This window comes from Nycticebus coucang, chromosome 20, assembly GCF_027406575.1.
Source record: "Nycticebus coucang isolate mNycCou1 chromosome 20, mNycCou1.pri, whole genome shotgun sequence".
Taxonomy (NCBI): domain Eukaryota; kingdom Metazoa; phylum Chordata; class Mammalia; order Primates; family Lorisidae; genus Nycticebus; species Nycticebus coucang.
Window position 1 is genome coordinate 12,756,645 of NC_069799.1, and position 531,852 is coordinate 13,288,496.

General features: G+C 41.0%; 5 protein-coding genes, 2 long non-coding RNA genes, 1 other non-coding gene and 3 pseudogenes across 11 annotated transcripts; 5 read left to right on the forward strand and 6 right to left on the reverse strand.

Moving 5' to 3' along the window:
• The first annotated feature begins 8,028 nt into the window (after nt 1-8,028).
• LOC128572964 (zinc finger protein 99-like) lies at nt 8,029-64,515 on the forward strand. Of its 4 annotated transcripts, XM_053573126.1 has the most exons (5): nt 8,033-8,162; nt 8,481-8,686; nt 9,974-10,034; nt 25,630-25,756; nt 60,412-64,515. In XM_053573126.1, exons 3-5 carry the CDS (start codon nt 10,011-10,013, stop codon nt 62,316-62,318), a joined length of 2,058 nt encoding a protein of 685 aa, XP_053429101.1. In that variant the 5' UTR covers nt 8,033-8,162; nt 8,481-8,686; nt 9,974-10,010; the 3' UTR covers nt 62,319-64,515. The 4 variants fall into 4 exon arrangements, with proteins under 4 accessions (XP_053429100.1, XP_053429101.1, XP_053429103.1 ...); XM_053573125.1 differs by lacking the exon at nt 8,481-8,686 and having other exon boundaries at nt 8,029-8,162; nt 60,412-64,514; XM_053573128.1 differs by lacking the exons at nt 8,481-8,686; nt 25,630-25,756 and adding an exon at nt 54,740-54,953 and having other exon boundaries at nt 8,048-8,162.
• LOC128573061 (small ubiquitin-related modifier 1-like) lies at nt 21,735-22,063 on the reverse strand (annotated as a pseudogene).
• A 36,107-nt stretch (nt 64,516-100,622) lies between the features above and the next one.
• On the forward strand, nt 100,623-149,084 carry LOC128572453 (zinc finger protein 420-like). Its single transcript, XM_053572515.1, has 4 exons — nt 100,623-100,717; nt 103,635-103,695; nt 117,200-117,326; nt 145,887-149,084. Exons 1-4 carry the CDS (start codon nt 100,623-100,625, stop codon nt 147,290-147,292), a joined length of 1,689 nt encoding a protein of 562 aa, XP_053428490.1. The 3' UTR covers nt 147,293-149,084.
• Nucleotides 108,540-111,939, reverse strand: LOC128572390 (apoptosis-stimulating of p53 protein 1-like; annotated as a pseudogene).
• Nucleotides 125,320-130,612, reverse strand: LOC128572393 (uncharacterized). The gene is made up of 2 exons (XR_008376195.1): nt 130,166-130,612; nt 125,320-125,408 (listed from the first exon to the last, which is right to left on the reverse strand). It is a non-coding gene; the product is annotated as an uncharacterized LOC128572393 (long non-coding RNA).
• A 9,882-nt stretch (nt 149,085-158,966) lies between the features above and the next one.
• Nucleotides 158,967-442,002, reverse strand: LOC128572387 (PHD finger protein 6-like; annotated as a pseudogene).
• Nucleotides 208,727-220,625, reverse strand: LOC128572389 (butyrophilin subfamily 3 member A1-like). Its single transcript, XM_053572296.1, has 5 exons — nt 220,207-220,625; nt 211,448-211,468; nt 211,328-211,354; nt 211,191-211,217; nt 208,727-210,065 (listed from the first exon to the last, which is right to left on the reverse strand). The coding sequence occupies exons 1-5, from the start codon at nt 220,247-220,249 to the stop codon at nt 209,692-209,694; spliced, it is 492 nt and encodes a 163-aa protein (XP_053428271.1). The 5' UTR covers nt 220,250-220,625; the 3' UTR covers nt 208,727-209,691.
• On the forward strand, nt 395,394-398,484 carry LOC128572388 (myelin-oligodendrocyte glycoprotein-like). The gene is made up of 2 exons (XM_053572295.1): nt 395,394-395,728; nt 398,122-398,484. Exons 1-2 carry the CDS (start codon nt 395,467-395,469, stop codon nt 398,433-398,435), a joined length of 576 nt encoding a protein of 191 aa, XP_053428270.1. The 5' UTR covers nt 395,394-395,466; the 3' UTR covers nt 398,436-398,484.
• On the forward strand, nt 425,972-431,502 carry LOC128572392 (uncharacterized). Its single transcript, XR_008376194.1, has 3 exons — nt 425,972-426,219; nt 427,482-427,640; nt 431,215-431,502. It is a non-coding gene; the product is annotated as an uncharacterized LOC128572392 (long non-coding RNA).
• LOC128573229 (U11 spliceosomal RNA) lies at nt 435,976-436,108 on the reverse strand. The gene has a single exon (XR_008376384.1). It is a non-coding gene; the product is annotated as a U11 spliceosomal RNA (small nuclear RNA).
• Nucleotides 442,003-460,398: 18,396 nt separating the features above from the next.
• Nucleotides 460,399-463,147, forward strand: LOC128572401 (asparagine--tRNA ligase, cytoplasmic-like). The gene has a single exon (XM_053572325.1). The coding sequence runs from the start codon at nt 460,468-460,470 to the stop codon at nt 462,145-462,147; it is 1,680 nt and encodes a 559-aa protein (XP_053428300.1). The 5' UTR covers nt 460,399-460,467; the 3' UTR covers nt 462,148-463,147.
• Nucleotides 463,148-531,852: the final 68,705 nt, after the last annotated feature.

Genomic DNA, 531,852 nt, shown 5'->3' on the forward strand with positions numbered 1-531,852 from the left:
AGCACTGCCCACTGCCAGATGGTGCCTTCTACACCTGGACCCCGTTGAGGGACCACTCGGATCCGAGCCTTTGGGGTGTACCCTCCACTTTGCGCGCCTGCCGCACCCGGGCCCAACCTTGGCAGCTGCAGAGCCCAGCGCCCACGGGGTCCCTCGGGATAGGGACCAGCTGGGGTCAGTAGCAGCACGGCGAGTGCTGAAAGCCCCGCCCAGACCACGGGCCTTGGGAGCTGCTGCTCCGAGACACGCCCTTCCTGGCCGGCGGCTGGGGGCCGAACTTGTGCATTTTGTGGGGCAGGATTTGTCAAAACTTGCTGTTTCCCTGCGGTAGAGACTGGCTTTGTTGTTTTCTTTTTTTTCCCCATCCTCCCCGCTCCCTCCCCTCCTTCTCCTCCTTCCCCATATTCTTAGATTATAACTGGGTTATTGCTTTCATATGAAAGCCATAAATTAGTTTCATAGTAGGGCTGAGTACATTGGATACTTTTTCTAACATTCTTTAGTATATGTGCTGCCAAAGCGAGCACAGAGACTGGCTTTGTAATTAGATTTTTTACATGTCAAATCTACTAAGTGTAGAGTATGAATGTCTTAACACAATAATTAAGAAAGTGCGGCGAAGGCTATGTTAACTAGTTTGATGAAAGTATTTCAAAGTTTATATAAAACCAGCACATTGTACCCCATAAGTGCGTTAATGTACACAGCTATGATTTAATAAAAAGAAAAAGGAAAAAAAAATTTCGCCACATTTACTTTACTTAAAACTGGTAGAGTCTAAATTATTGTATGATAATGCACCCAGAATTTTGTCAGTAAATTCGAGCATATTTTTATTGATGTTTTCTATTTTTAAGGCGAATTTTAAATTCTATGTGAAATCGTTAAAATGCTTGCGGAAAAACCATGGCTGTGCCTCAGGCCTGTAATCTAGCACTCTGGGAGGCCCAGATGGGTGGATTGCTTAAGCTCAGGATTTCAAGAACAGACTGAGGAAGAGGGAGGCCTGTCTCTACTAAAAGTAAGAAAATTAGCTGGGGGGAGTTTCAGGTACCTGTAGTCCCCTCTCCTGCCGGGGCTGAGACAAAAATTTCACTTGAGCCCCAGAGTGAGACTTTACCAAAAAAAAAAAAAAAAAAATTGGGGCAAAGTCAGAGCTGTGTAAGTGAATACGTTTTTTATGAAGGCTTAAACTAAATTGTCTTGGCATTTAAAGCTATATTTCTGCAGCTTTCAGTACAGAGAAAAAGGGTAAATAGAACCTGAATCAGTTTTTTTTTCTGAATCAGTTTTTATATAAGAAAAAACTATAGTGTGTGTGAAAAGGTTAGATGAAATCATTTACATAAAGTTAAATGATTGAAATATTGTATTTGTTTTTATGTTTTCGCATTAAAAAATAAAGAGGCAGTTAAAGCCAAGGTTTAATTTAATATGAAAGCAAGTTACAACATTTTTTTTTTTTTGAGACAGAGTCTCACTTTGTTGCCCTCAGTAGAGTGCCCGGCGTCTAGTTCACAGCACCCTCAAACTCATGGTTGAAGTGATTCTCTTGCTTCAGCCTCTCATGTAGCTGTACTACAGGCACTAGCCACAGAGCCTGGCTATTTTTAGAGACGGGGGTCTCTTCTTGCTCAGACTGTTCTCAAACTCATGAGCTCAAGCTGTCCACCCACCTGGGCCTTCCAGAATGCTAAGATTATAGGCGTTAGGCTCAAGTGATAACATTTTAATTGAGTTCCATGGTACTTAATAGTGTGATTTGTCAGGGGAGGTGGTATGGGGTGATTGTTCTAAATTTACTTTTTACTTGTAGTGCAGCTGTGTCTAAATAAAATGTTTTAAAGGCTTCTTTGGGGCAGTGCCTGTGACTCAGTGAGTAGGGCCCCGGCCCCATATACCGAGGGTGGTTTGGCCCCCACCAGACTGCACCAAAAAAGGCTTCTTTGGCTACTTGCCCTGGCAATGGAGAACTGTTCTTTGTCTATGCCAAATGTATCCTGCTTTTTAAGTTTTCTTACTCTGTAAGCCTATTTTACTCTTCCTCAATAAACTTTTCTTTTTTTTGGAGACAGTTTCACTTTGTCACCCTTGGTAGAGTGCCATAGCAACTTCAAACTCTTGGGCTTAAGCGATCCTCTTGCCTACTTCCCAAGTAGCTGGGATACAGGTGCCAGCCACAATGCCTGGCTATTTTTAGAGACGGGTTCTCACTCAGGCTCAGGGTGGTCTCGAACCTGTGAGCTCAAGCAATCCACCTGCCTTGGCCTCCCAGAGTGCTAGGATTACAGGTGTGAGCCACCACACCAGCCCTCAATAAACTTTATTTCATGCTTATACAAATAAATGGAAGGCACCCTGGCTCACACCCATAATCCTAGCACTCTGGGAGGCCCAGGAGGGAGGATTGCTTGAGCTCAGGAGTTCCATAGCAGCCTCAGCTAGAATGAGATCTCGCGACCAATAATAGCTGGACTCTGTGGCAGGTGCCTGTGGTCCCAGCTACTTGGTAGGCTGAGGAAAGAGGATCACTTGAGCCCAAGAGTTTGAGGTTGCTGTGAACTATAACACCAGGGCACTCTACCAAGGGTGACAAAGTGAGCCTCTATCTCAATAAATTAAATAAATAAATAAAATAAGTGTTTTGAAGCTCATCAAAAATTCATATATGCTATATGTGATATATTTACATATAAGAATTATAAACATAAATTCATCTAACAAAAGAGCAAAAAATGTGAACCAAAACAAAGAGAAAACTTGCCGTTCACTTTCCACTCTAGCCAGTGGAGGAAGGGACTCTTTTCACATAATCAATATTTCCCCACTCTTTCTCTTTTTTTTTTTTTTTTTTTGAGACAGAGCCTCAAGCTATCACCCCAGGTAGAGTGCTGTAGCATCACAGCTCACAGCAACCTTCAACTCCTGGGCTCAAGTGATTCTCCTGTCTCAGCCTCCCAAGTAGCTGGGACAACAGGCGCCCGCCACAATGCCCAGCTATTTTTTGGTTGCAGCCATCATTGTTGTTTGGCAGCCCGAGCTGGATTTGAACCCACCAGCTCAGGTGTACGTGGCTGGCACCTTAGCCACTTGAGCCATAGGTGCTGAGCCCCCACCCTTTCTCTATTGGATGTCCATCAACACTTACTATTGATCATTAAGTACAATTGAAAGCAGTTAAACCCAGGTGCATCTACATCAGATAGTTTACATACAATAAAGGAATGGGGAAAAAGAAAGTGAAACAATAGAGAATGTGATACTGTACCATCAGGATGTAGTGGAACCATTGTGGTGTTTTCCTCATAAGAATATCTGCTTGGGACTCGGCGCCTGTAGCTTAGGTACTAGGGCGCCAGCCACATACTCCAGAGCTGGCAGGTATGAATCCAGTCCTGGCCTGCCAAACAACAATGACAACTATAACCAAAAAATAGCCAGGCATTGTAGTGGGTGCCTGTAGTCCCAGCTACTTGGGAGGCTGAGGCAAGAGATCACTTAAGCCCAAGAGTTTGAGGTCGCTGTGAGCTGTGATGGTACATCACTCTACAGAGGGCAACATAGTGAGACTCTGTATCAAAAAAACAACAACAGGGCAGCGCCTGTGGCTCAAAGGGGTAGGGCGCTGGTCCCATATGCTGGAGGTGGTGGGTTCAAACCCAGCCCGGGCCAAAAACCACAAAAAACAAAACAAAAAAAAAAAAATGGGTGGCACCTGTAGCTCAAAGGGGTAGGGTGACGGCCCCATATGCCAGAGATGGTGGGTTCAAACCCAGCCTGGGCCAAAAACTGCAAAAAAAAAAAAAAAGAATATCTGCTTGGTTTATAGAAACTGAGATTGTTGGGTTTAGTAGGAGGCTCATTCTTAGTAGCATTCTTGTCTACTCCTGGAACACATCAGTGGTATTTTTTCTACTTTCCTGATGCCGAAGTGACTCTGTTTCACTGATTGGCTGTACTTTGATCTGGCTCTTGGACACACACTATGCTTCACTGCAGACTTCCCTTAACTCACTACATGGTTTGTGCCCCTTAGACCTCAGCTGCATCCAGAACCATCCTATCCTCCATCTTGTTCATAGGATCATTGTTCTCAGTCTTTTTTTTTTTTTTTTTTTGAGACAGAATGTCAATCTGTGGCTGTTGGTAGAGTACCCTGGCCTCATAGCTCACGACAACCTCAAACTCAGGCTCAACTCTCCTGCCTCAGTTTTTCATTTTTAGTAGAGATGAGGGTCTCACTCTTGCTCAGTTTGGTCTTGAGCTTGTGAGCTCAAGCGAGCCACCTACCTTGGCCTTCCAGAGTGCTAGAATTACAGGAATGGGCCAATTGGTCTCATTCTTGACTCAAGCTCCCTTTTTTCCATAGCAGAGCCTGAAGTCTCTTCTACTGGAGCTTCGGAAAAGAGGTCTGGAGTCTGCACAAAAATAGTAAGGCAAGCAGCACTTGGAGTGGCAGGAAAAGAAGTTGCTAGAAGAGCTTTATTGGGCATTTTTATCCCCATTTCTAAAACAACCACAGAAACAGCAGCCACTGCTTCTAGTCATGGTGACAGTAGTGATAATAATTGCAGTAACAGTAAATAAAAATAGTAATGGCAATTATTGACATGCTTATTTTATGTATAGTTGCATTATTTTTAATTTTATCTAACTTACTTTAGTAATATACATGTAACTTTTTTCATGAACATCAGAACCTAAAACATACCACCTAATAAATTGCTCTCACCTGTGGGCCTATAGCCACTCACCTACTGGTGTGGGCCTCCTTACCATCCTACTACCAGACTTACAATCTATTTCATCAGTGATCTGAGATGCTATCGTTGCCTTAAATCTCATATGATATATTGGGGTCTTGGAAAATATTTCTGTCATGGTAAAATCAAAAGGTGACTTCGAGACAACCTCACTTCCCGTCTAAATTGCAGCAAAAGGAAATGTGTTCTCAGTAGATCTGGCTTTACATCAATTGCTGCAGAATAAGAGGTTGTTTTAGGCATGGCAGTTTGATTTGGATATGCTGAAAATCATAAATACTGTCTACAAATACCAAAAGGGTGAAAAGAATTTGCAAACATGTGGGATGCATTATATGTGTTTTCAAATTTCTCTCTCTCTCTCTTTTTTTTAAAGGAATTTTTTTAATTAATTAATTATTTATTTTGCAGTTTTTGGCCAGGGCTGGGTTTAAACCCGCCACCTCTGGCATATGGGGCCTGCGCCCTACCGCTTGGAGCCACAGGCAACGCCCTCTCTCTCTCTCTCTTTTTTTTTTTTTTTTAGATAAAGTCTCACTATGTTGCCCTGGGTAGAGTGCTGTGGCATCACAGCTCACAGCAACCTCCAACTCTTGGACTTAAGCGATTCTTTTGCCTCATTCTCTCAAGTAACTGGGACCACAGGCACCTGCCCCAATGCCCAGGTATTTTTTTGTTGCAGTTGTCAATGTTTTTAGCAGGCCAGGCCTGGTTCGAACCTACCAGACCCAGTGTATGTGGCCAGGGCCCTAACCACTGAGCCCAGGAGCTGAGCTTCAAATTTCTCTTACGATGAGAAAAGAAAAATGTAATGTTAGGCTGTGATTTCTTAAACCCTCAGCCATTTCCTCGTATTATTCCACATCCTTCCAAGATACTTCAGAAGCATTTTCTGGAAGGAATTATTCCCAATGGTCAACAGTATTACATGCATTAGAATCTCATAGGAATCCTCCTTGTATTTTGTACAAGAAAAGGCATGATAATACACATTGCAAAATGGCAATACTTTTTCTTTTTTTTTTTAAATGGCAATATTTTTTCATATTTTCTTGTATCCATTCTCATGGCACTGGTGTTCTTACAGCTGCTTCCATCATAGAATGTTCTGGGACCTTTGATTTTGATTCACCTTATTTGCTCAGGGCACTAGAAAGCTGTAAATATGACAGTGTGGCAGTTTTGGGCCTCGGGATAAAAGTTCTTGCACTGCCATCTCCATGAGAACAAGCCCATATTAGCCTGACAGATCCCAAAATACCACAGAGAAAAGAACTAAAGTGCGTCTGTTGACAGCCAGTTCACCCATAGAAGCAGAACTAACTAGTCAACCAGCAGCTGACAATACATGGCTGAAGAAGCCCAAATAAGACCTGAAGAGTAGCCTAGCTATGTCCAGAATAAATGATTGACAGCTTACCAAGAAGCCAAATTTTTTTTAAGATTTTAAACATATGTTTATTAATAAATCATTGTGGGTTTTTTTAATCATTTTTTTTTTCACTTTATAAACAGTGGCTCTAGCTAAGAAGCCAAGTTTTGGGGTGGTTTGTTATTTAGCACTAGTTAACACATGCCCCCATTACAGATAAGATGCTAGGCTGGGCACAGTGTTTCAGGCCTGTAATCCTAGCACTCTGGGAGGCTGAGACGGATGAATCATTTGAGCTCAGGAGTTTGAGACCAGCCTTAGGAAGAGTGAGACCCTATCTCTACTAAAAATCAAAAAACTAGCCAGGCATATTGGCACATGCCTGTAGTCCCAGCTATTTGGGAGTTTGAGGCTGAAAGAGGATTGCTCAAGCCCAGGAGTCTGAGGTTGCAGTCAACTATGATGATGCCCAGGGCAACTCTGCCCAGGGCAACAAAGTGAGACTTTGCTTACAAAAAAAAAGGAAAAAAAATACTAGGATTAAATGATAGGTTGGTTACTAATTACCTGAGAAACAGAAAGCACCTATAGGTACCGATTTTGTTTTTTCCTTATTTAAAGTTGGGTTTCTTGTTATATGGTGTTCAGTTAAACAGATATGCTTATAGACGTATGTGCATGTGATTGATGCCTAAACTCACACAGTGCCCCACACATTAGGAGGAAACAGATAACCACAGCCTGATCATTAGGATGAAGGCCAAATTATAAAATAAGAAGTTTGCTTTTAGTGTACTCCCTCCAAATCTAAGCCCTGGAGGGCAGCTCTGGGGTTAGTGGAACTCCATCTACACTGGTCAATGGCGCAGGTCTGCCGTCAGTCCCCTCTTTCCACTAGGTGTGACTGGACTGGCAGACTGCATGTCTCTGAAGACATGGCTTTCTTCTTCCCAAGTCCTCACATTTGTTCAGGGTGTGATCTTTAGAAGAGACATTTGCCCTTTCCAAGCAGCAGGTGGGCACAGTGGACTACCTGCAGACACAGACTGTTCTTTTTCTGGGCATTATGTCTCCCTCACGTGGGTCTGAGGAGAGCCGTTGGCAGGAACTGGGTGTCCTTTCACATCTGGGAAAAAAGAGCAGGTCAGAGGAGTCAGAGACCTGTGAGTTACACTTCCATGTGGCAGCCATTGGCTCCTGAACACCTGGAATGTGGCTCTTCTGAATTGGGATGTGGTGGAAGCTTAAAATACAGAGTGCCTGTGAGAGATTTAATATGAAAAAAATCTTTTCTTAATAATATTATATTGATCACATGTTTAAATGATATAATACTTTGGATATATTGCATTAAGTAAAGTATTACATATACTTTCATCTTTTTTTTTGAGACAAGAGTCTGATTTTGTTGCCCCCAGTGGAGTGCCAAACAAACTTTAGCTTTTAACAGGAGAAAGAAGGACTGGAGACCCCACGCACCACGCACCCTCAAACTCTTGGGCTCAAGCATTCTCTTGTCTCAGTCTCCCAAGTAGCTGGGACTACAGGCGCCCGCCACAACACCTGGCTATCTTTAGAGACGAGTCTCGCTCTGGCTTAGGCTGGTCTAGAACCTGTGAGCTCAGGCAATCCGCCCGCCTCGGCCTCCCAGAGTGCTGGGATTACAGGCGTAAGGGGTTGAACTGGAACGTCTCAGCCGGTACTAGATTCCAGCACAGAGAGTAAATCCAGATTAAAAAGGGACTGAATGGGGAGCCCAGGAAAGCCTTCAGCCAGGTCCCGGATCGCATCTCCTGTCACTCAAGGCGTGAGGGGACGGGACCTAGAGCCCTACCCAATGATGGCTGCTGGGTGGGGCCTATCTGCCCCGTGCGAATCCGGAAGGACGGGACTGCTTCCGGGATGTGGCTGCCCTTTTCCCTTCAGGTTAGCTTGTGGTTTCTGAGGACTGTCTTCACCGCTCCTTCTTCAGCTGAGAAGAGGTCTAGGTGGATCTACCGCAGCTTCTGTCACCTTGTGACCAGCAGGTACTGGGATATTGGTCGGGAGGATGTTGGGACCCCCGAAATCAGGAAATGGCCGGTTGCGGCTGCGTGACCGGAGATGGGGAAGGAGCCGTTGGGATCTGGGCCTGGACCTCCACCGTAATCAACTCTGGGGTTAGGGGACCTCAGGCTACGTTAGCCGGTGGCTAAGGTCGGCCCTCGCGCCCCTCTTCCCTCACGGTGTGATTGGGCTGGGAGCTGGGACCAGGACGTCCTGTCCTGTCCCCGCAGGGTGGCGTTGGCCACAGCTCGGGGCCCTCTCCGTGCAGCCCTGTGCCCTCAGACATGCATCTCCCCCAGTTTGTGCGGTGATGACGGGAGGGTCACCCGGAAGGATGTCAACTTGGTATGCGAGTTGGTGCGTGGTCCGTGGGGTCCCATGTAGACATCGTGAAAAAGAGAGTTTATTTGGGCAAATAGCAACTTGTGAATCGGAGAACAACACTCAGCCATACTTCGTTATTTGTGGGTCTCCCAGAAGGACTTACAGAAAAGGTTTTTAGAAGGTACGTGAGAAAACCAGTTATAGACTGGTTACAGTCCTGTAGTCACCTTATTTGGAATATCTAGGTGGCTATTTTCTGGTTATGTAACCAGAATTTAATTGGGGGTTTATGGTTGGTTAGACCTAAATTTTGTTTCTAGGGTAGTCATTTACAGAAACGCATTTATGTTAGAGTCTTGTATCATTATAGGGCACTGGTGTTAGTTCAGTCTGATTGTGTCTTATTTTGTTATTTGAACACTCAACTGAAGGACTTAGATCATTCCAATTTGTGGAATGTTGGAGTATTGACATCTTAGCTATACTAATGTTATACTTGAACATTAGATGTCTTTCCGTTTATAAAGTTCTTTGATTTCTTTAGTCAAAATTTTAAAAATAATCAGGCATGGTGGCTGATGCCTAGAATCCTAGCACTCTGGGAGGTGGAGGCTGGTGGATTGCTTGAGCTCAGGAGTTCAAGGCGAGCCTAAGCAAGGTGAGATCCCGTCTCTACTAAAAATAGAAATAAAAAAAGTAGCTGGATGTTGTGACAGGTGCCTGTAGTCCCAGCTACGTGGGAGGCTCAGGCAACAGGATTGCTCACACCCAAGAGGCTGAGTTTGCTGTGAGCTATGATGCCACAAGCACTGTACCCAGGGTGACATAGGGGAGGTCACACACACACAAAAAAAAACCTCAAAAAAAAAAAATAGTGTAAAAGCCTGGCACTTCTTTAGTTAAGTTTGTTTGCAAATGTTTGTTTTTTGTGCTGTAAGGAATGGAATCATTTCTTAATTTCATTTTCATATTGTTCATTGCTAGTAAGTAAAAGTACAATTGACTTTTTTGTGTTGATCTTCAGTCTTGTCACAGCTGAACTCATATATTTGTTCTGGTGAGTTGTACTGAATTTTTTGTCTTTTCTTTTCCTTTTTTTTTTTTTATTGAGACATTCTCACTTTGTTGCCTTTGGTAGAGTGCTGTGGCATCACAGCTCACAGCAACCTCAAACTCTTGGGCTTAAGCAATTGTCCTGCCTCAGCCTCCCAAGTAAGTGGGACTACAGATGCCCACCACAACACCTGGCTATTTTTTTTTTTTTTTTAGCAGGCCGGGGCTGGGTTTGAACCCACCAACACTGGTACATATGGCCAGCGCCCTACCCACTGAACTACGGGTGCTGCCCTGTACTGAATTTTTTATAAACTTACATATGTAAATTTATGTCAGCTTTGATTAAAAATATAATTCAACTTCTTTTCTTCTGTGGAATATTTTATTTATTATTTTTATGTAATTTTTTCAGGTGGGGAATTGTCTATTCTCAACTCTTGGTGTGAAGAATGACCAGCCTCACTGAAATCAAGGTAAGCAGGAAAAGAGATTTACTGAAGAAGAGCAAGATAGATTTATAGAACAAGAGCAGGATACCCTCACCACAGACAAGGATTGGGTCTTAAGTTGGGTGTAACAAGAGGCCCTAGGTGTAATCTGGTTGTTTTTTTTTGTAGTGTCTGGAATGGGCCCTCTTCCTGGTTTAGATAAACACCACTAAATAAAGATACTAGTTTGCTGGATAGTGATTTTGCTAATTCTATTGTGCATTCTGCTGCCACATCTCTCCCTGGTGTGACATTTGCTTGAGGCAGAATCAAGGTGGGTAGCACCTTAATCCTTCTTCCCAGTTGGGGCAATTTGTTTAGGCAGCACCAGGCAGGGAGCCCACCTCCTCCCTAGTAGAGCCTGAATATCCCTCACCATATTTAACAATTTCTGTGAAGAATATTTTTAGTCCTGTGATGAATAGGGTTTTGTTCCCAAACTTCAAAGACCAGTCCTTTATAAGGATGTTACCTATAGTTTTTATAGTGTCCCTTTCCTAGTTTAGAAAGGTTTCTTTGTATTATTAGTTTGCTGGGAGTTTAATCATAAATAGTTGTTGGATTTGACAAATACTCTTCTGTGTCTGTTAGAAGTGCTTTTTTTTTGTTCGTTTGTTTGTTTTGTTTTTTTGAGACAGAGTCTCACTATGTCGTCCTTGGTAAAGTGCTGTGGCATCACAGCTCACAGCAACCTCAAACTCTTGGGCTTAAGAGATTCTCTTGCCTCAGCCTCCCAAGTAGCTGGGACTATAGGTGCCCACCACAGTGCCCAGCTAATTTTTTTGTTGTTGTTGTGGTTGTCATTGTTGTTTTAGCAGGCCTTGGCCAGGTTCAAACCCACCAGCCCTGGCGTATGTGGCCGGTGCCCTAACCACTGAGCTATGGGCGCCGAGCCAATTATTAGAAGTGTTTTTTTTTGTTCTTTATTTTGTTTCTATATTGCACTGATTGATTTTTGGATGTTAAGTCAGCGTTGCGTTTGTGAATTAATCCAATATGGTAATGATGTACAATCGTTCTTTAACATGGCTAGATTAAATTTGCTAGGTTTTGTTTTTGTGGCTTCTGGGTGCATTCTCATCATGGATATTATTCTGTACTTGTCTTTATTTTTCCTTTTTCTTTTGAGACAGTCTCCCTGTGTTGCCCTTGGTAGAGTGCTAGGGTGTCACAGCTCACAGCAACTTCAAAGTCTTAGGCTCAGGGAACTACAGGCACCTGCCACAATGCCTGGCTATTTTTAGATGGGGTGTCACTCTTGCTCGGGCTTGTGTCCCTGAGCTTGGGCAATCCACTAGCCTCAGCTCCTAGTGCTAGGATTACAGATGTGAGACACTGCGCCTGGTCTACCCATAGTTTCCTTTACTTGAATGTTTTTATCTGGCTTTAGTATTAGGGTAATACATTCTTACAGAATTATTTAGAATGCATTGCCAGTAACATTCTTCTGTTATTTGGAGGGTTTTGTGAAGAGTTGGTATTCATTCGTCACTGAATGTTTAATAGAATTTGCCAGTTATGAAATGTGGTTTAGCATTATCTTTGTGGGTAGATTTGCAATTAATTTTATCATTTTCCATGTTATATATTTCTATATTCTACTTTTTGAATTTACTTTGATAATTTTTGCTTATTAAAGTATTCATTTCAAATTTGTAGTATTCTGTGTTTCTGGGTTTTTCTAAACAGTTAACTGAAAATTCAGGGAGTAAAATGTAGAAAGAGGCTTTAGTGTAATCAACGATCTAAATTTACTTCTGAAATTTAGATCATTCATGTAATTTAGAATTACATATGAAACATATGACTGTAATTGCTGTACTTTACATTTATTGTATTAGTAAAATGTGTTACTTAAAGGAAACTAGTGATACAAGCTTGTTGACTTAAGATTTTATCAAGACAGCATACTGAACCTCCCTCATAATTTTCATCAACATTTAGATAGGACAATAAAATAAATTTTAGTAAGAACAAATGCTTAATAATGAATAGTGTGAACAAATGAAAATTTGGTGGTAAATAATTATTTTGTCCATATACTGTTATCAGATGAAATGGGTCCAGCTGCCTATCACTGTCTGACAATATGCGGAGATAGGGTTTTAGGTCCAACAAGCTTTATTTGTCAGAATGCCAGCGATTTTGGAAAACAGGAATAGTAGACTCTCAATTCTGGTCTGCCTCGGTTACAATTCAACTTTTTTTTTTTTTTTTTGTAGAGACAGAGTCTCACTGTACCACGCTCGGGTAGAGTGCCGTGATGTCACATGGCTCACAGCAACCTCTAACTCTTGGACTTAAGCAATTCTCTTGCCTCAGCCTCCCGAGTAGCTGGGACTACAGGCGCCCGCCACAACGCCCGGCTATTTTTTTGTTGCAGTTTGGCCGAGGCTGGGTTTGAACCCGCCACCCTCGGCATATGGGGCTGGCGCCCTACTCACTGAGCCACAGGCGCCGCCCACAATTCAACTTTTATAACGAAAAGGAAACCAACCCAGAAAGTTTATCTGATAGGAAGTAAAATCAAAGTGGTCTCCATTCTAACAATGCAAAATGTTTAAACAACAGAAAGGTGATTTTCTTTATTTATTTTTTTCTTTTTTTTAAAGGTGATTTTCACTTTAGAAAAATATCTAAGAGAATCATTGGAGAAAATATATCATCAAAATAACCTTTTCCAATATCACAACACCTGTTGTCTATGTGTGACTGTCTCAGAGTCTCCTGAGATAAACATCCTCACAATCATAGAAGATCATGGAGGAAGGGTGTGTGGGGAGGAATGTGAAGTCAGCAGACTACAATCACTGTACTGCTTCAGCTTAGCTTCTCCGACTCCATCTTGTAAGCCACTTTTCTGGCTTCACTGTGTTAGTTACTATTCTAAGTCATTTATACACATGGACTTAATTACTAAGAGTTTAAAATAAAGTACAATGCAATGATTTATAGACAAGGATTGATATATCAGCACATTTATAATAACACTAAAGACAGTATAGAAATAAAAAGGTTTGGCATACAATATATAAATGAACATCAAATTTTAAATAGTTTTATTGGAAAATTTGACTTAACATAGTGATGGGGCTGGTGCAGTGGCTCAAGCTGTAATCCTAGCACTCATGAGAGGCAGAGAGGGGTGGATTGCTTGAGCTGGGAAGTTTGAGGTTGCCGTGAGCCGTGACACAAGGGTACTCTAGCCTGGGTAACAGAGTGAGACTCTGTCTCCAAAAAAAAAAAAAAAGTAAACTTAATGTATGAAGTATGAGCTAAATATTAAAGTAGATGGAGCTGATGAGAGGACTAGATAGGAAAATAGAATGGACAAAAAACTTTTATATCAAAAGAATGAAAGATAATTACCAAAAAAAATGAATTATACATTTCTAAAAATAACAATGAATAAATTCATGAATTCTCAATTGTGTCAAAAGAGATAAACTACTTAACAATAAAAATAATAGTGAAGTTGCATAACAACAAGAGAAGTGAAAAAATTAAAAACAGTGAGATAGATAACCTACAAAAGTAAAAGCAAAATTTCCAAATCTTTAACAGAAACCAGAGCACAGAAATAAAGGTTTAGAGACAACGCAAAAAATATAAAAGTAAAATTCTGTATATTTTTATTGAATCAGATTAGTAACATTCTGTGACACTTGAATAATTTAACTGATGAAAAAAATAATTGTTTTCAGAAAAAAGCTTTTATAAGTACAGTTCAAATTGATGGGAATTCCATTGCATATTTTGCAGAATATTGGTTATTTTTTTATTAGAACTGTAAAGTACCAAAAGACTGACAGCTGAATAGACTTTGAACATAAGATTCTGTATACTCAGGGTGACTGGGTTGTACATGCATAGCAGGTACAGGAGACTGTGATAATTGAATTTACCCAGAACATGATTAGAAAGAAACTCAGCATCAGTGGGATGGTCTAGGTGGTCCTTCTCTCTGGGGGAAACTCTTAGGGAGAGAGTAGTGCTATGCAAGTGCTGGAAGCACCTCTGATGCATGCACAAAATAATCACCATGTGTGTATCTGAGAGCATCGTAACTCCTACAAGGAAGACATCCTTGGATTTTTTTTTTTTTTTTTAAGACAGAGTCTCACTTTGTCACCCTCAGTAGAGTAAGTACTATGGCATCATAGGTCATAGCAACCTCAAACTCCTGGGCTCAAGTGATCCTTTTGCCTCAGACTCTGAGTAGCTGGGAGTATAGGCACATGTCACAGTACCTTGCTGTGTTTTAGAGACTGGTTCTCACTCTGGCTCAGGCTGGTCTCAGACACCTAAGCTAAAGCAATCCACCTACCCTGGACTCCCAGAGTGCTACAGTTACAGGCATGAGCCACTGCACCTGGCCTGTATCCTTACATGTTGTCGGGGTAAACATCACAATGCTGGTGATGTAGCTCCAGGGGGAAAGTGAGGAGTATTTATTGAGAATCCAGAGATTGATTTGGGTTCCAGTGGATGAAACTATGGTGTTGAAGCTCAGGTAGCCACTGCAGGACAGGCTGAGGATCTATAAAAAGACAAAAACATGTAAAGTGTAATTTTTAAATGTATTTTTAAATTTCAGCAACCATGTGGTGCCGGGTCTGGTGGTGAAGGCCTGGAACATACTCAGGAGGCAGGTCGTGCAGATGGAGAGGCCCCTCATCACCATGTTCATACAGAAAGAAGTGATTTAAATTTTAAGTCATTCTGAAAATTCACTGGCCCAGGCAGACCTGGAAAAAATAAAATCAGTACAGTGAGGAGCATCACTGTGTGGATGAGAGCCAAGTGACAGGTGATCAGGGCAGTGGGCTTCTGCCTGCAGTCCGGGAGTGTGAAAATAGAGAAGAGAAGGAAGGTGCTGGCTGAGATTCCTGTACAGGTGTGGAAAACCAAGATAGTTTTTTTTTTTTTTTAATTGAAACCAAGTCTCACTTTTTTACCCCTGGTAGAGTGCTGTAGTGTCATAGCTCACAACCTCAAACTCCTGGCCTCAAACGATCCCCTTGCCTCAGCCTCCCAAGTAGCTGGGACAATAGGTGCCTACCACAGCACCTGGCTTTTTTTTCTTTTTTTAATAGAGATAGAGGTCTCTCACTTGCTCAGGCTGTCTCAAACTTGTGAGCTCAAGGGATCCATCTGCCTCAGCCTCCCAGAGTGCTGGGATTATAGGCATGAGCCACCACACCCAGCCTGGTAGTTTTCAGGTGTACCTTAAGTAGTGCACTCAGCTGATGGCAGGGAGGAAATATTGGAGGGCTGTACAGAAACTATGCAGCCATTGTAAATAGTATTTTTCATGCTGCATGGCTGGATACTTTCTGCTTAGCCCTCATATTTTATATATTATGAAGAAGAATGAGTAAACTTCATGTCATCAGCATTCTTTTTTTCAGTAGTCAAAATTGTCACCCACAGCCATCACTTTTTACTATACTCTGTGTAGTCTTCCTGTGTTTATCTCCACAGATTAGCAAAATTGATCGCATCAGAAACTATTTTCCATTTGCCATTAAACCTAATTTTTTTTTTTTCTTTTCTGAGATTAGAGTTTTGCTCTGTTACCCAGACTACAGTGCTGTGGAGTCAGCTTAGCTCACAGCAAGCTCAAACTCCTAGGTTCTAGTGAACCTCCAACCTCAGCCCCTGAAGCAGCTGGGACTACAGGCACCTACCACAATGTTCTGTTATTTTTTTTTTTTTTCCTATTTTTAATAGAGATGGAGTCTTGGGGTCTCACTCTGGCCCAGGCTGGTTTCAAATCCTGAGCTCAAGGGGTCCTCCTGCCTTGGCCTCCCAGAGTGCTACAATTGCAGGCATAGGCCACTGGACCCAGAATAACATATTTCTAAAATCTAGAAATTAGGACTTAAACATCTTTTGGGAGTATTATTGCACATACCATAAGTCCTTTTCTTTTCCTTTCCTTTTCACTTTCCTTTTTTTTGAGACAGATTCTTACTCTGTTGTTCTGGGTAGAGTGGCCATTTTATAACTCATTACAACCTCATACTCCTGGGCTCAAGTAGCTGAGACTACAGCTGCACCTAATGCCTGGCTAGTTTTTCTGTTTTTAGTACAGATGGGGGTCTCAGTTTATCTCAGGCTGGTCTCAAACCCCTGAGCTCAAGGAATTTTCCCACTTCAGTGCTAGGATTACAGGTGTGAGCCACTGCACCCAGCCACACTTACCACATATTCTTTTAAGAGCATTTTCTCAAGTGATCTTTGTCCTCTTCCTCTTTAGTTTCCAATCCAGAAATTATCCAAACTCTCTTTACCTTATTAGGGATTGGCTAAAGTTCAGCTCAATTACTAGGAGAACAAAAACTATATTAGTGATATTATACGACATTCATGATGTTGCATCAAAGTGATAACATGGTGGTCCTTTTCTTGAACCTTTCCTTAGTGTAGAAGTAGCCTACTATAATACCTTGACAGGTACTTCGATTTTCAACAATAGATGCCTTTCCCTTAAGTTTTAATGGAGATATTTCCAATATAATAGTGCTTTATAAAATTTCACTACATAATTTTAAAATTATTGTCTCATGTTATTTTCTCTGGATACTGGTATTGTTACTTTATGAAATTAATTTAATTTAAGGCTTAGAATAATTCAACTGTTTGAGAGAAAAATGATGGAAAACCACTACAATTTTTCAGATGTCTATGAGATGAAAGTATTCCATTATGTTTTCAAGGTCACATAATTATACTAGACCATAAATTCAACTGTGTATGCTAATGCAAAAATATCAATAGTTTGTATTACTGTCTCATACTCAGAAATCTGTGTTAGAGGCAAAACATTGATCAAAGACTTCTGATACGTATGTGTTTATAAGGGAGAAATTGGCTCGGTGCCCGTAGTATAGTGGTTAGGGCACCAGCTTCATACACCGAGGGTGGTGCGTTCGAACCTGGCCTGGGCCTGCTAAACAGCAATGACAACTGCATCAAAAAATATCTGTGAATTTTGGCAGGCGCCTGTAGTCCCATCTACTTGGGAGGCTTAGGCAAGACAGTCACTTAAGCCAAAGACTTTGAGATTGCTGAGAGCTGTGATGTCATAGCACTCTACCAAGAGCTACATAGTGAGACTGTCTCAAAATAAAAAAAAGTAAACTTGGGCGGCACCTGTGGCTCAGTTGGTAAGGCACCGGCCCCATATACCGAGGGTGGCTGGTTCAAACCCGGCCCCGGCTGAACTGCAACCAAAAAATAGCCGGGCGTTGTGGCAGGCACCTGTAGTCCCAGCTACTCGGGAGGTTGAGGCAGGAGAATCGCTTGGGCCCAGGAGTTGGAGGTTGCTGTGAGCTGTATGATGCCATGGCACTCTACCAAGGGCCATAAAGTGAAACTCTGTCTCTAAAAAAAAAAATAAATAAACTTCTGGCTCAGTGCTGGTAGAACAGTGGTTACAACACCAGCCACATGCACCAAGGGTGGCGGGTTTGAACCTGGCCTGGGCCAGCTAAACAACAAGGACAACTGCAACCAAAAAAAGATAGCTGGGCTTTGTGGCAGGCACCTGTAATCCCAGCTATTTGGGAGAATGAGGCCAGAGAATTGCTTAAGCCCAAGAGTTTGGGGTTGCTGTGAGCTGTGACGCCACAGCACTATATCCAAGGTGACAGCTTGAGACTGTCTCAGAAAGAAAAAAAAAATATATATATATATATGTGAGAAATCTTTTATTTAATGTAATGGATGCTACTGTTTCTCTAAAAGCTTATTTTGTCTTTTATGTTAAACAACTGAACTGAGAAAACTTCTTTGTAAATTTAAGCAACAAAGTTAAAATATGTTAATATAATATATATATATATATTTTTTTTTTTGGTAGGGACAGAGTCTCACTTTGTCGCCCTTGGTAGAGTGCTATGGTGTCACAGCTCACAGCAACCTCCAACTCCTGGGCCTAGGTGATTCTCTTATCTCAACCTCCTGAGTAGCTGGGACTACAGGCACCCTCCATAATACCCAGCCATCTTTTTGTTGCAGTTTGGCCAGGGCCAGGTTTGAACCCTCCACCCTTGGTATGTGGGGCCAGCACCCTACCCACTGAGCCACAGGCGCCGCCCAATGTTAATACAATATTTAATAAGCAAATTATAGTTTTAAAAACTTCCAGAAAGCAGCAGACATACAAAATTTAAATTATTTATATATATATATATATTTTTTTTTTTTTTTTTTTTGATACAGATTCTTACTTTGTCACCCTGGATAGACTGCCCTGGTGTCAGAGCTCCCAGCAACCTCAAACTCCTAGGCTCAAACAGTACTCTTGTCTCAGCTTCCCAATAGCTGGGACTACAGGTGCCTACCACAACGCCTGGCTATTTTTTTTTTTTTTTTAATCCACCCACCTTAGCCTCCCAGAGTATTAGGATTGCAGGCATGAACCACCAAACTGGGCCCTAAAGGATATCTTAATAAGGAGATATTGTGTCTTTTAAATTGGGAAATTATTATTCTTTCATCATGAAGTGACCTCATCTAAATGTATATACAGAAAATGCTTTAAGTTTAATTATTTTGAATGTGTAAAATACTAAAAGCTTATTTTCTGGAAGTATTTGAAAGCAGTCTAATTTTATCAGCTCCTAAACTTCATTAATTCTACAAAGATTTGATCAATGTTAGAAAGTGATATTTCTAGATTGCCTTATGTTAACAAAAAGAAGACAATCTTAATTAGTAATAACTGGAACAAAATAATCTTTATGATGATCAGATAAAATCTTATTAATGTAAAATGTTGAAAACATGATATAATTTTAAACAGCTATAAAATTTTGTAAATGTACTAAAGTGCCTTTACACTTATAAGAAGAAAGAATTATGACTAAATTATTTTAATTCTTTCAGATTCCCTGTACTTTAAAAGGTAAAATGTCTCCTAGGTCCCTATGTTATGGTAAATTAATAAACATAAATAAGCAAGAAAGTATAACAATTTTAGTCCAAATACAGCATTACAAATTATGAGTCTTTTAAAAATGTACAAATTTATGTCATCAGTAGATTCACAAAATTCGTCTTTTATCTGGAAAAGAAATCTGCAATTTTTTTAATTTTAATTTTTACTTTATTTTTTTCTTTTTTTTTTGAGGCAGAGTTTCACTTTGTCACCCTCGGTAGAGTGCCATGACAACATAGCTCACAGCAACCTCCAACTCTTGGGCTCAAGCAGTTATACTACAGGTGCCCACCACAAGGCCTGGCTACTTTAGAGATGGGGTCTCGCTCTTGCTCAGGCTGGTCTGCAACCTGTGAACTCAGGGCAATGCACCTGCCTCGGCCTCCCAGAGTGCTAGGATTGTAGGGGTGAGCCTCTGCGCCCAGCCAATGTTTTTATTTTTTTTTTTGAGACAGAGTCTTACTCTGTTGCCTTGGGTAGAATGCTATGGCCTCGTACCTCACAGCAACCTCAAACTCTTGGGCTTGAGCAATCTCCTCTTGGCTTTATCCTTCGCTCGAGCTCCAGGCGCCAGCCACAATGCCCTAGTTTTAAAAACAAGGTCTTGCTCTGGCTAAGGCTGGACTTAAACTCCTGAGCTCAAGCATTCCACCCGCATTGGCCTTCCAGAGTGCTAGGACTAGAGGCATGAGCCACTGCTCCCAGCCTACTGTATAATTCATTAAGATATGACTAAAATTATGAGGAGAGGATTCTAGTACTTCACTGAGACAATACTCCCTCATCTCACACCCACCTGAGCCTTGAGCTCTCCCAGTTAGTGAGATGGAGAAATAGACACTTGCCTAGCTGCGCCTGTGGAGGAAGTTCATGTGTGTGAGATGAGGCGTATGATACATGATTATAAGGAAGCAAATCCATCAGGCCCATTAATCATTATTGTAGAAGCAGGATAATCCCTTGGCTTTGGGATTGTTACATAAAGGGAATCCAAACAGGAGAAACTAAAGTTAGCTAATTACTGGAGAATAGCAGGTGAAGAATTAACCTGGGCTGCAAAATTTGCCATGTGTGATCTTATTTTTCAGGTCATCTTGGCTTGTGAGTTGGATTATATCAGTTCTTGTCAATAAAATAGAAGCTTCTGAATATCCCTAACTTAAAAAACAAGTAGAACACTATATCAGATTTCTTTTCTTTTCTTTTTTTTTTTGTAGAGACAAGAGTCTCACTGTACCGCCCTTGGGTAGAGTGCCATGGCGTCACATGGCTCACAGCAACCTCTAACTCTTGGGCTTTTGCGATTCTCTTGCCTCAGCCTCCCGAGCAGCTGGGACTACAGGCGCCCACCACAACGCCCAGCTATTTTTTTGTTGCAGTTTGGCCGGGGCTGGGTTTGAACCCGCCACCCTCGGCATATGGGGCCGGCGCCCTACTCAGTGAGCCACAGGCGCTGCCTCAGATTTCTAAATGTATTCTCGGTGGTGCAAGTGATTCCTGGTAATTTTCATATATTTTCCCTAGTAATCCCTACGTTTGGGTTACATCTTGATTACAAACCCTTTTGAGGGAATTAGGGCAAGCCCCCTCTGTGAGATCTACTTAGGCAAAGGGTTTTGTCCTGCAGAGGACGAAGTTCTGAGCGAGGGAACCTGTCATGGAGAGCAAAATGCAGGATAGTTTTAGCCCAGGAGTATCTTGCAGATGCATTGATTATGGGCATAAGGGACAGTTCCATTTTAGATAGCACTGAGAATCTTTGACCTCCGTCAGGTATGTTAGTTTGATGTGAAGCATCGGGGTCCAGCAGGGCTGTGCTCTTTACCCCATCACTCAGTCTCTGCTATTTCTACTCACGGGGTGTTTTATTCATACACTGAGCATCAGAGTACCCACTCCTTGGTAGCAGCCAAACCTTTTTTTTTTTTTTTTTTGTAGAGACAGAGTCTCACTGTACCGCCCTTGGATAGAGTGCCATGATGTCACACGGCTCACAGCAACCTCTAACTCTTGGGCTTACGTGATTCTCTTGCCTTAGCCTCCCAAGCAGCTGGGACTACAGGTGCCCACCACAATGCCCGGCTATTTTTTTTGTTGTTGCAGTTTGGCCGGGGCTGGGTTTGAACCCACCACCCTTGGCATATGGGGCCGGTGCCCTACTCACTGAGCCACAGGTGCCGCCCTTTTCTGGGATCTTCCAACAAGATTTTTTAAAAATCTTAAAATGCCTTCTCTTCAGTGAAACCATCCTTGGAGTTAGTCATTGCTCTCACCTTATCTGATAAGGTGACTCTAACTTGATATTCCTCTTCTTTTGGTCCAGACTTTCATATTTGAAAAGTAGCTTCAAGTTAAGGAAAAGTCATTTTTCCAGTTCGGTTCTCTGAAAAACTTCTATCTCGCACTAAAAGTCACAGTCCAGGAGTGAAGCAATCACGTGCTAAACTTCAGGAGTTTAGCCAAATGGAAAGATGTTATGAACACTTCTTGCATTGGTTGATCTTATTTATCACCACAGTCCTGGAAATGCACAGTCCTGAAAAGGGTGGCCTCTCTGTGCACACATGAAATTTTTAAAAAGGAGTGGGCGATATGGAGGGGACTCAGGCTTGAAAACCACAAATCAGCACAATGAAAACAAACGATAATGAATAATGAGCACTAGAATTAAAATTACCAGATGTTCTAGAGTTGGTGTGCCATTTTTCAATTGTTCTGAACACCACATTACAAAAGAACTATTTTGAAAAATAAAAAAGGAAAAAATATCTATAAACTGTTGAATGAACAACCCTCACTTGTTCCTGATAAACTTCAATCACATCTTCTTTCTCCATTGTCAGTTCTTTTGGAGTATGATTATCAGCAATTCTCTGACCTTTAAAGAGAAACCTGAGTGAATTCATTGGAACTCCCTGTCTTTGACAGTATATTCTTCAAGTTTCTTGAGATGAGTTGTCATTTTCAATTTGAAGTGAATCTCACTGCTGTCCAGTGACTTCGAGTTTATTGTAATCTTCTTTCTTATCCCGTATTCAGTTGAAGGTTTTGCCTCCTGGTCAGACATGGTGATGGTCAGCGGTGATAATTTTTGAAGTACATTGTGTATTTGATGCAGAGCTTAAGCATAATGTAATGTAATTCACCATCCAGGTGAACAAATAAGCATTAAGCAATGCTGTTGTGTTCCCTAGAGGTGACCCCACACCCATTTTTTTGTTGTTGTTTGTAGCTTAACTCTCCATTTTGCATAAAGCAGTATTTTTTTCAGTTTTACCTCTTGAGTTTTCAGCAGCTAAATGTTACTATTAGTACACTACTCGTATTATGCTGAAAAAAATGTTTCTGCTTTCTGTGCCTCATTCTGTGGTGCACATGCTGCTGTCTGAGCCTGTGGGTCACCCAGTTTACTACCTCGTTTCACTTGTATTAGGACTTGAGTAGTTTCAGGTTATATTTGGGTCTTAATATTGCACTGTCCCACATCCATGGGACCTTGATAGCGGCTTTTGTCTTCTGCATATTTATTTCTAAAACCTTTATTTTTGTTCATTCAGTGTGCCTAAGGCTCCCCTTTGGTGCCTGGAACTATAGGCATTGTCTCCTGGAACTCAAATGTCCTTAAGTTCAAGACCATGGCCCTAGGGCTTGGGCATGGTGGCTCATGCCTGTAATCCTAGAATTCGGGAAGGCTGAAGCAGGCGGATAGCTCAGAAGTTTGAAACCAGCCTGAGCAAGAGTGTAACACTGTTACTACTAACAAGAAAGATAGGAGGCGTTGCCTGTAGCTCAGTCAGCGGGGCACCGTCACGGACACTGAGGGTGGCAGGTTCAAACCTGGCCCCTGCCAGCTAAAACAATGACAACTGCAAAAAAAAAAAAAAATAGCTGGGAGTTGTGGTGGGCGTCTGTAGTCCCAGCTACTTGGGAGGCTGAGGCAAGAGAATTGCTTAAGCCCAAGAGTTGGAGGTTTCCGTGAGCTGTGACAACACGGCACTCTACCAAGGGTGACATAGTAGGATGAGACTCTGTCTCAAATAAATACATAAATAAAATAATAAAAAATAATAATAGTATCCTGCTTGGAATTTGGGGACATTAGTAGCAGACTCCTATGGTGTTATTATGAAGATTAATTCTCACACTATGATGTCCCCAGCACAGTACTCTGTGATATACTTGTGAGTAACTTGGCCCCTACTCAGTAGACACCACATTAGCACATGCGTATGATTGCAGACTCACTCAGACATTGCTGTCTTCTCCAGGCTTCTGTAAACTTTAAATGGCCATCAAAGGATGTGATCTTCAGGACATTAGGTGTGCTGTGATAAGAGTGTTGGGTATGAGGGACTCTGTCTTGTGTCTGCTGTCTCTAGCTGATTGTTCCTGATAATGGGTCTGGGAGAGCCAAGCATTTAGAGAGACTTGTCATAGAAACCACTTCAGAGACCCCTTCCAAACCAGCAGAACCACATTACTTAAAGTAGTTCCCAGAATCCCAGAATCCCAGATGATTTGAAATTTTGGAGACAGAATTTAGCTAAGTGTTTCTCAGCCTCATTGGTGTCACATGGGCATTTGAAGACATTCTGTCACTTGTGCCCTTCCCCCACCGATTCTGTTTTCTATGATTAGATCTAGATTATGATTTAATTTCCCCACTCATATCACAGTGGTGATTATGCTCTGTTTGTGGTCATTGACATCTGATACCAATTTGTTCCATTACAGCCGATGGTAACTTGAGTAAGTAACTCATTCACTTGAGTAAGGGACTCTGCTAGATTCCTTCACTATCAAGGTTATTATTTTTCTCTGTGTCATTAATGCTATTAATAGCTAGGGCAGGCGTCCTCAAACTGCAGCCCGCGGGCCACATAAAGCAATGTGATTGTATTTGTTCCCATTTTGTTTTTTTACTTTAAAATAAGATATGTGCAGTGTGCATAGGAATTTGTTCAGTTTTTTTTCTTTTTAAACTATAGTCCGGCCCTCCAACCGTCTGAGGGACAGTGAATTAGCCCCCTGTTTAAAAAGTTTGAGGACACCTGATCTAGGGAGAATTTACTAAGTGCTGTGTATAAGCCATCACACTTAATGCAAAAACTCCCGTTTTTAGTTTCCATTGTGTCATAGCTTGATTTGGAATATAAAGGCACTCATATTTATTAACTGGAGTTGGTACTTTTGAAATTGGTCAAAACTAAAAAATCTCAGTCTTGGTTTTTATTTTATTCTTTCCTCATGTCTCAAACATATGTTTCATTATTACCTTTCTGCATGTTCAGGGCATAGAAATAAGTATTAAAATATATGAGTAATATATTTAAGCATCTCAAAAATTTAATATGTAAGAGGGCTGTTAGAGTAAATTAAACAAACATTGGAAAAAATAAAATGCTCAGAAAAGATAGCTCAGGTGTTAGTTAATATCTTAGTGTGTGGTGGTCTCCATAGTATGTTTAAAACCATCAATGGATTTATAATACTTTTACAATTAAATATATTTATTAATACAAAAATATTCTACTATCACTTTTAATTTACATATAGCTAAAATTTTTATGCATTTGTGTACTGAAAGTATAAGCATTATTTGAGCAATTTTGTGTTGCTGCCTTCTTAGGTTTTTATTACTCTTCTTAGTTATAAAATCTGCTCTAAACATTTGGTTAGGGTTGGCTCTGTATCTTGACCTGTATGACCCTTGAGATAAACTGGAGTAAAACCAGTCTCTAGTTTTCACAGGATAATTTTCAAAATATTCCCATGAAAGAATGTTTTTCTCAGGTTATTTTTGTGGTTTTAAGCATTAATATTATAAAAAACTGCTAGAATGACATCTAGCATTATGTAGCAAATGTCCAAAAAGGATTGCTCTATTCTTGCTATTACGTTGTAATCTGAGTATTTTATGAAACTCTCAATTCCATTTTAACCCATGAATTCTTCTCTCACTTTTCTACCTCTCTGCTGTTTGCAAGTGTGGCTTTTAGAGGTGAGGCATGAACATCACTGGTGAGTTTGTTAGCAATGCGGAATCTTAGCCCCACCCAGACTTCCTGAATCAGAATCTGCATTATGCTAATAAGATCTACAGTTCATTGTTGTACACATAAAATTGGGAGAAATATGCTTCTAACTCACCATGACTTTTTCATGAGTAATAGACAAGAGTGATTCTGTATGATGTAATTATAACACTCAAAATGTACATTCCTGTGTCGATGTCTTAGTTTTATATTTTACATTCTATATAAGCATAGTGTCTATACTGATTTGTTGCTATTAGGAAGTTTATCTGAAATAGAATTTAATATAAATCTCTGTTGATGGTTTAAACATACTATAGCTAACACCATACACAAAGATATTAACTAACATCTAAGCTGTTTTTACTGAGCATTTTATTTTTTCCAATGTTTGTTTTAAAATTCTATTCCCAGAGAAGTGGAAAATGCCTTTAGGTGTATTAATGTTTTGAAGTCTCTTATGTAATTGAGGTCATAGACATATGTCAGAGCCATTACTCTTAGCACCCTCATTTTATCTTGGGTCCAATTAAGTACTTTGCGGAATACCTGCCCATGATCACATAGTGAATGATGTGTTTTTTATTTATTATTTCAGGAACTATTGACATTCAGAGATATTACCATAGAATTTACTGCAGAGGAATGGGAATACCTGGACCCTGCTCAGCAGAATTTGTATAGAGATGTGATGTTAGAGAACCTCAGAAACCTGGTCTCTATAGGTAAGAAAGAATACCTTACCTTCAGAATTTCTAATTTACTTCAAGGTTGTTTTCTTTTTTTCCTTTGCTGAACGTGTCTTTGAAACTTGTGATTTTTATGGATAAGTCTCAGATTCTTGATTTTAGGAAAAAAGACTGAAGTTCATTAACATACAAAAAAATTCTTATGTTTGACTTCTTTTTTCACCTTCTTTCTTGAGATGATTTGCCAGTTTCACTCTAGTTTAGTGGTAATTCCAAAAATTCAGTGATATAAAATATTTGTTTGTATACTTTAAAATTCTATTCTTCCTATTTTCTTAATTTCAGGTTAATGTGAGGGTAAAAATGATTAGGTTACCTGTTTCCTTTTGTTAAGTGAAATCCCTGTAGTGGTTGTGCCCCTCATTCAGGATTTGTAGATACTCACTTACATAGTACCCATTGGGTGAGAGCACACCAATCCTCCTCATCTATCCTCTCTCCCCTCTCTGCATTTCACCCTGCCCCCTACTTGAGTTTAATTGTGTTATTATTGTGTAGGCCAATATTGGTTTGTTTCCAGGCCTCATAATTAATATTGAGTATATTGCATACTTGCTTTTCCATTCCTGTGATACTTTTATTATAAAGAATGTTCTCCAACTCCATACAGGTTAATGTAAAAGGTGAGAAGTCTCTGTCATTTTTATGGCTGAATAGTATTCCATGATATACATATACTATGGTTAATTTATCCATTCATAGGTTGATGGACACGTGAGTTGATTCCACATCTTGGCATTTGTAAATTAAGCTGTGATAAATATTCTAGTGCAAATATTGTCCTTATGATAAAATGATTTTTTTTTTCTCGGTAGATACTTAGTAATGAGATTGGGGGATCAAATGGAAGGTTTACTTTGAGTTCTTTGAGGATTCTCCACACTTCTTTCCAAAGAGGCTGTATTTGCAATCTCACCCATAATGTAAAAGTGTTCTCTTCTCACCATAACTACACCAGCATCTGCAACTTTGGGACCTTGTGATGTGGGCTATTCTCCCTGGGGTTAGGCGATATCTCAGTGTGATTTTGATTCGCATTTCTCTGATCCTTAGGAACGATGAGCACGTTTTCATGTGTGTGTTAGCCATTCATCTGTCTTCAGAGAAGGTTCTGTTTTTGTCTCTTGCCCAGTAATTCATGAGATTGTTTGCTCTTATTTTGTTGATTGAGTTCACTGTAGATTCTAGTTATCAACACTTTGTCAGATTTGTAACATGCAAATATCCTTTCCCATTGTGAAGATTGTTTGCTTTAATTATTATGCCCTTAGTGTGTAGAAACTTTTTAGCTCATTTAAATTGTATTTATTTGTTTCTGTTGTTGTGATTGCCAATTGAGTCTTTTTCATAAAATCTTTCCCCAAGTTGATATTGTTAAGAATTTTTCCTACTGTTTCTTCTAGGATTTTTATTGATTTCTTAGATTTAAATCTTTTAATCATAGTTGATTTTTGTAATAAGTGAGAGATGTGGGTCCAGTTTCTGTCTCCTCCATATGGTTATCCAGTTCTGCACCATTTATTGAATAGTGATCTTTTTCCCCAGTGTATGCCTTTGTTTGGATTATCGATGATTAGATAATAATTAGAGGCTTGTTTCATCTCTAGGTTTCCTATTCTGTTCCATAGATCTATGTCTCCATTTTTTGTGCCAGTACCATATTATTTTGATCACTGTAAATTTGTAGTATAACCTGAAGTCTAGTAGAGTGATGCCTTCAAATTTCTTTCTGTTGCTAAAAATTATGTTGGCTTTACAGAATTTTTTTCCCTGATTCCATACAAAATGATGAACTTTTTTTTTTTTTTTTGAGTTTTTCACTTCCTGTTTATTTTATTTATTTATTTATTTTTTTGTGGTTTTTTGGCTGGGGCTGGGTTTGAACCCTCCACCTCCGGCATTTGGGACCCGCGCCCTACTCCTTGAGCCACAGGCACCGCCCACTTCCTGTTTATTTTTAATTCAGTCATATTTGGATGTGAAGTATAAGATTCACAAATTTAAAAGGCTTCTTATTAAATATTTTTCAGAGGCTGTCTGAAAATAGTAATTGGAAAATAATTTTTTAGAATCTTCTATATTACTCTCTTCTCTACCAAGTACCATACTAAGTACTTAAATACTTAAGAATACATTTAAAATATTCTACCAGGGCTGGGTACAGTGGCTCACACCTGTAATCCTAGCACTTGGGAGGCCAAGGCGGGTGGATTGCCTAAGCTCACAGGTTTGAAACTAGCATGAGCCAGAGCGAGACACAGTTTCTAAAAATAGCCAGGCATTGTGGTAGGCACCTGTAGTCAAAGCTACTTGGGAGGCTGAGGCAAGAGAATCGCTTGAGCCCAAGAGTTGGAGGTTGCTGTGAGCTATGAAGCTACAGCACTCTACTGAAGGTGACAAAGTGAGACTCTGGCTCAAAAATAATAATAAAATAAAATAAAATATCTTACCAGGACTGTCAAATTAGTAAATTGAACAATAATTTTTTTGAACATTCTGTAATTTTTCCTCTACTGAGTTCAATAAAAAGTTAAAAATTGAAGAACCCCAAGCAAAATTCTTGTGACTTTTTCTAATAAAATAGAACTTGTTGTCTTTAATCTGGACCTGCTGCCCCATTTTGAAACAAATATAAATAGAGAGGAAACACAGTAGGAGGAAAAGAATGAAGCAAATGACAAAGGTGATAGATTGAAATGTCAAGAAAAAAGCCAGATCTTAACATGTAGATTTAGAACCTCTGGCACAGGGAAAGTAATTTTTGAGAAGCCTAAGTTTATTTCTTTTGTTATCATAGAAGAACATCTTTTTCATGCTCTTAAATTACTTGAGAATTGATTCTCCTTAAGATTGTGGAAAATATTATTGTCTGATTCTCCTTCAGTGATCTTCCATCAAATTCACAGTGAAAGCCAAAGTTCTCCCTTTGGCCTGTGAGGGTTATGGTCTACTTCTCCATGTCTTTGTGGGTCCTGGGAAAAACTTTGCCTATTTCTGCCTACTTCTTTATAAAGCTATATGTATGTGTATATATATTTTTTAATTTTTTTTTTTTGAGACAGAGTTTCCCTTTGTCACCTTGGTAGAGTGCTGTGGCATCAAACTCAAACTCTTGAGCTCAAGTGATCCTCTTGCTTCAGTTTTTCATTTGTTAGTAGAGACAGGATCTCACTGTTGCTCATGCTGGTCTTGAACTAATGAGGTCAAGTGATCCACTTGCCTCAGTCTCCTAGAGTGCTAGAATTATAGGTGTGAGCCACGATACCCAGCCTATGTGAAGCTATTTTTAAGTTCTGGTTTTGTCTCATGCCAAAAGTATGTTAAGCATAGAGGTCACATTGTGATATTTATTCAGAAGTCGCAGGAACACTATAGATGTGTGTCAAATATTTTCTGTTTTATTAATTTTCAGTCCTATTCAGGTTTCAAAGGTGGTTCAATAGAAATTGAGGCTCTGTAATTTCTTCAAAGCACAAAGACCCTCCCTTTAATTAAATATTAAATGACTACTCTGGGTACAGAGGCAGGTAGATTGCCGGAGCTCAGGAATTGAAGACCTCATCTCTAAAAATAGCCAAGTTTTGTGGCAGGCACCTGTAATCTTAGCTACTTGGGAGGCTGAGGCAAGAGAATCGCTTGAGCTGAAGACTTTGAAGTTACTGTGAGCTATGATGCTATGGTACTCTACTGAGGGGGACAAAGTGATATTCTGTCTCAAAAAAAGAAGTGAGATTCTGTCTCAAAAAAAAATATATGTATATATATATATATATATACATACATACATATATATGTATATATGTATGTGTATATATACACATATATGTATATATATGTATGTGCACACATATATACATATGTATATATATGTATGTGTATATATATATACACATACGTATTATATATATATATACACATATATATGTATGTATATAATAACATTTTACATATTTGATTCGATATTTTTTTTAATACAGAGTTCACTTTGTAGCCCTTGGTAGAGTGTCATGGAGTCATAGCTCATAGCAACCTCAAACTCTTGGGATCAAATGATCCTTTTTCCTCAGCCTCCAAAGTAGCTGAGAGTATAGGTGCTTTCTACAATACCCAGCTATTTTTAGAGACTGGGTCTCACTTTAGCTCTGGCTGGTCTCGAACTCCTGAGTTCAGGCAATCCATCTACCTGGGCCTCCAAGAGTGCTAGGATTAGGGTCATGAGCTACAGTGTCGGCCTTACGTAATTAATTTTTTAACATGGCTCGTTGGCCGTAGCACAGTGGTTATGGAGCCAGCCACATACACGGAGACTGGTGGGTTCAAACCCGGCCTGGGCCTGCTAGACAACTATGACAGCTGCAACAAAAAATAACCAGGTGTTGTGGCGGGTACCTGTAGTCCCAGCTACTTAGGAGGCTGAGGCAAGAGCATCGCTTGAACCAAGAGTTTGAGGTTGTGGGTGGCGTTTGTGGCTCAGTGAGTAGGGCACCAGCCCCATATACCGAGGGTGGCGGGTTTGAACCCAGCTCCAGCCAAACTGCAACAAAAAATAGTCGGGCGTTGTGGTGGGCACCTGTAGTCCCAGCTACTTGGGAGTCTAAGGCAAGAGAATCGCCTAAGCCCAAGAACTGGAAATTGCTGTGGGCTGTGACGCCACGGCACTACTGAGTACGATAAAGTGAGACTTTGTCTCAAAAAAAAAATAAACCAACAAGAGTTTGAGGTTGTTGTGAGCTGTGACAGCATAGCACTTTACTGAGGGCAACATAGTGAGACTCTGTCTCAAAAAAGAATAAAAACAAACAAACAAAAAAAAGTTATATTAGTTTGCAGTCCCACCAGCAGTATAAAACTGTTTCCTTCTCTCCACATGCACACTGGCATCTGCAATTATGAGACTTTGTGATGTGGGCGATTTTCACTGGGGTTAGATGATATTTCAGGGTGGTTTTGATTTGCATTTCTCTAATTATAAGGGATGATGGGCATTTTTTCATATGTTTATAAGTCTGTCTTTTTTTTTTTTTTTAAGAGACAGAGTCTCATTTTATCACCCTAGGTAGAGTGCTTGTGGTGTCACACCTCACAGCAACCTTCAACTCTTGGGCTTAGGCGATTCTCTTGCCTCAGCCTCCCGAGTAGCTGGGACTACAGGTGTCTGCCAAAATGGCCAGCTATTTTTTGTTTGCAGTTTGGCTGGGGCTGGGTTCGAACCTGCTGTCATAGGTATATGGTGCCGGCACCCTACCCACTGAGCCACAGGTGCTGCCTGATTTGTCTGTCTTCTTTAGAGAAGGTTCTATCATCTCTCTTGCCCAGTGATCTAAGGGATTGTTGGCTTTTTTTAATGTTTATTACTTTGAGTTCTCCGTAGATCTTTGTTATCAAGCTTTTGTCTGAATCAAAATATGCAAATATCCTTTCCCAATGCGTAGGTTGTCTGTTTGCTTTGGTTGTTGTTGCCTTAACTGTACAGATGCTTTTCAGTTTCATTAAGTCCCATTTGTTTATTTTTGTTGTTGTTGCAATTGCCATGGGAGTCTTTTCATAAAGTCCTTCCCCAGGCCAATGGCTTCCAGTGTTTTCCCCACACTTTCTTTGAGGATTTTAAAAAAGGCAGTGTGGAGAACCCTCAAAGAACTCAAGGTAGACCTCCCATTTGACCCTGCAATGTGGTATTTGTTTACCATGGAATACTACTCAGCCACTAAAAAAGACGGAGACTTCATATCCTTTGTATTAACCTGGATGGATGTGAAACACATTATTCTTAGTAAAGCATCACAGGATGCTTTGAGAAATAAGCATCCTATGAGAAATAAGAATCCTATGTACTCAATTCTGATATGAGGACAATTAAGGTCCTAGCACACATTTGGGAGGTAGGGGATGGGAAGAGCTAAGAAAGAGGAGGGAGGGCGTGGGGGGTTAAAGGATAAGGTTCACCTTTTGGGGGCGGCACACAAATATAACAGGGTCCTTATCTAACAAAACAACCAATGTAACCTGCTTCTGTGTACCCTCAATGAATCCCCAACAACAAAATAAAAAAATAAACCTCTGATCATGCACTTACGCTAGTGTCTTTTTCCTAGCCTGAACTAAGATGAGACATTGAACTCTATATGCACAATTTCCACATGTGTGAAATAGTTTAGTGCTACACTGCTTTACATGTAGAGTTCTCAACTTAAAAATGGTCTACAGGAGCTTAGAATATCGTCTAGAACACAGTATCATTTTAACTGTTATTTTTTGTTTTAGTACTTAACAGTTTATGATTGTGTTTGGTTGAGTGTGCAGATTACTCAGTATGTGTCTAGTTTACTTGTTTGTTCCTTCTTATCCACTGATGTGAAATTTTTACAAATATAAATTTAATGCTTTTTAGGTGTATATTTTTATGATTTGATATGTGTATATGTTGTGTAGTGATTAACACAATCCATCATCTCACATAATTGCCAGATTTTGGAGTGTGAGAACACTTAAATTCCATTCTCTTATTCTAGCTGATAGTATTACTTCATCTCAAATGTTCCATATAGTACTGCTAAGTACATTCACATTGCTGTACATAATATCCCCTGAGTTTATTCATCATGTAAATGAAAGGTTATATTCTTTGACAAATATCTCCCCATTTTTATTACCTCCACTGTTGGCAAACACAATTCTATTCTCAACTTCTATAATCTCTACTTTTTTAGGTTCCATAAATAGCTCATATTATACAGTAGTTGTATTTCTTTATTATATATCAGTTACCCTAATTTCCACCGTGTTCATCTGTCCATGTTGTCACAAATGGCAGAGTTGCCCTTTTTTGTATGGCTGGACAATTTTATATAACGTGAATAATCTGCTGTACATATATGAGCAGATTTCTAGTTGTGTTACTGATTTCATTTCCTTTGGATATATACCCAGAAGTGAAATGAAAGAACTGAATGGAACATTTGTGTTTTTTTGTTGTTGTTCAATATTGGTACTTCTTTGTTTTTTAATATACGAGGAGTATCCATTCTGTTCTCTCTAAAGGCTGGATCAATTTACATTCCCGTTGACCTTGTACAAGAGGTTCCTTTCTCCTCTTCTTTGCTGATATATATTAGCTCTAGACATTTTATAATAGTCATTATAACAGTAAAGTGATATTGTTGTGCCCAGGAGTTCCACAAAGACCACACTGCCAAACAAGCTGAATTCACAGCAGAGTCCCTTTATTGAAGAGCTGGCCAACATGAGCAGTGTCCCAACGTGAGGTTTCTGAAAGCAGCCCTTCGTGCTTAAGGGGTCGAGTTTTTAAGGCTTGTTCTGCATCCTGGTTGGCATGCAGGCTATACCAGGTAGTATAGCAAGCAAGCATTATATAGAAGCAGAATTTTGCTGTTAGTTAGCCATACATTTTTGTTTTAATATTTTCTCTGTACATCTTAGTTTCATTACTTTCCCCCCATACATATCAGTTTCAGTACTTTCCCCACCTGGTATTGTTTAAGTCAGTCCAGGAACAGTTGGTACTTCCTGGTCTGATTCCCAGGGTGTTGGCCAAGCAAGAAATTTGTAGTAAACTAGAAGCAAGAAATTAATTAGTACTTTCCCGTCTATCTTGGGAGTAGTAAACTAGACTTACTTCTTTTCTTTCTTTCTTTTTTTTTTTTTTTTTTTTTTTTGAAAGCTTGCAGTCCGGAAATTTGCCAGGAGTTAACTGGTATTGTTCCATTATAGTCTAGGCCTGACACTTTTCTGTCTTAGCCTAGGCCCACTAGGCCCAACAATATCTCATTGTGGTGAGATATTGTGCTTTCTCATTTTTTTTTTGGCCGGGGCTAAGTTTGAACCCACCACCTCCGGCATATGGGACCGGCGCCCTACTCCTTAAGCCACAGGCGCCGCCCCCTTTCTCATTTTCTTGATGAATAATGGATGCTGAATGTCTTTTGATAAACCTCTTGGTTTATCACTCTTATGTCTTTGGAGAAATATCTACTGAGGTCCTTTGCACCTTTGTATATTTTGAGTCGGATTAAACTTTTTGTTCTTGTTGTCTGAGGTCCTCATATATTATAAATATTACATTCATCAGATGTATATTTTCCCAATCCTTTAGTTGCTCTTTTATGTGGTTTTTTGTTTGTTTGGTTTGTTTTTTTTTTTTTGAGGCACAGTGTCACTTTCTCACCCTTGGTAGAGTGTCATAGTATCAAACTCTTGGGCTCAAGTGAGCCCCTGCCCTCAGCCTCCTGACTAGCTGGGACTACAGTCATCTGCCACAATGCCCGACTATTTTTAGAGGCAGGGTCTCACTCTTGCTCAGGCTGGTCTTGAATTCATGAGGCCAGCCGATCCACCTGCCTCAGCCTTTTGTTTCCTTTTTTGTATAAGTACTTTTTAGTTTGATATAGGCTTAACTTGTTTTTGGTTTTGTTGGTTGTAATTTTTTCGTGTGATATGTAAAGTTAATGTTGAAGAGATTGTTCCTTGTGCTTTCTCACATAACTTCTATAGTTTCTGGTATTACATTTAATGTTTATGTATTTTGAGTTTATTTCTGTATATAGTATGCAAGTTCAATTTTATTTTTGTACACAGAGATAGCCACTTTTTATTATCTTTTGTTGATGAGTTTATGCTTTCTCCTTCACATATCTTGATTGATGTCTTTGTCAAAAACTAGTTGAATATATAAGCGAGTTTATTTCTGTTTTCTCTATTCTTTTCTTTTGTTCTGTTTCCTTCTGTAAGGTCAGTACCATACTCATGGTTAGTATTGCTTTATAGTAACTTAAAATCAAGAAGTATAAATGAAAGGGAAATGTCAGTGAGTTCTTGATGATATCACACAAAGAACTGGACAACATGTCATGCAAAGCAAACACTTTAATAACAGACAAGAGAAAGCTCCAACAACTAGGAGGTGCAGTGGAAACCACTTGCCAATATAAAACAAATCTATTCCTGTATTTACGCACCCTCTGTCCACTCAGTCAGGATGGCTCTTATACCCAATCCCAACTTAACTCAAGGTGGTCTCTTGTTTAACTCTCCATTCTTACTTGGTCAGGCACCCTCAGACCACAACATGCCACCTCCAGTTAACTAGGCACCACATTGCCTGGGACTTATGGAACTGAACCTTATGGGGCAGTAGGTACAGAGACACTAATCATCTTGTGTAGAATTGCAGGCAAAAACAATGTCGAGAGAAACAGCATTAAACCTCACTTACACTCCCAAGTTGTAAAACCTGAGTTAAGAAGGCTTCAGTGGGCGGCGCCTGTGGCTCAGCGGGTAGGGCGCTGGTCCCATATGCCGGAGGTGGCGGGTTCAAACCCAGCCCCGCCAAATTAAAAAAATAAATAAAAAAAAAAAAAAAAAAAGAAGGCTTCAGTGTGGCCAGATGACTCTCACATGAAGATTCCAACTTTATTCTCTCAAGAATTTTTTGACTATTCGAGGTCATTTGTGATTTCATAGAAATTTATGAATTCTTTACTAGTTTTGTGAAAAATACTATTAGAATTTTAATAGGAATTAAATGGAAATTGCAGATTGGTTTATGAAGTATGGTCATTTTATATTAATTACTTAAATGTATGAACAGTGGATTTTTTCATTTATTTGAATCTTCTTTCATTGCATTGATTAATGTTACATTGTACTAAACAGATCTTTCACTTTATTAAATTGAGTATTAAAATTATTTTTCAATTTCAGTTAAACATGGGGTTACATACTATTAGCTTACATAGATTGTTTTTGTAAGGTTACCTTCTGGGTTGTAGGTGTGTCCTTCACCCATGAAGTGTGCAATATACCCTTGCAAGGTTACCCATTGGGTGGGAATTTACCTAACACCTTCCCCACGATTCATAAAGTTAATTGAGTTTTTCTCTGACTTGAACACATACTGTTGTTTTTTGGTTTTTGTTTTTAAGACAAGCATGAATCTTAAATTTATTGAGGAAGAGAAAGATAGGCTTACAGAGTAAAAAAGTATACAAAGCAAGATACATTCACCATAGACAGCAAACAGGCCTCTACTGTCAGGACAAGTAGGCAGAGAGGCAAGGGTTATGGCCAGCCGTTCTATTTTATGCCACCTATGTCAGGCTTACCTTGTGGTTTAGAGGTTACCTTGGAATCAGTCTTACCGTGCATGCAGGCCTACCATGAGCCTCTCTAAGAGCTGAAAGAAGGGGTGTGGACTGTATTATAATTAGTCTTAAGGCTGTTCTGGGTCAGCTTTAAGACTCCATTGTACCTGTTACCAGGCTAGAGCAGTGTTTTTAACCTTTTTTATCTCATAGCACACTTGAACTTCCATAGGAACTTAAATTGTGTGGAGGAAAAAAAAAGGTAAAAAGAATGTATTTACTATGCTTTGAACTCCTTTCAGAAGTAATTTAATTTATAATCTTTAAAATTTTTCGTGGCATACCTGCGATCCTCTCATGGCATACCAGTGTGCTGTGGTGCAGTGGTTGAAAATCTCTGGGCTGGAGTCTACATCCATTTGCAGTTGGCACACTAAGTTTTGACTGGTAGATTGGGAGGGTGATCACTCCTCCCAGGTGTGAGCAATTCCTTGGGACATAATTACAGAGGGTGGTACCACGATAGGGACCAGGAACCCCTGCTCTTGTCCTTATTTCCTAGGAGAGCTGTTTTGTAACTTACTACCTAACATTTCTCATCCTCTATTTTAGAGGCCCAAATCATTGGGGGGGGGGGTATCAATTCACCTGGCTGCTTCCTGCTGAGAGAATCATCTAGCTAGTTCCTGCTGACAGGAGTCAAAGATTTTTATTGGGGTGGGAGGGCCCTCTTGCAGGCTCTCTAGGGAACTTTGGTATATACCCTGACTAGCTGATTGTAGTAGTAGGTGTAAAGAGGAAGTGGGCACTGAGACTGGTAGAGAATGTAGGATCATTTGTAGCTTGATGGCTTCTAGATAAATGAAATAAGTTTACTTAAACATTTATGAGGATCAGTCTCAATATAAAAATTCCCAGAATCCAAAGCAACAAGGTGACTAAGGAAATTATTTCAGACGTCCACCAAGGCCTAGAGGTCTCGCCTCTCATGTCTGGAGATTGGAGGCAGACTCCAGGATGGTGCTGATACTATCCTGAATCTGTCCTGACTTGTTTTTTTTTTGTGTGGTTTTGGCTGGGGCTGGGTTTGAACCCGCCACCTCCAGCATATGGGACCAGCACCCTACTCCTTGAGCCATAGGCGCCGCCCTGTCCTGACTTGTTAACATAGAAGCAGCACTGCTCCTTTAAGACCAAGTAGGTGCCCCTTCTGATACAGTTAGAGGATTAAGGGCCTGCCCATTTGGTAAGGTGACCTTTGGCAGGGAATCTTAAGTGTTCCTGTGAGTGGGCAAGGGTATGGCTATTTTGGTAAGGTGACCTTTGGCAGGGAATCTAAGTGTTCCTGTGAGTGGGCAAGGGTATGGCTATTTTTTTGTTTGTTTTTTTGAGACAGTCTTAAGCTGTCACCCTCAGTAGAGTGCTGTTGTGTCCTAGCTTGCAGTAACCTACAACTTCTTAGGCTCAAGCGATCCTCTTGCCTCAGTTTTTCTATTTTTATTAGAGACAGGGGTCTCACTTTTGCTTAGGCTGGTTTTGAACTCGTGAGCTCAAGCAATCCCCCTGCCTCAGCCTTCCAGAGTGCTAGGATTACAGGCATGAGCCGCCACGCCTGGCAGTATCACTAGTTTTTATCAAGCCTTGTGCTGCTTCTGTAGCCAAAGACTGTTGGCCCATGATGCTCATGCTGTGGCTCCTGTGCCTACAGCAGCTGCTGTTCCAATACAGCAAAGGAGGCTTTTAATATATGACCTTTACTATGTTGAGATGCATATCTTTGTATGTATAGCATTTCAATGTTATACTATGAAAGTATATTGAATTTTGTCAAATGCTTTTGGTAAGTCTATTGAGATGATCACATGGTTTGCATTTTTACTGGCTTTGTAGTATGTCTTGTTTTGGGTTTTGTATGTTAAACATCCTTGCATGTCAAGTATAAATTCTGCTTATTCATGGTGTATAATCTTTTAAGTATGTTGATGAATTTCATTTCTAGTACTTTGCTGAACATTTTTGCTTATACTTTCGACAGAGGTAATGGTTTGTGGTTTTCTTTCTTCTACTGCCTTTCTATGACTTTTCAGTGTGAGGGTAATGATGACCTCATAACATAAGTTTGGAAGTGTCTCTTCATTTTTTTTTTTTTTTTTAGTTTAGGAACTAGAGTATTTCCTCTTTAAATGCTTGATAGAGTTTGCCTGTGAAGAAGTCATCTGTTTTGTGCTTTACTTTGTTGGAAGATTTTTATCCCTGCTTCAAGGTTTTTCCTCAGTATTAGTCCATTTAGTATTTCTACTTCTGTATAATTTAGTGTTGGTGGATTGTTGTTTTGAGGATTTTATTTCTTCTAATTTATTAAATTTGTTGTCATAATTATTCACAGTATTATCTCATACTGTGTATTTTTGTGATATCAGTTCTGATGTCTTCTCTTTTATTTATAATTTTCTTCACTCTTGTCTTGTTTTTCTCTTGGTTAATCTAGCCAAAAGTGGGCTCAGGACCTGTAGCTCAGTGGCAAGGGTACCAGCACATACACCAGAGCTGGGACGTTTGAACCCAGCCCAGGCCCAGGCATTGTGGCATGTGCCTGTAGTCCAGCTACTTGGGAGGCTGAGGCGAGAGAATTGCTTAAACCCAAGAGTTTGAGGTTGCTGTGAGCTGTGACACCACCGCACTCTACCGAGGGCAACATACTGAGACTATGTCTCAAAAACAAAACAAAACAAAACAAAACAAACAAACAAAACTAGCCCCAAAAGTATTTCCATTCTCTTTTCTAAAAAAAAAACAAAAAATCTGAGCAATTTATTACTTTGATCTTTCCTTTTGTCCTTCTAGTTTTTATTTAATTTTTTGCTCATATCTTTATTATTTCCTTTGATATGCTAATATTGGGCTTATATTATTCTTTCTGTTTTAGTTGCTTGAAGATTAAAGTTAGGTTATATTAAAAACTTTTTTCTTTTCTTTTTTTTTTTTTTTTTTTTTTTTGAGAGAGTCTCACTATGTTACTCTGGGTAGGGTGCCTGTGGCGTCACAGCTCACAGCAACTTCAAACTCTTGGGCTCAAGTGATTCTCTGGCCTCAGCCTCCCAAGTAGCTGGGACTACAGATGCCTGATATAAGACCCAGCTATTTTTTTGTTGCAGTTATCAATTATTTTATTTATTATTTTTTTACAATAACCTTTATTTTTTTTAAGTTAATGGATGCAGTATAGGAAACTGAAAAACACAAGAAGCAAATAACAAAGTCATCCACAATCACAAGCAGTTTATAGTTTGACACGTCCTTCTAGATCCCAAGTGTACATACACAATACCCAATTTTCTGGGATTGAGATTGCACATTATGTATCATGCTTTTTCACACATCATGAATATTTACCAATCCAAAATCTCAATGCTCTATGAGTATTTTGATAACCAAGAATGCACTACACCAACTCAATCTGTTAGGACAAAGTGTAATCCTGCCTTTCTTGGGACGAAAATTTCATAGAAGACAAAAATGGCAACAAGCCTCTAGATACAAGTACTGGCAGAGTTCCAATTAAGATACTGCATTCCAAAAAAAAATTTACTGCATTCCCTTAATGCTCACTTTAAAATGAAACATAAAGGAAAAGTACACTAAGTATAATGTTTATAATTATCAGATGTATACCATTAAAATATTAGCAAGATATGTTTCCATTGAATTACTTAATATATATATTTTTATAGTATAAAAATAAGGGATGCACATGCATCGGTGGCTACCGTCAAAATGTAATGTGAACACACCTACACACACCTCTCCTATCATGCTTCCTTCTGCCCCTCTGCTGCCAGCCTGTCACAGCTCAGAGGTGGTTTAACAAGTCCATGTCCAAGATGCATCTCTTCTATCAATTATAACAAAAAGAGATTCACAAAATGGCTAATTTACTAGTTTTACTTTTTATCATACAAGGTCACCTCAGGACATCTCCAAAGCTTTGATGTTGCAAAATAATGAACTTTGTCCACAACAAACACAGATACTTTACTAAAAATGCACATACAGACCTATGGCTATAATCTAAAACTGTCTTCTAGATATGGAGATACTAGCAAAGAGCCCTTCCCTTCACCTTTCCTCTTCTTCCCCAGCTCCAGTGACTAAATATAGGAATAGGTCTAACTCCAAGAAGTGGATTAACAGGGGTCACTCCTCACAGACATTACACAGCACTGTTAAATAAAATTGCACACAACAATGTATATAATCTGAGGTATATGACCATTTGACTTTGAACCATTCCCTACTTATTTCCTTCTCTGTGCCTTCAATTCAATGACAAGTACGGGCACGTATAATGCATAGAAATGATTGAACAAATTCATATCCAAAAGTCATTTGCAGAGGACAAGCTTTCCTATGAACTTCAGCACAAAGCATACAAAATGTGCTAATTTTACTAAGTACTTTGTCATACATGGCAAACACTTTAACATCTAGAGATAGATATTGCAAACCTAAAAATCATCTGTCCATTATACATACTATATACATAGCAAAACAAAATGCACAAAACAAAGTGGTATCTGAAAATGTCCAAGCACGAGCACATGAGCATATTACCTTTTGCAATTCTTTCCCTCCCATCTTCTCCAAACCATTGAACAAGTATAGATGGTACTATACTGCTCACAGAGGTGGTTTGACAATTCTATTTCTAAAAAACATTATTTCCTGTGCGTTTTAGCAAAGATATTTACAAAGTGATATTTTACTACCTCTACGTTAACATACGATGGGCACTTCGAAACATCTAGGTAGACTAAATGTTTCAGGTAAGGATTTGTTCACTATATACACAGCAGTCTTAAACTGCACACTTATGTAACAAAAGGTATAATTTGAAAGTGTCTTTGAAATATGGAACATTCTGGCCTACAACCCTTCCCTCTTCCACCAACCCAGTGGGCTATAAAGTTCAAATTTTCAGAAGACAATCTTTCAGAAGACAGTCTTATAACAAAAATGTACAAAATACATCAGTTTACTAATTCTACTTTTGTCATGCACTGGCAACCTCTTTAAACATCTAGAAAGACTAGATGTAAATTAGGACTTCTTTGTCTTTTATGTATACTATATACATAGGTAAGGAAGACAAAATACAAAGACATAGGAACAGTGGTTAATCTTGCCCCACTGCAAGCGCACTGGCATAAAGTTCATCATTCTCTTTTTTTTCCTGAACCCGTGCACAAACAACATATACTACTCAAGAGGTGGTTTAGCCATTCCCCAGAAGAATTTTATATGAATGTTAAAAAAAATATTTACAAAAAGCATTACTACTACTTTTAACATATATCAGGCACTTCAGAACATCTAGGAAGACTAGATATTTCAAAAAAGTACTTAAGTTTTGTCAACTATGTATACAGCAGTGAGGAATAAAATGCACACACAAAACAATGGTTGCAATATGAAATGTCTTCGGAATATGACCCATCTGGCGTAGAATCTTCTCCTCCTTCTCAATGTCTTTGGCTCTGTGTCCTCTAACCCACTCGGCAAATGTGGACAAGCATCGCAGAGGTCGTCTAATAATTCCATTTCAAAGTCATTTCCAGAAGACATTTTTTTCTATGATTTAAAAAAAAAATGGGTATTTACAAGACATGTTATCTTCTAACTCTATTATACATTGGCAACCTCTTTACATCTAGAGGGGCTAGATGTAACAAACATTTTCTTTTTTTTTTTGGTTTTTGGCCGGGGCTAGGTTTGAACCCACCACCAATGGCATATGGGACCGGCGCCCTACTCCTTGAGCCACAGGCGCCGCCCAACATTTTCTTTTAAAAGGTTGGGGGGAAAGTTGAGAGCAGCCTTTTCATATTATGTACACAGGCCTTCAATAACCGGCCAGTAAATCTTCCCAAAGGGTGGTGGGCACTTCCAAATGTGGTGTGTTGTTTCTTCTGAAGTCATTGGTCTGGTGGTAGAATGAAGACCAACCGCCCGATGGTCCGCTAACTGTTCCACCCATCGTCGACCAGGCCCCAGCTCACCAGCCTGGACCTGCTAAACAAACAAAAAACAACAACAAAAATAGCCCGACGTTGTGGTGGGCGCCTGTAATCCCAGCTACTTGGGAGGCTGAGGCAAGAGGATCGCTACAGCTCAGGAGTTTGAGGTTGCTGTGAGCTCTGATGCCAGGGCACTCTACCCAGGATAACAGAAATGCTGTCCGAAAAACAAATAGTGTTGAAGTGTCGAAAGGAAATTAGCACTTTATATTCTTTACCATATCACTTTTTGTAAGTGTTGAATATATTCTTGTTTATTTTTCTATGTTGTTTTGTAGCCTTAAGTTTTCAAACGTATCTGTGTAAGAGTAAATGCCCTACATAGTGTGATGCTGCATTATATATAAAACTGTGCATATATAAAACTGTGGCTCAAGTGGCTGACGCACCAGCCACATACACCAGAGCTGGCAGGTTCGAATCCAGCCCTGTCCCGCCAAACAACAATGACGGCTACAACCAAAAATACCCGGGTGTTGTGGCAGGCGCCTGTAGTCCCAGGTACTTGGGAGGCAGAGGCAGGAGAATCGCTTGAGCCCAGGAGTTGGAGGTTGCTGTAAGCTGTGATGCCACAGCACTGTACTGAGGGTGATAGCTTAAGGCTCTGTCTCAAAAAAAAAAAAAAAAAAATATTTTTTTTGCATATATTTAAAAAAATAGAAGATTATTTGGCTTGTAAGTCTGGAGGCTGAGCAGGGCAAGACCACGGTCCTGGCATCTGGAAAAGACCTTTTTGCTGTAACATAACATGAAGGAAGACCATAGAACTGAGGGGGAGAGGGTATGCACCAGATAGAGCTTTTTTTTTTTTTTTTTTAATAACAGGACTATGCTCATGATAACTTACATGCTTATACAATAAAAAATAAAACCTTAATTTTTCATTTTGCACACATGGCCTAAACAGTTTTTAAAGGTCACATTTTATAATTGTATTATTTGTCAATTAAATTTTAGAGGTCACAGTCTATAGCAGTGTCTTTTCATTAGATAATTTGCCCCCTGCCCCCCCCTTTTTTTTTTTTTGAGACAGAGTTTCACTTTTTTTGAGACAGTTTCTTTCACCCTTGGTAGAGTACCCTGGCTTCATATCTCACAGCAATCTTAAACTCTTGGGCTCAAGTGATTCTCTTGCCGCAGCCTCCCAAGTAGCTGGCACTACAGGCGTCCACCACACCACAATGCCCAGCTATTTTTAGAGATGGGATCTCACTTTTGCTCAGGCTGGTCTCAAACCTGTGAGCTCAGGCAATCCACCTGCCTTGGCCTCCCAGATTACAGGCGTGAGCCATAGTGCCTGGCCTCATTTACTTTCTTTATTTGTAATTATGGATAAGGACTTTGTAAGGTAAGGATTTTCTATTGAAATTTTGTGTTTTCTGTTCATTTCATAATTTCTTTGTCAATACTGTATTCTCTTAATTTTTTTGATTTGTTTTCTATTGGTATATGCTTAGATTATGTTCCCTCTTTCTTTTCTGTATGTACCACAGTTATTTTTCTAGTGTTTATCAGACTTATGTACATTTCATACTTATAAAATCCTAACCTAAGATCATAACAGTTAGACCAGGCGTGGTGGCTCATGCCTGTAATCCTAGCATTCTGGGAGGCGGAGGTGGGTGGATTGCCTGAGCTCACGAGTTCGAAACCAACTTTTTTCTTTTTTTTTGAGACAGAGTCTCAAGCCTGTCGCAGCTCACAGCAACCTCCAACTCTTGGGCTTAAGCAATTCTCTTGCCTCAGCCGCCCAAGTAGCTGGGACTACAGGTGCCTGCCACAACGCCCTATGATTTTTTTTTTTTTTGGTTGTAGTTATCATCGTTGTTTGGGGGGCCCAGGCTGGATTCAAACCCACCACCCCTGGTATATGGGGCTGACACCCTACTCCTTGAGCCACAGGTGTCACCCATATCTTCTTTATTATTTTTTTTTTTTGAGATAAGAATCTCACCATGTCACCCTTGGTAGAGTGACATCACAGCTTACAGCAACCTCAAACTCTTGGGCTTAAGTGATTCTCTTGCCTCAGCCTCCCGAGTAGCTTGGACTACAGGCACCTGCCACAACGCCTGGCTATTTTTTGGTCGTAGTTGTCCTTTGGCAGGCCTGGGCTGGATTTGAACCCGCTAGCTCCAGTGTACGTGGCTGGTGCCCTAGCCACTGAGCTACAGGTGCCAAGCCATGTGTTGGAACATCTTAAGCTTGTCTTCATTTCTGAAGGATAGGTTTGTCAGATCTAGTCTTTCAGTTTTCAGGGCTTTTTGCTTCCTTTAGAACTTTAAAGATATTTTCTGCAATTCTTCTTTTGAAAATACCTGCTCATGACTCTGTTATCTCTTGCTCCTTTCAAGACTCTCACTTTGTCTTTGTATTTTTCAAATTAAAATGTATCCTGGGCAATTTTTATTGGCTTGTTCTTGTTTTAGATATTTTTATTTTATTACCTTTTATTTTATTTATTCATTTATTTCGAGACCGAGTCTCATCCTGTTACCATAGTTAGAGTGCTGTGGCATCATTGTAGCCCACCAACCTTGAATTCCTGGGATCAAGCGATCCCTTTCCCTCCTACTACCACGTAGCTAGGACTACAGTCATGTATCACCATGCCTGGCTAATGTTTTCTATTTTTTATAGTGAGAGGGTCTCACTCTTGCCCGGTCTGCTCTATAACTTTTGAGCTTAAGCAATCCTTCCAACTTGGCCTCCCAGAGTGCTAGGATTACAGGTGGAAGGCACCATGCCTGACACATATTTTGATTTATAAAACTGGATGACCATGTGTTTTTTCTAAGTTTGGGAGTTTTCAAACCATTATATATATATTTTTTTAATTGTTGGGATTCATTGAGGGTACACAAAACCAGGTTACATTGATTACTTTTGTTAGATAAGGACCCTCTTATAATTGTGTCCTGCCCCTAAAAGGTGTACCTTGTCCCCCCACCCACTCTCACCACCTTCCCTTTCTCAGCTCTCCCCATCTCCCACCCTGCACCGTGTAAGAGGATCTTAATTGTCCTCATATCAGAATTGAGTACATAGGATTGCCGTTTCTCCATTTCTGTGATGCTTTACTAAGAATGTGTTCCACATCCATCCATGTTAATACAACAGATGTAAAGTCTCTAACTTTTTTAATGGCCAAGTGGTATTCCGTCGTATACATATACGACAGCTTGTTAATCCATTCCTGGGTTGGTGGGCACTTAGGCTGTTTCCACATTTTGGCGATTATAAATTGAACTGCAATAAACAGTCTAGTGCAAGTGTCCCTGTGGTAAAAGGATTTTTTTATTCTGGATAGATGCCCAGCAATGGGATTACAAGTCCAATGAGAGGTTTACCTTGAGTTCTTTGAGGGTTCTCCATTTTTCCTTCCAAAAACATTATATTAGTTTGCAGTCCCACCAGCAGTGTAAAAGTGTTCCCTTCTGTCCACATCCACGCCAGCATCTGCAGAATTTGAGATACTGAGATTTTGTGATGTGGGCCATTCTCACTGGGGTTAGATGATATCTCAGGGTGGTTTTGATTTGCATTTCTCTTAATAATTAGGGACGGAGCATTTTTTCATAGGTTTGTTAGCCATTTGTCTGTCTTCTTTAGAGAAGGATCTATTCATCTCTCTTGCCCAGTGATCTAAGGGATTGTTGGCTCTTTTTATGTTTATTAATTTGAGGTCTCTGTGGATCCTAGTTATCAAGGTTTTTTTCTGAATAAAAATATGCAAATATCCTGGGGGGTGGAGAGCAAGATGGCGGCCGAGTAACAGCTTCCTTGCATCTGGGCACCGTAAGTCCGGGGAGATAGGACTCCAGGCATCTCTGGCTGGTGGGATCTGCCTATCATCACCCCTGTGAGGATACAGAGAGTCAGCGAGAGACTTCTGGACCCCAAGAGGAGGACTAAAACAGTGGAAAACTGGCAAGTGGTCACATGTGTTCAATCCGTCTAAACCCGCCCGCAACTGAAAGTTCAGTAGCAGCGAGACTGCAAACCAGAAACGCCTTACCTGTGAACTGTTTTGGTGTCTTTGGATGTGGCACTCAGTTGAACTGCCTTGGGGAGAGCCTGAGCGGGAATGCGGAGAACTCTGGCGGTTGTCTAGGGCCCCAGTCTGAGCCGCTGAGCCAGACGGAGCTAATAGTGTTTGGCTGGGGGCTACAGGGAGCCACTGTGAGCGATCTGCCCTGGCAAGCTCCGCCCTCAGGGTCGCAGAGCTAGAATCAGTTGGGAGCTGGAAACCCAGCGACCTAGTAGCCTAAGGGTGGGGTCTGAGCCGCCTTGTAGCCGTAACCCTCAGGGGCATAGTGAGACCAGTTTTGGCACACTGGGTAAGTGGATAGCCACTTCAGCAGTGATTCCAGCAACAAGCACTTTCCTGGGAAAGCTTCTGCTCAGCAAGTTGACAAGTTCAAAGTGCCTTTTAAGTAGGCTGAAGAGAGATTTAGGGTGTCTACCTGCTGAGGTTTGAGAAATCAGCAGCCTCCAGTTGTATCAGAACTGTGATTAACATCTCATACCCGACAAGACCACGTATTGCCCAGACAATATTTTACAACATATACAAACTGTTTGTTTTTGGTTGTTTTTTTGTTGTTGTTATTATTTGGTTGTTTTTGTGTTTATTTTGATGTTGTTGATGTTGTTTTGCTTTTTAATTTCAACCTTCTCTGTACAGATATTTTTTCTTTCTCAATTTTTCTAGTTTAATTATAATTTCCCATTGCTGCCTTTTTTAATAACTAGACCTTCATTTTTGCTAGTGTTTCTACAGCTATTATTTGGTTTTTCACCCAATATTATCCCGTAAAGTTTTCTGTTTGCTTGTTTTGGTTTGATTTATAGCATTTTTGTCATTCCTATCTACTTGGTGGAGGTGGGGTACTGTGTCTGATCAGGTTAGCAAAGAGCTGCTGACCTCAAGGGAACCACCCAACTGGGCACCCCCAGAAGGTGGTTTTTTTTAAGTTTGTGTCAAAGTACCCTACTGTACACCTATATTGTTCTGTCTCCCTCTTTCTGTGCCTCTCTTCTTTTTGTCAATATTCCTTTTCCCACCCCCTCTCCTTTCTCTATTTTTTTTTTTTCCTTTTCACTTAGTCCTCCTTTCCTTCATCACTTTCTTGCTCTTCAACCTTCTCACCCTTCTGGTCCTCTACCAAACGGACTCATCTCACCCTTAGTCCACAGGCACGAGAACTTAAAGAGCAAGAGGAAGTGAAAGGAAAATTAGGGCAAGGAAACAGATAAAAGAAATCACTCATGAGGAAGAATCAGCAGAAAACCCCAGGCAGCATGAAGAACCAGTCCAGAACAACCTCGCCAAGGGACCATGAGGTAGCTGCTGCACAGGATTCCACATATAAAGAAAGGTTAGGAATGACAGAAAGGGAATGTAGAATACACATGATGAAAACAATGAAAGAAATGATAGAAACAATCAAGGAAACTGCTAATAAAGTGGAAAATAACCAAAAGGAAATCCAAAAACAGAATCAAATAAGAGATGAACGATATGAAGAATATAAAAAGGATATAGTAGAGCTGAAGGAACTGAAACAGTCAATTAGGGAACTTAAAGATGCAATGGAAAGTATCTGCAACAGGTTAGACCATGCAGAAGAAAGAATTTCAGAGGTAGAAGACAAAGTTCTTGGGATAACTCAGATAGTAAAAGAGGCAGAAAAGAAGAGAGAGAAAGCAGAACATTCACTGTCAGAATTATGGGACTTTATGAAGCATTCCAACATACAAGTTATAGGAATCCCAGAAGGGGAAGAAGAATGCCCCAGAGGAATGGAAGCCATACTAGAGAATATTATAAAAGAAAATTTCCGCAATATCACCAAAGATTCTGACACACTGCTTTCAGAGGGCTATCGGACCCCAGGTGGCCTCAACTCTAACCGAGCTTCTCCAAGACACATTGTGATGAACCTGTCCAAAGTCAAGACAAAAGAAAAGATTCTGCAAGCTGCCAGGAGTAAGCGCCAGTTGAACTACAGGGGCAAATCCATCAGAGTGACCGCAGACTTCTCTAATGAAACTTTCCAAGCAAGAAGACAATGGTCATCTACCTTTAATCTACTTAAACAGAACAATTTCCAGCCCAGAATTCTGTACCCTGCTAAGCTAAGCTTAAAAATTGACGGAGAAATCAAATCATTTACGCATATGCAAACATTGAGGAAATTCGCCACAACAAGATCAGCTCTACGGGAAATACTTCAACCTGTTCTGCACACTGACCACCACAATGGATCAGCAGCAAAGTAAGAACTCAGTAATTGAAGGACAGAACCTAACCTCCACACTGATGCAAAAGATAAAACTAAGCAATGGACTCTCACAAAATAAGACGAATAGAATACTACCACACTTATCAATTATCTCAATAAATGTTAATGGCTGGAATTCCCCACTGAAGAGACATAGATTGGCTGACTGGATTAAAAAACATAAGCCATCCATTTGCTGTCTGCAAGAAACACACCTGGCTTCAAAAGACAAATTAAAGCTCTAGTCAAGGGTTGGAAGACAATTTTTCAGGCAAATGGCATTCAGAAGAAAAGAGGAGTTGCAATCTTATTTTCAGATTCATGTGGATTTAAAGCAACTAAAGTCAAAAAAGACAAAGATGGTCACTTTATATTGGTCAAGGGAAATATACAAGAAGATGTTTCAATTCTAAATATTTATGCACCCAATGTAAATGCTCCCAGATTCTTGAAACAGATCTTACTCAGTCTGAGCAATGTGATATCTGATAATACCATAATAACAGGGGACTTTAACACTACTCTTACAGAGCTGGACAGATCCTCTAAACAGAAATTAAACAAAGATATAAGAGATTTAAATGAGACCCTAGAACAACTGTGCTTGATAGACGCATATAGAACACTCCATCCCAAAGATAAAGAATATACATTCTTCTCATCACCCCATGGAACATTCTCCAAAATTGATCATATCCTGGGACACAAAACAAATATCAACAGAGTCAAAAGAATTGAAATTTTACCTTGTATCTTCTCAGACCATAAGGCACTAAAGGTGGAACTCAACTCTAACAAAAACGCTCAACCCCACACAAAGGCATGGAAATTAATCATCTGTTCAATAACAGATGGGTGCGGGAAGAAATAAAACAGGAAATCATTAACTTCCTTGAGCATAACAACAATGAAGACACAAGCTACCAAAACCTGTGGGATACTGCAAAAGCAGTTTTGAGAGGAAAATTCATCGCTTTAGATGCCTACATTCGAAAAACAGAAACAGCGCATCAACAATCTCACAAGCGATCTTATGGAATTGGAAAAAGAAGAACAATCTAAGCCTAAACTCAGTAGAAGAAAAGAAATATCCAAAATCAAATCATAGATCAATGAAATTGAAAACAAAAGAATCATTCAGAAAATTAATGAAATGAGAAGTTGATTTTTTGAAAAAATAAATAAAATAGATGAAACAAGAAGTTGGTTTTTTGAAAAAATAAATAAAATAGATAAACCATTGGCCAGACTAACGAGAAATAGAAAAGTCTCTAGTAACCTCAATCAGAAATGATAAAGGGGAAATAACAACTGATCCCACAGAGATATAAGAGATCATCTCTGAATACTACCAGAAACTCTATGCCCAGAAATTTGACAATGTGAAGGAAATGGATCAATATTCGGAATCACACCCTCTCCGTAGACTTACCCCTGAAAAAATAGAGCTCCTGAACAGACCAATTTCAAGCACTGAGATCAAAGAAACAATATAAAAATCTTCCAACCAAAAAATGCCCTGGTCCAAATGGCTTCACACCAGAATTCTATCAAACCTTCAAGGAAGAGCTTATTCCTGTACTTCAGAAATTATTCCAAAAAACTGAGGAAGAAGGAATCTTCCCCAACACATTCTATGAAGCAAACATCACCCTGATACCAAAACCAGGAAAAGACCCAAACTAAAAGGAGAATTTCAGACCAATCTTACTTATGAATATTGATGCAAAAATTCTCAACAAAATCCTAGCCAGTAGATTACAGCTTATCATCAAAAAAGTCATACATCATGATCAAGTAGGCTTCATCCCAGGGATGCAAGGCTGGTTTAACGTACGCAAGTCCATAAACGTTATCCACCATATTAACAGAGGCAAAAATAAAGATCACATGATCCTCTCAATAGATGCAGAAAAAGCATTTGATAAAATCCAGCATCCTTTTCTAATTACAACACTGAAGAGTATAGGCATAGGTGGCACATTTCTAAAACTGATTGAAGCTATCTATGACAAACCCACAGCCAATATTTTACTGAATGGGGTAAAACTCAAAGCTTTTCCTCTTAGAACTGGAACCAGACAAGGTTGTCCTCTGTCACCTTTACTATTCAACATAGTGCTGGAAGTTCTAGCCAATACAATTAGGCAAGACAAGGAAATAAAGGGAATCCAAATGGGAGCAGAGGAGGTCAAACTCTCCCTCTTTGCTGATGACATGATCTTATACTTAGAGAACCCCAAAGGCTCAACCACAAGAATCTTAGAAGTCATCAAAAAATTCAATAATATTTCAGGATATATAAATCAATGTCCACAAGTCAGTAGCCTTTGTATATACCAATAACAGTCAAGATGAGAAGCTAATTAAGGACACAACTCCCTTCACTATAGTCTCAAAGAAAATGAAATACCTAGGAATATATCTAACGAAGGAGGTGAAGGACCTCTATAAAGAAAATTATGAAATCCTCAGAAAGGAAATAGCAGAGGATATTAACAAATGGAAGAACAGACCATGCTCATGGATGGGAAGAATCAACATTGTTAAAATGTCTATACTTCCGAAAGCAATCTACCTATTCAATGCCATTCCTATCAAAATACCCACATCGTACTTTCAAGATTTGGAGAAAATGATTCTGCGTTTTGTATGGAACCGGAAAAAACACCGTATAGCTAAGGCAGTTCTTAGTAATAAAAATAAAGCTGGGGGCATCAGCATAGCAGATGTTAGTCTGTACTACAAAGCCATAGTGGTCAAGTCAGCATGGTACTGGCACAAAAACAGAGACATAGACACTTGGAATCGAATTGAACACCAAGAAATGAAACTAACATCTTACAACCACCTAATCTTCGATAAAGCAAACAAGAACATACCTTGGGGGAAAGACTCCCTACTCAGTAAATGGTGTTGGGAGAACTGGATGTCTACATGTAAAAGATTGAAACTGGCCCCACATCTTTCCCCACTCATAGAAATTGATTCAAGATGGATAAATGACTTAAATTTAAGGCATGAAACAATAAAAGTCCTCAAAGAAAGCATAGGAAAAACACTGGAAGATACTGGCCTGGGGAAAGACTTCATGAAGAAGACTGCCATGGCCATTGCAACAACAACAAAAATAAATGAATGGGACTTCATTAAACTGAAAAGCTTCTGTACAGCTAAGGAGATAATAACCAAAGCAAAGAGACAAGCTGCACAATGGGAAAGGATATTTGCATATTTTCAATCAGACAAAAGCTTGATAACTAGGATCTATAGAGAACTCAATCCACATGAAAAAAGCCAACGATTCCATATATCAATGGGCAAGAGACATGAATAGAACCTTCTCTAAAGATGACAGATGAATGGCTAACAAACACATGAAAAAATGTTCGTCATCTCTATAATATATTAGAGAAATGCAAATCAAAACAACCCTGAGATATCATCTAACCCCAGTGAGAATGTCCCACATCACAAAATCTCAAAAAACTGCAGATGCTGGCGTGGATGTGGAGAGAAGGGAACACTTTTACACTGCTGGTGGGACTCCAAACTAGTACAACCTTTCTGGAAGGAAGTATGGAGAAACCTCAAAGCACTCAAGCTAGACCTCCCATTTGATCCTGCAATCCCATTACTGGGCATCTACCCAGAAGGAAAAAAATCCTTTTATCATAAGGACACTTGTACTAGACTGTTTATTGCGGCTCAATTTACAATCGCCAAAATGTGGAAACAGCCTAAATGACCACCCACCCAGGAATGGATTAACAAGCTGTGGTATATGTATGCCATGGAATATTATTCAGCTATTTAAAAAAATGGAGACTTTACATCCTTCGTATTAACCTGGATGGAAGTGGAAGATATTATTCTTAGTAAAGCATCACAAGAATGGAGAAGCCTGAATCCTATGTACTCAATTTTGATATGAGGACAGTTGATGACAATTAAGGTTATGGTGGGGAGGAGAAGCAGAAAGAGGGATAGAGGGAGGAAGGTTGGGCCTTGGTGTGTGTCACACTTTATGGGGGCAAGACATGATTGCAAGAGGGACTTTACCTAACAATTGCAATCGTTGTAACCTGGCTTATTGTACCCTCAATGAATCCCCAACAATAAAAAAAAAAAAATAGGGGCAGCGCCTGTGGCTCAGTTGGTTGGGCGCCAGCCCTATATACCGAGGGTGGCGGGTTCGAGCCCGGCCCCGGCTGAACTGCAACGAAAGAATGGCTGGGCGTTGTGGCGGGCGCCTGTGGTCGCAGCTGCTCAGGAGACTGAGGCAGGAGAATCGCTTAAGCCCTGGAGTTGGAGGTTGCTGTGAGCTGTTTGATGCCACGGCACTCTATGGAGGGCCATGAAGTGAGACTCTGTCTCTACAAATAAATAAATAAATAAATAAGGAAATAAGTAAAAAATAAAATAAAAAATATGCCAGTATCCTTTCCCAATGTGTAGGTTGTCTGTTTGCTTTTGTTGTTGTCGCCTTAACTGTACTTAACTGAAGTTTTTCAGTTTCATTAAATCCTGTTTGTTTACTTTTGTTGTTGTGATTGCCTCGGAAGTCTTCGTCATAAACTTCTTTCCCAGGCCGATAGCTTCCAGTGTGTTCCCCATCAAGCCATTGTATTTTTATTTTTAATCATTTATTTTTATTGAGATAATCTCGCTTTGTTGTTCTCAGTAGTGTACAGTGGCATCACAGCTCACAGCAACCTCCAGCTTTTTGGCTTAGGCGATTCTCTTGCCTTAGCCTCCCGAGTAGCTGGGACTACAGGTGCCTGCCACAACACCTGGCTATGTTTTTGTTGCAGTTTAGCTGGGGCCAGGTTTGAACCCACCATCCTCGGTATATGGGGCTGGTGCCCTCCTCACTGGGGCACAGGCGCCACCCAAGCCATTGTATTTTTAAATGAACTTTTTTTTTTTTTTTTTGCGGTTTTTGGCTGGGGCTGTGTTTGAATCCACCACCTCCAGCATATGGGGCCAGTGCCCTACTCGTTTGAGCCATAGGTGCTGCCCTTATTTCATTCCTCCACTGATAATCAAAAGTGTGTATATTTCTTCATTTCTCTAATCCATGTCTTATCTTTACTCTTGTTTTCTCTGTAATTGGCCTATCTTTGACTTGTGCCCATTGCCCATAGCACAGTGGTTACAGCATCAGCCACGTGTACCGAACATGACGGGTTGTAGTCCAGCAGGGTCAGATAAACAACAATGCCAACTGCAACAAGAAAATAGCTGGGCATTGTGGCAGGTGCCTGTAGTCCTAGCTGCTTGGGAGGCTGAGGCAAATGAATCGCTTGAGCCCAAGCTTTTGAGGTTTTGTGAGCTGTGGTGGCATGGCACTCTACAGAAGGCCACATTGTAAGACTCTGTCTCAAAAAAGAAAGAGGCCTATCTTGGCATTTGTTGGATTTTTATTCTGAATAATTGAATATGTTATGAAAGCTATTCCGTTTTTAGTTTTGCCATTGTGTACTTCAGCTGAGCACTTTTTTTTTTTTTTTTTTTTGTGACAGTCTTCACTATGTCGCCCTTGGTAGAGTGCCATGATGTCATAGCTCACAACAACCTCCAACTCTTGGGCTTACGCGATTCTCATGCCTCAGCCTCCCAAGTAGCTGGGACCACAGGTGCCCGCTACAACGCCTGGCTATTTTGTTGTTTTAGTTGGCATTGTTTGGCAGGCCCGGGCTGGGTTTGAATCTGCCAGCTCCTGTGTATGTGGCTGGCACCCTAGCCACTGAACTACAGGCGCGAGCCAGCTGTAGCACTTCTGTTTTGTTATTTTTTTATTTTTTCTATTTCTCTATTAAAATTCTCATTTTGTTTGTGCATTATTTTATTTTAGTTATTTCTGTTCTTTTGTATCTCACTGAGATAATTTTCTGTCCAACCTGTTTTTAGATTTTTATAGCCTTGGAAATGATTGCTGGAGCTTTATTTGTATCTTTTGTTAGTGATCATATGTACGCCATGCTTTATGTTGTGGGTATTCTGTGTTTCTATCTCTGAGTCTGAGGGAGCAAACATTACACTCAGTCATTATTAACATGTTTTCGTAGGGAACACCTTCTATTGGGTGCCTCGGCTGTTGAGATGTTTTTCTAAAGTCACAGTTGGGTAAGGTTGAAGCCAAGTCATAAGACTGGGTATACATGGCTTTCATAGTTGGCAGACTTGTTATGAAGGAATTAAATAATTGTGGATCCTGGCTTTTCCCTGGAAGCTGAATATTTTTTAAGATAATAGTGTGACTGGTACTGAGACTAAGAACAGCAGTTGTTTCCGCTAATGCAGCACTGATAACAATGAATGTGGGTGGGTGTGGTTCCTGCTGGGTCTCTGTGAGTGTTCTCACTCACTCAACAGGTCCTTGGATGGCCAGTTCTGACACCAGATTACAGCTCAGAGGGTCTGGAACTGATGTATAGGGCTGCTGCCAGATACACAACTGTGAGAAATCTCTTTTTTTTTTCTCACTCTGTTGCTTAGGCTAGAGTGTCATGGCATCAGTCTACCTCACAGCATGCTCAAACTCCTGGGTTCAAGAGATCCTCCTGCATCAACCTCCTGACTAGCTGGGGCTACAAGTGCACATCACAGTCCTTGGCTAATTTTTCTATATATAGTAGAAATGGGGACTCACTCCTTCTAAGCCTGGTCTCCAGTTCCTGAACTCAAGCAGTCTTCTCGGCTTGGCTTACAGGTATGAACCACCACCACATTCAACCTGAGAAATGTCTTTTGTTGTTGTTGTTGTTGCTGCATTTTTTGGCCAGGGCTGGCGTTCTACTCCTTGAGCCACAGGCGCTGCCCCCTTATGAGAAATGTCTTTAGGTCTGTCTTTGGGTCCCTGTAATATTTCCCTCCAAGCTTTTGGGTAAGCAGGACTCCCTCTAAACCCTGGCTGACAGGAACTGGAGATTGTTAGCAAGGCAATTTTAAGATTCACAGTAAGATAGTTGTTAGCAAGTCTGCGTTCATGAGCACAGATGTGCATACTTCCAGACGTATCTCAAATTGAGTAAAATCAGTCCTGGACTGTGGGGGAGACCAGGTTACGTGCCATTTCCAGATCAACTTTCAGATAAATATTGGTGGTTATGTAATCAGGAGCACAGATGGATGTTTCTACCTGAGGTTACTTGTGTAGGCAGGATTTTTCTCGTCTCATGGGTGAGAAGTGAAAAAGGTGGGTTTTAGATTGATTCAGTGACGAAAGATAGGATCCAGGTTTGAAGTCCTGTTTACCTGAGGTACACATAGATATGAATCCTCCTGTATATCTTGGCAAATAGTGCTAGTGGCAGAACCAATGTCACATAAGCTATATATAGCTACGTCTGCAGTGGAATGTGGTCATTTTTTATTCTTTTGCCAGGACTGTCACTGGAAAGTGTGGTAATGGGTCATGGTCCAGCTTTCTCAAAATGATAGTCTTCAATCTTGGTCTCTACCAGGATTTCAGAAACACCCACCTAAATCCCAAAATTCCCATAAAGGCTTCCTTGGCCAGGACTGTCACAATATGCTGTGGGGGTTATGAGTGGGAGACCTCATGGTCTGTTATCTTCCTTACGTTTCTCCCCTATATGTTCACTTTCTGAAATGTATGTAAAATTTGTCCATGGTTTTCAGATTCAAAACTCCTAAAATAAAATGCTAAATTTACATGTTACCTAAGAATTAAACTGTGTTAGTAGTGGAAGCCTAAAAATTATTAAAATGAGGACCGGGCACAGTAGCTCATGCCTGTAATTCCAGCACTCTGAGAGCCAGAGCTCATGGGTTTGAGACCAGTCTGAGCCACAGAGCGAGACCCCATCTCTAAAAATAGCTGAGGCAAGGGAATCACTTGAGTCCAAGACTTTGAGGTTGCTGTGAGCTATGATGCTAGCAATAGTGCTAGCATAGCACGAAGGGCAATAAAGTGAGACTGTGTCTCAAAAAAAAAATTATTAAAATGTTTGTAAGTTCAAGTTTATTGTAGGCAACAAGGAGTCATAAAATTTGTATCAATTTTCTCAGACTATATTTAAATGATGGTATGATTTCATCCCAAATGTTCACTTTGTATTTCAGTAATTCACACCATAGTTTATAACATTTATGTTATTCCGTTTGGAAATTCAAGCTTTTCTTAATTTTCAGAGGCTGTATTATGGCTGCTGTATTTTTGTGTAAAATGGCACCAATCTTTGTGGGTGCACAGAATTAAAAATAGTAGATATTAAATGTACAATTTTTTTTTTTTTGCAGTTTTTGGCTGGGCCGGGTTTGAACCCACCACCTCCGATATATGGGGTCAGTGCCCTATTCCTTGAGCCACAGGCGCCGCCCATTAATTTTTTGAATGTTATTGTTTTTTTTGTTTGTTTGTTTGTTTTTGGCTAGGGCTGGGTTTGAACTTGCCACCTCTGTCATATGGGGCCGGCGCCCTACTCCTTATTCTGTTGCTAAGAATTATTTTAATTGTATATCTATGTTATCTTTAGTGTTTATGTATCAAAATTTCTTATATTCTTCTTTCCAAGTTGATATTACTTTGTTTCTTTTTGATATGTATGTTTCATCAGATGAGTTAATTATATTTTTTATTTTAAACATAGGTATTATCAACTGGATGGTACTGTTCAAGTCTATACACTTTAAGATAACGTAGTATATAATTTATATATGCATTGGGCATATAGCTATTGCCTATAAAAATATCTGTTCAGGACCTACATTGTCCATACTTATTTAGAAATTATTTTGTATGTGTGTGTGTATGCATATATATACATGTATGACTATATATATATATATTCAGTGAATTTCTTATCCTGTCTAGGTGAGCAGAGAAGAAAATAGTCTTAAATTGACATCATATTTATTCCTTAAATCTATATTATTTTATGAGAAACAATTTTTTGAAAAGTTTAAAATCATTTCTTACTGGTAATCAAATTATTATTTGTGATAAAAAACAAAATTGTCATCAAATATTTTTAAGTGCACAGTTCAGTATTATGAAGTATATTAAATAGGTTTTTCAACAGATTTTTAAATCATTTATTTATTTATTTTCTTTTTTAAGACGAGCCTTAAGCTGTTGCCCTGGGTAGAGTGCCGTGGCATCAGAGCTCACAGCAACCTCCAACTCCTGGGCTCAAGCGATTCTCTTGACTCGGCCTCCCAAGTAGCTGGGACTATAGGCCCCCATCACAACGCCCAGCTATTTTTTTGTTGTAGTTGTTGTTGCTTCGCAGGCCCAGGCTGGATTTGAACCTGCCAGCTCTGGTGTATGTGGCTGGTGCCTTAGCCACCTAAGCTACAGTCACCGAGCCTCAACAGATTTCTAAGATCATTTTATCTTACAAATATTAAAGTCAATACTGACTGAAAGACATATTATGCTTTCTTCCTCTCTCTACCATCTAAATGACATCATTCTAAAACTTTCCCTTTCTATGAGTTGGACTACTTTATATGTTATGTGACTATAATAACATTTTTGTGAATGTATTAATTTACTTAATATATTTTCAATGTTTTTCCTTACCGTATGTCAAGATGTCTTTTTTAAGGCTACATAATATTTCATGTATGCATGTATCACATTTTCTTTACTCATTGATCAAGGAACATTTGATTGCTTGTAGGTTTTGCATTTGCTTCCAGGTATTATGTTTAGTGAATAATGTTGCCAGTTACATTTATACACTCCATGTTTTTCTTTGAAAATGTTTGAGATATTGTGGATACACTGATGAGTAACAGCTGCATGTTTTTGCTTTTGTTGACTAATCCTTTGTTGTATCCAAGAAATAATTACAAAGACCAGTTGTCATGAACTGTCTCTTGTACATGCTTCTATGAATTTAATAGTCATAGGTCTTATATTTAAGTGTTTGTCTATGTTTTTAATGAACGCATTGTAATTGTGCATATATATGAGGTATAATTTGTTGTTTCATATATATATGTAGTATAATAATGAAATCATGGTATTGTATCCATTTCCTCATGCATTTATTAGTTCTTTATGGCGGGAACATCCACAAGCCAATCTACTAAAAATTTTGTAATATTTAATGCTTTACTCTTTTCTTTTTTCTTTTTTTTTAGAGACAGAGTCTCATTTTGTCGCCCTTGGTAGAGTACCATAGCAACCTCCAGCTCTTGGGCTTAGGCAATTGTCTTGCCTCAGCCTCCAGAGTTGCTGGAACTACAAGAGCCCGCCACAACACCCAGCTATTTTTTTTCTTGCAGTTTGGCTGGAGTTGGGTTTCAACCTGCTACCCTTGGTATATGGGGCCGACACCCTACTCACTGAGCCACAGGCGCCGCCCTAATGCTTTACTCTTAATGATTTTCATATTACTGTGCAATAGAAAACAAAACTTATTCTTTCTTTTCTACCTCCTAAGGAACATTGCTTTACCCACCCCTTCTCTTAATCTTTGGAAACCATTGTTCTACTTCCTCCTTTTAGGATTTTTTTCTCTCTTTTTTTTGAGACAGAGTCTCATTTTTGTCACCCTCAGTAGAGTGCCGTGATATCATACATCAGTAGCTGAGACTACAGGCACCTGCCACAATGACTAGCTATTTTTTTAGATAAGGTCTCGCTCTGGGTCAGGCTGGTCTTGAACCTGTGAGCTCAGGCAATCCACCCACCTCAGCCTCCCAAGTGCTGGGATTACACATGTGAGCCACCTTGCCTGGCCTCTTTTTTCTTTCTTTCTTTCTTTTTTTTTTTTTTTTTAAAGATGGAAACTTTATAAAGATTCTGTATGTGAGTAAAATCATGATATTTGTCTTTTTGCATATAGCTTATTTCACTTATGATGATGTCCTTCAGGTCCATCCATGTTGGTATGCCAGAACCATAATGTTTTGGTTCTTATGCCTCCATGTTTGTTCTTTTTGGACAGGATCACTTTGGTTATGGGGGACACTTTCTCATTTCATGAATATTTTGGGATTTTAAATGTAATTCTATACAGACACGATTGGGTTTTGTTTGTTTGTTTGAGACAGAGTTTTACTCTGTCACACTCGATAGAGTGTGGTGGTGTTACAGCTCACACAGCAACCTCAAACTCTTGGGCTTAAGTGATTCTCTTGCCTGAGCCTCCCAAGGAGCTAGGAGCTAGTGGGACTAGTGGCACCCACTACAACGCCTGGCTATTTTTTTCTTGCAGTTGTCATTATTGTTTAGCAGGCCCGGGCCAGGTTTGAACCCTCCTGCCGAGGTGTATGTGGCTGGCGCCCTAACCACTGAGCAACAGGAGCCGAGCCGTATCATTGATAGAAATTGCATTGCATTTGTAGATGATTTTGGGTCTTGTGTTCATTAAAAATATTTTTTCAGGGCGTCCCCATATACTGAGGGTGGTGGGTTCAAACCTGGCCCCGGCCAAACTGCAAGAACAACAACAAAAAATAGCCGGGTGTTGTGGTACGCGCTACTCGGGAGGCTGAGGCAAAGAGAATCGCATAAACCCAGGAGTTGGAGGTTGCTATGAGCTGTGGCACCACAGCACTCTACAAAGGGCGATAAAGTGAGACTCTGTCTCTAAAATAAATAAATGTATATATTTATAATTATATATTTTTATAGTACATATTTTATACTACATAATTTTTTTCTTTCTTTCTTTCTTTTTTTTTTTTTTTTTTTTGAGACAAAGCCTCAAGCTGTTGCTCTGGGTAGAGTGCATGGTATTACAGCCCACAGCAACCTCCAGCTCCTGGGCTCAAGCGATTGTCTTCCCTCCATCTCCCAAGCAGCTGGGACTACAGGCACCCGCCATAACGCCCGGCTATATTTTTTGGTTGCAGCCATCCATCATTGTTGTTTGGCAGTCCCAGGTTGGATTTGAACCTGCCAGCTCCCATGTATGTGGCTGGCACCTTAGCCGCTTGAGCCACAGGTGCCAAGCCTATATAAAATTTTTTATATAGTATATATAAATTTTTATATAGTATATATATTTTTATATAATATATATTTTTCAATTCATTAACACAAGATAACTTTCCATTTATTCACATGTTTCATAATTTCTTGAATTATGTTTTGTAGTTTTCAGTCTCTGTTGCTGCAGTAGTTTTTCCTATTTATTTTCCCTGGACTCTGCATGTCATTTAAACCATATCTGCATTTTTTTTTTCAGCATTACCTATTGAGGGCAGCAAAAACCGGTCTTATGAAAGCCTCAGAGAAATCCAGAATTTTGGGTGCACATTTGGATTAAGTGTCCCGTCAAATGCTTCTGAAGACCAGAGAATTAAAATTGAAGAGGATATTTATGACTGTCATCAATTTTATGAGTCTGTCATTAAAACTTTATTATTCTTCCACCAATCAATATTACCTTCACATACCAACATCTACAACTGGGATCAGTATGGTAAGATGTTTCTCCAGTCGTCATTGTTTATTGAAAATCAGGGTGTAAATAATTGGAAAAAATATGACATATCAAATAAAATTTTAATATCCCCTTTCCAGAATTTTACCCAAAATAATTACCTAGATGTTCATACTAATGAGAGAATTTATCAATGCAATAAACCTGAAAAGGCCATAAATCAAGTCTCATGCTCTATGAAATATTTGAAATCTCAACATTCAGAGGTCCAATACAAATGTAACAAATGTGGAAAAGTATTTCATAAAAGGTTAAAGTTCATCAGCCATGATGATATCCATACTCAGGAGTATTCCTACAAGTGTACTGAATGTGTAGAAGCCTTACACCAGTCAGGGGAACGTTCTGAAAATCAGGGAATTCATACTGGAGAAGACTCATACAGACATAATAAATGTGAAAATGTTTTTAGTGAGTCATCCAATCTGACAAATAACATGGTTCATAGTGGAGAAAAATGTTGTAGAGGTAAACAATGTGGAATATCCTTTAGTCTTTCTTCAAAGCTTGAAAGACATCCCAGGTTTTATACTGCAGAGAAACCATACAAATGTAAAGAATGTGGCAAAACCTTTAAGCAGAGTTCAACCCTTAGAAATCATCAGAGAATTCATACTGGAGAGAAGCCATACAAATGTGAAGAATGTGGCAAATCCTTTCATCAGTATTCATATCTGAGGATACATAAGAGAATTCATACGGGAGAGAAACCCTACAAATGTAAAGAATGTGGCAAAGCGTTTAACCAGTGCTCTGACCTTATGAAACATCAGATAATTCATTCTGGAGAGAAACCCTACAAATGTGAAGAATGTGGCAAATCCTTTAACCGGTGTTGGTACCTTGTGATACATAAAAGAATTCATACTGGAGAGAAACCCTACAAATGTGAAGAATGTGGCAAACACTTTAACCGGTATTCATACTTCATGATACATAAGAGAATACATACTGGAGAGAAACCCTACAAATGTGAAGAATGTGGCAAAGCCTTTAGCCATAGGTCAACATTTACACAACATCATCTAACTCACAATGGCAAGAAACCCTACAAATGTGAAGAAGGAAAAGCCTTTCAGTGTAGTTCAACCCTTAGAGAACATGAGAGAACTTATACTAGAGAACAACCCTACAAATGTGAGGAATGTGGTAAAGCCTTTAACCAGTGTTCACACGTCATGACACATAAGAGAATTTATACTGGAGAGAAAACCTACAAATGTGAAGAATGTGGGAAAGCTTTTAGCCATAGGTCAACCCTCACACAGCATCAGGTAACTCACAATGGCAAGCAACCCTATAAATGTGAAGAATGTGGCAAAGCCTTTAACTATAGTTCATCTTTTAGAAAACATCAGAGAATTCATACTGAAGATAAACCCTACAAATGTGAAGAATGTGGCAAAGCCTTTAAGTGGTGTTCATACCTCATGATACATAAGAGAATTCATACTGGAGAGAAACCCTACAAATGTGACGAATGTGGCAAAGCCTTTACCCATAGTTCACCACTTAGACGACATCAGAGAATTCATACTGGAGAGAAACCCTACAAATGTGATGAATGTGGCAAAGCTTTTAATCGTAGTACAATACTTAGAGTACATCGGAGAATTCATACAGGAGAGAAACCATACAAATGTGAATAATGTGGAAAATTTTTATTTTTATTATTATTATTATTTTTTTTTTTTGAGACAGAGTCTCACTTTGTCGCCTTCAATAGAGTGCCATGGCGTCACAGCTCATGACAACCTCAAGCTTTTGGGCTTAAGCAATTCTCTTGCCTCAGCCTCCCAAGTAGCTGGGGCTACAGGCACCCACCACAATGCCTGGCTATTTTTATAGACAAGGTCTCACTCTGGCTCAAGCTGGTCTCAAACCTGTGAGTTAAGGCAGTGAGTTTGCCACCCGCCTTGGCTACCCAGAGTGCTAGGATTACAGTCATGAGTCACCACACCTGGCCTACAACATGCAAAAATCTTTACTTCTCATTTTAACTTTTGTAGACACCAGAAATTTATACTATAGAAAAACACCACTAATGTGACTAATATGGCAAAGCCTTTTTCACATTTTACTCAACATCAAAGAATCTATAATATTGAAGAGAGCCCCTACCGATACCAGGAATGTGGCAAAGCTTTTAACTGTCTTTTAAACCTTAGTGAACATCAAAAAATATACCATAAGGAAACCTTGAAAATGTAGAGGCTGCAGCATATTCTTTCCTTAGTGTTCAGGCCTTAGACAAAACCAGGAAATTCGTCCTGAAGAGAAATCCTACAAATGTAAAATATATCACAGAATTCATACTACAAAAACCTTATAATACACGTGAAAAGAGTTTATCTCAAATATACAACTTAGGCATCACCAGGGAGTTCATACAAAGAGAGAATTTATAGTTACTATAAAGGCGCATAATCTAATTAATTAAAACTTCACTCTAAGTGCATCAGGGAATTCACACAAGTAAAAACTAACACATTTTCAGGCTTTATTTTTGCATGTTTGTTATTGGGAATGTGCATTCAAAATAATTTGATCATTTTTTACATATGACCGATAACTTATACAGGTATAATTATTAATATATTTAGGATGCTTTATATTGAAAGTACTAAAATTATTCAAAAGCAAATATTGATGTAATTCAATTATCCCAAGTAGCTGGGACTACAAGTGTCAGCCACAAAGCCTGGCTATTTTTTGTTGCAGTTTGGCTGGGGCCAGGTTTGAACCCACCACCCTTGGTATTCTTAATATCTATATGAAAACATGTTATTTGTTTCTTCTGTCTCAGGGCTCTGAGAGGCCATTTAATATTTTGTGAATGTTATTAGTATCAATTTTATTAGAATAACTTAATGGCCAATATAAGCCACAATAAAAACACACAAAGATTTTGGGGGGGGTTAATCATAAAACAATGATGCATGTAAGCATACATTGTATAATTGGGATGTTGTTCAACATTTTGAAAATATTTCACTGGTTATGTCTTAAGTAGGAAAAATGAGGCCAGTTAGTTAAAATACTGATATATCTTTATTGTAAAACAAAATACGAGTCTTGAATATTATTTGATGTGATAGGGAACATAGAAATTGTGACTGGTAATTGATGTGATATGAGTAGGAAGAAAAACATCTTGACAAATGTCAGCAGAAAATCAAGATAATTCCCACATAATTACAGCTATCAGAGGACAGGAAAGATAACTCCTATTTAAAGGTCATAAATGCATTCAAATAGATGCACTGGATAATTAGCCTCAATTTTTCAAGAAAGCCTGAGATTACTGAGATTACTGTATTAGATTAGAATAATTCCTCTGGAGCACTTGTGCACATAGTGGATTTAAAAATGCTTTCATTTAGGCTCTGGGCTAAAAAACTTGTCTTGATTAATAAAATTACATGGTTTTTAATGTTTTAACACTGATGCACAATGAATGAAATGTAATCCTGCCACTAATTAAACTTTCTTGTCCAAGATTGTAGTTAACAGGTGAAAATGTACAATTTGGGTAATGCAGTGGAATAACTACTTTAGTGACCTTTCCCCCCTGAGGATCTAAATGTTCAATATTTTCAAAATATTGTACTCCACATTACTGTTTTGTGTTCTTTTTTCTTCTTAGTTAGTAGAAGAATGTTATTATAATAAAGATTATATGGGAGTAAAATTTGAAGCCATAGCTTTCAACCCAAAATTACTATTCATAAAATATCCAACATTTTTCTTTGGATATGGCCCTTTTCTAGACCTGGTAAAGACATAGAGATGTTTTGTTTTGATTTAGATTGACTACAACATGCAATATATCAAGATAAATTGTGTGTGAGGATTGTAGAAAGGGAAAAGCATGTGTGTGTAGGTATCTTCAGAAGAAAATGGAAATAGTAAGTCAAAACAGATAATTTCAGAAGAGTTGATCATTTCCAAGCAAAGTAGACTTTCCAGATTATCAAAGCAAAGTTTCCTACATTACATTAAATTTATTGTTAAAATATCTTATGTTTTCAGGGTGCAGAATCACCCCCATACAGATACTGTGTTTTTTGCTTGCCACTTACGTACTCTGTTAGAGTATACAAAATACATTATTATTTGTCTTCAAATTGCTGAATGTAGATGGACTGTCACATGCTCACACACTTTAGCCTGGGGAATATTCCACCCTCCAGGCTGCACAATGCAGCAGGATAGAATTTTCTTTTTTCTTTTTTTTGAGACAAAGTCTCAAGCTGTCACCCTGGGTAGAGTGCCATTGTGTCACAGCTCACAGCAACCTCAAACTCTTGGGCTTAATCGATTCTCTTGCCTCAGCTTCCCAAGTAGCTGGGACTATAGGTGCCCACCACAAAGCCTGGCTATTTTTTTTGTTGTTTTTTGTTGTTGTCATTGTTGTTTTAGCTGACCCGGGCTGGCTTCAAACCCATCAGCCTCAGTGTATGTTGCCAGTGATTTTCAACTGCAACTTCTCAGTTGCAAACTTCTCCACAAAGGTAAATGGTAATACAGATGTCAATTTTTTTTTTTTTTTTTTTGCAGTTTTTGGCTAGGGCCGGGTTTGAACCTGCCACCTCCAGTATATGGGGCCAGTGCCCTACTCCTTGAGCCACAGGCGCCGCCCCGATATTTTCTTATTTTTCCCAACAGTAATTCTTCATCTAGTTTTGGATTTTCAGCAGAGAACTGACTTCGGCCACTTGCAGAATTCTTAGTAATTCCCAATCCATTGTTAATGCCACCTGGTGGATCTTTACCCTAGGGTATAACGCAGTATTCTACTGCCAAGTTTTCTAATCCCATGGCCATTTTAGGATCATGTATTCAGTAGTCCACATGCATCTTACCAGTGGCCAAAATGACCCTAAATGGATGAGGAATAACACCCCAGATTTTCCATGCTCAGACTTTCTTATCCTTGCCCATACTTTGGTTACTGGTCTTGTGCTGACAAGCTCTTAATTGTTTTATAAAAGGTCCATACATGGAAAGCGATGCCCAAATGCCAAGAAACCAAAGGGAAATGCAGATGAATCCAGTTTATCAGAAGTGGGTGATTTATTGAAGAATTTCTGAAGAAGTGCATGGTCATGGGTGGCCACGAGATGGGTGGACCTCTATGTTCTTATATGCCAGTTTGTATGGCATAGGAAAAAGGTATGGATGTTAATAGTGCAGGAAAATTAATGTTGGCCTTCCTGGAGAAAAATGCCAATTCTGTGTGCTTCATCATTTGGAATGTGTTATAATATCAAGGTTAGTTTGACTTAAGAAAAGCATTTTTGGTAATATGTGCTCTTACACAAGAAACAGTTGATAACGTAAACATCTGAGAGGTATCTGCACAGCAAGGGTTAATCAGAAGTCAATACGGCATATTAGCATCCAAGAGGGAGGTATTTTAATCTACACAAAAGCTCACTCTCCAGTACCATGGAGCCTTTAGGGGTTCAGGGTAACTCAATGAAAACTCTCAACCAGGCAGTTTGGATTCACTAAGTTCTCATGTATAGCCAATTGAACTTGTACAAGTCCCTGTTATGCCCAAATTCATTATCTTTTCCTCTCCACAGAAAAAGCTCCGGGAAATTTAAACATCACACACACACACAATACACTAAGCACGGTCTACTTATCAAGTAAAAGTAGAGGCCAGGAGATGTAAAACAAGTATTGAGGGAAAAGAAAAAATGGCAGATTGGAAGAAATATCGGATCGTGTGTGTATGTGTTTTACATTGTCACTGAAAACTTACTTTAAAATACACATCACCCATCATGTCTAATCTAGGACAACAGGAAGAGTAATGTGTTTGCCCAGGAAAGTCGAAGGTGGCAATGGCCTTGGTGATGGCAGCTGGGTTGTGCAGGAGTGATGAACTGGTAGAATTAACAGGTCTCTGGCTCCAATGCTGGGCTATCCTATTGGAAGATAGCTCTCTGCAAGCTGCTGAGTAGATGTGATAGGGATGGTTACTTCCTACCCCAAATTATCCTAACAATTCCTTAGGAATCCAGTCTTACTCTGATGCTTATGACTGCACTGTACATGGAAGGGTGGCTGCCTACATTAAAGACAGGAATGGCAGAGAAATCCCATGGCTAGGTGGGCAGTTAAGTTGCCCAGCTTTGAGTTCCCATGGGCATACTGAGACTCCCCACCCTGCTGCTTTGCAGACACTGCCAATCAACCACATAATACTTAGCCCACTGTCCAGTTAGCAGTGACATGTGTTCCAGGTGGCTTATGAGAAGGATCTGGGGGAATCAGGCATTCCTACGGGATTCTTACTGACCAGACCTCAGAATATTCCGTGTAAAGGAGAAGCAAAGTCTCACCACAAATTACCTTGAGAAGACCCTGTTTATTAGTCACAGGTAGTAATTTGGGTTTCTGCTTTCTGAATGGTAGAAAAGGTAATTCTAGGGCGGTGCCTGTGGCTCAGTCGGTAAGGCGCCAGCCCCATATACCGAGGGTGGCGGGTTCAAACCCAGCCCCGGCTGAACTGCAACCAAAAAATAGCCAGGCGTTGTGGCAGGCGCCTGTAGTCCCAGCTACTCGGGAGGCTGAGGCAAGAGAATCACTGACGCCCAGGAGTTGGAGGTTGCTGTGAGCTGTGTGATGCCACAGCACTCTACCAAGGGCTATAAAGTGAGACTCTGTCTCTACAAAAAAAAAAAAAAAAAAAGAAAAGGTAATTCTGTGCAGACTACCTTAGAATTTTAAAGACTTCAGTATGGTCTCTGTAGAAGCAATTCCAGTGGAGCTGGGGTAGGCAGGAGGTACTCAACCAGGCCTCCCAGTATACCCTATCCCATCCAGCATGGCTGTATTTGGCTAGGGAACTAGACAAGCATAGAGATCCCGGAGGAACCTCGGTTAGTGGTGGTTTCTAGGGTTTGGGGTGGAGGCAGCTTGAACAAAAATGTCAGGTTGGGGAAGCCTTCTCTAGGCAAGTCTCTGCTCGTTGAGTCTGTGTTACCTCATCTGGAGTGTGTACGAGTGATGAGACTGTTGCACAGGTGTCACAGGTTTGTAATGGGGTTCAAGAAAGGATAGAAGTTTGAGAGTGTGTATGCCTTTCTCTTCCTCTGGTGAATAATGGTGAGAAGAATGATAATAGTTACTTAAAACAGTCCTCGGGATAAATAGTGTGGTAGATAGAGATCTCATTGCCCCTTTCAGATGAATAGCAGTCTCAGGGAGGCCGGGCTGCATGTCCAAGGTGACACATCTAATTAGTGGTGGGCCTGGGAGTGGATCTAGAATGACAGTTGGCTGGAGGTTGCAGTAGCATTATACCAGCTGACTCAGGACAGTTATCCAGGGTACAAGGTGAAGTGGCTGGGTTGTAATTTGAGTGAATGATTGAGTAAAGGATAATCTCATTGACCTTATCTGGGACCCTGGCAGGTGTAGAACCAAGCTGGGCACCCTGCAGAAGAACCCCCAGAGACCCTCCAGTGAGGCAGCATAGGCAGAAGAATGTGTTTTTGTGGCAGAAAGGGACTTCAGGGACTCAGAGGACAGGAACACCTTCCTTTTAGCTGGAAGCCTGCATATGGATAAGTGGGGGCCTTCCTTCCCAATACTTCATCCCTGTTGGGACAGTGACTGAAATGCCTCCATCAGAGAGATCAGAGCAAAGGCCTGGAAAAGTTGGGCACAGTCGATTGGGGAAGGGTGGAGCTAAGGACTGGAAGATATTCTGACTTTTTGAAATCCCACCGTAGAGAGAACTTTAGAGGGCTCTTGGTGACCTTGGACACAAGCTTGGGGGGAAAGAGAATTCGAAAAGGCAGCCGAGGTTCTTTGGATGCTGTGAGTGGAGGGCCTGAGTAGGGGAATCCAGAAGACAGGAATTGACAAAATTACAGGGATAGGCCTTGGGTAGGCACTTGAGGATGGATGCTTATCACCATTACCACATCAATGACACAGGGTGTCATCCACTTCCTCAGCACATTCTTCAATGAGCTGGTGATGCTGAACACTACCATGGAGGATTATGTGAACATGAGTGAGCCAGTATTGGCAGGTCAGGAACCAGGAAACTGAGCTTTGAGAAGATAGAGCCCTGCAGTGAGCACTTAGATCTCAGAGCTCAGCAAACCTCTCATTAAAGATTCACAGCTGCCCCTGTGAGCTGAGGCATCATGCCCTCTGTAAACCATGGGGTCTACATTAGTTGCCCATCTCTGTTACCTGAATGGTGGAAGTTACAGAGCTGCTTGAAGATCTGATGAAACTAGCTTCATCCTCAAGTGGTGACCATACAGAAGAGTAGAGTTGGGCCCTTGCATGTCAAGCTACCCCTAAGTTGCTGAACACTTTGTTTTTATTCAGAGTCTCAGGGTCCTTGTCTGTCATCAGAGAGAGTTCAAATAGAAGCCTCAGCTGCCATGACTCCTTCTCTACTGAGAGAATAATGCAGGCATGAGTGCTGTTTTAAGCCCATGCCCTGCCCCCCGTGGCCCAGGCAGTAGTGCAACATGGGTGGGGCTAGTCATGGGCTAGCGGGCCTCTCCATGGACTTTGGCTGTCTGCCTTCCAGGGAAGTTGTGTTCAGCATTATGAGAAAAATGATAGTAGCTTGGAGTTTCATTTTTGGGGGACCATGGGGATGTGGAAATAAGACCCACCCTGGGTAGGACATTTCTTGCCAACATCCTTTGCATTTAAAATTTCTTTGAAGAGTTTAACAGAGAGGAGACTCATTCCAAAAGAAGTTGCAGTTAGGGACTTAAATCAAGCACTAATTTCTAGAGAAGGGGCTGTTTTTATCCAACTCTGAGAACAGGGTAGGTTGCATTGGATTTGGAGGGGAACAGGGACTCTTAAGAAAAAGCCCCGGATACCAGTCTTTGCTTCCTTCCTCTCCCACAGACCCTGTTCATCTCCCGTGGAGACCCTGTCAGCATCCTGTATTTTTCCCTGCCTCCAAGTGGTCAAAATTCTGCAGAAGAGGGGCATAGCACACTTCTTAGGGGCGGGACACAATTATAAAAGGAACTCTACCTAAAAAATGCAAACATTGTAACTTAATTCTTTGTACCCTCAAATTAACCTGAAACAATAAAAAAGCTAAAATTGATTTAAAAAAAAAATTCTGCAGAAGATTCAGTTGCTCCAGAGGGCTGCAGACAATCATCTTCAGCCTGAGGGTGTGCTTCTAGTCCTGTAGCTAAGTCACAATGACAGGTGGCAGCCTAGAGGATTAGCAGAGCATACAGAGGAGGCAGTCTTGTGGACAGGTGCAAAGACCCTACAGCTGTGGATCCCTGGAGAGCATTAGGCCCTGTTGCATAGTGATTCCTGGGACATCAGGACTCCAGATGCTGGGCAGGCAATGGGAGGAGGACCTGAAGTGTGGTTCCTGGTAGCCTCACAACTGCCTCTCTCTCTTGTAGATAGCAATACGGTGCAAGCTGGAGCCACTATTTCAGTAGTCCAGTAACACCCTCAAATCCCAGGAGAACAGGCCATGTGAAATCGCAGGAGTGATTCAGTGCCTGGGAAGCAGAGGCAGAGTGCATCGGAGCTCATTGAAATTTGGGATAAGTGTGGGCTCTGGGAGTCAGACAGTCAACCTGGGCTCCCAGCTCCTGTGAGGGAGGTGAGGACCTCACTGCTCTGGCACTTGATGCACAATTCTTATAAATTAAATATGCCCTTCCAATCACTTTCTCGTTTATCTATATTTGTCTATAACTGCTGTGTATTACTGATTTCTGTTAGTTTAATTCAAAAGACATATGTTATACAGTGTGTATCATTCTTCATGATTTCTTTCCTTTATTGTATGAATTGATTCATATGAGGTACTTAGAGTCATTAAATTAATTGAAATATAAAATAGAACAGAAGATCCTAGAGGTTAAGGGGGTGGAAACAAAGACATATTGTTTAACGAGTACAAATATATTGAATTTTGTAAGATGAAAAAATTCCCTTTGAGGGCGGCACCTGTGGCTCAGTGAGTAGGGTGCCGGCCCCATATGCCGAGGATGGCGGGTTCAAACCCAGCCCCAGCCAAACTGCAACAAAAAAATAGCCAGGCGTTGTGGCGGGCGCCTGTAGTCCCAGCTACTTGGGAGGCTGAGGCAAGAGAATTGCGTAAGCCCAAGAGTTAGAGGTTGCTGTGAGCCGTGTGATGCCCTGGCACTCTACCCAAGGGCGGTACAGTGAGACTCTGTCTCTACAAAAAAAAAAAAAAAGAAAAAATTCCCTTTGAGACAGAGTCTCAAATATGTTGCCCTTGGTAGAGTGCTGCAGTGTCACACCTCACAGCAACCTCCAACTCTTGGACTTAAGCGGTTCTCTTGCCTCAGCCTCCCAAGTAGGTCGGACTGCAGGCGCACCCCACAATGCCCAGCTATTTTTTATTGTTGTAGTTGTCATTGTTTAGCAGGCCCTGACCGGGTTCGGACCCACTAGCCTAGGTGTATGTGGCCAGTGTCCTAACCACTGAGCTATGGGTACCGAGCCAAATTTCCCTATTTTTGCATGGGATGAAAATGATGGTTACAATATAATGTGAATGATTAAAATGTTAATTTTATGTATATTTTGCCACAATGTAAAAATAAATTTAAATGAACAAATTATAGATTTCTACAATAGCATAGATAAGTAGCCCAAACATAATGTTGCATAACAGAAATAGATGTAAAAGTGTATGTCATATATAATTTCATTTCCATAAAATCAGAAAAGCAAACAAAATTGAGATTCTGGCTTTTAGTAATGGTGTACAGTATGTTGTGGAACTACCGAGCTCATAGAAAAAATAAAATAAAATCTGGATAAAATATTACATCTCATTGTATAACCCATACACAATTGTTTTGTATATTAGAAATAGAACAAAAAGCCTTTACCTAACAATTGCAATCAGTGTAACCTTACTTATTGTACCCTCAATGAATCCCCAACAATAAAAAAAAAAAAAAAGAAAGAAATAGAACAAAAAGCAATAGAAATTATCCAGGAAAGTGAAGAAAAATTAGAAAAAAATGGATTCTTAGAGACCTGTAGAATGATTGAGTCAGAGAAAAAGAGGGGAGTAAGAAAGCAATTAAATGTAGGACAAAAGTTAATCAACAACTATGACAGCCTGCAAAAATTGGTTCAAAACATAATTTTTTATATTCAAAACTGTCAGTGAATCCCCAAAAAAGTGCAAATAAAAGCAGACCAAGTCCATATTGTTATTTAGGAAACTGGCAGGGCAGAGTGGTTTGTTCTTTTCTCTCTTTTTTTTTTTCTTTTATTTTGTTTTGTAAGGTGGGATCTTTTTCTCTCCCTGTAGCTTAAGTGCAGTGGTGTGATGATAGATCACTCTAGCATCCAATTTCAGAGCTCTAGTGTTTCTCCCTTCTCAGCCTCCCAAGTCACTGGCAGTACACAGGACAGGGTTTTGAATTGACTTGCTATGATTTTCAACTTTTACTATTTGTAATAATGGGAAATACAGTATTTTTTAGAGGCTTTTTTTTCTCTTGAAGTTTGACATACCAGACACATTACTGATAGTTACTTATGAAAGATGACTTTTCAGCCTTTTTTTTTTTTTTTAACTTTTAAATTTCTTCCTTGGAAATAAATTTCTTTCTGCCAAATATTGCAGTAAACCTGATCCTCAAGAGAAATGTGCAGTGGATATTCTGGTCATGTTCATCCTCCCTGCACAGAATTGAGGCTGCTCATACTCCAACTTTAGAAGCAGGTAGTGCTATGGTACTCAAGCTGAGCAGCTAAAGGAAATAATGAATTAAGAAAAGTATCACCGGGTGGCGCCTGTGGCTCAGTCGGTAGGGCGCCGGCCCCATATGCCGAGGGTGGCGGATTCAAACCTGGCCCCGGCCAAACTGCAACCAAAAAATAGCCGGGCATTGTGGCGGGCGCCTGTAGTCCCAGCTACTTGGGAGGCTGAGGCAAGAGAATAAACCCAGGAGTTGGAGGTTGCTGTGAGCTGTGTGAGGCCACAGCACTCTGCCAAGGGCCATAGACTGGGACTCTGTCTCTACGGAAAAAAGAAAAGTATCACTGTTAACTTTTGACAGCAAATTATTTATTTATTTATTTTGTAGAGACAGTCTCACTTTATGGCCCTCTGTAGAGTGCTGTGGCCTCACACAGCTCACAGCAACCTCCAACTCCTGGGCTTAAGCGATTCTCATGCCTCAGCCTCCAGAGCAGCTGGGACTACAGGCGCCTGCCACAACGCCCGTCTATTTTTTGGTTGCAGTTTGGCCGGGACTGGGTTTGAACCCGCCACCCTTGGTATATGGGGCCGGCGCCTTACCGACTGAGCCACAGGCGCCGCCCCACAGCAAATTATTAAAAGTGACTCCAAAGGAACATTTAAAAAGGAATATTAAAAGAGTTTCCCCCTTCCAAGGGAGACTTATTCAGGTCAAAAACGCAGACATTGTATTATTACCATGGTACATTTTTCTAATGTTTTCAGAAGGATCATGGGCACTTTAGGTCCTGTTGGTCTGCGTTAATTATGGCCAAGAGGCTTGGAGTACGACACCAAAGGCCTGGGAACCTGCCTGTATGAGAGTCAGAGGAGTGGTGGATGTGGCTTTCAAAGCAGCTTAGTGGGGTCCCATCCTGGTGGGGCCTGAACTTCATGACTGTATGAAGCAGAGTAAATCCTTTCTCTTGTGATGTTTTCTCCTTTTTCTAACAGTAGCAGGAGTGTCCCTCTGAGAGACCTGACCCAGGTGTGAACCATGCTGCCAACCTAGGCATTCAAGGGTGCTCCTGGGGTGCAGACAGAAATCTGACAGCCTGGGGGAATAGAGAGAATGGTGGTGTTGAAAGGGAAAGGCATGAGAATCGCTTAAGCCCAAGAGTTTGAGGTTGCTGTGAGCTGTGACGCCAAGGCACTCTACCGAGGTCCACATAGTGAAACTCTGGTCTCTAAATAAATAAATAAATAAATGACAAAGGCCAGGTTACCAGGGACTTGGTATTTTCACTTTAGGCAGTGAACTGACAGTATCATATATTCACTAGGGAACCTGCCTGGGCTGCCAAGAAGCCTGAGAATTTCCAGGCGGGTGAGTTTTAGCTCCATTCCTATGGAGCGGCAGCACATGTCCAAAAGGGGAAAACTGCTCTGGTGAGGCACGTAGGGGTGGGTGAAAGGGACAAAGGTGGAAGCAGCGCCCAGAGACCAGAGAGGTAAAGTTTAGGTCAGGTTTATTGAAAAGGGATGGCGATCTGGAAGGCCGAGGTGGGTGGATCGCCGGAGCTCACGTGTTCTAGACCAGCCTGAGCCAGAGCGAGACCTCGTCTCTAAATATAGCCGGGCGTTGTAGCGGGCACCTGTAGTCCCAGTTACTTGGGAAGATGAGGCAAGAGGATCGCTTGAGCCCAGGAGTTTGAGGTTGCTGTGAGCTATGACGCTACGACACTCTACCGAGGGCGACAAAGTGAGACTCTGACTCAAAAAAGAAAAAGGAAAAAAGGATGGCGAGCAGCCTGAGCAGGGCAAAGATAGTGTCTTGCATTGGGGTAGTTAGAGACTCCATTCTTATGGGGCGCTAGGGGATGGGCAAATTCCACAATTTACTGGAAAGCTTTGTGAATTAGTCCTTTGGCACGAATTTTGGAGGTAGGGCGAACTAGGTTCTTAGTGTTCCTCGTCTTAGGAGAAGAGGATGAGAGAAGGGGGGCTTCTTTTAGAGCCTAATTAGGCCTTTCAACAGGTGGGAGCTTTGCAGGGTGTATAGTGCATTGTAATACTTCACCAGATCCCAGCACTTTTGCATGAGGCTCAGGGGTGGAATCCAGCCCTGGAGGGAGGGATAGGGAGGTGCGCTCCTTGCTGGGTATTCTGGGAGCTGTAGTCTCTTCGAGGCTACCAGGTGTTGGGTCGCAGGACTACAATCCCTGCGCGTCTCAGGCTGGAGGGTAATGCCCTGCTCTGGGGGGAGGGGTAGTGAGGTGTGCCCCTCACTCTTTCCAAAAGCTGTTGGCTGCTGGCTTCCTGCCACACCTTTGTGATTAAATCCAGGCTGGGACAACAGGGACAGTTCCAAGTGAAACTGTGAGGAGTGAGGCTGTGAAGTCCACTTGAATCTGGCGGGTCTCTTCACTCCACCTCCCATTTTGCTGCTTGTTTTCTCTTCCGTTCACACATAAGGATGCTTCCAAAGCATCTGCATCCTCCAGTCCATGGAGAGACCAACTTCCCTAAAGTGTTATGGGAACTGGCTGATGCTTTAGATACTGTCCATTATGCCAGTGGCCCTTGTTTTCTCCAGCCAGAGGACTAGAGTTTATCCTTTTTTAGGAGAAATCCACCACCTGGCCTGCCTATGAACAACTTTTGCAGTGTGTGACATGGGCTGTCCCATTGTGGAAATGACACTCTTGATATTTTCTTTGCAGATGTAGCAGGTGAGGAATGCGGTAAGGTAATTATTGGGTTGCCCAGGATTTACTAAGAGTAGAAAGGAAAACCCCAGTTCTCAGGCATTGTGTTTGGACACTTTCACCGACCCACTTATATGGACAAGTCCCCCCAAATAAACTATGGCTCAAGTCCTTCACAAGTGAAAGTGATCACCCTCCTCTCAACTTGGGCCTGACTTGTCAGTGTCTCTGAAACACAGGTGGTGACCTGATCAGAAGAGATGGTGGTTGAGCTTCAAGGAAGTAACTTTCCAAGTATGGAGTATTTAAGGAAATCTGAAACTCATCAAGTCTTGTATGTCTACTTTGGGTGCAAAGATCATTACCCATACCAGTGAGGGATGTATCTTAAGTCCTGAGGCTGTTCTGTTGAATGTTTTTGTCTAGACAAAGGAAACATACAGGAGCACTTCTGCTCGCATGAAGCCTCTTAATAATTGATATTGCTGTATTTCTCTTGCCCTCAGGGATAGTGTTCCAGCTTTCAGGTTGTAATTTCTGATCTCTAAATACTTGGATGATAATCTACATGAAAATAAGAGCTTATTTATAGCACATGTTCCAATAGCTTTCATTTGTGATTTTTATTTTATTTTATTTTATTTTTGTAGAGACAGTCTCACTGTACTGCCCTCAGGTAGAGGGCCATGACTTCACACGGCTCACAGCAACCTCTAACTCTTAGGCTTACGAGATTCTCTTGCCTCAGCCTCCCAAGCAGCTGGGACAACAGGCGCCCGCCACAACACCCGGCTATTTTTTCGTTGCAGTTTGGCCGGGGCTGGGTTTGAACCCGCCACCCTCGGCATATGGGGCCGGTGCCCTACTCACTGAGCCACAGGCACCACCATCATTTGTGATTTTTGAGAGTTTGTTTTGGAAGTTCCCGCAGGTGACTGTAGCTATTTGTATACTCTTGACCAAAGAATGGTCCTTCTCCATTGTGCAAAGTGGTCCTCTTTGAGCACACAGCTTTAGAAGGGACACATGTGGAGTGGTGAGGGTGGAAAAGAACACCTGCCAAGTCAGTCTGATCAGACAAATCAACCCTGGTGATCAGTGGGGTGACAGATGTCACAGCCAGATCACCCTACAGCCTCACTTGTGATTTTTGAATGTGGCATACTAGCAAAAGAACTAAAACTTGTAAAAATTGGTCCCTATTACTTTCTACTACTTTGCTTCCTAAAGGAGTAAACAATTTATTCCTTTAGAGAAATAATCATCACTTTGTAATAAGAGAATAATTATTCATGAGTTCATCAGCATTTTGCCCTCTTCAAACGTAGCAAGATGAACGGGAGACCACAGGACAATACTACTCTTATATTTAAATAAGGCTGGTGAAAGAGCTAGGCATGGTGGCTCACATATGTAATCCTAGTGTTTTGGGACACTGAGGCCAGAGAATCATGTGAGCTCAGGAGTTCAAGATCAGTCTGAGCAAGAGTGAGACCTCATCTCTACTGAAAACAGAAAATTTAGCTGGGTGTTGTGGCAGGTGCCCATAGTCTCAACTACTTGGGAGGCTGAGACAGAAGGATCACTTGAACCCAGAATATTGAGATTGATGTGAGCTAGGCTAATACCAAGGCACTCTATCCTGGGAAACAAAGTGAGATTCTGTCTAAAAATAATAATAATAAATAAATAAATAAATAAAATATATATATAGGCTTGGTGCCCGTAGCATAATGGGTACAGCACCAGCCACATACACCAAAGGTGGCAGGTTAGAACCCAGCCCGCGTCAGCTAAATAGCAATGACAACTGCAAGAATAACAGCAAAAAAAGCCAGACAATGTGGCAGGCACCTGTAGTCCCAGCTACTTGGGAGGCTGAGGCAGGAGAATCATTTAAGCCCAATAGTTTGAGGTTGCTGTGAGTTGTGACGCCACGGCACTCTACTAAGGGTAACATAGTGAGACCCTGTCTCAAATAAATAAATAAATAAGGCTCACACCAAGTCTGTGTGGCCCAGGGCATGCATTCCTTTCTGTAGCTGAGTATTTTCTTCCTACATCTTCCTGTGCCCTATTTAGGTGGAAGATTCTAAAATCCCACAGGTGTTAGATGTGGATGTTATAACATAAAAATACCCATCATATTAAAAGTAGGATAAATGGAAAGGAGAATTTTGTAATCTGTGTTCAGAGGCACTGCTGTTGGCAGTGTGGCTACAAGACACTAAGCAGTTTCTACAGTGTCTGAGGTCTGTCCTGATGCAATCACAGCAGCTGTTCACAGAGCTGAGTGTTACTTGTGGTTGGTTGTCACCTGTTTACATTTTGTGGCTCTAACTCTCCCCTGCTTATCTCATTGCTGGAATCACCTGCTAAGTTGTCTTTTTATCCAGATGTTTCCTGGGAGCCAATGATGTAACTATATGTCACAGGGTCTTTAAGGCTTCCACCCTCACTACCTAAGTCGCTGTACACTGTCAAAAACTTACTGTGTTGTAGCCATGTTCATCTGCTCCAGTGAAGCTGTGAGCAATTTCAGTTACTAGATCTGATTCTGATACTTTGGAGGCTGCTTAAGAAACTGGTCTCATTGACACCATTCCTTTTATGTTTCGAAGTCTGGTACTACTTACTTTTTTATTTTCTTTTTTTTTTTGAGACAGAGTCTCATTTTGTTTACCCTTGGTACAGTGCCGTGATGTCATAGCTTACAGCAACCTCACACTCTTGGGCTCCAGTGATTCTCTTGCCTTAGCCTCCCAAGTAGTTGGGACTACAGCTGCCCGCCACAACACCCAACTATTTTTAGAGATGAGGTCTTGCTCTGGCTTAGGCTGGTCTCAAAACTATAAGCTCAGACAATCCACCTCCCTCAGCCTCTCAAGTGCTGGGATTACAGGTGTGAGCCACCACACCCAGCCTGGTACTATTTTGTTAATAATGGGGACATTCGTCATAGAAGGCACTTTTATATATCTTATTGAATTTAGTCTGGCACTTTGCTGATACTCTATAAATTAGTAAGTTTGACAGTTACAACTAAATATTTGTACATTCCTCCAAGGTTGGTGTATTACATTCAATCCCGTCTTCTTCAAAATCACTGTCAATACTAGATTCTATTATATTTTTTTCTATTACGGTGGTCTAATATCAGATTCATAACTATCTTCCAATAAACTGTCATTTTCCAGATTACTACAAAATATTTCAAAATCACTGGGACAATCAGATAAAGCATCTGTAAATAATTCACTGAAAAATTCTTCACCATCTTGACCCATCATGGTTGAAATTTTGCAATACTAGAATTGTGATAAAAACCTGAATATCTAGAAAAATAATTTTTATAATAAACCAACATGTGTGAACAATGATTAAAAATGATTTTACAATATCCTACATTATTACCCTGTGTTTTAACAATGAGAATAGCTGGGGAGAAGATCCAAGATGGCGGCTGAGTAACAGCTTCCCTACAACAGGGCAAGGTGAGTCTGGGGAGATAAGACGCCAGGCATCTCTGGCTGGTGGGATCTGCCTATAATCATCCCTTTAAGGATACAGGGAGTCAGCAAGGGACTTCTAGACCCCAAGAGGAGGACAAAAGCAGTGGAAAACTGGCAAGTGGATGTGTGTGTTCAATCGTCCTAATCCTGCTGGCAGCCGTAAGTACAAGCAGCAGTGAGACTGCAAACCAAAAAGGCCTTACCAGAGAACTGGTGTTCTTGGACTTGGCAATCAGTTGAACTACCTTGGGGAGAGCTTGAGCAGGAGTGCGGAGAACTTTGGGCATTGTCTAGGGCCCCAGACTGAGCCTCTGGGCCGGACGGAGCTAATAGTGTTCAGCTGTGGGCTGCAGGGAGCCATGGTGAGAGAAGTGCCCTGGCAAGCTCTGCCCTCAGGGTCACAGAACAAGGATCGGGTGGGAGCTAGTAACCTAGTGAATGAGCAGCCTAAAGGCGGGGACTGAGCTGCCTTACAGCCTTAACCCTCAGGGGCAGAGTGAGACCGGTTTTGGCATATTGGAGCCTCGGGCTGTTGCCCTGGGTAGAGTGCCGTGGTGTCACAGCTCATAGCAACCTCCAACTCCTGGGCTTGGCACCGTCTGGAACTCCATAAGACCTGTACTGCCACCCCAACCCATGACCCACGCATGCCGGGCCTCCAGCATGCCCTGAACAGGAACTGCAGGAGCTGTGCAACCCTGCGTCCTTCCTCCTGTACCCTCCCTGCCTCAACACTGGCCCGCTCGTCTGGCCAGGGACTCTAGTAGCCACATGCCCTCCGGAGTCCTCCCTGCCTCTGCACAGAGTCATTCTCCTGCGAAGAGACTGCTGAAGCCTTGGGCTCTCTGTACCAAAGTACCAAAGTCACAGGATGCCAAGCACTCCCAGAACTGTGCGCACCACCTTCTGCCCTGTTGCTGGATCCCAGTGTGTCACACTCCGGAGCTGCTTCCACAACCAGAGCTCCCTGGCTGGGGCAGTCCCAGAGGAACTACACAGGGTCACTCCCTACAAAGATCCAGCAACAATAGAGTGATCCTGCTGGGGTCTAATCTTGGAGAGATACCTCTCCAACTCTGAGAATGGCCAGAGGCAACGGTAAAAAACAATCATGAGGCGAAATCAACTCTGGTAATATGAATAATCAGAGTAGATCAACTCCCCCAAGGATCAAGGGGGCAGACACAGCACAAGATCCCATGCACAAACAAATAGCTGAGATGTCAGAAATCGAATTCAGAATCTGGATAGCAAATAAGATCGAATTAGAATTCCAAGCAGTAACCCAAAAGATATCTCAAGAATTCAACGAATTCAAAGACAAAATGACCAAAGATTTAGACACATGGAGACAAGAAGTTGCAGCCCTCAAAATCTGAGAAACATAGTAGAATCCCTCAGTAACAGAATGGAGCAAGCAGAAGAAAGGATTTCCGACATTGAGGACAAAGCTTTCAAATGCTCCCAAACTCTCAAAGAGGAAGAGAAATGGATGGCAAAACCAGATCACTCTCTCAGAGAGCTCTGGGATAATTCAAAGAAAACCAATATGTGTCTTATAGGGATCCCCGAAAACGACGAAATGGCTTCACAAGGCACAGACTCCCTTCTCCATGAGATTATGAAAGAGAACTTTCCAGACATGCCAAGAGATTCTGAAATTCAGATAGCAGTTTGAGAACTCCAGCAAGACTCAACCCAAATAAGACATCCCCCAGACACATTATAATCAACTTCCTAAAGTTAATATGAAGGAGAAAATTCTGAAAGCAGCCAGACAAAAGAAAACCAACACCTACGAGGGCAAGAATATTATAATAACTGCAGATCTCTCTGCTGAAACCTTTCAAGCTATAAGAGGATAGTCATTGACTTTTAATCGCCTAAAACAAAATAACTTTCAACCCAGGATCCTGTACCCAGCTAAACTGATTTTCATTTATGATGCAGAAATTAAATACTTCAATAACATTCAAATGTTGAAGATATTTGCCATAGCTAAACCAGCCCTCCAGGATATTCTCAGATCTATCCTCCATAAACACCAGTGTAATCCTTCACCACAAAAATAAACCCACCCAGAAAATTTTAATCAAATTCCAACTTCCATAGTCGCAAAAGGATTAAAAATATGCACTGGACTCTTGAAAGGCTTATCAATATTCTCCATTAATGTGAATGGTTTAAATTGTCCTCTAAAGAGGCACAGGTTGGCTGACTGGATACAAAAACTCAAGCCAGATATCTGCTGCATACAAGAATCGCATCTTACGTTAAGACTCGAGGTGAATGGATGGTCATCTATACTACAGACAAATGGAAAGCAGAAAAAAGCAGGCATTGCAATCCTATTTGCAGATGCAATAGGCTTTAAACCAACTGAAATAAGGAAGGATAAGGATGCATATTTCTTAAAGGTAATAATCAATATGATGAGATCTCAATTATTAATATTTATGCACCCAACCAGAATGCACCTCAATTTATGAGAGAAACTCTAACAGACATGAGCAACTTGATTTCCTCCAGTTCCATGGTAGTTGGAGATTTTAACACCCCTTTAGCAGTGCTGGATAGATCCTCCAAAAAGAAACTAAGCAAAGAAATTTTAGATTTAAACTTAACCATTCCACATCTGGACTTAACAGACATCTACAGAACATTTCATCCCAACAAAACTGAATACACATTCTTCTCATTAGCCCACGGAACATACTCCAAAATCAACCACATCCTAGGCCACAAATCTAACCTCAGCAAATTTTAAAAAATACAAATTATTCCTTGCATCTTCTCAGACCATCATGGAATAAAAGTTGAACTCAATAACAACAGGAACCTGCATATCCATACAAAAACATGGAAGATAAACAATCTTATGCTGAAGGATAGATGGGTTATAGATGAGATTAAGAAGGAAATCACCAAATTTGTGGAACAAAACAACAATCAAGACACAAATTACCAAAACCTCTGGAATATTGCAAGTCAGTCCTAAGGGGAAATTTATAGCACTGCTACCTTTCCTCAAGAAAATGGAAAGAGAGGAAGTTAACAACTTAATGGGACATCTCCAGCAACTGGAGAAGGAAGAACACTCCAACCCCAAACCCAGCAGAAGAAAAGAAATAACCAAAATTAGAGCAGAATTAAATGAAATTGAAAACAAAAGAATTATACAACAGATCAATAAATCCAAAAGTTGGTTTTTTGAAAGATGAACAAAATAGATAAACCTTTCACCAACCTAACCAGGAAAAAAAGAGTAAAATGTCTAATTTCATCAATCAGAAATGGTAACAATAAAATAGACCCCTCAAAAATTCAAAAAATCCTTAACGAATAGTACAAGAAACTCTACTCTCAGAAATATGAAAATCTGAAAGAAATCTACCAATACCTGGAAGTATGTCACCTACCAACACTAGCCAGAATGAAGTGGAAATGTTGAACAGGCCTATATCAAGTTCTGAAATAGCATCAACTATACAAAATCTCCCTAAAAAGAAAAGCCCAGGACCAGATGGCTTTACGTCAGAATTCCGCCAAACCTTTAAAGAAGAACTATATTACTAAACCTCTTCCAAAATATAGAAAAAGAAGGAGTATTACCCAACACATATTACGAACCAAACATCACCTTGATCCCCAAACCAGGGAAAGACCCAACAAGAAAAGAAAATTATAGACCAATATCACTAATGAATATTGATGCTAAATACTCAATAAGATCCTAAAAAACAGAATCCAACAACACATCAAAAAAATTATACACCACGACCAAGGGGGATTTATCCCAAGGTCTCAAGGCTGGTTCACTATACATAAATCTATAAATGTAATTCAGCACATAAACTAAAAAATAAGGACCATATGATTCTTTCAATTTGATGCAGAAAAAGCCTTTGATAATATCCAGCATCTCTTCATGATCAGAACACTTAAGAAAATTGGTATAGAAGGGACATTTCTTAAACTAATAGAGGCCATCTACAGCAAACCCACAGCCAATATCATATTGAATGGAGTTAAATTGAAATCATTTCCACTGAGATCAGGAACCAGGCCAGGTTGCCCATTGTCTCCATTGCTCTTTAACATTGTAATGGAAGTTTTAGCCATTGTAATTAGGAAAGAAAAGGTGATCAAGGGTATCCACATAGGGTCAGAAGAGATCAAACTATCACTCTTCGCAGATGATATGACCGTATATCTGGAAAACACTAGGGATTCTACTACGAAACTTTTAGAAGTGATCAAGGAATACAGCAATGTCTCAGGCTACAAAATCAACACCCATAAATCTGTATCCTTTATATATACCAACAATAACCAAACCGAAAAAACAGTCAAGGACTCTATTCCTTTCACAGTAGTGCCAAAGAAGATGAAATATTTGGGAGTATACCTAACAAAGGATATGAAAGATCTCTACAAAGATGCCCCATGATCATATCAATGTATACAGTTATGATTTAATAAAAAAAAAAGATCTCTACAAAGAGAATTATGAAACTTTTAGAAAAGAAATAGCTGAAGATGTTAACAAATGAAAAAACATACCATGCTCATGGCTGGGAAGAATCAACATTGTTAAAATGTCTATACTACCCAAAGCAATATATAATTTTAATGCAATTCCTATTAAAGCTCCATTGTCATATTTTAAAGATCTTGAAAAAATAATACTTCATTTTATATGGAATCAGAAAAAACCTCGAATAGCCAAAACATTACTGAGCAATAAAAACAAAGCAGGAGGAATCACGCTACCAGACCTGAGACTGTACTATAAATCCATAGTGATCAAAACAGCATGGTATTGGCACAAAAACAGAGAAGTACCCTGTTTCCCTGAAAATAAGACATCCTCCGAAAATAAGACCTACTTACAGGAAAGATAAGACGTCCCCTGAAAATAAGACCTAGCGCATCTTTGGGAGCACACCTTAAAATAAGACACTGTCTTATTTTCGGCAAAACAGGATCTATGTCTGGAACAGAATAGAGAACCAAGGGATGAATCCAACTACTTACCATTATTTGATCTTTGACAAGCCAATTAAAAACATTCAGTGGGAGGGCAGTGCCTGTGGCTCAGTTGGTAGGGCGCCAGCCCCATATACTGAGGGTGGCGGGTTCAAACCCAGTCCGGCCAAACTGCAACCAAAAAATAGCCGGGCGCTGTGGCAGGGGCCTGTAGTCCCAGCTACTTGGGAGGCTGAGGCAAGACAATCTCTTAAGCCCAGGAGTTGGAAGTTGCTGTGAGCTGTGTGAGGCCATGGCACTCTACCGAGGGCCATAAAGTGAGACTCTGTGTCTACAAAAAAAAAAAAAAAAAATTCAGTGGGAGGGCAGTGCCTGTGGCTCAGTCGGTAGGGCACCGGCCCCATATGCCGAGGGTGGTGGGTTCAAACCCGGCCCCAGCCAAACTGCAACCAAAAAATAGCCGGGCGTTGTGGCGGGCGCCTGTAGTCCCAGCTACTCAGGAGGCTGAGCCAAGAGAATCGCTTAAGCCCAGGAGTTGGAGGGTGCTGTGAGCTGTGGGAGGCCATGGCACTCTACTGAGGGCCATAAAGTGAGACTCTGTCTCTACAAAAAAAAAAAAAAAAAAAAAACATTCAGTGGGGAAAAGATTCCCTATTTAACAAATGGTGCTGGGTAAACTGGCTGGCAACCTGTAGAAGGTTGAAACTGGACCCACACCTTTCACCATTAACTAAGATAGACTCTCACTGGATAAAAGATTTAAACTTAAGACATGAAACTATAAAAATACTCGAAGGAAGTGCAGGGAAAACTCTTGAATGAATCGGCCTGGGTGAATATTTTATGAGGAGGACTCCCCAGGCAATTGAAACAGTATCAAAAATACACTACTGAGACCTGATCAAACTAAAAAGCTTCTCACAGCCAAGAACATAGTAAGTGAAACAAGCAGACAGCCCTCAGAATGGGAGAAAATATTTGCAGGTTATACCTCCGATAAAGGTCTACTAACCAGAATCCACAGAGAACTCAAAAAATTAGTAAGAAAAGAACGTGATCCCATCTCAGGGTGGGCAAGGGACTTGAAGAGAAACTTCTCTAAAGAAGACAGACGCAAGATCTACAAACACATGAAAAAAAGCTCATCATCCTTAATCATCAGAGAAATGCAGATCAAAACTACCTTGATATATCACCTAACCCCATTAAGAGTAGCCCACATAACAAAATCCCAAAACCAGAGATGTTGGCGTGGATGTGGAGAAAAGGGCACACTTCTACACTGCTGGTGGGAATTCACCCAAATACGTTCCTTCTGGAAGGATGTTTGGAGAATACTTAGAGACCTAAAAATAGAACTGCCATACGATCCTATAATTCCTTCTAGGTTTATACCCAGAAGACCAAAAATCACAACATAACAAAGACATCTGTACCAGAATGTTTATTGCAGCCCAATTCATAATTGCTAAGTCATGAAAGAAGCCCAAGTGCCCATCGACCCACGAATGGACTAGCAAATTGTAGTACATGTATAGCATGGAATATTATGCAGCCTTAAAGAAAGATGGAGACTTTACCTCTTTCATGTTTACATGGATGGAGCTGGAACATATTCTTCTTAGCAAAGTATCTCAAATATGGAAGAAAAAGTATCCAATGTACTCAGCCCTCCTATGAAGCTAAATTATAGCTTTCACATGAAGGCTACAACCCAACTATAGCACAAGAGTATAAGGAAAGGGCCAAGGGAGGGGGGAGGTTAGGGTGGAGGGAGGGCAAAGGGTGGTGCATCTTACAATGGGTACAGGCACTAAATGCAGAATACAAATGTCTACATACAATAACTAAGAAAATGCCATGAAGGCTGCGTTGAACAGTTTGATGAGAATATTTCAGATTGTATATGAGACCAGAACATTGTACCCCTTGATTGCACTAATGTACACAGCTATGATTTAACAACAACAACAACAAAAGGTAAAAAAAAAAAAAAAAAAGAATAGCTGGCTTGGCACTCGTAGCACAGTTATGGCACCAGCCATATGCATCCAGGCTGGCGAGTTGAAAACTGCAACAAATAAAAATAGCCAGGCGTTGTGGGGGGCGCCTGTAGTCCCAGCTACTTGGAAGGCTGAGGGAAGAGAATTGCTTAAGCCCATTATTTCTTCCATAATCTCCCTGGTCCTTTTTTTCTCTTCTTTCATTATAGACCTCCAGTAATAAATATTTATGCAGTCTTGTTGGGAATAAATCTGTAAGGATATCTTCAGTTTTCTTATTTTCTTTTTGCTTTCTTGGCTAATAATTTTTGATGACCTGTTATCAAGCTGTCTGAATATTTTTTATAGCCACATCAAGTCTGCTGTTAACCCTTTCTAGTGAATTTTTAGATATTTTTATTTCATTCTTGAGCTCAATCCATTATTGGTCCTTTTCCTTTCTTTTTCTTTTCTTTTTTTGGAGACAAAGTTTTACTTTGTCACCCTGGGTAGAGGGCCATGGCATCATAGCTCACAATTTTCTTGCCTCAGCCTCCCCAGTAGCAGGTACTACAGGTACCCGCCACAATACCCTGCTAAAGGTCTTTCTTTTTTGTTGTTGTTTTTTTGTAGAGAGAGTCTCACTTCATGGCCCTCGGTAGAGTGCCATGGCATCACACAGCTCACAGCAACCTCCAACTCCTGGGCTTAAGCGATTCTCTTGCCTCAGCCTTCCGAGTAGCTGGGACTACAGGCGCCTGCCACAACGCCCAGCTATTTTTTGGTTGCAGTTTGGCTGGGGCTGGGTTTTAACCCACCACCCTTGGTATATGGTGCTGGCGCCCTACTCACTGAGCCACAGGCGCCGCCCTTTCTTAATTAGTTTTAATCTACATGTAAACAATCTCATTTTCTTTGCACATAGTTTTCTTCTTTTATTTAGTTGTCAGCGTTCTCATTGAGATGATAGCACATCAGTAAGACAGATATTTTAAATAGTTTAAAATTACTTCATAGCTGTTCCCTTTATGGTCACTTTAATATGTTTTGTTCCTTCACTGTACTATCTTGTTTGGTTCCTTTGTATTTTCATTTTTAATGTAATTTTGGTCATTTAAAAAACAGTGACCTATTTCATACATTAGAAAAGACTTTGTTAGGGGCTGGACACTGTGGCTCACGCCCGCAATCCTAGCACTCTAGGAGGCTGAGGCGGGTGGATTGCCCGAGCTCATGAGTTCAAGAGCAGCCTGAGCAAAAGCGAGAACCCCGTCTCTAAAAATAGCCGGGCGTTGAGGAGGGCACCTGTAATCCCAGCTACTTGGGAGACTGCGGCAAGAGAACTGCTTGAGCCTAAGAGTTTGAGGTTGTTGTGAGATATGAAGCCACAGCACTCTACCGTGGGTGACAAAGTAAGACTCTATCAAAAAAAAAAAAGCAAGAAAAAAAGATTCACCTCTATAACTATCCCATTGTCCCCCTAGGATCTTTGGTCGTGGAGAACTGGGATTGTGGGTGCAGAGTTGCTCAAAGGCAACCTAGGGCGGGCGCCTAAGTAAACGCGCAGGAACAGGACAGGATGCTCAGAGTCCCACTTCTCCACTCAGCCCTAATCTGTGGCCTGTGCCGGGAGGGACAGGATGGCCACTGTATTGCACTGGAAAATTTTGGTCTCAAGACTCCAGCGTTGAGGCCAAGAGGCCTGGGTCTGGCCAAAGCTGCTGCCAGGCAGCTCCAACCAGCCCCTCCCCCAATCCAGCACACCTGGCCCCACATACTCATTTCTAGACTTCAGGGTGTCCTGGTGTACCTGAGGGTCACGGGGTAACAGAAGATGTGGTAGAGACACCTGCGACTTCTTGGAGATTGAAAAGCCGAGGGGGGCAGGTGCCTGTGGTTCGGTGAGTAGGTCGCCGGCCCCATATACCGAGGGTGGCGGGTTCAAACCTGGCCCCTGCCAAACTGCAACAACAAAAATAGCCGGTGGTTCTGGTGGGCGCCTGTGGTCCCAGCTAATCGGGAGGCTGAGGCAAGAGGATCGCCTAAGCCCAAGAGCTGGAGGTTGCTATGAGCTGTGACGTCACAGCACTCTACCAAGGACGACAAAGTGAGACTGTCTCAAAAAAAAAAAAAGAAAAGCAGAGGGTATTGTTGCTAGGACTAGAGACAAAGGGCGAGCCATGTCCCGGAATCCTCTCCTTCTTTCTGGCTGTGCACCTGATTGGTCAGTCCTCATCTCAGAGCCCCTGGTTGGATAAGTCTCCAGGCCCCACCTCTATGCTTTTGAGTGACAGGAGACCCGCTTAGGCGGCACAGAGAGCCTTAGAGGCTGCTGCAGAGGCTGTCTCCCAAAGTTGGGAGACCATAAGGACACAGCACTGTCCATTGCCTGATTGTGCCTTCTGAAAGGAGACACCAGCGACCTTGACATCTCAACTCCACTAAGGGGACTACTGGGGATCCAGGCCCTTGGTCGTGTCTCCGCCGCTCTGCGCTCCTGCCCCCCACCCCGCGGCGTCCAAAGTTGGCAGCGGTGTAGCCTCCGCCCACGCGGTCACTCCGGCTGGTAACTCGCGGGGCTCTGTAGCTAGAGGCCGGGGCGGAAAGCTCCGGCCAGACCAGGTGCTGTCGCTGCTGCTGCTTCAGGGGATGCCCTTACTGGCTAGCGGCTGGGGACCAGGATTTGTCAAAACTACCTGTTTCCCTGCTGTAGAGACTGATTTTGTAATTATTTTTTCCCTATTTAATTAAAACTGGTAGAGTCTAATTATTGTATAACACACCCAGAATTCTGTCAGTAAGTTTATTTTTATTAGTTTTTGTTTCTATTTTTAAAGCGAAGTTTAATTTCTGTCTGAAATCGTTAAGATGCCTGCAGAATGCTTGGCTCCTGTAGCTCCGCCGCTACACCACAGCTGTCAGGTTCGAACCCGGCCCAGGGCCTGCCAAACAACAATGACAACTACAAAAAATATATATATATATAGCTGGGCGTTGTGACGGGCGCCTGTAGTCCCAGCTACTTGGGAGACTGAGGCAAGAGAATCGCTTAAGCCCAAGAGAGTTAGAGGTTGCTGTGAGCTGTGACGCCACAGCACTCTACCAAGAGCCACATAGTGAGACTTTGTCTGAAAAATTAAAAAAAAAAAAAAAGTGGCTGTGGCTCAGGGTCCCTAGCACTCTGGAACCCCCAGGCGAGTGGACTGCTTAAGCTCAGGACTCCAAGACCAGCCTGAGGAACAGTGAGACCTGTCTCTACTGAAAATAAAAAAAATTAACTGGAGGTTGTTTTAGGCACCTGTAGTTCCAGCTCCTGATGGGGCCAAGGCAAGAGGTTCACTTGAGCCACAGAGTGAGACTCTGTCTCAAAACAAACAAACAAACAACAACAACAACAAAAAACAACTTGCAGAAAAGTTTCAGTAAGAGGAGGTGAATATAGCACTTTTTTGCAGGGAGTCTTATATTTCTGGCTAAATATTTGTCCTTTGTTATAGTTTGTAATTCACTTATTTTCTTAAATTTAGTTTTAGTATAAGTTTTAGAAGTACTAGTAAAAATTCCTTTTAGTAGTTGGAATATTTAAAAAATTATGGTGCAGGCTCGGCACCTGTAGTTCATTCAGCAGCTAGAGCACTGGCCTCATATACTGGGGCAGTCAGGTTCCAACCCAGCCCAGGCCTGCCAAACAACAATGACAACTACAACTAAAAAATAGGGGCGGCACCTGTGGTTAGGGGTAGGGGCACCAGCCCCATATGCTGGAGGTGGCGGGTTCAAACCCAGCCCCAGCCAAAAAAAAAAAAAATATATATATATATATATAATATATAACCAAAAAATAGCCGGGCATTTTTTGGTGGGCACCTATAGTCCCAGCTACTTGGAAGGCTGAGGCAAGAGAATCGCTTAAGTCCAAGAGTTTGAGGTTGTTGTGAGCTTGTGACTCAGGGCACTCTACTGAGGGTGACATAGTGAGACTCTGTCTCAAAAAATAAATAAATAAAGGCAGTGCCCATAGCTCAGTGGGTAGGGCACTAGCCACATACACCGAGGCTGGTGGGTTTGAACCCAACCTGGGCCTGCTAAACAACAATGACAACTACAACATAAAAATAGCCAGGCGTTGTGGTGGGTACCTGTAGTCCCAGCTACTTGGGAGGCTGAGGCAAAAGAATCGCTTAAGCCCACTCTACTGAGGGTGACATAGTGAGACTCTGTCTCTAAAAAAGAAAAAAGAATAAATGAAATAAATAAGTGAAAAAAATTCTGGTACAATGGTGATATAATAATTTTTAGAAAAAAATTTTTTTTGAGACAGAGTCTCACTGTGTCAGTAGAGTGTGGTGGCATCACAGTTCACAGCAACCTCAAACTCTTGGGTTTAAGTGATTCTCTTGCCTCAGCCTCCTAAGTAACTGGGACTATAGGCACCCTCTACAATGCCCAGCTATTTTTTGGTCGTAGTTGTTTGGCAGGCCCTGGCCGGGTTCGAATCTGCCACTGAGCTATAGGCACCAAGCCAATCTTTAGAATTCTTAAATGTGCTAATGTTTCAAATTGAAGTCATGCTTGAAAAATATATGTCATATGGGCGGCGCCTGTGGCTCAGTGAGTAAGGCACCGGCTCCGTATACCGGAGGTGGCAGGTTCAAACCTGGCCCCGGCCAAAAAAAGAAAAAAAGAAAAAAAGAAAAATATATGTCATAGCATTTTTTTCTTTTTTTGTGTAACAAAACAAATTTTTATTTAAGAAGAACAGGTGGCGCCTGTAGCTCAAGCGGCTAAGGTGTCAGCCACATACACGAGAGCTGGTGGGTTCAAATCCAGCCCGGACCTGCCAGACAATGACAACTACAACCAAAAAATAGCCAGGCATTGTGGTGGGCGCCTGTAGTCCTAGCTACTTGGGAGGCTGTGGCAAGAGAATCGCTTAAGCCCAGGAGTTGGAGGTTGCTGTGAGCTCCACAGCACTCTACCCAGGGTGATAGCTTGAGGCTCTGTCTCAAAAAAAAAAAAAAAAAAAAAGAAAGAAGAAGAAGAACAAAGAGAAAGTTTAGAACACTTCCAAAGAGAGTTGAAAGTTGGTCCATCTCATGAAAGAGGTGAGAGAGAGAACAGTTATGTTATTTTTAAATGCCTTTCTTTATTCTGAATACAAGGAATGTAGCCATCATTTCACGCTAGCAGTCTGGACAGTTAGATAAAACATTCTTTGAAGATTAAATTTTAATAAAATAGAACTTAATAAATACAACAATAAGCCCTTTAGTTTTTTCTCCACCTTAGAAATCTTACTGCAAAAATGCTTGAAAGTAATATGTGTAATGTAAAATGTATGCAAACCATGACAGTTGTCTTTTCAGTAAGATGTCTGACAGTGGGTCAATGTAATTTGTAGAAAATAATTGGTTATTATATTCAAAATAATAGCAACCATTCTTTGATGTACTTTATCAAACTCTTCAGAGAATGCTCTTTAAAATTTTTTTTGTAATTTTCTAAAGTAATTTTACTAAAGGTGTTTAATTATGGAAAATAAATAACAGAAAACAATGTATCCTGTCTGTTGCTATTATTAACTTTTATTATCTATATCTGTTATCTTAGGAAACAATCCAGTTTTTCTGTGAGCACATCTTAACTAACTGGGCTGTTTAAGTAGATATACCAGGAGAAAAGAAAGGTATCATTGCTTTTTAAAATGCAGTTTTTATAGCCTCAGTGTGGCCAGAGTCCTCCTGTACGGATTACGCATCAACTGCCTAATCTAGCAACATTTCACCAGAGAATAGCAATCAAGAATGTGGGTAAAGTCAGAGCAGTGCAAATGAATACACTTTTTGAAGGTTTAAACTAAATTGTCTTGGTATAAAGCTATATTTCTGCAGCTATCAGTACAGAGAAAAAGGGTAAATAGAACATGAATCAGTTTTTATATAAGTATTAGTATGTGTAAAATATTTGGATGAAAACATTTGCATAAAGTTAAAGCATTGAAATATTGTGCTGAATTTGTTTTTATGTTTTACGTTAAAAAATAAAGAGGAACTTGGGTGGTGCCTGTGGCTCAGTGAGTAGGGCGCCGACCCCGTGTACCAAGGGTGGCAGGTTCAAACCTGGTCCCAGCCAAACTGCAACCAAAAATAGCCAGGCGTTGTGGAGGGTGCCTATAGTCCCAGCTACTCAGGAGGCTGAGGCAAGAGAATTGCCTAAGCCCAGGAATTGGAGGTTGCTGTGAGCTGTGACATAACAGCGCTCTATCTGTTCTCTGTCTATGATGGATGTACACTGCTTTGTATGTTTTGCCGCACCCTCGGCACCGAGCCGCAGCGAGATGGCGCTGTCCGCGTTGTAAGACGACGGAAAGGAGGTTTGTGCTCCCCGGAGCTGAGCCCCCAGCACCCCCAGTGTGCGCAGCAACAGAGATGTTGCCCAGCATGCTGTTTTCTATCGCATTAACCTAAGGGTATGGCTTTCTGTTACAGTGTACGTGTATGTTAAGCTGAATGTCTGTTTGTCCTGATAAGTAAGCAATAAGTCTTGTCAGAATGAACACAATGATAGTTGATCCAGAAACAGCACAAGAAGTATGACTGTGCCAGACTCAGTGGCTCCAAACAGCACGTCCCCACCATAAATGTCAGTGAACTGAGACAATGCAGGCACAGCAAACAAGATGTTCCATCACGACATGCACCATCACCACCTGCAGTAAAACTTTACTTAGAAAAACATCTTGCTTCACTAATTTTCATATGTAATACAAATCAATAGAGTAGTTTAATGTTTAACAAACAATCAATTATGAATCAAAGAATAGTTACTAATAAGAGTAAAAATATATAGAAAATATATATAGAAGTAGTCAAGCATTATACATAAAGGAATATATCAAGCTGTTCTAAAAAAAGATTATAAGAAACTGAAAAGAGTTACAAGACTGAGAAGAGTTGTAAGCCTTGACATTCCTAAAGAGGGAGTAAGCAGGTGTTACTGATAAACCACCCTCCGAAGAGCGAAAACCTTGAAAACATGTAATGCATGATAAACCGCATATGCAGACACAAAGATAATTTGCAAACATAAGCAAAGTAAAGATTGCATTGTTTGAACCTTGGAAAGAAAATGTATAAATACCAACATGTGCTCTCAGTAAATTTTGCAGCTGCATACTTCACCAAGTGCTGTGTGTCAGACTGTCATTCCTGCGCCGACCTCTCAACTTTCCTCGTTCCTTCTCCCTGCTTTCCCTCGGACTGGAGCCCACCGACAGGGTGGTCCGTGGCAATGTTTTCTTATTTTGTAGGCCTATTTTACCCTTCCTCAATAAACTTTATTTCATGCTTGCCTTAAAAAAAAAAATAAATGAAAGGCTGGGCACTGTGACTCATGTCTGTAATATTAGTACTCTGGGAGGCCAAGGCAGGTGGATCACCTGAGCTCAGGAGCCCAGGAGACCAGCCTGAGCAAGAGAAAGACCCCATCTCTAAAAATAGCTGAGAGTTGTGGCAGGTGCCTGTAGTCCCAGCTACTCTGGAGACTGAGGTAAGAGGACCACTTGAGCCCAAGAGTTTGAGGTTGCTGTGAGCCATGACACTACGGCTACCAAGGGCAACAAAGTGAGCCTCTGTCTCAAAAAATAAATGAGTAAATAAATGTTTTGAAGCTCATCATAAACTCATATATGCTTTATGTGATATATTCATATATAACAATTATAAACAAATTCATCTAACAAAAGAGAAAAAATATATGAATCAAAACAAAGATAAAACTAAAGAGAAAAATAAATCATATTTCTACAAATTGCCATTCACTTTCCACTCTAGTCAGTGGAGGAAGGGAGTCTTCACAGAATCAGTATTTCTCCACCCTATGTCTATTTGATGTCCATCAATACTTACTATTAGTCATTAAGTACAATTGAAAGCAGTAATATTTAGGTGTGCCTATGCAAGATTGTTTATGTACAATAAAGGAATGGGGAAGGAAAAAGTGAAAGAATAGAGACAATGATACCATACCATCAGGATGTGGTTGAATTATTGTGGAGTTTTCCTCATGAGAATATCTGCTTGGTCTGTAGAAACTGAGATTGCAGGGTATAGTAGCAGGCTCATTCTATTTTTTTTTTTTTTTTTTTGAGACAGAGTCTCAAGCTGTCACCCTCAGTAGAGTGCAGTGGTGTCATAGCTCACAGCAACCTCCAACTCTTGGGCTTAAGCGATTTTCTTGCCTCAGCCTCCCAAGTAGTTGGGACTACAGGCCCCTGCCACAATGCCTGGCTATTTTTTGGTTGTAGTTGTCATTGTTGTTTGGCAGGTCCGGGCTGGAATTGAACCCGCCAGCTCTAGTGGATGTGGCTGGCACCTTAGCTGCTTGAGCTACAAGCACCGAGCCTTTATTGACATTTTTAAAACAACAACACCAGCATCAACTACTACTTCTAATACTGGTAATAATGAGGATTAATAATTATAGTAACAATATGTAAAAATAGTAATTGTGCGATCTGAAGAGAAACTAGAGTATATAAAAATAGTAATTGTAATTATTGACATGCTTATTTTAGATAGAGATGCATTATTTTTAATGTTATTAGTTTACTTTAGAAATATACATTTAATTTTTTTCATGAACATCAAAACCTAAAACATATCACCTAATGAATCGTTCTCGCCTATGGGCCTATAGCCACTCACTTACTTGTCTGGGTCCCCTTTCTATCCTACTACCAGACTTACAATCTGTTTCATGAGTGATCTGAAATGATATCATTACCTTAAATCTCATGTAATATCTTGGGGTCTTGGAAAATAGTTCTGCCATGGTAAAATAAAGGGTAACATCAATGCAAGATCACCTCCTGGCTAAATTTCAGAGAAGGAAATATGTTCTCTAGTATATCTGGTTTTATGTCACTTACTTTCAGAGTAAGAGGTTGTTTAAGGTACAGTGGTTTAATTTGGCTATATTGAAAATAATAAATAGCAGGGAGGGGGTAGGAAAATGGAAGAGCAGAGAGAGGGAAGGAGAGAAGAGAGTGGGGGGTCACAGTATGTGACACACCTTTTGGGGGTGGGACACAATTATAAGAGGGACTTTACCTAAAGAATGCAATCAGTTTAACCTGATTCTTTGTACCCTTAATGAATCCTCAAAAATAAAAAAAAGAAAAAGAAAATCATAAGTAGCCTACAAATACCAAAAGAGGTGAAAAGAATTTTCAGACATGTGGGATGCATTATATGTGCTTTCAAATTTCTCCTCTAATGAGAAATGAAAAATGTAATGTTAGGCTGTGATTTCTTTCTCTCTCTCTCTTTTTTTTTTTTTTTTTTGCAACACAATCTCACTTTGTCACCCCTGATAGAGCACTGTATAGCTCACAGCAACCTCAGACTTTTGGGCTCAAGTGATTCTCTTGCCTCAGCCTCATGAGTAGCTGGGACTACAGGTACCTGCCACAGTGCCTTGCTATTTTTATAGAACACAATGCCTAGCTATTTTTAGAGATGGGGTCTTGCTATATCTCAGGTTGGTCTTGAACTCATCAGCTCAGGTGATACACCCATCCCAGCTTCCCAGAATGCTGGGGTTATAGGCGTGAGTCACCATGACTGACCTAGTCTGTGATTTCTTAAAATAAACCCCCAACCATTTCCTCAAATTCTTCCACATCCTTCCAAGACACTTCAGAAGCATTCTCTGGAAGGAATTATTCCAGTAGTCAAGAGTATTACATGTTTAAGAATCTCTGCTTGTATTTTGTGTAAGAAAAGATATCACAATATACATTGCAAAATGGCAATAATTTTTCATACTTCCTTGTATCCATTCTCTTGGCAATGGTCTTTTTACAGCTGCTTCCATCATAGAATGTTTCTGGGACATTTAATCTGGTCAACCTTATTTACTCAGGGTACTAGAAAGCTATGAATATGAGGATTGTGCCAATTTTTGGCCTAGGACAAAAGTTCTTGCATTGCCATCTTCACGAGAACAAGCCCATATTAGCCTGATGGATCTTGAGATACCACAGAGAAAAGAACTAAAGTACCTCAGTTTGACAGCCAGTTCTCCCCAGGAAGCAGAACTAACTCGTCAACCAGCAGCTGACCATACATGGCTGAAGAAGCCCAAATAAGACCTGAAGAGTGGCCTAGCTGTGTCCAGACTAAATGGCTGGCAGCTCAACAAGAAGCCAAGTTTTGGGGTGGTTTGTTATGTAGATGAGATGGCTGTGGTGGGTGCAGTGGCTGACACCTGTAATTCTGGGAGGCTGAAACAGGTGGATTATTTGATCTCAGGAGTTTGAGACTGTCCTGAGGAAGAAAGAGAACCTATCTCTGTGGCTCAGTGAGTAGGGCGCCGGCCCCATATGCCGAGGGTGGAGGGTTCAAACCCAGCCCCAGCCAAACTGCAACAAAAAAATAGCTGGGCGTTGTGGCAGGCACCTGTGGTCCCAGCTGCTTGGGAGGCTGAGGCAGGAGAATCGCGTAAGCCCAAGAGTTAGAGGTTGCTGTGAGCCTTGTGACGCCATGGCACTCTACCCGAGGGCAGTACAGTGAGACTCTGTCTCTACAAAAAAGAAAAATAGAAAAACTAGGTAGGTATATTGGCACATGCCTAGAGTCCCAGCTATTTGGGAGACTGAGGAAAGAGGATTCCTCAAGCCCAAGAGTCTGAGGTTGCTGTGAGCTACCATGATGCCACAGCACTTTCCCCAGGGCAATGGAGTGAGACTTGGTTTGAAAAAAAAAATACTAGGATTAAATGACAGGTTGTTTACTAGTTACTTGAGAAACAGAAAGCACCTATAAGTACTGGTCCTTTCTTTTCTTTTCTTTTCTTTTCTTTAGAGACATAGTCTCACTTTATCACCCTTGGTAGAGTGCTATGGCGTCACAGCTCACAGCAACTTCAATCTCCTGGGCTAGGTGATTCTCTTGTCTCAGCCTTCTGAGTAGGTGGGACTACAGGTGCCCGCTGCAACACCCGGCTACTTTTTGTTTGCAGTTTGCCTGAGGCCAGGTTTGAACCCATCACCCCCGGTATTTGGGGCCAATGCCCTACCCACTGATCCACAGGCCCTGCCAGGTACTGGTTTGTTTTCCCTTCCCTTCTCTTCCCTCCCCTTCCCTCCCCTTCCCTCAGTGGGGGGACAGAGTCTCACTTTCTTGCCCTCGGTAGAGTGCCATGGCAACCTTAAACTCTTGGGCTCAAGTGTTTCTCCTGCCGCACTCTACCAAATAGCTGGGACTACAGGCACCTGCCACAACACCAACCTATTTTTAGAGATGGGGTCTCCCACTTGTTCAGGCTGGTCTCAAACCTGTGAGTTCTGGTAATCCACACACCTGGGCCTCACAGAGTGCTAGGATTACAGGCATGAACCACGTTGCCGGGCCAGTATTGATTTTATTTTCTCCTTAATTTAAAATTGGATCTCTTGGGCGGCGCCTATGGCTCAGTCGGTAAGGCGCCAGCCCCATATACCAAGGGTGGCAGGTTCAAACCCTGCCCCGGCCAAACTGCAACCAAAAAATAGCCGGGCGTTGTGGCAGGCATCTATAGTCCCAGCTACTTGGGAGGCTGAGGCGAGAGAATCGCTTAAGCCCAGGAGTTGGAGGTTGCTGTGAGGTGTGTGAGGCCACAGCACTCTACCAAGGGCCATAAAGTGAGACTCTGTCTCTACAATAAAAAAAAAAATAAAATTGGATCTCTTGTTATATAACTTCTGTTTAGTTGTACAGAATGCCTGTAGACATGTGTACATGTGATTAATGCTTAAACTCACACAGTGCCCATACCTTAAGAGGAAACAGACAACAACAGTCTGATCATTAAGATAAAGGCCAAATTGTAAATAAGAAGTTTACCGTTAGTGTAAAAAGTCCTGGAGGTGAGCTCTGGTGTTAGTGAACCTCGGTTTATGCTGGCCAATGGCGCAGGTCTGCCCTCAGTCCCCTCTTTCCACAGAGCGTGAGCAGACTGGCAGACTGTGCACAACTCTGAAGACAAGAGTTTCTTCCTCCCCAGTCCTCACATTCTTTGTTCAGGCTGTGGTCTTTAAAAGAGACATTGCCCTTTCCAAGCAGCAGGTTTCTTTTTCTGGGCACTGCTTCTCCCTCACTTGGGCCTGAGGAGAGCTGTTGGCAGGAAGTGGGTGTCCTTTGACATCTGGAAGAAAAGAGCAGATCAGGCCATTTATCTCTGTGAGGTCAGAGGAGTCAGAGACCTAGGAGTTGCACTTCCACGTGGCAGCTACTGGCTTCTGAGCACCTGGAATGTGTGGCTGGTCTGAATTGGGATGTGGTGGAAGCTTAAAACATAGAGTGCCTGTGAGAGATTTTATATGAAAAAAATCCTTTCTTGATAATATTATATTGATCACATATTTAAATGATAATACTTAGGATATATTGCATTAAGTAAAGTATTACAAGTACTTTCATCTGTTTTGTTTTATGTGTTGCTAGCAAACTTAAAATGACACATGGCTCACATTGTATTTCCACTGCTTATTACTGCCTGAGAGGATGGCCTCACTTTCCAAAGCTCCGGCTGCTTCCACAAAAAAGGAGAGGCTATGAAGGTTATGTAATCTGAAATTTAAACTAATTATTATATTGTTTCCAATTTAAAATATTATGTATTATGTCGTGACCCCCTAAGGCCCTGGTCTTGGTTGCCACACGAAGGAACCAGGCATGACACGAATTAGAAGTACAAGCTTGCGGGAGACTGGCTAACCTAAAGTGCAGGGTAGCCCTGAACCACCTCTGCAATGGCTATTTATTGAGGTTATACACAACAGGCGTGGAGAGTTAAGGTAATTAAATATGAGGGCTGCATGCGTAAGGATTGCCACATGCTCTTTCCTCACGTGTTCTTTCCCCACAACCCCCATGAAGGAGTACTGAGCATCAATGTTTAACACATGCTTACTAGTGAGTGACCAATCTTAACTCATTCTGAAACACCGAGTTACTTGGGGAACTGCTCCTAACTCACAAAACGTCTCTAGGCTTGCCAGGAGACTGTCCTTTTCTTAATCTTTCCTTTTAATGTGATAAGAATCAGTGACTGGGGTGGTGCCTGTGGCTCAAAGAGGTAGGGCATCGGTCCCATATGCTGGAGGTGGCAGGTTCAAACACAGCCCGGGCCAAAAACTGCAAAAAAAAAAAAAAAGTCAGTAACTGTCCTTTGTAAGCATGGTGTTCGTTCCTCTACAGTATTAGTCATGAACAGATATAAACTTCTATATAAGGTTGAACAGGAACGCCTCAGGCAGTGCTAGATTCCAGCACAAAAAGTAAGTCCTGATTAAAAAGGGACTGATAGGCCGGGCGCAGTGGCTCATGCCTGTAATCCTAGCACTCTGAGAGGCTGAGGCAGGTGAACTGCCTGAGCTCATGGGTTCAAGACCAGCCTGAGGAAAAGGGAGACCCCTGTCTCTAGTAAAAATAGAAAAACCGAGGCAAGAGAATCGCTTGAGCCCAAGAGTTGGAGGTTGCTGTGAGCTATGATGCTATGGCACTCTACCTAGGGCAACAGGGTGACAGCTTGAGACTCTGTCTCAGGAAAAAAAAAAAAGGTACTGATAGACGGTGTTGTCCCAGGTGCCTGTAGTCCCCGCTACTTGGGAGGCTGAGGCAAGGGGATGGCTTGAGCCCAACAGTTTGAGGTTGCTGTGAGCACTTCCTCACTTTGGAAAGTGAGGTCATCCTCTCACCAGGGCACTCTTCCAAGGGCAACAAAATGAAACACTGTCTCCAAAAAAAGTCTGCAGAAGGAATGAAGACACTGCCTCTGATTATATAACACCTTGGCAGCTGTTTCAAGTGGTTGATGGTGGAGGTATTGGAATTATAGAAGAAAGCAAACACATAAATTTAATTAAAGGCAATTTTGTGACTTCTTTTTACTGGCCTTTGCAAACCAAGGTTATTCTGGATGGAAACAGCCGTGAAAAGGTAGACCCACAACTTGTGGATGGACACCTTTCATATTTTCTTGGAGCTGTAGGTATGCCTGGTTTGACTTTCTTGATTGGGATACAGGAAAAAGGTTACATAACTGCGGATCTAATCAGACAGTGGTTGTCAGTGGGGCTGCTGGTGACTGTGGATTCTTGGCTGGGCAGATTGGCCATTTGCTGGGTTGTTTGAGAGTGGTAGGAATTTGTGGAACACGTGGGAAGTGCCTTCTTTTAACCTCTGAACTGGGCTTTGTTCCTGAGAAGGAATTAGGGTGTGTGCTCCTACCCAAGGTGGAACCACCCAAAAAACCATCACAGGCTGCTTTGTTCATGATCTCATCAGAGCCCAGAGGGTGTGTCCCAAAAAGGACCGTCTGCTTGTGCCTGGAAATGGGGGTCTGACCTCTGAGCTCACCTGGGCCTAGAGAGTGGCGTTCTTCCAGCCCTGAGTGGTGGAATCCTGTACCAACTTCCTGAGGAAGACTACTTTGTTCACCAAAAGTAGCCACCATACACAATCCCCCATTACCTTAACATATCACTTTCATTTATTTTCTTCACAGAGGGTATGAATTTATCTGGTTAATTTATTGAGTTGTTAATTTTTTAAAAGCTATTCAAATGAATACGTGTTTATTGATTATTTTTCAGTTAGAATCTATGATCCAAGTAAAAGTAGGTATTCAATATACATTTGCTTATTAATACATCTCCTTTTGTCTACAAAGGATTGATACATTTTTCTTGGACTTCTGCTTAAAATAAATGTGGATTAAAAAAAAAGGGCTCGGCACCTGTTGCACAGTGGTTAGGGCGCCAGCCACGTCAAGGGTTCGAAACCCGCCTGGGCCAGGTAAACAACGACAACTTCAACAAAACATAGCTGGACATTGTGGCTGATGCCTGTAGTGCCAGCTGCTTGGGAGGCTGAGGCAAGAGAATCGCTTAAGGCACTCTACCGAGGGCGACATAGTGAGACTCTGTCTCAAAAAAAAAAGGACTGACTGGGTGGGGTGCAGAGCTTTAAAGCCTTCAGCCAGTTCTTCCATCAGGTCTCCTGTCACTCAAAACATGAGGAGGCGGGACCTGGAGTGCCGTCCAATCGAGGCCGCTGGGGTGGGGCTTGTCTGCGCTGCAGCGAATCCGGAAGGACAGGGCTGCTTCCGGTATGTGTGTGGGTCTTTTCCCTTCATGTCCGCCTGTTGCTTCTGAGGACTGTCTTCACCACTCCTTTCTCTTCAGCTCAGAGGAGGTCTGGGTGGTTCTGCTGCAGCCCCTGTCACCCTGTGACCAGCAGGTACTGGGATATTGGTCAGGTAGATGTTGGGAGGCCTGAAATCAGGAAATGGCCGGTTGCGGCTGCGTGACCGGAGATGGGGAAGGAGCCGGTGGGAACCCTCCAGAACTGGCTGTAGCGGACCTAGGCCTGCCCTGTCGTCAGGTTTGGGGTTAGTGGACCTCATTCTACGCTGACCAGTGGTGAAGGTCGGCCTTCGGTCCCCTCTTCCCTTGGTGGGACTGGGCTGGCATGTGGGACTGGGGCAGCCTGCCCTGTCCCTGCAGGGTGACTTTGACCGCGGCCGGGAGCCCTGTCTGTGCAGCCTTGTGCTGGAGACCTGTGTCTCCCTCGGGTTGTGCGGTGATGACGGGAGGGTCTCGACTTGGTGTGCGAGTTGGTGCGTGGTCCGTGGGGTCCCCGGTCCTTCTTTTCTCTTGTTAAAAGCTGTACGTAGGCATCATGAAAACATTACAGCATTTATTTGGGCAAGTAGCAACTTGTGAATCAGAGCTATACTTTGTTATTTGTGGGTCTCCCAGAAGGGCTTGAAAAGGCTTTTAGAAGGCACATGAGAAAATCAATTATTGACTGGTTACAGTTCTGTAATCACATTATTTGGAATATCAGGGTGGCTATTTTCTTTTCTCTTTTTTTTTTTTTGACTTTTAGAAAGAATTTTATTTACAGAAAACTCACAGAACGTTAACAAAATGTTTGCGGACACAATTTTGTTGGTAATGATGAACAGAATCAAGAGCGAATTCATAATTATATATTGTTGTGCCCAGATCTCGAAATCCCCCACAAAGACCACCAAGGAGCCAAGTCCGATGCAAAAGCAAAAAAGCCTTTTATTGCAAGCTCTTCCGCCGGGGGCTCCGCTGCAACAGATCCGAGCCAGGAGCCCTGAGCTCTGGAACAGGGGACTTTTATAATGCGGCGCTAGGCGGGGTGTATACAACTTGATCCAGAGGGCAGTGTCTGATTGGGGGATAGCTGTCTCATGATTTCTGGGCTTACTGGAAAGTGAAACTTATAAAACAAAATGGCGGGGGAACCGGAACTTAATACCTAATATAGCAATATTCCGGCCTAAGATAGCTTTGGTCTGGTTCTCTCAATATAATACAAATTAGATTATTTTCATACTAGTTTTATCCATTTTTTATAGCCCAATTTTTTGCAAATCTAGAAATAAGGCAGTACATATGAAACAAATTTGCTAAATATTTTAAAATTATGCCAACTTCTCCATGAGATATTATTTCCATTTTAAAACTAACTTCAAGGTAAATGACTTTCCACTCAAGGTGGCTATTTTCTGATTATGTAACCAGAGTTTAATGGTGTTGATGGTTGGTTAGACCTAGATTTTGTTTTTAAGGCAGTTATTTACAGAAAAATGCATTTGTGTTAATACTGGTATCATTAGGTAGTAACCTAGGGCACTAGTGTTAGTTCAGTCTGATTGTCTTTTTTTTTTTTTTTTTTTCTCCAGATTAATTTATTTAGAAATACAACACAGGCATTCAAAATTGGTTGAGGAATAAGGTGAATTGTTATATTCCATTTACTTTAATAAATAGTTTTAAAGATGCAAATGTGATTGTCTTGTTATTTGAACTTCGATCATTCCAATTTGTGGAGCGTTGGAGTATTGACATCTTAGCTATACTACATGTTGTTCTACTTGAACATTAGATAGCTTTCCATTTATTAAGTTCTTTGATTTCTTTAATCAAAAATTAGTAAAAATCAGTGTTGACCAGGAGTGGAGGCTCATACCTTTAATCCTAGCACTCTGGGTCTGGGAGGTGGAGGCTGGTGGATTGCTTGAGCTCAGGAGTTCAAGGCGAGTCTGAGCAAGAGTGAGACCCAGTCTCTACTAAAAATAGACATTAAAAAAGTAGCTGGATGTTGTGACAGGTGCTTGTAGTCCCAGCTACTTGGGAGGCTCAGGCAAGAGGATTGGGCACACCCAAGATTCTGAGTTTGCTGTGAGTTATGACAACATAGCGCTGTACCCAGGGTGACTGTGAGACTCTGTCACAACCCCTCCTTACCCCCCCCTCCCCCAAAAAAACCCAACAAAAAACTAGTGGAAAAGCTTGGCACTTATTTTGTTAAGTTTATTTCTAAATGTTTCTTTTTATGTTATAACAAGTGGAACTCATTGGTAGTATGTAAAAGTACAATTGATTTTTTTTGTGTTTGTCTTGAACCTTGTCACTGCTGAGCTCATATTTGTTCTGCTGAGTTGTACTGAATTTCTTACAAACTTACACATGCAAGTTTATGTCATCTTTGATTAAAAATATAATTCAAGATTGAGTGCGGTGGTTCATGCCTGTAATCCTAGCACTTTGGGAGGCCTAGTTGGGTGGATTGCTTGAGCTCACAGGTTCCAGACCACCCTGAGCCAGAGCAAAACCTCATCTCTACAAAAAATACAAAAAACACAAAAAACTGAGGCAAGAGGATCACTTGAGCCCAAAAGTTGGAGGTTACTCTGAGCTATGATGTTGCCATGGCACACTACCAGGGGGACAGCTTGAGACTCTGCCTCAAAAAAAAAAAAAAAAAATAGCCAGTTGTTGTGGCGGGTGCCTGTAGTCCCAACTACTTGGGAGGCTGAGGGAAGAGAATCGCTTAAGCCCAAGAGTTTGAGGTTGCTGTGCACTGTGATGCCATGGCACTCTAATGAGGGTGACAGTGAAACTCTGTCTTAAAAAAAAAATACAATTCAACTTCTTTTTTTCTTCTTTGGAATATTTAATTAATTTATTTTTATGTGATTTCATTAGGTGGGGAATTGTCTGTTCTCAGATTCTGGTGTCAAGAATGACCAGCCTTACTGAAAGCAAGGTAAGCAAGAAAGGAGATTTACTGGGGAAGAGCCAGATAGGTTTATAGAACAAGAGCAGGGTACCCTCACCACAAACAAGGAATGATTGGTCTTATGTTGGGTGTAACAAGAGGCCTGAGGTACAATGTGGGGTGTTTTTTTGTAGTGTTTGGAATGGCTCCTTCTTCTAGTTTAGATAGCATCACTAAATAAAGATATTACTTTGCTGGATGGTTACGTACATGATAATTACCCTTCTGTTACTCGAGGTGACTTTGCTAATCCTATTGTGCACTTTTCTGCCACATCTCTCCCTGGTGTGGCAGTTGCTTGAGGCAGAATCAAAATGGGGCAGCACCTAGACTGGTTGCCCACTTTTATCCTTCTTCCCAGGTAGGGACAATGTGTTTAGGGAGCACCAGGCAGGGAGCCCACCTCATCCCTAGTAAAGCCTGAATATCCCTCACTATATCTAATAATTTTTTTGGGGGGGGGGGCCTGGGCTGGGGCTTGAACCCAACACCTCCGGCATATGAGGTCAGCGCCCTACTCCTTTGAGCCACAGGCGCTGCCCTTTTTTTTTTTTTGAGACAGAACCTCCAGCTGTTGCCCTGGTTAGAGTGCTATGGCATCATAGCTCACAGCAACCTCAAACTCCTAGGCTCAAGCGAGTCTCCTATCTCTGCCTCCCAAGTAGCTGGGACTACAGGCGCCCGCCACAACGCCGGGCTATTTTTTGGTTGCAGCCATCGTTGTTTGGCGGGCCTGGGCTGGATTCAAACCCGCCAGCTCAGGTGTATGTGGCTGGCACCTTAGCCGCTTGAGCCACAGGCGCCGAGCCTATATCTAATAATTTTTGTGAAGAATATTTTTAGTCCTATGATGAATAGGATTTTGTTCCCAAACTTCAAAGACCAGTCCTTTTTAATGATGTTACCTGTAGGTTTTTATATTGTCCCTTTCCCAGGTTTAAAAAGGTTTCTTTGTGTTAGTAGTTTGCTGGAAGTTGAATCATAAATAGGTGTTGGATTTGACAAATACTCTTCAGTGTCTATTAGAATTATTTTTTTTGTTCTTTATTCTGGGTTTGTATATTGCACTGATTGATTTTTGAAGGTTAAGTCAATGTTGCATCTGTGAATTAATCCAATTTGGTAATGATACACCAAAAATTCTTTTACATGGCTAGATTAAATTTGCTAAGGTTTTTTTTTGGTGGCTTTTGTCTAAATATTCACCCTGGATATTATTCCATTGTCTTCTTTATTTTTCTTTTATCTTTTGACACAGAGCCTAACTTTGTTGCCCTTGGTAGAGTGCCGTGGTGTCATAGCTCATAGCATTTTCAAACTCTTGGACTCAGGTGATCCTCTTGCCTCAGCCTCCCAAGTAGGGGGCACTGCAAGCACCTGCCAGAATGCCTGGATATTTTTAGAGATGGAGTGTCACTTTTGCTCAAGCTGGTCTCCCTGAACTCAGGCAATCCACCAGCCTTGACCTTCTAGAGTGCTAGGATTATAGACGTGAGCCACTGCACCTGGCCTTCCATAGTCTTCTTTACTTGAATGTTTTTATCTGGCTTTAGTATCAGTGTAATAGAATTCTTATAGAATGAGTTGGAAGGCATTGCCAGTAATGTTCTTCTATCATTTGGAGAGTTTTCTGAAGAGTTGGTATTCATTCTTCACTAAATATTTTTTTTTTTTTTTTGTAGAGACAGAGTCTCACCTTACCGCCCTTGGTAGAGTGCCGTGGTGTCACACAGCTCACAGCAACCTCCAAATCCTTGGGCTTAGGCGATTCTCTTGCCTCAGTCTCCCGAGTAGCTGGGACTACAGGTGCCCGCCACAATGCCCAGCTAGTTTTTTTGTTGCAGTTTGGCCGGGGCTGGGTTTGAACCCGCCACCCTCGGCATATGGGGCCGGCGCCCTACCCGCTGAGCCACAGGCGCCGCCCATTCTTCACTAAATATTTAGTAGAATTTCCCAGTTATGAAATGTGGCTCTAGCCTTATCTCTGTGGATAGATTTTTAATTAATTTTATCATTTTACATGTTGTATGTCTATATTTTAGTTTTTTTTCTTTTTCTTTTTTACACAGAGTCTCACTGAGTTGCCCTTGGTAGAGTGCTGTGGCATCACAGCTCACAGCAACCTCAAACTCTTGGGCTTACATAATTCTCTTGCCTCAGCCTCCCAAGTAGCTGGGCCTATAGGTGCCTGCCACAACACCTGGCTATTTTTTTGTTGCAGTTGTCATTGTTGTTGAGCAGGCCTGGACCAGGTTCAAACCCACCTGCCTCAGTGTATGTAGGCGGCACCCTAATCACTGAGCTACGGGCCCCAAGCCTATATACTTTACTTTTTGAATTAACTTTGATAATTTTTTTCCTATCTAAATATTCATTTCAAATTTGTAGTATTCTGTGTTTCTAAGTTTTTCTAAATAGTTATCACTGAAAGTTCAGGCAGTAAAATGTACAAGGAGCCTTTGGTTTAATCTATGAATGATCTTTAAAATTATTTTTGTTATAGGATGAAACATATAACTATAATTGCTCTACTTACTATTTATATTAGCAAAATGTGTTATTTATTTTTTTGAATCAGAGTTTCACTACGTGGCCCTCGGTAGAGTGCCTTGGCATCATAGCTCACAGCAACCTCAAACTCTTGGGCTTAAGTGATTCTCTTGCCTCAGCCTTCCAAGTAGCTGGGACTACAGGCACCTATCACAACACCCGGCTATTTTTTGGTTGTAGTTGTCATTGTTGCTTAGCAGGCATGGGCTGGGTTTGAACCCGCCACCCTAGGTGTATGTGGCTGGCGCCCTGCTGACTGAGCTACAGGTGCCGCCAAAATGTGTTATTTAACCTAAAAAAAATAGTGGTACTTGCCATTTTATCGAGAGAACATACTGAGCCTTCCTCTTAATTTTCATCAATATTTAGATAGGACAATAAAATAAATTTTAATAAGAACATATGCTTAATAATGAATAGTATGGTCAAATGGAAATTTGGTAATCAGAGTGGTAAATGATTATTTTGTCCATATACTGTTTTTACCAGATGAAGAGGGGCCAGCTGCCTGTTACTGTCAGCCAATATGCAGAGACAGGTTTTTAGGTCCTAGAAACTTTGTCAGAATGCCAGCGATCCTGGAGAACAGTGAGAGTAGCTTCTCAATTCTGGTCTGCCTCAGTTACAATTCTTATATTTTATACAATATAAGATATACATTACAATTCTTATATAACTTTTACAATGAAATACAAGGAAACCAATCTAGAATGTTCATTTGATAGGAAATAACGTCAGTGTGGTCTCTATTCTAACAGTGCAAAATGTTTAAACAACAGAAAAGTGATTTTCACTTTAGCAAAATAATGTAAGAGTATCATCAGGGAAAATGTCATATCATCAAAGTAACCTTTACCAATAGCACAATACCTATTGTCTATGTGTGACTGCCCTCTTAGAGTCTTCTGAGGTAACCATCCTCATGATCATAGTGGAACCTTAAGTAGATGATTATAGGGGAAGGGCATGTGTGGGGAATGTAAAGTCAGCAGACTACATTCACTATACTGCTTTAGCTTAGCATCTCAGACTATCTTGTGGGCTGCTTTTCTGGCCTCACTGTGTTAGTATTCTAAGTCATATATATATATAGACTTCCTAAGAGTTTATAATAAGTACAATATTATTATAATATAATATTCTAAGTCATATATATATAGACTTCCTAAGAGTTTATAATAAGTACAATATGATTTATAGAGAAAGTTATGCTACATCGACATATTTATAATAACATTAGGTGACACTAAAGCCATTATAGAGGTAAAATGTTTTGGTATGTAATATATAAATGAACAAAAAATGTTAAACAGTTTTCTTAGAAAATCTGACTGATTGGCAGTGCCTGTTGCTCAGTGAGTAGGGCACTGGCCACATACACCCACGCTGGCGGGTTTGGTGGAGGGGGGTGGATTGCTTTAGTTGGGGAGTTTGAGGTTGCTATAAGCCATGAATGAAAGATAAAAAACTAATAAATTATACATCGACCAAAAAACCAATAAATTATACATTTCTAAAAATAACCATAAGTAAATTCATGAATTCAGGATTTGTGTCAAAAGAGAGAAAAACTACTTAACAATAAAAAGAATAGTGAAATTGGCCGGGGAATGTGGCTCACCCCTGTAATACTAGCACTCTGGGAGGCCGAGGCAGGTGGATTTTCTGAGCTCAGAAGTTCGAGACCATCATGAGTCAGAGTGAGACCCGGATAAAAATTGCTGCACGTGGCGGGTGCCCATAGTCACAGCTACTTGGGAGGCTGAGACAAGAGAATCACTTGAGCCCAAGAGTTCGAGGTTACTGTTAGCTATGAAGCTGTGACACTCTACCCAAGGTGACAAAGTGAGACTGTCTCAAAAAGAAAAAAAAAGTGAAATTGCGTAACACCAAGAGAAGTGAAAAAATTAGAAACAGTGAGATAGATAATCTACAAAAGTGAAAGCAAAATTTCCAAAACTTTAACAGAAATCAGAGAAATCAAAGAAATAAAGGTTTGGAGACATCCAAAAAACACATAGACTATTTTTTTTGTTAGTTTTGAAAGCTGGGTATTTATTTGGGTTTCCAGTAATTGGCAAAGTTCAGTCCTCTTGGAGGTAACCTCTCCCAGTTACAGGCAAACTGGAAAAAGGGCCTCACCCAGAACTGCAGGGATTCACATTGTGGATGCCATCTGCTAAAGTGAGCACCATTAAAACCGTTTCTAGCTTCGGCTTTCCTGGGGACTCAGAATAATCTCTTCAGTGGCTGGCAAGACATTGCAGTGCTCAAAGGGAAGCTCAGGCAAGTGTTCACTGTCAGGGTTTGATCCGTGGATACAACCCCAGCAGGTTTTTGGGCACGTAGCCCTCCCGGTCACCGAGGCGAGCCCACCACCAGTCGGTCTCACTTTCATCCTTGCGCCTCAGGATGGTAAGGGCATCCCCTTCATGGAAGGACAGCTCGTCACTATTCTGGGGCTCATAGTCCCACAAAGCATACACCACGCCTTTTTTCGTCACACCCAGCTTCTCTTGCACTCCATACAGAAACTATGAGCACTGAATATAGCCTTCCTCCATCTCTTCACACTTGTCTGTAGCAGTTTCAATGTCTCTGATGGTTGAGGCAAAAATGGCAGCGTCACTCTCTACCAGCTGTTTGAAGAGGTGAACACTGTTACAGGAAGCAGCACAATGCAGCGGTGTCCATCCATCACTGTCAGCAGCATTCACTTTGACCCCGAAGTCTAGCAGGAACTTCATGATGTGATGGTGGTCAGCACAGACGGCATTGTGCAAAGGGGTGATCCCTTCATCATTGGGCTTGCTGGGATCCTCCACCTCATGGATGACCCTTTGCACCAAGTCAACTCTCCCTCCAGAGAAGAACCTAGGAGCAGCGCCAGGGGGTTAAACTGGACCCTCAGGCCATGCTCTGTTCTCTCAGAATTGGGCTTCTTCAGGTTGGTCTCTTTGCTCGTGGAGGCTGCAGGAGGGTGTACAACAAGGGGAAGAGATGGTGGAGAAACATGCTCTTCCCCTGGCGATGGTGCCTTAGCCACAGGACTTGAGACCTGTTCTGTGGAAGGGACTGTGGCCACGTTGTTGTTATTATCCTCTGTAGGATAGTTTGGTGAGTGGTTTGGGGACAGATGAGTTCCTCTGGCTCAGGGGAAGGTAACTTATTGTCATTGGCATCTGATGAAGGGGCAGGCTCATCAAGAGAGTGGGGCAGTGGGCTGCAGAGGGGTGGGCTCTTCCAGGTTTCCATTGGCATTGGTATTTCCTTTGTCCACATCGGTCAAGGTGCCTATGAAGTCCTGTGAGGGGCTGGGCTGATAGAAAGGGGTGCCCTCCATGCCACCAGCCAGGGTATTGAAGCGCTGGTACAGCAGCTTCTGGATGTTAGGCCCACCAGGGCCCTCAGGCTCTGTGATGGAGCTACGCTTCTTCAGGGGCAGGGGTGCACTGGCCAGCTTCCTGCGGAGGGCCTCCAGGTCAGCGTCGCTCTGGTAGCACAGTGGAGAGTGCATGATGGGTGTGAGCTTGGTGGGGCTGAGCAGCCGTGGCAGGCTCTCCACAGTGCTGCCATCTGTAGGTGGGGCATGGCCATCCTGCTCGGCCTCTTTGTCAGCACATTCTAAAGACTGCTGAGGCTGCGACGTGCTTGTGGACAGGGACCCATGAAGAAATGGTAATGGTGATGGAGATGTTGAACCCAACGGTAAAACGGGTTTACCATATACTGCTTTAACTGATTTATTCAAGGTGCTATGCACCAGTGGCTGGTAATTCTTAGGTGGTGTGGCCTGTTGGAGGTACACAGAGTATATGGAGCTTGAATTTACTGTCTGAGGGCCTTTCCTAGGGGACTGTGGCCTTGACCCTTTATCAGCCAGAAAGGGCCTAATGGCCACTGTCAGTGGGAGTTAAGGTTTGCCGTCTCCAGCTGGAAATGCAGGTGGCCCCACTGGCGGGTAGATAGGACTTGGTGGCACAGAAATCCTCTGCTGAATCTGTTGTAAGGAGCCTGGCTGAGGTGCGCTGGCTGCCGAGGGCAGTGGAGTGGGCTTTTGGTGACTTGGCAGGCCTGCACCAGGTCTGGGCAAGCTTCCTTCTTTCTTCCGCTCTAGAGAACTTGTTGACCCTGGACCCAAAGGCGTAGGACTTGGATATGTCCCATAGCTTGGGGGAAGCTGCTTGCCCCCACTAGGGATGGGAGGTACTTTACCAATCTCAATGCCTGGCTTCTCCGTGGCTCCTAATGCTGAGAAGGGCAAAGGCTGGCTTGAGATGGTGCCTGGCCTGAGAGCTCCCTCCACACTCAGCTCCTTCCAGTCTGCACTGGCCATCTGTGTTAGTTTCACTGAAGAGCTAGAATTCTGTTTTAATGTTGGCCAGTTTTCATCATTAGCGGATTTGGATCTTCCATGGGTGGCATTTGAAGCAATAGTGAGAGACTGGGGCTTTATGGGGTCTCCTGGGACAGGATAATTTCCGGTACTAGGAACCTTGCATGTAAGGCCCCACAGCAGCGACCCTGCCAGATGTGCTCAGGGGTGACTGTGGTGACGATGTGCCATTCACACGGTTCAGCTGGATCTTTTTCCCATAAAGACGTTCACAGAGCTCACTGATTCGCTTGTCCATCATAGCCACTTCCATGTTCCGTTTATTTAGGAGTTCCTTCTGCTGCTGGAGTTTTGAATTCTGTTCTTGCTTAAGGTGGTTACGAATCTGTAGCTCTTGGTATAGTCTTTTTAGCTCCACGGCTGCTGGTCCTGTCAACTTGCCATTGTAAGACTGGAACCCATTCAGTTTTCCTTTTTTTAAATCTTCCAACTGCTGTCTCAGCTGATCCACTCTTAAAATTGCAGTCTGCACTTCCTGCTTCTTCTGGAACATGGCACTGAACCGCTCTATTTACTTCCTGCTGCTTCACCTGGAACATGGCACTGAACTGCTCTATTTTAGCACACAGATTGCCATTCATGATTTTGCTGTAGTCAACTTGTCCTCTCATGGCACAGATTTTCTTCAGCTTTTTTTCCTGGGCTTCAACTTGTTCTTTCAATTTCTGAAGCTTTCCATTTTCAGAAATAGATTGCTCCTGACAGCACTCCTGTTGCTTTAGAAAATGTAAACGCTGTTCCTTGGCAACCAACATCTGTTGCTGATTTTCAATTTGTTGTTGCTGCCTAGCTGCCATATCTTGGAGTTCTGACAGGGTGAGTTCAACAGGTGGATTCCCAACCCCATTTTCAGTGCGTTTTTCTCCAGGTACATTTATAATATTTCTCTGAGTTCGTTGCTCTTGGGTCTGATGGCCAACTTGCTCATTGCTATTTGTTGGTGAGTCCTCATGTGGAAGGAAAAATTTCACTTCTTCCCTGTGTGGCCCCCACTTCTGCAGATGTTCATACATCATGTGATCAAAGGGTATGGGGCGCTCATTTCCCCTCCACACTTAAGCTAAATGGCAACTGCCTTCTCCAGGTTCCTTGCAAAATTCTACAACATCTTGACAGGTTGTTTCTGGTGTTATAGGAACTTCTGTTAAAATCTGTTCGTTGTTGCTTAAGAGAACGGTTAATATCATCTACGGTCCCAGCTACTGGGAAGGATGCAGTATAAGGATTAATCCAGCCAGGGCAACATAGGAAGACCCCTTATCGGCATCATCACGGCGTGGGTCCGCGGCGCCCTGGATTGCCTGACAGGACATTTGGTGCCGCTCCAGCCGCCCTCACAGGTTGCGTGCCCACCGCGGCACTCTTCGGCCTGGCTGTGGCCAGGCGGCGGCTGCTGCGGGCTGCGGAGCGCTGCGGAGCTTTCGCTGGCTCTGTCATGGCCGCCCACGCGCTGCGACGCTGTGACACGTAGACTATTAAAAGTAAAATTCTGTATATTTTTATTGAATCGGATAGCACATTCTTTGATAATTTAATAATTTAACCTTTGAAAAAATAATCACTTTCAGAAAAAAGTATTTATAGCTGTTTTTCAAATTGATGGGACTTCCATTGCATATTTTGCAGAATATTGGTTATTCTTTTATTAGAACCAGTAGGCACCAAAAGACTTAACAGCTGCATAGATTTTGACCATTATACCCTGGATGCTCAGGACGACTTGATTGTACATTTATAGCAGGTACAGTAGACTGTATGATTGAATTTACCCAGAACATGACTACAAAGAAACTCACCTTGGCTTGGCGCCTGTAGCTCAAGCGGCTAAGGCGCCAGCCACATACACCAGAGCTGGCAGGTTCATATCCAGCCTGGGCCTGCCAAACAATGACAACTACAACCAAAAAATAGCTGGGCATTGTGGCTGGCGCTGTAGTCCCAGCTACTTGGGAGGCTGAGGCAAGAGAATCGCTTAAGCCCAAGAGTTGGCTCTGTCTCGGAAAAAAAAAAAAGTAACAGCATCAGGAACATAATCTAGGAGGCCCTTTTTTCTGGGGAAACTCTTAGGGAGAGGGTAGAGCTGTGAAGGTGCCAGGAGCACTTCTGATGCCTGGACAAAATATCACTGTCTGGGTACGTGAGAACTATAACTCCTACATGGAAGACATCCCTGGATGTTGTCAGGGTGAATATCACATTGCTGATGATGTAGCTGGGGGGTGGGGTGGGGAGTGAGGAGTGTTTATTGAGAATCCAAAGATTGGTCTGGGTTCCAGTGGAAGAAGCTATGGTGTTGAAGCTCAGGTAGCTACTGCAGGACAGACTGAGGAACTATAAAAAGACAAAAACATGTAAAGTGTATTTTATATATATAAAGTGAGACTCTGTCACCCTCAGTAGAGTGCTTGATGTCATAGCTCACAGTAACCTCCAACTCTTAGGCTCAAGCAATCCTCTTGCCTCAATTATTCTATTTTATTTTTATTTATTTTTTTGGAAACAGAGTCTCATTATGTCACCCTCGGTAGAGTGCAGTGGCATCACAGATCACAGCAACCTCAAACTCTTGGGTTTTAAGTGATTCTCTTGCCTCAGCCTCAAGTAGCTGAGACTACAGGTGTTTGTTTTAGCTGGCCCGGGCAGGGTTCGAACCGGCCAGCGTGGGTGTATGTGGCTGGTACCCTACCCACTGAGTTATGGGCGCTACCCCGTGATTGGAGAGATTTAAAAATATATTTAGGTGGCATCTGTAGCTCAGTGGGTGGGGCACCAGCCACAGGCTGGCGGGTTCAGGCTGATTAAACAATAATGACAACTGCAACCAAAAAATAGCTGGGCGCCTGTAGTCCCAGCTACTTGGGAGGCTGAGGCAAGAGAATCACTTAAGCCCAAGAGTTTGAGTTTGCTATGAGCTGTGACACCAGATCACTCTACAGAGGGCAACATAATGAAACTCTGTCTCAAAAAAACAAAACAAACAAACAACAACAAAAAAAAAACTGCTCAGCAATCATGTGGTACCAGGTCTGGTGGTGAAAGCCTAGAACATGCTCAGGAGGCAAGTGGTGCAGCTGGAGTAGCCCATCATCACCCTGTTCATAGAGAAAGAAATGATTTAAATTTTAAGTCATTCTGAAAATTCAATGGTCCAAACAGACCTGGAAAAAAACAAAATCAGTACAGTGGACGGGGCACAGTGGCTAATGCCTGTAATCCTAGCACTCTGAGAGGCCAAGGCAGGTAGATTGCCTGAGCTCATGGTTTGGAGACCAGCCTGAGCCAGAGTGAGACCCAGCCTCTAAAAATAGCCAGACATTGTGGCAGGCACTTGGAGTCCTAGCTACTTGGGAGGCTGAGGCAAGAGAATCTCTTGAGCTCAAGAGTTTGAGGTTGCTGTGAGCTCTGACGGTATGGCACTCTATGGAGGGCAACAAAGTGAGACTCTTGTCTCAAAAAAAAAAAAGAAAAATCAGTACAGTGAGGAGCATCACTGTGTGTGGATGAAAGTCCAGTGACAGGTGATCAGGGCAATGGCTTCTCCCTGCTGTCTGGGAGTGTGAAAATATAAAAGAAGAGAAGGAAGGTGCTGGCTGAGATTCCAGTACCAGCATGAAAATCAAGGTCGTTTTCAATTGTAACTTAAGTGGTACACTCAACTGATGTCAGGGAGGAAACATTGGAGGCCTGGGCAGAAACTATCCAGCCATTGTTAATAGTATTTTTCATACTGCATGGCTGGATACTTTCTGCTTAGCCCTCATAGTTTCTATACTATGAAGAAAAATCAGTAAACTTCACATCATCAGCATTCTTTTTTTTTGTTGTTTTTGGCCGGGGCTGGGTTTGAACCCGCCACCTCCAGCATATGGGACCAGCGCCCTACTCCTTGAGCCACAGGCGCCGCCCAGCATTCTTTTTTTCAATTGTCAAAATTGTCACCCATTGCCATCATTTTTACTTTACCCATTTATTTTTTATAATCCTGACTAGCATACATAAATTATTCAAAATACAACCCACGTATTATTTTCTACCAAATATTACACACACACCTACCAGCAAATTCATAATCTTGCCTGTACACAGTGCTCACTACACTCCGATTAGACCAATGGCTTTCTCCCTTTAGAAAAATTTCTCTTCTACATTTTATGCTTTAATATTTAGTACCCAGAAGTGAGATAGCCATATAAGATTATTGTATTTGTAAATATGAAATGAACAAAATTTTATGCTAATAAGACTCAACAACAAATAATTGGCATAAATCCACTTGTGTCTTACACACCACTTCACTTTTACACTTTTTATTCTTTACCTTTCATGTTTATAGAAATCTGTTCTTATATTCTTCCCTATAATCTGAAAAGTCTTCCTGTCTTTGTATCTGCAGATTAGCAAAATTGATGTCGTCTGAAATTGTATTTTCTTTCTCTCATTTTTTTTTTTTTTTAGACAGTGATCTAGAGGGTCACCCTGGATAGAGTACTGTAGTATCATAGCTCACAGCAACCTATAACTCTTAAGCTCAAGTGATCTTCTTGCCTCAGTTTTTCTATTTTTGGTAGAGATGGAGTCTCACTTTTGCTCAAGCTGGTCTTGAACTTGTGAGCTCAAGCAACCCACCTGCCCCGGCTTCCTAGAGTGCTAGGATTATAGGCATCACCCCCTATTTTTAGTAGAGATGGGGTCTTGGGATGTCATTCTGGCTGAGCTCAAGGGATTGTCCTGCCTTGGCCTCCCAGAGTGCTAGGATTACAGGCATAAGCCACCATAACCTGACTAGTTTTTTTTTTTTTTTTTTTGCATTTTTTTAAAATTAAATCATAGCTGTATACATGAATACAATTGTGGGGTACAATGTGCTGGTTTTTTTTTTTTTTTGAGACGGAGCCTAAAGCTGTCACCCTGGGTAGAGTGCCTATGGCATCACAGTTCACAGCAACTTCCAACTCGCGGGCTTAAGTGATTCTCTTGCTTCAGTCTCCCAAGTAGCTGGGACTACAGGCTCCTGCCATAATGCCTGGCTATTTTTTGGTTGTAGCTGTCATTGTTGTTTGGCAGGCCCAGGCTGGATATGAACCTGCCAGCTCTGGTGTATGTGGCTGGTGCCTTAGCTGCTTGAGCTACAGGCATCTAGCCAATATGTTGGTTTTAAATACAGTTTGAAATACTTTCATCAAACTGGTTAACATAGCTTTCACTGCATTTTCTTAGATATTGTGTTAAGACATTTATATTCTACACTTAGTAGATTTAATATGTACCCTTATAAAATGTGCCATAGGTGTGGTCCCACCAGTGATCCTCCCTCCACCCTTCCTCCTCCCTTCCTCTTTGCTCCCCTCCCCTCTCCCTCCTCTTTCCCCTTTATCTTGGGCTGCAGTTGGGTTATAGCTTTCATAATAGAAGTGTGAGCGCGTATATGTTGGTTTCACAGTAGGGCTGAGTACATTGGATACTTTTTCTTCCATTCTTGAGATACTTTGCTAAGAAGAATATGCTCTAGCTCCATCCTTGTAAACATAAAAGAGGTAAAGTCTCCATTTTTTAAGGCTGCATAATATTCCATACACCACAATTTATTAATCCATTCATGGCTTGATGGGCACTTGGGCTTTTTCCATGACTTAGCAATTATGAATTGGGCTGCAATAAATATTCTGGTACAAATATCTTTGTTATAAAGTGATTTTTGGTTTTCTATATATATACCTAGTAAAGGAATTGCAGGATCGAATGGCAGGTCTATTTTTAGATCCCTAAGTGATCTCCAAACATCTTTCCAAAGGGAACGTATTAGTTTGCATTCCCACCAGCAGTGCGGAAGTTTTCCCTTTTCTCCACGTCCCCGCCAACATCTGTGGTTTGGGGATTTTGTGATGTGGGCTGATCTTACTGGAGTTAGATGGTATCTTAAAGTAGTTTTGATTTGCATTTCTCTGATAATTAAGGATGATGAGCATTTTTTCATGTGTCTATAGGCCATCCTCCTTTCTTCTTCAGAGGAGTTTCTCTTCAAGTCCCTTGCCCGCCCTAAGATGGGATCACTTGTTCTTTTCTTGCTAATATGTTTGAATTCTCTGTGGATTCTGGTTGGTCTGAGAATATTTTGAAGAGCTGGTTTAGTTAGGGAAAATTTCTTCAACGTGTGAATCTCATTAAAGTATTTGACTTTATCATAAATGAAACTCAGTTTAGCTGGGTTATGATTTTCTTACGTCTGGCTGCTTACAGGATTTTCTCTATCATTAACTTTGGTGAAGTTAATTACAGTGTGTCTAGGGGATGTCTTATTTGGATTGAGTCATAATGAGGTTCTAAAACTCTCTGCTACGTGAATTTCAGTATCTCTTGCCATTTTTGGAAAGTTTTCCTCTAAAATCTCTTGGAGTAGAGCATCTGTGCCTTTCAGAAGTCTCACCTTCAGGAATTTCAATAAAGTGAATTTTTGCTTTTTTGGAGTGGTCCCACAACTCTCTCAGTTGTGAGCTCTGCCATTGACCACATGGTCAACACTTATGTATTCACTTATTTCTATTTCAGGTACTGTTGGAACTCAGGGATGTGGCCATAGAATTCTCTCCAGAGGAGTGGAAATACCTGGACCCTGCTCAACAGAATTTGTATAGGGAAGTGATGTTAGAGAACTACAGCAACCTGGTCTTTCTGGGTGAGAATAATTGACCTCTGGAATATTTAATATACACAAAATATTTATTTCCTTTGTAGAATGTCTCTTGGGAGCTTGTGCTTTGTATGAATGAGTTTCAGATTCCTGCTTTCAGAAAAATAATTGAGGGTTGATGTAAAATAACCTTTATGCTTGAGCTTGATATTTCTCTTCTTTGTTGAGGTGACTTGCAAGTTAATGGTGATTCTAGAAATTCAGTGACATAAAATATTGTTGACTATATCTTAAAATTGAATTCCTTTTTATTTTTGATTCACTCATGTTTACAAATGAAGCATGGTGCCGGGTACGATGGCTCACGCCTGTAATCTTAGCATTCTGGGAGGCCGAGGTAGGCCGAGGACTGCTTGTGCTCATAGGTTCGAGACCAGCCTGAGCAAGAGTGAGACCCTGTCTCTACTAAAAATAGAAAAACTGAGGCAAGAGGATTGTTTGAGCCCAAGAGTTGGAGTTTGCTGTTAGCTAGGACACCACGGCATTCCATCCAGGGTGACACCTTGAGACTGTCTCAGAAAAAGAAAAAAAAGAAAAAACAGCATGGGATTCACAAATGTCAAATGTTTTCTAAATATTCTACAGGGGCTGTCAACTGTTACTTACTTTGATCTTTTCTATTGTCGTTCTAGCCTTTCTTTAATTTGTTTTTGCTCTAATCTTTATTATTCATTATGTGAACATGAGAATGATTTTGTTCTTCCTCTTTAAGTTCCTTAGGGATTAAAGTTAGTTTGTTTATTTAAGTTCTTTGCTTTTCTCTAAATGCCAAACCTTTACATAGTATAATAAACCTGTCTTAGTACTTTAGTTGCATGGCAGAAGTTTTACTTGTGGTTTTTATAATTTCATTTGTCTTAAAATACTTTTTTGGATTTCTTTGCTGACCCATTAGTTATATAGAGGCACGTTTTTTGTTTTGTTTTTTTGTAGAGACAGGGTCTCACTTTATGGCCCTCGGTAGAATGCCGTGGCCTCACACAGCTCACAGCAACCTCCAACTCCTGGGCTTAAGTGATTGTCTTGCCTCAGCCTCCTGAGTAGCTGGGACTACAGGCACCCGCCACAACGCCCGGCTATTTTTGGTTGCAGTTTGGCCAGGGCCGGGTTTGAACCCGTCACCCTCGGTATATGGGGCCGGCACCTTACTGACTGAGCCACAGGCGCCGCCCCTAGAGGCATGTTTTTACTGTCCAGATCTGAGGATGGAAAGCTCAGTAAGTATTCCTTGTATGAGAAAAGACTTTCTCTAGGTCAAGGCTGGAATATAGAAGTATATGCTTTATTTAATCTTCTAGTGTAAAAAAGAGGATATGAAAGAGTGAAAGAAACTAGGGGAAATGAAAGCACATGTAGTAAGGATAAGATAGAGTCTGCAAGGCTAGTGCAGACATGACATGGCTGGTCTGGTTGGCTTAGGTCCTGCCTGACCTTTACCTCCTGTCTTTTCATTTTGTTTTGAAAATTTAGCTCTACCCTAAAGATGCCTATTTTTTTTTGAGACAGAGTCTCACTATGTCGTCTTTGATAGAGTGCTGTAGCGTCACAGCTCACAGCAACCTTAGACTCTTGGGCTTAAGCAATTCTCTTGCTTCAGCCTCCCAGGTAGCTGGGCCTACAGGTGCCTGCCACAATGCCCAGCTATTTTTTTTGTTTTTGCAGCTGTCATTGTTGTCTAGATGGCCGTGTTCGAACCTGCCACCCTTGGCCTATGTGGCTGGCACCATAACCACTGTGCTGTGAGCGCCAAGCCTGATTTCTAGTTTCATACTATACCACTGTGATCAGAAAGAAAAACTTGATATAAAAAATTGGAAAGTTTTTTTTGTGTGTCCCAATGTATGTTCTATCTTGGAGAATACTCCATGTGTTCCTGAGAAGAATACGTATTCTGATACTGTTGGATGGAATGTTACTATATATGTCTGTTAGGGCCACTTGATTTTATGAGTGCACTCTTTTATTTTAAGACAGAGTCTCACTATGTCTCTCTTGGTAGAGTGCTGTCACGTCACAGCTCACAGCAACCTCAAACTCTTGGGCTTAAGCGATTCTCTTGCCTCAGCCTCCCAAGTAGCTGGGATTATAGGCACCCGCCACAACGCCTGGCTATTTTTTGTTGCAGTTGTCATTGTTTAGCTGGCCCAGGCCCGTTTTGAACCCGTCAGTCTCGGTGTATGTGGCTGGTGCCGTAACCACTGTGCTATGGCACTGAGCCTATGAGTACACTCTTTATTAGTTTTCCATATGAATGTTTTTAGTAGGGTAGTAAAATCTCCTTTTATTATTATGTTTTTATTTCTCCCTACAGTTCTGTTAATGTTCACTTTATGTATTTAGAAACTTCAGTGTTGCATGCATGTATATGTTTAATTGTATATCCTCTTCACAAATAAACTTCTTGCTATTGTATAGTGAACTACTAATTTTTGTTAGATTTTGTCTAAAAGCCTAGTTTGTTAAATATAAGTATAACCACCCCTACTCTTTTTTCTTCATAATTTCTATGGAACCTTCTTTTCCGTTCTTTCACTCTTACGCCATTCATTCTTATATCATAAGTGAGTCTATTGTGAGCAGCATTTTATTGTATTTAAGTTTTTTGAAAAATTTATCTACTCTGTTTTATCCCATTTTCTGCTACTATTACAGAATACCACAGACTGGGTAACTTAGGAAGAATTAAAGTTCATTTGGCTCATAATTCTGGCTGCTGGGCAGGCCAAATGCATGATATTGGCATCTGATGAAGGCCTTTTAGTTGCAACATAAGATTCATAAGAACTCAAGGAGAGGGAGAGTGTGCACTATACAGAGATGCCTCACCAACAGACCTATGCTCATGATGACTAACGCACTTTTATGATTTAAAAAAAAAAGTCTTTCATTTGAGAGCCCCAAATAGGGAGGTGGGGGGTGGTGGGTAGAGAGAGGGGGATCGGTGGGATCACACCTGTGGTGCATCTTACAGGGGTATTTGCGAAACTTGGTAAATGTAGAATGTAAATGTTTTGGCACAGTAACTGAGATAACGCCGGAAAGACTATGTTAACCATTGTGATAAAAATGTGTCAAATGGTCTATGAAGCGAGTGTATGATGCCCCATGATCGTATCAATGTATACAGTTATGATTTAATAAAAAAAATAAAAAAAAGGTCATTTGTTTATTTTGCCCTCTTGGCCTAATCATTTTTTAAAGGTACCTCCTCTTAATTTCTCATAATGGTAAATAAATTTTAACACATTTAGGAGGTAGCAATCAGTGTATAACAGTCCCTTTGCATGTAATTATGGTTAGAAAAGGACTTTCTGTTGTAATTTTGGCTTTTAAATTCATTTTGTGGTTTATTTATGCTTTTTTTTTACTTTTTTGATTTGTTTTTGTTGGTGGTATATGCTTTGAATACTCCCTCTTTATTTTGTTTATGTACTACAGTGATTTTTCTAGTGGTTATCGTAAGACTTGTATAGAGCATTTTACACCTATAACAGTGTAGCTGAATATGATTAACAATTTAACTTTCATGCATAAAAACTCATTAAAATTTTCCCTTCCATGTATTTTATGCTATTTATGTTCTATTTTATAACTTTCTATATTGTGTATCCACCAACAAACTATTTTAGCTATTTTTATTTATTTATTTTTGCAGTTTTGGCCAGGGCTGGGCTTGACCCGCACCCCCGTATATGGGGTTGGCGCCCTACTCTTTGAGCCACAGGAGCCACCACTATCTTTATTTTTAATAGCTTTTATATTAGAGGTAAAGATGATTTACGCACCATCATCACAATATTAGATTATCTTGATTTCACTTTGTATTTAGTGCTTCCAGTGAGATTTATAGTTGTATGTGTTTTAATATTGTTCATATTACATCATTTCATGTTGAAGAATTACTTTCAGCATTTCTTATAAGACAAGTGTAGTAGTGATGAATTCCCTCAACCTTTTTTGTATGTGAAAATCTTGATCTTTTCTTCAGTTCTGAAGGACAGCTTTGTCAAATGTAATCTTCCTATTTCTCAGAGTTTATTTTTCTTCCTTTAACACTTTGAATATATTAGTGTTACTTCTATCTGGCCCACCAAGTTTTTGTGAAAAAAATCTGATAATCTTATAAAAGTTTCCTTGAATGTGAAGAATCTGCGATCTCTGATGAAAATGTGTTGAACTGTTTATAAAACCAGTGTATGGTGCCCCATGATCGCATTAATGTACACAGCTATGATCTAATACTAATAATAAAAAAAAAAGAATCTGCGATTTCTTGCTGCTTTCACAATTCTCACTTTGTCTTTGCAGTTTTCCAATTATACTGTGTCCTGGCACAATGCTCATTGTGTTCTTCTTGCTTCAGGTGTTTTGAGATTTGGGAAATTGGATGCCAACTTGTTTTCCTAGATTTGGGGACTATTTTTTTTTTATTATTATTGTTGGGGATTCATTGAGGGTACAATAAGCCAGGTTATACTGATTGCATTTGTTAGGTAAAGTCCCTCTTGCAGTCATCTCTTACCCCCAGAAGGTGTGGCACACATCAAGGCCCCACCCCTCTCCCTCCTTCCCTCTCTCTGCTTTTCCTTCCCCCCCAAAAAAACATTATATTTTTAAATATTTTTTTCTTTCCTCTACATCTAAAATAAAAAAAAATACACATATTTTTTCACTTAATGATGTACTATGAGACCCATATGCTTTCTTTGCTCTTTCATGTATTATCTTTATAATTAGCTGTTTTCAAGTGACTTGTCTTTGAGTCTACTACATTTTAATTCTGAATAATTTAGTCTTTTCTGAAAGTTTTCTATTACCTTTTTTTAATTCTGCCATTAAATACTTCAGTTCTAGGACTTCTGTTCAGTTCTTTATTTCTCTACTAAAATTCTCATTTTGTGTATGCATTGTTTTATATTTTTTCAAGTTATCTACATGTGTTCTTTGTATTTTACTGAGTTGAATCCTTTGTCAGTTAGCTTTTAGATCTTCATTTCTTTGAAGATGATTTCATAAGTGTGATTAATTTTTTTTTATTGGTTATGATATCTACCTGAGCTAGGCACAGTGGCTTATGCCTGTAATTCTAGCAGTCTAGGAGGCCCAGATGGGTGGATTGTTTGAACTTAGGAGTTCAAGACCAGCCTGAGCAAGAGAAAGACCCTGTCTCTACTAAAATAGAAAAGACTAGTCAGTCATCATGGCAGCCGCCTGTGGTCCCAGCTACTCAAGAGGCTAAGGGAAGAGGATCACATGAGTCAAAGACTCTGAGGTTGTGTGAGTTTTGGTGAGGCCATAGCATGCTACCCAGAGCGAGGTAGTGAGACTCTGACTCAAAAAGGAATAATAAATAAAGAAAAGATATCTGCCTGACTCTTTTATCTGAATTGTCTTAGGTGTCTTTCTCTGAATTTGGAGAAACAAACTCTTCTTCCTGACAGTAGAAACAAATTTTGGGAGGTAAACACCTTTTCTAATTTCTCATCATTCCTAAACTGATGAGATTTTTTTCTGACATTATAGTTAGTACGTTTGGAGTTAAGTCATATGACTGTTACTGGGTCTGCAGTAGGTTTCATGCTTGGTAGAATTATTATCAAGCAATCAAACTATTGTGGATTCTGGCTATCTCCTGAGAAGACTGATTTTTTTCAGGATCTTGATTAGGAGGATTGGTGCTGAGACAAGGAACTGCAGTTTCTGCAGATGAAGCACTGTTACAATGGATGTGGACAAAGCATGGCTCCTTCTGGGTTAAGGAGTGCTCTCAGTTTTGCATAAGTTCCTGGGTGGGTAGGAATGACCCCTGATGATGGCTGAGACAGGCTGAAACTGATATATAGGGCTGCTGTGGTATACACAACTAGGAGAAAAGAATTCACATCTGCCTCTGGGTCCATAGCATGAGTTGCTTGAGGTTTTGGAGTCAAGAAGACTCTTGTAGACTAGCTGACACACTCGAGCTGGGGTAAATGGAAAGTTTTTAGATTCACAATGTGACTGATGTTGAGGCTAGCAAGCCTGTCTTCTGAGACACAGGTGGATATGATTTTTCTTGTGTATCTTGGCAGATGGTACTAGTGATAGAACCAAGTTCAAATGGGCTTTCGCTACTTGTACAGTAGATTGTGGTCATTTTGTATTTTGTTGCTAGGACTAGTAATGGCAAATCTGCCACTTGGCCTTAGGCCTGTTCTTTTTTTTTTTTTTTTTTTTAGAGATAGAGTCTCACTATGTTGCTCTTAGTAGAGTGCTATGGTGTCACAACTCACAGCAACCTCAAACTCTTGGGCTTAAGCGATTCTCTTGCCCCAGCCTTCCAAGTAGCTGGGACTATAGGTGCTAGTCACAATGCCCAGTTATTTTTTTTTTTTTTTTTTGTGGTCGTCATTGTTGTTTAGCAGGCCCCGGCCAAGTTTGAACCTACCAACCCCGGTATATGTGGCTGGCATCCTAACTATTGAGCTACAGGCACCGAATTGACCTGTCCTTTTAAAATGTTCCTCCTTGATCTTGGGTTTTACCAGGTTGTCACAAACTCTGACATGGATTCCAAAACTCCTATAAATGCTGCTTTGTTTGGGTCTGGCTGTCACATCATGCTATGGGGGATATGAGTGGGAGATTCCTTATTCTGTCATCTTTCTCAAGTTCCTCTCCTCACTGTTTCACTTTCTGAACTGTTATATATAAAAAAGTTACAAAATACAATGCTGAATTTACATATTATGTAAGAAGTAAATGAGGTTACTATCTATTTTTATCACCCTATATTTAAATGATGGTATACCTTAATCCCAAACGTGTACTTATTATTTTAGTAATTCACACCATATTTACAACATGTTCTTCCTTCCTTTGGAAATATCAAGCTCTTCTTTGCTTCTAAAGGCAGTACTATTGCTGCTACAAGTTGTATAAAAATAGTACCAATCTTCAAGGGTGCATGCTATTGGAAATGGGAGATATTAAACTTTTTCTTTTCAGAAGGGGTCTCACTGTGTTGCTAAAGAATTTATTTATTTATTTATTGAGACAAAGTCTCATTATGTTGCTGTCAGTAGAGTACTATGGTGTCACAGCTCACAGCAACCTCAAACTCTTGGATTTAAGCGATTCTCTTGCCTCAGTTTCCCTCTTAGCTGGGACTACAGTTGCTGCCAGGTCCTCCGGCAGTTGCAGTTGAGGGAAGATTGGGGCCAGCCCGATCTCGTCCCAGGGGCTGAGTGGGATGGTGAGTATCGACGGCCGAACAGGAACACAGGGAGCCAAACACACGGAGCCGGGAGTCTGTTGAAGCAGGAACTCAAGTTTATTGCGACAAGCAGCCGCTTATATAGGGCGTGTGGAAGGGACAGGGAAAGGAGGCGGGGACTGAGGTGGTGTGATGGGTGGTAACAGGGTTGGACCAATGGCATGATGCCACATTGGCTGTATCTAGGTAGAGGCAGTTTCAGGCCTGGCCTTGCTGAGTCATTGCTGCGCGGAAGTAGCTCGTTGGAACTACTTCTAGTCACATGGGGAAGTTGCACTAGGCCTCAGGCACATGCAGGGCCCAACAATTCCCCCTTTTGTTTTTTGTATGGCAGAAAAACATAGTCCCTGTCTTAGGTTGCCTACTCTTGCAGTTTCAGTCTTACCGTCATGGGGATACAAAGTCAACGATTTGGTCCCTGTTTTAGGTTGACTGAATGCAGAGTGATCTTACCCGTCTTTGGGTACTATGAATGTAATCCACCGTGCAGCCTCTTCATAGACTGTCTTAGGGTGTCCCATTTTTGGGATCTTACCCGTCATCGGTGCTATGGAGGGCGGTTAAGAATAATAGTTAGATTCGTGGTTAATGAGCTGGTGATATCAGACCTCGACCTGATTTTTATTGCCTCTAACCTTTTTAACAGGGTCCAAAGGTGATAACTAACATAAGGGTAAGTAAGGGTCAGGGGAAGAAGGTAGGGTAAAAAACCATGTAGGCCTGTCCTTTCTTTTCTTTTCTAGATCTTCTTGGGGTGTTTTGATCTTGTTTTGCACGATCCCAGATCTGTTGGCATAAAAGCAGCACTTCTCCTGCAAAAATAAACAGATGCCTCCCTAGATGCTATGAGACTCCGGATAGGGTTGGGGTTGTCCATTCCCTTGTCACTGGGGGTGGGTGGGTGAACATCATTAGCATCATCAGCAGTGGAAGCAGTTGCTTCCTCATTGGGGGCTCCTTCTGGGGGGGAAGTAGAAAGACACTTCTGAGGGGCATTAGACCCCCCTGGATAAATTAAGGTTATCCCCTTCTTGTTGGGGCAAGTATTTAAGGTCTCTTGCCGGAACCCAAATGGGTTTTTTCTCGTTTTGAGGGAAAACACATCCGAAACCTCTCCCTGCTGTAAGGAGTGGGTCTGGTCCTCTCCACCCTCCCGTAAGAAGATCTTGCCATCGGACCCAGATGGAGCTATAGGTCACCGGTGAAGACCAATGCTTTTGAAAGGGAGATAAGTTTGGGTCTTCTTTGGAAAAATTTAAGATATTTAGTGTGAATAGAGCCTTTTTCAATTGATCATGAGGGGGTATAGACTCCCCCTTTTGTTTTCGTAATTGACCCTTAAGGGTTTGATTGGATCTTTCAATGACAGCTTGACCTTGGGGGTTGTGTGGTATGCCAGTGGAGTGTGAAATTTTCCATGTTTGTAGGAAATTTGTAAAGGATTTGCTTGTAAAGCAAGGGCCATTGTCAGTTTTAATTTGATCAGGTAGACCAAGGGTAGCGAAACATAGGAGCATATGGCTAATGGCATGTTTAGTTTTTTCTCCAGCATGTGCTGACACCCAACAGGCATGGGAGAAGGTGTCAATGGACACGAAAATGTATTTAAGTTTCCCAAAAGGGGCATAGTGAGTAACATTTATTTGCCATAGATGATTGGGTCGAAGGCCTCGGGGGTTGGTGCCCAAGGTCTGCAGAGGGGAAACTTGAAGGAAAGGCTGGCATGACTGACAAGTACGAATGATTTTTTTCAGATCCTTAACAGGTATGTGGGGATACTTGTGTTTAAGCCCTCTCCAATTGATATGAGTTAGTTGGTGAAATTGTGTTGCTTCTGTTACTGTATTGCATTGTGGCATGGAGGCTAGCTGATCTGCTAATTTATTGCCTGTAGCTAAAAATCCTGGTAGGTTTTGATGTCCTCTAAGGTGTGGTAAGTAAATTGGATTGGTTCTTTGTTTGAGTAGAGTTCTAACCTGGATCATTAATGGGGATATGGGATTGGAATCTAATTTAATATGAGCCTCTATTAAATTGGGTAGTAGGTTAACTACATAAAGGCTATCTGAAAATAGGTTAAAGGGTTCGGGTATGGAATTAAGGGCCATGACAACAGCAAAAAGTTCTTTGAATTGAGCCGATCCTTCAAGCTCATGTAGGATGGATTTTAAGGGGGTGGGTTTTTGATCTTGCACTAGGGGAGGATAAATAATAATGGAAGCTCCTGGGCGCCCTCTGTCTGTAAAGACGGTGAGGAAGGTGGGATTAGGATGCAGGAGAAAAAGTTGTGGTGGTTCCCAAGTTAGTTTGGCAAAGGAGTTCATCCATTTGTAAGGACCGTAGTGACAATCAATTCGGCCTGAGAATCCTTCAAGCGCCAGTGCAATTCTATCGTTATTTCTCTGAAGCCAGGAAAAATCTGAGAGTTTATATGGGGTGATGATGGAATGGGGTTCAATGCCAAACAATCTGACTGCTATGTCCCTTCCTTTAACTATGCAGTTGGCAATCTGATTGTTTATGGAATAGACTCTAGGGACTCCTCCCACCGAGAGATGAATCCACTGGATAGGCTCCCCCTTTTAGGCTAAGAGGGCGGTACATAAAGTTTCTCCGGGAAAGAGGTAGAGGATAAGGGGTATGTGGGGATTGAATCTTTTTAAAGAAGCTTGGTTTATGGATTCTTGAATTTTAGTCAGTATGTGTTGACAATGAGGTGGTAATGTTATTTGAGAGGTTAAATCTAGGCCTTTTAGAAGATTAAACAGGGGAATTATCTCCTCAGTGGAGATAGGGATCCAAGGTCTTAGCCAATTAATTTCCCCAAGTAATTTCTGCAGCTGGGGCAAACTATAAGTTTCTTGAAGGACCAGTTGGGGCTTAATAGGGGAAACTGTATCTAGGGAGAGGACGGACCCCAAGATTTTAAATGGGGGGATGGTTTGTATCTTTTCAGGAGCTATTTGAAAATTATTCTGGCGGAGGATAGTGAAGCACTCAGTGGTGAGTTCTTGGAGGTTATCTGAATTGTGGCTTCCTAAGATTGTATCATCCATATAAATGTAGAATAGTATGTTAGGTCGCGTTAGTAATGAAGTGAAGCTGTGTGTCAAATAATATTGACAGATGGGGGGCTATTAGCCATTCCTTGGAGTAGGACCGTCCACTCAAATCTGGCCCTCGGAAATTGGTTGAAGGTATGGAAAAGGCAAACCTTTCCATATCGTTTGGATGGTGGGGAATAGAAAAAAAACAATCTTTAATGTCTATGACTGTGAGGTAGTAAGCTGTGGGAATTGCGGGAATCCAGGGGAGACCTCTCTGGGGGGTTCCGAGAGGGACCATCCTGTCATTTATTTTTTGAGGTCTTGCAGGAGTCTCCAAGAGCCATTGGGCTTCTTGATTATGAATACTGGAGAGTTCCAAAGGCTAGTAGATGGTCTTAAATGCCCTTGGTCTAATTGTTGGTTGACTAACAAATGTAGATGTTGGAGTTTATTTGAAGGGAGAGGCCACTGCTCTACCCCCGGGTGTCCATCGAATTTGGAATATGGGGGGATGAGCAGTGGCCTTTAGAATTGGAGGTGAACCCGGGAGTGTTCTTGATTGATTGGTTCGAGGTATGGGTCATCTGGATAATAGTACTGCCTTCTCTGTTTTTGTTGAAGTTGCTTTTCCAGTTTATCTTGGGGGTGATCATCCTGAGAGTTGTTATGGTCCGTGGTGATAAATGCCTCCGCCTCACCTAAAATGTCTTGACCCAGGAGATTGGTGGTTGGGCCCGGGACCACAAGCGGGCGCACTGCCCCATGGTTTCCACTAGGGTCCACCCAGGGGAGCCAGGCGCCAGTCTCCCAGGAGGTAGATCGGCCACCCACGCCTAACAGGGGTGGTCCAGGTATTAGTTGCCAAGATTGGGGTACTTCCTCTTTCCTGATAACTGTGCGGTCTGCCCCAGTGTCGATGAGGAATTTGAAGGATTTATCTCCAATTGTAAGGGTTATTTTTGGTCTCACGCCCACAACTAGGGGAATGGTCCAATGAGTTTGTACTGGTCTGCTCCCCTTTTTTAACAGCCCCACAGGGAGTTTAAAGGCTCACCTTTGAGATTGAATTTAGATTTGCAATTGTGGGCCCAATGAAAGCCTTTTTTACAGCGAGGGCAGGGGGTGCTGGGGCCATTCCCCCCTGGTGGGTCGGGGGGGGCGTTTGGTTTGGTTAGGACATTCCCGCTTGAAGTGGCCCTCTTTACCACACCCGAAACATGTCCGCTTGCCTGCAGTAGGGGCTAATTGAAGGGCATTAATAAGTGTTTGGAGTTCTTCCTGGTGGTCTGCCTGAAGTGCTGAAACCATCGCCCTTGCTTGATGAGACGTGGAACCAACATCTCAAGTAGCTATGATCCACCTCTCCATTGCCTGGTTTCTTAACCCGGCGCAGGCGAGCTTACAATCAGTGGTTATGCCATCCCACACTAAAGAACGGACAAATCGGTCCTGTAACTCTCCAGCAGGGAACTTTCTTTTTAGGCTTTTTTGGACTCTGTCTATAAAGGTGGAGAGGTCCTCTTGTGTGTTTCTGATTGATTCCCGCTATGGGGGATTCAGTGGGGCCTTTGTCTGATTTCTTCCATGCAGCTAGGCCACTGTCTCTGACCTGATCTTGGGAAGGAGTAGGAATAGCTGCCTGCTGGAGACCAGTGGAAAATTGATCAGCCGTACCATAAAGCATGCCATAAGTTATGAGTATGGGAGGTTGGGCGCTCTGATTACGTTCTCCCTGAACGGCACTCCTCCTGGAAGTAGGCCATCCACTTAAGGAATGTGGGGCCTGGGAGTACCGCTTTGGCTAGTTCTTTCCAGTCTTGGGCTACACACGCTTGGTGCGCTAGCCCTTCAAGTATGGTTTCTGCCCAGGGTGAGTTAGGGCCGTCCTTAGAAACTGCCTTTTTTAGATCTTTGAGATCTTGAGCCTCCCAGGGGTACCAGGCTGCAGGGCGATTACCTCCGGGATTAATATTAACCGGAAAAAGGTTGGTAGCTCCGCCCTCAGTACCGCTTTCTCCATCATATGGAGGAGGTGCAGAGGGGGCCCGGAAAGGATTAGTTGGAGGATTCCCAAAAGGGTTGAGGGAAGGATAGAGAGGTTTGGGTTGACTTGGCAGGCCAATGAGGTCCGCAGACTCAGGGCTCTGATCTGGGCTCGGTTCTGCTTTGGGACTTTTAGATTCTCCGCTTCTCTAAGGGTTGATGCTCCCTCCATTTTCTTGGGGGGGATGGGGGGGGACAGCCCTTTAAGGCAGATACAATAGGGAGTGTCCCAAGTGGGGGAATCTCCTCCCTTTTTATATGTGCTCTTCTGATTAATCTTTCAACCCTATCCCAGGTGTCCCAGTCAAAGAGGTTGCTCTCTGGAAGCCAGGGTGCTACCTTAAGTAAACATTCCCAGGCTTGAAGGGTCTGACTATCAGAGAGGTCTAGTCCTCTGCTTTTGAGTAAGATTTTAAGGGATTCCAAAGCAGGGTCAAATTTGGAATTGGACTTTCCCATAAATTACGGGGTACACTCACCCGCAGACCGACAGGCCCGTCAGTGATCTTTGTGTTGGGAGCCGAGTTCCTCACACGGGGCACCAATCTGCCGGGTCCTCCGGCAGTCGCAGTTGAGGGAAGATCGGGGCCAGCCCGATCTTGTCCCAGGGGCTGAGCAGGATGGTGAGCTTCCACACAGGGAGCCGGGAGTCTGTCGAAGCAGGAACTCAACTTTATTGTGACAAGCAGCCGCTTATATAGGGCGTGTGGAAGGGGCGGGAAAGGAGGCGGGGACTGAGGTGATGTGATGGGTGGTAACAAGGTTGGACCAATGGCATGATGCCACGTTGGCTGTATCTAGGTAGAGGCAGTTTCAGGCCTGGCCTTGCTGAGTCATTGCTATCTGGAAGTAGCTCGATGGATCTACTTCTAGTCAAGATCAGGAAGTTGCACTAGGCCTCAGGCACATGTCAGGGCCCAACAGTTGCCGGCCACAATGCCCAGCTATTTTTTTTTGTTGTTGTTCTTGTTTGTTTGTTTAGCAGATCTGGGCCAGGTTCGAATCCACCAGCCCCAGTGCATGTGGCCGGTGCTCTAACCGCTGAGCTACAGGTGCTGAGGCTAAAGAATTATTATTTTTTCCCAAAGTACTTTTCCAGCTACATGTCCCTACCCTTCCAAGAGATTTCATCAGTCTTTCCAATGTAGTAAAAGATGCTGGCTAAAGAATTATTTTTAATGGTATATCTGTATTATCTTCTATATTATCTTTAATATTTTTTTTTTTTTTTTTTTTGTAGAGACAGAGTCTCACTTTATGGCCCTCGGTAGAGTGCCGCGGCCTCACACAGCTCACAGCAACCTCCAACTCCTGGGCTTAAGCGATTCTCTTGCCTCAGCCTCCCGAGTAGCTGGGACTACAGGCGCCCGCCACAACACCCGGCAGTTTGGCCGGGGCCAGGTTTCAACCCGCCACCCTCGGTATATGGGGCCGGCGTCCTACCGACTGAGCCACAGGCGCCGCCCTATCTTTAATATTTTATGCATCAAAATTCCTCTTGTGTTTGGTTTCAAGTCCAAATTACCATGTTTCTGTCTTGAGTGTTCATTTCCTCAGATGAATTAACTGTTTTTCATTTTTAATGTTAATATTATGAGTTGGATGAGAATGTTATATAGTCTGTACACTTTTAAGTTGATGTAGTATATAGTTAAACTTATATGCATTAGCATATGTTCGGTTGCCTATAAAAACATTGGATTTTTCGGGCGGCGCCTGTGGCTCAGTCGGTAAGGCGCCGGCCCCATATACCGAGGGTGGTGGGTTCAAACCCGCCCCGGCTGAACTACAAACCAAAAAAATAGCTGGGCGTTGTGGCGGGCGCCTGTAGTCCCAGCTACTCGGGAGGCTGAAGCAAGAGAATCGCTTCAGCCCAGGAATTGGAGGTTGCTGTGAGCTGTGTGATGCCATGACACTCTAGCGAGGGTGCTAAAGTGAGACTCTGTCTCTACAAAAAAAAAAAAAAAAATTGGATTTTTTTGCCTTTATCAATTTTGCCCATACTTGGTTCAGGACTAATTTTTTTTTGTGTGTACATGCGTCCACAGGTGCGTCCCACCTACAGGTATGTCCACACATGCATGCACACACACATGCATATTAATTTTCAATAACTGTTTTATACTCTCTAGGTGAGTAGTGAAGAAAATAGTCTCAAATTTACATTGTAGTTATTGTTTGAATCTATATTATTATGTGAGAGAAAACTTTTTTTATTTGTAGGTGATTTTTGAAACATTTTGTAATTATCTTTTTTAGAGATTCAAATTTATAATTGTGGTAAAAAACACAATTGTCACAAACATTTTACAGTTTGAGATGAGAATTTACAGTTTAGTAGTGTTAAGTACATTCATATGGTTTTTCCACAGATTTCTAGATCATTTTTACCTTATAAAATTAAGAGTGACTTCCCTTTAAACAACAATTTATATTTTCCATCTCTCTCTAGCTCCTGAAGAACATCATTCTGATTTCTGTTTCTATGAGTTTGACTAACTTTGGATATTTTACATATAATATAATGTCTCTTTTTTGCTATCCTATTTTACTTATTATATCTTCAGACTTTGTCCTTGTATAATATATGGCAAAATGACCTTTTTAAAAGGCTGAATAATATTTCATTGTATGTATGTACCACATTTTCTTTGTCTTCTTATCCTGAAAAAGGCCTGTGAGTGGCTTCCAAGTACCCTGTTTCCCCGAAAATAAGACATACAGGAAAGATAAAGCGTCCCCTGAAAATAAGATCTAGCGCATCTTTGGGAGCACACCTTAAAATAAGACACTGTCTTATTTTAAGACACTGTTTCGGGGAAACAGGGTATTGTGTTTTGAGAATAATGTGCAATGCACATAAATGTGCAAGAATCTATTCCTTGTTGTATTTTGAATATGTTTGTAATATCCTAGGTACACTGATTTAGAACCATGTATGTTCTTGATTTGTTGCCTAATCCTTTGGCCTTATATCCCTGAAATCATTGTAAAGACTAATTGTCATGAAGTTTCCTCTGTGTATTTTCCTTTTTTTTTTTTGAGACAGTCTCACTATGTTGCCGTGGTGTCACAGCTCACAGCAACCTCCAACTCCTGGGCTCAAGCAATTCTCTTGCCTCCCAAGTAGCTGGGACTACAGGTGCCTGCCACAACGCCTGGCTATTTTTTGGTTGCAGCTGTCATTGTTAACTGGCGGGCCTGGGCTGGATTCAAACCTGCCAGCTCAGATGTATGTGGCCTTAGCTGCTTGAGCCACAGGCGCCCAGCCAGAAGGTTTTACTGTTTTTAATTGACACATGGTAGTAGTTCATATTTATGGGAAACAATTTGATGTTTCATGTGTACGTGATGATGAGATGATATTTGTTTATTATTTCATGCATTTATTAATTTGTTGTAGTGAGAACATCCACAAACCACACTTGTAGCTATGTACTGGTATACAGTATTTTACTGTTAACCATTGCTATCTTACTGTCCAATAAAAACAATACTTGTTCTGTTCTCATTGTACTTTTGTACTGTTAACAAACCTTACCTTATCCTCCCCCCCCTCAGTCTCTGATACCACTGTTCTGCGTTCTGCTCTGTACTTCTTGGTTATCAACTTTTTTTTGTTTGTTTGTTTAAGATTCTACGTGTGAGAGTCATCATGCAGTATTTTGTGTTTTTGTGTCTGGCTTATTTCACTTAACATGATGTCTCTCATCCATGTTTGTTTCCCAGTACCATGCTGTTTTGGTGACTGGCTTTTTACTAAATTTTGAAGTCAGATACTTTCTAGGCTCCCAGCTTTTTCTTTCTGCCTGGGATTCCTTGTGTATTTGGGATCTTTTCTACTTTCATGTACATTTTAGGTTTTTAAATGTTTCTATGAATAATGTCATTGAAATTTTGATAGAAATTGCAACGAATCTGTACGTAAGTTTGGGTAGTATGTTCATTTAAAAATTATTTCTTAATCCATAACCACAGGAGAATGTTCCACTTATTCATGCGTATTTCAATTTCTTCATTTGCGTTTTATGGATTTTAATGTAGATATATTTCACAATTTGAATTAAGTTCATTGCTAGATATCTTAAATTTTATCACTATTTTATAACCCCTTCGACAACGTTTCTTTTTTTTCATAAATTTTATTTTTTTTTATTAAATCATAACTGTATACATTGATATGATCATGGGGCATCATACACTCGCTTCATAGACCATTTGACACATTTTCTTTCTTTCTTTTTATTTTTGTAGAGACAGAGTCTCACAAAAGACTCGGTAGAGTGCCGTGGCGTCACATGGCTCACAGCAACCTCTAACTCTTGGGCTTACGCAATTCTCTTGCCTCAGCCTCCCGAGCAGCTGGGACCATTTGACACATTTTCATCACAATGGTTAACATAGCCTTCCTGGCATTACTCAGTTACTGTGCCAAAACATTTACATTCTACATTTACCAGGTTTCGCAAAGACCCCTGTAAGATGCACCACAGGTATAATCCCACCAATACCCTTCCCTCTACCCCCACCCCTCTCCCTCCCCTACCTTTCCCACTTTCCCCTATTGTTAGGTTGTAACTGGGTTATAGCTTTCATGTGAGAGCCCCAAATTAGTTTCATAGTAGGGCTGAGTACATTGGGTACTTTTTCTTCCATTCTTGAGATACTTTACTAAGAAGAATATGTTCCAGTTCCATCCATGTAAACATGAAAGAGGTAAAGTCTCCATCTTTCTTTAAGGCTGCATAATATTCCATGGTGTACATATACCACAATTTCTTAATCCATTCGTGGATCGATGGGCACTTGGGCTTTTTCCATGACTTAGCAATTATGAATTGGGCTGCAATAAACATTCTGGTACAAATATCTTTGTTATGTTGTGATTTTTGGTCTTCTGGGTATATGCCCAGCAGAGGAATTACAGGATTGAATAGCAGATCTATTTTTAGATCTCTGAGTGTTCTCCATATATCTTTCCAAAAGGAATGTATTAATTTGCGTTCCCATCAGCAGTGCAGAAGTGTTCCCTTTTCTCCACATCCACACCAATATCTGTGGTCTTGAGATTTTGTGATATAGGCTAGTCTCAGTGGAGTTAGATGATATCTCAAAGTAGTTTTGATTTGCATTTCTCTGATGATTAAAGATGATGAGCATTTTTTCATATGTCTGAAGGCCGTGCGCCTGTCTTCTTCAGAGAAGTTTCTCTTCAAATCCCTTGGCCAGCCTGCGATGGGATCCCTTGTTTTTTTCTTGCTGATGCGTTTGAGTTCTCTGTGGATTCTGGTTATTAAAACTTTGTCAGAGATATAACCTGCAAATATCTTCTCCCATTCTGAGGGCTGTTTGCTTGCTTTACTTACTGTGTTCTTGCCTGTGCAGAAGCTTTTTAGTTTGATCAGATCCCAGTAGTGTATTTTTGAAGCTGCTTCAATTGCCCGGGGGGTCCTCCTCATAAAATACTTGCCCAGACCGATTTCTTCAAGGGTTTTCCCTGCACTCTCCTGTAGTATTTTTATAGTTTCATGTCTAAAGTTTAAATCTTTAATCCAAAGAGAGTCTATCTTAGTTAATGGTGAAAGGTGTGGGTCCAATTTCAGTCTTCTGCAGGTTGCCAGCCAGTTCACCCAGCACCATTTGTTAAATAGGGAATCTTTTCCCCACTGAATGTTTTTAATTGGCTTGTCAAAGATCAAATAATGGTAAGTAGCTGGATTCATCTCTTGGTTCTCTATTCTGTTCCAGACATCTACTTCTCTGTTTTTGTACCAATACCATGCTGTTTTTATCACTATTGATTTGTAGTAAAGTCTGAGGTCTGGTAGTGTGATTCCTCCTGTTTTGCTTTTTTTCTGAGTAATGTCTTGGCTATTCGAGGTTTTTTCTGATTCCATATAAAACGAAGTATTGTTTTTTCAAAATCTTTAAAGTATGACAGCGGAGCTTTAATAGGGAGTGCGTTGAAATTTTATATTGCTTTGGGTAGTATGGATATTTTAATAATGTTGATTCTTCCCAGCCATGAGCATGGTATGTTTTTCCATTTGTTAACATTTTCAGCTATTTCTTTTCTTAGAGTTTCATAGTTCTCTTTATAGAGATCTTTCACGTCTTTTGTTAGGTAAATTCCCAAATATTTCATCTTCTTTGGCACTACTGTGAACGGGATAGAGTCCTTAACTGCTTTTTCAACTTGACTGTTGTTGGTGTATATAAAGACTACCGATTTATGGATATTGATTTTGTAACCTGAGACGCTGCTGTATTCCTTGATCACTTCTAGGAGTTTTGTAGTAGAGTCCCTAGTGTTTTCCAGATACACAATCATATCATCTGCAAAGAGCGAAAGTTTGATCTCTTCTGACCCTATATGGATACCCTTGATCACCTTTTCTTCCCTAATTGCGGTGGCTAAAACTTCCATTACAATGTTGAAAAGAATGGAGACAATGAGCAGCCTTGTCTGGTTCCTGATCTGAGTGGAAATGATTCCAATTTAACTCCATTCAATATGATATTGGCTGTGGGTTTGCTGTAGATGGCCTCTATCAGTTTAGGAAAAGTCCCTTCTAGACCAATTTTCTTGAGTGTTCTGATCATGAAGGGATGCTGGATATTATCAAAAGCTTTTTCTGCATCAATTGAGAGAATCATATGGTCTTTGTTTTTTAATTTGTTTATGTGCTGAATTACATTTATAGATTTATGTATATTGAACCAGCCTTGAGACCCTGGGATGAAACCAACTTGGTCATGATGTATAATTTGTTTGATGTGTTGCTGGATTCTGTTTGTTAGGATCTTGTTGAATATTTTTGCATCTATATTCATTAGTGATATCGGTCTATAATTTTCTTTTCTTGTTGGGTCTTTTCCTGGTTTGGGAATCAGGGTGATGTGTGCTTCATAGAACGTGTTGGGTAGTCTTCCTTCTTTTTCTATTTTTTGCAACAGGTTGAGTAATATAGGTACTAATTCCTCTTTAAAGGTTTGGTAGAATTCTGATGTGAAACCATCTGGTCCCGGGCTTTTCTTTTTAGGGAGGTTTTGTATAGTTGATGCTATTTCTGAACTTGATATGGGCCTGTTCAGTATTTCCACTTGATTCTGGCTGAGACATGGAAGGTGACGTGCTTCCAAGTATCAGTCAATTTCCTTCAGATTTTCATATTTCTATGAATAAAGTTTCTTGTAATATTCATTAAGGATTTTTTGGATTTCTGAAGAGTCTGTTGTTATTTCGTCTTTGTTGTTGCTGATTGATGACATTAGAGATTTTACTCTTTTTTTTCTGATTAGGTTGGCCAGAGGTTTATCTATTTTATTGACCTTTTAAAAAACCAGCTTTTTGATTTATTGATCTGTTGTACTATTCTTTTGTTTTCAATTTCATTTAATTCTGCTCTAATTTTGATTATTTCTTTTCTTCTACTGGGTCTCAGGTTGGAATGTTCTTCCTTTTCCAGTTGCGTGAGATGTCCCATTAAGTTGTTAACTTCCTCTCTTTCTGTTCTGTTGAGGAAGGCTTGCAGTGCTATAAATTTCCCTCTTACAACTGCCTTTGTGGTGTCCCAGAGGTTCTGATAGTTTGTGTCTTCATTGTCGTTTTGTTCCAAAAAGTTGGCGATTTCTTTCTTAATCTCATCTCTGACCCAGCTATCATTCAGCATAAGGTTATTTAACTTCCATGTTTTTGTATGAGTATTCAGATTCCTGTTGTTACTCAGTTCAAGTTTTATTCCATGATGGTCCGAGAAGATGCACGGAATAATTTCTATTCCTTTAAATTTACTGAGGTTAGACTTCTGACTTAAAATGTGGTCAGTTTTGGAATAAGTTCCGTGGGCTGATGAGAAGTATGTGTATTCAGTTTTGTTGGGATGAAATGTTCTGTAGATGTCTGCTAAATCTAAATATTGGATGGTTAGGTTTAAATCTAAGATTTCTTTGCTCAGCTTCTTGCTGGAGGATCGATCCAACACTGCCAAAGGAGTTTTGAAATCTCCAACTATTATGGAGCTGGAGGAAATCAAGTTACTCATGTCTGTTAGAGTTTCTCTTATAAATTGAGGTGCATTCTGGTTGGGTGCATAGATATTAATAATTGAGATCTCGTCATATTGAGTATTACCCTTAACAAATATGAAGTGACCATTCTTGTCCTTCCTTACTTTTGTTGGTTTAAAGCCTACTGTATCTGCAAATAAAATTGCAACACCTGCTTTTTTCTGATTACCATTTGCCTGAAATATGAATGACCATCCTTTCACCCTGAGTCTGTATTTGTCTTTTAAGTTAAGATGTGACTCTTGTATGCAGCAAATATCTGGCTTGAGTTTTTGTATCCAGTCAGCTAACCTATGCCTCTTTAGAGGACAGTTTAAGCCGTTCCCATTAATGGAGATTATTGATAAGTCTGGTGAAATATTGGGTATCAAGTTTTTCAAAGGTCCAGTGGACATTTTTAATCCTTTCGCCAGTGTGGAAGTTGGAGTTTGATCCGAAGTTTCTTCGTGAGTTTACTTTTATGTTATAGGATTGGGTTGGTCCTTGTGGAGGATAGGTCTGAGAATATCCTGAAGAGCTGGTTTACTTATGGCAAATTTTTTCAACATATGAATGTCATTGAAGTATTTAATTTCTCCATCATAAATGAAACTCAGTTTAGCTGGATACAAGATCTTGGGTTGAAAGTTATTTTGCTTTAGGAGATTTAAAGTCGATGATCATGCTCTTCTGGCTTGAAAAGTTTCAGCAGAGAGATCTGCAGTTACTCTAATATTCTTTCCTTTGTACGTAATGGTTTTCTTTCGCCAGGCTGCTTTGAGAATCTTCTCTTTCATGTTAACTTTAGTGAAGCTAATTATGATATGCCTGGGGGATGACTTACTGGGGTTGAATCGTGCTTGGGTTCTGAAGCTGTCTCCTATCTGAATTTCAGATTCTCTAGGCATGTGTGGAAAATTTTCTTTCTTAATTTCATGCAGACGGGCCTCTGTGCCCATCAAGGCCACTTCATCATTCTCAGAAATCCTAATTATTTGTATATTGGTTTTCTTCGAATTATCCCAGAGTTCTCTGAGTGAATGATCCGTTTTTGCTCTCCATTTCTCTTCCTCTTTGAGAGATTGGGAGCGTTCGAAGACTTTATCTTCAATGTCAGAAATCCTTTCTTCTGCTTGCTCCATTCTGTTGCTGAGGCATTCTACTGTATTTTTCATATCTTTGAGGGCTGTAAATTCTTGCTTCAGTGTGTCTATGTCTTTGGTGGTTTTGTCTTTAAATTCGTTAAATTCTTGAGACAACTTTTGAATTTCTCCTCGAATTCCTAATTCCATTTTATTAATCTTGTCTGCAATCCAAATTCTGAATTCAATTTCTGACATCTCAGCAGTTGTTTATGAATGGGATCTTCAATATATCTGCCGAATCTTTTCTTGGGGGGTTGATGTTATCAGTGTTTTTCCGCTGATTCCGCCCCATGGTTATTTTCCTCCCTTTGGCTTTTCCCCTGGGTCTTTATCCAGGGCCCGTACAGTATTGTGGCCTGAAAAACTGGGGCCCTGTCTTGGGTGGTGGGGCGAAGTGGTTCTGTCTTGTTTTCAGCTGGTTTCTGTTAGATCCTATTGTAACATTTACTCTGGCTTGAAGTCTCAGCTGTGTGGAAAAACCAGCAATTAAGTCACCCCGCCCACCCACCTCTGGCACCAATTTGAAATGGAAAAGGAAAATCAAACCTTCCTACAACCGCATACCCAGGGCACCGCCTGAAAAGTCCTCGGTCTATTAGTTCAGTTCAAAAGGTCCATATTGATTGTCTCAATAGGCACCTGTCTCGGGTGGGAGAGTTCAAGAGGTCTCTGGGAACTGGATCACAGGTGTCTGGTGACTTCTCTGATATGGCTTACTCCAGTGCTGCGTGGAGTCAGGAGGAGTCACCTAGCAAATAGATCAGTCTGGGAAGGTTGATGTCTCCTTCCCCACTTTGCCCCTCCATCGGACCCAGTCACTGGTATCTCTGCAGATGGCCAACCTAGTTGCCTGTAGTGAACAGATATTCCAGGGGTTTGCACCTGCCTGAATTGCAAGGAAGTCTGCCAGGCCCCTGCAGTCTGCCGCTATCTAGCAGGAGGAGATGGGGCCTGACATCTTTGAGTTCTTGATGCAGGTGGTGGTGGTGGGGGGGTGTTCACTCAGGCTTAGCCCCGTCCCTGATTGATGTTGCTAACAGAACAGAACAGAATAGAACAGAACAGACAACTTTGCGGGGTTCTGTCTCTGTTTCTGCTAAAATTGCCTACAGAAGACGGGTTGTTCTGAGTTCAGACGTCTTTGCTGGTGGAGGTTTGTGTCCGATTAGCTCTCTGAGTCAGCCCTGCCCTGGAAGCTTCCCCGGTTTGTGAGCAGCGTCAGGCAAATCCTTTGCTCACTGGTGGCCCCCTCTGGTTGCCCAGGGAGACAGGGGATGTGGCTTCAGAATATCCAGAAGTGAGCCGTTTTGCTTTTGTTTGCGTCTTTGTGATCACAGCTTGCCTCAGCGGTGTTGATGTGCCTGACAACGTTTCTTTATGATAAAAACACTGATGAAATTATATATAGAAGTTATGCGTGACAACACAGCAAAGGCCATATATGACAAAGCAATGTTAACATAGTGAACAGGGAAAAGTTGGAGGCTTTTTCTCTTGAGCATTGAAAAAAGACAAGAATATTAGTTTTTAACACTGTTACTCAGCATACTAATGGGAGTCTTCATGAAAGCATTTAAAAAGGAGTAAGAATTAAAGTCATTAAAATTGCAAAATAGCCTGTAGTCCCAGCTACTCGGGAGGCTGAGGCAAGAGAATCGTGTAAGCCCAAGAGTTAGAGGTTGCTAATGAGCCGTGTAGCGCCACGGCACTCTACCGAGGGCCATACAGTGATACTCTGTCTCTTCAAAAAAAAAGAAAAAAAAAATTGCAAAATAGAAATCAAATTGTTACTGTTCGCAGACAAATATTTACATGAAGAAAAGCTCCTAAAGACTATACTACAAAACCCTATTGGACTACTAAAAAATCAGTCCAGTTATAGAATACAAAACTAACATAAGAATTAATAGCATTTCAGTACCATAATAGTGAACTGAAAAATAAATTACGAAATTTCATTTATAATGGCTACCACCAAATAAGTCAGTCCATTTTTGTTTGGAACCAGCCCCGATCACACCATGGGTTCCTTTCCAGTGGCTTGGTCTAATGAGAGGATGAAGAAAATGAAAAAATAAGAAGAGACAAAAGCTAGTTTTAGAGTAGCTGGAGTCAAGAGGCTACAAGCCCTTCTTTGCAAGGATTCCAGCTTGTGGCCCAGAATTCCAGGCTAGCTCTGTATTTATTTCATATACCAGTGTTTCAATCATAAATCCCATGGAGGCAAGGCAAACAATCCCGTCAGGGTTTTTGCTGTGCTGATGGATTTACTTGTTACTTTTGTTGCTTTTAAGGTATTTATGATTTTAATACAAAGAGAGTTTGGAACAGTAAAAACAGTCCAGAAGCAGGGCATCAGAGAAAAAACCCCATTAGGCTATGCACACATATCACAAAAGTGATTGTTAACATTCAGAAAGCCTTACATCCAGATGGACTGACTCCTTTAGCCATGCAAGGGTGACAGAGGAAAAGAGGTATTTTTATCTCCTTATCTGGTCTGGAGCAATTCTTGCAGTGTTCAACAAAGTTTAAACATCCTACTTTCAACTAGTTCTACTGTGGACAATAAAGTGAGACTCTGTTTAAACATCCTATTTTCAACTCCCCAAAATAACTCTCCTGGAGAGCCCCACCAGAGCAGAAAACCTTTGCAGCTAGCAGCAGCAGCAGCAGCAGCAGCAGCAACAGCACCACCGCCACCACCACCACCACCACCACCACCACCACCACCACCACCACCGGAGAGGGAAAGTTCCAGCAAGACAGCTTTCAGTTTTAAAGGGGCAGGCCTTAGACAATGCTTTGAGCTGAAACTAGGGCTTTCCTGAATCACTTTTCTCCTTTCTCTGTTTTTCTTTGTCCATTTCACATCATATTCCTACTTCAATTCCTAATCTACTTATAACTAATAATTGAATATTGGTTTCAAGCTTATAAAATCATTACTAATAATGCAAGCACATCAAGATATGACTCTCCCCTTGAGTATTCCCACATGCACCCTGCACATTTTGAGTTCATGTATGTATGTAGTGCAGGGTAAGGTATAAATTCAATTTGTTTAATTTGGATTTCCAGTATTCTCTATTTTATTTGTTGAGAGACTGTCCTTTCCTCATTGTGATATTTTGGAGCCAATGTTGAAGATGACTGTATACATGGGAATTTATTTTTGAGCTTTCTAATCTGTTTCATCACCCTTTTTCTGTCTTTATGCTAGTACCACACTTTTTAAAATACAGCAGCTTTGTAATATATTTTGAAATGATGATGGCTCTAACTTTATTTTTCTATTTCAGTATTTTTTATTTTGTTCTTTGGATATTCTATAGGAACTTTAGAATACTTTAACACTTACACAAAAACTTCCATTAGTATTTTGATACAGATTTTATCTTATCTGTAGATCACTTTGGGTAGTATTGACAGATTATTAATAATTCTTGTTACTTTGAACAAGAGTATTTTCAACAGATTTTCATTTAATTTTTATTGTGGACATGTTATATTTTTCGATTTTTACTTCTAGTTTTATTCTATTGTAGTCAGAAATAATGCTTTGGGTGCTTTTTATTTGCTTGGATTTGTTAAGACAGATTTTGTGGCTTAATAGGCTCTCTATCTGATATACTGTACTCTTTGCTTATAAGTATTGTGTGTTCTGCTATTATTGGGTGGAGAGTTAAATAGATGAGGTTTAGGTGTAAATGATCTGTAGTGATCTTCAAATCTTCTTTTCCCTTTTTGTATTTTTGCCTTTTGCTTTCTTTTCCACATTGAATGTGGGGTATCAAATTCTCCTACCATTATTGTACTACAGTCTTCCTCTTGCTTCAAATCTGTAGGATTGCTTCATCAAATGGAGCTCTCATGGTAAGTACCTCTGTTTTAATATTTGTGACAGCTTCATGATTAATACACTTTGTTGTCCCTTATAGCATGTATTTTGTCAGTCTGACAGTTTTTCATGGCAGGCATCTGTAAGTCCCAGCTACTTGGGAGGCTGAGGCAAGAGGATCGCTTGAATCCAAGAGTTTGAGGTTGCTGTGATCTCTGATGATATGGTACTCTACCCCTGTTGACAGAGTGAGACTGTGTCTCAAAAAAAAATAAATAAATAAAGGATTTTTGGTGTTGAATTTAATATATTCTTCTAGCATATGTGTGTCTTTACATCTAAAGTGGACCTCTTGTAGAAAGGGTAGCATTAGATTTTATTTGTTCAATTTATTCAGACAAAATATGTTTTTTCATTGATTTGATTTGTGTACATAGGAAATAATTACTGGAAGAGTGTAAGTCATTATTGCAGTTTATTTATTTATGCATGTCTTACAACTATTTTCTTCTTGTTTCCTTTTACTGTTTTCCTCTGTATTTTGTTGGGCTTTGTAGTACCACATTTAGATTTTTTGTTTTCTGATTTCTTTTTGTGTCTAAATTATATATTTAATAATTTTTTTCTTTTCTTTCTTTCTTTTTTCTTTTCTTTTTTTTTTTTTAGAGACAGAGTCTCACTTTATTGTCCACAGTAGAATACCGTGGCGTCACAGCTCACAGCAACCTCCAGCCCTTGGGCTTTGGCGATTCTCTTGCCTTAGCCTCCCAAGTAGCTAGGACAATAGGTGCCTGCCATAACACCTGGCTTATTTTTTGTTGCAGTTTGGCCGGGCCAGATTTGAACCCTCCACCCTTGGTATATGGGGCCAGTGCCCTACTCACTGAGGCACAGGTGCCACCCCTTTTCTTTTTTCTTTGAAACTATAGGAGAATTGGATTTGTATCTGTGTTAGATATTTCCTTTGTGGCTACAATGGTTTGCATAAAACATCTGAAAATGATAGATTATTATAAGCTTAAAATTAATTTCACACAAAATTTCTGCCTTTTTACATCCCCTAAGGGCATTTTATTGATGACCTGAATTACTTCTTTTTGTATTATGTGCCCATTAACACAATTTCTTGTAATTTTAAGGGTTTGTCTTTCCATATTTATAGCAGAATTGAATGTATTTTATGCATTATCATTACGATAACATAGATTACTACATCATGCATATAATAACCTTTACCGTAGACCTGTACATATTCACCTGTGTAGTTCATATTTTACTTTCTATTGTGAAGAACTGACTCTTTTGCATTTCATGTAGGGTATATCCTTTGGATATGAAGTTTTTAAGCTTGTTTTTGTTCTTAGGACTTTTTTTTTTTTGAGACAGTCTCATTATGTCCCCCTCAGTAGAGTGAGTTCTGTGGCATCATAGCTCACAGCAATTTTGCCAGAAAGCATTCTTGGTTGGTAGTTGTCATTTAATATTTTAAATATATCATCCTACACCTTTTGGGCCTGTAAGAATTTTTTTTTTTTTTTGAGACAGAGTCTTACTAAGTTGCCCTCAGTAGAGTGCTATGGCATCACAGCTCACAGCAACCTCAATCCCGAGTAGTTGTGACTACAGGCGCCCACCACAATGCTCAGCTTTTTTTTGTTGCAGTTGTCATTGTTATTTAGCTGGCCCGGCTGGGTTCGAACCCACCAGCCTTGGTGTATGTGGCTGATGCTGTAACCATTGTGCTACAGGTGCTGAGCTGCTTGTAAGTTTTTTTGGTTAAAAAAAAATGTGTTGCTCTTGGGCGGCGCCTGTGGCTCAAGGAGTAGGGCACCGGTCCCATATGCCGGAGGTGGTGGGTTCAAACCCAGCCCTGGCCAGAAAAAAAAAAAAAAAAATGTGTTGCTCTTGTATAAGTGTGCCTTTTTTATGATGTGTCACATTTTTTTCTTGCTGATATTAAGATTTTCTTGGTTTGTAACTTTTAAATCTTTGATTATAACGTGTCTTGTTTTGTGTCTGTCTGTGTTGTTCTTAAAGTAGATTGATCTTTGTTAAATTTTACATAATTTTCTCCCTCAAATTTAGAATGTTCTCAGCCATTTTTTCTCTTCTATTATTATAGGACTCTCATTAGAGTGACTATTTTTCTGTGATTGAATGTAATAAGTCCCTTATGTTCTCTTCACTTTTCTTCGTTTTTTTTTCCCTTTTGCTGTCTTCGCTATCCTTTTAAAGGACCTATTATTAAGCTTGCTGTTTTTTCTTCTGCTACATCAAATGAGCTCTCAGTCCTACCTAGAGATCTTTAAATTTAGTTATTTTATTTCTCAGCTTTATACTTTATATTTGTTTTTGAAATATTAATATTTTTATTAATAATCTTATTTTCTTTATGCATGGTTTTCTTCCTCTTATTTAGTAGTTTGTGTTCCCATTTAGCTGATAGAGCATTTTTTAAAATAGATACTTTAAATTCTTTTAAAATTATATTATATGGCTTGGTGCCTGAAGTTCAGTGGTTAGGTCCCCAGTGGTTAGGGCTGCTGGGTTTGAATCTGGCCTGGGCCTGCTAAACAATGACAACTACAACAAAAAAAGTCACCAGCCATTGTGGCAGGTGCCTATAGTCCCAGCTGCTTTGGAGACTGAAGAAAGAGAATTGCTTAAGCCCAAGAGTTTGAGGTTGCAGTGAGCTGTGACACCATGACATTCTACCCAGGGCGACATAGTGAGATTCTGTCTCAAAAAGGAAAAAAAAAATATGTTATAGATCTTCACCTCTTTAGGGTCAGTTGAATATTTATTTTTGTCCTTTCATTTGACTATATTACTTGCTTTGTTTGATGTGTTGAGATTTGGGTCATATAAAAAACAGCTACCTATTCTGTCATTTAGGGAATGGCTTTATACAGGGAACATTTGGCACCATACAACCTCACTAAACATCCTAGACACTTTGCTAATCTGTTGGGAAGATGTGTCTTTTCTGGATTTCTGTATTTTCTATTTAAGAAGGTTTGCCTCTTAAGTATGCTTAATCTTAAGGTAAAACCTTCCATCAGAGATTCCATATATTCTGCTATCTTTCTGTTGCTATAAAAGTTACTATCTTTGTTCTCAGTAGACTCAACATGTCATTTAAACTATATCTGTGTTTGTTTTCAGCACTACATATTAAAGAATGCAACACACAGTCTTTGGAAAGCCCCAGAGAAACCCAAGCTATTGGATGTAGTGCTGGATTAACTGTTCAGTCAAATATATCTGAAGACCAGAGATTTACAATTGAAGAGAATATTTCTACATGTGGTCAATTTGATGGGTCCTTTGTAAAAAGTTTAGAATTCTTTCAACAACATATAATACCATTTTGTGACAAAATATATGACTGTAATCAATATGGTAAGGTTTTTACCCAATCATCATTGCTTAATCAATATCAGGAAATTGATAATTCAGGAGAACATTACATATTCAATAAGGCTTTGATGTCTATTATCCAGGAATGTTCTCTAAATAATTACCAAGATATTTATATTGACAAGGGAAATGATCAATGTGATGAACCTGATAAAACCTTGTACCAAGACTCTTGTTCAAGAAAACATCAGAAATGTCAGTATGCAGAGAGCCCATGCAAAGGCAAAAAATGTGGGAAAGTCTTTAATCAAGGTTTAAAGTTTTTTAGCAATGAGAATGGCCATATTCAAGGATATTGTCACAAATGTAATGAATGTGTAGAAGATTTTACACATTCAGGGGAACATTCTCAAAATCAGGGAATTCATATTAGAGAAAACTCATCCATATGTAAAAAATGTGGGAAAGTTTTTAGTCACTCATCTAATCTAAGAAAACATAACATACTCCATAATGAAGAAAATCTTTGCAAATACAAAGAATGTGGCAAAACCATTAATCAGCGTCCACAGCTTCAAGAACATCAGAAAATTTATACTTCAGAAAGACCATACAAATGTAAAAGAAATAATAAATTATTTACTCATTCCTCAAATCTTACTGTACATCAAAAAATTCATACTGGAGTGAAACCCTACATATGTAAAGAATGTGACAAAGCCTTTTCTAGTTGTTCACACCTTAATCGACATCAAAAAATTCATACTGGAGTGAAACCCTACAAATGTAAAATATGTGGCAAAGCCTTTTACTATAGTTCAGACCTTACTCAGCATCAGAGAATACATACTGGAGTGAAACCCTACACATGTAAAGAATGTGGCAAAGTCTTTTCCTATGGTTCACACCTTACTCAGCATCAGAGAATTCATATTGGAGTGAAACCCTACAAATGTAAAAAATGTAGTAAGGCCTTTTGCCGTAGTTCAGACCTTACTCGGCATCAGAAAATTCATACTGGCGTGAAACCCTACCAATGTAAAGAATGTGGCAAAGTGTTTTCCCGTGGTTCACACCTTACTCGGCATCAGAGAATTCATACTGGAGTGAAACCCTACAAATGTAAAGAATGTGGCAAAGCCTTTTTCCGTGGGTCACAGCTTACTCAGCATCAGAAAAATCATAACAGAGTGAAACCCGTACAAATCTAAAAAATGTGGCAAATCCCTTTAGTCCATACCCTACTCAGCATCAGAGAACTGATAATGGAGTGAAAACCTACAAATGTTATGAGTGTTGTAAATCCTTTGCTCAGTCTTCAAACCATAGAAAACATCAAAAATATTATATTAGAGTGAAGCCCTGCAAATGTAAAGACTGTCTCAGATCATATGCCTAGGCTTCAGACCTTCAAAAACATGAAAATAATTGATACTGAAGAGAAACCCTACTAATGGAAAGAATTTGACAAAACCTTTTACTATATTGCACACCTTGCTTGACATCTAAGAATTCATACAGGCTTGGTGTCTGCGGCACAGTGGTTATGGTGCCAGCCACATGCACCAATGCTGGCAGGTTCAAGCCTAGCCCGGGCCAGCTAAACAACAATGACAACTGCAACAAGAAATAGCCAAATGCTGTGGCGGGTGCCTATAGTCCCAGCTACTTGGCAGGCTGAGGCAAGAGAATCGCTTAAGTCCAAGAGTTTGAGGTTGCTGTGAGCTGTGACGCCATGGCACTCTATCCAGGGCAACATAGTGAAACTGTCTCAAAGAAAAAGACAAAAAGAATTCCTAGTACAAAAACGATATAGATGTAATATTTGTCAAAACCCTTTTACCTAAAATACAGAGTGTGTCAGAAAATGTATGTACATTTTAAGAGAGGAGAAAAAGGCAGGGCATGGTGGCTCATACCTGTAATCCTGGCACTATCTGAGGCTGAGGGAAATGGATTATTTGAACTCAGGAGTTTGAGATCAGCCTCAGCAAAAGTGAGACCCTGTCTCTATTAAAAATAGAAAAATTTAGCTGGGCATTGTGGTGGGCACCTTTAGTCCAGCTACTCGGGAGGCTGAGGCAAGAGAATCAGCTAAGCCCAGGAGTTGGAGGTTGCTGTGAGTAGTGTGATGCCATGGTCCTCTAGTGAGGGCAATAAAGTGAGACTCTGTCTCTACAAAAAACAAAATAAATAAAAATAGAAAAATTATCCAAGTGTCATGGCAGGCAACTGTAGTCTCAGGTACTTGGGAGTCTGATGTAAGAGGATTGCTCAAGCCCAAGAGTTTGAGGCTCCTGTGAGCTATGACTCCTGGGTACTTTACCCAGGGTGACAAACTTTCTCCAAAAAAAGAGGGGAAAAAAGGTAGGAACAAACTATTAAAATTGTAATACACAAGTCACATTTCATTTCCACAACTACAAGAGATACAAGATAACAATAGTTACTGGTATATATTGAGTATTACAATTTTAATAATTTTTTCCTTTCTTAAAACCTGTGCACATTTTGTAACCCTCTATACAAATTATATGTCATAGAGTTCATAAGAAAATAAACTTTATGGTGTAATAAATATGGGGAAGTATAGGATAATAACATACGTCTGTGTGCATCAGGTAATTCACATAAGTAAAAACTAAAGCATACTTTCAGATTTTACACTAACCCAGTGTATATATTGTAGAAAATTATGCAGTCAAAGCAATTAGATAATTTATTTGAGTGTATTTTTTAAAAGAGCAACAACATCGAAGTTTGAACAGGTATAATCTATTCTGTATGCATTTTGAATAGATAGAACTTTAATTTTTTTTTCTTTTTTCATTTTTTTTTTTTTTTTTTTTTTTTTGGTAGAGACAGAGTCTCACTTTATTGCCCTTGGTAGAGTGCTGTTGCGTCACAGCTTACAGTAACCTCCAACTCCTGGGCTTAGGTGATTCTCTTGCCTCAGCCTCTGGAGTAGCTGGGACTACAGGTGCCTGCCACAATGCCTGGCTATTTTTTCAGTAAATTTTTTTTTTTTTTTTTTTTTTTTTTGGTTGCAGTTTGGCCAGGGTTGGGTTTGAACTCACCACCCTTGGCATATGGGACCAGCGCCCTACTCACTGAGCCATAGGTGCTGCCCCTGGCTATTTTTTGGTTGCAATTTGGCTAGGCCAGGTTTGAACCTGCCACTCTTGGTATATGGGGCCAGTGCCTTACCCACTGAGCCACAGGAGCTGCCTAGAACTTCAAAAAATTTTTTTAAAAGCAAGTATTATTGATGTAATTCAGTTCTCAAATTACTTGATTTCTGTATTTTAGTCCCTAGTTTTTGTAAGAAAATATGGAATCTCTAGTTTCTCCATAAGACCTATTAGAGGCTATTAAATACTAGATGAATATGACTGATGACATTTATTCTTTGAAGGTTGAATAGCGAATTTAAAATACATAAAAATCTAAAGAAAGTGGGTGGCGCCTGTGGTTTAAGGAGTAGGGCGCCGGCCCCATATACTTGAGGTGGCAGGTTCAAACCTGGCCCCAGCCAAAACCTGCAACAACAAAAAAATCTAAAGAAAGATGAATTTTGTGCTTAAATTGTAAAACATTGATGCATATAAGTATACAATATGTATTCAGGGCATTTTCCTGCTATATTAGGGTAAGAAAATTCTAAATTGTCAACATAAATCATTTTGCCAGTTGTTCCCTGTATGGGAAAAACATGGCCAGTTGGTTAAAAATTGGTAAATCCTTATAGTAGATAAAACAAAAATCCTTAGCATTATTTGATGTGATAGAGGACATAAAAGTCTTGAATGTTATTTGATATCAAAATAAAAACTTAATTTTTTTTTTTTGAGACAGAGTCACCCTCGGTGGAGTGCTGTGGCTTCATAGCTAATAGCAACCTCCCTAGTAGATGAGACTACTGGCGCCTGCCACAGTGGCTGGCTATTTTTTGTTTGTTTAGCAGGCTGGGGCTGTGTTCGAACCCCCCAGCCCTGGTGCATGTGGCCAGCCGGTGACCTAACCGCTAAGCTATGGGCACCCAGCCCAAAATAAAAACATTACAGACACTAAAGGAAAGTGAATATAACTTGTTTGAAAGGCTAGATAAATATTCACCTTAATGTTCATTAGTTAGCCTCATTTTTCAATTAAATCTTAACTCTAAGATTACTGTGTTAGACAAAAAAATAATGCTTTCTGGCTGCTTGTTACTAGAAAACGTAGTGAATTTCAAAATGCACTATTTATGCTATGGGTTGAGGCATTTGTATTGATTAATACAACTGAATAGTTTATAATTTTTTTTTTTCAGACAAAGTTTCATTATGTTGCCCTTGGTAGAGTGCCCAGCGTCACTCTACTAAGAGTGACAGCTCACAGTACCCTCAAACTCTTTCTTGCCTCAGCCTCCCAGGTAGCTGAAACTACAGGCGCCCGCCACAATGCCTGATTATTTTTTTGTTGTAGTTGTCATTGTTGCTTAGCAGGCCTGGACTGGGTTTGAACCCGCCACCCCCGGTGTATGTGGCCGGTGCCTTAGCCTCTGAGCTATAGGCGCTGACCCAGTTTACAATTTTTTGATGACTGTACAATAAATAAAATGTAACCATGCCATGAATATTACACTATCTTAATTTGTCCAAGAATTATTAGGTAACATAATGGAATGACTTCTCTAATCGAAACTCATTTCTGAGTACCTAAACATTTTAGTGATTGGACAGTATTGTTCTAATGGTTACCTTTTTTTTTTTCCTGTAACTGTGGAATAGGTGGCCCCCAGCAGGGTGGAGCCTCTAGGTATCTGGGAATGTGCAGTAGAGAGAAGGCATGAAATACTCAGTGTTAATAACAGCCATGTGAGTGAAGGTCTTGGGGGCCAGATACTGTCACAGTATGGCAGTGCGGCCCTGACTCTAGGTTCCCAGATACTGTCACAGTATGGCAGTGCGGCCGTGACTCTAGTGTACAGAAAATGTTACAGGGAAAAAGTTATAAAACATTACACAGTGCAGACATGACTGTTCTCCTGTGTTGATTTATCTAGTATAGGAAATGGGTGCTTTGACATCTTATGCTTATTGGTCTGACTGGTATCTACCTTAGCTATTTCATTTTTTTTTTTTTTTTTTTTTTTGAGACAGTCTTACTATGTTGCCTTCGGTAGAGTGCTGTGGCGTCACAGCTCACAGCAACCTCAAGCTCTTGGGCTTAAGTGATTCTTCTACCTCACCCTCTCAAGTAGCTGGGACTGCAGGTGCCCACCACAACGCCCGGCCATTTTTTGTTGCAGTTGACATTATTACCTAAGTGTTTGTACCCTTACGTTAATCTAAAATAAAAATTAAAAAATATATAATTTATACCTTAAGAAATTTTCAGAGGTTTCTTAGTATGACTTCAATATATAAGAAATAGTCATGACCTATCCTATATGATACAAACATAAGCATATGTGCCTATGTTGATTAATTTCATACTGTATCATCCACAAAAATATAGCTTGTATACTTGTTTTATGAACATGCCATGCTCTGTCCTTGGAGTTAGAAAATATGTTAGAATATTTCTGTGTTAAAAAGTATCTCATTTGATAATTTCAGTCAGTTATATAAATTAGAACCTCTTCTGTTCATTCTGTTCACTTGCAGGCAAATTAAAAACTTTGCCCATGGCCCCATTCAAGGATGTGGGTGTAGACTTTTATTTTTTGCAGTTTTTGGCCGGGGCTGGGTTTCACACCGCCACCTCTGGCACATGGGGCCAGTGCCCTACTCCTTTGAGCCACAGGAGCCGCCATGGGTGTAGACTTTTCTCTGGAGGTATTCAAATGCTTGGATCCTGGTCAGCAGAATTTGTATAGAAACGTGATTTTAGAGAACTACAGAAACCTGGTCTCCCTGGGTGAGAATCACTTCAGTACATATAGCTACTTCACACGAAAACTTCCATTTTTCTTTGTAAAGTCTTTTTGGAAATTTTTTGATTTTTTATTAATGAGTTTCTAATCCTTGCCTTCAAGGAAAACTTGGGGATTTCCTGGTATAGAAAAGAAAATTTTATTTCATTTTATTTATTTATTTATTTTTTGGCCCGGTCTGGATTTGAACCCACCACCTTCAGCATACGGGACCGGCGCTCTACCTCTTTGAGCCACAGGCGCTGCCCAGAAAAGAAAATTTTAAAATATTTTATCTTGACATCCATCTTCTTTTGAGGTGTTGGATTAGAGGTAATTCTAGAAACCTAATTCTAGAAAAAAAAATTTTTTTTACTTCAAAATATTAAAGGGGTACAAATAATTTTGTTACATGGCTTGAGTCAGGGCTTTAATTGTGCCCCTCACCTGCATAATGTTATTGTATCAATTAAGGGGGCTTTGGGCCCACCCGTTTTCCCCATCACCTTGTTAGATTTCTAAGGACTTTTAGTCTTCTATGCATGTGTCTGCTCATTAGTTATCTCCAATTTATTAGCAAAAACATGTAATGTTTCTTTTTCCACTCTTAAGGTATTCCACTTAGAATAATAGTCACTGATCTCTTTGCCTGCTTGCCCTGGCAATGGAGGTCTGTTCACTGTCTATAGCAAACACATCCTGTTTTCTTTCTTTTTGTTTTGAGACAGAGTCTCACTGTGTTGCCCTTGGTAGAGTGTTGTGGGATCACAGCTCACAGCAACCTCAAACTCTTGGGCTCAAGCGATTCTCTTGCTTCAGCCTCCCTAGTAGCTGGGACTACAGGCGCCTGCCACAACGCCCGGCTATTTTGTTTACTTGCTTAGCAGGCCTGGGCTGAGATAGAAACCACCAGCCCTGGTGCATATGGCTGACGTCCTAACCACACATCCTGACTTCTAAACATTCTTACTCCGTAAACTTTTCTTTATCTTCCTAAATAAACTTTGTTTCATGGTTACTTTACTTTGGGTGTCTGGTCATTTTTCAACCAAGAGCACTCCTGGAATCAAGCACCCATGAAGCTGTCTGGTACCCTAGCATTTTAGGATGCAGTCAGCTGCCTTGAACTCAACACATATTTGTCTATGATATCAAATTAACTTAAAAAGACAAGAAAACTGTTTTTCTTCTGTTTAACAATTCATGGCTTCCCAGAAATGTGAAACAGTAGAACACTATTTACCAAGGCTTTGACTACAGTGGCATATTTTCAGATACGCCCAGACAGCCTTGAGGAATTAGGTTACCTTCATGAGATCAATAAAAAGATCTCTGGGGGTGGGGGGGAAATGGCCTGGTATTTCATCTATAAAATTTCTTCATCTGTGAATCATCATATCTTTAATCCTCAAGGTGATTCAATGAAGCCTGCAAATCCTCTGTGTCTAGCATCATACTGAGCCTGACTGCTGAACAGACAACCACCCCATGGGCCCTGTTAACAAGAAAATGCAGATCTACTTCTAGAGCCATGGATGCATTATTCAGCTCTACCTGAGCTCAATGAGCATGGTTCTCACTGGAGAGAAGAGCCTCCTGGTGACTTCCTGGCCTCAAGTGGGCCCTGTGGGTTCATGAAGCATTAGCCCATGCTGGCAACTGACAAGATGGGAAGTCTGATAATTTGTAAAAAATTATCAGTTTACTTCTGCTGTATCAGCACTTTAAAACTCAACTATGTACTAACATTTTACTTTTTCCTTTTTTTTTTTTTTGAGACAGAGTTTCACTATGTCACCCTCTGTAGAGTGCTGTGCTGTCATAGTTCACAGCAACCTCAAACTCTTGGGCTTAGGTGATTCTCTTGCTTCAGCCTCCCAAGTAGCTGGGACTACAGGCACCCACCACAACACCTGGCTATGTTTTTGTTGCATTTGTCGTTGTTGTTTAGCAGGCTTGGGCTGGGTTCAAACCTGCTTGCCTCTGTGTATGTGGCCGGCGTCCTAATCACTGAGCTTCGGGTGCTGAGCCTGTGTACTAACATTTCAAAAGAAAAGTTTTACTTTTGCAAGTAAATACATATTAATCATATATAAAAAAGGGTAATGGTCTCCAAATCGGTGGAAAAGGCATTAGTTTGTTCATTTTATGGCTGAATAGTGTACAGCACACCTCCTATAGCAAACACATCCTGTTCCACTGTATACATAAACCACATTTTATTAATCCACTTATGAGCTGATGGGCTCCTGGGTCGATTTGACGTTTTTTAAATTATTTATTTTTATTTTTTGAGACAGAGTTTCATTTGGTCACCCTCAGTAGAGTGCTATGGCATCTTAGCTCACAGCAACCTAAAACTCTTGCCTCAACCGCCAAAGTATCTGGGATTACATGTGCCCACCACAATGCATAGCTATTTTTTTACAGACAGAGTCTTGCTCTTGCTCAGGCTGGTCTCAAACTTGTGAGCTCAGGCAATCCACCTACCTCAGCCTCCCAAGTGCTGGGATTACAGGTGTGAGCCATCACACCTAGCAATTTGAGATTTTTAAAAAAATTATTGGGGATTCATTCAGGGCACAAAGAATTAGGATACACTGGTTGCATTTGTTAGGTAAAGTCCTGTTGCACCCTGCCATGTGCCTGAGGCCTAGTGCAACTTCCCAAGCTTGACTAGTAGATTCATTGAGCTACTTCCGCATAGCAATGACTCAGCAAGGCCTGAAACTGCCTCTACCTAGATACAGCCAATGTGGTATCATGGCATTGGCCCAACCCTGTTATAGCACCCATCACACCATTTCACATACCTCATTCCCCACGCCCTACATAAGCGGCTGCTTGGCAATAAAGTTGAGTTCCTGCTTTGACAGACTCCGTGGTACCATGCCATTGGCCCAACCCTGTTATACCACCCATCACACCATTTCACGTACCTCATCCCCCACCTCCTTTCCCCGCCCCTTTCCCATGCCCTATATAAGCGGCTGCTTGGCGCAATAAAGTTGAGTTCCTGCTTCGACAGACTCCTGGGTCCGTGTGTTCCTGTTCGGGCCACCGACGCTCACCATCCCGCTCAGTCCCGGGGACAGAGTCAGCTGGCCCTACTCTCCCCTATTCTGGACCTGCCGGACAGCCCGGCAAAGTCCCTCTTATAATTATGTCCTGTCCCCATGAGGTGTGCCTTACACTGTGACCCCCCCCATTCCCCTTCCTCCTCCTTTCTCCCTACTCCCTCATTCCCTTACTCTCCATTTTATATTAGATCATCTACTGCCTTCACATTAGAATTGAGTATATTGGATTCTTTCTTCTCCATTCTTGTGGTGCTTTACTAAGAAGAATGTGTTCCAGCTCAATCCAGGTTAATACAAAAGATGTGAAGTCTTCATCTTTTTTTTTTGTAGAGACAGAGTCTCACCTTACCGCCTTCAGTAGAGTGCCATGATGTACACAGGACTCACAGCAACCTCTAGCTCTTGGGCTTCCGTGATTCTCCTGCCTCAGCCTCCCAAGCAGCTGGGATTACAGGCGCCCACCACAACGCCCAGCTATTTTTTGGTTGCAGTTCAGCCGCGGCTGGGTTTGAACCCGCCACCCTCGGTATATGGGGCTGGCGCCTTACTCACTGAGCCACAGTCTTCATCTTTTTTAAAGGGTGAATAATATTCCATGGTATACATATACCACAGTTTGTTAATCCATTCCTGGCATGGTGGGCACTTAGATTATTTCCACATTTTGGCAATTGTAAATTGAGTTGTGATAAACAGTCTAGTGCAAATGTCCTTACGATAAAAGGATTGTTTTTTCTTCTGCATAGATGCCTAGCAATGGGATGGATCAAATGGGAGGTCTAATTTGACTTTTTTGAGGATTCTCTATACTTTCTTCCAAAAAGGTTGTAGGTGTAGTCCCATCAGCAGTGTAAAAGTGTTACCCTCTCTCCATATCCACACCAGCATCTTGAGCTTTGAGGCTTGGCAATGTGGCTGTTCTCACTGGGATTAAGTAAAATGTCTCAGGGTGGTTTTGATTTGCATTTCTCTGATGATCAGGGATGTTGAGCATTTCTTCAAATGTTTATTAGCCATTCATCTGTCTTCCATTAGAGAAGGTTCTTTTCACATCTCTTGCCCAGTGGTAGATGGGCTATTTTACTGTTTTGGGGTTTTTTTTTTTTTTGTTGTTGTTGTTGTTGATTAATTTGAATTCTGTGTAGATTCTATTTATCAACCCTTTGTCATATTCATACCTGGGAAATATCTTTTCCCAGGTATGTTGTTTTTTTGCTTTACTTGTGTCCTTGGCTGGGCAGAAGCTTTTCACCTTAATTAAGTCCCATTTGTTAATTTTTGTTGTTATTGTGATGGCCACTGAAGTCTTTCTCCAGTCCAACATCATCAAGAGTTTTTCCCATGCTTTCTTCTAAGATTTTTATCATTTTGTGTTTTAGATTTAAGTGTTTTATCCATCATGAGTCAATTTTTGTAAGTGGTGAAAGGTGTGGGTTGAGTTTCAGTCTTTTAACATGTGGCTATCCAGTTCTCCCAGCACCATTTATTGAATAGGGATTCTTTCCCCACTGTATGCTTTTGTTTGGTTTATCAAAGATCAGATGATAACTAGAGACTGGTTTCATCTCTTGGTTTTCTATTCTCTTCCATATGCCTATGTCTCTATTTTTGTGCTAATATCATGCTGTTTATATTACTGTGGACTTCTAATATAGCCTGAAATCTGGTAGGGTGATACCTCCAGCTTTTATTACTAAGAATAGTCTTAGCCATATGTTTTTTTTTTTTTTTTCTGGTTGCATACAAAATTAAGTACTATTTTTTCCAGTTATTCAAAATATGATGTTGGTATTTTAATAGTGATTATTGCATTGAATCTGTAGATTGTTTGGGGTAGAATAGACATTTTGACGATGTTGATTCTTCCCAGCCAACAGAATGGTATGTTCTTCCATTTATTAGTGTCTTCTGTAATTTCTTTTCTTAGGATTTTATAATTCTCTTTGAAAAGATCCTTCACCTCTTTTGTTAGGTATATTCTTAAGTATTTTATTTTCTTTGATATTTCTGTGAAGGGAATTGTGTCCTTGATTTGCTTGTCAACTTGGCTATTATTGGCATATACAAAGGGTACTGATTTGTGGAGATTGATTTTATATTCTGAGACATTACTGTTTTTCCTGATCACTTCCAAGAGTTTTGTAGTTGAGTCTCTGGGGGTTTCTAAGTAAAAGCTCATATCATCAGCAACTTTGCCCTTTATATCCTTTTCTTGCCTGATTGCATTGGCTAGAACTTCCAACTTCTAACACAATGTTGAGTAATAGTGGTGATAGTGGACATCCTTATCTGGTTCCAGTTCTAAGGAGAAAAGCTTTCAGTTTTACTCCAGTATGATGTTAACTGTGGGTTTGTCATAGATGGCTTCAATCAGCTTAAGAAATGTGCCACCTATGCATATTTTCTTAAGTATTCTTGTTAGAAAACGATGCTGAATTTTTTCAAATGCTTTTTCTGCGTTTATTTTATTTTATTTTTGAGATAGTCTCACAATGTCACCCTTGGTAGAGTGCTGTGGCATCACAGCTCATAGCAACTTCAAACTGATACAACTGTATAAGATGGAAACTGGAAGCCTCCATCTTGTTGAGGAGACCTGGTCCCATGTTTCTGACCTCTATCCCCTTAATCCCCGCAGGGTTTGGAGCCTGGAGCTCTCCCTAATCTGCTTAATAGACACCTCCTGGCCTTTTCAAAATGTGTTCCTTGGCCATGCAGTGGCTTTCCCAGGAAATCGTGTCACCCCAATCTCTGCAGAAGTGTGTGCCCTGCTTTTCAGGTGCATCAGAACCAACCTCACACTAGGACCTTGAAGGCCGGACCTGCCAGGCTGCTTTCCAACAATGGCTGCTCTGGGCCTGTAGCTGAATGATGAAAGCTTTGCTCCACCTGGTTGCTCAGTCCTGGCTCCTGGATGTTGCTCAAAACACTCATTCACTCTCCTAAGCTTTCCCAATGTAATTCAACCAAGTCCCCAGATCCAAAAACAAACAACTGGGCAGGCCTTCTCTGTCTACAGCCAGCCTCCACCTGCATGCTAGTACTTGCCGCTTCTTCACTGCTTCCATTCTCCTTTTTGGGTTCCTGAACTCTCCTGCTGCTTCCCTGTGCCCCTGAAGGGATGTTTCTGGGCAGAGCCCACAAGCCAGAGGTGCCTAGAGTCTTTTATCCCCAATCTCATTACACAGGGCTGCAAAGAAGCTGTCTTTAGAGTTCCATCTTACTCTGTCTCTCTGATTTAAAATCTTTACAATTGTGAATTGTGCTGCCATAAACACTTGAGTGGGTGTGTCTTTTTGATAGAAAGACTTTCTTTGGGTATATACTCAGTACTGAGATTGCTGAATTGAATGGTAAGTCTATTTTCAGTTCTTTGTGAAAGCACTATACTTTTTTCCACAGGGGTTGTACAAATTTTCAGTCCCAACAAGCGTGTATAAACATTCTTCCTCTCTGCATCCATGCCAGCATCTATGTTTTTTGGAACTTTTTAATAAAATACATTCTAACAAGAGTAAGGTGATATAACTTCATGGTTTTAATTTTCATTTCCATGGTTTAATTTTCATTTCATAATTAGTGATGATGAGGATTTTAAAAGTATGTTTGTTAGCCATATGCTTCTTTCAAAAAACTTCTGTTCATGTCTTTTGCCATATTTATTTATTTATTTTTGATTACTATAGCTTTGTAGCATGTTATTTTTTTGAGACAGAGTCTCATTTTGTCCCTTTGGGTAGAGTGCCATGGCGTCATAGCTCACAGCAACCTCAAACTCCTGGGCTCAAGTGATCCTCTTGCCTGAGCCTCCTGAGTAGCTGGGATTATAGGCATCCATGACAATGCCTGGCTAGTTTTCTCTAGTTTTTTAAGAGATGGGGGTCTCACTCTTGCTCAGGCTAGTGCCGAACTCATGAGCTCAGGCAATCCACCCGCCTTGGCTCCCAAAGTGCTAGGATTACAGGTGTGAACCACTGTGTCAGGCCTTTTGACACTTTTTAATGAAGTTTGTTGAAATTCTAGACATAGACCTTTATTGGAAGTATAGATTGGAAATGTTCTTTTTCCCATTCTGTAGGTTGTTAATTTGCTTTGTTGCTGTTTTGGTTACTATGGCCTTTTAGTATAATTTGACATCTGATAATGTGATGCCTCTAGCTTTGTTTCTATTTTTTTAGACAGAGTGTCAGTTGCCCTGGAGTTGAGCGCTATGGCTTCATAGCTCACAGCAACCTCAAATTCTTGGAGTCAAGTGATTCTCTTGCCTCAGCCTCCCAAGTAGCTGGGACTACAAGCACCCACCACAATGCCTGGCTATTTTTTAGAGACATCATCTCCCTCTTGCTCAGGCTGGTCTCAAACTCCTGAGCTCAAGCAATCTACCTGCCTTGGCCTCCCAGAGTGCTGGGAATATAGGCATGAGCCACCATGCCCGGACCTCTAGCTTTCTTCTTATTGCTAATGAGTGCTTTGGCTATTTGGGCTCTTCTCTGGTTTCACAAAAAAGCATAGAATATTTTTCCTCAGATCTGTGGAATATGCCATTGGTAGTTTGTTGTGGAATGAATTAAATCTGTAGATTATTTTGCGTAGAGAGTACTTCCAGATGGCTGACTAGAGGCATCTTCTCACCAGCCTCTCCTGGGAAAGTTGAGAAGTGCAATCAGCTACCAGTAACTGGGTAGTCCAGCTCATAAACAGCATTGTAAAGGCACAGAATGACAGAGTAGGACACTAGGAGCAGAAAAGAGAACAAGAGAGAGGAGCCAGCAGGGAAAGCAGGTGAAAGTGAATGTGGTTACCCAGGAGCAGAGCCTGCATTGGGAATTGCTAGGGGATGTGAGCACCAGAAAACCTCCACCAAATCCTGGGTGGATCTGTTCCACTATCAGGGGTCTTCAAACTATGGCCCACAGGCCACATTAGGCAGTGTGATTGTATTTATTCCCATTTTGTTTTTTTACTTCAAAATAAGATATGTGCAGTGTGCATAGGAATTTGTTCATAGTCTGGCCCTCCAATGGTCTGAGGGACAGTGGACTGGCCCCCTGTTTAAAAAGTTTGAGGACCCCTGCACTAGATGGAGGCCCACTGGCACTAGCCATTTTGAGACAAGCCACAAAGGGAGTAGAATGTCCCATGGGTTCTTCATAATGAAACTGGTAATTTGTATCCGGGTGCTTTCCTAACACAGCACAGATAGGTCTGGGCATGGGATCTCGTGAGTGGGGCACCCACAATTGGTAATGAGCATCAGGGGAATAGTGCTCACCACCCCACATTAGTAAGACACAGGGATGGTGCAGTGATTGCTGAGGGTCTGAGTCTGCTGACACCTGTGTTGGCCTCACTTGGCACACCTTTCCAAGGATTCTGAGGCCCCAGGGTTTGACCAAACACACGGCTTACTTATTAAAATTTTCTCATTAGAGGATTTTATTAAACATTGTAATTTATTTTCTATGAAATTTTATTGCCATACACTGCATACCAGTGATTCAAAATTCCTGCTTACTGTAGGTACACTGTCACAGTTGAACATTGTAGTTACCTAGAAAAAAAATTTTTAATATATCAATTTTGCATACACAATTTTATGGGTAAATGTTTCTTCTTTTTTTTTTTTTTAGAGGGGAAGACAGAGTCTCAAGCTGTTGCCCTGGGTAGAGTGCCATGGTGTCATAGCCCACAGCAACCTCCAACTCCTGGGCTCAAGCAATCCTCTTGCCTCATTTTTTCTATTTTTAGTCGAGACGGGGTCTTACTCTTGCTCAGGCTGGTCTCGAACTCATGAGTTCAAACGATTTACCCACCTTGGCCTCCCAGAGTATGAGGATTATAGGCGTGAGCCACTGCGCCCAGATGGGCAAATGTTTCTTATTGTTTTTCATTGCCATGTAACTGATTTTTAGGGGCAGTTGCTTCTTGACATTAATTTTTTGTTTTTGGTTTTACCTACTTACAATTTTTAATAAGAATTTGTAACATTGTATATATGATTTAAGCCCACATAGGGTTTAATTCAAATATGAATCAGCTATAGGTCCATCACAATTAAATTACATATGTTTATCTATAAATATAATTCAAACTTTGTTCATGGCTTATCTTGTATATTTCTTCTTTTGGCTTTGGTTGTTTTGTCTTGTCTAGGTGAGTAGTCATGGGAATAATCTTAATTTCATCATGTATTTATCAATGAATCTATATTTTCTTTGTGTAAGAGGAACATTTTAGTGATTTGCAGGTAATTTGGAGGGAGATGTCTTATAACTGCATCTCTTTTAGTCATCTGTTTTTAAAGAAATAAATTGTGATACAAACAGAAAAGTCATCATCTTAAACAAAAATTTTTTTTGAGACAGAGTCTAACTCTGTAACCCTGGGTAGAGTGTTGTGATATCATCATAGCTCACAGTAACCTCAAACTCTTGGGCTTGAGAAATCCTCTTGCCTGAGCCTACTACATAGCTAGAATTGTAGGTGGCCTGCCACGATGCCCAGTCAGATTTTCTCTTTTTAGTAGAGATGGGGTCTGACTCTTGTTCGGGCTGATCTCGAACTCCTAAGCTCAAGGGATCCACCTACGTTGGCCTTCCCAGAGTGCTAGGATTACAGGCATGAGCCACTACACTGGGCCTGCCTAGTATTTTTTAGAGATACTGTGTTGCCCTTGCTCAGTCTGGTGTAGAACTCCTGAGCTCAAGCCATCCACCTGCCTCGACCTCCTAGAGTGCTAAGATTAAAGTACTAGGATTACCACCGCACCAGCCAGGAAAGGCTTTTACAAGGCACAAGAGGAAGCAAACCAAATTCAGTAATTTGTCATAGTTATGTAGTTGCTTTATTGGATCATCCAGGTGGCTAGTTTCTGGTTATGTAATAAGCAGTTAACTGGTGGTTTATGGTTGGTGAAGCCTAAATTTTGTGTCTAAGTTAGTAATTTACAAAAAATGCATTTGAATTAGATGTTGGTATTATTAGATAGGAACCCAGGGCAATAGAGACCATTTCAGGCTTATTGCCTTCTATTTTGTTATTTTAACACACCAGAGAGGACTTGTAATCAGTTTTTGTAGCATGTTGTTACATTGATATCTTAACTGTATATTATATTGTTATCCTTGAACATTAGGTATGTTTCTGTTTATTCAGTTGGCCTCCCAGAGTGCTAGGATTACAGGTGTGAGCCAATGTGCCCAGCCTCTCCATAAGTTTTCTGATACCCCAATGAAAATTAAGTAATTTGTTCTCAGATATGTAAAATAATTGCTATTCTATGAAATTGATTTTCTGATTCTGAGCTTGATTTGAATCTTGATTTTGAGGGACGCATATGAAGTAATGAAATACAACCTATCTAGATTTCACCAACAGTTTACAAATCATATTTATCGGCCAGGTGCAGTGGCTTACATTTACGATCCCAGCACTCTGGGAGGACGAGATGGGTGGATTGCTTGAGCTCAGGAGTTCAAGACCAGCCTGAGCAAAAGCAAGACTCCATCTCTAAAACGTAGCCAGGCATTATGGTGGGCACCTGTAGTCCCAGCTACTCGGGATGCTGAGACAGGAGAATCACTTGAGCCCAAGAGTCTGAGGTTGCTGTGAGCTATGATGATGCCATGGCATTCTACTCAGGGCGACACAGTGAGACTCTCTGTCTCAAAAAAAAAAAAAAAAAAAATCTAGTATAAGCCACTTACATTGTTAATGAAGTAGCAGTGGACACAGTCTTCACTTTTACCTTTTTCACCATGAGAGGGGTCATTTTCTAACTAATACTACATTAAATGTGTTTTGATAAACAGCTTAATAAATGTGTTTATCTCCCTATTCTAGTGATACGTAAATAGAGATTTTTCTGGATATATTCAAATTTTAGTTAATCTTCAAAAGATTCTTATTTTTCATAAATGACATAATCACAAGGAGAACTTTATCATAAAATGATACTAACGTTTAAAGATAAAAAATCCACCAACAGCTAATATTGAGAAAGAATAACCAAGCAACTCAGCCTGAGATACCAGTTGTTACCATAAATGTCTAGTAACAAGGCTAACAATGAGTTCATGAAGAAAAGAAGGATAGAAAAGAGGGCAGTACCTGTGGCTCAAGGAATAGGGCACTGGCCCCCAAATACTGGTTGTGGCAGGTTCAAGCCTGGCCCGGGCCAAAAACTCTGCAAAAGAAAAAAAAAGGACAGAAAAGGAATGGTAAGAAGAACTTTTTCATTCTAACTGCATATTTGTACCCATTAACTATCCTGTTTTCATTCTTCCATTATATTTCAAAATGCCTAGAAGAGAAAACGTGAAATTTTCCCCACACATAGAAATAATAAATAATTGAGATTGTTACCCCTAAAGGCCATGCTTTAATCATTCCATGTTCATTCAGGTTACAAAATATCAAAAATGTCCCAGGAAATATAGAAATATTATGTATCAGTATAAAAATTTTAAAAAGTAGAAAAGGAATAACATAAAACCTAGAGACATGTAGACGTGCAGAAACCCATATAAAATGTGATTATTATGATATTGTCACAAAACAGTAATAAAAAAAGAGTAGCTCTCAAATATGACATATTTTTCTCTTATTAAAGATTAATATACAAAATTTTTTTTCCTGCCATTGGTTCATATAAATTATAGTCCTAAATATTGAGGAAATACTGAGGAAGTAAAAACCTGCCTGCCATTCATAAGGTTGAAGTAGCAGATACAAATAGAGCCAACCTTAAAGTAACAGGAAGCTTTGTTTGTCCTGAAGATACTCCACAGCTATAGTGTCTTAACAATACCCTACTGCTTTCTTACTCGGAAGACCAAAGCTTTAAAATAAACTATACGCCATTTTCCTGATGGGAACTTCATCATTACAAATAAAATGTGTCCTCCTTTCTTGGTTACTCTGATACAGAGAAGAAGCCAATTTCTTTTCTTTTTTTTTTTTTTTGTAGAGACAGAGTCTCACTTTACTGCCCTTGGTAGAGTGCCGTGGCATCACACGGCTCACAGCAACCTCCAGCTCTTGGGCTTACATGATTCTCCTGCCTCAGCCTCCAGAGCAGCTGGGACTACAGGCGCCCGCCACAACGCCCGGCTATTTTTTTGTTGCAATTTGGCCAGGGCTGGGCTTGAACCCGCCACCCTCGGCATATGGGGCCGGCACCCTGCTCACTGAGCCACAGGCGCCGCCCCAAGAAGCCAATTTCTAACCCAGGAGTTTCTGGACATGATAATTCTTTCTCCTTTAAATTTATCATTTTTAAGGAAAGGGCCCTTGGGTTGACTCTGCAATCCAGACCTCATGTCAACCCTTTAAACAGACCCCTGCTTGGTTTTGAGCCATCAAAACATTGCTTTATTTAAATCTTACTAACATGCCACTCTTCCCCAAATTCCTATAATAATTCTGACTCTTTCTTGTTTAGTGAAATGCTGCCTCTTCCTTTGCTTGTGGTCTCCCTCATTATAATGGTATTATGCACCTTATGTCATCAGAGTGTACGTGTGTCTCTGATGGTCTGAGGCTAACTGGGTGGGATAGGACAGTGTATCTGGAAAAAAATAACATTGATAGAGTATTTTACTGGAGGATATTTAAAGGGAAAATAAAAATTTTAGAGAAAAGAAAAAGCATAGGTCCCATAGAAAAATATGAAAAAAATTAAATGTGACAAATCAAATACTCCTAGATTTGTAATATATACCATAGATGAAAACAAAAGACATTGAGAAAAAAAATCTTTCCATGATATCTAATGAACAAATGTTGAATATTAAGAAATAATAAATATTTTTTAAAATGAAAGTAAACAACTGAAAAATGGGCTAATGATACAAAGAATGAATTTAAGGAAGAGGACAAGGGAATGGTATATAATAAGTGACAGATAATAGAATAGATATATATTCTCATGTTGGGAATCTGTGGAAACACAATAAAACAGGAGGAGACTTTTTAAACTATTAAAATTGGAAATAATTTAAAATATTTTAAATATTTTGATGGATAATGGGAAGAAAATTACATTTATTCATTATTCTTAGAAATAAACATCAGTAAGTATAGCAACTGTGAAGACCAATTTGATCATCTTATGTAATTGAAAGTAGTGAATGTTATGAACCAGCTGTATTACCTTGTACTTAGAAGACAGAGGAATATGCATTACAACCATTTATAAATCTAAAATGAATAAAAATCTAGAAACATTCTAATGAGCCTGATAAAGGAACATAGAGATCTCAATGCTGAACGTAAGAAAGTGAAGAAATATATCTACAATGAATCCACTCCTATAAATGAAAACGAACACACACAAAGAGGAGGAAGTCATAGCTAACCAATGATAGTTTCTGTTGCCTAAAATGTCCTATTTTGCCAATATTTCTTTCAGATTAAATATTGAAAAAGTATAAATTCTATGTGTGCACAAGAGTATAAATTATCACCAGAATAACAGTCTGTTACAGTTAACTGAATTCGCCTCTTTTTTTTCTTTCATTAAATCATAGCTGTGTACATCAATGCGATCACGGGGCACCATATACTGGTTTTATAGACCATTTGACACATTTTCATCGCAATGGTTAACATAGCCTTCCTGGCATTTTCTTAGTTATTGTGTTAAGACATTTATATTCTACATTTACTAAGTTTCACATGTACCCTTGTAAATGCACCACAGGTGTAATCCCACCAATCACCCTCTCTCCGCCCCTCCCCCCTCCCTCCCCTCCCTCTCCCCCTTCCCCTTCTCCCTATTCTTAGGTTATAACTGGGTTATAGCTTTCATATAAAAGCCATAAATTAGTTTCATAGTAGTACATTGGATCCTTTTTTTCCATTTTTGAGATATTTTACTAAGAAGAATATGTTTCAGCTCCATCCATGTAAACATGAAAGAGGTAAAGTCTCCATCTTTCTTTAAGATTGCATAATATTCCGTGGTGTACATATAACAATTTATTAATCCATTCGTGGATCGATGAGCACTTGGGCTTTTTCCATGACTTAACAATTATGAATTGGGTTGCAATAAACATTCTGGTACAAATATCTTTGTTATAATGTCATTTTTGGTCTTCTGGGTATATACCTAATAGAGGAATTATAGGATTGAATGGCAGATCTATTTTTTGATCTCTAAGTGTTCTCCAAACATCATTCCAAAAGGAATATATTAATTTGCATTCCCACCAGCAGTGTAGAAGGTGTTCCCGTTTCTCCACATCCACGCCAACATCTCTGGTCTTGGGATTTTTGTGATATGGGCTAATCTTACTGGAGTTAGGTGATATCTCAAAGTAGTTTTGATTTGCATTTCTCTGATGATTAAGGATGATGAACATTTTTTCATATGTCTGTAGGCCATGCACCTGTCTTCCTCAGAGAAGTTTCTCTTCAAGTCTCTTGCACAGCCTGCGATGGGATCACTTGTTCTTTTCTTGCTTATACATTTGAGTTCTTTGTGGATTCTGGTTATTAAATCTTTGTCCGAGACATAACCTGCAAATATCTTCTCCCATTCTGAGGGCTGTCTGCTTGCTTTACTTACTCTGTTCTTGGCTGTGCAGAAGCTTTTTAGTTTGATCAGGTCCCAGTAGTGTATTTTTGAAGCTGCTTCAATTGCCCGGGGGGTCCTCCTCATAAAATATTCACCCAAACCGATTTCTTCAAAAGATTTCCCTGCATTCTCTTCTAGCATTTTTTTTTTTTTTTTTTTTTTTTTGTAGAGACAGAGTCTCACTGTACCACCCTCGGGTAGAGTGCCGTGGCATCCCACAGCTCACAGCAACCTCTAACTCTTGGGCTTACGTGATTCTCTTGCCTCAGCCTCCCGAGCAGCTGGGACTACAGGCGCCCGCCACAACGCCCGGCTATTTTTTTGTTGCAGTTTGGCCGGGGCTGGGTTTGAACCCGCCACCCTCAGCATATGGGGCCGGCACCCTACTCACTGAGCCACAGGCGCCGCCCCTCTTCTAGTATTTTTATAGTTTCATGTCTTAAGTTTAAATCTTTAATCCAGTGAGAGTCTATCTTAGTTAATGGTGAAAGGTGTGGGTCCAGTTTTAGTCTTCTACAGGTTGCCAGCCAGTTCACCCAGCACCATTTGTTAAATAGAGAATCTTTTCCCCAGTGAATGTTTTTAATTGGCTTGTCAAAGATCAAATAACGGTGAGTAGCTGGGTTCATCTCTTGGTTCTCTATTCTATTCCATACATCGACCTCTCTGTTTTTGTGCCAGTACCATGCTGTTTTGATCATTTATTGATTTATAGTATAGTCTGAGGTCTGGTAGCGTGATTCCTCCTGCTTTATTTTTATTTCTGAGTAATGTCTTGGCTATTTGAGTTTTTTTCGGTAGAGACAGAGTCTCACTTTATGGCCCTCTGTAGAGTGCCATGGCATCACACAGCTCACAGCAACCTCCAACTCCTGTGCTTAAGCGATTCTCTTGCCTCAGCCTCCCGAGTAGCTGGGACTACAGGCGCCCACCACATCGCGCAGCTATGTTTTGGTTGGAGTTTGGCCGGGGCCAGGTTTGAACCCACCACCCTTGGTATATGGGGCCGGCGCCTTACCGACTGAGCCACAGGCACTGCCCTTGAGTTTTTTTCTGATTCCATATAAAACAAAGTGTTATATTTTTGAGATCTTTCAAGTATGACAGTGGAGATTTAATAGGGATTGCATTAAAATTGTATATTGCTTTGGGTAGTATGGACATTTTAACAATGTTGATTGTCCCAGCCATGAGCATGGTATGTTTTTCCATTTGTTAACATTTTCAGCTATTTATTTTCTTAGAGTTTCATAGTTATCTTTATAGAGATCTTTCACGTCCTTTGTTAGATAAACTCCCAAATATTTCATCTTCTTTGACACTACTGTGACTGGAATAGAGGCCTTCACTGGTTTTTCAGCTTGACTATTGTTGGTATATATAAAGGCTACCGATTTATGACTGTTGATTTTGTAACCTGAGATGCTGCTGTATTCCTTGATCACTTCTAAGAGTTTTGTAGTAGAATCCCTGTTGTTTTCCAGATATACAATCATATCATCTGTGAAGAGTGAAAGTTTGATCTCTTCTGACCCTCTATGGATACCCTTGATTGCCTTTTCTTCCCTAATTGCGATGGCTAAAACTTCCATTACAATGTTAAAGAGCAGTGGAAACAATGGGCAACCTTGCCTGGTTCCTGATCTGAGTGGAAATGATTTCAATTTCATTCCATTCAATACGATGTTGGCTGTGGGTTTACTGTAGATGGCCTCTATCAGTTTAAGAAATGTCCCTTCTATACCAATTTTCTTAAGTGTTCTGATCATGAAGGGATGCTGGATATTATCGAAAGCTTTTTCTGCATCAATTGAGAGAATCGTATGGTCTTTGTTTTTTAGTTTGTTTATGTGCTGAATTATATTTTTAGATTTACATTTATTGAACCAGCCTTGAGACCCTGGGATAAAATGGACTTCGTCATGATGTATAATTTGTTTAATGTGTTGCTGGATTATGTTTGTTAGGATCTTGTTGAATATTTTTGCATCTATATTCATTAGTGATGCTGGTCTCTAATTTTGTTTTCTTGTTGGGTCTTTTCCTGGTTTTGGGATCAGGGTGATGTTTGCTTCATAGAATGTGTTGGGTAGTCTTCCTTTTTTTTTCTATATTTTGGAACAGGTTGAGTAATCTAGGTACGAGTTCCTCTTTAAGGTTTTGGTAGAATTCTGATGTGAAGCCATCTGGTCCCGGGCTTTTCTTTTTAGGGAGATTTTGTATGGTTGATGGTATTTCAGAACTTGATATAGGCCTGTTCAACATTTCCACTTGATACTGGCTAAGTGTTTGAAGGTGACGTGCTTCCAAGTATTGGTCAATTTCCTTCAGATTTTCATATTTCTGAGAATAAAGTTTCTTTTAATAGTCATTAAGGATTTTTTTTAATTTCTGAGGAGTCTGTTGTTGTTTTGTCTTTGTCATTTCTGATTGATGAAATTAGAGATTTTACTATTTTTTTCCTGGTTAGGTTAGCCAAAGGTTTATCTATTTTATTGACCTTTTCAAAAAACCAGCTTTTTGATTTATTGATCTGTTGTATAATTCTTTTGTTTTCAATTTCATTTAATTCTGCTCTAATTTTGGTTATTTCTTTTCTTCTACTGGGTTTGGGGTTGGAATGTTCTTCCTTTTCCAGTTGCTTGAAATATCCCATTAAGTTGTTAACTTCCTCTCTTTCCATTCTCTTGAGGAAGGCTTGCAGTGCTATAGATTTCCCTCTTAGGACTGCCTTTGCGGTATCCCAGAAGGTCTGATAATTCATGTCTTCATTGTTGTTTTGTTCCAAAAATTTGGCAATTTCCTTCTTAATCTCATCCCTGACCCAGCTATCATTCAGCATTAGTTTATTTAACTTCTGTGTTTTTGTATGAGTATGCAGATTCCTGTTGTTACTGAGTTCAACTTTTATCCATGGTGGTCTGAGAAGATGCAAGGAATAATTTGAATTCCTTTAAATTTACTGAGGTTAGACTTGTGACCTAAGATGTGATCGATTTGGGAGTATGTTCTGAAGGCTGATGAGAAGTATGTGTATTCAATTTTGTTGGGACGAAAAGTTCTGTAGATGTCTGCTAAATCCAAAGGTTGGATGGTTAGGTTTAAATCTAAAATTTCTTTGCACAGCTTCTTATTGAGGATCTATCCAACACTGCCAAAGGAGTGTTGAAATCTCCAGCTATTATGGAGCTGGAGGAAATCAAGTTGCTCATGTCTGTTAGAGTTTCTCTTATAAATTGAGGCGAATTCTGGTTGGGTGCATAAATATTCATAATTGAAATCTCATCATATTGAGTATTACCCTGAACAAATATGAAGTGACCATTCTTATTCTTCCTTACTTTTGTTGGTTTAAAGTCTATTGTGTCTGCACATAGAATTACAACACCTGCTTTTTTCTGATTACCATTTGCCTGAAATATGGATGACCATCCTTTCACCCTGAGTCTGTATTTATCTTTTAAGGTAAGATGTAATTCTTGTATGCAACAAATATCTGGTCTGAGTTTTTGTATCCAGTCAGCCAACCTGTGCCTCTTTAGAAGGCAGTTTAAGCCATTTACATTAATGGAGAATATAGATAAGTATGGTAAAGTTTTGTGTATCAAGTTTTTCGAAAGTCCAGTGGACATTTTTAATACTTTCACCACTGTGGAAGTTGAAGTTTGATCAAAAGTTTCTGGTGAGTTTACTTTTGTGGTATAGGATTGGGCTGGTCATTATAGAGGATAGGTCTGACAATATCCTGAAGAGCTGGTTTGGTTATGGCAAATTTCTTCAACATGTGAATGTCATTAAAGTATTTAATTTTTCTATCATAAATGAAACTCAGTTTAGCTGGATGCAGGATCCGGGGTTGAAAGTTATTTTGTTTTAGGAGATTAAAAGTTGATGACCACCCTTTTCTGGATGCAAAGTTTCAGCAGAGAGATCTGCAGTCATTCTAATATTTTTCCCTTTGTAGATAATGGATTTCTTAAGTCTGGCTGCTTTCAGAATTTTCTCCTTCATATTAACTTTAGTGAAGTTAATTATGTGCCTGGGGAATGTCTTATTTGGGTTGAGTCATGCTGGCTTTCTTAAATTATATGCTATCTGAATTTCAGAATCTCTTAGGATGTCTGGAAAATTCTCTTTCATAATTTCATGGAGAAGGGCCTCTGTGCCTTGCAAAGCCACTTCATCAGTTTCAGGGATTCCCATGAGGTGGATATTAGCCTTCTTCAAAATTTCCCAGAGCTCTCTGAGAGAATGATTCGTTTTTGCTCTCCATTTTTCTTCCTCTTTGAGAGGTTGGGAGCATTCATAAGCTTTGTCTTCAATGTCAGAAATCCTTTCTTCTGCTTGCTTCACTCTGTTACTGAGGGATTCTACTGTATTTTTTCAGATCTTTGGGGGCTGGAAATTCGTGCTTCAGTGCGTCAGAATCTTTGGTGGTTTTTTTTTTTTAATTCATTAAATTCTTGAGACAACTTCTGAATTTATCCTCGAATTTCTAATTCCAACATTTGAATTGCTCCTTGAATTTCTAATTCCAAATGTTCCTCCATTCTACTAATCTTGTTTGCAATCCAAATTCTGAATTTGATTTCTGACATTGTGGCCAGCTGTTTATGAATGGGATCTTCATTTACATCTGCTATATCTTTCCTTGGGGGGCATTGATCTATTCTGGTTATTCATGTTACCAGAGTTTTTCCGCTGATTCTGCCCCATGATTTTACACCATTTGACTTTTCTCCTGGAGCTTTGTTGAGGACCCGTACAGTGCTAAGGCCTGGGAAACTCGGGACCTGTTTGGTGTGGTGGGGCTAAGTGGATCTGTCTTGTTTTCAGCTGGTTTCTGTTTGACCCTAGTGAAACAGTTACTCTGGGTTGAAGTCTCAGCTGTGGAGAAATACCAGCAATTAAGTCACCCCGCCCCCCACAGGTAACAACTGGAAAAGAAAAATCAAACCTTCCTACAACCACACAGCCAGGGCAGCACTTGGATAGTCCTCGGGCGATTGGCTCAGTTCAAAAGGTCCAAATCAATTGTCTCAGTCAGCACCTGTCTCAGGTGGGAAAGTTTCAAAGGTCTCTGGCAACTAGATCACAGGGGTCTGCTGACAACTCAAATATTACTTGCTGTGATGCTCTGTGAAGTCAGGAGGACCCACCCAGCAAAGAGATTAGTATGGGAATGTTGATGCCTCCTTCCCCACCTTGCACCTCTGTCACACCCAGTCACTGATAACCCCGCAGGGCTGTGATCCAGTTGCCTCCAATGAGCAGATATTCCGGGGGGTTGCACCTGCCTGAATCACAAGGAAATCTATTTCTGCTCAGCCAGGCCGCTGTTCTCTGCCTCTATCCAGCAGGGGGAGGTGAGGCCTAACAACCTTGGGCGCTTGATGGAGGATGGGGGGTATTCACTCAGTTCCAGCTCCACCCCTGATTGATGTTACTGAGAGAGAACAATTTTGCAGGAATTTTTTTCTGTCCCTGCTAAATTCCCCTGCAAAAGAAAAGCTGTTTCATGTTCCCCGAACCTGCGCCTCAGGCCCTGTCTTTGCTCCTGCAGGTTTGTATTTGCAGCACAGTTAGCTGTTAGTTCTAGCCTCCTGCCTTCCTTTGTCTAGGCTGATTATCCCCTGAGGGCTGGGTGCATCTTGGGCTCAGTAATACGGTCCTCAGGGTCAGCCCCACCATGGGAGTCTACTGCAATATGCGGCATTTTCTTTCTTTTTCTATTCTTTTTTTTTTTTTTTTATTCTTGGGGATTCATTGAGGGTACAATAAGCCAGGTTACACTGATTTCATTTGTTAGGTAGTGTCCTCTTGCAATCATGTCTTGCCCCCAGAAGGTGTGGCACGCACAAAGGCTCCGGCCCCTCCCTCCTTCCCTCTCACTGCTTTTCCACCCCCCATAACCTTATTTGTCATTAATTGTCCTCATATCAAAATTGAGTACATAGGATTCATGCTGCTCCATTCTTGTGATGCTTTACTAAGAATAATGTCTTCCACGTCCATCCAGGTTAATACGAAGGATGTAAGGTCTCCATTTTTTTTAATGGCTGAATAGTATTCCATGGTATACATATACCACAGCTTGTTAATCCATTCCTGGGTTGGTGGGCATTTAGGCTGTTTCCACATTTTGGCGATTATAAATTGAGCTGCAATAAACAGTCTAGTACAAGTGTCCTTATGATAAAAGGATTTTTTTCCTTCTGGGTAGATGCCCAGTAATGGGATTGCAGGATCAAATGGGAGGTCTAGCTTGAGTGCTTTGAAATTTCTCCATACTTCCTTCCAGAAAGGTTGTACTAGTTTGCAGTCCCACCAGCAGTGTAAAAGTGTTCCCTTCTCTCCACATTCACACCAGCATCTGCAGTTTTGAGATTTTGTGATGTGGGCCATTCTCACTGGGGTTAGATGATATCTCAGGGTTGTTTTGATTTGCATTTCTCTAATATATAGAGATGATGAACATTTTTTCATATGTTTGTTAGCTATTCGTCTGTCATCTTTAGAGAAGGTTCTATTCATGTGTTTTGCCCTTTGATATATGGGGTTGTTGGCTTTTTTCATGTGGATTAATTTGAGTTCTCTATAGATCCTAGTTATCAAGCTTTTGTCTGTTTCAAAATATGCAAATATCCTTTCCCATTGTGTGTGTTGTCTCTTTGATTTGGTTATTGTCTCCTTAGCTGTACAGAAGCTTTTCAGTTTAATTAAGTCGCATTTGTTTATTTTTGTTGTTGCAATTGCCATGGCAGTCTTCTTCATGAAGTCTTTCCCCAGGCCAATACCTTCCAGTGTCTTTCCTATGCTTTCTTTGGGGATTTTTATTGTTTCATGCCTTAAATTTAAGTCTTTTATCCATCTTGAATCAATTTTTGTGAGTGGGGAAGGGTGTGGGTCCAGTTTCAGTCTTTTTAACATGTAGATATCCAGTTCTCCCAACACCATTTATTGAATAGAGAGTCTTTACCTCAAGGTATGTTCTTGTTTGGTTTATCTAAGATTAGGTGGTTGTAAGATGTTAGTTTCATTTCTTGGTTTTCTATTCAATTCCAAGTGTCTGTGTCTCTATTTTTGTGCCAGTACCATGCTGTCTTGGCCACTATGGCTTTGTAGTACAGACTAAAATCTGGTATGCTGATGCCCCCAGCTTTATTTTTATTTCTAAGAACTGCCTTAGCTGGTTCCATACAATACGCAGAATCATTTTTTCCAAATCTTGAAAGTATGATGTTGGTATTATGATAGGAATGGCATTGAATAGGTAGATTGCTTTGGGAAGTATAGACATTTTAACAATATTGATTCTTCCCATCCACGAGCATGGTGTGTTCTTCTATTTGTTAATATTCTCTGCTATTTCCTTTCTGAGGATTTCATAATTTTCTTTATAGAGGTCCTTCACCTCCTTCATTAGTTATATTCCCAGGTATTTCATTTTCTTTGAAAGTATGGTGAAGGGAGATGTGTCCTTAATTATATTCTCATCTTCACTGTTACTTGCGTATGCAAAGGCTACTGACTTGTGAACATTGATTTTATAGTCTGAAACATTACTGTATTTTTTGATGACTTCTAGGAGTTTTGTGGTTGAGTCTTTGGGATTCTCTAAGTATAGGATCATGTCATCAGCAAAGAGGGAGAGTTTGACCTCCTCTGCTCCCATTTGGATTCCCTTTATTTCCTTGTCTTGCCTAATTGTATTGGCTAGTACTTCCAGCACTATGTTGAATAGTAAAGGTGACAGAGGACAACGTTGTCTGGTTCCCATTCTAACAGGAAAAGCTTTTCAGTTTTACTCCATTTAGTAAAATATTAGCTGTGGATTTGTCATAGATAGCTTCAGTCAGTTTTAGAAATGTGCCACCTATGCTTATACTCTTCAGTGTTCTCATTAGAAAAGGATGGTGGATTTTATCAAATGCTTTTTCTGCATCTATTGAGAGGATCATATGATCTTTATTTTTGCCTCTTTTAATATGGTGGATAACATTTATGGACTTGGATATGTTAAACCAGCCTTGCATCCCTGGGATGAAACCTACTTAATCATGATGTATGACTTTATTGATGATAAGCTGTAATCTGTTGGCTAGGATTTTGTTGAGAATTTTTGCATCTATATTCACGAGTGAGATTGGTCTGAAATTCTCCTTTTTGTTTGGGTCTTTTCCTGGTTTTGGTATCAGGGTGATGTTTGCTTCATAGAATGTGTTCGGGAAGATTTCTTCTTCCTTGATTTTTTTGGAATAATTTCTGCAGTACAGAAATAAGCTCTTCCTTGAAGGTTTGATAAAATTCTGGTGTGAAGCCATCTGAACCAGGGCATTTTTTGGTTGGAAGATTTTTTATTGTTTCTTTTATCTCAGTGCTTGAAATTGGTCTGTTCAGAAGTTCTATGTCTTCCTGTCTAAGTCTGGGGAGAGGGTATGATTCTAAATATTTATCCATTTCCTTCACATTGTCAAATTTCTAGGCATAGAGTCTCTGGTAGTATTCAGAGATGATCTCTTGTATCTCTGTGGGATCAGTTGTTATTTCCCCTTTATCATTTCTGATTGAAGTTACTAGAGATTTTACTTTTCTATTTCTAGTTAGTCTGGCCAATAGTTTATCTATTTTATTTATTTTTTCAGAAAACCAACTCCTTGTTTCATCAATTTTCTGAATGATTCTTTTGTTTTCAATTTCATTGATCTCTGATTTGATTTTGGATATTTCTTTTCTTCTACTGAGTTTAGGCATCGATTGTTCTTTTTTTTCCAAGTATATAAGATGGCTTGTGTGTTTGTTGATGCGCTCTCTTTCTGTTTTTTGAATGTAGGCATCTAAAGCAATAAAGTTTTCTCTGAAAACTGCTTTTGCAGTATCCCACAGGTTTTGGTAGCTTGTGATTTCATTGTTGTTATGCTCAAGGAAGTTAATGATTTCCTGTTTTATTTCTTCATGCACCCATCTGTTATTCAACAGGAGATTGTTTAGTTTCCATGCCTTTGTGTGGCGTCGAACGTTTTTGTTAGAGTTGAGTTCCACCGTTAGTGACTTATTGTCTGAGAAGATACAAGGTAAAATTTCAATTCTTTTGATTCTATTGATAATTGTTTTGTGTCCCAGGATATGATTGATTTTGAAGAATGTTCCATGGGATGATGAGAAGAATGTATATTCTTTATCTTTGGGATGGAGTGTTCTATATGCATCTATCAAGTACAGTTGTTCTAGGGTCTCATTTAATTCTCTTATATCTTTGTTTAATTTCTGTTTAGAGGATCTGTCCAGCTCTGTAAGAGGAGTGTTAAAGTCCCCTGTTATTATGGTATTATGAGATATCATATTGCTCAGACTGAGTAAGGTCTGTTTCAAGAATCTGGGAGCATTTAAATTGGGTGCATAAATATTTTGAATTTAAACGTCTTCTTGTTGTATTTTTCCCTTGACCAATATAAAGTGACCATCTTTGTCTTTTTTGACTTTAGTTGCTTTAAATCCACATGTATCTGAAAATAAGATCGCAACTCTTCTTTTCTTCTGAATTCCATTTGCCTGCAAAATTGTCTTCCAACCCTTGACTTGGAGTTTTAATTTGTGTTTTGAAGCCAGGTGTGTTTCTTGCAGACAGCAAATAGATGGCTTGTGTTTTTTAATCTAGTCAGCCAATCAATGTCTCTTCAGTGTGGAAGTCAAGCCATTAACATTTATTGAGATAATTGATAAGTGTGGTAGTATTCTATTCATCTTATTTTTGAGAGTCCATGTCTTAGTTTTATCCTTTGCTTCAGTGTGGAGGTTAGGTTCTGTTCTTTAATTTCTCAGTTCTTACTTTGCTGCGGATCTATTGTGGTGGTCATTGTGTAGAACAGGTTGAAGTATTTCCTGCAGAGGTGGTCTTGTTATGGCAAATTTCGTCAATGTTTGTATATCTGTAAATGATTTGATTTTTCTGTCAATTTTAATGCTTAGCTTATCAGGGTACAGAATTCTGGGTTGCAAATTGTTCTGTTTAAGTAGATTAAAGGTAGATGACCACTGACTTCTTGCTTGGAAAGTTTCATTAGAGAAGTCCGCAGTCACTCTCATGGAATTGCCCCTGTTGGTCAATTGGCGCTTACTCTTGGCAGCTTGAAGAATCTTTTCTTTTGTCTTGACTTTGGACAGGTTCATCACAATGTGTCTTGGAGAAGCTCGGTTAGAGTTGAGGCGACCTGGGGTCCGATATCCCTCTGAAAGCTGTGTGTCAGAATCTTTGGTGATAATTGGGAAATTTTCTTTTATAATATTCTCTAGTATGTCTTCCATTCCTCTGGGGCATTCTTCTTCCCCTTCGGGGATTCCTATAACTTGTATGTTCGAACGCTTCATAAAGTCCCATAATTCTGACAGTGAATGTTCTGCTTTCTCTCTCTTCTTTTCTGCCCCTTTTACTATCTGAGTTATCTCAAGAACTTTGTCTTCTACCTCTGAAATTCTTTCTTCTGTGAGGTGTAATGTGTTGCTGATACTTTCCATTGCATCTTTAAGTTCCCAAATTGACTGCTTTAGTTCCTTCAGCTCTGCTATATCCTTTCTATATTCTTCATATTGTTCATCTCTTATTTGATTCTGTTTTTGGATTTCCTTGTGGTTATTTTCCATGTTCTTAGCAGTTTCCTTCATTGTTTCCATCATTTCCTTCATTGTTTTTATCATGTGTATTCTAAATTACCTTTCTGTCATTTCTAACATTTCTTTGTAGGTGGAATCCTCTGCAGTAGCTACCTCATGGTCCCTGGACTGGTTCTGGACTGGTTCTTCATGTTGCCTGGAGTTTTCTGCTGATTCTTTCTCATGAGTGATTTCTTTTATCTGTTTCCTTGCCCTAATTTTCCTTTCACTTCCTCTTGCTGTTTAAGTTCCCGTGCCTGTGGACTTAGGTTTCAATGAGTCCTTTTGGTATAGGACCAGAAGGATGAGAAGGTTGAAAAGCAAGAAGGGATGAAAGAAAGCAGGAAAGAACAAAAAGAAAATAGAGAAAGGAGAGGGGGTGGGTAAAAGGAATATTGAGAAAAATAAGGGAGGCACAGAAAGAGGGAGACAGAGCAATACAGGTGTATAGTAGTGTACTTTTGTACAATGTTAAAAAAAACCCAACGTCTGGGGGTTACTGGTTGGGTGGTTCCCTTGAGGTCAGCACCTCTTTCCTAACCTAAGCAGACACAGTACCCTACCTCCACCAAGTAGACAGGAAAGACAAAAATGTTATAAATCATACCGAAACAAAAAAAAAACAGAAAACTTTACAGGATAAAATTGGGTGAAAAACGAAATAATAGGGGTAAAAATACTTGCAAAAATGAAGTTCTAGTTATTGAAAAAGGCATCAATGGGATATTGTATTTTAACTAGAAAAATTGAGAAAGAAAAAAATCTTTACAGAAAAGGTTGAAATTAAAAAACAAAACAACAACATCAAAATAAAAAACAAACAAGCAAGAAGAAAAAAACAACGAAAAACAAAGCAGTATATATATCTTGTTGAATATTGTCTGGGCAACAGGTGGTCTTCTGGGGTATGAGGTGTTAATCACCATGCTGATACGACTGGAGGCCTCTGCTGATTTCTCAAACCCCACAGGGTAGACTCCCTAAATCTCTCTTCAGCCTTCTTAAAAGGCACTTTAAACTTCTAAACTTGCTAAGCAGAAGCTTTCCCAGGAAAGTGCTTGTCACTGGAATTACTGCTGAAGTGACTATCCACTTAGCCAGTGTGCCAAAACTAGTCTCACTCTGCCCCTGAGTGTTAGGAATGTAAGTCGGCTCAGTCCCCGCCTTTAGGCTGCTCAGTCACTAGGTTACTAGTTCCTGCCTGATCCTTGCTTTGCAACCCTGAGAGCGGACCGTGCTGGGGCAGTTCTCTCCCATTGGCTTTCTGCGGCCCACAGCTGAACACTATTTACTCTGTCCAGCTCAGCAGCTCAGTCTGGGGACCTAGACAATGCCCAATTCTCTGCACTACTGCTCAAACTCTCCCCAAGGCAGTTCAACTGAGTGCCAAGTCCAAAAACACCAAAACAGTTCATAGGTAAGGCCTTTCCAGTTTGCAGTCTCGCTGCTACTATACTTACAGCTGTCAGCGGGATTAGGCCGATTGAACACACTCGACCACTTGCCACTTTTCCACTGTTTTTGTCCTCCCCTTGGGATCCAGAAGTCTCTCGCTGACTCCCTGTATCCTCAAAGGTATGATTATAGGCAGATCCCACCAGCCAGAGATGCCTGAAGTCTTATCTCCCCAGATTCACACTGCCCAGATGCAGGGAAGCTGTTACTCGGCTGCCATCTTACTCTATCCTTATGCGTGTGTTTTCTAGTCCCCTCATTCCACCCAGGCCGGTTCTGCCTCAGGCAAACCCTTTACTCACGGGGCCTTCATTTCCGTCCCAGATCTGTTTCCCTGGTTTTTGCCACCTGAGATTATGCCCGGCCTCCTCTGGTTGTCCAGAGAGATAGGGAGTGTGACTCCAGAATATCCAGGGGTGAGCCCTATTGTTACCAAAAACAGCTGCTGCTCTTCGCCTTCTGGCACTGCTGCTCCAGTGCGGTTCCCTCTCAGCCATCCGTCCTCTCCTCACTCCCGTGCCGCAGAATCAGCATTGACCAGCTGCAGTCCAGGCCCTGTCTGCACTCCTCAGAAATCACCCAAGAATCTGGAATCCTGAGGGACAGGCCCCCAGAACTTAGAGTGAGAGTGGAGGGGAGGGCTGGGAGCTCAGAATTGCAAGTAGAGAATATATGCAGTTTTACACAGTTTTATGCCTGGAGAGCACCATGGCACCCTAGCAGCAAAAGTAGGTCCAGTTTTTAGAGGTTCTCTCCCGTGGAGTATAATGGGAGGACTTTTGAACTCTGCTCATTTGTTTATTGGGTACTCAGAGTTGTTCTCATGGGGGTGGGGACTCCTGTCTGCTTGGTGATGGATTTTGTACCTTTTGTTGGTATCCTTGGGGTCACAGCTCGCCTCAGCAGGGTTGATGTGCATTCTTCAACCTTCTCTCTTGGCGCAGCTCTAATCTGCAAGGTTACTTGCTAAATTTCTGTCCTTTAAATCTCCTTCTGGATGGGAGCCTCTGTGGAAAGCTGGCTTCAGTCAACCATCTTGTCTCCACCCAATGTTAGTTTTAAAAAGGGGAAATGGATATTCATAGCATCAGGAAGGTTGTTAGGCATAAATAAAGGCCAGATGTGTCAGTTAATGCTACATGAGAACTGGGACTCTGAAGTTAGTATGTTCCATTTAGTGAAGGTCATCAATTTCTTTTCTGTACACAGATCAAGGATTCCTTATCTGAAATTCTTGGGACCAAACTATTTAGGGCTGAGTATTTGAAAAGTAATGCGGATATAAAATAATGAAGATCTTGTGTCCTTGATGGGCTTATATCCAACCTGATGAGACAGAAAAACACACAATACAAAGAACAATAGGGAGAAACAGAGGGCACTACATACACAGGCGGTCGAGGTGGTCTCCTAGTAAAGGCCATATCTGAGTGGTCTTGAAAGAACAGAGGGAAACTCTTAATTGTGACAAGACAGAAGGGATGTGGTATCAGTGCACGTGAGGGATCTGAGCTGTATATGTGTACAGCAATGTTCAACCAGAGTGCTGGTTAATAATTAAGATCATTAATTAAAGTATTTTCTAAAGAAGTTCAAAGTACAGTGAGTGTATTCTTGTTTTCGGGTCAACAATATTTGAGTGTGCTGCCAAAGTTTAAGGTTCAAGTATGCTGTGAGATAAAAAGGTGGAAAAACACTGGTCTACAGGATTGATGTGGGGTATGGAAAGGAGGAGAGAAAAAGAGAGGAAGGGACTAAAGAAGAGGACAGAGAGACAACAAAGTGCAAGAGAAAAGCCTTGTTACAGGCTGCATTGTTTCTCCTTGAATAACAAAAACAATTACCAAAACTCACAGGGAAGTATTTGAGCAAACTTCATTTTTTCAAACAGCACTTTGGGTAGCTGTAGAGGATAGAATGGGTGCCTGAGCTCTTCTCTGCTTGTAATATGAATTACATCAATTACTACTCATAACAATCTTTTCAGGTAAACCACATTTTTATCTCGCTTTAACAGTAGGGAGCCAGGCCTAGGAAGGTCAATACTAGTCTAGAGTCACAAAGCTGGTAGGTGGCGATGTCTGCCAGGATTCAGACTCACTTGACGATGAGAGAGTAAATTCCAAATCATCATAAATGGTTTCCCTGCCCAGCGGGATTAGGGGATGGTTAGACTTCAAAATAGTTTGTTACCCTTTGAATGCTTTTGCATATCCATGCATTCACTTTTAGAAAGTAAAATAATGACACACCTTTTTCACAGAGAAGAATACAAAAGAAGAAAACAGGTCAATTTTATAGCTTCCAACACAGGAGATACTAGTAGGTGAACCAGAACATTTGCCTAGATCTCTTGGATCTTATCCAGTTACACTTTCTTTTTTTTTTTTTATTTTTTTATTAAATCATAACTGTATACAATGATATGATTATGGGGCATCATACACTCACTTCATAAACCATTTGACACATTTTTATCACAGTGGTTAACATAGCCTTTCCGGCGTTATCTCAGTTACTGTGCCAAAACATTTACATTCTACATCAACTGTGACACCTAAGGTTGCTGACTTTGTAGAAAAAACTCATGTGCAATGGAGATGTGCGATCCCTTCTCCACATTCAGCACTGGGTTCCTTATGAGACAGGACACACCTCCTCCTGAATGTCCATACACTGTGATAGATGTTTCCACAGAAACCAGGCCATTCTCTTCTGTTGTTGTTCTCTTAGTGTCTGGTACCAAAAGCCGTCCTTGCAGGTCCTTCCATTGCACCTCAGGCTCTGAGTACCACCCTGTGGATGTGCAAGTCAGCTGAATGTCTCTGGTGCCACCAGGTTCAATGTTAATATGAGGAGCTATACCTGAGGCTGGGAAAGTCAAAGAAAGACAGAGAATGAATGTGTCTTTAAGAATTTCATAACCATTTACTTGAACCAGTAAATCTGTACTTTGGAAAAAAAAAAAAAGAAGAAGAAGTTAACTGATAACTCCATACTGAACCTGAGAGTCAAAGCATTCTATGATAGACATACATTTATCTGACAATGTGAATGTTACCTTTTTTGCATTATTATTATTATTGCTCAATATTTCATTGCAGCAATTATCTGATTTCTTTTCTGAATGTATTTATCTTTGTTTGTTCTTTGTCATATTTTTGTTTCTAGTCCTTATCTTAAACATTGTTATTGTTACTAAATTTTAAGCCTTTTTAATTCTGTGAAGGCAAAAAATGGAAACCAAATAAACATATGTGTATGTATAGAGAAAATAAAAAATCTGCACTTATCAATTAACCTGTATGAACCTCAGTTCTCTTATTTGTGAAAACTGGGATGCAAAAATATTGACTATTTGGGGTATATGGTGGTTATGATAAAGTCCAGAATCAAAGCATCAGGTTAGTACCTGTAGACAATTCCTAACAGTACAAATAAAGACGTCAACTCTAGGTGCCTGAATTCTCTTTCTGAAAAATGCTGGTAAGTCTCAAATCCTGAGTTGATATAAGAATTATGCCAAATAAAGTGCTTTGTGCTTTTTAATAAATGACTTTTCCCTATGTTAAAAAGTTAATCAGTTAAGAATACAAAGGAAAGATTTATATTTTCATTTGTCCTTTGAGCTTTTTCAATTTGAAAGGATGTCCCATTCCCTGTATCTCACGGATTCTGGCAGTTGAAGAAAAATTGATTGCATTAAGACTTTATTACATTTTACATCTTGTCTTTGTTTTTTTTTTTTGAAACCGGGTCTCAAGCTGTCACACTGGTTAGAGTGCCATGGCGAGACAGCTCACAGCAACCTCCAACTCTTGGGCTGAAGTGATCCTTTTGCCTCAGCTTCCCAAGTAGCTGGGACTACAGGTGCCTGCCACAACACCCAGCTATTTTTTGGTTGCAGTTGCCATTGTTGTTTAGCAGGCCTACGCCAGGTTCAAACCCACCACCCTTGGTGTATGTGGATGTGGCCAGCGCCCTACTCACTGAGCTACAGGCATTGCCTTTACATCTTTTCTAAAGACTTAATTACATCTAACAAAATTTCATGGACACCTAATACATGTTTTATTGATTCACCATATTCTCTGCATGGACATGGGTAAAATTTTTCTTTGAATCATGCCATTTTACTTCTTATTAAATATATGGTTTAAATTTAAACACAGTCTCAGGAAGTTGCTTATTATTATTCCAATCTTGTCCTGGCATCCATTCGAGAAATAAAAGGGTGTGGGGGATATGCACAATTTAAGAGACATGAGAAGGGCTTTTCAGGGTTGTCTAAACCATGAGTGGTCTAAATTGAGTTACTAGTTAGAAAGAATTGGTCAAGAAGAGAAAAAGCCTCAGTACCAGAGGAAAGCCAGGTTGCTTGCTTCTCCCTCTCTTGTAGGATTTAGCTGCACACACGAGGGCTGGATGGCTACAGCCACGGCACAGGCTGGAACGACTGACTCCTTCATTTCACCAGTTTTCAGAGTCTAGGAATTTTACTCTTTTGCCTCCAGAGTGTGGAGAAAAAAAGGTTTGATTCTCATCAGCACAATAATAATGTCTGACTATGCAATTTGATACAAAAGCTTGCAATGTTTCTTCGTTTACCTCAGAATTTGGTGAAGTTTGCACCATGTATTTGTGGTTTCCTTTACAATTGTTAACTGATGGAGTTTTCTACTTGTAGCCTGCTAGTGATTAGCTAGCCAGATAGTATGAGACAGTGATGAGCAGTGACTGTGTAAGATTTCACTTCAGAATTCTCAGAAGTCCTGGCTTCTATAAGAATTTTATTACCCACAACCACCCTGGATATTTAAACAGCGCAAGCACACACACACACAGGCTTCAGAAGGTATTCGGACTTTTGGACTGGGTAAACTAATCAGAACAACCCTTTGCTGACCCTGTTCTAATGGACAAGAACCCAGTAAGAAGCATTATCAGAAGGGGGCAGTCCACTATCCTGCTCTCTTTCTCTGTCTGTCTGTCTCTTTCTATACATTTTTGGCATCTGGTCTTGAGAATCAGTGGAGTGGAGTCAGGACAATGTATGAGTCCAAATTTTACCATTAGCTTTTGGTGTGACTTTAGATAACTCTATTCACCATTTTTTCATCTGATAAATGACATAATAATTCTACTTACCTCTTGGAGGTGTTGTGCGGATCAAAGGAGATAGAGAATGTAGTGCTGTTCCTGGTTATGTGTCCCTTGATGTCACTGTCACAAAAAATTTATTCTCTAACGAGCATAGCCCGCAGAGGCTTTCTGGAAGGGTCCTGGCCCTTAGCCTTCACTCCTCTTCCACAATGAGAAGTTTACAGCCAGCTGGTCTAGCAACTCATAGCACTTTTTTCTGGATGCAGCACACAGGATGACAGGTTCCCAGTTCCTATTCCTGAGGCAGGGGAAACAGGGCTCACAGGGGAAACAGGGCTCACAGGGGAAACAGGACTCACATGTGTTAGTGAAAAGAGCTCCAGGCTTCCCAACTGTGGGGCAGGGGTGATGAAGAAGCTGTCCTTAAGGCTGAGGAGTCTGCTGTCTTCCCATTGAAGCAGGGTGTGATGTAGCATACTGAAAATGGGGAATTATTCAGCAGGTTATAAAGCATCCTGAAATGATGGCTCCCCACATCACACACACCCCATTTTTGTTTTTGGTGGAACATCTCTATAGAAATAGTGTCGGGCTAAAGTCACAGTAATTATTGAGAAAAGACGCACCTCTTCACCTGTGTCCTGAGAGGACAGAGTGGCTATCAGGAATGTTTCCCAGAGGGAGGGATGAATAGTGAGTTTCCTGGAGGGCTTCTCCAGAGTGGAAGAGTGGGCTGGATCTCTTCCCTGGAAGGTGGGCCCCTCTCTCCTGCTGACCTTCATAAAATTGAGAATATCCCCCTGGGACTGGTGAGAACTAAGGCACGCTTGAGCTCCTGATCATTCCTTAAACCCACAGTGAAGGTGTCACAGGTGTTATGTATGGCAAAGAAAGAGAATTGCCTTTTGTCTTCTCTTCTAGGATTTGACTTGAGGGTTAAGGTGGTATTTATACTTTTATGTAGCATAATGATAGTAGGTCTGCTACAGTTTGTAGACTCTTGGAAATGAAAAGGGTGTAGACATTCTCTTTTATGTATGTGTTACTTTTACAACAGCTCTGATCAGTTGTCATGAGTGCATGGTTGACCACCTGTGATAAAGAGGTCACTAGCTTCTGTAGAGGACTATGATAAAGACTGTGAACTCTGGCTGGGTTTGAATCCTCCCACTTATTTCCTATAACTGGCCTCGGAGAGCTATTTAATTTACTCATTTGTTAAATGGGAATAATAATAATAATGGCATCCTCAAACAGGTGTTATGGGGATCAATTTGAATTAATATCTGAATGTCATAATATCAAGCCCGGCCCATAGCTAGCACTTATTTTTTTTTCATTAGAGTTATTGATATAAGGTCTTTAAAAAATTGAGTAAAATACCAAGTGAAAATTGAGTAAATACCAAGTGAAATTTGTTAAAATGTCACTTATTACTATGTTGAACTTTGGAATCAAAAGCTCAATCTTTGAAGGGAAGAACACATTTGATAAACTCATAATACCAGATTTCAAGAATTAAAGTAAAGATTTTTTTTTAATTGTTAAATCATAGCTGTGTACATTAGTGCAATCAAGGGGTACAATGTGCTGGTTTCATATACAATCTGAAATATTCTAATCAAACAGTTCAATGTAGCTTTCATGGCATTTTCTTAGTTATTGTATGTAGACATTTATATTCTGCATTTAGTAAGTTTCGCCTGTAGTCATTCTAAGATGCACCATAAGTGTGGCCCCACCCATTACCCTTCCTCCACCCTAACCTCCCCCCTCCCTTCTCCTTCCTTGGCCCTTTCCCCATAGTCTTGTGCTATAGTTGGGTTATAGCCTTCATGTGAAAGCTATAAATTAGCTTCATAGTAGGGCTGAGTACATTGGATACTTTTTCTTCCATTCCTGAGATACTTTGCTAAGAACAATACGTTCCAGCTCCATCCATGTAAACATGAAAGAGGTAATGTCTCCATCTTTCGTTAAGGCTGCATAATATTCCATGGTATACATGTACCACAATTTCTAGTCCATTCGTGGGTCGATGGGCACTTGGGCTTCTTTCATGACTTAGCAATTATAAATTGAGCTGCAATAAACATTCTGGTACAGATGTCTTTGTTATGTTGTAATTTTTGGTCTTCTGGGTATAAACCTAGTAAAGGAATTATAGGATCAAATGGCAGGTTTATTTTTAGGTCTCTAAGTATTCTTCAAATATCCTTCCAGAAGAAACGTATTAGTGTGGATTCTCACCAGCAGTGTAGAAGTGTGCCCCTTTCTCCACATCCACGCCAACATCTGGATTTTGTTATGTGGGCTACTCTTACTGGGGTTAGGTGATATCTTAAAGTAGTTTTGATTTGCATTTCTCTGATGATTAAAGATGATGAGCTTTTTCTCATGTGTTTGTAGATCGTGCGTCTGTCTTCTTTACAGAAGTTTCTCTTCAAGTCCCTTGCCCACCCTGTGATGGGATCACTTGTTCTTTTCTTGCTAATACGTTTGAGTTCTCTGTGGATTCTGGTTATTAGATGTATAACCTGCAAATATTTTCTCCTATTCTGAGGGCTGTCTGCTTGCTTTACTTTCTATGTTCTTGGTTGTGCAGAAGCTTTTTAGTTTGATCAGGTCCCAATAGGGTATTTTTGATACTGCTTCAATTGCCTGGGGAGTCCTTCTCATAAAATATTCACCCAGGCCGATTCCTTCAAGAGTTTTCCTGCACTTTATTCAAGTATTTTTATAGTTTCATGTCTTAAGTTTAAATCTTTTATCCAGTGAGAGTCTATCTTAGTTAATGATGAAATGTGTGGATCCAGTGTCAATCTTCTACAGGTTGCCAGCCAGTTTACCCAGCACCATTTGTTAAATAGGGAATCTTTTCCCAACTGAATGTTTTTAATTGGCTTGTCGAACATCAAATAACAGTAAGTAGCTGGATTCATCTCTTGGTTCTCTATTGCGTTCCAGACATCTACTTCTCTGTTTTTGTGCCCTACGATGCTGTTTTGATCACTATCGATTTATAGTACAGTCTCAGGTCTGGTAGCATGATTCCTCCTGCTTTGTTTTTATTGCTGAGTAATGTTTTGGGTATTCAAGGTTTTTTCTGATTCCATATAAAATGAAGTATTATTTTTTCAAGATCTTTAAAGTATGACAATGGAGCTTTAACAGGAATTGCATTAAAATTATATATTGCTTTGGGTAGTATAGACATTTTAACAATGTTGATTCTTCCCAGCCATGAGCATGGTATGTTTTTCCATTTGTTAACTTCTTCAGCTATTTCTTTTCTTAAAGTTTCATAGTTCTCTTTGTAGAGATCTTTCACATCTTTTGTTAGGTATACTCCCAAATATTTTATCTTCTTTGGCACTACTGTGAAAGGAATAGAGTCCTTGACTGTTTGTTTGGCTTGGTTATTGTTGGTATATATAAAGGCTACAGATTTATGGGTGTTGATTTTGTGGCCTGAGACATTGCTGTATTCCTTGATCACTTCTAAAAGTTTTGTAGTAGAATCCCTAGTGTTCTCCAGATATACGATCATATCATCTGCGAATAGTGTAAGTTTGATCTCTTCTGACACTATGTGGGTACCCTTGATCACCTTTTTCCCCCTAATTGCAATGGCTAAAACTTTCATTACAATGTTAAAGAGCAATGGAGACAATGGGCTACCTTGCCTGGTTCCTGATCTAAGTGGAAATGATTTCAATTCAATATTGGGTGTGGGTTTTCTGTAGATGGCCTCTATTAGTTTAAGAAATGTCCCTTCTATACCAATTTTCTTAAGTGTTCTGATCATGAAGCAATGCTGGATATTATCAAAAGCTTTTTCTGCATCAATTGAAAGAATCTTATCGTCCTTATTTTTTAGTTTGTTTATGTGCCGAATTACATTTATAGATTTACTTATATTGAACCAGCCTTGAGACCCTGGGATAAATCCCACTTGGTCGTGGTGTATAATTTTTTTTGATGTGTTGTTGGATTCTGTTTGTTAGGATCTTATTGAGTATTTTAGCATCAATGTTCATTAGTGATATTGGTCTATAATTTTCTTTTCTTGTTGGGTCTTTCCCTGGTTTGGGTATCAAGGTAATGTTTGCTTCGTAGAATGTGTTGGGTAATATTCCTTCCTTTTCTATATTTTGGAAGAGTTTTAGTAATATAGGTACTACTTCTTCTTTAAAGGTTTGGTAATATTCTGATGTAAAGCCATGTAGTCCTGGGCTTTTCTTTTTATGGAGATTTTGTATAGTTGATGCTATTTCAGTACTCGATATAGGCCTGTTTGACATTTCCACTTAGTTCTGGCTGAGTCTTGGTAGGTGGTGTACTTCCAGGTATTGGACAATTTCTTTCAGATTTTCATATTTCTGAGAGTATAGTTTCTTGTAGTATTCATTAAGGATTTTTTGAATTTCTGAGAGGGTCTTTTGTTATTTCATTGTTACCATTTCTGATTGATGAAATTAGAGATTTTACTCTTTTTTTTTTCCTGTTTACGTTGGCCAAAGGTTCATCTATTTTATTGATTTTTTCAAAAAACAAACTTTTAGATTTATTCATCTTTTGTATAATTCTTTTGTTTTCAATTTCATTTAATTCTGCTCTAATTTTGGTTATTTCTTTTCTTCTGCTTGGTTTGGGGTTGGAGTGTTCTCCCTTCTCCAGTTGCTTGATATGTCCCTTTAAGTTATTAATGTCCTCTCTTTCTGTTTTCTTGAAGAAGGCTTGCAGTGCTATAAATTTCCCTCTTAGGACTGCCTTTGCGGTATCTCAGAGGTTCTGATATTTCGTGTCTTGATTATTGTTTTCTTCCAAAAATTTGGTGATTTCCTTCTTAATCTCATCTATAACCCATCTATCCTTCAGCATAAAGTTCTTTAGCTTCCATGTTTTTGTATGGGTATGCAGGTTCCAGTTGTTATTGAGTTCAAATTTTATTCCATGATGGTCTGAGAAGATGCAGGGAATAATTTCTATTTTTTTAAATTTGCTGAGGTTAGATTTGTGGCCTAGGATGTGGTCGATTTTGGAGTATGTTCCGTAGGCTGTTGAGGAGAATGTGTATTCAGTTTTGTTGGTATGAAATGTTCTGTAGATGTCTGTTAAGTCACGATGTTGCATGGTTAAGTTTAAATCTAATATTTCTTTGCTTAGCTTCTTCTTGGAGGATGTATCCAGCACTGCTAAACGGGTGTTAAAATCTTTAACTACTATGGAACTGGAGGAAATCAAGTTGCTTATGTCTGTTAGAGTTTCTCTTATAAATTGAGGTGCGTTATGGTTGGGTGCATAAATATTAATAATTGAGATCTCATCATATTGATTATTACCTTTAACAAATATGAAGTGTTCATCCTTATCCATCCTTATTTCGGTTGGTTTAAAGCCTGTTGCGTCTGTGAATGGGATAGCAACGCCTGCTTTTTTCTGTTTTCCATTTCCCTGGAATATATATGACCATCCCTTCACCTTGAGTCTATATTTGTCTTTTAATGTAAGATGCAATTCTTGGATGCAGCAGATATCTGGCTTGAGTTTTTGTATCCAGTCAGCCAACCTGTGCCTCTTTAGAGGACAATTTAAACCATTCACATTAATTGAGAATATTGATAAGCCATTCGAGAGTCTGGTGGACATTTTCAATCCTTTTGTGACTGTGGAAGTTGAAATTTGATCATAATTTTCTGGGTGGGTTTACTTTTGTGGTGGAGGATTACGCTGGTCTTTATGGAGTATAGGTTTGAGAATATCCTGGAGAGCTGGTTTAGTTATGGCATATTTCTTCAACATGTTAATGTCATTGAGGTATTTAATTTCCCCATCAGAAATAAAACTCTGTTTAGATAGGTACAGGATCCTGGGTTGAAAGTTATTTTGTTTTAGGAGATTAAAAGTCGATGACCATCCTTTTCTAGCTTGAAAGGTTTCAGCAGAGAGACCTGCAATTATTCTAATATTCTTGCCCTTGTAGGTGATGATTTTCTTTTGTCTGGCTGCTTTCAGAATTTTCTCCTTCATATTAACTTTTGTGAAATTGATTATGATGTGTCTAGGGGATGTCTTATTTGGGTTGAGTCGTGCTGGAGTTCTGAAACTGTCTGCTGTCTGAATTTCGGAATCTCTTGACATGTCTGGAAAGTTCTCCTTCACAATCTCATGGAGAAAAGACTGTGCCTTGTGAAGCCACTTTGTTGCTTTCGGGGATCCCTATAAGACGAATATTGGGTTTCTTCAAATTGTCCAAGAGCTCTCAGAGAGAGTGAACTGTTTTTGCTCTCCATTTCTCTTCCTCTTTTATAGTTCGAAAGCTTTGTCTTCAATGTCAGAAATCCTATCTTCTGCTTGCTCCATTCTGTTGCTGAGGGATTCTACTGTGTTTCTCAGATCTTTGAGGGATGCAACTTCTTGTCTCAATGTGTCATTATCTTTGGTCATTTAGTCTTTCAATTCGTTGAATTCTTGAGATACCTTTTGAGTTACTGCTTGGAATTCTAATTTGATCTTATTTGCTATCCAGATTCTGAATTCGATTTCTGACATCTCAGCTATATGTTTGTGCATGTGATCTTGTGCTGTGTCTTCCCCATTTATCCTTCGGGGAGTTGATCTACTCTGATTATTCATATTGCCAGAGTTTTTCTGTTGATTTTGCCTCATGATTGTTTTTCACTGTTTCCTCTGGCTGTCCTCAGAGTTGGAAAGGTGTCTCTCCAAGATTAGACCCCAGTGGGATCACTCTATTGTTGCTGGATCTTTGTAGGGAGTGACCCTGTGTAATTCCTCTGCGGCTGCCCCAGCTTGGGAGTTCTGATTGTGGAAGCAGCTCAGGAGTGTGACACACCTGGATCCAGCAATAGGGTGGGAGGTGGTGCACACAGTTCTGGCAGTGCCTGGCACCCAGTGACTTTGGCACAGAGAGCCGAAGGCTCCAGCAGTCTCTGGGCAGGAGAAGGGCTCTGTGCAGAGGCAGGGAGGGCTCCGGAGGGCACGCAGCTACTTTGTCCCTGGCCAGATGAGTGGGCCAGTGTGGAGGCTGGGAGGGTCAGGAGGGAGGGAAGACACAGGGTGGTGTGGTTTCTGCAGTTCCTGGTCAAGGCATGCAGAGGCCCAGTGGGCGCAGCTCTTATGGAGGTCCAGGCAGTGTCAAGCCCAGGAGTTTGAGGTTGCTATGAGCTGTGATGACACAGTACTCTACTCAGGGCAACAGCCGAGGCTCCAGTGTGCCAAAACCGGTCTCACTGTGCCCCTTAGGGTTAAGGGTGTAAGGCAGCTCAGTCCCTGCTTTTAGGCTGCTCAGTCACTAGGTTAGTAGTTCCCACCCGATCCTTGCTCTGTGACCCTGAGGGCAGAGCTTCCCAGGGTAGTTCTCTCACAATGTCTCCCTGGGGCCCACAGCCGAATACTATTAGCTCTGTCCTGCTCAGCGGCTCATTCTTGGGCCCTAGACAATGCCCAAAGCTCTCCGCACTCCTGCTCAAGCTCTCTCCATGGCAGTTCAACTGAGTACCAAGTGCAGAAACACCAAAACAGTTCACAGTTAAGGCCTTTCCAGTTTGCAGTCTCACTGCTGCTTGTACTTATGGTTGCCGGCAGGATTAGGTCAATCAAACACACACAACCACTTGCCAGTTTTCCACTGTTTTTGTCCTCCTTTTGGGGTCCAGAAGTCCCTTGTTGACTCCCTGTATCCACAAATGGATGATTATAGGCAGATCTCACCAGCCAGAGATGCCTGGAGTCTTATCTCCCCAGACTCACCATGCCCAGTTGTAAGGAAGTTGTTACTCAGCCACCATCTTGCTCCACCCCTAAAGATTGTTTTAATTAAAGTAGTGTGGTATTAATTTGAATAGCGTAGTGTTAATTAAAGCAGTGTGGACAAATAGAACAAGAGTCCAGACGTCAGTCCCCTCTCTACTCATTATGTTGATTTAGCAAAACTTTCCAGACAATTCAGTGGAGCAAAAGAAAGTCAAATAATGGAATATCTGTAGGGAGAAAGACAACTTGTTCTAACATTGTACTGTACACACACAAAAACAATCTAAGATGGATCATAGAGCTATATATAAAAGGTAAAATGTAATACTTCTAGAAGAAATCATAAGATAGTATCTTCATGGCCTTGAGGTAGACCAAGATACTCATCTCCTGGTATTATGCAGTGGTGCCTTATTTAGCTCATTTGGTGAGGTCATGTTTTCTTGGATGTTCTTGATGCTTGTGGATGTTTGTTGGTGTCTGGGTATTGAAGAGTTAGGTATTTATTCTAACCTTTTCAGTCTGGGCATATTTGTACCCATTCTTTTTGGTAGTCAGAGGGAACAGAGTGTTGTGATCTAAGTCTTTGGTCACTGCAGCCATGTCAGCACTAGCAGGAGGTCCAGCACAGCAATGCCATGAGTCCTGCAGCCTCCTGGTGGTACTGCCTTGGTGGGCCTGAGTAAGACAGGTGAGAATTGCCTGGATTACTGTCTCACTCTCTTCCTTCACTTTCCCCCAAATAGAAGGAGTCTAACTCTCTATGCTGGGCTGCCTGGAGTTGGGGGAGTGATGATGCAAGCTTGTTCCATAGCACCACAGTTCTGGTCACACCAGATTATGTAGCCTGGAGACTGCTGGTGTTTATTCAAGACCCAAGTGCTCTTTTTGTTTGAGAAATGGCCATATCACCCTTGGTAGAGTGGTGTCACAGCTTACAGTAACCTCAGACTCTTGGGCTTAAGCGATTCTCTTGCCTCAGCCTCCCAAGTAGTTGGGACTACGGACTCCCACCACAATGCCTGGCTATTTTATTTTTGCAGTTGCTAGCTGGCCCAGGTGTGAACCAACCACCCTCGGTGTATGTGGCTGGCACTGTAACCACTGTACCACGGGCACCAAGCTGGCCCAAGGGCTCTTTAGTCAGCAGGTGGTGAATTCTGCCAGGGCTCTGTCCTTGCCTTCAGGGAAGCACTTCCCTTCTGGTCCAGGATTACATCTCGTAATGTAATCTAGGAGCTAATGACTGAAATCAGGGGCTTTAGGCATCTGTGTGGTACTTTATTTTATGGTGGCTGAACTAGTACCTAACATGTATGACAAACTTCCCTGTATTCTTCCCTTTCTTTTTTCCAATTGGAAGGAGCTTTGCCTGAGCTGCACTGCCTAGAGTTGGGGGAGGGGTGATACGAGTACTCCCTTTGCCACTACAGCTGGTGTTCCAGCTGTTTGCACCCCACATCCACTGGATGGAAGCTCAGAACACCACTAAGACTTGCCCAAGGACTACAGTCCTTGTAGCCTGACTGCATTTCACATTTATTCCTGGCCTCAGGCCACTTTCATCAACTGGTGGTGGAGCTAACTGGAACTCAGGTCCTTACTGCTAGGGTGAAAGATTCCCTTCTGGAGCTGGTCTGAATGCTACCTTCATGGGTGCCAGCAGAATTATACCCTGTGTTGTGTTGCCTGTGATAGGGTGGCCCTGACTTCCAATACGAAGTCCCACAGTCCTTTGTCCTCCTTTCCCCAAGCACATAGATTCTCTCCCCACCCAGTGCTGGCCTGACACTGGGGGATGGTGGAGGTGTTATGAGGTTTTGTGGACAGAGCAAACCATCTTTGCTATGTTCCTCAGTGCCTCTTTCCATGTTATGATGGTAAAACTAGGTACTGTGACTGCTCATCTGTTGTTTGGTTCTCATGAAGGTGATTTTCTGTGTGCTTAGTTGTTCAATTTGATGTTCCTGCAGGGGGAGAATCCTTGGAGGGTTCTATTTGGCCATCTTGCTCCACCTCTTGACAATGCAAAGGTTTTTAAACAGAACATAGCTGCACACACACACTGGTACACACACAATTACAAATGATCAAATGTAAAATGATCAATTGTAAAATTCATATAAGGAGATTTAAAGGATGAGCCACAAAATGAGAGATGATCATCAGTATACATCCTTAATACAAGGACCTCATCTACTATTATAGTTGTATACTGAAATGAATATATATACAAAACAATACCTGTTCTTATCTGTGATGTAGATAAATTGCAAAATCTTTTTTCATTCTTCATTATTAGGACTTTTTTTTTTTTTTTTGGTTTGCGTATTATGAGTCCAGTTGCTATGAATGTTTTTTTTTTTACATGTTTTTTTGGTAGTCACTGCACTCAATTCTTTTGGATATGTGGCTAGGACTAGAAATGCTCTGTTATAGGATACAGGGATACTGCCTAACAATTTTCCAAAATGGTTTTACCAACATAAATTTCCACCAGCAGAGTACAAGGTTTCCAGTTACTCTGCAGTCTTGCCAACACTTAGTATTGTCAATGTTCATTTCGGCTATCTGAGCAGTAGGTAGTGGTACTCATTGTAGATTTAATTTGCCCTGTCCTATTGAGTTAATGAGGTTGAGCATCTTATCTTTGCATAATCTAGTTGATTATTTGGATATCGTCTTTCATGATGCATTTATTTAAATCTTTTGCCCATTTTAAAATCAGTTGTTTATTTTGTAAAATGTCACTGAGTTTGAATATTCTCCAGCTTTCTTGGGTATACTTGACAAATACAAATTGTGTGTATTTAGGGTGTATAACTTGATATTTTGATGTATGTCTTCATGGTGAAGTAATCAGCATAATCAAGTTAATTAACATGAACATTCATGTGTTAGTATTTTCATTTGTCCCTTTGTGTATGTGTGTAAAATATACAACAATAGTGGGTTTTTCATATAATTTGAATTTTGTGTTTTAGTTAATATACTTGAAAGTTTCAATATTCTCATCATCTCATTGAATATAATATTCCAGGCCATGTACACGTGGTTCATGCCTATAATCCCCTGGGATGCTGAGTCAGGAGGATTGCTTGAGACCACGAGTTCAAAACCAGCCAGATCAACACAGCAAGACCCTGTCTCTACAAAAATTAGAGCTGATGCATGCTTGTAGTTGCAGATAGTTGGAAGGTCAAGCAGGAAGATCTCTTGAACCCACAATTCTGAGGTTACAGTGAGCTGTGATTGTACCACTTCACTCCTGGGTGAGTGACTCTGTCTAGAAAAGCAAACAATCAAAATGTATAATATTCCATGATGTGAGTATAATAAACTGTAAAATAATTCCACAGTTGTTGAAAGTTTTTTTGTCCATTTTTTGATTTTATGAATAGCCAACTAACGCACATCCCTGAGTCAGTATAATGCTATTGTGAAGAAGAAACACGATGTGTGTGAACAGTTATGCCCCACAGTATCTGATTTGTTCCAGAGACCACTTGGCAGTTACAGATGCTGGGGGTAGGAAAACCTCTTCTCCACATTTGCACAGCTATTGAAGTAAGTGGGATGTACTGCTAAAACTGCATTATGAGGTCAAGTGTGGAGCCCCCAAAGTATAATGTCCATGTCTCCTAGTTTCCAGGAGGAAATATTTCTTAAAAGAAAACTTTATTGAGGATGCATATCAAAGAGAGGAGAGAGTGGAAGCTGGTGGCAAGAGAAGGGCTGCAGAGTTTAAGACAGACATGAGAGTTGGGAGACAGTTCAGAGGATAGCTATCATCTGATAAAGACTTTACAAAAGAAGGTTTAGGAAAAAGGTGGAGGACTATTGGGATTATGTACACCTGACATGAAGAGCCTCAATAAAGTGTGGCATACTAGTTGAAATTTGGACGTTTGCAGGGTGATTATATAGAACAGATTTTCTCAGGCTTTGTGTGTGTGCCAAGGAATTTAGGAAAGATCATCTTCACATGGCTCATGGGAGACTCAGGTGAGGCTGCTCAAGACTAGATTCTGCCTGATGGCAGACACTCCTAGGTCCTACTTTACCAACATGGGCTGAGGGAGTGAACAGTTTATCACACAGTGACCTAGGCTTGGCTTGGGGAGTCGCAGACCTGTTATGAAATTAATGTAGAGGGCTGGGGCTATCTGTTCTTTAGGTAGGATTAGAAGAAAAAAAAGTATGGTAAATTTAATAAATGGAAGATTAAAGTGAAAGGAGGGAACTATTCCTTACTGAATTTGAAAACATTGGACTCATTCATCAAAGCATGTGCATGTGTGTGTGTGTGTGTGTGTGTGTGTGTGTGTAGAGGATGTCTGAAGTCCTTGTACAGTTTAAGTTTCACTAACTTCAGAAAAATAAGTGTTCTAAATTTACCCCCAATATCACTTGAAGTTTTAATTATATACATTTATTTTATACTTATTTTAGTGTTGTCATGTTGAATAATATATTATTAGTTTTATTCGAGTCAGCCATTCTGATTGAAAACACTAAAGGCTGACTAGAAAACATTTGCTATTCAACATTCATAAAACTAAGTGTAATAGAACTTTAGCTTTTATATCTGTGTTAGTGTGGGGTAAACAAAATTTGGTAGATAACACAGATTTGAAGATCTGTATAATCACGAGAGTATAAAAGTCTGGGTACAACCAGAAACTCCAGCTATTTCAGATTTCCAAGGTCCAAGGCTAAGAAAGGCCCACAAAGTGGGAGTCAGGTGATATTGGGGTTACAGATAAAACAAACAGAACATTTCATTGAGGCAAATATATGGCATGCAGGAAGGGTGAAATGTAAAATGGGATGTAAAATGTAAAATGGGATGGCAGGGGAGGGCAGAGGGACCTGCTGGATGGTGGGTGGGGGCGGGTGTGTGTGGCCACGCCCTCCTCCTGTTTTCCCCTCCCCACCCTCAGAGCCCCTTTATGACTCTCCTGTGCTCTGTGATGCAGGCCTGAGGCCACAGCCAAGCTTGGGCACCCTCAGCACTCATTTCCATCAGGCAGCCCTGCTATCCTGAGAGTGCAGAAGAGTCTCTGTTTTCTGAACCACCATACTGATCCCTGGCTGAGTTCAATCTCAGCTTTCTTGAATATCACCTGCTCCTCCCCTTTCTGATTGGTTTGGGATTATTCCTTTTGTACCTCTACTACCTTGGGTTGAAAGCATTCTGGGAAAATTAAGACATCCAAAAGGTAAGGAACACCCAAGAGAGATTTACTGTTGCTGTTTCCCATTCTTCTTTCCAAATATCTAAATGAATCTGATTGGCTTGGAGAGCGATTGAGCATCACTCCTCCAGGGGGAGAGGTTGGACAGGGCTAGGTGTTCAGGAGGATGAAGGCTTCCACCTTAGGCTCACAGGCTGCCTATGTGGGTGTGGTGGAGGCTTCAAGGATAAAGCCCCAAACACGTGATTTTGTGGTTCTGGGTTGGCATATTTAGAAAGTGATACTTGATTGTTGCTTTTCTTTTCTTTTCTTTTTTTTTTTTTTTTTGCAGTTTTTGGCCAGGGCTGGGTTTGAACCCACCACCTCTGGCATATGGGGCTAGCGCCCTACTCCTTTGAGCCACAGGCGCCGCCCAGATTGTTGCTTTTTCTTAATACATATAACTCAGCCAATGCTTCCTTCATGTTGAGCTGACCAGGAGAACAATGTCCAGACCATCCAAGCTCTGTCCTCAGAACACAGTGTCCTCTGAGGGAGCAGATGTGACTGTTGTCTTCCGATTCTGTGTCTCCTTGAGCAGAGGACTTCTGAGAACACCAAGTAGAGATACAATCACCATAGCCTCCTTTGAGTTTTTCAAAGAAGGAAAATGGGAAATAATGTATCACTTTTAAATATGACAAGAGGAACACATTTCTATTTGTTAAAATGGAAGGGCACATTATTCTTGGATAACGAATGTCTGAGCCTTTTAGGGAAGAGGCGTGACAGAAACAAGTCTCAGCCTCTCATTCTTTTCCTTTTGTTCTCTGCAGCACCAGAGCAGACCCAACAGGGGAAAGGAAGGTGGAACAGTGAAAGGTAAGGACGTGTAATTGACCGAGCTCTCCAATGGTGAGCCTTTCTGGTCCATCCATGAGGCCCCAAGTCCATACAATCTCTCTGGGAAAACAGAGCCCTCCAAGGAAGGCTCATAAGAACATAATAAGCCTGGAGATACCTCTCAGAGTCTCTGCTCTGCCCATCTGCGGGCAGGAAGCAGTGACAGACCTGGGTACTGGGTGTTCCTCAATAGGTGACCATAGGAGATGTCTGGGAAAGACTACAGTTTGGTCTGGGGTCGGCACTTCTGTCTCCTGACTGTATCAGCCCTTTGACTTCCTGGGTGCTCAGCTTCCTCTTTGAAGGAACCACTGATGTCTGAGCATCACGTGATGGTTTTGAGCACCAGGTGGGGTAATGTACTTGATAAATGAAACCACATAGACGTGAACCTTGTTAATATTACTGTTGACCATTTGACCTTGTTGGCCGATTTTGGGCCATCAGAGTTTAATAACCCAGGGGTCTCTCCTAAAGGGACTCCGGTATGATCCCTGTACTCCTATCTTCCTTACATATCACCTACTCTCCTGGTTTCCCAGGTTTGGAGAGTTACCTAAAGAGAAGCAGAAGAGTGAAGGAAGCTGCTTTCTGCTCTGAAAAGGTGATGAATCTTTCCATGTGTTTCCTGGACCCCTTTGAAAGCATGCTCTATACATGTTAGGGATTCAGTGCATCCTGCCATGGTCATGATCATGGTAGCCATGGGATGGGATGCTATGGGATAGGGATGTGAGCAATAGCCTTGGGTGGAGGGCACCGAGGGTATTATGAAGTCATAGGTGGGGAGAGTTGGGGGAGCAGGCTTCAGGTGGCCCCACCCTGCTAGGTGAGCAGGACCCCTTTTCCAGACCCCTGGATCTGGCTGCAGCTTTGTGCCTCCTGTCTTCTAAAGCCTCCAGGCCAGCATCTTGATACTGTCCACATTCATCAGCCATGTGTCCAGAACCCCTTTGAGACGGGTCATGGAACAACTGCTAACGTCAAGCCACTGGTGTCCTGTGAGTCCCTGAAGATGCTGCTCCCTCTGCAGGCTTGTTCACTCCCGTGGTTTCCGTAAGTCCATCTTCAACCACTCTGCCCTCTGCACTCTCAGCGAGCCCCCCAGGAGAATTAACACCAACTTCTCTGCCCACACCTTCTTCACCTTCACCATCCAATGTTGTTCCTGACCTGAGGACCACCTTATGTGACTTAACTGCACCCTCACCACTCAGTAACTCTCTGTTCTCAGAGCCTGTTCCTCTGGATTCCACATTCCCAGTGGATTTTCTACATACCAGCCACTTGCCTTTTCTCCACTCCCAACACGCTCAGAGAGATTTTGTTCTTTGATCAGAGGCGATTTTCTTTCTTTTTTTTAGAGACAGAGTCTCACTTTGTCACCCTTGGTAGAGTGCCATGACATCACAGCTCACAGTAACCTCCAACTCCTGGACTTAGGCAATTCTCTTGCCTCAGCCTCCCCAGTAGCTGGGACTACAGGTACCTGCCACAACGCCCGGCTATTTTTTTTTTTTGTTGCAGTTTCGCTGGGGCTGGGTTTGAACCCACCACCATCGGTATATGGGGCCGGTGCCCTGCTCAGTGAGCCACAGGTGCCGCCCCAGAGGTGATTTTCTCTCTTGACCTGTCAAGTTATTTAATCTCTGCCTTTCCTGAGATGTCAATCCTTTACCAAGTTAGTCCCAGGAATTGGTCCTACTGATTCCTATGTTCATCATGAGGCACCACCATCCCAGTCTGCTTCACCACCACCACATGGCACTTTAGCTGTGACTCAACCTGAACCTATTTTCATCTACTCAAGCTGCTTCTGGAGATGTTCTCTCCAGATGGTGTAGATGAGCTGTCCACTCTGTCCTAGCAACAAGAGGCACTGACCCTCCAAGCTTAGCAGTGAAGAATTCTGGTGGCAGCCTCTATCTTCTAAGTTTCTTGCCCTTCACCTTCTAAAGCTTCAGTTGTGGGAGACCCTGCTGCCAACCTTGTAACATCTGGTTATCTCTCCCAGCCAAACTCTGATGTTCTGGCACTCTTGGAGAGACAAGTTAAAAACTGGGGTGATTTTATGATGTGGAAGGAAAAGGAAGAGAATACATGATCTTTCCCAAAGAACCTTAGGCTAGACTCCCAACTACCAAATTTGCTGTGTATAACATGCAACTTTTTGCTCAAAATTTTTGAGGTATAAACAAGGATGTGCATCGTATGTAGGTAGTATGGCTTGGGAGTGTGGGGGTGTCCAATGGGCCTTGTGCAGCTGTTGTGCTTTCCCTCTTGGGTATGCTGGGTATATGGGGCTCCAGCCCAGGAGGAGCCAAGATTTGGTGGGAATGGGCCAGTGTGGCCTCCGCCTAGTGCCATGAACAATGGAGGGGGCTGTGGTGGTTCTGGCGAGGCAGGCCCTGGCCTTGTGGGTGGAGTCTGTGGCCCAAGGGGTTGCTGCACAGAGGGGTTCAGGAGTCTTGGGTGGATATTCAGGACCATTATGGCTGCGCTTGGGTTGAGCAGCTCTGAAGCTCCTGCCCTGGAGGCCACATGATGTGTGGTAACATTGAGTGTGGCCCCTGATGTGGCATGGAAGAAATGGCTCCCAAGAGCAAGGGAAAAAGAAGCCTTAACAGAGTGGGTGGCTGCTGAAGGGTGGCACAATCTGTATGTTGTGGGCCTAGGTCTGAAATAACTGGAACACGTGAGAACAACAAATTCTGAATGTGCGCCCTCCCCACATGTATCCCTTCTGGCCAACACCTGAGGTGTGTTTTCCTGAAAGTTTGGGCAAACGTGGGTGCACAGTATACATGGCAAAATATGGTAGATTCTTCAGGGGACAATGTTAAGTATCAATTGCCAATAAGCGTGGCTCAGCAGTTTCCCTTCCTCTGTGAACCAGCAAAGGCAAACCAGAGGAAGTGCCCATGGACAGCAGCTCCTGTGTCCTAAGACCTTTGAGGATGCCATAGAGCAAAATACATCCAGCTCTCCTGGCATCTTCTGTCTCTGCTGAGTGAGTCCCTGCACTCTGTGGTCCTTGTCCCAGGTGGCTGTTCCTCCACATGTGTGTTCTTCAATATCAAATACCTTCATAGCTGAAGAATCCCCAGTAATTAACCATCTCCAGCTGCTCTCCCCTGTGTCAAACCCTGCCCAGTCTCAGTCCTTAACCCCCACTCCAGGTCCAGTCTAAGGCCCAGTTTCAATTCCCTCTCCCAATCCTATCACTGGTTCCCTATCCCAGATTAGGGTCTGCGAAGTGTGTTTTCATAAACCTCCAAATGAGGCACAGTATCTTATGCCATCTGACATTTCCCACCTGGTCTGGAATGTGTCACAGAAAGAACAGGAAATTGTGTCGGATTTATAGTCTGTGATCAAGAAATCCCAGGAGGAATTTGGCCCTCCAGTTCCAAAACTCACATTGCTCAGCCAGTCCAACCCATATCCTTCTTGGGGATTTTTCTCTTAGCACTGAGCTGAAAAAAAAAAAAAAAAAAAAAACAAAAAATAAAACAGGGCTCCATTTCATGAAGGAATTTTGGATACAGCCAAACTGGAAGCTTCCAAGAGAGGTGCTCAGAAATGCTTTCACTTAAAAAAGATGCTCAGAAGGATCAGAAACTTAGACTGAAGAGTGGCCCAAAAGATCACCTGTTGAGTGACCCAGAGAGGGTTTCAGATAAGGGTCTGGGACTAACTCTCTGAAAGACCTAGAAATCAGGGAATAATTCAAGGCCCTCAAGGGTGAGCCTGGGTCTGAAACAACTGGAAAACATGGGAACAACTAATTCTTAAGCTAGGATCTCCAAGCCCCCCAAAAGAAGCTTTAAAGCCTGTCATGAAGAACATTTAGAACAAAAAATTCAGTTACCAGCCTGGATCATCCCCTTCTGCCTCCTCCCCTGTGGACAAAGAAGTATATGGAACCCTAACACCCAACATTACACCAAGCATGAGCCAACAGAGACTGTACAGATATTTAAGAATGGCAGGCAGACACTTCTGTGCCCCCATCATGGAAGCATAGACAAGATGCATGAGGACATGCGTAGGAGCACATCTTCCCCATCACTGTCACTGAATGGATGGGGTCCTTCTGAACATCACATTAGAAAGTAAGTGATTCCCTGTGAGCAGTGCATTTCTAAATGCAGAATAAAACAGAAGGGGCAAGAAGCTTCTCTGGAAAATGGCAGCCCCCAATTGTGTCAGGAGCATTCCCCACCCATGATGCACAGAGAGCCTGTGCCCCATCCACGATCCCCTGCAGCTTTTAAGCTGGCCACTTGCCTTTGTGCACCCCTGGCACTGGTGAGATCACCAGGTGACTCTGCTTCCCTCCATTTCCTGAGAGGAAAATTCTCTCCTCTAAAATAAGAATCAACAGATTATTCCCAGTAAATGTTCTTCTAAGAGCCATGTCTTTTTTCTGTGCTGTCTTGGGGGCATGGGTTTTGGGGAAGCTAGAGTGTGTGCTTATTCGGGAAAAGTTAAGGAGTTCAAAGGAGTTAACTCCTTCCCGTTGTTTACCTTGGCCTCCAAAAGTTGACCAGTGCCCAGGAGCTCTTGTCAAGAAATTGATATTAGGTGCTCTACTCCCCCTTCCCTGCCTAAGGAAGTTTGAGAAGTTGGGCTGTTTCTCATCTGCCTTCATGGAATTATATTGCACCCCACACCTTCTCCCTTATGGTCTGTTTTATATCCTTTAGAGCAGTAAACAAGATAGGTCTTTCATACCTGTAGAGCAGGCCAAAGATAGGTATGTATTTCAAAAAATGATGGTTTAATCATGTCTAAGAAAAAGTTGTTAGTGAGCAGAGGATCACACAGGTGGGTGAGGGTGGGTGGGAGTGTTTGAGGGGTTATTGCTGTGGTGGATACTGGGGTGGCTGAAGGAGGATCTGAGGAACAGGGTCAGTGGTGCTTAAGAATCTGTCATGTGGTTCATGCTCACGTGTCGGGGAAGCACACATGTACTTGGACCTTAATGGTGTGGTTTCCTCTCTAGAAATCGAGGAACATAAAAATTGCAGAGGCTTAATTGATAACTTGGTCCTGAATGTGACCATGAATTTGGATGGCTAAGGTGCATGTTACACTGAAGGTAGGAGGTGAGATAACGAGAGCATTGCTTGTGAGGAGATTGCCAATAGGCAAAAGTTTATGTGGGTTGGGAAGAGGGAGTGAGGGGACATATATCATGCTAAGAGAAAAAGAGATTGAAGTTATAGGAAGTCAAATAGTTGAGTGGATGCAAGCAGGGATTGTCTTTAACACTATTTTGTTAATGTTGTTTAATTGCCAAATGCTGCTTGTTGCAGTTTACTCACTTTGTGTTTAGTTGCTCTTTGAGCTGACAGCGATTTCCAGTCTCTAAGCCTCTGTGTTTTGTGCCCGGTGGCAGCCCAGTTCTATTACTCTCATACCCTTCCCCCACCAGTCTAAACTCCATGGTCACGCATCCTTCCAGCAAATCCTCAACCCTAGGACAAGCTGCCCATACCATTGTGGAAATTTGTATTTGGCCAGGGCGTAGATAAGGGAATAGCTCAAGCCCTGAGATAACGAGCAGGAGGGCTTGTGTATCCCCTTATAAAAGAGAGAGGTACCTCTGGGTTTGAGATGAGAGGACAGTTCCCCTTTCTCCCTGATGGAGACTGATGTTGGTGGCATTTTCCTCCACAGTGAACTACTGGGGATTAACCCCACCCCAAGGAATCTGTATGTGTGACCACAGACAGGAGGCTGCCCCCACACAGGGCTCAGGTTTCAAATTTCTCAAGGCTACTCAGACCTTTAAAGTTAATGATTGTACAATCAATAGGAGCTGGCATGCTTGTTCAAAGAAACTGCTGATGTTTTTGTTCCCTTCCTCAGCTTACCCTCTGGGCTAAAGAGGAAATGGCCTTCAATAAAAGCTGAGTAGAACAACCACTCAGGGCCGTTTCCCCAAATCCCACAAACTAGTGATGTTCCCCTCTGTTTCCACATTTGACAACTATTCTGCATGTTCTGTCTCTTTGTCTCTCACTGCTTCTAACTTTACTTTCTTCAGTCAATAGCTGCCAGCTCCACAGGTCTTCAAGGACCATGACCCCAGGGCAGGACTCCTACAGTGTTCACACACACACACACATACAAACACACACACACACACATACACACTTTTCCTGGAACTACCCCATACTGTACCTGAGCATGAAGTTCAGCTTTGTTCATTTCTAGCAGAGTCACCTCAAGAATCACTTTACTCAGTGGTGAGATGAGAGAGGGTAGGATGCAGAGCCTTGCAGTGAATGCTTTCAGCACCAAAGAGGCAAATCTGTGGATTAAAGAGGACAGAAGTGGACTTCCTGATCCTCATTTAAAAGGAGGGGAGCTTCTTTGGGTGTTGACAGCCTGTAATTTGCTCCCAAGGCAGAATCTGAGGTCCATACTACCACTTTCTGGTCAAGTAAAACTACAAGCACATAGAGGCTGTGTGGAAATGTCGTCTGGGGCTTAGTAGCTTGTCTTGTCCCTCTGCTAGTGTCCAGTCATGTTTACTCTGATTACAGGATCTCAGCGACTCCCACTACATCATCTGTATGTCAGCAGCCCTACAGTGGAGTCTGACCATGAATACTTCATACAGATGTAATGAATCAGAGCAAGTATGCAGGGTTAATCTGAAAGGACTTGGCTTTTCAGTAGAAGCAGCCCAGGCTCAGACTATATCTGTTGAAGAGCTTAAGTCCCTTCATCACTCTTTTAGGGCATATTACGCCTTGGTTATCAGTTTTTGAAGGGTCAGAGTCTCCCTGTGACTTTAATTCTGACTTTAGAATCAGGGAGCACACTAGACTGAGCATGGTCCAGGGTCCTCATCTGCCACAAGCATAGTTACATTCACAGCCAGAGAAAAGGAAGGGCTGCATAAAAGATTTAGATGGAGAATCTTTTGAGCAAATACTGCCAGCCCCAAGGCCCACGATTTGCTATAAGACAGTTTACTTTCCATCATACAAATACCTGATGGGCTGCAATATGCCTTATACAGTCATGTCCTGGCAGCTTCAGGTCACCAAAGGGTTGGAGGTTCAGTGCTGTAACCGAGTGAGCCCAGGTGACTTGTTACAAGAGTCTACTTCCAGGCTGTGACAGCCTGTTGCGCATCAGGTTGTTATGTTTAACTACATATGGGGAAACATTTTGGCCAATTGAAAGTCTGTATGGCTGTAGCGTTAGCCAAACGGAATTCAGTTTAACACTCCTACAGGCGAAAAGCCTATAAGCTTCTGTGCCCACCATTCTGAGAGTGAGCAGAGACAAATTCTTACTTTGCACAGTCAGGCTGAAACTGGGGCTGAACCCTAACTAGGCCGTTAAGCCTGAATGCTTTGGAGGTAAAAGTCCAGTGCTAAGAAGCTGGCCATGGGGCTGGGGCGTGTAAACACGACATCAGTAAGTCCTAAGAATCTCCAGGCTGTGGTTTTATAAGATAAGGTCTCGGCCTCTGAGTGATTTGGGCCTCCAGAGAGCAAGAGAACAATCAACCTTTTCCTGGCAGTGGTCTTGTGACTTAGCACTGGAAAAATGGCTAATGGCATGTTTTTCCGGGACTATTTTAAATACAATAGAATGCTTAAAAGAATGAGTATCAATTGATCAATAGATTAGCAGATTCCAAGAAAAGGTTACTTTGTTTTTACAATACACCTATGAAGTGATTGTGTGATTATTAATTAACAGGGTGTATGTGCAGAACTGGCTATTTAACCTGGTCAGAAATAAAGCAATTTGCTACATGCCACCAGAGCTTGTAGTCCTCTTTGCCTCATACTATTTCAATAAGCAGGTCTAACCTCGGCTACATTGACCACCCAAACGGCCTTCACGCAACACACTCCCTCTGACCACATTAAGTGAAACTCAAAGGCACACTCACCACAGTCTGGAGGGTGAAATATTAAGTTCTGAGTCATAGTGTTTGTATCTCATTTTGGTTTCCTTTATTTCTCTCTTGTTTTCCAGACTCTGTTATATTTCTCATTTCTAATCTTTATTATATTCTTAGTTCTGCAAGCTTTGAATTTATTTTTTCTTTTATCCTAGTACTTTAAGGTGTAAAGTAGTTAACTGCCTTGACAGCTTTCATCTTTTTAACTTTTAAGGCAGTATTTTTCAACTTTTAAAAAAAATCCCACAGCACACTTGAACCTATAGCTAAAATTCTGCAGCACACATAAATTATTTTTATTAAAAACAAGAGTAATAGAAAAAGAATATACTTACTATGCTTTGAACGTCTTTTGAAAATAATTTCATTAGCAATCTTTAAAAATTTTAATGGCACACCTAAGATACTCTTGTAGCACACCAGTGTGCCATGGCACACCAGGTGAAAATCACTGTTCTAAGCTTTTACAGACAAAAATTTCCCTCTTAGCACTGCTTCATTGGGTCCAGTAAATTTTGGTATCCCAAATCCACCATCCTCCTACACACACTTCTCAAGATTTTCTTTCTTTTTCTAGTTTGCAGAAACTGGAGGCTTCATCTTGTGCATATAAATTTGATTTTTAAATAGGGAACTGACAGGCCCTGCTTGATAAAGAGACATCAGACCCAAACTAAGGTCTCTGCTAAAACTGGAAACAATGTAGCATTTGCAAAACCCAAATAGAACCGGCATGGCCATAAAAAATGACCTCAGGTTATCCTCACTGTTAATTACACCCTGCTTATAATGTATTAGCATGCTGAAAGAAACTCCCTCCAGAGCCATGAGAGTTTGCAAACGCCACGATGGCTCCTGGAAGTCACCCCATATGGCTTAAACAGAAGAGAAACCCTCAGGTCTGAATATTCTCCACCACTTCCACAGCAATCTTACCAATGAGGGTCCTTCTACTTAACATACAATTAAAGAGAAGATATAAAACAGGACTCCTGAAACTTATGAAGTGCTGCTCTCTGATGCTCTGAACTACTGCTCTATCTGTAGGGCAGCCTTCTCTATTTTCTTTTCTTACTTCAATAAACCTACTTTTCCTAAATCTTTCGGCTTGACCTTGAATTATTTTCCATGGGAAGACAAGAACTCACTTGGCCTTCAGACTGGACTCTAGTTTTGGGGTCCACTTTCCTCTATCAATGTCATTTCTGATATTCTTTTTCTCTGTTCATTTCTTTCATTTGTGTTTTAGTGAAACATTATGTATCATGGTGAGTACATTTACAATTTCATTCAACCATCACATTGATCCATCTCCAAAGCTCTGGCCAAACTAAAATACTACAACCATTTAAGGGTAACCACCCACTCATCCTGCCCACTAAATGCTGGAAACCACCATCTACTTTCTCTCTAAAGTTGAGTACTCTAAGTACTTATAAAAGGAAACACATACTACTTGTATTTTGTGATGGGCTTACTACACTTAGTATAATATATGAGGACATTCATGTTATAGTGCATATCAGAATTTCCTTCTTTTTAAAGGACAAATAATAATCCACTTTATTTTACCTGTGAATATTTTACTTATGAATATTTGTGTCACCTTAAAATTCACATGTTAAATTCTTAACCCATAAGGTGATGGTTTTAGGAGATGGGTCCTGGGAAGTGATAAGTTCATTAGGGCACAGCCCTCCTGAATGAAACTGCTGCTTTTATAAAAGGAGATTTCTTGATCCCACTGCTATATGAAGACACAGCAAGAAGATGAACTTTCATATACAACCAGAAAGTTGGTCTTTACCACACACTAAATTTGCTGCTGCCTTGATGTTAGACTTCCTGTTCCCTAGAACTATGATAAATTTCTGTTATTTATAAGTCACACCATTTAACGTGTTATAGTATAGTAGCCCAAAGGATGAAAATATATGTATATTCCACACTTGGCTTACTCATTCATACACAAACACTTTGACTGCTTTTTTTGTTTGTTTTTTGAGACAGAGTCTCACTTTGTCATCCTTGATAGAGTGCCATGGCTTCACAGGTCACAGCAACCTCAAACTCTAGGGCTCAAGCAATCCCCTTGCCTGAGCCTCCAGAGTAGTGAGGACTATAGGCCCCTACCACATCTTCCAGATATTTTTTTTGAGACAGGGTCTCACTTGTGCTTAGGCTGGTCTCCAATTCCTGAGCTCAGCTGATCCACCCACCTCAGTGTTCCAGAGTGCTAGGATTACAGGTGTGAGCCACCACACCTGGCCTTGACTTGGATTGTTTTTATGTTTTCCTACTGTGAATAATGTTACCATGAATATGGCTGTTTAAATGTCTCCTAGAAACCATGCTTCTAATTATTTTGGGTATATGCCCAAGAATGAAATTGATGGATTATAACTAATTATACTTTTAGTTTTTTGAGAAGCCCAGACTGATTTCCAGCACAACTTTACTATTTCCACTCCAACTAACTGTGCATATAGGTTCCCATTTTCTACATCCATGCCAACATTCATTATTTTGATTTATTGTTTTGTAATATAGATCCTAATTTGTGTGATGTGGTATTGAACTGTGGCTTCCCCAATTGAAAAATATTATTTATTTACATATGTATACGTATGTAATTATTTATTTACATATGTAAATGATGTGACATTGATATCCAAAGAATTATATATATAATGTGTACCATTATACAACATTGTATATATAAACATACTTGTTATTCCATCACAATAATCAAGGTAATACACATATCTGACTCTTTAAAAGAGTTTCCCTATGTTCCTTTGTGTTTGTGCGTGTGTGACAAGAACATTAACATTATATATACACCTTACTAAATTTAGGATATTTTATCTGCAATTTTTGGATATCTTTGGGTAGGCATTTATGAATTCCAGAGGCATATAGCACAAGTTATATTTCAGAGGCACAGCTTACAATCAGGTGATTCACTAAGGCTGAAGATTTTCTTGAACTGAGAAATACTGTTCACCATTACCTATAGCTTTTAACCTATTAAAGAAACTCAGGCTGACTACTTACAGAATCTAAAGAAAATATAATAAAATTGAACTCAGAAGCAGAGAAGGAGCAGTGGTTACCAGAAGCTAAAGGTGGGATGGGGCAATATTGGTCAAAGAGTACAAACTTTAAATTATAAGGTGAACACACTCTGGGGATCTAGTATGCAGTGTGGGCCACGATGCATGTTAATTAATTAATTTTTTGTGGTAATCATCATGTTCCACACCTTGCATATATATAATCTTTATTTGTCAATTAAATCTTTTAACATAAAAAATAAGAAAAAAGAAAGAAACTGGGAGGTGCCTTGGTACAATATAGTTACTGTATGAAAATTACTTTGAGGGTATGGGTTAGTCTTGATGTTGGTAGGATTGAATGGTACTCAGTTTAATGACATCCAGGTCTCATGACACTGATTTTGGCACAGAAATACTGATGAAAATAAATAACACTTGATATGTAGCCTTGAAGAGCTCACCAATTAATGGTAAAAAAAGAAACATACTATTAATCTGGTTAATCATGCTGAGAAATGCATAACAGTGATTTGTTGAGGAGATTAGCCAACTCCTTTCAAAAGCTCAAGATCAACTCTAAGAAGGGTGGGAGAGTTTGCATTTTTTAACCCTAAAAGTTATAAAAGAAAATGTTTTAAAGGGAAGAGGGGTTGTGGGGAGGAGTAAGGGCAATGGTCCAGTGGGAGGGAGCATTCTGATTTCCCACTGTACTGGAACGGAGATGTGGACATCCTTGTCATCCTGACACCCCCAGCCTACCCATGTCCTTGTAGGAAAATGACTATGTGGTACTGTGGTCCACGAGGAGGATCCCTATGGAATGTACCTCAGCTGTGCTCTAGTGAGGGATGTAAAGGCCAGATTGGTTTCCTGAAATAAGAGGTCCAGGGTTGAAATATGGCTTTAGGGTCCCAGGGAAGTTGCTTTTGATAGTGTAGAGAATACTTAAATCTGTCAAATTGTAGAAAGAAATCAACCCTTTCTCATACTACAAAAAAATTCCCACTCTTGAGGGTGGTGTAGGGACATTAAGACAAATAGGGGGGCTGGAAAGGGCCCGGTATGCACCATCTAGCAGGGAAAGAACCCAGAAACCATTCTCAGGAGAAGTTAAAATGACTCCTTTTCTCTTAACTGAATCCAAACACAGTCCTATTTTCCACCAGTTCTTCCCTCCTACATCAACTTCCCAATAATGCTGACCATCAGAGAAGCTGTTTTGACCCAGCACAGCCCGCATAGAATCAAATCGTTCAGGATTGTCAGGAACATCTCGCATTTGTGAAATACATTTTACAAGTTTGCCATCTTCTGACACAGCAAGCAAAGGGTAAGCAGTGGCATCGTCCAGTTTTATATCTTCTGCAGAAGAAGAAGATAGATCAATTAATTGCAGCCCTTAAGGTAAGACGTTTCAACGTCTAAGACAGAGGTCAAAACAGGGATGAAGAACAAATAAGATGACTTTCAATAATTCTTTTCTTAAGCACCAAATTATTAAGTCTGTGAAACTGATCCATACTGTATCAGAGGCTCCAAAGGCATAGACACTGCCTTGTAAAACACCTTTAACAATTGTCCACATCTCAAACCTGTGCTCTCACTAATTACACTAGAAATATCATAACCACTGTGTACTTAGTATAGAGTGAAATGGAGTGAAGTGTAAACAGAAGGATAGAGAAATATCAGGAGGACAATGCCATGTGCAAAGAGTCAGGAACACGTTCAGTATCTTCAAAGTGTGAGTAACCTGCCAGTGCACTTGAAAGAGAATAAGAGAGGAAATCAGAAGGAGATGTAGTTAGAAAGGGAACAAGGCAGTAGGGGTGCAGAAACATTTAGGCACATAAAGACTATTAGAGTTTAGGCCTTTATCTGACTAAGATGGAGAGAAATACAGGAGGATAAAAATTAAAGAGAATGAGGATTTACAACTATTTAGTGAGGTTTTGTTGTAAAGAACAGAGAAATAAGATAGCAGTCACATGGAGAAATTAGACCAATAAATGGTGGCTTCATACTTTACATTCTTTTCCAGGTAGAAGAAATATTAGCACGTATTTATTCACACTACTTAGAAAATCATTACCTGATAGGCATGGAAGACTTGAGGTTTCAGGAAGGGAAGACAGAGAACAGAAATGAAACTTCATATTTTATCATATTCATATTCTCTGGAGAATCTTGTAACTTTAGTACTGGTGATTTTAGAAGCGAGTAGTCTTAATTATGAATGATTTAAAACAGGTCTTTCAGAACAAGGTGATCCCATTGCATCTGTTCTTTGCGTGTCTTCTGCATTCTAAAACCATTTAGTGACTTGGTTCTTAATTTAACATTTGGTCCGTATACCAAGAACCAAATGACTTTCTGAGGAAAATTACTTGAGGAAAACCTTTTATTTCACCATAGAATCTCAGAGAGCGATTAGAGACAAGTGCAAAGTCATTCTTAACTACATACACATTATTCACCTTCATTTACCTGTAAATTCATGCATTTCAAGCAGACCTACAAATAGATGGAGACATTCAAGGTTAGCTGAATGACTGGGCAGTGAAGGGGCTATTGTAGAGAATGGTATATGCCATGTCAAAGGTGAGAATCTTGATTTCACTTACCCCAAAATCCCAGGAATTTTCTTTGACCTGCAATCAATTACAAATAGAGATAAGTGTTCTGAGTGGACACAGAACACCTTAAATTTTCAATTTACTATAGAAGAAAAACACAAAACTTACCAAGTTCTTCACTGAGTTTGTCTTAAAAAAAAGAAAAAAGAGGCAAAAAGTGTTAAATTTTGAAATCCCAAGAAATTTCACCCTAGCCTTTGATCCTACATGATTTATAGGGATAACACTGAACACTGTCATCATATTTTTGGACTTTAAGGTTAAAAGATTGAAGAAGCAATTTGTCCTAGATGTCCACATGGAGGACCATCCGGCTTATCAGAGGCAAACTTCCCAAGGCTGTGTAATTTGCTTCTTAAGTCTACCACAAACAACTCTTTTTTACTTTTCAATTACTACTGTATTGAATCAGTTTATCTTCGTGACTTCACTTAGCAAACTACAAACATTTCTTATTTACTCAGCAAACATTTTTTGAGGATCTACTTTATCCCAAGGTGCTATCTTCTGTACTAGGAAGATCATCATGAGCAAGATATAGTCTCTCCACACAGGGTATCAGCAAGACACTAACAGGGGCATCAGCAGACAGCCTGTCAGTAGTAAATGGGTGCTAGGAACCTCAGGCACTCAGGCAGATTTTTTTTTTTTTTTTTTTTGAGACAGAGTCTCACTTTGTCACACTTGGTAGAGTACTGTGACGTCGTAGCTCACAGAAACCTCCAACTCTTGGGCTTAGGTGATTCTCTTGCCTCAGCCTCCCGAGTAGCTGGGACTACGGGTGCCTGCCACAATGCCTGGCAATTTTTTGCTGCAGTTTGGCTGGGGCCGGGTTTGAACCTGTCACCTTGGTATATGGAGCCGGCGCCCTACTCACTGAGCCACAGGCGCCACCCACACGGGCAGATTTTGACAAGAAATTTTATGTCATTGCTTAATTACAAATAACATTTATTTAAAAAGCAATGTTTTCATTTCATTAAAAAAAATTCAAAGGTAGAGAAGAAATAATCCCATTAGGTTTCTGTTACCCAGATGTAACCACTTTAAATAATTTCTTTCCTTTTTTTTTTTTTTTTTTGGTTTTTGGCCACGGCTGGGTTTGAACCCGCCACCTCTGGCATATGGGACCGGCGCCCTACTCCTTGAGCCACAGGCGCCGCCATAAATAATTTCTGTGTAGGCAATATTTTTAGCCCCAAAACGACACAAAAAGATTATCAAAGAATACTACTTAATCTGTTCTATTTACTTAAAAAAACTAACTTATAATTTTCTTTGAAAATAGGCACTTTTGTAACATCACTGAATGGCAAAATGGCATTTATTTTTTTTTTTATTAAATCATAGCTGTGTACATCAATATGATCATGGGGCACCATACACTTGTTTCATAGAATATTTGACACATTTTTATCTCATTAGTTGACATAGCCCTCCTGGCATTTTCCTAGTTACTTTGTCAAGACAGGCATTTCTTTTCATAAATCATATATGATTTACTATTACTATTACTATTTTCTGGACACTATAGTGATATTTCTTCTTTTTCTTTTCTTTTTCTTTTTTTGAGACAGAGTCTCATTTTGTCACCCTTGGTAGAGCACTGTGGTGTCATAGCTCACAGCAACCTCAAACTCTTGGCAACCCCTTGGACCCAGTGCACATACCAGAAATAGAGAAATACTCAATACTCTCAGAAAATTGCAATGATTCTGTTGCCTCAGCTTCCAGAGTAGCTGAGACTACAGGCCCCTGCTACAACACCTGGCTACTTTTTTTTAGAGACAGTGTCTCACTCTGGCTCAGGCTGGTCTCAAACGCTTAAGCTAAAGCGATCCATCTTCCTCAGCCTCCCAGGGTGCTAGGATTACAGGTGTGAAACACTATGCCTGGCTTTTCTTATTTTCATAAAACAATAAAAACAATTCATGTTTCTTATCTGAGAAAAAGAAAAGGCAAAAGACATATCGAAAAATCACTCCCATATAACTATTGGTTCTCATCATCTCTGTGAATGAAATCAGTGGACCCAGTTGCACATGGCAGAAATAGAGAAATACTCTTTATATCTCCTTCTCCATCACCTCCCTCTTCACCCACCATATTCAATTCTTTACCAAGACTTCTGGATTCCAGCTCTGTTACAGGTCTCAGACGCCTTCTCTCCCCACCTCTTCCTCAGTCTTCCTCAACTACTGAGAAGCCCCTTTCCTGGTCTCCTTTATGTTCTGAGTGGACACAGGGTGTATGTTCAATTTAGCAAAGAACTTAGCAACTTCCTCGGTGAGAAATATTAATTTCTGAAATTTTAAGAAATTATTTATAGCCTTCAACACTATGCAATTTGTAGAATAACAGTGAACATCTGGTCAGGTTTGTGGATTTTAAGGCTCAAAGACTGAAAATGCAACTTGTCCTAGATGTTACCATGAAAAGATCACCCAGCTTGTGATCTTCTAGAGAAAGACTGCCCTGAGGCCGTGTAATTTGCTTCTTACATCTACCACAAACAACTTTAGTGGTCTTCTACATCCTCTCTTGCACACCCTGGTGGATTTTATAATAGAGTCTTAGTAATCCCAAATCTCGTGATCATATTGTTAAACCTCTCTCCTCCCAAACCCCTTCAGACCTTTTCACCAGTGATGATAAATATCAAAATTGTCCATGTGGCCGTCGATATTCATCATGATCTGCCCTCCCTCTACCACTCTGCTCTCACTTCTTCTGCAAGTTATTCCAGACCTTATCTGCTTAATATCTGTTGTTCATGTTTTAATATTACACCAATGAAGGAAAGAGATATTTTTATTTTACTCATCTATGTATCACTATTGTAAAGTACAATTTCTTTTCTATAGGATTTCTCTACCTGATGATGAAGAAGAAAGAATTTTTCTTTGTCAGGAATTTTTTTATATGACTATCAGGGATGTCCACCCCGTACCCATATTATTATGTGAGGATTTCTTTTGCTTATCTGTGGTGGAAGATTTCATGAAAATTATGCACGGACCTTTGTGCTCCTCAGCTTTCATTAGCATTTGTGTACTTGATGTGTGGCCCAAGACAACTCTTTTTCTTCCAATGCAGCCCAGAGAAATCAAAGATTGGGTACCCCTGAATAGTTAAGTGCTTTTGTTCTTCCAAGTAGATATCTTTTGAAAGGCATTCAAATTTTACTTTACTCCAAACAAGTATTTATTCATTTCTAAGGAAAGGTTTGAGCAGAATAAATGAAAATGTAAGTAAATTAACATGAAGTGGTTTTCTGATCAGGATTAATTTAATTCAGTACTGAATTCAGTCTAAATGGATCTAGTCATTGAGGCCTATATGGAGTTTTTTTTACATTGCCTCTTTTATGAGGACATTTTTTCCAGGCAAAAAACCCCCTAAATCTGAATACAATTCAAAAGCCAGACAGAGCAGAGACAATGTCACAAACACCATCATATATGTCTTTTGGTCAAGAGTTATAGAATTATCCTGATGTCTAAGGTGAGAGAGTTTTTGATGATGCCATTATGTTATTTCATTTTATTAAAATTCTCCACGAGGCTTTGAGGGCATGGAGAAGCACAGCTTAGGGAAAGTTAAGAAGTGGCACAGGCCTGGCAGAGCAGTTTCCTCACTCTACTGAGGTAGCAGCTACCCCAGAACCATCTCAGGTTGTAGCAACATTATGTTGACAAGTTTTAGAGAGCTCTGGAGACCCCAGAAGTGGGTTAAGGCCACTTTCTTTAAGAAAGCATGACACCCAGCAGGACGGGATATAACAGTATTGGTGATATCACTGTGCAGTGGAGCGGGTCAAAGAGGTAGGTGCACTTTGGGATATGACTGCATGCAATGAAAGCTTTATTTGGGGTTATGATGTGGATTTTAAAGTCTAAAGTAATGTTGTTCCATTCTCTGCTGACAGAAGCCTGGATCAGGTAACCATTGTTTGTCACTAAAATTACAATCACCTAAGATGTTGGAGCTAGGGTATTCTCAGAAATAGATACACATTCCACCCAGGTTCCTAAATTTAGCTAATAGCTATTTCCTCGACAATGCCCAATTATCATGTTCATGAGATTATCTAAGGATTTATTTTCCTAAATGAGATTGATGCATTTAATTATAAAATACCAACCTACAAAATATCACTTTGCTTTGGGAGCGTACCTGAAAAGCAAACAAGCAAACACAAATCAGCAGAAAATAGTCCTGAAGCTAATGTCAAAAAATCTTTGTATTACTCTACATGCATACGTTAGTGATTTGGGGGTCACATGATATTAGTGACTTTCAAACATCTTTTGATTAGGCAGAACCAGATAATACTGGCTAAGTAAATACACCTACACCAAGCATGTAAGAGGAGAAGGTTCTCTCTGATGATTCTTTGTTGTTTACATGATCATTTAAATGAGTCTATGAGTGCACTATTCAGGTGACAGGTATATGAAAAGCCTAGATTTCAGTGCCTGTAGCTCAGTGGTTATGGTTCCAGCCATATGCACCGAGACTGACAGATTCGAACCCATCCCGAGCCAGCTAAACCATAACAACTGCAACAAAAAAATAGCAGGGCATTGTGTAGGGTGTCTGTAGTCCCAGCTACTAGGGAGGCAGATGCAAGAGAATTGCTTAAGCCCAAGAATTTTTTTTTTTTTTTAGAGACGGAGTCTCACTTTGTCGCCCTCGGTAGAGTGCTATGGCTTCACAGCTCACAGCAATCTCCAGGTCTTGGGCTTAGGTGATTCTCTTGCCTCAGCCTCCCAAGTAGTAAGCCCAAGAATTTGAGATTGCTGTGAGCTGTGATGCCACAGCACTCTACCAAGGGTGACAAAGTGAGACTCTGTCTCAAAAAAAAAAATTCAACACTGATGCTTAGGGAAACATTTTGGCTTTTGGATTTTCAAACTTGGGATGCCCAGATAAGTAAGTACAATACAAACATCCCCAAATCCAAAAATAATATGGAAAATATCTAAAATCCAAAACACACATGGTGTGTGGAACAATGGTTCCACACATTTCAGGTAAGGTACACCTGATTTGTATACTTACAAGGATTCACTGACAATCACGGAATGGAACATGCCAGACCTCACAGTGCCAGGCCTCAAGTGGCAGAAACTGACAGGCCTTGACTTTCTATATTTATGCCTAAATACCTTCTCTATGCTATGAATATTCACATCTTTTTTGAGGGGGTGTTTAAATGTTTATTAAGCCAAATTTTTAAATTATATATCCACATTTAGTCTGTAAACAAATACAGTACACATGTAAGGAAAAGGCTAGCAGGTAAGAACTTATGGAAAAAGCAAAGTTCCCTCTGTACTATGGCACCTCATCACAATACCCTCCCGAGGTTGGTGCCATGGGGCCATAAATACAGCCAAAAAGTTAAATGAAAAACCAGATATTTAGCTCAACTCCATCTCCTGGGGTGCATTTCAAAACAGATATTTATTCTACATTACAGTAGGGTGGATTAGAGCAGGGCGACACTGTAGTTTTTGCATTCATTAATTGGCTAAAATAGTACAAACTAAACTTCCAACTGTGGTGTCTCCCTCCTAATACCATAATTAATAAGAATTGTGAATTAAAAGACATGATGAACCACAGATGATTACAAAAATAGATAACTCGCAGAATAGTAAGTATCTACAGTTAACAAAGCATAAACTTATACATTTACCGTTTCCCATAATGTGCAAAATAGTGTAAGTATGTTCAAGAGGTACAGTCAGCAGCTGACTTCACAGTGGTAATGTTGAGGGCATTTGTTCACAGGAAAAAAATTCAAGTACAAAAGCCGGAGTAGGAAGTTGAAGGCAGATGAAAATATATAAAACACACAAAATCCTAATTCCTCACGTCATTATCCTTCTTAATACACACCACAATTAACTTACAGCCTTTATGTATCTTAAAAAGTAACTCTGTTACCTATGTACAAACTTTAAAAAAAAGATGTATAGGAGACAAGCAAAAACTGATGAACTTAACAGTCGCTCTAAAACCGCTGAAACTTATAACATTTTGTGCGCTTTCATTTACTTCTATGTATGGGGTTTTAAAATGCCTCCTGAAATGATTTAGATAGAAATGATTTAGATGGTTTTTAAAATTCCCATTAAAATCTATTCTATATTCATTTCTGGTAAAGAAGGAAAAAAATCCCAAACGGGTTGGTGGGGGGCAGGCTCAGCTCTTACAAAGAAACTGGAATTTCGTAAGTATATAAATTACATTCACATGGTTCCTTTAACACGTATCAACTGATACATAAGGTAATTGTATAATGCTATTCTGAAATCAATCACATTTAAAAGGTGCAGTAATTCCCATTCTCATTCTAGAATTAAAAGCATTTATTCCATAATGTGCGTTTCAGCAATGTTGACATCTCCTTGGTTGTATGACAGTGTCACTTTAAAGCTTCACTAAAGATTCGGCAAGTCCCAGAGATTTAGATAGAGACATTATTGGTAAGAAATTTGCCAGTGTTTCCAGGGAACACTGTTTTAGATTGAGGTGACCTTATGACAAGTCAAGTAGACCCTCACTACCTGCAAGAAATTGGGATGAGTAACTACCTGTGGTATTGTCGGTTTTGAACTTTTATGGTTCAGGACTGCTATTCACGTCTTTTTTCAAAAGTATCAGAAAACCATTTTACTTATCTTCAAACACTATTTCAGATTATAGAGGAGCATTTAATTGTATGTGGGCTTTATCTTTCATATAATAATTCAAGAACCTCAAGTATAGAATGCTGTTTGATTTCTAAGGTTTAAACACTGCCTATCAAAAATAAACATCTTTTGATTAATGAATATGTTCATTTTGAAATAGGATGGAATATGAAAGCGTATCTCTTTCTGTTGTGAGGTTTTGGCTTAGGTCACAAAGCTAAAAAAAAAAAGAGAAAAGTGCTATGTAGTACAAATGCTACCCATTATTCCTGGCACTTTCAAGTTTACTGATTGAAAACTGGCTTAGAGAGTCTCGGTTTATCACAATAGTAATTAGGAGGACACCGGGAAAGTGATAAGAAAAAAATAGAATAACTAATAAGAAACTCGGAGTTTTCCTTAAGGTGAAGATGTCATTGGACTAAGCATTTGGGAGGGATTGCTGCATCCCACCTTGAGCCAATGAGCCAATCTTCTCTGGGTACTTCTTCCACAGATAGGTCAGGCAAAATGGCCTGTATTTGAGCAGCCTTAAACTCTTAAGCAATATTCCCTAGAGTTTCAAAAATAATAAGGTAGTTTTCTGATCCACAATTTAAAATACTTCCAAATGGATCCTGCTTAGCTGTCTTATAGATTCAGGAGGCTGGCACACCGCATCTTGTGCTGATTTGAATCTCATGCTGATTGAACCATCGGAATGAATTCTACAGGGCCTCAGAATTAGGGCCAAATGGGATTTCCATAGCCTTTCTCCTCAATTATCTTAACTAACTTAAGATGAGTATTTGAGTATTTCAGACAATAAGAGTTAGCAAAGGCCCTCATAAGCCCTTCTGTGAAGTTTCCTAAGTAATTAGGAAACAGTTTTCCTGGTAGTACCCAATTAATATCAATAGGTACTTTTTCAAAATATCTCTTTAACAAACATTTGACTAAATATGGCTATATTACATACAGTTACATATGCCTTTGTAACTGGGTTATGGAATGACCAGGAAGCTACTGGGTTTAGGTAGAAAACAATCTCATTTGATCTAACAATAAGCCCTTCAAACAGCCATCCTAGCTCCTTCCTGCATACAGACTTTGAGTATTAAATTGCAGAGCCCATGCACTGTTCTCACTCCTACCCCCAGATCTGCTAACAACTTTCACCTCCCATGAAGTTTCTGGTTCCTCTCTGGTAAAAAGAAGCTAAATTTAGGTGGGATGAATATAGGTTACAAAAAGGAAGAAAAGATTTGTCTTACCTGAGTGCCATCTTTATCTTCAGGAGTTTAAATGAGTAATCGCTGTCTTGCCAGGGTATTTTGTAAGGTTCCTTGACATTTCCTTATTGCTGGGCACTATTTATGCATTCTCATGGGAGAATAGTCTACATAAGAACACCCTTAGGACTCCTTCACTCCACTGCTTTCTCTTGAAGTCACATGGAATCTGGCCTCATGTCTGGGGGGAGTTGAATTAGGCAGCTATTGGCCAATGCTTTTCACCTGGGCTTATCTTTGGTCCAGAGGATGCCATCTAGGCATATGAGGTTCAGATAAATATACATTCAAGTCAACATAAGAGATTAATTGTAAAATATGAGAGATTCTGTGAAATATTAAGTGTTATATTATGTTTAAACCATAGACCAAGAAAGAAACTGCTCATGGTTCTCTTGTCTGATATGATCTGGAAAAATAAGAATCGTTTTTATTTCTGCCAGAACCATTCTTCCAGATATTTGTGACACAATCACCCTGAGGTGGGTACTGAGCAGGCCACTGGAACTAGCAGTGAAGAACCGTGGTTTATGGCCAGCACAAGGCAACGTGCAATGTGATGAGGGCTGTATGGGTGCAGAGTCCTGGAGGACATTCAAAACCCTCCCTGCATAAGTGGTTCACCATATTCTTATAAGGGAAGCCAGGCTAAACTGAAAATTATCAAAAAAAGAGGGGTAGGGAGTTCCAGGAAAGCAAAACTAGCAGAGGCCCAGAGAAGATCAAATATAAGACCCCCAACCGTGGAAATGGAGTAATTTTCCATCTTCACGTTTTTTCCCCCAATTTCAAATGGTAAAGAATCCCCACATCTATTCCTCATTTATATGTCATCATAAGTCTATGATTCCTCCCTAAATGAAGTCAAACTCCCCATTCTTTCCCCATTTACCTCTGTCTTTTCTAGTCCACCAGAGTAGAACAGGGATGATCATCACAGTGAACACCAGCAAAAGCACAAACACAGACAGTCCCACTGTCCAGGGACTGACTTTGGGGAACAGGGAATCTGAAAAACAACAATTATTCCACTTGAGATACAGCTTGACATAAGGTGACTTGGCTGCTGGATATGAATCCTAACATGTAATCTCCTTGTAGAAAGTATCAGGAGGGCAGAGACTGTAAGCCTCACCCACCCTCCCTGTAATTCTAAGGGATTCAGGTATACTGAAGAGGCTCATGTTTCCCTCTTCTTTCCAATGTGAGGAGATACAAAGTGTCCTTCAAAAAGATGCTGAATGTATGGGCATAATGCAACAGACTCACATGTCTATAATAATAATTTAACAAATGCTGACATAATTTTAAAGTGAGATATAATTTTTTAAATAAAATTATATAAGGATAATGAAGGTTTTTCTTCCATTTAATTCATCTCAGTTCCTCCTAGGGATGATTTTGTCTTGTGCCCTTTCTAGTCTATTATTTTCTACATATTACATAATCCTAACAATATGTTGATAATTGAGGGGGACATGGAACTTTTCTTAAGATTAAATGAGAAACTATTAATTATGTCAGATGACAAACCAAATAGGTCTCATGTTCCAAGCCTTAGAAATAGAATTCTAGCTCACCTCAAGAACTCAAATTTACAAATATGAGAAAGCATTTTTCTTTAAACTTTATGTCTTATAATGTGTTTTTCAAGGTCTTTTTACATGTAGTACTGTGACCTGAGGATTATTAATTTTTACCTTTCTCAGCCCCATATCATCATTCCCTCTCAAACATTCCCCAATTCCTTTGTTCATTATGAAAATCACAGCAGGAGACTTAGATAATTTTCCCTCCTCTAACTTTGTTTTTTCAAGGTTTTCATTTAACAAAAAAACAAAAAACTTAACTCCTCTGACATCAACTATACGCTCTTTCATGTCTTCAACTTCAGTTTTTCTTCTAATTATTTTTAACATGTATAACTTGCCAAACTAAAGCACATGATAAATAATAATTGAATGGCAAAAGTCCTGTAGACATCCATTTGTATATCCATTATGCAAAAGTGATGAAGTATTAAAAAAGTAAAGGAAAGGGCTGGGGGTGTCCAAAATGGCAGACTAGAGTGATCTACTCCTGAGCCTTCTTCAGTGAAATTGAGGAAAGTGGACTCCAGCCAGCACTGGCTGGATTGCCCTGCCAAGAAACATCATCCAGGGGGCATAATGAGGCATCAGGGGAGTACAGGAGCCAAGGAGGAGGTCAGAAGTAGTGCAAGACCACCCATAAGGCCAGTGTCTGTGTGCATTCAGAGGCCAGCCAGCCCTTTGATGGACCATTAGAGAAAGGGAAGACCCATCCTGAGGTTTTTTGGGACTTGGGAGCTTGCTGGAGCTACCATGGGAAAGCTTGAGCAAGCAAACAAACTTGAATGGAACCCAGTAGCTGTGTTTAAACCAGTGGGTGGGGTGGAATTTCCAGATGGCTGGGCTGCTGGCAGGGCACCACCATTGGTAGGAAGCTTGCCAGGGAGGAACAGCCCCCAGGATTCCAGCATAAGGCTGCTTCTGGCATACATTGAACTCCAGTGGCCAGCTTTGGGGTGAGTAGGACAGATCCTGCACCCCTGTGAGGAACCCTTTATTTCCAAGGAGCACTGTTTGGAAGGTCAAGGCATGTCTCTCAAGAAGTTTGGTGAGAGCTTCAGGCTTCCACCTTGCTTCAGGTCAAATAAATCACTAGGTCTCAACAGCAACAAGATAGTGGCTTCCCATAACCATGATACACAGCAGAAATAGCAAGCTTGTTTTGCATCTCCTAACCAGAGGTCAACCTGGTGTCCAGGCAGTATTGCAATATATGTATATATTTTTTTAATTTGTTCTTTCCTTTTAAAAAATTTTTTTTATGTGTTTCATTTTGTCATTTTTACTTTGTTCAATTTCAAGATTTCCACCTTGATCATGATTTTTCTGTGTTTTTTTTCTTTCATTCTTTTCCATTTCTCTACCCTTTTCTTTTTTCTGTTCTTTTTCACTTTTCTCATCTTCCACTTGTAAATCTCCCTAATGACAATAGACATATCCCACATATTCCAGTTTTTTAATAATTAAATTTTTACTTTTCATTTTCAATTTTTCATGGTCTGTTTTGTTCTCTTTCATTCTGTATTTTATTTATGGAATGGAGCCCTGCTCTGAGGCCTATGCTGGGATGCCATGGCATTGGCCTAGACCAAGCAGGTCTTGAAACCCTGGACTATGGCATCCTTCTAGCTTTGGCCTTTCAAAGACTATAATGGTAGGTCCTCAGCATGACAAACTGTTGTTTTATTTTATATTAAGCACAAATGGGGTCTTTCTTTTGCTCAGGCTGGTGAGGAACTCCTGACCTCAGGAAAACCAACCACCTCAGTCACACATAGTCCTGGAATTATGGGTGCAGGTCAGCACACACATACCTTGCCGTACACCAGTATTATTCCAATTTTTCTCTTTCCATCATTCTTCTCTCCTTGTTTTCATTTTTTCATTTCACCCTTTTTTAGTTTTTCTTTCCATTCTCCATTCTCACTCTTTATTCCTCTCCTCTTTTTGCCCCTGTACCAAAAGGTCACTCCAGTGCCCAAGCCCATAGACAAGGAAATTTCAGGAAAAGGAGGAAGTGAGAGGAAAAATTAGGGCATGGAAATGAACAAGGAGAAAACACATATGTTGGGGTGGAGCAAGATGGCAATTCATGAAGACAGTTCAGCCAAGCTCTCCTAGATCCATTGAGAAACAAGAGTTAGCCAGGCTGTGTTTGGAGAGAAAAATTTGCTTGGAGAGGTGGAACTCAACTCCAACAAAAACATTCAACCCCACACAAAGGCATGGAAATTAAACAACTTTATGCTCAATGAAAGTTGGGTGCAGGAAGAAATAAAACAGGAAATTATTAACTTCTTTGAGCATAACAACAATGAAGGCACAAGCTACCAAAACCTATGGGATATAGTAAAAGCAGTCCTAAGAGGAAAATTTATCGCTTTAGATGCCTACATCTGAAAAACAGAAAGAGAGCGCATCAACAAACTTACAAGCCATCTTATGGAATTGGAAAAAGAAGAACAATCTAAACCTAAACCCAGCAGAAGGAAAGAAATTGCCAAAATTAAACCCAAGATTAATGAAATTGAAAACAAAAGAAAAATTCAGAAAATAAATGAAAGAAGGAGTTAGTTTTTAAAAAAATAAATAAAATAAATAAACCTTTGGCCAGACTAACTAGAAATGCAAAAGTAAAATCTCTACTAACCTCAATCAGATATGATAAAGGGGAAATAACAACTGATGCCACAGAGATACAGGAGATTATCTCTGAATCCTACCAGAAACTGTACACTCTAAAATTTGATAATGTGAAGGAAATTGATCAATATTTGGAATCACACCCTCTCCCTAGACTTAGCCAGGAAGAAATAGAGCTCCTGAACAGAACAATTTCAAGCTCTAAGATCAAAGACACAAAAATCTCCCAGGAAAGAAATGCCATTGTCCAGATGGCTTCACAACAGAATTCTGTCAAACCTTCAAAGAAGAGCCTATTCCCATACAGCAGAAATTATTCCAAAAAATTGAGGAGGAAGGAATCTTCCCCAACACGTTCTATGAAGCAAACATCACTCTGATACCAAACCAGGAACTGACCCAAAGAAAAGGAGAACTTTAGACCAGTTTCACTCATGAACATAGATGCAAAAATTCTCAACAAAATCCTAGCCAATAGATTACAGCTTACCATCAAAAAAGTCATACATCATGATCAAGTAGGTTTCATTCAGGGATGCAAGGCTGGTTTAACATACGCAAGTCCATAAACATTATTCACCATAATAACAGTAGCAAAAACAAAGACCATATTATCCTCTTAGTAGATGCAGAAAAAGCATTCCATAAAATCCAGCATCCTTTTCTAATTAGAACACTGAAGAGTATAGGCATACACGGCACATTTCATAAACCGATTAAAGCTAACTATGACAAACCACAGCTAATATTTTACTGAATGGAGTAAAATTGAAAGCTTTTCCACTGAGAACTGGAACAACATAAAGTTGTCCTCTGTCGCCATTACTATTCAACATAGTGGTGGAAGTTCTAGCCAATAAAATTAGGCAAGAGAATGAAATAAAAGGTGTCCAAATGGAGGCAGAGAAGATAAAACTCTCCCTCTTTGCTGATGATATGATCTTATACTTAGAGAACCCCAAAGACTCAACCTCAGGACTCCTGGAAGTCATCAAAAAATACAGTAAGTTCTCAGGATATAAAATCAATGTCCACAAGTCAGTAGCCTTTGTATATGCTAGTAACAGCTAAAATGCAAAGCTAATTAAGGACACAACTCCCTTCAACATACCTTCGAAGAAAATGAAATACCTAGGAACATACCTAACAAAAACGGTGAAGGACCTCTGTAAAGAAAACTATGAAACCTAAGAAAGGAAATAGCAGAGGATACTGACAAATGGAAGAACATACCATGCTCATGGTTGGGAAGAATCAACATTGTTAAAATGTCTATACTTCCCAAAGCAATGTATATATTCAATGCCATCCCTATTAAAATATCAACATCATACTTTCAGGACTTGGAGAAAATGATTCTTCATTTTGTATGGAACCAGAAAAAATCCCATATAGCGAAGGCAGTTCTTAGTAATAAAAATGAAGCTGGGGGCATCAGCAAAGCAGATTTTAGGCTGTAATACAAGGCCATAGTGGTCAAGACAGCATGGTACTGGCACAAAAATAGAGGCATAGACATTTGGAATCTAATAGAAAACCAGGAAAGGAAACTAATGTCTTACAACCACCTAATCTTCAATAAACCAAACAAGAACATACACTCGGGGAAAGACTCCCTATTCAATAAATGGTGGTAGGAGAACTGAATATCTACATGTAGAAGACTGAAACTGGACCCACACCTTTCTCCACTCACAAAAATTGACTCAAGATAAACAAGGACTTAAATTTAAGGCATGAAATGATAAAAATCCTTTAGGAAAGCACAGGAAAAACACCGGGAGATAGCAGCTTGGGAAAAGACTTCATGAAGAAGACTTCCATGACAGTTGCAACAACAACTAAACTGAACAAATGGGACTTAATTAAACTGAAAAGTTTCTGTACAGTCAAAGAGACAACATCCAAAGCAAATAGACAACCCACATAATGGAAAAGGATATTTGCCTATTTTGATTCAGACAAAAGCTTGATAACTAGGATGTATAGAGAACTCAAATAAATCCACATGAAAAAGGTCAACAATCCCAGAGATCAATAGGCAAGAGACATGAATAGAACCTCTCTAAAGAAGACAGATGAATGGCTAGCAAGCATATGAAAAAATGCTTATCATCCCTAATTATTAGAGAAATGCAAATCAAAACCACCCTGAGATACCATCTAACCCCAGTGAGAATGGCCCACATCTCAAAATCTCAAAACTGCAAATGCTGGCATGGATGTGGAGAGAAAGGAACACTTTTACACTGCTGGTGGGACTGCAAACTAATACAACCCTTTTGGAAGGAAGTATGGAGAACCCTCAAAGAACTCAAGCTAGACTTCCCATTTGATCCTGCAGTTTCATTACTGGGCATCTACCCAGAAGGAAAAAAGTCCTTTTATCATCAGGACATTTTCACTAGACTGTCACAGCTCAGTTTACAATAGCCAAAATGTGGTAACAGCCTAATTGCCCACCAACCCAGGAACAGATTAACAAGCTGTGGTATATGTATACCATGGAATACTATTTAGCCATTAAAAAAGATGCAGATGTTACATTCTTTGTATTAACCTGGATGGAAGTGGAACACATTATTCTTAGTAAAGCATCACAAGAATGGAAAAGCATGAATCCTATGTATTGAATTTTGATATAAGGACAGTTAATGACCTAGTACATAGTGGAAGGTGGGGGAAGGGGAGAGCAGAGAGAGAGAGAAAGAGGGAGGAGGTGGAGGATGAGAAGAGCATAGAGAGGGAGGGGTGGGGTATTGGTGTGTGACACAGTAAAAAAAAGAAAAATTATGGAAATGACAGAAGGAATTTAGAGTATGGATAGCAAGAATGATGAAGGCAGTTGAAGGAAAATTTTAAAAATCACAAAAAACAAATCAAAAAATTGACTCAAGAATGAGTGAAAGACATGATAAAATGAGAAAGGATATATTGAAACTTGGGAATTGAATTAGTCAATCAAGAATCTTAAAGATGCACTAAAAAGTAACAACAGATTCAATGAGGGAGAAGAAATAATCTCAGAGGAAGAGGATGAGGCTTTTGAGCTAACTTGGGCATTTAAAGAGGCAGAGAAAAAAGAGTAAAATCAGACCAATTGCTTAGAGAATTATGGAACTTCATAAAGTTTTCAAATTTATGAATTACAGGTATGCCTGAAGGGGAAGAAGAACAACCCAAAGTCATGGAGGCCCTACTGGAGGATATCATCAATTAAAATTTTCTAACCACCACCAAAGATGCAATCCTTTTAGATGTATAACAAACCATGGTTAAAATCAATATTAATAGAGTATCTCCTCAACAAATTGTAATGAACTTGGGTGAGGTAAAAATGAAAAAGAAAATTCTGAAATCAGCCAGGAGTAAGCACCAATTGACTTCAGGGGAAGATCCACCAGGGTGGCAGCAGATTTTTGAGCTGAAACTTTTCAAGCCAGAAGAGGGTGGTCATCTAACTTTAACCTTTTTAAACAAAACAACTTACTGAAGGTGAAAAAAATGGCCCTAAAAGCGTGGAAGCATGGAAGCCCTACTTCAGGAAAAAATGGTGGAGAATTTCCCAAGCATTGTGAGAGATGCAGTGATTTAGATAATGGATAGTTTCAGAACCCCAGCACAACTCAACCAAACAAAGCATCTTCCAGATACATTCTGATGAACTTTGCCAAAGTCAATAAGAAAGAGAGAGAATCCTGCAGGCAGTCTGGTGTAAGAAAAATCTTACAAAGGAAAAAATATCAGCTTTAGCTGAAACTTTTCAAGAAAGGAGAGGGTGGTCATCAGCCTTTAACCTTCTTAAACAAAACAATTTTCAGCCCAGAATCCTGTATTCTGCTAAACTGACTTTCATCTGTGATGGAGAAATCTAATATTTTCCTGACATGCAAATATTGAGGAAATTTGCCACAACTAGACCAGCTCTACAGGAAGTACTTAGACCCATTCTTCATACTGACAAGCAGTATGGTCGGTCACCAAAGTAAACACCTCAGGAATTAAAGAACAAAGCCTATTTTCTACAAAGCCTAGCTTCCACAAGCGTGCAAGGCCTCTACAAAACAAGATGAATAAGACTCCACAATACCTATCAATTCTCTCAATGAATCTGGATGGCTTGAATTCCCACCTAAGGGGTACAGGCTGTTTGACTGTGATACAGGATTCCCCCACTCAGGGCTGGACAGGGACCCCTCCCACCCCCATTCTCTAGGCCCAGGTAAGCTCAGAAATTAGACCTCATTTCCAGGCATAAACAGGCTGCCTTTTCCAGGTCAGACTCCTGGGCTCTAGCAAGGGCATGAATAAAGCAACCTGAAACATTTTGGGGTGGGTCCACCTTGAGAAGAGAGCACATACCCTAATCCCTTCCTTGAGACCAAAACTTCAAAGACCTAATAACCTTGCCCCAGTGGAGGGATTGCATTCATTCATTTGTTAATATACTCATTAACTTTGAAAAATCATTTTTCTACTTACCCAGTCCTAGACAAAATGCGACATAAACCCGTAGACAAAGGGCCCGTGTAAGAGACTTATGACTGTGCCTTCCCCTTTACCCGATGCTCCGGTGCTTTTTTACTCCTTCTGTATTTCTTTCTGTCTAATGAAATATTATACTACCACTGATCTGTGGTCTGTGCATTCATTCTTCAAATCCCCAACACCAAAGACGTACTGGAGAAAGAAATTTCAGTAACAACTGGATACAAAATCTCAAACATACCTAACCTCTAAAGATAAAACAAGACTTAGGGTGAAGGGATGGAAAACAATGTTCCAGGCAAATGGAAATCAGAAAAAGAAGGAGTTAAAATCTTATTTACAAATACAATTGGATTTAAACCATTTTTGGAGAGATAAAACCAATGAGGAGGGAAAAGGATGGACACTACATATTCTTCAAAGGAAACGTACCTCATGAAGAGATTTCAATCATTAACATTTATACCTCAACTTAAATTTTCCTTGATAACACAAAATGAACTATAAATAATCTGAACTATGTAATATCTGCCAGCTGTATAATAGTTGGAGATTTCAACACCCCTCTGACAGAACTGGACAGATCCTCTAATCAGAAACTTGGCAAAGAAAGTTGGAGTTGAACATGACCCTAGAACAAATGGACTCAACAGATATATACACAACATTTCATCCTAATAAAACTGAGTGCACATTTTTCTCATCAGACCTTGGATCATCCTCCAAAATTAATAATATCTTAGGGGACAAGTCAAACCTTCACGAATTTAAAAGAATAGAAATTATTCCCTGTATTTTCCTTGATCATCACAGAATAAAATTGAATTCACATCAACAGAATTCTTTATATCCACATAATATCATGGATATTAGTAACCTTATGATACATGACAGCTGATTAGTAACCTTATGATACATGACAGCTGGCTAAAGAATGAGGTTAAGAAAGAAATCATTAGATTTCTGAAACAAAATGACAATAAAGCCACAAGCTATCAAACAGTGTGGGATACTGAAAAGGCAGTCCTCAGAGGGAAATTTATAACATTAGATGACTGCATCCAGAAAACAGAAACAGCACAAGTCTACAAACTAATTGAACATATCAAACAATCAACTGGAAAAGGAAGAAGAATCCAAGCCCAAATCTAGCAGAAGAAAAGAAATAACCAAAATCAGAGCAGAATTAGATGAAATTGAGAACACAAGAATCATTCAAATGATCAGCAAAACATAAAGTTTGTTCTTTGAAAGATTGACAAAATTGCTAAACCATTGGCTTCACTAACAAGAAATAGAAAAAAAAGATTTTTAATAACCCCAGTAAGGACAAAAAAGGAAAAATAACAACAAATACCACAGAAATATAAACTTCTCAACAATTACTACAAAAAACAATATGCCTAGAAATTTGAAAATGTAGAGGAAATGGAACAATGCCTGGAAACACTTTCCTAAACTCAACAAGAAAGAATTAGAAATTTTGAATAGACCTATATCAAGCACTGAAGTTGCATCAGCAATACAAAATCTTCCAAAAACAAAAGCCTAGGACCAGATGGTTTTACACCAGAATTCTACCAAACTTTCAAAGAGGAACTAGTACCTATATTGCATAACCTATTCTAAAACATAAAAGAGTAAGAAATCCTCCCCAACATGTTCTGTGAAGCAAATATCAATCTGATTCTAAAACCAGGAAAAGCCATACCAAATAAATATATATATATATATATGTGTGTGTGTGTATGGTGTGTATATATCAACATTATTAATGAATGTCGATGCAATTACATTCAGTAAGATCCTAGCAAACAGAATACAGTGACACATTAAGAAAAATTATACATCATGATGAAGTGGGTTTTGCCCCAGGTATGTAAGTTGATTCAACATATGTAAATCCACAAATGAAATCTACTAGACAGGTAAAGTGAAAAACAAAGACCATATGATTCTCTCAATTGATGCAGAAAAGGCATTGGACAAAATTAAATATCCTTTTCTGGAAGTCCAATGCTACCAGGCAAAAGTATGAGATCAGGATATTCAAATGGGGACACAGGAGGTCAAAATCTCACTCTTTACAGATGATATGACCTTATATGAGGAAAACCTCCAGGAATCAACTACAAAGTTCTTAGAAGTTATCAAGAAATATAGTAACAAGGGGAGAGGAGAGGGGGAAGATAGGTGGAGGGAGAGTAATTGGTGTGACCATACCTACAGTGCATCTTACAAGGGTACATGTGAAATTTACTAGGTGTAAATATAAATGTCTTAACACAATAACTAAGAAAATGTCATGAAGGCTATGTTAACAAGTTTGATGAAAACATTTCAAATTGTATATAAAAGCAGCCCCATGATTCCATTAATGTACACAGCTATGATTTAATAAAAAAAAAAAAAAGGTGGTGCCTGTGGCTCAGTGGGTAGGGCACCGGCCCCATATACTGAGGGTAACGGGTTCAAACCCGGCCCCAGCCAAACTGCAACAAAAAAATAGCTCGGTGTTGTGGCAGGCACCTGTAGTTCCAGCTGTTCGGGAGGCTGAGGCAAGAGAATCGTGTAAGCCCAAGATCATCTGGATGTTGCTGACAGCCATGTGAGGCCCCCTGTGTAATGCGAGACTCTGTCTCTACAAAAAAAAAAGAAAGAAAGAAAGAAAGGAAGGAAGGAAGGAAGGAAGAAATATAGTAACATCTCAGGATAAAAAAAAAAAATCAGTGTCCACAAATCAGTAGCCTTCATATATGCCAATAACTGTCAAGCTGAGATCAAATTAAAGACAAAATACACTTCACTGTACCTCCCCACAAAAGAAAATACCTGGGAATATATCTAACAAAGAACATGAAGGATCTCCACAAAGAGAATTATGAAACCCTGAGAAAAGAAATAGTGGAAGACATTAACAAATGGAAGAACATAACATGCTTATGGCAGGGAAGAATCAACACTATTAAAATGCCCATACTACCTAAAGTGATCTACAGACTTAATGCAATCCCCTTCAAAGCACCAATATCACGCTTTGAAGAACTTGAAAAACTAGTACTTAATTTCACACCAAACCAGATAAAACCCTAAATAGCTAAAACAAATTTAAGAAATAAACACAAATCTGGAGGCATCAAGTTACCAGACTTCAGGTTATACCACAAGTCTACAGGGATCAAAACAGCATGGTACTGGCACACACAAAAAAAGAGAGATATAGATCTATGAAGCAGAATAGAGAACCTAGAGATGACTCCAGCCACACATCACCATCTGATCTTTAAAAAAAGAAAAAAAGGCATGCACTAGGGGAAATAACCCCCATTTAATAAATGGTGCTGGGAGAACTGGTTAGCCACATGTAGAAGATTGAAACTATACCGACAACTTTCACTATTGACAAAAATTGTATCTCACTGGATGAAAGATTTAAATGTAAAATGTAAAACAATAAAAATTCTGCAAGAAAATATGGGGGAAATGCTTGACAAAATCAACCTGGGAAAAATTGCCCCCTTGGCAATTGCAGCAACACCAAAAATAAATAAATGAGACATGATCAGGCTAAAAACAGTATCACAACTAAATAAAAAACACAGCCTTCAAAATGACAGAAGATGTTTGCATTCTATAAATCTCACAAAGTGTTGATAACTAGAATCTATAGAAAACTCAAATCAAACCAGAAGAAAAACAAAGGCTGAGTGAAGAGGCTCACACCCATAATCCTAGCACTCTGGGAGGCTGAGGCAGGTGGATTTCCTGAGCACAGGAGTTCAAGACAAGCCTGAGCAAGAGAAAGACCCCATCTATGAAAATAACCAGGTGTTGGCTCGGCGCCTGTGGCTCAAGCAGCTAAGGCACCAGCCACATACACCTGAGCTGGCGGGTTCAAATCCAGCCGAGGCCTGCCAAACAACAATGACGTCTGGAACCAAAAAATAGCCAGGCGTTGTGGCGGGCACCTGTAATCCCAGCTACTTGGGAGGTGGAGACAGGAGACTCTCTTGAGCCCAGGAGTTTGAGGTTGCTGTGAGCTACGATGCCACAGCACTCTACCCAGGGCAATAGCTTGAGGCTCTGTCTCAAAAAACAAAAAAAATAACCAGGTGTTGTGGTGGGCACCTGTATTCCCAGCTACTTGGGAGGGTGAGGCAAGAGGATCACGTGAGCCTAAGAGTTTGAGGTTGCTATGAGCTATGATGCCACAACACTGTACCCAGGATGACAGTGTGAGACTCTGTGTCAAAAAAAAACACAACAAAACAAAACAAAGAAAAACTCAAGAAAACAGCAAACAACTCCATTTATAAGTGGGCAAGAGACTTGAACAAAAACTCTGAAGATCACAGATGAATGGCCAACAAACACATGTAAAAATGCTCATTGTCAGAGAAATGTAAAGAACTACGTAAAGATAAAGCTAACTGCAAAGATAAAGTCTCCATCTAGTTATCAAAGAAATGCAAATCAAAACCACTCTGAGATATTACCTAACTCCAATGATAATAGCCCACATCACAAAGTCTTAATTCTGCAGATTCTGGCGTAGATGTGGCGAGAAGGGAACACATTTGCAGTCCTGATGAGATTGCAAGCTAATACAGTCTCTGTGGAAAGAAGTATGGAGAATCCTCAAAGAGCTAAAAGTTCACCTTTAATCTCACAATCAGATTACTAGGTATCTACCCAAAGAATAAAAATTATTTACCACAAGGACAATTGCACTAGAATATTTATTGCAACTCAATTCCCAATTGCCAAGTCGTGGAAGGAACCTAAGTGCCCAGCAATCCATGAATGGATTAACAAATCTTGGTATATATTTACCATGGTATAGTATTCAGCCATAAGAATAAATGGAGACTTTATCTTTGCAGTTAGCTTTATCTTTACATAGTTCTTAGTAAAGTATCATAAGAAAGGGGGGAAAAGGTATCTAATGTACTCAATCCTAATATGAAATGAATATATAAAGTACATCCCCACATGAAAGAAAAAACACAAGTATAATCTAGCAAGGGGAGGGGAAGAGAAAGAAGAGGGGAGGAGAGCAGAGGAAAGGGGAGGGAGGAGGAAGGAAGGCAATTAATGGGATGTCACCTAATGTTCACAATGTGAGTCTGTTCAGCATACCCCCTGGGTGAAGGGCTCAATTACAACTTGAACTTTAGCTTAGAAATGAAAACAAAGTAACCTAAACATTTGTAACCTCACATTAATCTGAAATTTAAAAAAATGGAAGAACTCTTCACGCTCTTGGCTGGGAAGAATCAACATGGTTAAAATGTCTATACTACACAAGCAATCTATAGTTTCACTGCAATACTCATTTAAAGAGCCAAAGTCATACATTGAAGACCTCAGAAAAACAGATCTTCATTTTATGTGGAACCAGAAAAAAATAAATAAATAAAAAAACCTGTATAGCCAAGGCAATTCTTAGTAATACAAATAAATCCAGAGGAATTGCTGTACCAGCCTTCAGGTTATATTACAAGTCCACAGTGATCAAAACTGCATTGTGTTGGTACAAAAATATAGGCATAGACACACAGAACAAAATAGAAATCTAGAGATGGTATCAGCTTCTTTTCACTATCTGATCTCTGATTAACCAAACAAAAGTATATATTGGAGAAAAGAATCCCTATTAAATAAACAGTACTGGGAGAACTGCATAACCACATGTTAACCACATGTAAAAGAGTGAAACTTGACCCCCACCTATCAGCACTCACAAAAATTGACTCAAGATGGATAGAAGATTTAAATCTAAGACATGAAATGATAAAAATCCTGGAAGAAAATGTGGGAAAAGCTCTTGAGGACATGGACCCAGGGAAAGATTTCATTGGCAATCTCAATAACAACACATAAACAAATGGGATTTAATTAAGCTAAAAAGCTCCTGCACATCTAAGGACACCACAATTAAAGCAAATAGACAACCTACAGAATGGGAAAAGATATTTGCCTAGTACAAATCTGACAAAAGGTTGATAACTAGAATATACAGAGAACTCAAGTTAATCAACACAAAAAGAACAAACAATCCCATCTATTGCTGGGCAAGAGACATGAACAGAACATTCTCTGAAGAAGACAGATGAATGGCTAACAAACAAAAAAAGATCATCATCCCTAATCATCAGAAAAATGCAAATCAAAAGCCCCCCAAGATATCACCTAACCCCACTGAGAATAGCCCATATTGAAAAGTCCCAACATCACAGATGCTGGCACACACGTAGAGAGAAGGGAATACTTTTATGCTGTTGATGGGATTGAAAAATAATACAGCCTCTTTGCAAAGAAGTATGAAAAATCCTCAAAGAACTCAAAATAGACCTTCCATTTCCTCTTGCAATCCCATTACTAGACATCTACCCAGAAGAAAAAAATATTTTTATAAGAATATTTGCATGACATTGTTTATCAGAGCTCATATTGCCATGATGTGAAAACAAAGAAGGAAAAGTGTAAACAAACCAAGTGTTGATCAACCCAAGAATGGATTAATAAATTGTGGTATAATTATTCCACAGAATACTATTCAGCCATAAAAAGATGTAGACATAATATCTTTTGTATTAGCCTGGATAGAGTTGAAGAACATTCTCGTTAGTAAAGTATCACAAGAATGGAAAAGCGAGTATCCTGTGTACTCAATACTAATATGAAGCCAGTAGATGAACTAATACATGGACACATGAGAGAAACACTAAATTTAATTTGAGTTGGGGGAAGGAGGTAGAAAGGAGGGTGAAGCGGGAAGGAGGGAAAGTGATTGGTAGGCTCCTACCTAATGGGCATGATGTAAGGATGTATGGCACACCTCCTGGCTGTGGGACACAACTACAATAGTGACCTCACCTAACAAATGCAAACTTTTAACCTAATCATTTGTACCCTCATATTATTCTGAAGTAAAAGAAAATAAATGTAGTGCCAATATATAATTAAGATCCAATGTCCTCAATGGGCTTATAATCAACCTGGAGGGAGAGCAAAACATATAGTCTAAAACACCATAGGGAGAAATAGAGGGCAATTAATACACTCTGAGTTGGCAGTTGTTTCCTGGTAAAAGGGATGTCTGGGTGAAGTCTTAAAGGATCAGTGGAAAACTTTTAATTGTGAGAAGATACAATAAATGTGGCAGTCAGTGCCTGTGAGAAGTCAGAGTGCTGGGTATGTCTACAGTATTGATATATAGCACTGGTAGAAGGGGACTCAAAGGGGGCACAAAGGAAAGTGCATAAAATGAATATGGAGAGACAACAAAGCAACAGAATAGCCTTGTTGACAGGTTTCAATGTTTCCCCTTCAATAATAAAAACCATTAAAGAAAATTAAAGTATTTGAGGCAAAGTTTATTTCTTTCACCTTCACTTTTGGTACCGACAGAGGACAGAATGGGTGCCTGAGCTCCTCTATGCATGTGATACAAATTATATCAGGAATACTGTTATTCCTCATAACAATCTTATGAAGTAAGCACTGTCATTATTGCGACAGAACAGGTGAGAATCATTATACAAGATTTCGCCATTAAGGGCCGGACAGGAATCCCCATTTTCTAGGCCTGAGCAAACAGACTTTTTATCTGCAAATCATACTCTCTGAATACAAGAAATATAGGAGAAAAGCAGTTTGGCCCATATTCCAGTAGGCAGGCCTTTCCTGAAGTGGAAAGGATACAGCCTGGAACTAGAGAGCCTGCATTCATTTGTTAATACACTCATTTGCTAATCAATATGGGAAAGATGTTTTCTGTCTGCCATCTCTTGGCCAAGTGTAAAGTTTTAGTCCCAAGACTTCCCTGTTTACAAGGGGCATATAAATTCCTAGACAAAAGACCCACTGATAAGGCTGAGTGCAAAGGACCCCCAAAAGAGAACTGAGCACAGAAGCCCACCGAACAGGGCAGATCACACAAGTTCTGCCCAGAAAGGGATGAGTGCACCGACCTGGGAACCCCTGACACTTATGTTCCCATCCTGCCTTGTCCCTTACACTGACTCCTTTTCGAATTCAGCCCACTAGCGCCTGAGTGAATATATGGCCTAGTTGCCCACACAGTACCTGGACTCCATTTCCTTTTGTTCACATCTCAGAAGAACCTCTTATTTGTGGTGCCCAAAACCTGGAAAGGGGAGAAGGCCCTTTGGGGGACTGAGATACACCCCGTTGGACTATTTCCTGACTAGACGGATTCTTATTCCCATGGGATGAAGGGAATTGGTGGCACTCCTCCAACCCCCCACCTGGAATCTATCCATTTATTAGTGAGGTGAGCATTCGTTTGTTGCCTTTCTCTGAGCCTTAAGATCCTTCTCTTATTCTCTTCTTCAATTCTTATAGCCCCTCTCTGAGCCTTTCAGATTCTCTTTCTTTTACTCTCCACTCCAACTCCTCTCTCCCTCTTCCTCCATTTCTGGGCCAAAAATTCCGATAGTCTGTGGTTCCTAAATCTGGCATGGATCACAGACTAACCCTGGCATGTCAGACTTACCCATCCAATGCCTAGTGCATGGGGGATACCTCACCCCCAGCCTGGACCACTCTTTTCAGGCTGGTTAGAGGTTTGCCAAGGATGCATGGTAACCTTCCCAGCCCCAGGATTGGTCACCTCCTACCCCTCCTCCTTGTAAGTTCCCTTTAAATCCTCACTTTAGCCTCATCTATTTTCTACCTCCAATTTCCCTTATGGGAACCACTCAGTAACCCTCAGAAAGGGTTCCCCTTTCTTCACCTTTAGGCTGCCTCTTAACTCATCTCAAGCCTTCACACCTTTCCTGACCTTAAACCTAAATATTGCATCTTTTTCCGTAATACTACTTGGTCTATATACAAACAAGACAATGGCTCACAAGCACTTGAAAGTGGCACCTTTTACCTTTCAGTCCTCACTGACCTTGACAATTACCGTCAGAGATTGGACAAATGGTCAGAAGTCTTTTACATCCAGGACTTCCTCCTCTTCTGAAACATTGCTTCTTTGTGTTCATCTGGTGAACCTTCTCAAATTTTTCTTGCATGGGCCAAACCAGCCCTCCCGTAACCCCTTGAACCTCCCAACTCTCCCCTATCTTTGTTCAACCCAGCGGACAACCTTCCCCCTTCTGTCTCACCCACAACCTTCCCCTTCAGCTTCCTCCCTACCCTCAAAATTCCACCCTGTCCTCCCTCTGCCTTCCACTGTCTGCAGGCAGAAAAGGAAAGATGGTGGACCCAACTTCCCCACCTCATACTAGATCTGGCCACACCTTTGGACCTTCCACTTCTGGACCACCACAACCTCTGTAGCCCTCTCCAAGAAGTTGTGGGAACAGAAGTATCATCAGGGTTCATGTCCCTTTTTCTCTCTCAGACCTGTCCCACGTAAGTCAGAAACTAGGTTCATTCTCCACATATCCCACAAAATACACTCAAGAATTCGAATATCTAACCCAATTGTATGATCTGTCCTGTTATCCTCACCCCCACCCTATTTTTTAGTTTGTTTATGTTTTGAATTACATTTATAGATTTATATATATTGAACCAGCCTTGAGACCCTGGGATAAATCCAACTTGGTCATGGTGTATAATTTTCTTGATGTGTTGTTGGATTCTGTTTGTTAGGATCTTACTGAGTAATTTTGCATCAAATTCATTAGTGATATTGGTCTATAATTTTCTTTTCTTGTTGGGTCTTTCCCTGGTTTGGGGATCAAGGTGATGTTTGCTTCGTAGAATGTGTTGGGTAATATTCCTTCTTTTTCTATATTTTGGAAGAGGTTTAGTAGTATAGGTAGTAATTCTTCTTTAAAGGTTTGGTAGAATTCTGATGTAAAGCCATCTGGTCCTGGGCTTTTCTTTTTAGGGAGATTTTGTATAGTTGATGCTATTTCAGAACTTGATATAGGCCTGTTGACATTTCCACTTCGTTCTGGCTAAGTCTTGGTAGGTGGTGTACTTCCAGGTATTGGTCGATTTCTTTCAGATTTTCTTATTTCTGAGAGTAGAGTTTCTTGTAGTATTCGTTAAGGATTTTTTGAATTTCTGAGGGGTCTCTTGTTATTTCATCCTTGCCATTTCTGATTGATGAAATTAGAGATTTTACTCTTTTTTTCCTGGTTAGGTTGGCCAAAGGTTTATCTATTTTATTGATCTTTTCAAAAGACCAACTTTTGGATTTATTGATCTGTTGTATAATTCTTTTGTTTTCAATTTCATTTAGTTCTGCTCTGATTTTGGTTATTTCTTTTCTTCTGCTGGGTTTGGGGTTGTAGTGTTCTTCCTTCTCAAGTTGCTTGAGATGTCCCATTAAGTTATTAATTTCCTCTCTTTCCGTTTTCTTGAGGAAGGCTTGCAGTGCTATAAATTTCCCTCTTAGGACTGCCTTTGCAATACCCCATAGGTTCTGGTAATTCATGTCTTGATTGTTGTTTTCTTCCAAAAATTTGTCGATTTCCTTCTTAATCTCATCTATAACCCATCTATCCTTTAGCATAAGGTTGTTTAGCTTCCATGTTCTTGTATGGGTATGTAGGTTCCTGTTGTTATTGAGTTCAACTTTTATTCCATGATGGTCTGAGAAGATGCAAGGAATAATTTCAATTTTTTAAAATTTGCTGAGGTTAGATTTGTGGCCTAGGATGTGGAGTATGTTCCGTGGGCTGATGAGAAGAATGTGTATTCAGTTTTTGGGGGATGAAATGTTTTGTAGATGTCTGTTAAGTCCAGATGTTGAATGGTTGAGTTTAAATCTAAGATTTCTTTGCTTAGCTTCTTTTTGGAGGATCTTTCCAGCACTGCTAAAGAGGTGTGAAAATCTCCAACTACTATGGAAGTGGAGGAAATAGAGTTGCTCATGTCTGTTAGAGTTTCTCTTATTAATTGAGGTGCATTCTGGTTGGGTGCATAAATATTAATAATAGAGATCTCATCGTATAGAGTATTACCTTTAACAAATATGAAGTGTCCATCCTTACCCTTAATTATTTTGGTTGGTTTAAAGCCTATTGTGTCTGTGAACAAGATTGGAACGCCTCCTTTTTTCTGCTTTCCATTTGCCTGGAATATAGATGACCATCCCTTCACCTTGAGTCTATATTTGTCTTTTAATGTAAGATGCGATTCTTGTAGGCAGCAGTTATCTGGCTTGAGTTTTTGTATCCAGTCAGCCAACCTGTGCCTCTTTAGAGGACAGTTTAAACCATTCACATTAATTCAGAATATTGATAAGCCTTTTGAGAGTCTGGTGGACATTTTTAATCCTTTTGTGACTGTGGAAGTTGAAATGTGATCAAAATTTTCTGGGTGGCTTTACTTTTTGTGGTGGAGGATTATGCTGGTCTTTATGGAGGATAGGTCTGAGAATATCCTGGAGAGCTGGTTTAGTTATCGCAAATTTCTTCAACATGTGAATGTCATTGAAGTATTTAATTTCTCCATCATAAATGAAACTCAGTTTAGCTGGGTATAGGATCCTGGGTTGAAAGTTATTTTGTTTTAGGAGATTAAAAGTTGATGACCATCCTCTTCTAGCTGGAAAGGTTTTAGCAGAGAGATCTGCAGTTATTCTAATATTCTTCCCTTTGTAGGTAATGGTTTTCTTTCATCTGGCAGCTTTCAGAATTTTCTCCTTCATATTAACTTTAGTGAAATTGATTATGATGTGTCTGGGATATGTCTTATTTGGGTTGAGTGGTGCTGGAGTTCTGAAACTGTCTGCTATCTGAATTTCGGAATCTCTTGGCATGTCTGGAAAGTTCTCCTTCATTATCTCATGGAGAAGAGACTCTGTGCCTTGTGAAGCCACTTTGTCACTTTCGGGGATCCCTATAAGACGAGTATTGGTTTTCTTCGAATTATCCGAGAGCTCTCTGAGAGAGTGATCTGCCCTCCATTTCTCTTCCTCTTTGAGAGTTTGGGAGCATTTGAAAACTTTGTCCTCAATGTCAGAAATCCTTTCTTCTGCTTGCTCCATTCTGTTACTGAGGGATTCTACTGTGTTTCTCAGATCTTTGAGGGATGCAACTTCTTGTCTCAATGTGTCAAAATCTTTGGTCATTTGGTCTTTGAATTTGTTGAATTCTTGAGATATCTTTTGGGTTAGTGCTTGCAGTTCTAATTCGATCTTATTTGCTATCCAGATTCTGAATTCGATTTCTGACTTCTCAGCTATTCATTTGTGCATGGGATCTTGTGCTGTGTCTGCCCCATTGATCCTTGGGGGGAGTTGATCTACTCTGATTATTCATATTACCAGAGTTTTTCTGTTGATTTCGCCTCATGATTGTTTTTCACCGTTGCCTCTGGCCATCCTCAGAGTTTGGGAGGTGTCTCTCAAAGATTAGACCCCAGCAGGATCACTCTATTGTTGCTAGATCTTTGTAGGGAGTGACCCTGTGTAGTTCCTCTGGGGCTGCTCTAGCTAGGGAGTTCTGGTTGTGTAAGCAGCTCTGGCATGTGACACACCTCTATCCAGCAACAGGTTGGGAGGTGGTCCGCATGGTTCTGGGAGTGCCTGGTGCCCAGTTACTTTGGCATAGTGAGCCCAAGGCTGCAGCAGTCTCTGGCCAGGAGAAGGGCTCTGCACAGAGGCAGGGACGGCTGTAGAGGGTACGTGGCTACCAGTATCCCTGACCAGACGAGCGGGCCAGTGTGGAGGCTGGGAGGACACAGGAGGCAAGACGCCAGGTTTCAAGGCTCCCACAGTTCCTGGTCAGAGCATGCGGAGGTCCAGTTGGTGGGGGTTGGGGGTTGCAGCGCAGCTCTTATGGAGATCCGGGCGGCACCAAGCCCAGGAGTCTGAGGTTACTATGGGCTGTGATGCCACAGTACTCAACATAGGGCAATAGCCCAAGGCTCCAGTGTGCCAAAACCGCTTCACTCTGTCCCTAAGGGTTAAGGCTGTAAGGCAGCTCAGTCCCCGCCTTTAGGCTGCTCAGTCACTAGGTTACTAGGTTCCACCTGATCATTGCTCTGGGACCCTGAGGGCGGAACTTGCAGGAGCATTTCTGTCCTAATGGCTCCCTGTGGCCCAGCTCAGCAGCTCAGTCTTGGGCCCCAGACACTGCCCAAAGTTCTCTGCACTCCTGCTCAAGCACTCCCCAAGGCAGTTCAACTGAGTGCTAAGTCCAAAAACACCAAAACAGTTCACAGGCAAGGCCTTTCCGGTTTGCAGTCTCACTGCTGCTTGTACTTATGGTTGCAGGTGGGATTAGGTTAATCGAATGCATGCAACCACTTGCCAGTTTTCCACCGTTTTTTTCCTCCTCCTGGGGTCCAGAAGTCCCTTGCTGACTCCCTGTGTCCTCAAAAGGATGATTATAGGCAGATCCCACCAGCCAGAGATGCCTGGAGTCTTATCTCCCCAGACTCACTATGCCCAGTTGCAGGGAAGCTGTTATTACTCAGCTGTCATCTTTAATCTCCCCTTAGTTTTAATTTGGGGATTTTTCAATTTAAAAGGATGCCCTGTTGTAGTTCATGAACTCTAGGAGTGAGGAAAAAATGATTGTATTTTCTAAAGATTAAATTACATTTAACGGAACTTTATAGATGTTTTATACATGTTTTATTGATTTAGACATTCTCTGAAGATAAAGGTGTAAAGTTTTCCTTCAAATAATGCCATTCTGTTTATTTTACTTATTTATTTTTTTAGAGACAGAGTCTCACTTTGTTGCCCTCTGTAGAGTACTATGGCATCACAGCTCACAGCAACTTCTAGCTCTTGGGCTTAGGCGATTCTTTTGCCTCAGCCTCCCGAGTATCTGGGACTACAGGCCATTCTGTTTATGTTATAAAATATATAGGCTAAGGTTAGGCACAACCTTGGCAAAATGCTTATTATGTTATAAAAACAATGAGGTCCAATGTCAACTAGAAAAAGAAAGAGGAGTGGAAGATGTGCATATTTTAAGAGGCTTAGAAAGGGTTTTCAAGTATTGTATAAGCAACTGATGACCTAATTTGAGTTATCAGTCAATAAGAGTGGTGAAAAAGGAACAAGAAGTCTTAGTATTATACAAAACCCAGGTTGCTTGGTTCTCCTACTCTAGCAGGATTTAGCTGGCACACTTGAGGCCTAGATGGCTGCTGCCATGGCACAGGCTGACTTGAATGAATGTTTCCTTTTACCAATTTTCAGTCTAGGATTTTTATACTTTTGTGACCACAAAATGTATGGAGAGAAAAATGTATAGTTTTTATCAGCGATGATAATGTCAGATTATGTAATTTGATTCAAAAGCTTCTCATTTTACTTCTTATGCCTTAGAAAGAATTGTGGTTAAGTCTGCAGCATATATTTGGGTTTTCCTTTATAACTGTAGATTGATGGATTTTCTGACCTGCAACACACTATAGATCAGCTGGCTGGATAGTAAGAGACAGTGACGAGCATTGCCTATGTAAAATTCCACTTCAGAACTCACTGAAGCCCTGGGTTCTGCAAAAAATGTTATTATATAACCTTCTTGGGCTTTGAACAGTACAAGGAGTGAGATGGGTCTTCTTGGACTCAAGATGTAGAAGAATTTTTTTATCTGAAAGACAGCTACAACACTGGGGCTGCTACAGAGACTAGATCTCTAGTAGAAACTGACCCCTGAACCAGGGCCCAACTTCATTTCTCCAGATGAGAGGAGTGGGTTAAGGAAATATGTTCTTTATACCACACAATGTAGGAAAGCACAGAAACCCTGACTTCACTTGTTAGACAGAACCCAGGACTTTGATTGGACAGCATGATCTCTGAGCCTGGCACAGTGGGATCTAATGCAGCACAGCATCGGGCACCTCACTGCATTGGGATGGAAAATGGGACCAAGGGGATCTGTCCCAAGAAGAACAACTCAAAGTCCCAGGAAGTCTGGTGATGAGGTAAGAACATAGAACCAGCATAGGACTCTATTTTTCTGGTTTACACTGCATGAAAATAGCAAAGACCAAAATGGAATGGTTCCTACTCCAATCAAGAAAACAGGGAAACAGCAGCCCACCTGGGAAACATATCAAGTGTCAGCCCCTGAATTTTGGTAGAAGGTAAGTTTTTTTTTTAAAGAATAGTTACTAGATTGAGCCAGGCACAGTGGCTCATGCCTGTAATCCTAGCACTCCGGGAGGCTGAGGCGGGCAAATCACTTGAGCTCAGGAGTTGGAGACCAGCCTGAGCAAGAATGAGATCCCATCTCTACTAAAAGTAGAAAAACTAGCAGGATGTTGTGGCAGGTGCCTGTAGTCCCAGCTACCTGGGAGGCTGAGGCAAACGGATTGCTTGAGCCCAAGAGTCTGAGCACGCTGTGAGATATGATGCCATGGCACTCTGCCAAGGGCAACAAAGTGAAACTCTGTTTCAAAAAAGAATAGTACCTAGATTGTTTAGAACATATATGTGACAACTTATTATTGCAGTATTTTTATAGTTTATATTGTAATTGGCCAGAATGCAGTAGCAATAGCCCAAGTACATTTCAAGGACCTATTATGTCATGAATTTGGAATTTATCCCATTGGTAAATTGTGAAAGTTTGCTTCTGAAAATACTGTACTGAGCAGGGGTTTAAAATCTGGGATATTTCTCCTGCCAGTAAGGGACATGAGAAGGTCACTCAAAGTTCTTTGGTATGGTGGGGCCATATTGGTTTAATAAACAGTGAGTAGAATTCACGTTGTGTTGTTCATGGAAGAAGCACACAGTGCAAATTGGAAAGCACTGTATAGGCTTTATTTTATTTTCATTTAATTGAATTTAATATTTTTCCTCAGATAGAAAATGCAACTACATTTGCGTTTCTGATTTGGTGACGTCAAGGAAGTGGTTTATCACAGAATCTCACCTCTGGGATAAAGTAAATTAAAAATAGCTTCTAGCGGGCGGCGCCTGTGGCTCAACGTGTAGGGCGCCGGTCCCATATGCCGGAGGTGGCGGGTTCAAGCCCAGCCCCGGCCAAAAAAAAAAAAAAAAAAAAAAAAATAGCTTCTAGGAAGTGTATTAATTACCATCCTGGAGGCTAGGAAGAAACTCAGGTGTAAGCATGATGCTGGAGTAGCTTCCAATATCTTCAAAAGGGAAATTCGTCCTTCTAAAGAATTCAGAGATAAAAATGGGAGCGCAGTGGGGAACTATTTTCTATGCAGTGATAGGATTACTGTGTGCTAAGAGCAGGAGCATCTAGGGTAGGGCAAATCAAGCTGATCCAGAGAAGTGACATATTGCTTACTGAAGAAGCAAAGGTAGAAGCTGGCTCCTAAATTCAAAACCATTGATAAGACTTTCCCTAAGTTTGGAAAATGTTTTAAAATCCTCTAGAAGTGGACATCTCATACCTGGATTTCCCTGGAAATTACTACAGCAGAGTGAAAATCCCTGCCCAGAAGGTGACACCTAATAGGCGATGAGCGCAGTTGGGCTCACTCTTTGGCTCTGGGGGTTCCTGGACAAAATGCTCCAGAGGGAGGGGTCCTCATTTGCATGGACAAGATACTTGTTGTAAAAAACCTCAGTATATCTATGAAAGGATGAGGGCTTTTATAAACAACAAAAACTGTTTTTGTATGAGATGGCAGAGATTAAAGTCAGAGATGTATAAAGTGTCTTTTTGACAGAAACTCTACTACAAAAAAAAAAAAAACTATTTAAAACTTTGCAGCAAGTATTCTTTCAGTAGCCTCAAGTAATTTGTGAAGAACCAGGTATAAGTGCCCACCATTTATCATGTCAGTTCTAGTCTAGGGGTTTTATGGCTTATCCAGAATATGTGCAATGGACAAAGGCTACTCTTCTTATTTGCTTTTGGCTTTCAGAGGTTGTCACTGAATGGGAGAGAAGAATATTAACACAAAGGTCAGGGTATTAGAGGTAACATTTTCCTGTTGAGGTTACTAGATTTCTTTTGATGGATTTAGTTTGTTTATCTTAAGGTCCACTGTCAAAAGTTCTATTTAGAAACTTGTCACCTAAGCTTTAATTTAGAGTCTGTTGACATCTGTAGAGAGAGATGGATTCTGGTTCAGTTCATATATTAAACATAGAACCTTCCTTATCCTTTCATCTTAGCAGTAAGTGGGGGGGATGCCTTAAGATATAATACTATAAACCTACACAGGGGTTCTGAATAAAAAAAGGATGTTTTAGCAAGAGTAGGTAAGACCATATTTGATGGGACAAGGACACATCCAGTGTGGACAGGAATGAGGTGCAGAAAACCAGGGCCTGGTGGATTTGGGTCAGAATCTTGCTGCCTCTGTCTAGCTGCTTCTAAGATTTGGAATTGAGGCTGACATTTCTAGACTATGATGTGTTTTTAAAATTCCTCAGCATTAGGCTATGCTATACATCCTGTTCACTCCCCTTAAGGAATTATATTGTCAAAGAAAAGAGATGTGAATATATTTCTTCTGTAACCTGGAGAAGTTGGGAAAAAATGGATGGATAGATTTCAACTGATTTATCAGTTGACATTCTATTATTGCATTTGTATAGATTCAGACACCTCTGCACACATATGCCAGCATCTGTTCCAACAATCTAGGGTTGGAAGCGTATTACAAATTGCCAGATCTTTCATTTCAGAGTCTCACCTGTGACCATCACTTCCAACTGTGCTATGTCAGAGTGTGTGGAGCTTACAAAAGAGCAGCTGTACTCTCCTTCATCTGACACATCAATAGGATGGATCCTCAGGGTCACCTGCCCTTTGGTGATATTCTCCTTGAGGAATTCTGTTCTCCCTTGGTACTCTGGACTCTGCTGCTGCAAATTATCTTGGAAATTCCCATAATAATGAACCACTTCTGACTGATGGTTAAGGTGCCATGTCCACATCACCTCCATGTCCTGAGCATCCATCGATGGGCTGAGGTGGCAGGGCAACACAGCCTCTCCTCCCACCAAGGCAATGACTGGTTTTATTGGTCCTATAACATGGAATACACCTGGAAATAATTAAGAAAAGGGTAAAGTCATTGATGAGTCTGTGACAGGGGTGCATGTGACCTTCTGATGGGAGAGGAAGTAGACATCTTAATTAATGCAGTGCGTCGTGGCTAGTTAATGAGCAGTTCTAACACACACAAAAAAGGTAATAACAGGATATGATGTTAATGTCCAATTTCAGATGATTTAACCAAAAATTAGTTGTGTTTTCTTATTTGACTAGGTTTAAACATCAAATTCATATAAATAACTTTATTTAAGTCTCATAGAAACTCAATGTATTATGCAGTATTATCCTAATTTTACAGACAACATTGAGTCAGTGGGTGATTTAATACCTTGCCCAAAATAAATAATTAGTGAGACATAAAATAAGCTTATAATATTAGTCACCAAATATTTCTCTCTAAACCATGCATTAGTCCCCATGCTGTGACTACATAATTACATATAGTGTGAAAGAATCAAAAATGACATTTTGAACTAGGATAAAAATAGAATGTTCTACTATTTTTCTCAGCTTATAAAATTAATATGAGAATATGTGTATGAAATACTCAAAAACATTACTATAGATTATATCTGGGTGGCGCCTGTGGCTCAAGGAGTAGGGCGCCGGTCCCATATGCCGGAGATGGTGGGTTCAAACCCAGCCCCGGCCAAAAACCACACACACACACACAAAAAGATTATCTCTAAGCATAGCATTATGAAAGGTAAACACAAAACTAAACTTAAAGAATTGATTTTTTTTCCTGCTGTCCAAAGTGACAGACCTTTTCCTCCCTCCTTGGAGAACTTTTTTGTTTCCTTTCTTTTTTTTGAGACAAAGAGTCTCATTCTGTTGCCCTGGGTAGAGTGCTGTGGCATCACAGCTCACAGCAACCTCAGACTCTGGGCTCAAGAGTTCCTCTTGCTTCAGCCTCCTGAGTAACTGGGATTACAGGTGCTTGCCACAGCCCGGCTAGTTTTTGTATCTTTAGTAGACAGGAAGTCTTTCTTTTGCTCAGGCAGGTCTCCAACTTCTGAGCTCAAGCTCAGGCTTGAGCTGCCTCAGCCTCCCAGAGTGCTGGGATTACAAGAGTGAGCCACCATGCCAGGCACTTGGAGAACTTTTATTTTTCCTTTAGCTATCTTATTTATTTTATTTTATTTTATTTTATTTTATGGGATTCATTGAGGGTACAAAGAACCAGGTTACATTGATTGCATTTGTCAGGTAAAGTTCCTCTTATAATGGTGCCCCACCCCCAAAAGGTGTGTCACACACCTGTGACCTCCACCCTCTTCCTCCTTCCCTCTCTCTGCTCTCCCCTTCCCCCACCCCCCACCACATACTAAGTCATTAATTGTCCTCTTATCATAATTGAGCACATAGAATTCTTGCTTCTCCATTCTTGTGATGCTTTACTAAAAATAATGTGTTCCATTTCCATCCAGGTTAATACAAAAGAAGTAAAGTCTCCATCTTTTTATGGCTGCATAGTATTCCATGGTATACATATACCACAGCTTGTTAATCCATTCAGTATTCTTTTTGAAGAATACTTGTTATTCTTTCTCTGTCCCTTTTATTGTCCTTTTGATATGTAGACAAATCTTTTAAAAAGCTACATACCAGATTTATAACCCAGGAATGTCTTAAGGATCTGGGAGCCAAAAGTTTAAAATTTAAACACCAAAGAAGATACAGCCTTATCTCCCTGTTCCTGTTCATGTTAACCAGGTACCTGGCTCTACTTGGCATAGGAGTAGGATAAATTCTGTTTTTCTCCAGAAAGAGGTAGTTAGCTAACATAAATGGCCACCCCAATTATGAGATAAATGTGAGAAGAAAGATGTGTAGCAAATGATGCTGTCAAAGCCTAACAGAGAATAAGATACCTAACCATTTGTTTTTGAGAACATGCATATAATGGATTATATCTGGCTCACTAGATGAGTGGGAAAGATGTCTTTCTGTCTTTGCAATTTCATCAGTGGAATGTTTGTGATGTGCTAATTTCATCAGCAAATTGCTTGTGATGTGCATTTCAGTCTGATTTAATGCTTATGTAAACAATACAACTGCTCAGTTCTTATCTGTATTTGTGAAGAAAATTTTCTGGCAGATTTTATTTGTATTTATTTTCCCAACAATAATCACATTTTTCTTTCTTCATTATTTTCTATATAGGTAACCTCATAAAGAGAATATCTCATGTTGCAACAACTATCACTCTTCAAGTTTTTTATTTAAAAAAAAAATGTGACAGGGAAGTTAATATTATCAAGCAAGATGCATTTTCCCCATTTGGAATAAATGAATTTCTCAACTTCTTATAGTACTTGTTCAAAGCGTTTTTTGGAAGTAAGTTATCCAGTGCTTTGGCTGTATAGCCAGAGGAACAAAGACTGCAATAGAAACATCTATCCCTGTAAAATCAGAAAGATGCAATTATATCTTTGCAGAATCAAATTTCTCCACCTGCTAAACATTTATCTAAAATATTTAAGAGTCATTAATACAGTAGTGTGGACACAACTCTAGGAATTAGAGATTCATCAAGTAACAAAACAAAGTCCTTTTTTCTGATTTTATTCATTTTTAATTGTTATGATTACTTAAGAGTTGTACATATTTACAGGGTACATGTGATATTTTGATACACACGTACAATGTGCAATGATAAATTCAGGGTAATTGGAGTATGCATCACCTCAAACATTTATCTTTGTGTTAAGAACGTTCTAATGCTACTCTTGTAGTTATTTTGATACACACAATAATTATGGTAATTATAATCACCCTGTTATACTAATGCACACTAGATCTCAGTCCAGGTGAGTGACTGAATATAGAAAATGTCATGTCATGATAATAGCTATGAAGAATGATGATGCTAGATAAGGGGTGACAGGAGCATCTCATCTGCTCTGAACAGAACCCCAGAGGATGTGCTTTTCAACGCTGTGTGTGCTATCTTAAGAGGATCCTGATGCTACACACAGGGAAGGTAAAGAGAGGGACCTGACAGACAGAAACCAAGAGGCTTTCTAAGGAGGCCGAGATGCACCACAAAGAGTAGCATAAGCCGTGAGCACCAGAAATTGTCATAAGAGTTGAATCGACACTGAAGGATAGACCTATCTTAAAGTTACCAAAAGTTATAAAACATTGATAAAAGCAATTAAAGTAGACAAAAATAAATAAAGAAATATTCCATGTTTATAGACTAGAAGGCTTAATTTTTTAAAATATCTGTTCTACACATTGGACTCAACATAAGCCATGCAATCCCTATAAAATTCCATTGACATTTTTCAAAGATAAAGGGGAAACAATTCTTAAAGTTCATGGAAAAGCACAAAGTCCATGAAAGGTCAACAATTTTGAGCCAGAAGAATAAAGCTGGACACATCACCCTTCCAGACTTCAAATTATAGCACCAAGCTCTAGCAAGCAAAACACTATTTTTTTAGCACTGGAATATAAACAGACTTCAGACCAATGGGGCATAATAGAGACCTCAGAAATAAACCCAAACATACATCACCAACTAATTATTGATAAGGTGATCAAAAATATACAACGTGGAAACAATACAATAAATGATGTAGGGAAAACTAGATAGACAGAGGCAAAAGAATGAAGATTATCTTCTACCTTATATAAAAACTCAACTCTAAATGGATCAAGGACACCAAGGGCAAAAAAAATAAAAAAAAAAGTCATGCACAACAAAGAAAACAATGAGATGAAAAGACAATCTAGGTAAGAGGAGAAAATATTTGCAAACCATATATTTCATAAGAAGCTAATAACAGAAACAAGCAAGGATGTCATATGATTGAATAGCAAAAAGTATACAAAATAACTGCATTAAAAACTGCAAAAAGGCTTGGGGCCCATAGCTCAGTGGATAGGACGCCGGCCACTTACACCAGGGCTGGCAGGTTAGAAACCGGCTGGGGCCTGCTAAACAACAATGACAGCTGCAACAAAAAAATAGCCAGGTGTTGTGGTGGGTGCCTGTAGTCCCAGCTATTTGGGAGGCTGAGGCAAGATAATCACTTAAGGCCAAGAGTTAGAGGTTGCTGTGAGCTGTGATGCCACAGTAGTCTACTGAGGGCAACATAGATTGTCTCAAAAATAAATAAATAAATAAAATAAATAATAAAAATTGCAAAAAGACATAAATAAACATTTCTCCTAGAAAGACAAGCAAATGATTAACAGGCATAGGAAAAGGTGGGCTACATCACTAATCATCAGGAAAAGGCGAAAAGGGGACAAGAATCCAAACTGTATCTCTCACTCATGTGAAATGGAAAATAGTCAAACTCACTGAAGCAGGCATAGAATGGAGGTGACCACGAGCTGGAGGAGAGAAAATGGGCAGTGATAGTAAAGGGCACGAAGTTTTGATTATCTTAGACAAGTAAATTCTGGAGGTCTACTGTATGGTACAGTGTCATAGCTAACAATAATGTACACATAAAATTTGCTAAGAGGCTGGATCTTTTTTTTGTTAAATGTTCTTACCACCAAATTGTGGGAAAACCCCAATATTATTATTACTAAAGAGAAAATTTTGAGGAAAGCATATATCTACTGCCTTGATAATGGCAACACTTTCATGTGTGTATACTTAAACTCATCAATATGCGTATGATAAATATGTGCAACATTTTACATGTCAATCATACTTTAATAATGTCATTTTATAAATGCTTGAATAATTTAATACAATTGGAATAGGTAACAAATGGAGATCAGAAGAAGAAATAATCATGGGAGATAGGGTCTAGTTACACCAGAAAAAGAACTGGAAGGCATATATCATCTGTTAATGCAGCTACAAGCATATTATATTTTACTATGAGCATATTAAATCAGAAGTGTTTGTGTTCCAAAAAGTCTTGAACAGATATGAAAATTGATTTTCTAGTCCTCAAGCTACTCGACATATAAGAAGCCCATTTCCCAGAGGGAGTTGCAAAATCACTAAAAGCCATCAAATAATTGGGCATTACATATGCAGTTAGTAAATTTAGAAATTGAAATAAACATTTTTCTCAAGTATTGAAAATCTCTCATGACTTCAATACAAGAGTAAGAACAATTAGGACTCTGCCTTATTCATTTCTGACTTGTGGTTACTGTAAATCTGTGGACAGCAGAGCAAAATTGCAGGTGCTGCTGCTTGGGGACCCTATTTGCAGCTGGCATCTGAAATGAGGACAGTTTTGTGCAAATGAACCTCTCTATCTACTGGGTCTGCAATAACTCTGAGTTGTTACTGTTAGAATTGAATGGGTGATAGACACCAGCTGCTGTGCAGAATTTTAGAATTTACTGGTGTTACAAAAAGAAATAAGTGACCCAGGAGAGAATTTAAAAATACAAAAACAATTCTGCCAAATTTATGACTGAGTTTCAATTTTCCATTAGAATGAACGTTAACTGTTTAATCAAATCACTTCATCCTCATGGAAAGGAAAACAAACAAGAGAGCAGCAGAGGACACAGGAAAAGCTCACACGCAGGAATCTTATCCTCTTTGTTTTTAAAAGGGTATTTCCAAATTTGAAAACATAAACTGACTATTTTCCTGAGGTATGATTATTAGAGTATTTTAGGTATATGTATTGTGATCAAGAGTGTGTGAAAAAATGTGTTGTCAATATTACTATTGCAGGCTCGGTGCCTGTAGCTCAAGCGGCTAAGGTGCCAGCCACATACACCAGAGCTGGCAGGTTTGAATCCAGCCCAGGCCTGCCAAACAACAATGACAACTACAACCAAAAAATAGCCGGGCGTTGTGGTGGGCACCTGCAGTCCCAGCTACTCAGGAGGCTGAGGCAAGAGAACCGCTTAAGCCCCAGAGTTGAAGGGTTGCTGTGAGCTGTGATGCCATGGCATTCTATGCAGGGCAACAGCTTGAGGCTCTGTCTAAGAACAAAAAATAATAATAAATAAAAATAAACAAAAAATTATAAAAAATATATAAAAAGATTTTAAAAATATTACTCTTGTAATTCTTATGACTAGATTGGCAGATGTTATCAGAACCTGATGGGAGGCACAGTAAAATAATTAACAATAACAAAGAAATTCAAATAATTCTGACATAATACAATCTGCTCATTCTCTGACAAGTAAGAAAAGATACTTTATGCAATTTGTCACTTCCCTAATATTCTCTGGATAGCTGCTAATTAAAATGTCAAGGCAGGAGATGAAGGAGATCAAAGAACATTCACCCTGTGCTCAATGACAGATTCAACCAACTCATAATTTTTTTTCTAGAAACAGCATTAGGTAGAGAGATTAAGTAGATGGTCCCTCATGTAAGTAGATGAGACAGGCTATCAGAAATAATCTCTTCCTTTAAGTCTTCCTATGTGATGAGATAAGCAATTGGACACAGCCTCTCTCTTTAAATGCCCAAGGGAATCACACAGGTGGCCTTTTCTCAGCTCCCAGTCTCCTGAGGATTGAACCCACTCTTTAACTGGTAACTCTAGGATCTAGAGAAAAAAACTTGCAAAGCCAAATGCCACCTTTCCTAGAACTCTCAACCTTATATGACCATTAATGTCAAAGGGTATCTAGAAACACTAACAGCTTAGGGCATTTCTGGTAATGACAAAGAGCTTTCACAAGAGTGATATCTCGGCCAAGTTCTGAACCTAAAAGATCACACTAAAGCACTGAAGTTCTCCACATCATTTTCTTCAGCCATTTGCGTTTTTATTCTCTTGGAAGCTGTGCTAAATCTCAGACTAAAGACACAGAAATAAGAAAATATGACAAAGCCCAGAATAGGCCAGAGAGGGTTGGGAAGGGCATTAAATGAAATAGATAGAAATACACTGAGATTCAACTTAGATTCTGAATGTTTCCACCTACCTGAATCTGCCTGAGAAGCCAGGAACAGGAGGGGGTGTGCTTGGCAGTAAGACAGGAAGAGTCATTTTTTCATTCCAGAAAGATCTTCTCTGGGGGTTTGTGATACAAATATTTTAAAACCCTCCCAAGAAATGTTCACCTCACTGCATAAAAAGACTAATGTTTCAAAATTCAGAGGTAAAGTTTTTTTTTGTTTTTTTTTTTTTTTTTATTGTTGGGGATTCATTGAGGGTACAATAAGCCAGTTACACTGATTGCAATTGTTAGGTAAAGTCCCTCTTGCAATCATGTCTTGCCCCCATAAAGTGTGACACACACTAAGGCCCCACCCCCCTCCCTCCATCCCTCTTTCTGCACCCCCCCATAACCTTAATTGTCATTAATTGTCCTCATATCAAGATTGAGTACATAGGATTCATGCTTCTCCATTCTTGTGATGCTTTACTAAGAATAATGTCTTCCACTTCCATCCAGGTTAATATGAAGGATGTAAAGTCTCCATTTTTTTTAATGGCTGAATAGTATTCCATGGTATACATATACCACAGCTTGTTAATCCATTCCTGGGTTGGTGGGCATTTAGGCTGTTTCCACATTTTGGCGATTGTAAATTGAGCTGCAATAAACAGTCTAGTACAAGTGTCCTTATGATAAAAGGATTTTTTTCCTTCTGGGTAGATGCCCAGTAATGGGATTGCAGGATCGAATGGGAGGTCTAGGTTGAGTGCTTTGAGGTTTCTCCATACTTCCTTCCAGAAAGGTTGTACTAGTTTGCAGTCCCACCAGCAGTGTAAAAGTGTTCCCTTCTCTCCACATCCACGCCAGCATCTGCAGTTTTGAGATTTTGTGATGTGGGCCATTCTCTCTGGGGTTAGATGGTATCTCAGGGATGTTTTGATTTGCATTTCTCTAATATATAGAGATGATGAACATTTTTTCATGTGTTTGTTAGCCATTCGTCTGTCGTCTTTAGAGAAAGTTCTATTCATGTCTCTTGCCCATTGATATAAGGGATTGTTGGCTTTTTTCATGTGGATTAATTTGAGTTCTCTATAGATCCTGGTTATCAAGCTTTTGTCTGATTGAAGATATGCAAATATCCTTTCCCATTGTGTGGGTTGTCTCTTTGCTTTGGTTATCGTCACCTTAGCTGTACAGAAGCTTTTCAGTTTAATGAAGTCCCATTTGTTTATTTTTGTTGTTGTTGCAATTGCCATGGCAGTCTTCTTCATGAAGTCTTCCCCCAGGCCAATATCTTCCAGTGTTTTTCCTATGCTTTCTTTGAGGATTTTTATTGTTTCGTGCCTTAAATTTAAGTCCTTTATCCATCTTGAATCAATTTTTGTGAGTGGGGAAAGGTGTGGGTCCAGTTTCAGTCTTTTACACGCAGACATCCAGTTCTCCCAACACCATTTATTGAATAGGGAGTCTTTCCCCCAAGGTAAGTTCTTGTTTGGTTTATCGAAGATTAGGTGGTTGTAAGATGTTAGTTTCATTTCTTGGTGTTCAATTCGATTCCAAGTGTCTATGTCTCTGTTTTTGTGCCAGTACCATGCTGTCTTGAGCACTATGGCTTTGTAGTACAGACTAAAATCTGGTATGCTGATGCCCCCAGCTTTATTTTTGTTACTAAGAACTGCCTTAGCTATACGGGGTTTTTTCCGGTTCCATACAAAACGCAGAATCATTTTTTCCAAATCTTGAAAGTACGATGTAGGTACTTTGATAGGAATGGCATTGAATAGGTAGATTGCTTTGGGAAGTATAGACATTTTAACAATGTTGATTCTTCCAAGCCATGAGCATGGTATGTTCTTCCATTTGTTAATATCCTCTGCTATTTCCTTTCTGAGGAGTTCATAGTTTTCTTTATAGAGGTCCTTCACCTCCTTCGTTAGGTATATTCCTAGGTATTTCATTTTCTTTGAAACTATGGTGAAGGGAGTTGTGTCCTTAATTAGCTTCTCCTCTTGACTGTTATTGGTGTATACAAAGGCTACTGACTTGTGGACATTGATTTTATATCCTGAAACATTACTGTATTTTTTGATGACTTCTAGGAGTCTTGTGGTTGAGTCTTTGGGGTTCTCTAAGTATAAGATCATGTCGTCAGCAAAGAGGGAGAGTTTGACCTCCTCTGCTCCCATTTGGATTCCCTTTATTTCCTTGTCTTGCCTAATTGTATTGGCTAGAACTTCCAGCACTATGTTGAATAGTAAAGGTGACAGAGGACAACCTTGTCTGGTTCCAGTTCTAAGAGGAAAAGCTTTCAGTTTTACTCCATTCAGTAAAATATTGGCTGTGGGTTTGTCATAGATAGCTTCAATCAGTTTTAGAAATGTGCCACCTATGCCTATACTCTTCAGTGTTCTAATTAGAAAAGGATGCTGGATTTTATCAAATGCTTTTTCTGCATCTATTGAGAGGATCATGTGATCTTTATTTTTGCCTCTGTTAATATGGTGGATAACGTTTATGGACTTGCGTATGTTGAACCAGCCTTGCATCCCTGGGATGAAGCCTGCTTGATCATGATGAATGACTTTTTTGATGATAAGCTGTAATCTATTGGCTAGGATTTTGTTGAGAATTTTTCCATCTATATTCATGAGTGAGATTGGTCTGAAATTCTCCTTTTTGTTTGGGTCTTTTCCTGGTTTTGGTATCAGGGTGATGTTTGCTTCATAGAATGTGTTGGGGAAGATTCCTTCTTCCTCAATTTTTTGGAATAATTTCTGCAGTACAGGAATAAGCTCTTCCTTGAAGGTTTGATAGAATTCTGGAGTGAAGCCATCTGGACCAGGGCATTTTTTAGTTGGAAGCTTTTTTATTGTTTCTTTGATCTCAGTGCTTGAAATTGGTCTGTTCAGGAGGTCTATTTCTTCCTGGCCAAGTCTAGGGAGAGGGTGTGATTCCAAATATTGATCCATTTCCTTCACATTGTCAAATTTCTGGGCATACAGTTTCTGGTAGTATTCAGAGATGATCTCTTGTATCTCTGTGGGATCAGTTGTTATTTCCCCTTTATCATTTCTGATTGAGGTTACTAGAGATTTTACTTTTCTATTTCTAGTTAGTCTGGCCAATGGTTTATCTATTTTATTTATTTTTTCAAAAAACCAACTCCTTGTTTCATTAATTTTCTGAATGATTCTTTTGTTTTCAATTTCATTGATCTCTGATTTGATTTTGAAGATTTCTTTTCTTCTACTGAGTTTAGGCTTAGATTGTTCTTCTTTTTCCAATTCCATAAGGTCTCTTGTGAGATTGTTGATGTGCTCTCTGTCTGTTTTTCGAATGTAGGCATCTAAAGCGATGAATTTTCCTCTCAAAACTGCTTTTGCAGTATCCCACAGGTTTTGGTAGCTTGTGTCTTCATTGTTGTTATGCTTAAGGAAGTTAGTGATTTCCTGTTTTATTTCTTCCTGCACCCATCTGTTATTCAACAGAAGATTGTTTAATTTCCATGCCTTTGGATGGGGTCGAGCATTTTTGTTAGAGTTGAGTTCCACCTTTAGTGCCTTATGGTCTGAAAAGATACAAGGTAAAATTTCAATTCTTTTGATTCTGTTGATATTTGTTTTGTGTCCCAGGATATGATCAATTTTGGAGAATGTTCCATGGGGTGATGAGAAGAATGTATATTCTTTATCTTTGGGGTGGAGTGTTCTATATGCGTCTATCAAGCATAATTGTTCTAGGGTCTCATTTAAATCTCTTATATCTTTGTTTAATTTCTGTTTAGAGGATCTGTCCAGCTCTGTAAGAGGTGTGTTAAAGTCCCCTGTTATGATGGTATTATCAGATATCATATTGCTCAGACTGAGTAAGGTCTGTTTCAAGAATCTGGGAGCATTTAAATTTGGTGCATAGATATTTAGAATTGAAATGTCTTCTTGTTGTAGTTTTCCCTTGACCAATATAAAGTGACCATCTTTGTCTTTTTTCACTTTAGTTGCTTTAAATCCACATGTATCTGAAAATAAGATTGCAACTCCTCTTTTCTTCTGAATTCCATTTGCCTGAAAAATTGTCTTCCAACCCTTGACTCGGAGCTTTAATTTGTCTTTTGAAGCCAGGTGTGTTTCTTGCAGACAGCAAATGGATGGCTTGTGTTTTTTAATCCAGTCAGCCAATCTATGTCTCTTCAGTGGGGAATTCAAGCCATTAACATTTATGGAGATAATTGATAAGTGTGGTAGTATTCTATTCGTCTTATTTGGTGAGAGTCCATTACTTAGTTTTATCTTTTGCATCAGTGTGGAGGTTAGGTTCTGTCCTTTAATTTCTGAGTTCTTACTTTGCTGCTGATCCATTGTGGTGGTCAGTGTGCAGAACAGGTTGAAGTATTCCCTGTAGAGCTGGTCTTGTTGTGGTGAATTTCCTCAATGTTTGTATATCCGTAAATGATTTGATTTCTCCATCAATTTTGAAGCTTAGCTTAGCAGGGTACAGAATTCTGGGCTGAAAATTGTTCTGTTTAAGTAGATTAAAGGTAGATGACCATTGTCTTCTTGCTTGGAAAGTTTCATTAGAGAAGTCTGAGGTAACTCTGATGGATTTGCCCCTGTAGGTCAACTGGCGCTTACTCCTGGCAGCTTGCAGAATCTTTTCTTTGGTCTTGACTTTGGACAGGTTCATCACAATGTGTCTTGGAGAAGCTCGGTTAGAGTTGAGGCGACCTGGGGTCCGATATCCCTCTGAAAGCAGTGTGTCAGAATCTTTGGTGATGTTTGGGAAATTTTCTTTTATAATATTCTCTAGTATGGCTTCCATTCCTCTGGGGCAGTCTTCTTCCCCTTCTGGAATTCCTATAACTCGTATGTTGGAACGTTTCATAAAGTCCCATAATTCTGACAGTGAACGTTCTGCTTTCTCTCTCTTCTTTTCTGCCTCTTTTACTATCTGAGTTATCTCAAAAACTTTGTCTTCTACCTCTGAAATTCTTTCTTCTGCATGGTCTAACCTGTTGCTGATACTTTCCATTGCATCTTTAAGTTCCCTGATTGACTGTTTCATTTCCTTCAGCTCTGCTATATCCTTTTTATATTCTTCATATCGTTCATCTCTGATTTGATTCTGTTTTTGGATTTCCTTTTGGTTATTTTCCACTTTATTAGCAGTTTCCTTCATTGTTTCCATCATTTCTTTCATTGTTTTCAACATGTGTATTCTAAATTCCCTTTCTGTCATTCCTAACATTTCTGTATAGGTGGAATCCTCTGCAGTAGCTACCTCATGGTCCCTTGGCGGGGTTGTTCTGGACTGGTTCTTCATGTTGCCTGGAGTTTTCTGCTGATTCTTCCTCATGAGTGATTTCTTTTATCTGTTTCCTTGCCCTAATTTTCCTTTCACTTCCTCTTGCTCTTTAAGTTCTCGTGCCTGTGGAAGTTGTGGGCGGGTTTAGACGGGTTGAACACACGCGACCACTTGCCGGTTTTCCACTGTTTTAGTCCTCCTCTTGGGGTCCAGAAGTCTCTCACTGACTCCCTGTATTCTCATAGGAGTGATGATAGGCAGTTCCCACCAGCCAGAGATGCCTGGAGTCCTATCTCCCCAGCCAGAGGTAAAGTTTTTAATGTTAGCCAGTCAAACCTTAAAATAATGGTGATGACATGACAATGAAAACATTTAATGCCAAAATAAGACAGAGAACTGGCAGGTACTGCATTAGGTACTGCTTTGGGCATTGCTGCAGCGTTACCTGCATCAGGAAGTCTCACGACAAAGTCTGAAACTACCCTAATCAGGAGGATGGAGGCAGAGCAAGGTCCAACGGTTAGAACCAGGATGGTGGAGAAAAAGGAAGGTGTCACCCTGATTTCCAGGAAAACACCACTCCTTCCGTGCTTCCAAGTATATTCCTCCCCTGTTTAGCCTGTAATTAAGCCATTGCTTAAATAAAAGTGTGGCAGGAACCAAAGGGCCCAGTTCACTTCTCCAGGGAGAATTAGTCTCTGCTCTGACTGTGGAATAGACTTTCTATACTTTCTGAATGAATCTCACTTTCACTTTATCCTCTCAGCTCACTCCTGAATTCCTTCTTGTGCAAAGCTAAGGATTCGCTAGGACTTCAAGTGGCTCCCAACATTGAAAGTTACTTTCCTATGGCAAAGTCTAAAAACATACCATCTCTACATGCACTTTTTTGAATTCTGTAAGTAGTGCCTCATCAAAATACCATAATGAACCAAGAGAAAGGTACAGAAGATAGGAAATTCGGCACAAGGAACTAGCAAATGCAAGTTCCAGATTTATATAGAAGACGGAGTGATGGTGGATGGAGAGCTTAATAAGCTGAGTTTGAATACATGAAAAAAGTATATACAGAAAATATTTTACAGAAAAATGGGGTACTTAGAAAGCTGAAATTATTGAAAACATACAATTGAGAATATAAAGGCCAATGCCAACTTTGGGAAAATGAAGGACAGTTCCAGACAGGTTGCTTTGCGGTAGACCACCATTGAATTAACAGCGATGGGATTTGCCTAGGCAAGACAATAAAAAAAGATTAATATGAGTTTGATTTAAAATTGCAAACTCTATTGAGACGTATAATGTGAAAAAGGGAAATGAGCACAGAGATGTTTAATAAATAATCAAGATGTGATTTTTCATGCTGTAATGATCATGCTGAAAATTGAAAAATGATATAACTGACATATTTAAGAATATGGAATTATCAGAAGCAACAGTTAAAACAGTCAACAGAGAATTTAGAGTAGGTATGGTGGAGGAATTTGGATTTTGGAATAAACCTTTCAGTAATGACTTTGTAAAATATTGATAAAAAGAAAAATGCACTTTAAAAAGAAATCTCTATAATGTGGTTACGATTTTACAGGAAAGAGTAGACATTTGCAGCTAAACAAAATGAACTTAAATCCAGGTGCCTTAAAGAAATAATAACAGCAAAATCATAGGAACAGCCCATTTTCCCAGAGCTACCCTTAGTAGATGCAGGTAAATCTTAAGTATAGAGATAGTACATATTTGGGAAGCATTATTTTCTGGAACGTTAATTAATATAATAATAGCACAATCCCAGGGCACCAGAATTCATAATCAGTGATTTAAAGTTTTACAACACCAAAAAATTAATTCACAAGGCTTAACTGAGTATTACTAGTTTTTAGGGAAAAAGTGATGTTTTTCTCTTCCATTGATTTTTCTAATATTTTGCATATATATAAAACAGAGGGTGTCAGAAATGTATACACATTTTATGAAAGGAAAAATTGCATTAAAATTGTAATACTCAGTATATACTGATAATGTTTGCTATCTTGTGTATTGCTTGTGTCTCTTGTAATTGTAGAAGTCAAAGGTGACTTGAGTATCACAATTTTAATGCAGAATTTTTTTCCTGTCTTACAATGTGTATACAGGTTTTGACACCCTATGTATGTATTTTAGTATGTGTGTGTGTATATAATTATATATATATGTCTATGTATATATATATACACATACAAACAGGGTGGACATAAAGTTCACATGCAGTTTAAAGTAGTTTAACATAGTAAATTGCACATGAACTTTACAGACACCCTGTAAATATATGTATGTGTATATATATACATATATATAAATTCATTTTATCTTTGTGAATATTTTCTGAAGAATAGATCCTAGAAAAAAAATTGCTAGGTCAATGTATTTCGACACATTTAAGGGTTTTTTCTCCATCTTAACATATTTCTATCTTTTAATGGAAGTCTGCTTTACCAAGTCCACTGACAAAAACCACATCTCATTTTAATTTACATCTAAACTACTAGTAAATAAAGCTAAATATTTTTGCCTACTTAGTGACAGTATTTGACTTTTTTTCTGTTCGGAAGTATTTTTTTAAGTAATTTGTCAATTCATACTGAGCTTTTCAATTGAAGAGAAACTCAGATATAACAGGATTTCTTTAATTTTTTCAATTTTAAAATATTACAGAGGGTCATATATTTTGGTTACATAGTATAAGATATGTTTTAATTGCATTACAAATACACCTTCAAGTGTATCAATGGCCTTTCTAGAATTTTTAGTAGATGATGTTTTCTGAGGTAGAGGGTTGAGCTATAGTTTTAGAATTTAAAATTATCTCACTTATTTTTTGGAAAAGTATGAATACATAAACCTTATTGTTCAATAGAATCAGAATTTTAGTGTCTAGAATTGAAGTCGAAAACAACTCATTTACTTTTCCAGGGGTTTACATTTTCTCAGTTGAGCTGTGTTGATATTTCACTTCCACATGAGCATTTTCATTTAAGTTAATCACTTATAATTATTTCAAACATCCTATTGCCTGGTAAGTGTGATTATCCTTAGTGGGCATATTTTATTCTGGAAGTGGTATTTAACCTTAACCACTCAAATACTCATGTGGAATATAATGGCACCTGATAAACAAAGGAATTCAAAGATGGATCCCGATTCTGTTTGAAATAACAACTGAATAAATCAACTGTATTTTTCCATGACTCCTACTCACAGTACAATGCAATGAAAATAAAATGTGAAAGTGAACAACAAAAAGGAATTTATAGACTCTGCCAAAGGTCACACCCTCTGTAAGGTGCGGCATGGTTCCTTGATTCCAGAGTCTTAATTCCAGGTCCTGCGATCAGGGGACAGCAGGCATCTCTCAGGGAGGCTCATGCCCTTCACTAGCCTCAGCTGGAGAAAGGTGGCATGTAAAACTGAGCAGAATTAATTAATAAAAAATGACTTAAGCTATCGCTTTTCACTTTTCTAATATTGTTATTTTATGTGTCAACTATGCATAACTGTATTATTATTTTATCCTCACAAAGAAAATATAAAATAGGGAAATGGGAATCTGGACTAGGAGAGGGAAGAGACTAAAATGAGAACAACCCTCAGGACTTCAGGTTTAGGAACCAGAAAAAGGGCTGAAGCCTTAGGAGTGCTCTGTGGGATCCAGTGACTTATAATCCTATTCAGGATAAAGGAAACCCCGTGTCCTTCCCCCTACTCACTTGTGGCTGGCCAGGGAAGCAGGAGTGAGAGCAGGAGGGTCCAGGTGCACAAAAGCCTCATCTCAGGGGGTCTCAGTGTTGGAGGGGCAGACTCCTGTCCTCCTGTGGGCTATTGCAGGTCACAGTCCCAGTTGTGGGTCACTAATGTCCACACTTTTCCTGAAACAGGATGAACATGATTCCTTAACAGAAGACAGGCTCTTCAGGACACCCAAATATGGCAAATAAAGTGGGAAGTGAGTGGACTGTGAGTGAACTGCCTCAACTTTGTACATCTTAAAGGGCCAAATAAGAAAAAAAGAAAAATAAAGCAGAATTACTAATCCAATGATGAAACAGACACCTCATAGTGTGAAGGAAACTCTGCCCCAACTCTCTCGATTTTAGTTTTCAGAACTGAAATTGAAAACTAGTTGCTCTTCTAAGGCTTGGGAGCAACTTTAAGGGACCATATTTTCACATTATTAGTCTGGAAAAATCTACCATAAAACCATTTAGGAAATAGCTACAAATTTATTAGAATGACAAAAAAAATAGGGGGGAAAAAGACAATTCCAAGTGCTATTGGGGATGTTGAAAAACTGATATAATCATACACTGCTGGCAGGAATGCAACTGACAAAAAAGTCTGATGGTTTCTTATAAACATACAGTGACCACATGACCCTGATAGGAGAAATGATAACTTAGGTCCTTAGAAAAATGTCTACATACATATCCAGTGTTTTTCTTAATTGTCAGGATTTACAAACAACCCAAATGTCTCTACTTCAGAAGTACTACTCTATAATAGAAGAGCAACAAACTATTAATACTTTGAGCAGGGATTTGTCAGAAAGATATTCAGCTTAAACAGGGTGAAAAAAGCCAGTCCCAAAAAGCTACATAGTGTAAGATTCTATTTCTATGACATTCTATATTAAAACAAAACAGGAGAACAGGAGTGGCAGAGAAGAAATCAGAGGTTTACAAAGGGTAGGGATGGAAGTTCTCACTATGCACTGACAGCATAAATCTTTTTTGGGGTGGTGATGGATGTATTGGCATTCTGGTTTTGGTGGAGTCTATTCTAATAGACACATGTGACAAAACTCAGAATTATTTTTAAAAATCCTCAGAATTGTATCCTTCATAAAAGGTTTAATTTTTTGTATTAATTGATGGGCAGTGCAGCCTCTATGTCTCTGTGTGGGCAAAGTTACTGCTGATATACTGTTTTTGGAGTGCTGTATGTATATATATTGGTATTTTGCTAATAGAAATTTGGAATCCCTAGGAAACAATGATATCAAGAAAGATAAAAATTGACTCGGAGTGTAGTATATTCAAAGAACAGTGGACTTATGATTACTTTTTTGTGCAGTACAAGGAAAGATCTGTGTGTTTTATATGCCAGAATATAGTGTCTGTGTTCAAAGAATACAATTTGCATCGACACTATCAAACTCAGAATAAAGATAAATATGATTGTTTGGTCAGAGAAGTGAGAAAAGATAAAATATTAAAACTGAAATATACATTGACAACTCAGCAAAATACTTTTGCGAAGCAGAAACAGCTATATACTTCATCACTGTGAGCAAGTTTTCAACTTGCCAAGCTAATGGTGTGCACTGGCACACCATCCATGGAGGGAGAATTTGTTAAAGAATGCCTTCTTTCTGTTGCCAAAGAGATGTGTCCAGAGAAAGCTGATTTATTTAGTACAGTGAGTCTTTCAGGACTTCAATTACATGAAGGATTGAAGAAATGGGAGACAATTTGCATCAGCATTTGCAAAACTCTGCAAAAAAACTTTCCTATTTTTCCTTGGCACTTGACGAAAGTAATGATGTTCGTGATTCCGCACAACTTCTAATTTTTATTCGTGGGACAAATGAATATTTTGAAGTCACAGAGGAGCTTGCTATACTGCAAAGTATCAAAGGAACTACAGGAGAGGATATTTATGAAAAGGTTTGCCAAACTGTGAATAGTTTGGAGATGGACTGGGCAAAACTAGCCAGTGTGACAACTGATGGTGCTCCTAGCATGGTGGGGTCTAAAAAAGGAGTAATTACTTGCATTAACCAAGAGATGGACAAACATAGCCATTCTCATCAAATAGCCATACGCTGCCTCATCCACCAACAAGCGCTGTGTAGTAAATCACTGAAGTGAAACTGTGTTATGTAAACTGTGGTATCTTGTGTTACATCATTACAGCCAATGTACTAAACCACAGACAATTTCAGGAATTTCTGTTTGAGTTAAAAGTTGCCTGTGAAGATGTTCCACACCACTCCATTGGCTGAGCCAAGGGAGTTTGGAAACATTTCTATGACTTACTTCCACAGATTACAGCTTTTCTGCTTTTAAAAAACAAAGAAGTACCAGAGCTCAACGATGCAGAATGGAAATGGCACCTTGCCTTTCTGACAGATGTAACAGAGCTACTCAGCAGTTTCATTGTGCAACTTCAAGGAAAGGGGAAGCTCATCTGTGATATGCAATCACATGTGAAAACATTTGAAGTAAAATTAGGCCTCCTCATCAAACAAGTGAAGGAGGAAAATTTCTGCCATCTCCCCACAACTCAAAATCTGTTAGCAGAAAATCCATTGATTGCATCCCCAAATAAAACATGTGTGGATTCACTGGAAAAATTGCAAAAGGAGTTCCAATTTAGATTTAAAGAGCTTAATCTCCATGAACAGAACATACAGCTTTTCTGTAACCTGTTTTCTATTGACATTGAAAATGTGGATACAATTTACCAAATGGAACTGGCTGAACTGCAGAATTGTGAATCTCTGAAAGATGCATTCAAGTCAAGCAGCCTTCCTAATTTCTATGCATCTCTCCCCTCTGAGACATATCCTGATCTCAGGAACCACTCACTCAAAATGGCAACCATCTTTGGCAGCGCTTATATCTGTGAACAGACTTTTTCCAGAATGAAACATCTGAAATCTCCAACCAGATCTAGACTAACTGATGCACACTTGCATCACTTGTTAGGACTAACAGTGACAAATGTGAAACCGGACATTGACCACCTCATTAGCCAAAAGCAGGCTCACAGGTTCCATTGAAATACTGGTAAGTTTGTTGATTTATCTTTACTTGTTCTTCATTTTAAATATTGTATTTGTTCCCGTTTTTTGTTTTTTTTTTTTACTTCAAAATAAGATAAGTGCAGTGTGCATAGGAATTTGTTCATAGTTTTGTTTTATTTTAAACTATAATCCGGCCCTCCAATGGTCTGAGGGACAGTGAACTGGCCCCCTGTTTAAAAAGTTTGAGGACCCCTGCCCAAGAGTGCAGCTGTTGCTGTCCACTGGGTTTCTAGTTGATGACGCAGAGGCAGCACCGCAGATGAAATGAATGATTTTAAAAGGGATGGCTGGTGCTCGCTCAGGCACAACAGCAATCACTAGTCTTATATCACTCTCTTATATGCCCAAAATCATTAGATAAAAATAATCCAAGAATAAAGAAGAAAAAAGGTAACAAAACTGTCATCAAGATTTCTTATCAGTGTTAATACAGCAAAGTATGTAGCACCTTTCTAAATTAAGAATATCAAGTTTGGAGATAAACAAAAATGGAGATGAACCACAAAGGGCTGGGTTGTCTGTTCTGTTTGCCCACTTCCCTATACGACTAACTGAAAGTTATCATGTAAATAGATGTAGGGGATTAAGTGCAATGGTCCATTGCCCCAGGCCAATGATCTGCCTCCAGCTATGACTCTGCGAGGGCCCTCTGGCACACTCTTTCCTTTAAGGCGTGACTGCCTACATTTTTCAGCAAAGCCACTTCTGCGAGACAAGAGAGAATATCCCCCAAAACTCACATCTAGCCCAAGTACTGGAAATGTTCCTTCTCAGGGCCTCATACCTCAAGGAGCACAAATGAGACAGATTCACCTTACAAGGGTGCAGGGGACTGTGCCCCTTCATGCAGTGACTACCAAAAATATGTAAAAGAATGTTCATAGCAACTGGACTCATAATACCCAAACCAAAAAATAATTCCTAATAATGAAGAATAAAAAAAGAATTTGCAATTGATTTACATCATAGATAAGAATATATGTGTATATATATATATATATATATATAGATCTGACTATACAACTATAATAAAAGATGGGGTCCTTGTATTATGGATGTATACTGATGATCACCTCTCATTTTGTGGCTCATCCTTTAAATCTTCTTATGTGAATTTTGTTGAATAAAGTTCTGAGTTTTGATAGGTTATATCGATCATTTGTTACTGTGTGTGTGCCAGTGTGTGTGTGCAGCTATCTTCTGTTTAAAAACCTTTGCATAGTCAAGAGGTGGAGCAAGATGGCCAAATAGAACACTCCAAGGATTCTCCCCCTGCAGGAACATCAAATTGAACAACTAAGCACACAGAAAATCACCTTTATGAGAAACAAACAACAGATGAGCAACCACAGTACTTAGTTTTACCATTATAACATCGAAAGAGGCACTGAGAAACATAGCAAAGATTGTTTGCTCTGTCCACAAAACCTAACAACACCTCCAACATCCCCCAGTGTCAGGTCTGCACTGGGTGGGTAGAGAATCTTTGTACTTGAGGAAAGGAGGGCAAAGGACTGTGGGACTTTGCATTGAAACTCAGGGTCACCCTATCACAGGGCAACACAATACAGGGTAGAATTCTTCTGGCACCCAAAAAGGGAAAATTCGGACCAGCTCCAGAAGGGAATCTTTCACCCTAGTGGTAGGGTGAAAATCTTTCACCCAACTAGCTCCACCATCAGTTGATGAAAGTGGCCTGAGGTCAGGAATAAATGTGAAATGCAGTCAGGCCACAAAGACTGTGGTCCTTGGACACGTCTTAGTGCTATTCTGAGCTTCCATCCAGTGGATGTGCGGTGCACCAGCTGTAGTGGTGAAGGGAGTGCTCACATCACTCCTCCCCCAACTCCAGGCAGTGCAGCTCAGGGAGAAGATCCTTCCACCTGGAAAAAGGAAAGGGAAAAATACAGGGAAGTTTGTTATACATCTTAGGTACTAGTTCAGCCATCATAAAATAAAGTACCACACAGATGCCTGAAGCCCCTGATTGCAGACATTAGCTCCTAGATTACATTACGAGATATAACCCTGGACCAGAAGGGAAGTGCTTCCCAGAAGGCAAGGACAGAGCCCTGGCAGAATTCACCACCTGCTGACTAAAGAGCCCTTGGGCAGGCTTGGCACCCATAACACAATGGTTACAGCGCTAGCCACATACACTGAGGGTGGTGGGTTCAAACCCAGTGTGGGCCAGCTAAATAACTGCAACAAAAAAATATCTGGGCATTGTGGCTGGAGTCTTTAGTCCCAGCTACTTGAGAGTCTGAGGCAAGAGAATCGCTTAATCCCAAGAGTCTGAGGTTGCTGTAGCTGTGATGCCACTTCACTCTACTGAGGGTGACATGGGCACTGTCTCAAACAAAAAGAGCTCTAAGGTCTTGAATAAACACCAGCAGTCTCCAGGTTACATAATCTGGTGTGACCAGAGCAGTGGTGGCCATGGGAAGGGCTAGCATCATCATTCCCCCAACTCCAGGCAGCCCAGCATTAGACTCCTATTTGGGGGAAAGTGAAAGAAGAGAGTGAGATAGTAATCCAGGCAATTCTTGGCTGTCTTACTCAGGCCCACCAAGGGCGGTACCACCAGGAGGCTGCAGGAGTCCTGGAGTTACTGTGCTGGACTTCCCTCTAGTACTGTCATGGCTGCAGTGACCAAAGACTTAGATACCAAAACTCCACTCCCTCTGACTACCAAAAAGAATGGGTACAAATATGCCCAGACTGAAAAGGTTAGAATAAATACCTAACTCTTAATTTTTTTTTTTTTTTTTTTGGCCGGGGCTCGGTTTGAACCCACCACCTTTGGCATATGGGACCGGTGCCCTACCCCTTTGAGCCACAGGCGCCGCCCAATACCTAACTCTTCAATACCCAGACACCAATAAACATCCGCAAGCATCAAGAACATCCGAGAAAACATGACCTCACCAAGTGAACTAAATAAGGCACCACTGACCAATCCCAGAGACATGGAGATGAATATCTTGGTCTACCTCAAGGCCATGAAGATACTATCTTATGATTTCTTCTAGAAGTATTATATTTTAACTTTTATATTTAGCTCTATGATCCATCTTAGATTATTTTTGTTTGTGTACAGTACAATGTTAGAATAAGTTGTTTTTCTCCCTACAGATATTTGATTAAAAAGTCAATAAGGTATTGACTTTTTTTTGTTCCACTGAATTGTCATGAAAGTTTTGCTGTTAAATCAACATACTGAATAGAGAGGGGACTGACATCTGGACTCTTGTTCTCTTTGTTCACACTGCTTTAATTAATACTACACTGTTTAAATTAATACCACACCACTTTAATTAAAAATATCTTTACTCTGGGCGGTGCCTGTGGCTCAGTGAGTAGAGCACTGGCCTCATAAATCAAGGGTGGTGGGGTCAAACCCAGCCCCAGCCAAACTGCAACAGCAACAAAAAGATAAGCAGGCACTGTGGCAGGTGTCTGTATTCCCAGCTACCCGGGAATACAAGGCAAGAGAATCACCTAAGCCCAAGAGCTGGAGGTTGCCGTGAGCTGTGACACCATGGCACTCTACCAAGGGAGATAAAGTGAGACTCTGTCTCAAAACAAACAAACAAACAAAGAAAGAAACAAAAACCACTTTAATTCTTGAAATCTGTTATTATGAGTTTATCAAATGTGTTCTTCCCTTCAAATATTGAGCTTTTGATTCCAAATTTCAACCTAGTAATAAATGACATTTAAAAAATTTCAACTGGTATTTACTCAATTTTTAAATACCTTATTTCAATAACTCTAATGAAAAAAAAAAAACAAACCAAGTGCTAACTATAGGCCAGGCTTGATATTAGGACGTTTAGATGTTAATTCAACTTGATCCCTATAACAACTATTTGAGGATGCCATTATTATTATTATTATTCCCATTTAACAAAGGAGTAAATTCAATATTCTTGAGGGGGAGCAAGATGGCAGCTGAGTAACAGCTTCCTTGCAACTGGGCACGGACTCATCGATACCCTGGTCCAGAGGCACAGCAACTTAAAGAGCAAGAGGAAGTCAAAGGAAAATTAGGGCAAGAAAACAGATAAAAGAAATCACTCATGAGAAATAATCAGCAGAAAAATCCTGGCAACATGAAAAATCAGTCCAGAGCAACCACCCAAGGGACCATGAGGTAGCTACTGCAGAGGACTCCACCTATAAAGAAATGTTAGAAATGACAGAAAGGGAATTTAGAATTCACATGATGAAAACAATGAAGGAAATGATGTAAACAATGAAGGAAACTGCTCATAAAGTGGAAAATAACAAAAAGGAAATCCAAAAACAGAATCAAATAAGAGATGAACGATATGAAGAATATAGAAAGGATATAGCAGAGCTGAAGGAACTGAAGCAGTCAATTAGGGAACTTAAGGATGCAATAGAAAGTATCAACAACAGATTAGACCATGCAGAAGAAAGAATCTTAGAGGTAGAGGACAAAGCTCTTGAGATAACTCAAATAGTTAAAGAGGCAGAAAAGAAGAGAGAGAAAGCAGAACGTTCACTGACAGAATTATGGGACTTTATGAAGTGTTCAAACATATGAGTGATAGATATCCCAGAAGGGGAAGAAGAATGGCCTAGGGGAATGGAAGCCATACTACAGAATATTATAAATGAAAAATTCACAAAGTTCACCAAAGATTCTGACACACTCCTTTCAGAGGGATATTGGACCCCAGGTTGCCTCAACTCTAACCAAGCTTCTCCAAGACACATTGTGATGAACCTGTCCAAAGTCAAGACAAAAGAAAAGATTCTGCAAGCTGCCAGGACTAAGCACCAGTTGACCTATAGGGGCAAATCCATCAGAGTGACTGCAGACTTCTCTAATGAAACTTTCCAAGCAAGAAGACAATGGTCATCTACCTTTAATCTACTTAAATAGAACAATTTCCAGCCCAGAATTCTATATCCTGCTAATTTAAGCTTTAAAATTGACAGACAATACAAATCATTTACTGATATACAAACATTGAGGAAATTCATCACAACAAGACCAGCTCTACAGGAAATATTTCAACCTGTTCTACACACTGACCATCACAATGGATCAACAGCAAAGTAAGAACTTAGCAATTAAAGGACAGAACCTAACTTCCACACTGATGCAAAAGATAAAACTAAGCAATGGATTCTCACAAAATAAGATGAATATAACACTACCATACTTATCAACTATCTCAATAAATCTTAATGGCTTAAATTCCCCACTGAAGAGGCATAGTTTGGCTGACTGGATTAAAATACACAAGCCATCCATTTGCTGTCTGGAGGAAACACACCTGGCTTCAAAAGACAAATTAAAATTTTGAGTTAAGGAGGCAGAGGCAAGATGGCTGACTGAAGCCAGCTTTCCACAGAGGCTCCTGTCCAGAAGGAGAGTTAAGGGACAGAAATTTAGCAAGTAACCTGGTGGATTAGAGCTGCTCCAAGAGAGAAGGTTGAAGAATACACATCAACCCTGCTGAGGTTAGCTGCGACCCCAAGGATACAAACAAAAGGTAAAAAATCCATCGCCAAGTGTACAATGAGAACGGCTCAGAGTACTTCATACAAATGAGCAGAGTTCAAAGTCCTCTTATTATATCCCACAGGAGAGACCTTCTAAAAACTGGACCTACTTCCCCTACTAGAGTGCCATGGCACTCTCCTGCCAGAATAAAACTGTATAAAACTATATATATTCTCTATACTCTCTACCTGCAATTCTAAACCCCCAGCGCTCTCCTCAACTCCCACTCTTAGGTCTGGAAGCCTGTCCCCCAGGAGTCCAGCTTCTTGGGTATTTTCTCAAGAAGCATGGACAGTGCATGGACTGCTGCTGGTCAGTGCTGATGATGCAGCACAGGAGTCAGGAGAGGACAGTCAGCTGAGAGGGAACCATATGGGAACGGCGGTCCCCCAAGGCACAAAGCAGCAGCCACAGTGGCAACAATAGGGTTCACCCCTGGATATTCTGGAGTCACACCCCCATCTCTCTGGGCAACCAGAGGAGGCTAGGCATCTTCTCTGGTGGCAGCCACTGGCAGAACTAATCTGGGAGGAAAATGCAGGACCCATGAGTAAAGGGTTTCCCTGAGGCGGTATCGGCCTGGGTGGAGCGTGGGGACTAGAATACTCATGTGCAGAACTTGCAGATTCCCAGGGCAGGGCTGACACAGAGGACTGCTTTTCTGAGCCTGGGAGGCACCTGGCTCTCAGGGGATCATTAGCTGAGACAAAGAAGGACAGGCAGAGGCTGGAACTGATTTGAGGCTGTGCCGCAAATACAACTGTGCAGCTGAGACCGGGCCGTGGCACAGACAGGGCCTGAGGCACAGATTCTGTGAACTAAAAACAGCTTCTCTTCTGTAGTGGACTATAGCCGGGATAGAAACAAGTTCTGTGAAGTCGTTCTGTTCTGTCAGCAACATCAATCAGGGGTGGGGCTCCATTAAGCACCTGAGGTTGTCAGATCTCACCTTCCACTGCTGGATAGTGGCAGAAAGCATCAGCCTGGCAGAGGAGACATAGATCTCACTGTAATTCAGGCAGCTGCCAACCCCTAGAGTATCTGCTCATTGGAGACAACTGGATCACAGCCCTGCAGGGTTATCAGTAACTGAGTGTGACAGAGATGCAAGGTGGGGAAGAAGGCATCAACCTTCCCAGACTAATCTATTTGCTGGGTGGGTCCTCATGACCTCATGGAGCACCGGAGTGAGTCATATTTGAGTTGTCAGTAGACCCCTATGATCTAGTTGCCAGAGACCTTTTGAATTCTCCCACCTGAGACAGGTGCTGACTGAGACAATTGATTTGAACCTCTTGAACTGGGCAAATCACCCAAGGACTATCCAAGTGGTACCCTGGGTGTGTGGTTGTGGGAAGGTTTGATTTTCCTTTTCCAATTGTTGCCTGTGGGGAGCGGGGTGACTTAATTCCTGGTATTTCTCCACAGCTGAGACTTCAACCCAGAGTAACTGATTCACTAGGTAGGACAGAGACCAGTTGAAAACAAGACAGAGAGACACTTAGCCCCATCACACCAAGCAGGTCCCCAGTTTCTCAGGCCTTAGCACTGTATGGGTCCTTGGCAAAGCTTCAGGGGAAAATGTACAGGCACCAGTCCCAGATTTTGGGCAAAGGGCTGGTTAATCACTACTCCTGGAGCCTGCAACACAACTTATCTTTATCTGCTCATCTAGTCAAATGGTGTAAAATAATCATGGGGCAGAATCAGTGGAAAAACTCTGGTAACATGAATAACCAGAGTAGAAAAATCCACTCAAGGAAAGATATGGCAGACACAACTGAACTGAAGATCCCATTCATAAACAAATGGCCAAGATGTCAGATATCGAATTCGGAATTTGGATTGCAAACAAGATTAATAGAATGGAGGAAAAGTTGGAATTAGAAATTCGAGGAGCAATTCAAAAGTTGTCTTAAGAATTCACTGAATTTAAAGACAAAATCACCAAAGATTTTGACACATTGAGGCAAGAATTTGAAGCCCTGAAAGATCTGAAAAATACAATAGAATACCTAAGTAACAGAGTGGAACAAGCAGAAGAAAGATTTCTGACATTGAAGACAAAGCATTTGAACACTCCCAAACTCTCAAGGAGGAAGAGAAATGGACAGCAAAAACAGATTATTCTGTCAGAGATCTCTGGGATAATTGGAAGAAAGCTAATACCCTGTTTCCCCAAAAATAAGACAGTGTCTTATTTTAAGGTGTGCTCCCAAAGATGTGCTAGGTCTTATTTTCAGGGGACGTCTTATCCTTCCTGTAAGTAGGTCTAATTTTAGGTGGATGTCTTATTTTCGGGGAACCAGGGTATCTGCCTCATAGGAATCCCTAAAAGTGATGAAGTGGCTTCTCAAGGCACAGAGGCTCTTCTCCATGAAATAATGAAAGAGAATTTTCCAGACATGTCAAGAGATTCTGAAATTCAGATAGCACACAGTTTCAAAACCCCAGCATGACTCAACCCAAATAAGACATCCCCTAGGCACATCATAATTAACTTCACTAAAGTTAATATGAAGGAGAAAATTCTGAAAGCAGCCAGATGTAAGAAAACCATAATCTACAAAAGGAAGAATATTAGAATGACTGCAGATCTCTCTGCTGAAACCTTTCAAGCCAGAAGAGGGTGGTCATCGACTTTTAATCTCCTAAAACAAAATTACTTTCAACCCAGGATCCTGGATCCAGCTACACTGAGTTTCATTCATGATGGTGAAATTAAATACTTTAATGACATTCACATGTTGAAGAAATTTGCCATAACTAAACCAGCTCTTCAGGATATTCTCAGACCTATCTTCCATAATGATCAGCACAATCCTCTACCAGAAAAGTAAACTCACTCAGAAATTTTTGATCAAACTCCAACTTCCAGAGTGGCTAAAGGATTAAAAATGTCCACTGGACTTTTGAAAAACTCAATGCCCAAAATATTACCAGGCTTATTAATATTCTCCATTAATATGAATGGCTTAAACTGTCCTCTAATGAGACACAGGTTGGATGACTGGATGCAAAAACTCAGGCCAGATATCTGCGGCCTAGAAGAATCACATCTTACCTTAAAAGATAAAAATAAAAATAGCCGGGCGTTGTGGTGGGCGCCTGTAGTCCTAGCTGCTCGGGAGGCTGAGGCAAGAGAACCGCGTAGGCCCAAGAGTTGGAGGTTGTTGTGAGCCGTGTGACGCCACGGCACTCTACCCCAGGGCGGTACAGTGAGACTCTGTCTCTACAAAAAAAAAAAAAAAAAGATAAAAATAGACTCAGGGTGAATGATGGTCATCTATGTTTCAGGCAAATGGAAATCAGAAAAAAGCAGGTGTTGCAATTCTATTTGCAGATACAATAGGCTTTAAACTACCAAAAGTAAGGAAGGGTAAGAGTGGTCACTTCATATTTGTTAAGGGTAATACTCAATATGATGAGATTTCATATTACTAATATCTATGCACCTAACCAGAATGCACCTCAATTTATAAGAGAAACTCTAACAGACATGAGCAACTTGATTTCCTCCAAGTCCATAATAGTCAGAGATTTTAACACTCCTTTGGCAGTGTTGGCTAGATTCTCCAATAAGAAGCGGAGCAAAGAAATTTTAGATCTAAACCTAAGTATCCAACATTTGGATTTAACAGACGTCTACAGAACATTTTATCCCAACAAGAACAGAAAGAGAGGAAGCTAACAACTCAATGGAACATCTCAAGCAACTGGAAAGGAAGAACATTCCAACCCCAAACCCAGTAGAAGAAAAGAAATAACCAAAATTAGAGCAGAATTAAATGAAATTGAAAACAAAAGGATTATACAACAGATCAATAAATCAAAAAGTTAGTTTTTTGAAAAGGTCTCTAAAATAGATAAACCTTTGGCTAACCTAACCAGGAAAAAAAAGAGTAAAATCACTAATTTTATTAATCAGAAATGACAAAGACAAAATAACAACAGACTCCTCAGAAATTAAAAAAATCCTTAATGAATATTACAAGAAACTTTATTCTCAGAAATATGAAAATCTGAAGGAAATTGACCAATACTTAGAAGCACGGCACCCTCCAAGACTTACCCAGAATCAAGTGGCAATGTTGAAAAGGCCTACATCAACTCCTGAAATAGCATCAACCATACAAAATCTCCCTAAAAAGAAAAGCCCAGGACCAGATGGCTTCACATCAGAATTCTACCAAACCTTTAAAGAGTAACTAATACCTATATTACTCAACCTATTCCCAAATATAGAAAAAGAAGGAAGATTACCCCACACGTTCTATGAAGCAAACATCACCCTGATCCCCAAACCAGGAAAAGATCCAACAAGAAAAGAAAATTATAGACCAATATCACTAATAAATATAGATGCAAAAATATTCAACAAGATCCTAACAAACAGAATCTAGCAACACATCAAAAAAATTATACATCATGACCAAGTGGGTTTTATCCCAGTGTCGCAAGGCTGGTTCGATATATGTAAATCTATAAATACAATTCAGCACATAAATTAAAAACAAAGACCATATGATTCTCTCAATTGATGCAGAAAAAGCTTTTGATAATATCCAGCATCCCTTCATGATCAGAACACTTAAGAAAATTGGTATAGAAGGGACATTTCTTAAACTGATAGAGGCCATCTACACCAAACCCACAGCCAATATCGTATTGAATGGAGTTAAATTAAAATCATTTCCACTCAAATCAGGAACCAGGCAAGGTTGCCCATTGTCTCCATTGCTCTTTAACATTGTAATGGAAGTTTTAGCCATCGCAATTAGGGAAGAAAAGGTGATCAAAGGTATCCATATAGGGTCAGAAGAGATCAAACTTTCACTCTTTGCAGATGATATGACTGTATATCTGGAAAACAACAGGGATTCTACTACAAGGAATACAGCAGCATCTCAGGTTACAAAATCAACATTCATAAATTGGTAGCCTTTATATATACCAACAATAGTCAAGCTGAAAAATCAGTCAAGGACTCTATTCCATTCACAGTAGTGCCAAAGAAGATGAAATATTTGGGAATTTATCTAATGAAGAACTTGAAAGATCTCTATAAAGAGAACTATGAAACTCTAAGAAAAGAAATAGCTGAAAATGTTAACGAATGGAAAAACATACCATGCTCATGGCTGGGAAGAATCAACATTGTCAAAATGTCCATACTACACAAAGCAATATATAATTTTAATGCAATCCCTATTAAAGCTCAACTGTCATACTTTAAAGATCTTGAAAAAATAATACTTTGTTTTATATGGAACCAGAAAAAACCTCAAATAACCAAGACATTACTCAGAAATAAAAACAAAGCAGGAGGAATCACGCTACCAGACCTCAGACTATACTACAAATTGATAGTGATCAAAACAGCATGGTACTGGCACAAAAACAGAGAAGTAGATGTCTGGAACAGAATAGAGAACCTAGAGATGAATCCAGCTACTTACCGTTATTTGATCTTTGACAAGCCAATTAAAAACATTCAGTGGGGAAAAGATTCCCTATTTAACAAATGGTGCTGGGTGAACTGGCTGGTGGCCTGTAGAAGACTTAAACTGGACCCACACCTTTTATTATTAACTAAGATAGACTCTCACTGGATTAAAGATTTAAACTTAAGCCATGAAACTATAAAAATACTAGAAGAAAGTGCAGGGAAAGCTCTTGAAGAAATCATCCTGGGCAAATACTTTATGAGGAGGCCCCCCCGGGCAATTGAAGCAGCTTCAAAAATACACTACTGGGACTTGATCAGACTAAAAACTTCTGCACAGCCAAGAACACAGTAAGTATAGCAAGCAGACAGCCCTCAAAATGGGAGAAGATAATCCAGTGATGAATAAGTCTGCTGTGGATGCCAGAGGAACTGAGGAGTGCTCAATTCATTCCTGTGGTGTGCTTTCTATTAGCCATTCTGTCTTGGATGGAGGACAGGGCAAAGCATGACCACATCCCAGGAAATTAGGGCTTGCTTTGTGTCTGGTTTAATCATCATGTCTTGCCTATATAAAGCCTTTTGGCCCTCTTAAAAAAAAATGGGAGAAGATATTTGCAGGTTTTGTCTCTGAGAAAGGTTTAATAACCACAATCCACAGAGAACTCAAACATATTAGGAAGAAAAGAATAAGTGATCCCACCGCAGGCTGGGCAAGGGACTTGAAGAGAAACCTCTCTGAAGAAGACAGGCACACGACCTACAGACATATGGAAAAATGCTCATCATCATTAATCATCAGAGAAATGCAAATCAAAACTACTTTGAAATATAATCTAACACCAGTAAGATTAGCCCATATCACAAATCCCAAGACCAGAGATGTTGGCGTGGATGTGGAGAAAAGGGAATACTTTTACACTGCTGGTGGGAATGCAAACAAATACATTCCTTTTGGGAAAATGTTTGGAGAACACTTACAGGTCTAAAAATAAACCTGCCATTTGATCCTACAATTCCTGTACTAGGTATATACCCAGAAGACCAAAAATCACATTATAACAAAGATATTTGTCCAGAATGTTTGTTACAGCCAAATTCATAATTACTACATCATGGAAAAAGCCCAAGTGTCCATTGATTCACGAATGTATTAATAAATTGTGGTATATGTACACCATGGAATATTATGCAGCCTTAAAGAAAGATGGAGACTTTACCTCTTTCATGTTTACATGGATGGAGCTGGAACATATTCTTCTTAGTAAAGTATCTCGAGAATGTAAAAAAACATATCCAATGTACTCAGCCCTTCTATGAAACTAATTTATAGCTTTCATATGAATGCTATAACCCAATTATAACCTAAGAGTATGGGGAAGGGCGGAAGGAGGGGTGGAGAGGAGGGAGGATGGGTGGAGAGAGGGTGTACTGGTGGGACCACACCTACAGTGCATCTTACAAGGGTACATGTGAAACTTACTAAATGTAGAATGTAAATGTCTCAACATAATAACTAAGAATAGGCTATGAAGGCTATTTTAACCAGTGTGATGAAAATATGTCAAATGGTATATAAAACATAAAACCAGTGTATGGTGCCCTATGATTGTATTAAAGTACACAGCTATGATTTAATATTAAAAAAACAAACAAACAAACTCTGTGTTAAGGGTTGGAAGACAATTTTTCAGGCAAATGGAATTCAGAAGAAAAGAGGAGTGGCAATCTTATTTCCAGACATATGTGGATTTAAAGTAACTAAAGTCAAAAAGGACAAAGATGGTCACTTTATATTGGTCAAGGGAAAAATACAACAAGAAGACGTTTCAATTCTAAATATTTATGCACCCAATTTAAATGCTCCCAGATTTTTGAAACAGACCTTACTCAGTCTGAGCAATATAATATCCTATAATACCATAATAACAGGGGACTTTAACACTCCTCTTACAGAGCTGGACAGATACTCTAAACAGAAATTAAAAAAAGATATAAGGAACTTAAATGAGACCCTAACAAGGGTACTCAAACTAGGGCCCACGGGCCACATGAGGCGGTGTGATTGTATTTGTTCCCATTTTGTTTTTTTTACTTCAAAATAAGATATGTGCAGTGTGCATAGTTTTTTTTTAAAACTATAGTCTGACCCTCCAATGGTCCGAGGGACAGTGAACTGGCCCCCTGTTTAAAAAGTCTGAGGACCCATGCCCTAGAGCAACTGTGCTTGATAGATGTATATAGAAAACTCCATCCCAAAGATAAAGAATATGCATTCTTCTCATAGCCCCATGGAACATTCTCCAAAATTGATCACATCCTAGGAAACAAAATAAACCTCAACTAAATCAAAAGAATTGAAATTTTACCTCGTATCTTCTCAGACCACAAGTCGCTAAAGGTGAAACTCAACTCCAACAAAAACGTTCAACCCCACACAAAGGCATGGAAATTAAACAACCTTCTGTTGAATAACAGATGGGTGCAGGAAGAAATAACACAGGAAATCACTAACTTCCTTGAGCATAACATGACACAAGCTACCAAAACCTGTGGGATACTGCAAAAGCAGTTTTGAGAGGAAAATTTATTGCTTTAGATACCTACATTTGAAAAACAGAAAGAGAGCGCATCAACAAACTCACAAGCCATATTATGGAATTGGAAAAAGAAGAACTATCTAAGCCTAAACCCAGCAGAAGAAAAGAAATCTCCAAAATTCAATCAGAGATCAATGAAATTATAAAACAAAAGAATCATTCAGAAAATTAATAAACCAAAGAGTTGGTTTTTTGAAAAAATAAATAAAATAGATAAACCTTTGGCCAGACTAACTAGAAATAGAAAAGTAAAATCTCTAGTAACCTCAATCAGAAATGATAAAGGGGAAATAACAACTGATGCCACAGAGATATAACAGATCATCTCTGAATACTGCCAAAAACTTTATGCCCAGAAATTGGACAATGTGAAGGAAATGCATCAATATTTGGATTCACACCCTCTCCCTAGACTTACCAGATGAAATAGATGCCCTAAAGAGACCAATTTCAAGCACTGAGATCAAAGAAACAATAAAAAAACTTCCAATAAAAAAATTCCCTGGTCCAGATGGCTTCACACCAGAATATTATCAAACCTTCAAGGAAGAGCTTATTCCCATACTGCAGAAATTATTCCAAAAAAATGAGGAGGAAGGAATCTTCCCCAACACATTCTACGAAGCAAACATCATCCTGATACCGAAACTAGGAAAAGACCCAACTAAAAAAGAGAATTTCAGACCAATTTCACTTATGAATATAGATGCAAAAATTCTCAACAAAATCCTAACCAATAGATTACAGCTTATCATCAAAAAAGTCATACATCATGATCAAGTAGGTTTCATCCCAGGGATGCAAGGCTGGTTTAACATACATAAGTATTAACAGAAGCAAAAATAAAGACCATATGATCCTCTCAATAGATGCAGAAAAAGCATTTGATAAAATGCAGCATCCTTTTCTAATTAGAACACTGAAGAGTATAGGCATAGGTAGCACATTTCTGAAACTGATTGAAGCTATCTAGGACAAACTCACAGCTAATATTTTATTGAATGGAGTAAAACTGAAAGCTTTTCCTCTTAGAACTGGAACCAGACAAGGTTGTCCACTGTCACCATTACTTTCCAACATAGTGCTGGAAGTTCTAGCCAATATAATTAGGCAAGACAAGGAAACAAAGGGAATCCAAATGGGAGCAGAGAAGGTCAAACTCTCCCTCTTTGCTGACGACATGATCTTATACTTAGAGAACCCCAAAGACTCAACCACAAGACTCCTAGAAGTCATCAAAAAATACAGTAATGTTTCAGGATATAAAATCAATGTCCACAAGTCAGTAGCCTTTATATACACCAATAAAAGTCAAGATGAGAAGCTAATTAAGGGCACAACTCCCTTCACCATAGCTTCAATGAAAATGAAATACCTAGGAATGTACCTAACAAAGGAGATGAAGGACCTCTATAAAGAAAATTATGAAATCCTCAAAAAGGAAATAGCAGAGAATATTAACAAATGGAAGAACATACCATGCTCATGGATGGGAAGAATCAACATTGTTAAAATGTCTATACTTCCCAAAGCAATCCCTATTAAAATACCAACATCGTACTTTCAAGATTTGGAAAAAATGATTCTGCATTTTGTATGGAACCAGAAAAAAACCCATATAGCTAAGGCAGTTCTTAGTAATAAAAATAAAGCTGGGGGGCATCACCATACAAGATTTTAGGCTGTACTACAAAGCCATAGTGGTCAAGACAGCACTGGCACAAAATTTGGAATCCAATAGAAAACCAGGAAATGAAACTAACATATTACAACCACCTAATCTTCGATAAACCTAACAAGATCATACCTTGGGGGAAAGACTCCCTATTCAATAAATGGTGCTGGGAGAACTGGAAATCCACATATAAAAGACTGACACTGGACCCACACCTTTCTCCACTCACAAAAATTGATTCAAGATGGATAAAGAACTGAAATTTAAGGCATGAAACAATAAAAATCCTCAAAGAAAGCATGGAAAAGTCACTGGAAGATATTGGCCTGGGGAAAGACTTCATGAAGAAGACTGCCGTGGCAATTGCAACAACAATAAAAATAAAGAAATGTGACTTAATTAAACTGAAAAGCTTCTGTACAGCTAAGGAGACAACAACCACAGCAAATAGACAACCTACACAATGGAAAAGTATGTTTGCATATTTTGAATCAGACAAAAGCTTGATAACTAGAATCTATAGAGAACTCAATTTAATCTACATGAAAAAAGCCAACAATCCCATATATCAATGGGCAAGAGACATGAATAGAAACTTCTCTAAAGAAGGCAGACGAATGGCTAACAAACATATGAAAAAATGTCCATCATCCCTATCTATTAGAGAAATGCAAATCAAAACCACCCTGAGATACTATCTAACCCCTGCAAGAATGGCCCACATCACAAAATCTCAAAACTCCAAATGCTGGCATGGATGTGGAGAGAAGAGAACACTTTTACACTGCTGGTGGGACTGCAAACTAATGCAACTTTTTTGGAAGGAAGTATGGAGAAACCTGAAGGAACTCAAGCTAGACCTCCCACTTGATCCTGCAATCCCATTACTGGGCATCTACCCAGAAAGAAAAAACATTATTTTATCATAAGGACACTTGCCCTAGACTGTTTATTGCAGCTCAATTTACAATCACAAAAATGTGGAAACAGCCTAAATACTCACCAACACAGAAATGGATTAACAAGCTGTGGTATATGTACACCATGGAATACTATTCAGCCATTAAAAAAAATGGAGACTTTACAGCCTTTGTATTAACCTGGATGGAAGGGGAACACATTATTCTTAGAAAAGCATCACAAGAATGGAGATGCATGAATCCTATGTACTCAATTTTGATATGAGGACAATTAAGGACATGGTGGGGATGGGGGAAGGGGAGAGCAGAGAGAGAAAGAAGGAGGGAGGGGGTGGGACCTTGGTGCATCCCACACCTTTTGGGGGCAAGACATGATTACAAGAGGGAATTTGCCTAACAAATGCAATCAGTGTAACCTGGTTTATTGTACCTTCAATGAATCCCCAACAATTAAAAAAAAATGAGTAAATTAAATAGCTCTTCGTAGGCAGTTATAGGCAGTAAGTGGGAGGATTCAAGCCCAGCCAGAGCTCACAGTCTTTATCATAGTCCTCTACAGAAGCTGGTGACCTCTTTATCATAGCAGGTGATCAACCACGTAGACTCATGACCACTAATCAGAGCGTTGTAAAAGTGACACATACATAAAGAGAATGTCTACACCCTTTTCATTTCTGAAAGTCTAAAAACTGTAGGATACCTACTATCATTATGCTACATAAAAGCATAAATACCACCTTAACCCTCAAGTCAAATCCTAGAAGAGATGAAAGGCAATTCTCTTTCTTTGCCACACATAACACCTGTGACACCTTCACTGTGGGTTTAAAGAATGATCAGGAGTTCAAGTGTGCCTTAGTTCTCACCAGTCCCAGGGGGATATTCTCAATTATATGAAGGACAGCAGGAGAGAGGGGCCCACCTTCCAGGGAAGAGGTCCAGCCCACTCTTCCACTCTGGAGAAGCCCTCCAGAAAACTCACTACTCATCCCTCCTTCTGGGAAACGTTACCTGATAGCCACTCTGTCCTCTCAGGACACAGGTGAAGAGGTGTGTCTTTTCTCAATGATTACTCTGACTTTGGCCTGACACTATTTCTATAGAGATGTTCCACCAAAAACAAAAATGGGGTGTGTGTGATGTGGGGAGCCATCATTTCAGGATGCTTTATAACCTGCTGAATAATTCCCCATTTTCAGTATGCTACATCACACCCTGCTTCAATGGGAAGACAGCAGACTCCTCAGCCTCAAGGACAGCTTCTTCATCACCCCTGCCTCACAGTTGGGAAGCCTGGAGCTCTTTTCACTAACACATGTGAGTCCTGTTTCCCCTGTGAGCCCTGTTTCCCCTGCCTCAGGAATAGGAACTGGGAACCTGTTGTCCTGTTTGCTTCATCCAGAAAAAAGTGCTATGAGTTGCTAGACCAGCTGGCTGTAAACTTCTCATTGTGGAAGAGGAGTGAAGGCCAAGGGCCAGGACCCTTCCAGAAAGCCTCTGCGGGCTATGCTCGTTAGAGAATAAATTTTTTGTGACAGTGACATCAAGGGACACATAACCAGGAACAGCACTACATTCTCTATCTCCTTTGATCCGCACAACACCTCCAAGAGGTAAGTAGAATTATTATGTCATTTATCAGATGAAAAAATGGTGAATAGAGTTATCTAAAGTCACACCAAAAGCTAATGGTAAAATTTGGACTCATACATTGTCCTGACTCCACTCCACTGATTCTCAAGACCAGATGCCAAAAATGTATAGAAAGAGACAGACAGAGAAAGAGAGCGGGATAGTGAGAGGACTGCCCCCTTCTGATAATGCTTCTTACTGGGTTCTTGTCCATTAGAACAGGGTCAGCAAAGGGTTGTTCTGATTAGTTTACCCAGCTCAAAGGTCCCAACACCTTCTGAATCCTGTGTATGTGTGTGTGTGTGTATGTGTGCTTGCGCTGTTTAAATATCCAGGGTGGTTGTGGGTAATAAAATTCTTGTAGAAGCCAGGACTTCTGAGAATTCTGAAGTGAAATCTTACACAGTCACTGCTCATCACTGTCTCATACTATCTGGCTAGCTAATCACTAGCAGGCTACAAGTAGAAAACTCCATCAGTTAACAATTGTAAAGGAAACCACAAATACATGGTGCAAACTTCACCAAATTCTGAGGTAAATGAAGAAACATTGCAAGCTTTTGTATCAAATTGCATAGTCAGACATTATTATTGTGCTGATGAGAATCAAACCTTTTTTTCTCCACACTCTGGAGGCAAAAGAGTAAAATTCCTAGACTCTGAAAACTGGTGAAATGAAGGAGTCAGTCGTTCCAGCCTGTGCCGTGGCTGTAGCCATCCAGCCCTCGTGTGTGCAGCTAAATCCTACAAGAGAGGGAGAAGCAAGCAACCTGGCTTTCCTCTGGTACTGAGACTTTTTCTCTTCTTGACCAATTCTTTCTAACTAGTAACTCAATTTAGACCACTCATGGTTTAGACAACCCTGAAAAGCCCTTCTCATGTCTCTTAAATTGTGCATATCCCCCACACCCTTTTATTTCTCTAATGGATGCCAGGACAAGATTGGAATAATAATAAGCAACTTCCTGAGACTGTGTTTAAATTTAAACCATATATTTAATAAGAAGTAAAATGGCATGATTCAAAGAAAAATTTTACCCATGTCCATGCAGAGAATATGGTGAATCAATAAAACATGTATTAGGTGTCCATGAAATTTTGTTAGATGTAATTAAGTCTTTAGAAAAGATGTAAAGGCAATGCCTGTAGCTCAGTGAGTAGGGCGCTGGCCACATTCACATACACCAAGGGTGGTGGGTTTGAACCTGGCGTAGGCCTGCTAAACAACAATGACAACTGCAACCAAAAAATAGCTGGGTGTTGTGGCAGGCACCTGTAGTCCCAGCTACTTGGGAAGCTGAGGCAAAAGGATCACTTCAGCCCAAGAGTTGGAGGTTGCTGTGAGCTGTATCGGCATGGCACTCTAACCAGTGTGACAGCTTGAGACCCGGTTTCAAAAAAAAAAAACAAAGACAAGATGTAAAATGTAATAAAGTCTTAATGCAATCAATTTTTCTTCAACTGCCAGAATCCGTGAGATACAGGGAATGGGACATCCTTTCAAATTGAAAAAGCTCAAAGGACAAATGAAAATATAAATCTTTCCTTTGTATTCTTAACTGATTAACTTTTTAACATAGGAAAAAGTCATTTATTAAAAAGCACAAAGCACTTTATTTGACATAATTCTTATATCAACTCAGGATTTGAGACTTACCAGCATTTTTCAGAGAGAATTCAGGCACCTAGAGTTGACGTCATTATTTGTACTGTTAGGGATTGTCTGCAGGTACTAACCTGATGCTTTGATTCTGGAGTTTATCCTCATAACCACCATATACCCCAAATAGTCAATATTTTTGCATCCCAGTTTTCACAAATAAGAGAACTGAGGTGCATACAGGTTAATTGATAAGTACAGATTTTTTATTTTCTCTATACATACACATGTGTTTATTTGGTTTCCATTTTTTGCCTTCACAGAATTAAAAAGGCTTAAAATTTAATAACAATAACAATGTTTAGGATAAGGACTAGAAACAAAAATATGATAAAGAACAAACAAAGATAAATACATTCAGAAAAGAAATCAGATAATTGCTGCAATGAAATATTGAGCAATAATAATAATAATGCAAAAAAAGTAACATTCACATTGTCAGATAAATGTATGTCTATCATAGAATGCTTTGACTCTCAGGTTCAGTATGGAGTTATCAGTTAACTTCTTCTTCTTTTTTTTTTTTCCAAAGTACAGATTTACTGGTTCAAGTAAATGGTTATGAAATTCTTAAAGATACATTCATTCTCTGTCTTTCTTTGACTTTCCCAGCCTCAGGTATAGCTCCTCGTATTAACATTGAACCTGGTGGCACCAGAGACATTCAGCTGATTTGCACATCCACAGGGTGGTACCCAGAGCCTGAGGTGCAAAGGAAGGACCTGCAAGGACGGCTTTTGGTACCAGACACTAAGAGAACAACAACAGAAGAGAATGGCCTGGTTTCTGTGGAAACATCTATCACAGTGTATGGACATTCAGGAGGAGGTATGTCCTGTCTCATAAGGAACCCAGTGCTGAATGTGGAGAAGGGATCGCACATCTCCATTGCACATGAGTTTTTTCTACAAAGTCAGCAACCTTAGGTGTCACAGTTGATCAAGAAAGTGTAACTGGATAAGATCCAAGAGATCTAGGCAAATGTTCTGGTTCACCTACTAGTATCTCCTATGTTGGAAGCTATAAAATTGACCTATTTTCTTCTTTTGTATTCTTCTCTGTGAAAAAGGTGTGTCATTATTTTACTTTCTAAAAGTGAATGCATGGATATGCAAAAGCATTCAAAGGGTAACAAACTATTTTGAAGTCTAACCATCCCCTAATCCCTCTGGGCAGGGAAAACCATTGATGATGATTTGGAATTTACTCTCTCATTGTTAAGGGAGTCTGAATCCTGGCAGACGTCACCACCTACCAGCTTTGTGACTCTAGACTAGTATTGACCTTCCTGGTCATTGACCTTCCTGGGCCTGGTTCCCTGCTGTTAAAAAGACATAATAATGGGGTTTATCTCAAAAGATTGTTATGAGTAGTAATTCATGTAATCCATATCACAAGCAGAGAAGAGCTCAGGCACCCATTCTATCCTCTACAGCTACCCAAAGTGCCGCTTGAAAAAAATGAAGCTTGGCTAAATGCTTCCCTATAAGTTTCTTTAATTGTTTTTGTTATTCAAGGAGAAACACTGAAGCCTGTAACAAGGCTTTTCTCTTTCCTTTGTTGTCTCTCTGTCCTCGTCTTTAGTCCCTTCCTCTCTTTCTCTATCCTCCTTTCCATACCCCACATCAACCCTATAGACCAGTGTTTTTCCACCTTTTTATCTCACAGTGCACTTGAACCTTAAACTTTGGTAGCACACTCAAATAATGTTGATCCAAAAGCAAGAATACACTCAGTGTACTTTGAACTTCTTTAGAAAATACTTTAATTAATGGTATTAATTATTAACCAGCACTCTGGTTGAACATTGCTGTACACATACACAGCCCAGACCCCTCACGTGCACTGATACCACATCCCTTCTGTCTTGTCACAATTAAGAGTTTCCCTCTGGTCCTTCAAGACCACTCAGATATGGCCTTTACTAGGAGACCACCTCGACCCCCTGTGTATGTAGTGCTCTCTGTTTCTCCCTATTGTTCTTTGTATTGTGTGTTTTTCTGTCTCACGAGGTTGGGTATAAGCCCTTTAAGGACACAAGATCTTCATTATTTTATATCCGCATTACTTTTCAAATACTCAGCCCTAAATAGTTTGGTCCCAAGCATTTCAGATAAGGAATCCTTGATCTGTGTACAGAAAAGAAATTGCTGACCTTCACTGAATGGAACATACTAACTTCGGAGTCCCAGTTCTCATGTAGCATAAACTGACACATCTGGCCTTTATTATGCCTAACAACCTGATGCTATGAATATCCATTTCCCCTTTTTAAAAGTAGCATAAAGTATTTTTAAAGTAGCTTAAAAATGTTTTAGTTAGGGTGGTGCCTGTGGCTCAAAGGAGTAGGGCACCGGCCCCATATGCCAGAGTTGGTGGGTTCGAACCCAGCCCCAGCCAAAAACTGAAAAAAGAAAAAAAAAAAAAATATATATATATATACATATATATTTTTTTAGTTGTCTCCAAACACAGTTTTAGATTGTAAAGGGGCATTTACTTTTATGTGGGTTTTTGGCTTTTATATAATAATTCAACTGGAAGGCCAAGGCAGGTAGATTGCCTGAGCACACAGGTTCGATACCAGCCTGAGCTGGAGTGAGACCCTGTCTCTAAAAACAGCTGAGCGTTGTGGCGGGCACCTGTAGTCCTAGCTACTTGGGAGGCTAAGGCAAGAGAATTGCTTAAGCCCAGGAGTTTGAGGTTGCTGTGAGCTGTGATGCCATGGTACTCTACCAAGGACAACAAAGTGAGACTCTGTCTCAAAAAAAAAAAAAAGAAAAACTAACAATAATAATTCAAAAATGTCAAGTGTGAAATGTTTGATTTCAAAGTTTTCAATACTGCCTGTCAAAAGTAAATATCTTTTTTAATTATATTTATTTTTTATATCAATGTAGTTGTAAAATGTAATGTTTACTACTTTTCTATGAGGGAAGGGACACATGAAAGTTGACAATCACATTCTATTTTATGATTTAGTGGATATACCAAAGCAAATTCAGAAATTGCTAATGTGTTCCCAGTGAAGGAGAGTTAAGTATCCATCCACAATCCCCTATCTGAAACCCATGGGCTGGGATTGTGTCCAAGTTCGGAGTTCATGTTTTAGCAAGATAATATGGCATATACGTGGTATATTACAGAACACACCCCATGGTTATGGGGCAGCACTCATTAGTTATCACCCACTAATACCCCACGGTTATGGGGCAGCACTCGTTAATTATCACCCACTAATATGAAGGTCCATGCTAAGTGGATAAATAAAGGTATAGTAGCTGTAGGCTGGTTCAGATCAAGTTTTGCCACCAAAAACCAATAACACAAACATGAAACCCTTCGCTGCTCAGCCCTTTTGGAATTTCAGAATTGCAGGCCCGTAGCTGCTGCCGACACCCCTGTGGGCAGGGAAACTGTACTTTGCTCACCATGCTGTGCCTCGTACAGGAGACAGCACCTGGGATAAAGTATATCCTCAGAAAATACTGCTGAATGGGTAGGAAATATTTGCACTTTATTTGGGAATGTCATAGATAAACTGACTCAGTGCAGTAGTAACCGAAAAGAAATGAAGAGTTGCTTGTGGTAGACATAAGAAGCAAATTTCACAAGCCTCTGGGAAGTTTGTTTCTAACAATCTGGGTGATCGTCCATGGAGACATCTAGGACAACCTGCCTTTTTAATCTCTGAGCCTTAAAATTCAGAACTATGACCACTGTTATCCCATAACTCATATAGTATCAAACACTAGGATGAAATTTCTTAGAATTTCAGAAATTAACATTTTTCACCTCTTTTTTTCTTTTAGACAAATTCAGGGGCACACTTTGTAAATTCTGTGTTTCTCTTCTATGCTTGATTAAAATACAGCCTGCGTCCACTCAAAACGCTAATCTTTCTCTGTGATTGATTGCAGAGCAAGGAAAATTCCTGGGAGTAGTGAGTAAGCGGAGTCAAGATTCTCACCTTTGACACAGCATGCACCATTACCTATAACAGCCCCTGGCTGCCCAGTCATCCAGATAACCTTGAATATCTCCATCTCTTTGTAGATCTGGATGATGCTCAAAACTTTACAGGTAAATGCAAAGTGAATAATGAGTATGTAGGTAAGAATGACTTGCCACTTATCTAATCTCTCTGGGATTCTATTGTGGAAAAAATAAAAAGTTTTGCTCAAATAATCTATAAGTAATTTTCCACTCAAAAAATCATTTGATTCTGGATATATGTACCTAATGTTAAATAAGAACCAAATCACTAAATGAGGGAAATGGTTTTAGAAAGACTGCAATTCTTAAATGAATGCAGAAGATACACAGAACTGATACAATGGCATCATGTCATTCTGAAAGGCAAGTTCTAAACCAATCTGAAATAAGTCTTCATTCAAATTCTAATCCCACCAATAGCACAACTGCAGGAATCTCCAGAACAACAACAACGCTGATTAACATATGGAATTGCCTTTCTTCTCTCTCTCCTCTCTTCCTGAAACCTCAGCTCTTCCATATCTATCAGATAATTATCATCTCTATAAACATGTGGTGGTATTTCTACATCTGGGAAAAAAATAAAGTATATAACCTCTCTTAATCTACTTTCCCCATGTGGCTGCTATCCTATTTCTCTTTTCTTTATGGTTAAATCTCACTAAGTACAAGACATGATTGCAAGAGGGACTTTACCTAACAATTGCAATCAGTGTAATCTGGCTTATTGTACCCTCAATGAATCCCCAACAATAAAAAAAAAAAAAAAATCTCACTAAGTAGTTGTAAATCCTCCTTCTCTTTCACTCTTACTCTCCCATTTCTCTATCTTGGCCAGATAAAGGCCTACACCCTAAAAATAATCTTCATGTATCTAAATGTCCTGCACCCTCCTGCCTTGTGACCTTTCTAACTTCATCTCCCTCCTCTCCCTCCCTTACTCTCTCTCAGCTGCACTGGCTGATTTCCTGCTCTTTGCACAGGGCACTGTCTGCCTGGTTTTCCTCTGTTTTTTCTGGTACACTTTTCACTCTATACATGGTGATTATGGTATTCCTAGTACAAGTAGTGAGGACATATTTTGAGAAGTGGACTGTGTCCTTGGAACCTCTGATATACTGTGGATCAGTTTCACAGATGAAATGATGTGGAGATGTTTTCCTGGAAAAAAAAGAACTTCAGATTTGGGATTGGAGTGGCATCATGGGCAATGACATAGAGATTTTATATATATATACATATCCACATATATCTTATCCTTTTATTTAAGAAAAGGACCATTGATGTGATCTGCTTTATTCCTCATCCCTGCTTTGAGCCCTCTCTTAGAAGGTGGCGGTTTTTAGCGTAAGGCCTGCAATTACTTAATCTACTTTCTTCTTTTGCAGAGGAGGTAATACTCACCCTCTCCTTCATGTGTCAAATGATGGGAAAAACATTATATCCTTTTCAGTAAAGCAAGATGTAATAGACCCTAAAGTCCCTCACTAAAGCACAAGTCAGGTAGATTTGTGTAGCACCATTCTCACAGACCATGACAGCAGGAGCCATTTCCCAACCAGGACACTTTAGGCTGAGAGTATCAGGATGTGCCAAGGAGGCCCCAGTCTCCTGTCTAGTGGGAAACTAAGCAGGATCCCTCTCATTGAACCATTGGCACTGTTCATCTCCACAACCATCCTCCCCTTTTTAGCTTAAAGAAATGCAAACTCTCCCATCCTTCTTAGATTTGAGCTTGAGATTTTGAAACTATTAGTAGTTGATTACCTTCTTTTTTTTTTTGAGACAGAGTCTCAGTATGTCGCCTTCAGTAGAGTGCTATGATGTCACAGCTCACAGCAACCTCTAACTCTTAGGCTTAAGCGATTCTCTTGCCTCAGCCTCCCAAGTAGCTGGGACTACAGGCGCCCACCACAACTCCCAGCTATTTTTTGATTACAGTTGTCATTGTTGGTTAGCTGGCCCTAGCTGGGTTCAAACTTGCCTGCCTCAGTGTAGGTAGCCAGCACCATAACCCCTGAACATAGGCGCCGAGCCTGATTACTTTCCTCAACAAATCACTGTTATGGGCCAGGTGCTCTGGCTCACACCTGTAATCCTAGCACTCTGGGAAGCTGAGATGAGTGGATCACTTGAGCTCAGAAGTCAAGACCAGCCTGAGCAAGAGAGAGACCCTGTCTCTACTAACAATAGAAAAACTAACCGGGCATGATGGCAGGCATCTGTAGTCCCAGCTACTCAGGAAGCTGGAGCAAAAGGATTGCTCAAGCCCAAGAGTCTGAGGTTGCTGTGAAATACGATGACACCACAGCACTCTACCCAGGGTGACAGAGTAAAACTCTGTCTCAAAAAACAAACAAACAAACAAACAAAAAAACCCAAGTCACTGTTACATTTCTCAGCATGCCTTAGCCAGATTAATAGTATTTTCTATTTTACCAATAATTTGGGGGCTCTTCAAGGCTAGAGATCAAGTGCTATTTATTTTTTTAACCACTTCTGTGCCAAAATCAGTAACATTAGACATGGATATCTTTCAATTGAGTAAAATAATGAAATCTACCAACAAGCAAACGAACCTATGCTCTGTTAGTCATTTTCATACAGCAACTGTCATTGTACATAGGCCACGCCCAAGTTATTTTTTTGTTTTCTTATTTTTTAATTTTTTTTTTTTTTTTTGACAGAGCCTCAAGCTGTTGCCCTGGGTAGAGTGCTGTGGCATCACAGCTCACAGCAACCTCAAACTCCTGGGCTCAAGCGAGTCTCCTGTCTCCGCCTCCCAAGTAGCTGGGACCACAGGCACCTGCCACAACGCCCGGCTATTTTTTGGTTGCAGCCGTCATTGTTGTTTGGCGGGCCTGGGCTGGATTCGAACCCACCAGCTCAGGTGTACATGGCTGGCGCCTTAGCCGCTTGAGCCACAGGCATCGAGCCTTTATTTTTTAATTTTAAAAGATTTAATTGTCTAATAAAGATTATATATATTTAAGTATAACATAGATGATTTGAGATAAATATATGTTTGTGCATATATATATCTATATATATAGTGTGTGTGTGTGCGTATGTGTGTATCTAGAGAGAGAGAATACCAGCTACCACAATCAAACTAGATTCCCAGAATGTGTTCATCTTATAATTTAAAGTTTGTACCTTTTGGCCTATAACTCCCCAGCCCCCCTTCTCTAGTTCTTGATAATCACTGCTTTACTCTCTGCTTCTGAGTTCAAATATTTTATATTTTTCCAGATACCCCATGTAAGTGGTCAACCTGAATTTCCATTAATAGGGTGAAAATTATGGTCATAGTGACCAGTATTTCTCAGTTCAAGGGAATCTCCAGCCTTGGGGAACCACATGATGGTAAGCTGTGCCTCTAAGATAGAACACATGCTAATTGCCTCTGGAATCCATGCTATTAAACCCAGAAGAGACTAAATGCCCGCCCATACACACCAAAATTACAGAAAAAAAATCCTAAATTTGGTAAGATGTATATATCAGATTAATATTTTTAACACACACACACCAAAGAAAACACAAAGAGACAGCAGGAATTTTTCAAAGGTGCTGGATATGACTATTGCATTGATTGTTGTGATGGAGCCAAAGGTATTTTATACATCCAAATTCATCAAATGCTACCCATTATATACGTGGCTTGAGCTATTCCCTGTAGAAGCAGTGTTATTCTTCCCCACTGCCCCCTCTCACCCTTGTTGGGAGGGCTGTCTATTCTTTGCAGAGGCAGTATCTACACGTGCTTGCTTCACCTGCCCACATATGGTGGTTGAGGGGGTCACTCCCAGTGCAGACGGTGACTGCACATATGTATAGGCCTAGCCTACTTAGTGATATATTTTTCATTTGGAGGTGAGTCTAGGCACATGTTCTTGTACTGCAGAAAGTTGTTCATTTTCAGGGTAAGCAGTGTGTGTCCATAACTTCTGCAGGGGGCCATTTTGCTTCAGTGTCACAATCTTTGAGAGGATAATGTCCTTTTATGCCAGGGCAGCTTTGTGGAGATGGTGATATGGGCACAGTTTTGTGTAATGCCACCAGGATACAATGGTCTGGGGAGGTTTAAAGGCAGTGCACTGGCATGTCTGGCCAAGACAGAAGTTAGGGAGAGGACAAGTAGGTATGAGTCATTTTTACCGGGGCATCAGGACACAGGCTGTTGGGATGTGCATGTTGGATAGAATAGCCCCTTCTCTTAGCCCTCAGAAGATGGATTCGTTCCCAGATAAACTATGCCCACCCAAAGGCCAAGCTATCAGTCCTAGGCACCCACCAACCAGTTCTCAGCACCCTCTGTTGTGTTCTGAGGCATGGGCCCACAAATATGGCACTTACCAATATATTTGGGAGTCTGGAGGATTGGGAGCGTGTGAGTGTGGGAAGGACAGTGAGTGCAGTGGAGTGTAGACAGGGACCCTGATGAAAGCCACAGAATATGAGTGCACAATGGGGAGTCCCTGCCATGGAGGGGACCCTAGCTGAGGACTGCAGTGGGGAGTAAAATCTGGAGGAGGTAAGAGGAGAAGATGGGTCGGGGGAACACTGACTGGGAAGTGAAAGTGCAGACCCCAAATTCTGCTGTGGGAACAAATTCATGGGCGGTGAGGACCCAAAACTCCCTCATCCAGGGGCTACTTTTAAATGAGAATGAGGAAGCCCACTCCTATTTTCCTAACTCCACATGGGAGCCTCACTATCTGGTGCTGAGAGCATTAGCTCCAAGGCTTGGCACCTGCCATCTCCCACCTCACCACTGAGTAAAGGAAAGTGCAGCTCTTGACGTGACTCTGCTAGGAAGTAACAAAGCTGAAGTTCACAGTTGGGCACTGTGTGTGTTGAGGTGGTTCAGGGAGAAAGGGTAAGACTGACCATAATCAACAGCCATGCACAGGACACGGTCAATACCTCTACATGGAAACTGTCATAGCAGCTGTATGATGGAGAGTATGCTGTGCTTGAGTCTGCTCCAAAGATTGAGAGTGACCTTGTGCAGGTGAATGATTCCATACTAATCCTGCAACACCCTCATTCATTCTAACAGCTCCGGCCTCCATTTCTTTTCTTCCTCCCATTTTTTTCCCTAAAATTTGGTTGAGGATCCATTATGTGGTGATTATGCAACATTGTCTTCAGTGAATTTTCAACCAATGTGTGTGTGAAAACATATTTGCTTATTTATAAAAAGTACTGTACTGATTTACACACGAATTTTTACCAAATTGTCTCCTTTAGACATGAAATTGTACTGATGTGCCTTCCAAAGCTTGGTATTTCCCATGTGGCATGTTCTAAAAATTTCTCTCTGTTGGCACGTGTGGCTCCTAATATTCCCTTATATTTATGTGGTGCTCTGCAGTGTCCCACCACTTTGATATCCATTTCCTGTGAGACTCGCAAGAACCTCTTTATGGAGGCAGAACAAAGAGCATCTCCATTCTACTCAGGAACTAAGTAAGTTCCAAGGAGTGAAGTGATTTGCCCAGACCACAAAGTAGCCAAGGCCCAGGCTTTCTGATTTCAAGCTAAACATGTTCCCACTCTGTGCTCCTTTCTGGATGTCTGTGTGGAGGATGTCACTATAGTGAGGAAAAGACTTCAGATCTGAACAATCACATTCTTGCAAGAGAGAAGGAATCAGCAGAGTAGAAAGAGGGGCAGACAAGTGATCATCGGCCCGGGGGCGCCATGACTTCACATCCATCATCAATTCTCACCTTGGCTGCTCTTTGGAATTACCTGGAAAGTGTAGAAAACACTCATGCCCGGACACATCTCCAGAAATTCTAGTGTGATGTCCTGGGCCAGTCAGAGTGGAAGGCTGTTTCAAAGGTACCAGTTTATGGTAATGTTAGGGCAGAATTGGGACTCACTAAATATGCACACACACATGCATGGATGGATACAACACCTGGATTAATAATCTCACTGAACCATTTGAGGCCAATAGCATGACACTTTATCACGAATTCTATAGGTATCTTCTGAGAACATGGGCATTTGCTTACATGGCCATGGTATGATTTAATGAAATTAGACACAGATGCAATGCTATCATGAAGTATTCAGTATGCATTAAACTTTCTCAATTATTCCTATAATGTTTTTATGCTTTTCTCAATATGGAATAAGGTATCACATTTCATGACTATAATTCTGTATTCCTTTGGTCTGAAATGCTCTGTTTACACTTAATTATCTTTTGCAGTGGCAGTGTTCATGCCAAAAGGTTATTTTTGTTTGGTAATGTCCATTTTTTGAAAATCCTAAAGTTGATTTTGCCACACCCCTAGGGATAAGTGTTTGGTTATGTTGAATCTCATGCTACAGAAATTGTGGTAATGAATAACTTTGTACATCATCACTTTTGTATGTGTGTGCAGGTAAAGGTAGAACAAATTTTCAGAGAATTTCTGGGTATCAGGCTGTATATGAATTTGGTAATTTAGTGGTGATCATAGGCCCATCAGAGTAGGAAAATGTATGATTACAGATATGTCGAGGATATGAAATTTGGTTCCTATGAGGGTTTAGACTAGAGAGGGAGAAGGGAGTCAGAGCTCCTGCTGTGATCCGGGGCTTGAACTAGGTGAGTGGGGAAACTGAGATCTCGTTACACTTATGCAGCACATCAGGAACTGTGCTAGACACTTGATTTAGGACTGAGACAAAGGAGGAAAGATAAGGAGGAGAATGTGAGAGAAGGCTGCTTACCTCTTTTTCTCAATCACTGATCAGCAGAAGACAAGAAGGAAGTGATTCCTGTGCAAATAGTATGCAAGTGCTGACCATGGGCATCACATTCACTGGCCCCAGCCCAGTAATACCTGATGTCAGGCTGCTTGTGTGACCAGCTGTGGAATGTGCAGAGAATGCCAGACAGACAAAAACAGCCAGTGAAGAGGCCACACGTCTATGAAGAGTTTGGAGATGGCCAGATGAGTCTGAGCATTTTAGTCCTTCCCTATAAAAAATGTACAACAGGACCAAGATTGTGACAAACTTAACACATCATGACATAGACCCCCAAACATGATCAGCAACTGTGCTGTGGATTTAAAGGAAGAGATCAGGCACCGCCATAGGGGTTCACTCAGGCTTTCTGGGGATGGTCACCACTGACTGAGTTTGGAAAGAAGGTTATGGCAATAATACCAGAAAAAGGGAGACTGGGAACATAAAGTGGGAGAACTGAGTATGGCAGAGAAAATACAGGATTAGCATATGCACTTTTGGTAAGGAGCTATAAAAATGTCAAGTAGGGTGATGAGATTAGTGATGTGTGCTGAATTAAGGCAGCAGCTATGAGTGAGAAGGGGAGAATGTGAGAGACAATGTCCCACAGACAGAATTCAGAATGTCATTTAACAATGGGAGTGGACCCTGCCTAGGCCAAGATGCTCACAGTGTCTTCCATCCTCTTGATTCTCAACTAATCTTTCACTCCGTTGGTCCCTATGGGCTGCTTCCCTTGAAGTTTGTAAAGTTGTCCATTTATTATCCTAAGGAAAAAAAGTTACATTTAAAGGCTGACAGTGGTTCTGCTTTCTACTTACAGTTGTGCCCCCTTCAGATGTAAAAGAAAATCTGTTTGCTTCTTGGGAAGACATGGCGTACCTCCTGAGACTCGTAGCAGAGGCCTGCCCTGGTTCCCATGCTGAACTAGTGTACAACACTATTTATATAGCTAATGAGGCCCAGGGCTAACCAAGAGGCTATTTTCCCTGAAAGCCCCTCCACAACAGGGCAAAGCACACAGGGAGGTCATTCCTGCCTCCACCCTTAGGGGCCTGAAGCTAGCTGAAGGAGGAAAAACAGCTTGCACAGAGAAGCTTCCCTTGAGAAGTCAGAACCATGTCAGCACCAGCAGAGATCTTTGAACTCCAGGGGTACAGTTTAGAATAAGGAGGTTACAACAAGAAAGAACTTGCTGTCCCACGTGCCTTCCTCCCATACATTATCTACCCATTTCAGGACTTTCCATAACTTACGTTTTTGCTTGCTCAACCATTACCCTTTGCTTTCTTTTACCTTTTTTTTTTTTTTTTTTGTAGAGACAGGGTCTCACCTTATCGCCCTTGGTAGAGTGCCATAGCATCACATAGCTCACAGCAACCTCCAACTCCTGGGCTTAGGCGATTCTCCTGCCTCAGCCTCCCGAGTAGCTGGGACTACAGGCGCCCGCCACAATGCCCGGCTATTTTTTGGTTGCAGTTTGGCCAGGGCCGGGTTTGAACCTGCCACCCTCGGTATATGGGGCTGGCATCCTACCCACTGAGCCACAGGCACCACTCTCCTGCTTTTATCTTAATCACCCCACTTGCGTTCTTGCCTGCATGTATTCATTTGGAGCACAATAAAAGGAGCAGTGGATGCTGAGCAGGGGCTGCACAATCTTGACTCGCCATCAGGCAGTAGAGGCTGTGCATGCCACTCTGAACAGCCCTCTGAGCTCTCAAGCTTTTATGCACTGCGACTGTGTGTGAGAGTCCATTTCTTTCCCAGCAGCGTCTCCCATGTAGATCACTGTCTCAGATCAACATATATCTGTGTTGATGGTTGAGGGGAGGAAGAGCCTAATTTTAAACATTTGCACAGAATCTAGGACATGGGGCTGTGTGCATTTATTAATTGTAATTTTACTGTTAGAAACAATTCTTTCTCCTTTATTTTACACACAGTTATTTATTATTCATGGATATTTACTTTATTATATGGAATATAATCCATCAATTTTTCTTGCTTTGATTATTTCACCTAAGGCCATTATAAGCTTCATCAGTTTGACTCTTGTCATCCTTCCACAAGCTGCCTCATTTTTAAAGCACTTTCTGGCATTATAAGATACTCCAACTCATATTTTTTCTGTCTCAGCCTCGTAGTCAACCACTTCTCCAAGGAGCCATATTCTTTTTTTGTTGAAAAATTGGGTTTAGATATCAAAATCTTCATTTTGGGCTCAGCGCCCATAGCTCAGTGGTTAGGACACCAGCCATACACACTGAGGCTGGCAGGTTCGAATCTGCCTGGGCCTGCTAAACAGTAATGACGACTTGACAACTGCACCAAAAAAATAGCTGGACATTGCGGCAGGTGCCTGTTGTCCCAGCTACTTGGGAGCTTGAGGCAAGAGAATCTCTTAAGCCCAAGAGTTTGAGGTTGCTGTGAGCTGTGATGCTGTGAGCTGTAATGCCACAGCACTCTACCGAGGGTCACATAGTAAGACTCCGTCTTGTTGCTGCAATTTGCAATACTGTCTCCTTCATAAATTCTTTCCCAAAGCCAGTGTTGTAAAGAGTTTTTTTCCATACGTTCTTCTAGAGATTTTATAGCTTTGTGATGTAGATTTAAACCTTATATCCAGCAGAAGTTAATTTTTATAAGTGGCGAGAGGTGCAGATCCAGTTTCAGTCTTTTACAAGTGGCTAACCAGTACTTTCAGAACCATACCTTAAACAGATTTTTGTCCCCAGTGTATGCTTTTATTTGTGGTATTTGTTGAGAGTTAGTTGGTGATAGGAGGCTGATTTCATCTCTACGTTCTCTAGCCAGTTCTGTAGATTTAAATCTGTATTTTTATGCCAATATCATGCTGTTTTGATCACTATAGACTTATAATCTGATGTCTGATAAAATAATGCCTCCAGTTGTGTTTTTATTTTGTACAATTGTGTAACCTATTGGAGTTTGTTCTCGTTCCATGCAAAATGAAGAACTATTATTTCAAATTCTTCAAAGTACAACATTAATATTTTATTGAGTATTGCATTGAATCTGTACATTGCTGTGGGTAATAAAGAAGTTTTAGTAACATTGATTTTTCCCAGCCATGAGCATGGATGTTCTTCCATTTGTTAACATCTTCTGCCATTTCTTTTCTCAGGGTTTCATAGTTCTCTGTGTAGAGGTCCTTCACATCATTTGTTAAGGTACTTCATTGTCTTTGAATCTACCATGAAAGGTATTGTGTCTTTGATTTGATTCTGAACTTTGCAATTGTTGGCATGTATGAAGGCTACTAATCAGGGGCATAATTTTATAACTTACGATATTACTTTTTATAACCTAAGATATTACTGTATTTCTTTTTTTTTTAATTTATTTAACACACCACCTCCCAGGTGCAGTGTTACTGTATTTCTTTTTTTTTTTGCAGTTTTTGGCTGGGGCCAGGTTTGAACCCCCTACCTCTGGCATATGGGGCCCGCGCCCTACTCCATTAAGCCACAGGTGCTGCCATTACTGTATTTCTTAATCACTTCCAGGCATCTCATAGCAAGTTGTTTGGCTTTTCTAAGGATAGGATCATCAGCAAAAAGTGAAAGTTTGACCTCTTCTGTCACCATTTGGACACCTTTGATATCATTCTCTTCCCTGATTGCATTTGCTAGGACTTTCAGCACCATGATAAATAGTAGTGGTTATAATGGGCATCTTTGTCTGGTTCCAGTTCTAAATGGACACATTTTCACTTTTTCTCCATTCAGTACGATATTGGCTGTGGGTTTGTTGATAGATGGCTTCTATCAGTTTAAGAAATGTCCCATCTGTGCCTATTTTCTCTAATTTTTTATGACTGATCTCAGGTTGTGCTATATCTATATCACAGAAACAATACTGAGTACCTCTCAGGAATTGTACTATGTTTTGTTTCATTTTATTTCTCAGGTTACCTTTATTTCTTTGGGGATTCAAATTTTGGGTACCTATGTCTTTAGAATTGTTATATCCTCTTGCCAAATTGACACCTGTGTCTTCATAGAATATGGGGCGGGCGCCCTACTCTTTTGAGCCACAGGAGCCGCCCTTCTTTGCCTTTTTTAACAATTTTTATCTTGACATTTATTTTATCTGATAGAAGTATAACTACTGCTATTTTGTGGCTTCCTTCTGCATGAACTATCTTTTCTCCATTCTTTAATTTTCAATCTATGTGTGTCTTTATTGGAGAATAATGTTTCTTGTAGACAACATCTGTTTCGTCTTATTTTTTTAAACATTCAGCCACTCAGTCTTTTCTATTCAGTCTTAATCTATTCAGTCTGGATTGGAAAGTTAATTCATTCACATTCAATGTTATTATTAATAAATAAAGGATTCACTACTGCCATGTTGTTATCTGATTTTTTGTTTTTTGTGTTCCTCTCTTCCTTTATTCCTTCCGTCCTGTTTTTCTTTTTTAATAAAATGATTTTGTATGATTGTGCATTTTAATTTCTTTCTTTTTTTTTTTTTGAGATAGCGTCTCACTTTGTCACCCTTGGTAGAGTGCTTTTGGTCATAGCTCACAGCAACCTCAAACTCCTGGGTTTAAGTGATTCTCTTGCCTCAGCCTCCGACATAGCTGGGACTACAGGCGCCTGCTACAATGCCTGGCTATATTTTTGGTTACAGTTATTGTTGTTTAGCAGCCTGAGCTGGGCTGGAATCCGCCAGTCTTTGTGTATATGGCCACCACCCTACTCACTGAGCTACGGGCACCGAGCCCGCATTTTAATTTTTTTTGGCCTTATTATTTTTTTGTTTCTGTTGCAAGTTTTTTTATTTGGCTTTATTTATAAGGCTTGGAAAAATATTTATACCTAATTTTTTAAACATATAACAACTCTATTTAGAAACAAACAAACAAACAAACAGAGAGAAGAAATCTTAACAGAAATTCTGGACTTTAACTCCATCCCTCTCATTTTTTAACTTTTCCTTCTTTCCATCTATGTCTTTTCTTACTGTCTTTCTCTCAAAAAGTTGTTGTAGTTATTTTTGATAGATTTCTCTTTTAACCTCTCTATTTAAGATAAAAGTGGTGTACACACCATAATTGCAGCAATAGTATCCTCTGTATTTTTGTACTTACTGTTACCAGTGAGTTTAATACCTTCAGATGGTTGTTTATTATTCATTAACGTCCTTAGCATCCCTTTCTTTTAGATTAAAGAACTCATTTTAGCTTTTTGTGTAGGACAGGCCTGGTGTTGAGGAAATCCCTCAGCTTTTGTTTGTCTGGAATAATTGTCTTTCTCCTTCACATTTGAAGAATATTATTGAAAGGTGTAATATTCTTGGGTTAAGGTTATTTTCCTTCAGCATGTTAAATATGCCATGCCCGTCTCTCCTGGCCTATAAAGTTTCCACTGAATAGTCTGCCACCAGACATACTAAAGGCTCCTTTATCATTTTTTATAAATTTTTTAGCTTCCCTAAGGATTTTTTCTTTATTCCTGATTAAATGCCTTGACCTAGTCTTTTCTGGGATAAATCTGCTTAGTTTTCTTATATCTTCTTATACTCCCAAATTGGTATCTTTATTTAGTTTTGGGAAGATCTGTGTTCTATTTCTTTAAATAAATCCCTCCTTTCTCTTTCTCTCTCTCTCTCTCTCTCATGCAGTCAGCAGAATGGGAGGGGCTTTGGGTAGGGATACTGAGACATTTGTGGTCAAGGAGTTGGTAACATTGGAATCCCAAGGTGCCAAGGCATAGAGATTCTCCCTTTTTCATATTACAAAAATAACTTTGCTTACCACAGTGAATATTTAATGTCTCACAACAAAACTGGTTTTGGAATTTACCTGTTTGACAACACAGAGTGATCTCATGGTGAATTCTGTGCTGCCTGAGACCCCAGTCTCCTCCTAGTGGGGTCTCATCATACACCCTTGCCCCACAGAGCCAGAGGAGTCTGTCATCTTGTTTTATTAACTGCTTGCCTCTATTTCCCCCAAGCTGTAGTTGAAAGAAATACCCTTTGAGCTGGAAGACACAACTTCCTCCCTTGCCTCTTCTTCTCACTGATGGTACATTGACATACATGTTAAGTCAGATGCCTACATTAGGCATGGTGTATCTATGTAGTGGTCTGGCTACTCTACTGGTAACTGTGTACACTGGCATGACAAATACTTACTTTTAAGTAAAAGAAGAAACAAAAACTATATATACTATAGATCCACTTTAAAAGTCACAAACAGATGAAACTAAATTTTTAGCATGCATTATTGGCAGTTTCTGTAATTCAAGAGAAACAAGTATGTACAGAGTGGGACTGAAGTAGATGTCATCAGAAAATAAACCTAAATAGTTCAACAGTGCTGGTAATTGTTCTATTTTTGTAAACCATATGGCAGCACCCAGGCATTTAATTTTGAATATTTTAAATTATTATTGTCTAAAGTGATATAATTGTCATTGTAACAGACATATTTCAGACAAATTTTTTTAGTATCATTTTAATTTCCATGCATTCACAAGAGTGACATATGTATAAAATTTAAGACAGAAAGGTATATTCTAATAATAAATTAAAATGCAACATTTCAAATCATTGTGCCAATTGAGTTAATAGTATTCTTTTTACTTAGTGGTTTTAAAAATGATGCATATTAAAAATGATGGCATCTGAGATATGATGGAATAGTGAATTTTTCTTCCACCCATACATATACATTGTACATACTCTTTAGGAAATATGACTTATGTTACCCTATAGAGTCTGTTGCCTGTCTCCATCTTGCACAGAGACAAGTTTGCCACAAATACTGCATATAAAACTACACAATTTGTAAATATAGGAAACAGTGGCTGAGACTACAAATTGACTATTCAGTTTCCATTCTTCCTTTCTTTATATAATACGGTTATTTTTAAAAGTACTGATTTTGACCCAGTTTTGATACACTGGCTAGAAGCAGGTCACTTCCCCTCCTGAAGCCTCTGATTAAGGCCATACCCCAACCACTTCCCTTATCTGACTGAACACTCCTGACAATTGCACCAGCCCTAATTGCCTCAGAGTGAGATAACAGACAAACAGGAACATCCTTTGCCCTGGAAACCAGGAATTCTTCATGTTAATCCACAGGGAGCTATACCCAGCGCACTCGCCCTACATAACCCTCCTCCTACAACCACAGCTCAGTAAGGGCTGCCTCATATCAATGTGCAGAGGGACTGAGCTTCAGACAGCAGGCAGAGGGCCCATTGGGCAGCTGCAGAAGAGGCTGCTCTGACTCCCCAAATGAACCCCAGGCCCAGGGATGTGAGCTGGAAGCTAGAGAATGAGAGGGCTGCATATGAGGCAGGTCACCCTCCCTTCCCTTCCCCTTGTCCTATAAACACTTAGAGGGTCCTCACTATGAGTCATCAGACAGAAACAGAGACTGATAACCATGGCTTTACACACCTAGAAACCCAAAACAAATTAAAAAGAAAGAGAATAACACGGGGGAATACATATATATGTGTACATGTTTGTGTGTCTGTGTTTAAGTGTGTGCATGAATTAAAGTTCCGCATATTGACCAAGTAGAAAATCTAGAATTCATTAAAAGAATTTACAAAACAAAAAGATAGAAAGAACACTGATTGGCTTTCAAGCCTGATGCATCAGTTGTGAATTGACTATGGCATTTGCTCAACACAACAAGTGATAAAGCTTCATTGGACTTTACCAAATTGTAAAGTCCTAAATTGTAGTTATACCTGTGGATACCACTAAAATTAAATATAACATTTAGTATAATCTTGATAATATAGCCAAATACAAAATAAAAGAAAATAAGCATGACTCGCCTTAACTGTAGCTTTGCTTTTATTTTCCACAATCAGCGCTTATTGTCAGAAAATCCTCCACAGTAGGCATAGATGTTCTAATGCAGAAAGCAGCAAAATAAATTAAACATAAGCAAAGTAAATTAAGAGTGAAGAACAAACACCATGTGTACTCTCCAATACATTCAGCCTAAATAAGTGGCACTCAGTACACAAAGGAAAGTAAAAACAGAGGAAGGGCAAAGTCTCACCTAACAGGTGCAATGAACACTATTCAGATGATGACACATTTATAGCCCTGACACAGCCATGTATTAACAATATCTGAATCCCCTCAATATTATGAAATGTAAAAATATCTTTAAAAATTCCATTAAATCTTGGCACTTACAAATTACCTTGACAAAATGGGATCCTGTGGCTGGGCCTGATGGCTCGTGGTTGTAGTCCCAGCACTGTGAGAGGTGGAGACAAGAAGATTCTTTGAGGACGGAAGATTGAGACCAGCCTGAGTAACATGGAAAGACCACATAATTTTAAAACCGAAAGAAAGGGGGGTGGGGGGCTCTGTGGACCTGCCCCACAGTTAAAAGCATTAAGAAGCCCCAATGTCAGAGGATTAAAACAGAGGATTGAAAGACTATAATTTATTACTAATAAAACCAAAGTAATGGATTGGTAATTATTCTCACTGATTCTCTATTAGGTAGCTAATTTTTGCCTCGTTTTAACCCTGAGGAAGATAACTGCCCAATAATATCGAAATGGCTAATTCCCATCAGCAACCAATAAATTATCTGCTCTTGTAGATTTGCTAATATGTTCTCTTCAAAGCCTATTTCAACAGCCTCTCAGCCACAGTTTGCCTGCACCTCCAAAGGCATCCAATAACCATTTCCATGATGCTGATGAAGCTCCTCAACTGCTGTGCCATCACATACGGTTTTTGCAGACAAGAGCAGAATTCTCTCCATCCAGGAGGACAGGCATGACATGACATTGATGGTGTCCTATCTCAGGGAAATTGATTTCCTCATTAAGGACATAGAAGTCCATATTTTGAGTGTACTTTGGATTCTGGAGAAAAATATATTCCCCATTATTAATCTCGAATTAATCTCACCCAATGCTGCTACTTGCAAATCACCCCACACTATGTGCGTCCCCTTCAGCGAAAAGCTGTACAATCTGTCCAAATTAAATCAATAGACACTATCTTTGATACCTTCAGAGTCGTTAAAGCGGCTTTGGCAACCTCTTCTTGTGCCTGCTGTCATCTCTGGGCCATTCATCAAGGAATGATGAATGGACCATTAAGTAAGTCCATAAGGTCATTACCATGGTCATTACCATGACCGTAAGCTGGGTTTCTGGTACAAAAAAATTTCACTTCTTAACTCCATTCTAAACACAATTAGAGTAAAAATTCCTGGCCACCCAGTGCACTTCCCTAAAAATAGTAGTTCTCAGAGATCTTGAGTCAGAGACCCTAAACACCCAGCTGTCCATCATACTTTGGATCATAAAAGCAGACCCCACAAGCGGGGCATGGCTACTGAGACAAACTTACCTTGTGCCCTCAGGTGTATTCCCTCCTGCCCCCTTTGCTAGCAAGATGCCATGATACTGGAGGAGGTCACCCTTGCCCAGACCCCACAGCTGATAGGGGTGCCTCTTGGCATTAGCTAAGTGAACAGCAATGAGAGTTGGCAGACTGTCAACCATCAGAAATGATGAAGCTCAGCAGGATCTACTTGCTTTCATTCCTTCACTGGGAATTTCCTTCTAAATAATAGGAGGCAGAGGCCAGTGCAGTTACCCACAGATAGTCATCCTGCCAACAGATGGCCCCATCCTCACTGTCATGTTAAAGTGTCCACTTCAGGGTGATAAACTCTGGGTATCTCTGCCTCGCAGATATCTAAAATAGAACTCGAAGCTACATGTAACTCCACATACACAAATGTGACAATACAAGGACTTACCACTTCCCTTTTTTACCTTTTCAGAATTACAGTTAATCATTAAGAAACATGTTTCCTTTCTAAAAATCCACAATGCTAAGCTCACAAAAAAATACAGTCAAGGCAACTTTTATTTCCCTGATAGATCCCAGAGAGCTAGTTCAATGATCTCCCAAAAACTTAAGATACAAAATGACAAATAAACCTTCCAGGGGATTCCCAGCATGACCCAGGCCTTACTCTCTCTTAATTCAACGTTGCTGGCTGACTCTTAACTCTCCCCAACTTTTAAAGTCTTTCCATTACCCATTAAAATATTATCGTATATTTCGCCCAGGTATATAGACACTCATTACAGATGAGAATATTTGATGTCTTCCCCAGTTATTTTATTTTCAATCTTGTCCCCATCGTAAAAGAAGGTCATTTTATGAACATATCCATTTCTGGATGGCAGTTTAACCACATAGGTCAGGATCCTGCTCATCTCCTCCGGGGCCCACTTGAGCCTCAATATTTCAGTCATATGTGTGTATAACTTATCTATACTCCCATTCTGATTTCCTCTGTAGAATGAAAATCAGTTATCCTAATCCATTCCCCTAGACAGTTTTGAACACCAATACACGAAATGGAAAACTCTACTTAGAAAATAAAACAAAATCACATTTGGAGATAACACTGTGGGCGGTGCCTGTGGCTCAGTGGGTAGGGCACCACCCCATATACTGAGGGTGGCAGGTTCAAGTCCAGCCCCAACCAAACTGCAACAACAACAACAAAACAATAGCTGGGTGTTGTGGCAAGTGCCTGTAGTCCCAGCTACTCGGGAGGCTGAGGCAAGAGAATCGCCTAAGCCCAGGAGTTTGACGTTGCTGTGAGCTGTGTGATGCCACAGCACTCTACCGAGGGCAATAAAGTAAGACTCTGTCTGTACAAAACAAACAAACAAAAAACAGTGAAATTAAAATATATCCCAAAATAATGAAGCCAATCAAGTCCTCCTTGATGATAATAATGATGGAAGATCAACATCAGACAAATAAACAAACAAACAAAGCGGGGAAAGGGCAGCCATACACTAAGAATGTTCACTGCAGATATTGATACTGATAGGTCTGGGCGGTGCCTATGGCTCGAGGAGTAGGGCACCGGCCCCATATACCTGGGGTGGTGGGTTCAAACCTGGCCCCAGCCAAAAACTGCAAAAAAAAAAAAAAAAATACTATAGGTCTGGGTGTTTTCATGTTTTATAATCTGGAGAACTACAGCCTCCAAGGAAGCCAATTTTCCCACCAAACTGAGGCCCACATGCAGTCAGATTTGACAAATGGTAGTTCAGCAGCCCAACAATGTCACTGGCTTGTCCATTGCCAGGTAAACAGAGGTAAAGGGCCCATAGTGATTGGCCAAGTTAGAGGGCCTACCTACAGGCTAATGCTGGTGCACTGACCTCAGCCAGAGATTTTTTATTAACAAACAACAGCCTAAAATACCTCTTAACATCATACATTCAAATCAGTCTATATGAATTAAGACCTAGCTACAGTACAAGTCATCACCCATTTGGGCAAAACTTTGGAGTATTGGGGATATATAGGTAAAGTATCTCTTCTCTGATCCCTTAATTGTGCTACTCAAGTTCTATCACTTTGGTCCAATTATGGCAGTATCACAGATGCTAGCAACCCCTTTGCTGTGATCTCATAAAGCACTTTAACTGAAAAGTTATTTATGAGTCAAGTCCTAGACTCAGACCTGCTTGGATTATTACACATGGCTCAGCACTGCTATAATACCAGAGAGTGACAAAAGCATGACCCATATCAACCCAACTGAGTATCCACTTACAAAGGACACCACAGTTTCTCATCCCACGTGGTACAGCCCCAACGCAGAAGCTCACCATTGGAGATGCCATCACCCCTGTGCTAGAAGTGACTTCACCTCAGACATCAAACCCTCACCCCATTAATAGGATACACAAGGTCTGCCCCTGGTAAGGTGTTGATAAATTTCTCATAGGACATTTCTTGTTTCATTTCCTTTGATATCAGGACATCTATTACATTTCTGGAGTTTACTGTCTCCTTGGCACATGATCCTGGTATATTCTTTGCTCTTCCCCAAAACATATACCCCTATTCCTCCATGCCTAAAAGCAGCAGTTCTAAACTCATGGGTCATGACCCCTTTGGACTGTATTAAAGTTTCGCAGCATTAGGAAGGCTGAGAACCACAGCCTAAAGGGAAATCTTATAAAGGTGACTCCTGACTGTGCCACTCTCCAAATGAGCAGAGATTGTTATTTTACACAAGAGGCAACTGCATCATATTGTTTCATTCCTCAATCCTGTGGGGAAAGGACCACCACTCCTGAGTGTCTCACTTCACCTTTCTACCAGGATGTCTTCCCCAACCACGACCACCACAGCCACCCCTCCTAAGTAACACAGAGACACCGCCTCACCTTTACATGTACATCTCTGAGCTATCAGTTCATACCTGCCAACAGCATGACTGACACACCTACCACCTTGACCCAACAAAGGCACCTGAGTATTACCATTAAATAGTCACACATTTTGAGCACTGGGAAAGAGGAGGGGGGAGGGGAGCGGGGAGGATGGGTGGAGGGAGAGTAATTGGTGGGATCACACCTACAGTGCATCTTACAAGGGTACATGTGAAATTTACTAGGTGTAGAATATAAGTGTCTTAACACAATAACTAAGAAAATGCCGTGAAGGCTATGTTAACCAGTGTGATGATAACAGTTCAAATTATATATAAAACCAGCACATTGTACCCCATGATTCCATTAATGTACACAGCTATGATTTAATTTAAAAACATATATACATGTTTTATATATGTATATATATTGTAATACATATACATATATAAAAATATATATATAGTGGGGTGGGGTGGGGTTAGCTGGGTTTCTCTGGTTTCCTGGGGATTGGCTAATTTGAATAATTTTCTGGGTTGTAAGACATGAGGACTGTCCCTAGTCATGATAGGGTGGGGTGATAGGGTATATATGCATATATATGTTTTATATATGTGTGTGTATATATATATATTTAGCATATCCCAAAATGTCAGATCTGTTTCCTGTCTAATGCCATGCAAATGAGAATCTTGGTTACTTCCGGCCTACAAAGACTCCTTATTTATACCAGCATTTCTTTTCTCCTTTTTACTCATACTAAAATGTTGCTTCACTACTTAGAGTAACTTACTCTCTACTTTCTTAAAAGTCCACTCACATAGCACAAATAATTGAGCTCAAAAACAAATAAGCTCAAAGACATCAAGGGGCCAATAATAATGTCACTTTTTAAAAATAACATGGTGTCTTGATGTAGTTTTCAGCCCCTGGTCAGCTCTTCTTTTAAGTAGCTGATTAAGTCCACACCCCAACCATTTCTCGTATCAGGCTCAGACTCAGGGCCAACATGTACCCACCGTATCACCCCACCCTATCATGACTAGGGACAGTCCTCATGTCTTACAACCCAGAAAATTATTCAAATTAGCCAATCCCCAGGAAACCAGAGAAACCCAGCTAACCCCACCCCACTTGTCATACACTAGCTGCTCCACTACAGCTCCAGCTTTCTGCTGCCCTACACCTGATTTCTACTCCCTGTGTGGCCCTGACTGATGGTCTCGCCACCTCGGGACTGTGAGTAATAAGAGTTCTGCTTTTTGTTTATATGAGCATCATTGTCTTATGTGTTGTAGTAGAAAAAAAATTCTTTAACTCTTCATCAACACCTTACTTAAGAAATCTTAAATTTGTTGAGATTGGGGCCCTTGTATCTTTGGTTTCTTAGGATCTTTGGGCCATTAGAAAAAAAGGTCATTATTATTTATTAGCATGAGTTGAAAGGCTACATATATACTTTATTTTTTTTTTTTTTAGAGACAGAGTCTCACTTTATCACCCTTGATAGAATGCGTGACATCACAGCTCACAGCAGCCTCCAACTCCTGGGCTTAGGCGATTCTCTTGCCTCAGCCTCCCGAGCACACATTTTTCTTCTTTTTTTTTACTAAGGCTCTTTTTATTTTGGTCACCATGTTTAACAATTTTTTATACATTTAAAGACTTTAAAATTAACTCTCTTTTGAAGGATATAATTCTGACTTTTCATACGTATATAAATTTGAATAACCACCATAATCAGGTTACAAAAAAGTTCCATCTCCCCCCAAGAAAATCTTTTATGCTCTCAATCTCTAGACAGAACTTTCTTCCATCCCTACCCTCTGTGAACCTCTAATTTCTTCTCTGCTACTCTTATTTTTGCTTTATTACAGAGGTTATACAGATACAATCACATAGTGTGTAGCCTTTTGAGACTGGTTTTTGTGACCTGTTGAAGCTGAATTCTTCTCTGATAAATTCCTGCTCCAGGTATGAACATTTTGTTACTTTTTTATTGCACAGTAGTGTCTAATGTCCCCTTTTACTAGTTAACGAACACTTGAGTTGTTTGTAAACTCTGATAACTAAGAATAATGCTGCATAAATACACATATACACGTTTTTCTATAGATACAAGTTACCATTTCTGGGGGAGGGGCTTTCTCTGGGGGAATTACCTAACAACAGGTACATTAGTATTTGCACTCTTAAGGTTAAATACTATTTCCAATATAGAAATTCATCCACTAATGATAGATGCATTAACCAGGAAATGGGCTGTTTGAAATAAGTATAAATGATCCATTTAAATGAAAAATATTGATGTGAAAGTGAAATGTGAATACACCTTAACTGAGAAAATCAATGTGTTTGGAAGAGTCAATGAGTAGTTTTCAACTTCAATTCTGGAAACTTAAATTCTGTTTTTAAGAAAAAAACATGTTATTAAACAATAAGATATATATTATATATATATATATATTCAAATTTTGCCATAAAATAAGAGGTAATTTTAAATTCTAAAACTTTAACTGTGCCCTTTACCAGAGAAAACATCATCTACTAAAAACATCAGAAAACAATTAATACACTGAAAGAGGATTTTCTAATATCATTTTTAAATCCTGTTAAATTTCTGAGTTTCTCATTAGTTAAAAATCTCAGAACAAGTTGTCAAATTACATAAAAAGATATTTCCCAGGCGGCGCCTGTGGCTCAGTGAGCAGGGCGCCGGCCCTATATACCGAGGGTGGCGGGTTCAAGCCCAGCCCCGGCCAAACTGCAACAAAAAAATAGCCGGGTGTTGTGGCGGGTGCCTGTAGTCCCAGCTACTAGGGAGGCTGAGGCAGGAGAATTGCCTAAGCCCAGGAGTTGGAGGTTGCTGTGAGCTGTGTGACGCCACGGCACTCTACCAAGGGCAATAAAGTGAAACTCTGTCTCTACAAAAAAAAAAAAAAGATATTTCCCAGCAGGAATAAAAATGCAAATACAGTCATTAATGATGTGAAAACATTCCAGTCTTCCAAGTAGTCCAAATGTGAATTCAAATGATATGCAGTGGCCTTGGTAAAGCAGACTTGGATTAAAAGAAATAACTATGTTAAGAGGGGAAAGAAAACCTTAGCTATGTCCAAATCCATTCATCTAGCAATTTTCTTCTAGCAATTATGCCTCAGAAAATATCCACAGAGACACAGAAAAGTGAAATTTTTAAAAAGAAAATATGTGTCCCAAATGCTAGGAAAATCTATGGGACAGAAAAAATGATCCATTGCTTTCCTACAACCTAATAATAACCAGCTAAGTCTAGTGAATTAATTATGTAGTGTTCTAAAATTTTAAATAACTGATTATGAACTATGAACTATCCCACTGCACTGGGATTTTTGCTATTATTGTATAAACTAAATTCCCCCCCAAATGATAAATCCCAAATATGTACCACTGTACTTAAGTTTTACCTACTAGAGGGTGGTTCTCAGAAAATCTGCTGTTATAATGATTTTGCTATTATTATTGCTGTATGGAACACGGAATCAAGTTCACTTTTTTAGCTCCAAATGTCCACCATTGCCTGCACAATCTTAACCACGTTGTAGGGCTTTCTTTTTAAAATGTCCTTTTCTTTTCATCAATAATTTTAAAAGGGAGGGGGAGGAGACAAGATGGCTGACTGAAGCCAGCTTTCCACAGAGGCTCCCGTCCAGTAGGAGAGTAAAAGGACAAAAATTCAGCAAGTAACCTGGTGGATTTGAGCCGCACTAACAGAGAAGGTTGAAGAATGCACGTCAACCCCACTGAGGTGAGCTGCAACCCCAAGGATACAAACAAAAGGTACAAAATACATCACCAAGTGGACAGGAGTCTCCTCCCCCATGAGAACAGCTCAGAGTGCCCCACAAACAATTGGGCAGAGTTCAAAGGTCCTCCCACTACACTCCACGGGAGAGACCCTCTAAAAACTGGACCTACCTCCCCTACTAGGGTGCCACGGTGTCCTCCTGCCAGGCATAAAACTGTATAAACTGTATATAGTCTCTACCTGGAGTTCTGAGCTCCCAGCACTCCCCTTCACTCACATTGAGGTCTAGAGGCCAGTCCCCCAAGAGTTCAGAGTCTTGGGTGATTTCTCGAGGGGTGCGGATGGGGCCTCGACTGCAGCTGGTTGGCTCCGACTTTGGGGCATGGGAGTGAGGAGAGGACAGTCAGCGGAGAGGGGACCACACCGGAGTGGCAGTTCCCTGAAACACAGTGCGACATCCGTGTTTTGGTGACAATACGGCCAGGCATAAAACTGTGTAAAACTGTGCGTGTTCTCTGCCTGCAACCCCAGGCTCCCAGTATTCCCTGCACTCCCCTCTGCTCTCGCTCTAAGGTCTGGAGGCCTATCCCCCAGGAGTCCAGAATCTTGGGCGATTGCTCAAGGGGTGTAGATAGTGCTGGGCTGCAGCTGGTCAGTGCAGACTCTGGGCTACGGGAGTGGAGCGAGGACGGTTGGCCAGAAGGGAGCTGCACCGGAGCAGCGGTTGCCTGAGGCATGAAAGAGCAGCCCTCTTTTGCTAGCAATATGGCTCACTACCGAATATTCTGGAGCCACACCCCCTGTCTCCCTGGGCAACCAGAGACTCTGAGTATAGGATTTGCCTGAGGCAACTCCAATTTACAAACCAGGGAAACTCCCAGGGCAGGGCTGACCCAGAGGTCCACTTTACTGAACCTAAGATGCACCTGGCCCTCAGGGGATTGTCAGCCTATAGACAATACAAGAGCAAAGACAAGCTGATTTGGAACTCAATTCAGCTTCTCTTCTGCAGGGGAACTGCAAACTTGTTCTGTTCTGTTCTGTCAGTAACATTAATCAGGGGCGAGACTGGACCTGAGTGAAAACCCCCCAACCTTCATCAAGTGCCTGAGATTGTCAGGCCTCACCTCCTCCTCCTAGAGAGAGGCAGAGCGCAGCGGCCTGGCAGACTTCCTTGTGATTCAGGCAGGTGTAACCTCCTGGAGTACCAGTTCACTACCAGCAACTGGGTCAGCCAACTGCAGGGCTATTAGTGACTGGGTGTGACAGTGGTGCAAGGTAGGGAAGGAGGCATCAACCTTCCCAGACTGATCTATTGGCTGGGTGGCTCCTCCTGTCTCCACACAGCACTGGAGCAAGCCACACCAGAGTAGTCACCAGACCCCTGTGATCCAGTTCCCAGAGACTTCTTAAACTCTCTCACCCGAGACAGGTGCAGACTGAGACAATTGATTTGGACCTTTTGAACTGAACCAATCGCCTGAGGACAAATCAAGTGGTGCCCTGGGTGCATGGTGGTAGGAAGGTTTGATTTTTCTTTTACAATTGTTTGCCGGTGGGGGGCGGGGTGACTTAAGTGCTGATATTCCTCCACAGCTGAGACTTCAATCCAGAGTATCTGTTTCACTAGGGTGGAACAGAAACCAGCTGAAAACAAGACAGAACCACTTAGCCCCACCACACCAGACAGGGCCCCAGTTTCTCAGGCCGCAACACTGTACAGGCCCTTGACAAAGCCCCAGGGGAAAAAATCAAAAGGAGTAAAACAACCATGGGGCGGAATCAGCGGAAAAACTCTGGTAACATGAATAACCAGAATAGACCAACGCCCCCAAGGAAAGATATGGCAGATTTAATTGATGATCCCGTTCATAAACAACTGGCTGAGATGTCAGAAATCGAATTCAGAATTTGGATTGCAGACAAGATTAATAAAGTGGAATTAGGAATTCGAGGAGAAATTCAAAAGTTGTCTCAAGAATTTAATGAATTTAAAGACAAAACCACCAAAGACTTAGACACACTGAAGCAAGAATTTGCAGCCCTCAAAGATATGAAAAATACAGTAGAATCCCTCAGCAACAGAATGGAGCAAGCAGAAGAAAGGATTTCTGACATTGAAGATAAAGCCTTTGAACGCTCCCAAACTCTCAAAGAGGAAGAGAAATGGAGAGCAAAAACAGATCATTCTCTCCGAGAGCTCTGGGATAATTCGAAGAAGGCAAATATCCGAATCATTGGAGTTCCAGAAACAGATGAAGTGGCCTCACTGGGCACAGAGGCCCTTCTGCATGAAATGATGAAAGAGAATTTTCCAGACATGCCTAGAGATTCTGAAATTCAGATAGCGGACAGCTTCAGAACCTCAGCATGACTCAACTCCAATAAGACATCCCTCAGGCATATCATAATTAACTCCACTAAAGTTAATATGAAGGACAAAATTCTCAAACTGCCAGCAGAAAGAAAACCATTACCTTCAAAGGCAAGAATATTAGAATGACTGCAGATCTCTCTGCTGAAACTTTTCAAGCCAGAAGAGGGTGGTCACTGACTTTTAATCTCCTAAAGCAAAATAACTTTCAACCTCAGATCTTGTATCCAGCTAAACTGAGTTTCATTTAAGATGGAGAAATTAAATACTTTAATGATATTCATATGTTGAAGAAATTTGCCATAACCAAACCAGCTCTTCAGGATATTCTCAGACCTATCCTCCATAATGACCAACCCAATCCTATACCAAAAAAGTAAACTCACTCAGAAACTTTGGATCAAACTCCAATTTCCACACTGGTGAAAGGATTAAAAATGCCCACTGGACTTTTGAAAAACTTGATACCCAAAATTTCACCAGTCTTATCAATATTCTCCATTAATGTGAACAGCTTAAACTGTCCTCTAAAGAGGCATAGGTTAGTTGATTTGATACAAAAACTCAGGCCAGATATTTGTTGCATACAAGAATCACATCTTAACTTAAAAGACAAATACAGACTCAGGGTGAAAGGATGGTCATCCATATTTCAAGCAAATGGTAATCAGAAAAAAGCAGGTGTTGCAATTTTATTTGCAGATACAATAGGCTTTAAACCAACAAAAGTAAGGAAGGACAAGAATGGTCACTTCATATTTGTTAAGGGTAATACTCAATATGATGAGATTTCAATGACTAATATCTATGCACCCAACCAGAATGCACCTCAATTTATAAGAGAAACTCTAACTGACATGAGCAACTTGATTTCCGCCAGCTCCATAATCGTCAGAGATTTCAACACTCCTTTGGCAGTGTTGGATCGATCCTCCAACAAGATTATGAGCAAAGAAATCTTAGATTTAAACCTAACCATCCATCCCAAACAAAACTGAATACACATACTTCTCATCAGCCCATGGAACTTACCGCAAAATCGATCACATCTTAGGTCACAAGTCTAACCTCAGTAAATTTAAAGGAATAGAAATTATTCCATGCATCTTCTCGGACCACCGTGGAATAAAACTTGAGCTGAGTAACAACAGGAATCTGCATACTTATACAAAAACATGGAAGTTAAATAACCTTATGCTGAATGATAGCTGGGTCAGAGATGAGATTAAGAAAGAAATCACCAATTTTTTGTAACAAAACAACAATGAAGACACAAACTATCAGAACATCTGGGACACCACAAAGGCAGTTCTAAGAGGGAAATTTATAGCACTGCAAGCCTTCCTCAAGAGAACGGAAAGAGAGGAAGTTAACAACTTAATGGGACATCTCAAGAAACTGGAAAAGGAAGAACATTCCAACCCCAAACCCAGTAGAAGAAAAGAAATAACCAAAATTAGAGCAGAATTAAATGAAATTGAAAACAAAAGAATAATACAACAGATCAATAACTCAAACAGCTGGTTTTTCAACAGACTCGTCAGAAATCAAAAAAATCCTTAATGAATATTACAAGAAACTTTATTCTCAGAAATATGAAAATCTGAAGGAAATTGACCGATACTTGGAAGCAAGTCACCTTCCAAGACTTAGTCAGAATCAAGTGGAAATGTTGAACAGGCCCGTATCAAGTTCGGAAATAGCATCAAATATACAAAACCTCTCTAAAAAGAAAAGCCCAGGACCAGATGGTTTCATGTCAGAATTCTATCAAACCTTTAAAGAGGAATTAGTACCTACATTACTCAACCTGTTCCAAAAGGTACAAAAAGAAGGAAGACTACCCAACACGTCCTATGAAGTAAATATCACCCTGATCCCCAAACCAGGAAAAGATCCAACAAGAAAAGAAAATTATAGACCAATATCACTAATGAATATAGATGCAAAAATACTCAACAAGATCCTAACAAACAGAATCCAGCGACACATCAAACAAATTATACATCATGACCAAGTTGGTTTTATCCCAGGGTCTCAAGGCTGGTTCAATATACATGAATCTATAAATGTAATCCAACACATAAACAAATTTAAAAAAAAAAACCACGTGATTCTCTCAATCGATGCAGAAAAAGCTTTTGATAATATCCAGCATCCCTTCATGATCAGAACACTTAAGAAAATCGGTATAGAAGGGACATTTCTTAAACTGATAGAGACCATCTATAGCAAACCCACAGCCAATATCATATTGAATGGAGTTAAATTGGAATCATTTCCACTCAGATCAGGAACCAGACAAGGCTGCCCATTGTCTCCATTGCTTTTTAACATTGTAATGGAAGTTTTAGCCACTGCAATTAGGGAAGAAAAGGTGATCAAGGGTATCCATATAGGGTCAGAAGAGATCAAACTTTCGCTCTTCGCAGATGATATGATTGTATATCTGGAAAACTCTAGGGACTCTACTACAAAACTCTTAGAAGTAATCAAGGAATACAGCAGCATCTCAGGTTACAAAATCAACATTCATAAATCGGTAGCCTTTATATGTACCAACAATAGTCAAGTTGAAAAAACAGTTAAGGATTCCATCCCATTCACAGTAGTGCCAAAGAAGATGAAATATTTTGGAATTTATCTAAAAAAGGACGTGAAAGACCTCTATAAAGAGAACTATGAAACTCTAAGAAAAGAAATAGCCGAAAATATTAACAAATGGAAAAACATACTAGGCTATTGGCTGGGAAGAATCAACATTGTTAAAATGTCCGTACTACCCAAAGCAATATATAATTTCAATGCAATCCCTATTAAAACTCCACTGTCATACTTTAAAGATCTTGAAAAAACAATACTTCATTTTACATGGAATCAGAAAAAACCTCGAATAGCCAAGACATTACTCAGAAATAAAAACAAAGCAGGAGGAATTACACTACCAGACCTCAGACTATACTACAAATTGATAGTGATCAAAACAGCATGGTATTGGCACAAAAACAGAGAAGCAGATGTCTGGAACAGAATAGAGACCCAAGAGATGAATCCAGCTACTTACCATTATTTAATCTTTGAGAAGCCAATTAAAAACATTCAGTGGGGAAAAGATTCCCTATTTAATAAATGGTGCTTGGTGAACTGGCTGGCAACCTGTAGAAGACTGAAACTGGACCCACACCTTTCACCATTAACTAAGATAGACTCTCACTGGATCAAAGATTTAAACTTAAGACATGAAACTATAAAAATACTAGAGGAGAGTGAAGGGAAAACCCTTGAAGAAATTGGTCTGGGTGAGTATTTTATGAGGAGGACTCCCCCGGGCAATTGAAGCAGCTTCAAAAATACAGTACTGGGACTTGATCAAACTAAAAAGCTTCTGCACAGCCAAGAACACAGTAAGTAAAGCAAGCAAACAGCCCTCAGAATGGGAGAAGATATTTGCAGGTTATGTCTCTGACAAAGGTTTAATAACCAGAATCCACAGAGAACTCAAACGCATTAGCAAGAATAGAACAAGGGATCCCATCGCAGGCTGGGCAAGGGACTTGAAGAGAAACTTCTCTGAAGAAGACAGGTGCGCGGCCTTCAGACATATGAGAAAATGCTCATCGTCTTTAATCATCAGAGAAATTCAAATCAAAACCACTTTGAGATACCATCTAACTCCGGTGAGACTAGCCTATATCACAAAATCCCAAGATCAGAGATGTTGGCGTGGATGTGGAGAACAGGGAACACTTTTGGACTGCTGGTGGAAATGCAAATTAATACATTCCTTTTGGAAAGAGATACGGAGCACACTTAGAGATCTAAAAATAGGTCTGCCATTCAATCCTGTAATCCCTCTACTGGGCATATACCCAGAAGACCAAAAATCACATCATAACAAAGATATTTGTACCAGAATGTTTATTGCAGCCCAATTCATAATTGCTAAGTCATGGAAAAAGTCCAAGTGCCCATCGATCCACGAATGGATTAATGAATTGTGGTATATGTACACCATGGAATATTATGCAGCCTTAAAGAAAGATGGATACTTTATCTCTTTCATGTTTACATGGATGGAGCTGGAACATATTCTTCTTCTTTTTTTTTTTTTTTTTGCAGCTTTTGGCCAGAGCTGGGTTTGAACCCACCACCTCCAGCATGTGGGGCCAGCACCCTACTCCTTTGAGCCACAGGCACCGCCCTGGAACATATTCTTCTTAGTAAAGTATCTCAAGAATGGAAGAAAAAGTACCCAATATACTCAGCCCTACTATGAGACTAATTTAGGTTTTTCACATGAAAGTTATAACCCAGTTACAACCTAAGAGTAGGGGGAAGGGGGAAAGGGAGGGGAGGGAGGAGGGAGGTGGGTAGAGGGAAGGGGATTGGTGGGATTACAAGGGTATATGTGAAACTTGGTAAACGGTCTGTGAAGCTAGTGAATGATGCCCCATGATCATGTCAATGTACACAGCTATGATTTAATAAAAAAGAAAGTGGTTCAGCGCACCCCCCCAAAAAATAATAGTAATTTTAAAAGGTTTATTTCAAAATCCAAATTACTCCACCCCTTCCCCCAACACTCTTTTGTCTGTTTTACCCTGTTTCCCCGAAAATAAGACAGTGTCTTATTTTAAGGTGTGCTCCAAAGATGCGCTAGGTCTTATTTTCAGGGGACGTCTTATCTTTCCTGTAAGTAGGTCTTATTTTCGGGGGAACAGGGTAGTTGCTGCTGCTGATAATTTCATATTCATTAGTTTATGAATTGTTGTTGTATCATTTTTTAATCTCTGTAATTGTCTAACCAGCATGAGAGGTCACATTTGATTGTGACACATTGCTATTTTTTTTTTTTCTGAGACAGAGTCTCAAGTTGTCACCCTGGGTAGAAAGCCGTGTCATCACAGCTCACAGCACCCTCCAACTCCTGGCTTTTGCGATTCTCTTGCCTCAGCCTCCCAAGTAGCTAAAACTACAGGCACCTGCCACAACACCTGGCTATTTTTTGGTTGTAGTGGTCATTGTTTGGAAGGCCCAGGCTGGATTCGAAACCACCAGCTGTGGTGTATGTGGCTGGCATCTTAGCCACTTGAGCTACAGGCGTTGAGCCAACTTTTCTTTTCCCTTTTAGACTATACGTTGATTATTTATTCAGAAAGTGGTAGGAGGGAATTTCAACTTCTCTTTAGTATAAATATTATAAAAGTCTAAGAAAGGAGCATCGAAAACTTTTCTCCCTCAAGACCACTTATCTTTTATTAATTTTTGGCCTTACATTGATTTTTATTTACACTTTTTAAAATTTCAGAATATTATGGACTACAAGTGTTTGGTTACATTAATTGCTTTTCTGAAATGTGAGTCAAGGCACCCAGACAGTGTGCATTGTTCCCATTAGTTGTAAATTTACCCCTCTCCTATTGCCCCTCCCACCTACCTGCTTTCCTTCAGTTTTAATACCAAATGTGTACTTGGGCATTGATTGATTAGTCCCAATTTAATGGTGAAAACATGTATTATTTGTTTTCCATTCTTGCAAAACTTCACTTAGAGGAATGATCTTCAGTTCCATCCAGGTTGTTATGCTGTCAGGTCAACCTATGTTGATGGCTGAGTAGGTATTCCATGGTATACATATACCACATTTTATTAATCTACTCATGCTTTCACAAGCACTTGAGTTGGCTCCACATCACTGCGATAGGGAAATGTGCTACAGTAAACATTCAAGTGCACTTGTCTTTTTTATACAATGACTTTTTTCCTTTTAGTAAATACCTGATACTGGATCAAATGGTCTATTTGAAATTTTTTTTGAGGTATCTCCATATGACCTTCCATAGAGGTTATATGAGTTTGCAACAACTACAACTATTTGTCACTGACTGTACATAGGTGTTCTTTTCTTTATGATCTATGTACAAATGACTTAATAAAAAAAAAGAAATAAAATTTTTAAAAAAGTTTTCCTTTCCACATCCATGCACTTGATGTTTTGGGACTTTTTGATGAATACCATTCTTACTGGATTTAGGTGATACTTCACTGTAGTGTTAATTTGCATTTCCCTGATGATTAGAAACAGTGAGAATATATTTTTTTTAATTTTTGTTGGCCATTAGTCTATCTTCTTTAAAAACTTCTCTTCATGTCTTTTGCCCACATTGGTATGCAGCTGTTTGAGTTCCTCTTACCAATTTGCTGGAGTTCTTTATCAGATCTCGTTATCAGCCCATTATTGGATGGATACCATGCAAATAATATTTTCTTCCATTCTGTAGATTGTCTTCCATTCTGATTGTTTCCTTGGCTGTGAAGAAGCTTTGTAATCAAATCCCAGATGTTAATTTTTGTTGTTGCTGTAATTGTGTTTGGAGTGTTCTTCATAATTGTTCTCCTAGGGTAATGCCTAGAATTCTTACAGTTTTATGCCTTATGTTTATGTCTGTTATCCATTGTGAACCAGTTTTGTGAATGGTGAGAGGTGTGGAGACTGTCTCAGTAGTCTGCATGTATCTATCACATTTTCCCAGCACCATTTATTTAATAGGGGTTCTTTCCCCCAGTATATGTTATGGACTCCTTTGTCAAAGATCAAATGGAAATATGAGGATGGCTTTATATCTGCATGTTCTGTTCTAATCTATTAGTTCTTGTGCCAGTACTGTGCTGTCTGGGTTCCTATATCTTTGTAGTATAGTTTGAAATCTGGTAAAGTCATGCCTCTTGATTTGTCTTTTTTGCTTAAGGTTGCTTGGACTATTCACATTCTTTTCTGGCTCTATACAAAGCATAGAATAATTTTTTCTTGACCTGCAAAAAATAGCCCTGGTATTTTAATGGGGATAGCGTTGAATCTGCAGATTACTCTGGGTAGTATAGACATTTTAAGAATGTTTATACTGTTCATCCATGAGCATGAAATATTTTTTCTTTTCTTTTTTCTTTTCATCATCTGCAATTTCCTTCCTTAGTGAGTCAGAGTTCTTCTTATGGAGGGCTTTTACCTTTTTGGTTAAATATATTCCTAGGTATTTTGTTTTCTTTGTTGCTATTATGAAAGTTATTAAGTTATTAAGTCTTGTGCCCTAAGATATGATTAATTTTGGAGGATGATCCAAGGTCTAATGAGAAAAATGTGCACTCAGTTTTATTAGGATGAAATGTTCTGGGTGGCACCTGTAGCTCAGTTGGTAAGGCACCGGCCCCATATACCAAGGGTGGAGGGTTCAAACCTGGCCCCAGCTGAACTGCAACCAAAAAATAGCCGGGCGTTGTGGCGGGCGCCTGTAGTCCCAGCTACTCAGGAGGCTGAGGCAAGAGAATCGCTTAAGCCCAGGAGTTGGAGGTTGCTGTGAGCTGTGTGATGCCATGGCACTCTACCGAGGGCCATAAAGTGAGACTCTGTCTCTACAAAAAAAAAAAAAAGAAATGTTCTGTGTATATCTGTTGAGTCCATTTGTTCTAGGGTCATGTTCAACTCCAACTTTCTTTGCTAAGTTTCTGCTTGGAGGATCTGTCCAGTTCTGTCAGAGATGTGCTGAAATTGCCAACTATTATAGAGCTGGCAGATATTACATAGTTCACATTATTTATAGTTCATTTTGTGTTATCAAGGAAAATTTAAGTTGAGTGCATAAATGTTAATGATTGAAATCTCTTCAGGAGGTGTGTTTCCTTTGAAGAGTATGTAGTGTCTGTCCTTTTCTCTCCTCATTGGTTTTCTCTCTCCAAAAATGGTTTAAGTCCAATTGTATTTGTAAATAAGATTTTAACTCCTTCTTTTTCTAATTTCCATTTGCCTAGAACATTGTTTTCCATCCCTTCACCCTGAGTCTTGTTTTATCTTTAGAGGTTAGAGGTGTGTTTGAGCTTTTGTATCCAGTTGTTACTGAAATTTCTTTCTCCAGTATGTCTTTGGTCTTGGGGATTTGAAGAATGAATGCATGGATAAGTGGTAATACAGCATTTCATTAGAAAGAAATACAGAAGAAGTAAAAAAGCACCAGAGCATCTGGCAAAGGGGAAGACACAGTCGGAAGTCTCTCACATGTCTACGGGTTTATATCACATTTTGTCTAGGACTTGGTAAGTGGAAAAACGTTTTTTCAAAGTTAATGAGGGTATTAACAAATGAATGAATGGAGTCCCTCCACTGAGGCAAGGTTATTAGGTCTTTGAAGTTTTGGTCTCAAGGAAGGGATTGGGGTATGTACTCTCTTCTCATGGTGGACCCACCCCAAAATGTTTCAGGTTGCTTTATTAGTGACCTTGCTAGAGCCCAGGGGGTCTGGCCTCAAAAAGATAGCCTGTTTATGCCTAAAATTGGGGTCTTATTTCTGAGCTCACCTGGGCCTAGAGAATGGGGGAGGGATCCCTGCCCAGCACTGAGTAGGGGAATCCTGTATCACAGTCAAACAGCCTGTACCCCTTAGATGGGAATTCAAGCCATCCAGATTCATTGAGAGAATTGATAGGTATTGTGGAGTCTTATTCATCTTGTTCTGTAGAGGTCCAGAGCTTAGTTTTATCCCTTGCATGCTTGTGGAAGCTAGGCTTTGTAGAAGATAGGCTTTGTTCTTTAATTCTTGGGGTGTTTACTTTGGTGACTGACCATACTGCTTGTCAGTATGAAGAATGGGTCTAAGTACTTCCTGTAGAGCCGGTCTAGTTGTGGCAAATTTCCTCAATATTTGCATGTCAGAAAAATATTTGATTTCTCCATCACAGATGAAAGTCAGTTTAGGAGGATACAGTTTTCTGGGCTGAAAATTGTTTTGTTTAAGAAGGTTAGAGGCTGATGACCACCCTCTTCTTTCTTGAAAAGTTTCAGCTAAAGCTGATATTTTTTCCTTTGTAAGATTTTTCTTACAACAGGCTGCCAGCAGGATTCCTTTTCTTTCTTATTGACTTTGGCAAAGTTCATCAGAATGTGTCTGGAAGATGCTTTGTTTGGTTGAGTTGTGCTGGGGTTCTGAAACTATCCATTATCTGAATCTCTGTGTCTCTCACAATGCTTGGGAAATTCTCTGCCATTTTTTCCTGAAGTAGGGCTTCCGTGCTTTTAGGGCCATTTTTTTCACCTTCAGTAATCCCTGCAATTTGGATGTTTGGTCTTTTAGAGTAATCCCCTAAGTCTCTCGGGGAATACCTGTTTTTGTTCTTTTTTTATTTTTCTGCCTCTTTGAATATTTGTATTAGTTCAGAAGTCTTGTGTTCAATTTCTGAAATTCTTTCTACTTTGTTTTCTATTCTGTTACAGAGTCTCTCTACTATGTCTTGAATCTCTTGAATGTGTCTTTTAATTCCTTAAGCTCTGTTTTATTTTCCTAATTAGGTCCAGATCCTTCATGACTTTGTCTTCAATTTCACTAATTTGTTGAGATAACTTTTAGACCACTTTTTATATTTCTATTTCATCATCTTCTCAATCCCAATCATCTTATCTTTTGAATTCTATTTCTGACATTTCAATGATTTCTGTATGGATGGTATTTTCTACTGTAGCTCCTTTGTAATTTCTTGGGGGAAGTTGATATGTTCTGATTTTTCATTTTGCTAAGCATGTTCTGCTGGTTCCTCCTCACGTGTATTTTCTATATTGATTATAGCTTTTTATAAGCTGAAATTCATGTGCACATGAATAGTTACTGAGAAATAATCTAATTTGGGACCCTTAGGGAACACCTCAGAGATCTATTTGGCATCTAAAACTGTCAGGATGAGACCAGATATAGAGACCCCAGGAAAATAGCACAAGCCATCACTGTGATCATCAGTGTGGATAACAGGTCTGAGTATTTCTTGCAGAGCTTGTCTTACTGTGTTGAATTTTCTCAATGTTTGCATGTTCAGTAAATGATTTAATTTCTCTACTGAACTTGAAGTTTGCTTTAGTAGGATATAGTTAGTAGGATATATAGGATAGTAGTATATAGTAAAGTTTGCTTTAGTAGGATATATAATCCTGGGCTGTAAGTCATTTTGTTTAATAAGGTTAAAGTTAGATGACCACCCTCTTCTGGCTTGAAAAGTTTCAGCTCAAAAATCTGCTGCCACCCTGATGGATCTTCCCCTGAAGTCAATTGGTGCTTACTCCTGGCTGATCTCAGAATTTTCTTTTTCATTTTTACCTCAGCCAAGTTCATTACAATTTGTTGAGGAGATACTCTATTTATATTGATTTTAATCATGGTTTGTTATACATCTAAAAGGAGTGCATCTTTGGTGGTGGTTAGAAAATTTTAATTTATGATATCCTCCAGTAGAGCTTCTATGCCTTTGGGGTGTTCTTCTTCCCCTTCAGGCATACCTGTAATTCATAAATTTGAACACTTTATGAAGTCCCATAATTCTCTAAGCTATTGCTCTGATTTTACTCTTTTTTTCTCTGCCTCTTTAAATGCCCGAGTTAGCTCAAGAGCCTCATCCTCTTCCTCTGAGATTATTTCTTCTCCCTCATCTAATTTGTTGTTGATACTTTTTAGTGCACCTTTAAGTTTCTTGGTTGACTCCTTCAATTCCTAAGCTTCAATATATCCTTTCTCATTTTATCATGTCTTTCACTCATTCTTGAGTCAATTTTTCAATTTGGTCTTTGTGATTTTTAAAATTTTCCTTCAATTGCCTTCATCATTCTTGACATCCGTACTCTAAATTCCCTTTCTGTCATTTCCCATAATTTTTCTTTTTTTTACTGTCACACAGCAATATCCCACCCCCTTCTCTCCTTCCCTCTCTCTGCTCTTCCCATCCTCCACCCTCTCCCTCTTTCTCTCTCTCTCCCTACTCTCCCCTTCCCCCACCCTCCACTATGCATTAGGTCATTAATTGTCCTTACATCAAAATTCAATACATAGGATTCATGCTTCTCCATTTACTAAGAATATGCTTTACTAAGAACAATGTGTTCCACTTCCATCCAGGTTAATACAAAGGATGTAAAGTCTGCATCTTTTTTAATGGCTGAATAGTATTCCATGGTATACATATACCACAGCTTGTTAATCTGCTCCTGGGTTGGTGGGCAATTAGGCTGTTACCACATTTTGGCGACTGTAAACTGAATTGCAACAGTCTAATGCAAATGTCCTGAAGAAAAAAGGACTCTTTTCCTTCTGGGTAGATGCCCAGTAATGGGACTGCAGGATCAAATGGGAAGTCTAGCATGAGTTCTTTGAGGGTTCTCCATACTTCCTTCCAAAAGGGTTGTATTAGTTTTCAGTCCCACCAGCAGTGTAAGTGTTCCTTTCTCTCCACCATCCATGCCAGCATTTGCAGTTTTGAGATTTTGAGATGTGGGCCATTCTCACTGGGGTTAGATGATATCTCAGGGTGGTTTTGATTTGCATTTCTCTAATAATTAGGGATGATGAGCATTTTTTCATATGTTTGCTAGCCATTCGTCTGTCTTCTTTAGAGAAGGTTCTAATCATGTCTCTTGCCTATGGATCTATGGGATTGTTGACATTTTTCATGTGGATTTATTTGAGTTCTCTGTAGATCCTAGTTATCCAGCTTTTGTCTAAATCAAAATAGGCAAGTCTCCTTTTCCATCATGTAGATTGTCTATTTGCTTTGATGTTGTCTCTTTGTCTGTACAGAAACTTTTCAGTTTAGTTAAGTCCCATTTGTTCTTTTTAGTTGTTGTTGCATGTCATGGAAGTCTTCTTCATAAACTCTTTTCCCAAGCTGATATATCCCAGTGTTTTTCCTATGCTTTCTTTAAGGATTTTTATCATTTAATGCCTTAAATTTAAGTCCTTTGTCCATCTTGAGTCAATTTTTTGTGAGTGGAGAAAGGTGTGGGTCCAGTTTCAGTCTTCTACATGTAGATATCCAGTTCTCCCACCACCATTTATTGAATAGGGAGTCTTTCCCCCAGTGTATGTTCTTGTTTGGTTTATTGAAGATTAGGTGGTTGTAAGATGTTAGTTTCCTTTCCTGGTTTTCTATTAGATTCCAAATGTCTATGCCTCTATTTTTGTGCCAGTACCATGCTGTCTTGACCACTATGGCCTTGTATTATAGCCTAAAATCTGCTTTGCTGACACCCCCAGCTTTATTTTTATTACTAAGAACTGCCTTCACTATACGGGATTTTTTCTGGTTCCATACAAAATGAAGAATCATTTTTTCCAAGTCCTGAAAGTATGATGTTGATATTTGAATAGGGATGGCATTGAATATATACATTGCTTTGGGAAGTATAGACATTTTGACAATGTTGATTCTTCCCCACCATAAGCATGGTATGTTCTTTCATTTGTCAGTATACTCTGCTATTTCCTTTCTTAGGGTTTCATAGTTTTCTTTATAGAGTTCCTTCATCGTTTTTGTTAGGTATGTCCTTAGGTATTTCATTTTCTTGGAAGGTATGTTGAAGGGAGTTGTGCCCTTAATTAGCCTTGCATCTTGGCTGTTACTGGCATATACAAAGGCTACTGACTTGTGGACATTGATTTTATATCCTGAGAACTTACTGTATTTTTTGATGACTTCCAGCAGTCTTGTGGTTGAGTCTTTGGGGTCATATAAGTATAAGATCATATTATCAGCAAAGAGGGAGAGTTTGACCTCCTCTGCCCCCATTTGGATACCCTTTATTTCTTTCTCTTGCCTAATTGTATTGGCTAGAACTTCCAGCACTATGTTGAACAGTAATGGCGACAGAGGACAACTTTAAGTTGTTCCAGTTCTCCGTGGAAAAGCTTTCAATTTTACTCCATTCAGTAAAACATTAGCTGGGGGTTTGTCATAGATAGCTTCAATCAGTTTAAGAAATGTGCCATGTATGCCTATACTCTTTAGTGTTCTTTCTAATTAGAAAAGGATGCTGGATTTTATTGAATGCTTTTTCTGCATCTACTAAGAGGATCATATGGTCTTTGTTTTTGCTACTATTATTATAGTGAATAATGTTTATGGACTTGCAACTGTTAAACCAGCCTTGCATCCCTGAATGAAACCTACTTGATCATGATGTATGACTTTTTTGATGATAAGCTGTAATCTATTGGCTAGGATTTTGTTGAGAAATTTTGCATCTGTATTCATGAATGAAATTGGTCTAAAGTTCTCCTTTTGTTGGGTCTTTTCCTGGTTTTGCTATCAGAGTGATGTTTGTTTCATAGAACGTGTTGGGGAAGATTCCTTCCTCCTCAATTTTTTGGAATAATTTCTGCTGCATGGGAATGAGCTCTTCTTTGAAGGTTTGATAGAATTCTGTTGTGAAGCCATCTGGACCAGGGCATTTCTTTCCTGGGCGATTTTTATTGTTTCTTTGATCTCAGCGCTTGAAATTGTTCTGTTCAGGAGTTCTATTTCTTCCTGGCTAAGTCTAGGGAGAGGGTGTAATTCCAAATATTGATCCATTTCCTTCACATTATCAAATTTGAGTGTACAGTTTTTGGTAGGATTCAGAGATAGTCTCTTGTATCTCTGTGGCATCAGTTGTCATTTCCCCTTTATCATTTCTGATTGAGGTTACTAGAGATTTTACTTTTCCGTTTCTAGTTAGTCTGGCCAAAGGTTTATCTATTTTATTTATTTTTTCAAAAACCAACTCCTTGTTTCATTTATTTTCTGAATTTTTCTTTTGTTTTCAATTTCATTAATGTCGGGTTTAATTTTGGCAATTTCTTTCGTTCTGCTGGGTTTAGGTTTAGATTGTTCTTCTTTTTCCAATTCCATAAGATGGCTTGTAAGTTTGTTAATGTGCTCTCTTTCTGTTTTTCAGATGTAGGCATCTAAAGTGATAAATTTTCCTCTCAGGACTGCTTTTGCTATATCCTGTAGGTTTTGGTAACATGTGTCCTCATTGTTGTTATGCTCAAAGAAGTTAATGATTTCCTCTTTTATTACTTCCTGCACCCAACTGTCATTGAGCATAAAGTTGTTTAATTTCCATGCCTTTGTCTGGTTTTGAGTGTTTTTGCTGGAGTTGAGTTCCACCTCTCAAGGCAAAATTTTCTCTCCAAACACAGACTGGCTAACTCTTGTTTCTCAATTGATCTAGGAGAGCTCAGCTGAACTGTCTTCATGAATTGCCATCTTGCTCCACCCCAACACATGTGTTTTCTCCTTGTTCTTTTCCATGCCCTAATTTTTCCTCTCACTTCCTCCTTTTCCTGAAATTTCCTTGTCTATGGGCTTGGGCACTGGAGTGGCCTTTCGCTACATAAGCAAAAAGAGGAGAGGAACAAAGAGTGAGAATGGAGAAAGGAAAGAAAAACTAAAAAAGGGTGAAAGGAAAAAATGAAAACAAGGAGAGAAGAATGATGGAAAGATAAAAACAGGAATAATAGTGGTGTACGGCAAGGTATGTGTGTGCTGACCCGCACCCTTAATTCCAGGACTATATGTGACTGAGGTGGTTGGTTTTCCTGAGGTCAGGAATTCCTCACCAGCCTGAGCAAAAGAAAGACCCCATTTGTGCCTAATATAAAATAAAACAACAGTGTGTCATGCTGAGGACCTAACATTATAGTCTTTGAAAGGCCAAAGCTAGAAGGATGCCATAGTCCAGGGTTTCAAGACCTGCTTGGTCTAGGCCAATGCCATGGTATCCCAGCATAAGTCTCAGAGGAGGGCTCCATTCCATAAATAAAATACAGAATGAAATAGAACAAAACAGACCATGAAAAATTGAAAATGAAAAGTAAAAATTTAATTATAAAAAAACTGGAATATGTGGGATATGTCCATTGTCATTAGAGAGATTTACAAATGGAAGATGAGAAAAGTGAAAAAGTACAGAAAAAAGAAAAGGGTAGAGAAATGGAAAAGAATGAAAGAAAAGAGGCAGAAAAATCATGATCAAGGTGGAAATCTTGGAATTGAACTAAGTAAAAATGACAAAATGAAACACAACAAAACAAAAATTTTTAAAAAGAAAGAACAAATTAAAAAAATATATACATATATTGCAATACTGCCTGGACACCAGGTTGACCTCTGGTGTTAGGAGATGCAAAACAAGCTTCCTATTTCTGCTGTGTATGATGGTTATGGGAAGCCACTATCTTGTTGCTGTTGAGACCTAGTGATTTATTTGACCTGAAGCAAGATGGAAGCCTGAAACTCTCACCAAACTTCTTGAGAGACATGCCTTGACCTTCCCAACAGTCCTGCTTGGCAATAAAGGGGTCCTCACATGGGTGCGGGATCTGTCCTACTCACCCCAAAGCTGGCCACTGGAGTTCAGTATGTATGCCAGAAGCAGCCTTATGCTGGAATCCTGGGGGCTGTTCCTCCTTGGCAAGCTTCCTACCAATGGTGGTGCCCTGCCAGCAGCCCAGCCATCTGGAAATTCCACCCTACCCACTGGTTTAAACACAGCTACTGGGTTCCATTCAAGTTTGTTTGCTTGCTCATGCTTTCCCAAGGTAGCTCCAGCAAGCTCCCAAGTCCCAAAAAACCGCAGGATGGGTCTTCCCTTTCTCTAATGGTCCATCAAAGGGCTGGCTGGCCTCTGCATGCGCACAGGCACTGGCCTTATGGGTGGTCTTCCACTGCTTCTGACCTCCTCCTTGGCTCCTGGACTCCCCTGCTGTCTCACTATGTCCCTGGATGATGTTTCTTGGCAGGGCAATCCAGCCAGTGCTGGCTGGGGTCCACTTTCCTCAATTTCACTGAAGAAGGCTGAGGAGTAGATCACTCTAGTCTGCTATTTTGGACACCCCCAGCCCTTTCCTTTACTTTTCTAATACTTAATCTTAAATACTTTTGCATAATGGATATACAAATGGATGTCTACAGGACTTTTGCCATTCAATTATTATTTATCATGTGCTTTAGTTTGGCAAGTCATACATGTTAAAAATAATTAGAAGAAAACCTGAAGTTGAAGACATGAAAGAGTGTATAGTTGATGTCAGAAGAGTAAAGTTGTTTTTTTTTTTTTTATGAAAACCTTGGAAAAACAAAGTTAGAGGAGGGAAAATTATCTAAGTCTCCTGCTGTGATTTTCATAATGAACAAAGGGATTGAGGAATGTTTTAGAGGGAATGATGATGTGGGGCTGAGAAAGGTAAAAATTAATAATCCTCAGGTCACAGTACTACATGTAAAAAGACCTTGAAAACCATATTCTAGGACATAAAGTTTAAAGAAAAATGCTTTCTCATTTTTGTAAATTTGAGTTCTTGAGGTGAGCTAGAATTCTATTTCTAAGGCTTGGAACATGAGACCTATTTGGTTTGTCATTTGACATAATAGTTTCTCATTTAATCATAAGAAAAGTTCCATGTCCCCCTCAATGATCAACATATTGTTAGGATTATGTAATACGTACAAAATAATAGAATAGAAAGGACACAAGACAAAATCATCCCTAGGAGGATGAGAGATGAATTAAATGGAAGAAAAACCTTCATTATCCTTATATAATTTTATTTAAAGAATTATATATCACTCTTAAAATTATGTCAGCATTTGTTAAACTATTATCATAGACATGTGAGTCTGTTGCATTATTCCCATACATTCAGCATCTTTTTGAAGGACACTTTGTATCTCCCCACATTGGGAGGAAGAGGGAAATACGAGCCTCTTCAGTATACCTGAATCCCTTAGAATTACAGGGAGGGTGGGTGAGGCTTACAATCTCTGCCTTCCTGATACTGTCTCCAAGGAACATACATGTTAGGATTCATATCCAGCAGCCAAGTCACCTTATGTTAAGCTGTATCTCAAGTGGCATAAAAGTTGTTTTTCAGATTCCCTGTTCCCCAAAGTCAGTCCCTGGACAGTGGGTCTGTCTGTGTTTGTGCTTTTGCTGGTGTTCACTGTGATGATCTCTGTTCTACTCTGGTGGACTAGAAATGACAGAGGTAAATGGAAAAAGAATGGGGAGTTTGACTTCATTTAGGGAAGAATCATAGACTTATGATGACATATAAATGAGGAATAGATGTGGGGATTCTTTACCATTTGAAATTGGGGGAAAAAACGTGAAGATGGAAAATTGCTCCATTTACACGGTTGGGGGCGTCTTATATTTGATCTTCTCTTGGCCTATGCTAGTTTTGCTTTTCTGGAACACCCACCCCTTCTTCAGTTTAGCCTGGCTTCCCTTATAAGAATATGGTGAACCACTTATGCAGGAAGGGTTTTGAATGTCCTCCAGGACTCGGCAGCCATACACCACTCATCACATTGCACGTTGCCTTGTGCCGGCCATAAATCAGGGTTCTTCACTGCTAGTCCCAGTGGCCTGTTCAGTACCCACCTCAGTGTGGTTGATTCACAAATATCTGGAAGAATGGTTCTGGCAGAAATAAAAATGATTTTTATTTTTCCAAATCATATAGGACAAGAGAACCATGAGCAGTTTCTTTCTTGGTCTATGGTTTAAACATAATATAACACTTAATATTTCACAGAATCTCTCATATTTTACAATTAATCTCTTATGTTGACTTGAATGTATATTTATCTGAACCTCATATGCCTAGATGGCATCCTCTGGACCAAAGATAAGCCCAGGTGAAAAGCATTGGCCAATAGCTGCCTAATTCAACTCCCCCCAGACATGAGGCCAGATTCCATGTGACTTCAAGAGAAAACAGTGGAATGAGGGAGCCCTAACGGTGTTCTTATGTAGACTATTCTCCCATGAGAATGCATAAATAGTGCCCAGCAATAAGGAAATTTCAAGGAACTTTACAAAAATACCCTGCAAGAGAGAGATTACTCATTTCAACTTCTGAAGATAAAGGTGGCACTCAAGTAAGACAAATTCTTTTCTTCCTTTTTGTAACCTATACTCATCCCACCTAAATTTAGCTTTTTTTTTTTTACCAGAGAGGAACCAGAAACTTCATGGGAGGTGAAAGTTAAGTTAGCAGATCTGGGGGTAGGAGTGAGAACAGTGCATGGGCTCTGCAATTTAATACTCAAAGTCTGTATGCAGGAAGGAGCTAGGATGGCTGTTTGAAGGGCTTATTGTTAGATCAAATGAGATTGTTTTCTACCTAAATCCAGTAGCTTCCTGGTCATTCCATAACCCAGTTACAAAGGCATATGTTACCATATGTAATATAGCCACATTTAGTCAAATGTTCGTTAAAGAGATATTTTGAAAAAGTACCTACTGATATTAATTGGGTACTATCAGGAAAAATGTTTCCTACTTACTTAGGAAACTTCACAGAAGGGCTCATGAGGGACTTTGCTAACTCTTATTGTCTGAAATACTCAAATGGTTAAGTTAGATAAGATGATTGACGAGAAATACTATGGAAATCCCAATTGGCCCTAATTCTGAAGCCATGTAGAGTTCATTCTGATGGTTGAAACAACATGAGATTTAAATCAGCACAAGATGCAGTGTGCCAGCCTACTGAGTCTGTAAGACAGCTAAGCAGGATCCATTTGGAAGTATTTTAAATTGTGGATCAGAAAACTACCTTATTATTTTTGAAACTCTGGGGAATATTGCTTAAGAGTTTAAGGCTGCTCAAATACAGGCCATTTTGCCTGAACTATCTGTGGAAGAGGTACCTCATTGGCTCAAGGTAGGATGAAGCAATCCCTCCCAAATGCTTAGTCCAACAACATCTTCACCTTAAGGAAAATTCTGAGTTTCTTGTAGAGACAGAGTCTCACTTTATGGCCTCAGTAGAGTGCTGTAGCATCACACAGCTCACAGCAACCTCCAACTTCCTGGGTTTAAGCGATTCTCTTGCTTCAGCCTCTCAAGTAGCTGGGACCACAATGCTGGCTATTTTTTCATTGCAGTTTGGCCAGGGTTGGGTTTGAACCCGCCACCCTCGGTATATGGGGCCAGTGCCTTACCGAGTGAGCCACAGGCGCTGCCCCAAAATTCTGAGTTTCTTATTAGTAATTCTATTTTTTTCTTATCACTTTCCAGGTGTCCTCCTAATTACTATTGTGATAAACCGAGAATCTCGAAGTCAGTTTTCAATCAGTAAACTTGAAAGTGCCAGGAATAATGGGTAGCATTTGTACTACATAGCACTTTTCTCTTTTTTTTTTTAGCTTTGTGACCTAAGCCAAAACCTCACAACAGAAAGAGATACGCTTTCATATTCCATCCTATTTCAAAATGAACATATTCATTAATCAAAAGATGTTTATTTTTGATAGGCAGTGTTTAAACCTTAGAAATCAAACAGCATTCTATACTTGAGGTTCTTGAATTATTATATGAAAGATAAAGCCCACATACAATTAAATGCTCCTCTATAATCTGAAATAGTGTTTGAAGATAAGTAAAATGGTTTTCTGATACTTTTGAAAAAAGACGTGAATAGCAGTCCTGAACCATAAAAGTTCAAAACCAACAATACCACAGGTAGTTACTCATCCCAATTTCTTGCAGGTAGTGAGGGTCTACTTGACTTGTCATAAGGTCACCTCAATCTAGAACAGTGTTCCTTCAAAACACTGGCAAATTTCCTATCAATAATGTCTCTATCTAAATCTCTGGGACTTGCTGAATCTTTAGTGAAGCTTTAAAGTGACACTGTCATACAACCAAGGAGATGTCAACATTGCTGAAACGCACATTATGGAATAAATGCTTTTAATTCTAGAATGAGAATGGGAATTGCTGCACCTTTTAAATGTAATTGATTTCAGAATAGCATTATACAATTACCTTATGTATCAGTTGATACGTGTTAAAGGAACCATGTGAATGTAATTTATATACTTATGAAATTCCAGTTTCTTTGTAAGAGTTGAACCTGCCCCCCACCAACCCCAGTATGGGATTTTTTTCCCTTCTTTACCAGAAATGATTATAGAATAGATTTTCATGGGAATTTTAAAAACTATCCAAATCATTTCAGAAGGCATTTAAAAACCCCATACATAGAAGTAAATGAAAGCACACAAAATGTTATAAGTCTCAGCGGTTTTAGAACCACTGTTAAGTTCATCAATTTTTGCTTGTCTCCTATACATCTTTTTTTAAAAGTTTGTACATAGGTAACAGAGTTACTTTTTAAGATACATAAAGGCTGTAAGTTAATTGTGGTGTGTATTAAAGAAGGATAATGACATGAGGAATTAGGATTTTGTGTGTTTTATATATTTTCATCTGCCTTCAACTTCCTACTCTGGCTTTTGTACTTGAATTTTTTTCCTGTGAACAAATGCCCTCAACATTACCACTGTGAAGTCAGCTGCTGACTGTACCTCTTGAACACACTTACGCTATTTTGCACATTATGGGAAAAGGTAAATTTATAAGTTTATGCTTTGTTAACTGTAGGTATTTACTATTCTGCGAGTTATCTATATTTGTAATTATCTGTGGTTCATCATGTCTTTTAATTCACAATTCTTATTAATTATGGTATTAGGAGGGAGACACCACAGTTGGAAGTTTAGTTTGTACTATTTTAGCCAATTGATGAATGCAAAAACTACAGTGTCGCCCTGCTCTAATCCACCCTACTGTAGTGTAGAATAAATATCTGTTTTGAAATGCACCCCAGGAGATGGAGTTGAGCTAAATATCTGGTTTTTCATTTAACTTTTTGGCTGTATTTATGGCCCCAAGGCACCAACCTCGGGAGGGTATTGTGATGAGGTGCCATAGTACAGAGGGAACTTTGCTTTTTCCATTAAGTTCTTCCTGCTAGCCTTTTCCTTACATGTGTACTGTATTTGTTTACAGGATACGTGGATATACAATTTAAAAATTTGGTTTAATAAACATTTAAACACCCCCCCCCAAAAAAAAGATGTGAATTTTCATAGCATAGAGAAGGTATTTAGGCATAAATAGAGAAAGTCAAGGCCTGTCAGTTTCTGCTACTTGAAGCCTGGAACTCTGAGGTCTGGCATATTCCATTCCGTGATTGTCAGTGGATCCTTGTAAGTAAGTATACAGATCAGGTGTACCTTATCTGAAATGTGTGAAACCAAAAGTGTTTTGGATTTTAGATATTTTCCAGATTATTTTTGGATTGGGGATGTTTGTATTGTACTTACTTATCTGGGGATCCCAAGTTTGAAAATCCAAAAGCCAAAATGTTTCCCTAAGCATCAGTGTTGAATTTTTTTCTTTTTTTTTGAGACAGAGTCTCACTTTATCGCCCTTGGTAGAGTGCTGTGGCATCACAGTTCACAGCAAATCTCAAATTCTTGGGCGTACTACTTGGGAGGCTGAGGCAAGAGAATCACCTAAGCCCAAGACCTGGAGATTGCTGTGAGCTGTGATGCCATGGCACTCTCCCGAGGGCGACAAAGTGAGACTCCGTCTCTAAAAAAAAAAAAAAAAAAATTCTTGGGCTTAAGCAATTCTCTTGCATCTGCCTCCCTAGTAGCTGGGACTACAGACACCCTACACAATGCCCTGCTATTTTTTGTTGCAGTTGTTGTTGTTTAGCTGGCTCAGGGTGGGTTCAAACCTGTCAGCCTCGGTGCATGTGGCTGGCACCATAACCACTGAGCTACAGGCACTGAAATCTAGGCTTTTCATATACCTGTCACCTGAATAGTGCACTCATAGACTCATTTAAATGATCATGTAAACAACAAAGAATCATCAGAGAGAACCTTCTCCTCTTACATGCTTGGTGTAGGTGTATTTACTTAGCCAGTATTATCTGGTTCTGCCTAATCAAAAGATGTTTGAAAGTCACTAATATCATGTGACCCCCAAATCACTAACGTATGCATGTAGAGTAATACAAAGATTTTTTGACATTAGCTTCAGGACTATTTTCTGCTGATTTGTGTTTGCTTGTTTGCTTTTCAGGTACGCTCCCAAAGCAAAGTGATATTTTGTAGGTTGGTATTTTATAATTAAATGCATCAATCTCATTTAGGAAAATAAATCCTTAGATAATCTCATGAACATGATAATTGGGCATTGTCGAGGAAATAGCTATTAGCTAAATTTAGGAACCTGGGTGGAATGTGTATCTATTTCTGAGAATACCCTAACCCCGACATCATAGGTGATTGTAATTTTAGTAACAAACAATGGTTACCTGATCCAGGCTTCTGTCAGCAGAGAATGGAACAACATAATTTTAGAGTTTAAAATCCACATCATAACCCCAAATAAAGCTTTCATTGCACGCAGTCATATCCCAAAGTGCACCTACCTCTTTGACCCGCTCCACTGCACAGTGATATCACCAATACTGTTATATCCCGTCCTGCTGGGTGTCATGCTTTCTTAAAGAAAGTGGCCTTAACCCACTTCTGGGGTCTATGGAACCCTCTAAAACTTGTCAACATAATGTTGCTACAACCTGAGATGGTTCTGGGGTAGCTGCTACCTCAGTAGAGTGAGGAAACTGCTCTGCCAGGCCTGTGCCACTTCTTTTTTTTTTTTTCTTTATTTATTTTTATTAAACCATAGCTGTGTACATTAGTATGATCCTGGGGCACCATACACTTGGTTCATAGATCGTTTGACACATTTTCATCACATTAGTTAACATAGCTTTTGTAGCATTTTCTTAGTTATTTTGCTAAGACCTTTACATTCCACATTTACTAGGATTCACATATACCCTTGTAAGATGCACCGCAGGTGTAATCCCATTAATCCCCCTCCTTCCCCGTCTCTCCCCCCACCTCTCCCTTTCCCCTTTCTCCCTATTCTTAGGTTATAACTGGGATATAGCTTTCATGTGAAGGTCCTACATTAGTTTCATAATAAGGGTGAGTACATTGGGTACTTTTTCTTCCATTCTTGAGAGAGTTTACTAAGAAGAATATGTTCCAGCTCCATCCATGTAAACATGAAAGAGGTAAAGTCTCCATCTTTCTTTAAGGCTGCATAATATTCCATGGTGTACATATACCACAATTTATTGATCCATTTGTGGATCGATGGGCACTTGGGCTTTTTCCATGACTTAGCAATTATGAATAGGGCTGCAATAAATATTCTGATACAAATATCTTTGTTATGGTGTGATTTTTGGTCTTCTGGGTATATGCCCAGTAGGGGGATTACAGGATTGAATGGTAGATCTATTTTTAGATCTCTAAGTGTTCTCCATATCTCTTTCCAAAAGGAATGTATTAATTTGCATTCCCACCAGCAGTGCAAAGTGTTCTTTTTTCTCCACATCCACGCCAACATCTCTGGTCTTGGGATTTTGTGATATAGGCTAGTCTCACTGGAGTTAGACGATATCTCAAAGTAGTTTTGATTTGCATTTCTCTGATGCTTAAAGATGATGAGCATTTTTTCATATGTCTGAAGGCCATGCGCCTGTCTTCTTCAGAGAACATTCTCTTCAAGTCCCTTGCTCAGCCTGCAATGGGATCCCTTGTTCTTTTCTTGCTAATGCGTTTGAGTTCTCTGTGGATTCTGGTTATTAAACCTTTGTCGGAGACATAACCTGCAAATATCTTCTCCCATTCTCAGGGCTGCTTGCTTGCTTTACTTAATGTGTTCTTGGCTGTGCAGAAGCTTTTTAGTTTGATCAAGTCCCAGTAGTGTATTTTTGAAGCAGCTTCAATTGCCCGGGAGGTCCTTCTCATAAAAAACTCACCCAACCCAATTTCTTCAAGGGTTTTCCCTACACTCTCTTCTAGTATTTTTATAGTTTCATGTCTTAGGTTTAAATCTTTAATCCAGTGAGAGTCTATCTTAGTTAATGGTGAGAGGTGTGGGTCCAGTTTCAGTTTTCTACAGGTTGTCAGCCAGTTCACCCAGCACCATTTGTTAAATAGGGAATCTTTTCCCCACTGAATGTTTTTAATTGGCTTGTCAAAGATTAAATAACAGTAATTAGCTGGATTCATCTCTTGGTTCTCTATTCTGTTCCAGACATCTACTTCTCTGTTTTTGTGCCAGTACCATGCTGTTTTTATCACTATCGATTTGTAGTATAGTCTGACATCTGGTAGCCTGATTCCTCCTGCTTTGTTTTTATTTTTGAGTAATGTCTTGGCTATTCGAGGTTTTTTCTGATTCTATATAAAATGAAGAATTATTTTTTCAAGATCTTTAAAGTATGACAGTGGAGCTTTAATGGGGATTGCATTGAAATTATATATTGCTTTGGATAGTATGGACATTTTAACAATGTTGATTCTTCCCAACCATGAGCATGGTATATTTTTCCATTTGTTAACGTTCTCAGCTATTTCTTTTCTTAGAGTTTCATAGTTCTCTTCATAGAGATCTTTCACGTCCTTTGTTAGATAAACTCCCAAATATTTCATCTTCTTTGGCACTATTGTGAATGGGATAGAGTCCTTAATTGTTTTTTCAACTTGACTATTGTTGGTATATATAAAGGCTACCGATTTATGAATGTTGATTTTGTAACCTGAGACACTGCTGTATTCCTTAATCACTTCTAAGAGTTTTGCAGTAGAGTCCCTAGTATTTTCCAGATATACAATCATATCATCTGCGAAGAGCAAAAGTTTGATCTCTTCTGACCCTATGTGGATACCCTTGATCGCCTTTTCTTCCCTAATTGTGGTGGCTAAACTTTCATTACATGTTAAAGAGCAATGGAGACAATGGGCAGCCTTGTCTGGTTCCAGATCTAAGTGGAAATGATTCCAATTTAACTCCATTCAATATGATATTGGCTGTGGGTTTGCTGTAAATGGCCTCTATCAGTTTAAGAAATGTCCCTTCTATACCAATTTTCTTATGTGTTCTAATCATGAAGGGATGTTGGATGTTATCAAAAGCTTTTTCTGCATCGATCGAGAGAATCATATGGTCTTTGTTTTTTAATTTGTTTATGTGCTGTATTACATTTATAGATTTACGTATATTGAACCAGCCTTGAGACCCTGGGATAAAACCGACTTGGTCATGATGTATGATTTGTTTGATATGTTGCTGGATTCTGTTTGTTAGAATCTTGTTGAATATTTTTGCATCTATATTCATTAGTGATATTGGTCTATAATTTTCTTTTCTTGTTAGGTCTTTTCCTGGTTTGGGGATCAGGGTGATGTTTGCTTCATAGAATGTGTTGGGTAGTCTTCCTTCTTTTTCTACCTTTTGGAACAGGTTGAGTAGTATAAGTACTAATTCCTCTTTAAAGGTTTGGTAGAATTCTGACGTGAAACCATCTTGTCCCGGGCTTTTCTTTTTGGGGAAATTTTGTATGGTTGATGATATTTCTGAACTTGATATGGGCCTGTTCAACATTTCCACTTGTTTTTGATTAAGTCTTGGAAGGTGATGTGTTTCCAAGTAACAGTCGATTTCCTTCAGATTTTCCTATTTCTGAGAGTATAGTTTCTTGTAATATTCATTAAGGATTTTTTGGATTTCTGAGGAGTCTGTTGTTATTTCGTCTTTGTTATTTCTGATTGATGAGATTAGAGATTTTACTCTTTTTTTCCTGATTAGGTTGGCCAAAGGTTTATCTATTTTGTTGACCTTTTCAAAAAATCAGCTTTTTGATTTATTGATCTGTTGTATTATTCTTTTGTTTTCAATTTCATTTAGTTCTGCTCTGATTTTGGTTATTTCTTTTCTTTTACTGGATTTGGGGTTGGATTGTTCTTTCATTTCCTGTCTCTTGAGATATCCCGTTAAGTTGCTTACTTCCTCTTTTTCCGTTCTCCTGAGGAAGGCTTGCAGTGCTATAAATTTCCCTCTTAGAACTGCCTTTGGTGTGTCCCAGAGGTTCTGATAGTTCGTGTCTTCATTGTCGTTTTGTTCCAGAAATTTGGCAATTTCCTTCTTGATCTCATCTCTGACCCAGCTATCATTCAGCATAAGGTTATTTAACTTCCATGTTTTTGTATGTGTATGCAGATTCCTGTTGTTACTCATCTCAAGTTTTATTCCATGATGGTCCAAGAAGATGCATGAAATAATTTCTATTCCTTTAACTTTGCTGAGGTTAGACTTGTGACCTAAGATGTGATCAATTCTGAAGTAAGTTCCGTGGGCTGATGAAAAGTATGTGTATTCAGTTTTGTTGGGATGAAATGCTCTGTAGATGTCAGCTAAATCTAAACGCTGGATGGTTAGATTTAAATCTAGAATTTCTTTACTCAGCTTTTTGTTGGAGGATCGATCCAGCACTGCCAAAGGAGTATTAAAATCTCCGACTATTATAGAGTTGGGGGAAATCAAGTTGTGTGAAAATCTCCAACTACTATGGAAGTGGAGGAAATAGAGTTGCTCATGTCTGTTAGAGTTTCTCTTATAAATTGAGGTGCATTCTGGTTGGGTGCATAGATATTAATAATTGAAATCTCATCATATTGAGACTTACCCTTAACAAATATGAAGTGACCATTTTTGTCCTTCCTTACTTTTGTTGGTTTAAAGCCTATTGTGTCCACAAATAAAATTGCAACTCCTGCTTTTTTCTGGATACCATTTGCCTTGATATATGGATGACCATCCTTTCACCCTGAGTCTGTATTTGTCTTTTAAGTTAAGATGTGACTCTTGTATGCAACAAATGTCTGGCCTGAGTTTTTGTATCCAGTCAGCTAACCTATGTCTCTTTAGAGGGCAGTTTAAGCCATTCACATTAATGGAGAGCATTGATAAGTTTGGTGAAATTTGGGGTATTGAGTTTTTTTGAAAGTCCAGTGGGCATTTTTAATCCTTTTGCTGTTGTGGAAGTTAGAGTTTGATCAGAAGTTTCTGAGTGAGTTTACTTTTGTAGTCGAGGATTGGGTTGGTTATTATGGAGGATAGGTCTGAGAATATCCTGAAGAGCTGGTTTAGTTATGGCAAATTTCTTTAGCATATGTATGTCATTAAAGTACTTAATTTCTCCGTCGTAAATGAAACTCAGTTTAGCTGGGTACAAGATCCGGGGTTGAAAGTTATTTTGCTTGAGGAGATTAAACGTTGATGACCACCCTCTTCTGGCTTGAAAAGTTTCAGCAGAGAGATCTGCAGTCATTCTAATGTTCTTCCCTTTGAAGATAATAGATTTCTTTCTCCTGGCAGCTTTGAGAATTTTCTCCTTCATATTAACTTTAGTGAAGTTAATTATGATATGCCTGGGGGATGTCTTATTGGGGTTGAGTCGTGCTGGGGTTCTGAAGCTATCTGCTATCTGAATTTCAGGTTCTCTAGGCATGTCTGGAAAATTCTCTTTCATAATTTCATGCAGAAGGGCCTCTGCGCCCAGTGAGGCCACTTCATCTGTTTCAGGAATTCCTATGAGACGGATATTTGCCTTCTTCGAGTTATCCCAGAGCTCTCTGAGTGAGTGATCCATTTTTGCTCTCCATTTCTTTTCCTCTTTGAGAATTTGGGAGCGTTCAAAGGCTTTATCTGCAATGTCTGAGATCCTTTCTTCTGCTTGGTCCATTCTGTTGCTAAGGGATTCCACTGTATTTTTCATATCTTTGAGGGCTGCAAATTCTTGTTTCAGTGTGTCTAAGTCTTTCATGGTTTTGTCTTTAAATTCATTAAATTCTTGAGACAGCTTTTGAATTTCTCCATGAATTCCTAATTCCATTTTGTTAATCTTGTTTGCCATCCAAATTCTGAATTTTATTTCTGACATCTCAGCCAGTTGTTTGTGAATGGGATCTTCAATTACATCTGCCGTATCTTTCCTTGGGGTTGTTGATCTATTCTGGTTATTCATGTTACCATTGTTTTTCCGCTGATTCCACCCCATGATTGTTTTACTCCCTTTGATTTTCCTCTGGTGTTTTGTCGAAGGCCTGTATAGTGCTGTGGCCTGAGAAACTGGGGCCCTGTTTGCTGTAGAGGGGCTAAGTGGTTCTGTCTTGTTTTCAGCTGGTTTCTATGTGACCCTAGTGAAACAGTTACTCTGGGTTGAAGTCTCAGCTGTGGAGAAATACCAGCAATTAAGTCACCCCACCCACCACAGGCAACAAATGGAAAAGGAAAATCAAACCTTCCTACAACCACACACCCAGGGCACCACCTGGATAGTCCCCAGGTGAGTGACTCAGTTCAAAAGGTCCAAGTCAATTGTCTCAGTCAGCAGCTGCCTCGGGTGGGAGAGTTCAAGAGGTCGCTGGGAACTGGGTCACAGGGGTCTGGTGACTGCTGTAAAATGGCTTGCTCCAGTGCTGCATAGAGTCAGGAAGAGCCACCAGTAAATAGATCAGTCTGGGAAGAATGATGCCTCCTTCCCCATCTTGCAGCTCTGTCACACCCAGTCTCTGCTAGCCCCACAGGGCTGTGACCCAGTCAGTTGTCTGCAGTAAGCAGATACTCCAGGGGTTTGCACCTGCCTAAGTCACAGGGTAGTCTGTGTCTGCCCGACTAGGCCGCTATTCTCTGTCTTTATCCAGTAGGGAGTGGTGTGGCCTGTCAACCTCAGGCACTTGATGGAGGCTGGAGGTGTTCACTCAGTTCCAGCCCCACCCTTAGTTTATGTTACTGGGTGAAGGGAACAACCCTGTGGGAGTTTGTTTCTGACCTTGCCAGATTCCTCTGCAGAGGAGAGGCTGATTTGAGTTCCTAGAACCTGTGTCTCAGGCTCTGTCTTTAGTCCTGTGGGTTTGTATTTGCAACACGATCAGTTGGCTGCAGCCTCTTGGCCTCCTTTGTCTATAGGCTGGTGATCCCCTAAGGGCCAGGTGCGTCTTAGGCTCAGTAGAGCGGTTCTCTGGATCAGCCCCACCCTAGGAGTTTCCCGGCTCTGCGGGTGTGTTTTCTAGTCCCCGTGTTCCACCCAGGTCGGTACCGTCTCAGGAAAACCCTTTACTCATGGCACCTGTGTTTCAGTCCAAGGTCTGTTCCATGGTGGTTGCCATCTGAGAAGATGCTCGGCCTCATCTGGTTGCCCAGGAAGACAGGAGGAGAGGCTATGGGATATCTGGGGGTGAGCCTTGTTATTGCTGAAGATGGCTGTTGCTCTGCACCTTGGGGCACCACCGCTCCAGTGTAATTCCCTCTCAGCCAACCGTTGTCTTCTCGCTCCTTTGCTACAGAGTCAACACTGGCCAGCTGCAGTACAGGTCCTGTCTATACCTCTTGAGAGTTCAGCCAAGAATCTGGACTCCTGAGGGGGCAGGTCTTCAGATCACGGAGTGAGGGGGGGGTGTTAGGAGCTCAGGGTCACAGGTCGTAACACCAAGCTCACTGAGACCAAATGAACAAATAAACAGATACAAAGGTTACCAGGCACATGGGCCCATAGATACAGAGATAGACAGAAACACATAAACATACAAGCAATAGCCACGACAACAGCAATATAAGAACAACTGCAATAAAAATAGTGATAATCATAAAATAATTGAAAGAAAGGGAAAAAAAGAGAAAAAAGTGGTGTTAGAAGGAATGTTAAGTGAGAAGAAAGAAGAAATTAAAATTAGAATACATAGAAATAAAAAATATATCTATATAAAATGTAATAATAAAAAATTATCGATATCTCCTCTGTGAAAATGGTGAGGAAAAATCAGACAAAAAGAAAACAAAAGCAAAAAAAAAAACAAAAGAAACCCCCACGAAAACAAAAAAAAACAAAACAAAACAAAAAGGCACCAACTGCAAAAATATTCTTGTGGTAGAAATATACCTATAAACGTCTATATGTCTGCTGTAGGGATCAACTTTTGTAGGAATATATTCACACTGCAATATACTTTCTGGACATCAGGTGGCGCTGTGAGTGGTTTTGAGACTTATACCTGGTTTACAGTTTATACCGTTACCATGGTAACCACCTTCCATGGCCAATCGCCATTTTGGAGTTTCTGTAAAAGTTTGTCGCCTAAGAATTGTGCAACCTCGGCTGTTCTCCTCCGGACAGCACTTGCGACCGACCCTCCCACTCAGTGCAGGTGTCCACGCTTCCTAAGTCCCTCCACTCTGCTCCCAGGTTCCCCCGCAAACTGGCGACAGCAATCGGCCATAAGGGGAGTGGTGCTGAGTTCGCGTGGTATCTCCTGTAGCTGGTTCCCGGGGCTTCAGCAGCCAAAGCTGGTCCACGGCTTCAGTTCTTCCGCGGCCCCAGAAGCCAAAGCCGGGTCCTAGGCTGCAAGCCGTTCCATGGTTGGAGCGCTCGTGGGATTTATTCTGAGTTTTATGGTCCAGAGTTTTGGATGGGCGTCTGCCAGTTCGCTGCGCAGCCTGAACAGCCATCCCCCTCCAACACCTGGGGGAAAGGTGCCAGCCCTTGTGGGTAGTTCAAAATGTCTGTTTCCCGGGCAGGATCCCTTCCCTTCAAATGTCCAACAGTTTGCCCAGCTCCCTGTGGTTTTGAGTGGCTCTCCTTTCGGATGCCTCCCTCAGTTCAGGATTAATTACTTGTCAATTGGATTTTGTCAGCATTTACAAGCTGCTGACCTCCGTGGGGGAGGGGCCTGCTGGCCGGCACGGCCGAGCAGGGATGAATCTCTACAACAGAGTCTGTGATTTTTAAATTACCCCTCATATATAGCAAACTGCCAGTTCACTGGGCATCTCCAGCTGTCTGTCCACTCCAATAATCCACACACAGGGAAGGTCCAGACCGCCTTTCCTCTCACCTGGTGGCTTGGGAGAGGTGGGCTACATGTCCGTCCCGTCTGCCATCATGCTCCGCCTCCCCTGTGCCACTTCTTAACTTTCCCTAAGCTGTGCTTCTCCATGCCCTCAAAGCCTCGTGGAGAATTTTGATAAAATGAAATAACATAATGGCATCATCAAAAACTCTGTCACCTTGAGATTTTGTGATATAGCTAGTCTCATTGGAGTTAGATGATATCTCAAAGTAGTTTCTGCACTGCTGGTGGGAATGCAAATTAATACATTCCTTTTGGAAAGATATATGGAGAACACTCAGAGATCTAAAAATAGATCTGCCATTCAATCCTGTAATTCCTCTGCTGGGCATATACCCAGAAGACCAAAAATCACAACATAACAAAGATATTTGTACCAGAATGTTTATTGCAGCCCAATTCATAATAGCTAAGTCATGGAAAAAGCCCAAGTGTCCATCGATCCACGAATGGATTAATAAATTGTGGTATATGTATACCATGGAATACTATGCAGCCTTAAAGAAAGATGGAGACTTTACCTCTTTCATGTTTACATGGATGGAGCTGGAACATATTCTTCTTAGTAAAGTATCCCAAGAATGGAAGAAAAAATACCCAATGTACACAGCCCTACTATGAAACTAATTTGGGACTCTCACATGAAAGCTATAACCCAGCTACAACTTAACAATAGGGGGAAGTGGGAAAGGGGGGGGTGGGTAGAGGGAGGGGAATCGGTGGGATCACACCTGTGGTGCATATTATAGGGGTATTTGCGAAACTTGGTAAATGTAGAATGTAAATATTTTGGCACAGTAACTGAGATAACGCCGGAAAGGCTATGTTAACCACTGTGATAAAAATGTGTCAAATGGTTTATGAAGTGAGTGTATGATGCCCCATAATCATATCATTGTATACAGTTATGATTTAATAAAAAAAAATTAAAAAAAAAAAAACTCTGTCACCTTAGACATCAGGAAAATTCTATAACTCTTGACCAAGAGACATATATGATTGTGTTTGTGACATTGTCTCTGCTCTGTCTGGCTTTTGAATTGTATTCAGATGTAGGGGGGTTTTTGCCTGGAAAAAATGTCCCTATAAAAGAGGCAATGTAAAAAAAACTCCATATAGGCCTCAATGACTAGATTCATTTACACTGAATTCAGTACTGAATTAAATTAATCCTGATCAGAAAACCACTTCATGTTAATTTTTTTACATTTTCATTTATTCTGCTCAAACCTTTCCTTAGAAATGAATAAATACTTGTTTGGAGTAAAGTAAAATTTGAATGCCTTTCAAAAGATATCTACTTGGAAGAACAAAAGCACTTAACCATTCAGGGGTACCCAATCTTTGATTTCTCTGGGCTGCATTGGAAGAAAAAGAGTTGTCTTGTCTCAAGTACACAAATGCTAATGAAAGCTGAGGAGCACAAAGGTCCGTGCATAATTTTCATGAAATCTTCCACCACAGATAAGCAAAAGAAATCCTCACATAATAATATGGGTACGGGGTGGACATCCCTGATAGTCATATAAAAAAATTCCTGACAAAGAAAAATTCTTTCTTCTTCATCATCAGGTAGAGAAATCCTATAGAAAAGAAATTGTACTTTACAATAGTGATACATAGATGAGTAAAATAAAAATATCTCTTTCCTTCATTGGTGTAATATTAAAACATGAACAACAGATATTAAGCAGATAAGGTCTGGAATAACTTGCAGAAGAAGTGAGAGCAGAGTGGTAGAGGGAGGGCAGATCATGATGAATATCGACGGCCACATGGACAATTTTGATATTTATCATCACTGGTGAAAAGGTCTGAAGGGGTTTGGGAGGAGAGAGGTTTAACAATATGATCACGAGATTTAGGATTACTAAGACTCTATTATAAAATCCACCAGGGTGTGCAAGAGAGGATGTAGAAGACCACTAAAGTTGTTTGTGGTAGATGTAAGAAGCAAATTACGCGGCCTCAGGGCAGTCTTTCTCTAGAAGATCACAAACTGGGTGATCTTTTCATGGTAACCTCTAGGACAAGTTGCATTTTCAGTCTTTGAGCCTTAAAATCCACAAACCTGACCAGATGTTCACTGTTATTCTACAAATTGCATAGTGTCGAAGGCTATAAATAATTTCTTAGAATTTCAGAAATTAATATTTCTCACCAAAGAAGTTGCTAAGTTCTTTGCTAAATTGAACATACACCCTGTGTCCACTCAGAACATAAAGGAGACCAGGAAAGGGGCTTCTCAGTAGTTGAGGAAGACTGAGGAAGAGGTGGGGACAGAAGGTGTCTGAGACCTGTAACAGAGATGGAATCCAGAAGTCTTGGTAAAGAATTGAATATGGTGGGTGAAGAGGGTGGTGATGGAGAAGGAGATATAAAGAGTATTTCTCTATTTCTGCCATGTGCAACTGGGTCCACTGATTTCATTCACAGAGATGATGAGAACCAATAGTTATATGGGAGTGATTTTTCGATATGTCTTTTGCCTTTTCTTTTTCTCAGATAAGAAACATGAATTGTTTTTATTGCTTTATGAAAATAAGAAAAGCCAGGCATAGTGTTTCACACCTGTAATCCTAGCACCCTGGGAGGCTGAGGAAGATGGATCACTTTAGCTTAAGCGTTTGAGACCAGCCTGAGCCAGAGTGAGATGCTGTCTCTAAAAAAAGTAGCCAGGTGTTGTGGCAGGGGCCTGTAGTCTCAGCTACTCTGGAAGCTGAGGCAACAGAATCACTGCAGATTTCTGAGAGTATTGAATATTTCTCTATTTCTGGGATGTGCACTGGGTCCAAGGGGTTGTCAAGAGTTTGAGATTGCTGTGAGCTGTAACACCACAGCACTCTACCAAAGGTGACAAGATGAGACTCTGTCTCAAAAAAAAAAAAAGAGGGGTGTAGAGCAAGATGGCAGCCGAGTAACAGCTTCCTTGTATCTGGGCACTGTGAGTCTGGGCAGATAAGACTCCAGGAATCTCTGGCTGGCAGGATCTGCCTATAATCATCCCTTTGAGGATACAGGGAGTCAGCGGGAGAATTGTGGACCCCAAGAGGAGGAAAAATACAGTGGAAAACTGGCAAGTAGTCGCATGTGTTCAATCGGTCTAATCCCGCCGACAGCTGTAAGTACAGTAGCAGCGAGACTGCAAACTGGAAAGGCCTTACCTGTGAACTGTTTTGGTGTTTTTGGACTTGGCACTCAGCTGAACTGCCTTGGGGAGAGGTTGAGCGGGAGTGCGGAGAGCTTCGGGCGTTGTCTGGGACCCCAGACTGAGCTGCTAAGCCGGACGGATGGAGCTAATAGTGTTTGGCTGAGGGCTGCAGGGAGCCATTGTGAGAGAACTGCCCCCAACAAGGTCCCCCCTAGGGGTTGACTGAGTGGCCTAAAGGCAAGGTCTGAGCCGCCTTACAGCCCTAACCCTCAGGGGCAGAGTGAGACCGGTTTTGGCACACTGGGTAAGGGGATAGCCACTTCAGCAGTGATTCCAGCGACAAACACTTTCCTGGGAAAGCTTCTGCTTAGCAAGTTTAGAAGCTTAAAGTGCCTTTTAAGAGGGCTGAAGAGAGACTTAGGGTGTATACCCTGTGGGGTTTGAGAAATCAATAGAGGCCTCCAGTCGTATCAGCATTGTAATTAACATCTCATAGCCCAGAAGACCACCAGTTGCCCAGACCATATTCAACAAGATATATATATATACTGCTTTGTTTTTGGTTATTTTTTATTTTGTTTATTTTGTTGGTTTTTTGTTTATTTTGATGTTGCTGTTGTTGTTGTTGTTTTTTAATTTCAACCTTTTCAGTACAGATTCTTTTTTTCTTTCTCCAGTTTTCTAGTATAAATACAATTTCTCATTGCTGCCTATTCCAATCACTAGAACTTCATTTTTGCTAGTGTTTCTACCCCCGTTATTTGGTTTTTCACCCAATTTTATCCTGTAAAGCTTTCTGTTTTTTTGTTTTGGTTTGATTTATAGCATTGTTGTCTTTCCTCTCTATTTGGTGGAGGTGGGGTACTGTGTCTGATCAGGTTAGCAGAGTTGCTGACCTCAAGTTGCAACCCAGAGGTTGGGGTTTTTTAAGGTTGTGTCAAAGTACCCTACTGTACACCTATATTGCTCTGTCTCCCTCTTTCTGTGCCTCTCTTCTTTTTGTCAATATTCCTTTAACCCACTCCCTCTCCTTTCTCTATTTTCTTTTTGTTATTTCCTTCTTTCTTTCATCCCTTCTTGCTTTTCAACCTTCTCATCCTTCTCATCCTATACCAAAAGGACTCATTGAAACCTTAGTCCACAGGCACAGGAACTTAAAGAGCAAGAGGAAGTGAAAGGAAAATTAGGGCAAGGAAACAGATAAAAGAAATCACTCATGAGGAAGAATAAGCAGAAAACTCCAGGCAACATGAAGAACCAGTCCAGAACAACCCCGCCAAGGGACCGTGAGGTAGCTACTGCAGAGGATTCCACCAATAAAGAAATGTTAGGAATGACAGAAAGGGAATTTAGAATACACATGATGAAAACAGTGAAGGAAATGATGGAAACAATGAAGGAAACTGCTCATAAAGTAGAAAATAACAAAAAGGAAATCCAAAAACAGAATCAAATAAGAGATGAATGTAGCCGGGCGTTGTGGCGGGCACCTGTAGTCCCAGCTACTCAGGAGGCTGAGGCAAGGGAATAGCTTAAGCCCAGGAGTTGGAGGTTGCTGTGAGCTGTGTGAGGCCACGGCACTCTACCAAGGGCCATAAAGTGAGACTCTGTCTCTACAAAAAAAAAAAAAGAGATGAATGATATGAAGAATATAAAAATGATATAGCAGAGCTGAAGGAACTGAAGCAGTCAATTAGAGAACTTAAAGATGCAATGGAACGTATCAGCAACAGGTTAGACCATGAAGAAGAAAGAATTTCAGAGGTAGAAGACAAAGTTCTTGAGATAACTGAGATAGTAAAAGAGGCAGAAAAGAAGAGAGAGAAAGCAAAACATTCACTATTAGAATTATGGGATTTCATGAAGTGTTCCAACATATGAGTTATAGGAATTCCAGAAGGGGAAGAAGAATGCCCCAGAGGAATGGAAGCCATACTAGAGAATATTATAAAAGAAAATTTTCCAAATATCACCAAAGATTCTGACACACTGCTTTCAGAGGGATATCGGACCCCAGGTCGCCACAACTCTAACCGAGCTTCTCCAAGACACATTGTGATGAACCTGTCCAAAGTCAAGACCAAAGAAAAGATTCTGCAAGCTTCCAGGAGTAAGTGCCAGTTGACCTACAGGGGAAAATCCATCAGAGTGACCGCAGACTTCTCTAATGAAACTTTCCAAGCAAGAAGACAATGGTCATCTACCTTTAATCTACTTAAACAGAACAATTTCCAGCCCAGAATTTTGTACCCTGCTAAGCTAAGCTTAAAAATTGGCGGAGACCTCAAATCATTTATGGATATACAAACATTGAGGAAATTCACCACAACAAGACCAGCTCTACAGGAAATACTTCAGCCTGTTCTATACACTGACCATCACAATGGATCAGCAGCAAAGTAAAAACTCAGAAATTAAAGAACAGAACCTAACCTCCACACTGATGAAAGATAAAACTAAGCAATGGACTCTCACAAAATAAGATGAATAGAACACTACCACACTTATCAATTATCTCAATAAATGTTAATGGCTTGAATTCCCCACTGAAGAGACATAGATTGGCTGACTGGATTAAAAAACACAAGCCATCCATTTGCTGTCTGCAAGAAACACACCTGGCTTCAAAAGACAAATTAAAGCTCCGAGTCAAGGGTTGGAGGACAATTTTTCAGGCAAATAGAATTCAGAAGAAAAGAGGAGTTGCAATCTTATTTTCAGATAACTTGGATTTAAAGCAACTAAAGTCAAAAAGGACAAACATGGTCACTTTATATTGGTCAAGGGAAAAATACAACAAGAAGACATTTCAATTCTAAATATTTATGCACCCAATTTAAATGCTCCCAGATTCTTGAAATAGACCTTACTCAGTCTGAGCATATGATATCCGATAATACCATAATAACAGGGGACTTTAACACTCCTCTTACAGAGCTGGACAGATCCTCTAAACAGAAATTAAACAAAGATATAAGAGATTTAAATGAGACCCTAGAACAACTCTGCTTGATAGACGCATATAGAACACGCCATCCCACAGGTAAAGAATAGACATTCTTCTCATCACCCCATGGAACATTCTCCAAAATTGGTCATATCCTGGGACACAAAACAAATATCAACAGAATCAAAAGAATTGAAATTTTACCTTTTATATTCTCAGACCATAAGGCACTAAAGGTAGAACTCAACTCTAACAAAAACGCTCAACCCCACACAAATGCATGGAAATTAAACCATCTTCTGTTGAATAACAGATGGGTGCAGGAAGAAATAAAACAGGAAATCATTAACTTCCTTGAGCATAACAACAATGAAGGCACAAGCTACCAAAACCTGTGGGATACTGCAAAAGCAGTTTTGAGAGGAAAATGTATCGCTTTAGATGCCTACATTCGAAAAACATAAAGAGAGCACATCAACAAACTCACAAGCCATCTTATGGAGTTGGAAAAAGAAGAACAATTTAAGCCTAATGTCAGTAGAAGAAATCTCCAAAATCAATCAGAGATCAATGAAATTGAAAACAAAAGAATCATTCAGAAAATTAATGAAACAAGGAGTTGGTTTTTTGAAAAAATAAATAAAATAGATAAAACATTGGCCAGACTAATGAGAAACAGAAAAGTAAAATCTCTAGTAACCTCAATCAGAAATGATAAGGGGAAATAACAACTGATCCCACAGAGATACAAGAGATCATCTCTGAATACTACCAGAAACTCTATGCCCAGAAATTTGACAATGTGAAGGAAATGGATCAATATTTGGAATCACACCCTCTCTCTAGACTCAGCCAGGAAGAAATAGAGCTCCTGAACAGACCAATTTCAAGCACTGAGATTAAAGAAACAATAAAAAAAATCTTCCAACCAAAAAATGCCCTGGTCCAGATGGCTTCACACCAGAATTCTATCAAACTTCAAGGAAGAACTTATTTCTGTATTGCAGAAATTATTTCAAAAACTTGAGGAAGAAGGAATCTTCCCCAACACATTCTATGAAGCAAACATCACTCTGATACCAAAACCAGGAAAAGACCCAAACAAAAAGGAGAATTTCAGACCAATCTCACTCATGAATATAGATGCAAAAATTCTCAACAAAATCCTAGCCAGTAGATTACACCTTATCATCAAAAAAGTCAGACATCATGATCAAGTAGGTTTCATCCCAGGGATGCAAGGCTGGTTCAATACGCAAGTCCATACACGTTATCCACCATATTAACAGAGGCAAAAATAAAGATCATATGATCCTCTCAATAGATGCCAAAAAAGCATTTGATAAAATCCAGCATCCTTTTCTAATTAGAACACTGAAGAATATAGGCATAGGTGGCACATTTCTAAAATTGATTGAAGCTATCTATGACAAACCCACAGCTAATATTTTACTGAATGGAGTAAAACTGAAAGCTTTTCCTTTTAGAACTGCAACCAGACAAAGTTGTCCTCTGTCACCTTACTATTCAACATAGTGCTGGAAGGTCTAGCCAATACAATTAGGCAAGGCAAGGAAATAAGGGGAATCCAAATGGGAACAGAGGAGGTGAAACTCTCCCTCTTTGCTGATGACATGATCTTATACTTAGAGAATCCCAAAGACTCAACCATGAGACTCCTAGAAGTCATCATAAAATACAGTAATGTTTCCGGATATAAAATCAATGTCCACAAGTCAGTAGCCTTTGTATACACCAATAAGTCAAGATGAGAAGCTAATTAAAGAACACAACTGCCTTCACCATAGTTTCAAAGAAAATGAAATACCTAGGAATATACCTAACGAAGGAGGTGAAGGACCTCTATCAAGAAAATTATGAAATCCTCAGAAAGGAAATAGCGGAGGATTTTAACAAATGGAAGAACACACCATGCTCATGGATGGGCAACATTGTTAAAATGTCTATACTTCTCAAAGCAATCTACCTATTCAATGCCATTCCTATCAAAATACCAACATCGTACTTTCAAGATTTGGAGAATATGATTCTGCGTTTTGTATGGAACCAGAAAAAAACCCGTATAGCTAAGCAGTTCTTAGTAATAAAAATAAAGCTGGGGGCATCAGCATACCAGATTTTAGTCTGTACTACAAAGCCATAGTGGTCAAGACAGCATGGTACTGGCACAAAAATAGAGACATAGACAGTTGGAATCAAATAGAAAACCAAGAAATGAAACTAACATCTTACAACCACCTAATCTTCAATAAAGCAAACAAGAACATACCTTGGGGGAAAGACTCCCTATTCAATAAATGGTGTTGGGAGAACTGGATGTCTCAATGTAAAAGACTAAAACTGGACCCACACCTTTCCCCACTCACAAAAATTGATTCAAGATGGATAAAGGACTTAAATTTAAGGCATGAAACAATAAACATCCTCAAAGAAAGCATAGGAAAAACACTGGAAGATATTGGCCTGGGGAAAGATTTCATGAAGACTGCCATGGCAATTGCAACAACAACAAAAATAAACAAATGTGACTTAATTAAACTGAAAAGCTTCTGTACAGCTAAGGACACAACAACCAAAGCAAAGAGACAACCTACACAATGGGAAAGGATATTTGCATATTTTGAATCAGACAAAAGCTTGTTCACTAGGATGTATAGAAAACTCAAATTGATCCACATGAAAAAAGCCAATAATTCCATATATCAATGGGCAAGAGACATGAATAGAACCTTCTCTAAAGAAGACAGACAAATGGCTAAGAAACATATGAAAAAATGTTCATCATCCCTTTATATTAGAGAAATGCAAATCAAAACCACCCTGAGATACCATCTAACCCCTGTGAGAATGGCCCACATCACAAATTGTCAAACTGCAGATGCTGGCGTGGATGTGGAGAGAAGGGAACAGTTTTACACTGCTGGTGGGACTGCAAGTTAGTACAACCTTTCTGGAAGGAAGTATGGAGAAACCTCAAAGCACTCAATCTAGACCTCCCATTTGATCCTGCAATCTCATTACTGGGCATCTACCCAGAAGGAAAGAAATCCTTTTATCTTAAGGACACTTGTACTAGACTGTTTATTGCAGCTCAATTTACAATCGCCAAAATGTGGAAACAGCCTAAATGCCCACCAACCCAGGAATGGATGAACAAGCTGTGGTATATGTATACCATGGAATACTATTCAGCTATTAAAAAAAATGGAGACTTTACATCCTTCGTATTAACCTGGATAGAAGTGGAAGACATTATTCTTAGTAAAGCATCACAAGAATGGAGAAGCATGAATCCTATGTACTCAATTTTGATATGAGGACAATTAATGACAATTAAGGTCATGGGGGGGAGGAAAAGCAGAGAGAGGGAAGGAGGGAGAGGAGGTGGCGCCTTGGTGTGTGCCACACCTTCTGGGGGCAAGACATGATTGCAAGAGAGACTTTACCTAACAAATGCAATCAGTGTAACCTGGCTTATTGTACCCTCAATGAATCCCCAACAATAAAAAAAAAAGAAAGAAAGAAAAGAAAAGAAAAGGAAAAAGAAAATAAGAAGAAATATCACTATAGTGTCCAGAAAATAGTAACTATCATATATGATTTATAAAAAGGAATGCCATTTTGGCATTCAGTGATGTTACAGAATTGCCTATTTTCAAAGAAAATGTAAAAGTTAGTTTTTTTAAGTAAATAGAACAGATTAAGTAATATTCTTTGATAATCTTTTTGTGTTGTTTTGGGGATAAAAATACTGCCTACACAGAAATTATTTAAAGTGGTTACATCTGGGTAACAGAAACCTAATGGGATTATTTCTTCTCTACCTTTGAATTTTTTTTAATGAAATGAAAACATTGCTTTTTAAATAAATGTTATTTGTAATTAAGCAATGACATAAAATTTCTTGTCAAAATCTGCCCGAGTGGGCAGCTCTTGTGGCTCAGTGGGTAGGGTGCTGGCTCCATATACCAAGGGTGACAGGTTCAAACCCAGCCCCAGCTAAACTGCAGCAAAAAATAGCCAGGTGTTGTGGCAGGCACCTGTAGTCCCAGCTACTCAGAAGGCTGAGGCAAGAGAATCACCTAAGCCCAAGAGTTGGAGGTTGTTGTGAGCTATGACGTCACAGTACTCTACCAAGTGAGACTGTCTCAAAAAAAAAAAAAAATTCTGCCTGAGTGCCTGAGGCTCCTGGCACCCATTTACTACTGACAGGCTGTCTGCTGATGCCCCTGTTAGTGTCTTGCTGATACCCTGTGTGGAGAGACTGTATCTTGCTCATGATGATCTTCCTAGTACAGAAGATAGCACCTTGGGATAAAGTAGATCCTCAAAAAATGTTTGCTGAGTATATAATGTTTTTAGTTTGCTAAGTAAAGTCACGAAAATAAACTGATTCAATACAGTAGTAACTGAAAAGTAAAAGAGTTGTTTGTGGTAGACTTAAGAAGCAAATTACACAGCCTTGGGAAGTTTGCCTCTGATAAGCCGGATGGTCCTCCATGTGGACATCTAGGACAAATTGCTTCTTCAATCTTTTAACCTTAAAGTCCAGAAATACGATGACAGTGTTCAGTGTTATCCCTACAAATTATGTAGGATAAAAGGCTAGGGTGAAATTTCTTGGGATTTCAAAATTTAACATTTTTTGACTCTTCTTTTTTTTTTTTCCATATACAAATGACATTTAATTCATACATGAAAATTCAAGAGCATTCCAGGAAGCATCCCAGATTTCTACCAAATGTGATCTGGCATGTCCAATTTACATATTCATAAAAATTCACTCATCTTTGGTAAATGCAAAATACACTGAAGTAGAATGACAAGACAGATAAATTCTTGTTTTTTTTTTTTCATTTTTACTGAATTATTATTTTTAATTTATTTATTTTTATTGTTAAATCATAGCTGTGTACATTAGTGCAATCAAGGGTTACGATGTACTGGTTTCACATATAATCTGAAATATTCTCATCAAACTGTTCAATGTAGCCTTCAAGGCATTTTCTTAGTTACTGCATGTAGGCATTTGTATTCCGCATTTAATAAGTTTCGCCTGTACCCATTCTAAGACACACTGTAGGTATGGCCCCACCCATGACCCCCCTCCACTATAACCTCCCCCCTCCCTTGGCCCTTTCCCCATAGTCTTGTGCTATAGTTGAGTTATAGCCTTCATGTGAAAGCTATAATTAGCTTCATAATAGAGCTGAGTACATTATTGGTTGATTTCTTTGAGATTTTCATATTTCTGAGAGTAGAGTTTCTTGTAGTATTCATTAAGGATTTTTTGAATTTCTGAGGGGTCTGTTGTTATTTCATCATTACCATTTCTGATTGATGAAATTAGAGATTTTAGTCTTTTTTTACTGGTTAGGTTGGACAAAGGTTTGTGTATTTTATTGACCTTTTCAAAAAATCAACGTTTGGATTTATTGATCTGTTGTATAATTCTTTTGTTTTCAACTTTGTTTATTTGTGCTCTGATTTTGTTTATTTCTTTTCTTCTGCTGGGTTTGGGGTTGGAATGTTCTTCCTTCTCCAGTTGCTTGCGATGTCCCATTAAGTTATTAACGTCCTCTCTTTCCGTTTTCTTGAGGAAGGCTTGCAGTGCTATAAATTTCCATCTTAGGACTGCCTTTGCAGTATCCCAGAGGTTCTGGTAATTCATGTCTTGATTGTTGTTTTGTTCCAAAAATTTGGTGATTTCTTAATCTCATCTATAACCCATCTATCCTTCAGCATAAGGTTGTTTAGCTTCCATGTTTTTGTATGGGTAAGCAGGTTCCTGTTGTTATTGAGTTCAACTTTTATTCCATGATGGTCTGAGAAGATGCAAGGGATAATTTCTATGTTTTAAAATTTGCTGAGGTTAGATTTGTGGCCTAGGATGTGGTCGATTTTGGAGTATGTTCCGTGGGCTGATGAGAAAAATGTGTATTCAGTTTTTTTGGGATGAAATGTTCTGTAGATGTCTGTTAAGTCCAGATGTTGAATGGTTGAGTTTAAATCTAAGATTTCTTTGCTTAGCTTCTTTTTGGAGGATCTATGCAGCACTGCTAAATGGGTGTTAAAAACTCCAAATACTATGGAACTGGAGGAAATTGAGTTGCTCACGTCTGTTAGAGTCTCTCTTCTAAATTGAGGTGCGTTTTGGTTGGGCGCATAAATATTAATAATTGAGATCTCATTATATTGAGTATTGCCTTTAACAAATATGAAGTGTCCATCACTATCCTTCCTTATTTTGGTTTGTTTAAAGCCTATTGCATCTGCGAACAGGATTGCGACGCCTGCTTTTTTCTGCTTTCCATTTGCCTGGAATATAGATGACCATCCCTTCACCTTGAGTCTACATTTGTCTTTTAATGTAAGATGCGATTCTTTTATGCAGCAGATATCTGGCTTGAGTGTTTGTATCCAGTCAGCTGACCTGTGCCTCCTTAGAGGACAGTTTAAACCATTCACATTAATTGAGAATATTGATAAGCCTTTTGAGAGTCCGGTGGACATTTTTAATCCTTTTGTGACTGTGGAAGTTGGAATTTGACCAAAATTTTCTGGGGGAGTTTACTTTTGTGGTGGATTATGCTGGTCTTTATGGAGGATAGGTCTGAGAATATCCTGGAGAGCTGGTTTGGTTATGGCAAATTTCTTTAACATGTGAATGTCGTTGAAGTATTTAATTTTTCCATCATAAATGAAACTCAGTTTAGCTGGGTACAGGATCCTGGGTTGAAAATTATTTTGTTTTAGGAGATTAAAAGTCGATGACCATCCTCTTCTAGCTTGAAAGTTTTCAGCAGAGAGATCTGCAGTTATTCTAATATTCTTCCCCTTGTAAGTAATGGTTTTCTTTCAAATTGCAGCTTTCAGAATTTTCTCCTTCATATTAACTTTAGTGAAATTGATTATGATGTGTCTGGGGGATGTCTTATTTTCTATCCAGATTCTGAATTTGATTTCTGACATCTCAACTATTTGTTTGTGCCTGGGATCTTGTGCTGTGTCTGCCCCATTGATCCTTGGGCGAGTTGATCTACTCTGATTATTCATATTGCCAGAGTTTTTCTGTTGATTTTGCCTCATGATTATTTTTCACCATTGCCTCTGGCCATCCTCAGAGTTGGAGAGGTCTCTCTCCAAGATTAGATCCCAGCGGGATCACTCTATCATTGCTTGATCTTTGTAGGGAGGGACCCTGTGTATTTCCTCTGGGGCTGCTCCAGCTAGGGAGTTCTGGTTGTGGAAGCAGCTCCGGCATGTGACACACCCGGATTCAGCAACAAGGCGGGAGGTGGTGAGCATGGTTCTGGGAGTTCCTGGCACCCAGTGACTTTGGCACAGAGAGCCCAATGCTCCAGGTGTCTCTGGCCAGGAGAAGGGCTCTGCGTAGAGGCAGGGAGGGCTCCAGAGGGCCCGTGGCTACCAGTATCCCTGCCAGATGTGCGGGCCAGTGTGGAGGCTGGGAGGACACAGGAGGGAGGACACAGGGTTGTACAGCTCCTGCAGTTCCTGGTCAGGCCATGTGGAGGCCTGGTTTTTGTGGGGTCATAGCATAGATGTTATGGAGGTCCAGGCAATGCCAAGCCCAGGAATTTTAGGTTGCTATAAGCTGTGAAACCACAGTACTCTACCCAGGGCAACAGCCTGAACCCCTAGTGTGCCAAAACCATCTCACTCTGCCCCTAAGGGTTAAGGCTGTAAGGCAGCTCAGTCCCCACCTTTAGGCTGCTCAGTTGCTATGTTACTAGGTCCCACCTGATCCTTGCTCTGGGACCCTGAGGGCGGAGCTTACCGGGGCAGTTCTCTCACACAATGGCTCCCTACAGCCCAGCTCAGTGGCTCTGTCTGGGGCCCCAGACCATGCCCAAAGTTCTCCTCACTCCTGCTCAAGCTCTCCCCAAGGCAGTTCAACTGAGTGCCAAGTCCAAAAACACCAAAACAGTTCACAGGTAGGCCTTTCCAGTTGGCAGTCTCACTGCTGCTTGTACTTATGGTTTCTGGTGTGATTAGGTCATTCGAACACGTGCAACCACTTGCCAGTTTCCCACTGTTTTTGTCCGCTTCTTGGGGTCCAGAAGTCCATTGCTGACTCCCTGTATCCTCAAAGGGATGATTATAGGCATATCCCACCAGCCAGAGATGTCTGGAGTCTTATCTCCCCAGACTCATGGTGCCCAGTTGCAGGGAAGCTGTTACTCGGCTGCCATCTTTAATCTAATCCAATACTATTATTTTTTTTTAGATTCTGTAAGTGGTCAGCCTGAGTTTCTTTTAATAGGTTAAAACCTATAGATAATGGTGAACAGTATTTCTCAATTCAAGAAAATTTTCAGCCTTAGGGAATCACTTGATTGTAAGCTGTGCCTCTGAAATATAACCCATGCTATATGTCTCTGGAATTCATAAATGCATACCCACATATATTCTAAAATTGCAGAAAAAAATTCTTAAATTTAGTAAGGTGTATATATAATGTTAATGTTCTTGTCACACGCACAAGAACACAAAGGGACATAGGGAAACTCTTTTAAAGAGTCAGATATGTGTATTGCCCTGATTATTGTGATGGAATAACTAGCATGTTTATATGTACAATGTTGTAAAATGGTACACATATTACATATATAATTCCTTGGATATCAATGTCACATCAATAAATATGTAAATAAATAATACTTTTCAATTGGGGAAGCCATAGTTCAATACCACATCACACAAATTAAGATCTATACTATAAAACAATAAATCAAAATAACAAATGTTGGCATGGATGTGGAAAATTGGGACCTATATGCACAGTTAGTTGGAGTGGAAATAGTAAAGTTGTGCTGGAAATCAGTCTGGGCTTCTCAAAAAACTAAAAGTATAGTTAGTTATAATCCATCAATTTCATTCTTGGGCATATACCCAAAATAATTAGAAGCATGGTTTCTAGGAGATATTTAAACAGCCATATTCATGGTAACATTATTCACAGTAGGAAAACATAAAAGCAATCCAAGTCAAGGCCAGGCATGGTGGCTCATGCCTGTAATCCTAGCACTCAGGAACACTGAGGTGGGTGTATCAGCTGAGCTCAGGAATTGGAGACCAGCCTAAGCAAGAGTGAGACCCTGTCTCTAAAAATATATCTGGAAGTTGTGGTGGGGGCCTATAGTCCTCACTACTCAGGAGGCTCAGGCAAGGGGATTGCTTGAGCCCAAGAGTTTGAGGTTGCTGTGAGCTGTGAAGCCATGGCACTCTATCAAGGATGACAAATTGTGAGTCTATCTCAAAAAAAAGGCAATCAAAGTGTCTGTGGATGAATGAATAAGCCAAATGTTGCATATACATATGTGTTCACTCTTTGGGCTGCTATACTATAACACATTAAGTGGTGTGACTTACAAATAAAAGAAATTTCTCACAGTTCTAGAGAACAGGAAGTCTAACATCAAGGCACTAGCAAATTTAGTGTGTGGTAAAGATCAACTTTCTGGTTGTATATGAAAGTTCATCTTTTTGCTGTGTCCTCACATAGCAGTGGGATCAAGAAAACTCCCTTTTATAAAAGCAGCAGTTCCATTCAGGAGGACTGTGCCTTAATGAACATATCACTTCCCAAGGCCCCATCTCCTAAAACTATTACCTTACGGGTTAAGAATTTAACATGTGAGTTTTAAAGTGACACAAATATTCATAAGTAAAATATTCACAGGTAAAATACAGTGGATTATTATTCATCATTTAAAAAGAAGGAAATTCTGACATACGCTATAACATGAATGTCCTCAGATATTATACTAAGTGTAGTAAGCACATCACAAAATACAAATAATATGTGTTTCCTTTTATAAGTTCTTAGAGTACTCAACGTTAGAGAGAGTAGAATGGTGGTTTTCAGCATTTAGTGGGCAGGATGAGTGGGTGGTTACCCTTAAATGGTTGTAGTATTTTAGTTTGGCCAGAGCTTTGGAGATGGATCAATATGATGGTTGAATGAAATTGTAAATATACTCACCATGATACATAATGTTTCACTAAAAACACAAATGAAAGAAATGAACAGAAAAAAAGTATATCAGAAATGACATTGATAGAGGAAAGTGGACCCTAAAACTAGGGTCCAGTCTGAAGGACAAGTGAGTTCTTGTCTTTCCACAGAAAATAATTCAAGGTCAAGCTAATAGATTTAGGAAAAGTAGGTTTGTTGAGGTAATAAAAGAAAATAGAGAAGGCTGCCCTACAGATAGAGCAGTAGTTCAGAGAATCAGAGAGCTGCACTTCATAAGTTTCAGGAGTCCTGTTTTATATCTTCTCTTTAATTGTATGTTAAGTAGAAGGACCCTCATTGGTAAGATTGCTGTGGAAGTGGTGGAGAATATTCAGTGGTTTCTCTTCTGTTTAAGCCATATGGGGTGACTTCCAGGAGTCATCATGCCATTTGCAAACTCTCATGGCTCTGGAGGGAGTTTCTTTCAACATGCGAATACATTATAAGCAGGGTGTAATTAGCAGTGAGGATAACCTGAGTTCCATTCTATTTGGGTTTTGCAAATGCTACATTGTTTCCAGTTTTAGCAGAGACCTTAGTTTGGGTCTGATGTCTCTTTATCAAGCAGGGCCTGTCAGTTCCCTATCTCAAAATCAAATTTATATGCACAAGATGAAGCCTCTAGTTTCTAAAAAGTAGAAAAAGAAAGAAAATCTTGAGAAGTGTGTGTAGGAGGATGATGGATTTGGGATACCAAAACTTAGTGGACCCAGTGAAGCAGTGCTAAGAGGGAAATTTTTGTCTGTAAAAGCTTAGAACAGTGATTTTCACCTGGTGTGCCATGGCACACTGGTGTGCTACAAGAGTATCTTAGGTGTGCCATTAAAATTTTTAAAGATCACTAATGAAATTATTTTCAAAAGAAGTTCAAAGCACAGTAAGTATATTCTTTTTCTTTTACTCTTTTTTTAATCAAAAATAATTTATGTGTGCTACAGAACTTTAGCTATAGGTTCAAGTGTACTTGAAATTTTTTTTTTAAGCTGAAAAATACTGGCTTAAAAGTTAAAAAGATGAAAGCTGTCAAAGCAGTTAACTACCCTTACACCTTAAAGTACTAGGATAAAAGAAAAAATAAATTCAAAGCTTGCAGAACTAAGAATATAATAAAGATTAGAAATGAGAAATATAACAGAGTCTGGAAAACCAGAGAGAAATAAAGGAAACCAAAATGAGATACAAACACTATGACCCAGAACTTAATATTTCACCCTCCAGACTGTGGTGAGTGTGCCTTTGAGTTTTACTTAATGTGGTCAGAGGGAGTGTGTTGCGTGAAGGCCGTTTGGGTGGTCAATGTAGCCGAGGTTAGACCTGCTTATTGAAATAGTATGAGGCAAAGAGGACTACAAGCTCTGGTGGCATGTAGCAAATTGCTTTATTTCTGACCAGGTTAAATAGCCAGTTCTGCATATACACCCTGTTAATCAATAATCACACAATCACTTCATAGGTATATTGTAAAAACAAATTAACCTTTTCTTGGAATCTGCTAATCTATTGATCAATTGATATTCATTCTTTTAAACATTCTATTGTATTTAAAATAGTAGTCCCAGAAAAACATGCAGTTAGCCATTTTTCCTGTGCTAAGTCATTAGACGGCTGCAGGGAAAACGTTGATTGCTCTCCTGCTCTCTGGAGGCCCATATCACCCAGAGGCCGAGACCTTATCTTACAAAACCATGGCCTGGAGATTCTAAGGACTTATCGATGTTGTGTTTGCATGCCCCAGCCCCATGGCCAGCTTCTGAGCACTGGACTTTTACCTAGAAAGCACTCTGGCTTAACAGCCTAGTTAGGGTTCAGACCCAGTTTCAGCCTGACTGTGCAAAGTAAGAATTTGTCTCTGCTCACTCTCAGAATGGTGGGCACAGAGGCTTATAGGCTTTTTGCCTGTAGGAGTGTTAAACCAAATTCAGTTCGGCTAACGCTACAGCCATACAGACTTTCAGTTGGCCTAAATGTTTCCCCATATGTAGTGTAACAAAACAACCTGCTGTGTAACAGGCTGTCATAGCCTGGAAGTAGACTCTTGTAACAAGTCACCTGGGCTCATTCGGTTACAGCAGCTGAACCTCCAGCCCTTCAGTGACCTGAAGCTGCCAGGGCATGACTATATAAGGCATATTGCAGCCCATCAGGCATCAGTATGATGGAAAGTACACTGTCTTCTAGCAAATCGTGGGCCTTGGGGCTGGCAGTATTTGCTCAGAAGATTCTCCATCTAAATCTTTTATGCAGCCCTTCCTTTTCTCTGGCTGTGAATGTAACTGTACTTGTGGCAGATGAGGACCCTGGACGATGCTCAGTCTAGGGTGCTCCCTGATTCTAAAGTCAGAATTAAAAGTCACAGGAAGACTCTGACTCTTCAAAAACTGATAACCAAGGCGTAATATGCCCTAAAAGAGTGATGATGGGACTTAAGCTCTTCAACAGATATAGTCTGAGCCTGGGCTTCCTCTACTGAAAAGCCAAGTCCTTTCCCTGCATGTTTGCTCTGATTCATTACATCTGTATGAAGTATTCATGGTCAGACTCCACTGTAGGGCTGCTGACATACAGATGATGTAGTGGGAGTCACTGAGATCCTGTAATCAGAGTAAACATGACTGGACACTAGCAGAGGGACAAGACAACCTACCAATGTGGTTAAATAACCATAAGCTACTAAGCCCTAGACTACATTTCCACACTACCTCTATGTGCTTGTGGTTTTACTTGATCAGAAAGTGGTAGTATGGATCTCAGATTCTACTGTGGGAGCAAATTACAGGCTGTCAACACCCAAAGAAGCTCCCCTCCTTTTAAATGAGGATCAGGAAGTCCACTTCTGTCCTCTTTAATCCACAGATTTGCCTCTCTGGTGCTGAAAGCATTCACTGCAAGGCTCTGCACTCTACCCTCTCTCATCTCACCACTGAGTAAAGTTATTCTTGAGGCGACTCTGCTAGAAATGAACAAAGCTGAACTTCATGCTCAGGCACAGTATGGGGTAGTTCCAGGAAAAGGTGGGGGGGAGTGTGAACACTGTAGGAGTTCTGCCCTGAGGTCAGGGTCCTTGAAGACCTGTGGAGCTGGCAACAATTGACTGAAGAAAGTAAAGTTAGCAGTGAGAGACAAAGAGACAGAACATGCAGAATCGAGTTTTCAAATGTAGGAAACAAAGGGGACCATGACTAGTTTGTGGGATTTGGCAAAATGGCCCTGAGTGGTTGTTCCACTCAGCTTTTATTGAAGGCCATTTCCTCTTCAGCCCAGAGGGTAAGCTGAGGAAGGGAACAAAAACATCAGCAGTTTCTTTGAGCAAGCATGTTGATGCCTATTGTTCCTATAATCATTAACTTTAAGGGTCTGAGTAGCCTTGAGAAATCTGAAACCTGAGCCATGTCTGGGGGCAGCCTCCTGTCTGTGGTCACACATACAGATTCCTTGGGTTGGGGTTAATCCCCAGTAGTTCACTGTGGAGGAAAATGCCACCAACATCAGTCTTCATCAGGCAGAAAGAGGAACTGTCCTCTCACTCAAACCCAGAGGTATCTCCCTCTTTTATAAGGGGATACACAAGCCCTCCTGCTCGTATCTCAGGGCTTGAGCTATTCCCTTATCTATGCCCTGGCCAAATACAAATTTTCACAATGGTATGGGCAGCTTGTTGTAGGGTTGAGGATTTGCTGGAAGGGTATGTGACCATGGAGTTTAGACCGTGGGGGAGGGTATGAGAGTGATGGAGCTGGGCTTGCTACCGGTCACAAAACACAGAGGCTTAGAGACTGGAAATCGCTGTCAGCTCAAAGAGCAGGTAGACACAAATTGAGTAAGCCACAACAAGCAGCATTTGGCAATTAAACAATATTAGCAAAATAGTGTTAAAGACCATCCCTGTTTCCATCCACTTAACTACTTGGCTTCCTATAACCTCAATCTCTTTTTCTCTTAGCATGATATATGTCCCCTGGCTTCCTCTTCCCAACCCACATAAACTTTTGCCTATTGGCAATCTCCTCACAAGCAATGCTCTCATTATCTCACCTCCTACCTTCAGTGTAACATACACCTTAGCCATCCAAATTCATGGTCACATTCAGGACCAAGTTATCAATTAAGCCTCTGCAATTTTTATCTTCCTCACTTTCTAGAGAGGAAACCACACCATTAAGGTCCCAGCACATGTGTGCTTCCCTGACACATGAGCATGAGCCACATGACAGATTCTTAAGCACCACTGACCCTGTTCCTCAGATCCTCCTTCAGCCACCCCAGTATCCACCACAGCGATAACCCCTCAAACACTCCCACCCACCCTCACCCACCTGTGTGAACCTCTGCTCACTAACAACTTTTTCTTAGACATGATTAAACCATCATTTTTTGAAATACATACCTATCTTTGGCCTGCTCTACAGGTATGGAAGACCTACCTTGTTTATCGCTCTAAAGGATATAAAACAGACCATAAGGGAGAAGGTGTGGGGTGCAATATAATTCCATGAAGGCAGAGATGAGAAACAGCCCAACTTCTCAAACTTCCTCAGGCAGGGAAGGGGGAGTAGGAGTCCTAATATTCATTCCTTGACAAGAGCTCTTGGGCACTGGTCAATTTGTGGAGGCCAAGATAAACAACAGGAAGAAATTAACTCCTTTGAACTCCTTAACGTTTCCCGAATGGGCGCACACTCTAGGTTCCCCAAAACCCGTGCCCCCAAGACAGCACAGAAAAAAGACATGGCTCTTAGGAGAACATTTACTGGGAATAATCTGTTGATTCTTATTTTAGGGGAGAGAATTTTCCTCTCAGGAAATGGAGGGAAGCAGAGAGACCCGGTGATCTCACCAGTGCCACAGGTGCACAAAGGCAAGTGGCCAGCTTAAAAGCTGCAGGGGATCGTGGATGGGGCACAGGCTCTCTGTGGGTCATGGGTGGGGAATGCTCCTGACACAATTGTGGGCTGCCATTTTCCAGAGAAGCTTCTTGCCCCTTCTATTTCATTCTGCATTTAGAAATGCACTGCTCACAGGGAATCATTTACTTTCTAATGAGATATTCAGAAGGAGCCCATCCATTCAGTGACAGTGATGGGGAAGATGTGCTCCTACACATGTCCTCATGCATCTTATCTATGCTTCCATGATGGGTGCACAGAAGTGTCTGCCTGCCATTCTTAAATATCTCTACAGTCTCTGTTGGCTCATGCTTGGTATAATGTTGGGTGTTAGGGCTCCATATACTTCTTTGCTCCCAGGGGAGGAGGCAGAAGGGGATGATCCAGGCTGGTAACTGAATTTTTTGTTCTACTCATTCTTCATGACAAGCTTTAAAGCTTCTTTGGGGGGGGGGGGGCTTGGAGATCCTACCTTCAGAATTTGTTTCCATGTGTTCCGGTTGTTTCAGACCTAGGCTCACCCTTGAGGGCCTTGAATTACAAATCCGACACAATTTCCTGTTCTTTCTGTGACACATTCCAGACCAGGTGGGAAATGTCAGATGCCATACGACACTGTGCCTCATTTGGAGGTTTATGAAAACACACTCTGCAGACCCTAATCTGGGATAGGGAACCAGTGATAGGATTTGGAGAGGGGATTGAAACTGGGCCTGAGACTGGACCTGAGTGGGGGTTAAGGACTGACACAGGGGAGAGCAGCTGGGGATGGTTAATTACTGGGGATTCTTCAGCTATGAAGGCATTTGATATTGAAGAACACACATGTGGAGGAACAGCCACCTGGGACAAGGACCACAGAGTGCAGGGACTCACTTGGCAGAGAAAGAAGATACCAGGAGAGCTGGATGTATTTTTCTCTATGGCATCCTCAAAGGTCTTAGGACACAGGAGCTACTGTCTATGTGCAGGTCCTCTGGTTTGTCTTTGCTGGTTCACAAAGGAAGGGAAACTGCTGAGCCACGCTTGTTGGCAATTGATACTAACATTATTCCCTAAAGAATCTACCATATTTTGCCATGTATACTGTGCACCCACGTTTGCCCAAACTTTCATGAAAACACACCTCAGGTTTTGGCCACAAGAGATACACGTAGGGAGGGCTCACTTTCCTCTGTAAATATAGAGATTGTGCCACCCTTCAGCAGCCACCCACTCTGTGAAGGCTGCTGTTTCCCTTGCTCCTGGGAGCCATTTCTTCCATACCACACTGGGGCCACACTCAACTTTACCACACATGTGGCCACCAGGGCAGTAGCTTTAGAGCTGCTCAACCCAACGGCAGCCATAATAGTCCTGGAGATCCACCCAAGACTCCAGAACCCCTCTGCGCAGGGCTCCCAAGCCCCTCTGTGCAGCAACCCCTTGGGCCACAGACTCCACCCACAAGGCCAGGGCCTGCCTTGCCAGCCCCACCACATCCCCCTCCCTTGGTCAAGGCACTAGGCAGAGGCCATGCTGGCCCATTCCCACCAAATCTTGGCTTCTCCTGGGCTGGAGCCCCATACACCCAGCATGCCCAAGAGGGAAAGCACAACAGCTGTACAAGGCCCATTGGACACCCCCACTCCCAAGCCATACTACCTACATATGATGCACATCCTTGTTTATACCTCAAAAATTTGAGCAAAAAGGTGCACATTATACACGGCAAATTTTGGTAGTTGGGAGTCTAGTCTAAGATTTTTTGGGAAAGATCATGTATTCTCTTCCTTTTTCTTCCACATCATAAAATCACCCCAGTTTTTAACTTGTCTCTCCAAGAGCACCAGAACATCAGAGTTGGGCCAGGAGAGAGAACCAGATGTTACAAGGTTGGAAGCAGGGTCTCTCACAAATGAAGCTTTAGAAGGTGAAGGACAAGAAATTCAGAAGATGGAGGCTGCCACCAGATTTCTTCACTGCTAAGCTTGGAGGGTCAGTGTCTCTGATTGCTGGGACATAGTGGACAGCTCATCTGTACCATCTGGACAGAATGTCTGCAGAAGAAGCTTGCATAGATCAAAACAGGTTCAGGTTGAGTCACAGCTAAAGTGTCACGTGGTGCTGGTGAAGCAGACTGGGATGGTGGTGCCTCATGATAAACATAGGAATCAGTGGGACCATTGCTTGGGACTAACTTGGTAAGGGATTGACATCTCAAGAAAGGCAGAGGTCAAATAACTTGATGGTGTCCAGAGAGAAAATTGCTTCTGATCAAAGATCAAAATCTCCCTGAGCATGTTGGGAGAGGGGAAAAGGCAAGTGGCAGGTGTGTAGAAAATCCACTGGGAATGTGTAATCCAAGGGAGGAACAGGCTCTGGGAGCAGAGAGTGACTGAGTGGTGAGGGTGCAGTTAAGTCATATAAGGTGGTCCTCAGGTCAGGAACAACATTGGATGGTGGAGGTGAAGAAGGCTTGGGCAGAGAGGCTGGTGTTAATTCTCCTGGGGGGCTCGCTGAGAGTGCAGAGGGCAGAGTGGGTGAAGATTGTCTCACAGAAACCACGGGAGTGAATAGACCTGCAGAGAGAGCAGCATCTTCAGGGACTCACAGGACACCAGTGGCTTGACATTAGCAGTTGTTCCATGACACATCTCAAAGCGGTGTTCTGGACACATAACTGATGAATGTGGACGGTATCAAGATGCTGGCCTGGAGGCTTCAGAAGACAGGAGGCACAAAGCTGCAGCCAGATCCAGGGGTCTGGAAAAGGGGTCCTGCTCACCTAGCAGGGTGGGGCCACCTGAAGCCTGCTCCCCTCTCAACTCTCCCCACCTATGACTTCACAATACCTTCTGTGCCCTCCACCCAAGGCTATCGCTCACATCCTTATCCCATAGCATCCCCATCCCATGGCTACCATGATCATGATCATGGCAGGATGCACTGAATCCCTGACATGTATAGAGCATGCTTTCAAAAGGGTCCAGGAAACACATGGAAAGATCCATTACCTTTTCATAGCAGAAAGCAGCTTCCTTCACTCTTCTGCTTCTCTTTAGGTAATTCTCCAAACCTGGGAAACCAGGAGAGTAGGTGATATATAAGGAAGATAGGAGTACAGGGATCATACTGGAGTTCCTTTAGGAGAGACCCCTGGGTTATTAAACTCTGATGGCCCAAAATCAGCCAACAAGATCAAATGGTCAGTAGTAATATTAACAAAGTTCACATCTATGTGGTTTCATTTATCAAGTACATTACCCCACCTGGTACTCAAAACCACCACATGAAGCTCAGACATCAGTGGTTCCTTCAAAGAGGACACCGAGCACCCAGGAAGTCAAAGTGCTGATACAGTCAGGAGAAGTGCCAACTCCAGACCAAACTGTAGTCATTCCCAGACATCTCCCCTGGCCACCTATTGAGGAACACCCAGTACCCAGGTCTGTCACTGCTTCCTGCCCACAGATGGGCAAAGCAGAGACTCTGAGAGGTATCTCAGGGCTTATTATGTTCTTATGAGCCTTCCTTGGAGGACTCTGTTTTCCCAGAGAGATTGTATCTAGCAACTGACATCCTCTGAGAACATGGACCTGGGGCCTCATGGATGCACCAGGAAGGCTCACCATTGGAGAGCTCGGTCAATTACACACGTCCTTACCTTTCAATGTTCCACCTTCCTTTCCTGTTGGGTCTGCCCTGGTCTCCAGAGAACAAAAGGAAAAGAATAAGAGGCTGAGACTCGCTTCTCTCACACCTCTTCTCTAAGAGGCTCAGACATTCGTTATCCAAGAATAATGTGCCTCTCCCTTTTCACAAATAGAAATGTGTTCCTCTTATTAATGACAATTAAGGTCATGGGGGTGGGGAAGGAAAAGCAGAGAGAGGGAAGGAGGGAGAGGAGTGGGGCCTTGGTGTGTGCCACACCTTCTGGGGGCAAGACATGATTGCAAGAGGGACTTTACCTAACAAATGCAATCAGTGTAACCTGGCTTATTGTACCCTCAATGAATCCCCAACAATAATAAAAAAAAAAAATGTGCTCCTCTTGTCATTTTTAAATGTGATACATTTCCCATTTTCCTTCTTTGAAAAATTCAAAGGAGGCTATGGTGGTTGTGTCTCTACTTGGTATTCTCAGAAGTCCTCTGCTCAAGGAGACACAGAATTGGAAGCCAACAGTCACATCTGTTCCTTCAGAGGATACTGTGTTCTGAGGACAGAGCTTGGATGATCTGGACATTGCTCTCCTGCTCTCCATGTCGGCTCAACATGAAGGAAGCGTGGGCTTCCATACATTGATATGTATTAAGAAAAAGCAACAATTAAGTGTCACTTTCTAAATATGCCAATCCAGAACTACATTGGGATTTATCCTGGAAGCCTCCACCACATCCACATAGGCAGCCTGTGAGCCTAAGGTGGAAGCCTTCATCCTCCTGAACCCATAGCCCTGTCCAACCTCTCCCCCTGGAGGAGTGATGCTCAATCGCTCTCCAAGCCAATCAGATTCATTTAGATATGTGGGAAGAAGAATGGGAAACAGCAACAGGAAATCTCTCTTGGGTGTTCCTTACCTTTTGGATGTCTTAATTTTCCCAGAATGCTTTCAACCCAAGGTAGTAGATGTACAAAAGGAACAACCCCAAACTAATCAGAAAGGGGAGGAGCAGCTGATATTAAGAAAGATGAGATTGAACTCAGCCAGGGATCAGTATGGTGGTTCAAAAAACAGAGACTCTTCTGCACTCTCAGGATAGCAGGGCTGCCTGATGGAAATGAGTGCTGAGGGTGCCCATGCTTGGCTGTGGCCTCAGGCCTGCATCACAGAGCACAGGAGAGTCACAAAGGGGCTCTGAGGGTGGGGAGGGGAAAACAGGAGGAGGGCGTGGCCACATCCCCCACCCCCACCCACCATCCCAGCAGATCCCTCTGCCCCTCCTGGGACCTCTGGGTCCCTCTGCCCTCCCCTGCCACCCCATTTTACAACTTCACCCTTCCTGCATGCCATATGTTTGCCTCAATGAAATGTTCTGTTTGTTTTATCTGTAACCCAGATATTACCTGAGTTCCACTTTGCTTTGTGGGCCTTCCTTAGCCTTGGACCTTGGAAGTCTGAAACAGCTGGAATTTTTGGTTGTACCCAGATATTTATACTCTAGTGATTACACAGATCTTCAAATCTGTGTTATCTACCAATTTTTTTTTTTTTGCCCTCCACTAACACAGATATAAAACCTAAAGTTCTATTACACTTATTTTAGTTTTATAAATGTTGAATAGCAAATGTTTTCTAGTCAGCCTTTAGTGTTTTCAGAGTGGCTGACTCAAATAAAACTAATAATATATTATTCAATGTTACAAAACTAAAATAAGTATAAAATAAATGTATATAATTAAAACTTCAAGTGATATTGGGGATAAATTTAGAACACTTTTTTTTTCTGAAGTTAGTGAAACTTAAACTGTACAAGGACTTCAGACATCCTCTACACACACACACACACACACACACACACACATGCACATGCTTTGATGAATGAGTCCAATATTTTCAAATTCAGTAATGTATAGCTCCCTCCTTTTACTTCAATCTTCCATTCATTAAATTGACCAAACTTTTTTTTTCTCCTAATCCTACCTAAAGAACAGATAGCCCCAGCCCTCTACATTAATTTCATAACAGGTCTGCGACTCCCCAAGCCAAGCCTAGGTCACAGTGTGATAAACTGTTCACTCCCTCAGCCCATGCTAGCAAAGTAGGACCTAGGAGTGTCTGCCATCAAGCAGAATCTAGTCTTGAGCAGCCTCACCTGAGTCTTCCATGAGCCATGTGAAGATGATCTTTCCTAAGTTCCTTGGCACTCACACAAAGCCTGAGAAAATCTGTTCTATATAATCACCCTGCAAACGTCCAAATTTCAACTAGTATGCCACACTTTATTGAGGCTCTTCATGTCAGGTGTACATAATCCCAATAGTCCTCCACCTTTTTCCTAAACCTTCTTTTGTAAAGTCTTTATCAGATGATAGCTATCCTCTGAACTGTCTCCCAACTCTCAAGTCTGTCTTAAACTCTGCAGCCCTTCTGTTGCCACCAGCTTCCACTCTCTCCTCTCTTTGATATGCATCCTCAATCAAGTTTTCTTTTTTTTTTTTTGTAGAGACAGAGTCTCACTGTACTGCCCTCGGGTAGAGTGCCATGGCATCACACGGCTCACAGCAACCTCTAACTCTTGGGCTTACATGATTGTCTTGCCTCAGCCTCCTGAGCAGCTGGGACTACAGGCGCTCGCCACAACGCCCAGCTACTTTTTTGTTGCAGTTTGGCCGGGGCTGGGTTTGAACCCGCCACCCTCGGCATATGGGGCCGGCGCCCTACTCACTGAGCCACAGGCGCTGCCCAATCAAGTTTTTCTTTTAAGAAATATTTCCTCTTGGAAACTAGGAGACACAGACATTGTACTTTTGGGGCTCCACACTTGACCTCATAATGCAGTTTTAGCAGTACATCCCACTTACTTCAATAGCTGTGCAAATGTGGAGAAGAGGTTTTCCTACCCCCAGCATCTGTAACTGCCAAGTGGTCTCTGGAACAAATCAGATACTGTGGGGCATAACTGTTCACACATATCATGTTCCTTCTTCACAATAGCATTATACTTACTCAGGGATGTGCATTAGTTGGCTATTCATAAAATCAAAAAGTGGACAAAAAAACTTTCAACAACTTTGGAATTATTTTACAGTTTATTATACTCATATCATGGAATATGATACATTTTGTTTGTTTGTTTTTCTAGACAGAGTCACTCACCCAGGAGTGAAGTGGTACAATCACAGCTCACTGTAACCTCAGAATCGTGGGTGCAAGAGATCTTCCTGCCTTGGCCTTCCAACTATCTGGGATGACAAGCATGCATTGGCTCTGATTTTTGTAGAGACAGGGTCTTGCTATGTTGATCTGGCTGGTTTTGAACTTGTGGCATCAAGCAATCCTCCTGCCTCAACCTCTCAGGGGATTATAGGCATGAACCAGGTGTACATGGCCTGGAATATTATATTCAATGAAATGATGAAAATATTGAAATTTTCAAGAGTATTAACTAAAACACAAAATTCAAAATTATGTGAAAAACCCACTATTATTGTATATTTTACACACACACACACACACAAAGGGACAAATGAAAATGCTGACACGTGAATGGATGTTCATGTTAATTAACTTGATTGTGGTGATTATTTCACCACAATATATCAAAATATCAAGTTATACACTCTAAATACACACAATTTTTATTTGTCAAGTATGCCCAAGAAAGCTGGAGAAAATTCAAACTCAGTGACATTTTACAAAATAAACAACTGATTTTAAAATGGGCAAAAGATTTAAATAAATGCATCATGAAAGACGAGATCCAAATAATCAACTAGATTATGCAAAGATAAGATGCTCAACCTCATTAACTCAACAGAAAGGGCAAATTAAATCTACAATGAGTACCACTACCTACTGCTCAGATAGTCAAAATGAACACTGACAATACTAAGTGTTGACAAGACTGCAGAGTAACTGGAAACCTTGTACCCTGCTGGTGGGAATTTATGTTGGTAAAACCATTTTGGAAAATTGTTAGGCAGTATTCCTGTATCCTGTAACAGAGCATTTCTAGTCCTAGCTGCATATCCAAGAGAATTGAGTGCAGTGACTACCAAAAAACATGTAAAAAAATGTTTATAGCAACTGGACTCTTAATACCCAAACCAAAAAAAAAGTCGTAATAATGAAGAATGAAAAAAGAATTTGCAATTTATCTACATCATAGATAAGAATAGGTACAGTTATATATATATGTGTGTGTGTATTCATCTGAGTATACAACTATAATAGTAGATGAGGTCCTTGTATTAAGGATGTATACTGATGATCACCTCTCATTTTGTGGCTCATTCTTTAAATCTCCTTATATGAATTTTGTTGAATAAAGTTCTGAATTTTGATAAGTTACACTTGATCATTTGTTATTGTGTGTGTGCAGCTATGTTCTGTTTAAACACCTTTACATAGTCAAGAGGTGGAGCAAGATGGCCAAATGGAACCCTCCAGGGATTGTCCCCCTGCAGGAACATCAAATTGAATAACTAAGCACACAGAAAATCACCTTCATGAGAACCAAACAACAGACGAGCAGTCACAGTACCTAGTTTTACCATCATAACATGGAAAGAGGCACTGAGGAACATAGCAAAGATGGTTTGCTCTGTCCACAAAACCTCACAATACCTCCACCATCCCCCAGTGTCAGGCCTGCACTGGGTGGGGAGACAATCTATGTGCTTGGGGAAAGGAGAGCAAAGGACTGTGGGACTTCGCATTGGAACTCAGGGCCACCCTGTCACAGGGGAACACAACACAGGGTAGAATTCTGCTGCACCCATAAAGGGAAAATTCAGACCAGCTCCAGAAGAGAATCTTTCACCCTAGTGGTAGGGTGAAAATCTTTCACCCAGCTAGCTCCACCATCAGTTGATGAAAGTGGCCTGAGGTCAGGAATAAATGTGAAATGCATTCAGGCCACAAAGACTGTGGTTCTTGGGCAAGTCTTAGTACTGTTCTGAGCTTCCGTCCAGTGGATGTGGGGTGCGAACAGCTGGAACACCAGCTGTAGTGGCGAAGGGAATACTCATATCACCCCTCTCCCAACTCCAGGCAGTGCAGCTCAGGAAGAAGCTCCTTCCACTTGGAAAAAGGAAAGGGAAGAATACAGGGAAGTTTGTCATACATCTTAGGTACTAGTTCAGCCACCATAAAATAAAGTACCACACAGATGCCTGAAGCCCCTGATTGCAGACATTAGCTCCCAGATTACATTAAAAGATGTAACCCTGGCCAGAAGGGAAGTGCTTCCCTGAAGGCAAGGACACAGCCCTGGCAGAATTCACCACCTGCTGACTAAAGAGCCCTTGGGCCGGCTTGGCGCCCAAAGCACAGTGGTTACAGTGCCAACCACATATACCGAGGGTAGTTGGTTCAAACCCAGCCTGGGACAGCTAAACAACTGCAACAAAATAATAGCCGGGCATTGTGGTGGGAGTCTGTAGTCCCAGCTACTTGGGAGGCTGAGTCAAGAGACTTGCTTAAGCCCAAGAGTCTGAGGTTACTGTGAGCTGTGACACCATAGCACTCTACCAAGAGTGACATAGGCGCTGTCTCAAACAAAAAGAGCCCTTGGGCCTTGAGTAAACACCAGGAGAATCCAGGCTATATAGTCTGGTGTGACCAGAGCAGTGGTGGCCCTGGGAAGGGCTTGCATCATCGCTCCCCCAACTCTAGGCAGCCCAGCATGGAGAGTTAGACTCTTTCTATATGGGGGAAAGTGAAGGAAAAGAGTGAGATAGTAATCCAGGCAATTCTTGCCTGTCTTACTCAGCCCCACCAAGGCAGTATCATCAGGAGGCTGCAGTTGTCATGACATTACTGTGTTGGACCTCCCTCTAGTGCTGACATGGCTGCAGTGACCAAAGACTTAGATCACAACACTCCGTTCCCTCTGACTACCAAAAAGAATGGGTACAAATATGCCCAGACTGAAAAGGTTAGAATAAAAACCTAACTCTTCAATACCAAGACACCAACAAACATCCACAAGCATCGAGAACATCCAAGAAAACATGACCTCACCAAATGAACTAAATAAGGCACCACTGACTAATCCCAAAGAGATGGAGATGAGTATCTTGGTCTACCTCAAGGCCATGAAGGTACTATCTTATGATTTCTTCTAGAAGTATTATATTTTACCTTTTGTATTTAGCTCTATGATCCATCTTAGATTGTTTTTTTTGTGTGTGTACAGTACAATGTTAGAACAAGTTGTTTTTCTCCCTACAGATATTCCATTATTTGACTTCTTTTGCTCCCCTGAATTGTCATGAAAGTTTTGCTGTTAAATCAACATACTGAGTAGAGAGGGGACTGACGTCTGGACTCTTGTTCTATTTGTTCACACTGCTTTAATTAATACAACACTGTTTAAATTAATACCACACTACTTTAATTAAAAGAATCTTTACTTTGGGTGGTGCCTGTGGCTCAGTTAGTAGAGCGATGGCCCCATATCCCGAGGGTGGCGGGTTCAAACCCAGCTCTGGCCAAACGGCAACAAGAACAAAAAGATAGCCAGGTGGTATGGTGGGCACCTGTAGTCCCAGCTACTCAGGAGAATCACCTAAGCCCAAGACCTTTAGGCTGCTGTGAGCTGTGATGCCACAGCACTCTACCAAGGGCAATGAAGTGAGACTCTGTCTCAAAAAAAAAAATCTTTAATTCTTGAAATCTGGTATTACGACTTTATCAAATGTGTTCTTCCCTTCAAAGATTGAGCTTTTTTTTAATTAAATCATGGCTGTGTACATTGATATGATCATGCGGCATCATTCACTAGCTTCACAGACCATTTGACACACTTTCATCACACTAGTTAACATAGACTTCCTGGCATTCTCTCAGTTACTGTGCCAAGACACTTACATTCTACATTTACCAAGTTTCACATATACCCTTGTAAGATGCACTGCTGGTGTAATCCCACCAATCCCCTTCCCTCTATCCACCTCCCTCCTCCCTCCCCTCCCTTTCCCCCTTCCCCCTATTCTTAGGTTGTAACTGGGTTATAGCTTTCATGTGAAAACCCTAAATTAGTTTCATAGTAGGGCTGAGTACATTGGGTACTTTTTCTCCATTCTTGAGACAGTTTACTAAAAAGAATATGTTCCAGCTCCATCCATGTAAACATGAAAGAGGTAAAGTCTCCATCTTTCTTTAAGGCTGTATAATATTCCATGGTGTACATATACCACAATTTATTAATCCATTCATGGATCGATGGGCACTTGGGCTTTTTCCATGACTTAGCAATTATGAATTGGGCTGCAATAAACATTCTGGTACAAATATCTTTGTTATGATGTGATTTTTGGTCTTCTGGGTATATGCCCAGTAGAGGGATTACAGGATTGAATGGCAGATCTATTTTTAGACCTCTAATTGTTCTCCATATCTCTTTCCAAAAGGAATGTATTAATTTGCATTTTCACCAGCATTGCAAAAGTGTTCCCTTTTCTGCACATCCACGCCAACATCTCTGGTCTTGGGATTTTGTGATATAGGCTAGTCTCACTGGAGTTAGATGGTATCTCAAAGTGGTTTTGATTTGCATTTCTCTGATGATTAAAGATGATGAGCATTTTTTCATATGTCTGAAGGCCCCGCGCCTGTCTTTTTCAGAGAAGTTTCTCTTCAAATCCCTTGCCCAGCCTGCGATGGGATCCCTTGTTCTTTTCTTGCTAATGCGTTTGAGTTCTCTGTGGATTCTGGTTATTAAACCTTTGTTGGAGACATAACCTGCAAATATCTTCTCCCATTCTGAGGGCTGTTTGCTTGCTTTACTTACTGTGTTCTTGGCTGTGCAGAAGCTTTTTAGTTTGATCAAGTCCCAAACTTGAAGCTGCTTCAATTGCTCGGGGGGGTCCTCCTCATAAAATACTCACCCAGACCAATTTCTTCAAGGGTTTTCCCTGCACTCTCCTCTAGTATTTTTATACTTTCATGTCTTAAGTTTAAATCTTTAATCCAGTGAGAGTCTATCTTAGTTAATGGTGAAAGGTGTGGGTCCAGTTTCAGTCTTCTACAGGTTGCCAGCCAGTTCACCCAGCACCATTTGTTAAATGGGGAATCTTTTCCCCACTGAATGTTTTTAATTGGCTTGTCAAAGATTAAATAACGGTAAGTAGCTGGATTCATCTCTTGGTTCTCTATTCTGTTCCAGACATCTACTTCTCTGTTTTTGTGCCAATACCATGCTGTTTTGATCACTATCAATTTGTAGTATAGTCTGAGGTCTGGTAGTGTAATTCCTCCTGCTTTGTTTTTATTTCTGAGTAATGTCTTGGCTATTCGAGGTTTTTTCTGATTCCATATAAAATGAAGTATTGTTTTTTCAAGATCTTTAAAGTATGACAGTGGAGTTTTAATAAGGATTGCATTCAAATTATATATTGCTTTGGGTAGTATGGACATTTTAACAATGTTGATTCTTCCCAGCCATGAGCATGGTATGTTTTTCCATTTGTTAATATTTTCAGATATTTCTTTTCTTAGAGTTTCATAGTTCTCTTTATAGAGATCTTTCATGTCCTTTGTTAGATAAATTCCCAAATATTTCATCTTCTTTGGCACTACTGTGAATGGGATAGAGTCCTTAACTGTTTTTTCAACTTGACTATTGTTGGTATATATAAAGGCTACCAATTTATGAATGTTGATTTTGTAACCTGAGACGCTGCTGTATTCCTTGATCACTTCTAAGAGTTTTGTAGTAGAGTCCCTAGTGTTTTCCAGATATACAATCATATCATCTGCGAAGAGCGAAAGTTTGATCTCTTCTGACCCTATATGGATACCCTTATCGCCTTTTCTTCCCTAATTGCAGTGGCTAAAGATTGAGCTTTTGATTCCAAAGTTCAACCTAGTAATAAGTGACATTTTAACAAATTTCAATTGGTATTTACTCAATTTTTAAATACCTTATATCAATAACTCTAATGAAAAAAATAAGTGCTAACTATAAGCCAGGCTTGATATTATGACCTTCAGATATTAATTCAACTTGATCTCCATAACACCTGTTTGAGGATGCCATTATTATTATTATTCCCATTGAATAAATGAGTAAATTAAATAGGTCTCCGAGGCCAGTTATAGGCAGTAAGAGGGAGAGCCAGGATTCAAGCCCAGCCAGAGTTTGCAGTGTTTATCATAGTCCTCTACAGAAGCTAGTGACCTCTTTATCACAGGTGATTAACCACGTAGACTCATGACCACTCATCAGAGCTGTTGTAAAAGTGACACATACATAAAAGAGAATGTCTACACCCTTTTCATTTCCAAGAGTCTAAAAACTGTAGGAGACCTACTATCATTATGCTACATAAAAGTATAAATACCACCTTAACCCTCAAGTCAAATCCTAGAAGAGAAGATGAAAGGCAATTCTCTTTCTTTGCCATACATAACACCTGTGACACCTTCACTGTGGGTTTAAGGAACGATCAGGAGCTCAAGTGTGCCTTAGTTCTCACCAGTCCCAGGGGGATATTCTCAATTTTATGAAGGACAGCAGGAGAGAGGGGCCCACCTTCCAGGGAAGAGGTCCAGCTCACTCTTCCACTCTGGAGAAGCCCTCCAGGAAACTCACTACTCATCCCTCCTTCTGGGAAATATTACCTGATAGCCACTCTGTCCTCTCAGGACACAGGTGAAGAGGTGCGTCTTTTCTCAATGATTACTCTGACTTTGGCCTGACACTATAGAGATGTTCCACCAAAACCAAAAATGGGGTGTGTGTGTGACGGGGTAGCCATCATTTCAGGATGCTTTATAACCTGCTGAATAATTCCCCATTTTCAGTATGCTATGTCTCACCCTCCTTCACTGGGAAGACAGCAGACTCCTCAGCCTCAAGGACAGCTTCTTCATCACCTCTGCCCCACAGTTGGGAAGCCTGAAGCTCTTTTTTCTAATGCATGTGAGTCCTGTTTCCCCTGTGAGCCCTGTTTCCCCTGCCTCAGGAATAGGAACTGGGAACCTGTCATCCTGTGTGCTGCATCCAGAAAAAAGTGCTATGAGTTGCTAGACCAGCTGGCTGTAAACTTCTCATTGTGGAAGGGGAGTGAAGGCCAAGGGCCAGGACCCTTTCAGAAAGCCTCTGGGGACTATGCTCATTGGAGAGTTTTTGTGACAGTGACATCACAGGTCACAGCATCCTCCAGCTCCTGGGCTTAGGCGATTCTCTTGCCTGAGCCTCCCAAGCACACATTTTTCTTTTTTTTACTAAGGCTCTTCTTATTTTGGTCACCATGTTTTACAATTTTTTATACATTTAAAGATTTTAAAATTAACCCTTCTTTGAAGGATACAATTCTAACTTTTCATACATATATAAATTTGAATAACCTCCACCCTAATCAGGTTACAAAAAATTTCCATCTCCCCCCAAGAAAATCTTTTATGCTCAGTCTTTAGACAGAATTTTCTTCCATCCCTACCCTCTGTGAACCTCGGATTTCTTCTCTGCTACTCTTACTTTTGCTTTATTGCAGAGGCTATACAGATACAATCACATAGTGTGTAGCCTTTTGAGACTGGTTTTTGTGACCTGTTATCTTTTCTGATAAATCCCTGCTCTGGGTATGAACATTTTGTTACTTTTTTATTGCACAGTAGTGTCAAATGAAACACTTGAGTTGTTTGTAAACGCTGATAACTAAGAATAATGCTGCATATACACTTTTTTCTATAGATATAAGTTACCATTTCTCCTACCTGAGTCATGTGGTAAATGTCTGTTTGTAAGAACAAAATCAAACTTTTTTTCAGAGTTGGGTAGCATTTGCATTCCTACCAGCAGTGTATGAGAATATCCTTTGTTCATCATCCCCAATGGCACTTGAAATTGTCTTTTCTTTTTTCTATTTTTTGCCATTTTAATAAATTTGTAGTGATTTCTCATATGGTTTTAAGGTAGATTTTCCCAGTGATTAATAATGTGAAAATGGCTCGGCGCCTGTAGCTCAAGCGGCTAGGGCACCCACCACATACACCAGAGCTGGAGGGTTCGAATCCAGCCCAGGCCTGCCAAACGACAATGACAACTACAACCAAAAAATATCCGGGAGTTGTGGCAGGCGCCTGTAGTCCCAGCTACGTGGGAGGCTGACACAAGAAAATTGCTTAAGCCCAAGAGTTGGAGGTTGCTGTGAGCTGTGATGCCCTAGCACTCTACCCAGGGTGACAGCTTGAGACTCTATCTTAAAAAAAAAAAAAGAAGTGAAAATATAGTTTCATACCCTTGAAAGAGTAAATAAGTAGTTTTCAAATTCAATTTGAAAGCTAAAATAAAAGAGTTCAGGGGCAGAGTTTTCTTCGCTATGAGGTGTCTGTTTCATCATGTGACCAGTAATTCTGCTTTATGTTTCTTCCTTTCTTATTTGGCCCTTTAGTATGTAAAGGCTGAGGCAGCTCACTCACAGTCCATTCTCTTCCTGCTTTACTTTGCCATATGTGTGTGTCCTGAAGAGCCTGTTTTCTGTTAAGGAATCACGGTCATATTGTTTCAGGAAAAGTGTGGACATTAGTGACCCACACGTGAGACTGTGGCTTGCGACAGCCCACGAGAGGACAGGAGTCTGCCCCTCCGACACTGAGACCCCCTGAGATGAGGCTCTTGTCCTCGGGCACCTGGACCCTCCTGCTCTCACTTCTGCTTCCCTGGCCAGCCACAGTGAGTGAGGAGAGCGACACAGGATTTCCTTTATCCTGAATGGGATTATAAGTCACTGGATTCCACACAGCACTCCTAAGGCTTCAGCCTTTTTCCTGGTTCCTGAACTTGAAGACCTGAAGGTTGTACTCACTTTAGTCTCTTCTCTCTCTGTTTCCAGATTCCTTTTCCAGGTCCCCTCTCCAGATTCCTTTTCCTGTTTTTTTTTTGTTTGTTTGTTTGTTTGTTTTTTATCTTTTGTGAGGATAAAATAATGAAATTGACGAAATCTAATTTGTAGACTGAAAATATTGGAAAAGTAAAAAGTGACAGCTTAAATTTGCATGATCGTTTTTTTCTTTTCTTTCTTTTTTTTTTTTTTTTAATTAAATCATAGCTGTGTACATTAATGCGATCATGGTGCATGATTGTTTTTTCAAAGAAGAGCCTAGTGAAGGGCCTGAGCCTCCCTAAAGGAAGCTTGCTGTCTTCTGTTAGCAGGACCAGGAATTCAGACTCTGGGATCAAGGAGCCATGCCCCGCTTACCCAGTGCATGACCTTTGGCACAGTTTTTAAATTCCCTTTGTTGTCATTGTTTAATTTCACATTTTATTTTTATTACACTGGACTGTGAAAAGAAGGCATCATGGGTGAATACAACTGAGTTATTCAGTTGTTATTTTAAACAAAACTGGGATCCATCTTTAAATTCTTTTAACAGGTACATTAGTATTTGCATTCTTAAGGTTAAATACTATTTCCAATATAGAAATTCATCCATTAATGAAAGATGCATTAACCAGGAAATGGGCTGTTTGAAGTAAAGATAAATGATCCATTTGAATGAAAAATATCGATGTGAAAGTGAAATGTGAATATACCTTAACTGAGAAAATCTATGCATTTGGAAGAGTCAATGAGAGTTTTCAACTTCAATTCTGGAAACTTAAATTCTGATTTTAAGAAAAAACATGCTATGAAACAATAAGAGATATATATATTCATAGTTTGTCAAAAAAAAAGAGGTAATTTTAAATTCTAAAACTTTAGTTGTGCCCTTTACCTGAGAAAGCATCATCTACCAAAAACACCAGAAAACAATTAATATACTGGAAGAGGAATTTCTAATATCATTTTTAAATTCTGTTAAATCTCTGAGTTTCTCTTCGGTTAAAAAGCTCAGAATAAGGAATAAAAATGCAAATACAGTCATTAATGAGGTGAAAACATTCTAGTCTTCCAAGTAGTCCAAATGTGAATTCAAATGATATGCAGTGGCCTTGGTAAAGCAGACTTGGATTAAAAGAAATAAATATGTTAAGACGTGGAAAGAAAACCTCAGATATGTCCAAATCCATTCATCTAGCAATTTTCTTCTAGCAATTATTCCTCAGACAATATCCACAGAGACACAGAAAAGTGAAATTTTTAAAAAGAAAATATGTACCCTAAATGTTACGACAGAAAAAATGATCCATTGCTTTCCTACAACCTAATAATAACCATCTAAGTCTAGTGAATTAATTTTGTAGTGTTCTAAAATTTTAAATAACTGATTATGAATTATGAAATATCCCACTGCACTGGGATATATGCTATTACTGTATAAATTAAATTTCCCCCAAAATGATAAATCCCAAATATGTACCACTGCACTTAAGTTTTACCTACTAGAGGGTGGTTCTTGGAAAATCTGCTGTTCTAATGATTTTGCTCTTATTATTGCTGTAAGGAACATGGTATAAAGTTCACTTTTTTAGCTCCAAAAGTCTACCATTGCCTGTACAATCTTAACCGCGTTGTAGGGCTTTCTTTTTAAAGTGCCCTTTTCTTTTCATCAATAATTTTAAAAGGTTTATTTCAAAATCCAAATTTCTCCACCCCTTCTCCCAACACACTTTTGTCTGTTTTAGTTGCTACTAATGATAATTTCATATTCATTAGTTTATGAATTGTTGTTGTATCATTTTTTAATCTCTGTAATTATCTATCCAGCATGAGAGGTCATATTTGATTGTGACACGTTGCTTTGCTTTTTTTTTTTTTTTGAGACAGAGCCTCAAGCTATTACCCTGGGTAGAATGCCGTGGCATCACAGCTCACAGCACCCTCCAACTCCTGGCTTAAGCGATTCTCTTGCCTCAGCTTCCCAAGTAGCTGGGACTAAGGGCGCCCGCCACCACACCCAGCTATTTTTTGGTTGTACTTGTTGTTTGGCAGGCCCGGGCTGGATTCGAACCTGCCAGCTCTGGTGTATGTGGCTGGCACCTTAGCCACTTGAGCTACAAGCGCCGAGCCAACTTTTCTTTTCTCTTTTAGACTGTAAGTTGATTATTTATTCAGAAAGTGGTAGGAGGGAATATCAACTTCTCTTTAGTATAAATATTATAAAAGTCTAAGAAAGGAGCATCAAAAACTTTTCCCCCTCAGACCAATTACCTTTTATTAATTTTTGGCCTTACATTGATTTTTATTTACACTTTTTAAAATTTCAGAATATTAAAAAAAAATAAATAAAATGAAATAAATTTTCAGAATATTATGGTCTACAAATGTTTGTTACATTAATTGCTTTTCTAAAATGTGAGTCAAAGTTATAATTGTACCCTCACCCAGACAGTGTGCATTGTTCCCATTAGTTGTAAGTTTACCTCTCCTATTGCCCCTCCCACCTACCTGCTTTCCTTGAGTTTTAATACCAAATGTGTACTTGGGAATTGATTGATTAGTTCCAATTTAATAGTGAATGCATGTGTTATTTGTTTTTCCATTCTTGCAAAACTTCACTTAGAGGAATGGTCTTCAGTTCCATCCAGGTTGTTACGGTGTCAAGTCAGCCTATGTTGATGGCTGAGTAGGTATTCCATGGTATACATATACCACATTTCATTAATCTACTCATGCTTTCACAAGCACTTGAGTTGGCTCCACATCACTGCGATAGGAAACTGTGCTATAGTAAACATTCAAGTGCACTTGTCTTTTTTTATATAATGACTTTTTTCCTTTGAGTAAATACCTAACACTGGATCAAATGGTTGGTCTATTTGAAAATCTTTTGAGGTATGTCCTTATGACCTTCCATAGAGGTTATTGAGTTTGCAACAACTACTACTATTTGTCACCAACCGTATATAAGTATTCCTTTCTTTATGATCTATGTACAAATGACTTAATAAAAAAAAAAGGAAATAAAATTTTTAAAAAAGTGTTCCTTTCCACATCCATGCACTTGATGTTTTGGGACTTTTTGATAAATGCCATTCTCACTGGATTTAGGTGATATTTTATTGTGGTGTTGATTTGCATTTCCTGGATGATTAGAAACAGTGAGAATTTTTTTTTTAATTTTTGTTGTCCATTAGTCTATCTTCTTTTAAAAACTTCTCTTCATGTCTTTTGCCCACATTGTTATGCAGCTGTTTGAGCTCCTCTTACCAATTTGCTGGAGTTCTTTATCAGATCTCATTATCAGCCCATTATTGGATGGATACCATGCAAATAATATTTTCTTCCATTCTGTAGGTTGTCTATTCACCCTATCGATTGTTTCCTTGCCTGTGCAGAAGCTTTTTAATCAAATCCCAGATGTTAATTTTTGTTGTTGCTGTAATTGTGTTTGGAGTGTTCTTCATAAATTGTTCTCCTAGGGTAAAGCCTAGAATTCTTACAGTTTTATGCCTTATGTTTATGTCTGTTATCCATTGTGAACCAGTTTTGTAAATGGTGAGAGGTGTGGAGACTGTCTCAGTAGTCTGCATGTATCTATCACATTTTCCCAGCACCATTTATTTAATAGGGGTTCTTTCCCCCAGTATATGTTATGGACTCCTTTGTCAAAGATCAAATGGAAATATGAGGATGGCTTTATATCTGCATGTTCTGTTCTAATCTATTAGTTCTTGTGCCAGTACTGTGCTGTCTGGGTTCCTATATCTTTGTAGTATAGTTTGAAATCTGGTAAAGTCATGCCTCTTGATTTGTCTTTTTTGCTTAAGGTTGCTTGGACTATTCACATTCTTTTCTGGCTCTATACAAAGCATAGAATAATTTTTTCTTGACCTGCAAAAAATAGCCCTGGTATTTTAATGGGGATAGTGTTGAATCTGCAGATTACTCTGGGTAGTATAGACATTTTAAGAATGTTTATACTGTTCATCCATGAGCATGAAATATTTTTTCTTTTCTTTTTTCTTTTCATCATCTGCAATTTCCTTCCTTAGTGAGTCAGAGTTCTTCTTATGGAGGGCTTTTACCTTTTTGGTTAAATATATTCCTAGGTATTTTGTTTTCTTTGTTGCTATTATGAAAGTTATTAAGTCTTCGATTTGATCCTCAGCTTGACTGTTATTGATGTATGGGAATACTAGTGATTTGTGTACATCACTTTTTTTTTTTTTTTTGGCCGGGGCTGGGTTTGAACCCGCCACCTCCAGCATATGGGATCGGCGCCCTACTCCTTGAGCCACAGGCACCGCCCTGTGTACATCACTTTTATAACCTGAGACTCTACTGAACTTATTTATCAATTCCAGGAGTTTCTTGCCAGAATCTTCAGATTTTCTTGATAGAAGATACATCGTCAGCAAAGAGAGATAGCCAGACCTCTTCTGTACTCATTTGGATACTCTTTCCTTCCCACGTCTGATTGCTGTGGCTCGGACTTCTAGCACTATGTTGAAGTGGTAACAGTGGGCAACCTTGTCAAGTTCCAGATCTAAGCAGGAATGCTTTCAATTTTTTCTTGTTCAGTATGATGTTGGCTACGAGTTTGTCTTATGCAGCTTTTATTATTTAAAAATGATTCTCACCTTTGCCTATTTTGTTAAGCATTCTTATAATATATGGCTCTGAATTTTGTTGAATGCTTTTTTCTGACTCTATTGAGAGGAGCATATGGTCTTTGTTTTTGCTTTTATTTATGTGGTGAACTACAGTTACAGATATTTTTTTCATGTGATGCTGAATTAGGTTTGCCAAGATTTTATTGAGAATTTTTGCAACTATTTTATAAGGGATATTGCTCTGCAGTTTCTTTTTTGTTGTTGTGTCCTTTCTCGGCATGGTATCAAGGTGATAGTGGCTTAATAGAATGAGTTGGGGAGGATTCCTTTCTTTTTGATGTATGAAACAATTTCTGGACAGACATGGTGGCTCACACCTATAATCTTAGCACTCTGGAAGGCTGAGGCAGGTGGATTGTTTGAGCTCAGGAGTTCAAGACCAGCCTGAGCAAGACCCTGTCTCTACTATTAAAAATAGAAAAACTAGCTGGGCATCATTGCGGGTGCCTGTAGTCTCAGCTACTTGGGAGGCTAAGGCAAGAAGGATCACTTGGGCCTAAGAGTTTGAGATTGCTATGAGCTATAAGGCCACAGCATGCTACTCAGGGGAACAAAGTGAGACTCTGTCTCAAAAAGAAGAAAAGTAAGTACCAGCTTAACATAAGTACCAGCTTTTCTTTATAAAATTCAGCTGTGAAAAATAACTGGTTCAGAATTCCTTTTTTGGAAGGTTTTTATATTGCTGCTTTAATTTTATTACTTGGTCTGTTTAGGAGTTCTATTTCTTTCTGACTGAGCCTAGGGAGGTTGTATGTTTTCAAAAGTTTGTCCATTTCCTCAACATTTTCCACTTTATGTGCATAGAGTTTTTATAGTATTCAGAGATGATGGTTTGTATTTTTGTGGTATCAGTTGTAATATCTCCTTTTTCATTTCCGACCTAGCTTATTAGGGTCCTTTTTATTCTCATAATGATTAATCTAGCAAGAGGTCTTTATATTGTGTTCATCTTTCCAAAAACACCAATTTTGGTTTCCTTACTCTTCTGTACATTTCTTTTGTTGCTGATTCCAATTAGTTCTGATCTGACCTTGTTATTTCTTTTCTTCTGCTATGTTTTGAGAGTATTACTCTGCCTTTTATAATTCCTTGAGATACTTCACTAGACTGATCATTTATCATTGTTCTGTTTTTTCAAAGTAGGCATTGAGGGCTATGAATTTTTGCTTTAGGACTGCTTTTACTGAATCCCAGAGGTTTTGATAACTCGTGTCTCCTTTGTCATTAATTTGAAGAATCTTATGATTTCCATCATAATTTCTTCCTTGACACAGTAATTGTTCAGCAGCAAGTTCCTTAATTTCCACAACTTTGTGTAGAATTGAATGTTTCTGTTGTAGGTGACTACTGATTTTATTCCACTGTGGTCTGAGAAGATGCATGGTACAATATCTATTTTTTGAATTTTTGACATATATTTGTGGCCTAAGATATGAGAAATCTTGGAGGATGTTTTGTGTGCTGCTGAAAACAATGTAAATTCAGTAGTTTTGGAGTAGAATGTTCTGTAAAAGTCTGGTAACCCCATTTGCACTAAAAGAGTTATTTAAGTCCCATGTTTCATTTTTATTTATTTTATTTATTTATTTAAGACAGAGTCTCAAGCTGTCACCCTGGGTACAGTGCCGTGGCATCACAGCTCACAGCAACGTCAAACTTTTGGGCTTAAGCGATTCTCTTGCCTCAGCCTCCCAAGCAACTGGGACTACAGATGCCCACCACAACGCCTGGCTACTTTTTGGTTGTAGTTGTCATTGTTTGGTAGGCCTGGGCTGGGTTCAAACCCACCAGCTCCAGTGTATGTGGCTGGCACCCAGCCATTTTCTTTATTTTTTGATTAGAGGATCTGTTCAGTTCTGTTGATGGGATGTGGAAGTCCTCAGCTATTATGATGTTGCTGTGTATCATTTTGTTTAGATCCAGTATAGTTTGCTTTATAAATCTGGGTGCATAAATATTTAGAATTGTTATGATTTGTTGAATTGTTCCCTTTACCATTATACAAAGGGTGAAAAGATGTATACACATTTAAAATGATAAAAACTGTAGTAAAATTGTAAAATTGTAAAATCAAGTCACATTTGACTTCTGTAATTACAAGAGGAGCTCAAACAGGACTTGTGTTCATCTTTTGCTGTCAGTATATACTGAGTACTACAATTTTAGTGCAGTTGTTTCCTTTCCTAAAATGTGTATACATTTTTTGGCACCCTCTGTATAATGGCCATCTTTGTATTTCTTTGCTTTTGTTGCTTTGAAATCAATGTTATCTGATATAAGATAAATACATCAGCTTTCTATTGGTTTGCATTTGCAGGGAATATTGTTTTCCAGCCCTTCACGCTTGATTCTGAATGAGTTCTCATGGATTAGATGCATATCCTGGAGACAGCAGATTCTTGGCTAATTTTTTTTTATCCATTCAGACAGCCTATTCTCTTGAGAAAGAAGTTCAATCCATTCACATTTGTTGAAAGAATTGATAAGTAGGGTGGATTTCTGTTTAGTCTGTAGAGTAGAACTTCACTGCTTTATTTTATCTCTTGAGCCATTGTTGTATCTCAGCTCTGAACTTTGTGCTTAGATGGTTTTACACTGATGGGTGTCTCTTGTGTTGTTCACTGTATCATGCAGATCTGAGTATTTCCTGCAGGGCGGATCTTGTCTTGATAAATTCCCTCAGTATTTGCTTAAGAAATTCTTTCTTTCGCCCTCATATGAAAACTTGATTTTTCAGGATATATAATTCTAAGGTGGCCATTAGTCTGTTTAGAAAACTGAGAATGGAGCCTCTGTTGCTCCTTGCTTATAAGTTCTCAGTTGCAAAATGTCTAGTTAGTCTTAGACTGATGAGTTTTCCTTGTAAGTTACCTGTGCTTTTGCCTCACTTTGTGTTCAAGTTCCTCTTTCCTCTTAACTTTGCCCAGTCTGATGACTATATGTCATGTGATTGCTTCTTAGCAACTAATTTCCAAGCAGTCCATTGTGCTTGTAGTACCTGAAATGTCCAGATTTCTAGCAAGACCTGGGAAATTTTCTCAAGTATTTCCTCAAATAGCTTTTCCAGCTTTTGTGTATTTTCTTCTTTACCCTCAGGGATCCCTGTGACTTTTATGTTAGGCCTCTTTGCATAATCCCGTATTTCTTACAAGCTTTTTTGATTCCTTTTATTTATTTGTTCTTACTGTTTCACTGACTTCTTTAATTCAAAGGTATTGTCTTCTAGCTCTGAGATTCTTTCTGTAAGATATTTTCTGTATGTATATGTCTATATGTACATATATAACTATATATAACCCACACACATATATTCAAACTCAGAATTTCCACTTAACTCGAAGCTCTCCATCCACTAACACTTGATCTTTTGCATCAATCTGTAGCTCACAATTGCTGGTTTCTTGTGCTGTGTCCTATATCTTTTTCTTGGTCTACTCTGGTGTTTTGTAAAGTCTCTACTCCTTATAATTAAAAAAAAAAAAAAATGCATGTAAGACTGGTACGTTTTAAATGTTGACTTTAAAATTTCTCCATTGTCATGCTATCACTATTATTTTAAAGTTTAAATAGATAAAGGTGAAACTTTTACCTCTGAATTTTGAAACATTACTCCAGTTTTCTTATGTAGTGAGGTCGACTGTTCATGGGAGGGCTTCAGAGTATGTGTATCCTAAACCCCCAGAAAAGGCTTGTCTTCACTCCTTATAAAGAATCTCAGGGAGGGCGGTGCCTGTGGCTCAAAGGGGAAGGGCACCGGTCCCATATGCCGGAGGTGGTGGGTTCAAACCCAGCCCCGGCCAAAAACCACACACACAAAAAAAAAAATAAAGAAAGAAAAAAGAAAAAAAAAGAATCTCAGGGAAAATCTGCTGAGATGACCCCACTCTGTCTTACTGCCAAGAACACCTCCTCCTGTTCATGGTTTACCAAACAGACTTAGGTAGGTGGAAACTTTTAATAGCTAAGTGCTTCTCAGTGTATTTTTATTCATTTTATCAAATGCTCCCCCCTACCCTTTCTGGCCTCTTCCACATTTGTCATATTTTCTTATTTCTGTGTCTTTAGCCTGAGATTTCTGTGCAGCATAGCTTCAAAAAGAATAAAAATTCAAAAGGCTAAAGAAAATCATCTGGAGAACTTTTATGCCTCAGTGTGAACTTTTAGGTTCAGAACTTCACTATGTTATCACTCCTGTTAAAATCTTCTGCCCCAGTGTAACCTAATCTGCATCGCCATATTAATCTAATCACAACTGGTTAGGGCCCCTCCAGAGGGCAGGGAAAAGGTCCCCCCAACAGGAGGGAAACCTGGGAAGGACCTGCCACATCAAAGTCAGTAAAGTGCAGAGGAACTTCGATTTCCTGTCACAGTGTGGGGCAGGACATGCTTGGCCCCCTGGACCACACAATGTAGAGGACTCTCAGAGATCTCAGCAAACATGCTAGGTGGAGGAGGTGTGCCCTGTCTCCCCTCCTCCTGTGGTCAGTTAAGGATCTGGCTGGTTATGGTCAGAGATAAAGTGGACTTCGAAATCCTTGTTTCTGTGGTGGTAGTGGGGGGTGGGGTTCCTTCACCTTTCTGGTGCCTGGGGATGGGGCAGACCCTACAGGTTATCTCAGTCAGGGCTAGCACTCCATCTCTCCCATCACTGGGAAGCAGGGCTCTGCAAGGAGCAGTCTATCAGGCAACCAGGGGATAGGCTGTGGGGTCTGGGAAGTGGGGCAAAAAAATTTTCTAACTTTTGTGTCAGGCAGGATAGTGACCCAGAGGTGGAAATTTCTAAGTGCAGAAGATACGGGACTTTGCGGTTCTCTCCTGTGAGGTGAGATAACAGGTCCTCTTTCCCCTGCCCTCTGGAAAAGCCCTGTCCAGTGCTGGTTCCTGGCATCTCCTAAACCCCCTTTGCCCACTTGGAGAGAGACAGGCCTCACATCAGGCTACCTGCCCTGGGAAGGTCCAGGAAGCAGACCTGCAGAAAACAAATCACCTCCCAAAGCCATGGGTGACAGCCACATAGTATCCAATCCACAGCCAGGACACCAGTGAAAAATGGCACCTTTTTAAAATTAATTTTTGTAAGGGGTGTTCACGTGGTGGGGGAAAATAGGGACAGTCTGCCGATTCCCTCCTCCAGCCACCACCAGCAGGGGACCACAGCAGTTCAAACCTATTATGACAGGGACTCCAGCAACAAACCTCAGCACTTTTAAACTGTGTGGAGGTTTGGCTGATACCAGGACAGAATCAGTTTGCACTAACCAGGAACACACCCCAAGCCTGGGACCCTTACTCCAGAGGTCAGCCCCATAGCACTACCCTATCCAACTTGGAGAAAGAAAGGCCAACCCTCAGAGACTCTCTGGAAAGTATCAGGATGACAGAAAACTTTTCAGCTGAAAATTTTCAAACCAGAAGAGGGTGGTCTCCTGTACTTATCCTCCTTAAACAAAACAATTTTCAGCCCAGGACTCTGTATCCTGATAAACAAAGTTACAAACTTGATAGAGAGTACCCAGATCCATTCTTTTTTTCTTTTTTGCAGTTTTTGGCTGGGCCAGGTTTAATCCACCACCTCTAGTATATGGGGCCAGTGCCCTACTACTTTGAGCCACAGGCGCTGCCCCCCAGATCCATTCTTCAACACTGATCATTACAATGGACCACCAGCTAAGTAAAGACACCCAGAAATTAAAGGATAAAACCTAGCTTCCAGGCTTGGCACCCACAGCTCATGATTAGGGCACTGGCCACATATACTGGGGCTGGTGGCTTCAAACCCAGTCTGGGCCTGCTAAACAACAATGACAACAACAACAAAAATTGCTGGGCTTTGTGGCGAGTGCCTGCAGTCTCAGCTACTTGGGAGATTCAAGCAAGAGAACCGCTTAAGCCCAAGAGTTTGAGATTGCTGTGAGCTGTGACACCATGGCACTCTACTGAGAGCAACATAGTGAGACTCTGCCTCAAAAAAATAAATAAAAACAAAAACAAAAAGCAAAAAACAAAAACCTACTTTCCACAATGGCCCAAGACAAAATTAAACAATGGACCTCCATAAAACAAGATGAACAGAAGTCCACCATATCTATCAATTCTCTCAATAAATGTGAATCGCATGAATACCCTACTGAAGAGGCACAGGCTGACTGACTGGATAAAAAAAGCACTAGTCAAAAATATGTTGTGTTCAAGAAACACATTTAATCTCTAAGGATAAAACAAGACTCAGGGGTAAGGAATGGAAAACAATATTTCAGACAAATGGAAATTAGAAGAAAACAGGAGTTTCAATCTTGTTTGCAGGTACAATTGGATTTAAACCAACAAAAATAAATACAAAGATCAACACTAAATACTGATCAAGGGAATAATGCAACAAGATGTTCCAATCCTAAACATCTAAGCACCCAACTTAAATGCTCCCATATACATAAAACAAACACTAACTGATCTGGATACTATAATAACCTACAGTACCATAGTAACTAAGGACTTCAACACCCCTATAACAGAACTGGACAGACCTTCCCAGCAGAAACTAAACAAAGAGCACTAGACGTAAACACAGGCTTAGAATAAATGGGCTTAACAGACAAATACAGAACATTTTATCCTAATAAAATTGAGTATACACTCTTTTTGTCAGCCCACAGATCATTCTCCAAAATTAATTTTATGTTAGGGCACAAATCGAACTACACCAAATTTAAAAGAATAGAAATTGTACCTTCTATCTTCTCAGATCATCACAGAATAAAAATAGAACTTAACTCCAACAGAAATCTTCATACTCACATAAAATCATGGAAACTAAACAACTTTATGCTAAATGACTGCAGGGTCAAGAAGGAGATAAAGAAGAAAATTATTAGATTTCTCAAATAAAACAACAATGAAGCCACAAGCTATCAAAACCTGTGGGATAGGGCCAGGCGCAGTGGCTTATACCCCACTCTGGGAGATTGAGGCAGGTGGATTGCCTGGCCACAGGTTTAAGGCCAGCCTGAGCCAGCATGATACCTCATCTCTAAAATAGCTGGGTGTTGTGATGGACGCCTACAGTCCCAGCTACTTAGGAGGCTGAGGCAAGAGAATTGCTTAAGCCCAAGAGTTTGAGGTTGCTGTGAGGTGTGCTGCCACAGCACTCTACCCAGGGTGACGAAGTGAAATTCTGTCTCAAAAAACAAAACAAAACAAACAAACAAAAAAAAAAAAACTTGTGGGATACTTACTGCAAAGGAGGTCCTACAAGGAAAGTTTTTTATGAGAAAAATTTATAGCATTAAATTCCCACATCTAGAAAACAGAAAGAGCACAAGTCAACAACCTAATGGACCATTTCAAGGAGCTGGAAAAGGAGTAATCCAATCCCAATTCTACAGAAGAAATAATCAAAATTAGAGCAAAATTAAATGAAATTGAGAATACAAGAACCATTTGGAATGTCAGTGAATGAAAGAAAATTCTGCAAGCAACCAGGCATAAAGAATGAAAAGGATGGTTCTTTAAAAAGATTAAAATTCATGGAGGCACCTGTAGCTCAGTGAGTAGGGTGCCAGCCACATACACTAAGGCTGGTGGTTTGAGCCCAGCCTGGGCCTACTAAACAGCAATGACAACTGCAACAGAAAAATAGCTGGGTGTTGTGGTGGGCAACTGTAGTCCCAGCTAGTTGGGAGGCTGAGGCAAGAGAATCACTTAAGCCCAAGAGTTTGAAGTTGCTGTGAGCTGTGATGCCACAGCACTCTACCAAGGGTAACATGGTGAGACGCCATCTCAGAAAAAAAAAAATCATGTGTACCCCATAAATATGTACAACCATTATGTATCCATAAAAATAAAAAATAGATAAAATCAGAAAACCGAAAATTGTTTGATTTCTGGAATAGTATCCTCTATACTCTAACTAATGACTCTTACATTTTTGAGCTAAATGTTTAGCAGGTAAAAAAAGTAGGTTCTGCAAAGATGGAATTATATCCTTCTGACTTTCAAATGACTAGATGCTTCTTTGTAGTCTTTGGTCCTCTGGTCCACCCAAAGTAGTGAATACCTTACTTCTACATGGAAAGCTTTGGACAATGCAACAAAAAGTTTAAAAATTCATTTATTCCTAATGGAGAAAGTACATTATACTTAATAATACATATTATTTTCCTGCCATCATTAATACCCAATAGTGGGGGAAAAACCTGAAGAGTGGTAGTTATTGCAATCTGAGATAGTCTATTTATGTGGTTATCTACACACAAAAGAAAATGTAGGGCAGGCACAGTGACTCACGCCTACAATCCTAGCACTCTGGGAGGCTGAGGCCAGTGGACTTCTTGAGCTCAGAGTTCAAGACCAGCCTGAGCAAGAGCAAGACCCCATCTATAAAAATAGTTGGGCCATTATGGTGGGTGCAAGAGAATCACTTGACCCCAAGAGTTTGAGGTTGCTGTGAGCTATGACACCAAGGCACTCTACTGAGAGTGACAGTGTAAGACTCTGCCTTGAAAAGAAAAAAAAAGAGAGAAAAAAAAGAAAAAGAAAAACTAGAAAGATACTATTACTGTTGAAAAAATAAATAAAAATAAAATATCCTGCCAGAAAATTCCCTCCACATTTATCTGATAATTAGAGGGCCATTTGTGTTAGTTAACTGACTTTTTACAGAGGAAAAATAGAACTTCCCCTGATGTTATGACAAGTAGATAACTACAACTTGGAGCCATTTGCCTGGTTACATGCACAGTGGCAGGATGATGAGGCTCTATCTTTGATGTTTACTTTTCTTTACTTTTTTATTTTTCTTTTCTTTGTTTTTTTCTTTTTTTTTTTTTTTTGAGACAGAGTCTCCTTTGTTACCCTCAGTAGAGTGCTGAAGTGTCATAGCTCATGGCAACCTCAAATTCTTGGGCTCAAGTAATTCTCTTGCCTCAGCCTCCCAAGGAGCTGGGATTACAGGCACCCACCACAATGCCTGGCTATTTTTTTGTTGCAGTTGTCATTGTTTAGCTGTCCTGGGCAGGGCTTGAACCCTCATGCCTAGCCATTGAGCTATGGGAGCCCAGACTGATGTTTACTTTTCAAACTTTTGGTTCCTAGACCCTTAGGAAAGACATTCCCTGGATCATAAAACTAGCATGTAGATTTTAAAAGATTTAAATATGTAGAAGAAACAGAAAAAGTGAGAGGAAAATAATAAAAAGTATTCTTGAGAAAGTGCTCCAAGAAGAGGGAGGGAGGAAAAGATCTGTAACTTTGAGGAATAGGAAAATTTAATTATTTATATTTAGCTTTATATTTTCTTTTCATAATGCTATACTTCAAAATAACCAGTAGTGATGTTTTCAAATATTCATTTTATATACATATTCTTTTTATAAACTGTAGTATAGTTTGGAGTTTTGTTTTTATCGTAGTACAATATCATTTTTAATTCCTTCACATCATATTTAGTTATGTGGTTATAGCATATTGAGTAATACCTGGTTAAAAGAAAGGAAACATTTGGTTGCCAGAATTACAAATTTCATTCTATGCCTTATTAATTATGTATCTTGGACAAGGTACTAAATCACTTATGCCATATCATCTATAAAATTAGGATAATAGTGCATAACACTTTAAATTCTTATGAGACTGAAATGAAATGCTTTATATGAATTTGATTTCAATCCTAGCCAAATGGGAAAACACAACAAAATTTGGGTTATTTATATGACGATTACATTGACATCATGTCCTATTTTTACCACTTGCATGTCTATTTTAGATCTCATCAGTTGCTCGCCACAGCTCATGTTAATTGAAATGGTCTACTTCTCCTATCAGAAGGTCATCTGCAGGCCTATCACAGACTCAACAATGATTTTACCATTTTCTTTTCCTTTTTGAGACACAGTCCATTTGTCACCCTGGGTAGATTGCAGTGGTGTCATAACTCACAGCAACCTCAAACTCTTGGCCTCAAGAAATCCACTTGCCTCAGCCTCCTGAGTACCTGGGACTACAGACGCCAGCCTCAACTCCCGGCTAGGTTTTAGAGACAGTGCGTTGCTCTTGCTTAGACTGGTCTCAAACTCCTGACCTCAATCCACCTGCCTCGAACTCCCAGAGTGCTAGGATTACAAGCTTGAGCCACAGCACCCCACCCCTAATTTTACCACTTTCTTAATTTCTTCCAGGGCTATTCGAGGTGATTGGACCAGCAGAAACACTCATTGCCTTGGCAGGTGAAGAGGCTGTGTTTCCCTGACACATCAGCCCATCGATGAATGCTGAGGACATGGAGGTGACATGGCACCATAACGGTCTGGAAGGTGTGGTTTACTATCATGGAAATATCCAAAACAATGTGAAACAGCAGACACAAGAGTACCAAGGGAGGACAGAATTCCTCAAGGAGAATATCACCAAAGGGCAGGTGGCCCTAAGGATCCATCCCATCCTCCCATCAGATGAAGGAGAGTACAGCTGTTTCTTTATAAGCTCTACGCAGAGCAGCAGTGCAAAATTCCTAGTGTTGGTCACAGGTGAGCCTCTAAGTTAAAACTAGCAATTTGTAGTATATTTTTGTCTAGACACACCTGAAGTGTTGGAATAGATAATGGCATATGACACAGAGGTGTTTGATTCTGTACAGACATTGGGAATGTCAAGAATGACATTCATCTTGTTCATCAATTCATCTTGTTCATTTTTCCCAACTTCTCCGTGTTGTATTAGAAATAGATTCGCATCTTGGGCAGTGCCTGTGGCTCAATGGGTAGGGCACTGGCCCCATATACCAAGGGTGGCAGGTTTGAACCCGGCCCCAGCCAAATTGCAAAAAAAAATAGCTAAGCATTGTGGCAGGTGCCTGTATCCCAGCTACTGGGGAGGCTGAGGCGAGAGAATCGCCTAAGCCCAGGAGTTGGAGGTTGCTGTGAGCTGTAACGTCAGAGTACTTTACCCAGGGCGATAAAGTGAGATTCTGTAAAAAAAAAAGAAAGAAGGATGGAAGGAAGGAAGGAAGGAGAGAGAAAGAAAGAAAGAAAAAAAGGAAGGAAGGAAGGAAGAAAGAAAGAAAAGATTCAGATCTCTTTTCTTTGTCAGCATAATTGCTTAAGGTGACGTACGAACAGGTCGTCCAGTATGTCCCCTGTTGAAAGAAAGAAGGAAGGAAGGAAGGAAGGAAGGAAGGAAGGAAGGAAGGAAGGAAGGAAGGAAGGAAGGAAGGAAGGAAGGAAGGAAGGAAGGAAGGAAGGAAGGAAGGAAGGAAGGAAGGAAGGAAGGAAGGAAGGAAGGAAGGAAGGAAGGAAGGAAGGAAAGAAAAGAGAGAGAGAAAGGAAAGAAAGAGAAAGAGAGAGAAAGAAAAAGGGATTCAGATCTCTTTTCTTTGTCAGCATAATTGCTTCATGTAAAGTATGAACAGGTAGTCCAGTATGTCTTAACTCTGAAATTCTTAGAAACACATCCCAGCGTAGAGATGATGGTCTCACTTCCAAATCTTAGAAGCAGCTAGACAGAGGCAGGAAGAATCTGACCAGCCTCCACCAGGCTCAGGTTTTCTGCACCTCATCCCTGTCCACACTGGATGTGTCCTTGGCCTGTCAGATATGTTCTTACCTACTCTTGCTGAAACATGCTGGCTTTTTGAGATCTCTGGGTAAGTTATGGTCTTAGATTCCACCTCTGTTAAGACATTGCCCCTCAGTCCTGCCAGGATCAAAGGGTAAGGATGGTTTTATTTTCAGCCATGACCTGAGCCTGAATCAGCCTCTCTCATGTCACAGGGCTCTGAATTAAAGTTTATGTGAAGAGTTTCTAAATATACTCCCCTACAGTGGGCCTTCAAAGAAACAAAACCAATCCATCAAAAGGAACCCAATAATATTGAAAGGAGAAAGGTTCTCTCTAAGAAGCCCTGACCTTTGTGGAAATATCCCTGACTCTCATTCTGTGACAATATCTCAGTTCTGAAGACCAATGAGGACAGCAGTCTTTGTCCATGACAGGGACTCTGGATAGGACATAGATGCCTCTTGGACTCCAAGGGACAAGATAAAAGGTGGGCACTTGCACATGGCTCAACACAAATTATTGGAGGTTATTGAAAATAGATTTTCTGTCAAGTTTCAAATTTCTTTTTGGTACTAAAGTTTCTGTCAGCTAGACTCTTCAAACATCTCCTACCTTATTTTTTTTTTTTAGAGACAGAGTCTCATTATGTCATCCTTGGTAGAGTGCCATGGCGTCACAGCTCACAGCAACCTCCAACTCTTGGGCTTAAGTGATTCTCTTGCAAGAACTCTTACACAACTCCCTTTGCAGAGATGCAAAGGTAGTTGTGATTTCTACCCAAGCAAAAAATAAAATTGAATTAAATTAAAATAAGGTAAAGCCTATAACATGCTTCCTTATTTGCACTTTGTGCATTTACCATGAACAATCCACGTGAATTCCACTCACCCTTTTATTAAGCCAAAGTGGCCCCATGATGCTCAGGAACTTTGATTGACCTTCTCCTATTCATTATGGGCAGTATAAATATCCCAGATTATAAATTCCTTGTAAGTTAAATATGTGCAGATGCTAACTTTCAGAATTTACCCATGGGATGAATCCCCAACTCATGAAATGATAGGTCCTTCAAACTTATTTTAGCTATGGCTAATGCCTTCATATCAGTTACAATATGCATGTATAAGCTGTGACGAATAGTGTAATAACAACTGTCGTATATATCTTCTAAATAATCTAGTTAGTATTCCAAAAGAAAGACTTGTCTCCTCCCTAAATTCAGGAGCTTGAACAGGTACACCAGTGTTTCTGCCATTTTTCATGATGAAACTGGGAACCATTCCATTTTGGTCTTTCTGTTTCATAAGTTATAGAACAGAAAACAGAGTCCTATACTAATTCAGTGTTCTTACCTCCTCACCAGGCTTCCTGGGGCCTTCGGTTGTTCTCCTTGGTGCAGATCCCCTTGGACCCTGTGCCCATCCCAGTGCAGTGAGGTGCCTGATGCTGTGCTGTGTTAAATCCCACTGTGTCAGGCTCAGGGCAAAAGCTACCTGCTCAGACACAGTCCTTCATTATGTCTACCTGGTGACTTTGGGTTTTTCTGAGTTTTCGTACATTATGTGGTTTCAAGAATACATTTCTTTAATCCACTCCTCCCTTCTGGAGATGTTAAGATTGGCCGTGGTTCAGGAATCAGTTACCACTAGAGATTCAGACTCTGCCCCGGAGTCCTAACTACCATCCAGAGAGAAAAGTTCTGTTCTTCTCTATCTTGAGTACAAACAGATCCAGCTCCCTCCTTGTGCTGTTCAAATATCCAGGGAGGTTGGTAGGGGATAAAATAGAAAGAGAATGCTTTTTCATATTTGTATAATTTTAATTATTGAAGTGAGAATTCGATCCCTGGTACCTTGAACATGGGACCTACTTGGTTTATCATCTGACACCGTTCACGATTTCTCATTTAATCTCAGAAAAGCCCCTTACGCCTGTTACAATCCATGCATTGTTAAGCTTACGTGCAAGTGTATGTAGAAAGTATCTGGACAGAGATGGCACGTCACTAAGTCACCTTAGGAGGAAAGTAGAAGTGTTGGATGGGAGGAAAGTCCTTATTGCATTTATATCATTTTATTCGTAAAAAATTACATGTCACCCATAAAATGACATTAGCTTTAGTTAAATTGCCATCATGGGTACATGAAGATCTATGGCATTGTTTACACCCCTTCAGCATGTTCAAACATTTCATGATTTTTTTTTTTTTTTGTAGAGACAGAGTTTCACTTTATGGCCCTCGGTAGAGTGCCGTGGCGTCACACAGCTCACAGCAACCTCCAACTCCTGGGCTTAGGCGATTCTCCTGCCTCAGCCTCCCGAGTAGCTGGGATTACAGGCGCCCGCCACAACGCCCGGCTATTTTTTTGTTGCAGTTTGGCCGGGGCTGGGTTTGAACCCGCCACCCTCGGTATATGGGGCCGGCGCCCTGCTCACTGAGCCACAGGCGCCGCCCCATTTCATGATTTTTTAAAGGGCACTATGTGTCTCCCCACACTGGGAGGAAGAGAGAAAGAGAAGTCTCTTCAGGATTCCCAAGTTCCTTAGAATTGCAAGGAGGATGGGTGAGCCCTAGATTCCCTGCCCTGCCCTTCCTGATAATGTTCCCCTGGAGACCATATCTGAGGACTCCTATCCAGCAGCCAGATCACCTGATGTCGCACTGAATCTCAAGTGACATAATTGTTCTTTTTCAGATTCCTTGGTTTCCAGAGTCATTTTCTGGACGGTGGGGCTGCCTCTGTTACTCATTGTGATCACCATAATAATGCATCTGTTGCATCAGTGTATATGTGCTCTCTCTCTCTGTGAGGAACCATAAATAACCCAAGGTAAAAGGAAAAGGAATGGGGTGGTTGAGTTCATTTGGGGAGAAATAGTAGGCTTATGGTTACATATAAATGAGTAAAGGACTTAGGCTTCTTTATCATTTAAAATTGGGTGAGAAAGACTTGAAGAGGAAAAATTACTCCATTTGCATACCCTAGGGTCTTGTATTTGCTCTTGTCTAGGCCTTTCTACTGGCTTTTCCTTCTTCCTAGAACAAATGTTTTATAATCATTTGCAGATTAACCTTATTTCTCCAACAAAAATATAATGAACTACTTATACAAGGAGGTTCTGAGTGTTCTTCAGGACCATGCAGCCATTTACCCCTTTATTGCATTGTGTGTTGCCCTGTGCAGGTCACAAGACAGGGCCACGTGTCCTTCATTACTAGTCCCAGTGACCTACTCAGTGCCCACCTTGGGGTGGCTGAATCACAAATATCTGTTGAGTGGAAGAATGATTCACTCTATTTTCCCAGACCATGTAGGACAAGTGAATCATGCACTGTTTCTAGCCTGTGGTTTAAACATGATCTGAAACCTAATATTTCACAGAATCTCTTATGTCTTATATGAAAACTAATATTTCACAGAATCTCTTATGTCTTATAATTCATCTCCTATACTGACTTGAACTTACACTGATCTGAACCTCATATGTCTGGCTGGCTTCCTCTGAGCCAAAGGTAGGTCCAGGTGAAAAGCCTTGGCCCACAGCTGCCTAATGCACCTTCCCACAGACATGCAGCCAGACTTCCTGAGACTTCAGGAGAAAACAGTGGCATGAAGGAGCCAGAAGGGCGTTTGTAAGTAGGCAGTTCCCCCAAGAGGGTGCATTAATAGTGCCAAACATTGGAGAATGTAAAGAACTTACAAAAATACCCTCAAAGAAAAAGATCATTTAAGCTTCTAAACATACAGATGACACTCAAGTAAGACAAGTTCTCCTTCCTTTTTGTATCCTATAACTGCTCCACCTAAATTTAGTTCTTTTCCTCAAGAGGAACAAGAAACTTCCTGGAAAGGGAGAAAAATTAGCAGAACTGGGGTGAGAGTAAGAGCAGTGCTTGGGCTGGACTGTGTAACACCCAAATTCCTTTCTTTTTTTGAGACAGTCTTACCATGTCACCCTTGGTAGAGTGCTGTGGTGTCAGAGCTCACAGCAATCTCAAACTTTTGGGCTTAAGTGATCCTCCTGCCTTAGCCTCCCAAGCAGCTGGGACTAGGTGCCCACCACAACGCCCAGCTATTTTTTTGTTGTTGTTGGAGTTGTTGGCTAGCTGGCTGGGGCTGGATTTGAACCCACCAACTTCGGTATATGTGGCTGGTGCCGTAACCACTGTGCTATGGGCACCGAGCCTTAACACCCAAATTCTGTGCCCAAGAAGGATTCTAGATGCTTCTTTGAAGGGCTAATTGTGAAATCAAATGAGAGTCTTTTCTACCCAAACACAGTGGGTTTCTGGTCATTCCATAAACCAGATACAAATACGTATATAACTGTGTGTAATATAGCCACATTCAGTCAAATGTTTATAAAATAGATATTTTGGAAAAGTGCTTATTTACCTCTGCTTTAATAAAAATAGATATTTTGGAAAAGTGCTTATTTACCTCTTATTTAACTCTTATATCTATAAGAGTTTTTCTAATATTTTCTTCTAGGATTGTTGTAGTTTTCTGCCTTAAGTTTAAATCAAAGAATTCATGAATAAGACACCCCAAAGCAATCAGAGGAACAAGAAAACAGGCAAATGAGGGAGGCGCCTGTGGCTCAGTGAGTAGGGCGCCGGCCCCATATGCCGAGGGTGGCAGGTTCAAACCCAGCCCCGGCCAAACTGCAACAACAACAACAAAAAAAAAAATAGCCGGACGTTGTGGCGGGCGTCTGTAGTCCCAGCTACTCGGGAGGCTGAGGCAAGAAAATCACGTAGGCCCAAGAGCTGGAGGTTGCTGTGAGCCGTGTGAGGCCACAGCACTCTACCCAGGGCAGTAAAGTGAGACTCTGTCTCTACAAAAAAAAAAGAAAATAGGCAAATGAGACCTTATCAATTTAAAAAGCTTATGCACAGCTAAGGACATAATTAAAAGATCAAATAAATAGGCTACCTATAGAATGGAAGAAAATAGTCACATGCTATACATCTAATAAACAAATGATGGACGGGCGGCGCCTGTGGCTCAGTAAGTAGGGCGCCGGCCCCATATGCCGAGGGTGGCGGGTTCAAATCCAGCCCCGGCCAAACTGCAACAAAAAAAATAGCCGGGTGTTGTGGTGGGCGCCTGTAGTCCCAGCTGCTCGGGAGACTGAGGCAAGAGAATCAGGTAAGGCCAAGAGTTAGAGGTTGCTGTGAGCCGTGTGACGCCACGGCACTCCACCTGAGGGCAGTACAGTGAGACTCTGTCTCTACAAAAAAAAAAAAAAGAAAGAAATGATGGCTTGGCACCTGTAGCTCAGCAGCTAGGGTGCCAACCACATACACCAGATTTGGCAGTTTGAATCCAGCCCGGGCCAGCCAAACAATAATGACAACTACAAACAAAAAATAGCCAGGCGTTGTGATGGGAGCCTGTAGTCCCAGCTACTTGGGAGGCTGAGGCAAGAGAATCATTTAAGCCCAAGAGTTTGAGGTTCCTGTGAGCTGTGACGCCATGGCACTCTAACAAGGGCAACATATTGAAACTCTGTCTAAAAAATAAAAATGTGGTATGTGCATACTATGGAGCACTACTCAGCCATAAAAAGTGGTGGTCTCTTGATAACCAGAATCCACAGAGAACTCAAACTTATTAATAAGAAAAGAACAAGTGATCCCATTCATTGTGGGCGAACAGAAGCTTCTATGAAGAAGACAGGTGCATGGCCTACAGACACATGAAAAAATGCTCATCATTTTTAATCATCAGAGAAATGCAAATCAAAACAACTTTGAGATATCATCTAGCTCCAAGAAGAGTAGCCCACATCACAAAATCCGAAAACTACAGGTGTTGGCTTGGATGTGGAGAAAAGGGAACACTTATGCACTGATGGTGGGACTGCAAGCTAATGCGTTCCTTCTGTAAAGAAGTTTGGAGAACGCTTAGGGATCTAAAAGTAGACCTGCTGTTCAATCCTGTAATTCCTCTTCTAGGTGTATATCCAAAAGACAAAAATCACTTTACAACAAAGATATTTGCACCAGATTGTTTATTGCAGCTCAATTCATAATTGCCAAGTCATGGAAGAAGCCCAAGTGCTCATTGACCCATGAATGGATTAATAAATTGTGGTATATGTACACCATGGAATATTATGAAACTTTAAAAAAAAGTCTCACTTTGTCATCCTTGGTAGAGTGCCATGGCATCATAGCTCACAGCAACCTCAAACGCTTGTGCTTAAGTGATACTCTTGCCTTAGCCTCTCTAGTAGCTGGGACAACAGGGGGCTGACACAATGCCCAGCTATTATTAGATACAAGGTCTCATTCATGCTCAGGCTGGTCTCCAACACCTGAGCTCAAATAATCCTCCCACCTCAGCCTTCCAGAGTGCTGGGATACAGGTGTGAGACACCACATTCAGCCCAATGTGAAATTTAAAAAACATCAAAAATTTTAAAATGGTGATGGTGGCTTGGTGCCTGTAGCTCAGCAGCAAGGGCACCAGCCACATACATCAGAGCTGGCGGGTTTGAATCCAACCCAGGCCCACCAGACAACAATGACAACTGCAACAACAACAACAACAAAAATAAATATACATACATATATATATAGCTAGGCATTGTGGCAGGCACTTGTAGTCCCAGGTACTTGGGAGACTGAAGCAAGAGACTTGCTTAAGCCCAAGAGTTTAAGGTTGCTGTGAGCTGTGACGCCACAGCACTCTACCCAGGGTGACAGCTTGAGACTCTGTCTCAAAAAAAAAAAATGGTGATGGGTCTGGCACCTGTAGCACAGTGGGTATAGCGTGAGCCACATACACCTAGGGTGACGGGTTCAAACCCAGCCAGGGATAGCTAAACAACAATGACAACTGCAACAAAAAATAGCCAGGCATTTTGAAAAATAAATAAATAAATAAATAAATAAATAAAATAGTGATCAAGGATATATTATGACAACTTGGATGGAACTAGAAACCATTGTTCTTAGTGAAACAACATAAGAATGGAGAAACATGTTGAAACTAACTGATTAACATTAAGTGTATATATGGAAGTAAATTTCAATAAAAGCCAAGCTAGGGGGAAGAGCAGTGGAGGGGCTGGGAAAATTCACACCTTCTGGGTAATTCACACACTATCTGGGTGAAAGGCACACTTATAACTTTGACTCAATTTGTACATAAAAAAAATTACATAAGGAAAATACATGTGCCCACTAATATTCTAAAATAAAAATATTTATATGAATTAGGAATTATCCAGAAAGCATTTCAGATTATTATCTATTTAGGAAACTTCTAAAAGAAAGACTGATGGGGACATTTGCTAACTCTTACTGCCTGAAATGCTCAAAGGGATAAGATATTAATAGTTAAGATGATTGAGGAGAACTCCTGTGTAAATCACAGTTGGCTCTAATTCTGCAGCCATGTAGAGTTCATTCTGGGGGTTGAATAAACATGAGGAGCAAATCAGTATAAGATGAAGTGTGCCAGGCTCCTGAGGCTGTTGGTCAGGTAAGTGGGGTCCCATTTGGAAAGAATTTAAATTGTGGACCAGAAAACAACCTGATTATTTCTGAAACTCCAGGGAACGTGGCTTAAGACTTCAGGCCTGTTCAAATGAAGGCCATACATATATATGTATATATCTTTTTTTTTTTGGCCGGGGCTGGGTTTGAACCCACCACCTTTGGCGTATGGGGCCGGCGCCTTACTCCGTTGAGCCACAGGCACTGCCCTGAAGGCCATATTTTTTGCCTGACTTGCCTGTGAAAGAAGTACCACCCTCATTGGCTCAGGAAGGGTAAAGCAGCCCCCTCCCAAATGCTCTATCAAATGATACCTTTGCCTTAAGAAAAATACTTAGTTTTTTTTTTTTTTTTTAGAGACAGAGTCTCACTTCCTCGCCTTTGGTAGAGTGCCGTGGCATCACACAGCTCACAGCAACCTCCAACTCCTGGGCTTAGGCGATTCTCTTGCCTCAGCCTCCTGAGCAGGTGGGACTAAAGGCACCTGCCACAAAGCTCAGCTATTTTTTGGTTGCAGTTTGGCGGGGGCCGGCGCCCTACTCACTGAGCCACAGGTGCCGCCCAATACTTAGTTTTTTATTAGGTATTCTAGTTTCTTCTTATCACTTGCCAGGCCTCCTCCTAAATTCTATTGTGATGAACTGAGAATCTTGAAGTCAGTTTTAGAACACTAAATTTGAAATTTCTGTAAAGAATGGGTAGTACATGAATTATGTAGCACCAATTTTTTTCAGCTCTGGGACCTCAACCAATAGTTCAGAACAGGAAGAGATCTTATCTGATATCCCAAACTATTTCCTAAAAAAAAATATTCATAAATCAAAAGATACTATTTTTGACAGCCAATGTTTAAACTTTTTGAAATCAAACAACATTCCAGACTTGATCCTTTTGAATTATTATATGAAAGCCAAAACCCACATAAAATTGAAGGCCCCTTGGCTCGGCGCCTGTGGCTCAAGCGGCTAAGGTGCCAGCCAAATACACCTAAGCTGGAGGGTTCAAATCCAGCCCGGGCCCACCAAACAACAATGATGACTGCAACCAAAAAATAGCTGGGCGTTGTGGCCGGCACCTGTAGTCCCAGCTACTTGGGAGGTGGAGGCAGGAGAATAGCTTGAGCCCAAGAGTTGGAGGTTGCTGTGAGCTGTGATGCCATAGCACTCTACCCATAGCAACAGCTTGAGGCTCTGTCTCAAAAAAAAAACAGAAACAAAAAATTGAAGGCCCCTTTGTAATCTAAAATAGTGTTTGGGAACAACTAAAATATTTTTATCCTACTTTTTAAAAAGATGAATATTAAAAATGATGAATTTAAAAAATGAATATTTATACTAGAAGGAAGAGGAGGTTGTTAGGCATAAACAAAAGGAAGATGTGTCAGTTTGTGCTGTATGGGGACTGAGACTCTGAGGTTAGTGTGCCCCGTTCAGTGAAGGTCAGCAATTCCTCATCTGTTACATATATCAAATATTCCTCTTCTGTAATGCTTGGAACCAAAGGTGTTTCTAATTTGTAAAATTTTTTTTGAGATTCTTTTTGAATTGGGAGATGTTGCAATTATACTTACCTGGTTGAATATCCCCATATTTGAAAATTCAAAATCTAAAATGTTCTAATAAGCATTTCTTTCGAGCCTCTTATTGAAGTAAAATGTTTTAGATTTTGGTGCATTTCAGATTTAAGATTTTTGTATTACAGGGATACCCAATCTGTGGCAATTGACTGTCTATTCCATAATCAGCAATTAACAAATAAGGGAAGTGGCTATTTGGGGATACACATACGTTTTGCATTTACACAATAAATATGAATTTAGTATTCTATTAAGTGCTATGGAAGAGGGAAGTGCTATAGTGAGATTGGGCTTAGTCATTAATTATGGATTTGCTAAGGAAGTGACGATGAGGCTGAGATTAGCGGTAATGAAGGGAATAGGTATGTAAATGAGAGGACAAGCATACAGAATAACTGAACTCTGAAATGGTGATCCCATGGTCCTGGAAGAGGAGTCCATTAGCTGGGTGATGCTGATTCAGAAAACCCAGACAAGGGTACAAAGCAGGCAAATCCCAAGGAATGTAGCCACTTATACCATGCTAAGGATTTTGATCATGATTCAAGAACACTATGAAATCATTAAAGATTCATGCAGAAAATAGGTATCAGGACTAGATTTTATTTCAGAAATGTCATTGTTTCAGAGTACGGAATAGATTAGATGGCTAGGGGTATGACTTGCAGAGACAAACTAGGAAGAATACACTAAGGGAAAAACTATCATCTGAGGCCAGCCACAAGTGGCTCACATGTTTAATCCACAGGCGCAGGCAGGCGGATCGCCTGAGCTCATGAGTTCAAGACCAGCCTGAGCTAGAGTGAGGCATGGTCTCTAAAAATAGCTGGGCATTGTGCTGGAAGCCTGTAGTCCCAGCTATTTGGGAGACTGAGGCAAGAGAATCACTTGAGTCCAAGAGTTTAAGGTTGCTGTGAGCTATGATGCCATAGCACTCTACCAAGGGTGACAAAGTGAGTCTCTGTCTCAAAAAACAAACAAACAAACAAAAAAAACTATCAGCTGAATAAACATCCGAAATAGTTTGAATAAATAGGTCTAAATAGTCACTCCATGAGTGATTGTACATTACTGATGTACAATTCAGTGGTTGGTCTTCAAATTTATAATTTGGATTTAGCCCTTAGTCATTACGTAAACCTAATAGAGTGCAATCCATTTAATGAAAGTAGTCCCAGTGAAAGAGAGAAAGCCAGTGTAATAGCTTCACTCCCTTTTGATGTGTATTTATTCTTTCATTCATTTGGTTTATCGCAATGTGAAGAAAAAGAACTGATACCTAGTCTATATGCTCTGGAGTCAGATTGTCTGGATTTAAACGACATGTCTATCACCTAGTAGTCAATGAGCTCACAAACATTTTTTTTTAACCTCCTGGGACATATTTTTTATTAGTAATATGGACATGATAAGGGTATGTATGGTATAGAGTAACTCAGCATTAAAAAGATCATACACCCTCAGTGGATCAAGGGAGGGTGAAGCAACCTAATGGTCTGCCTAATGACATTTTTACCTTAAGGTAAATCCTTACTTTCTTATTCATTATTCTAGTTTCTTATTATTTTCCAGGCCTCCTCCTAAATGCTTTTGTGATGAACTGAGACTCTCTAAGCCACTTTTAGTTCAGTGCATTTGAAAGTGCTGGGAAGAATGGGTAGTATTTATAATTACATGGCACCAAATTTTTTCAGCTTTGTGATCTCAACCAAAACCGTACGCCAGAGTGAGATACTAGTTAATATCCCAACCTATTTCCTAATAAACAGATTCCTAAATCAAAATATATTTATTTTTTTCTTGCACACATCAGTTTACATTTTTATTTATCTTTTAACTTCAGATTGATATAAGGGTACAAAGGATTAGGTTAGATTGTTCACATTTGTTAGGTAAAGTCAAGTTGTAGTTTAGCCCTTCACCCTGGAGTTGTACCATATGCCCCTACACTTTGCCCTTTGAGAGCACACCAACATCTCTCCCTCTTCCTCTCTCCTCCCTCTCTTCCTCCCTGCCCCTCTCCTTCAATACGGTTGTGTTTTCCTGTTTCTCAGTGGAGGTGTAGTTGTTCATCCACTAGCTTCATATTAGTATTGAGTACATTGGATATTTGCTTTTCCATTCTTGTGATATTTTATTTAAGAGGATGTTCTCCAACTCCATCCAGGTAAATACAAAATTCTCCATCTTTTTCTTGCTGAACAGTATTCCATGGTGTACCTATATCATAGTTTATCCCTTCATGAGTTGATGGGCACTTGGGTTGTTTCTACAACTTGGCAATTGTGAATTGAGCTGCAATAAACATTCTAGTGCAAATATCCTCGTGGTAAAATGATAGTTTTTCTTCTGGATAGATAATAATAGATACAGATAATAATAGTAACGGGAATGCAGGATCAAATGGAAGGTCTACTTTGAGCTCTTTGAGGATTCTCCATACTTCTTTCCATAGAGGCTGTATTAGTTTGCAATCCCACCAGCAGTATAAAAGTGTTCCTTCTTTCCACATCCATGTCAGCATATGCAGCTTTGGGAATTTGTGAAGTGGACTCTTCTCACTGGATTTAGGTGATACCTCAAGGTGATTTTGATTTGCATTTCTCTGATGGTTATGTTTGATGACCATTTTTTCAGGTTTGTTGGCCATTCCTCTGTCTTCTTGGGAAAAAAATTCTTTTTTTTTTTTTTTTTTTTGTAGAGACAGAGTCTCACTGTACGGCCCTCGGGTAGAGTGCCGTGGCGTCACACGGCTCACAGCAACCTCTAACTCTTGGGCTTACGTGATTCTCTTGCCTCAGCCTCCCGAGCAGCTGGGACTACAGGCACCCACCACAACGCCCGGCTATTTTTTTTTTGTTGTTGCAGTTTGGCCAGGGCTGGGTTTGAATCCGCCACCCTCGGTATATGGGGCTGGCGCCCTACTCACTGAGCCACAGGCCGGAAAAAATTCTGTTCATGTCTCTTGCCCACTTAAAATGGAATTGTTTGCTCTTTTCTTCTGATTAGTTTGAGTTCTCTGTAGATTCTGTTTCTTAGCCCTTTGTCAGATTCATAACATGCAAATATCTTGTTCCATTCTGATGGTTGTCTGTTTTCTTTAATTTTGTGTCTTTACCTGTGCAGAAGCTTTGTAGTTTGATCAGATATCATTTATATATATATCAGTTGTTGCTACAATTAACAATAGTGTCTTCTTCATAAAATCTTTCCTCAAGCCATTATCATTAAGATATTTTTCCCACACTTTCTCTAGATTTCTCTATATTTTTTAACATTTAATGTCTTACATTTAAATCTCTTATCCATCATGAGCCAATTTTTGTAAGTAGTGAGAGGTGTGTATCCAGTTCAGTCTTTTGTGCATGGTTTATCAGTTCTCCCAGCACCATTTATTAAATAGAGATTCTTTTCCCCCATTGTATGCTTATGTTTGGCTTATCAAAGATCAGACGCTGATATGAGGCTGGTTTCATCTCTGGGTTTCTATTCTGTTCCACAGATCTATGTCTCTATTTTGGTGCTAATACCATACTGTTTTGATCACTGTAGACTTGTAGTATAACCTGAGGTCTGGTGATGTGGTACCTCCAGATTTGTTTTCATTTCTAAGAAATGCATTGGTTATTGGGGTTTTATTTCTCTTTCCATATGAAATGAAGAACTAGTTTTTCAAGTTTCACAGCATGATGTTGGTGCTTTAATGGCAATTGCACTTAATCTGTAGATAACTTTGGATAGTACAGACATTTTAATAATATTGATTCTTCCCAGCCGTGAATATGGTATGTTCTTCCATTTGTTAATGTCTTCTGTTATTTTGTTTTTTAGGGTTTCATAGTTCTTTCTGGAGAGATCCTTCACATCCTTAGTTAGGTATATTCCCAGGTATTTCATTTTCTTTGAATCTACTGTGAAGGGAATTGTGCCTTTGATTTGATTCTCAGCTTGACTATTGTTGTCATATATGAAAGCTACTGATTTGTGGACATTGATTTTATATCCCTAGGTGTTACTGGGACATGTAGGGATGCACTTCCAAAGTCTTATGGTTGAGTCCCGGGGTTTTCTAAGTATAAAATCATGTCATCAGCAAAGGGTGAAAGTTTGACCTCCTCTGTCCCCATCTGGATAACTTCGATATCCTTCTCTTGCCTTGATTGCATTGAGTAGGTCTTCCAGCACTACATTAAATAGTAGTGGTGATGGTGGACCTCCTTGTTGGGTTCCAGTTTGAAATGGCTTTCAGTTTTACTCTATTCAGTATGATATTGGCTATGGATTTGTTGTAAATGGCTTCAATCAGCTTAAGAAATGTCTCATATATTGCCTATTTTCTTAAGTGTTCTTGTCAGAAAAGGATGCTGAATTTTCTCAAATGCTTTTTCTGCATCTATTGAGAGGATTATTGGGGTGGAATGTTCAGTATATGTCTGCTAAGTCCATTTGGTCTAGAGTCATGTTTAAGTCCATCATTTCTGTGTTTAGTTTCTGCTTGGAGGATCTGTCCAGTTCTGTTAGTGGGATGTCGAAGTTTCCAGCTACAATTGTGTTGTAGGATATCATATTGTTCAGACCAATTAGGATTCATTTCATAAATTTGAGAGCATTTAAGTAGGGTGCATATATATTTAGGATTGAAATGTCTTCTTGTTGTATTGTTCCCTTAACCAGTATATAATGGTCTTTGCCTTTATTTTTTTTGGTTTAAATCCAATTGTATTTCTGAATAAGATTTTGATCCCTGCTTGCTTTTGATTTCATTTAGCTGAAATATTGTTTTCCAACCCTTCACCCTTATTCTTGTTTTACCCTTAGAGATTAGATGCATTTCTTGGAGACAGCATATATTTGGATTTTGCTTTTTTATCCAGTCAGCCAGTCTACACCTCTTCAGTGGGGAATTCAAGCCATTTACATTTATTGAGAGAATGAATAAGTATGATGGAGCTCTGACTCTCTTGTGTGGAGGTCTGTAGCCTGGTTTTATTACTTAGGACATTGTGGAAGCTAGGCTTTAACCTTTAGTTTCTAGGTGTCTTTACTTTGCTGGTGATCCATTAGGATGGTCTGTGTGTAGTATGGGTCTCAGTACTTCCTGCAGAGATATTCTTGGCAAATTTCCTCAATGATTGCTTGTCAGTAAAATATTTGATTTCTCCATCAAATATGACACTTAGCTTAGGAGCATACAGAATCCTAGGCTGGAAGTTGTTTTGTGTGACTATATTGCAATTCACAGCCCAATTTCTTCTGGCTTATAAAGTTTCAGCTGACAAATCTATCATCCTGATGGATTTGCCCCTGTAAGTCAGTTGGTGCTTGCTCTTGGCTGCTTGAAGAATTTTCTCTTTCATTCTGACCTTGGGCAAGTTAATTACAATGTGTCTAGGAGATGCTCTGTTTGAACTGAGATGAACTGGGTTTTGATATCTATCTAAAAGGAGTGCATTTGAATGTTTGGTGATGGTTGGGAAATTTTCAGTTATGATATCCTCTAGTAAGGCTTCCATATCTTTGGGTCTCTTCATTCCTTCAAAGATACCTATAATTCATATGTTTGTGTGCTTCAGGACGTCCCATAATTCTCTAAGAAATTCTTCACTTTTACTCTCTTCTTTTCTGCCTATTTAAATTACTGAGTTACCTCAAGTGCTTTATCTTCAATCCTTGAGATTCTTTCTTCTCCAAGGGTTCATTTGTTATTGAAACTTTCTACTGCATTCTGAAACTTCCTGAATGACTCCTTCACTTCTTTAAACTCCAGTACATCCTTTCTAATTTCATCATGCTTTCCTTCATTTCTTGGTTCAATTTTTAGATTTCCTTTTTCTACTTTCCCTTCAATTCTCTTCATTGTTTTGCCATCCATACTTTAAATTCCCTTTCTTTTTAGAATTATGGAAATGATTTCCATAATTTCTTTACAGGTGGGAACATCTGTGGTAGCTGCTTTGTGATCTATTGGAGCTGTTGATCTGTTCTGATTTTTCATGTTGCCAGAATTTTTTGTTAGTTACTCCTCATGTGTTTTCTTCTTTCTCTTACTTACTTTTCTCACTTTCTCCTTCTCCTTAGTCCTCCTTGTCTCTGTGCTTTGATGTTGGACTATCCTCTTTGACACCTGGAGTCCCATGCTATCTCACTGTTCCATCTCAATGTTGTTTCTGGGCAGGATGACCAAATTTGGAGGTGACTAGAGTCTCTTCTCCCCTGTCTTGCCAAGAGTGGGTGATGATGAGATGTCTCTAGTCTGCCATTTTGGAGCCACCCCAAAATATATTTATTTTTGACAGTCAGTGCTTAAACCTGTGAAATCAAGAAACATTTCAGATTTGATCCTTTTGAATTATTATATGAAAGCCAAAAGCCCCATAAAACTGAATGCCCTTTTATAATTTAAAATGTTCAGAGATAACTAAAATATTTTTATGCTGCTTTAAAAAAAGAAATGAATATTCATAGGAGAAGAGAGGGAAAGTTTTTAGGCATAAATAAAGGCAAGATGTATCAGTTTGTACTACATGGAGACTGAAATTCTGAGTTTTAGTATGTTCTATCTAGTGAAGGTCAGCCATTCCTTATCTGTAAACAGATTGAGTATTCCCTAGCTGAAATGCTTTTGAACCAAAAGTGTTCCAGATTTGTAGATTTATTTTCAGACTCTTTTTGGATTAGGGAGGGTGTTAGAACTATAATTACCTGGTTGAGCATATCTGCCTATCCCATAATCAGACATGAACCCTAACCCTAACCCATGTTTGAAAATTCAAAATCTAAAATGCTCTAATACACATTTCCTTTGAGCTTCTTGTTGCCACTCAAAATGTTCCAGATTTTGGAACATTTCTGATTTCAGATTTTTATATTATGGGGATACTCAGCCTATGGTAACTGACTGCCTATCCCATAATCAGACATTAACAAATAATAAAGGAAGTTGCTATCTTGGGATACATGTACATTTTGTATTTACACAATAAATGCAAATTTAGTATTCTAATGAATGCTATAGAAGAGGGTAGATACATGGTGTCATGAGAACGTGTAATGGTGAGACTGGGTCTCATTACAAATTGTGGATTTGCTGAGGAAGTGACAACAGGGCTAATATTAGTGGTGATGAAGGAGGTAGGTACATAAATGAGAGGAAAGAATGTGTGAAGCAGGGAACAAACTGGACTCTGGAATGGTGAGATCATGGCTCTAGAAGAGGAGGCATCCTTTATCCAGGTGACTATGATCAGAAAACCCAGCAAGAGTATAAAGAAGGCAAAACCCAAGGAATGTAACCCCTTATCTCCATGCTCAGTATTTTGATCATGATTTAAGAACATTAAGAAGTCATTGAAGGTTTAATTCAATCTGTTAATATGTTGTTTAGGATATTGCATTCTCATTTATAAGTGAAATATGTTTGTAATTTCCCCTTTACAATAATATATTTTTTCCAATTTTAATATCAGGTGTATCCAGGTTAAGTAGAATGATTTTGAAGTACTTCTTCTTTTTCTATTGTCTATAAGATTTGAAATGATCTGTTTTTTGAAATTATCTTTTATTTTTATTTATAAATATTAGTTGTCTATTTTTTGAGTCTTTGGAAATAAATAATAAGAAGAAGTTAACTGATGACTCCATACTGAACCTCAGAGTCAAAGTATTCTACAATAAACATACTCTTATTTGACAATGTGAACGTTACTTTCTTTGCATTATTATTATTATTGCTCAATTACAAAAAAAAGAAAAAAGAAAGCAATCATTGAAGGTTCATACAGAAAATGAGTATCATGACTAGATTTTATTTCAGAAAATGTTAGTGTTTTTTGAGGGTAGAGAGTAGATTAGATGGCTAGGGGCACAATTTTCAGAGAGAAATTAGAAAGCATACACTTGGGGTCATACTATCAACTAAATAGTCTAAATAGTTTATCTGTGCTTACTGATGTGTTTGCTGAGTTGCTTACTACTCAGTGTTTGCTCTTCGAATTTGTATTCACTCCTTAATTATCGTTAACTATTGCTATTTGTATTCACTCCTTAATTATCGTTAACTATTGTTATTTACTCCTTAAACCTAACAGTACAATATACTTAATGAAAGTAGTCCCAGTAAAAGAGAGAAATCCAGTTCAATAGCTTCACCCCCTTTTGATGTTTATTCTTTCATTCATGTGGTTTATCTCAAGGTAGATAAAAATACCTGATGTTTAGTCTATGTGTTCTGGAGTCAGACTGGCTAGGTTTAAGTGACATCTCTATCGCCTAGTAGCTTCAATGTTCTCAGAAAAGGTTTTTACTCTCCTGGGGCATATTTTTAATTGCTAATAAGGCCATGCTAAGGGTATCTATGGTATCAAGTAACTGTTAGCATTAAAAAGATCATACACCTATAAACCTTGAAACAAATTGTAAATTCTTTTAAAATTGGTGACTGTTTTATAGTTATTGAGCCTGGAAAATAGGATATGACTCTATTTTTATATCCAGGATCCTGTGAAAACAAAATGGAACTAGTGTGTCTATTTAGTATTGACCCAGTTTTTTCCACAAAAATAATAAAGTCACTCATTTATTTTTTTCACTTCTTTTTTGTTTAAATATATTCAGCAGGTACAAGTGCCTTTTTGTTACATGGCTGAATTGCACAGTAGTCCAAGCTTTTAATATACCTATCATCTGAATAGTGCAACGTGTACCTGGTAGACTTATTTAAATGATCAAGAAGACAACGAACAATCATCAGATTGAGCATTCTCCTCTCACATGCTTGCTGTAGTTATATGGGCTTAGCCACTGTCTGGTGCTGCCTCATCAAAATATGTTTAAATGTCAACAACATCATGTGACCCAAAATTATTAAATTATCTACATAGAGAAAAGAGTATTTTAACTCTAGGTTCAGCACTATTTTTACTATTTTCTGCTAATTGTATGTCCTTATTTGCTTTTCAGCTAAACTCCCGAAGAAAAGTAATAATTTTTACTTTGGTATTTCATACTTAAATGATTCATTCTCATTTAGTGAGATAAATCCTTAGATAAGCTCATGAGCATGGTAATTAGGCATTGTCCAGGAAATGGCTATAGGCTAAATTTATGAACCCCAGTGGGATGAACATCTATTTCCCAGAATACACTAGCCCTGACATCAGAGGTGATTGTAATTTCAGCAGCAAATCATAGTTAACTGGTCTGGGATCCTTTCAGAGTCAATGGAACAACGTGATCTGAGTCTTTAAAAGTCTACATCATAACCCCTAATAAAGGTCCCACTGAATATAGACATATACCAAAGTACACCACTTGCTTATAGGTGAAAAGCCTATAAGTAAACCTTTAAATGGTTCAATTTTGTGAAGGCAAGTTTGAAGTTTTTTGTGAGTTGGAAGGCAAAGAACCTGGATAGAACTCCACATGTGGCTTAGGGCTTAATCACATAGAAGTGATTTAGGGCCCAGCTTCACAGGGCAGGCCTGCAGGCAGATACCTGTATATCTCAGCTGTTTCCAGAAGACTCCCTAAAGATGATTAACTGCCTTCAGATGGTCCATTAAAAGTCAAGCATTTAAACAGTTTATTTCCCCAGAATCTTGTTTTGTGGTTTTGTTTTTGATTGCTTAGCGTAAGAATAACTTTAGATAATGTTAGTGAAGTGGTTATCAGTTAATCTGTAGGTGCCAGGCAGTAAGAGGCCTGGGGCCAAGGTTTAAGTCATATGTTTATTGATTAAGTTATGTGCCTGCATAAGCTTTAGTGGAAGAAATAAAGTCGCTTTTGCCTGAGCAAGCTTTCAGCCTTCTTTATTCCCTGACATTTCATCACAGTTTCAATCTCTGCAACACCACCCATGCAAGAAACATTCACACAACACTTGCTCCTCCCCTAGACAGAGACAAACCTCCCTCCAGTGTGTGAGAAATGCCACTCGGAACTGATACCGTGCACAGTGCTATCCTAAAGACTCCCTCTTCTGTTATAGATGTGTGTCCTGCTTTCTTAAAGGGAGTGGCCCCAACCCAAACCATGAGGTCTCCTGAGCCCTCTAGAACTCATCAGCCTGATGTTATTGCAACATGAGGTGGCTCTGGTGTAGCTGCCATTTTCACGGAATGAGGAAGCTGCTCTGATAAAACTGACACTCTCGACTTTCCCTAAGCTGTGCTTTTCTGTGCCCTCAAAGCCTCATAGAGATAGTTGTGTTAAAACAAAACAACAATAATGGCATCAACAAAACCTCTTTCAAAGGTTTTACACATAGCCTCTCTCATCTTAGACATCAGGCAAAATTCTATGACTCTTGTCCTAGAGGCAAGCATGACAGGGTTTGCAAAGTTGTCTTTATTTAACCTGACTTTTGAATCATATTCTGATTCAGCTTTTAAACTTGGCAAAATTTTCACCCATAAGAAGCTATTGAGCAAATGTAAAACTGCTCTAAATAGGACTATACAACAAAATCCATTCAAATTGAATTCAGCATTGATAGCAAATTAGCCCTAACTCTAAAGCCACTTCATGCCAGTTTACTTCATATTTCCTAAAATTCTGCTCAAATCATTTTCTCAGAATTGAATGAATGCCTGCTTGAAGTAAAGGAAAATTTGACTTCATTAGAGAAAAAAAAAACTCTACTTCAAAGAACAAAAGCATTTAACAGTTTAAACAAGATAGTTATATGAAAAATTTCCTAACAAAAATTATTTCATTATAATCACCAGCATACTTTTACATTTATTTCCCAAAGACATTCCACATTCACAAAATTATACTTTACAATGGTGATACATGAGTGAAATGGTAATGCCCCTTCTCCCCATGTGTCTAATAGTAAAACATAAATATCAGATATTAAGCAAATGAGGTTGTTCAGCACTAGCTAAAGAAATAAAAGTGGAGTGGTAGAGAGAGGCCACGTCATGATGAACCTCACATATCACATTTAGAATTTTGATATTTATCCTGTGAGTGGTGAAAAGAACTGACATAGTTTGAGTGAAGAGAAAGGTTTAAGAATATGATCATATAAATTGTGTTAAAAGGAGAATATATTGGGCGGCACCTGTGGCTCAGTCGGTAAGGCGCCGGCCCCATATACCGAGGGTGGCGGGTTCAAACCCTGCCCCAGCCAAACTGCAACCAAAAAATAGCCAGGCGTTGTGGCGGGTGCCTGTAGTCCCAGCTACTCGGGAGGCTGAGGCAAGAGAATCGCTTAAGCCCAGGAGTTGGAGGTTGCTGTGAGCTGTGTGAGGCCACGGCACTCTACCAAGGGCCATAAAGTGAGACTCTGTCTCTACAAAAAAAAAAAAAAGGAGAATATATTATAAAATACATTGGAGTGTGCAAGAGAGGGTCTTTGAGCCTTAAGATCCAGAAATCTGACCCAGATGGTCACTGTTATCCTACAATCATATAGTGTCAAAGGCTAAGATAAAATTTCTTGGAATTTCAGAAATTAACAATTCTCATCTCTTTTTTTTTAACTCACTGAAGTATGTGGCAAGTTGTGTGTCTCTCTTCTATGATAAATTGAAAATGCAGCCTGTATACACTCAGAGTAAACAAGTAAAGGGGGTTTTAAGCAGTTGAGGAAGACGGAAGCGCAATGGTGGTGGTCGGGGAAGGCAAAGACTCTGATAGCTACAATAGAGCTGGCATCCAGAAGCCTCAGCGAAGAATGCAATGTGGTGGGTGAAGTGGGTGGTGACTGAGAAGGAGGGACTAGGAATACTTCTCTTTCTGTCCTGTGCAACTGGGTACACTGACTTCATTCACAGAGACAGTAATGAGATCCACTGCTTTTTTTGTTTGTCTGTTTTGAGATGTGGTCTCGTTCTTGCTCAGGCTGGTGTTGAACTCCTGAGCTCTGGCAATCTATTCACCTTGACCTCCCAGAATGCTAGGATTACAGTCATGAGCCACTGTGCCCAGCCAGAGATCCAATATCTTTTAGCTGCAGAATTCAGTAATTTATTAATTCTCTTAACACTAATGACCTCCTCAGTTGTGTAGGACACTAATAAACAGCACCAAACCCTGAGTGGCACTCCACCAAGGAAAGAGGTCTCATTCTTGAAAAATCTTTTCTTATTGTGGAAGTTAAAATTCTGTGTGTATATACAACAAAATTTAAAGTTGTTACGTCTGGGTAAAAGAAACTTAATAAGATTATTTTTTCTTTCTCTTTGATTTTTTTAATAATGTGAAAACATTGTTTTAATAAATGGTATTTGTAATTAAACAAAAGCATAAAATCTCTTGTCAAAATCTGCAGAAATGTCTGAGGCTCCTGCCATCCAGTTACAATCCGCAGGCTGCCTGCTGATGCCGCTGTGGGTGGGGAGACTGTATCTTGCTCACCATCACCTGTCTAGTGCAGGAGACAGCACCTGGGCTAACACAGATCCTGAGTACATATTTGCTGAGTGGATAGGAAATGTGTGTGGGTTACTGAAGATGGTCATGAAGATAAACGGACTCAATTCAGTAGTAACTGAAAAGTAATAAATACTTGCTGGTGGTGGATTTAAGAGCAAATTACACAGCTTCAGGGCAGTTTGTGTGTAATAAAACTGAGTGATCTTCCATATGGACACGTGGGACAAATTGCCTTTTTACTCTAAGAGCCTTAAAGTCCAAAACTCTGACCTGGGTGTTCACTGCTATTCTACATATAGTGTCAAAGGCTAGGCTGAAATATCTTGGAATTTCAGAAATTAACTTTTTTTTAATCACCTTTTTTTAAAACAGACTCAGTGAAGAATTGGAAATATAGCCTGAGTCCACTTACATCGTTCTGTGCTTGATTACAGAACCAAGAACTTTCTATGATAGAGAGGGTGAAGTCAAGATTCATATCTTTGGCACAGCATACACCATTACCTACAATAGCCCCTGCCATCATCAGCCATTCAACTAACTTTGAAGGTCTCCACCTATCTGTAGACCTGACTGAAGCACAAAGATTTGCTGGTAAATGGGAAGTGAAGAATGCATATGTAGTTAAGAATGACTTTACACTTGTCATCTAATCTGTCTGGGATTCTATGGTGAAAGATAAAAGTTTGCCCATATAACCTATAAGACACTTTTGAATTCAGAAAAAAAAATGTAATTCTGGATACTGGCACCTAATATCTAAAAAGAACCAAGTTATGAAATAGGAAAAATGTTTTAGAAAAGACTGCCATAGATGAATGCACAAGGTATAAAAAGAATGATACAATGGGACCACTTTATTCCGAAAGGCAAATTCTTTTTTTCTTTTTAGAGACAGAGTCTCACTTTGTCGCGCTTGGTAGAGAGCTATGGCATCACAGCTTACAGCAACCTCCAGTTCCTGGGCTTAGGTGATTCTCTTGCCTCAGCCTCCGGAGTAGCTGGGACTACAGGCGCCCGCCACAACGCCCAGCTATTTTTTTGTTGCAGTTTGGCCGGGGCCGGGTTTGAACCTGCCACCCTCGGTATATGGAGCCAGCACCCTATTCACTGAGCCACAGGCGCCGCCCCTGAAAGGCAAATTCTAAATCAGTCAGAAATAAGTCTTTAATTCTAATCTCACTAATACTGCAATTACAAGGGTCTCCAGAACAAATAAAGATTGATAAGTTATGAAATTTGCTCACTATCCTCTTTCCTCTCCTCCTGAAACCTCAAATCTTCCATGTATATACAATACTTATTATTCATAGAAATGTGCTAATATTTTTACTATCTGGGAAAAAAAGTAAAGTACAACAACCTCTCTTGATCTAACTTCTCCATGTGGCTGTTATCCTAGTTCTCTTTTCTTTACAGCACAGAAAAATCTCACTAAATAGTTGTGAATTCTCATTTTCTTTCATTTTTACCCTCCTATTTCTATCTTAGCCAGATAAAGGGTAAACCAAGGGTGTCCAACCTTTTGGCTTCTGTGGGCCACATTGGAAAAAGAAGAGTTGTCTTGAACCACACATTAAGTACACAAACACAAAAGCTGATGAGCAAAAAAAAGTTCCATGAATAATTTTTGAGATATCCACCACCACACATAAGCAAAAATGTTCTCATATAATAATCATAATTATGTAGTGACTCATTCAGAGTCTTTTAAAATCATCGAACAGGTCCCCAAATTGCAATCATTAAAATAGAAAATGTACCTATCTAAGTAATAAAATGTCTTTGGGATTTTTAGTATTTTATTATAAAAGTAAAAGTGGACAACATAAAACTGGTGGGATAACTACGATTGTATTTTAGAAACTAATGCATCAATATCTGGTTCGAGGGATGTAGTTGCAATTCTCAGTGAGTTCTCAAGGTGCTCATCAGATTTTTTGGTTCTGATTTTACTCCTAATGTGCTTCATTTTTGAAAATAGTTGCTTGCAAATGTAGGTGCTGCCATTATATATGTGCATGTCTCTGTATATTAATTATATTTCTATAATGATATAAACAAATATTTTTAAATTTGGGGAAACCGCAGTGGAATACCACATCACATGAATTAGGACTGGTACTATAAAACAATAAATCAAAATAATAAATATTGGCATGGATGCAGAAAAATAAGAAACTATATGCATAGTTCGTTGGAATGTAAAATGGTAGCATTGTGGTGGAAAACCATCTGGGTTTCCTGGAAAAACTAAAAGTATAATTACTAAACTCATATAATCCCTTAATTGTACCCTTGGGCACATATCAAAAATAATTAGAAGCATGGTGTCTTGGAGACATTTATACAGCCATAATTATGGTAACATTATTCACAGTAGCAAAAATGTGAAAGCAACCCAGTATCTGTGGGTGGATGACTGAGTAAGTGTAGAATATGTGTATGTCTTCGTCCATTTGGGCTGCTATAGCATAACACACATTAAATGGTGTGACTTATAAATAACAGAAATTTATTTCTCATAATTCTGGAGTCTAGGAAGTCCAAGATCAGAGCACCAGAAAATGTAGTGTCTGGTAAAGATCTACTTTCTGGTTAGAGATACAGGCCATTTTCTTTCTGGATCCTAACATAGCAGTGGGGTAAGAAAGCTTCCTTTTATAAGGACAGTAATTTCATTCATGAGGGCTCTACCCTAGAAACTTACCACTTCTCAAGGCCCCAACCCCTAAAACCATCACCTTGGGGGTTAATTTTTTTTTTTTTTTGAGACAGAGTCTCACTATGTTGCCCTCAGTAGAGTGCCGTAGCATCACAGCTCACAGCAACCTCAAACTCTTGGGCTTAAGTGATTCTTTTGCCTCAGCCTCCCAAGTAGCTGGGACCACAGGTACTCACAACACCCAGCCACTTTTTGTTGCAGCTGTCATTGTTGTTTAGCTGGCTTGGCCGAGTTCGAACCCACCAACTTCAGTGTATGTGGCTGGCGCTGTAACCACTGTGCTATAGACGCCAAGCCGGGGGTTAATATTTTGACATATGAGTTTTGATGGGTATACACACAGACAGGCCATAGCAACAGTGAAATTTTATCCAACCATAAAAAGGAAGGAAATTCTGACATACGCTGCAACATGAATGTCCTCAGATATTACTCAAATGAGATTGAGTGTTTTGAACCAATCAGAAGAATACACATACAATTTGTATCCTTTTATAAGTATATAGCGTATTCAAATTTAGAGACAAAAGTAGAATGGTGGTTACCTGAGATAGGGAGTTGCATGGGTAGTTATCTTTTTTTTGTTTTTGAGACAAGAGTCTCAAACTATCCCCCAGGGTAGAGTATCCTGATGTCATAGCTCACAGCAACCTCAAACTCTTGGGCTTATGCAATTCTCCTGCCTCAGCCTCCCAAGTAGCTGGGACCACAGGTGCCCGCCACAATGACTGGCTATTTTGTTGTTGTTGCAGTTGTCATTGTTGTTTAGCTGACCCAGGCCAGGTTTGAACCCGCCAGTCTCAGTGTATGTGACTGGTGCCCTACCCACTGAGCTATGGGCACTGGCTGGTAGTTATCTTTTAACAGATATAGTATTATAGCTTGGCTAGACAGAAAAACGAGGTAAATTAATGTGATGATTGAGCAAAAAAATAAATGTACTTACCATGATAAAAATATTTTATTAAAAACACATAGAAATGACAGAGGAAAATAATGTCAGAAATGAGATTGATATTGGAAAGTGGACCCCAAAACTAGAGTCCAGCCAGAAGGCCAAGTGGGTTCTTGGCTTTGCATAGGAAATAATGTAAGAGAAGGCTGATAGAATAAAGCAAAAGTAAGTTTTATCAAAATGAGAGAAGAAAAAGGCCAGGCACAGTGGCTCATGCATATAATCCCAGCACTCTGAGAGGCTGAGGCAGGTGGATTGCTTAAACTCAGTTGTTCGAACCAGCATGAGCAAGAGTAGGATCCCAGCTCTACTAAAAACAGAAAGATTAGTCAGGCATCATGGTGGACACCTGCAGTCCCAGTTACCTGAGAGGCTGAGGCAAGAGGATTGTTTGAGCCCAAGAGTTTGAGGTTGTTGTTAGCTATGAGGACAGCTATGGCACTTTACCCAGGATGACAGAGTGAGACTCTGTCTCAAAAAAAAAAAAAAAAAAAAAGGTAAGAAAAGAAAAAAGAGGTGGTGGCTGCCCCGTGGACTGAGCAGTGGTCATCCCTGGGTGAAAGACTCAAAAACAACTAGAATTTTTCCTAACAAATGCAAACAACGTAACCTAATTGTATATAACCTTATATTCATCTGAAATAAAAATAAATAATAAAATGAAATTAACAACTTCTGATTATCAAAAAAATCATTAAATTACTGACAAGGCCATCCAGTATTTATAATGCATTTATCAGACAAAGCACTGGCTTTCAGAATATACAATAAATTCCTACAAGACAGTAAAATCTACATCCCAATTTAATCATGGACAACAGATATGGAACAGGTGCTCCATTAAACAGGAGCTCCTAATGGCCAATGCTAACATGAAAGGGTGCTCAATATCAACAGATGTCAGGGAAATGCAAATTAAAGCCAGAGTGAGATACCCACACACACCCTTAAGTGTGCCCAAAATGACACCACCAATGGGCACAGATGGGGAGCAACTGGAACTCTCATCCTCAGCTAGTAAACTCTTTGGTGATATCTCCTCAAGTTAAATATACACCTACCCTGTAACCCAGCAATTTTATTCTTGGTGGTATTTATCAATGAAAATGAATGCCATGTCTGACAAAAGGCAAGTATAAGAACTTACTAGGATATAAGAGAATACAAGGGTTCTCCATAGCACCACAGGGAGAGCCTTTCACACCAACACCTTTAATTTTCCACAATTTTCCATAAGGGAGTTGACCAGGGGGGCTGGCAGGAGGAACAGGAACTGGCACCACACCTACGCACATACCACCCTCCTAGGTCTGAGCCCTGTACAGTCATGGACAAAGCATTTGAGTTCTGCAGATTTAGTGATTTGGGTCGCCCCCAGGCAGGAATTTCACTGCAGCTAACCACAGCTAGGAAGGCCCATCTACACTACCACTTGGCTGTAAGGGAGTTGACTGGGGATGTAGGTGATACAGGGTATTATTTTCTGTCTTGTCACCATGACCCAAAGTGGGCCAGAGCCTCTTCTCTGACTCCATGCTGGCCTCCAGCAGCTCTTTTCCTGCTTCTGGCCCATGGGAGGACAGAGGTGTGGTGGTTACCAGCAAAGATAGAGTATGCATGGAAAGGAACAGGGGTACTAAGGCCCAAGTTGGGAAACATGTGTGGGGCTGGGGAGGGTAGGTCTGGGTTGGGGGAACCGGTGTGGATTTAGGGGACAGGTGTGAGGTTGGGGGACAGATCTGGAGTTGGCAGGAGATGCATGGGTTGGAGGGACAGGTGTTGGTGTTGCAGGAAGACAAGGCCCAACGGAGAGAAAGAGCACCCAAACACCACGTTTATAAGAGGATCGGCTTTATTCACCAGCCGGGAGCTTACAGCATAGAATTCCAAATGGCCACGCTCCCTGACTGCCTTGGTCTTTCCCTTTTTATTGGCAGTCAAAAAGTTCCACCCCAAGGTACCCTTCTCATTGGCCAGTTTGAATCAAGCGGGAGATGCTATTCCCGCCTCTATAGAACTACAGGATTTCACAGAACTTGGAAATTTCCAGGTTCCAGGAAGTTAAGTCTACAAATTCCTAAGAGCTGAGTCACCATGGAGAGGACCCTGCAGGTGTATCCTTGTGGTCTCCTTGAGAAGACCTGTTCTCTTAGACCTCACCCTTCCCGGGTATCCTCTCTCCTTCTGAGCAGGAGGAGTCTGGGATTCCCCCATGGAATGACGTAGAATTCAGGCTGGGGGCTGGGGGCTGAGAAGGTGTGAGGCTCCAATGGGTGTGAGGGCAGGTTAGGGGAGGACAGGTTGGAGAGGGGATGCTCTCTGCGATCTGGGCGGGAGGCTGGGGGAGGGAGGGACAGGCTTGCATTCCTAGGGTGGGGACTGGTGCTCACCTGGGAACTGCTGGCTGAGGGCAGGCCAAGCCACCCACCCCCAAACCTCTGCCCTGTCTCTTGGCGTCTTGCGGTTGCCGGAACAAAGGGCCTGGCTCCTGGGCCCACAGTGCAGAATCAGAGCACCGGCAGAGGGGCAGCGGGGCAAGCAGAGCGGCAGTGAAAATGGAGATTCGCGGGTGCTCTGACAGCAGCCGAGGATGCAGGGGTTATTCGCGCTCTATCAGGGGCTGAGGCGGTGGCAGCGGCACCAACAGGCCACAGTCAGAGGTGCCGGGGCTGAGTCCGGATCCAGTTTCGAGTCCCGGCCTGAGGTCATAGGTGTGGCTGCAGCAGGAGCAGAGGTTGGGACCACCTGGGCCATCGTGGCAGATGCGGCGGGTCCCCGCTGGCGCTGTGGCTCTTAGGGTCACACAGACAGGCCCTGGCAGTCACACCTTCAAGTAACAAAAGAGGCGGCAGATCACATCTTGCCGCTCCCTCGTCGCCCCACAGGCCCGCCAACGCCTCTCTGCCCATCCTTTCACCCCTGGCTGTCTGCGACTGTAGCTCCTCTTCCACCAACAAGATGCCCCTGCCCTGGCCCCGACTCTCCATGCTGGAAGTGAGGGAGTGAGAACGCGAAGCAGGAGCTGAGCTTCTCCACAGCCTGAGGACCGGCTGTCCTCTCGCGGGTTGTGGATGTCCCCAGGCCAGGTGGGGGCGATGAATGCCCGGATCCTCCCTTCTGTTCAGCGGGGGAACCCGGAGCGACCTCTGCATCTATGGAGTGTCACAGGGGACCCCAGACCCCTTCTGCAGAGCAGTTTGCGTCTTCTTTGTCCCGCCTCCTGTCCCGCAACTTGGCGGGGCGAGGGGGGCGGGGTGCAGTCCCGGGGTAGGAAAGACACACTCACTTAGTGCCTCTCCCTGACTCGTGGTAACTTTTCAAAATCTAGATGTCGCTATTAATTTGGTTTAAAATAAACGTTATTTTACATTTAACTTCACAAAACATCCCAAAGGGAGGTCCTGATGCCACTTTGCTGTGGCTCTTGGAGGACTTTAAGTGTAGGGGCGGGCAGCTTCCCCTTGTTGAGATGGTGTTTTTAACTCCCCTTTCCGGTCTTCACCCCAGGAAAGGCGCTGGGCTCTCACCAGGACCCGGGTCTAGACAGGCCTCTGGGGGGGTCACAGAAATCATATAAAAAGATGGTCTTCACCACCATCCGCCTCTTCAACGTTTTACTTCCCCATTTTTTTTTTTTTTTTTTCAGAATTTGAGCAAGCCAATCCTGCTGAGACCCCACACTAAATAGGCCACAGGCTACAACATTTACCCATGAGCTTGCACCATCCAGGTAGTATTAAACTGTATGGAACAAAAATGCCCCGCCCACGGGGGGGGCGCGCTGCCCGGAGCGCCGGTCCTGATGTCATCTCCCACCAAGCGCCCCGCCTACTCTGGAATTGCCAGGTGCCAACTGCCAATCTCCAACTGCTAACAGTCCCCAAAGGCTGCACGACTCCTTTGGCGAGGGTAGGCCCATCCGCAGATGGCGGGCCACGCTGCTACTGGGGGCAAAGCTGGTGGGCTTTTTTTGGAAGTAGACGACGTCCCTGAAGAGGAGGGCTCAGAAGGTGCCGGCATGGGAGAGGCGCAGGTGGGCGCTGGGCGAATACAACAGCGGCCGCAGCCCCACCGTGCTGGGCTGTCCTTCCAGGAACTTCATGGAGGGACCGAGGAGGTGCACAGACCAGGGCTGCCTACTGCCCGGGTTGCATTGCAGGTGGCGTCATTTCCTGTTGTATGGCTGCTCCGGCCAGCAGTGGTAAAGAATGGAGCGGCCTCGTGTTAGACTGAGACACCGTCTGGGGAGGCAGCAGGGCCGGTGCGGGTTGGGGCCTCTGAGGGGCCAGGGACGTGACTCACATTTACCTAAAGGTGGGCTCCCCCTGAGGACGGCTATGCAGCCGCTGACATGTCTCCGCGTCCCAGATTCTTACTACTCTTATATATTTAAATTGAAGAAAGATAGTGTTCAGTGTCCTTTTTAATGAACCTGATTCATGAGACTTAGTAGAATATGGGGACACTTCTGCTCATTCTTGCATAGCTGACTTTGTAACCTGGAGCAAATTGCTTCCTTGACCTGGGTCTTATTTGTTAAATACTGGGTTTCACAGACAGCTTGAGCTCCAGTTCCCTGAAGCACTAAGATTCCTTGCCCCTGACATAACCCAAGTTCCCGAGGTTTCTCCTGTGTCTGAGAAGTCACAGGGAAGTCACGGAAGACAGTTGTTCTCCATCTGTTTCTGAATGGTTCAGAGTGTGCACTGCTCCTAGCCCAGACTTGCCTACCCCAGCCCTGAACCTCTTCCAGTGCCAGGTTTGTTGAGACATTCTCCAGCCTTCTGAGCTGCTGCTGCTATTGATGGTGGTGAAAGAAGATAATAGTAATAATAGTGCATGGGGCGGTGCCTGTGTCTCAGTGAGTAGGGGGCCAGCGCCATATGCCGAGGGTGGCGGGATCCAACCCGGCCCCAGCCAAACTGCAACAAAAAATAGCTGGGCCGTGTGGTGGGTGCCTGTAGTCCCAACTATGTGGGAGGCTGAGGCAAGAGAATCACCTAAGCCCAAGAGCTGGAGGTTGCTGTGAGCTGTGACGTTACGGCACTCTACCGAGGGTGACAAAGTGAGACTCTGTCTCTTAAAAAAAAAAGAAAAAGGTAATAATAGTGCATGTTAATGACTGCCTAGATGCTAATTAAGTATGACAAGAATTTACTCAGTGCCCTAACCTATGTTAGCCACTTAGCAGTCTATATGAACATACATCACATCTGTCACTTAACCCTCCAGCGACCATCTCTGATAGTAATGATTACTAACCATCTCCCTTTTACAGAGGAAAGCAGGCAGAGTGGGACAAATGGCAGTAGAGGAGGTAGGAGTCAAACCCAGGCAGTCTGGTTCTAGAGTCAGGGCTCTCCTCAGTGTGTCCACCACTTGTGCCCCTTGGTGTCTGCACCCTTAACACTATGTTGTGAACACTCTCTGGCAGACATTTTCTGTATTTCAAGCCCAGAACATTAAGCTTTTGTCCCTGATGGATGCTTGCATATTCTGCCCTTCTCTGGTAGGGCTTAATTTTATGGTGGCCTGGCTTTTGTGGTAAATATAACCTCTTTGTTTACCCATCTCAGGTGACACTAAATGGAAAATTGTGACAAGGTACCACAATGATTATGGCATGATTTTTTATTTAATATACTCCAATGAAGCTGTAACAAGCAAAGTGCTTCCAAATACCACAGGAACTTGCAGAAAAAAATAAAGTATCAAATGGACTGAAAACAATCAGGGTAAGTTCTGAGTTCACTTCAGTTGGAAACAGTCTGTTTTCACCATGGTGCTTCATGTTGCTTTCCTCATATTTAGGTAACCTCTCAGACATGAGCTGGCCAAAGGGGAGAGAGTACAATGTACATCTTTATAATGATTTCTGTTTTTAAAAATAAGTGGTGGTCCCTGTGAATCATTCAGACATAGAAATTTATCATTTAAATAATAGAATTTGGCTATAAATACATGCCATGGAGAATGCTGTAAAGGTTCTCTATATATTCTTTGTGTGTTTCAGAATTATTAAAAATTGTTTGGCACCTATAGCATAGTGGTTATGGCACCAGCCACATACACTGAGGCTGGCAGGTTCAAACCTGGCCTAGGCCAGCTAAACAACAATGACAACTGCAACAAAAAATAGCCAGGTGTTGTGGTAGGCGCCTGTAGTCCTAGCTACTTGGGAGGCTGAGTCAAGAGAATCACTTAAGCCGAAGAGTTTGAGGTTGCTGTGAGCTGTGACATCACAGCACTCTACTGAGGGTGACATAGTGAGACTGTCTCCAAAAAAAAAAAAAAAATAGTTATCCAATCAGCAAAGATAATTAGTGGACTCTTATTCAACAATTTCCTTTTTTATGTAAAAATAGTATTTTTATAGTACAAATTCATGGAAGTAGAATTGGTAGGTCATAGGTATCCAGATTTCATACTTATCACAATAACATCCAATGTATGTTTTCAGGAGCAGAATAAGAGACTGGCTATTAACCATCATTAACAAGGATATGGATATTATGTATCTTTTATTTATTTATGTATTTTTGAGAGAGTCTCACTGTGGTGCCCTCTGTAGAGTGCTGTAGCATCACCGCTCACAGCAACCTCAAATTCTTGACCTTAAGTGATTCTCTTGCCTCAGCCTCCCAAGTAGCTGAGACTACAGGCATCCACCCCAATACCCAACTAATTTTTGGTTGTAGTTGTCATTGTTGTATGGCAGGCCCGGGCTGGTTTTGAACCTGCCAGCTCCAATGTATGTGGCTGGTGCTCTAGCCACTGAGCTACAGGCCCTGAGCTATATTATGTACCTTTTAAATCTTTGCTAATCTATAAGAGAAGACTGATGTCACTCAGCCTTTTTACATTTTTTCATGAATTATTTTCATGTGTTCTTTGTTCATTTTTGGTTAACTTTTTCACTTATTAAATCTTATATATTAGGGAAATCAGTACTTTTAAAGGAAAATTATGTGATGTTGTTGCAAATATTTTCTATAATACCTTTTAACTTTTTTGTAGCATTTCATTTTATATCTTAATTAAGAAATATGTGTTTCATATTCTTTCATAAGAATTAAGTTAAATGTGTTTGTCTTTTTCATATCGCTTTGGGATTCTGTAGTAATCTTTAGAGATGCATATTCAACTTACTACTAAAAATAGTAACTCGGATTTACTTAACAATTAACCATTTCCTCTGTCTGGAATTTATCTTGGTGCACAGACTGAAAAGAAGGGACCAGGTATCATTTTCCTAATGGGTAGCCAGTGCCAGTCACATCACTGAGTCACTTGACCACTTCATGATCAGGAAGATTTTCCCTACGCTTTCTACCTAGAACTTTGTAGCTTTAGCTCTTCACTTTGTCTTTGATCCTTTTTGAGTTAATTTTTGTGTTTGATGTAAAGTATCAGTAAAACTTCATTTTTTTGCATATTTTTCAAAAAGACTACACAATAGAGAATGTGCATTCCCTATTAAATGGTCTTGACACCCCTGTCAAAAATAAGTTCTCCATATATGCAAGAGTTTACTTCTAGGCCCTCTGTTCCATTCCACTGGTTCATATTGTTTGATGACTGTATCTTTGTAGGCAGTGTTGAAATCAGAAAGTAGGAGACCTTTAATTTTGTTATTCCTCTTTAAGAGTGCTCCAGCTATTAGGATCTCTTGAGATTCCATTTGAATTTTAGGATGCGTTTTTTAATTTGTGTGGAAATACACTGGTGGGATTTTAGTACAGATTGCATTGAATCTGCACACCACTTTTGGGAGTATTGTCATCATAATATTATTAAATGTTCCAATTCATGAATATGAATGTCTTTCACTTATTTAGGTCTTTAATTTTATTCATCAGTATTTCATAGTTTTCAGTGTATGAGTTTTTCACATTGTTGGATAAATTAATTCTTAAGCATCCTATTCTTTCTGATGCCATTGTACATGGGATTGTTTTGTCAATTTCCGTTTTGGATTCTTCACTGCAAGTGTACAGAAATAAAACTGAGGCTCAGGGGCCCATAGCACAGTGGTTATGGCGCCAGCCACATACACTGAAGCTGGTGGGTTTGAACCCGGCCTGGGGCCAAGCTAAACAACAATGATAACAACCTCAACAAAAAGTAACTGGGTGTTGTGGCAGTTGCTTGTAGTCCCAGCTACTTGGGAGGCTGAGGCAAGAGAATCACGTAAGCCCAAGAGTTTGAGGTTGCTGTGAGCTATGATGCCACAGAACTCTATGTAGGGTGACAAAGGGAGACTCTGTCTCAAAAAAAAAAAAAAACCCTGATTTTTCTGTGTTGACTTTGTATCCTACCACTTTGTAGAATTCAACTTTTAGCTTTTTTTTTTTTTTTTTTTGCAGTTTCTGGCCGGGGCTGTGTTTGATCCTGCCACCTCTGGCATATGGGGCCAGTGCCCTACCCCTTTGAGCCACAGGCATTGCCCTACTTTTCTTTTTTTTTTTTTTTTGGAGAGTTTTTGTGGCATCTGTGAAGTTTTCTATATATAAAATCAGGTCATCTGTGAGAAAAGACAGCTTTACCACCTCTTTGATAATTCATACACATTGTATTTCTTTTTTTTGTACCTAACTGGGCTATAGCCAGAATTTCCGGTACAATGTTGAAAAGATGAGAGTGGCATGTTTTCAGTCTTTCAAGGAGTATGATATTAGCTATGGGTTTTTCATTTATGGCCTTTACCATGTTGAGGAAATTTCCTTCTATTCCTAGTTAATTGAGGGTTTGTATCTTGAAAGAATGTTGAATTTTGCCAAATGCTTTTTCTGCACTGAGATAATCATGTGATTTTTTTTCCTTCATCCTGTCAATGTAGTATATTATGTTAACTGATTTTCATATGTTGACATACCTTTGCCTTTGGGGATAAACCCTTTTTATATTCATGGTATATAATCTTTTTAATATGCTATGGAATATTTTTCCTTTTGTTGAAGATTTTTATTTCTGTATTCATAAAGAATTGCTGTAGAGTCAGTGTTGGTATTCCCCACAAAATTCACATGCTGAAATTCTAACCCGCAATGTGATATTATTAGGAGGTGTGGAGGCCTGGGTAGGCAACACCTATAAAACATGCCCTGGAGAGCTCCCCCAGCCCTTCAACCTATTGAGAAGATGCCATTTATGTAGCAGAAAGAGGGCCCTCACCATACATGGGATCCACCAGCACCTGGATCTTGGATTTACCAGACCTAGTGAACTAAGACTGGGATACTGGCCTGCAGTTTGCTTTTCTTGTAGCTCTACTGTCACAGTTTTTTAAAATGTTTGTTTGTCTTACAGGTCTTACAAAAATGACAACTACAACCAAAAAATAGCTGGACATTGTAGGAGGTGCCTGTAGTCCCAGCCACTTGGGAGGCTGAGGCAAGAGAATCTCTTAAGCCCAGGAGTTGGAGGTTGCTGTGAGCTGTCTCTGATAAACAGCAAGAGAACAGCACAATCCATGGTGGAAGGCTGCCATGTGTCAGGTTTCTGAAAAGGATGAGAGCCAGAGAGCCCTAAAGTCTGGGGAGAAAAGAGGAGATGAAACAAGATGCACTCCACACCCCTGGTCCACAAAACCAGACTGCCCTGGTGAGTTTTCCTTAATTGAATGCCTGTCAAGGAAATTCCCTAGGCTGATGTGACAGCCACAGGGATAAGTTTCTGCAACCACAGGAAGGAAGATTCCTTGGGACCTTGCAGGGCTTACTACATCTGCAGAAGGAAGACTTTGTTCATGCCCCTTTCTCCAATAGTTGAGTGTGAACTCTCCACTCTCAACCTCAGATATTCTAGGGCAGAAATGATGCAGGCCCTGCTGGAGGTGGGTGGTAACAGGGAGCCCCCAGCCTCCAGGGACCCATCTCTCACCTTTTGCCCCAGCACTAGGGGAACTCTACTTGCTAGCTCTAGCCCCACACTGCCTAAGCTGTGTCATGACTATGCCAAGTAGAAAAGGCCACCTGGGCCTCTCCCCCCACCTCCCCTGCTGCAGGCAGGTTTAACTATGAGGTGGCCTCACCTCAGGGCCAGCCCCAGGCCACATCTTCCTCCCACTCTTCTCTGGACGGCTACAGTTAAAACTCAGAGGCTCCTGAGTAGAACTACATGTCCTCTTAGAACAACAGTCCTGGCCAGCTGGAGAGGAGGGAGAGTCAACAGGGGACAGGGTGCTGTGACCTTGTCTAGGGTCTGTGACCTTGACCTAGGGTTTCCCACATAGGCAAGTTGCCAGGCCATAGGATTTCTTAGAGACCCCATAGGCACAGTGCTAAGTTTGCTCATGGATTGGCAGAATCAACATTGTTTTTTTTTTTTTTTAGAATCAACATTGTTAAAATGTCTATACTACTCAAAGTGATTTACAGATCCAATGCAATTCCCATTAAAATACTAACACATATATCACAGATCTTAAAAACTTGTAATTCTGGGTGGCGCCTGTGGCTCAAAGGAGTAGGGCGCCAGCCCCATATACCAGAGGTGGCAGGTTCAAACCCGGCCCCAGCCAAAACCTGCAAAAAAAAAAAAAAAAAAGAAAGAAAGAAATTCTACACTTCATATGGAATCAGAAAAGACCCCCAAATAGCCGATGCAATCTTATACTATAAGAATAAATCTGGGCTGGGCACGATAGCTCATGCCTGTAATCCCAGCACTCTGGGAAGTCGAGACAGGTGGATTGCCTGAGCTCAGGAGTTTGAAATCACCTTGAGGTAGAGCAAGACCTGTCTCTAAAAATAGCCGGGTGTTGTGGCCGGGACCTGTAGTCCTGGCTACTCGGGAGGCTAAGGCAAGACTATCACTTGAGCCCAAGAGTTTGAGGTTCCTACAGCTACGACACCATGGCACTCTAATGAGGGCAACAAAATGAGACTCTGTCTCAAAAAAAATACCCACAAGAACAAATTTGGAGGCATCACTTTACCAGACTTCAAGCTATACTACGAGGGTGTAGTAACCACAACAGCATGGCACTGGCACAAAAACAAGAGACATGACCTATGGATCAGAACAGAGAACCCAGAGATGAAACTATCCTCATATAACCATCTTTTAATGAGGTTGTTTGATCTTTTCTAGTTGATTTGCTTGAGTTATTTGTAGATTATGGTTATTAACTCTTTGTGGGATGTGTAGAGTGCAAATATCTTCTCCCATTATGTAGCTTGTCTATTTGCTCTATTGATTGTATCCTTGGCTGTGCAGAAACTTTTAAATTTGATCAGGTCCCATTTATTTATTTTTATTCTTGCTATGATTGCCACTGAAGTCTTTTTTTTTTTTTTTTTTTTTTTTTTGAGACAGAGTCTCACTATGTCGTCCTTGGGAGAGTGCCGTGGCATCACAGCTCACAGCAACCTCAAACTCTCTGGGGCTTAAGTGATTCTCTTGCCTCAGCCTCCCAAGTAGCTTGGACTACAGGCGCCCGCCACAACACCCAGCTATTTTTTGGTTGTAGTTGTTATTGTTATTTGGCAGGCCCAGGCTGGATTCGAACCCACCAGCTCTGGTGTATGTGGCTGGTGTCCTAGCCGCTGAGCTACAAGCGCTGAGCTGCCATGGAGTCTTATACATAAATTCTTTGCCTAGGCCAATATCTATAAGAGATTCTCCATCATTTTCTTCTATGACTGTTTTAGTTTCATGTCTTAGGTTTATGTCTGTTATCCACAGTGAGTTAATTTTATGAGTGGTGAGAGGTATGGGTCCTGTTTTAGCCTTTTACATGTGGCTATCCAGTTTCCAAGCATCATTTATTGAATATGGATTCTTTTCCCCAGGGTATATTTTTATTTGCTTTGTCAATGACAACTGCAGCAAAAAAATACACGAGTGTTGTGGCAGGCGCCTGTAGTTCCAGCTATTTGGGAGGCTGAGATAAGAGAATCGCTTAAGCCCAAGAGTTTGAGGTTGCTGTGAGCTGTGATGCCACGGCACTCTATCGAGGGTGACAACATACTGAGACTCGGTCTCTAAATAAATAAATAAAAGAAATATAATATGACCCACATATGTAATGAAACTTTTTCTAGCTACAGTAAAGAGAGTGAAAAGAAACATATTGAATTAATTTTAATTTCCAAAAGTATATGATTGATTTTAACATGTAAGCAATATTAAATACTAATAAGATTTATTTTTTTTGAGATGGACTCTCACTATAGTGCCCTTGGTAGGTCCATCTAAGCCATCTGATCTTTGACAAAGCAAATAAGATATACACTGGGAAAAATAATCCATCTAAGATGGTAAAGCCATCTTTGTTTTATGGCTAAGTAGTAGTCCATGGTATACATATACTACATTTTCACTTCTTTCATGTGGAAGTAGCTTCCACATCTTTGTGATTGTAAATTATGCTGCAATAAACATAGTAGTTCCAGCTACTTAGGAGGTTGAGACAAGAGAATTGCTTGAGCCCAAAGAGTTTGTGAGCTATGACTCACAGCAACCTCCAATTCTTGGGCTTAAGTGATTCTCTCTTGCCTCAGCCTCCTAAGTAGGTGGAACTACAAGTGCCTGCCACAATGCCCGGCTATTTTTTTGTTGCAGTCGTCATCCTTGTTTAGCAGACCCAGGCCAGGTTCAAACCCACCAACTTCGGTGTATGTGGCCAGCGCAGTAACCTCTGTGCTACGGGTGCCCAGCCAATCCTGGACTTTTCAATGAAAAATTTTCCCTATATTTAATAGACATGTGATATAAGGAATAATTATTCCCTCATAACTATGTTTAATTATGATTGCACAGGACAAAATTTGAGTGTATAGCAACTTCTGTATAAATCACTTATATGTACATACTCTAAGTATGTTTGATTTTAGTATCTTTTTTCTATATGAGGTTGTTCTGATTATTTTTATTAAAATGTAATCTTATGTGGCTGGGCATGGTGGCTCACGCCTGAAATCCAAGCACTCTGGGAGGCCAAAGAGGGTGGATTGCCTGAGCTTACAGGTTAGAGACCAGCCTGAGCCAGAGTAAGACCCCATCTCTAAAAATAGCCTGGCATTGTGGCAGCTACCTACAGTCCCAGCTATTTGGGAGGCTGAGACAACAGAATTGCTTGAGCCCAAAGAGTTTGAGGTTGCTATGAGCTATGACACTGTGGCACTCTACCTAGGGTGACAAACTGAGACTCTGTCCCCCCCAAAAGTAATCTTATGTTTATAAATGTAATAAGTAGGTTTATATTTTGTTTAAAAAGGCATATACACCGGTCCCATATACCCAGGGTGACAGGTTCAAACCCAGCCCTGGCCAAACTGCAAAAAAAAAAAAAATCGGGGGGCGCCTGTGGCTCAGTCAGTAAGGCGCCGGCCCCATATACCGAGGGTGGTGGGTTCAAAACCGGCCCCGGCTGAACTGCAACCAAAAAATAGCTGGGCGTTGTGGCGGGTGCCTGTAGTCCCAGCTACTCTGGAGGCTGAGGCAAGAGAATCACGTAAGCCCAGGAGTTGGAGGTTGCTGTGAGCTGTGTGATGCCATGGCATTCTACCAAGGGCCATAAAGTGAGGCTCTGTCTCTACAAAAAAAAAAAAAAAAAAACTTCGGTGGTGCTTGTGGTGCACTGGGTAGGGCACCGGCCCTATATACCAAGGGTAGCAGTTTCGAACCCGGCCCCCGGCCAGCTAAAACAGCAATAAGAATTGCAACAAAAAATAACTGGGCATTGTGGTGGGCACCTGTAGTCCCAGCTACTCAGGAGGCTGAGGCAAGAGAATCACTTAAGCCCAGGAGTTTGAGGTTGCTTTGAGCTGTGATACCACGGCACTCTACTGAGGGCGACAAAGTGAGACTGTGTCTCAAAAAAAAAAAAGGCATATGCAGCAATGTGAGGGACAGAAATAATAGGAAAAACATACATATTAAGTGCTTCGTGTCTTTAAAGTTTGAACATTTAATTAAACTAAAGTTTAAAAATCCTCACATAGTTCACAAATATCCTATACAGAAGCAAAGGTCTGTGTGATTTGGGAACTTTGACTTTAGACTAGTATTTGTAACTCTGTTTACATTTCAAAGGACAGAATAGTATTGTTCTCTTTTTACTTTAAGGGCATCGATACCACAATCACCAGCTGCCAACAACCAAAAAAAAATATGCTTCCAAAATCTCCTGATGTCAATTCTGCATGAAGAGCAACCAACCTGCCCTTGTGTGCAACTTACGACAACAGGCCTTTTTATTGTGTTATTCTTGACATTGACTCAGTCCTGTTCTTTCCTATGGAATGAAAATCTTCACTGCCCACAAGTCTTTTGAAGTCTTTCTTTTTGCTGATTTTTTAGCAGGAGAGGTGGTATTTCTTCAGTCTTTGCAGATGAAGAGTTTATGATGTTAGAGCCCCTTACTTCTCCTTTTAAGAGGGGACGGCATTAGAACGCTGAATACTGGTGAAATAATCAGACCTTCCACGGCAGGTCCATGCAAGTCTTTGTATTTTTCGCCACACAATTCAGACATGTGCCAGGAAAGAAAATCAAATAGAAACAGGTACAATTTTTCAAAAGTGTTCCAACCTTTACAAAAGTACCAGTGATGAGGAGCCACACGTGTGGATGCCTTTAATTTATAGTTACAGCTGGTTTGCTGAGGTTTATACTGGCGGGTGCTAGAGATGCTACCTTAGCTACCACTAAGTTAGGAGCCTTTAAGGCAGCAGTTCTCAACCTGTGGGTCGTGACCCATAGGAACAGTATTAAAGGGCCGCAGCATTAGGAAGGTTGAGAACCGCTGCTTTAAGGACTATGATCATATTGCTGGAGCAAAGTGCAACTTTAAATAAGTTGTTTAAAAATGAGGCTCCCAAAGATGTAAAGGCAACATGACAGGCTCCTAACAGCAGTATCACCTGTCACCTGCACATTCACTACTTAAACATAATGAACATATACTTCTACAACAGTGTTTTTTCAGCTATTAATTCCACCTGGTTGTTATTAGTTACTGTGTTCTGGGTTGTATTGGAGCATAGGAGAGGACTAATGAGCAAAGTGCCAAAATGTGCTGTTTCACGTACCCATTAATTATGCTATAAAAATGCATTATTTTGAAGTATGACAGTAAGTGCCAACTTTAAATGTGTGCCCATTTCAGTTGTAATTGTCCTGTATACTCACCAAAAGTCACAAGTCATGAATAATACTATGCTCCATAAAATTTACCATCCCCATTAAAAACTTATATCCTTCCTAGATCCAGCACTTGAAACGCTCACACCTTGTACAGTCTAATTGTAGGTCAGATCTCTCAGCCTAGCCACTAATGCTCTAGCATACTTGTGGGACTTCACTGTGATACAGAATAGACACTTAAATGAACTTGCAAACTAAGTAAATAAAAGACAGTCAAAAGTGATCAGTGAATTGTATATGTAGATGTAACTGGGAATAGAATTACAAGAAATTGTTAATGGATGATTATGTGAAAGGTAGAGGTTCAAGAGGAAAACCATTAAGAACACATTAAGCTTGGCTTGGCACCCATAGTGTAGTGGTTAGGGCACCAGCCACATGCACAGGGGCTGGTGGGTTCGAACCCAACCTGCTAAACAATAACAACAAAAACAAAAAAATAGCCAGGAGTTGTGGCAGGCACCTGCCTCAGCCTCCTAAGTAGCTGGGACTACAGGTGCCTGCCACAATGCCCGGGTATTTTTTGTTGTTGTAGTTGTCATTGTTTGGCAGGCTGGGCTGGGTTTGAACCCGCCAGCCCAGTGTATGTGGCTGGTGCCCTAGCTGCTGAGCTACAGGTGCCGAGCCAGCAGCACTGCTCCTGGAGCTAACATCTGTGGAAATCTGCATGTTCTCTGATCTGGTAACCTAACCAGCACTCCCAGCCAGCTTAATTGCTGCAAGTTTTAAGAAAATGTCAGCTCCCCTCATGACAGGGCTAAGTGTTCATGATTATGAATTTTGCTTCCTTCAAGGACAAGTTTGCAGATGGATAATAAATAGTTGCGATCAAAGTCACTTTAGGATTTTCCCAAAGTGCCTTCATTTGTTTCAAATCCATTTTTGGTACACACTTTGCTAAAACAAATCCATTTTTGGTACACACAGTGCTAAAACAGGTGCCAGCAATAACACGAACGCTCAGGTTACACCAGTAACTTGCTCCCTTAAGGCCACATGTGGCCTTCCAGGTCCTTCAGTCCTGCTTGACTGATCCAAATTTTACAGAAAAAATCTTTTCATTTTTATTGATACATTTTTATCCATCTTTTATATTTGTATTTTATTTTTAAAGTGTATTTTAAAAAAGAAAAAATAAAATAAGTTTTATTGAAACAATCCTCCAGGTTAGACTGGCATAATTAGAACATTAATAAGCCAGAAGGGCTAAATTGATGGCTGCTATGCTCATGATTTAGTTCTAACTCTCCCGCCTGAACGGTGCCACTACCACACCAGGCTTGTTGGTGAGAATGTATGGAAGTCGAGGACACAGGTCTGTTATCAGCTTTTGAAAACAGTGCATTGTACTATGTTTCTGTTTGAAGTAGATTTGTGAACACTTGCATAGTTCAACAATATTTTTTAACTGTCTGCTTAATAGCCCATCATGTCAAAGAAGACCAAGAGTGTGCAGAAGGAATAAAAAATATTTTTCTTTTTTTTTTTTTTTTGAGACACAGTCTCACTTTGTCACCCTTGGTAGAGTGCCATGGCATCATAGCTCACAGCAACCTCAAACTCTTTGGGCTCAAGAGATCCTCTGGCCTCAGCCTCCCAAGTAGCTGGTACTACAGGCACCTGCCACAACACCCAGCTATTTTTAGAGATGGGGGGCCTCACTCTTGCCCAGGCTGGTCTCAAACTCCTCAGCTTAGGCAATCCACCCAGCTTGGTTTCCCAGAGTGATAGGATTGCAGATGTGAGCCACAGCGCCTAGCCAGGAGATGGATTTGTTCCCAAATGGTAGAGTACTGTGGCATCATAGCTCACAGCAACCTCCGACTCTCAGGCTCAAGAAATTCTCTTGCCTCAGCCTCCCGAGTAGCTGGGAATACAGGTGCCCGCCACAACGACCTGCTATTTTTAGAGACACGCTGGTATCGAACTCATGACTTGAGGCATGAGTTCTCAACCTCAACCTCAACCTCCCAGAGTGCTGGGATTACAAGCATGAACCACCTTGTCTGGCCCTAAAACAGAATTTTTAATGAGGATTGGGAATTGCGATATTATTTTGTTTCTACTAAAGATAAGGTACCTTGCTCTGTGATACGACAATATCAATATTAAAGAAATTCAGGGCGGCGCCTGTGGCTCAGTCGGTAAGGCGCCGGCCCCATATACCGAGGGTGGCGGGTTCAAACCCGGTCCCGGCTGAACTGCAACCAAAAGATAGCTGGGCCTTGTGGAGGGCGCCTGTAGTCCCAGCTACTCGGGAGGCTGAGGCAAGAGAATCGCTTAAGCCCAGGAGTTGGAGGTTGCTGTGAGCTGTGTGATGCCATGGCACTCTACTCATAAAATCACACTCATATTAGCATTTCAGCCTCACCTATGTGTTATCACCAAGGCACTTAAAAAACTACAAATGGAGGCTCTGCGCCTGTAGCTCAAGCGGCAAGGGTGCCAGCCACATACACCGGAGCTGGCAGGCTCAAATCCAGTCCCAGCCCACCAAACAACAATGACAGCTGCAACTAAAAAAAAATAGCCAGGTGTTGTGGCAGGCGCCTGTAGTCCCAGCTACTAGGAGGCAGAGGCAGGAGAATCACTTGAGCTCAGGAGTTGGAGGTTGCTATGAGCTTGATGCCACAGCACTCTACCCAGGGTGACAGCTTGAGGCTCTGTCTCAAAAAAATAAAATAATTAATTAATTTTTTAAAAAACTACAAATGAGGGGTGGCACCTGTGGCTCAAGGAGTAGGGCGCCGGTCCCATATGCTGGAGGTGGCGGGTTCAAACCCAGCCCCAGACAAAAACCACAAAAAAAAAAAAAAACTACAAATTAAATTGAGCTCTCAGTGGATGACATTTTAAAGTCATTGATACTAATTAAGAGCCAATGGAAATATGGAAAAATGCAGTAGAATGCCTGTGCCTTTGGCAATATGCCCCCAATTCTTTTCAACCATTTATTGCTGTGAATCTATATTCTCCACCTAACCCAAATCAAGACACCCTTAAAGTCACAAGTGACTGAAGCCCATCTTGAGGATCAACTGATGCTATGGACCTCCATACTGCAACCAAATAATCAAATGCTTTCCAACAAAAAGCAGATGCAACAAAGTCATTAAAAGGTAAACTTTCAAATAAATAGTTTTTAGTTTTTGAAATTTTTTTATTGTTTGAGATTCTTTGAGGGTACAAAACATTAGGTTACACTGATTCCATTTGTTAAAGTCCCTCTTGTAATTGTGTCCCATATTTTTTGAAATTATTAAGTACATAGTAGTTTGATTTTTAAAAAATAATGTACATTTTTCAGTATATCTAATTGAAGTTTCTTTTTTTTCCCTAGTAACATGCTTTTAATTTAGCATAATAGGACTAAAAAATCATACTGGGCTTGGCACCTGTGGCTCAAGCGGCTAAAGCACCAGCCACATAACACCTGAGCTAGCAGGTTCAAATCCCGCCTGGGCCCGCCAAACAACAATGACTGCTGCAACCAAAAAATAGCCGGGCGTTGTGGTGTGTGTTTGTAGTCCTAGCTACTTGGGAGGTGGAGGCAGGAGAATCACTTGAGCCCAGGAGTTGGAGGTTGCTGTGAGCTGTGATGCCACAGGACTCTACCCAGGGCAAAAGCTGGAGGCTCTGTCTCAAAAAAATAAAAATAAAAAAATCATACTGCATACCATTACTTCAATATGAATTTTATCAGTTTATATTGTATTCTGACAACAGATCCCATATAATTAACTTTCATACCTAGTTTCCATTAAGTTGCTGCTGAGTTAGCTGTTGCTGATCAATTTCTATTTTTCCTGAGCTTTTACTCTCTTATTCCTCATCCTCTTCATCTTTCATCATTTCCACTATGATTTTTACAATAAAGTTTGTAAATTCCTCATGACAGATTTTCAATGTATTTGGCTTTGTCTTGTGGTAATGGTAAGTCTTAACACAGGCTTTTATTTCACATCCAATAGTAGCACCCACTTGACTGAAAAGGGTACATTTTATTCTTTTTCCTTGCTTAATCTCCTGAAGTACGGTTTTAATATCAAAATCTCCAAATTCTGCTCTTGGTGGTATTGTGAGCTGGACTGTGCCAGAAGAAAATAACATGCTCTTGTAATGCGCAGCTCTCTTCTTGGCATTAAATATATGCAGTTTTCCTCTTGCCTCATTTTCTTCCTCCCCAACATGACAGAATCCACATTTAGGCCCCATGTCGCTAGAGCTGCTTCTGTGTGGAGACCCATCTCTATAGGAACTACTTTACATTTCCATTTTGTCTGTTCCAGGGGAGAATGTGGACCTGGTATCTTAAGGCTTTAAAATTCATTTTTCTAGGCCTTCCTTTGCGACTTTTCTTTTTATTTTTAGGTGACAAGGGCTCTAGTTCATGTTCATTGAAACTTTCCTCTAAATCAGTTTCAGAATTATGTGCAGTTTTCTTGTGTTTTCAGTAATAAACCATGTATTGCGAAGGATTCTCTCACATTTCAGCTTTATCATGCACTGTGCAGTGGTAGTGCTATGTCCTGTGGCAAGTTTTCATGTTACAACCAATTGTTGCTCCAGGACAGTGGCACAAAGAACACAGCTTTGTGCCTCTTTTAATTTCCTTTTGGACATCTTCAATAGAAAATCCAAGACTTTCATCATGAGAGTGTGATGATAGCAAAGCCGATGAAAAGAGCAAGCACTTACGGTGTGCTGCCGTCTTCTGGTTCTCAGATATTAGTAACTGTCCACATTGCTTGTCAGTATTTGACTTCCAAATCCACATTTGCGCTGTCTCGTAGGCCCTTTTTTCTGTTCAACTGACCTTGGCATGATTTTTAAACTGCCTTTAGAAAGCCTCTTTAAGGGGCGGCGCCTGTGGCTCAGTGAGTAGGGCGCTGGTCCCATATGCCGAGGCTGGCGGGTTCAAACCCAGCCCCGGCCAAACTGCAATCAAAAAATAGCCGGGCGTTGTGGCGGGCGCCTGTAGTCCCAGCTGCTCTGGAGGCTGAGGCAAGAGATCGCGGAAGCCCAGGAGCTGGAGGTTGCTGTGAGCTGTGTGACATCATGGCACTCTACCCGAGGGCGGTACAGTGAGACTCTGTCGCTAAAAAAAAAAAAAAAGAAAGCCACTTTAAGTGTTAAGAAATCCCTAATTTTCAGAAACTGCCTTCCTAGATACTGAAGACCCCCAAACCGGGGGCCCAGAGGCAGAAGGCAAGAGAGAAGCGCCAATAAGGGGAAGAGAAAGAGTGGGTGTCAGTTATCCTGCAGCGCCTAAGAGCGGAGGTCTGTCGCCGGCGGTTGTTTCCTTTCATTCTCTAATTGAAGTTTATTGAATGTGGCTAAATAATGTAGCGTTCCAAGATGAAAAAGTTCCCCACTCCTGGTTTACACCACTGCTATTAGGAAGAGTTCTTCTCACCAAATACCACTTCAACAGCTACCAAGAATCACTGGTCCCGTCCTGGTCACAGGTATTCTCACTTCAGCTGTAAATACAGTTTGCTCATTCTGAATAATAGTCTTGTCTGGAGTAATGGGCAAAGGTAACAAAAGCATTCTTGCCACTGCCTGTCTCGATTTTGACCTTCCTATGCTGCTGAACAGAATCAAGACGTGTTCCTTCATATCTTCCTAAATGCTACCCACAAAGACGTTTTCACTGTCAAACAGGTACTTTGAGGGTCTTTGCCTGATCATCCCACCTTCCCCTGAGGGCCCCTCCCTTCAGTTCGGGAGGTGGGATCAGAAGGAAGCCCTTGTGAAGCTGCTGTTTCAGCATCTAGTTAGTGTCATCTGTGCAGTGCCCCACGACTCTGCAGGGCTTCTTGCACCCTCTCAAGTAACTCAAGGGCCTCATGTGCCACTGTGCTTGTTCAAGTGCCTGGGAACCGAGTGGAATGAGCACTGGCTGGTCAAAACCAGAAGTCTGTCATTCACAAATCTGTCAGCCTGGGCTGCGCTGCTCACACTGATTTCGGTAGGGTGGGGATAATCCTGAAGCTGCCCAAGTCATCAGGCTACTTCTAAATACAGGCCACACTCCTAGTGGGGAGGAGAAGGAACACAGGCTATAGATATTTTGCATCTTACAGTTTCTGTACAAACAGGTCTTCAAATAAAAGGGGGAAAAGACCAGCAAATGCACACAAACAATGTGACTCAGGGTAAAGCTCTAACTTCTCACTAATCCAGCAGCCCTAAGACATTATCAGTGCACAAACAATTATTTCAAAGTCCAGATGTATCTCCTTTAAAACAGGATTGTAATTTTCCTGACTTGCTGGCAGACATATCTCTCAGAAACGTCGACTTACTTACTCTATGTATGATGATGAGCCTTTTCTTGACGCAAGATACAGACTTTGTGGGCAAAGCAGGTAGCTATGTCTAAGAAGTAATGAACTCATGGGGGGGGGCGTCTATAGGAGAAAGAAATGGCATATAGTAAAATTTGAGGAGACTAGAGCAGAAGACTCCAAAATAGCTGGCTCAGAGTAATTGAGAGGAAAAAAAAAAAAAGGATTGTAACTGGCAGACAGCCATGGAGATTATTTGCTGTGCCGTATTCTCATGGTAAGCTTTTAAGATGTTAGCCAAAAACTATCAAAAAATACTTTTCAAATTATTAAGCAGATTATTACAGTAACACATCAAGGACTACCAATTATGCCTATTTCCATTATTGGTTTTTGTTTTGTTTTTGAGACAGAGCCTCAAGCTATCACCCTGAGTAGAGTGCTGTGGCATCACAGCTCACAGCAACCTCCAACTTCTGGACTCAAGCCATTCTCCTGCTTCCACCTCCCAAGTAGCTAGGACTACAGGCGCCCACCACAACACCTGGCTATTTTTTGGTTACAGCTATCATTGTTGTTTGGTGGGCCTGGGCTGGATTCGAACCCACCAGCTCAGGTGTATATGGCTGGTACCTTAGCTGCTAGAGCCACAGGCACCGAGCCCATTTCCATGAGTTGTACAATGTACCCTTTAAAATATTTCTTTTTTTTTTTTTTTTTTTGAGACAGAGTCTCACTTTATGGTCCTCGGTAGAGTGCCATGGCATCACACAGCTCACAGCAACCTCCAACTCCTGGGCTTAAGCGATTCTCCTGCCTCAGCCTCCCGAGCAGCTGGGACCACAGGGCCCGCCACAACGGCCAGCTATTTTTTTTTTTTTTTTGGTTGCATTTCAGCCAGGGCCGGGTTTGAACCCGCCACCCTCGGTATACGGGGCCGGCGCCTAACCAACTGAGCCACAGGCGCCACCCTAAAAATATTTCTTGGTGTTGGGTGGTGCCTGTGACTCAGTGAGTAGGGAGCTGGCCCCATATACCGAGGGTGGCAGGTTGGAACCCAGCCCCGGCCAAACTGCAACAAAAAAATAGCCGGCCGTTGTGGCAGGTGCCTGTAGTCCCAGCTTTTCAGGAGGCTGAGGCAAGAGAATCGCCTACCAGGGGTCCTCAAACTACGGCCTGCAGGCCACACAAGGTGGTATAATTGTATTTGTTCCTGTTTTGTTTTTTTACTTCAAAATAAGATATGTGCAGTGTGCATAGGAATTTCTTTATAGTTTTGTTTTTAAACTATAGTCCAGCCCTCCAACGGTCTAAGGGACAGTGAACTGGCCCCCTGTTTAAAAAGTTTGAGCACCCCTGGCTAAACCGATGAGCACAGAACATTCTTATGTTCTATGAAGACTTTTTTTTTTTAGAGACAGAGTCTCACTTTGTCACCCTTGGTAGAGTGCTGTAGCATCACAGCTCACAGCAACCTCAAACTCTTAGGCTTAAGCGATTCTCTTGCCTCAGCCTCCCAAAGTAGCTGGCACCTGCCACAATGCCCGGCTATTTTTTTGTTGTTGTTGTAGTTGTCATTATTGTTTAGCTGACCCAGGTCAGGTTTGAACCTGCCAACCCCTGTGTATGTGGCCAGTGCCCTAGCTGCTGAGCTACATACAGGTGCCGAACCTCTACGGAGACTTCTTATAGTCAACCAAAGCAAGAAGCCAAATCACAGTTGTAGGTCAGATATCTCTGCTGTCTACTCTACCCATGCAGATTTCCAGCCTCATTAATTTGGTCATAGGAATGACTGGACATCTCAGAGAAAAGCACCATAAAAAGTGATACCATTGTTACCTTCACACTCATAAAAGGCAACCTGCACAGGCCCAGCGCAGAGTGAAGGTGTTCAGTAAATACTTGAAGTGCCTGTCAGGTGCAAGGGATCATAACTAGCCTGTAGTTGGATAGTAATTTTTCAAGTATGCCATACTTAAATATGTAAAACCCAAGTAAAACTGAGCACATTCTTGTAGAGAGCAAGCTATAAGGCAGCAGGGACCCTGTAGCTTGGGAGAACATCCAGGAGACGAACCCTCCTGTACTGGTCCTCCTCAACAGATAACAACATATTTTCTCTAAGCTTCAAATTTTAACCCAGCGGAAGAAAAACGTGTTTTCCTTAAAACTTTTTTATTTTTTTGAGACAGAGTCTCACTTTATCGCCCTTGGTAAAGTACCATGGCATCACAGCTCACAGCAACCTCCAACTCCTGGACTTAGGTGATTCTCTTGCCTCAGCCTCCCGAGCAGCTGGAACCACAGGCACCCGCCACAATGCTGGGCTATTTTTTTGTTGTTGCAGTTTTGCCTGGGTGAGATTGAACCCGCCACCCTCAGAATATGGGGCCAGCGCCCTACCCAGTGAACCACAGGCGCCGCCCTTCTTAAAACTTTAGCTTTTAACTTCACAGCTGCAGTTCAAAGCAGCAATTCATGTACATTTTCCAGCCAATCGTGTAGATATGTAGTATTGCCCGTATTTTAGAGGTCACACAGTAATAATAGATTATGTTAATTATTTCTGGGAATTTGTGCCTGTTTCTTTTCTCATAATTAAGTTGAAAAAAATTATTTCCTTGAAATACAACTTTGTGCTGCCTCCTTAAAAATAAAGCTGTTTGGGCACTCAGGTGCTGGTGACAGAGAAAACTATCCCAGACCTCCCGCTCCCATCTTTGCCTCTCCATTCCACCTCTGTCTCTCTCATCTTTGTCTTTTGTGTTTTATTTCATCTATTTTATTTCATCATTTCCCACTAATCCCACACTGGTTCATTTACTTTTAGCGCTGGTTCTCAGGACATTCTTATAATTTTTTTCACAGTAACTAATCCTCCTATGCATGAGCTGGAGAAACTGATGGTCAAGAGACCTTCCTAGGAGCTATTGTGCCGAGCAGCGGACAGGCACAGGCCTTGGGCATGAAGGATTCCCTGTACTTAGTGCCTCTGTAAAGAACACATGGCTATAAAAGGTGGCCCTTCTCATAGCCCCTATTTTTTTTTATGGCCCCTATTTTTCACATCTCCATTAGCACTTCATGAAAATTCATTTTCTACTTTTCTATAGCCTACAACATAGTCACCTATACTGGATTTATGGTGGTGACACCTGGCAGTCTCTATGTCCCTAGGACTCCACTAAACCAGCTGAGCAGTTTGTGAGACAATCTCATGAACTATTTTATATATATTAAACACCACTATTTTATATATATTAAACAAAGACCTGGACAAAATTAACAGTCAAGTGAAGATTATAGAGGTAAGCTGTGACGTGTTACCTAAAAGGGTATTCTGCAGACAGAGTATGCATATAAGCTATTTTAACTTTGTATGAAGACAAAAGAAAAATGTTTCTTTTTAAAGAGTTTATTAGTCTGAAGGATATCAGATTGACAGCTCAGATCTGGCACTGTTCTCCAAACTCAATTGTGTTTTCAAAAACAATTGGCTATTGGACTTTACATGTTCTTAGCGAGATTCTGCTCCCTTTCGTCCTACTCTGTGCTCTCAAGCATCCTAAGAATAAACATCCTTCAAAGGGCTAAACACTTCACAGGAACAATTAGAAAGGACAGCCTAGTGGTGGCTCACACCTGTAATCCCAGCAGTCTGGGTGGCTCAGGCACAAGGATCTCCTGAGCTCATGGGTTTGAGACTAGCCTGAGTGAGAGCAAGATCCCTGTCTCTAAAAGTAGCCGGACATTGTGGTGAGCACCTGTAGTTGCAGCTACTCAGGAGGCTGAGGCAAGAGAATCCCTTGAGCTCAAGAGTTCAAGGTTGCTGTAAGCTATGATGCCGCAGCACTCTACCCAGGGCGACAAAATGAGACTGTGTCTCAAAAAAAAAAAAAAAAATGGGACAGAAACCACATTGGTAATCCCTTTAATGGTGAGCTTGTCGCGTGCTGGCACCCTCCCACATCAGAGCAGGAGAGAGTTCTTTTATTCCCACTGAAGCCAACTCTCCTATTGGTGTAGTCAGTCCCACCCCACTTCTGCTTCCATAATTATCTCTTCTTCTGAAGACTCTCTCCCTCTGCAGGAGATTTGATCCTTTGTTCCCATCCCACTCCCCACAACTCTTAAGATGTTTCCTCACATTTGCTCACATCACCATCCCCAGGTGCCAGCTCCTCATCTCCCACCTCTCTTTACCCGACCCCATCACCCACTTGCTGTTGTCACTCTCCTGAGACTCCTCTCACCAAGACCCCCGGGACCTTCACACTTGCACCAGAGCTCTTCATCCCAACACAGCCCTCTTCAAGTCTGCCTAATAGTGGAAAAGGCACTGCCGTTTACTTAGTTGCTGAAGCCAAATACTTAAATGCGTTACCCTGCTCCTACTGTGAGCAGTTCCTTCCCAGTAGTCTGCCCACTTTCATTCTGAGCCAGCATTTGTCAAGGCTCAGTTTTATTCCCATCATTGCTTCCAAAGCCTCTTCTCTGCCTCTTTCCTGACTCACAACTATGGTCTACTCTTCCCCAGAGCAGTCAGCATAACCTCATAAATTAAGAGAATGTTGCCCTCCTCCTGCTCAAGTTCTACTGAAATTTACCCATCAAACTAGAATAAAAACTTAATTTATTCCTATGGGCTATAAGCCTCAAGACCCTATGAGCTATGGGACTGCCCTGAGACCTCAATGCCTCCTCCTTTCCCTCATTCCTCGCACCACATGGGTCACCTTGTCATGTGTTCCTTGAACACACGGGAACACATTCCTGTGTGGAGTCTTGCCCTTGTCCCACTGCCTGTACACTCAAGGTCAGCTCACTGTCTAAATGTTGCCTCTCCCAAGAGGCTCTTCCTGATCATTTTACCTAAAATAGTAAGCTCCTTGATTCACTGTATCCCTTCATCCTGCTTTATCTTCTTAGCATTTCCTACCACCTGAAATATTTGTGTACCTGAAAAAGTACCTAATGTCTTCCTCACTAGAACATGAGCCCATAAACACAAGAACTCTGTTCCACATGTCCTCTCCACCCCAGCACTTAGCAACGTCTTGGCAACATTAGCTGCCTTCTTTTATTGCCCTCTCAGGGTTTCCCCCTCCTATCCTAGCCACTCCTATGGGGACTTGTCCCTAAATGCCGGTACTCTATACAGATCCATCTTCTGTCAACTTTTTTTTTTTAATGACACAGAGGCTCACTATGTTGCCCTTGGTAAAGTGCGTGGCGACACAGCTCACAGCAACCTCAAACTCTTGGGATTAAGTGATTCTCTTGCCTCAGCCTCCCAAGTAGCTGGGACTACAGGTGCCTGCCACAATGCCTGGCAATTTTTGTTGTTGTTTATTTAGCAGGTCCTGGCTGGGTTTGAACCCACCACCCCCAGTGCGTGTGGCCAGCAGCCTAACCACTGAGCTATGGGCACCAAGCTGCCTGTCCACTTTCATTCTGTACACTTTGCATGTGTACAGCTTCATTCCTTCCCTTTAGCTCAGATTCATGCTAGTTCTGTATACCCAAATGATTACTAGAAAGGGTCAGTCTGCTATCTCACAGTCACATCCAGCGTCACCCATCTAAATGAGCTCTCTCTCCTGCTTTATCTTTCTACATAAGGGCAGTGCCCGTAGCTCAGCAGGTAGGGCACTGGCCACATACACCAAGGCAGGCAGGTTGGAACCTGGCCTGGGCCTGCTAAACAACGACAACTGCAACAAAAAGTCAAAAAAATCTTTCCGGGCGGCGCCTGTGGCTCAAGGAGTAGGGCGCCGGTCCCATATGCCGGAGGTGGCGGGTTCAAACCCAGCCCTGGCCAAAAACCAAAAAAAAAAAAAAAAAAAAAAAAAATCTTTCCACTTATGAAGCACCAGTTTTGCTTTTCTCTAGCATGTGCTGATCGCTTCCAATGGCTTGAAACTTCACCCAAGAGCCTGTGTCCAAGCCAGTATTCACTAAGGTGCTTCTATGCAAGTGCATAGCAGAATCCTCATAACTGGATGCTAAAGGTATAAGCACTAAGCTAAGTATTCTTTTTCTCTAGACCATGCAATTGACATCTGTTTACAGGCTGGCTACAGGGAGGAGGAAAACAATCTCGAATACTTGAATGGGATTTATTATACCAAATGATGAAGTCTTACCACATGAATTCTGTATAAATGATATCTAAATGATACAAAGGTCAGAACACAGGTATAGCTTAGCAGTTTAACTAGCAAAGCCCTTGTCCAAGTCCTCCTGCTACTACATGCGTGGGTCACTTCTGAGCAAGCACAAGAGGTCAGCAGGGAAGAATTAACACCCACACCAAGGAACAAAGACTTTAGGGCAGTAGTTTATTAGCCTGGGGAATATGGCCTAGAACTCAGCTTGGAGCTACACTACACTCAGTCTCTGCCTGCTGAGGTGATGTTTTTGTTACTGCTCCCCCCTAGAATGTGTGTATGTAGGTGTGTACGCGTGTGCACATGTGCTGCAAGGGCATATGGGCAATGAGGCGTGGGAAGAGAAACCAGAAATCTCTCCTGCTCCTTTAACAGCAATTGTTTTGTGATGAGAAGAGCAATGGAAACATTCTGAACCATCAGGATCATTAAATTTAAATGAATGTCTTTTACTTTCTTTTGATAGGTTTCTCCTATAATTCTGATAATTTCAGGAATCTACTTTTATTTCTAAAGATGATTTATAAATAAGAAATCTCTAAGGATATGATGACACTTACAGCTGGTAGTTCTGTGTCATTGAAAACAGTATAAACAAATGTGTAATAAATAAATTTTTGTTCAGGATCATGCTTAAAGTATTCCCCCAGAACTTTACTTGCTGAAAGAAGAAAAGATGCAATATAAGTATCGTTTGATGAAAAATTTTTAAATATTCTTACATTAGTTTTCACATTTGTGTCCAGGTGTCCCATAAAATAATTTTGATGGGGGTGGCACCTGTGGCTCAGTGAGTAGGGCGCCAGCCCCATATACCGAGGGTAGTGGGTTCAAACCCGGCCTCGGCCAAACTGCAACCAAAAAATAGCCGGTGTTGTGGCGGGCGCCTGTAGTCCCAGCTGCTCCAGAGGCTGAGGCAAGAGAATCGCGTAAGCCCAAAAGCTGGAGGTTGCTGTGAGCTGTGTGATGTCATGGTACTCTACCGAGGGCAGTAAAGTGAGACTCTGTCTCTACAAAAAAAAAAAAAAGTTAAAAAATAATAATTTTGATGGGGTGATATGTCTCTTTAGTCTTTTAAATATAAACACTGAAATCTTAAACTAGTTAATGATTCAATACTCATGACAATTCATAGAAAATCGGCATTGGGTATGCTCAGAAAATGTTTATGTTCCTTTCTACTTCCCGACAGAATCTATCAAAATGCAAACTCTTTTTAAGCTCAAAAGTTGTTTCTTTCTTTCTTTCTTTTTTTTTTTTGAGACAGAGCCTGAAGTTGTTGCCCTGGGTAGAGTGCTATGGCATCACAGCTCACAGCAACCTCCAACTCCTGGGCTCAAGCGATTCTCCTGCCTCCACCTCCCAAGTAGCTGGGACTACAACAGGCGCCTGTCACAACACCGAGCTATTTTTTTTTTTTTGCAGCTGTCATTGTTGTTTAGTGGACCCAGGCTGTATTCGAACCCGCCAGCTCAGGTGTACGTGGCTGGCACCTTAGCTGCTTGAGCCACAGGCACCGAGCCTAAGCTCAAAAGTTTTAATAATCATGTCATGCTTCTTTGCAATAAACTTTGAAAAAAACATGTTTAGTTTCTTGTTAACCATCAGGCTCTAAGCCTGTACTGTTTCATACAATAGTCACTAGCCACATTGATTCAAAAATGGGTACCATATGGCTTGGTGCCTGTAGCACAGTAGTTATGGTGCCAGCCACATGCATCAAGACTGGCGGGTTCGAACCCAGCCCAGGCCAGCTAAGCAACAATGACAACTGCAACCAAAAAATAGCGGGGCATTATGACAGGCGCCTGTAGTTCCAGCTACTTGGGAGGCTGAGGCCAAGAAAATCACCGAAACCCAAGAGCTGGAGGTTGCCGTGAGCTATGATGCCATGGCACTGTACCAAGGGCAACATAGCGAGATTCTGTCAAAAAAAAAAAAGGTTGGCTGGCACCTGTGGCTCAGTGGGTAGGGTGCCAGCCCCATATACCGAGGGTGGCAGGTTCAAATCCGGCCCCGGCCAAATTGCAACAAAAAAAGCCAGGCATTGTGGTGGGCACCTATAATCCCAGCTACTCAGGAGGCTGAGGCAAGAGAGTTGCCTAAGCCCAGGAATTGGAAGTTGTTGTGAGCTGTGTGACACCACGGCACTCTACCGAGGGCAATAAAGTGAGACTCCGTCTCTTTTAAAAAAAAAGGCTACCATATATCCCTGAGGAAGTGAATTTTTACTTCTTTTTGCCATTTTCATTGATAAATTGCTTTTTAATTTAAAAAAAATGCTTTTTAATTCTCTTCATGGAGATCATGCATATGTTAAGACTACTGACAAATATTTATATTGTTTGACAATATTGAAAATTATCTCTTAAAAAGGTACATTTTCTGGCTCGGCGCCTGTAGCTCAAGCAGCTAAGGTGGCAGCCACATACACCTGAGCTGGTGGGTTTGATTCCAGCCTGGGCCCACCAAATAACAATGACATCTGCAACTAAAAGAATTGCAGGGCATTGTGGCAGATGCCTGTAGTCCCAACTACTTGAGAGGTGGAGGCAAGAGAATCGCTTGAGCCCAGGAGTTGGAGGTTGCTGTGAGCTATGATACCATGGCACTCTACCTTTGGCAACAACTTGAGGCTCTGTCTCAAAAAAAAGATACATTTTCTTATATGGGGTAGTACACTTACTCAACTTAGCTCACTAAACAAAGCTGCAAGTTAAGTTGTTACTCTAGCATATCCTTTTTATAACACTTCTTTTGTAAGATAATTACGTACAACATGAGGTAGGGAAGAAGACTTAAGAAAGATAATTTTCTTTTTTTTTTTTTTCTTTTTGTAGAGACAGAGTCTCACTGTACCACCCTCGGGTAGAGTGCCATGGCGTCACACAGCTCACAGCAACCTCTAACTCTTGGGCTCACGCGATTCTCTTGCCTCAGCCTCCCGAGCAGCTGGGACTACAGGCGCCCGCCACAACGCCCGGCTATTTAAGAAAGATAATTTTCATTTCACCATGAAATTAACACAACTCTATGAGAAAAAAATATAACCTCGAAAAAAGTGACACTGTGAATGGATGTGACCTCTCATCAGAAATATCCTATGATCTATTTTATATCTCTAAAATAAGAATGTATATTTCAAAATTAATTCAGAAATTGTTAGTATCTTAGTAAAGTATCTGTTGGGAGTTGGGGGAAAGAAGGAGGAGCTGGGGCATTGTCGTGATGCAAGAGCCATGAGTTGTTAGCCAAGATTTTCAGTTGAGATTTTCCTAAATATACACTCAGCACCTGCAGCTCAGCAACTAGGGTGCCAACCACATGTACCAGGGCTGGCAGGTTCAAACCTGGCCCAGGCCTGCTAAACAACAATGACAACTGCAACAAAAAAATAGCCAGGCATTGTGGCAGTTGCCTGTAGTCCCAGCTACTTGGGAGGCCGAGGAGAATCGCTTAAGCCCAAGAGTTTGAGGTTGCTGTGAGCTGTGATACCACAGTACTCTACTGAGGGTGACATACTGAGACTCTATCTCAAAAAAAAGAAATTGAAGTCATTACATTACTCAAATAAGAACCTGAGAAAAGGCTCAGTGCCCACAGCACAATGGTTACGGTGTCAGCCACATACACCCAGTCTGGCGGGTTCAAATGCAGCCCTGGCCAGCTAAACAATGACAAAAAATAGCCACATGTTGCGGTGGGCTCCTGTTGTCCCAGCTACTTGGGAGGCTGCGGCAAGAGAATCATTTAAGCCCAAGAGTGGGAGGTTGCTGTGAGCTGTTTTGCCACACACTCTACCCAGGGTGACAAAGTGAAACTCTGTCTCAAAAAAAAAGAAGCTGAGAAAATAATTTCCATTCATTTCAAAATTTTATTAATTTTATTGTGTAAGTTATTCAACATGCATCTTGGTACTTTACTACGTCACTCTTCCTGCTCTGTGCCTGGAATACCTTTTTCTTCCTCCTTGTCCCAGCAAACTTGACCCCATCTTACCTTCTGGGATTACTTTGCCAGCTTCCCTTTTTGTACACTCATTCAATTCACCTGCTCACTCATCTAATTCACCACCTGTTACATGGTAACAATTGCCTACAGGGTGCCCCCCTCATAAAAAATTAAGCTTCTCAAAGGAAGGTGGAACTTTTACTCCTCTTATTTCCAGCTACTGAGCACAAAATTTAGGACAGATTAAGGTGTTCAATAAGCGTTTGCCAAATTTTTCAAAATCAGTTGCAATTTGGAAAGTAAATCTTACTACAGACAAAAATTAGTGAAAATTTATCTGCAGTGATATCAGAGAAGTGACAATGAGCTTATTGAGCCCTCTGGAGAATAAACTATCTCCAAATAGTGGAATAGTAATACTGAAACAGGTATGTTAAGACGGTTGTCTTCCTTAAAAATAAGGCAAATAACCAAATCCCAGGTACTGAATCTTTGAAAGTAACAGGAGAATTTTTTTTTAAATCACACATTACTGATGATTTTAATGCTTTAAAAAAAAAAAAAAAACTGACTCACAGGGTGGCACCTGTGGCTCAGTGAGTAGGGCCCCGGCCCTATATACTGAGGGTGGCAATTCAAACCCAGCCCCAGCCAAACTGCAAAAAAAAAAATAGCCAGGCATTGTGGCAGGCGCCTATGGTCCCAGCCACTCAGGAGGCTGAGGCAGGAGAACCGCCTAAGCCCAAGAGCTGGAGGTTGCTGTGAGCTGTGTGATGCCACAGCACTCTACCCAGGGCAATAAAGTAAGACTCTGTCTCTACCAAAAAAAAATGTGACTCAGATGAGCCTTCTTTCCTTCTATTAAATATGATAGTTTTCAATATGTTGTCACATGTTGTCAGTCTCCTAATAAATACATAAAAGACAGGGTAGGGAGTAGATCTAGTTGTTGCTTTTACAACTACACAGCATTTAAAATTTACTAATATGCAGGCTGGGCACAGTGGCTCATGCCTGCAATCCCAGCGCTCTGGGAGATGGAGGCAGGTGGATTGCCTGACCTCAGGAGTTCCAGACTAGCCTGAACAAGAGGGAGACCCCCATCTCTAAAAATACCAGGGCATTGTGGTGGGTGCCTGTATTCTCAGCTACTCAAAGGTTGAAGTAAGAGGATCACTTGAGCCCAAGAGTTTGAGGTTGCTGTGAATTACCATGCCATGGAACTCTATCCAGGATGACTGAGTGAGACTCTGTCTCCAAGAACAAAAAAAAGAGGCCGGGTGCAATGGCTCATGCCTGTAATCCTACCACTTGACAGGCCGAGGTGGGTGGATTACCTGAGCTCAGAGGTATGAGACCAGCCTGAACCAGAGCAAGATATTGTCTCTAAAAATAGCTGGGCTTTGTGGAGGGCGCCAGTACTCCCAGCTAGCTTGAGCCCAAGAGTTTGAGGTTACTATGAGCTGTGAGACAACAGCACTCCACCAAGGAAGACAAAGTGAGACTCTGTCTCAAAAAAAAAAGAGGCTTGGCACCTGTGGCTCAAGTGGCTAAGGCGCCAGCCACATACACCTAAGCTGGCAGGTTCAAATCCAGCCCAGGCCCACCAAACAATGATGGCTGCAATCAAAAAATAGCCAGGTGTTGTGGCTGGCGCCTGTAGTCTCAGCTACTTGAGTGGCAGAAGCAGGAGAATCGCTTGAGCCCAGAAGTTGGAGGTTGCTGTGAGCTGTGATGCCACCGCACTCTACCCAGGCCCTGTCTCAAAAAAAAGAAAAGAAAAAGAAATTTGCTAGTATGCAATAATCAGAAATAATCACACAGTCTAATACCAAGTTGTTTGTTTGAGATGTTTCTAACACAGTCACTTATTCCTTATTAATAAAAAGTCCCAGGGCGGCGCCTGTGGCTCAAGGAGTTGGGCGCCGGTCCCATATGCCGAGGTGGCGGGTTCAAACCCAGCCCCGGCAAAAAACCACAAAAAAAAAAAAAAACAAAAACTCCCACATGTTGTATTTTTGAGACGTATTCCTATATGAAGGACCAAATTCTCCTTCAAGCAAGAGATGTTTGGTAGCGCCTGTAGCTCAGTCGGCAGGGCACTGGCCACATACACCTAGGGTGGCGGGTTCAAACCTGGCCCAGGCCTGCTAAGCAACAATGACAACTGCAACCAAAAAATAGCTGGGCATTGTGGCGGGCACCTGTAGTCCCAGCTACTTGGGAAGCTGAGGCAAGAGAATCACTTAAGCCCAAGAATTTCAAGTTGCTGTGAGCTGTGATGCCATGGCATTCTATCCAGAGTGACAGCTTGAGATTCTGTCTCAAAAAAAGAAAAAAAAAAAAAAGTTTTAACTATGTGTAAACTTCTGTTTAAATTATTCAGTAAATATGTATAGTTCACATTAAATCTGTGAGTTAATGCATGTATTTTCATAATCTCAGAAAACAAATGCAGCACAAAATGTGAAAACTGACTTATTCAAATACTTTCATTAAATGTGGAAAAGGCATCTTTTAAGGTCCTTTCTACTGGGGTAAAATGGCATTCACTACACCATAACAAAAGTAAATTCTGAACCGGCACAGTGGCTCATGCCTATAATCCTAGCACTCTAGGAGGCCAAGGCGAGTGGATTGCTTTGACCTCACAGGTTCAAGACCAGCCTGAATATGAAAAAATGCTCATCATCCTTAATCATCAGAGACATGCAAATCAAAACTACTTTGAGATATCATCTAACTCCAGTAAGATTAGCCCATATCACAAAATCCCAAGACCAGAGATGTTGGCGTGGATGTGGAGAAAAGGGAACACATCTACATTGCTGGTAGGAATGCAAATTAATACATTCCTTGTGGGAAGATGTTTGGAGAACACTTAGAGATCTAAAAATAGATCTGCCATTCAATCCTATAATTCCTCTACTAGGTATATACCCAGAAGACCAAAAATCACATCATAACAAAGATATTTATACCAGAATGTTTATTGCAGCCCAATTCATAATTGCTAAGTCATGGAAAAAGCCCAAGTGCCCATGGATCCACGAATGGATTAATAAATTGTGGCATATGTACACCATGGAATATTATGCAGCCTTAAAGATGGAGACTTTACCTCTTTCATGTTTACATGGATAGAGCTGGATCATATTCTTCCTAGCAAAGTATCTCAAGAATGGAAGGAAAAGTATCCAATGTACTCAGCCCTACTATGAAACTAATGTATGGCTTTCATATGAAAGCTATAACCCAGTTATAACCTAAGCTTATGGGGAAGAGGGAGAGGGAGGGGAGGGAGGGGGCAGGATGGGAAGAGGGAGGGTGATTGGTGGGATTACACCTACAGTGCATCTTACAAGGGTACATGTGAAACTTAGTAAATGCAGAATATAAATGTCTTAACACAGTAACTAAGAAAATGCCAGGAAGGCTATGTTAACCAGTGTGATGAAAATATGTCAAATGGTCTATAAAACCAGTGTATGGTGCCCCATGATCGCATTAATGTACACAGCTATGATTTAATTAAAAAAAAAAAGACCAGCCTGAGCCAGAGCTAAGACCCTGTCTCTAAAAAAAATAGCTGGGCATTGGTGGTGGGTACCTGTAGTCCCAGCTACTTGGGAGGCTGAGGCAAGAGAATCCCTTGAGCCCAAGAGTTTCAGGTTGCTGTGACTATGATGCCATGGCACTCTGCCACGGACAACAAAGTGAGACTTTGTCTCAAAAAAAAAAAAAAAATGTTAATTCTGATTTTAAAAGAGTCTACATGAGAATAAAAACAGAGAGGAAATAAACCAAAATATAGACTAGCTGTACAGCTTTAGGTGATGTTTTCTCTTATATTCCTCTATTTAAAATTTTCTGTCATAGGCTAGGCGCCGGTAGCACAATGGTTATAGCACCAGCCACATAACACCAGGGCTGGCGGGTTCCAACCCAGCCTGGGCCAGCTAAACAACAGTGACAACTGCAACAAAAGAAAAAAAGGAATAGCTGGGCATTGTGGTGTGCACCTGTACTCTCAGCTACTTGGGAGGCTGAGGCAAGAGAATCACTTAAGCCCAAGAGTTTGAAGTTGCTCTGAGCTGTGATGTCACAGCACTCTACTGAGGGCAACATAGTGAGACTATGTCTCAAAAAAAGGAAAAAAATTGGGCCCAGCACACCTGTAATCCTAGCACTTTGGGAGGCCAAGGTGGGCAGATCGCCTGAGCTCGTGAGTTCAAGAGCAGCCTGAACTAGAGAGAGAAACCATCTCTAAAAAGAGCTGGGAATTGTGGCAGGCACCTGTAGTCCAAGCTACTGGGGAGGCTAAGGGAAGAAAATGGCTTGAGTCCAAGAGTTTAAGGCTGCTGTGAGCAATGACGCCATGGCACTCTACTAAAGTGAGACTCTGGCTCAAAAAAATAAATAAATAAATTTACTCACAGATTAAAAGCATAAAACAAAGCAATAAAAATTAACCAATCTGAGCTGTGCCTGTGGCTCCATAAGTAGGGCGCCGGCCCCATATACTGAGGGTGGCGGGTTCAAACCCGACCTGGGCCGAACTGCAACAAAAAAATAGCCCGGCGTTGTGGCAGGCACCTGTAGTCCCAGGTACTCGGGAGGCTGAGGCAAGAGAATCACCTCAGCCCAGGAACTGGAGGCTGCTGTGAGCTGTGTGACACCACAGCACTCTACCGAGGGCAATAAAGTGAGACTGTGTCACTACAAAAAAAAAAAAAATTAACCAATCTCAGCAGCACCTGTGGCTCAGTGAGTAGGGTGCAGGCCCCATATACCAAGGGCAGCAGGTTCAAACCAGGCTCCGGCCAAACTGCAACAACAAAAAAAATAGCCATGGGTTGTGGTGGGCGCCTGTAGTCCCAGCTATTCGGGAGGCTGAGGCAAGAGAATCACCTAGGCCCAGGAGCTGGAGGTTGCTGTGAGCTCTGACGCCACAGCACTGTACCAAGGGAGAAAAAGTGAGACTCTGTCTCTAAAAGAAATTAAGAAGTAAATCAACTAATTGCTGAAACCGCCCAAAAATTGGTAAAAACCTAAGTTGATATAACTAAAACAATACAAAAAAACTATACCAACACCACTGTGATTTAGAAGCCAGCAAGACAGGGTTTTCAATTGACTTATGATTTCTTATTTGTACTATTTAAAATAATGGCAAATCAGTTATCCTTAGAGCAGCAGTTCTCAACCTCTGGGTCGCAACCCTTTCTTTTTCTTTTTTCTTCTTAGAGACAGAGTCTCTCTTTGTCACCCTCAGTAGAGTGCTGTAGCATCACAGCTCTTGGGCTTAAGTGATTCTCTTGCCTCAGCCTTCGGGGTAGCTGGGACTACAGGTGCCCGCCACAACACCCGGCTATTTTTTTGTTGCAGTTTGGCCAGGACCAGGTTCGAACCCGTTACCCTCAGTATATGGGGCCAGCACCCTACTCACTGAGCCACAGGAGCTGCCCTTGCGACCCCTTTTTAATAATGAAAATACATTGCAGCATTAGGAAGGTTGAGAACCACTGCCTTAGAGTGTTTTTTTCTTCAACACATCAGACAGAGTATTGACACTTATTTAAGACAGATCATCATTTTCTAGCCTTCTGAGTTTTAATTTCTTTTTTTTTTTTCATTTTTTATTTTTGTAGAGACAGAGTCTCACTCTATGGCCCTCGGTAGAGTGCCATGGCCTCACACAGCTCACAGCAACCTCCAACTCCTGGGCTTAAGCGATTCTCTTGCCTCAGCCTCCCGAGTAGCTGGGACTACAGGTGCCCGCCACAACGCCCGGCTATTTTTTGGTTGCAGTTTGGCCGGGGCCGGCTTTGAACCCGCCACCCTCGGTATATGGGGCCGGCGCCCTACCGACTGAGCCACAGGCGCCGCCCAGTGAGTTTTAATTTCTTAACTTGGAAATCACTTAAATTCGTTTCTTCCAAATCTTATAGTAAAATTGATTCTCCAGAAAGATGTGCCATGGATATTGTTATTGTGCATCCTCCCTGAACAGAACTGAGACTGTGTCTTCCCCAGTTTCAGAAGTGCAGTACTGAAAAACTAAATGGAAAAGAAATGAGAGCACTGTCACTGTCGAGTTCCAACAACAAATTATTAAAAGCGGTTCCAAAGGGCTATTTTAAACTCTGTGTGGCTGAACGTCCTATCACTGTTGTGCCCAGGAATTCCCAACGACCATGCTACCACACTAGCCGAATTCATAGAAAAGTCCTTTATTTAAAAGACAGCCTAGGGCGGTGCCTGTGGCTCAGTCGGTAAGGCACTGGCCCCATGCCGCACCCACGGCATATAGCCGTAGTGAGGCAGTGCTGTCCGCGTTATAGAACGACGGGAAGGTGGTTTGTGCTCCCCGGAGCTTTGCCCCCAGCGCCCCCAGTATGCACAGCATCAGAAATGTTGCCTAGCATGCTCAGTTACCCGCTTAAGTTTAAAGATTGTGGCGTCTACTCATGTGTTTGTCATCCTGTACCAGAAGTCTGTTTGTTCTGATAAATTGTCAATATGTACTTTCCTAAGAATGAGCACAATGCACTACTAATCCAGATAGAGCACAGCCTTGTGAGCTGCTAAACTCAGTGGCACCAACAATGAGCACATAAAGATGTTTTCCCACCAGTGAGCTAAGACGATAAGCCCAAGGACATGAAATACAAATTATCTACATAAGTTACAAAGTCACTGAAACACATCCACCCACCATAAAGTCCTGTTCAGAACATCTTGTTTCACCAATTGTCACGCATAATAAAAATCAATAGGAAAAATAATACTTGTCAAGGAATTTACTCTAAATCAAAATTATAATTATCAATAACAATAAGATCAAATAGTAAATGTAGAATTAGTCAAGCATTAACATAAAGAAGATGTCAAGCTGTTCTAAAAAGATAGTAAGGATATGATGCAACGCTGGAGTGGAGAAAGCCTCCAGCGCACGTTGGGGTGATAAGGCGGTGGTTCTGCAGGAGTTGATGTCCTTGGAGGTCACCAGAGCGACCGCAGGGATGGTGCTAGCAGAGCTGTATGTCTCAGATCGAGAGGGAAACGATGCTACAGGAGATGGAACCAAGGAGAAACCATTTAAAACAGGTCTTAAGGCTTTGATGACTGTAGGAAAAGAACCATTTCCCACTATTTATGTAGATTCACAAAAAGAAAATGAGAGGTGGGATGTTATTTCTAAAACACAGATGAAGAACATTAGAAAAATGTGGCATAGGGAACAAATGAAGAGTGAGTCCCGGGAAAAGAAAGAGGCAGAAGATAATTTTCGAAGAGAAAAGAACCTAGAAGAAGCAAAAAAGATTACAATTAAAAACGATTCAAGTCTTCCAGAGGCAAAATGTGTGAAGATTGATTCATTACAAGGATATAGAGGCCAAAGAGTGAAAGTGTTTGGCTGGGTCCACAGGCTGCGTAGGCAAGGGAAGAATTTAATGTTTCTGGTGTTGCGGGATGGTACGGGTTATCTTCAGTGTGTCTTGTCTGATGAGTTGTGTCAGTGTTACAATGGCGTAGTGTTATCTACTGAGAGTAGTGTTGCCATGTATGGAATGCTAAATCTTACCCCAAAGGGCAAGCAGGCTCCAGGGGGCCACGAACTGAGTTGTGACTTCTGGGAACTGCTTGGGTTGGCCCCCGCTGGAGGAGCTGATAACTTGATCAACGAAGAGTCTGACGTTGACGTCCAGCTCAACAATAGACACATGATGATCCGAGGAGAAAACATGTCCAAAATCCTGAAAGCACGCTCCATGGTTACCAGGTGTCTGAGAGATCACTTCTTTGATAGGGGTTACTATGAAGTTACGCCTCCGACATTAGTGCAAACACAGGTAGAAGGCGGTGCTACACTCTTCAAGCTTGACTTCTTTGGGGAGGAGGCATTTTTGACTCAGTCCTCTCAGTTGTATCTGGAGACCTGCATGCCAGCCCTGGGAGATGTTTTTTGTATTGCACAGTCTTACAGGGCAGAACAATCCAGAACTCGAAGGCACCTGGCTGAATACACTCATGTGGAAGCTGAGTGCCCTTTCCTGACCTTTGAGGACCTCCTGAACCGATTGGAGGACTTGGTCTGTGATGTGGTAGATAGAGTCTTAAAGTCACCTGCAGCAAGTGTAGTGCGCGAACTCAACCCGAAATTTAAGCCCCCCAAACGGCCTTTCAAACGGATGAACTATTCAGATGCTATTGTGTGGCTGAAAGAACACAATATAAAAAAAGAAGATGGAACTTTCTATGAATTTGGAGAAGATATCCCAGAAGCTCCTGAGAGACTGATGACAGACACCATTAATGAACCAATCTTGCTGTGTCGATTTCCTGTGGAGATCAAGTCCTTCTATATGCAGCGATGTCCTGAGGATTCCCGGCTTACTGAATCTGTTGACGTCTTGATGCCCAATGTCGGTGAGATTGTGGGAGGTTCCATGCGCATCTGGGATAGTGAAGAACTGCTGGCAGGTTATAAAAGAGAAGGGATTGACCCCGCTCCCTACTACTGGTACACAGATCAGAGGAAATATGGTACCTGTCCTCATGGAGGATATGGCTTGGGCCTGGAACGGTTTTTAACTTGGATCCTGAATAGGTATCACATCCGAGATGTGTGTTTATACCCCCGGTTTGTCCAGCGCTGCAGGCCGTGACCGATTTCTCCTAAAGTGTGATGGAAAGAATTCAGTTCATGAAAGGAGTAAGGCTGCCTCTTTAAAACAAAGAACAAAAAGCCAGAATCTTCCCTTTTTATTCCATTGGAGTATAACTGTTTCTGTTCTGTATGCTTTTTATTCCTACTACGCTAAAAAGTAGCACAAATTACTTGAAAGTCAAGTGATATTGATATTGCCATCTTAACAACAATGTCCATCACAGAGTTTGGGGGGAAATATATGGTAGATAACTCGGCAGTTGTGGATACATTTCAGCGTTTTATCCAATTATAGGTCATAATTTTGGGGTTATATACATAATTAAACAGTTTTAAATTATGGTCTAACACATTCCAGCAACTTAATCTTTCTGTCCTTTTAAGTGTAACTGGAATTTTGTAATTTATTTTATTGCATCAGTGAGTTAAAATAAACATCTTATGGGGAAATTGGCAATATGGTGTGAAAATCTGCTGGTATTAGAATAGGGTATAATTCAGAAGTAGATGCCAGAATCAAATGAATGCAAGCCTTTTACATCAGTTATGAACCTTCACTAAATCCACATAGCTGCTTTTAACTCTGAGGCATACAAATTGATATGAAAGAATTTGTAAAAATGGAATTTCCTTATAGAATTTGAAGTAAGAGCATAATTTGGGGTGTACTTAATGATTCACAGCATTCCTCTTAGCATTAGTTTAAGCTAAAGAGGCAGACTGATCTTCCCTCTTCCCTGTTAATTCCTAAGTAATTAAGAACAAATAAGTTCAAAAACAATTTGCTGCCAGAATCTTAATAACAACTGTAAGTGGCTGTTTGAGTTGCCCCCACCATGTCCATAGATCTAATCTGTGCCACCTTATTAGCTCACAGCAGGCTCCTTGAATGGCTTTATTTCAGATTTAGTTAATTTCTCTCCCGAATGCATGTCACGTATTCTCAATAGGCTGTATTCCCAGCAATCAATAAAGAAACACACATAAAAACTCAAAAAAAAAAAAAAAATAAAAATAAAAAGATAGTAAGAAACTGAGATAGGAGAAAGCGGGCAGAGTTGACTAATAACCGCCACCCTCCGGAAGCGGAACGTTAAAACATAACAATGCATGATAAATCACACTTGTAAACTCAAAGATAACCCGCACACGTAAGCAAAAAGATTACATTATGTAAGCTCTGTAAAAATGTATAAATACCAACATGTGTACCCAATAAATTTACAGCTGCATACTCCAACCCGTAGTGTGTCAGACTGTCTTTCCTGCGCCGACCTCTCAACTTTCCTCGTTCCTTCTCCCTGCACCCCCTCGGACTGAAGGCCACCGACAGGGCAGTCCGTTGCAGGTGGCGCCTCGAACAGGGACCTGAAGGACAGGTAATCTTCTCTCTCTTTCTTTCTTTTTCAAGGTTGAGGGCGACTCTCACCAGGGAGCCGCAGTCCCGCCGGTAAAGGCTGACCGGTTAAGTGTGAGCAATCAGCAGGTACCATGGGGCACGCATTAACCAAGGATATTAAAGCATGCATAGATGCCTCACCAGCGATAGTCCAAAGTATGGCCTATGCTGCAGCAATGCAAGGACAGAAATTCAGCGCCTATATTAAAAATACCTTCAATAAGGGAGGTAAGGGGCCGAGAGCTCCTGCTGACACTTGCTACAATTGTGGCAAGCCAGGTCACATGCAGAAGGACTGTAAACAGTCCCATGCCAATAAGCCGAGGGGGGAACCGCCCGGCTTATGCCCTCGTTGTAAGAAGGGGCGACATTAGAGAAATGAATGTAAATCAAAATTTCATAAGAATGGAACCCCCTTAAATAACAAGGGAGACACTGATCCTGAGGATCAGGACGTACAGAAATCAAAAAACTAGATAAGGGGCATTCTCCCAGCCCAGGCCCCAAGGGAGAGCAGGCTGTAGCTTGTAACACACAGCCTTTATCTACATTGAATCCTCAAGCCCCTGAATTTACTATTCATGACCTTTCACGGGGCACTCCTGAAAGTGCAGGTTTAAATTTAGCAAATGAAAAGAATGTCTTATTATCCAAATAGGACGGTGTTACTTTAATCCCCACTGCAATGAAAAGGCAACTTTTACCTGGAACGGTTGGAATTACAATTAGTAGAAGTTCAAATTATACTAAAAACTTTGAAGTTATTCCAGAAGTAGTTAATTCAGATTCGGAAAAGACAACGCAGAAGGAGGCGCCAGCAGCTACTACAAGATCTCACCCGCCGCTTGAAGAAAATGAAAGTACACTCGCCGATAGCAAACAAAACCACCGGGCGCATTTCCACTGGCTCCAAGACAGCTGAAAAAGCCCAGCAGAGAAGGAAGCTGGGGGCCCCCCTGCCCTTCGTGGGGCGGGCCTGCCTCCCAAGTGTTACAGCCCCCAGACAGCAGCACTGACAGAATCCCAAGGGTGAGATTTAAAACCTTTATTATTGACCCTTTGCCACTAGTAATTTGTATAAATAAGAAAAATATTTTTACAAACTGAATCTTTGTCAACGAATAAGATTCTTGCCTTTTAAACCTTCTAATTATCAGTTTAACTGAGTGAATAAGTGACTTCATGGTAAACTGGGATCCTGTTTGGTAGAAAGTGAGTTTTTGAGAGTAAAAGAAATTAAACAGAAAGGAGAATGACATTGTGTAAAGAAAGAATCTTGTATGATAAATTTTGTCCTGAAACAGAATAGTTATGTAAGAAAATAAAAGGCAGAGCAAAAGTTCAAGAAAGTTTAGAATGTTTGTAGATGGTCTGTGCAAGTTAAATGAAACTCATAAAAGAGAATTTGTGAAAGAATTTACATGTGATCCAGTTAACTATGTATTTCCTTTAAAATCTTTTAACTTGTAAAAATAACTAATTGTATTGCGTCCTTTAATATTCAACATGATAAACAAGTAAATGTTATGTTAATTATAAAAAAAACCTTCTTATGTAATATTACCTGTAAATCTACAAGACAATCCATGGTATGATAATGCAGCATTACAAGTGTTAGAAACACTTAATGAATTAATTAGGCCTAAGAGATTTGTGACAGCTTTAATTTTAGGCATTGCAACTTTAATTTCTATAATCACTACTTTTGCTGTAACTACTACAACTTTAGTACAACAAATACATACAGCATACTATGTCAATACTCTTAGCAATAATGTAACTTTAACGTTAATGACATAAGCCAGTATTGATAATAAGCTTGAAGCTAAATTAAATGTGTTAGAAGAAGTAGTCTTAGCTTTAGGTCAGAACATTAAGTACATACAACAGAAACTACAAACAAAATGTCACTCAGCATTTCAAGCCATTTGCATTACACCTTTACCATATAATGTATCTAATTCATGGAACAAAGTACAAGCACATCTTCAAGGTGTCTAGAGAAACAATAATATAACACATAATTTACACAGCTTACAACAAGATATTACAGCCATGAGTCAAGCTCATTTACCAATAACTTCTCTTAACACATTAGCTCAATCTTTAACTAATGGGTTTAGAACACTCAATCCTCTTAACTGGATCCAGTATATTGTACTCATAACCATTATTAGTTATTTGTCATTTTGTGTTGTGTTGTTGTTACCATGTCTCATACAGTATCTATTTTCCTCTATTAACTCTATATGCCAAGAAGTCTTTGAACTACGGTTTAAAAACAAAAAAGGGGGAAATGCCGCACCCACGGCATATAGCCGTAGTGAGGCAGTGCTGTCCGCGTTATAGAACGACGGGAAGGTGGTTTGTGCTCCCCGGAGCTTTGCCCCCAGCGCCCCCAGTATGCACAGCATCAGAAATGTTGCCTAGCATGCTCAGTTACCCGCTTAAGTTTAAAGATTGTGGCGTCTACTCATGTGTTTGTCATCCTGTACCAGAAGTCTGTTTGTTCTGATAAATTGTCAATATGTACTTTCCTAAGAATGAGCACAATGCACTACTAATCCAGATAGAGCACAGCCTTGTGAGCTGCTAAACTCAGTGGCACCAACAATGAGCACATAAAGATGTTTTCCCACCAGTGAGCTAAGACGATAAGCCCAAGGACATGAAATACAAATTATCTACACAAGTTACAAAGTCACTGAAACACATCCACCCACCATAAAGTCCTGTTCAGAACACCTTGTTTCACCAATTGTCACGCATAATAAAAATCAATAGGAAAAATAATACTTGTCAAGGAATTTACTCTAAATCAAAATTATAATTATCAATAACAATAAGATCAAATAGTAAATGTAGAATTAGTCAAGCATTAACATAAAGAAGATGTCAAGCTGTTCTAAAAAGATAGTAAGAAACTGAGATAGGAGAAAGCGGGCAGAGTTGACTAATAACCACCACCCTCCGGAAGCGGAACGTTAAAACATAACAATGCATGATAAATCACACTTGTAAACTCAAAGATAACCCGCACACGTAAGCAAAAAGATTACATTATGTAAGCTCTGTAAAAATGTATAAATACCAACATGTGTACCCAATAAATTTACAGCTGCATACTCCAACCCGTAGTGTGTCAGACTGTCTTTCCTGCGCCGACCTCTCAACTTTCCTCGTTCCTTCTCCCTGCACCCCCTCGGACTGAAGGCCACCGACAGGGCAGTCCGTTGCAGGTGGCGCCTCGAACAGGGACCTGAAGGACAGGTAATCTTCTCTCTCTTTCTTTCTTTTTCAAGGTTGAGGGCGACTCTCACCAGGGAGCCGCAGTCCCGCCGGTAAAGGCTGACCGGTTAAGTGTGAGCAATCAGCAGGTACCATGGGGCACGCATTAACCAAGGATATTAAAGCATGCATAGATGCCTCACCAGCGATAGTCCAAAGTATGGCCTATGCTGCAGCAATGCAAGGACAGAAATTCAGCGCCTATATTAAAAATACCTTCAATAAGGGAGGTAAGGGGCCGAGAGCTCCTGCTGACACTTGCTACAATTGTGGCAAGCCAGGTCACATGCAGAAGGACTGTAAACAGTCCCATGCCAATAAGCCGAGGGGGGAACCGCCCGGCTTATGCCCTCGTTGTAAGAAGGGGCGACATTAGAGAAATGAATGTAAATCAAAATTTCATAAGAATGGAACCCCCTTAAATAACAAGGGAGACACTGATCCTGAGGATCAGGACGTACAGAAATCAAAAAACTAGATAAGGGGCATTCTCCCAGCCCAGGCCCCAAGGGAGAGCAGGCTGTAGCTTGTAACACACAGCCTTTATCTACATTGAATCCTCAAGCCCCTGAATTTACTATTCATGACCTTTCACGGGGCACTCCTGAAAGTGCAGGTTTAAATTTAGCAAATGAAAAGAATGTCTTATTATCCAAATAGGACGGTGTTACTTTAATCCCCACTGCAATGAAAAGGCAACTTTTACCTGGAACGGTTGGAATTACAATTAGTAGAAGTTCAAATTATACTAAAAACTTTGAAGTTATTCCAGAAGTAGTTAATTCAGATTCGGAAAAGACAACGCAGAAGGAGGCGCCAGCAGCTACTACAAGATCTCACCCGCCGCTTGAAGAAAATGAAAGTACACTCGCCGATAGCAAACAAAACCACCGGGCGCATTTCCACTGGCTCCAAGACAGCTGAAAAAGCCCAGCAGAGAAGGAAGCTGGGGGCCCCCCTGCCCTTCGTGGGGCGGGCCTGCCTCCCAAGTGTTACAGCCCCCAGACAGCAGCACTGACAGAATCCCAAGGGTGAGATTTAAAACCTTTATTATTGACCCTTTGCCACTAGTAATTTGTATAAATAAGAAAAATATTTTTACAAACTGAATCTTTGTCAACGAATAAGATTCTTGCCTTTTAAACCTTCTAATTATCAGTTTAACTGAGTGAATAAGTGACTTCATGGTAAACTGGGATCCTGTTTGGTAGAAAGTGAGTTTTTGAGAGTAAAAGAAATTAAACAGAAAGGAGAATGACATTGTGTAAAGAAAGAATCTTGTATGATAAATTTTGTCCTGAAACAGAATAGTTATGTAAGAAAATAAAAGGCAGAGCAAAAGTTCAAGAAAGTTTAGAATGTTTGTAGATGGTCTGTGCAAGTTAAATGAAACTCATAAAAGAGAATTTGTGAAAGAATTTACATGTGATCCAGTTAACTATGTATTTCCTTTAAAATCTTTTAACTTGTAAAAATAACTAATTGTATTGCGTCCTTTAATATTCAACATGATAAACAAGTAAATGTTATGTTAATTATAAAAAAAACCTTCTTATGTAATATTACCTGTAAATCTACAAGACAATCCATGGTATGATAATGCAGCATTACAAGTGTTAGAAACACTTAATGAATTAATTAGGCCTAAGAGATTTGTGACAGCTTTAATTTTAGGCATTGCAACTTTAATTTCTATAATCACTACTTTTGCTGTAACTACTACAACTTTAGTACAACAAATACATACAGCATACTATGTCAATACTCTTAGCAATAATGTAACTTTAACGTTAATGACATAAGCCAGTATTGATAATAAGCTTGAAGCTAAATTAAATGTGTTAGAAGAAGTAGTCTTAGCTTTAGGTCAGAACATTAAGTACATACAACAGAAACTACAAACAAAATGTCACTCAGCATTTCAAGCCATTTGCATTACACCTTTACCATATAATGTATCTAATTCATGGAACAAAGTACAAGCACATCTTCAAGGTGTCTAGAGAAACAATAATATAACACATAATTTACACAGCTTACAACAAGATATTACAGCCATGAGTCAAGCTCATTTACCAATAACTTCTCTTAACACATTAGCTCAATCTTTAACTAATGGGTTTAGAACACTCAATCCTCTTAACTGGATCCAGTATATTGTACTCATAACCATTATTAGTTATTTGTCATTTTGTGTTGTGTTGTTGTTACCATGTCTCATACAGTATCTATTTTCCTCTATTAACTCTATATGCCAAGAAGTCTTTGAACTACGGTTTAAAAACAAAAAAGGGGGAAATGCCGCACCCACGGCATATAGCCGTAGTGAGGCAGTGCTGTCCGCGTTATAGAACGACGGGAAGGTGGTTTGTGCTCCCCGGAGCTTTGCCCCCAGCGCCCCCAGTATGCACAGCATCAGAAATGTTGCCTAGCATGCTCAGTTACCCGCTTAAGTTTAAAGATTGTGGCGTCTACTCATGTGTTTGTCATCCTGTACCAGAAGTCTGTTTGTTCTGATAAATTGTCAATATGTACTTTCCTAAGAATGAGCACAATGCACTACTAATCCAGATAGAGCACAGCCTTGTGAGCTGCTAAACTCAGTGGCACCAACAATGAGCACATAAAGATGTTTTCCCACCAGTGAGCTAAGACGATAAGCCCAAGGACATGAAATACAAATTATCTACACAAGTTACAAAGTCACTGAAACACATCCACCCACCATAAAGTCCTGTTCAGAACACCTTGTTTCACCAATTGTCACGCATAATAAAAATCAATAGGAAAAATAATACTTGTCAAGGAATTTACTCTAAATCAAAATTATAATTATCAATAACAATAAGATCAAATAGTAAATGTAGAATTAGTCAAGCATTAACATAAAGAAGATGTCAAGCTGTTCTAAAAAGATAGTAAGAAACTGAGATAGGAGAAAGCGGGCAGAGTTGACTAATAACCGCCACCCTTCGGAAGCGGAACGTTAAAACATAACAATGCATGATAAATCACACTTGTAAACGCAAAGATAACCCGCACACGTAAGCAAAAAGATTACATTATGTAAGCTCTGTAAAAATGTATAAATACCAACATGTGTACCCAATAAATTTACAGCTGCATACTCCAACCCGTAGTGTGTCAGACTGTCTTTCCTGCGCCGACCTCTCAACTTTCCTCGTTCCTTCTCCCTGCACCCCCTCGGACTGAAGGCCACCGACAGGGCGGTCCGTTGCAGCCCCATATACCGAGGGTGGCAGGTTCAAACCCGGCCCCAGCTGAACTGCAACCAAAAAAAAAAAAAAAGATAGCCAGGCGTTGTGGCAGGCTGAGGCAAGAGAATCACTTAAGCCCAAGAGTTGGAGGTTGCTGTGAGCTGTGTGATGCCATGGCACTCTACCGAGGGCCATAAAGTGAGACTCTGTCTCTACAAAATAAATAAATAAATAAAAATAAAAGACAGCCAAGCTTGGTGCCTGTAGCTCAGCGACTAGGGCTCCAGCCACATACACTGGAGCTAGCAGGTTCGAACCCAGCCCAGGCCTTTCAAACAACGACAACTACAACCAAAAAATAGCCCGGTGTTGTGCTGGCGCCTGTAGTTCCAGCTACTTGGGAGGCTGAGGCAAGAGAATCGCTTAAGCCCAAGAGTTTGAGGTTGCTGTGAGCTGTGATGCCACGAACTCTACCAAGGATGACATAGTGAGACTCTGTCTCAAAAAAATAAAATAATAAATAAATAAAAAGCCAGCCAGCCTCAGGCCTAACAGGGAATCTCTGAAGAGTAGCAGCGATGGTCCTCAGTGTAGAGTTTTTAAGGCTTGGTCTGCATCCTGGTTGGCACACCTGACTACCCAGGTGTATCCAGGTTGGTTAGCAAGCAACATACAGAAGCAGAATTTGCATTAGTTGGTCACAAATTTTTATTTCAGTACTTTTTCATTCTTGCATTTCCTAAAGGTCAGTCCCTGGACAGTCGGTACTTCTCGGACTGTTTCTCAGGGAGTTAACCAAGCAAGAGGTCAGTTAATACTTTCCCATCTATCTTGGGAGTAAACCAGACTTACTCCATTTTGCTGAGAGCTTGAGGCCCAGAAATTTGCCAGGAGTTAACTGTTATTTTTTACACCTTAGCCTAAGCCTAACGTAAGAAGCAGAAGAGTCAGGCCTTTTCCCTGTAATGTTTTCTCTGCTTTATAACAGTACCTTGGAGCATCCCTCTGCCAAATCTAACACAGGTGTGGGTCATGCAGCCACCCCAGGGCTCCAAAGAGGACTTGTGACAGCCCGGAGGGACAGAGAAAAAGATTGCTTTAAAAAGGCAAATACCGGGCGGCACCTGTGGCTCAAGGAGTAGAGTGCCGGTCCCATATGCCGGAGGTGACAGGTTCAAACCTAGCCCCAGCCAAAAACCAAAAAAAAAAAAAAGGCAAATACCTGGGCGGCGCCTGTGGCTCAGTGGGTAGGCCGGCCCCATATACCGAGGGTGGCGGGTTCGAACGCGACTCCCGCCAAACTGCAACAAAAACAGCCGGGTGTTGTGGCGGGCGCCTGTGGTCCCAGCTACTCCGGAGGCTGAGGCAAGAGAATCACCTAAACTCAGGGGTTAGAAGTTGCTCTGTGCTGTGACCCCACAGCACTCTACCGCGGGCGACGAAGTGAGACTCTGTCTAAAAAAAAGGAAGAAAAGAAAGAAAGACAGAGGGTGGCGCCTGTAGCTCAAGTGGCTAAGGCACCAGCCACATACACCAGAGCTGGGGGGTTCGAATCTGGCCCAGGACTGCCAAAACATGACAACTCCAACCAAAAAACAGCCGGGCGTTGTGACGGGTTCATGTAATCCCAGCTACTCGGGAGGCTGAAACTAGAGAATCGCTTAAGCCCAGGAGTTTGAGGTTGCTGTGAGCTATGACGGTACAAAACTCACCCAGGACGATAGCTTGAGGCTCTGTCTAAAAAAAGAAAGAAACAAAAAGCAAATACCAGGTTAACAGAGACCAGGTATTTTCACTTTAGGAAGTGAACAGATGGTTTCAGCCACTCGCCAGCTTCCTGCATGGCCTCCCAAGAAGCCTGAGAACTGCCCGGCCCGCGGCCATCCCCAGGCCTTGGGAGGGGCAGAGGGAAAGGTCTAAGACTGGAGCGCAGTGCAAAGAGAAGGGCGGGTGAGTATAACCTGTGCAACCTGATCAAACTGTGAAAGGCCCGTAGCCTCTTGCTAGCCTGCGAAGAATCAAACTTCAGGACAGACAAGTTGGAAGCCGGCATCTCCTGGAGACTCGGTGTCAAGCGCCAGGGTGAAGCCAGTCGCCCTCTACCAGGAGAGGTTTCAACAGCAGTCTTCCGTCAGCCTGGGAAACTGCTCTAGGCGAGCAAATAGGGTTCGCGGAAAGCGGGGCCTTTGCGAGGCATGCTGGGAATTGTAGTCTCTTATTTCCAGCCCGTTTGCAGAGTTTTCAAGACTACACTCCCAGCTTGTGCCATGCTCTAGGACCTCGAGGTGCGCACCCGTGGAGGGTGGGACACGGTGGTGTACACCTTGCCTACCCTGGTCAAAAAGTACTTTATATACTGCCACCAGCGCATTGTTCGCCGGACTGCTGGACTACAATCCCAACCTACATCCGGCACGGCGCCAGTGCGCAAGTCCTGGCGGGAAAGCAGGGAGGTGAGCGATCCTCGCTGGGCATGATGGGAGTTATAGTCTCTTATCTGCTCCCAGCCCCTGGGAGCCCCAGTCCAGATTCCATACTACAGGACTACAATTCCCATCTGCACAGAGCTCCGGGTGGTGCGCTGCTCTTGGGGGAGGAGCTCCCGGCTAGCAGCAGTAGCCTGCACTCTCACTAGAGTCTAGTGCGTCTGGGCAGGGCGGTGGCGAAATGTGGACCTGTGACGATGACATGCACCTCACGTTTGTCTTAATTAGGCGTATTTTCTCCTCGCTCTCTTTCCCGCTGCCCAGCTCGATCTTCTCTCTTACTCACACTTGCAAATCTTTCCGGAGTCTCCTGCTTTCCTAAACTGCCATGGGAACTGCTGTTGGGTGTGTGGCTGCAAAGCAGTCCCACAGCAGCTACCTCAGGTCAGTCCTGATGCAGCCACAGCTACTGTTCACAAAGCCGGGTGCTCCTGTGGTCTCATGCCTTCTGCTTAGATTTCGTGACTCTGATCCTCCCCTGCTTACCTCATGCTGGGTGGTATATGCTGGGTTGCCAGCTTTGTTCCAGTTTTTATCTGGGAGCCAGTTGTGTAATTGTTATTTAAGAGGGCCTTTAGGGATTCCGCCCTCACTACCTAAGTCACTGTACATTGTACACATAACCAATCTTGTAGTGGCCCCACTTTAATCCTCTTCAGGAAATGAAGAATTCCAGAATGTACCTCTTTCATTCTTTTGCGGCTGGGGCTGCCTAGGAAACTGGCCGTGTTGTCTTTGATCTCATTGACAACATTCCTTTTGTGTATTTTGAAGTCTGATTCTACTTTGTAATAAGTGGGCACTTGGCCTAGCGGGCACTTTTAAATACCTTAGTGAATTTAATCCTCACAGCTACTTGATGAATGCAGTTGGTATGCGATCCTCATTTTACACGTGAGGAAACTAACACTCAGAGAGGTTGAATAGCTTTATTAATTTGACAGAAATTCTTGATGCATTTTGTTTTGTTTTCTTTAACCAAACTGCATGGACTTAATCCTGATGCATTTTGAATCATAGTCTAGAGTTCTGCCTACAATTGAGATGGGTGCCAGCTGCCTCATCACCCCCATTAGATAGATATCACCTGCCACTGACATGCACCCGGGGCTGTGTAGGATAAAAGATGAAAGCACAAAAAGATGAGAATACCATAACTCTGAAATGATGACCAGCACCATTACTCTTAGATCGGTAGGGATCAGGCTGGAACAGGACAAGATAAGAGGAATGGGCCAAGTACTGTCATGATGAAAGTTAATTGAGCTAAGTAAGTGCTGTGACAAATTGTTTTGCTTATCCATTAGTTGCTAGATCTGTATTATGTTACCTCATTGTTATCTAACTGCCCTTTATGTTATCTATTGGCTAAACTGCTAAATTGCAAGGTTCACTTCTGTAAAAGAGGTCATTGTGACCCCTAGCTCGCTTTTTGCTTCTTTTGCCAACTTTCTTTTTGCTTCTAATTACTAGCTTTCAGCCCACCTGTTTGGCCCTTAGCCAACTTTCAAACTGGAAAAACCCCAACTTCAGACCCTTCAATGCTGTCTCTTAGTCTGCATCAGACTTTGCTGAGACAGCCCCGAGGTTAATAAAAGACTTACTTTGTCCAGGTGTGATTTTTTTTTTTTTTGGTCTCTTTTTCCTGTGGTCTTTTTTCTCACACATTTGTGCTGTACCCTAATATATGACAGAAATATTGATGAAAGGCAGTGCCTGTGGCTCAGTGAGTAGGGTGCTGGCCCCATATACCGAGGGTGGTGGGTTCAAACCCAGCCTCGGCCAAACTGTAACAAAAAAATAGCCGGGCGTTGTGGAGGGCACCTGTAGTCCCAGCTACTCGGGAGGCTGAGGCAAGAGAATCGCCTAAAACCCAGGAGTTGGAGGTTGCTGTGAGCTGTGACAGCACAGCACTCTCCCATGGGTGATAAAGTGAGACTCTGTCTCTAAAAAAAAAAAAGAAAAGAAATATTGATGAAAATAAAACAATTACCTTCCTACCAAATGGTAACAACACAGTTTTTGTCTTCCTTTTTTTTTAGACAGAGTCTCACTTTGCTGCCCTTGGTAGAGTGCTATGACATCATAGCTCACAACAACCTTAGACTTTTGGGTTCAAGTAATTCTCTTGCCTCTGCCTCCCAAGTAACTGGAACTACAGGCACACAGCTATTTTTAGAGGTGGGACCTCACTCTTGCTCAGTCTGGTTTAGAACTCCTGAGCTCAAGTGATCAACCACCGAGCCTGGCCTTAGTTTTCTTCTTTCTTTAATTATAAAGAAATCTTTGCTTTATAGCTGGACGAGGTGGCTCATGCCTGTTATTATTGTTTAGCAGGCTCCAGCTGGGTTCGAACCCACCAGCACCAGTGCATGTGGCTGGCACCCTAACTACTGAGCTGTAGGCATCAAGCTAACTGTTCCTTTTTTGATAGAAATTTAGATTATTTTTGGTTTCACTATTATAAATAGTGCTGCAGTAAAATCCTTGTACATAATTTACTATATTGTTACCTACCTGGTCAGTTTGCCCTTTTTTCTTTTAGTCAGACTATGTCATGTTTCTGACATTTATGGGAATAATTATTGGATTTATAGGGAAATTAATTTTACCACTGGATAAAGATTTTTGTAAAGAAATTGGGCTCCAAAATCATCTATTTCATAAGTGGTATGCTCACTTCATTAGTTTCTAAAAAGTCAGTATCCCCATACCAATTTAAATTGAAATATGTGAATTACTTTTATTCTCTGTATTCAGAAGAATGACTTCATCCTGTTTTTAGAAGTTCTGACTCCAGGGGTTTTCAGTTGGGCTTTAGAAACAATAAAATATTGTGTTTGTTTGTTTGTTTTGTTTTTGAGACTGAGTCTCAAGCTGTCCTGGGTAGAGTGCCATGGCGTCATAGCTCAGCAACCTCCTTCTAGGGCTCAAGTGATCCTCTTGCCTCTGTTTTTCTATTTTTAGTAGAGACAGGGTCTCGCTTTTGCTCAGGCTGGTCTCAAATTTGTAAGGTCAAGCAATCCACCAGCTTCGGCCTCCCACAGTGCTAGGATTACAGGCATGAGCCACCGTGCCTGGCGATAAAATGTTGTATCTATTTCTCTTCAAAGTCAGAGTCTAGAACTTTAATTCTTAAAAAAGAATTTTTTAAGAATTAAAACGCCTGGCTATCTTTTTTTTTTTTTGGTTGTAGCTGTTGTTGTTTGGCAGGCCTGGGCTGGATTCCAACTGGCCAGCTCTGGTGTATGTGGCTGGTGCCCTACCCGCGGAGCTATGGGTGCCAAGCCTGAATGGAGATAATTCTACCCATTCCTGTAAATTGCTACCTGATTGCAAGGCTCTCACAGTGGGAGGAGATGCCAGTACTTTGTCTATCCTTATGGTTCTGACCCCACGCAACAAGGCAGAGGTGACATCTTCACACCATCTACTACACTCCAGCCATTGGCTCTAATTCCAAGGTCTGCTTTTGGTGCTACAAGAATGGCAACATCCCCATGTGAGACTGCACACAACAGAAGCCAGAGAGGCAATTTCAGGGCCACACAGACAGATCCTAGCTAGCTTGGATTTCAGAATAGGCTTGTTGTCTTTGCTCAGGCAAGCTCATTTCTTTGGATTTCAAAGACACAGAACTTTCTGAAGAAGTCATAGAAGCTGGACTGCCAAAAGTATTTTTCATTGGCAGGTGATTTTTGTCTGTTCAGTTTTCACTGGAGCAAATGGGCAGTGATTGCTCTTGGAGAAGGGTCCTCATTATATGTACGTATCCACAACTAAATTGTCATGGCTTTTGTTACTGTCACTGTCATAGTGGCTCTGTCTCTGAATCATGGTGCTTCTGGTCATCTTTAATTTCCAAGTAACTGCCCACTCAGAGCCCTAGAGAGTGCAAGAAAGCCAACACTGTCCCCAAAGGGCCGGATTATAGGCTGAAGCTCCTAAGGGTGAGGCTTTACTGATACTGGAGATCTGGGCCCATGAGAAAGATGATGAACTTGAAACTGTTGCTGCCTGGTGATGGCAGTCAACCCTGCTATGCACACCTTTTTTTTTTTTTTTTTTGAGACAGAGTCTCACTTTGTCACCGTTAGTAGAGCGCTATGATGTCATAGTTCACAGCAACTTCAAACTCTTGGGCTCAAGTGATTCTCTTGCCTCAGCCTCCCAAGTAGCTGTGACAACAGGTGCCTGCCACAATGCCTGGTTATTTTTAGAGATGGGGTCTCATTCTGGCTCAGGCTGGTCTTGAACCTGTGAGCTCAGGCACTCCACCCTACTCTGCCCCACATACTGCCAGGATTACAGGTGTGAGCCACTAGGCCCAGCCTGTGCTTACCTTTTTGGAATGTTGGACAGCCAACTTGCTAGGCCACCTTTTTTTTTTTTTGACAGTGTCTCATTTTGTCACCGTCAGTAGAGTCCTGTGGTATCATAGTTCACAGTAACCTCAAACTCTTGGGCTTAAGGGACCCTGTTCCTTCAACCTCTCAAGTAGCTGGGACTACAGGTTCCTGCCACAACACCCAGATATATATATATATTTTTTTGTAGAGACAATCTCACTGTACCGCCCTCGGGTAGAGTGCCGTGGCGTCACACGGCTCACAGCAACCTCTAACTCTTGGGCTTATGTGATTCTCTTGCCTCAGCCTCCCGAGCAGCTGGGACTACAGGTGCCCGCCACAATGCCCGGCTAACACCCAGATATTTTTTACAGACAGAGGTCTTGCTCTTGCTCAGGCTGGTCTCGAACTCCTGCGCTCAGGTGATCCACCCACCTCCTCCTCCCAGACTGCTAGGAGGGCCACCTGTGGATGTTCCTGAGCTGAGAGGACAACTTGAGACCAGCTTCAGTGAAATAGCTAGACCACTGTGTCAACAAAAAGTAAGAAAAAAGGCTGGGCACCTGTGGCTCAAGTGGGTAAGGTGCTAGCCACATACACCTGAGCTGGCGGATTCAAATCCAGCTCGGGCCGCCAAAAAACAATGATGGCTGCAACCAAAAAAAATAGCAGGGCGTTGTGGTGGGCGCCTGTAGTCCCAGCTACTTGGAAGGCGGAAGCAGGAGAACGCTTGAGTCCAGGAGTTGGAGGTTGCTGTGAGCTGTGATGCCATAGCACTCTACCCAGGGTGACAGCTTGAGGCTCTGTCTCAAAAGAAAAAAAAAAAAAGTTAGACGTGGTGGTGCCCAGGAGGGGTGACTCCCGCCTGTAACCCTACTACTCTGGGAGGGCAAGGCAGAAGAAAAGATCGTTTTAGGCCAGAAAATGAAGGTTGCAGTAGGCAATGATGACGCCACTGCACCCTAGACGGAGCAACAGAGACCTGTAAGACAGAAATCAACCCCTTGACGATTACAGCCTACTTAAGCATTTCAGTGTTTTATCCACATTACATCACCTAGTGCCTCTGCAGTCTGTCTTTTCACTTGCCAGTTTCCTCCCGTTTCAATTTAAGGCTGTAATAACTGCGCCTGTAGGAACTGGAGCCCGTTGTAGCCCAATCCAGGGACTCTGAATGGTGAACTTGAAGGCCTGCGGCCTGGTGCAGCTTCTGGGGTAAACCGGCTGCCGGCTCTAAGGGACACATCGCTCTGGCGGTGGCCGCTACTCCGTTCCCCAGCAACTCGATATTCCGCTCAATTCTCAACTTTAATCCCACCGTGGAAAAGTCTGGAAGCTAGGCAGAGGCGAGGAAGTGAGGGGCGCGGCAGCTGTTCCTGCTCCCTTCCCTGCTGTGCAGGCTCCAGCCCTCAGGCCCTGAGCTCCAACCCGCTGCCCTCCGTGGCGACCGGGAACCGGACAGGTGTGCGCTCAGCGACCCCGCGGCACTCCCATCCGCGATCCGCCTGCGCGTTGTCTGTCCCGGGCGAACAAATACAGGCGGGCTGCTTTTCTTTTCTCTTTTCCTGCCCCTATTCTCCAGGTTTTCCCGAGCGGTGGCGGGCAGGTGGCGCGGCGGCCCTGGCTAACCGCATGCAAACAAACCCGACGCTTTCCAGGCAATCCCCGCGGGCCTGGGCTGAGCCGTCGACGGGGCGCTGCGGGCTCCGGGGTCGTGGTCGGGAGTGAGGTCGTAGCTGCAGTGGAGGATTCAGACCCTAAAGAGACTCAAAGAGGGATGTGGAGGCGGGGGAGGAGCGGAGGCGCTCTTAAGCCGGGTGCCACCAGCACTTACAGTTCTCCACAGTTACACAAACCCGCCAGGCCTCTCCGGCTGCTCCACAGAGGGCAGTCCGCAGCCGAGGAGCCCGAGGCGCACCAGGGCTCCGCGCAGCCGGCCCTTTGTCAAAGCCTCTTCTTCCTCGGTCTTCTTCACTCTTTCCTCAGTCTTGCCTCTCCACAGAAGACGCTCCATCCCTAGGGACCACACGACACTCATGAGATGGTGGGGAGACTGAGCTGGAGTGAGCTCAGCTGCTCGCCCACCCTTCCTGGAGGGCAATCTCCGCTGGCGAGTCTGGAGTAGTCACCGCGGAGATGCCTTCTGGGTCGTGGTCGCCACCGGACCCCAGAGATGCGGGCAGGTGGCGCGGGTTCCGCCGGGCCGTGGGGGGTGGGGGGACGTGGGGTGGGAGGGTGCAGGGCACAGGGTATTGGCAGTTGCCGCCGCTGCGGGTGCTCTTGCAGCTGACGCTCCCACAACCCAGGTTGCATTAACCCGGGGTTCCACGCCCCGGAGATAACTTGTGGCACCTCCGCTGGTCTCCGCGCCGGCGAGGGGCACCAGAGCCGAGCCAGCCAACAGTAGCTCTGTGTGTCTAACATAGCATTTATGAATACAGCATGAGGAAGATATAATGAAAAAATATAGTATGAATAAATTTTAAAAATTAAAACAATGGCCATTGGGGTGGTTCACACCTGTGATCCTAGCACTCTGGGAAGTGGAGGCAGTGGATTGCCTGAGCAAGAGGGGCACCCCTTCTCTACCAAAAATAGAAAGAAAAAAAAATAGTTAGGTCCATTTGGGGAGGGGCGCCTGTAGTCCCAGCTACTCTGAGGCTGAGGCAAGAGGGTAGCTTGAACCCAAGAGTTTGAGGTTACTGTGAGCTACAACTCCACAACATTCTACCCAGTCTGACAGAGTCAGACTCTTATCTATAAATAAGTAAATAAATACATAAGCAAAACAAAATTGCCAAGGAAAAATTTAATGTGAAATGTGGGGAGCTGGCATGCTAGGTCGCCGGCCCCAGCCCATGAAACTGCCAGGACTGACGCTGTGCATTCTCTCTCCGGGTCTGGCTCCCCATAAATGCTGGGGAGCCCGTTTGTCTCAGTCAGGTCAGAGGTGCCAGAGCTCCTCAAAGGTACAGCAGTCAGTCTTAGGAGGAGGAGGAGTCGCGACTGGCTTCTCCCGTGGCTGTCTACACCACAGGTGTGGAGACTACCAAGCAATGATGTATGTGATCGCGTGCTCTTTAACCAGAGACCAATCTCTTCCCCCATTCCCTTAGTACCAGGTGTTTCTTTCTTTTTCTTCCTTTTTTTTTCTTCTTCCTTGCCTTTTTTTTTTTGGGTCGAGGCAGAGTTCTACCCTGTGCCCTGAGCAGAGTGCAGTGGCGTCGTAGCTCCCTGCAACCTCAGACTCCGGCACCCCGCTGCCTCAGCCTCCAAAGCTGCTGTGCCCTGCTGGGTTTTTCCATTTTTTTCATGAGTGGGGGGTCTCACTCTGGCTCAGACAAGCCTCGAACTCCTGAGCTCAAGCAATCCTCCCGCCCCAGCCTCCGACAGTTCTGGGATTACAGGGGTGAGCCACCATGCCCTGCATACCAGGTATTTCTTTTCAGGTGTCTCCTACATATTCCCCCTTTTTTGTATTTTATGATAGTTTTAGCTGGGTTACCACCTGGTCTTCTATTGAATTGTCATGATAGCACACTGACTTGCTTTTTCTCCCTAGTCTGCTTTCCCTTTTGCTCCTGCTTTTTTCTGTCTGAATTGCCATGATCTTTTCTCTCTGGCCTGCTTTCTTTTTTGCCAAAGGTCTTTCTGGCCTGTCTTATTTTATTTTATTTATTTTTATGTTTTTTTAGAGACATAGTCTCACTTTGTCGCCCTTGGTAGAGTGCCATGCATCATAGCTCACAGCAACCTCCAACTCCTGGGCTTAGGGGATTTTTTTGCCTCAGCCTCCTGAGTAGCTGGGACTACAGGCGCCCCCCACAACTGGGCTATTTTTGTTGCAGTTTGGCCAGGGCTGGGTTCAAACCTGCCACCCTCAGTATATTGGGCCAGCACCCTACTCACTGAGCCACAGGCACCACCCTGGCTTTTCTTTTTTGCCAAAGTGTTTTGTGGCTTGTTTTTCTTTTTTTGACAGGTTTTTCTGGCCTGGCTTTTTTGTTTGTTTGTTTGTTTTACAAAGATCTTTCCAGCCTGTTTTTCTTTTTTGCCAAAGGTTTTTCTGGCCTGGCTTTCTTTTTTGCCAAAGATCTTTCTGGCCTGTCTTTCTTTTTGTCTGTCCTGGATTTCTGTTTTGCAAAAGGTCTTTCTGGCCTGTTTTTCTTTTTTCAGAATATAATCTTTGACTGCCTTGAAGGGACAGGGGGGCAATAACCATTATAAACTGCTTCCTGCTGACAATGGATAATGATATGGGGAAGACAGTTAGAGGTTCTTTCCCTAACTGATGAATTCTTATTGCAACTCTAAGGTCAGAAGATTATTCATTGTTTCTTTTTTCGGAGGTATACTTACTCTGAGTGACTTCTCCTCCGGTTTGTTTTGTAATGTTTGTTTCAAGAAATTACTGTTTGCCAGAGGTCCACTTACTCTGAGTGCCCTACCTCTTTGGTTTATTTTATAAAAGAGGTCAAAGGTCACACATATTTCAAGTGCAGTCCCCCTTTGGCTAAACTATTTCCTCTTACCGGTTGCCAAAATGTTTCACTTACTCGGAGTGGCCGTTTTTTCCCCTTTCAGTCTGTGACCCAGTCCATCACCATGCAAATAAAAACAGCCAGGACACAGAATGAAGTATATGCCTACAAGAGGTGGGCCTCCCATAGGTGCTGGGAGCACCCGGAGTTTACTAAAGGGTTTTGTTTGCTAAAGACTCTACTTATTCTCTAATCTTCTTAAACCTTATCTATTTTTTCTTCCCCTTGCTATTTTTTTTTTTTTGTGGTTTTTGGCCAGGGTTGGGTTTCAACCCACCACCTCTGGCATATGGGGCCGGCGCCCTGCCTTTGAGCCACCGGCACTGCCCCCCCTTGCTATTTTTATTTGCCAAAGGCTTCTCTCACCCCTGAGTCTTATCCTTCTCTGTCCCCTTTGTTTTTACTAAAGGCTTTTGTTTGCTAAAGGTTATTATTTCTTTTTTTCTTTTTCTTTTTTTTTTTTTTCCTGAGACAGAGCCTCAAGCTGTCACCCTGGGTAGAGTGCTGTGGCATCACAGCTCACAGTAACCTCCAACTACTGGGCTCAAGTGATTCTCCTGCCTCTGCCTCCCAAGTAGCTTGGATTAAAGGCACCTGCCACAACGCCTGGCTATTTTTTGGTTGCAGCCATCATTGTTGTTTGGCGAGCTCAGGCTGGATTCAAATCCACCAGCTCAGGTGTATGTGACTGGAGCCTTAGCCACTTGAGCCATAGGTGCCGAGCCAGTTCTTATTTCTGAATCTTATGTGTCTTATATATTTCTTCCTGCTGAAAGACTTTCTTTCTTTTGTTTGCTAAAGCTTTTTTTCTCTTTTGTCAGTGTCCTCTATCCCATCCTTGTCGCCATTTGTTGGAGCTGGCATGGTAGGTTGCCGGCCCCAGGCCATGAAACTGCCAGGATGTGGGCCACTGTGCATTCTGGCTGGGGTATGGCTCCCCATAAGTCCTGGGGAGCTCATTGTCTCAGGTCAGAGGTGCTCCTCAAAGGCGCAGCAGTCATTCTTAGTAGAAGTAGGAGGAGGAGTCTCGACTAGCTTCTCCCGTGGCTATTTACACCACAGGTGTGGAGACTACCAAGCAATGATGTATGTTCTCTCATGCTCTTTAACAAGAGACCAATCTCTTCCCCTTAGTACCAGGTGTTTCTTTTCAGGTGTCTCCTATAGAAATGTACAAATTTTATATGAAAAAAAAGCATTCTTGAAAAATATGAATTAAGACTTTAACAAATGGAAAGTCACATCTTGTTCTTGGATAGAAAAATAATATGAGGAGGTCATTTATCCTTAAGATAACTTCAATACTGTATTTGATCTAGAAATCTTGTAATATATTCTGTTTTTAAAAAGCTGCCAATGATTTTTGCAAAGAGCACATGGAAGAACAAAACTATAAAATACAGCCAAAATTCCTGGGAAAGAAACATAATGAGGGCTGGTTCTACAAAAAGTAAAAACACAGGGTGCAGTGGCTCACACCTGTAATCCTACCACTCTGGGAAGTCAAGGCAGGTGGATGTAGAGCAACACCCCTCTCTAAAAATAGCCAGTGTTGTGGCCGGTGCCTGTAGTCCCAGCTACTCAGGAGGCTGAGGCAAGAGGATGACTTGAATTTGAGGTTCCTGTGAGCTGTGAGGCCAGGGCACTCTACCAAGGGCAATAAACTGAGACACTGTCTCAAAAAAAAAAAAAAAAACTAGTCAATAGAATAATTCAAAAGAAAGGACATAAAGATTAGTTTGAACTTGACTGCACTATCTATTGAATCATCTTCTTCAAGAATTAAAAAAGACTGGGAGGCTGAAACAGGTGGATTGCCTGAGCTCATGGGTTCAAGACCAGCCTGAGCAAGAGCAAGACCCCATCTCTAAAACTAGCTGGGCATTGTAGTGGGCGCCTGTAGTACCAGCTACTCAGGAGGCTAAGGCAAGAGACTCACTTGAACCCAAGAGTTTGAGGTTGCCATAAGCACTGATGCCATGGTACTCTACTGTAGTTGACAAAGTGAGACTCTGTATCTCTTGGGGTGGGGAAAGGAAGAGAAGAGAGAGGGAAGGAGGGAGGAGGGTGGGACCTTGGTGTGTGCCACAACTGTTGGGGCCAAGACACGATTGTAAGAGGGACTTTACCTAACAAATGCAATCAGTGTAACCTGGTTTCTTGTACCCTCAATGAATCCCCCACAATCAAAAATAAATAAATAAAAAAGCGGAGGCGGAGCAAGATGGCGGCCGAGTAACAGCTTCCTTACATCTGGGTACTGTGAGTCTGGGGAGATAGGACTCCAGGCATCTCTGGCTGGTGGGATCTGCCTATCATCACTCCTATGAGGATACAGGGAGTCAGCGAGAGACTTCTGGACCCCAAGAGGAGGACTAAAACAGTGGAAAACCGGCAAGTGGTCGCGTGTGTTCAATCCGTCTAAACCCGCCCGCAACTGTAAGTTCAGTAGCAGCGAGATGCAAACCAGAAAGGCCTTACCTGTGAACTGTTTTGGTGTCCTTGGACTTGGCACTGAGTTGAACTGCCTTGGGGAGGGCCTCAGCGGGAGTGCAGAGAACTTTGCCGCTGAGCCAGAAGGAGCTAATAGTGTTTGGCGGTGGGTCACACGGAATCATTGTCAGTGATCTGCCCCGGCAAGCTCCGCCCTCAGGGTCGCAGAGCTAGAAACGGGTGGGAGCTGGTAACCCAGCAACTAAGTAGCCTAAGGGTGGGGTCTGAGCCACCTTGCAGCCCTAACCCTCAGGGGCAGAGTGAGACGGGTTTTGGCACACTGGGTAAGTGGATAGCCACTTCAGCAGTGATTCCAGCGAGAAAGCTGGGAAAGCTTCTGCTCAGCAAATTTACAAGTTCAAAGTGCCTTTTAAGTGGGCTGAAGAGAGATTTAGGGTGTAAACCTGCTGGGGTTTGAGAAATCAGCAGCCTCCAGTCGTATCAGAACTGTGATTAACATCTCATACCCCAGAAGACCACGTGTTGCCCAGAGAACATTCAATAACATATACAAACTGTTTTGTCTTTGGTTGTGTATTTTTTTCTTTTTTTTGGTTTGGTTGTTTATTTTTTTGTTTATTTTGACGTTGTTGATGTTCTTTTGTTTTTTAACTTCAATCTTTTCCATACAGATCCTTTTTCTTTCTCAATTTTTCTAGTTTAATTACAATTTCCCATTGCTGCCTTTTTTAATAACTAGAACTTAATTTTTGCTAGTGTTTCTACCACTATCATTTGGTTTTTCACCCAATTTTATCCCCACAAAGTTTTCTGTTTGCTTGTTTTGGTTTGATTTATAGCATTTTTGTCTTTCCTCTCTACTTGGTGGAGGTGGGGTACTGTGTCTGATCAGGTTAGCAAAGAGCTGCTGACCTCAAGGGAACCACCCAACTGGGCACCCCCAGAAGGTGGGGTTTTTTTAAGGTTGTGTCAAAGTACCCTACTGTACACCTATATTGCCCTGTCTCCTTCTTTCTGTGCCTCTATTCTTTTTGTCAATATTCCTTATACCCACCCCCTCTCCTTTCTCTATCTTTCTTTTTTTTCTTATCACTCGGTCCTCCTTTCTTTCATCCCTTTTTTGCTCTTCAACCTTCTCACCCTTCTGGTCCTGTAACCCTTAGTCCACAGGCACAAGAACTTAAAGAGCAAGAGGAAGTGAAAGGAAAATTAGGGCAAGGAAACAGATAAAAGAAATCACTCATGAGGAAGAATCAGCAGAAAACTCCAGGCAACATGAAGAACCAGTCTAGAACAACCCCACCAAGGGACCATGAGATAGTTACTGCAGATGATTCCACCTGTAAAGAAATGTTAGGAATGACAGAAAAGGAATTTAGAATACACATGTTGAATACAATGAAAGAAATGATGGAAACAATGAAGGAGATTGCTAATAAAGTGGAAAATAACCAAAAGGAAATCCAAAAACAGAATCAAATAAGAGATGAACGATATGAAGAATATAAAAAGGATATAGCAAAGCTGAAGGAACTGAAACAGTCAATTAGGGAACTTTAAGATGCAATTGAAAGTATCAGCAACAGGTTAGACCATGCAGAAGAAAGAATTTCAGAGGTAGAAGACAAAGTTCTTGGGATAACTCAGACAGTAAAAGAGGCAGAAAAGAAGAGAGAGAAAGCAGAACGTTCACTGTCAGAATTATGGGATTTTATGAAGCGTTCCAACATACAAGTTATAGGAATTCCAGAAGGGGAAGAAGAATGCCCCAGAGGAATGGAAGCCATACTAGAGAATATTATAAAAGAAAATTTCCCAAACATCACCAAAGATTCTGACACACTGCTTTCAGAGGGATATTGGACCCCAGGTCGCCTCAACTCTAACCAAGCTTCTCTAAGACACATTGTGATCAACCTGTCCAAAGTCAAGACAAAAGAAAAGATTCTGCAAGCTGCCAGGAGTAAGCGCCAGTTGACCTCCAGGGGCAAATCCATCAGAGTGACCGCAGACTTCTCTAATGAAACTTTCCAAGCAAGAAGACAATGGTCATCTACCTTTAATCTACTTAAACAGAAAAATTTTCAGCCCAGAATTCTGTACCCTGCTAAGCTAAGCTTCAAAATTGACGGAGAAATCAAATCATTTACAGATATACAAACATTGAGGAAATTCGCCACAACAAGACCAGCTCTACAGGAAATACTTCAACCTGTTCTGCACACTGACCACCACAATGGATCAGCAGCAAAGTAAGAACTCAGAAATCAAAGGACAGAACCTAACCTCCACACTGATGCAAAAGATAAAACTAAGCAATGGACTCTCACCAAATAAGACGAATAGAATACTACCACACTTATCAATTATCTCAATAAATGTTAATGGCTTGAATTCCCCACTGAAGAGACATAGATTGGCTGACTGGATTAAAAAACACAAGCCAATAATTTGCTGTCTGCAAGAAACACATCTGGCTTCAAAAGACAAATTAAAGCTCCGAGTCAAGGGTTGGAAGACAATTTTTCAGGCAAATGGAATTCAGAAGAAAAGAGGAGTTGCAATCTTATTTTCAGATACATGTGGATTTAAAGCAACTAAAGTCAAAAAAGACAAAGATGGTCACTTTATATTGGTCAAGGGAAAAATACAACAAGAAGACATTTCCATTCTAAATATTTATGCACCCAATTTAAATGCTCCCAGATTCTTGAACCAGACCTTACTCAGTCTGAGCAATATGATATCTGATAATACCATCATAAAAGGGGACTTTAACACTCCTCTTACAGAGCTGGACAGATCCTCTGAACAGAGATTAAACAAAGATATAAGAGATTTAAATGAGACCCTAGAACAACTGTGCTTGATAGACGCATATAGAACACTTCACCCCAAAGATAAAGAACATACATTCTTCTCATCACCCCATGGAACATTCTCCAAAATTGATCATATCCTGGGACACAAAACAAATGTCAACAGAATCAAAAGAATTGAAATTTTATCTTCTATCTTCTCAGACCATAAGGCACTAAAGGTGGAACTCAACTCTAACAAAAATGCTCGACCCCACCCAAAGGCATGGAAATTAAACAATCTTCTGTTGAATAACAGATGGGTGCAGGAAGAAATAAAACAGGAAATCATTAACTTCCTTGAGCATAACAACAATGAAGACACAAGCTACCAAAACCTGTGGGATACTGCAAAAGCAGTTTTGAGAGGAAAATTCATCGCTTTAGATGCCTACATTCGAAAAACAGGAAGAGAGCACATCAACAATCTCACAAGAGATCTTATGGAATTGGAAAAAGGAGAACAATCTAAGCCTAAACTCAGTAGAAGAAAAGAAATATCCAAAATCAAATCAGAGATCAATGAAATTGAAAACAAAAGAATCATTCAGAAAATTAATGAAACAAGGAGTTGGTTTTTGGAAAAAATAAATAACATAGATAAACCATTGGCCAGACTAACTAGAAATAGAAAAGTAAAATCTCTAGTAACCTCAATCAGAAATGATCAAGGGGAAATAACAACTGATCCCACAGAGATACAAGAGATCATCTCTGAATACTACCAGAAACTCTATGCCCAGAAATTTGATAATGTGAAGGAAATGGATCAATATTTGGAATCACACCCTCTCCCTAGACTCAGCCAGGAAGAAATAGAGCTCCTGAACAGACCAATTTCAAGCACTGAGATCAAAGAAACAATAAAAAATCTTCCAACCAAAAAATGCCCTGGTCCAGATGGCTTCACACCAGAATTCTATCAAACCTTCAAGGAAGAGCTTATTCCTGTACTGCAGAAATTATTCCAAAAAATTGAGGAAGAAGGAATCTTCCCCAACACATTCTATGAAGCAAACATCACCCTGATACCAAAACCAGGAAAAGACCCAAACAAAAAGGAGAATTTCAGACCAATCTCACTCATGAACATAGATGCAAAAATTCTCAATAAAATCCTAGCCAATAGATTACAGCTTATCATCAAAAAAGCCATTCATCATGATCAAGTAGGCTTCATCCCAGGGATGCAAGGCTGGTTTAACATACGCAAGTCCATAAACATTATCCACCATATTAACAGAGGCAAAAATAAAGATCACATGATCCTCTCAATAGATGCAGAAAAAGCATTTGATAAAATCCAGCATCCTTTTCTAATTAGAACACTGAAGAGTATAGGCATAGGTGGCACATTTCTAAAACTGATTGAAGCTATCTATGACAAACCCACAGCCAATATTTTACTGAATGGAGTAAAACTGAAAGCTTTTCCTCTTAGAACTGGAACCAGACAAGGTTGTCCTCTGTCACCTTTACTATTCAACATAGTGCTGGAATTTCTAGCCAATACAATTAGGCAAGACAAGGAAATAAAGGGAATCCAAATGGGAGCAGAGGAGGTCAAACTCTCCCTCTTTGCTGACGACATGATCTTATACTTAGAGAACCCCAAAGACTCAACCACAAGACTCCTCGAAGTCATCAAAAAATACAGTAATGTTTCAGGATATAAAATCAATGTCCACAAGTCAGTAGCCTTTGCATACACCAATAGCAGTCAAGATGAGAAGCTAATTAAGGACACAACTCCCTTCACCATAGTTTCAAAGAAAATGAAATACCTAGGAATATACCTAACGAAGGAGGTGAAGGACCTCTATAAAGAAAAGTATGAAATCCTCAGAAAGGAAATAGCAGAGGATATTAACAAATGGAAGAACATACCACGCTCATGGATGGGAAGAATCAACATTGTTAAAATGTCTATACTTCCCAAAGCTATCTACCTATTCAATGCCATTCCTATCAAAGTACCTACATCGTACTTTCAAAGATTTGGAAAAAATGATTCTGCATTTTGTATGGAACCAGAAAAAACCCCGTATAGCTAAGGCAGTTCTTAGTAATAAAAATAAAGCTGGGGGCATCAATATACCAGATTTTAGTCTGTACTACAAAGCCACAGTGGTCAAGACAGCATGGTACTGGCACAAAAACAGAGACATAGACACTTGGAATTGAATTGAAAACCAAGAAATGAAACTAACATCTTACATCCACCTAATCTTTGATAAACCAAACAAGAACTTACCTTGGGGGAAAGACTCCCTATTCAATAAATGGTGTTGGGAGAACTGGAAGTCTACATGTAAAAGACTGAAACTGGACCCACACCTTTCCCCACTGATAAAAATTGATTCAAGATGGATAAAGGACTTAAATTTAAGGCATGAAACAATAAAAATCCTCAAAGAAAGCATAGGAAAAACACTGGAAGATATTGGCCTGGGGGAAGACTTCATGAAGAAGACTGCCATGGCAATTGCAACAACAAAAATAAACAAATGGGACTTCATTAAACTGAAAAGCTTCTGTACAGCTAAGGAGACAATAACCAAAGCAAAGAGACAACCTACACAATGGGAAAAGATATTTGCATATTTTCAATCAGACAAAAGCTTGATAACTAGGATCTATAAAGAACTCAAATTAATCCACATGAAAAAAGCCAACAATCCCATATATCAATGGGCAAGAGACATGAATAGAACTTTCTCTAAAGATGACAGACGAATGGCTAACAAACACATGAAAAAATGTTCATCATCCCTTTATATTAGAGAAATGCAAATCAAACAATCCTGAGATATCATCTAACCCCAGTGAGAATGGCCCACATCACAAAATCTCAAAACTGCAGATGCTGGCGTGGATGCGGAGAGAAGGGAACACTTTTACACTGCTGGTGGGACTGCAAACTAGTACAACCTGTCTGGAAGGAAGTATGGAGAAACCTCAAAGCACTCAAGCTAGACCTCCCATTTGATCCTGCAATCCCATTACTGGGCATCTACCCAGAAGGAAAAAAATCCTTTTACCATAAGGACACTTGTACTAGACTGTTTATTGCAGCTCAATTTACGATCGCCAAAATGTGGAAACAGCCTAAATGCCCACCAACCCAGGAATGGATTAACAAGCTGTGGTATATGTATACCATGGAATACTATTCAGCCATTAAAAAAAATGGAGATTTTACATCCTTCGTATTAACCTGGATGGAAGTGGAAGACATTATTCTTAGTAAAGCATCACAAGAATGGAGAAGCATAAATCCTATGTACTCAATCTTGATATGAGGACAATTAATGACAATTAAGGTTATGGGGGGGGAAGCAGAAAGAGGGATGGAGGGAGGGGGGTGGGGCCTTAGTGTGTGTCACACTTTATGGGGGCAAGACATGATTGCAAGAGGGACTTTACCTAACAATTGCAATCAGTGTAACTGGCTTATTGTACCCTCAATGAATCAACAATAAAAAAAATAAAAAATAAAAAATAAATAAAAAAGCATCTCTTGGTAAAAAAAAAAAATGAAAGGATGATTTGGACCTTTTGAACAACTTTATATGCTGTGAAAAAAAATAGTATAAGACTGGCACCTGGCTCGGCGCTCGTAGCACGATAGTTACAGCACCAGCCACATGCATTGAGGGTGGCAGGCTCAAACCTGGCCCGAGCCAGCTAAACAGCAATTAACAACTGCAACAAAAAAATGGCTGGGCATTGTGGCAGTCGCCTGTAGTCCCAGCTGCTTGGGAGTCTGAGGCAAGAGAATCGTTTAAGCCCAAGAGTTGGAGGTTACTGTGAGCTGTGTCGTGACAGCACTCTACAGAGGGAAAGAAAGTGACACTGTCTCAAAAAAAAAAGACTGAAGTCATAAATAGTGATGAAAAAGATGGACATGATAGGCTCAAGGACTACATCTGAAAGGTTAGATTTTATTTTATGTTTTGGAGCCAAAGGCTCACTTTCTTGCCCTGGGTAAAGTGCTGTGGCATCGTAGCTCCCAGCATTCTCAAACTCTTGAGCTCAAGAGATCCTTCTGTCTCAGCCTCCCAAGTAACTGGGACTATAGGCACCTGCCATAACTCGTGGCTAGCTTTTCTATTTATAATAGAGACAGGTCTCACTCTTGCTTAGGCTTTAACTCCTGAGTTCAAACAATCCACCCACCTCAGCTTCCCAAAGTGCTAGGATTACAGGTGTGAGCCATCATGCCCGGGTTGATAGGTTAGCTTTTTTTTTTTTCTTTTTTTGTGGCTTTTGGCCGGGGCTGGGTTTGAACCCACCACCTCCCGCATATGGGACCGGCGCCCTACTCCTTGAGCCACAGGCGCCACCCGATAGGTTAGCTTTTAATGAAATGAAGAACTCATGAGGAAGTACGATTCTTACTAGAATGAGAAATAATACATGCAGAAGATATATTAACAGTTATAAATTGCTATTTTACATCCCTCAGTGAAATAAATGAAATTAAGAAAGGCTAACTAGGGTCCGCACCTGTGGGTCAGTGAGTAGGGTGCCAGCCACATACACCAAAGGTGATGGGTTTGAGCTAGGCCTGGGCCTGCTAAACAACAATGACCACTGCAACCAAAAAATGGCCGGGCATTGAGGTGGGTGCCTGTGGTCCCAGTTACTCAGGAGGCTGAGGCAAGAGAATCGCTTGAGCCCAAGAGTTGGAGGTTGCTGTGAGCTGTGAGGGCACAACACTCTAGGGAGGGTGACAAAGTGAAACTCTCTCGAAAAACCAAAATTGTCATTGTGTTGATCTAATTTTAAATATATCTATCATTCATAAGTGGATATAACTTAAAATAACGAGGCTAAATGAGAATGTCCCCCAGGAAGCACCAGGTCCAACAAGAAGTAGGAATCCATACTTTGAAAGCGATATAGCCAAAACTAGGCATTCTGGCCCTTCTCAACCACGTGTGGGATCACATCTCACGTCAGTGAGCAAGGGGACGGACCCTGAAACATTCGTTATCTAGTCAGGAGCGCTGGGGTGAGGACTTTCTAATCCGCGTGCGGCGGGCAAAGAGGGGTCTCTCATACCCATAGCTGACTGCTCAGGTCTGTCTCCGCTGCTGCTTCTCTTTCTTTCCGGCATGTCCGGGTGCCTGTACTGGAGTCACCGTTGCCTTTTAACTTTTAGACACTGGAAGACCAATCGAGAGGACCCCTAGATAGCCCCGGAGACTGGGATATGAGTGTGCTGAGCCAGTTGTCCCAAACAGGAGAGGAGGTGCTGGTTGGAGCTGGTGGAACTGGCAGTGGAGGGACTTGGGCTTTCCCACAGTCAGCCCTATAGTCTTCGAATCCAGTCCCCGCTGGCACAGCTCGGACCTCGGTTCTCTCCACGCAAAGCGGGTGCTGGACCAGGCTGGTCTCCAAGATCCTGGACATACAGGCTTGTCCTTGCCCAGACCCTTTGGCCCCAACTGAGAGCCCGCTTTGGGCAGCTTTGTGTCTGCAGCCCCACGTCTTCCCATCCCCAGATCGTGTGGTGAGAACAGGAGAGTCATGGGGTGAATCCTGACTCGTGTGTGGTAGGTAGGGGGTGTGGTCCGTGTGGTCCTCAGTTACTTCTATTGTTAAAAATTAAACTTAGGGGGCGGCCCCTGCGGCTCAGTGGGTAGGACGCCCGTCCCATATACTGAGGGTGGTGGGTTCAAACCCGGCCCAGCCGAACTGCAACAAAAAAATAGCCAGCGTTGTGGTGGGCGCCTGTAGTCCCAGCTACTCGGGAGGCTGAGGCAAGAAAATCGCTTAAGCCCAGGAGTTGGAGGTTGCTGTGAGCTGTGTAACACGACGGCTCTCTACCAATGGTGACAAAGTGAGACTTTGTCTCTACAAAAAAAGAAAAAAAATTAAACTGAGGATGGCTTAGCATCCCTAGCACAGTGGACGGTGCCAGCCACATACACCTACCAAAGGTGGCGGGTTCGAACCTGACCTAGGCCAGCTAAACTGCGACAAAAAAATAGCTCAGCGTTGTGGTGGGCGCCTGTAGTGCCAGGTATTATGGAGGCTGAGCCAAGAGAATCGCTTAAGCCCAGGAGTTAGAGGTGGCTGTGAGCTGTGACACTATGGCACTCTACTGAGGGCAACATAGTGATACTCTGTCTCAGTTTAAACTTAAAAAAAAAAAAAGTTTAAACTGAGGCACCCCTAAAACGTGTCAACGGAAAAGAAACCACACTCTGTAAAATAATTTAAAGAGGTTTATTCCAAGCCATACTCAGGAAGTCTTGAGTGAGTGGACTTGCTCTGGAGGGGCTACACTTTGGTTTTATACATTTCAGGGAGACAGGGATTACAGGTAAAATCATAAATCAATGTCAGGCGTTATGGCTCACGCCTGTAATCCTAGCACTCTGGGAGGCTGAGGCGGGTGGATGCCCTTGAACTCAGGAGTTCAAGACCAGCCTGGGCAAGAGTGAGACCTCATCTGTACTAAAAATAGAAAAATGGGCTTGAGGCCTGTAGCTCAAGCGGCTAGGGTGCCAACCACATATACCGGAGCTGGCGGGTTTGAATCCACCCCAGGCCTGCTAAACCACAATGATGACTACAACCAATAAATAGCTGGGTGTTGTAGCAGGTGCCTGTAGTCCCAGCTACTTGGGAGGCTGAGGCAAGAGAGTTGCTTAAGCCCAAGAGTTTGAGGTTACTGTGAGCTGTGACTCCAGGGCACTCTACCCAGGACAACAGCTTAAGACTCTGTCAAAAAAGAAAAGGGAAGGGGAGGGAAGGGAAGGGAAAATGGAGGCAAGAGGATCTCTTAAACCCAAGAACTTGAGCTTGCTGTGAGCTATAATGCTACAGCACTCTAGTCAGGGCACCAGAGTGAGACTCTGTATCAAAAAAAAAAAGTCTTAAGTCAATATTGGGAAGGCATACAGGTATGCATTGGTTTGGCAGAAACAGGTGGGACATCTCAAGGAGGGGAGGGGAGATTTACTGGGTATATATCCGTTTAAAGATTCCACAGGGGGCAATTGGCTGAAAGAGGCTTTTTTTTTTTTTTTTGTAGAGACAGAGTCTCACTTTATGGCCCTCAGTAGAGTGCCGTGGCCTCACACAGCTCACAGCAACCTCCAACTCCTGGGCTTAAGTAATTCTCTTGCCTCAGCCTCCCAAGTAGCTGGGACTACAGGCGTCTGCCACAATGCCCGGCTATTTTTTGGTTGCAGTTTGGCCGGGGCTGGGTTTGAACCCGCCACCCTCGGCATATAGGGCCGGCGCCCTACCGACTGAGCCACAGGCGCCGCCCTGAAAGAGGCTTTGTCTAAAAGAAAAGAAGTCTACAGAGTACCAAACCCAAAGTACCAACCTTAAGACCAGACTTGAGTGGTTTTTTGTCTTTACATAGCCTTAGGCCTGTTAATGGGTTGGTAGGGATATTTCCTAGATGAAAGCCAGGCATGATGAAGCATGTCTGACTTCTTTCCTGGATAGAAACTCAGTTTTAGGATATCTCCTTGGCCAAGAGTGAGCTGCTAGGCAGAGTGGGGAGACTTAAAATTTTAGTTTAGGGCAGGGCACTGTGGCTCATTCCTGTAATCCTAGCACTCTGAGAGGCTGAGGTAGATTGCTTGAGCTCAGGAATTCAAGACCAGCCTGAGCAAAATGGAGACCCCCACTACTAAAAAACTATCTGGGCCAGGCGTGATGGCTCACACCTTTAATCCTAGCACCCTGGGAGGCCAAAGTGGGTGGATTGTTTGAGCTCACAAGTTTAAGAACAGCCTGAGCAAGAGCAAGACCCCCATCTCTACTAAAAATAGAAAAACTATGGCAAGAGGATTGCTTGAGCCCAAGAGTTGGAGGTTGCTGTGAGCTATTGAGATAGGCTAAGTGAGAAGGGTGAGGTCTAGGAGAGCAGGTCTTCTCAAGGAGACCCCAAGGATACACCTGCAGGGTCCTCTCCTTGGTGACTCAGCTCTTAGGAATTTGTAAACTTAACTTCCTGGAACTTGGAAATGTCAACTTCTGTGAAAACTTATAGTTCTGTAAGGGCTGGAAATAGTATCTCCCTCTTAATTAAAACTGGCCAGTGAGAAAGGTACCTGTGGGTTGGAAATTTTTGACTGTAGATAAAAAGGGAAAGACTGAGCCGGTCGGGGAGTGCAGCCATTTTAAATTCTTCCATGCTGTTCACTCTGCCAGCAAATACAGCCCTTCCTCTTATAAACATGGTGTTTGGGTGCTCTCTCTCTCTCCATTGCCTTGTCTTCCTGCAACAAGTCAGACAATGTGCAGGGACAGGGCTAGGGTGTCAGAGTGGATGCCCAGGAAGGGTGAGGTCTAGGAGAACAGATCTTCTCAAGGAGACCACAATGATACACCTGCAGGGTCCGCTCCATGGTGACTCAGCTCTTAGGAATTTATGAACTTAACTTCCTAGAACTTGGAAATTTCCACTTCTGTGAAATCCTGTAGTTCTGTGGGGGCTGGAACAGCATCTCCCACTTAATTCAAACTAGCCGGTGAAAAAGGTACCTATGGGTTGGAACTTTTTGACTGGAGATAAAAAGGGAAAGACCAAGCCAGCTGGGGAACATGGCCATTTGGAATTATTCTACGCTATAAGCTCCTTGGTGATGAATAAAGCCCTTCCTCTTATAAACATCATGTTTGGGTGCTCTTTCTCTCTGCTGGTCTAATCTTCCTGCAATGTAGTATCCAGCAAAAGGACCCCTAAAGGCCCCTAACTGTCTCAGCCTGAGTCCCTGCACATCTCAAACCCACCTTGGGTTAATTCTGAGAATAGGTTTCAGAACAAGGAAGTTCCCTGAGTTCCAAAAAAACTTCTAGCCACAGGTAAAACAATAGTAGAACTTACCCCAACCCCTTAGCAATGGCTAAACAATGGTGAAAAGCTTACTCAAGCAGAATTTCCCAAGCTAAGTTTGTCCCCATGCCAGCTGCCACACTGTAACCCCCTGAGCCAACCAGGCCCCCTGATTGTAACCCCGCCCCAAGCTACCCCCTTAGCTAACCAACCACCACATTCTGCTTCTGTGTTTGTTCACTTGCTTGCCACATAGCAACAAAAAAAGGTATAAAAAGCAGCCTGCTTTTCTCTTCACCACCGTTGGCCCTTTAGGCAGCGACCTGTCTGTGCTGGTGTAATAAATCACTGTGGTCCCCTGCACAGGTATAATAAATCACCATCTGATTTATACCTGAAGTGGGGTCCAAGTCTTTCCTCCAGGTGGCATGTGAGTACAACAGCAACACTATGACACCGTGGCACTCTACCCAAGTCAACAGCTTGAGACTATGTATGTCTCAAAAAAAAAAAAAAAGAAAAGAAAAGGAAAGAAAATTGGCCTACACAAAAGCTGTAGGCCCAGCTGAGTGGGAGACTGAGGCAAGAGGATCTCTTGAGCCCAAGAATTAGAGGTTACTGTCAACTGTGATGCCACAGCAACTATCCAGGGAGATAGCGTAAAACTCTGTCTCAAAAAAGAAAAAAAAAAACATTTTATTTTAGTTCACAGATATCAGAGAATTTATTTGAGAGAAACAGTGATTCATGAATTGGGAAGTCCCCAGCTATAATTTGTAGGTTGGGGAAAAGGGGGCTTGAAAGAAAGGCTTTTATAAGGAAGCAAACCAAATTAAATGGTTGATTGGTTACAGTTATGTAGTCACTGCATGTGGGCTATGAAGGTGAAAATTTTTTGGTTATGTAATCAGAATTAAGTGATGGTTTGTGGTTCTTTTTTTTTTTTCTTTTTTTTTGTAGAAACAGAGTCTCACTATACTGTCCTTATAGAGTGCCATGACATCACACAGCTCACAGCAACCTCCAGCTCTTGGGCTTACGCGATTCTCTTGCCTCAGCCTCCCAAGCAGCTGGGACTACAGGCGCCCGCCACAACACCCGACTATTTTTTTGTTGCGGCTTGGCCGGGGCTGGGTTTGAACCCGCCACCCTTGGCATATGGGGCCAGCGCCCTACGCACTGAGCCACAGGCACCACCCGGGTTTGTGGTTCTTTAGGCTAAGTGTTGTTTTCCTTTGTTATTAATTACCAGAAATGCATGAGTTATATTTTGGGAACTACAGCCACTTGTCTAATTGCCTCCTCTTTAATTATTTTAACACTCCCCAGGGGAGCCAGTTTTTCCCTGCATTTACAGATTATGTGGCAAGCAGGGTCTCACATCCATGACTCTGTTCCCCTAACCTGACTCTTCTAGGGCTTGTGGTAAAATTTTAAAATTCCACTTTCATCTCCACATTATTCAGCTTTCCCTCTCCCATCACACCTTATTGACAATTTTGGCCTTTACTATAAATTTCAAATAGATGCAGAATTTTGATATGTTGGAAGCCATATAAGGCACAGCTCGGCCTTACTTCCTCTTCAAGTAAAAAACAGTTTTACCTTTTCCTGGTAACTTTACCCGGCAACTAGCCAACCAATCACCTTATGCCCCATCTTACTTACTCTAGCCAATCCCCTGTTAACAACTCCTCTGAACCTCCCAACAAGACACATCCACCTTCCGCGTAATGCTTATAAGGCACAAGTTTTTTCAATAAAGTTTGAGACTTGATCAGAAAACTGTCTTGTCTCCCTTTCTCGCCCCCTTGTTTGTTTTTCTCCTTTAGGTGGTTCCTGCCTCCCCCGTTGCTGTCCTGCGGGTCGGGACATCCTGGCGCCCAACGTGGGGTGATTGGGACCCCCTGTAGGAGAACGCTTGCCTACGGAAGCCCCGGCTGGGCACCCTTCGGAGCTGCAGCGAGGACCCGTGTGCACTCCCCATTCAGATCGCCTCAGTTCACCCACCGTGAGACGGATCAGAAGAGAAAGTAGGCAAACGATAACTTACAAGATTTCAAACATTTCACCCCTTTGTCTTGGCTGTTATTATTGGCTCTCCCGGATCTAATCCACTTATCAACACTCACAGCGCCAAAGCAGGGAAGGACGAGAGGTACCCGTTTCGGCAGTGAGAACTCCAAAACACTTGGACTAGTTTTTCTGCCTAACACTCTAACAAACTCTGAGCTCGCTAAGTCTTACACAGTCATCCACCTCAAGGGCACTCCCAGGGACGCTGCCTCCCAAAGGCTATACCTGAGGGCAGTAGGCAGCTGTCCTGCCTGAGAGGGTCTGAGCAGGCGGATTATACCTGCCGACCTATGACACGCAAGCAGAGATCATAAGGCACAGAGAGAGTGGTCACAGAGAAACTTAAGTTCCGAGTCGACTGGAGACTTGCGTGAACCGAGATCCTGAGAGAGCCATCCAGCCAACATAATGGGGAATTCGCTTAGTACACATGAAATGTTCCTTGATGGACTCAAAGGATCACTCAGAGTGCGAAGAGTAAGGGTTAAAAGAAAGGACCTTAAAGAATTTTTTAATTTTATTCATGACACCTGCCCCTGGTTCCCTTTAGAGGGAACAATCAGCCAAAAATGCTGGGAACGAGTAGGAGATGCCTTGCAGGACTTTTACCACACTTTTGGTCCTGACAAAGTCCCAGTTACAGCCTTTTCCTACTGGAATTTAATTCATGACATGTTAAAAGTTCATTCACTAGATCCTGACATTCGAGATGTCATCAAATAGGAGAAGAAGTCCTTAAAGAGGCTTCTTGCCCTCCTTCCACCTGACCCTCTGTCACGGTAGAAATTCCTGACAACCCCCCAGTTTCCCCTAAAACCCCGAACAGCCCGGATAACGCTCTTAAAACTCCAAATGTTACCAACCCTTTCCCTCAAAAACCTTCATCTCCCAAACTCTACCCATCGCTCATTTCTAATAATCAAATACATCATTTAAACCCTGAGGAAGAAGAAACCCTAGAAAATCAAGCTATCCATTACCATGATAACCCCTGGGGCCTTACAGCCCCTGTCATCAATAAACCCCCCCCCCATAACCCACACTCTTACAACCTCAACACCTCAGTTATGCCAAAACCTCCCTCTATACCCAATAATCTCCCACTTGACCCCATCCGACTAGCAAAAACAACACTCACTCACGAAGTCTCCTCCCTCAAAGAAATATTACAAACCAAGCGTGAGCACCTTCACCTTATTAAAGAAATTCGGGCCTTTGAAACTGAACTTTTTAAACTAAACCCCAGCCTCACCGCCAATAATCCATCTCCCTCACCACCACAAAAAATAGGGAAAACAAAAAGGGCCAAAGACAACCCCCCTGTTCTTACATTTCCAGTCACCAGTAGCCAAAATTCTAACCCTGCCGTAGCAGAATCTGAAGACAATGAGATTGAGGAGGACCCTTCTAATGAAAATGAAACCTCCCCCGACTCCACAAAACCTGATCCTGATAATTCAGACACGGAGGATTTAGACACTGACCAAAAAAATCTCGTTAAAGGACAAAAATACCACCGCCTAAACCTTAAACATTTAAAAGACCTAAAAGCGGAAGTTACCAATTATGGCCCCACTGCTCCTTATACACTTACCATCCTTGAGAGTCTTAGTGACCAATGGCTAACACCTAATGATTGGCTCTCCCTGGCACGAGCTACATTATCAGGAGGTGACTATGTCCTTTGGCGAACTGACTTTGTAGAAAATTGTTGAGAAACCGCCCAGCGCAATAGTGAAAATAAAACCACACGCTCTTGGACCCGAGATAAACTACTTGGCCGGAGTCCCTATGAAACTAATGAAATCCAAGCCACATTTCCCCCTGGATTACTAGCCCAAATTCAGAATGCAGGCCTCAAAGCTTGGCGACGACTCCCTCCTAAAGGCTCAGCCACCACCTCCTTGGCTAAAGTTCGCCAAGGCCCTGATGAACCCTATAGTGACTTTGTCAGCCGCCTCACTGACGCTGCCGAAAGATTATTAGGGGAAGCAGAAGTCGAGGGCACCTTCATTAAACATCTTGCTTATGAAAATGCAAATTTAACATGCCAGGAAATCCTTAGACCCTATCGTTGTGGCAGTCTGTCCGACTACATAAAATTATGCTCAGGCATTGGCACTTCTCACACGCTTGGTCTAGCCATTGGGGCAGCCTTAAAAGACCTCACCTCAAATAACCAACAAAAAACCTGTTATAATTGTAAACAGCCAGGGCACTTCGCCCGTAACTGCCCTAATGAAAAACGATCAGCTACCACCAATTCCCCGCCTAAATGTTCCCAGCCCCAAGCACCTCCCAAAACTCGTTGCCCACGTTGCAAGCGCGGCCTTCACTGGGCTAATGAATGCTACTCCAAAACTGATATCGAAGGTAAACTCCTTACCCCTTTGCGGGAAAACCCCAACCAGGGAAACTCCCTTAGGGGCCAGCCCCTGGCCCCAACTCAGGGACTGAACCAAGGGGCCACCAGGTTCATCCCTCAAGCCCAGGAAAACCAACAACAAATTCTCCCCACCCAGATGTCAAATCTCTCCTCCACCCCACCCCAGGTAGCGCAGGATTGGACCTCTGTGCCGCCACCGATACAATATTAATTCCTGACCAAGGAATACAGCTCATACCCACAGAGTCATATGGGCCCCTACCTCCTGAAACCTTCGGCCTTGTCTTAGGCAGAGGAAGTATTACACTGGCCAGTCTCCACATCACTCCTGGAATTATTCATAATAATTATAGAGGACAAATAACACTCTTAGCCTCAGCACCATCAGGACCTGTGTCCATCCCCAAAGGCAAAAAAATAGCCCAACTTATATTGCTCCCCATAAATTCCTCCAATAAAAATAGTTCCTCCTTCCCCAGACTAAATGCTGCTCTCAGATCAGCTGATGCTTATTGGGCACAAGAAATAACCCCTGAAAGACCATTGTTAACTTTACATCTTGATGGCAAAACCTTTGCAGGCCTAGTAGATACAGGGGCTGATGCTACAGTCATCGCTGCCCAAAACTGGCCCTCTAGTTGGCCCTGTGAAGCCTCCATAACTCACCTTAAAGGTATTGGTCAATCCACCAACCCTAAACAAAGTTCCAAAATATTAACATGGAAAGACGAAGAAGGTAAAACCGGACAAGTACAACCTTACATTGTTTCAGGGCTGCCCATCAATCTTTGGGGGCGAGACATCTTATCCCAGATGAAAATCATTATGTGCAGTCCCAATGAAATCATCACTCATCAAATGCTTAAGCAGGGCTTCTTACCAGGGCAAGGATTAGGTAAAAACAGCCAAGGAATAAAACAACCCCTTCCCCTAGTACAAAACAGTAACCGTTCGGGTTTAGGGAGTGAACATTTTCCATAATGGCCATTGACTTTCCTGTACCCCATGCTGACAAAATAAAATGGAAATCCGATGCACCGGTGTGGGTAGATCAATGGCCTCTAAGTAATGAAAAACTTACAGCGGCTACTCAGTTAGTACAGGAACAACTAGCAGCTGGCCACTTAGAACCTACTACTTCCCCCTGGAACACCCCCATATTTACAATAAAAAAGAAAACAGGATCCTGGAGACTTCTCCAAGATCTCAGAGAAATTAATAAAACCATGTATACCATGGGAGCCCTTCAACCAGGCCTCCCCTCCCCAATTGCTATTCCAGCCAATTATTTCAAAATTATTATTGATCTTAAAGATTGTTTCTTCACCATTCCTTTACACCCTCAGGACAGGGAGCATTTTGCCTTCAGCCTCCCCGTTATCAACTTCAAAGGGCCTATGCCCCGCTATCAATGGAAAGTACTCCCACAGGGAATGGCAAACAGTCCCACCCTATGTCAAAAATTTGTCGCCCAAGCCATAGACCCCCTCCGGCCACTATGGCCCTCTATGTATATCATTCACTATATGGATGATATTCTTCTAGCAGGACCTTCGGCCTCAAAAGTACTCAAATGCAGCCAAGAACTAACAAATCAACTCAACACCTTAGGACTCCAAATAGCTCCCAATAAAATACAACTCAAAGACCCCTATTATTATCTTGGATTCGAATTAAACTCAAACAAAATTACAACTCAAAAAATCCAACTAAAAACTTCACACCTTCAAACCCTTAATGACTTCCAAAAATTCCTCGGCGATATTAACTGGTTAAGACCCTACCTAAAACTTACAACCGAGGAACTTAAGCCCCTTTTTAACACCCTACAGGGTGATTCTAATCCTCTCTCCCCGCGCTCCTTCTCCCCTGAAGCAAAGAAAGCCCTTCGCTCTGTTGAGAATGCCATTCAACAACAACAAATTACATTCCTTTCCTACAATAAACCTTTCTCTCTTATTATATGCCCTACACCTCACACTCCAACCGGAGTTTTATGGCAAGACAATCCCCTTCTTTGGATTCACTTATCCTCCTCTCCCTCCCGGGTACTTACCCCCTACCCTTCATTAGTCACAAAAATCATACGACTAGGGAGAGAAAAAAGCTTACAATACTTCGGAAGAGATCCCAATCAACTTATTCTTCCATATACTAAGGAACAATTAAATTGGCTTATTCAACATGACGACGATTGGACCATTTCCCTCACTTCATTCCAGGGAACAATAGATAACCATTTCCCTTCCCACAAATTACTCCAATTTGCACGATTACATCCCTTCGTTATTCCCAAAATCACCTCAAAAACACCACTTAAACAAGCATTCTTAATATTTACAGATGGCTCCTCCAATGGCACGGCTGCCTTTACTATCAATGATAAAGAACATTCCATTAAATCCCCTTTCAAATCTGCCCAATTTGTAGAACTTTTTGAAATCCTTCAAGTCTTTAAAAAATTACCCAATTCTCCCTTTAATCTTTACACTGATAGTTCTTATCTAGCCTTTTCCATCCCTTTGTTAGAAACTATTCCCTATATCAAACCTACCACTAATGCAGTACCTCTATTCTATCAACTACAAAAATTAATAAGAACCAGACAAACTCCTTTTAACATCGGACACTTAAGAGCACATACAGAACTACCAGGGCCCCTTTCCCAGGGCAATGCCATCACTGACAAAAATACCTGACCTATATACCCCATCTTTACAGACCCTATTACCAAAGCCCAACAAACTCATGCTACTCACCATCTTAATGCTCACACCCTCCGACTCCTATTCAAAATTTCCAGAGAACAAGCTCGACAAATTGTCAAGTCCTGTCCCGGATGTGTAACCTCATTACCGGTTCCTCACTTGGGAGTCAATCCCAGGGGTATACTCCCCAATGAAATCTGGCAAATGGATGTTACCCATCTCCCTGAATTTGGCACCCTTAAATATGTCCATGTCACTATTGACACCTTCAGTGGATTCATCTTCGCCACTCTTCAAAGCGGTGAAGCCACAAAAAATGTCATAGCCCATATTCTCCAATGTCTTACTACCATGAATAAACCTCAAAAAATCAAAACTGGCAATGGCCCTGGATACATTTCCAAAGCCTTTCAATCATTCTGCCATCAATTAGAAATCAAACACATTACCGGGATCCCTTATAACCCGCAAGGCCAAGGGATCGTTGAAAGAGCACATCAAACCTTAAAAACCACAATTAACAAACTTAAAACTACCTCCTTTTATCCCACCAAAGGCTCACCTCGTAACCTCCTTAACCATGCTCTATTTGTCCTAAACTTCTTACAACTAGATTACCACGGAAAGTCTGCAGCTGACAGACTCTGGCACCAAGAAACAAACACCCAATATGCTAAAGTCATGTGGAAAGATCCCTTTACTTTAAAATGGAATGGCCCCGATCCCGTTCTCATTTGGGGTCGAGGACATGCCTGTATATATGATACCAAAGAAGACGGACCTCGTTGGCTCCCAGAATGATTAATCAAACCCATCAACCCCTCAGTAACACTATCAGTTCCAGGGAAAATCCCTGAGAAAACTTTATCTTCCCCTACAGATGTGGCCCTGGAACACGACCTTCCTGAAGACACTACTTCTCAATAAACTCCTACCTGCTAGGACAAAATCAATCAAAGCCATGGTTTTCTACCCTACCATAATATTCTTTACCTTATTAAACACTACCCTAGGTGGCATGGGGCCCCCAATTACCACAGAACAACTACTCCAAAAATTATATGGGGCACCTTGTGATTGTAAGGGAGGAACAACTACAATAATACCCGCCTCCCATACTAGCCAAGTTGATTGCGGCGGCAAAACTGCCTATTTAACTTTCACGTCACAGATAGGAGGAGGACATAAACAAAACTGGCAGTGTGTTAATGTACCCAAAATAATACTCCCAGTTCAAAACGAACCAGGACCTTGTCCCACGGAGTGCGAAATAACTGATCAAATGCACTCTATGTGCTACAATAGTGTCCAGCAGTGCACCCACACAAACGGCAACACATATCTAACAGCCATTTCACAAAGAACTTATTCTGGCTCCTTTGGAGGTGAGCTTGATTCTACTCATAACCTGGGACACTCCAAATATGCCCAAGCCTCCTGCTTAGGCACTATTGGCAAAAATGTTTGCTGGCCACTAAAACCACCAATTCACACATCTGATGGCAGTGGGCCATCAGATAGGGTAAGAGAAGATGCGGTCCAAAAACAAATTGAAAAAATAATTAGAGAAAAATATACTCCCCTACAATACCACCCCTTAGCTTTACCTAAATCTCGAGACATAGATCTCGACGTCCAAACCTCTGATATTTTAGAAGCCACTTTCAAAGCTTTAAATAATTCCAACCCAACCCTCGCGGAAAACTGCTGGCTATGTCTAACTCTTGGCATACCTATGCCCCTAGCCCTACTAACAAACACCTCCACTTCACATCTAAACAACTCACATCTAAACTGTAGCGACAGTCTACCTTTTAGAGTCCAATCTATAGAATTTACACAAACCCCTTGTATATACAAACCTCCCCAGAACAATCATTATGATGTAGACTTAGGAAGCATCACCTTCACAAACTGCTCCTCCATTTCTAACAACACCTCACACCGGTGCCCCCCTCCTGGTCATGTTTTTATATGTGGAGGAAATTTGGCCTACATGGCCCTACCAGGTAACTGGGCAGGCTATTGCATAACCGCCCAACTACTCCCTGATATCTCTATTATACTAGGAGATCAACCTGTTCCTCTCCCCAGTCTTGATTATATAGCTGGACATCCACGCTCTAAAAGAGCTATTCAACTTATCCCACTAATAGCAGGACTAGGCATCACTACAGCAGTAGCCACAGGCGTTACCAGAACAGGAATATCTATACATTCCTACCACAAACTGTCTCATCAACTAATAGAGGATGTCTCAGCTCTTTCTGAAACAATTCACGATCTTCAAGATCAAATAGACTCCCTAGCAGAAGTAGTCCTACAAAATCGTAGAGGCTTAGATCTCCTCACGGCAGAGCAGGGAGGTATCTGTTTGGCTTTACAGGAAAAATGCTATTTCTACACCAACAAGTCAGGCATTGTTCAAGACAAGATAAAAAACCTGCAAGACCAGCTCGAAGAAAGAAGAAAGGAACTTCGTGATAACCCCCTTTGGTCAGGACTCAATGGACTTCTTCCTTATCTCCTCCCACTCCTAGGCCCCCTATTAGGTTTTCTATTAGTCCTTTCCTTCGGCCCCTGGCTATTCAAAAAGGTCACAACTTTCATTAAACAACAAATAGACTCTGCCCTAGCAAAACCAATTCAAATTCACTACCAACGCCTCACTTTATCTGACCAGGAAGCTGACCATTCCTTATCTCATGGCTTCCCCTCATAATGAGGGCAGTGTATAGATCAGAGGTTCACTTACCCATTCCCAATAAAAGGAAAAAAGGGTATGGGCACCGAGTTGAGTGCACAGCAAGGCATTGCAAGAGAAGGTCCCACAATCCTTCGACCACCCGATCCCAAGGAGAAGTCAAATGAAGGATCAGACCCCCTCTGATTTTTCTCTGAGAGCAAACCTGGCTTGCATAGAGGTTGGTATCAAAAATTTCGCTTACCTCTCCTCTCCAAAAGATACCGCAAATAACAAATGTGGATCTGGGAAATCCACGAGAGGAGCCAGGTCACTACTCCCTCTCTCGGTTAATGCCCACCTCCTTAAAACAACAAGGGAGGAGATGTCGGAAGCCATATAAGGTACAGCTCAGCCTTACTTCCTCTTCAAGTAAAAAACAGTTTTACCTTTTCCCAGTAACTTTACCCGGCAACTAGCCAACCAATCACCTTATGCCCCATCATACTTACTCTAGCCAATCCCCAGTTAACAACTCCTCTGAACCTCCCAACAAGACACACCCACCTTAATGCTTATAAGGCACAATTTTTTTCCATAAAGTTTGAGACTTGATCAGAAAACTGTCTTGTCTCCCTTTCTCATGCCCCTTGTTTGTTTTTCTCCTTTAGGTGGTTCCTGCGTCCCCCGTTGCTGTCCCGCGGGTCGGGACATTGATAGTTTGCCTTTTTTTCCCCAGAGCAGTGGGTGGTTCTTAACATCTTTGTTCTGTCTTTGAACATTTCGCATGAGAGGAAAGCAGAGAATAATGGTCTGACACTCCACTAGGAAAGACCTTTGCAGCTCTCTTCTCTTTATCTTCCCTAAGCCTGCACACTTTATCAGAATGTCTTCAGATTAAGGCATTCTCACAGGGTGATGTGTCCTCATGCACCCTCTTGTCTTTTTACCTGGTCCAGTGTTTTATCACCCGTGGCACCTGCACACTTGACCTTAAAGTGTCTGCTAAACATCAACCCTGGGTCATCTCCTTCCAGAGGATAGCCTGAAATATGGGAGTAGAGCCTCTCAGGGCAACAGCTGGATGTTCTGGGGGGGGGGAGGAGTGTCTCCTCATGTACCTTTCATCTGAGAAAACAAATTCTTGGGGTGTTAGGCTTTTCTTCCCCCGACCCTAGTTTTCATTCCTTGGGAAAACCTGCATGGTTAGCTATTTGAATTCTGGTATTTAGGGAAAAAAAAAATGATTTCTGCTTTCCAGATTTTCTTAGACTTGGAAATGGAAGAAAATTAGCCCAAAAGACAAGGAAAACCCACACCAGTGAGTTGGTGCAAGAACCCAAAAAGCATGGCTTGGCGCCTGCTGCTCAAGTGGCTAAGGCACCAGCTACATACATCTGAGCTGGTGGGTTCAAATCCAGCCTGGACTGTCAAACAACAGTGACAGCTGCAACCAAAAAATAGCTGGACGTTGTGGCAGCACCCGTAGTCCTAGCCACTTGGGAGGCAGAGGCAGGAGAATCTCTTGAGCCCAGGAATTGGAGGTTGCTATGAGCTGTGATGCCACAGCACTCTACCCAGGGTGACAGCTTGAGGCTCTGTCTCAAAAACAAAAAAAAAAGAACCCCAAAAGCAAAATATAATTTAGGCACATAGAGAGTACAGTGCAGTGCCTCCTGGGAGGGTGTCTTTGAGTACTTCCATAAGCAGGATGGGGTGGGAGGATCTCTCAAATGCTGACTCTCAGTACTCTAATTAGACCTATCATGTTCAGTCAGCACCACCCTTCCCTGAATTGGGGGCAAAAGCTGAGTGCAGGTCACCTGTGGAGGTGTCTTGGAGCAGAGGTTCCAGTGGCAGGCTCTGCAGTGCAAAGCGGTTATGCGCGGACCCATCAGGGTGGGGGGCGACAGACCCTCAGTTCCCAGGCCTGGCAAAGGGCTTGTTTGCCCTGGGTTCTTGGGCACAAAGACAGGCTCTGAAAGCCAGAGGCAGAAGCCTAAGCGACGCTGCCCCCTGGTGGACTTTATGGAAAGCATGGCTTCCCCAAGACGTTGCTCGGGTTTGCTGGGCCCCCTGGGCTTAGACCCCTGATAGCTGGTTCTGGCCGCCTTGGACATCCCCTCTCAGTTCCAAGCCTTGGTCTCCCTGGTGATAAGGGGCCGCACCACCTGCCTACTCGAGGGCTTTCACCAGGGCCTCTTTGGCCTCAATGCCAATCAGGATGGCTTGTCTGCTGCCCTGGACTGCTCCACCTGCGCCTTCTCCAAGTTCACCTTGGCTGCCCCTAGGTCCAGCATATCCAGTGTCACTGTGATACCGGAATTTTGTTCTTTAGTAGGTTCTTGGTCTCGATGATTCAAAGAATGAATCCATGGACCACAGATCAGTGGTAAGACAGGATTTATTTACAGAAAAGAATACAGAAGCGCCAGAGCTCCTGGCAGAGAGAGAAAACCCAAGTCAGGAGAGAAAAGCTCTCTCTCTCTCTGTCTTTCTGTAGGCTCTTTGTCTAGGGGTATATATAGTCATGTGGGGCCCTCGGTATCTGGGACATGTCTGGCCCTCGGTAGTTACATTTATTTGGGCTTGGTAGTTACATTTAGCATGTCTGGGTAGCAAATGAATGGCTACAATCCCATTCATTCCCAGGCCTAGGAAATGGGGCCCCCCTGCCCACCCTCCAGCCCTCTGGTTCCGCTGCTTGCTGCCACTGTACCAGCATCTGCTTCCACTGCACTGAGGAGTCGACATTCACTGTGTCAGAGCCACTGCTCACAAAGTACTTGGAAGCGGTGCCATTCTCCTCGTGGACTATGACCAGCCCCAGCAGAGGACCTGCAGAATGGCCACCAGAATGCCAAAGGCTCTAGTCAGTGTGGGCACATGCACCTGCCAGATGTTGGCACCGTTGAAGAACGCCCGCCCAAGGAAAGCGAAGATAAAGGACATTTAGTGGGAGCCAGGGCTGCCACAGCTTAAGTGTAATCATCAGCCTGGAGGACGATGCGGCCCAGGACTGGGCGGCAGAACAAAACTGTGAGCCCCATGGCAACCGCAGGAGGAGCCCACTGCAGACCCCGGCAGGCTGCAGGCAACCTGGAGGGCGAGGAGGACGAAGGTCAGGGACGTCTGGGAGAACTTTCTTCCACATTTTTTTTTTTTTTTTGAGACAGGGTCTCACTATGTCGCCCTCAGTAGAGTGCTGTGATGTCACAGCTCACAGCAACTTCAAACTCTTGGGCTTAAGTGATTCTCTTGCCTCAGCCTCCTGAGTGCCTGGGACTACAGGTGCTTGTCACAACACCCTGGTATTTTTCTGTTGTTGTTGTCATTATTGTTTAGCAGACCCAGGCTGGTTCAAACCTGCCAGACTGGGTGTATGTAGCCGGTGCCCTAGCCATTGAGCTACGGTTGCTGAGCCAGCATAGTGGAAATTTTATTGCAGTGGAAATTCTCTTCTATATCCTGTCCTCTGGATGTGGGAGCTCAATGCTAAATCTTATGGGATAGGAATTGGCACCTCCTGGAAGTGTTCACATATGATGATTTATGAAATGATTTATTATTGTGGAAATAATAAAGTGACAAGTTGAAAGGGATACATGGATACCATTGTTTTTTCAGTTCAAATTTGAAATGTAAGCGCCTTAAAAATTCTATCCTGGCCAGGTGCAGTGGCTCACGCCTGTAATCCTAGCACTCTGGGAGGCCCAGGTGGGTGGATAGCTTGAGCTCACAAGTTCTAGACAAGCCTGAGCAAAAATCAACACCCCATCTCTACTAAAAATAAAAAAAACTGAATCAAGAAGATGGCTTGAGCCCAAGTTGGAGGTCTCTGTGAGCTGTGATGCCATGGCACTCTATCTAGGGTGACAGCAGAATCTCTGTCTCAAAAAAAAAAAAAAAAAAAAAATTCATCCCTCCACCAGGTGGGCTGGCTCACACCTGTAATCCTAGCACTCTGGGAGGCTGAGTCAGGTGGATTGCCTGAGCTCACAGGTTTGAGACCAGCCTGAGCTGAGAAAGGATACCTGGGAAGGGTGAAGTCTAGGATAACAGAGGTCTTTCTCAAGGAGACCCCAAGGATACATCTGCGGGGTCCTCTCCATGGTGACTCAGTTCTTAGGAATTTGTAGACTTAACTTCCTGGGACCTGAAAATTTCTGCTTTTGCGAAATCCTGTAGTTCTATGGGGGCTGGAACAACTTCTCCTGCTTGATTCAAACTCACCAATGACAAAGGTACCCATGGGTTGGAACTTTTTGACTGGAGATAAAAAGGGAAAGACTAAGCTAGTTGGGGAGTGTGGCCATTTTTAATTCTTCTATGCCATTGGCTCTGCTGGCTGAAATAAAGTCCTTCCTCTTATACACATGGCGTTTGGGTGCTCTTTCTCTCCATTGGGCCTCGTCTTCCTGCAACAGAGCCAGAGCAAGACCTCATAATAGCTGGGCATTGTAGTGGACACCTGTAGTCACGCTACATGGGAGGCTGAGGCAAGAGGATTGCTTGAGCCCAGGAGTTGGAAGTTGCTGTTGTTAGGATGAAAGAAAAGCAGGCCTAACTCCATTTTGTTGTAACTCTTATTCCTGAGAATCAATGAGGAGGCAAAACAGGACTGACTCCATTCTGCTGTTTTGTTACATTTTATTGCTTTTTAAAAAAAACGGTTCCTGGGTGGTGCTTGTGGCTCAGTGGGTAGGGCGGCAGCCCCATATACCGAGGGTGGTGGGTCGAAACCCGGCCCGAGCCAAACTGCAACAAAAATATAGGCAGGTGTTGTGACGGGTACCTGTAGTCCCAGCTACTCGGGAGGCTCAGGCAAGAGAATCGCTTAAGCCCAGGAGTTGGAGGTTGCTGTGGGCTGTGTGATGCCACCGCACTCTACTGAGGGAGAAAAAGTGAGACTGTCTCTACAAAAAAAAAAAAAAAAAAAACGGTTCCACTTTCCTCCCCGCCCATTGCATGGTATTTTAAGTGCGGTTGGTTAGAACTGTTGGAATTATTAATATTGTGTAGAAAGTCACTACCCTCAGGATTATGTTAGGTGGTCTTCATACCATCTGTATATGATATTGAAATATTAAAAGAACTAGCTTGACTCCATTTTACTATTTACTCCCTTTTACTTCTAAAACTAGTTCCTCTTGCTTGCCCTCCCAATTTGGAACTGTAAATCCCTTTGCTTGTGATTGGGGCCCTAGTGATTATAGCTTTTTATGATCACATCCTTTACGACCCTTACCTATAAGTTCCCCTCCCTGCATTTCCCCACTAGGACATTGTAGTTTGTACTTATTTTGTAAGAAAAATCACTAATTGCTCTCGTGATCATAGCATTGGGCAAAATGACTAACCGCCCTACCCTTGTATTCCCTCTACCCATTTTCGCTTCCATAATAACACTTGCTTGCCCCTAGGGCGGATGACAAAGTGAAACTCTGTCTCAAAATAGAAAAAAAAAAGTTGGTTAAATAAATCTGTTATGCTTTTCTTTTGTTAATTTGTCTTTTGTTCTAGGAGTGTTGGCCATGGACTTTAAAATGAGTAAGGAAACAGTATTGCTTTTCACCTCTATCTGCCTCCTACCAGGAGGGCAGATACTCCTACCCATGTGCTCCCTCTCCAGGAAAGCCAAGAGAAACTCTCCTCATTCTCATTGCTTCCTGGGGAGGCTTTGAAGATTGCTTTTGAAGTTTTAGGAAAAGAAAATCAAAAAGAAGAAGGGGGCAGCCCCTGTGGCTCAAAAGAGTAGGGCACCAGCTCCATATGCCAGAGGTGGTGGGTTCAAACCCAGTCCTGGTCAAAAACTGAAAAAAAAAAAAAAAAAGGAAGAAAGGAACAAGAAAGGGAGGGAGCAAAGGAAAGCAATAAAGACAAAATAAGAACTGGGATCAGCAAGCTGAAGTGCAAAGGACCAGGGAGAGACCTGGCCCCCAGAAGCCCAGGCCAGCCCCAGCCCAGAGTAAGCAAGCCCCTAAGGAGACCCGTGTTGGAGCTGGGAGGAAAAGCTGCCTTCCTGCCCTCTTCACCTTCCCTCCCACTCCTCTTCCCTTCCCTTGCCATCTCTTCCCACTACCCTTCTCCATCCTCTCTTCTCTCCTACTACCAATCCTCTACCCTCACCACTCCTCACACTCCCTATCTCCTTCTCTCCCATCACCGTCCCCTCCCTTCCCCTCCCATCCCCATCTCCTCTCTTCCTCTCCCAACCCCATCCCCTGCCCCTCCTTCCCCAACCCCTCTCCTTCCCTCCCTTCCTTCCCTTGCAGAGCCAGGAAGTGCCAAATCTGACCCCCCTACACCTTAGAAAAAGAACAGCAAGAAGCAACTGAACCTGTTAATAATGTCTGAAGTGAAATCAATCCACAGACTTATTATTCAAGCCAGTGAGTTTTTTTTTTTTTTTTTTTTTTGTAGAGTCTCACTTTATGGCCCTCGGTAGAGTGCCATGGCATCACACAGCTGACAGCAACCTCCAACTCCTGGGCCTAAGCGATTCTCTTGCCTCAGCCTCCCAAGTAGCTGGGACTACAGGCGCCCGCCACAACGCCCAGCTATTTTTTGGTTGCAGTTCAGCCGGGGCCGGGTTTGAACCCGCCACCCTCGGTATGTGGGGCTGGCGCCTTACTGACTGAGCCACAGGCACCACCTGTGAGTTTTTTTTTTTTTTTAATTGAGACAGAGTCTCACTTTGTCACCCTCTGTAGAATACAATGACATCATAGCTCACAGCAACCTCAAACTCTTGGGCTCAAGCAATTGTCTTGCCTCAGCTTCCTAGTAGCTGGGACTAGAGGCACCCGCCCAGATATTTTGTTTTTTTATTTGTTTAGCAGGCCCAGGCCAGTTGGAACCCACCAGTCCCAGACCATGTAGCCGGCACCCTAACCACTGAGCTACAGGCGTCAGCCACCAGTGAGATTTTTGAAAGTTGAACAAAAATATAGCAAACCCCACCAATCATTTTTTTTCCCAGAAGAGTTCAGAACTGATCCCCCAAATCCCAAATTTTAGGGTAATAATATTTGTCAACCATCCACAAGTATTCGCATTGCTTGAGGCAAGCAGTAGACAAGGGCTACATCATTTGACCAGAGTTAAAGTGACAGAACTTGAAGATATTAAACCAGGTTATAGAATAGATTTTTTTTTTTTTTGAGGCAAATTCTCACAATGTCACCCTCGGTAGACTGTCATGGTGTCACTCTCTTGCCTCAGCTTTAGAATAGATTTTTATTTACATTAAAATCCTAACTTAGGCAGTGCCCATAGCTTACTGGGTAGGGCGCTGGCCACAGACACCAAAGTTGGAGGGTTCAAACCCAGCCTGGGCCAGCAAAAACAATAATGACAACGGCAACCTAAAAAATAGCTGGGTGTAGTGGCAGGTGCCTGTAGTCCCAGCTACTTGGGAGGCTGAGGCAAGAGAATCACTTAAGCCCAAGAGTTTGAAATTGTTGTGAGCTGTGACACCACAGCACTCTACCCAGGGTGACAGCTTGAGGATCTGTCTCAAATATGAACAAACAAACAAACAAACAAACTTAGAAAATAAAGTTCTCTCCAGGCCAGGCATGGGTGGTGGAAGAGGTACCACCTGTAAATCCAGCACTTTGGGAGGCTGATGTAGGAGAATACCTGAGGCCAGGAGTTTTAGAGACTAGCCTGAGCAAGAGTGAGATTCTCCTCTCTACTAAAAATAGAAACTGGCTGGAAGGTGGCTCAGGCCTGTAATCCTAGCACTCTGGGAGGCCCAGATGGGTGGATTGCCTGACCTCAGGAATTGGAGACCAGCCTGACCCAGAGCAAGACCTATCTCCAAAAAGTAGCCAGGCATTGCGGCGGGCACCTGCAGTCCCAGCTACTTGGGAGACTGAGGCAAGAGAATCACTTGAGCCCAAGAGTTTGGGGTTGCTATGAGCTGTGATGCCATGGCACCCTACCGAGGGTGACAAAATGAGATGCTATCTCAAAAAATAAATAAATAAAAAATAGAAACAAAAAAGCCAGCTCCACGCCCGTAGCACAGTGGTTATGGCGACAGCCACATACACCGAGGGTGGCAGGTTTGAATTCGACCCAAGCCAACTAAACAACTGCAACAAAAAAATAGCCAGGTGTTGTGGTGGGTGCCTGTGGTCTCAGCTACTTGGGAGGCTGAGGCAAGAGAATCGCTTAAGCCCAAGAGTTTGAGGTTGCTATGAGCTGTGATACTGCAGCACTGTGCCAAGGGCAAAGTAGTGAGACTGTCTCAAAAAAAAAAAAGGGTTAACCAAGCATTATGGAGAGTGCTTGTAGTCCCCATTGAGGCAAGAGGATGGCCTCACTAGCCTAGGATAACAGAGTGAGACTCTCTCTCTCTCAAAAAAGGATAATTTATCTGCTCAACCAGAGCCCACAGAGAGGAAGACTGGGAGCCCGAATGGAGGCAAGGATAATCCTATTCTTTACCCTTCAAATACTGTGAAGTTTTCCTGGGAGAAGCATTAGCAGACCTGCTGTTACTAGGAGCTATCAGTCAAAAGAAGTCACACGGTCCAGAAGGAGAGTTAAAGGACAGAAATTTAGCAAGTAACTTGGCGGATTAGAGTTGTGCCAAGAGAGAAGGTCGAAGAATGCACATCAACCCTGCTGAGGTGAGCTGAGACTCCAAGGATACAAACAAAAGGTACAAAATCCATCACAAAGCAGACAGGAGCCCCCTCAACCCAGGAGAACAGCTCGGAGTACCCCATAAACAAATGAGCAGAGTTCAAAAGTTTCCTCCCATTATACTCCATGGGAGAGATCCTCTAAAAACTGGACCTACTTCCCCTACTAGGGTGCCATGGCGCTCTCCTGCCAGGCATAAAACTGTGTAAAACTGTACATATTCTCTACCTGCAATTCTGAGCTCCCAGCACTCCCCTCCACTCTCACTCTGAGATCTGGAGGCCTGTCCCCCAGCAGTCCAGATTCTTGGGTGTTTTTTCGAGAGGTGTGGACAAGGCCTGGACTACTGCTGGCTAGTGCTGATTCTGCAGCATGGGAGTGAAGAGAGGATGGTTGGCTGAGAGGGAACCACACTGGAGCGGTGGTGCCCCAAGGTGCAGAGCAACAGCCATTTTTGGCAACAATAGGGTTCACCCCTGGATATTCTGGAGTCACACCCCTTGTCTCTCTGGGCAACCAGAGGAGACTGGGCATCTTCTCAGGTGGCAACCACCAGTGGAACAGATCTGGGACAGAAACGCGGGCCCCATGAGTAAAGGGTTTGTTTGCCTGAGGCGGTACCAGCCTGGGTGGACCACAAGGACTAGAAAACACACGTGCAGTGCCAGCAGACTCCCAGGGCAGGGCTGACCCAGAGGACCGCTTTACTGAGCCTAAGATGCACCCGTCCTTCAGGGGATCATCAGCCTAGACAAAGGAGTGCAGGAGGATGGAACTGACAGCTAACCATGCTGCGAATACAAACTACCCGGCAGCAGCAAAGACAGGGCCTGAGGTGCAGGTTCTGTGAACTCAAAACAGCTTCTCTTCTGCAGGGGAATTTAGCTGGGATAGAAACAAACTCCACAAATTTGTTCTGTTCTGTCAGTAACATCAATCAGGGGTGGAGCTGGAACTGAGTGAACAGCCCCAGCCTTGATCAAGCACTCCAGGTTGTCAGACCTCACCTCCCCCTGCCAGATAGTGGCACAGAGCAGTGGTCTGGATGAGGAGACATAGATCTACTTGTGATTCAGGCAGGTGGAAACCCCTGGAGTATCTGCTCATTGGAAGCAACTGGGTCATAGCCCTGCAGGGTTATTAGTGACTGGGTGTGACAGAGATGCAAGGTGGGAAAGGAGGCATCAACCTTCCCAGACTAATCTATTTGCTGGGTGGGTCCTCCTGACCTCACAAAGCACTGGAGCAAGTCATATTTGAGTTTTCAGCAGACCCCTGCAATCTAGTTGCCACAGACCTTTTTTTTTTTTTTTTTTTGTAGAGACAGAGTCTCACTTTATGGCCCTAGGTAGAGTGCTGTGGCATCACACAGCTCACAGCAACCTCCAACTCCTGGGCTTAAGTGATTCTCTTGCCTCAGCCTCCCGAGTAGCTGGGACTACAGACGCCCGCCACGACACCCAGCTATTTTTTGGTTGCAGTTAAGCCGGGGCCGGGTTTGAACCTGCCACCCTCGGTATATGGGGCCGGCACCTTACCAACTGAGCCACAGGCGCCGCCGTGCCACAGACCTTTTAAACTCTCCCGCCTGAGACAGGTGCTGACTGAGACAATTGATTTGGACCTTTTGAACTGAGCCAATCACCTGAGGACTATCCAAGTGGTGCCCTGGGTGTGTGGCTGTAGGAAGGTTCGATTTTCTTTTTCCAATTGTTGCCTGTGGGGGGCAGGGTGACTTAATTGATAGTATTTCTCCACAGCTGAGACTTCAACCCAGAGTAACTGTTTCACTAGGATCAGACACAGACCAGCTGAAAATAAGACAGAGCCACTTAGCCCCACCACACAGGGCAGGTCCCCAGTTTCTCAGACCTTAGCACTGTACAGGTCCTCGACAAAGCTCCAGGGGTAAAAGTACAGACACCAGTACGAGATTTTGGACAAAGGGCTGGTTAATCACTACTCCTGGAGCCCCGAACCCAACTTTTCTTTATCCACTCATCTAGTCAAATAGTGTAAAATAATCATGAGGTGGAATCAAAGGAAAAACTCTGGTAACATGAATAACCAGAGTAGATCAACCCCCCTCAAGGAAAGATGGCAGATGTAACTGAAGATCCCATTCATAAACAGATGGCCGAGATGTCAGAAATCAAATTCAGAATTTGGATTGCAAACAAGATTAATAGAATGGAGGAAAAGATGGAATTAGAAATTCGAGGAGCAATTCAAAAGTTGGAATTAAAAATTCTAGGATAAATTCAAAAGTTATCTCAATAATTCAACAAATTTCAGCTCGGCACCTGTAGCCCAGTGGTTATGGCACCATCCATATACATCAAGGGTGGCGGGTTTGAAGTTTGAACCCGGCCTGGGCCAGCTAAACAACAATGACAACTGCAACAAAAAAATAGGTGGGTGTTGTGGCAGGCACCTGTAGGCCCAGCTACTTGGGAGGCTGAGGCAAGAGAATCACTTAAGCCCAAGAGTTTAAGGTTGCTGTGAGCTGTGATGCCATAGATGCCACTCTACTGAGGGAGGCAAACTGAGACTCTGTCTAAAAAAAAAAAAAAGAATTCAATGAATTTATAAACAAAACCACCAAAGATTTTGACACATTGAAGCAAAAATTTGCAGCCCTCAAAGATCTGAAAAATACAGTAGAATCCCTCAGTAACAGAGTGGAGCAAGCAGAAGAAAAGATTTCTCACATTGAAGACAAAGCTTTTGAACGCTCTCAAACTCTCAAAGAGAAAGAGAAATGGAGAGCAAAAATGGATCATTCTCTCCGAGAGCTCTAGGATAATTTGAAGAAGGCTAATATCCACCTCATTGGAATCCCTGAAAGCAATGAAGTCGCTTCGCAAGGCACAGAGGCTCTTCTCCATGAAATTATGAAAGAGAATTTTCCAGACATGCCAAGAGATTCTGAAATTCAGATAGCAGACAGATTCAGAACCCCAGCATGACTCAGCCCAAATAAGACATCCCCCAGGCACATCAAAATTAATTTCACTAAAGTTAATGTGAAGGAGAAAATTCTGAAAGCAGCCAGATGTAAGAAAACCCTAACCTACAAAGGGAAGAATATTAGAATGGCTGCAGATCTCTCTGCCGAAAACTTTCAAGCCAGAAGAGGGTGGTCATTGACTTTTAATCTCTTAAAATAAAATAACTTTCAACCCCAGATACTGTATTCAGCTAAACTGAGTTTCATTTATGATGGAGAAATTAAATACTTTAATGACATTCACACGTTGAAGAAATTTGACATAACCAAACCAGCTCCTCAGGATATTCTCAGACCTATCCTCCATAATGACCAGCCCAATCCTCTACCACAAAATTAAACTTACTCAGAAACTTTGATCAAACTCCAGCTTCCACAGTGGCAAAAGGTTTAAAAATTGTCCACTGGAATTTCAAAAAACTCAATACCCAAAATTTTAGCAGGCTGATCAATATTCTCCATTAATGTGAATGGCTTAAACTGTCCTCTATAGAGGCACAGGTTGGCTGACTGGATACAAAAACTCAGGCCAGATATCTGCTGCATACAAGAATCTCATCTTATCTTAAAAGATAAATATAGACTCAGGGTGAAAGGATGGTCGTCCATATTTCAGGCAAATGGAAATCAGAAAAAAGCAGGTGTTGCAATTCTATTTGCAGATACAAAAGGCTGTAAACCAACACAAGTAAGGAAGGATAAGAGTGGTCACTTCATATTTGTTAAGGGTAATACTCAGTATGATGAGATTCAATTATTAATATCTATGCACCCAACCAGAATGTGCCTCAATTTATAAGAGAAATTCTAACAGACATGAACAGCTTTTCCTCCAGCTCCATAATAGTTGGAGATTTCAACACTCCTTTGGCAGTGTTGGATAGATCCTCCAATAAGAAGCTGAGCAAAGAAATTTTGGATTTAAACCTAACCATCCAACATTTGGATTAGGAGACATCTACAGAACATTTCATCCCAAAAAAGCTGAATACACATACTTCTCATCAGCCCACAGAACATACTCCAAAATCGATCACAATGTAGGTCACAAGTCTAACCTCAGTAAATTTAAAGGAATAAAAATTATTCCTTGCATCTTCTCAGACAACCATTTAATAAAAGTCGAACTCAGTCGCAACAGGAATCTGCATACTCATACAAAAACATGGAAGTTAAATGACCTTATGCTGAATAATAGCTGGGTCATAGATGAGATCAAGAAGGAAATTGCCAAACTTGGAACAAAACGACAATGAAGACACGAATTATCAGAATTGCTGGGATACCGCAAAGGCAGTCTTAGAAGGAAATTTATAGCACTGCAAGCCTCACTCAAAAGAATGGAAAGAAAGGAAGTTAACTTAATGGGACATCTCAAGCAACTGGAAAAGGAAGAACATTCCAACCCCAAACCCAGTAGAAGAAAAGGAATAACCAAAATTAGAGCAATGAAATGAAATTGAAAACAAAAGATTTTTTTTGTTGTTGTTGCAGCTGATATCTTACATTTTAACAGATTTAATAATTTTGACTTGCAATTGTTTTTGACTTTTGTGAGTCAAAACACTATTTTTGGCCTCAAAAAGCTTCTCAGCTGGGCGGCACCTGTGGCTCAGTGAGTAGGGCGCCAGTCCCATATGCCGGAGGTGGCGGGTTCAAACCCAGCCCCGGCCAAAAAAAAAAAAAAAAGCTTCTCAGCATGGCACTGGCATCTTCAGGGCCAAGGGGAGTTGGCAGGGCCCCTCAGGCTTCCTCTCCCCGACCCCTCTAAAGGATGCCCCTTGGCGCCTCCCGACATCCGTCTCCACGCCACGCATCTCCTCAACAGCTCCTCTGCTCTCGCTCTCTTCCCTTCCCCACCAGATGCCCCTCCATCCCTGCCAGGATCCTACCTTCCTGGCACACGCCTACCCTGCCCTGCCGACTGCTCGCTGGGGCCTCGAAAACAAAAGAATATACAATAGATCAATAAATCAAAAACTTGGTTTTTTGAAAAGGTCAATAAAATAGATAAACCTTTGGTTAACCTAATCAGGAAAAAAAGAGTAAAATCTCTAATTTTATCAATCAGAAATGACACAGACAAAATAAAAACAGCCTCCTCAGAAATTCAAAAAATCCTTAATGAATATTACAAGAAACTTTATTCTCAGAAATATGAAAATCTGAAGGAAATTGACCAAAACTTGGAAGCAAGTCACCTTCCAAGACTTAACCAGAATCAAGTGGAAATGTTGAACAGGCCCATATCAAGTTCTGAAATAGCATCAAGCATACAAAACCTCCCTAAAAAGAAAAGCTCAGGACCAGATGGTTTCACGTCAGAATTCTACCAAACCTTTAAAGAGCAATTAGTACCTATATTACTCAACCTGTTCCAAAAGGTAGAAAAAGAAGGAAGACTACCCAACACGTTCTATGAAGCAAACATCACCCTGATCCCCAAACCAGAAAAAGACCCAACAAGAAAAGAAAATTATCAACCAATATCACTAATGAATATAGATGCAAAAATATTCAACAAGATCCTAACAAACAGAATCCAGCAACACATCAAACAAATTATATACCATGACCAAGTTGGTTTTATCCCAGGGTCTCAAGGCTGGTTCAATATACGTAAATCTATAAATATAATTCAGCACATAAACAAATTAAAAAACAAAGACCATACAATAATCTCAATTGATTCAGAAAAAGCTTTTGATAACATCCAGCATCCCTTCATGATCAGAACACTTAAGAAAATTGGTATAGAAGGGACATTTCTTAAACTGATAGAGGCCATCTACAGCAAACCCACAGCAATATTGTATTTAATGGAGTGAAATTGATTTTTTTTTGTAGAGACAGAGTCTCACGTACCACCCTCAGGTAGAGTGCCGTGGCATCACACAGCTCACAGCAACCTCCAGCTCTTGGGCTTCAGCGATTCTCCTGCCTCAGCCTCCCGAGTAGCTGGGACTACAGGCACCCGCCACAACGTCCGGCTATTTTTTTGTTGCAGTTTGGCCGGGGCTGGGTTTGAACCCACCACCCTCAGCATATGGGGCCGGTGCCCTAGTCACTGAGCCACAGGCGCCACCCAATGGAGTGAAATTGAAATCATTTCCATTCAGATCTGGAACCAAACAAGGTTGCCCATTGTCTCCAATGCTCTTTAACATTGTAATGGAAGTTTTAACCATCGCAATTAGGGAAGAAAAGGCGTTCAAGGGTACCCATATAGGGTCAGAAGAGATCAAACTTTTACTCTTCGCAGATGATATGATTATATATCTGGAAAACATCAGGGATTCTACTACAAAACTCTTAGAAGTGATCAAGGAATACAGCAGCGTCTCGGGTTCCAAAATCAACATTCATAAATTGGTAGCCTTTATATATACCAACAATAGTGAAGTTGAAAAAACAGTTAAGGACTCTATCCCATTCACGTTAGTGCCAAAGAAGATGAAATATTTGGGAGTTTATCTAACAAAAGATGTGAAAGATCTCTATAAAGAGAACTATGAAACTCTAAGAAAAGAAATAGCTGAAAATGTTAACAAATGGAAAAACATACCAGGCTCATGGCTGGGAAGAATCAACATTGTTAAAATGTCCATACTACCCAAAGCAATATACAATTTTAATGCAATCCCTATTAAAGCTCCACTGTCATACTTTAAAGATCTTAAAAAAATAATATTTTGTTTTATATGGAATCAGAAAAAAACTCAAATAACCAAGATATTACTCAGAAATAAAAACAAAGCAGGAGGAATCACGCTACCAGACCTCAGACTATACTACAAATCGATAGTGATCAAAACAACATGGTACTGGCACAAAAACAGAGAGGTAGATGTATGGAACAGAATAGAGAACCAAGAGATGAACCCAGCTACTTATCGTTATTTGATCTTTGACAATCCAATTAAAAACATTCAGTGGGGAAAAGATTCCCTATTTAACAAATGGTGCTGGGTGAACTGGTTGGTGACCTATAGAACACTGAAACTGGACCCACACCTTTTACCATTAACTAAGATAGACTCTCACTGGATTAAAGATTTAAACTTATGACATGAAACTATAAAAATCCTAGAAGAAAGTGCAGGGGAAACTCTTGAATGAATCAGTCTGGGCGAATATTTTATGAGGAGGACCCCCCCCCCGGGCAATTGAAGTAGCTTCAAAAATATCCTACTGGGACCTGATCAAACCAAAAATCTTCTGCACAGCCAAGAACACAGTAAGTAAAGCAAGCAGACAGCCCTCAGAATGGGAGAAGATATTTGCAGGTTATGTCTCCAACAAAGGTTTAATAACCACAATCCACAGAGAACTCAAATGTATAAGCAAGAAAAGAACAAGTGATCCCATCTCAGGCTTTGCAAGAGACTTGAAGAGAAACTTCTCTGAAGAAGACAGGCGCATGGCCTACAGACATATGAAAAAATGCTCATCATCCTTAATCATGAGAGAAATGCAAATCAAAGCTAGCTTGAGATATCATCTAACTCCAGTAAGATTAGCCCATATCACAAAATCCCAAGACCAGAGATGTTGGCGTTGATGTGGAGAAAAGGGAACACTTCTACACTGCTGGTGGGAATGCAAATTAATACATTCCTTGTGGGAAGATGTTTGGAGAACACTTAGAGATCTAAAAATAGACCTGCCATTCAATCCCACAATTCCTCTACTAGGTATATACCCAGAAAACCAAAAATCACATTATAACCAAGATATTTGTACCAGAATGTTTATTGCAGCCCAATTCATAATCGCTAAGTCATGGAAAAAGCCCAAGTGCCCATCGATCCACAAATGGATTAATAAATTGTGGTATATGTACACCATGGAATATTATGCAGCCTTAAAGAAAGATGGAGACTTTACCTCTTTCATGTTTATATGGATAGAGCTGGAACATATTCTTCTTAGTAAAGTATCTCAAGAATGGAAGAAAAAGTATCTAATGTACTCAGCACTACTATGAAACTAATGTATGGCTTTCATATGAAAGCTATAACCCAGTTATAACCTAAGAATATGGGGAAAGGGGATAGGGAGGGGAGGGAGGGGGGAGGATGGGTGGAAAGAGGGTGATTGGTGGTATTACACCTATGGTGCATCTTACAAGGGTACATGTGAAACTTAGTAAATGTAGAATATAAATGTCTTAACACAATAACTAAGAAAATGCCAGGAAGGCTATGTTAACCAGTGTGATGAAAATATGTCAAATGGTATATAAAACCAGTGTATGGTGCCCCATGATCACATTAATGTACACAGCTATGATTTAATTTTAAAAAATTAAAAAAAAAAAAAGGATAGTTTAGACTGGGCATGGTGGCTCACACCTGTAATCATGGCACTTTGGTAGGTCAAGGTGTGAGGATTGCTTGAGACCAGAAGTTTGAGGTTGTAGTAAGCTACAATGGGGAGTTGGCCTGGGTGGCAGAGGAAGACTGTCTCAAAAAAAATAATAATTGAGTGTATATATATATATAATATGTGTGTGTGTGTGTATTTCTTGAGACAGAGTCTCACTTTGTCACACTTGGTAGAATGCCATGGCACCATAGTTCACAGCAACCTCAAACTCTTGGGCTCAAGCAATTCTCTTACCTCAGTCTTCCACGTAGCTGGATCTACTGGCACCCACCGTACACCTGGCTATTTTTAGAGACAAGGTCTTGCTCTGGCTCAGGCTGGTTTCAAACCTGTGAGCTCAGGCAATCCACCCACCTCAGCATCCCAAGTGCTGGGATTACAAGCATGAGCCACTGTGCCTGACCACTATTTATTTATTTATTTTTTTTGAGACAGAATCTTACTCTGTCACCCTGGGTAGAGTTCTGTGTCATCTTCATAGCTTGCAGCAATCTCAAACTATTGGGCTCAAAAGATCCTTTTGCAGCAGTGCCCATAGCTCAGTGAGTAGTGTGCCAGCCACAATGAGGCTGGCATGTTCTAGCCTGGCCTGAGTCTGCTGAGCAACAATGCCAACTATAACCATAGTTCCAGCTACCTAGGAGACTGAGGCAAGAGAATCACTTAAGCCCAAGAGTTTGAGGTTACTGTGAGCTGTGGTGCCATGGCACTCTACCAAGGGTGACATATTGAGACTCTGCCTCAAAAAAATAAAAAAAATTAAAAAAAAAAACGAAAGAAAGAAAAAAAGAAAGATACTTTTGCCTTAACCCCCCAAGTAGCTGAAACTCCAGGCATCCACCAGAACACCTGGCTCATTTTTTCTATTTGTAGTAGAGATGGGGGTCTCGCTTGCTCAAGCTGGTCTTGAACTCCTAAGCTCAAGCAATCCACCTGCCTTGGCTGCCCAGAGTACTAGGATTACAGGCATGAGCCACCTTGCTGGGGCCCCCATGGTCTGTTTTGAAATGGGGCCAGAGAGAAGAGACTTTAGAGGAAGATTTGTCTTACCTGGAAATACCTAGGACCTGAAGCCAGAAAAGCAGCCTACAAGATGGAGTCTGAGAAGCTAAGCTGGAGCGGTACAGTGAATGTAGTCAGCTAAATTCATGTTCCTCTCTATTGGAGGGCCGAACACAGCTGCACACAGACCCCTTTCCTCTCCTGCTTCTCCTCCTCCTCTCATCTAAGACAAAGATATTAAGGATCTGGCTAGCCACACCCCCCAGAAGTTCCTGCCAAAAGACCCTAACCTGACTAGCAAATGTGGAATGTGCCCACTCCTACCCATAGGTTTCTAACTGTGCCCCAGGCACAGGTGCCATCTTTGCACTGCCCAGAGAGGTCACCCTCCCTTTTCAATAAACCTGGTCTGAAGATTGGCTCTGTGTGCCACCATTTACAACTTCAATTCTCCACAAACCCCTCCCCCCACCCATTATCTACTTAAGATTTCAGGATGATTGTAAGGGTTTGTCTCAGGAAACTCTGAAGAGGTAGTCACACATAGACAAAAGGTATTGTGATATTGGTAAAGGTTACTTTGATAATATGATGTGTTCTCTGATGATTCTCTTAGACATTCTTTTTTTTTTTTTTTTAAGACACATTGTGTTTTTTTAAGACAGAGTGTCATTATGTCACCCTCGGTAGCGTGCCATGGTGTCACAACTCACAGCAACCTCAAATTCTTGGGCTCAAGCGATTTTCTTGCCTTAGCTTCCCAAGTAGCTGGGACTACAGGCACCTGCCACAACACCAGGACTTTGTTGTTGTTGTTGCAGTTGTCATTGTTGTTTAGCTGACCTGGGCCAGGTTTGAACCCACCAGCCTTGGTGTATGTGTCTGGCACTGTAACCACTGTGCTATGGGCGCCGAGCCGAGATTTCACTTTTCCCTGTGTCACATTCCTCCTCCCCTTTCCCCAAAGTTCAAAGTCCAATTAAGACAAGTCCCTTGAGGAGTTTCATCAGGTTTCAGTCATGCATTGACCAGCCAGCTCCCAGTAAGTGGCTGGAGCAGGGCATGTTGACCTTCTTAAAAGTTACCTTTGCTGGCTCAGTGTCTGTAGCTTAGCGGCTAGGGCACCAGCCACATGTACCAGAGCTTGTGGGTTCGAATCCAACCTGGGCCTGCCAAAGCACCATGACAACTACAACAACAAAATACCCAGGTGTTTTTGTGGGGGCTTGTAGTCCCAGCTACTTGGGGAGGCTGAGGCAAGAGAATCACTTAAGCCCAAGTGTTTGAGGTTGCTGTGAGCTATGTTGTCACAGCACTCAACCAAGGGCAACATAGTGAGAGTCTGTCTCAAAAGAAAAAAAAGTTACCTTTGCTTCCCACGGAGCAGTGAAGCTTTCTTCAGCTAGCTGTGATGAATCCAGGCGAGGATTTCTTAGGCTAAGGTTTACACAATGAGAACATTGGTGTTCCTGCTTACAGACCTAGCACAGTTCTTAAGATAATACATAGTTTTAAGAGTCCTTATAGAACTTATCCAAAGATCTGGACAATTCAAGTGAATATTCCTGAACATTATTTGGGTGTGGGGCCACTTATGAGGTCATGTCACAGTCACACCATTTACTGGGAAATTCTCATTCAGGTTCCAATTTTTCCTGAGGTATCTATATAGACACAGCAGATAACATTTAATACTACACAAATTTTCTAGTGTGGCCAACAGGCAACCCTTGTTGAGTTTCAAGGTTTCAGAGTAAATATGACTACTGTATATAATTCTATACTCTTTGGCCAGTCTCTTAATCCCATTTAACAGATCAGTTTAGTAAAACAGTTATGTCTCATTTTATGAGCTGACATTACAGACAAGGCTGGGATTTAATATAGATGGGCCCCAGCCTCTTTTCCCCTTGAACGATTTTTCTCTCTCCAATTTTTCTCTTTACTAAAGACAAATTATAGCAGAACTAACTTAATTGCTAAAATAAAGTATACCTTCAGTATACTGGGTCTGATTATTTGCATAAAGTGCAGTAAGAATAATTATTAGCTGTCTAGGCTCTCCTTTCCTTTAAAATTAGCTTTGCTGGAACCTTTTATAAGAAATATCAGGTTACACTTGAAAGCCTTCCACAAGCCCAGGTTTCATCTGTGCCATTAGATACCCGTGTGCATTGAGTAAATTCCTCTTCTCTTGAGGTCCCCAAGCACATTTCAATTTCTGAACCTGTCAGAAAGTGACCTTTGTTACTTACCATAGATCAGGAAACATTACTGATGGGTATCTGGCCAGTTTTTTCAAAGGGCTTTTTTATTGGCCTTATAAAGTCAGGTTTTTTTTTTTCACCCTTAATTTTCATTTATTTTATGTAGACCCAATACTTCTTTCCTCATCCTCCTTTACTTCTCAAGTTTTTCAACTAATATAGTCTCAGTCATATTTCTGGGCTTTCAAATGTGCATTTTGATGTGGTATTTTTCTTTCCATTGATTCTTCTACTGCTATTTCTATTGCTGTACCATTGCTGTAGCCTAAGAAGGCATATTGGACATCCCCAGGAGTCCTCAGGCTATGCCCAAATATCTCCAAGAATTTTGAGAATGGTGTCTAAAAAGTCCTCTGAGTTGAACTTTTAAGAGGATATGAAACCATGGCCTAAAACTGTGTGAAGTTGATTGGTCTGTCCTTGGTTATTATAAAGTCGATCTTAACTCCTTTTTTTTTTTTTTTTTGTAGAGACAGAGACTTACTTTATGGCCCTCGGTAGAGTTCCGTGGCCTCACACAGCTCACAGCAACCTCCAACTCCTAGGCTTAAGTGATTCTCTTGCCTCAGCCTCCCAAGTAGCTGGGACTACAGCAATCTTAACTCCTTAATGCAGTCTGGACACCTCTGAAAATGCTATTCCAGTCAAAGCCTTGATAAACTAACCAGTGCCTTCCTTCATCATGTCCTATAGAACAAAACAGATTCTTATTGAACTTATGCAAATAACTGTATTGTCAGAAATTAAGAATACTTATAAATGGCTTTCAAATTCCAGAGAAATCAAGGAGAGAGAAAAAATAAATGTTTCAAATTCCGCCCTTTAGTACATACATTGCTTGAAAATCTACAAATAGCTCAAAAGACAGAAAATGGTTTTCTTGACTTCTGGAAAACAGAACACAGAAAGAACCAGCAATATTTCAAACAAAAAGCCATAACAAACCAGTCCAGACCCACATAACTGATTTACGTTCTGTTTTAAGTTAGGTTAGCAATACTCGTAGACGTGTTAACTTTCCTTTTTTTTGTTTTGTTTTGTGGAGACAGAGTCTCATTTTATCGCTGTCGGTAGAGTGCCATGGTGTCACAGCTCACAGAAACCTCCAACACCTGGGCTTAGGCAATTCTCTTGCCTCAGCCTCCCAAGTAGCTGGGACTACAGGCGCCCACCACAACACCTGGCTATTTTTTTGTTGCAGTTTGGTCAGGGCCAGGTTTGAACCCACCACCCTCAGTATATGGGGCCAATGCCCTCCCACTGAGCCACAGGCATCTCCCAACATGTTAACTTTCTTTCTTTTTTTTTTTTTTATTAAATATCCAACATGCTAACTTTCTAATTAAAGTTCTAGAAGTTTGCTTTTAGCCCGAAGGTATTTAATTTCTAAAGATGTCAGAAATTTGGATTCAAGAGAATTTGTTAGCCTCTCTTAACATTTCTTTTTTAGGACAAACTTTGGATTCAGCCAGTTACAAAAAATACTTTTTTAGATGAATTAAAATTATTACTTATATACATTAAGACAGACCAATATTTTATAATGTTGGAACATTATATATAAACATAACCCACATAAAATTAATCACCATTCATATTTGACAATGTTTCCTATACTTTTTTAACAAATCAAATAAACCTAATTTGTCTTTCTCAGACTTTCAGTGGTCTTAATATTTCAAAAAGACTAAATTTAGTTGTTTTTTGTTTGTTTGTTTTGCAGTTGTCATTGTTGTTTAGCTGCCCCAGGCAAAGGTTTGAACCCACCAGCCTTGGTGCAGTGGCTGGCACCACAACCACTGTGCTATGGGCTCCAAGCCCCAAATTTAGAGTTTGGATTTTGAAGGTTTGTCAAATATCAAAGGCTTAAAACATTTGTTCAAATAATATTACAAGTCAAAAGATTTTAAAGGCAATATACAATCAACTGAATCACATGTAAATTCCTTCACAAATTTCCTTTTAAGAGTTTCATTTAACCTGCACAGACAATCTACAAACATTCTAAACTTTCTTTAACTTTTGGCCTGCCTTTCACTTTCTTAAATATTCATTCTGTGTCAGGACAAAATTTACCACACAAGATTCTTCCCTTATGCAATGCCATTTTTCTTTCTGTATAATTTCTCTCACTCTCAAAAACCCACTTTTCACAAAACAGAATTGTGGTTTACTATGAAGTTAATTATTCACTTGGCTAGACAGATAATTAGAAGATTTAAAAGGCTAGAATCTTATTCTTTGACAAAGACATAGTTTCCCAAACGATTTAAACAACCAAATTGTTACATTTTACAAATGAGAGACATTTTATGGAATATAATATTGATACAGGATTTTCCTACTCAGGGCTGGACAGCAACCCCCCATTTTTCAGGCTCAGGTGAGCTCAAAAACAAGACTCCCATCTCTAGATACAAACAGGCTGCACCCTGCTGGCCACACCCTCTGAGCAAGGTCATAAACAAAGCAGCCTAAAACATTTTGGATAGTTCCACCCTGAGTAGGGAGCATACACCCTAATATAAGGAGGGTCCCCAGACAAAAAATGCAAAGACCTAATAACCTTGCCCAAGGTGAGGGAATGCATTAATTCATTCATTTGCTAGAACACCCATTCAGTTTGTAAAGGTATTTTTCAATCTACCAAGTCCTGGTCAATATATCTCTCAGGGCCAATTATTTACCCCTAGACAAAAACCTGAGCAGGAGACCTCCAACTTAGGCCTCCTCTCCCCTGCCAGTAGCTCTGGTGCTCTCCATTCCATGTGTATGCCCCTCCATTCAATAAAATCCCATTTTATCACTGATCTGTGGCCTGTGGGCTCAAATCTCTGTTGCTGGAAATGTTCAGGCTGGATTGCAGCGATGAGACCAGCAGTCAGCACGTACTGAGAAGAGGAGGGCTACACCTCTCTCAGGCATGTAGCAACTTCACTTTATTTCTTACCAGCTTATATATTCTAACAATACACTTTTCTGCATGTATACATCATAATAGCAAACCAGCTGGTGACAGATGGCCTATACCATAAGAATGGAAAGTAACTATAAAAAAAAATACAAAGTAATCATAAAACTTAATTAAGTATTTATCTGGAAAGAACAGATGTAACCTTTAACTAAAAATGCACATTAACTTATCTTGATTTTCCCCTCCCCAGGTCTCTTCCAGAAAATTCCAGAGACAATCAGACTCTGCCTTCAGGGTCTGCCTCCTGCATGATTTGCTTTCTAATCACTTTGGAGAATCTTCAAAAGAATATCCCTTCATGTGGACTCTGGAAAGGTTTCTTCAAGCATAAATCAAAGGCACTCAAAATTACATTGAGGTTACACTTCTCCCTTTTTGTTTATATTTATTTTGTGCATGATAACAGAAAACACAGGTGCTTGATGGTCACTCACTTGGCAGGCGTAGTGGACCTGTCTGCAGACTAAATATAAAATAAAAAAATAAAAAACAATATAGCAAACAATCTAGCAGACACTCCAAACAAGGCATTTAACTTAGGTAAAGGGTTTAACTTTTCTATTCCTTCTGACAATCCTTTCAATACAGTATCTCCATAAACACGTTCCAGCTTGTGCTGAAACGTATATACTTGTTGCTGTAAATACAAAATATCATTGGTTAAATTTTCATGATTCAATAAGTGTTTTTTTAGTTTATCCCAAGGGAATACAGTGGCATTATGAGGAACAGGGGTAATACAAAATGAAGTCATATTCCAATCACACCTAAACTTAATTTGTTTTTGTAAACTAGACAATTGATCTCCTAAGCATAACTACCATTTGTTCTAAATCTGAAAGTTCATTATGGATTTCTGTGTCAATTTGTCTCTGAGCAGTCCAGAGTTGTGGTGCCATTCAGCAAAGAAGTCTTAGGTTTTGATGCTTTCAGTTAGAGCGATGCCTGAAGCAGCAGCAGCAGTGACAGCAATTATCTCCCAAATGGCTGCTATTAGCATACCAATGAAATGCTTAGTTCATTTCAAGACCCTCTCAGCTATTGTCTAAAGGATTGATAACACAGGGGATTCTTCCCAAGGACAGGAAAGCTTCACCAGCAGTCAAACACCTGTTCTTGCTCTTAAAAGATATAACTGCTCTTTGGAAACATCAAACTGGATAGAACTGTTAATGCAAGTATACATAGAACAGGTTTGTGAACACCAGATTTCTCCACTAGTTTTGTTCCAATATACAGGGGTCCTCAAACTTTTTAAACAGGGGGCCAGTTCACTGTCCCTCAGACTGTTGTAGGGCCGGGCTATAGTTAAAAAAAAAAAAATCTATGAACAAATTTCTTTGTACACTCCACATATCTCATTTTGAAGTAAAAAAACAAAACGGGAACAAATACAATATTTAAAAGGAAGAACAAGTAAAGTTAAATCCACAAACTTACCAGTATTTCAATGGGAACTACGGGCCTGCTTTTGACTAATGAGATGGTCAATGTCCGGTTCCATATTTGTCACTGCTAGTTGTAACAAGTGATGCAAGTGTGCATCAGTTAGTCTAGATCTAGCTGGAGATTTCAGAGGTTTCATTCTGGAAAAAGTCTGTTCACAGACATAAGTATTGCCAAAGATGGTTGCCATTTTGAGTGCATGGTTCCTGAGATTAGGGTATGTCTCAGAGGAGAGAGATGCATAGAAATTAGGAAGGCTGCTTGACTTGAATGTGTCTTTCAGAGAGTCACAATTCTGCAGTTCAGCCAGTTCCATTTGGTAAATCATATCCACATTTTCAATGTCAATAGAAAATGGGTTATGGAAAAGCTGTATGTCCTGTTCATGGAGATGAAGCTCTTTAAATCTAAATTGGAACTCCTTTTGCAAATTTTCCAGTGAATCCACACATGTTTTGATTGGAATGCAACCAATGGTTTTTCCACTAACAGATTTTGAATTGTGGGGAGATGGCTGAAATTTTGAATGAGGCCTAATTTTACTTCAAGTGCTTTCACATGTGATTGCATATCACAGATGAGCTTCCCCTTTCCTTGAAGTTGCACATTGAAACTGTTAAGTAGTTCTGTTACATCTGTCAGAAAGGCAAGGTGCCATTTCCATTCTGCATCATTGAGCTCTGGTACTTCTTTGCTTTTTGAAAGCAGAAAAGCTATAATCTGTGGAAGTAAGTCATAGAAATATTTCAAAACTCTACCTCGACTCAGCAAACAGACTTCTGTGTAGTACAGAACATTTTCATAAGCAACATTTAGCTCAGACAGAAATTCCTGAAATTGTCTGTGGTTTAGTGCATTATCTCTAATGAAGTTAACACAAGATACCACAATTTTCATAACAGAGTCCCACTTCAGTGATTTACTACACAGTGCTTGTTGGTGGATGAGGCAGTGTATGGCTATTGGATGAGGACAGTTATGTTTGTCCATCTCTTGGTTAATGTGAGCAATTACTCCTTTTTTAGACCCCACCATGCTAGGAGCATCATTAGTTGTCACACTGGGTAGTTTTGCCAAGTCCAGCTCCAAACCATTCACAGTTTGGCAAACCTTTTCATAGATATCCTCTCCTGTAGTTGTTCCTTTGATGCTTTGCAGTGCAGCAAGCTCTCCTGTGATTTCAAAATAGTCATTCATCCCAAGAATAAATTAGAAGTTGTGTAGAATCACAAACATCATTACTTTTGTCGAGTGCCAAGGAAAAATAGGAAAGTTTTTTTGCGGAGTTTTGCAAATGCTGATGCAAATTCTCTCCCATTTCTTCAATCCTTCGTGTAATTGTAGGTCCTGAAAGACTCACTGTACTAAATAAATAGGCTTTCTCTGGACACATCTCTTTGGCAACAGAAAGAAGGCATTCTTTTTTTATTTTTTTGTAGAGTCAGAGTCTCAGTTTACCGCCTTCAGTAGAGTGCCATGATGTCACAGGACTCACAGCAACCTCCAGCTCTTGGGCTTTCGTGATTCTCCTGCCTCAGCCTCCCGAGCAGCTGGGACTACAGGCACCTGCCACAACGCCTGGCTATTTTTTGGTTGCAGTTCAGCCAGGGCTGGGTTTGAACCCACCACCCTCGGTATATGGGGCTGGCACCCTACTCACTGAGCCTCAGGCGCCACCTGAAAGAAGGCATTCTTTAACAAAT

Coding starts and splice junctions, on each gene's coding strand:
- LOC128572401 (XM_053572325.1), top strand. CDS start 460,468: ATGTCCTTGGAGGTCACCAGAGCGACCGCAGGGATGGTGCTAGCAGAG.
- LOC128572964 (XM_053573125.1), top strand. CDS start 10,011: ATGACCAGCCTCACTGAAATCAAG. Junction 10,035..25,629: donor CCAGCCTCACTGAAATCAAG/GTAAGCAGGAAA, acceptor TTATTATTTCAG/GAACTATTGACATTCAGAGA. Junction 25,757..60,411: donor CAGAAACCTGGTCTCTATAG/GTAAGAAAGAAT, acceptor TTTTTTTTTCAG/CATTACCTATTGAGGGCAGC.
- LOC128572389 (XM_053572296.1), bottom strand. CDS start 220,249: ATGATCATCCCTGTTCTACTCTGGTGGACTAGAAAAGACAGAG. Junction 211,469..220,206: donor GTGGACTAGAAAAGACAGAG/GTAAATGGGGAA, acceptor CTTTTTTTTAAG/ACAAACTCAGTGAAGAACTT. Junction 211,355..211,447: donor CAAACTCAGTGAAGAACTTG/GTAAGTTTTGTG, acceptor AATTGATTGCAG/GTCAAAGAAAATTCCTGGGA.
- LOC128572388 (XM_053572295.1), top strand. CDS start 395,467: ATGAATGCTGAGGACATGGAGGTGACATGGCACCATAACGGTCTGGAA. Junction 395,729..398,121: donor ATTCCTAGTGTTGGTCACAG/GTGAGCCTCTAA, acceptor CCTCCTCACCAG/GCTTCCTGGGGCCTTCGGTT.
- LOC128572453 (XM_053572515.1), top strand. CDS start 100,623: ATGAGGAGGCGGGACCTGGAGTGCCGTCCAATCGAGGCCGCTGGGGTG. Junction 100,718..103,634: donor GAAGGACAGGGCTGCTTCCG/GTATGTGTGTGG, acceptor TGATTTCATTAG/GTGGGGAATTGTCTGTTCTC. Junction 117,327..145,886: donor CAGCAACCTGGTCTTTCTGG/GTGAGAATAATT, acceptor GTTTGTTTTCAG/CACTACATATTAAAGAATGC.